We start from the raw sequence: 576716 nt of genomic DNA on the forward strand, positions 1-576716 counted from the left end.
TTTCACACTGAGATCAGAATTTAGCAACTGCTGAGTTGAAGTTAATCCAATTAGGAACCAGAGTTTTGCTCTGGTTTCTTTGCATTCACACTAAATTTGCATGGCAGGATGTAGAGTCTTGTACTGACGACAGAGCAAGTGAAATGCACATGTATGTGCAAAGGGGTCATTCACAGCTGGACATTTTGCTTATTGTACATTGGACATTTTGCATCTATTTGTTTTCTAGGCAATGCTTTGCAGTCTCTCTATACAGTGGGTTTGAATATCACAGACTGTGTACCTAAAATGTGGAAAACCCGCTAAAATGTATTGACATCACAGTCATCGTCTAAGCTGAATAATGCATGATGTAGTGGCAGTGATGACGGCGCTCCACGGTTATGGGGGTTTAACTTTTGCAACAGCTTGTAAAATGCTTATTTATGAGTTCAGCGAGCTGTACCCTGACTGGGCTACACTGGCTAAAATTGCCTGTGTTCTGCCCATGTCAAGCGTGCCAGCAGAGAGGGGCTTCTCTCTCCAAAATCGAATTAAGAAGGTGCTGCTAAGTCGTCTGGAGGAGGAGAGAGTGACACGGCTTATGCGCATTGCAAGCTGCAAAGACACATTGGACATGTTTGATTTCAAGTTGGCAGCAGAGTTCCTTGCCGCAATGAAAAAAAGGAGAAAATAAAATGTTACCTAGTAGCCTATAGGCTACATTTGATGCCATGTAGGCCTAGCCTTTATTTAAACAGGCTACAGATGTTACAGGTTACAGATGTTTTCTAATAGCCTACATTTTAGCGGCTAATGTTGTGGTTTTGCTCAATCGTTACGGTTCGTTTTGCTTAATTGTTACTGTTCATTAAATAGTCAAACTAATTTGAGGTCATTGTCATTCTTTCGTCAGCCTAGGTGTACATTATATTTGCATTTGTAACGTAGACTGTTACTGAAACATAACCAGTAAGTTTCAAATTTGTCTGGTAAAATAAATTATTTCTGGACACCGGACCGGCAAGAAAAAAATCCTAGGAGAAACCCAAACAGTAGCAGACATGCTATGTAGGGAATATCACTATTCCCATAGAGACATCCAGTTATTTGGTGAGGATAGTTAACATTCCTCAATAAATGTAAAAATTAATGCAATGAGGCATTTTAAGCTTGCTAGAGCCCGGTTTAGCGCTGACAAAATATTAGGTGTGTTGAACCATACTAATGATCTTATTTTGACATAAGCTTAAGTATTTTTAAATTACTCTAATCAGTCTCATCCAACAATTGTAATGGGGGGAAAAATATTGTTGTACAAATCACAGAAGTGTCTGAACACATATTGTACAAGATGAAATCAGCCAGGCTACTGCCAATATTAAATAGCAATACTCACTGAGTTATTGAGGAGGGCCAGTCCATTAGATCAGAAGACAGAGAGAGACATGCAGGGGAGATCTGTTGTCTGACCATTGTTGGGGAAGAAGGTTCTATCCTGGACAGCGCAGTGCGCAGGTCAGCAGAACCTAACTTGGCATCCAGATCTGTCACTGGTGGCCTGTGTGCCTGGCCTCCTTGCCAGTCACACTGTCATCATGGGGGATGTCAAAGAGATCCAGTGGTCTTTACCGACAGCCTCCGACTGGGTCGCATTTATGCATTAGGGAAAGGCACATATTACCTGCTGCCAGGTCTTCTGGGAAATTTCGAAGATACATGGTTGTCTTCGCATTCCACGAGAGCCATCTTTACTGACAGCCTCCAACTTTGTGTTGGAGCATTTCAGTCTCCAAAGGTGCATCATTTATTGGTGAGGAACCTGCTTCCAGAACTGGTTGTGGATTCACAACAGAGTGTACTGGAAAGAGCTTTGCCATCCAGATGGAGATGAGTTCAGGAGACATTGGTGGTTGAGAAGTCCTCCCCTTTCAGAGGAGTTTAGAAAAGGGGGGAATAAGCTACATATATGTATATGAAGTGTGTGTGTGTGTGTGTGTGTGTACACAAACATAATGTCAGCTAAAGTGTTGTTTTTGTTAGTATAGTTTCTGATTATTGGGTGTGTCTATCATGATGTATGACAAATAGCTTGTTTGCAAAATAAATTACAAAGGTGGCCATGCCTTAATGAAGAAAGAAAACCATTCTTAGTAATGACATTCAGATATGGTTTATCACCAGTGGCTTGCATGCACTGAAATCTCAGTGCAATGAGCTAAGGTTCTGAATAAAGAGGATTTATGCGTTGTTATATGTATTAAATGGCTGATCATGCTAATGTACCAACTAAACTGCATGTCTTCATGACACCCGCCATGTATTTATCTGCCATCTGAGGCAGCAATGTCCTGACAGGCACTGTACATCAATTGAATGTTGTCCACAAATTTCTCTGGAGGTTTAAAATCCTTTACTTTCTGATTTTCAGTCACCCTGTGTGAAACATTCAAAGAATTCTAATCAGAAGGGCTAACATCACTGGCAAAACCATTGGCGTGCTGGCATCAAGATAAATCGTGGCATGTCTGTTTCAGAGTGGCAGACCCAGGACGTGAAGCAAAGCTTAGACTGGGTCATCAGCGACAGACAATGAATCATGGCTGAAAAGCAGTGTGGGTCACAGCCGGGCTCCACAGCGTAAGAGAAAATCTCATCAGATTGGGGATTGAGTAGTCCATTTGTATGCAAATAAAATGAGACACAGTGATTTAATTAATTTGGCTCCACAGTTTAATTGCTCTACCTAAGATCTCTCTTCGCTGGTGCTGCAGAAAAGGATTGCTCTAATATTTCTTGCTATCCCTTATTCACTGTAAAAGAAAAACAATCTCTTGTGGAGTCATACCTCCAAGACATCATATTGTGTTAAAATACATATAGATGTTGCCCATGGGTGCAGATAATCCATGTAAGAAAAATAGTTTTATTTTTGTCCATACTTCCAGCAGCATTGCTGAACAGATCAACACACGCAACAAGCCATGACAGATATCCATAGACAAGTTTAAAATGTACTGTCTAGATGATTTCATGTTAAATCTGATGCTGTGCTGCTTCTGTGTGCCTCCTGGTGAGCATGGCATGTTTGCAGACATTACAAAATTCTAATCTCAAATCCTCAAATTTGGGATCCTAGATCTTTTCCCAGCAACATTAAACATGACACATTAGTAAAGGTCTTTATCACTCTTTGATATTGAACATAAATGCAAAACCTAGTATTGAAGCTCTTGTAATGAGATCCTGATTCATCTCTGCCAGGACTGATGTTATGGAAGGATAGCACCATCATTCAACATAATTCTTCCTGTTCAGCCACCATCTGAAATTATTCAATTAGTTTGTCAAATAGTCTGAATTAGTTATGTAGGGGATTGGTGAGCTTTGCATTAGCAATAAATAAATGTTTACAGTAGTAGCAGCCATTTTGCTTTTGATCTTTTCTGAAAGATAAACATGAATTACTGTACACAGAAAACATTATGTACTGACCCCATACATATCTGACAAGTCAGCATCTCATTTACAGTTGGAAACATGGGGTAAACATGGGGTGTTGGCTTATGAACATCTTAATTAAAACATTAACAAATAAAACATTTCCACTGACATGCATGCAAAATTTGAATAATTCAAAATATTAAGATGAATAATTAAACTTAAGATAATTTGTATTTGTTAAACCTTTCTTATGGGTTATGTTGTCCCCATTTGCAGAACATACCGATCAACCATTGCTTTTTAGTTTTATTTCTTCAATAAAATAATGCATACATGTGTGATCTAGAAGCCCCATAATGAACCCTTAAAAGCCTTTTATATTAAGGTGTGATTTCATTTAACCTCTTGCAGTCTCTTTTAATTGGCATCACCCTGTGATGTTGCCCTCCTGCTCATTGTGTTGAAACCTCTTAACTTTAATTAGTGTGACTAAGGTTTTGCATTAGTTACACCAGAATAAAAGCCAAGCACAGGACTGCTGTAAACAAGTAGCATTGTTGGTAATCTTAAAATGTGATTTCCATCATCTCAGTAGGTCCTGAGCTACCTGAGTGTAATCTATACCTGAGTATAGGTGATGTTTCAGAGTCTGCCAGATGGGCTCCTTAAAAAGAAATAAAATATAATTTCATAATTAAGGCATTCTACAATTAGATTATTTACTTAACATGACTTATCTTAGTCAGCATCAGTAATTGTAAATAGTTGCACCAATAACGGTAAAAACACTATAAAATTTTATACAGTTGGATTTACATTGAAGTTATCACAGTGAAGATAGATTGCTCAAGGGTACAAGGGTACAGTACCAGAATCTGTCTCAGGTCACACACCTCAGGTCCAGAATCTGTCAAGTTGTCTGTCAAGATACATTCCAAGCATTTATATAGAAATATGCAGGTGTTATGGAAGCAGAAATAATATCCTGTGCATTTTACTGCCACTGGGTGGAGCTGCATGACTTCTGCCATAAGGGATATTCTTAAGCCCACCTGACCCAACAAGTCAGTGTCCAGAGAACACACAGCAATGACCTGACCGTCACACATATGCTTAAGTATGTTACCTCTTGTTGGGTCACAAAACTATTTAGCAGAAAATTAGCCCCTTTTTAATAGTGAATCTAACATAGGCTCCCTTCAGCATAATATGCAATTTGTGAATACATTCACTTTTCATGGCCATTTGTTTTTGTGCAGAATTTATTTAAGCATATGAGGGTCAATAATACATACTACCTCCATGTTTACAAAATCTCCCCCAGGCAGTAATTTTATTTTATTTCATTGGTTTGTCTGTTCTTCTCCTCTTTTGGTATCAATTGCCAGGACATGCACAGAGAATTAATGTATATAATGCAGCGGCATGTTTGTGAATAATCTGAAGGAAATTGCTGACCTTTTGTGATTGTGCATTCAGGCTGCATAAAGGGACAGGTTGGTCATCAGTACACAGCACGGCTGCTCCTCCTAAACGCAAAATCTGTCCCCCCCTCAAGGGGCATGTTGTTTACTGTAAGTGATGGTGATTTTTGGTCACGTGACCTCAGTTTTGCCAGAAGATCGCAAGGGAGACCATGTTGAAAACAGTAAAGCTTGTCTCCTGCCGGTGTTCACTCCGAGTAGACGAGTTCTGCGTCATCAGCAAGGGGGTCTTCCCAGATCAGACTATTTTCGACTCGTTTCATTTCTGCACCAGTAGGGACTGGATAACTTTCCAGCAATGCGCCTGCAGAGACGTACTGTTTCTGCAACCGCTGAGAGGGGTCCTGCCAGGGGGCGTGAACAGAAATTAGGAGAATTAAAATTCCAAAGCAGTGTGGGAGCCCTAACGCAGCACTGTTTCACAGGTGTTTCGCAAACTGTGCTTGGGATAACAGCCAACAGTTTTCCTACAGCACTGAGGACGGTGACTCAGCAGGCTTTCAGGCGATACCCTCTCCATTGCTGTGGATTGACGTGACATTGATTGATGTAAAGAGCAGATGGACTTAAAGAGTAGGGAAGAAGGATGTTTTGGCTGAACCCAGTGAAGCACTTCAATGATATAATAAACCCATTACAAATGAAACAGCAGACCATTTAACACAATAAGGCTGTGATTGTACAGTTATATCCAATACTGATGCAAAATTATGAAACATAATCATGATTATAGTTATCTTTTTGTAATGCAGGTGATTTCCCTGCAGTGCTCCACCCACGATCTAGATATGTTTACAACCTTCACAATTATTCTGTAAAAGGATACTTAAAAAGGGTATACTGCATTGTGTAGAGCTAGTATCAAGTCAATTCAAAGTCAATAGTGCTTGGTTGCACTAGGACAAAAAAAAATCACAGCACCTTAAACACACATGAATCCCACCTTCCTCTTGTTTAAATTACAGAAGTATACCACTGACAGTGCATTTCAACAGCGTCCCTTCAGCAGAGTTAGATATTCTGGGTGTATACATCATCTGGTGCTGAATTCCTTTGTTTCTAGGCACACTGGGTTTTGAACCTGCTCCCAGTTTTTTTTTTTTAAGGAAGAAAGAAAAATCATTTCAAACGAAGTTACAGAACATTATCTTGACAGCATGTTGGCTCCATATCAGAGTCATTGTGTCTCTATCGCTTGTCTTCTTTAGAAATTGTCTATAAGGTTTGCTGTTAACTTTGGTTAGCACATCCTGGCATATGACTAGTGCAGTCCTGGAAGGTAGTCCAGGACCTCAGAGAGTACTGTTTTCTGAACTCCACTTCAGAATTCTAACATTGTCATATGGTATTACCCTTTTTCTTTGTAGCACTTTTTTTATTTGGCATTCTGTTGGCAGACTGCTGTTGTGTATGACAAATAGACAGTCTGTATCCTTGAGGGTCTGTATTGTGATCAGATCTCTGCAGATGGCCTCAACTGTATAAAGAAGTTTTGAATGATGGTTTAAATTTTCTATCACTGCTGGCAAAATGTGGAAAAGAGATATTCACCGATGAACAGTTCTATATTTCGGTATGGGAATTTCAGTAAATGTCATGGGGGGAAAGCAGCCAAGTTTTGTTGCACCCTGATTATGGTATGGTTAATATTTCATGCACTACAGCATAGTCCACTTCAAATTGGAAAACAAAGCAAATCCAAATGAACAATTGGAATATTTGGAGTAAAATCGTTTGCTAAATGATGTAATGTAAAGAAATCAACAAAGGCCACTTGAAATGGTGATCCCAGCTTTCTGGATAAGTGAACCCTGTTTTTTGTCTGGAATTTTTTTTTCATCTGATTTTTCAATTGAAGGGAGGTTGTACAGTAGAACATAGAATAGGTAGTTCAGTAGCTAGCAAATGTTGAACATATTTTTCTGAATACTAATTACTTTCATAATTAGAGAAATGAAGAATTGCTCTTCTGTGTTTTAATTATCCAACAACATCAAAGGAGTAGGTCTGAGTGAATAATCAAAAGTTAAGGCACTATATAATAATGGAATGGTTAACTTGGATGAGGCAGTTTGAAAGTTTAAGCCTTACTCTCTGATACACTAACAAAACACTGCAGCTCACTTCAAAGGTGTGGAATCAATAAACTATTATTAATTGAACCGTGTTTCATTTCATAAAATTTTACCTTTGGGCCTGGGAAGTCTTTGGGGGTGTTTGCAAGCTCTAATTTTTATTTTTCTCTATGGACAAATACGGGATCAGTGAGTTCTGTCACAAGACTGTTGCCTTACTGAAAAGACGCTCACACCTCATAGGAATATGACACTGATATTCACTGCACACCTTGAGACCTAATATTTGACTTTTTAAAACCAATTTCACTAAATGGAGTGCTGTGGTTAGACTAAGGATTGATACATTTCTGTGGCTATGCTATGTACATCATAAGGATGTAAGGATGTAAGTAATACTGAATTTTAATGCTCTATACATTTCCTCAACAGGGGCAAAGCAGTAACATTAATATGTGCTCTTGAATTTAAGAATTATTTAATATTTTATGCATATTGTTCCTTGGCTCCACAAATACAATGAATTCAGAAATCATCAAATTTAATGGAAAAAACGTTCTTGTGCTGCAGAAAGGGTGCATTTAGGTGTAATGGCTGGATAACAAATTGATTGATTACATCCAGGGCATAATCTAGATAGTTTTTTTTTTTTATTTTATTTATGTTACAAGTTATAAAGAATGAAGAAAGAACACCCGTTCACTTGTAAGACATTTTTTTTTCTTGGTTCGCAAGAAGGGGAAAATAAGGGACGGCTTGTTTCTTTGTTGTCACATGTTTAAAAGAAAGATGCATAATTTACTGGAAATGTCATATGCCTAGTGGCTTTAATTTCTCTTTGCATTCTGATTTATGTCATGAAATATTAACAAGACAGCAACAAGTTATTTACTTTTACTATCTGGCAATTGTGACCCACACAGGTCATTGAAAAACATGATGCAAGACAAGGCTATTTATCACTTCTGTACCAGGGAACGAAATGAGAGTGAAAGAAAAAAAAAGTACAGTATTTATAAATAATACATTTCATGGTGTGAAGTTAATTTACATTCTAACCTACGGCTGGAAGTGTTGGACTGCATTGTGATGGTAAGATGCATCACAGGTAAGATAAGTGTAACAACGTGGCTAGATCTGATGGGAAAATATCATACATTCAGTTACCCACACATGTAGTGTATACACCTGAAACCTGGCGTTGTACGTACAAAAGGCTGTAAGCATATAATTCTTGAAGTCAAAATAGAATTGTCTACGATCATTTTAAAAAAAAAAGCAATGGCCACATAATTACCAGGTATTCATAAATCTACTTTCACTCACATAAATACTAGCACTAGAAAATGCTATGACTTATTCATAACATTGAAACTAGTAAGATTTTCAATGTACTCCTGTCTTCTGACTGAACTTCTCTGTACTTTGGTATGTTGATCTGAGTGCTGCCTTTGATACAATAGATTACAAGATGCTTTTGAATATTGAATGTACTGTTGGTCCAAAGGGAAGTGCATTGTATTGGCTCATGCTGTACTCATTTGACTTAAAGACACTTCAAATTCATATGCAGTACCTTTCAGTACAGTGTTGCACAAAGTTCAGTTGTAGGGTCTTTGCTCTTCTTGCTATACTCCAAAAACTCCAGAATATTGTTTATAACTTTTGTTTTCATGAAACAAGCAGAAAAATGGCCATGCATTTATTACATCTAGACTGGTTTACTACAATGCTGTTTTATCAGGATGTCTGAATGCCACTATAAACCCACAACTAGCTCAGAATGCTGCTGCCAGAATCTTGACAAGAACAAAAAATTTGACCATATTACACCAGTTCTAGCATTGTTTCACTGGCTACCCGTTAAACACTGAATTGATTTCTGCTGCTCGTAATTTATAAGGCTTTAAATGGGCTTGCGCCTGCCTATTTGCAAGATCTATTAATCCCCTACACCCTTGCTAGATTGCTTCGTTCACAAGAGGCTGGCTTTCTGATGGCTCCAAAAATAGAAACAACTAAATCTAGTGGAACAGCTTTCTCAGACAGAGCTCCTTTATTATGGAATAACTTACTGAATATTATCCAGGGCTTGGACACAATCTGAATTTTTAAGTCTAGATTAAAAATCTATCTTTATAGTAGGCCTTATAATCAAACTGGGTGCTGAGGAGGAGGTTGGCTTTGGGCCATTGAAAATCTCTGGTGCTAAGACCTGTCCTTGCTCTTGTCTCATTTCTTGTGGGACTGCCCTGTTTTTTGGCACATTGTCCCACCCCATTCAGGGCAGCAATCTTGGATCGCCTTTATAGACATGAGTCTTAACCTTATCTCTTTTTTGTGCTGCCATAACCAGGCAGTTCACCATCTTGCATGCATGGAACATTATTAAGTATATTCATAACTGCCAATGCAGTCTCATTTTTACATTGTTGTACACCGTGAAGGCACGTCTTGATTTTAGACCACTTTAAATGAAATTGCCAATGAAAGTAGTGTCTGTCTTGTTACAATATTTATAGCAACTTTTATAACACCATGTAACGAATGCTCCTGGATTTGCTAGCTAGCCAGTCAAAGACCTTCCCAACAAGCCGGCTTTTAAGACATCTTTGTTTATTTCATAACAACATTACACAGTACAGTTCAGTTGCTGGCTAACTACAAGAGCTACTTCCTGAAAGAGATGGTAAATGTTTTCTGTAAATAAATGTAACACCAAGTGATGTGGAATGGTTCAGTTACCATGTTTATGTTAATACACAATAATATTAAAATGATATACAAAAATTCAATTTACCCATGATATTTTGGAATGGAATGCATACTGACCATTAGATTGGATCTAGTCATTTTAGAAATTATGCACAGGACTGCTGAATGGACAAAAAGAGTAAAGCAAGTAAAAATTCCAATGACATTAGGAGAAATGTATAGTACATTCTAGCCAGTTTTAATCCAAGGGATGTGGTAAATTCATCAGTGTTTTTTCAGCACAATAAAACAGGAGTAGTTACAACGTCTTACTGCTTTTATGTTTTCACTGTTTTGATTTTAATGTAAGTTATAATTACATGGTGGGGCTGAAACCTAAAGGGCTTGAAAACATGTCTGCATGTAAAGGAAAAACGGACAGAAATTCTTGGGCCTTGTCTGTTTGTGAAAAGGTGGGTTTGAATGAGTTTTCTATCTGACTGACTAATCTTGTATCTTAACAGGAGTGTCCCATCCTGTACGCCTGAGGGAAGAATGACAGGAACCTCATAGCCTTACTCTTTGTGTGAATGAGTGAACGAGCAGACCATCACAAAATATTTATAAGATAATTGATGAATACTGGGATCTATGTACACTACAGATATTAACTATATTGCAGCTAAATAGAGAGGACATTTGAAACAGGCCACAGCCTGGTCACAACCCTAATTCAACGACAGGTGACCGAATGTTTTGACCACTGGAATCGGCCTCTGTGTTCCGAAATCTGAACATCCGGCCCAAGAGGTTGAAGTTAACAGTGCGTGCTTTTCACCAGCCCAACAATATCCCTAAATCAATTAGGGTCTAGCAAACTAACAAACTGGATGTTCTTAAATTACCTTCTGATTAAACACCTCTTTAAGACCACTGAAAAATATCCTTAATGTAACTTGAATTCCCTTAATGGAACTACCCATGGGACTGTCACCACTGCTTTGATAAATAGACATACTCAGTACAGACACACAGAAGTGGGAATTTAATGGATTTGTCCTTGATGAATTATATGGCTAAGATGATTACTCAGGTGGCATATTTGCAAAGTACCAGCAATGAAGGAAGCCTTAGTTTATCTTGACCATTGAGATGAAATCTCCCCTGTCAATTTTGAGAAATGTCCCTGTTTGTTTTACTTCTTGCAGCGATCATTCATGTGACCATATTTACCTGCACCATATATGGAACACTTAGTCAAAATACTAATATTCAAGCAAGCTCAATGGCTGTCATCAGAAGTGTAGTGCCAGTGCTGTTGCCAGTGTCCAACAGCATAAAGATAATTCAGACAGATTAAAGAAATAGTCATTTTAACAAAATGCCACACTATTATTACAGCTCTTGTTCACATAATTTACATCATCTGCATGTAGTTAGCCACTTACAATTGACTGGCTCTGTTCTTTAGAGGTCCTTACTCTGGCCTGATGTAGTTGTATTGCCTTTACTAGCTTGTGCACTTTTTCATTGGGTCATTTTGATTATCTCGTACCACCATGCACAATAATGTTCATGTCATCATTCATTTTCACATATAAACTATTCTTTCAGATATACAGTATAATAATGTAAAGGGTTTTACTGTGGAATGCTTTTATTTGCTTTTTGTTTGTTTGTTTTATATTTAATCATTTCTGTACATAAATCAAGTTGGAAGTCCTGTGAGCTATTCTTCCTACAAAATGGATGCACATAAAGCAACTGGTGTGAGTCATCCTCACTAGCAAGATAGCTTTTTGGAGGTGACAAAACACCAGTCTTACATGATAGACATACATTTTATTTGTTTACAGGAAAGGACACAGACTGTAGAATGATTAGATGTTTTGCTAAAAAAATTCTAAGGTATAGAGTTGCACACTTGGCTAGACAACTGCTTTACTCTTGCATCAGTTTTTGAGGGTAAATATGGCAAATAATCTCTGTTCAGTAGGGGGTTTGTAAGATTTGTAGTCTGAATTAAAGGCTGTGCTCAGAGCTGTAGCAGACACTGCTGTTGAGTATTCTTAGGATGTTATTCTGAGTCCAGTTGAATTTCTAGTGTGTAAAAAAGAAAAAGAAGATTTCACCTGTAAGAAATAAGGACAGTGAAAAGGATGTCCTTGCTCCACATGCAGAAGCATGGCCTGACTTGACACAAGTCAGAATATTTCATGGAGAAATCAAACATTTTAAAACAATTTATCTTATGAGGTAGATCACTTAGAGTATTACAGATATTGCCACTAAACCATAGCAAATACATCACAGAGGTAAATAAACAGTGAGTGCGAATTAATGCAAACCATCCCTCGTCTATCAAGCAATGACGCGTGATGCAAGTCTCCTTGTCTCATCAGTGTGCCCTTTCATGAATGCACTGAAACTTGGGACAAGGACAAGAACGACATTTCTGAGCTTCTGAGCTCTCTCCTCTAGCGTAAAAAATGCCTATCCTCCATCATGTGAATCTTCTCCTGGAGGAATGAAAAAAGTGAGTGTGTATGCTTGTGTGTGTATAAGAGACTGAGAAGTGCATACAATCAGTACATTTGCTGTAATATTCATCTAAACTAGACTTTGTCATTGATACATCCACCCTATCAAATGCTGACAGCCGTTCTGGAAATTCAAATCTATTGCAGAGCTTGTAGTGTTTCACTGAGTCTGCTTATACCAGTTCTGCCCCGACATTCAGGGCTTATATAAAAATACATAAAATTGTGTAGATGTGAGGTGCTTCATTTTCAAATATTTAATATTAATATTTTGAAGGATATTTGACATAATCTTGAGGTTCTAAATGCATGAATTACCTTCAAATATCAAGGATTTTATTTTTGGAAATGAAAAATAAGAATTTGACCTTTAAGGGAGATTATTGCATTGCTAAAAGGTTAAGAAATGTTTTTTTTATTATTCAAAACGGTTTGCTCTGCTAACCCCTTTGAGTTTTTTGACAATTTGCATAATGAATGAATCCTTTAGAGTGACTGAGAGAGAGCTGAAAACTGAATGCACACACGGATTCTGTCTGAAGCATATATAATGTGTGTGTGTGTGTGTGTGTGTGTGTGTGTGTGTGTGTGTGTGAGTTGCGAGTTGAGAGTTGTTATGGCTCCTGCGTTCAGTGCAAGATGAGCACTATGACATGGGCTTGATTCCAGCCATGTTATCAGTTAAAAATGACTGGGAGCCCATGGTGGCCAGTACCCACCGGGGATAAGGGTGCGTAAGACCCAAAAGCTGAAAAGGACGATTTTCAGCAGAGTAGCTGGGATTAATACAGAGTAGCTGGAATTTTCCTCAGTCACATTGTTGACTGAGACAGTTGTGCTGAAAGCACTGTAATTTTTCAAAAAGCACAATTGAAATAAAGCAAGTAAATTTAATGAAGTCACCTCAAACCCTGTATACAGTCACAGGCGCTGGAATGATATCACATTTCAATATAATGCACTGCACTATATTCGATTGACCTCTATTATAATAGATTCAATGAGCTGTGATGGGAAATCCAATATGCTGTGGAATTCATATATTAAACATTGTGTCCAAAGCTAGGTATTGTGTCTTGTCCAATTTAAAGCAAATTATATTATGGCTTACTCAAAGTCTTTCAAATCATATTATTGCTCTTACAGACTGTAACAGCTTAATGTGGACAAGGTAAATGAATGCATCAGTGGTTCAGAGTGTTCTTGGTTATTTCTCCATGCATGCCTCATATACATAACTGTCATTTGAAGAGATTTAAGAAGAACACTAATAGAACATTTCAAGAACCCTCCAATATTTTAATTCTTCAACATATTGTACTAATTTCACATCTTCTAACCACTACTCAGCGCTACTGCTGACAGTTTTACATATACATATTATAATATTCTAGAAGTGTTTAAAAAAAACAATTTGTATAACTCAATGTCCAGTTAGACTTGGAGCCACATCTAAACCATACAGCAAAAGACAAGGCAAGTGGTAGTGGTGAAAATAAAGTATTTACTTTTCCAACTGCTTTTAGTGCATGAAGATTCCTTGTCCTCCGCTTAATTTTTATGTATGGATCTGTGGCCATTTAGTTCTCGGATGATAGCGAAGGCAATTAGTGTAAAAAGCATTGCATGACATTTAACTCCTCTCTCCTTTCACAGGCCAGTGAATTTCAGACATTTGTGTCTGACTTGTACTGCACAAGATTCAAATTCTGGCTTAAAAGGCACTCCAGACCTACTGCTGAGGCTTCCATACAGCACACTACCATGAAATGAACAGGAGCACAGAGGTCATGCTATTTTCCTGCATAATCAAGTTATACTGGGATTTTGGTGGAGATGGAGCCACTTTTTAGTCTGTTTCTGTCGGTGTATGATGAATGGTGAAAACCAAACATATCCTTCAGCATTTCTCCCATTGTGCTAAGGCGGAGAGAAGTGCATTGTGTATGGTCATGCAAAGGGAATATTCATACATATTCATGATTGCACTGTGTTCAGAAAATATTAATTATTTTATTTTCATGGATTTGCTGCCAGAAAAGGAAAATATTGATGTAACATGTATTTTGTGATGGGGTTTAACAAGGCACATGCATAAAACAAAAATGTCGTGTACAGAATTAGCCACAACTAGCCAGTAATTTCTGAGACAATTTTATTGTTGACTGTAGTTAAAAGTGACTATTGCGAAAGAGTTGATGAACACAGTAGCAATAGTTATCAACTTTTTATTATTCTAATATTTGTTAATATGTGTCAAAGAAACTGCTTACCATTATAAACTGGCTGCAGCATATTTACCAGTCTTAAAAAAGGTTTTGTCTCTGTGATAATATTTGACTTACTTGATCTGCTAGATCAAGTATGCTTTGTTTTATGCACATATGCTCATTTCCTCTCTTTTTCTCTTGTATCTGACATCACTATTGATTAGCTTGACATCTTTACTAATATGACCTCTGGAATCAGAATTTTTTCATTGTAATGACCTTTCCATTCAAGCTTAATGTTGGTAAAATTAATATTTGTTTCTGTTGACTGCTTGTCCCACAGTTAATGTAGTAAACAGGACTACAAAAAGGGTCTCCAAACCTGAAGAAATAAGCTTGAGCCAAAGAATAATAAATAATAAAATCTCTTTGCAAAGAGGTGATTGTGGTATGCTTGCTCTGATATGAATTTATTTAGATGTCTCTGAGAGTATTTGATAAAATGACCCACACAGAAAGCAATTAGTAGGAGCTGGCATTGCATCTTGTCACATAATTAACAGATGATTTGCATATTAATTAACAATTATCCCAAATGACTAAGAAGCAACCGAATAACTTTCTTTGCTCTAAATGGGTGGCATTGAGGGACTCATATGTGTGGTCACCCTTGATAAACCAACAGTAATATACATATAATGGTTTTTTACTGCAGTAGATTTGATAATGTTTCCCAATGGAATGTTGTTTTGTTTTGTGTTTTGTCAGATATGATGTAATAAATAGGAAGGTCATGTCTACAGTTCCTGTCTACATCTGCTTTACATGAGTAGACAAATGTGTTATAATGCTATTCTTGAGAGGTACATTTGTTTAACCATCTACCCCTTCCCAGTTCCTTAACAATGACCAGTTCAAGTTTGCAACAGCTTCAACAGTGAAACAAAATATAGTCCTTCTATATTAGCACAAACCCAGAAAATATCAGAAACACATTTCAACAAAAGTGTGTAATAGAGCTAAAATGATGTTAGTCAAGTAAAAAATATGCTTATAAAATATAATGATTGTCATTGATAACCTCATAACTTAAAATAGATAAAACAGCCTGAAAACAGCAATGAACAGGATAACACAATAACACTACAGTTGGGATTATGTCTAAACTACTAAATCATTTTAAGGGAAAATTAAATTTTATTCAGAAAGTCAAAGTATGGCCTTATTCAATTATCCTCATATGGATCCTCATATGGATCAACCTTATCCTCCTATGGATCCACCTAACAGTCAAAAGGGTTGTAAAGAATTCAGTATTTAAAAAAAAAAAAATTAGGCCCACATGTAGACGATGGTGTTTTTCCAAATTTTGACATAAAGGTAAATAGTTTGCTATGTACATCTCTTCCAGTGTTGGGGAGGTGTAGTGATACGAAGTAAGTCTCATCTCCCGTGTGTTGTATCCTTGAGCAAGCCACTTAACCTGAATTGCTTCAGTGAATAACCAGGCATAGAAATGAACAAGTAAGATATATAAGTCACTATGGACTATGGCATCAGCAAAGCACCCTGCCCAGCTAGTACCACCATTTTGGTGAACTGTTAGTGGTAGCAAGTGCCAAGAGATTAGCAGCGGTTATTACAATATTCCAGGTGGGCGTAGACCATCTGAGTACCATTGTGGATCAGCTGCTGCAGGCTTTTTGCAGAAGGTTAGCATGGCGGGAGTCACAATAATCCCATATCACTGAATGCAGCGAATACACTGAATATAAGATAACGAGGCATCTGCCCAGTTGAAATTGCATTGAAACATTAGTCGACATGCATGTAAGATTCTCCACTGATGACATTTTAGTATCAGTTGCTCTATAGTTGGAGCATTAAATAGAGGCATGGCCCACTGAATTTCTCAGTAAGCCTTGTGATCTTCAAAGCAAGTACCATGCAATCTCCTTTGGTCACAAAGTTTATTGCACACTGTATTTCACAAGCAGATGGGACATGGGGAGCATTACGGTAGTACTGAAAAAGGGACCCATAGAAGAAAGCACTTATTCTTAAATACAGTATGTATCTGACACTCCGTGCAAATATGTTTTTTATAAACATAATACAAAATGATGTGGATGACAAATACAGATTACTCTTGATTGAAAGGTGTTTGAATACATACTGCATGCTTCCACCCTGTTTACATGGTTCTCTTTTTTCGTTATGTATTTGTGTAGATTAAGTAATGTGGCAGAAATTCAGCGTTGGTGGTAGGCTTGTGTGTGAAATAGTCTGAAATATATTACAGATTCTTTTGAAGAAAACATGAAAGACAATTTGAATTGTGGCTTTTAAGATCCAAATGTTTTCAGTGGTTTGATATGCAAAAAAATACTCTTTTATGTGACTGGTCTATTAGCTGTCTGTTAAAATTGTGCGTGTGTCAGGATTGAGCAGCTGCCTGCATTTAAATCCAGCTACTTTTGAAGATTAGTGCATCTGAAAAATAGGAGCACATGTACTATACTGACATGATAGGATTTCCATGCCATTGTAGTTTTTGTGGCTAAAGTCAAGAGATAGCTGAGCGCCCTGAGCAGGTTGTATTATCCAGCTAAATGGGCCCCCGATGTCATTATGGTTTACATTTACATGACAGAATCATTCATTTTTGTTTGTGTGTGAGGGAAAGCTGATTGAGGGCACAGATGAGCCCACATAATCCCAGCTCACAGAAGCAGGAAGATGAAATGGATTTCAGGTGGTATATAAGAGGTTTCGCTGAGAGAGACAGAGTAACTTCAAAATAAATGGATTGTGAGGGACAGTAGGGGGATTCAGTCTGAGAAACCATTTGGAGACACATCCAATCCAATCACTATTATAAAAAATAATAATACAAAAAAATCTAATTTTCTTACAACCCAAATGTATGGTGGATTGCTGGTATTACATAATCCATTACAAGCACACCGACATTTTCCAAATTTGAAAATTACAGAACAATTTCTGTGAGTTTTAGACATTATCAGTAATGAAACACATGTCAGGAGTGTTCAGTGTACCTTTTCAACAGCAATACATTACATTAATAGAGAAGATGGTCTTCCACCCTTACACTTTTAAGCATTTTGGACTTGGATGTGACACATGAAGACATATTCTCTTCAAAACGTAAATACCATTTAGGACCCATTGGTAGGTTTGCTTTGGAATAGTGGTTGTTCGGTTCCCTTTAGTTATGTGACTTAGATATTTAAAGCAACAACTTCATTTTAATGGCAGACCTATTTTTTGTATTTCCACTATTCTATGGAGAATAAGTAGAGAGTAAGTGTGTGAGCTACTCTGCATTTTAGTACACTGATAGTGTTGCCTTGATTTAACACTGCCAGTCGAATTGAGGGTGAAGAGGACATACCGTGTGCTGGAGTATGCATTACTGTGTAAGGAGTCAAACTTCAAATTAATAGCTGTAATTTCGGTGTGATTACTTTTTCCAGCAGAGGGCTAGCTTGTCCTGATAACTAAAAACAAATTGTTTTAGCTAATTTAGTTGAATTCAGTTAGTTTAGAAATGAAATGTGAAATATATGGTTGTTATGCAGATTTTGTTGTAAAATCTTCTTCTCTCACAAATTGGCTGGATTTATTACAAACCACGCAGTGACCCAATTGTATAGGGTAAAAAGACCACTGACTCCTGAAAAAGTCTGTTAGGAACACAGCCAAATTTCCAATCCCGTGGCTGCAGGCTGAAGGAAATGACCATTACAGCAATTTCAGCTTCTTGAGCCATTGGGGAGACACGTCAGTATTCTGGTTGTAAGAACTGCTGAGCAGATATTTTTGATAACTTGTCAGAAATTAAGGCTGTGACACTTTGAAACAACATGTTATATTCAGAAATCTCACGCAGTGTTTGGTGACCAGAGCTCTGGGCAAAGAAGACTCACATTTCAAAACCATCGGAGGAACCATTGTTAATTTTTCCACATGGTTTCAACTTAAAGACCCAAGCACAGAAGTGAAAGATTCAAGGGAGGGTGTGTCATTTGTCTGCAACCTTAGACTATTTGCGGAGCATCATCCATTTCTGTGAGAGGTGGTCTGAACGTCCCATCATCTGTCCTGTGATGGATCAAATGGAAAGTGACAGTTTTAAGTTATGTATCACTGGGAGACGATATTATGGACATTGAAATATAGCCTATGTCTGTCTCCCTGAAGTGAATAAATGGCTTTTAATGCACACCCCTAACATCATTAGGATCTCATGTTGCTAACAGCTCACTATAAATGAACCTGATGCTCATTACGGACAGTTTTGTGGAGACGAGTAATCAATTTTGCTCACTGCTGCCCGTATTCTGTTTTTAGTCTGGATCAGGGGTGATTACTCACAGGAGAGTGATTTTAAGAGCTGTATCTAAGAAGTCACATTGTCAGAAAAGCTGCCCTGAGCATCCACACCCAGAATTTGATCCTTTATACCTGTCTACCTTAACCTTCTACTCTCCTTTGGACTGTTGACTTGCTATTGTGTCTCTCTCTTACTACAAGTAAACTATCAATTTTTTTTTCTTTTTTTTCACAGTATTAAATGGTGGCGTAGATGTCAACAATATAAAATCTTAATATTAAATATATTAAACATACAATATAGCCTATAGCTATGTGTTACTTTGAGATGTAAGTATAAGCAGCCATGTCGTAAGGGTTGTTGTGCTAGGGAAGAAAATGCTAAGCCAATCCAAAACCTGTTGAAGCCTTTGTGTTACATTTCATGCATGCCAGCCATTGAGTAAAACAGTTTTTGAGAGAAATGTATGTCTTTCTTTGTTACTCATAGCAGGTTTAATTAAATTAATTAAAAATTGATTTTCCTCTGTCTCTATCATAAGTCTATCTGTGACAAATCTGCAGTGTTCATTTTTTTGGTTCATGGCATTTTACTAAACCACACTGTTACTAGCAAAGTCTGTCTGTTCTCATTTTAAAGTAAAATTAGTTAAATAAATAGTTAAATATTAATTAAGTTAAATATTACAAAATGACAATAACTAAAATGACCACATCATGTAATGACCATCATCATATAAATCCAATCATTATTGTGTAAGATATCATTTTAAAATAGTTCTAATCAGTTATCTTGCTGTACTACTTCTTAGTAATCAAGTGTTTTGTTAAAAATGAGACTTTTAAAATTACTGCTTGACTTACTAGCTAGTCAACACATTTCAGAAAGACATTTAACATTTAAGAAATCAGTACATTTGAAATAAGTCTTGGTTAACTTAACCTCTATGTTTTGTAGCTACCAAGCTGGGCAAACATATTAAATACAATATATTAAATACAATATTAAAGCTGCTTTCCAAAATACTGCAAATAATGTGAACACTGCCATTAGTAGTACACTTTGACATTGAGAGTGTTGCAGTTGTTTTCTATATTGGAAGAGGATCCAGAGAATTTCCAGCTAGTGGATAGGATAGCAGCCAGCTCCACATCTTTTGTCTTGTGAGAGAAGACGCCTTCTACAATAGTTTCACAGACTGCTCTCTGGTCATTCTCTGATGACTGACAAGATCTATCTTGATACCAAATCAGCTTTTGAACAGAAATGCAATGCACTGCTGTGCTTTGCAAGCTTTGGTTTGTGTAGTGGTATGATAGACCTCGCTCCTTAGGGTAATAAACCACATGGGCTTACAGAAACACCAGACAACCTTTTTTTGAGAGATTTCTAGAAGAGTGAACTGAGTGCCATTAACATGCTTTTTTGCAGTTGATGGAAAATTCAATACATACAGCTTTAGCCAAAGTTCAGTGCAGTCCCTGGGCCTGGCGAACATGAAACAATGTTATGTACAGATCAGACACTTCTTTGTGAATTTTTTGTGTAGATATTTGCAGCCATAAAGACAAATAGGTAAATTACAGCAATACCACTGCATACAAAGGCACCATAACAATTAGCTTTATCTGAAGTGCTACACAACCACACAAAAGACAAAACTATGTGAATGAATAGAACCATGTGTTGGTCTCTAAGACTTGTTTATAACTCACAACACTAATGCAGTTTAGTGCTACTTCCCTACTGCAACTGTTATTTTCTTTTTCCTGCTGTGCACGTCTTTGCTTGTATTGACAGCACTCATTTGAATACACCGTGCTCGTACCACTTCTATTATTATTGTTGACTTTTTGTATATTATTGACTTTTTATTGCATTTTACACTTGGATGTACCATAAAGATTTAAAAACCTCATTCTTTTTAGATGGTAAAATGAAAAACAAAGGACAAATTTTACATGTTAGAATTTAGTACATACACTTGTTTTAGAATAAAACGTCTAGTATAGTGCGCTTGAGATAATGTCAACCAATGTTTTTTTGTAACATAAAGCAGGCAGTGTTTTTTATAACTTGCGTTCCCTTTTTTGATGGCAGACTGATTTTGCAAGTGGTCCGACTGATTCGGAGCGATGAAGTATTTAGCACGTGAGTAACATGCAAAACAAGCATCCTGCACAGCACTGCAATTACCCACATTTAAAACCCAGTTCATTGGGTTTTAAAATAATGGCTTTAATAAGTTAAAAATCTTTGAAATCTTTGAAAAGTACATTGACAATATTCTAACATCATGATATTGAGAAATTGAGACCATTTTCCTTAAGCATCAGTAAAACTTGTAGTCTTCTATTACACCTGAAGTTAATGTATCGTACTTCATGAGAGGGCAAAAAAACACCATTCATGGTCCAAATAAAACACTTAAATAAACCCTGACCTCTGCACAGCTCCCACAGATATCTGACAGCAATAATAAAGGTCAGTGCTTACTCAGTTACAACTGCAGTGAAACCTGAAACAGGCTGAGGAATGTGCTTGCTTGATTGAATGCTTGGATGAATATGATTGCAGAGAATATGAGGCAAGCTCTGTTCTGGTATTTACTTTGTTTTCAGTTGAGTTAGCAGTTCCATATAGATGTATTCATTTAAAGATAAATTGCCCCAAGTCACCATGGCAACATTAAATCAACTGTTAAAGTCTTTTTGTACAGTAATGCGTAATATATTGTATGCTGTGTGAATTCCGATTTTTCAAAACTCCAGTGAGAGTAAGACACTTGTGCAGATGAGTTTCCAAAAAAGCATTGTAATTGGCTAATGAGGCCTTTAGGGATGAATAAATTGCAATGTTATTCATAAACTGCAATTTCTTTTTTGTAAATTATGTAATGAAAGCAGTTAAACCTTGTGCTCATGAGGCATATGAGTTCTATTTAATGAACTCCTGCTGTCAGAGACAGAAGCGTCTCTCCACAACCTCTCTTTAAATCTCACCTTAATCTCACATAGAAATGTTTTTTCTTATCTAAATCAGTGTGGAATATTCATCCTTAGAATTCATACCCTGATACTACTACTCCTAGATCTTGTGTGTTTGTAATATTAGTTGGGACATTTTGTTTTTTCATACCAAAGCTATTAATTTGACCCATGTAAGATATAAAAAGTATGGTAACAGTATTAGTATCAGTGGTGGGTGTATTACTTCATTAACAATTATTTTAAGGGAAACATGGAAAGTGGAAGAGATGCATATATATGTTACTCCTCACATTGATTTCATTTGGTTTTGTCTCACTTCTTGAGTCAATGTTCATAGTAATAAAAACACAGTCCTTAATCTCACTCAGTATTCATTGACTGTTCAATCGCCACAAACATCATGTCTTTTGCCAAATCTATACTATACAACAAAGTTATTAAAGTTCCCTATAATTTTGAGAGTCAATTTTAAAAAGAACTCAAAAAAAACAATTACCTGGATATCACTTTTATAAAACATGAGCAAAATGACATGGCCTCCTCCTTTGCCATTTACTGATAGAGTCATACTAGGTGAAGTAATTTGTCTCATCCCCAATGTAGTGTGAATAAGTGATTAATTGAGTGATTAACAGCACATCAGTTTAAAGATTAGGATGCACATCATCATTCAATCCACCAATTAGCTGCTGGCTTTTGGACTGTTCAAGGTAATGCTGGAGCATGATGTAACTTTGTACTCTCACTCTAATTCACAGCAGATTTCATTTGATATTTGGTGGTGTTGGAGGAAATACACACTTGACACATTGAATACCACAACTGCTGTGAACAACAAATTTGTTAAAGGTCTCTGACACATTCTAGCATCCTTTGCAATTGCTGTCACAGACACAACCTCTTATGACAGCTCAGTGGAACCACCTCCACATCTATTCCTTGAGCAGACTGCCTTTGCACCAGCATGCCGCCAGCGAGATGCATTTTTGTGTATCAAGAGCTGAAGAGTTAAAGTTGCTTTCAGTGACAGTGCTTCATGAACCTACATGGTCATGAATGCACAAGATGGGATAGGAGCAACACCACTTCAGATCCTAGTTAATATTTTCAGTCAACCTGAGAATACTAACTTAACTGAACTGTTGAACACTACTCCAAAGCATACCTCAGCCAATTCAGCGCCAAGCCTTGCTTGCTGGTATCCCTCTAAACACCAACAGAATATGGATGTGAAACATCAGCAAATGCCAAAAAAACAGAAAAGCCTTTCATCAGGGCTTGGACCCAACCCCTTTAGGGCTGTTCTTGTCCACTGTGTAGCCTTCTTAGGATGGAAACAGGGAACACGGAACATGGAAGCTGGTGTCAACCTGAGAAAAATCCTTCATGAAACATCAACAGTAAGCACGGAGCAAGACCACACTGACGTCGCATGTTACAGCACAGATACACTGACAGATGACTAAAATGGACTAAATACACAGAATCATTTATTGCAGTATCTATGTACAGTATGTGCTTACCCAAGTCTGCATTTTCTCACACTCCATGTGCATGTTCTTATTGATGTACAGTGTTAAGTACATGTAGATATTAAAAATGTAAAAACTAAAAGTAGACAGAATTTAATTTTAATTAATGTTGGGGCTTTAACAATAGGTCTAGTGCACAACTGGATAATCTTAGAAGTCTTATAAAAGGTGACTGAGAGTCACCTTTTAACTTTGATTCCTTTGTAGTAGTTCCTCACTAGCATATAATTTCCTTCACAGGAAAAATAATTTCAATTGAGGTGAACTGAATGTAAGTCTATTTCCCCTAAAGCCATCGGCAAATAAGATCAAACTGGCTTCACATTTAATGTTGGTGAGTTTCTTTGTGCACTTTATATTTAGTCATTTCTGCTGAATGAGTCATTTCTATTTGATGAATCAGAGCATTGTAAGAGATGATAAAGAAAAAGTAAACCATTTAATTTGCCTTTTGCACTATGCTATTGTGATAAAAAAGGTTCCTTTCCCACTCCTAGCCATTGTGTTTAAGGCATGGGGGTGTTTATTTTTCAGTGTAGGATTTGTTCGACTTTAAAAGCAATTAATGTCCCAGTTTATAACTTTCAAGATTGTAGAAATGAGTGCTAGAACTGTGTAATCAAATATAAACTGTGGATATGTAGTTTAATAACTGAACAAAGGAAGATTCATTTGAATGAATCTGAGAAATGTTCACACAACAAATGATTAGCTCATTTTGTTGTCATGAATAACAACCCCCTTCATCTTTAAAATGAAAGAAAAACATGTTTAACAGGAGGGAGGTAGCTTTCAATTATTTTAATCTTTTCAATGAGACTGCAAATGTTGATGTAAGACATCATGTATATTCAGTCATAAACTTTGAATATTTACAGTGCTTATAAGAAAGATAGAGAGAAAGAGAACTGCCACTTTTAATCTTATTTCCAGTTTCTAATCTTATTTCTAAACTATTTCTAAACTAATTTGTAGTATAATTGTGATTACAGGTCGGTCTGTGACAATCATTTTTTTAATATGTTAGGACTAAGAAAACTGCATATAAAACCAGGCTGCACCCCCATGACTATTCCAGTTTAGTCTGTGCAGAACATTTTACAGAACTTTTGTCATAGTGATTGGTTGAACACTGGGTGCAGACATATATCTTGCCATCCAGATTCCTGGCACTGTGAATGGAAGCCATTTTGGAAGTGATGATGATAAGATGTTGCTCCTTTTTAGGTTTTATGTGTGCATATGGTAAAGACCAATGTTTGTTGCTCTTAAAGATAATTCTAAGGCACTGTGTATATTAGTGCATTTACTAGTGTATTCTAATCATTGTATCATACACTGTCAGCTTCATACTCATTTGCAATGGCATTGACTGTTTTGTCCCGATTTTCTTTTTTTGTAACTCCTGTAACATGCAATGTAATGTAGTATCTTGCTATGATGTTAGGAGGGCGAAATATATAAAGACTTTCTAGCCTGCATGTAAGACCATTTTGTGAATCATACACTTACAGTGTGATGGTTGCATCAATGGTCTTTACCTCACAGTTCAGTAAAACAATTTCAGGTTGTTATTCCATTGCATAGCCTTGCAGTTCATCCTTTCTCTCTGCATTGCATGGTGTGTTAGAATGCCTGTCATGACAGTCAGCCTGTCAGCAATTAATCAGACTTTAATGGAATTGGGGGGGAAAGCTACCTGTAGGAGTGTCTTTGTGGAAAACAGTTTACTTCATGTGGCAGGTAATTGGGAATTTTATGTGACAAGAATTGTGAAGTACTTCGATGTTAAAATGTTTTCATGTGATTTTTTATGTTACGATTTTTTGTTTGTCAGAATTTTTTGTGTGTCTGTGTCAAGATTTCACGTTGTTGGTTGTCTTTGAGCTACCTGAATGGATTACACTACAAAATTATAGTGCACAATATTGCATTTTGTCTCCATGACAAACTGTAGATATATAACAAGTTACAGTGAAAAAAGATAGTGACCACTTGTTGTATGTATGTATGTATGTATGTATGTATAACTAAAATATTTGTATATTATATATATTTTATGTGGTGCTGCTATTCACAAATAGCACTTCACAAGTGTTGCCAGGCAACACTGACCTTGTTCATAGCTTTGGGCATAATTGTGTGAATTTATGTTTAAATTTAGACCTGGTATTTGAACCTGTGTAATTGATCTGGATTTTCTCAAAAGTGAATTGAAAGACAATTTAAATGAGAAGCAATGAACTCCATTGCAATTCATTTTGCAGAGTGTTTCTTCTGATCACCCTACATAGACAATATATTCACTCACTGTGTGCTATTAGCCAGCTCAACAATTAAACTGTGCCCAAAATGAAATTTCAATATTGTGAAATTGTGTGTCTGTTATGTGTTACATTCAACTAATTTTGAATTACCATGGGAAGTTTTTATCAATGACAGGAAGGGTATTGGCTGAAATAATATTGAGATGTATATTACTCTTCTTGACCTGATATATGGCATTTAACCATAGAAAGTGAGTCAAAGTCCTTCCCTCCCTGTCTGGACAATTTGTTGATGAATTGTATTGATTAATGTTACAAATATAAAGAGTATTATGATACATAGTGTCATCCACATTTATTCATACCCCTGATTACATCGGAACCAAAGACATTCTCTAAAATAAAAATGTACATACTGGATGTACAAAATGATTTTCTCTGCTTTTCTCTGCTTCAAGCAAAAAGATTTTCTCTGCTTCAAGCAACATTTTATATTTACATTATAACAGCAGTGCACCGCAGAACATAGTCAGGTAATTATTTTTAATCCAGGAAACATAGTAACATTTTGTTATTCCTCTTCTGTGTTTTGTTATGCCTCATTCTGGCATATCTGAGAGGGCTGTGTGGCCATTCCTCCTGGAAGACTTTGTCTTGGTCCTTCAGATCTTTTGGGATTGATTGTGAGCAGCTTTCCACAAATGATTAATGGGCCTGAAGCCTGGAGATTGAGAGGATCAGTTAAGAACCATTATTTAATGCCAATTAAGCATTTCTTTGTAGATTTGTATGAATATATTGGATTGTTGTCACACTATAAAGTCATCTTCAAGCTTTTGAGCTTCTTTGCAAAGAGAACCAGTTTTTTTGCCAAAGTCCTGGTATTTGTTGGAATTCATAACTCCTTTTATTGTAGAAGGTTTCCAAACCCATAGATTCAAAACAAGCCCAAACGCACCCCCCCATACTTCACAGCATATGGGCATTGATTCTTTGGTAACATAACCTTCACCATTTTATCCCCAACATAAAACTGATTAACATGCTAAAACAAAGAACAAACTCAACTCCACTGCCATCATCTGAGCAACCTGCTATCCAATTAGATAGGAAGCTTATCAATTGCCAGTTATTTTAATGCTTAAGTGTGGAAATTGCAGCTGCAAATGCAACCACCAATGTTGCACAAATAAAATGCCTCACTAAAGCTGTGGTAATTTATTTATTGGCCATTGAAAACAAAGCATGGCAACTAAGAATTTTACCAAGATCAGTTTTGACATGTTTCTGTGCTAAGAGCTTTCTTCAGTTTAAATAATCATACTATAACTTTCTCCACTGATTGGATCAGCACAGTGGGCCACCACAGTGGACACAGGGTACACATTTACTTATAGCTCACATTTGACAAGAGCAGCCTATGTCATCTGTCCAGTCCACAGATTACTGTCTCATAAATTCCCCAACTTCACAATGTCTGCTCAGTATGAGGGCCTACAAGCTGCCAGCATTCCGTCATGCACCACACTGTCAGCAAAACATCAAAGGTTTCTGTGGGTGAGCATGAGCTGATTATAATTGCATTCACAGTGATACAATACATGATGAATGTTAAACTAAGGAGATGCTCCAAAGAAAAGGCTGAGTACAAGGGAAGTGTCAGATGCCATTTTAACTTCCAGCAATAAGGTAGAGGGGTAGAGGTGCAACTTAACAAGCTATCTAGTTAGCTACGTTGATTGATGGCAAATATATTTATTTAATTAAATATGTTTTAGCATGGATCAGAGTCTCTAACTTGTGGTCTTGGTCTGGTTTTCGAGAGGTCTGGTCTTAGTCGGGGTCTCAGTCCTGGGGGGTTTGGGTCTTTGCCTAGGTTTTCTGGGGGCATTTGATCTTGACTCCAAACTCTGATGCTAACTAACCGGGTCAACACATGAACAGTATACAGTCATGCACATGCAAAGGAATATAGATTGTGCAATGCAATTGAAGATTTCTCTGTTAAATTGATTACATAAGTACAGACTTACAATCTTTGTTAGAAACATTTGTATTGCAAATATACTGTATGTAGCTATCGATAGTTTTTTTTTTTGTTTGTTTTTTTTTCCTTTCCAGACTATTTCAGGATAGCTACACATTTACAACTGCAAGTTTCATAGCCAATGGGATTGGCATTATTTCTGTGGTAGGTAATGTGATTGACCATAATTCAGGCTGTCACAAATACAGTTCCAGCCCAGTCTAATTGACCTAAGTTGTGTTTGTTCTCATTCTCATCATTGTCATTATAAACCTTGTTCATAAACTTGTTACGGTCATCTGTGACCTGCATCAGAAGCTCAAACTCTCAGCTGCTTGAACATACTCTTGATTCCTAATTGAAGAATTATCTGTATATTAAAATGGCATTTAACACTCAGATGTGATTCTTAATGTTATAAGAGGGAATCTGGAGCAAGCAATGCAAAAAAGGAAAAATACTACAGAATTCAAATAGTTAAATAAACTTCTTATGACAAAAAAATGGGTGTTTTTGATGTTTGTTCAATATTTCCATGCTCTGTTTGTCCTTTTGTTTTATGAATTAATGAACATAAAAGAATGCCTACCAGAGCAATATTTTTATGACATATTTCCCATGCTCAGAATTAGTTTGGCATTTCATCCTTGAGTGCCAGTGTGACATTTAGCTTAAGTGTATATCGTGGTTTCCTGTATTATTGAGGCCAAGAAAAGAAACAAAAAGCTAGAGTTTGAAATGAACTGTATAACAGTTATTTTTTTATAGAAATTATTAAACTCCTTACTGATCCATTTTCTTTTTGATTGATATAGTACATAACTGATTTTGGTGAAAATCAATGGCATTATTATTACTATTGTTGTTGTTATAAAACATAATTAAGAAGGTAACAGTTGCCATTTTGTGTTAATATTATTACTCTGACCGATGCAAACAAAGTATAAATTTTCTAACGTTGTTTTATTTAATACAATATATAAACAATGACTGGCTCTAATCTCTCAGGCCCCAGGGATTCTCCACTGTTGCTATTAAAGTAAGATGGTGCCTAGCATGATGCTATGAGCATCAGGGGATCACTGCTTTGAGGTCACTACTCTGATGACTTCACATGATAATCAGGATAATCAGGTGGGCAGTGTAACCGACATATTTTATTTTAAAAGTCCCTGCGAAAGATCCTCTCACACATTCCTTTGGGATCAAATATGAACAAAATTATTGCACAATTTATAAAGCACATTAGTTTACATCAATGGGAGTATGTGGTATTTTGTCTCCTCTGGTTTCAGATAGCCTCACTGTTCAAATGACTTCAATTTAAAGGCTATCACCAAGTGTATAGACAACTCTGACCCTGTGTTAGGACCCACCTCTGGTCACCTGCTTCCTCCTAATCCAGCAATGAAACAGACAGTACAGAGATGTGTTCAGAATGACATTGCCTGCTGTGAAGTCTCCATCTTGTGTGACTTTACCTTTACAGAACCTCCTACACGCTTTAACATGTCAGCCTGTACTTCTTTTCAAACACAAATTACAGTGTTAGAAATGACAATGCACTGTGAATATCTACTCTGACAGAACATTGGAATAACACTTATCAACACCTCAATGCCCTTGAGAAAAATACAGTTTTATTGGCTTTATGAGGCTGTAAAGATGGTAAGGCAGGGTGCACTGTTTTGCTGTGACACCTCTCTGTTGCAGGTCAATTACTTTCCCACTAGATGACAGAAGAGTGCAATTAAGAGCCATGGGCTAGCAGAGAGGGATGGGGGCAAATCTCAGCAAAACTATTAAATGGGGAGAGTAAAAAGAGGATAAAAGAGCTCAGCCAGTTTTGCATTTCACTTACTGTTTGTCTGGAATCAAAAAATTGACACTGGACACCACGAAAAAGAATCATAAAAGCTATCCATTAGACTACCTGAGATCTCAGCATAGGCACACCTGGATTTTGAGATACTACACTGTCACAGTTTTTGAAAAGCCCAGGTGGACTGGCCTTTCATCATTGGCTATTGGCGTGCTAGCAATAATCTTACGGTGATAAGCCACATGCATGGGGCTCAGGATGGTGTAAAATGTGGTCTTTTTCAATATATGGGCTCTGAGCTGTGTCATTTCCCTGCCATTTTTACAAGCCTCACACATGTCTGTAAAGGTCATATTTTTCATTTACACTTCACCTTGCTGCTCATAAGATAATGCCACCATTCCTACTCATAAAAGTGTTTGGTATGAATTCCATGCATCAATGTGTTCAAGACAACCAGTGACAGTGCTCAAAATTTTCTTCAATCTCTCTATCTGCAGGGTGGAAATGTTTCCCTTAAAGTCATAGCATTTGAGATAACAATTGTTATTATGTGTGACTGACAATTATTATTTTTGGCTAAACTGTATTAATTACATAATCACAAGGGAAATCATACTGCACCAAAATAATGTAAGAAGCAACACTGTAGACATGCCAGGGATTTAATAGCAGGCACTAAAATTAAGACATTGCAAAATTACCAGCTCAGTTAAAGTGGCGGGTTTACCGACACAGACACATAAATAAGAAATAAATAAGAAACAATACACTGCAAAAAACCTCCTTGACTGACAATACAATGAGTGAGACAAAGATGTCCATGGCAAATATTAAGGCCTCATATCTATGAAAGCTCTCTTATTTATTTTTCCATAACCACCATTAGAGAAGTAAACACCGTCTTATGCTTATATAGAAAGGGGACAAGCACAATATAGAAAGGGCTATTAAGACAAACACACACACACACAGGCTCAAGAGGCACATTACATGCAAGCATGTTGTTAGGCTGGTCCCTGTTATTTAAAGGACTTCAAAGTTAATTGGGCAGGGAAATGAGATGGAGAGCACCATCAACTCCTATTATAGGCTATTAAGGGTTGTTACTACATGCTGGATGCTTAATTGTTAGAACTACTGTTAGAACTGTTCACCATAGTAACTATGAAGACTAAATCATTTAAATAGGAAAAGTATTACGTTTTGATCTCATCCAGCTGTTTCTTTGGAAATCCAAGGACATGCAATATGAACAGGTATATAGTAATACAACAGTTCACTCATGTATAGTTATGATCTACAAATCTCACTTAATATTGAATAAATAAAAATAATGTAAAAAAAAAACCCACAAATGTGTAACTTAAGATTCATGCTAAGGTAAATGTTATGATGTGTTTTGCTCTGCTTTAACAATGTATTTATTTAATAAAAGTATAATAACACATTTATAAAACTTGTGGATCATATCTCACATTAATCTACATTGCAGCACCTCAGAAGACTGAGCAGGCAGAGGTCAGCATTAACAAAGGGCAGAGTGCTGCAACTCTTTTTTTGTAGGAAACTAATTAGCTAATGGTGGAGCACTGAAATAATTTTAAGAAGCCAGCACAGGAAAAGAGAATTACAAGAGCAATTACATTCAGAGAGAAGACAATTTTTGTCAGCCACTTTTGAATCAGCATTTTTTGAGAGGCTATCAATACTAATTAAACTAAAAATGATGATGCTAGTTCTACATCAATTAAATGATTTCACGTTTATGAAAACAGGGATGTGTACATATTTTAGAAGAAGAAGTCGACTTTGTTTAAATAGACATTTATTAAAATATTAATTTTGTTCATTTTTTATTGATGAAATATTTCTTATATTTCAAGATTTGATGTATTTTAATCTGACTCTGCATACATGCTGCATGAAGGTTTTTGGGGGTTTAAAAACCATTTTCTCCCCCATCTCCGCCCAACTCAAAATACAGTAATAAAATATAACACCTTTTAAAAAGCTGAACTGGAAATATTTCCCCTTGACCCTCAAACATCAATGAATCAATTATTACAGATGCCAGACTATTTAATTTATTATACAGTGTTTACCCTGTTGACTTATTAGGGAATTACAATTCATTATAATATAACTATACAATTTTGCAAGATGTCAGTTTTTATACTTTCAGACATTATTATACATTCTGTTTGCTGTACTTTTAAATTATTTCCCAAGCATCTCCAAAGTGACCACATGAAAGCTATAGCTAGCACCATTTCTAGCATAACTAGATATTACAGCTGTGCCATACAGGCCGATATCTGATACATTGCATATCTAAGCTATCATGTAGCTTCACGAAATCCAATAATTTGAAGAAATCAAGTAGAGCTCTTTGGACATTAGTTGATTTGGACATAGTTGACTTGCTGGTCAGACAGCTAGCCATGTAACTGCATAATTAGTCTGTGACCCAATAACCTTTTATAAAAGCAAACAATACCAACCATTTGCTTGGATATAATGCAATACATTTAACTATAAAGTTATTTGTTATATTAGGATATTAGCTAGCATTCTCTCTTCTTGTGTGAAGTAATTGTCATGAATGTCACACTCATTCATATGAACAGTATGATGTTCCTGAGTGTATATATAATCCATTTTTTTCCTCAATATGTTTATGATTTGTGGTTGGGTTTCTTTAATACCTACCAAATTCTTAGGTGAGATGGGGGTATTTCCTAAAAAAGATCCAGCACACGGGCAGGAGATGTTTGTACAGTATATATGGTGTTTTTTGTTTGTGTGTTTTTTATACTTAATTTAATTTGTCTTTGTTAAATGGATTTTAGTACATTTGTATTTCTTGAAAAGGAGACAAGCTGCTGATATTTTCTGGTGCAGACATCATTGCTGCGTCTCTCGGAAATAAATGAGGGACACAACCATTTTCCTTTGCCACGTTTAATAAGCTTCATAACAGGAGCATTAACATAAAGGTTGATCAAAAGGCTTTCTCTCCTAAGGCAAGGCATATTTTCATAATTTTGTCAGTTTCATTGCACTATCAATTCATATAAGGTCAGGAAAATGCTGCCAGCATGAATGGAGACAAGCCCAGGGTTAATTAAAAATGTATGCAGCTCACATTACCCCTGAAATTATTATATAAAGGAAACCGATGTAAGTCCCAACATGAAGCAATTTGAAACAACCACTGCATTTGATATCCTCCTCTTTATATATAATGTGAAAAACATTTGCCTCAATGCCTTTTTAAATTGTCTGACATTCCTTGATATACAGTCTGAGGGTTCCTTGAGGCTTGAAATCAGGACACTTTGCAAATTCAGTAGAACCGTGTCGCAATCAGCCTAGCGGTGTACCACAGACTTGAGACAAAGGAAGGATGGAGAAGCATATAAAAGTTGTCAGTTTACATGACCAAGTAGTGCAGTGTGAAATATATTTGACATTGGGTAAACCAAGCAGTTTACATCTGTCATACTTGATAAAAGTAATTAAGATGAGAAACAACACTTGGATTGGACAGAATGCCATTTTCGGTGCTGGTAGAGCCAGCTCTAGGCATAAGCAGACCAAGTAACAACTTGAGACCCCACCTCTTCAGCAGAATCCCTTCACACTCTCCCTATTTATATATAGTGCAGTTATGTATACTCATGTTCCCAGTATTCCCATTGAAATCTGTTTCCAGCTGAGGTCAAAGAGATGCTTTGTGGCTGTACATGGAGAACATAGAGGATCTGATTTTACGTGACTAGTCTTTATCCATTAATTACGCAGAACACAGTAGATTAGTGTAGAAGAAAATCTGCTGTTTGTTTGGATCAAAACTTGAGATGTGGAAATTGGTCTTTTCAGTCTATTTATTATAAGAAAGCAGACTTACTTACTGGAAAGTAATTGCCTCCATGTTGCTATGGCACTGGAGACACCATAGTTATCACAGCCCTTTTTTTGCATGGTAGATGGATGACGTGATTGACATTCCCTGTCATGCCTACCTCTCCTTTATCCTATGCTTTTTAGATGTTGAAAGTATCATTCAAGGAGTTTGAATTGGATTTTTGATATGTTGGATGGTCGTGGTACTTAATCAGCGCACACATTTGTGGATCCATTATTTACCTTACATGTTTTCATGCCTTATTTGCAGTATTTGTTTTCACTGGCAGCACACATTTTGTTGTGGCAGAATGGCCTTCAGTTCAGGAGAGGCATAATGCACCAGAGCACAAGAGAGTTGCTCCATATCCAGAGCAGGAGATAGGAAACTCCAGATAGCTGTATTGTCCACAAATGGTAGGAATGGTGTGAATGCTTTTCAAATTCTCAGATTGCAGTAGTTAAAGAGTCTAATATATTTTGTTTACAAATGAAGAGTTGAATCATGTGTTACTCGTGCCTTTTCCTTGGCACTGTTACCCTGGCCTTGTTTGCATGAATGTTAAGCATTTCAGGATGTATAGTAAAGTGTTTATGAGAATAAATTACATTTGGTTTGAATTGTAAGCAGTGAGCTTGCATTCTTTTGCATTTGTTGCGTAAATGATTATAAAATTTAATGATACACCCCCCTCCCAGAAGTAACCAAGATTTTTTTTTTTGAGTGATTTATATTTCCTTTCAGGTCCACCCTTCCTGGCCTCCTCTGATTTGCAGCCCATCCAGTATCTCTGGTTGTAGCATGCTCCAGTTGATTGTGTTAGGTAAGGTACCCCAGTACCATTACGAGAATCATGGAAAATTAAAATACTCAAAAAGAATGGCATCAAAACTGAGCTATCCTTTTGGATCAGTAAAGGGAAAACAACAGAAGACAGAGTTGGAGATACACTCATAGAAGAAGGTATAAATTGTCAGTATAAAAGGTATTAGGTATAAATTCTTACCAAACTGTACCCAAATTTGTACCAAACTGGATCACTTTAAGCCCTTTGTTTATTTCTGATGATGAACAGGAGGTGTGCAAGTATCCTGTAACCTGTGTAGCCACATTGCTTTGCTGTATGATCAGTGTTTAGTGATAACAATTTGTCTTAGGATTTTACTAGCTAGCTTTCTTTTTATTTCCAGACACCTTGCAAACCGAGAGCATGGTGGAAGGTGTTACAAAGACATGAAGATTTTATGAACATAGTTTAGAGAGTTTACACAGCATGAAGTCTTACAAATACTGTGACTAATAATAATAATAATAATAATAATAATAATAATAATAATAATAATAAATGTGTACACCATTTTGCTGTAAAACTTCAATTCAATTCAATTCAATTCATTTTTATTTGTATAGCGCAACACAAGTTGTCACAAAGCAGCTTTACATTGTTCCCAGGCCTGAGACCCCCTGAGAGCAAGCCTAAGGCAACAGTGGCAAGGAAAAACTCCCTATCAGGAAGAAACCTTGAGCAGAACCGGGCTCAGAGGGGGAGCCCATCTGCTTCTGGCCGGCACCAATATTTATATTTCTGCTGTCTGCATACCAGTAGTATGAAGAATTAGTATGAAGAATTACTCCTGGGTCACAAGACGCAGCTGAGATACAAGTTTAGTGTTATCACTGGCAAACCTGACATTCACCTGCTGTTATGTGTGTTTGCTGGTAGGGTAGTACTGAATGCCACAGGGCTCCAATTAAAGAACAATATGACTCCAGGTGGTTGGAGGGTTGGTTGTTAAAAATGTTCAACCATCCAGCCCAAAGGTCACATGTCTGTCCTCCAGGTTTGCTGCCCTGGTAACTGTGACACTTGCTTACGAGTTTACCTCTAGCAGGATGGAGGGGGGCTACAAGCTAATCATAGATCAGACACCAGACATACTGTATCAAGGATCTGCATAGAGAATGAGGTTAGTGGAAGCTGGCATGTGTTAATGGAGCCATAAAGCTGCTTTGAATGGAATTAACTGTGGGGAAGTATCGCAGCCTGGCAATAAGCCCTGGTCCAGTGCAACTTAAAGAATTTACAACAAGTGGTATGACTCCCTATAGTCAGCAAATTAGAAGGCCAATATAGATGTGGGAGTTCACCATGGGAGCAGACACCCCTTGGCTGATACATATCCCCAGTTCCAACTTGTACTGAACAGCACAAATAAGCAAGTAAGGTAATAACATAAGTATGTGTTTTTTTTTTCAACAGTGAGCACCAGATATGTGCACACATATGAACACACGAACAGACCCACACACACACACAAACACAATTCTTCTGTTATTCAGTCAAAAGCTGCCTGACTTACACTACTAGTGTCCTTTTGACATGAATTCCAAATTCCTTTTGACTGTAACATTTCACACACATGCCTGTGTACGCATGAGCAAGTTCAATTATGATCTGTTCATGTATAGTTTTCTTTTCCAAGACCCATCTCCAACCAAAGGTTTTGAGGCTTATTCATCAACTTCAGTAGGCATCAGCCTCAATGTCATCAGCCACAAAGACCTCCAAAAAAGAAGCCAGAATGGGGAAAAAAAAGATACCACCTCAGGAAAAGTAAGCGCCTGGAAAATAGAAGCACTGAAAAAATAGACTCGCCATCTTAGGATGATTATAAACGTGCTGATGGCACCTGGGCTGTATCCTCCATTTCTGCAACATCGAGCTCCCAATCAAGATCTAAAGCCTAATCGCGCGCTAAGAAACTTGTCAAGTTGTCAACACTCTGCCCGTTGTGTTAAGGAACAGAGGACACACATGTCACCGTGACGCTCTGCTGGGAGACGTGATCAAACCGTGGGAGAAGAGCACGGGATTGCAGGATCGAAATAAGAGGCTTCTTCTGGAGAGGAAACGAGGCGCTTGGCTTCACACAAAGTCCCGTTTCGATTGAGAGGAACCTCAAAGTCACCTATGGATGAACATCCAGCTGACACAACACTCGCACCCGGCTCAGGATCAGACACTCGCAAAACAAACTCATGCCAGCATCTAGTGTCAGATGTGGCTATTTGTTGTGATGTGTGTAACAAATGAATGCTTGAAACGTGAGACTGAATTTTTTACATTTTTAGTATAAATTCTGTGCTTCATACTTCATGGCATGTCACTCCCACTCCCCACCCAGGTATTTTTAGAAATAGTTTTACAGATTCTCTCAGCAAGACATGTGAGTACCAAAGGTCAGGGTGTCTGTGTGCAAAATCATTCACTATGAAATGGTACATCCCTTCTTAAAACCTGCACTTTTAGCTACCACACTAAGACAACTACCGTTTTGAAGACTATTTCAACCTAGATTGAAGTTGCACCTGCATTACGGATAACAATGGCTCAATTAAGAAATCTTTGACCTAAAAGATATACATCAACATTATTGCAAAAGTGAAGGAACAGTTGGCCAATGTGAACACGAGAATGGATAGAACTGTCATTGGCTGTCAGTGGCTCAGATTTGAACAATTATAATTATTTTACGGTGGAGAGAAGCCTGATGTGCGAATGAGTAACTGCATGCAGAAAGAGCCTACACTTCAAATTATGTTTATGAAGGAATTAATCCTACCATTCCTTCTGTCTTCTGCACGTTCTCCTCTGGACTGAGAAATACACCATTTGAGGCTTACCTTTTGGGATTTGCCTCAGTGGTATGGTGTAGGGTGATATTGAAAAAAGTATTAAATTTGTTCATTCTTTGAAATGTCTCCAATAGCACATTTCCTTATTGTATAAATTTTTTGTTTGGGTAGCATCTAAATAATTTCTATGGCAAAAGTTGACTTGGACTCTCAACTTTCAGCTTCTAACTGAGAATTGATCCCCTAATGCCTACAGAGAGGGTAATAAGCCTATATTTAAATTCAATAGTTTTGTTTGTTCGTTTGTTTTTCCCTTCTTGCATCGCGTGACCTGTGCTCAGTGGGAGTAGGTTGGTGGCATTACTTGCAGCTAAACTGTGGTCCTGTAATTTTTTCCTATTCTGTTGCATCTAGCCAAATTTCTATAATGCCAATGTGAAACAGAAGAGTGAACATGCATGTTCTTGTATATTGCTGCTTTGTGTGTGTGTGTGTGTGCATTGTGTGTGTGTGTGTGTGTGTGTGTGTGTGTGTGTGTGCCCGCAGCAAGGTCATATTGTTAAACATACTTAAACATAAATGACATATTTAATCACATGTTTAAGGGCTGTAATTACACAAATTAAATTCAATGGTCAAGGATTCAGTGCTAGCAAACACAAAACTGTTTGGTGGTAGAGGGATCCACAATTTGGTGGTCACTAGTGTTATGTGTCACCCCTGTGCAAACCAGTGCAAAGAAACTATGACTAAATGGGTTGGGTCACCTGTGGGTGAGGTGAGGGTTGGACATCTTCATGACCAGTTCCTCTCTTTGCTGTTTTCAGCATAGGCAAGGCACGTATGGTATGAGTTTGCAGTTAGATTCAACACAGAGGATGTGAAGGTGCTTATGAGACTAGGCATAGCACAATGACTATATTTATCTGCACACAGTAACCTGGGTAATGGTCCTTACCTTGGTTTTTGTCATATTCTGAATAATATGTTCACATGTACCAAGTATGACCGCTGCCAGTATCTGTATATATATAGTAATCTAAGTATGCCTGTTAAGCCTTGTAAAGCAAGTTGCTGACCAGTCCCTCCATGTGAAAGAGGGGGAGACAGAACCAGGGCGAAGGACAGGTGTGAATTTCACTGTGACAGGGAGAGCACCGGGACCTTGCACACCAGCCTCTAAATCCACTGCAATCAGGCAACAGATGTTAGTCATGACCTATCAGGACAGATGTAATTTAAGGTGACAGGCTGAGGAGAGAGGATCTCAGCTGGTTCTTTTTCAGCTGCCTGGTTCAACTGTGATGGCACATCAGGGTGTATTCCATATCGATCCTTATGAAAAGATATAGAGTGATGTAAAGGTTTTCAGAACAATGAGAAATATATTAAAACAAAAAAAATTAGAAAACATGTAGAAAATATCTTGTTCTTACAAGGGTTTTGGACAATATCAATGTGTTCTCTTTAGTTTTCAGGTTAATGTATTCTGATGTGTGCTTATACACCTCTCTTATATACCATAACTGATTGCAGCCTGTGATTGTTTAAGGTTTTCATTGCCAGACTCCATTAGGAGATGAAATGCAGACTATACACATGATTATTGACAGAGCATATGTTCTCCACCTAGCACTGCGATGTGCGAGTATGAATTTCACAAAGCCGTGCTCTCGTTTTTGTGTCGAGATTTCTCTCACTTGCAGCAGTGGAGTTTGTTGTTGTTGTTGTTGTTGTTGTTGTTGTTGTTGTTGTTGTTTTTGTTTTGTTTTTTTTTTGTTTAATAAAATCTAGCAAAAAAAACAGTCTACACCACATGAAGACTTCATTAGATGCTACAGAAAGGTGAGTAAGACTGTTGTGAATCTTATCAAAAGCACATTTGTCAGTTTAAGAGTAAGGCTATAAGATCAATAATCTTTTGTTCAGTGATGTGTGGAGTTAAAAATATAGCCACTGAAGATTTGGCCTCAAGCACTGTTTCAGTAGAAACCTTTAGTGATATATTTTGTCTTTAGAAGGAATGCAGGCTGTGGTGTTGCTGTGGTATTTGTGTGCAGGCTCAAGAGTGCCATCCTAATGAGATCCATTCAACACACAAAACATAGCCAAACACTGCCACACTCTTCTTTCATATTTTCAAGATCCTCCTACCTTCACATTCCTGTATTTCAACAAACAGATTATAAACAGATTGAAAAACATGCTTAAAACATTATTGTATGAATTGCTACTTAGTCCGTCAAATATGTGTGGGACTGTGACATATACTAGATCATGTGCAGGCAGAAGAGAAGAGACTGCACTGGAAAAATGTAGTTATTCCCCTGCGTGATAAAATACAAAATAGACACATTAATCAGGCCTAGTGTTGGGAATCCTTTGCCAAAGTTAACTCATGGGAAAAATCTAAACAGGTGTCATGATGCAAAAAGTCATTAATCATGTATGTGATCCCATGTATTTGACCTCACTGCACTTTGCCATAGTTGTTAGAAAACCAAATCTGTTACTTTTATAACATTACTTTGCTATGCTGTGCACCAAATTTTACATACCAGAACATTAGCGTAACAATCAAAGTATTCAGGCTGTTGCCAGAACCTACTATCCATGCGTTATGTGAAAGTCAGAGATCCCAACATCTGACAGTGGAAAATAGCACTATCTACCAAGTGCAATGAGGAAATTTTTGCCAGATGTTATCAGATTTTAAATTGAGCCAATTTGCACTATTTAAGTAATTTATGTTATAGTAAAAATATGGAATAGACAGGCATCAGTCTGTCTTTATTCCACTTTGACTTGAATAGAAAAACTAATTTCTGCAATTGTGCATCTTCTATATGCCATTAACGTTTGAATTACCAAGTAAAAGTAGAGGAAGTCTACTTTTCAAAATGCATGTGTCTGGAAAAGCATTACAAGTCTTTATGGATAATTGTCTTAATGATGCAAATGAGGAGTAAATTAAACCAAAGCTCTTTATTAATATGCAACTCTACAGAAGCAATTGGTTCATTATTATTGTATTTAGTATTTTGTCCAAAAGCTGACTGAATTTTCCAATGAAATTAATGAGCACTCATGTGAATTGACATAACAGTATTTCCATAATTACGAAAAAGAGAGACAAAAAATGGTAGAAAATAGCAAATGCACCAAACCGTACTTAACGTTCCACTGTTAAAAAGGGTGACAAATGTTGAAGAAACACTTAACATTGTGGAAGTGGAACAATTTGTGCCAAATACAATAAATTACAACCTGGAAAGGCATTTCTTTTCAATGTGAAGCGTTTGGTTGCCGGATGTCTTGCGAATTCTAATGAGCATGTGCCATTGATCTGTGAAGGAAAAACAGAATTACTCATTTAGGGGAGAGAGAATTCAGTTTCATTTACCCAATCTAAGCTTTAATTAACAAGACACCATAGTCATTGAAGCCCCCGCTCTACCCGTGAACAGCTGTAGCAGAGGAGCTACTCAACAGGGTGAGCTGCTAAAAAGGTGATATGACCTGCTGAGTGGTCACCTGCACACTGTGTACCCAGTAAGCTCCATGAGGGAAATTGTACTTTCTCTAGTGAAAGGTATGGTGTATTGAAGGCAGCAATAGATAAAGCCACAACTGTAATGGTGTATGAGCAAGTACCAAGTCCTGTACTGTTTGCATGAGAAGTACTTGATTGGCTGCGTACCTGAGTATAAATGACGGCTCTCTGACATCCTTCCCCATTTATGTTCCCTCCTGCCGTTAGCAGATTGAATGACCTGCAGCTCGCCAGTGAAATAAAATGACTGAAACAAAACCTTCATTTGAGAGCCACTAAACTACAGCATATTTACAAGCCTGTGTCCATGAGGACACAGCAAGTAAATCTGCATTACCCATGTCAACACTCAAGAGGGAAAGCAGACTAGTCTGCTAGTCAAGCGGACAAGTGACCAAAACATCTGAGGCAAAGCCAACTGGCTCTGTTCTACTTATAATTACACACAGCTACAAGCAAAGACCGAGCAGAATCCAAGGCAGCCGAAACACTCATATCCCTCAGCCTGTACTGCTCTGGAAATATCATGTCCTTCTGTTTTAAATAAAAGGTTAAAAAGTATTCAGGGGCCTCACAATAATGTACTAGATACCTGTTGAACTATGGAAGTGACACAAATGAATGATCTATCAGAACTCAAGGTTATCGCCTCTCGGTCCTCTGACATTTCCATTTTTGAGTTGATGGCCCAGAGGAGACTTTTTCTCTTCTCTCCTAGGTGACCGTTTCTTAATGACGTGTCTGTTGATGAAGTGCCCCTGTCATTGTTTTAGCACTGTGATGATAACAACTCTATCTGTTCATTATTGAAACCTTGAGAAAGAATGCTCACTGATCCAAACAGCCTCTGGTCATATCCAGACGTCGCATCTAACAGTGATCAATCTTTCTCTGCACTGTGATCCAGCACGTTGAGGCAAAGTGAGTACCGAGTGCATTACTGAGCCAGGGGTTGGACCCCTTTCTACAGTCGTTGTCCTTTGTCACTTATGTACTTTTAGTTGTCCGCACATCTTCATTGTGGCTCTGGATTTATTTTTGACAGGGTGAAAGTGTGTCTGCTGTGAATGGAATGCAAGCTGTTATTTCGGGTTAAGCTCACCAAGGTTAAGACGAAGCTATTTGCTGTGTGGCATTATGTGGGCCGCTCAGTGTAGATACAACATGAGTCTGTTTACTTTTGTTATTTTTTTCTTTTATTGAATGACATTGAGTTTGGGGTGACTGTTAAATGCACTGTATTCTTCTTTAAACATACATTTAGTCTTTCACTCGTGTATAGTTACTTACTTGAGTATGTCTTTTTGCATCTGTTGCTTGCCATTCAATTAACCTTTGCCGATCAGCAATTCATGATTTATTTTAACTGGCTCCAGATTCTCAAATTACCTGAGAGATATTTGTGCAAAAACACATCTTGATTTTGAAAATAGGTTAAATCAGAATACCGTGCAGCATTTTTACAGAACTCTCAAAAAGCAAACTTGGGTTCACAGAAGTCTCAAAAAGCAGTGATTCACTGGGTTTCAAGGTATCTATTTGGCAAGATACTGGAAACTGTCATTTGGGTTTTATAGCTAGTTTTGGAAACAGCTGTTCTGACCTGCTAACAAAAGTGTGTTTTGCTTGCTTTTTACTTGCTTAATAACTCAGTTTGGTGTGAGACCTCTAGCATCTGCTTCCTGATCTGTATTCCTGAAGAGGGATTTCAACAGAATGAATTAAGGATGTCTTGCTGGAAAAAATGGAAGCAAGGAAAATGGCTTTCTTGTGTGCATGATTCATGTGAAGCATTCTCATACAACATTCTCAGACAGTAATAAGAAATAAAATCACACCAGTATATTGTAACAGGGAACACATTTCTTTCTCTTTTTTGCATAGCAACTCGAGTGCATTTTATAAATGTAATTACGTGACCAGTTTCTATGTCTGTGCATAATCCCATTTATCATAACGAACAAACTGTATATTTTGAATTTCCAATATCCCATTATCACACATTGCAGCAAAGATCATTATAATTGAGGCAAATCTAAGAAAAATATGGTCTCTGTCTGCAGATTGTTCTGCAGTTCAAACAGGAAGTATATAAAAACACTGCAGCTAGTAGTAAGTTGTCCATAAATGTACGTTTAAGAGGTTTCTCCCCTTAAAGGTACTGTTGATAAAACCGCTAAACTAGTCCCTGTCATTTCCCTTATGGTTGTATAGAACAACAACAAAAAGCCAGGTTGCCAAAAAGTGAGAGTAAACACTTAGATCAAGACAGTCTGCCTTTTGCAGACGTATGCAATCAGGGTGTTGTAGCTTTTTTTATTTAAAATGTTCCTAATAATTAACTATTTGTTTTTTCTCTGGATTTTTGTTTGTTGGAAGATCACATTACAGATGGAAAGAGTTATTATTTTATAAGAGTTGTTATTTCTGTCTTTACATTTCAAAAATCTGCAATTTCATAAGGGTGTGTAGACTTTTTATATCCACTGTATAGGTATGTAAAGTTGCAATGTTCAAAGATGGATTAATTATGTTGTATGAAGTCAATGTTCACAAAATAAGTAATATGAAACTTATAAACCTCTTATGCAAAATAACATTGTGTCTATGTATTACAAATCTCATGCCTACACTTCACACTCAAAACAGTCAAGCTGAGAGAAAATGATAACATCCCAAATCCCATGTCCATGGAATCATATATGTTACAGGTATGGGGAAACCACCTATGAACAGAGGTTGATTTTAGTTTGTTTCAAGTGCTACAAAGATACTGTGGGAAAGGAGGTGCATATCCACAGAGTCAGATTTCCCATGAGACTCCAGCTTCTGAACCCTCCCAAGTGCCTCACAGTTGTGAAATGATATTCTCACTTTTTCCACTGTCGCCCTCACGATTTCATCACAATATCAACAGCAGTCTTGCTTGTTGCTTTTTGTTACTTCTGGTTGCTATCTAAATGTATTCCACCCATCCTTTCAACATAGCAATGTGGAGTCATCATGATATTTGATTTATGGCAATTTATGGATTTTCCATCATCCAATTGTGGGAGCTATTGTGCGTTTGGAAGGTTGTGCTTCATTGCGGACATAGCTATGTCAAGCCATTGTTATACCACTATGTTTGGACAAATAATCAGCCTAGATAGGGTGTGTGACCTCTTCTTGTTGTTGAACTCGTGTTCTGTTTTTTATGATACTTTCCTATTTATTTTCCTAATTATTTCCCACATCATTGTACATAATTGATTATGAAATCTTGTATATAATTCATGCACACATCTTCAGAGATCAGCTTGTATAGTGGGGTGAGGGGAAGGGAATAGAAGTGCAGTTAATACTCCATATCGCCCCTACTTAAAGACACTGTAAAAACTTAATACCTTTTCATAAAATGGTCTTTGATGGATGCACAATTAAAAGAAAGTGGAGTAAACACCTGACATCGACATTGACAAGGCATTGCTTATGTTTTTATCTATTTGAATTCAGGGCGTGCTTTATTCCAATCATGCTGAAGCTTTCAAAACTCAAATCTAATTTCCATGTCTGAAACTGGTTGGCAATGTAAACATTACTAATTGGATAGGCAGACATTTTGGCAGTTTAATGTCTTGCTTTTAGTTACTCTTTAATACAATCATTAAAGTCAAAGCAAATTGCTTAACAACACAATAAAATCAACAAATGGATGAAGATGCTATTCAGACTGGCAATCACAAATACCCTTGAAGAAACATAAGCAAGAGAGCTGCCTGATTGGATGACGGCATGTGTAACCCTGTTGCAAGAAGATATTTTTAAGTGAAATGATTAAGCTTCTGGTTGGTACATATCCATGGCATTGCTTCTCAAGATTTCACAAAAACAGCATAACAAGCATCAGGAATGTGTGACATTGACATTACAATTGAATGAACACAATCACATAGTCATCATTAGTAAATTTATGAGGCAGCTTAACAACACTGAATTACCATGTATTGCTGGACATATTGACTCTCAAAACTATAGTTTGGACAGTTGTATACCCAGACAACCATTCCAAATGTAAATTGCATTCCATCCCTTTCTATAAGATGTCAGAGTTTATGTGACAGGAATCAGATACTCTTATTCCCAGTGTATCCTTTTATGGTGGACCACACAGCAATGGAATGGCATATTTCAGCATAGTTTATTTTAAATGCAGTCTTTCATGCTTAAGCAAGCAATTACTCAGACAAGTGTTTCAAATTTTATTGAGGCTGGCATACACTATTATTTAAAGCTTTATTTCAGCTACTGTTTCAAGCTTTGTAACATGTGTCTCACACCATAATAATAATAATAATACACAACTGATCACATAATACATCCTGGATATTGAACTGCATAATTACAGCTTTCCACATGAAGTGACAGATTCCTGAGCATTTATTGTGTCCAAACTGTAGTGTGCGAGGTGTGAGAGGTTTTCACATATTCTTTGTCACCATTTATAAGAAAAGTGAAATTAAAGTGAAATTTCAGACATAGCAGGAACACAGCCCTCACACCAAACAGATACCAGCAAAAGGAAAAAGATGTCATTGTAGATGCATTACTTAGAGAACTTACAGAACTTATTTTTCTGGAGACAGAGTGACTTCAGCATGAGTACATCTTTGAGAAGTGTATATGGCCCATAAAGATATTTTGTCTTCAGAATGCAACTCCACAATGCAATGTTAGCTCAGCATGGTCAGATCAAACCCAGAAGTTGAGATCAGGAGTTTGAGAGGAGGGAGGGATCCAGCTTTCATAAGGGAGGCTCACCTGCTGATGATCAGCAACCAAACATGACATTCAAACTCTGTCCTTTCAATTGCTGTCAAATTAAAATACCCTACATATTGCCATATCACCTAAGACCTTGTTTACATTATTAATATCAATATGTTTTTATTGCAGATGGTTCTTCACAACAAAATATGCTTGAATGCAGATGCAAGCTCTCTTGCACAGCTTTGAGAGAAAATTTTGACCTACATAAAGCAATGAAAAATGAGGAGGGTACCAGAAAAAGGTTTAGGTGTACAAAAGGGTAGTGTTTGGCTGGAGAAAATGTATGGTGGTAGGCAGCAATAAAGTTTCCCGGGCATTAAATAACAGCTGGAACTCATGGCACAGTTTCCAGTATATCTGATGATCGAAGATACAAAAAGAGTACATGAATTAAAATACACATGTAATGGAGTGCAGGACTGAAAGAAATTGAGATGCCATTATAGCCTAATCCAAAAGCTCAGTCTGAAATAATAAACCAAACGACTCAGATAAATGTGTTTCCCTTTTGGAGCACAGGTATTCACAGCCAACCTCTGTACCAACCAGAGCATTAGTTCAAAGCAGGTGCTGTGCAGTTTCACTGCCGGCACAGATGATGGGTTAACATATCGATGGAACGTAAAGATTGAAGAAACAGTTTCTTACCTCAGTTTTTTTCTTAGTATCCTTAGAATAGGTGATAAAGGCACAAGTTAGAAGTGTGACGTGATCTGCTTCACAATGGCCAGCATGCTTCTGTAGCTTGAAAAAAGATGATGAATATTTAATTAAATGTAAAATGTGCTTCACATTACACACATGCCCATTTTCAAAATGCCAGATTAGTTTTTCTGAATTTTTCCAATAACTTATTGCTTGTGTTGATTGAGTTATTTGCTGCTCCATGCATGCTATCTCCAATCTGTTAATTCTTTTGGTCATTTGTTATCCATGTGCTAGCTAGTGTGTGCTAAATGATATGCCTGGTACAGCATAGGAGCTGCATAAGGCATAATTCTTAACTACAATATGCCCACATGCATTTTTGGGTCGTATCAATGGGCTCATAGTTCTGCTTTATGTATTTTGTCTCATTGTATCCTCTTAACACAGGAGAAATCTGACTTTTAAGAGTTTGGTCTGATTCCCAGTTTTTCTTGTATACTTTCTTGTGGTGCAGACATTAAAGGGCATTCAGCAGAGGTCTGAAGATGTTAGGCAACATGGAAGGAACATGAAAGCAAATTTGTATTGCTGATTTCCTGCAGTTATTGGCTGCTGGTATTGGCTGCCAGCATTGGCAGAGTTACTGTAATGTATAAAAAGCTCTGGGTTCTTGGACAGGAGGATAATATCAACAGGGTATGGCCTGTAACAAACTGGAAATCTGTTCAGAGTAGCTTTGAGTCTACCCAATAAGAAGCATAAAATCTAAACATTTCCCTAAAACTGTTATCCCTTACAATTTGGGAGAGAAAAGAAGGCCAGCTCTGAAAATCTAGCAACAGTAATATGTCAAACATAGCTGCTAAACTCAGTGGGGTGAGGAACACCTTAGCAGGTAGTAAGACAGGTCTTGAGACATTTTTGTGACGTCAACAAAATAGATATTGGTACAATTTTTTTTGGCCAAAAGAACTTGATTATTATTTGTCAATTTGCATTGACAGTTTAGTTTACAGCAAATGTCCAAAATGGTGTAAGTTACTTTCTTTTGATAGAGAGGATTTTGGCCCATTGGCACAGCTATAATAGGAAAAGTACAAGCTATACATTGTTAAGTTTATTCCTCTGTCAAGGTGTTGAACAGTCCAGATCAGAGGAGACATGCCTGCCTGATAGAGAATATGTATATTGGGTATATCTGAAAAACATTCTGTTGCAGTTTCCTCTTTGTAGTGCTTATATTCTGTCTGTCAAGTGCAGTACAGTTCAAAAATACATTATTCAGTTCAGCATCCTTGTCAAGATGATGCGCAAGGCATAGGAATGGACAATGGTCAATTACATACATTGCTAAATAAATACATAAATCACTAATGGATATATACAACATTCTTGTACATCTAAATGAATGTTACTATCAACAATCCATTGAGGTTTGAATTAAGTTCAGTATAGAATTTAAGATGCATTTTTAAAGCAAAGGAGGAGGTTATTGCAAATGAAGAGTATTTTCATGTCCTCCCCCAACCCCCCCCCCCCCCAACTCCCTAGTGCTGGTATGTAACCCCCGGTTATAGGAGTTTTATGTTTGAAGACATGCCTTGTAGGGAGTGAATAATCCATTTGGTTTGCAGTAATCTTGAAGCCATCCTTTTAAATTATGCAATTATTATAGACATATCTTTGTAAGAAGTATTTAATAGGACACAATAAGAACATGAAATTATATAGGAACAATAGGTGGGAATTATATAAGAGCAATAGGTGGGAATTTCAGTCTTAAAGTTCAGCTGAGAATCATGCTTTACACATCAGTACTCATTAATCCAGAAATGATTTAATTTACATCTTCATCTAGCTACAAGAGTCATTCATAGTAATAGTATGGCTCCTTATATCCAAATGCTGTTACTGTTAAATGGTGTTGGCCTTCTTTGCAAAAGTAATAATATTGTCAGCATTATTACACTGCACTACTATCATTATTTATTTTTTGTTTTACACACATTCTTGAACATGAGAAAAATGATTCACCCATGAGCAGTGCATTAGTTTAGCTTTCTTGCCTCTTCCTTCCATTTATCAAGACATCTGGCATTTTTTAAAAAAATATTCTGGTATGTGGTAAAAAGAAAGACATGAACTATGAAAGAAGTGGTAAAAGTGGCAAAAAGAAAGACAAGAACTATGAAAGAAACTTTCTTTTTTTGAATGTAGAAGGTTATGCTCAATAAATGTGTGTAAATAGTTTCTCATACATGTGAATGTTCTGTCCAAAGTAGGAAAAGTTGCAGAAAGTTCAGAAAACATAGTCTATGTGACCCTGAACATCATAATGCCATTTAATACTGTTGTACTCTTGAATATTTCATAAGCTTCTAGTATTTATCGCAAGGACAAGCAATACATTGAGTCAAACTGAATAACCATAGCCTTACAATTCATGTTATGTTTACCTTCCATTTGAACACATACAGGTAACCAGCACATTTGTATTATGTTAAATGGAGTGTGAGATGCGGTCATATTAGTCCTGCAGCCTTCTTTTGTAACTTCACAGAGATGCTTTCCCCCCTAGAGTCTGTGTGATGCCTTCATTAGAGCATGGATGTTCACATGTAAGCATCTGGCACATTCTGGTTAATACATTTCACTTTCAGCCAGTGTCATTTTAGATGAGATATTCAGCACGAAACATCTTTAATTTTCCTCCATGACTTTCATGAATACATAAATGTTCATTGACACTCCTTTGAAATCAATTGCATCCACATAATTAATAAAACATACTCTCCCAACACTAATTTGGTATAACTACTTGCACATAAATGATTGTGCTGCAAGGACGTAAATCAGCTGGAAATTAAAGTGGAACTATTTTCATGTGTTTCTGAAATTATTCTGATGTCTAATGTTGATTAAATATTTTGGGCATCAAATGGATTAACTAGTCGTTCCTGACAGACCATGATACACTCAGGAGAATTTTGCACAAGCAGTATAGTACATTACCTCATTAATCAGAGAGGTGAATAGGCACAAGTGATTCAATCCGTTGGATGTCAACCCTGGTGAAAATCATGAAAAACTAAACTCATCAGAATGTCCTGTTTATAAAATCACACAACAATGCCTTTGTGCTGTCAGTGGTTTGGAGACTGGACTACGTAGTGTGGTCAGAAGTAACCAATTTTAACTTGTGGTAACTTGGACATGGTAACTTGACTTTTTTGACAGTTTCCTAATTGAACGCCCATGGACTTTTACACTGTTAAACTTTTTTTTTTTTTGGTCAGTTGTTTATTGATGATTAATGAAACAATAAATAAATGAAGCAGTATTCAGTGCTGGAGTTCCAACAACTCTTGTCATAAGAATAATACAGTACATTTAATGGGAAGTTGGACAGACCTTGTGCAAAGGGGAAAAGTGAAATGTTCCTATTCAGCGCAGAGTTTCAACATTCTGTGATCTGACGGCTGGGAGGGGCCGAGCAGCTGTAATGAAGACTCAGTGTGACAGGAACCAGACAAGAGTCACAGAGACAGTGAAATGACCTGAGGGAGCAGCTAGTGGGACATAGCGTAAGTGAGCGGACCCATGATTCAGACAGATCAAATGGTGGAGTGACACCTGCACAACACTACTTGAATGTAACCCTTTGTCCTACAGGCACAGGAGTAAGATTTGAGGCAGGAGAAGTAACTAGTGAGTCTATGCTTGTTGAAATAAGACAATTCAGATTTTCAACTGAATATACATTTTATGTATTGTTGATATCCATAATTTTTTACAATGGCAAATTGTAGTTTGATATTTCTTGTGTTTTTACTCAGATTCATGCAAGATGCAAGATTCAAGAGGTAGAACATGTCTTGCTGACTGACTCTTGCTAGTACACAGCCTTTGTCATCAATAATAAAATATAAAACTTTGGTTTATGATCAGTCTAAATTGGTCAATTGTATTTATCTAAAGAAAAGAAAGGAAATGATTTAATGTAAAAAGATGGCAACTGCAACATAATGCATTAAAATATTTTCGAAGGTGTGTTCATCAACCATTTTGAGAAAAAATATAGCAAACAATTACATTTATTGACAACAACTATTAGAAACAGGTAATAGAACAGGTTCATGGAATGGAAACAAAATTAAAATGAATGAAATTTTCCTATGAGCAGACCCCAGACACAAAACAAATGAATGTTCTGCATAATGTTTTTTCAAAGACATTTTTAGAGTGAACAAAGTCTTTCTGTGATCATTACTCTGGGCCAATTCCACTGCAGTTGTGGCGACATTAATTAGAGTTTATGACAGTATCCACACAATCTCCTTTAAAATATTATATCTGAGACAATTCCAGAAACTTTATTTTAGAGTGAGACATTGTTCTGGCATGTTCTTGAGAGAAAAGAATGTCATTTTTACAATTTTGAAACCCATTGTATTCATTTAAGTTGCTACAGAACAAAAAAAGCACTGTATAACATACCCTACGTTAAACACATTGTAAACCAGATAAAGTCTTTGAACTCGTTCACAGGAACAGGTCTATTGTACTGAGATAATACAGTCTTCTTTTTAGTGATCTCCAAACCTGCAGTGTTAGCAGTTTGATGCAAGGCCATGTAAGATCTGTGTAGCAGTTGCTAGCACACTCCATAGCAGTGACAAGAGCTATGAATCATTTAATAAATGCATATTGAACATACATTAAGATGCACCAACACTCACATTTCACTTGGAGTTACAGTGCTGGCATCATTGTGTACTGAACTGGATAGCTACATTTTGTCACCGATAAAAGCATACCCCACTGGAATTTCCCTGGAACTAGATGACAAGGTATACTTAATTTCCATGACACAATTTCCATTACACTTCATATCCACACAGATGTAAATAAGAGAGATGTATGCTATCATAGACCCCAAACCAACAGGAAAAATGATGCATTTTCATAGCCATCACTTTGCAAACAACAGCATTAGCTAGCTTTATAGTAAAAAGGACTAACTAAAAAGGTACCAATATTTTGTATTAATCCTTGCTTGATTTGGTAAAATGTAAGTATACAGCTATCCACACTATATCTAATGGATATCAAATACTGTGTACAATAGACATGCACTAATATATTATAAAGTGAGCAGTTTATGGGGACATTTGAAACAAGCTCTAGAACCATACATAGATTCATCTTTGTGAATAAAATTGTGTACTTAAAATTTGTATTTGCAAACTGTCGTACCATTTGTTCTACCATGTATACACAGCCTAACTGCATGCAGTTAAACAAGCATTGTTTATAGTCCAGCAACTGTAGTTTGCTGCTAATGCTTTTATTATCATTCACAATTGAGGGAGACTCTCGCTCAGGGCCAATTATTCATAACAAACATTCATATATATGTTCTTATAGCTGTTCTTCAGGGTCCAAAGGGTCCATAATTCACACCAGTGAGATACTGAATTACTGGCGGCCAATGTTGATTAGCATATCGGTGTCACCGATTGCATGAACATATGTTTAGATTTATTTCTGTCATGTGTGGCACAGTTATTATGCTTTCTCTAAAAAAGACGCTTTGATGTCACTAGAGGTGGAGAACTACCTGCTCTGGTGTCGAAAATACAGATGGATGAACTCCATGCTTCAGACTGATGCTTCACTGCTAAACCCAATGTGAAAAAGATAAGCATGATATCTGATTTCAGCATGGCTCTGAATCCATCCTAAACCTGTGGTTCATCCATGTGAATACCTGTAATGCTAAGGGCTCAATAGCCCACATCAGCACAAGCCAATAAAATAAAAACAACACAGGTTGCCTGCAGATTATTGCTTCCTTTTTAACAGTAAAATGTAATGTCCCTTGAGAAAAGTAAAAGCAATGTGAAAAAAATATGTGTTCTATGGAGCCCAGGAACTGACCTCAAATTGATTTGCTTAGTCTCCTTAAATGTTCCTGTAAATTAAACAGGTTTACAGACAATGGAACCAGTTGCAGCAGGAAACCATTTCGCCCATGCATTAGCATTACAGCCACCACTGCTATAGTGCTAGTAAAGTGATTAGGTTTATCGCCCTCTTTGTTGGCTGAACTGTGGGTGGGCCATCATGGTGGGTCCTGTGAGGTATAAAGACATGCACTCTGTAACACTTCTTGGAATTTGCCTTCTGCTACCCAGTGTATTTGTACATCATGATCATCATTTACTGTCTTCAATAAACCTGTCTCAAACTGGAGGTATCTCACAAGAAATCATTTTTACACACACACATATAAAACATATATAGACATGCACACAAATGCACACATATACACAAATGACAAATATATTGTGTGCACAAATTAATTAAATTGTGAACATGATCCAATAAAAAAATAATTTTAGTCAAATCCCAGCTTCATTGAATTCAATAGTATACTCTGTTTGACATAAGGAAAATTTTGATTAATTTTTGCCTCTTAATAAAGATTGCTTATTCATGTTATGAAAGAGGTAGCTTTTCAATTATTTTTACATACAGTGCAGAACATAACAAACCATTTGCTGGATGTTTCATACCATCCTCTTACATTATTACCTCAGTGATACCAGTGTGTGCACGTGTGCATGTTATCGTTATTGGTGTTGTTTTTCCTTGGAATTTGTTCTTGCCCCTTGTTAACACCAGAATCAATTAGGCTGTACCAGGCTGAAAACTGAAAGATAGCAGCATGCCTTTTGGCTGGTACAAGTTGTACCCAGTAGCCCTGTTTGCTTAAATGCTCACTGTGGTGTGTGTGATTAAATGAGCCTACCATTCCTCAAAATACAGATCACTTCAAAGCAAGTAGCACAGCGGTGGGTGAATCTAGCCATTGTGCAGAACAGCATGAAGGGAGACCAGCTCTTGCTGGCTTGTTTATCTCGCACATTCAACAGTGGATTGATCAGCTCTACATGAGTGAATACAGCTGTAGCTGTGGGCACTAAGTATGGGCAGCATCAAACCTGCATACTTCATTCATAAAAAAAAACCCAATAAATTAAAGACCGTGATTGGTTATACTTGTCTGTCATTAATGTGCATTGGAATCGATTGCTTTCTATACAGTAGGCCACATCTTTCACAGGGCAGCAGAGGGCAGCAGCTACAACCGAGACAGCCCTGTGCCTGGCGTCAGAGGGGATGTTGGCAGGTGTTACCATGACAACCTAGGGCACTAAACAAGCCTGCAATTTGGGAAACGTGTCACAGAGTGGCATAACTGCTTATTACATATCATAAAAATATAGGCCCATATGTTGTAGAAAGAATAATAGAAATCCATTTAACTTTGAGAATGCCTGTTTTTGAGATGTCTGTTTATCAGCTGTAGACCATGTGCAACTGTTTCTTTCTTCATTTTTATTATCCACATTTTAGAATAATAGTAAAGACATCAAAACTATGAAATAACACAAATGGAATTATACAGTGACCAAAAAAGTGTTATAAACAAATCTAAACTATCTTCTATGTTAGCGCCTTCAAAATAGCCAATTTAGCATTAACCTCAGTACTTATACTTGTTTAAGGAACAAAATTCAAGCATTTAAGCAAAGGTCTTTCAATCAAAATGTCTTTAAATGCATGTTCCCCATTTTGTTTCATGACATGAATGACATGAAATCCTTGCAAGGTAAAGTACATAAGCAATGTGTTTATCTTTTATCTATTGTTCATATTGTGTCCCTTGTTTCTGTACAGGCCTAGGCCCGTTTTGACCTTTACAGTGCCTTATGTAAGGCACTGTAAAGGGCTAAAATCGAATATGTATGTTTAAACTGCAGAACTTGAGTAGGTTTTATTTAAATTCCTCATTGATATAAAATTAAAAAAATAAACTCCTCACTGATGATGCTGGATTGTGTCCTGAATTGGCTTTTCTTCCTCTCCCATTTCTTTCTGACTCTTCAGGTAAGTGGGCACTTCTGAGATGTTAGGTAAAACATCACTTGAAGTGCCTCCTTATCCAAGGCCAGTGGGAAGGCGAATGAATTGGATGAACTATTTTCTGCAGAGCAACTCTAAACTCTAATTAATGAGCACACTACTTGTCAGATTTGTCCTTTGTTGATGAAGTGTGGATCTGCAGATAGATTACACAAATTAAAACCACAGGAGAAAGAAATTAGGCATTGGCTAATAAACTGCAGTGCAGAAATACACCTCAAGTGCTCCACTGCTGATACTAGTTCTCACTCATACCATTAGATTCATACATTAAAAAATATCTCTGAGAAAAAAAAAATGAGTGACATACTCCAAAGTGTAGAAGAACAGAAGAAGAGACAGAAAAAATAAAGACACTAAATGAGTAAATTCCTAATTTTGTTGGGGTAAAACCTCATGTTGTGTCCTCTGGCTGCATTCTTGGAGTTTTAACATCAAATGCTCGATACTCTCGAATATTGTCTAACTACTCATTTGTCAAAGGCAGTTCAAAACAAAGACTTGACAACAGCTTTTACTCAGAATGAAAACCGTTAATTATTTACGGGCTCCACTGTAGAGCTGGTGAAGCACAGCAAAAGTTAATGAGAGCAGGCAGATGTTGAGCGGATTGGTCTCAGGGCAGTCTGTAAACACTCTCACCTCTCACTCATATCTCAGCACAGCTGGATTTGAAGACATCAGCTTTCGCAGTCGCTATTAACAAGTCTGCAGTTCTGACAGCTCTTGTTTGCTTGCTTGAGTTTGACATGGCCTGCCCGCAACTTTTTTCATCGGTTTTCTGCAGCAGTTTGGAATCATACATTGATAAGGTTTGTATCATGCCCTCGCTGGGAGCCGGCTTGTATAAATCTAACTGGAACGGCAGATGGGAAAAAATTTCAAATGATTTCGTAGTAAACATTTTAGTGAACGTGTTAAAAAAGTATTAAAGAATCATGCCAATTTTCTTGTTTAACTTTTCATTATCTGAAATGTTTAATCCAGCAATCCAGCAACATAATAGAATCACTATCTCGTAGCTACTGTTCTGAAAGTGCGTGGCTTTGATTTTGGAAATGTAGATTGTATAAACATTTATCTACCTATAATGCATTTTATAAGAATGACAGAGAGAGGAAAAAAATAATACAATGCAGCATTATAGTACATTTTTACTTTTTTTTTTAAACTAGATGATCTGATACTATCTGGCCAATGACAATTTATCAACGACTGCTATTGAAATATTATTCATAGGCACAGCACAGAAATGTAACATAACTTCATAAGTGAAAGCCAAATCTTATCATTGATTAATTTGTCTTTAGGGGTTAGCAGCATAAAATCTATACTACTAGGGCACATTTTTGAGCTAATATTACTTAATAATTATTTATTATTAAAAGTATATTCATGAACATAAAGCAGTAAATAATGATAAAAAACACAAGGGATTACGTAGTGTCATAGTCACCACTGACATGTGAAATTTCAGATAGGGAATGCTTATTTCTCATTGAAATGCATAATAGTTTTTTTATCAGCTTGGTACCTACCTAGTAATTTGCTGCTGCTACTGATGTGTATTGATATGCAAGTGCAGTGGTGAGATGCACATCATAAAAATCAGTTTTGAAGTATCTAAGAAACAGACTTTTACATGCCAGAAGAAAATAATATATTTGACACGAGCAGCAGGGTCAAATGAAATGGACGCGGTGGCACAAAATCAAAAATTCCAAAAATAAATCCTCATTAAAAACCAGCCTCAAGCAGAGCACCCATAAAAAATGAGAAACAATAATGTCAAAAGAAAAATATCATATAGGTCACGTTGTAAGTGTTTATAGGTCATGTACAACAGCTGGAAAGAGAAAGTGCTGTTTGAGGGGGATTCAGAATTATACACAGTACACAGTACTACAAGTAAGCCAGTGCTCAGTACAGGTAACTCATTGGTTAACAGCACACCATCTTAGTAAAGCACTGCTGTCAGGCAGCCACTGGGAGTCAAGCACACCTAGACATCCAGGTAACGAGATGTTGTCCAGGTGTAAATGCCTTCAGACTGCCGTCTATTCCCAAGAGAGAAGTGAGACAGAGGGAGTCATTCATGGGTGTGAGCACGAAGAGGAGGGAGAGAAGAAGCAAGTGGCAGGCAGACAGACAGGTGGTCACAAAACCAGTGAGATTTGCATATTTCCTCCACAGAACTGTTATTTAGTGATTTATTTTTTTTTCTCTTTAGTATTTCAGTCTCTTAATTTATGAAGGGAAGCTGTGAGTGCAAACCACATGGGATTTATTATTATATTTATTTTTTTACATTAAAACACTTGGGCAATGTAGTCATTTTTACATCTGCGCCATTGAGTTTCTGGGATGAACTGTTTACAGTGAAGGTGATTGGAAAAGGTAAGAAACATCAATATAAGCAAAGGAAGATAAAAATCTATAAAGTCCATGTTCTGATGGGTTGGAAAGGTCAATAGGGAAGGGGACGGATATTGATTTGAGGTTATTTGGTAAATCTGGCCTCAGGGATCTTGCACTCAAAGGCTATCACAGCTGAACAGGACTGGAGACAATAAAAGATGTTAGTGACTGCTGTGAAGTGAAACATTTCATCATGAAAAGAAAAGTTGTGCTCCAGAATGAAAGGGAAAACAGCATTATTTCTGCCTTAAGCCTTGGGAATGACAACACGGAAACATTTTTTCTGGTTGTTTGTTTCTTTTTCCTTCTTTTTTTCTGGAATGTGTGAACTGCATCCTTGTGTCTTTACAAGAAGACAAAGGCACCAGAAATAGAGAAGAAGAGACAGGATTCACACATGCCACTGCAAATGATTTCTGTTTGAAAGAGTGGGATAGTGAAAATATTTTTCTTACTTATTTAACAAAAATATCTGTGCAGTCATTTAAAAAAAAATAATTGCAATTAACAGGTAAGCAGCACAAGCAAGAAAGGTTATCTTTTGATTCTTTTTCTAAATGAGATACTCTTGTGCAGGAATGACAAAGGTACCCACAAATTAATGACTCCAAACTCCATTTGTATGATCATGAAAAGATTTGGTTTTCTTCTGCAGTGCGCACTTATCACATGATGTAGGGGCCTTTAGAGCACACAGATTTACAGGTGAGGGCAACCCACATAGATATTTTATTAGTAGGCATGCAATGGTGTGCAAAGGTATCTGTGGGGGGAAAAGGCATTAATGGAGAGATTCCAGAAAAAGAATGTCCATGGTTTGAAGGATTTTTTTTTTCTTCCATCATATTCTTCGGGGTAGGTATTTTGATGTAACTACAAAAATACACATCTGAACTTCTGATGTCAGAAACTTCCTGCTGATGGTGAGAAATCTTGTGTGTTTCAGATCATTTTTAAACCGTTCTGCTACATCTTGTCTTTTCAGCAATTCCACTCTATAGTTACAACCTGGAAATCAAGTAGAACATACATAAAATATGCTGTATCACTGCGGACTTTACACAAATTTCTCAATGTACTATGTATTGTAAGCTTAATTTCACACACAAAAAATGAATTAATCTTTTAACCTTTATCAGCAACTGCTGAAATGGAACCCTAACACTGTAATACATTTCTTGGGATTAGTTCAAAGTCATCGATGACAGGTGAAGTTTAGTACCATATTTTAAATATTTCTGTGTCAGAAACTATATGCACATCTTTGCACACATTCCAGTCACGCAGATAGATATTTTACTAAAGACACTGCTAACCTTGCTCTGGTGTACAGCCACAACATTAAACCTGAGATTTGAAAATGTGTATTTTAGGTCAAAAGTCCATTTCACTAATTTATATTTCATACTGATGTTCCTGTTGAAGTTTCCTATTTCTAACATCCCTCTGCACTATACATTGTTTGATATGTAGTATTGATATCTTGCACCATAAAAATGACCATATCGTGCCTTTGTGTGCAAACACAGACTGGCTAAAGATGTTCATCTTAGGCTGAAGACAGGCCTAAGATGAATATCTTTACCCTTACAAATGTTTCTGTTATGATGGTCTACTTTCTGCCCTCATAACATTATTAAGGGCATGATTCGTCACCCAACATGCCATTGTCTCAGCAGCAGCCTCTATGTCATCCTTCCATTAGTGCAGTGTGACCATATGAGCTGGGCATTATGATGCAGAGAATGAGGACAGAACGATCACCCTACCGATATGTCACCCTACAGCTTCAGAAACACACCATATGTTTAAGCATCGAAGTGTAATTATTTCTCAGACCTCGAGGAACAGATGGAAAATGTATTGAAAGTGACTTGGAAGACCTTCTAAGCCGACATGACTGCAACATGAATCAAAATGAGGGCAACACAGAAATAAATACATTTTTAAAGTGCATTACATTACCAAATGATTTACTATGCATGATTTACCTCTGCACCTCTCTCTGCTGGTCCAACACAGTTGTCCTGCCGCCTCAATCTGATGTCAACTGCAATGCAATCCCTATTGATTTTCACATCACCAAGGTGACTGATTCCAGATAGCCAAAAGCAATCCTGTCCTGTTGTTTAATTGGCTTTTATTGGGGGGTCAGCCCGTTTTAGTACTGTATGTCCATACCAATTTAACCTATTTTCAGAACCTTCTGTCTTCATAAGCCTTGCAATAGCAGCTGAGTTGCTGTGCTATTCCACTGAACTTATAATCACTTTTAAGGGTTGTCTGAAAGCTGGTGCAGATCAGTTCCTGACAGTGAGTATAATGTGACTGATTGCTTTATTTTGTACAAGCACTGCATAAACTGTACAAAAAAACATTTTGCACTTACCATCATTGCCATTTTTCTCAGTTTACACACTGCGACTGCAAGTATACACACTACAATCAGAGAAGTGCTTTCCTGCAAATGAAAGGAAGCACCTCACAGAAGGGAGCTAAAATGCATTAAGTAGATCTTTGCTTATTTTATGGCTAAACAACAATTTTCAGTTAGTCTTATCCATTTCCTATTTTGATTTATACTTTGTCAAAGGCAGCTGAATTGCAGGTATGGGTCGTTGACACTTAGCGACTGAGTGGTTGTTTGGTGACAGCAGAGAATAGGAGACATGTTTAGCTGAAAGAGGATTTTGCCCATCACTGTGCCCTCACTCCCTTGGAACCAGACCCAACACAATAACAAGTCCCAAGGAGCATATGTGCACAAAGCCTTGGCTTTAAGTTGATTTAAAGGTAATTCCCCCCAGTGTGATGGGAAAGCCCTCTCCTCTTGCATAATTAAATAAAACTCATCCTGCAGATGCAATTATGTTCTTCCTCAGGGGAAAAGACCTTTCACTTTATTTGACCTTCGGTGATAGAGAAATACATATTTAAATTTGCACTGGAGATATTTAATTGCACCGAGCTGGCAGAAGTACACACATTGCTTATTTGCGATGGATGTACTCAGTATAATCCTATAATTTTTGCTCGAGGCGTCTCACCCACCTCTGGCATGTTTGGCTTTTAGTCAGACAGAATCTGTATTGCTTTGCTGCATCTGAACATACCAGAATTATGCAGCTTTACTTATTTATTTTTTTTTATTAATATAACAAATGCAGTTTGGTTCCTCAGCACAGTTAACTAAATGCAATCAACCATACCACATTTGGTATACAATGCTGCTGTATTCATAACTACAGTTATAGTTTTAAACTGACACAATGAAATTTTTAAAATGTTAATAGAGGAACATCCTAATTTGGAATTTGAAATCATAAACCGGGTAGCCCCCTGTTTGAAGCCTCGTTGTGGCCAGATACCATGACCGTAGTTGTAGAGACACTCTTCACTAGTGCTTCTTGGCAAGGGTGAACTGGCTGACCTGCTGTAAATGGTTGTGTCATTCGGCTATGACAGCTGTCGAAGCTTTCCCCCTGCTGTTAGCTCCCCTGGGCCCAGCTTTAATAATCACTGCCACAACTTCACAGCTTGGCAAAGAAAAGCAGCCTTAATTTCCAGCATTCCAGATGTTTCATGATGACAGATGTCTTCGAGTAATGTCCTGACTGTCCTTGGATGACACATCTTAACACATCTTAACTGCTTCAGGGTCTTTGGCTGTCAGCATTATTTGATGGAGAATATGTCAGTGGGATTCTCACTTCTCGTTTCTTGTGCAGCAATACTAGATTAGGTGCTTTGAGTAATTCTTCATTAAACATATAGAATTACTGAAGAGCATTATATAGCATTGAACTCATGACATTGTGTTCGTTATTATGTTATTAAAGATACATCCTTATGTTTAGATGAACAAATGTAATGAATGACCAACACAAGACTTGACACTATGGCTTGCGTTTATTTTATTTCATGGGCAGTCATTCATCAGGATGAACACTGAATACACTTCATAAATAAAAAATGCTTTTTAATAATAGGCAATGGCCTATTTATTAGCAAGCTGTCCACTTCCCCTTCAAGTTAGAAACTTAGCAAAATGAATCGACTACACTTAACTTTGGAACAAAAAGAGGTAGCAGCATGCAAAAAACTCCACAACTCAGTTTCCCAGTATTGTGGAGATATAGTAATTTTACTGCTAACAGCACCACTTTACTTTACAGTAGACCAGAACTTACCTTGTACCCTGTGAGACCCTATAACCTAGCTCATGTCTGATAAATTGTCAAAGTCCCTAAAGGTACAATGAAACATCTTTTAAAAGCATGTAACTTAAAAGGTCAATAGTGACCTGCCCTTTGGGTCTATTAAATACATGCGATGCCCATCAATTGATTATTGCACAGCTAAATCGTTTCTCCAAACTGATCAGCCTGCAGCTCCACTGCTCTAAAATACGCAGATGATCTCCTAGTTCCCCACTATCAGGTCCCATCATCCTCTGCTGCCTTCAGTCAAAAAAATTTAAGTCTGATACTTTCAGGAAATCATGAAAAGTACAGCATGGAAGGTTATATAGAGCACTCTACATATAACATATTAAGATCACTTGATCTGTGATTTGCTATTTTGTGAGACCTGTGCCAAGCCAAAAATCAAGCTACTGCTATGTGCTATGTGACCCACTTCTGATTTGGCGATCTACTGGGTTGATTGAGCTATTAAATGACTAATGACCTAGTTTGAGTTGTTAATTGAATAATGATCTATATTTGATCTTTGGCCAGTATCAGTTCTAAGGCATTTATTAAAGAAATGTAGTGTTGGAGGCATGTTTACGGTATGAAGGCATAAAAAAGAGCTACTACCACTGCCGCTACTGCCACTATTAGTCTTATTAAAAATAATCATGCAGATGTGTTCATTTCAATGTGTGATCCTCAGGGGAAACCCTTCACATGGTCAGATATTGACTTTTTCAACCTTAGCATTTTTGAAAACTAAACACTATCTGAAGAACAGAACTGCCTCTTTGTGTGCAAACTGGGATTTTGCATCACAGCGAGATTCTTTCTTCATATCTTTGTCTCTAAAGTGACCACAACCCTCATCATTTGGAAGAGCAAATTCAATATAGTCACTCCCACTGCATCCATCTAGTTATCGCACACTGAAGCAATTTTATCAGAGAGCTATTATACTGTTGCACTCTGTCATATATTACTTTAAAATGCTTGCGCATGTTTATAGGATGTATAGTGTGCACATATTTTATCACGGCACAGCAACCTTCACAGTCTCCTTGTTGTTTGATTAGGAGGGGTCCATATGCAGGACTAATTTATGTGCTTAACAGTGCTTTTTACCTCTATTTATACATCTTCATGAGATACATGTTAAAAAACCTATGTCTACAGCAAGTTAACAAAATTAATAAATAAATACGCCAGCCTAATTAAATGACTTGAGTCCACTATAGAATGTAGTAAGTGTACTTACTGTAAGTACTGTGACATAGATCTGAAGTTTTGTAGGCTCTTTGCTAGGCATATGCATACTAAATTACAGTTTGTGCAGAATCTAAACTGTCCAATGTGTTTCCACATAGGTTGCCCCATCAACAGAATACATGGCCATTCCTCTGATCAATCTTTGTAATCAAGCCAACAGGGATCAGTAATTGATTTGATGTGTAATAGATATCCAGCAATTACAATGTAATTACCACACATTCTGTTGGGCAATTAGTCTTTTGCGACACTAGTTTAAGTTGCAAATAATTATACCTGATATCTCATTACTTAACTCTGCCTCTTCCTTTATGCCCCACCCCTAAGTCTTACCCAATGCATTAACCTAACCAAATCATAAGAAAAGTGTTGAAAAACAGAGAATCCTCAGGGTTTCATTAGGAGGGAAGAGCCTAGTAAGCTTACACGACCTTTGGAATTCTGTTGACTAAATCTGAGTGCCTGATCGTTCATTGTTATTGGCCTGCAGGATTACCAGTCCTAGCAATTCTCTACACCCGGCAATAAGTTCTGATTGACTCTGCATTCCATATCTGAAGTAATGGCCCATGTAGCTCATGAGAAAATTTACAAGCAAGTTTTCTCACCTGCACGAAACCCTAAATGAACCCTTGACCACTTTGTGCAACACCCAGTGCTATCTTTTGTAAATGTATTTCAACTCTGTTGAAGCTCATCAATGTTGTCAGCATTTTCCCATACAGCATGCAGCTATTTAAAACAATTACCAGTTTAAAGCTTCCAAATTATTTTTGGAATACAGGCATCAAGAATGATTGCTCCACCCTTGTGTAACACAGCTGTTGTTTTTTTCCCCCCAAAGACATAGGAAATTTAGATGTAAAACACCACACTTGAATTCAGTTTGATATATGAACATTTTCTTCATTTAATTTCAGACTTTTTCATGGCTTATTTCCATATATTCAGAACTGTATCTGATATTCAACTGCTCCAACAAGGACTGGGAAATACCATTTGTCTGGTTGAATGACTAAGCACATCTTCTTCACCTTTGAATATAGTATCTGCCATCATTTATTTTGTTAGCATGAAATGTCACATGTAAGCCAGTTATGTTGAAGTAACAAAAATTAAATAATGTAATAGGTGAGAAATATAACACTGAGAACAACATCACCCAAAGCAAGGCCCAGTTCTACTTGGGTATTATAACTTCTACTCACTCCTAGAGTGAAAACTTGATAAAACCCACAGGAATGGTGAACCACGTCCTTTCAATACCTTTTTATATGGCTTTTAAATGTTATTTATTCCTCAACTCAAAACCGCTTAAGACATATTCTGGAGGCATACCTTTAAAATACCATTCAACAGAATCACACAGAATAGCAAACAACAAAAAATAAGTTCATGTTTATCACAAATCAATGTCACAGTGAAGGTAAACACACATTGAGCAATGAATATTATATTGATTTTATAATTTTTTTTTGCCTTTTTGTTTTAGCTTGAGGTCAACATGCCATCCGAACAGCAATAATTTATTAATTCATCCCCTGAAAAGAGTTATGCAACAACAGATGCCTTTTGAATACGCCACTTCTCTTGATTGAATTTGCTGTGCTCCTTCTAGAAGTTTGAAACAGCCATGGTAATGCATTATCCCAATAAATGAAGCAGCCTATGGCAGTTAAGATTTGTCTCAGAGACTTCAAAGGCAGTTGACAAAATGATGTATTGTTACTCCTTGTCTGAATATGTGTTTTTTGTTTTATTGTTTTACATGCCAGTTAAATGAATTAACTTTAATTTGTCCATGTTTGTTAAGTGTGATTATGTGTGATTATTTGATCAGTGCACCTTAAACAAGTTTGTACAAGAGTAAGGAAATCGCTCTCTCAACCAGTAAGGATGAGACAAAGAGCAGCTTGGATTTGTTTGTCATTTAGCTGCACCTGAGAGGCACACATAATCAGACACTGTAGTTTGCAAGCTTGCTGCATCCAACTAAGGTAAATGTCATACAAATTAAATGCAAGGCCAGCAAATACTGTGCATTTACAAGTGGTACACTTGTAGGATATTAGTTTTGAAAACTTTACAACATCTGTACAATATCACAACTGTCAAAATGACTTTGTTTATGGCCATTTTTTACATGTCATGACATATTATGAAGCGCTTATGACATAGAAACAGACCATCAAATAAAGTGTTACCTTGAAGTGTCATATTCTCTTTCTCTCTCCGCTTGGAGTTTCCAAATATTGTATATATTGGTAAAAGTATTATTTTATGAATATATAGTCATAGATATATAAAAAATATGGTATTGCTATATGAATATCAAAAATGTATTTAAATGATTCAACATATCTCAAATATTAGTTACACTGTATTAATAATAATTTATATATGTGAGCCATGGAATAATCTGATATGCTGACCTTTTGGGGAGTAATGAAAGAGTCACACAGATGTTTAAAACTAGGCCCTTAAACCATTCTACTGACCTTCTTTCACTACGTGCCTCTGAGTGCCACTAAAAAACCATAACTATACTTTTTATGAGCTCTAATTACCCTTCCTAAAACATATAACTTCTCTTTCGGCATTAATATTTCAGTATAAAGAATGACTTCAAGACTACTTTTTAATCCTGCAGTTTTATTAGACTGAACTGAATTAACCCTCTGTACATGTATCTGTTCTGAATTAAATATGAATCTCGCTCACTAAATTATATCTTGGGACTAAATTTTGACACCCTTTATAAGTAATGAGAAAATGTGTAGAGAACAGTAGTTTGATTTATTCAGACTGAAAATGGACTGAGAAACTAAAAATGAATTCAAATGTAACCCATTTATACAGAGAAATGATAGGGGATTAGTTTGGCTGCCAGGTCCATGAAAATACAGGAAGCTGAAAGAACAAAAAAAAAAAAAAAAACATGGAAGTAATCATCTTGGTGGTTTCCCAAATAATTCCATGGCATGTTTTATTCTTTAACCTTGAGCCAAATTCCTCACTGATAACAGATATCATTATTTTTTAATTAATTATTTTTTTTGCAAAAAATTGAGACAGATAATGTTGAGTCAGTTACTCATGTTGATTAAATCCTATCAATAGCTAATAGAGTCAGACAGCTGTAAGTCCAGCATGGCTCCTTTGGCCTACTTTCTGACCATAAAGTTGACTTATCACAAGCTGACACTAAGACATGTTTGGTGTCCGTGGAAATAAAAAAAAGTTAAATAGTTTACAAAAACAACAAAATGTACTACATTTGCACGTAATGCAAATTTGTGTGGTATTTTCACACAATATTGCAGTTACGCTTCATCCTGACAGAAGCAAATCAATGCGTAGGGCTCTTGGCACAGCTTTGGGGTTAATTCTGACAGCAGGCCCCTGAGGAAAACCTTCAGGTAAATGGACTGTTATTGATTTAATCATGAAAAATGACAGACGGAGGGTATTCTAGTGACAACGCCTTTAGGGGATTCTTTGGGGACTCTACTGTGCCTCGAGGCACGTGTGCCCTCTCCTGGGTCTTCTCATATGCCTGGTGGATTGGAGACCTGACCATCCAGCCTCTGCATAATTCAGCTCCAGAAAAGAGTGAGGGCACACAGTGAATTTAAACATTGTGCCTGCCTCAGGTGCTGAATTTGATGGCTTATCATTACAAATTTTGAATGGTAAAAAAAATATGAATACAGAAGTTTCCAGTTAGATGCTTAAGGTTCTCATTCTAACAGCAATGCTTTCCAAGTCAAATTCTAACAGAGAATGGAAACTTTTTTTTTAATTGTTCATACTAATGAATGATATTCTGTCTTGGATTTTGTCTCAATTTGCAAGGAAAAAATCAAGTCCATTCCATATTGTTGTTTTGCTATCGTCCAGTACAACATCAGGCATAAGTTAATGTTTAGAAAAATACAAATTATGAAAGCATATTCATTTTTGCTTTCTTTGCATAAATATGTGACAAACGGACTTCATTTTAATATTCTGTATTACGTTTGTAAAAAACAGATCGATCTTTTAGTGTAGATTAGTTATATGAGTCAGTGTAATGCTGTTTTAACAAGCCAAGTTGCTGTCATATCACATTAATAAGCAAGGACACTTAGCTGACTCAAATTCTGAACATGTTGTTCAGAACTGTTCAGTATGTTGTTGTTTTTTTTCTAACAAGACATTGGTTTGATTTTGTGGCAATGCTGCTGTAATCATTGCATTTCCTTACAGTGTCTCTGATGTCTGTAATTTGCCAGTCTTGTTATCCATGATACAACCTGTGCTGCTACCTTCTTGTAGCTAGTCTAATATAAACTGAGCACCCTGATAGAAACCCTGGCAAGGACTTCACTCCATAATGCCTGTCATGATTAAACTTGTAGGATTCTTTATTTCATTGAAAGGAAGAAACAGTAATCAGTTCAGTTAATCTGACAGGTAAAGCTTTAAACAAGTGGTGCCAATGACATTGTTGATCTCTTATTTGGGATCAATGTAGTCTACATTAGCTTTAATGTAAAACGCTGCATGTGATTTTGAAATAACAAATAATGAAATGATGAAATAATAAAACTAAAATGTGTATAGTGCACACAATGTGGTTAAATCTTCATCAAACAGGGACACAGTAATAACTGATGTATTTACCACCATTTTTAAGAAACACATGTGTCCAATAGGAAAATAAAATGACATATTAGCTTACTGGTAATTCAATATGTGCTTGGCTCTTAACACCAAACCTCTTTAGAATAAGAAGACCATTACTAAAGAAAGATAGCTGGCTTGTTGTAAACAGATCAACACAGATAAACACAGATGTGAAAAAACACAGATCACTTTTGCACAGTCAGCTAATTCACATTGCAGTTATTTTTCCATGTGGCATACAAGTCAACAGATACATTTCTTGCCACATCATGCACATGAAATGAGCAAAAAAATAGCTGAAAACACATGTACATTTCTTAGATAAAAATGATGATTCACTTCTATTTAATCACAAGTATGACATCTTGCTGTGCTATTGAATACCAGAACAGACCCAATCCAGATACAAAAGTAATATTTTAATCACATACTAGCAGAATGTAAACTGTCTCTAAATGAAATTCCCATGTAAGCTATGGGTTTTATACTGCTGGATTGTATGGATATCATGTCTCTTTTAGCAGTACAAATTTCTTATCTGTTAGGAGATGAGCATGTTTAATAAAATTTTAGAATATAGCTAAGTAGTTTCATACAAACCAGTTAACTCCCTAAAAATCAGCTAGCTGTTGCTATCAGGGTACTTGGCTTATGTGAAGACTCACTGCAAAAAGGCAGCAATTGCATACAGTGTATTCATACATTTCTATAGCTTGTCACTCATGTAGGAATACCTCAATTTAACAGGAGGAAATGAAGATTCAAAAAGAAAATGAGTACCTTACACGGAAAGTGAGGTGTCTGTTGTACCATCAGCTATCTGATGACATATTTAATGAGTCAAAATACAGCCCATTTATGCTTTTATAAAGACATCAATAATGAAAATATGACAAACATTGTGGTGGTATCCTGGAAAAACTCGATTTTCAGTTTGATCGAATACAAGACAGTATTAGAGTACAAACATACTGTACTAAGATGAAAAGAAATGTCGTGTGAAAATGTGCTCAATAAAAATTAAGTAAATTAATACATTTATTAAATAAATAAATGGATCATCATCACATTTTTTTTCCAGATTCTGATCCTTCATTCTGCCAAAGATTTTCACAGCAAAAATAATCGTTTAGAAATGTAATCATTAAATGTTAATTTAATGAGAGCTACGTTTTATCGTTTGAAACACTTTTTTTTGTAAGTAAATTCCAATAGCCTCCCAGTCACCTCAAATTCTTTTCTCTTCAATGTCTACATCTGATTCTTAATGAGGCTGACAGCCAGAAACGTGAGAAAGACGGAAATATTTGACGGTCAGAACAGCATACTGAGACAACAAAAAGGAGAGTGACAGCAGGAGTTTTTTAAAGCACCTTCCAAGACTGTGCAGCAGCTACTTATAATGTAAAAAATGGGAATTTTAAATACATATGTTTAAATATATGTTTTATATTAAAGTATAAGTAATATATTAATATTGTTAATATTAATTAATATTATTATTTAATATTATATTATTATTGTTGTTATTATTATTAAAAATTATTAATAATGAATATATATTATTATATTTAATATAACAAACAAAATACAATACACCACAGTCTGAACATACCACAGGGAAGTCAAAAATAATCCAAAATATGAAAATAAAAGCAATTAATAAAATAAAACAGAGAAGATTAACATTACTCAGACAAATTATTTTTAAAAGCCAATATTAAAAGGACATCATTTTTTTTTTTTATCAATTTTTGATTCTTGGTGACTCAGAGAGTCAGGTAGAGGGGTTCTCATTTGAGGAGCAGAGAACTAAGAAGGCAGGATCTCCAAAAGTGAGGACTTAGGAGGCATGAGAAAGCATAGGGGTTGAGGGACTGACAAATGTAGGCAGGAGCTGGACCAGTGATGGTCTTGTGGATGAGAAGCAATATTTTTTGACCCACCCTGAAATTTATAGGCAGCCAGTGCAATTTAAAAAGGACTGGGGATTGTGCTGGGATGTCTGTGCGAGTTAGAATCTCTTTTGCAGAGTTTCTGAATTGTAGCTTGTTAAGAGGTGGTGTGGGGTCACCAGTCCAGGAGGGCACTGCAGTAATCCAAACCCGAGGTGACAAAAGCATGAAGAAGCTTTTCTACTAAGTAAAAAGTTAACGTCAAACTCCGTGGATTTGTTAACGATTCCTGTTACGACTAGGGCTTTAGTGAGTGCGCAAGACTTGATAAGGGAAGCTAGGATGGGGTCCAAGAGACAGGTGGAAGGTTTCATTTTTCCAATTAGCCCAGACACCCAGGACATGCTGGTGGTTTCAAATTGAGAAAACCTAGGAGCTGTTATGAGGAGGGATGAGTCAGTGTCTAACACATCAGGAAGAGAGGAGGACAGTAGTTGGTGATTTAAAGTCTCAATCATATTCTGAAAAAACTTTGTAAAATCATTGTACTGACCAGTGCTGGTGGCAGAGGAGTGATTATAGATCAGTTAAAGAAGTTACTTTTTAATTACAAAAAGAGGGATTATCATTATTATTCTTAACAGCAATTTAAAAGTGTGAGCCTCTAGCGCAGGGGTTTCAATGGGGATGATTGTGGCCTTCATGTGGGGCACTGAGGCAAAAGTTGTTGGAAAAGAGGCCTTTGTGCTAGATGGGGGGTATCACATTCTGCACATCTAACACAAAATGCATTTATACGTATTGGAAAAAGAAAAAAAATCACAATAGTATTAATATTAAGAAAATCAATAATGTGGGTAGAGTGAGGGTTACGAGTCCAAACACTCAGCTCATAGACAATCTCTGCTTTCAATGAAAGCTGAGATCTCCATGCCTCTTATTTTGACCGACAAGAACTAAAATAGCAAGTATACATGACTCAGCAATAGCTTGCTGGCTAGATCACTACTACCTGATTGAAAATGGTTTGCAGTATGTGGGTATACTACTAGTGCATTGCTGATAGGATTAAGACATGTTTTCTTGTCACAATTTATTCTTGTTGGCAGGCAAATATGCATAGGAGTAACTATTGATGTTCCACCAGGTCTGATAATTAGATATCTTACATTAATGTCAGTCGAATTATGTATCTGACTGAACATTTGTCAGGATGAATCCCACAAAAAATGATTTATGTTAAAACCACCCATTCCTCCAAAACAAATCTGGCCATATAGCTAGGCAATCTAGCTTTGTGTTGTGCGCATCATGCTAAAATGGCCTTGGAGCTTCTGGACTTAAGATTTTCTATAATCGGTGCTGCTGCCACTGTCTGACCCTAGCAGCCTCACAGGGATGAATAAGTGAGCATGATAAGAAAATATGCAATTTGTGCTAATGTTCAGGGGAAATGCCATGCAAATGGTTCAATTAAACCTATGAATAATGTGATATTTCAAGAATTCACTTCCATAATTGATAAACACATTGTTTCGTACAGTGAGCACACATATCAATATTTGAGCTTTGTGTCCATAAAAAACAAGCAAGAAAACAGCAGAATATAATTACTTACATTAGTTTGCACTGCATAAACCTTTACTATTCTTCTGTGGAAATATTTGTCTTTGTTCAACAGAAGTGATTGGGGCCACATCCCAGTTTCTAAAATCTGAGACTTGGATATAAAGATTTAAAGAGATTTTCTTCTGACAGCAATATGAAACTACAAGGGCAAGTCAGAGAAAATATTTTAGGAAACAAATATCACTGTTTCTGCTTTTGATTTAATGTGAGCCATATTGTTTAATGTAACTTTTGGCTTCATTTTTATATGAGTAATTGCAATGGCAATCCTATTAAAATAACTTTTGTACAAATGAGCAACTTGGTGTGTTTGTCTGAAGAATAACTACTTTATTTTAATTCATCGATTAACACTGAATAACAAAACTACAGTAAATACTCCATTTAAAAAGCTGTCACCAGGATTTAAATCATCCAATTTTTGCTTTTAGGCATTTAAAAATATAAATATTTAAGGTCGTTTAATATTGAATTATGAAGTTTTGTGGATGTTGATTTCATATGAAATAGCTGCAAGCAAAGACATGACATAAATAGAACGTTTGCTTTAAGCAACCATGAGGTGGCTGGATTTAAAAAAAAATCACAGAATCACATTCTGTTGTACATTTTGCATGGGATGGGGACCAGAGGGTTGCAGGTGGGGGACAGTCAGAAGATTGCTACTAAGGCAGGGAGGGACAGGAAGAGGGCTCAAAGTATGGTCTGGATAAACCAGTGAAGGGAGAACAGAAGCAGAAATAAATGGTCAAAAATACTTGCATATCTTCAGATGACTGTCTGATGTAACAATTCAGACACATCAGAGGAGATGGAGGTCATTTAGATGTAAAGCACTACAAGAGATAGATTATATAAATACTTTTAGACTTTCTTTGAAATCGCAAATTGCGTATAGTTGAATTATGTGCATTTTGAACATGATTGTTTTGCTTGCATCTGTTGAAAAGCATTCCAAATGTATTTTTCTGAAGAGTACAGATGATCTTTCTTTAGATGCTGTGTGCTCCAGTAACTGGGAGACCAGCAAATTAGTCATGCATAGTTGTTCAAAACATTGTTTGAACTGCAAAAGGCGAGCCTATGATGCTTTATTACTGCTTATTTATGAATTATACTAGTCAATAATGCCAAGGTGAAGTGCCAATGTAATTGCAATTAGAGGCATATGAATAATCAAAGTAATGTCACCTCACCTGAAGCCCACAAACACACTTATGAAATTCTAAAATTAATTCTTAAAATGTCTGTTCACAACACGTGTTGGTTCAAGAACAGTGATCTCAGGACCTTTGAGATTAACACAATTGTGAACCATGTCCATATGTCCTACACTGTTTCCCACCATCTAAATACCAACATTGGCCCTATAAAAAGACACTTTATTTTGTCTCTTTTTTTAGACAAATAGAATGATCCTGAAGTAGTAATCACTGGCCTCACATAAACAATGTAATCTTTCAAACACTTGGGTTCAATAAAGTCAGATTATATTTAACAGCTGTCAAATACATACATTTCCATATTGAGAAAGGTCCCTGCTCACTGGTCTCTAGTTGAGACAGAATGCAGTGAAAAGGCATTCTTTTGAACATTTTTTATTGTTATGACAAACAGTAGAAAAATACAGTTATACAGATATGTCAGCCAATGGCATTGTTAAGACTATTCCTCTTCTTATCAGAGAACTATGAAGTTCAGTATGAAGTTCAGTATCAAAGACATACACATGAACTGATGCAATCATTTTTGACAGAACTTTTCTGTGAGTTCAAGATGTAATGCCTTATCCCAGTGATTTCTTAATGTGCAGCTTTGGTATTTATGATATACTGTCATGTGTCATAATACGTTATGTCACTTCCTACATAGCTCTTTGTTACCATGTCATAATATTTGTTATGTATGGAGTGCATTCCTAATGACATATATGGATTTTCATTATGTATTGTGTGAATTATTATCAACAAATTTTAATATATACCAATCCTTTCAGTGCTTGATGTATTGTATTATGAAGGTGTTAATGCATTAATGCCAACCATTTCATGCTTTTAAAAACATATCTTTCAAATAATGTTACCTCAGCTATGTGAAACAGCACTGGATCAGCTTGCCACACACTTTCTGACAGCTTCTGAATCAAACACTTTCCTTTGCCAGGGCCCTCACATACCGCTTAGCTTTCTCTGCCAGTCTTGCTTAGGTACCATGTCTGGAGTCTCCGCTCTAGGTAACTCCCCGATTCATACTATCCACTGGCTTGCCTGGTCACTGTTTCCACTCACTCGAGTTTGGCATACAAACAGCAGCTGCTCCCACACAACACATCACAAGCAAGACACACACAAATGCCACTGCTCCCTTTCTAGTGTATACTTTGTAGTCAGTGAGCTCTTTGCCTGGCTAACTACACGTCTCTTTTTTCCCAGACTGTGCCTCAATAAACCCCTGCTTACACACTTAACCCATTGAGGTACAAGTGCACATTATTACCTTGCTAATAGCCTGGGCAGATATGATAATTCCCCATTTACAGTCTCAGGCATGCTCCCAGCATATGACATACATACTGTATGATTACATGTTGTAGATTCATGAAACCTATTATATGGAACACTATAAACATTTATCTGTAGATTGGATATCTGAAGACTTATTTAATGAGTATCAGTGCCTATCATTGGCCTCTATTGTTACAGCTTGTGGGTATACTTGAAATGATGTAAGGCAAGAGAATGGAATAACCTGTAAAACAACAAGACCATAAATAAAATGCTTCGTTGTTAATGTATTATTGCTTTGTGTTACACATAATGAAGTGTGTGCAAACCATTTTCTCTTTAAAGTGCTGTTTGGGGATATACTTGGAAATGCAATTCAGTTGTAGGATTTTTTGTTGATATTATGTATTGTGTATCATATTATGTCATATACAACTCTATTCACCTTAGCCAAAATAGTCCAGACAGCAGTACGAACCATCATTAAATGGGTTTGTTCTTATGCAACTAAAACTTTCATGTTATTATTGAAATTGGATTTATTTTCCCTTGTCAGGTGTTTTACTGACCTTCTGCTGTACTTGATATTCCACTTCCTAGTGAGAGACATGTTTCTTCCATATTAATTAAGTTCAGACTTTGAAGTTTTCATTTTTGTTTAAAATAAATACCACCTGCATACAAATGTAAAGTCACACACACACACACACACAAACACACACTTTTTTGATTAAAGTATCCCCAATTTTTAAGAGCTATTAAATAAACCATGAATAACAAAGCAGAGGGCAATTTACTGCTGTCGAATTCAACCAATCATTGGTAGACTGTTTACATTGCTTTGTATGCATAGAGTTAATTACACCTGTTTTAAGGTCCACCTCTAGAGGAATTATGTTCTGTATTGGGCTCTGAATACAGTCTATACAAACTGTTCAAAGAGTTAGGTAGCATTGCACATGAAGGTTATTTACCTGGCTCAAAGCCCCACATATAAAGCAATTGAGGTGCACAACTGATGATTCTAAAGACCTCATGTACCTCTTAAGAGGTAAGATTAGGTCTCCTTGTCAATATTGCAATCTCTATACCATGCATATCAGTACTGTGAATAAAAAGCATATGGGTTTCCAGAAACTGTGAAAAGGAGCACAAACTTTCTGTGTCACTGGCAAATAAACTCGCCAGAGCATTTGTGAGATTGGCAGTTGGTGATTTTCCACCTTGCAGGAGATTATTCTGCAGTAAATGCTTTTTTGGGGCTAACTGTACAGGTAGCACTTTAGAATTCATTGTTGAACTGAGCAAAGTAGACTATTTATGCGTCAGATCCACATAAAGCATTGCCCATAATATCAGGATAAGTGAAAGCTCCCCAAATTTCCCCTTATACTAATCACCATCCACGACTTGGTTTATAGATGACACAGAGACTATGATGTGCTTGTGGTTCACCTCTGGGATAAACTGGAGACCTGTGAAAATACATAACAATGGTTTAGATTCTTATGGTTATGGCCTCTTTAAAGACAAAATCAGTTTTGAAGTTCTTACCTGTTTAAAGAAAAGGTATGGAATAAAATGGAGTGGAAAAGATCTGCCAATCTTTTTTTTTTTTCTCTGACTCTAAAGGGTGAGGAATTGATTTTGGTTTCTGGCAGGAAAAAGTAAAACCAGTCACACAGTGCATTTAAATTACACATCAGATCGTTGTGCATGAGGAGTCGTTTCCTTTTATACTTTCTGTTATTTGCCCTCCTTTAGCTTTGCCTTGGCAATTGCTTGTTTAATAGAACAATGTGTATGTGAATTTTCGTCATGGCTTCACCTCATCAGTCATTCCATCTAGCTGAATAACAAAATAGTCTACATTGGCTGCTGATATAAACCTGACACTATAACCTGCTTCACAGCTCAACAGGTTTTTGTATTGGCAAATGTTATTCTCACAAATAACGCTCTTTGTTTACTTATTAATGGACATATTTATTTTTTGGTTATTAATGTTGCGATTTATTTGTAAAATACCACCGCAAGCACAGCTTTAGAGGAAAGTGAACTTGAGAAGCAAAGCATGGTCTTTACTCAGTGGCTAATTGACAAGAGTTGCTCTTTTCCAGAACTTGAAATGTTTATTATTATTCACCCCCTTTCAATCTAATAAGACATCCAGCCTCCCCCAGGTTAATTGCAAGTGCTCCAAAACCTTCCTGATGGTCGTCCAAAATTGAAATTTGTGAGAAACTGTGGCTTGTGTGTTCACTGCTGAATAATTCAGCACCACAGTTAGACTCCCATGGACAGACGTCTGCTGCAGCAGCAGACCTGGGGTGGCAAGGGCTGGAATGTGCTTTTTTGAAATGGTTTTCTTTTTTTTCTCATGTACAAATTTAAATGTTAAATTATTCAGCAGTATTTTCTTTGGAATACAAATTTCTTATATCTGTGCGTGTGAGTGAGTGTGTGAATCAGAATTCAAATGATCAAACTTGTGCACTTGTATATTAAAGAAATGTGGCTGGCATATCAAAAGCTCCTCATGAATAGGCTGATGTGAAATAAAAGACTAAAAAACATTAGCTATATATTATCCAAATTCAACAGCCATGGCTTTAAATATTAAACACTGTAAGAATCATGGCTGGCATCACAGACAGGCAAATGTGACATTACTAGGATTCAGTTTGTTTGCAGCATAGGCTTTGAAGGGATCTGGGTCATTTGGAAATGTAACAGTGTTACCTCCTGTGGCAATGTACATTGAAGCTTTAGCTCCTGGCAGGTCTACTCTGATTTCTATGCCACCACACTCCACAATATTATTAATTAATGCATAAGAATATATACTGATGGAATCCATGTTAAATACCTTGTTTAGTAATACAGTTGCAGCATCTCACCCTTAAAGTTAAAAGCTCAGTTCCCTTATTACTACCACATACAGGTACTGTACCATTCTGTACTATGCAATCTTTGCTTGTTTTTAGCAACTGGTTAATGCAATTACATAATTCATAGTCCTATAATTTTATGTGTTGTGTGATAATAAAAAATAAACTTTGAAAACTATATCTGTGCAAATGATCATGTAAATGATAAAACTGACTTCATTTGTTACTCGCACAGTAAGTCAGGCTGTTTCTTGTTTGTAATCCTTACTGGAGAACAACAGATGCTACAAACAGATTGCAGTTGGAGGAAACAGAAAATGGATGGATGCTGGTAAAGTAATCACCTTTGGCTTTCTTCCCCATGAATATCATCTGGAGAGAAGAGGACTCGTTTCAGGCCAGTAATTACACTGCTTCCAATTTGGAATGACTGAGTAGTGTGTGCCCGTTCGTCCATGCCCATGCCAGCTCTGGCTGGTTAGCCACCACCTGTGCTATAATAGCACATGCATGGCATTGCAAAGGGTAATCTTTTGTGCCCCATAACTGAGGGCCTGCCTGTCCAGTACCCTCAAAGGACAGGGTGAGAATGACAGGCATGATGTGTCTGTGTGTTCCTTTATTTTTTCCTTAACATTTGTCTCACAATGTGGGGCATCATTTATTAAGCAATGGTCATCTCATGCAAGACTGAGTAGAAAAATTGTCAAGGTTTTTCTTTTTTGGCTGTTTGAGATTTGAGAATTTGGCAGTGATGACCAGTATCCACATGAGACCTGCATGCTCTGTTGTGGAAAGGGAATGTAATTGCTATAGTTTCTCAGGGAACAGAGAAGCTATGTTCTCATTCCCGGTACTTACATGAAGGTATATTTTACCAATGTTGTGTGTTTAAGTGAGTATGATTTGATGCCCTGCTGGGAATGGGTATGCTTGATGAGCCTCTTTGAGGGGTTTCCTCAAAAACCATAACTATTTAGCTTGCATACTGATATCAAAGTCTTGGATTGGTTAAGATAATGGTCCCAGAATAGTGTAGAAACAGATGTTTTGTTTGATTAAATTTTTAGTGAGCTCTCTTTTACTCTGTGATATAACATTACTTCATTTAAAAACAATTACATGATCAATTTTATTTCATAAATGGCTACCATACAAGCAATGTAGGCAAGCTTCCCCCTTCATTGTTAAAGAAAGTATATTTTCATCACAAATATAATAAAACTAGAAAAGCTGACCACAATATGCATGGCACATGTGTATTGCTTGATACAATATTTCAGAATACTGGAGACAAATTCCATTTTTTTTTGCTCTACAGAGAGCAGGTATTTCTTTGAGGCCAGCCTAAGCTGGGTTTGCTTTATTTAGTGTGATCTTCTCTAATTTAATAATTTAATAATTTACACATACATTAAATGAGCATTGACTAAACTTGGTAGCTTGTTAATAGTGATTGTTAAATGATTTGTAATTATGTCTGTTCATACAATAGTTATAGTAGTCATAGATATATACTATAACATCACCAACTTAGTGGTCTGTATCAATGTAGTGTAAAAGCAACCAATATGGACTGTAGCATGTTATACATTTCAGTAACACTTCACATAGCTGCTAACTCACATTCCACCATGAACAAGTACAGGTACACACTTGGTCAGCATTCTGGAAACATAACAATGTTGATAAATCAAACTGTTGACTTAAATTGTTTCTCTTAGAGGTGGTCATAACTGCCTGTGGTTAATTCATCTCTGTTATGACTTGATAACCCTACTACTACTACTCTTCCATCTGAAGTAGGTAGTAAAGGAAGTGGTCCATTGACATAAGGTTTGAGAGGTCCTGTGATGTCAAGGTGCTGTCAAGTAGATATCAGTGGTGTTTGAATGTGAACGACCCAAGAGTTAATATTGTATTTGTCAGTGATATTGTTTTGCCCAGTAATGTTCCATTTTTGTCAAACGTCACCACACCTTTATAATTAATGTCATGAGAATTTATCAAGCATTAAATAATGTTACTTTGTTATTAGTTACCATATAGTAAAGTGTACAATGTTCACTTCTTTGAGCTTGTTAAGCATTAACTGATTGTACTGTACACCATAAAAAACTTTACATCATTTTGGTATTTGATGTTTCTTGGCAACACACACATTGTTCCCAAGGCTTCACAATCTGAAAATTAAATAGCTTTTATGAAAACAAAAGACAAATCAGCTCAAACTAGTATTCAGCTTTAATGCATACAGTCCTGGCTCTGCTACACTGGGAACTGTCACCTTAGGTCTTTCAAGGACCATCTCTATGGCGGTTTCCAAGGCAGTCTCCTCATTCTGTTTCCTTGAAGCCTCCAGATGCTTGAGTTGACCATACTCGCTCCAAATGCTGAGCTGACCTCCAGTAATGGGATCTTCAAATACCGAATCAAGAATAACCTCTAGACATGAACTTCATGGACACTCACAAAGCCTTGCCTGCCTCTTGAAGAGACCACTGAGGGTGATTAGGCTGTTGGAGGAGGAAAATTTGAAACTGGATGACTTGTGAAGAAAGGACTGCAGTGCATTAAACCTGTCATCTGTAATCCTTAAATGTAAGGCCACCAGAGTGAGTAGTCAACTCTGCTCTCTCTCTGCATACACTTACATCACAGAGCAAGAGAGTTTAACTGTAGACTTGAAGCACCTTGCGGAGACAAACAGCTGTGTGGGTAATCCCAAACTGCTTTGACATTAAAATTCCTGTGAATTGGACAATGAGAATAGCAACAACAGTAATAATAATAATAATAATAATAATAGTTTATAAACAAGATACAGTACGATGTTTTTTCGTCAAACATTTTCCCCTTTCATTAGAATTCATGCATCTGTATCTGTGACTGCAACTATAGAAGTTTTTAATAATTACATTGGTTGTAAGAGGTATGGGAATGACTTTGTATCATTATAATCTTTGCACACAATCATTCTGGAGAATGCCACTTTCTATTTAAAAAAAAAAAAATCTTACTGTATAAAGAACATAAGTCACATCTTGTATTAGTAGTCAGTGGGTGCTGGACCTTTTGGGAAGCTTTGAATCAAGTAACCTAATAACAGCATTCTTTTGCCTGTGGTATTGTCTACATTTAAACATTTTAAAACATTTTTAAACATTTTACCCTGCTTGAAATCCTGTCGGGCTTTGACTCAGGCATACATTATCAATTAACTTTTCTGTAAGATTTATAAGAAGAAGGGTTTTGGCACAAGAACAACACATACATCATTAGTCAACACACCCACAGTCCCACATGCCAAATGTCCTATGCCAATATAATTTTACATTCAAGAGTGGCATGCAGCAATAAAACTGACTGAGTATTCTAATAAAAACATTGTACCTTACCAGTATATTTATATTACATCAACGCATTTGGCTAATGACAACTGGAATAAGCAAAGGATACATCCATTAGCTACAGGGATTTATTGGTACTGGGATTGTCAAGATGTAAAGAATGTAAAGATGATGAATGACATGTTAGTGGTATGTGCATAAACCCACCTGGCAAAGAGCTGTCTAAATCATTATTTTCTGTAAACTGTAAAACTCATAAAGTGGTTATTTATATAAAAACTATATATCCCCAGTCTGCTGACAAAAGGGAATGTGGCATGACATGACCAATGCTCCAAAGTTTTTATTAATATTGAACAGATGAAAGGTCATCACCTCAGACAAAGTACACCTGTCTGTACCTGTGAATATGAAAACTTGTTTATAAATACATCCAGATTATTCCAATCATTGTTATTTTATATTCAAATAAATACAATTAACTATACATGTACTGATTTTACTCAAATATGCTCTGATTTCATTACCATATTCATGAGTTTTATTGACTCAATTATTTCCAATGGACTGCTTGTACATTCCTATTAATCAACACTAACACTTCTGGTTAGTACATCTGGTCATTCTTTTTGTTTTGTAATGAAGTGGAGTTACTAAATTTTAACATTAACATTAACATCAATTTGTGTAGTCTTTCAAAAGTGCATTGTAGACTGAAAAGCTAGACAGTTACATTTTGTATCAAGTTAGCACATGAACTGTGACTTTGAGGAAGACCTGTTTTGCCACAGGCCTAAGAGACTTAGTTGCTTTGAGGAAGCTAACTAACATTGAGCAGAAGCAAGCTAGCTAGATGTCAACCTGAGCTACCTAACTTACTCACAACTAGAGAAGCTAGCTTGTTTGGTTAAAACATTACTCAAAAAAATGTGGATAATTAGCTTTCATAAAGTCTGAATACCAATATTTGACAATATGCCTACCTAGCAGTGTGTGTAGCTAATGTTTCTTGGCAGGCAAGCTACAGCAGCTCCCAACATGTTTCTCATTCCTGCTAACTATATAGGAGAACCATTAATCTCCCATGCTGTGATAATAACAACAATAATTCACTTACAAGTTATTAAAGGTTAATTATCTTTGGTAAAACAAGGTAAAAAGTAGGCTCACTGTCAAACCTATACACCAAACTCTTCATATTTGCTTTTCTAATAAGTATAATAGTGAAAAAAATACCCAGATATTTTTAACTATTCTCTGCACAAACCAGGACACATGACAGCTGCTGTTTCTCTCTTGTTGAAGACATTTGAAGGCAAAGTGATGCCTAAGATATGCCAGTGAATTTATTATAAGACTGTCCAGTTAACTGCCACTGCAAAATGGCTGGATTGCCTGTGAGATTTGCCTTTGAGAAGTGAGATTAACCTTGACCTTACAATCCATTTCCAATCAGGTTTTAAATTTAGGTTCAGCATCAGATTCTGTGACCAATCATACTGTACCTTATCTCTTGACCAATGACTAGCTACCAGTGACAGTGGAAGCAGATGAAATTAAACATCTATTGTCAAAGTGCTATAAATGATTATTTTTTTTCAGCTGCTTGCCGGTTTGGCTTTGTGGTCCCTCATAGTTAAAAAATTTTCCTGTGTAACCCAATCTCAGACACTGGGTCCCAAAATGGACTGCAGCAGTTTGCCATATTCAGGCAATTGAGAAAACACTCTCAGTGTTGTACCCTGCAATTGATTTTGTTCTCAACAGAAGAAAATATGCCAGTGAAGGCCTTTTTCATGTCATGTAGTAACAGTTGCGCATAGAATTGTCCACTTTCAAAAGTGGGAATAATACTTTTCAGTTGAGGTATATTCATCTCACCCTCTCTATATTTCTTCGGAATGTCACCTACAAAACAAAAATACATAAATAAAAAATTAGTGGTGTTGTCTGTTCACCTTACATCCTGAAAGAAGCCTTTGAAACTTTCTTGTAGTTTTCTCTTAGGTTTGAAAATGCTTCAGTTGCTCATCAGCAACACACCATGGAATTTTATTTTCTTGGAAGAGTTAAATGTGATGAAGGTGTAACAGATTTGGAGACCATTTCCTTTCTCATACATCCAATACTTTTGGTTTATGGTTTTCATAAAAGGTTTTGAATCAAAGGTCACAACTTGGGTTTTTATGTTAAATAGTTCAATCCTTTATTTGTCAACTTTATTTGCCATATACCTGACCATCTATGCTGCCTTCAGACTGCTGATTGTGTGCACAGGAATCTTTTCACATGGGCTAATTATGGTTAATCTTCACTAGTTTTAATTGCAAATGAGTAACTGAAATTCTTTGAGACTTTGCTGAGACCACAGATATAATAGAATAACGGTCTTCATGATTTATTGATATTGTATTTACAATTTGTATATTTTATCTGATCTGTTGTGTTCAGCACATTAACATACTATCACACAATCCTTAATAACACAGTATTCACACAGCACCTTTCTATTCAGCCCTCCTGGATAGCTGCCCAACATTCAGTAACCTGCACACGTGAGAAGCATCACCCTATAACACAGCTGCCAACAATCTTTCAAATTGGCACTGTGTGTCCAAAAGGTGGAGAGGCCTTAGAGGCTACACCCACCTAGAATCTTGTGGGTTGCCTCATTTTCTGCTCCCACTGATGGGATGTGCCTGCCAGTACCACACCATAACCTAGTGGCCATGCGCCAACTTACTCCAGATGGCAAATGCGTTGTATCACTGTTCACTTCACAGCTGCCCTGGGTTGTTAGAGCTTTTTGGATATTTGGACTCTTTTGTGTACTTCAGTTTCTCCATGGCCTTGTGAACTGGTGCTGCTGATTGCCTTCCCCTGCCTACTGTAGACATATAAATTCCAAAAATTCCACCATTTTTCCAGGCTGCTGGTTATTCTGGTTACTGAAACAAACAGTTCCATATTGTATGTGCTATTATGGTATAAAAACCATTTGTGGTATTTGTGGTTGGGTGTCTAATCATTGAGACATTGAGGCTGAAGAGACTGCAAGTATTCTTAGGCTTCAAGACATTTAAGCTGCTGTTTGGAATGCAGACCTAGACTGTCTGCAGCAATTTAACCCTAACTGATATGGTTCAGTACCTTTCTTTAAGATGAAAAGCACCATTTGAATGTAACTGTTTACTGTCACTGCGGTTGGAGGAAAGGTGTTGTCTGAAATGCCTGTGTCTGTCATACCTGTGTGCGGTTTTTGTCAAACCTGCCAGACTTGCACAGTCTTTTCAAATAATGTAAATGGAAAAGAAGCTTATAGCCTTTGTGGAATATACTGAAGTTAACTTTTCTGAGCTTGCAAAACTCCCTTTTTTTAAAAACATGATCCTAACATCATGAGTGACTCAATCACTCCCAGCCAAGGTTTGAGCCCAGTTGTGTCATTAGCGTACAATGACCAATGATTTCTTCCTCTCACCATTCTCAGGCACCATGCAACTCAACAGGAACCAATTAGTAACTCCGATGACGTTAGTAGAGATGCACTTATCCTCCTACCGGTGTTTGGTCCAATGTGGTGCACTGTGGGACTCGTAGTGTGAAAAATAGTCACTGAATGGTGGTTGAGTGTATCAGAGGGTTTTTCTCATTATCCTCAAGACTGTCCAGACCCACTGTCATGGTGAGATGAGTCTAATATATGCAATTGATGATTCCTAAAATAAGGATGGGAAAAGATGAAAAAGGGAAAAAAAAGAAAACGGGGAAAAAAAGCATTAATAGACCCTAAGGACACTTTCAATAATTACAATTCTATTTATATTTTTTTTGTAATGACATCGTTTATTCAATGTCTCAAATGTGTCATTGCATTGATGTTAATTAATATTGCAAAAAGAAAGTAAATGTTAATATAGTTAACATAAAAGTAATAGCTAATAATTGAACATTTTAGTACTGTTCTGTTGTTTTTGCAATCTACCATTAATCACACAATGTGTAATAACTTCTGCTTACAGAGTTTGATGAAAAAGGGGGAAAATCCAAAAGTAACAAAAATGATAACTTGGAGAGAAATGCATTACATTCTGTATTTACTGTATAAATTAATGTTTTGGTTATTTTGTTTTGCAATATTTGTATTTAGTAGCACACATTGTCAAGCACTATCTGTATCTCTGCATTTCTCCAGCCTGCTATTTTAAACTGCATTCCCTCATCTTGGTTGCCTGCACACACATTGCCTAGATGGATTTGATCTGATTCATTTCAAATGTTCATGCAGTGTAAATCTTCCTTCCTGTTGTTCCTAATTGATATCAAACCCTGAAAATCAAAAGAATTATCCCCATACAATGCCCTAATAATTACCCATACAGTTGAACTCAGTGAGACTGGTGTGAGCTGATGAGGGGACTAGGCTGGGGATTCATTCCTAGCACCACTTACTAGAATCTTTCTGAGACTTCATGGGGCTGTGACAGACCTGATGATGTTGATCACAGTGGAGTTTTAGCTCTGAATGTCTTTGTCAGAAACAGAAATCAGCTAAAGACACAACTGCTGCTGTAATGACAGCTCTGCTTGCCAGCATGTCCATGCTGTGACATGACTCTTGACTGTTCTCTTACCTCTGTAGATAGATTCTCTATATAGAAGATGATATGTTGTTAGGAATATTTACAATGTTTAGTTGTTTCCTTATAACTGAGATGAGGCAAAGTGAATGCTTATTTAAATGGAATTTGTCATGGCATTTCAGATTTTAGCACTGCAGTGAAGAATATTCAAAATCATGCAAATACAATGTGCCCTTCTTTTAGCCCTTAGACCTACTTTGCATTATCAATTTGTTTCACCCACACAGAGACTGACACATGTGTGCTGCAATTAAGGATGTTTATCATCCTCACCAACAGGATGACATGGCTTAGCTTTGAAAAATCAATAAAGGCAGCATCATGGCAGAGGACAACAAAAAACTATTTTAGCGCAATGGAGAGGTTGTATAGCCTACATTGTTTCAATCTGCAAAGACTGTACATGTACACCGTTCAATGCAATCACCTTACCAGAGAATCCCTAACCAGCTGGTAGAAGTAGGTGCCATATGTCAATGTCCTGTAGGGTACCAGCACCTTTTAAGGCAATCCTTACACATTCAGCTCTGCTGTATTAACAGGTTAGAGAATACACTAGATACCAAAAAATAATTCAGCGCTCAATATGGCAAGTATCCTTTAGACTGCCTTAACATGTATGGATGTTCTGAACTGATACTTTAAGTAAAAAGTTCTGAGTTGCTTAACAATCATTTTGCCATTGTTTTTGCTGGAATATCTGCAGTTAATGGCTTAATGGCTTCAGAATATTTGTAACTATTCAATCACTTTTTTTCCTGCTAGACAACTACATAAAGCATGCTATTTTCATACTGAACTAAAAGAAAAGTATGTTTAAGGTGATGAAAGACAGGATACTGAAAAGTGCTTTATGAATACAATCCTATTTAATACATTCTGATAAGAAGAAAACTCACTGTAAGAACCAAGGTTTTTCTGCATGACCCAAAAAAGGGAGATCACATTCCCATTGCAATGTTGTAGTGACTGATGGTTATTTTGACTGTAGTGTACAAACATATTGTCAGGCAGAATATTCAAATAACCATTGCTATGTTTTAGCACACATGTTAAACTGGACAAGTCAAAGTCAAACTGGACTTGCCCCACTACAAAGCTAGGCCTGGGAATGACTGCACCATCCCATAGGTCCCCCACTGTTTTCACAACTGCCTAAATATATTAATGGGGAATGGCTTATTTTTTCATCTAGCAGACATCTCTCTTCTTTTGAGAGCATGTATCAGTAGTCTGAATCTGTGAGCAAATTTCTGAGCAATGAGTGGAACATGGGTCTCTGTTACCAGTCTGAGAATCTGGGTTTTGGCATGAAAATTAGGTGACCTTGTAGCAGAGAGGTTGTTATGTAAAGGATTTGTCATTTTTCAATTGGACAGAATGGGGCACTGGTTACTGTGACAGAAGCCTGTTGTGCAGACTCAGTATGCATTAACTTCTTGGCCAAGAGGAAACAGCATGGTGCAAACTGGTAACAGTTTCCATTTTCAAACTAGATCCCAGATTCAGTCTAAAGCAACACTAAACCACAACAAAGCTCTATTTTAAGGTGTCCCTTACCTGATGATTTAATGAGGAAAATTCATTACTAAAGGAAAATCTCATACTAATGAGCTAACCTGGCAAACTGGCGATCAACATTTCATTTTATCTTCTGTTTTATGCATACAAGGGATTATCCATGTACACGTATCTGTATGAAATGCTAATATTAATCGTTCTAATTCTGATTCAGGTGAAGATTATGATTACAGTACAATGACTTAGGATCCTCACTGATGGATTTTACTTATCCATTAAAATGGTGGTAATTTAATTGCCTCCATTTCATTTAAATTGATAAATCATGGTTTTATATATATAAATTTACTTGGCCAAAGGATCTTGATTTACTGCAAGACAGGGTCAAATAACATCATGATGCATATCTAATTATGCTATTACACAGATTAACGTGAATCTTGAAACATTGTCATGTAAATACCATGAGTCATTTTGCACTTGTCAATTTTCTATCTAACATATTTTGAGCAGGAATAGGGTCTGGCGCATACAGTGACAGTTGGGTTTTCAAGTAAGACTGGAGCCTGACCAATACCAGATTTTGGGTCCAATACTGATGGCAATATTTTGTGAGGCCAGGCTCACCAAGTAATATTTGCCAATATAATCAGTTGAAAAGCACTATTTGAACCTTTTGAATTTCAAAATTATTAAAAATGTAATATTAGTCCTGCTCTGCTGGGTTCTCTCGGTCGTTTTTCTCCATGGGTGACCCCGCTGTGAGTCATTAAAAAGACCCCCTAATATACAGTATGTGTCACAAATTTAGCCCCCTGGCCACATGTACCTGCACAGCCTGGGCCCCTGTGACTGCCCTGGCACAGCCCTAATCCAGGCAAGGAGATTACAAAATCACCTGGGCTATTTACCAGTCACCCTTGGCCCATCTCAGACATCTCCCCTGTGTCCCCAATCACTTGCCTGAGAAACCTGCAGCTTTTTCTTAGCCACCGGTTCATTATTCTCAAGGTTAAGTCATCCAGTCTGTCCATCCCATGTGCATCTCTCAAAATAACCATGAAGGAGAATCAGTGAGAGGTCTTCTGACAGCTCTTCTGATGCTGAAACGTTCCTCAGATTTAGAATGCTGTATTTACCAACCTATGTCAGGTTAAGTGTCTCTGGACCGGATGCATTTTAAGGTCCCTGACTGTTGAGCTGTCAACAGCCGTGTTTCAGCCTCTGCTGAGCAGCTTCAACCACATCCCTCTCTAAACTGCTAACAGAGACTGACACCGGCTCGTATGTTCAATATTAGCTGTAATTTCTTCAAACAGGACCTGCTGTACAGCTTCGCTCGACCAGGCGCAAATGTGTGAGTAACCTTGGATCCTGAATGAAATAAAAGAGCACACAATGTCTTGGTTGTCAGGTTGTGAGGTGTTTTATTAGTGAGCTGTGAATATAAAGGTATGTAGGACACTGATTCTCAAAGCAATCCAAACAATTGAGACCCCCTCCTCATCTAATCCCATTAAGTGCAACAAAATGTTCAATTAGGCTTCAAAACTGAGCAAAACTATGGTCAAATAAATTTAAAAACACAGTACCATATTGTGCTTCATAATACTGTATGATTATGGGGAACGAGAGAAGACTCAAGTGTTTTACAATAAGTGTTGTGTAAAATGTCATTTAACATCAGAAACAGGTAAAGGTAAAATCACAAAATATTGATAAAATATGGAAATAAAGGCCCTTGCTAGATCAATTTGTCATTGTCTGAGCAGAACAAGGCTACATGAGGATGCTAAATCAAATTGGATTAGCCTCTGTACACATCCAAACAATGATAATCATTGCCATATTTGTATTAATACAGTAATAATAAGAAAACATCCATCAACACCATCTTCATTACTGGTACCTTAATTATGTTCATGATAAGCAAATACATATTACCTTGGTGTTATAGGTGCATTTGTATCAGATATACGTGTGAAATATGTCCTGAAAAAGAAAACCTTAACTTGCTTTTTCATATTTCTCTTGATATCTTTTCTTTACTTTACAACAAGACACACAGTTTGGTCCTCACAGGATCAGGTCAAAATAAATCTCGATGGGACCTCATTGGATGGTCTAAATTGTCTGACCCAAAGGTTGTGCTTTATTTCGCATCACTGAAATTATAGAGCTGAATGGAAGGTTGCTCATCCTTCATATTTAGATACAGCATTTACTCTGTTTTCCAAAATGAAAGGAATAAAAACAAAGATGAAAGCAGAAGTCTTCTTTGTACACTTGGATTAAAAGGAGTCCATGGCCTTAAATTCGCTCAGCGCCTGGACGGGCGAAATGTGCTTTTTCTGGGATCCCCGTCGGACCCGAGTCTGGCACTCTTCTGGCTTTTCCCTCTTCACCAGGGGCTTCTTTTCTGGGGCCTTCATGCGCCAGGACACCACAGGGGAGTTGACGGCTGCTGTGCCATACACCTTCTGGTACTTGGTGGAAGCCACATAGGAGGCCTTGACTGTGAGAACCACTGCGTTCATCAGGTTCTTAGCGGCCTGGATAAGAGATGTGGCACTGTCCAGCTGAGAAGACAAGAGAGGACAGGATTACACTCTCTGTTCTTCCTATATTCTTAATCATTTACAATGCTAACAGTGACCCTATCTATACGTCATCAGTTCAGCTTCCCTCCAAAGAGTTTCAAAAGGTTCGTGTTTCATAAGAAGCCAAACAGAGTGACATGCTAACAGAAGCATGCCATTATCAGAATCATATATAGGGCAACAAAATGTATTGCCCTGGGAGAGAGAAGGTGTGGATTGTGTTCAAAGACAACATTATTAGTATGTGGAGAAATATGAGGTGAACACAGTTTTGTACAAGCTCCAACACCTAGCGCCACACTTTAAATCAGGAGCTATATTTTTGTGCACTGCCTTTATTTAATTAGCCTTCAACTTTGAGGGGCTGAGGTCACAATGCCATATGACCCTGACAGTTACGATCTACAGTTGTAACCGGTTATCATCCTCACTGAGTTGCTGTAGTGCTCTCTCTGAACAGCATTATCTTGATGAACACAATCATTCTGAAAGGTTCTGTCCAGTGACAACACATTCTCATTCTCTGTGTGGTATATTTTAGCAGGAAAACAGAGAGGTGAAGAGGACTAAAATCTTTTGCCTTTTTGCCTTAGGGAAAAGAACATGAAAAGTAGATCGATGTATGAATCAATGTATAGTAAACAGAAATGCACCTAATAACTACAGAGTGATTAATACATGTGTCTCTGTGTCAAGGCAGCCCATAATATCATTGTGCATCTTTATAATTCATGGTACACTGAAGAACTAACTATAAGGAGATGCAAGAATCATCTTGGCCATAAAAAAACAAAGAAACAGAAAAAACAATATCAAAAAACAATATATAGCCTCTTGGTGGAGGGAACACTACCACAGGCAACACAGCACAGTGGTAAGGAGCTGGGCTCATAACCGAAAGGTTGCTGGATTGATTCCCTGCCAGGGCATTGCCGCTGTCCCCTTGGGTACCTAGCCCAGAATTGCCTCAGTAAATATCCAGCTGTATAAATGGAAAACATGTAAAATTGCAAGCTATGTAATTCACTCTGGATAAGAGTGTCTGCTAAATGACAATTCTGCTAAATGCAGAAAAACAACTGCAATAATTTGCTGTTGGTTCAAATTATAATCATGGTATGAAAACATCTCATCCACCCAGTTATTTTAGTAGTTCAAGACAATAATATATTAATAATGAAATAATATATTTTGAACCAATAGCAGGCCATTGCAGACTCAGTGCATAAGGCATTGATTACAACAAATGATTGGTGTGTATTACAATTTCTGAGACTCCCCAATATCCACAGAGAGCTGGTCTGTCATGTTTGCCATTGATCTGCTACTATTGATAAAGTTTGCACAGCATAGATATACAGTACATATAGATATAAGATATAGTTTACATAGCATATATGTATAGCATATGTGCATATATGCATAGCATACATACAAATCCTACACACATCATTTCAATTCTGTAGACTAACATAAAATAAAACCCCACCAACAAAGCACATAAATGTACACATGAACAAACTGACATATTTAGTAGTTTACAAGGTTGTGGCACCAGTTATTCCAAATAGTGAGATGATGTGTGGGAAAAAAAAACCCTAAATCAGAAAAAAACAATATCGTTCCCGAGTGGGGAAATGGCCAGCAGCAATTTTCTTTTAATTACTTCTTGGAACTGCCAGATCTTGTTAGGGGGAGGTTTTAGAAAGCACTCCTGTTTTGGCCATTATCACCACACAGTATAACGTCATGCTGTTTTGGTGGCAATTAGTCGCATTAAGTCAAAGCTCACAGTCAGCTATGTCACTGCAAGCAGTGGGACACAGGAAACGTCCCACTTTCTGTGTCACCCCCCTCCCCTCATTTCAGCGGAGGCTTTTAAAGTGACTGTTTCAAAAGTGAGGCATTTATTGTCATCTGAAAGAGGTGAGTGTGAGAATGCCAGAGAAACAGCTCACTACTCGTTGTCCCTATGATTGGAAAAACCAGCTCAGCATGGAACCACAGAGCTTCCTGCTTGCCATTTACATGTTTGGTACTTACCACCTGGAAAGAAAACATACTCTACAGGGTTCATTTCAATTACAAATGCACATCCGGAGTAAAGAAGAGACATCTCTGCTACATGCAATTTTGTGATACATGCACTTTGGATAAACTGTTTGATTTCTTATTAAATATGTTTTTTTTTTAACTTTGATTCTCTGGCATCTCATTTTATAGGTCTTCTCAGATGGTCCAGTCCAGTAGCCTTTTATATAGTTCATTACTGAGATTTAAAAGTAAATGCATTGTTCTTCTTTTCTGGTCTCCAGTTGAGGAAGGGAGAATTATGATAACTTCTTGTGCTGTCCATTATAAGAAACTAAAAAAAGAAGCCATCTGTATACATGATTGATGTAGGGAACTGAAAACTTTTACAGCTCAGTTTGAATGAGCAACATTCATCAGGTACCCTGAATAGAATGACAAAGAGCAGGCCTATGAATGGAACCCAATGGGGTGAAATAAATATGTCCGGCAAACCCACGCAGCTACGTTTATGATTACATAAGTTGGCCCTGTGAAAGCTGTATAACTATATACTGTAACTGACAAAATATTAGTTTTGCTTCTGCTAAATCTCAAGTGGAGGATGGTGTTTTAAAGTGTGAAAAAAGAAGGATATAAATCTGGGACTATAAAAAGACAATGGTCCCTATTGTCTTCCCCCACATATAAGGCAGGGCCTTAGGAGGGAGATGCATTTTGGTTGATTGCTTCTGTTAAATGAAAAGTTAATTTTCTTACCTTGTGGATTTTTCATGTATATTTGTCCTGTGTATTACCTTGCTCATTTACAAAAAGGTACTTGTATGAGTGAGATATGATGCCTGTGCTATACCTTTGATATCAACAGGATTTTTATGGGCTCATGAGATACTGCACTGCTGATTTCAGAGAGCTCCATACTTCCCTCTCATTTGCATTCCATGGTTTTCCTTCGTCTATTCATTAATCTTTGCACCCATGGGCACTGTTTTTTTTCTGTGTCTTCTCTTGTGTTTTGAAGATATTGGGGCTGTACAAAACACATGACCACCAAGGCGCATCACTTTTCCCATTTGATTGGCTGTGATGGATCCAGGATGCCAAAACTAGGAGATAATATTGCCTTTGCTTTCAAGGGGTTTCAGTGCTGTAGAAGTCAAAATGGAGGCTGAAAATATATGTACGATGTTCTGTAAATTTCATATATATTCAGGAAACTATTTTTGAGTGTCTTACTTTAAAACAGAGCACATTGCTGTCCAAAAGAGCAGGTAATTCTGACAATTACATCACATGGAAAGAATGAATTTCATCTTATTGTGCTGTGTTCATTCAATATGTAAAAATTCTGCCATCTTTCCTTGAAAATCATGCTTCTCACACTCTATTATATTACTGTGTTTGTGTTTAATGAATGCTCTCAAAAGCACTGCTGGTAAAATTTGTTTTAGATACATGTTGAACATTGAGCAGCATCTGAAAACAAGACAATGAAACAGTATTTACAAATTAGGGTAGCATTATTTGATATTTGTCAAAATGTCTACAGATGGGATGGAATTACTGTTAACAGCATTGCTTTAAAAAGCATAAATTTAATCACTTTTACTGTGGATATAATTGATTATAATGGTTGATGTTTCTTTTTTGCTCCCATTGTTGTGTGATTGTGTGAGATGGTACTTGAGCATAATGGGTAGATTCAGAATGAGAACATGGAATATAGGTCACAACTATGAACAACAAAAATGAGCAAATCAGTGTTACTCAGTGCTACTAATGTCACATCGTAACAGCATTGGACCAAGATGTTTAGTAGCTGCCATTTTATTTTTCCGTGTATTCATCAGAAGGTACTGCAAACAATACAAATCACACAATAGCAACAGATTCAGCCACAGGCTACAGTGGTGTGGTTGAAATGCTCTGGTTGGATCTGCAAAGTACGGACTTTATAATAAACACATAAACGACTGAACCACAAGACTCACATATTCGCCCTTGTTATGCTTGTGCTCAGAACGTGGGTACTAGGCCTAATATGAAAGCTAAGAAAACTGAAGTCAGTCCATTTCTAGGCTGCTCCAAAACAGGTGGATTTGTAAGGAAATTAGTTTGGTGTCAGGCAAATGTAGATATTTGCTATAATTTTGCTAATGCACCACAGAATGTTTTTTATAGTACTCAATGATTGCTGAAATGCATAAAGGCAATTGTAACTGCACATTGTTTAACAAGTCTACAGTTCCAGACAGTTTACATCGGCTGTGCAGGTGTGTAATATGACCTGGCAATATTGCACTGGCCCAGATAAATGGAGAATACAAAACACGTTATTTTGGCTCTAATTCCCTCACATTCTGTTTTGTCAGTCACAATTTTCAATAAAATAAGGAATCTGCCTTCAGTATAGCTCCTTGTTTGTACAATTTATGCAATTCTGAGAGGCTGATTTGCATGTTGGAAAATGTAGTTGGAATGGAAAATGTCACATATATTTAGGCCAGAACAAGGGTAGTGTTTAACAAATTGGAAACCAAATAAATTCCTCATACCTTGTTTTACTCTTAAGTGATGGTTATGCAGGTGATAAGGTAGAATCTGAATGCCAAACATGTATGTGAAAATGTGCTAAATTTACCAACTCATGATGGAGTTATCTGAAATATCTTACCTCTAGGAGCATTAAGGCAAGACATTAACACAGGGGCACAAAGCAAGAGAAACACTTCAACAAGCAAAGGCTCTGTCCCCAGAAGCCAAAAATTGTATTCAAATCCCTTCCTAGCCTCTTATGTGACTCACAGACTGACATGTTTAATAATGTCCCTGGAGGTGTGTGTGTGTGTGTGTGCGCCTGTCTGTCTGTGTCTGTGTCTGTCTGTCAGTCCGTTCATATATTCATGAAAGCAGAGGTTTCTTTAACCCAGCTTGTGCTTGAGGAGCGCTGTGGCATGCAGCTAATTTGGACACTCAAGCCAAGAAAAAAAAATCTAACAAATATATGCCTCAGTGCATTGGCTCATTTACAAGGGACAACTTTTTGAATTACAGCACTTCACTCTGGCACAGATGAGCTTCCCTCATGCCCCTAAAATCAGCACAAATCACAGATACTGTGGATCTCATCTGTTTAGCATCAACAACAGTATCTCATACTAGTATCAGTCAAGTGTCATTCTATTGCTTGTAGTGCTAGTACGGCTCACATTTTGTAATAATTAAGTTTGTCAGTAACATTACCTGTATCAATGTGCTAGTTTAGACTAGTTTAGTTTAGTTATTTTCATTTGTTTACATCACGTCCATTTACCAGTATTGTGTTTGAAGTTGGTGTGTGGTTCCTGAAACATGTGTCATCAAATTTATGTCTGTTGTCACTACTGGACCACTATGGTATATCCTTAGCAATCAGGTAGCCCTAGTGGAACACTGTATAAAACAGTTTAACTGAAAGGGGTAACTTTGAGGAGGAACAGGCAGTGCGGTCCACATTAGGCAGTGAAATGGTGGCAGTGAAACAGTAAACAACTTGTCAGTGGTGGTTGTTAAGCATTAGTGGTTACAGTGAAATTAACAGTGGTGGTGAAATGGTAATAGTGGTGGTGAAACGGCAAGGCTGACAAGGAGATGACAGCAGTCGTGGGGAAATGGTACTGATTATGGTGAAACGGTAGAGGTAAAATGGTGGCAATGAGACAGCAGTGTTTGTGGTGAAATAGTAGTTGTTACAGCAGAATAGTAACAGAGAAACAGAGGTGGTGAGACAGTAATGGAGGAAATTTTAGCCATGGTGATGAAATGGCAACAGTGGCAGTAAAACATTCAGGACTGTATGCTAAGCACAGTTCACAATTTTAATCAGAAAATCAGAGGCTCCCGTTGATGCAGCCACCCTGGGCATGGCTTTCCTGCTAACTGAACATATCCATTATGCTCACCCAACCTTGGCTTGACAGTGGAAGTCTATGGAATTGCATGTTAAAACAACCGACTTCATCTCAGCAAATGAGTTCCTTGTATCGCTCAAATTGCATGCTCTCATTGAGACTTGGATGACATCCAAGAACACAGTTGGTCACCTTATCCACTGCCTACACCTTTGTCCACACATCCCAACCCTTCAGGAGGGGGCAGTGAGTTGACATACTTGTCTCAAACTCATGCCAGTGCTCACTCCGACTTCTCTCATCTTTCTATTCGCATATCATTAGAGTATCATGCTGCTACAATCAGTAATCCTTACAAATTGCAGTACCACAGCCCCTTTGAAGCTTCCTTGACAAGTTATGCATCCTCTTCATCTCTCTCCCAGGCGCTGATACTGCTATGATCCTTCTTAGTGATTTCAATATTCATTTACAAACCCTTCAGTTTGAAGGATCCATGCCACTACTTCACACATTCAGATTGAGGCTGCTACAGTATTCCCCTACACACAGCACTGACGACCAACTTGACCCTGTATTCACTCTTAACTTGTAACACAAGCTGTCTCAAAGTGACCCCACTTCAACACTAAATATTTCTTTGTTTCTCACTACCCCTTTCATGGGTGACTGCCACATCAGCTCCCACACTAATGTTCCAAAAAAATATATGCTGTGCTGTGTCTCGCCCACAACCTGCTCTGAGAGAGTAATTTCCACTCATCCAGCTGTAGAGGCATTTTCACAACTACCTGTAGACACTGCAACATCCTCATTGCTATCAACACTGTCATCCACTCCATATCCACTCACCTCCAGGCCTTCAAAGACATCCTCTTCAAACTTATGGCTGACTATATGCCAGGGCAAATAAACTGCTCGGGTGAGAAGAAATGGACCTGTTTGAATATCAGTGGTTTCTCACATTGTCTTACTCTGCTGTCTAATCTGCAAAAGCTTTCTATTTTCAAGCAAAAATCAAAGCATCTTCCAATTCCCCTCGAATGTTATCCTCTACCTCCCCATTCTACCCTCACTGGTAATGAGTTTGCATGCTATCTCAAGAAAGAACTGACAGACATCAGTTCCTGCCAACAACCAACAAATGATCCCAGTCACATAGCCACTGGTGCAGCTACCAACATATCTGCTTTCCCACAATTCTTGGCTATTTCCAGCTCTGACCTGATACAACTCATAACAACCCCCATACCATGTAATATAGACCTTTGTATCTGCTCTGCTTCTCTTTACCTTCTGCTTGGTAAATTAAAATACAAATGCCTTGTGGAACCTCAGAATCTGTGGGTATTGTGACAATACAAACCAGGCACAAACCAGGCACATTTAAGTTATTTAGTTTTAAGGTTGTAGAGTAAATGTGTAAGGTTGTACGCTCTTTGATAGCACTTAATCCAATTGTGGCCAATATTGGCACTCATGTTTTGGAATCTCTGTAACTAGTTGCCTAATCCTATTGAATGCACTTTTGTTTGCCCGGGATAAGAGCATATGCTAAATGATTACACGTAAATTTAAATGCATATGCCTCCCTGACATCTGGCTGCAAACCAACAGCTTTTACACAGGCACTAGTCAAACCAGTAATTAAGAAAACACCCTTGGACTCCTTCCAGGTCCAAAACTACAGACCTGTCTCCCTTCTCCCATTTTCCACAAAAAAACCTTGGAATTAGCTGCATTTAACCAGCTATCTCCTTTCCTGGCTCCTCTCTCTAAGCAAAGCACTCAACTTTCCTAGAGCTACTTCTATGGCCTCTGTCTTAATCCTCCTTTATCTGTCTGCTGCTGTTGTGATAAAGTTGACTATAAGGCCCTCCTTGCAACCCAAGCTGAACTGAGCATTTCTGGGCCCAGTCTACAAGTGGACTTCATTCTACCTTTCCAACTGTTTCCACACGGTAATATAGCACAAATCTGTCTCAAAGCATTATGGTCTCATCACAGGAGTGCCTCAGGGGTCCATCTTTCATCCTCAGTCAGTTGTCCTCTTTTCCATATACACAAAATCTCTGGGATTGGTCATTTCCTTAACTTCGACTTAGACCAGTGTTTCTCAGTCCTACTCCTGGAGCCCCCCTGTCCTGTATATCTTCTATCTATCCTTGCTCCAAACACACCTGAAATTAGTGTGATGCTCTTGATTAAATCAGGTGTGCTTAACTAATCAAAAGTGCCACTGGTGAGTTCAGTGAGGTAGGTAGAGCAGGGAAAAATGGAAAACATGCGGAGCAGGGGGGCCCCAGGAGCAGGACTAAGATTCAGTGACTTAGACTAAGACTTCTCCTACCATTGGTTGGCAGGTGATTCATAATGCTTTCCACCATTTCCACCTAGTGTCAAGCATATTGTCTCACACATCCAGGCTTTCCCCAGTGATGACTGAACTGGATGATGAGTAAACATTTCAAGCTCAAACTCTCCAGAATGGAACTTTTCTACATGCCAACTAAGTCATCACTGCACAACCTCTGCCTCTCCCTTCACAACTTGACAGTGTCACCATGTCAGAGTGTCAAGAACATAAGGATGGTGCTAGATACTAGCTAGCCTTTCATAGATAATATAGCAGTAGTGACTCAGCGCTGCAGATTGCTGTTTATAACACCCAAAACTGCCAATTTCATTTTTTTCCAACACCCTACATACCTAAGACTAGTCTACTGTGCTGCACCTTATTGCCTAGTAGCCCCTTGCTGGAAGTGTCACTCATATTTTTCACATCCCTTCTCTTTCCTCGGCATCCCACAGCTGTCAACAATGGGATCACTGTCCATTTTCCAGCACAGACTCAAAACACACCAATTCAGACTGCATTGAGCTCTCTGAACTCTGACCCATCCTACTAACACTGCAATAAAAAAACACTATTAGTTGTAAAAAAAGATCACTCTTTAAGCACAAAAGATAGAGGCCTGGTGGCAGTTAAGCTTCTGCAGCAACATAAGGTCAGTAGTAACCCCCTGGTGATCCAAGCTGATGGTGATATGAACCTGGTGGCTGGAAAAGGCAGTAATAGTTTAAGGTCCTGCAGCCTATGACTGCACTTACTCCTTTTGTGGCAATGTTTCCCACAATGGCACTATATTTCAAGGGTGGCACTAATGATCCAATATCTGTGTGGCTAATTGCCTAACCCTATTTGAATGTACTCCTTGTAAGTTGCTCTGGATAAGTAAGTCTGCCAAATGAATAAATGTAAATGTAAAATGTCAGGCTGAAAGAAACCAGCCTTATTGAATTCACACGGGGAAAAAGTACCCACAGTGCAAGAAGGAAAGCTTCTGTGAGGATATGCGAGAGGCAGTTAACCATGGCAAGAGACAAAGTGTCCTTTCTGTTGTATATGATAGAGATATGAACAAATGCTATACAGATGCTGACCTTTTAATACCTCACACCATGACAAAAGAAAAATAAGACCAGTAAATGTGTTTTACTGCAGTAGGTGTACATGAGGCATATGCTGTCTAGTTTTATCAGGTGAGGTATATGGACAAGATATGCTGTTTTTTCATAGATATGATATTGTCACCATGACACATAAACAGAAAATTAAGATTTCTCCTCATAATTTGATTAGCTACATGCAATGCCTGAAGGTACAGAGCAAAGTAATATTAGTTTCTATGTTATTAATGATAGTTTCCATTGACTACCCATAGAGGATTTCTCATATAAAAAAAGAAGGTCAAAAGTGCTGCTGCTATGATTACAACAGTGAACCTTTGAATGAAAATAACAGAGCAGTGACAGCAAAATTGAGTCAGGTAGCAGACAGTGACAATGAAGATGCAGCTACACATTCATGTGTGACACATCGCCCTTCACCAGTCCACAGTGAAAATCACATCCTATCTCCCGATAGATCCATGAACAGTCAGGAGAACAGTGTCAACACGGTTTGCAATTTGACGTTTGCCTTTTCCACTCCAAAAAGAAATGACAGGCAATCTCTGAGATTTACTCCAACAACCATCATTGGAAAGTCAGTAAGATATATTGCATTTTTACAGAAAGCATGACAAGGTAAACTTCAATTGGCAATTTCTTCATGCATTGTTTTTTAATGGTAGCAAAAACAAAATATGATGACTTGGGATTTGTGGCATGATCACATTGTTTTGTACAATACCTTGTTTCACTGATAAAATATATTATGCCTGTTTCCATCACATGCTGAAAAATCACTGCTAGAATCCCTGCAGAATGAAACAGTCACTTCGCAAAGGGTTAATGTCAAGGGCCTTGTCTCTCCCCAGATAAATACAGAATCATTATTTTCATCAAGAAGGTTCATTAACTTTCAGTACACTTCCACTGTCTCACTACAATATTCACTACTTGTCTTTCTCCCGTCTATAAAACGCTGTTACTGCAAAACAGGCAGAAATAAATGGAAAGTATTTGCCATGTTTTGCTATCTGTGATTCTCAGAGCACATCACATTGAGACTCTTGTTCAGACTGGAGCTGTAATGAGGTACTTTCAGAACACGCTGTTATGCTACAGACAGAAAAGGGTTTTAACATTCTCACGGCTCTCTGTAAAGCCGAGTACACTCTACTCTATTTTTATTCCCTGCCATTACTCCCAGGTGGACCTGAAAAAGACTTTGTTCCAACTTAGCTCAATATTTCGATGAACATCCTTCGCAAACTAACAACATGCATGGAATATACAACATAGTGTATCAGAAATTAAAATACTGTATTTGTAACAGGCAAGGCATAATAGCAAATAGGAGGGCAATGGCCCTTCCTCAAAGACTGCCCAGGCTGCACTCCACTTCAGACGTATGCGCTAGATGTCTGAAGCCTGTTTACAACTCCTGAGATAATGCATTCATTGATTTATGGAGGTGCTATATTGCTTACTCGTATCCATACAAAAATGAAAGAATACGAGACTGAGGAAGAAGAATAGTGTCAACTTTACTTGCGTAAAGTATTTTACTGGATAGTAGAATGCATAAAAGCCTGTGTTGCTACTCAGCTGTAGGCACATGCTATCAAGGACATCACGCAGCTGTCCTTAAATGATACTGTAAAGCATTGAACTTTTTATATTGTGTTCTTTATTCTCTGTATCATAATACACAATAATTTCACTCACCTTCCAAGCATTTTGGTTTGTACACAACAGTGACTGTTTCAGGGTAGGAAAGTTTCTTTTGTGGATATTTCCGAAAGATTTTTAAAAGCTCAATCTATGAGGCAGACACATTGTGCAAATACTGTTAGTAGTACACTGAAGGTATGAGAAGTAAATGATCAGATGAAACTGATTTTTTTATATCTGCCAGCTAGGCAGCAAAAAGCAAAGAGATGATTGGAATCATGGGAAAAAAAACGGAGACTTACCCCTGAGACTATCAGCTCCCCTCCTAGGTTCTGCACCTCGGCTTTCACCTTGCTACAGATGTTTAGCTGGTGACAATAAAGAGCGATTCTCTGCAGGTATGCGAGAAGGTCCTGCTTGCAGGCAGAGTCAGGGCACTGAAAGACAAGGAGGTCAGGGTAAGATTAACAATACTGTGGCCGTTCAAAAAGAAACACATAGGGCTTCTGCTGTGACAAACCAGCGTATTGAATATCATATGGAACTCAAACATCCCCACTTTATACCAGGGAAAAGCAATGTTCCAGACAAAGATCTAGACCTCACAGAATAAAAAATAAAAAAGAATCTGCACAAAAGGTGAAAAAACAACCTTGTTATTTTTCTGGTTTTGATTGAGGCCTGAAATGGCCAAATATCCAGTAAGTTCAAAAGTCTTGCACTATCTATGCAAACAAGAAGAACCTCTATCTAGTTGTAGCACTTGATCTGTCCAGCAATGACTGATTATCTGCTATCCTTGAGATATGTAGCTCCTTTCTTTTGAATCCTGTAGCTCAAAATCAAATCTGTTCTGTTTGTGGTACATTGGTGGGAAATAGAACATGTTACAATGTTTAAAGCACAGTGTTCTTAATACAAAATGTATTACTTATATTTTTCTACTGAATGTACTTCATATAACATCATTGGAATTTAGAATGGGCAGCTAATTTAGTATAATTATATTGATTTCGCATTAAGATGTATATTTGAACACCTTGGGGATTTCTTTGTGCAGTCAACATCAAGATTTCACATAATAAGGCTGAGGTCCAAATTTTTCATTGAAATATGATACTAAGGCAGTTCTGGGTTAAGAGCCTGGCCCAAGGGTATAGCAGCATCAAACCAGCAACCTTTTGGTTACAAGCCCTGGTCCTTACCACTATGCTACACTGCATCCAATCATGCTGAAAGATATGTATCATGCCTTTTTCATAATTGTTTCATATTTGTAATTCCTTCATATTCATTTTCATATTATGCTGCAAGGCTTCTTATATCAGTCAAATGTTGACATTACTCAGATACCTGCTCAGCATTAGTGGAATATAAATATAGTCTAGAGTTGGCAATATGCCATTTAGTGAGAGACACTGTCAAAATGTTAAGAGCCTGGCTTATTTTCCATGACTGCCTGCTTTCTACTGTGTCTTTGTATATTAGCTAAAAGAGTTTAGATGGTAGCTAAACTAGGAATTCATTATTATCAAGGTTTCTTAAATCATTGGAAACAAAGTGCCACTCTTTTTGCATGCACCATTGTCTTACATTATTCTCAGTAAGATATCATGTTTGAAATTGATCAGTGCTTCTGCTTCATTGAATGCCATGATCTTTTCAAGTTTTGATCTAGTTTTTCAGATTGTGAGTAAGCATATGCATTTTCCTGCCTCTCTGTTAACTGCACACCTGCTGAATGCACACTATTCACTGGAATTTGGTCAGTGGTGTGCTTTGGTCAGTGGTGGCACTTTTCACTACTTAGCATTAAGGTTAACAGGTTTGACTTGTCCTAAAAGAAAGGGAGATATGAATTATAAAATGTATACAGGGGAATGAACCCTTCCTTTTGGGCCAGTTCAGTCTTCCTACATGGTAATTAATACAGCTGATTTGATCTCCAGTCTAGCATAACATTTGCTGAGGATGTACTCTCACTGTATTTCAACATTTGCTATTATTATTATTTTCCTTTAATTATCTTTCAAGTCAAGGTTACATCTCCATTTATGTACCCCAATGAATGTCAACCCCTAAACCCATTGCTCATAAACTCAGACATCTAATTACCAATCTGCATCTCAATAGACCTATTTTACGCAGCACTGCATGACACAAGGTTGTTACAGCTGGTAAGGTATACCTCGGATAACTTCCTCACAGATCCTTGATCCCTGCATCCAGACAAGCCCACAAAAAACGTATTCTTTAATTACCACATCAAAACAATTTGTTCTTTTCCCCCCGGCAGACTCTTTTCATGCACCCAGATTACACTCTCATTGCCTTTTATATCTTTGGGTAATAGGCCATTTATACAACAGGCTTCCTCCAGATGTAAATAAACAGCATGGCCCATTACCTGGCAGGGAATGGCTATGGCCAGTCTCTCCTTCACCCCTACAAAAGCATACTTTACCACATAGCATGGTTGTGAAACCAAGGCACACCATCATGCACATTGTCTTATTGTTCCTTACGTACAACCGCTTAGCCTTTTACCATTGCAAAAGTTTAACATGTCACACTATTTAGATTTGTGAAATTAATCACTGAAACATCCAGACAAAAGTCCGTCCATTGGAGTCCATCCATAGGTGTAATGTGACAATAAACCTGACGGAAACCATTGTTAAGCAATGTATACAAGTACTGAAGGATGATAACACCAACAAACACACTCCTACTCCTGGTTTTATTAATGTTATATACCATATAAATGGATATTCCCCTAGCATGAGCTTTAAATCTGAATACCTGCACATATTTTCAGATGGAGATTTCAAATAAATAGACAATAATACCTATTATTACCAGGATACCTAATGTTAAGAGCAAAGTTCTGTGCTATTAAACTAGGCCCGAGTGTATGCTTGGTAATTTGAACAGAGTATATTTCACATGCTGACCTTTTCCAAAAAAAAGGCCTCCCAATTCAGTTGCAGTCCAAGTACTCTTTTCAAGTTTCAATGAGATATCCTGTATATATTAGATGATAAGTTATCAAGGAGCCCTTTTATTACCATTCATGCTCTCTGAAAGACATGCCAGATTTGTAATTGCTCACTTCCAAACTTCCAGCATGAGCGGTATTCTCAGCATTAATCCACTGTTAATTAAATAAAGAGGTTACTCCTGCTGACAGTAAGGTACCTGGAGCATTGCCTGCATTGTTCCATATTAAAAAAGGAACTTCAGCAAATGCACCCAGCACACCCCTCACCTCTACCTCGTGAGATACATTTTCTGAGTGTTGCATTGATTGATTAGATATTGAAAATTTTCTGTCAGCATGTTCTGAAACTACTTTGCTAATTATGATTGTGATCTCTCTATGACCTAACTATATTAAAGGCAACCCCGCCAATGATCTTCCTCTTCAGATAGCTAGAGAGATGCAGCAGAAAGTCCAGGAATTCCACAGTAAATGGACACTGCTATAACACAGTTATGCAAAATCTAATAACACTACCTGATCAGCAACAGCACGAGCAAGTTTATCCATTCTTGAGCCTGCTTCTGCAATCTTCTTGGCTGCATTAATCACATCTGAAGAATTCTTCAGTGGTCCTTTACCTCTGTAACAGTGGAAAACAAATTGATTTCCTTGGTTTTGGTTGAGTACATTAAATGCAGTTTGTTAATAATGACAAAGTTTCTACAGTGAACTCCTATGAAGGGAGGTGTTGCAGAGTGCTGTATTTTCTAAAGCTAAAGTGGTTGTGATTTACATCACACCTGAGTATACATTTTCATAAATAATTATGTTTGCCATGTCTAAATGAGGAGACAACTCAAGTATTCCTTTGACCTAGGCTCATTAGGATTATAGTAAATAATACTATAATATAATAATATATGTCAGGGTTATTGTTTTTCAGTCAACTCACTTCAAAAGCATTTTTCAGGAAAGGAGCTTATAAACAAATAAATAACTCAACTCCCAACAATGGGAAGATTGAGGAGCTGCTATTGAAAACTCGAGAAAAGAGAATTTAAAATTCAAACAAAATGGATTTTCAAATCTTCTCAGTTTCATGATGGGATTATAGTTTAATAATTTAGAAACCATTTAGGCAATGCTTCTGTATTTGATTTACAGTTTAGAAATGCTGTCTGGGAAATAACACTGTCTCAGAGAGCACCGCTTGATACTACACGCAGACTGCAAAACAATCTGCTGTAAATTTTTCAAAAAGCGAGAGGCTGCCTCAGGTCTGCGGATAAAACAATGTGGAAGGAAGGGCGATGCTCCTTTCACAAATCACAGCTAACGGCGAAAAGTGAGCTGCTGTTGTGTACCTGGTGAAATCGGTCATCTCCATCATGATCATGCACATCTGCTTGGCCAGCACAATGATGTCATTGCCGTTGTCGTCCCACTTGGCCACCTCGGCGTCCAGCTTGCACTTCTCCTGCCTGAAGCTCTCCACCTGCTCCGCGATCTTCGCCTTCTCCTCCTGGGGCAGTTGCGCCATGATGGCCTGAGGTAGGGTGGGGGTGGGGAGGGGTGGGGGCCATGGAATTGAAAAAGCACTAGATAGTTATTACGTTTTGCATCAAAGTTGACAAAGGTTATGTCAGTTTATTATTACCGAAGTCACAAAGCACTGTAGAATAACATGTGGGCATGCCCCTTCCTCTCTGACTTTGTAGGCCTATAACTGAATTGATTAAACTTGAGTATGGAGCTGAGAAATCTGCAGTTTTATAACCTATCCTCTTAAAACTCTCTGAATGAAGTTATAGATCTTGCAATGAATCGCCGAACCTCCACAGCCCCTGACATGCTTTATTCATAAAGCACATATCATTTTTCCCCTATTTTTTGCTGAGCTATTTTTTTTTCCATGGCAATTCAAATCATGTCCAAAATGAAATAAATCTTTTGGCAAGGTCAAAGGCATATGATTTTGACAGTGCTATTTGTGAGACAGATGCATGAAAGTTTAATTAATTTCCCATAAATAAATAATGCCTTTGTTTGACTTTTTTGAGAAGGGGCTGTCAAGATAACCTGTAATGAAATTAATAAGTGTATTATTTATTATCTTAATTAGGGCTAGAAGCAATAATTAAAATGCATGAAGATAGCTAATTTAATGATGCTTTTCAAAGCTTTCTGTGGAACTATTATACAAGAATGAATACAATCCTACCACTTTGTTTATGTGTGTGTGTGTTTAGTTTCTGGAGTTTTCATCAATAAAGAAGATTTACAGAAGAACATTTAACAGCATTTTAACATGATGAATCTTTGTAAAATCCTAACTTCTAGCTCTGGAGTTGTGCCACCACTCAGTTGGAAATGAGGGCAAATGATTATTGAAAACCCCCGTCCTCCTGAGAGGCAGGTGAAATGCAGAAGCCGAGTGGCCACTGTAGTCACTTCCTCGTTCAGTGTTAGGAAGGCGCTCCCCAGTCCCCAGCACTACCATCTGTGCCACTGAATGAACACAGTCTGCCTTTTTCAGTGGAATTTGATGGAGTTACCTATTAAACACCCACAGTACACATTTTGCCACAGATGCAAGTTCACATGAATTCTCATTTCAAAATGCTACTAAACAGTTGGTACTTGGTCAGATCTGAAGTGATGTGCTTTGGACTACGTAAGACTGCTAAGCACATTATACAGCTGTCCAGACTTCATACAGCTGTCCAGAAAATAAATACTGTACAGTATGCTGTAACATACAAGTGTTGTGATTGCATGTTTCATAACATCCAAGCAGGCTTTAATCTGTGACACGTTGACAGCAGTCAAGAGATCTGCAACTCTGTCAGTGACATTGCTAATGTTTCTGGATGTCTAACAAAGGTATTTGCACTGTGCAATGTAATGCTCTGGCAGTAGAGAAGATATCCATCTCTCTTTTGTTGCTGCTGAGTTCCTTGGCTGCACTTGAATTGTATTGCTGGGTCTTGTATACTTTAAGAATTTGTGCACATGCAGAACCAAACCAGTTCCAATCTTTGCATTAATTGACTTGAGGTTTATTTATTTAGTCCTAACAACAGCTTGTTGCTTTATTGTTATAATCGGCCAAAGTCAACATACAAATACTGTGAAACAATTTTTTTTTACAATTATTTAATATGGCTCTGTTTCGTTAAAACTTGCAATGACCACATCCCCCAGGGTGAATATAAAATTCTGTAATAAGTCAAGCATAACCTTGCTGTTTAAATCAAACTGTGGCACATTCACAAATTAACAAACCAAGAAATCCATTACATAAGCATACATTCATTCATAAATCACAAGTTACTTAACACCACTTTTGAGAATGTATCCAATTAATTATGTATTTAAGCACTGTGAATTATTAATGGGTGAGAGTAAAAATGTTTAACAAAGCAAAGAAAAATCATTCCTGACCTAACAGCATTAAGACTACGTGGATGTAACATGATGCCCATGACACACTGAAAGTGATAGGATCAAAAGTCTCAAAAACACTTCCCAGCTTAATATAGTGTAAATAATAAAACTAATCAATATGGAACACCACATATCCAGCTGGGCAAATACTAAAGTTGGATATAGCTTTATAAATGGAATACTTAGTACTGCAGCATTGAGAGTGAAGAGGAAAATTAAATTCCCTTAATTAGCTAAAATTTAACTAGTTGAAGAGTGTGAGGACTGAAGAGGAAGACCAAAATGGTGAGAGGAGGAATAAAAAAGCCCTCTACTGACTGGTTAAAACAAATGATGATTGGGTTGTCAAAAGGGGCAAAAAGTTCTGGTTGAATCTTTCAAAATTCACTTATCCCCAAATCCCTTTACCATTTTCAGATAACTTGAGCCAACCTCAGGAACCTGATACAGCAGGAAATCCTTCCCATAGAACACATGCCAATACATTTACTGCCTCTGACACATGCAGACAGATTAAACTGTTCCCTACATTTCTTCACTCAGAAAGCACCATGAAATGGATTTCATTTTGTTTCATCTCAACAAGGGGAAAAAAAATCTGACCAGAAACTCAGAGTTCAATTTCATGGTTCACCTACTGACATGTTTATCCAAGCATATTGTCTGCTGCGCACTCTAAATTTATATGTGTGTATGTGACCTTTTTTTGTATTTAGTATTTATTTTGTATTTTGTGATTATCATGTTAAGTGTAACCTATTTAATATCACCTATCACAAATGTGTGACATTAAGCAAGGTGTGAGTTTAGCGAGGTTCCATCACCCAATGGCTACTGGGAAGAACAAAGAACCTCATCTTAAGTTTTATTCTATGCATTTCACATGTTTTAATGGCATTCTATAGGGCTATATCAGCATTGTATGTATATTGCCGAAGTCTAATTTTCAATAATCAGAGTGTGTTTCACCACAATGTCATTATAGATAATTAATACTGAGCATAGCACTTTAAAAGCATGTAAATCTCTACATATTATTTCTAACAAAAACCTTCCTCAGTATCAAGCTACAGAAACAAGTAATTCAACTGTAGGCAATTTGCTCTAGTATATTAATAGTAAAGGTAGTGAATGCACAGTTATGACAAGCACGACAGCCTTCTCTTCATTTATCTGAAAACCCTGAATTATTCCACCAATGTTGCCTGGCTATTCCCAGCGTTTCCATAAGCTTTAGTGTTACATTCAGCGAAACTGACAGGCAGAAGCTATACTACAGAGAAAAACTGCTGCTGGAACAAAAGAATCCAATGACCTATGCAGATATAATTTTAATGAGGTGGTAGCCACAGAAGACTATACAAACAGTGAACTGCGAATGGTTGACCCTTCTGTATGTTGTGTCCGTACCCTATGAGAATATTTAAATAATCACCTCAGATCATGCTTTGAATATGTAGATTTTTGTCTTTCTTTCCTTAAAGCACATTACAGTCTGCACGACCTAGAATACTCAGATGTCCAGCAGGCCTTCGATTATCTCAGCTGCACACCTGCGGCTGCACTCATCTATTTTGCGAGCAACATTAATTTCAATCTAAATTCAGTCGACGCACAATTTAAACAGACGGCGGGAGATTTATCAACACGCTGCTTTGTGAAGATCTGTTCAAAGATTCGGGGCGAGCTGTAGACTGTGTGCACAATCATTTCCTTGTGCCATTCTCAGAGTGTCAGGCAGTAAGACACATGGGAGCTGTAGCCACACAGCAAGAGTAGCCATGGAGTCTCGCTGCCTGCTACGTCCACCTGCACAATTAGTATGTTTCAAGTGCACCCAACCATTTCCCTTTGAGACAAAGTAGGCAGACTGAACTAAACACAACATGACTGGTAAATGTACACAGTTGTGTAATCATTTAACATCCAAAGTCATTTGGCAAAAATGGCTAATAATACCTCTGGAACTAATTTCAGATATTCCTATTACTGAGAAGTATAAATGGATAAGAAAATGCTAAAGAGACTTCCTTATTGTTCTTTTAAAAATATTGCATCAGATAAAAGGGATGTAGAGCAGAGCAATACTTGGCCTTTCCTTCCAAAACACAGAGGAGTAACAGCCCAAAAAGTAAGTGTTAACAATAATACTTTATTATTTAACTCATGTTCTGTGTAAATGCTGGCTTGTGCTCATGTTTCTCAGATAATTAGACATTAATAATCCAAAAGTTTACTATTCAGCCTTATCAATTAAATAGGAACTGCATAAATTACCACTATGTTTTCAAGTTATTTAAAATACTCGAGACATTCTGCTGCACAGAATATGTTTAAGTGGCCTAAATAACTAGACTGATTTCAAAATTATACTAAATACTAACAAAAATGTGTTTCTGTGTTACCATGATTAAAATTAACACTCATATTTAGCTCATACTTTACCAGAGATAGAACATTCATTATCCAATATCATATAACACTGTTATCTTCCTTTTCTATCTACATTACATCTGACTGTCAAAACAGTGTGCCATGAATCGTGTTCTCTGATAAATCCAATAAATAGCTTTACTCATAACAACTGGTAATCAATGGCACACGTGCTATGACAAATATCAATGGAAATTCATTCATTCACATCTATTAACCCATATCAGGCAAATTTGTGTTAATTGGATGTTTTTTTACATTCCTTTTAGTGTGTGCATGTTCATCTCTGTGTGTGTGGGAGAGAGAGAAACAGAGAGGGAGAGCAAGAGAGGGAGAGTCTTAGTGTGCGACTGCCACTGGAACAGCTATCACAGCCAGGGTAAGCCCTTAAGAGTGGTTTGCACTCACCCTAGCGCTCTGTCCAGCGATGAGCTGGTCATCCTCTGTCTGAACACTTGTTCTGCTGCGGGCGTCGTAATCCTCCTGCTCAAAGTCCGAATCATCCTCCAGCTCCTCCGGGGTCTGGCAGGGAAAAGGAAAAAAAAAAAGAAAAAAAGCAGAAAATCAACGACAAACATGCCAATGATCCTTGATGCTACCCATCCACCAGGAAAAAAATTCAGACTGAAAATAAATTATGAATGTGTAACTCTTGGTTTGAGCCGCTGTCCTGTACTATGACCTGTGATGACCTAGAGTGCACAGACTTAGAGGAAGTGGAGTTGGGCAGAGGTCTGGTCGCTTGCACTGTCTGTTGCTGTTGCTGCTGTACTGGAAACAGGCAGCCCTTGGCCATGCTGGTAAGTTCTCAGTTGAGAGACCTGAGGGACCTACATGTATTTCTCAGCAATTAAAAAGAAAAGCGTTGTTTCAGCATCTAAGCTGATGCCTATGTCTTCTGCATTGCATATATTTGCATTTATTTATTTGGCACACGGTCCAATACAAAGTGTCTCATGCCCACCATGTTAACATGCATCAAACACATATCTCCTGCATAATGTGGCAAAGAACAAACAAAAAAAAGTAAAAAATTATAGGAATAAGGAGTTTTTACACCAACACCCAATTCAGCAGCAGAATTACAATCGTCTGATTAGAATGTCTATAAGGTCCCTTCCTCATGCGTGTATGTGGTGCTTGTACAGTGCTAAGTAAGACACTCATTGAGGACATATGCCTATATACAGAATGCAACTGAAGCAGCAGAATACTTTCCCTATTTTTAGTTCTGTAAAGGTTATAATTAAGATTACTTAGTGTAGCACTAGCTACTAAAGATGGTTTTTACTATGGTCAAAAGCACCAATGATGATGATGATGATGATGATGATGATGATGATTATTATTATTATTACTATTATTATTATTATTATTATTATTATTATTGTAGTGCTGTTCTAGCATGCACCAGTTTGATTTTGATGCAGTTTAGTTAGTTATTTCACTGTCCCTCCACCCCCTGCAGTGAATATGCCCAATAAAGGATTTGAGGGTGGAGGGACACAAATTATGGGGTGTTATCTCACAGTTTGAAGGGGTTCATGGTCAATAGTGGACAGGTGAAGGTTAGGAGGCAGGGACATCCTGCCAATAAAATGTCTATTTTTTAGGCAGTCATCTGTATGTTTTAAAAGGGAGGATCTGTGAATCTGTGAAAAATACTACAATTCTCAATTATCCAAATAGCTGGATTAGTATTTTTTTTAATTTCAGTAACTTTTATTTTCAGTGATTCACACAACCAACAACTGGCCTGTATCAACAGGGAATAAATATTCTCATGTTTAAATCTCTTCTCCCCAGCATTTCTTCCTCCATGTCTGGTCCAAAACAAAGCCGGAAGGCTGCACTAACTACACTAATATTCTTTAAAATATCCCTTGTGTAATGTATACAACATCCAGATATACTTTTTGACCTTCCTTTTTGGTCATGTACATTATCTAAAATACTCTCATACTCTGTTTTACTATATACTATTTACTATTTTTACCATGCATTTATTCATGGTAAACAGACAGTTTGACTTTATCATTTGCCTAATTTCAAAACAGGCTCTACATTCTAATAAGAAAGAATTATACATAGACTGTCATTGCAAAGTTGTAATACAGAAACATGATAGCTCATCAGACTACTCAGACTACGGCAAGTAATTATATGAATTACATGGAAATACTTTAAATTTCTGAACTATGTTCATCTTACAACTAATAACCTCCTGAAATATAAGGAAATACCCGCTGTTTCTAAACACTATTTAGCAGTGTAAATTTCTTTGCAGAATCATTTCTAATTCTGACAAACAGGCAGAAGACATGACAGGACTGTTATGGTTTAGTTTAGATGTCAATGAAGAGTCTGCAGTTATTTGTTTTATTGTGGTTAAACAGTCTATGAAGGAGAGCCTTCACCTCTCCCTTCAACCTAAATGTTGATTGGGTGGTCTGTTTGTTGATTGTTCACATGTGTGTAATTGTTTTGGGGAACCAGCCTATTGGTTAACAAGCCACACCTGAATAATTGGAGGCTGATTAAATACAGGTGTGGCTACAGAACAGAAGAGAAGGCTTCTGCGTTTGGTTGTTGTAGGCCGGGTTCTTTGTGTAGGTTTGGGTTTAAAATTAAATTATTGTTTCTTTTAACCTTTGGTTCTTTTCTGCTCATTTATGGGAAAGGGGTCAGCCAGCTTTTCTAGACAGCCCTAGAAATTCCTTCCTCACTGTACACATTCACTTCTCACACTTCTCTGACATTGTCTGGAATGTTCAGAGTGCAAGGCTGAAGAGATGAGTGTTTTTCTCGGATTTATTATTTTAACTACATGGACCAGTGAGATGATCTTTCCTATAATGATGACCTAATTAAAAACAAGGTCTTTATGAGCCCCTTCTATACATAATCAAAATAACACTTTGTGAACTAGATTAATTTACAAAGAATACATGTTTAATTTGATCTTGCACAACAAAGCTGAAAGCAAATGCTATTTGCTTATCTTAAAACATCTACATCATACGAACAATGGTAATCCATTAGAGAGTGTTAATAATAGTGTTAATAATGTTTACATTACATTACATTATATTGTTAAATGTCAAATGATTTTCAATACAAGGGAACATTCCAGGAGATTAATTAAAAAAGCATACTGATGAAACATAGGGGAAAAGAAGATGAACTTGTTAGATTTTGGAATAGAGAATATTCTTATAAGCATGTGAGAAATTGTTTTGCCACAAATAGTCTGGGTTGATTAAAAAAGAAATCCATCATGTAAAATCTAAGATTAGCTTTTTTTTTTTTTTTACAATTTGTGTGCAGTTATTATAGAGACCTCTACGAGCCCTCTGTCTATAGTTTGAAACAATACTGAAGCACAATATTGTAATCGATCTCATTGTTATCAAGGTCAAAGTGACAATGTGTGTGCCTACTTATAATGAATATGTACAAGTTGTCAGTTAAAACAATACAGCTTGGTGAGGATAAAAAGCAAGATAATAAACCACAATACATTTGTATGTTTTATTTTTGTGATGCACGGAGAGACTTACTGTACATACCCTTATCATTAGGACTGCTTTCCTAATGTCACGAACTCCATCATATACCAAGCGGGAAGCGTCAATGAATTCATTCTCTTCAAAGGGCTGTGGGGGGGTTGTGCTCAAGGCTTCAATTGCCACCTCCACTTGCTCAGCAAAACGTGGCATAACTACATACAGAGACACAGTCAAATGAGTGGAAAAGAGTCTCACAAATATTCAAAGTCTGTCCTCCTCCGGCCTGAGGCATAAACACACAGATGGGAAAATGTTCAAATGATGCACACACTGTGTCTGACTAAGCACATGTACTGCATCCAATGTTTTCATCTGAACTAAAGATGTCACACCTGGCATTACGTTAAAAAAGAGAATGTCAGAAATGAAATGACTCTTATATAGACAGCAGCATTTTTATGCCAATTAATTGTTTCACCTTGCCTCTGCCAAAGCGCTGAAAACAGTCAGGTCTGTCAAATATCACATATCCCTAGAAAGCAGGGATAGCTGTTCTGATGACAGATTTTCAGTGAAAAAATTGATGTTGTGACAGGGGACATTTGAATTCTGCATGCATGTTTCAATAAACCAAAAGTAACACACCTGTGTCTTTGTAAACGATTCCATATAATTTCAGTAATTTAAAATGACTAATAGCATGAGAAGAAAACAATTCACATCAATATAAAGTTTGTGATGCACTAAATTCTAATGCACGCATGAGCATAAACTGTATTGCACAGTGTTGTGTCAAAGTAATTTTTTCAGTGTCTGTTTACATATGGTTTGATGTTTTACACTGAAGGGATGGGTCGATGGAGACCTGTGCTTACAGACTGTAAATGACAATGCTGTATAATCTATATTTTCATTTGAATTAATAATACAATGGCATTTAAATTGTCTGTGTTCAGAGTATAAACATATGTGCTTATAGAAAGGGAAGGTAGAAAAACAGTTGACTGAACCACTTAACATCAGTAAGGGTGAACTACAGTTTAGTGCTGAAGAGGGAGAGGAAGAATGGCAGTGAGGTCGCACAGTACAGACAAAGATAAAGGCTAAAGCATGTATGTCAGGACAGTGTTCAATTTATATTTTGTGGTCACTTTTACATCTATATGTTTGCATCATGTATGTACAGTTTGCATTACATGAACCTTTCAGATCAAGAGGAAAATGAGGAAGTTAGTCCATTGTGTGTCACCAACCATTCAACTGTTGCAAAGGCTAAAAACTTCAAATGGCCAAGGAGGATATGTATTTCCCCGGTTCTATGGAAGAGCAGTCTCCCTGAAGCTGTAGAGGTTAAAGGCCAATTGATTGTTTTAGACACCTCTTGAAGCCAGTTGCCATTAAAGACATGGCTGCGCAGAGCAGTCTGTATGTCATTCAATATGACCCAAATAAGCCACTAAATGTGACCAACAGCCCCTCTTTGATGAGACAACACAGAACACTGGCCTCTTTTCCCACACAAAAAGAGGAAGGTGCAAATTCCCTGGCTGCAAGGGCACCATCAAAGTCCAGTGCACCAAGTACACTGTGTACCTCTGTTACACTGCAGACAAGAACTTCTTTACTTTCTTAAGCAGTAAGACTCCCTTGTAGACATTTATAGGGAACCACATGCCAAATGAAAGTGTTGTCATTGCATAGCTATAGATTAAATGATTGATTCACTGTTCTACATGTTGAGTCTGTCTGAGGTGTAAAATTGTGTTAAATTGTGCTGATTTAAATACAAAATAATATACAACAGATAGTATATATAGTTGATTTGTTATGTATTATTGTCTAAGGATAACATAGTTCCTCAAATAATTGTATCCTTTTAATGTAACGGTTGAATTTTAAACACATTATTTAATCAAGAACAGATTAATTATTTTACATTACATTACATTCTTAAAATGAATCTATAGTTTTGTATTATAGTTTGAGTGGCCAATTAATATCGCCTCAAAGTAACATACCCCAAATTATGATTATGACTATATAATGAATGCAGATACAATTAATAATGATAAACCTCATTCTCTTGCACTACTCACTATTACAAATCCAGTCACTTGAACATTGACAAATCCTTTTTGATGGAATGAATTGTCACAGATGTAAATCTTCAAGATGTTTTAATGCAGACATCTTCCTCAGAGCCACTAATGTATGTAATTATAAAATTATAAATACTTCTGGCACTTTTGCTGGGGTTATATTACAATTGTCCAATTAAATTGCTCATATTCACCATGATATGAATTGGCATTTTATTCAAGATGCTTTAACAAATGCACATATTTGAGCGGTTGGATGCTACTGCTGTGAAGTGGCACACAAGCCATCACACCAGGGGGACTGGTTCCAGAGAGACTGCTTTCCACCTGATGGTCTAATTGTACTGTCAAAACTGAAGGACATATCATTGCATTTCCATATTTATGAGTCTGTCAGTCCACAGGTTATACTTATTTGTCCGTGTTGTGCTAAAACTTTCTTAAGTTAAAAAGGAAGAATATAAATTATTGACAGTATCCTGTCAATAGTTTTTGACAGTATCCTGTTAAAAAAATCCAAACCATCTATTAAAATATTCAAAACCGTACACAAACTGGATTCAGGGATACTGGTGTAGTAGCAGTCAGGGAGGCCTTAATGACAACGCTGGAACTAAAACGTATCATTGCTCTTGAGTAGCCACAGGGGATGCACTGAAGCTGCCTGTTCACTTGTTATTTTATGTATGTATCTGTTTTTTTACGTAAGTGTGAAGGAAGCCAAATGCATTAGAGAGCTTAAGTAAGGTAAATTTGAGATTTACTAAACTTCTCTATTATGAAGTGGGAGTAATATTATGGCCAACATAAAAGGTATTACGAAGTCATTTTTCATTTTTCATACATTTTAATCCACTTACTGGGGAAGCGTAAAATAGGCTTTTGGGAATTCGGAAGGTTTTAAATCGAAATATTAAAATGTTCTCCAAACTGGTAATGAGTAAAGTTGCTGATGGTAAGGAGCAATTTCACTCATACCAAGCTGAGAAATGGTGAGGGCGATTGAACGTGACTGAGTTGGAATAGATTTTTCCTTTCTGAGCCAAGCTATAAATCTTGCGATAAGGTAGTACAATGCATATTTAAAGTGGTACAAAAAAAAGCTTAGTCAGGGGACTTGATTAACAAAATTAAGAAGTAGCGTGTGAAACTGTGTTTCAGTAAATACCACAAACGAGATGCAATATGTTCTTTGAAACATGACAAGAATCACAGGGGCTTAAAATGAGACAAAAACTCTAAGGTTTGAGATTGCAACCCAGACAAGAGAAAATCAAGTCGATCAAAACTACAAGACCCCTCACAGGACTCTCGCCAGTTGTTACAAATGGTCGTTCTGTTTGCTTAACAGGAAAAAGGTGCTTCAGTAAAAGGACGAATAAATAAATCTGCCCTGATACAGAACTCATCTGCTCATTCCTCACCCCTCAGCAGTGCTTTCACCTCTGACAAACAATATCATTTCTGCTCGGATGCTCCGATTTCAGATGTCGAACCATAACCTACTTTTTTGTTTTCTCATCCTCACAAGTCTCCTCCCTTGCCTCTTTTCCACCTGATAACTTTCAGCCGCCTCAAGACCTCTTCTTCTCACCTGTTTCCTGTTCCTATTCCCTGCACATCTCTACTCCCTCTACAGCCAGGAACATTAGTCTTATTCTTCACCCCGCTCTTTTGAATGGTCTCTCCCCACACCTGCCCTAGCCATCCTTCCATAGGCACTGCACTGTCTGCCTCTCTCTCAGGGTGTGGATAGTGGTGGCCCCCCCTCTCGCTTCCTCCCAACAGATCCGCAACAGCTGCATCTCAGTTCTAATATAACCTTAGCATAGGTCACATCCACATGCCCTTCACTGAATAAAAGGGCCCAATTATGCGGATATTACAGAGTGCAAGGGGATGAGTTCATTCAAGAAAGAACCAAGGCCTTTTGCTTAATATAAATCAAATCAAGGTGTGTTCAGCAATCAAATGGCGTATTTGCAGTGTGAAATGTCAGGAAAAAATGCTTAAAGGCTTTGATCATGACTACTGTTTATTAAAGGGTATGATTGGTGGGTGGTGTGTAGTTGTGGGAAAAATAAAAACATAAAGGAGGCACTCATATGAAGAAGGTATAATCTCTCGTTAAAATATTCTATTAAGAGCACATTATAGGTTGGGGTTGATATGACATGGCCTGTGGCCTTAATGTCAAGTAGGCACTGTTTCATATATCCAGTAAATTTGAGAATATTTTATTATTCTACCATTTTTGGTGGACAATAATCAGTCCAGGAAGAAAATATGACAGAGTTATATTTGCGTGGGGACAGGGAAATGATCACACAGAATGACTAATTTTCCAGTTCATCCGAAGTCATGGCAACAGTGCCTTAGTAATTGACTTTTTTTTTTCTGGGGAAGTTTAGCTTATAGATTTGGTAGAGAGATATGAGATGAAAGGCTATCACAAGACTTCTACTATAATATAGATTTTTCCCTCAAGGACAACAGTGAGTCCCTGGCTGCATGTGGATTGTCTGTGAGTCAAATAAGGCTAATCTTTACAGCACCATGTACATAGTGCAGGCAGGCAGTAATACAGTGCCTAAAATTTCCACTTTCGGAGTTGCCAAAGGGGATATATGCATGAAATAAGAAAGGCCAAATGTTTTATATATATATATATATATATATATATATATATATATATATATATATATATATATATATATATATATATATATATATAATATTTGAAATCTGCCAGATGAGGCAATGTTCCTTTTGTTGATCATAGAATCTGCATTGACAATGATCTGTATTGTTCTGGTTAGTTTTTCCAATGTATTTCTCTTAATGCCATGATTATAAATTGAAAAATCAAGGACATTAGTAATGGATATTCACTTGGATAGTTTATATCTTCTAAATCAATCAAAACAATGTTGTTTCTTTTTCCCTCTGTGGTTTCCCCCACTCAAAAATCAATAGAGCCATTTATTCAGTAGTGGAAAACAAAAGTATTGTAAATATTCTCTGAAATCAATGACCGTGTTTTATTTCACCATCAGATCTGTTTGATTGGTCTTAAAAAGAAAAGAAAGAGATTAGAACTATAAAGTGAACATTAGTACTCAGAACATTAGCCTGAACTAGTAGCCAATTCATTTACATATGCAGCAGCAGCATTTTAAAACATTTTAGTCAATAACAAATCAATGCTTCAATAAATGTGTTTTTAAAACAACATGAGAGATCTAACACTCTTTGAAAGAGAAAGAAGTCAAACAGTTGGTGCCAGATTTTCTGGTGTGTCACAGAGAGAACAGTGTCAAAAATCATGACACCATGTGCCAAAACGCACTAATAGGGATAGATCACAAAAAAAAGCACAAATACAAAAACACACAAAACAACAGCCTTGCAAATTACCCCAGAACTGAAGTTACATCTCCATGACCCAGTCTTAATAAAAAACATCTATTGGGACCTAAACAAAGGTGGCATTTATGGTTGGATTGCCATTCAGAAACCCTGTATAACAGAGGCCAATGCACAACAATGCATAAGCTACCGTAATGAGCACAAAACCCTTTGCAACCCTTCTTTGCAATCAAAGCAATATGGCATAATGTGTCCTCTTTATTTTTTTTTCCTTTATCTGGACAGGTTTACATTTATAGAAACCCAAACATTAATTTCCTGTCCTGAACTGTTACATGGTGGTTGATCTGTTACTTGTTATCATATGGGCAGCCTTGTGGGAGTCACTGCATCTGATTATGACTCTGCATAGTAAAATTACAGGCAAAGAATATGCAGCCAGTTTAGGTGTGGGGCAAACATTGTTCCCGCAAGATGTTCCCATATTCCAAGATGATAATAGCCCCATACACACCATGGATGAAGTAACACCTTCCACACCCTCCCCAACCACCATATCTGAACATCTTCGAACATTTATGGGAAGTTCTGACATAAAGTGCAGAGAATTTTCCAACTTCCTTTTCTATGTAGGTTATATACGAGTTCTTTCAGTACACAATACAATGAATCAAACGTCAATGTAATAATACATATAGAAGCTGTTCCTTCTGACATATTTTACTTGGCTTTTAACAGTTTCAACTGTGTTTTTAATAAAAGTAGGGACCAATAATATCCAGGATGCACTAATGACCCATAATATGCTGATAATGACCATAACACACTTACAGGACGCTTTGCATAATGCAAATATTACTGGCATCCCTTCACCTAAACATTGTAATCAGTCATATCAGTCAGAAGAGAAGAAATTGCTTCCACTGAGCATACTTATGGAAATCTGTCTCAGTGTGCCAGAAGTGCCAAAGCAAAGCTGCATATTATATATTGACAGTGGCATGTTCTGGCACACTGCCCTTTCTGTTGGAGTGCAATATGCCACCATCCAAACGCTGGCACAGCAAAGAGGAAGTGCAGAGAAATGTGATGAAAAGTACACTCGGTCTAATGGACAGACTGGGTGGCTTCTCAGGCCGATTTCTACCTTGTCACAGCAGGGGAATTTGGCATCTTTACAATGTACGACCGCGGAACAGCTGGATATACCAGGGAAATTAAATGTCCTCTTGACTCAAATGGGGCCTGAGGCATGGCCAGCGAACGTGCGCTCTCTCTCTCTCTCTCTCTCACTCACCAGTCTCGGACAGGAGCTTGATGGACTCCAGCACGCGCTCCGTGTACACGCCCGGCTCATAGTTCTCCATTTCAGCATTGATGATGTGCACCACCCGGGCGGCACGCCCACGGATGGCCCCCGCTGTCCGGTCCAGTGTGTCAACGTCCCCCTCCTGCAGGGCAATGACACACTTGTTCACATCCTCCAGGATGTGATTCTCTGAGATGAGAGAGGGAGGGAGAAAAATAATTACGCTTAATTGTAGCACATTATCTTTCCGTTATTCATCTGTCCTCTCAGGACATTTTCCATGCCTGCTTTGCCAACTGTACCAACATCAGGCCTGAATCCCAATGAACTCATTGGCTCACCTGCCTAGTGGTGAGATCACACTATATGAATTGAATTCACATACAGTGCAGTACTGAGCCAAGGCTGGAAAGACTTGTCAAAACACAAGACTCTGGTTGTAGTTCATCTTGAACAGAATTATATGCTGATGACAAACATATATTGTACATATTACAAATGAGATTAAGGTTAAGACAGGAAAACAAATGCGGAAAACTATCTCAAAGCTTTAATCCCAGCAGCACTCAAGACTGAAAACATAAGATATTTTAGCTTGGCATGTGCATTTACATCAAACATATTCCACTGAATATCAAACATGACTGTAATGTGTTATTTCACTATTTCACTCTCTGCTACTTTATATATCAAAAAGGCAAATAACACAGTGCCGTATGTATAATTCAAGCCACATCTTGAAGATAAACTTTTCATGATAACTGACTGCAATGCAGTCTTCAGAAAAATAGAATAACAAAATGGTCCTAATTGTACAACACTGTACATTGTAATGTTGAATGACTGTACTCAAGTAAAGCCCTAACAAACACAATTAAGAGACATTTATATAGTTTATGTGCAATACATATATGTAACTTTTATACTTCATATTCAGTTTATTTACTGATTATACCTGTGAATATAAAACATGTCCTCTAAGAAAAAGTATATCTCCCTTTCATTATCTCCCTTAGGACACAATGTTCTCCAAGGTTTTCTCAGTAGAAATGTTGAATGGAACTTTAAATTAAATATTATATAATCAAATAAAATCGAGAACTACATGTTATACACGGGCAAAATGAAATAAAATCAAATATTTCATTTCTGAGGGGACACACAGATGGAATTATAAATTATTTACAACATCTTTTAAAAAAAAGGATCAGAATAATAAATCATGACTGTTGAACCATCTGAACAGCGCATTGCTGTAAGAACATCACAGCCTCACAGCCTACTTCCACATGGTCTTCCATAATGAAACAAATTACAGCCATAGTGCAATACAAATGACTGAAATACCACAAAATGTTATTCACTGCGCTTTGAATGAACCTCTTTTAGCTGATTGGAGGAAGTGGGAAAAGGCAGAATGGCTGAATGATTCCGTTTGCCTTCAAATAACCAAAAATTCAGAACAATTCCAGACGTTCAGAATGAACAGGATTTTGATCATGCCTACGCCTTTCATTATTGTTTATAAACCAGCTTTTATATATATATAATTCTACACATGCCTAATGTTTGATATTAAAGTCCTGAAATTATTATAAGTAATGAAAATTGAAAATTAAATAGAATCAGTGTAAAATCTTTGATCTTTCACCTTCCAGCCCTCAGTTTTGGCATATAGATTCATACTTTGACATCCCTTTGATATTTTAATCAAAAAATTCTTTCTTAACTGATGAATATGTTGTGTGCAGTAAACATAAATAGATCCACATGACTGCCACGTCCCCGGCCTGTGACTTACGTAGTCTGCCGATGTTGCGGGTAAGTGGCTCACACATTCATACTGGCTAAACACATCTTTTGATACTCTTATAAAATATTTCTTAGTATCTCATAATCTCATATTGTTTACTTGGGGCTCAAGGCCAATGAATTTCTCTCTTTTCCCATGTATTTATTTGACTATACAGTTGTAATAAATTGTAATAAAAGATTGTGTGTCTGTGTATCTCTGACAAAGACAGATCTCTGACAGTCTTATGTGTGCCAGTAGTCACTTATGACATTAAACAGGAACATTCTGCACATTTGTTTCACACCTTGTCAGTGTTCTAATATAACTGCCAAAAAACTACATAAATACAAACAAATGTAAAGATTTTACAGAAAAGGATTCCCAGCCCTAGTGACACTTGTTACTCCAACTTGTTACACCGATGTTTCTTGTTACAGTGCTTCTTTTAGTAAACACGCAGAGATATACACACACATCATGTTCAGGTAAATGTCTGAACTGAATGCAGTGCATGGAACAAGCTATTATTTCTGAATTTAAAACAAACAAAACTGGCTGGTAAAATGGTTGCCTCCTGGCACAATGGCAGTCATTAGGGAGTGCTACCCACTAAGAGACTGAAATCACAGATAGTCGCATCTAGAAACACATAAAGACCAAAAGCTGCTAGGACACAATGTTCAGCCTTGGAGGGTGCTACAGGAGGATGAGACGGAGAGTTCATGACCAAAATGACAACTTTCAAAACAAAAGAGGAAAATCACACCAGACGAGTTCTGTCTGACAGTATTGTACCCTTTATGTTGCATTAAAGTCCTTAAATTAAAGTCTCCTTTGAAAACACCTGCTTTGGCGTCATGCCTTGAATCACACACTCATTAACACAACTGAAATAGAACTTAATACCTGTGTCCCATTTCAGACAACTCACTTAAAAGTAGATGCCAACAAACAACAGCATCTGAGGTGAATGAAAGGAGTAAAATATCAAAGTCCTAGCTTCCATTAGGGATCATTTTTCACCATTTATATTTTCCCACCAGTGACAGGGTTGTATACCACAGGAGAACCATCTTACAGTAAATCCATGTCATTTTGTTTGGAGTCTCAGTGCAGAAAGGCAGCTACTTAAGTGGAAGTTTAGGCAACAAAAAGCAATGCACTTACTAGTGATACTACTACTTCTACTATTACTACTACTAAAGATAATAATAACAAATCAATTAATCTATTTTTAGATGTGCCGTTATGTGGCTTACTTAGCATTGGAAAGTACAGTGGATAATATAAATAGTAAGTATTGCTGCATACCTAAAAGGCAACCTGAAACCATTTTATCAAAATAAAACTTAAATCCCTAAGCATAATTCCAATTTGAATTGTGATTAATTACTGTGTTTTAATAGTTCAATATGATCCAGACATGTCTATTATCAATTATACAGTTAAAGGAAAAGCCATGTTTGTTAACGTTAAAGCATCACAAAGAGGTAGCAGCTGTAAAGAGAAAGTACCTGAAACAGACAGGAAGTCATCCACAGAGGTGATGTCATCCACTGCCTCTGTGAGAACGCGCACCTGCTTCTCCCATTGGTCCTTGAACACGTCCATGTTGTCCTGGGCAACCTTACTCTGAGGGCGGGCCGCCAAGGTGAGAGCAGCATTGATTACCTAGGATGTCAAGAGATACAAATACACAAATACAAGTATTGCCAGTGTGTATGTGTAACCTAACTATATTTGTTTTGCTGATAGTGATGTAATAGCAAGATTAGGTCAGACCCTGTTTCTGGGGGGTCGTAACATCAGCACAAAGGACTTTTAAAGTGTAGTTCTTATGCATCCTAGCAAGAATCCATAAATTATGTGATCAACTTTGTGCTTGGACACCATACTCATTTTTTTCTGAAAACAAATAAAAGATCCATAAGAATGTGCATTATGCACTGTATGGTGTTCGCCTTCCTCCCACAGATCTACATCGACGACCTGGAATATATTCAGTTTAAGGTCAAATGTAAAACAGAACTACAAGACAGCCTTTATCGATGGTGCTTATTCTAATCATATCCAAGAAATGCCATTGGCTTGCTTCATTAACTATATTGCTGTTCTTCTTTAGGTCCAAAGTATTTGACCAAAGGCAAGTAGAACAAAATTTCCACTCCTTTCTGAGTTTGTTGAATGATAGCCTTCAGTTGGCAGGGGTCCAATTATCAAATGAAGATCTCAAAGGGTGAAAATGGCAGCAGCAAAGCTTGTCTTGTGAATCTTGAAATTTGCCTCTCCACCTGTTCTTCCTTTCAAAAAATAAGTGCTGGATCCTGTATGAAAGCAGTCCAAATCCAACTCTTAACCTTGGAACAATGCCTCGGTTACCACCAATCTCTCCATCAAGTCTCAGAGGAAAGAAGCATGGCATGAGACTCCTTTTATGCTTGCAAAACTGTGCTTATAAATGTCGTATTTCAATTACATGAGTAGTGAGATGAGATTCCTGTAAAAATAATTTCAAGTTCTAAAGTAATGCATTTGCTTATTACTCCAAAAGGACATAGGAAATTGGAACACATAATTATCATAAATATTTGTGATGCAATGTGTAGCACACAGGAAGCCCCAGAGCATTTGCCAGTCAGAAAACTATGAAGATGGGACATAACAATGTCTTGATTTTGGTGAGTTGTTATTTGTGATCCTGTGTGGTTTCAAACCCTTGTCAATTTGAATATTACTCTCAAACATAAGTCTTTCTTGATAACTGGTAGCTCTATGTGAAATTGAAAAGGTAAGACACTCAAAATGGCAGACACTCAAATGAATCCCGGTCAGGTATGAACTGTTACTAATAATTATCTCAAATTTCTCTCTTTCTTTATTTCTTTCTTTCTCTGTGTGTGTGCATGTGTGTGTGTGTGTATGCAAGCCTGTGTATATATTTGTGTGTGTTTTCCTCCAAAACCTACATGCATAAGCAGAGAGAGATCTTTTGATGCAGTACATTTTCCAGGTCTTGTTGAGATCTCTTCTCTGAGATGCCTGTCATCTAAAACGTCTTGGCTTTGAGAGGCGGGCCTTACCTGCGGGCACAGGCTGTCGATCTGAGTGGCAGCCATGCGGACTAGCTTTACACCTTCCTCGTTGTTGGAGATGGAGCAGGCCAGGTTTGCCACCTACAAAGCAAAGAGGCCCATCAAAATGAAAAATGAATCTTTCATTATACACACAAGGTCAGGGGTGGGGAAGAGGAGGGGAGGATTTGTCATTCTGAGTGACAACACTCCTCATAACCATCTAGACATATCCACATGACGTATTTAAGAATATAGTGTAATCGCTACAATTTTCTTGAAGTGAATACATGGGCTCCTACACATTACTCTCATTGCTTGACTTGCAATCTTGGCACAAACAGCATCACAAGTTATTGCAATCTTATAAGATATACGACTAGTAGATTGCTGTTTCTTTCTTTTATTTTCTGATACAGTACTGTTTAAACACAGTTTTCCTCCCAAATATTTACATATAAATCATTAAAAATATTTACATATTTTCAGAATTTCAGAATTACATAACTTTGCCTATATTAAGAACTCAGAAGAAGATAATTAGGCTACTACCTTCAGAAAATATATATTAAAAATAAGAATAAGGTGCTTTCTACCTAATTAAATTGTCTGTACTCTGATATATTATTAGACAAACACCTGCAAGGAGGACACAAAAGAGGTATTCTTACTTAAAGAGCTTCTTGTTCCATCACTTACAGTAGGTGATAGCAGAACCTCAATGTGTCCTTTCTGTCCGCAATGGGCTGCAATAGCCTGTGTGTTTAGGGCTCAGTCTCATTAGTTTTAAAGATCCAGAGTGCTTTGGGGTCATTACCAGATTGCCTAAGTGCGACTAAAGCATTAGCTGAGTTTATTGATGCAAAAACCACCTCATTGTATAATTAACTCACCAGATGGCCTCTTAACTGAAGCACCTTTTTTATTTAATTTATGTATGTTTGCATCAAGGGTTATTTCCACAACGTGTCTCCAACAACATCACACGTGTGTGCGCATGCACAAGTGTGCATGCACGCACACACAGACACATACACACACCCTACTTAGAAAGTAATGTAAGTGTATTACATGTATGGACATTGGACAAATCTGTAAGACACAACCATTGCACCCACATGCAGTGCTATAGATGTGATTCATTTTCATTTGGCAGACTTGCAGCATGCACTGTACTGTAGATGGCTACCTTTATAATACAAAACTGTACCTAGGGCCAGAAAAAAACAGAACCATTGTGGATACAGTTACAAGTTTCATACTGGAGTCTTGCGATGGCAATGTGTTATTACCTTATCTATAGATAATGGAATTATTTATTTATTTTATGGTTAGACATGCTTCAAAGGGTGATCTAAACCCTCTATAATCTTTCTGAAATCATTTTCTTTAATATACTCAAATACATGCTGTTAGAGCCTTGAGCTCCTTTGTGTTGTGTATTCAGTAATACAAATAAAGTGGTATATGTCCTTCCAGATTTTCCAGGGGGGGAAGAGAGGATGATGCTATATGACAGAGATGGTAAGCGTTGACCCAAATATACTTCTCCTATCTCTAACAGTCTCTTTTTTTCCACTCTTTTTTCAGTAAAATGAATTCAATTAAATTTTCATTTTTTTCCCGTTCCTTTTGTGTGGTCCTCTCCAGTCTTCTTTGTGACAGCTGTAAAACCAATGATGATTTTGGGATTTATTACTCTATACAATGAGGGAAAAAAAGAAGTGAAAAAAGAAAGTAGCCATGCTGATTGCGGACCTTTATAAAACATGCTGGCAGGACATTAGCACATTGTTTAGCAAACAATCGCGGATCAGCAATAACTGACTGTGCGGACACAACCCTCCAACTAAAATCCCTCTCTTCGGTCATGGTGGCACGGGATAAATGAGTGAAGAAGATTTTCTGGAGCTTGGATGATGGCCACCACAGCGCTGGACACTCAAAACTGGGCCTCATCCAAGGAGCGCTGTCCATGCTGAATTGCTAATTGAAATTATCTAAAGAGCTATTTCATGGGTTCAGCTATTTTAAAGAGAATATAATTTTCCAGATTGCTACCACCTTCACACTGCCTGAAATGGTTAACCGTTCTCTGTGCCTTTTCAATTACTTTTTAATGGATGCATTTAAAATGTTCAAGGATTGTTTTCATTGAGGCAATAGTCAAATTCTCATTAAACTGAAGGACACTGAAAAACCGAAGGAGAAATTTGGGCCTGCATGGACAGACACTTGCAGATGCACTTTGTAGCAAATACCAATTTTCATTGAGTTTTGATAGCAGGCTTAATGTACAAGCTAGCAAGATATTCAATTTGTTAACAATGTCAGCACACAGACATTGGAGGAAACACTTCATAGTAAATGACCTCAAGCTTGTGATTTAGCGAGAAAGAACAGATTACATGCCTCCTGTAAAGGAATAGAATAGACTTTATTTTTTAGATGTGGGTAAATCTCCATTGGTTTTGAAGGACATTGAGATATTGCCCATTCCACGTGACTCAACCATTCCTTTAGAGGATAAAAATATTTTCGTGATTGTCAAGGACTACGGGAACCTTGAAACATAATATGTTTTTTGAACATTTAAAATTTTTGTTTCATTTTTTTCCTTGAAAGGAATAAAAAACATTTTTCCCTCTTTCTTTTCCTTCATACAGATATTGCATGTGAGCACTCATGCACACATGCAGTTTTGATTAAAAGATCTGAAAACTGTATCAATAAAGTTACAATTAGGGAAGGTTGCTATGGCTTGGAAGTGATCTCTCCTGAAGAGGCTCTCATTTGCCAATCTACCCTCTCTCACAATTACACCAAGTAGGTGTGTGGGCTCTTTGGTCTGGTGAGCTTTCGACCACACAATTCAGGACCACCTTTTTTTTCCTTAAGATGAAAACACTCTTAAAGGGACGTCATGGAGAGAGTACAGAAAATCAGTCCCGTCCTCCAACTGATGGACCTCGTGTCAGAGATGGTGATGACTGCACAAGCTCTGTGATTACTCTGGAAATCAGGAAAGAGAGCTGTGCAAGCTATAACCCTCAATCAGAAGCACTTGATTCCATTCAAATGCTTTCTGCCAGACATTAACATGTCGAGGGCAAAATGAGGAGTCTATTTCAGCTACCCGGTCCGCAAAGAGCTCTTTTTTCCATGTTGTTTCTCTTTGCGGACGGTGTGCTCTCTCCCCAAATGAGTACTGTGGGTCCACTCCAGAGGATGTGCTGACAACCTGGTAAGTGCCATGATAGAGATGCTCTTCCCACTGTAAAAACACACGCAGAGAGCGGGAGGTGTGTGTATTACCCAGCATCCCCAGCAGCACAGCATGCCCCCTGATTGGTTAAATAAAGCAGCCTTGACTTATCTGGCCCTCTAGAGAACCTTGGTCCTGGCTGGAGAACAGTGACAGCCGCTGATTTCTTATTTCACTCAGTGCTCCCTTTAGACAATGAAAGCCAGGTCTATTCATATGATGAAAAGCATGAAAGAAATCATAGCCAAGAATGAAATGCTAGTCTGGACAGCAACACCACAGCACAGAGTTACTAAGGAACTCATTCCAACCTACGTAACAGTCTCACCCTTTGAAGCTGGAAGTTAATCTTATCAGTTTCAAGTGACATTGATTTTGTTACTTTAAATATGTCTATTCCAACAGCGACGACAGTGTGCATTAGAGAAAGAAAAAAGAAATTGCATAAATTGTTAACATGCTCAGACTGCTTCATTGACTCCATAGTGATTCAGCCTAGCGGGCCAGGAAACGGAGCACGACCGCACAGAGCAATATGATGCATGCTATTATTCACATGCCTTTCAATTAGCCCGACTGGCTTCATGCCACAGTGCTCTGAGAGCCCTGCAATGCCAGTGGACATTGTCTTGCCGTATAAAAAGATACTCGTTGGTGCTGTGCTATTCTTAGCACCAACCTGCCCTCCATAAAGTCCCCTGGTGGCAAAGCCCTACACCAGTAAATGCCTCAAGTCAAGCTCTAACAGGGAAGGCAATGAACTGGGTCGCATGTCTTTAGACTCTCATAAAGCTAACAGCACAGGGGGGAACTCTTTACAGCAAATATAAGTCAGATGTCCCTCTGTTCCTTTTCTGTGGTCCTTTGAAATGGTCAGATTGTACTCACAGTTCCTGGTTCTACAAGTTGATGAAGTCCCATGGAGCACAGGGTTCTTATGCTTTCTAAGGGATGATGTAGAGTCTCTGTCTTTGAACTGAATAAAAGACATGCCCATGGGTAGTTTTTTGGGAGCATGAATGGGCCCTAACATCAACGAAAGAGAGTCACATGCTTACAGCTGAACGTACTTTGTGAACTAAGCTGAAGAGAACATAAAACCCCATTCAAAATCAGCATTTTGACACATTTCCTCCTTTATATTAAATGCTCAAGAATTTCCTTCATATCTCTCCATGGATAAAGAACATAAACCTCCTCAGTTGGTATGGTAAATGGGCTGATATTTAAAATAATTACAAAGTATGCTCTTTCTTTCCCCTTCACCGATGTTCTATGTTACGTTTAGTGCACGTAAGCTGCCCTTACAGAATACAAATGCAACTGAATTGTTCATGATCTTAGGATACACAGATCAATTCTTGCACCTCTTCTTCTTCTTTTTCTTCTTATTCCTTTCATTGTATATTTTTTTATAATAGGGTGGAATTACGACAAATTAAATGATTAATTGTCACCAGGTTGCAGGTAAGAAAAAGACGGGTGTCTGCCTAGTTTACCAGTTCTGGGCATTCACCTGTTCACAAGGTTTTAGCTAAAGACAGATCAGAGGTGACTGTGCCAAATCCCCTCTGCACAGTCTCAACAATTATCTAGCAACCCAAAATTATCTGGCAAGCTCAAGACACAGATTTCATCATACAGTAAATACAAGCCTCAGCTAGTACTGTTGTTTCAGTGCCTAACAGTAATATGTCCACTGTTCTCCCCTACTTCTCAAAACATGCTATTTTAAAAAGACCTATCACACGATATACAATTTCTAGGGCCAAATCTGTTGTCAGAAAATGCCAATGAGAGGACTACACTCATGTTTCATCAGTGAGACACTGGATGAATTGGTTTTGAGCTCTACAAAAAGGTGGCAAATTACAGTCCACCCTTCACATGACTGTGAAAATCACCAAACTGAGATGATGGTTACTATAATAATAAGGACACTGCATTATTGGAGAGGACCTCCCTGCCTAGGCAGCTATCATATGTCCTGAAATAACCCATTTTAGCCTAGAATTTCCTTTTTGAGCTTTTTATTTCTGAAATAGTCAAAATCTCTCCAGATTAAGGATGAGGACATCAATGGCTGTGTCCCAATACTAAGTCAGCTGCCTGCTGTCTGCATCCTTAGAAATGAGCTCCCTCATAAGTTAGCATCCTACCGGAAAAGGAACCTCAAAAGGCAACGAAATCGGGACACACTTTGAAGGCAGGATGACGTCACAGATCATTCACGTCAGGATACAGTTCGCGTTGACTGTATACGGACATTTATAATGAGCTCCTGCTACCACCGCATCTACCGCTGTGGTGTTTTCAGCCACCATTAATTTAACAGAAGTTGAGAAGCCTGAGCTAATCGCAAAGACTTATAGGATACCCTACCTGGCGAAGGATACATCGGATGCTGCCTTCAAATTTAACCGAAATAAGGCACCTTAGAAGGATGCATCTTATGATGACTTCGGTTTGGGACATGCCTACGAAGGGCAAGTGTGTAAAATTGTGAATATAGTGAAAATGCTCCCTTCAAATGATGCCTTCTAAGGCAGCTGACTTCATATTGGGACACAGCCAATGTGTGCCCCTCGTATTTATCCACACCCCTGACTAAATAGGAACAAAAACATAAGACAACATAAGACATGGACATTTTATTCCCCAGGTGTTCTTCTTTATATTTTCATTTACCAACTTACAAATGTGGCTGTGCTCAATCATGACAATTCTCTCCATACCTACTGACAGCACTATTATATGAATGAGAAGCTTTCAGTGCTTTTGCCATAGTCATTCTATTTTTGGAAGGTCAGCTCTCAGCTTGTAAAGTTTGTCTATAGCACTGCTTAGTTAAAAAGGAATGCCCAGGGAACACTAAACTAGAGAACTCCTTAGAATAGAGTTGTGCTGTGTCTCCTGACAAACGCTGGGCTCACCCTTCAATATTTATACACTCTGTCGCCTCTGCCAGAAGGAATTCTGCCTTGTTTTGTTGTTTATGCAGTATATGGGTTGACATCTACAATTCCCTTGAACTCTAAGGGGGTCCCCAGCTTACAGCCCAAATATGTATTCATAATTGTCAAAATAATGGAGTACTTCAGCTTAAAATGTGGCTCGGGGGAGAGGTGCCCCAGCAGATCCCGCAGTCTGCTGCTTCCCTGTTCTCCTAACGGAACAGCTGGCCCAGCTTTCATCCCCTCCAGTGTCCCCCTCTCTTTCCTGTCCCAGTATCAATCTGTTTGTGCTGTGGAGTCACATCTCTTCATTTATTTGTGCCGTGATCCATCTGTGTCTAATGAAAGAAAGAATAATCATGCTGACAAATAAAACTTCTGCTGCCATTGATGTGCCCAGAATGAATTGTGTCAAGAACTTCCATTTCTGTGAGAGGGCAGCTCTTGTCCATGTTTTAAGATAGATATCATACCAATGCTGCTTCAGGCAGTTCTATGCATACATAAGGGTGGTAAATAAAAGTGTTCTTGAACAGAGGGGCATGTATTTACACTCTACACTGTGCACTGACCCGATACACTGCATTTTGCAATGTATTTGTGTATCTGTGCCTAAATATAATTTCCTACATATGAGTAAGATGATCAAGGAATGTGATGTACTAGATACTAAGCATACGTCTTTAGATCAAAATGAATGCCTAAGTGATTAAATTTTTTGTTTCTTAAAAAGATATATAAATCATGAAGTTGATGCCTATTTCCATAAAAATTTAATTGTAAAAAAATAATTTCGGGGTATTTCATTTATACTGTTTTGATGTCTTTACTATTATTCTAAAATGTGGAAAATTTGAAAAATAAAGAAAGAAAAGTATGTCCAAACTTTTGACTGGCACTGTATGATTTATTTACAGGCAAGCAATAATGTAAGGACACAGGTCTATCTGGAGCATGACTGTCAGTGTCTTAAAAGAAGTCCTTGACCAAGAGCTTTAGTATGAATCCATCCAACAAGTGGAATATTCTATGGCCCACAGCATTTGCCAGAAAAAGACAGATTATTATACATACATTACAGTAAAATAGCGACTGGAATCCATTTTTTAATCAAGGGCAGGGAGTTCTTTATTTAAAATATTTCTCATATTTAAAAGTTGTTGTACTGCACATTATAGTGAATAGTTTCTATTTTTGTCCATTTTTGTCAGTAAATGACAGTGGATGCAGAGGGTGCAGTGGTGTAATTTTGCTACATCTTACTAGCACCTCACAGAAGCAATTTCAGAGCCATCACTGTTGTAAGATCTCACTGATTACGAAACAAAGGTGCTGTGAGCTCCTCAGGTCCAAGAGTGCCTTTCATAGAGTAAATCTAAACAGGCAAAGAATGCTCCCATTGGATCATACAAAAAAAAAAGAAAAAGAAATGCAAGATTATTGCAGCACTATACACCACCATATCCTGCACTTACCAAAACATTTTATAATTTATGGCTGGGTACAACAAATGAATGAATTCACCTGGGTGTACCTAGTGTTATGAGTGAATATTTGGCATCATTATGGATTTTAGTACTAGTCAAAATATTTACACTAAGATTAATTAAAGTTAATAAGTTCCAGTGTGAATGCATGCACATTTCTAAAGGGAAATATAATAATGCTAATAGGAAATGTACTGCAACACTGCAACAATTAAGAGTCTAAAGGAAACGACTCATTTAAAAACACACTGAATGAGGATTAGCTCAGACACTTGACCAGCTGAATGAAAGCAATAGATTTTCAAATTCTGCAGCCATTTGATATACAGTACATGTGAATATGTTTTTCTCTGGTGACTGATGAATGGTTTATATTTGCAGAACCAATACTTAGGACATTTATTTTTTCTTTAAAACTTGCAGTTTGCACCTGTAGGAACTTTGACAAATACTGTTATTTTTGCATCAGTGACAACATGTAGAGCAAGCTGCAAGTCTCTCCATCTGTCTGTTAAATGCCTTGAGACTTTCTGGCCTAAACTTCTTCATGCTGCTTGTGTCTCAAGGTATTTGCTAAAATAATAAAATTACAACATCCCACCCCTAGACAGAAGCTTCTAAATTTAAAATTTAAATTTTAAAAAAGGGTTGTGATAAAATGCTGTCATTGTGCCTGCCTGTTGCCTGTGGAAGCAACAGCTTCTCTTGATGTTCACATAAGGAACCAAAATCCAAACAAAACCTGCATTCAAAATATCTCTACTCAAGACATCATAATGTAGCTAAATGAACGTAATATTTATTTATTAGGTGACTGACAGGCCTTAAAGTTTTTTCATTTTCGAGAAATCGGCAGAAATACCAACTGCATTCATCATACTGACATTACACCTGCGGCCACAGACCTCATCAATACAGCTGCCTGGACATTCGGATTGCTGTAACCTGCAAACAAACATCTCAGATTTCCAATCACCTTGAAATCTGGCACCTTACATTGCTCTAAAGCTGGAAACTTGTTTGGATTACACATGTATTCAAGGGGGTCAAATAAACAAAAATAATAGAAAGAAAATCCTTTACTTGCATACTTCTGTCTGATGGCCCATGACAGTAGCAAAGAATTAACTGTACTTTTTGAAATCAAGGTCAGTATTCAGCTTAATCAAAATAAATCAATTAAGAACCTTTGTACAGAACAATTTTCATAGTTTACATTTTTACAAGTTTTATTAATTACACAGCTCCATGTTTAAGAAATAAATTTATATTACAGTACTTGAACCCCTTCAGGTTTGAAGTCCTTTTCCCTCATTGGTATTCAATGAGCAGGAGTCTACCTTAACTTCAACTGTCACTCCTTATCAACAAGTGTAATGTTTGTGACTCAAAACTTTTGTGGGTCATTGATTAGCTTACTGCAAGTATTTTCACCTGCCACCTTGTTTTGCTTGTCACCAGCAACAATGCTGCTGAGTTATCCAGGAAGTGCATGTGTATGATGTTGATCTTTCTGAAGAAGCATTTTGTTGCAGGTCAACAGAAATGAAAAATGATGGATAGCAGTGATATTGAGATGCAGATGCCCCTGGCAAAAATAAATAAATACATAAATAAGGTGACAAGACTGGATTACTGAAGTAGTGTGGGAGATCTTTACAGGTGTGTGTGTGTATGTATATATATATATATATATATATATATATATATATATATATATATATATATATAAACAAAAAAAAAAAAACATTTGAACCCTCATAAAATGCTGGCATGCTGGCTTGGTGAAGCTGTTCACATTTAGGTACTTATATAGCAAGCTAAGTTGTTAAAATATAGACTGTAGTATCAAACTAATTGCCCACTGAAGTGTCAAAAAATGGGCACACTCTGGGGTTTTTTAATTCTGTTTGTTAGGTTACATGCAAACAAATATGGTTGCTTACTTTAATTGAAAATTATAACTTCATCTGCATATCTTGTGTTCATTGGATTTTGATATGGTACATTATCATTTGTATTCTTACAAACCACATTCATATCTTAAAAATTCACCATAAGGGCAAAACAGTCACACAGAACTTGTGAACTTATTTCCCGCTAGAACTGATACAGATGATGCCAGAGTTCAGATGGCTAAAATACATTTCGCTTCCGTTTTGTAACAACTGCGGACAACAACCCCATCCGAACAATGCAACCCTGCAAAGAAAAGCAAATTGAGTGATTAGGACACTGTTAAAGGCACCGGTGAGGACAGAGATAGCACCGGGCTGCCATTACCACACCACTTACGGGAGAGAACACTGTCAGCAATTATGGCCAACGCTCCCCATCAATCCCTCATTACCGCAGCTCTATCACACAACCCCAAAGCGCTGGGAGAGGCCTGCATCTGCTGATGAGGGAAGGCCTTCTGTGGCAAACAAACAGAAGGTGCACAAACAGAGCGGCAAAACAAATGAGAAATGAAGGGCAGGGGATACGCTGGTCTCCGAGGAGGTCCTTCCAACACACGACAGTCTAATCTATTTGTGCCGAAAGGTTAAATGCAGAGGAATATTAGGAGAGAGGTTTCCTTTAGACACGTCAGTTGTCATCTTCCCTGTTGAGCTCTCCGAGTTTGACTTTCTTCTAAACTTTTTGTTCATTTTGTCTATAGTTACTGTGTGCGTGTCATTCTAATTACTTTACTGGCAGGTCGCGAGAGAACTCCAAGCAACAGACACTGTTGAATGATGTTCTGTTTTCCCTTGTAATTGTTATGTACAATATGAGAAATGTATGTTGGAAGAAAAATGCACTTAAAATCACTTAACTACTCTGGAGTAAACTCTTCAGGCTTGGTTATTTTCTGGTTGAAAAGGTTATGAACTCATCAGAAATTAATCCAGTCAATGACTCTGACCTTTAACGGAACCATTTTCTTTGAAAATGATGGTGTTTTTGGAAAAGGCCCCAGACTGCTCTGTCTCCTAATTACCCTTATATGGCCTCACTCACTCTTATTTTAGGGAGGAAAAGTGTGCATTTCAAATGTCATGTCATTTCAATTGCAGGCATAGCAAGGCAATATCTCCAACATCCAGCAGCGGATGGCAGAAGACTTGCAGAGGACAATAACACTGTGATAAAATAGAACAGTGTGGGTGATTGGCTTCGAACAGCAATGCAGTCTGGAATCAGGATTACTTTCCAAGGAAACGCCATTCTGCTGACCTCTCTCTGCTCCTCCAGATTTATACCTTTATTTTGCTGTTTCCACCTGCATTCTATCAAGGGAGACAAGGATGCCAACCTAATTAATAGTGTATGGGGCGGATGCAGGGGTTGGCAAGGGGCAAGAGTGGATGTACACAAACTGCCAAATCATAGCGCGTGGGCTGAGCTTTCAGGGAGAGGAGTGACAACTCTCAAGGATCATTAATCTAATTACAATCCGATGACTAAAACGAGCCCTGCAGTCCTCTCTCACTTTTGTTATTCAGTGTTCCGTCTTAGAGAATGAGCGCTGATGAAAAAGATTTCACTGAGTCAGTCTCCATGGCAACCAGATGCCTTTTTTTCCCTCTGCATTGCTAAGATTAGGTAAATAAAGGATGTATGAATTCTTAAATATGACCTCATTTGTGATGTAAAATTCCTGCCAATGTTACCAGTGTGAACTTAGGGCACTTTCACGGATGTAATTGATGATTTTGTTTTCATCTCTGTCTGATTTGTGTGATTTCTTATGATTATTACTGTTAATAATTCTATTTGTATGGGTGGAAGTCAGGATGTGTGAAAAATGAATGAACAGAGCTCACAGTATTTTTCACTTAAAGCCATGTTACTGTGTCTCCTTGTAGGGAGCAGGTATGATGTAACTGCAGATAACTGAAAGTAACAACAATAATATGGATAGTGCGCTGCCAATATTTCACATATCAAAAATTAGCTTTTATATGGGCTTTCCATCAATTGATGTTGCATTTATTTATTTCTGTTACATACACCTAATCATATTCATATATTATATTATATTCATATGGATCCATCTGATAATTCTTCTTTTTTTTTTGCAAAAAACAGAGAAGTTTAAGAGTATCTGCAGGTGTCATGCTGGTTCAGTAAAAACATGACTAATCTCTTTTTATTGTCATTGGACATAAATCTGGCAGACACTGTGGCAATTACATCTGATGTATGTTCTGACAGCATAAAAATCATGTTGATTCCCCAGTTTACTAATTTATGTAAGTATGACATTTTAGTGTGATTTTCTTAAAAAAGGGACATGGCATGTATAATGAAGCGGAGGCAATTACTGGTATGTGTTAATCATTGAAATTTGATTAAAAAAGGGTAGGTTAAATTATGATAAACCTACTAGTGACCTGTGACTGATTGCCCCTCCTCTTTAATGACATACAGTATGGTACTGAGCAATTTAGCGTTTTGCTTTTTTTAGCATATGACAACCATTGCATAATAATATTAAAACCCTGAGCAAAGCCACAGAAGAGGAAATGCTGCATGCAATGTAGCATGGATAACAGAGCTCATCTCTGCACAGACCATCCACTCTGTTATATGACTTTTGACCCCAGACAGAAGTCTTTCTATCTCACCCTCTCTATAGCTCTCCTTTTCTTTCATTGAGAGCACTGATTAGGACAAATCTGTTAATGTGTTATGCCCTCTTCTGGGATTTCTCCATAGCAACCCTACATCTTTTTTTCAAGGTCTGAAATGCCTGATGAGGACGGTGAAACATGCACACTTTAACATATATGAATTGGTCTTTCTGTTCTTCCAGAATGTCTGGATTGCTTGTGTATACTGCATTTTCCTGGATAATGATACCATAGTGTGTTCAGCCTCAAGCTGAAACTACAAAAATGGTATTTACTGTTTGCTCAGATAATTTATGATCGAGTCTGCCAACCACCGTAATTCAATGCCACCTAGCAACCACTTGGCATAGCCCGTTAGCCCCCGAATATCCACGATGCTACATTTTCTCTTTTCACAGCGGGGAAACAGACCTCATGCCTATTAAACCTGTGTAAATCAGTGCAAGCGGTGAGAACTGAGAGGCATAGTCTGAACACCCTATCATCCTACCTGCTCTCTTTACAAGAAGGTTTCTGAGCAGCTTGGGCTATTTATAATAGACAAGGTCCATTTTTAGGAGCAAACTTTAAAAATGCGTATTTCATATTTGTTTAAATATCTGCCCTCTCAATGCACAAGTTCTTCTTCCTCTTCTTCTTCTTCTTCTATCACTTTGTCTAAGGGGGCAGTCATTAAGTGAATGCCTAAAACCATGTCCTTGAAGCAGAGCTTACTTTAGTAGTCTCTGGAGGAGCAAAGGCTGCTCCGCATTTTTATGCAATTACATTATATTATGTTACATTTGCTTAGCAGACACTCTTATCCAGAGTGACTTACAATTTTTACATTTTATCCATTTATACAGCTGGATATTTACTGATGCAATCTGGTAGTGCCTTGTCCAAGAGTATAACAGTAGTGGCCCTCCTGGGAATCAAACTGTAAACCTTTGATACCTTACCACTCTACCGCACTGCGATATAGATATAGATATATAGATATATATATTGTATATAACCTAATGGAAATTAGCCCTGTGTATTTCATGTGATGTGCACCTGGAGGCTACATGTTTAATGATATGCACACATTTGTGATTTGCACACCACATAAAAGGTCAATATCTGAAGTATTCCAAAAAAGCATCCAAGAAGGTCCCTCAACAAATACTTACACAGTATCTACCTGGCAATACATCACAGACTTTCACAGAGACACCCAGCCCTGTTGACAACCATTCATGGAAACAACATTCAGCTAAAAACATTCAGCTATCTATATTCTTCTTACAAGGCAAGAAGAATATAAATAGATTTCAAAAGATTTTGCTGCTGCCTGGGCAGCAAGTTTGGCTAACCTATCAAGTTCCATGTTAGTATATGGTCTTCTAATTACAAGAGGGATGGGGTGCTAAGACATGAGGCTCTTCAGCAGATACAGGATCACTGCAGCATAGATAATCCTCCTGTGAGAGGGTGAGCTGAGAGGAACCTCTGTGCAACTGTGCATTCGGTTTTCCCTCAAGAGGGTGGCAATTTTCAATCTCTTTGACCTGGTTACAGTTTGCAAAATGCAGCCAAAACAGTTTTCACTGAGCAGGCAATGTTTAATCTCTGACCCCATCAGCTCAAACTTTTCTGCTTCTGCCCATGCACACCCATTGTGCTTATTCAAAAACTGCCTTCAGCGTTCAAATGAGAGAGGCCTATGGAAGATTATAAGCATTCAAAAATGGCACAGCAAGGTAACACCTGTCAAAAAAATTGAACTTCTATACTGTACGTATGCATGCACAAATTTACAATGCTTCTCCGAGGGAAAAAAAAAAACATACTAATAGTAATTGAGGAGATGTTTAAAATAGATTTGATTGCAGGCAAGAGCTGACAGAAAAAAACGCAATCAAATAAACATGCATTTGAATGAAAGCCCTGTGCATCGGAGGTGAGAATTCCTAACTGCCTGCAGAGCGAGTGTGGCCCTGTGCTCTAAGAGCCCAGTAAAGCCTGGACACACCGGTGTTTAATGTCACTCGCAGCTCTGATGGTGTTTATTGGTTTTGGCAGACCCTTCATTTCCATTTGCTAATGGAGAGGATTGTGTGCTAGGCGTTGTGATAGATACTGTCCAACAAATGCAGTGAACAGGAACACGCTCGTTTGATGAACAAGTATGGAAATACATACTGAGACATTACGTATTTACCTTACATCTGTTTACATGTTAGATTACATATTTACATATCATGTTTTTTTCACAGGATGACACGGTTCCACAAAAAAACAAAAAAAAAAGCATGCCAGAACCAGCTGTAGCCAAGACAGCCTTCTCATTCTCAGTTTCTCAATTATAGGGTCTGGTTACTTAGTGGTTGTCCTTGACATGATAATTACTATTTATTGACTTTTCGACTGCGTTGATTCAGTAACTGTTTGTGTCCTTAGTAATCAGGCCATTAGCTCCGTGAAAAAAGCTTAATGAAGAGTATTTAATTAATGAAATTAGGCTAAAGAACCTCTTTTTTGTTTGAAAATAGTGTCGAAATGGGACACTATTGCAGAAAACATGAGGATGTTTTTCTTCCTTTTCACAACCTCAAAAGACCTCAGACAAGACTTTCCGGATTTTAATTCCAACCTCCAAGAAACCAAAATGTATCACACAATAATCAATCCTAAAGCAGCTGTAGACTATACATTATCCCAAATTACAATGACAGGGTAAGTACTTCAATACATCATTAAGAATAGAATAATTTTAAGAGATTTTAAATTGATTATCTTTAACTACCATTTACATATTTAAACAAAAGAGAAAACAAAAAAAGAAAAAAATGGAAATGGTGGCTGAAAATAATGAGATTATCCTGCATAAACCGACCTCCAATTAGGTGTCTTTTGAAATTAAAAAGTGATCGACCCGATATTGCATACAGTTCTAATTACAAGTTGACCTTGATTAATTGTGTGTTTCTGGTAAAATAAAAAGGAAGGGTCTAATATGCATATGTATTTGATTTTAAGAATTGATGTTTTTTTTCCTTAACCAATTTTCACTTTTTGACATCAAGAGTAAATTTCCCTTATAAAAAGCAGCATTACCAAGCTTCTAACTAACTAGCTCTTCATTTCTGAGAAAATGGAATTTAAATCATACCGATAAAGGTCAACAACTCACCTTAGCAGCCCTGTTAATTTGCTCCTACATCTGCAAAAATGTCACTTTAATTCTGTGATTTTTTTTTATGAATTGTTTTTTTCATCAACTGAAATTTTACCAAAAACGTTTTAATCTTTTGCAATAATCTGTAACTAAGCAACTTGACACAAAACACATAATCTACACCTGAAAAAAAAAATAATAAAAAGGAAGGAAAAAATATTTTGTTACTCAGATTATTATAATTCAGCAGACATGTAATTATAATACAAAAGCATATACACAATATTCTTACTTTTTGTTTTTTTTTTTTGAAAACTCTATACGTTCCACGGATTTCTTGCTCTGTGCATGTTTGTGTATCAACGGTAGATGAGAACATCACAGGAATAGGTTTACATTCATAATTTTAAGGTTTTCAGCATTTTTTCAAAAAGCACTATAATGAAAGGAAATATTTCCTCTTCTTTTGGAAGAGCTAAAGCAAAATTGAATAAACTGTCAGAAGTCAGAAAGAAAACTGCACAAGAGGAAAAGAGGTTATATCTCAAGAATCAATGTCACACATCTTATAAAATATAAAAAGTAAAACAAAACCTATTTAGTACTTTCATAAAATGTGTAATCCTTTGACCCAGTGGTTCAATCCGTCTAATCTCAATACTCAAAGCATAAATTTCAAAAGATCTCTAAGATTTCAAAAAGTTGTGTAACTAACTTTTTTTTTCTGTAAGCAGTCTACAGTGTACTCATGGATGTGCAAATTGAAACAACAATTGAAACAAATTACCAATATGTTTCTGCTGTATAAAAAGTCCATATATTCAGTAGAATGCACTTCACTATATGAGTTTCTAAAGCAACAAGAGATATCTACCAAACTTTGAAAGAGGTCCAATAGATGATACCCGAACTTCAGGTGCATCATTACAGGAACAGCAAAAAACCAACGCCACTGGGCAACAACAGAAAACCTGGTGATATGAACACAAAACCTGGTTTTATGAGTAATTTTACACCACCTTCATCTGTCAAACAGCTTGTTGAAATATGCTCTACACTCATGATAAGAACAATGGGATCCTTAATGTGGGCAGGTCACCGCTCCTCCTGAACAAAACCTTTCCTCCTAGATCAATATGCTAGTTTTGTCAATTCTGCTTGATCCAGAGAAAAGAAACTGGTCCTATTGGTGCAGTTGGTCCTATTGGTACAGTCCATTATTGCCTCTTCTAGCAGCATTCTGTTTTTCTTTGGAGGTCTCTGTGGTAGTACCGAGGCCTGGTCAAGTCTAGCTTCACTTATTTAGAGACAGAAGGCCATATATTACAAGTTATATTTTTGCCATTGAGCTTCAAACTGCAGTGTATTCTACACATTCTTACCTACCTGTAAAGCCAAAATGGCTCTAACTGATAAATGATAGTGTTAGGAGCTCTCAAAATAGACTCAAAGAGTAGTAAAAGACACTTTCACCAAAGTGCTTATCCTCTCCACACCTCTGCTGTAGGTGGATATACCATTTGACCTGTAATGCACTCTACACAAATCCCCATCTTTGAACCAGCATAACTTCTTCAGCCTAAAAGCTTACTTCAGGTGCTTCATAAATACATTCAGCAATTCTATGAAACTCAGATTATTCCATATATGGTGAGCCCGGTATCATGATGCTCTTGTGTGCATGTTAGACTGAATGTGCATTGGAGCCACCAGTTCTACAAACCACACTGTAAATTGCAGGGAGCAGATGTCAACTTTATCTCATAGTGCATTTGGCAAAGGTTGTCTTGGCAAATGCCACAACAGACAACCCTTAACTCAGCACTCACTACTGCAAGCTCATACAGTTTGATCAGGCTTAAATGGCTTACTGTAATCATATTTGGATGTAAGCAATTATGGGGAATTAGGATTGAAAGTCTAGCTGATACTGTGGCAGAAATTAATCAGATGTCATGAGCAATTCCAATCAAATATTAAATTATTTCTCCATCCCCACTGTGCATGTTTTAGTTATTTATGTACAGTTATGCACAGTATCACTTACATAATGTACTTACAGCATTACTTACACAATATAAACATACAAAATACTGTAGAATAAAAAGCAGGTGCATGCATTTGACTGGTCACTGCATCATTTTACAACTTATGTTGTAAAATGATGCAATAGTAAAAGACATTCAACTAAAACTACAACATTTTCATCAACACGATAAAAATAAATAAAACAATATACAAACACGAAACTGATTACTGCATAAGATGTTCCTGTTGTGAAAGTGACAAGTTGTTGGTTGAACTGATGCTGTGTAATTCCTCCATAATACTAATTGATAAAATGCCTATACAACCAAAACAAAACTGCTGGTCTTAGCTTCCCCCTCTCACAAATTATTACTGAGACCCGCAATGCTATTGATCCACCTGTACTATATCACATTTTAATCACCATAAACCACAGGCTAATACATACCTGCCAACGGTGATTGCTCTTACTGTGGGGATTTTTGACACTCTGGAAGATGTATCTAAACATCTGATCACCATCTACTCAGATTGAGCCAATAGGTTGTGTGCACCTAGTGGCCCAGGGGACATGACAGTTCTCCCCGATTCTATATTACAAGTATAAACCTTGATGATGAAGAACCAGACAAATTACCCCTCTATTTATTAGAAATCTAAAAATAGGCCTTATGTCTACAAGCCTTATGAGGCCTCCATGAGCCATGATGGATCTCTGTCCCCAGCATTCAAAGCCGTCCTGCCCCTTGAGGTTTCCTCAGAGTTCAATAATTCTGGTAGAACAGGATTCTGCAGTCTAAAGGGCTGGGTCATCACAAATATAGATGTTTCAACAGCAACAGCAACAGCAATCTATTGTCCAGTGTCCAGAACACCACTTAATGCACTCAACCACTGATAATATATATTAGCATGGTCAGCCACATGTAATGACTCTGAAGGCCAGTTCAATATTGTTTAATAGAATGTATAGTATTTATTTAAAATATGTTTCTTTGGGTCAAACAATGTCAAAGATAAGCACCAACAAACAAGGATGAATTTTTGCATGTGTGTGTGTGTGTGTGTGTGTGTGTGTGTGTGTGTGTAGGACCCTGTAGTTTCCAACGCAAGCACACTGGTCAACTGTTCAAAGGTGGAGCCAGCAGTATTTCAACACAGAAAACATGGCTGTGTTAAACACAGACCATGAGTACAACCAGCAAAGCAAGCACTTTGTGGGTGATGTGCCCCATTATTACTTCTGAAAAGTCAGTAAGACAACCTTTTCTGGCAAGAGACATACCTGAATTACCACGAGAAAGGTAATTAAATTTCCTTTCAAACCTATGCTTGTCTGTTATGTTAAAACTCACTGTTCAATGCTGAATTTGTAGGCATTAATGGGGGAAATGTTGTGTGTTTATGAACAATGACATATAGGGAGGAGAAAAAAACTGGGGAGTGACGCATGTTGATATCTCTTCTGTTACTGCTTGCTAGCATGGAGGTGGTGTGGCTTCTTCTTTCATGATTTCACTCAGTCTCAGTTACAATATTGCTGCATACAAGATGCCTGCCTCCAGTGTGTTTTGGCCTTGATGCCATGGTCAAGCAGTCCAGGGAAAGAATGTGTTGCCATGGTTTCCTGCCCAAGACCTTTCTAAACCCACCCACATTCAGCGGGAGACATCTCTTAAAAGAGGATGAGGTTAAGAAGTGTGATCCTATAGTATTGTCTGATATTGTAAAACAATATAATTTTAAGTGCTATTTATTGTGAATTGTTTTGATTTTCTAACCTATTTAATCAACATACTTTAAGCAATCATACAATATTTTATTGCTCAAACACTCCTACTTAAGCAGGATCTGGCCAGTAATGAGCAACTGAGCAGAGTAAAGGAGAAGGCTAATACATATAGTGTGTCTAGTGTATTAATCATTAAGCTCTTATAAAAGATTCTATACATTCATAGCCAGAATTGATATTTGAATCAGCTTAAATTGTTCATGTATGCAGAATTAAAGAGGAAGATTTCAAGCAATTTCAAGAAGTACAGTACAGAATGTTAACCAGCTTTAACCATTCAGAATGAGGGAAAACCAGACATAACACTTTGGAAATAAAGAAGAATGAACCTCAAAGAGCCATTACTGACAAAACACAGACAGGCATTGATCTTTTATAATTAAACAAAATGAAACCGGGCAATTATTGCATTCTTTTTTTCTTCTGTGGGAGATGATTGTTTGAATCTGGAAGGATGTATAAGCACATCCGTTGTGTTCGGAGACCTCACACAACTGGGGTCAAATCTGTTTGAAAGAGTCATTTCAATTGCCTTTTCAAAGCACAAAGATATGAAGTTTACATTTCATATAGTAGAGAAAACAAGACCGCCTGGTGAGAATAAAGAATGAGGCTACTGTGGAAAAAATGATTTTCAGAGGGGTTTTTGTGTCTGCTTTATGTATTTGTTTCTGTGATGCCACATTCCATCCACAACAATGATCAATTTTTGCAGGATTACCATGCTACTGCATGCTAATGCTATTTGATGATTAATAATATGTAACGTTGACTCCTACATTGCTTCTAATAGTTGTGTGGCAGTTGCTGCATGGATTTTTTAAAGCCACCTTGAAATTACCCCAAAGCTTAAAAACAACCTGAGGCCCGGCATTGTGGATAATACTAATTAATGGGGTTGACTTAAAAAGGTGTCTCACCTCCACCAGCTTGTTGGCATGCTCACGAAAGACCTGAGCATACTCCTTCACCTCTTTCTCGTTGCCACTCTTGGCTGCCTCTATGAGAACCAGAAGGGGCACGTTTGTCTCAAGGAAGGAGTCTGAAATGTGGTCCATTACTGCTTTCCGTAACTGTGGGGGAAAGAAAGAAAATGACAGACATGCATTAACTTACACCATCCTAGAAGTCATAAAGGACTTATGGTAGGCTCTACTCATGGCATTTATAAGACCTCAGGAGTGATATGTTTATCATCCTCTGTATTTGAAACAACCTCCAAGAAACCAGCTGATTTATAAACAAGCTGATTTTATCATTTAAAATTTTAGTCAGGGTTTGGCTTTTGCATCTCTCCAATTCTAGTCTATACCAACACTGTTACTATACAACCCATGAGACACCAGGCAATGCTACAGGAATAGTGGCCCGCAGTCTCTTGACCAATGATCCACATAAGGACACGTGAATTTGGCCTTACAAAGCACAGCAGAGACCCAAGATGCTGACGGAGTCTCTCCAAGGACAGTTACTACTTCCTACCTTGGGAAATCCCTGTGCTGGCAATGGAAGATATTACACAAAGTAGAAAGTGCAAGTCAAAAGTCCACACAGGAAGAGCCATGCTGACATCAAGTCATGAAAGATAGATGTTTAAATATAAGGTAGGCAGTTCAATAGCTCACCCTCTGATATTTGCACCCTGTAGATACCACAGAGTGTGCTTTTTGCTAAAACCATAAGTGAGGCATCATAAGCAGAGAATGCATCACATGGGTTATGTAGCTCAGGTTCTGCTGCTGTGTCTTATGAACTTTTCACATCCTTTGTGGAAAGCTTTTTTTGCCCCACAGCAGGGAATAATACTCTGTAAAAAAATAAGATATTTACTTAAAGCTTACATTTTAAACATATTCATTACAACAGGGAGCCATGTGATATTCAAAGACCAGATTACAACTGTACCTGTTTAGGACATATGTTTTAGTTAAGTGGCTTTTTAAAGATTGAGCATTCATTCCAAGATTCCTCCAGCAAATTGCTTATCATTCCATGCAGAGCTTGGCCCTTACCAGAATCTTGTGACACCATGAGATCTTGTTGACATTTCCATACAGACATTGGAGCCTGGTATTGAAATGACATGTTTCTTATTAAAATGTAAGGAGTGATACAGGATAAGTGGCCAGGTATAGAGAGGAAAAGGTGACGGAACAAGACAGAAATTATGCAGCTCATATTTAGAAAATAAAATAGCAGAGTGCACCCTGAAGATAAAGTCTCTGTGTTTGATATGTGGTTTTAAATGCATCCAAATCATCCATGTAAACTGTAAGATAACCGAAAAAAAAGAGTAGGAATAAACAGAATGCATGGAGAAATTAAATCCTTTACAAAGACTCTGAGGGGCAGTGACAAGTAAATATTGTACTCACATACATCCAAAACCTTTCGTTATACACAGTGCAGATGATTTCTTGCCCAGTGACAATGGAGGATCACAAACATGGATATGTGGACAAGTATATCTGAGGATAGGGCACTGTGACTGATGACACAGAGTGTCAGCTTATCAGAAGCTCTTCATATCAGGGACTGCTCCTAAATGGCATGGCCCTTGTCCATATAATTATATCACAGCTGGTTAAGTAGAAGAAGCTATAAAGCACAAAGTAATTATGAACCAGAGGAAAAATTCCCCAAGTGCCACACCCTGGTGACAGGCAAGGCTTGAACATGGAGTACAGTGTAGTAAGTCCAAAAAGTAATCCAAAATAGGAAGAACATTATCTGCAAAGTTGTCATGGCAACTAAATTAAAACAAATAAAAATACATCTTATGTCTGCAGTGTTTCATATATTATGTATCCCTTTTCATTTTTAGACAACTGGCTAATATTACTCTTTCAGTACATTCTGTATCAAATAATGTATTGATATTTCTGTTCATACTGTCTAACATATTATGGCTGCAGTCAGCTCTGAGCTAAGTATGCATTTTCTAGCATAACCTTTTTCACATCCACTCAGTCAGCTAGTATTTAAATAGAAGAGAGAGCAAATAACGGCACTGCAGTTCACACAGAGGCATCACAAGCAATCTTTTGACCTTGTTCTCCCTTCGGCTATTTTCACATGTAGATTCAAGCACAGATCCTTTGTTTAGCGGTGGAGGGGCAACAGATGTGACACCTGCACATTGTGACATAGCTAACCCCTGCTCACAACACAGTAACGGAGCCAACACAGTCTTTCACACAGTCAAACTGTATGAAGTTTTAGAGTAACTCTAGAGCTAAGGTAAGCGTAATCACAAAGAGATACTATTAAGAATGTTTTTGGGAAGAATAGGATAGGAATGGGAATAGGAAGATAGGAATGGATATGTAAGATATGCCAGACCCTATGGATGAGGATGTCTGTTTAGCAATTCATTAATTGAATATTACCCCTAAGAACAAAACTCAAACAGCACACTGCCCTTACAAGACAATACTATTATGACAAAATTTCTCAGATGTTTTAAGAAAAAGCATGGCATTTATTTTTAGACATTGCTTTCATGTCCTAAAGTACTCCTGACTCTCTCATAAGGGGATATGTGCAAAAGCATTGATACTTCAAAAGAGGAAAGGAAAATCATATCACTTAGGGAACATGTATGACTTTCTCAGAAATTATCCATGCAATTCAGCATTTCAAACTGTGACACGATTAACTGAAGCACAAGTGTCGGGCTTAGAATAATTAGCTAGGACCAGACTTACACCCTTACCAATTATTCAACCTGGAACCTTTTATGTTTCAAGTCCAGCTCTTTACCACTTACCTACGCTACTACTCCAATTAATTGCACATTGTGTTTTATTACAACCACACATAATATCTACATGTATACACATACCATACACACACTGGGCAGCAGTGTAACATAGTGGTAAGGAGCAGGGCCCATAACCAAAAGGCTACCGGTTTGATTCCCTGCTGTGACACTGCTGTTGTACACTTGTGAAAGGTACAAGCAGGTACTAGAATTACCAGGTACTAGAACTGCCTCAGTAAATATCCAGCTGTATAAATGGGTAACATGTTGAAAATTGTAACCTATGTAAGTCACTCTGGATAAGAGCATATGCTAAATGCCTATAATGTACACACATCCCCACATAAAGTTTATTTACTCACCTACATGTAGTTGTACCTGTAATTTTGCACACACCTGACGCTGTAGCAGTCACATAACAGTTAATTAAAGCAAAAAGCATAGACTTTAACGGCAAACAGACACCTTATGTAAGTCAACTTTTTTCTGTTGAAACAAGAAAACCTAACCTTAAATATACATATACCCCATGTTTAAGATCATGAGGACAGATTTTTACATGACTACAGATGTAACAATAGGTGTCATGGCAAAGTGTAAAAAAAGTCAAATGTGTTGCATTATTAATGTTGCTAGGATAGCACCAATTAATGTGTAATTATAAATATATGTGTAATATATATATATATATATATAATCTTTTTATTCTTGCATATAAAAGCTTGAAAACACTTTGCAGTACACGGGGTTCTTAAACTCAGTTCGCAGTCAAAAGGAGCCATGAGGAAGGAGTTGACAGAACCATTTGTTAAATGGGATGACAAGGATATGGACACATGGCACTTTTCCAATAGCTTAAATGGATGAGTGGCAAAGGAATGCTGATTGCATGAAGCATGGCATTTCAGGATATCAGCAAAGGATCCTCAGCAATTTTATTCCCAATTAAAGCATTTCATTCACCATTTTATGGCAGGTGTATATATATAATATATATAATTAATATATTATTTATATATATATATATATATATATATATATATACACACACACACACACATCATTGTCCAGGTGTGCCTATGGTAAGTGCTATGCAGGAGGGCTGGAGCAGACAAAATCAAATCAAAAGACAGCATCAAATGCTGAACAAGAGGATTGAATGAGGGTAACATAAAAATTAATAAAATGGTGTTAAAATGCATCAAAAATTCTACAGCCCCAAAAATAAGAGCACAAAATAAATAAAGTAAAAAAAAAACAAGTACAAAAGCCTTAGGCTTGGATGAAAGGCAACCTTTAAAATGTTTAGAAAGCAGCGTAAGCTTGATGTTACAGATCTACAGATGTCCCTGTGGCTACCAGGCTTGTTAATGTATCTACATACAAGACCACTGCAGGAAATGCAACCTGCTCACCTTTGCTAGCTTTTCAGAAGGACTTATCTGAAACACAGAAGGAATTGGGAATGATGACCATGATCAGATTAATAACATTCAATTAATTATTTAGTTATGCAATAGGAACTGATTTCAAAAGTACATGTGTGGTATTTACAAGTCCTTTTAGCTGTTTTATGTTCCTTGATGCACCACATTGTACATACCTCAGTGAAAGATAATTTCAAAGATCAATCAAAGATCATTTTCCTTCAAATATAAACCATTTTATTTCTTGACTTTGAGAAGTCATACACATGGAAGAGAGTACCAAGGCTTACTGTTAGAACATATTTGTATCTTTCACAAATTTGATTACATGGCAGTTGTGCCATGTGAGAGTGATGGGACCAGAGTATCACAATACTGGATATTAATATTATAACAAGTATATAGGCTAGTGTCTAGTTACAGTCTTATACGTAACTTCAGCTACTTTCCTAACTTTAATTGCTTTTGGTTGCCACTGTAATTGACTGCCATTGTAACAGTTGTCTGAATTACTTAATAATGGAAATTACAGTGGTAGATAGTAGATTCAGCTGTTGTGAATTCCTTTACAGCCACCTTATGACTTGGAGGTCAATGATTAATTACCTGCAGTCTTCATAGTGTTCTCTGTCTTTAACCGTGATAATGTATGCCCCTATTGAATCCATACGGATAAAACCTCAGTATAATTCTAGAGGTTCCCATTGATCTTTAAATAAGCAAAGTATTCATGTACATTTGTGTCAGGTTCTGTTTTAAAGGTTATTTCAAGGAGCTAACGGGAGCATTGATATGAATATCTACATTATTTCGTGGAAAAAAAGAGATGATATTTCAATAACAACCTTGAAAACACAGGAAGAAGACAACATATAAATTTGAGAATAAAGTCAAAAGGGTGAAAGGCCAAGGATTCCCTTATTCCCAGTGTTCAGCTGCAGCACCTGCAGAGACCTCCACACATACAGTATACCAAGCACAGTGGCTATGCATCCCCCCGGGAGAGTAAAATGATGAATTTACACTGACTCACATGACGTTATTCGAAAGAGATAGAATGCTGCCCACAGCAGTCATGTTTCTGATGTATTTCAGAGAATGTAGCTACTGTCGCATGCTAGGTAACTGGCTGCATTGCTTGCCTTGAATATTCATGATTAGTCCAATCCATTGAACCTTGCAAGCAAGTTAGGTTACCAATTTGCAATCCAATTGCTATTGCTACCTACAGTGGCTAGTTTGCAGAGATAAGTAGAGATAAACCACAGACCAAGTAACTTCTGTACTCTCCCAAAGAAGATGAACAGTATATTGCCATTTGTACCTGTTATAACAATAATTAGCTTAGTTAAATCATCCAATTTTCCTGGCCCTAACTAGAACAATCAAGTGAAATTATGTTGTGTTTAATCATTTGGTGTGCATTAAAAATCACTCTCATTTGAAAATTGCTTCATATGACACACTACTGGCAAAAACACTTTGACATGATAAAACAGGAGAAATTCAAGGAAAAAAAGAAAACTTTCTAACATATAAGACTGGAAGTCCCTCTCTCTGGTACTACTCTGTTGTCCAAGCGGTTATATAAAATTGTAATTAATCATTGACATATTCATTAAATTATACTTTATCCAACAAATTATATTCTAGTCTGTCCATGTGGTAGTTTTGTTTGCTGTTGTTTCCTGCTTGAAAGCGCTGACAGCAGAGAGCACAGAGCATACATGTTGTGAGCATGGTGGGAGAGGCACCCACACATTCTCTTGAATCCCAGTTCAAAAGAGATTGGCCAGGGCTCCAATGTCTATTGATGGATAATGAGTGAAATGTCTCACTTGCTTGAAAATCTCACATTCAGGCATTCATTTATTTAAATTTCATTGATTTTATTTATATCCTTAATGCAGATCAATGTTGCAAACTAAACCAACAAATTAGTTGGAAATACTTTTACACACATTCAAACCTATTTGGAATGCAGAGTTGAAACAAAAGATGCAGTAATTTCCTTGGCCTGATTGATAAGAGGCTGATAGTATAACTACATAACGGTGTTTACATTCACTTATTTGAGAGAACATATTTTGTTTTTGGCTAACTAATTGATTTGTTCACCTGAATGCACTATCAATTTTCAACCATGATGATTAGCCCGGCCTCATTACAGCTAGCTAGCTAGCAAGCTAGGTTTGCTATTAGTACGATAAATGATACCTAAAGTAGCTAGCTACCTTGCTGCTAATGCCTGCTATTTTTTGTTATAAACACCAGGTAAACTTTTGCTCTTGTAATGATTAGCCTTGACATTAAGTTAACCACATGTCAAATAGGATAATGTGAACACACATTTTCACTCTCCCAAGATGGGATGCGTACTGTGTGTATGTGTCGAGACAAGTGTTGGTTACTCAACCTTTCAACTGCATTATTACAATTTTTTATATTCTTATATTATTCCATTAATACTTTAATTTCAACATGCATAGCAGAAAAGAAAAATAAAAAAATCCCACTGTGGCCCTAATATGCTTATTTAGCTAGTAAATGTGACAAACAAAGGCATTTTACACCCCCCCCCCCCCCAGCATTCATCAACTGTATGTCAGTAAAATTTTAATATATAAATTTTAAATATATATTTGACATTTCCCTCAGTGATTGGAATGTTCTTACAAAACAGAACTCTGGTGCTGCCATCACAGTATGCAATCTGAAAATAATGATCCATATATACTCCCCCAAAAAGCACTGGATACATTAGAAATTATGGGTAAAATGACTGGAGGAATGAGGCTGCCATTGTACATGCAAGAGGAAATCAGGTCTATCATAAACTCTAATTTTGTTTAAACCACTTTACCATGAACTCGAGCGCAATAAAGACTTGGTATAATTTAATATTAAATAAACAGACATTACATAAATTCTTTAAAAGTTAAATAGTTAAATTAAGATGCACTAGCAAATTTTTCATTTTTTAAGGTCCAAACATTGTTCTAATATTTTAACAAAACTGATACAAGTGAACTGAGAACAGAGGCTAAAGAGGGGGACAAAATAAAGAGAATATGGGGAAATGAAGTGGGTAATGCAGGACAATCAGGAAAATGTGGGGAGGACCAACACCGTGGAGAAAACATCAAAAACATATACACATACATACATATAACTAAAATAATAATATCATTTCTTTCCTTATTTAATTCCGGAATTTTCTTAAGCACTAAACACTGTATCCACACAATTTCCCAACTCTGCTGTAATATTTTACTGCCTATACCAGATTGATGAAAGGAAAATACTCAAAAGCATCTGTATAAAGGTGGAAGGCAGGCTTCTTTTTTTTTTTGAAATCATATCATCATAAATCGGTCAGTGTCCCAAATTACAATTTTCAGCATTGGTACATCCTGTATTCACTTAATAGCAACATCATTTCACGGTAGTCAATTCCAGTTAAAAAAAAAAAAAAAAAAAAAAACTCCACACCTGCAGAATGTCAACAAAACACTGGCAATCCATAAGTGTAGATATATTGTGCTCCTATTTGCAGAATAAGGAATTTAGGAAAGAATTGGGTAACATAGCTTTTTTGGAGATTACAGTAAACAGTAATCAGTACTAACAGTACTTTAATTAGGGTATTTGTTTCAGTATTGATCATTACTCATGGCAAAATAAGAGTCAGTGTAATTGGTACTGTACACAGACAGACAGATAGATGTTATGTTATGGAGAACAAATATTTTCCCCTTCCGTGTCATTACTGATGTTTATTTCTGCATGTGTAATTAATTATGTAATGTTTCCTTTCACAGCTTTTCATGACTAATCTCTAATTGGATATATTTAACATGGATGGTACAAACACAATCATCCTCTCTACAAGCAATTGTGCAAGTCAGAGATAAAACATTGCAAGCTATGCCATTGTATGAAATACAAGCACGTGAAGTCAAAGACCTGCTAACCCTCTGAAGTAGTTTGTTTTTATGCAACAGTAAAGTACTTAGTGTTTTAGACCACTTTTACCATGGAATAGTACTAATGACATAATTAACAAAGACATGCGATGTTTAAAGAGAAAATCCATTCACAAATCTTCTAGTTTAGCTAGATTTTAGAAGTTTAGTTTAGTTAGAAGTTTAGTGCAAGGGCAGCAAATGCAGTTAGGAGAAGACCATGGTAGCATACCTGCCTGCGCAGGTCCCTCGTCTTTTTGGTCATCTTGTCGATGGCTGTGTTCAGCGGATCTCCCTTCTCTTTTCTGCCTGTCTGCATAAGGACAAAAACAATTTCTGTCAACATACTTTTTTCCATACATGCACTTTTTAATTTAATTTGTTTTTAATGGGATTTAAAGTCCATCTCCATTACTCTGGTGACTCAAAGCCAGGATAAAGAAATTCAGGAAAAATACATTTAGACAAAAAAATGGGGGAAAAAAAAAAAACAACCAATAAAATCTACAGTGAACGGAGGCACACAGAGGAATCAGATAGGCCATTTCCCATAAACATGTCCAAGCAATCTTCCAGTACAATGACATGATAGAACAGGAGAAATTCAAGGAAAAAAAGAAAACTTTCTAACATATAAGACTGGAAGTCCCTCTCTCTGGTACTACTCTGTTGTCCAAGCGGTTATATAAAATTGTAATTAATCATTGACATATTCATTAAATTATACTTTATCCAACAAATTATATTCTAGTCTGTCCATGTGGTAGTTTTGTTTGCTGTTGTTTCCTGCTTGAAAGCGCTGACAGCAGAGAGCACAGAGCATACATGTTGTGAGCATGGTGGGAGAGGCACCCACACATTCTCTTGAATCCCAGTTCAAAAGAGATTGGCCAGGGCTCCAATGTCTATTGATGGATAATTAGAATCTGTTCTCCACAGAACACAGTGCGGAGTTGCGAAGCTTTGAATTCAAAAAACCTAACAGCAGAAAACAGTTTATAGTCTGATTTCTGAGCCCACATGGTGATGAAGGTGTTGTTGGCATGAGGTTACTGTGTAACAAGCAATGTTTTATTACTTAGATTATATTAAGACAATTTCTGTTAATGTCAATTTTAAATGGCATAGGAATCATAGGACATGATGTTATAATTGTCATTGTACTTTTGACAATTTATTATCTGCATTGTTATTATGTTTTTTTCAGCAGCAGATATATTAGAAATGTGTTTTATGACTTAGCTGTCCATCCAGACAGCTCTATTAGTCACATGAATCTTCCTTGAAAATCAGACATAAATTACACTCATACACTTTTGATTTCAATATAGAAATGGCATTATGCATCTGATGATTCACTACAGATGAGGAGAAGTCCATAACGTAAACTGGATCAAACAGGTTTTGTATCAGCACAACGAGTCCAACAGCGATGCAGTGGGCGTTTATTGTGAGGAATGCACACAGGAAGAAAATAAAATTTATTTTACATGCTGCTTCCTTGCCTCTGTGTAGATGATGACAAATGCAATAAATAAGTCTCCACTATAACTTTGTTTTTAAGTGCTAAAGTAATGCACTTCAAAAAAGTGTGTTGTAAAGGTGCAGCATTACACAGGAAATGTGTGAACTTTTATTGGAAACTTCTTCCTTTTTTAAATAGTTTTAAGTGTATTTGGATGTGTTTACTTTGGGACCATTTCAGACTTGTGTTTTGTATTTTGTGTAGCTGGCTAGTCTAGTGGCTCTCCAACACTTTCGTCCTTATTTGCCATTTATCTTGTTTTGCCATACGAGTTCCACCACGTCCTGCAAGCATTTAAACCTTCACTCCTTTTTCTCCAAAAGGTTCTCGATGTGACCCTACAGCTAGCTGTTAAAGGAGGGAGTACAGTCAGGTCTGAAAATGCAGAAGGTAGTTAGCTAACAAATACAAAAGGTATTCATTTTTTGTAATATATAACATCTTAATGCAGTAGTATTTTAAGGCGAGCAACTAAGTCACCGTAACATTGGCCATCATTGAAATGGTAGCTTGTTAGTTAGCTAGTTTGACTGAATTAAATACATTTTAAAGGCACCATAACAGGACCATTGTATATTTACAGCATGAAATGAAAAAAAAGACTGCTTCACAGCACACAGTGCAATGACAGAGCTGGCACAATTGTCCTAGAGTAGTCAACATCACTTAGCAAGCTAGCCAGCTACTGTATCTGGTGGTCTGAACCACTACCTGACAACAGACAACTGCCTCTCTATTATGTGATGGTCCTGTGTGGGATACTAGAAACACATACCTTCATAAAAATCCTTCACATCCAATTTTAAATTGCCTGTTTAATATAAAGAATTTAACAGTACTTTGAAATTTTATAATACATATGGCATTACATATCATCTATTGCTTTGCAGTACTATTTATCTACTGCAGTAATGAGAGGGAAAAGATAAAAAAAAAACCTTTGAAATAAGTATGCTGTGGTGGTTTTTCTTTTTAAGATAAAATATTTGATACTGACATTTTTACCTTTTACCATTTCTTGAAAAGCTATTGAAAGCGTCATAAGTTCCAGAGCTGCTTTATTTTTTTGGAAGTATCTGCTGACCTTTCATCTTTAAAGTTGCGAGTGCCTTGTTGCTGTGTTCTGCAATGAGGACTAATAACTGAGACAAAATCCCTCTGCCACCAGGCTCTAGGCTGGGAGGTGTGGAGGTGTTGCCGTGGGCAATTTTGTACTGCCCATTTTAAGTGATATAGAGGTCTGTGTTTGAATCCCAGAAACTGACAACCACATAAGTGAGGGTGCAAAAATACACTCAGCAGCCGTCAGTGAAAATCAGCCCCTTTGTTCCTATTTTTTGCATGCTAGCACAACATGTGTCATCTTAAGCTATTTATGTTAAAATATGCTTCCTCGATAGCATTCAAACATATAAGGGCCACTATGATCTGCTCCTATGATTCTAGAGGAAACCAAGATAATTTTCAGTGATCTCTGCATTGCTTCCAAAAAAGTTAAAAGCATCCGGTAACAGACATTAGTAGATTATGCCAAATTCAGCACTATTTGCAAAACATCACACTTACAGCAGTGTAATCTGCTGCCATAAACCTGTGCATTATGTGAATGTACTGTAGTGTATTTGTGGTGCAGAAAAAAACAGATTTAGAATGTTAACTTATATAAATGTTATATTATAAAGTTATACTACTCACAGACTTTCCAAATTTCCCCTCATATTCATTATTTGCAATTATCATTTCAAAAATTATTCAGAAAAAAAATTATGATAGGCTGTTACATGTTCTTTAAGAAATCTATGCCAGCCCACCCCAAATCCAAAATAAGCTTCCTGATGTCTATTGACACAGTCATGTTTGATTCAAAATTGACAGAAAAACTGTGAATGTGAAAAGAAACATTAATACTAATTGCTTTAGAATAATGATGTCAATGAGATGAAAGCAATCATTTAGCACATGCTCTTTTCACCCTAGAAGATAAGGACACTCTGAATAAACATATTGGTGTTATATGAACAACTCAAAATGCAAAGCTGATTGTGACCCCAGCATCCACATGACTAAAGCTGATCATACTCGAATTGTACACAGTGTAACTGAAGGTTGCAAACATGCTCTACTGAGACAGTGGTATTTAGCTTATGTAATGAAAGGGCATGTACTATAGGTGACAGTGGTGCTTTCATTTTACTGATAGATGGCAAGATTTATTTTTCTCTAACATCAAAGAACATTTCTTGTCAAGAATAAATTAAAAGGGTGAATTTCCACAATATCCCAATTATGCATGCCCCTTCACTCCTGTCCACTGCAGGGGAAGGTAAAGAGAAGCAAAGGTTAGGAGAATACTGAGAGACTAATAATAGTACAATGTTTTTACATTTCTGTGACTTTCTCTCTGGCGTACATCATACAAGACAATATACCATTGAAGTTATGTCAAGGGCATTAATATTTTCAAAGCATTTTTCAAATTGGGCTACCCTCCCTTTATGTTCAAGACAGGACTTTGAGCAAATGAAAATGAAAGACCTGAACTGCCTCTTTCCATTATATCATTAAAATTGTGTATGAATTAATTTTAAATGCAAGGCGCTATTAAGAAGGTAATTAATCTTGACATCTCAGAATGATGATTTAAGGCATTGCTCTTTGTGGTGCTCTGCTTTTTAACCCAAGAGAGGCAGGTGCGAATGAGCCCCCAACCCCCACAGGAATAGTCATGTAGTAAAATTACTCTCACAGGTAACAGCACCATGGTAGACTGCCACAAAAACATAAAACATGGAGTATATATATTTGCTGAGTTTAGAGGGTACAAAAAGGTGGCTCATGTAATATGCCTGGGTCATGATTAATACACTGATTTAATGAGGAAAGGTCAAACCACACACTTCCAGACCTAACCTAAAATATGTGAAATATCGATATAAATACAACATTAATCTGGAAATAATTGCTAAATTAATAAAAATTATAATTCGTTCCCTTCAAATTTTGACTTGCTTTTTGGACACAACTTATGTTGTGACTATCAAACACTAATAGCTATACCTTATACTTTTGTAAGCCAATTGTTGCATTTTAGTCGCAAGTTTGGCTCCCAAAAAGCAATCACGTTAGTACCATTAATGCAACAAAACCTACAAACAGAAATAGCAGTTAAATGCCATTTGTCAAAAGGCCAGTGAGGTACTGTTTTTATCCCTCTCAGATGACTAATGTAGCCTGCCACTGACAGTGATTAGACCTACAACTTTGCGAAGGAGGCAGCCCAGTCATAACAGCAGCTTCAGGTAAGTGAGAAATCTTTAGTTTATGTGGTTTAAAATGGTTGGCCCAAAAAGAAAGTGCATTGACTTTCAATATGAACCTGAACATAAATCAAACATAACAGGATTTCTCAGTCTTTATCTTTATTTATTCTTTTTTTTTTCAGTAGGGTTCTGTTGAAATTATAAATTCTACAGAATTTATTTTAGGCATAATTCCATCCATTAAAGTAACTGAAATCTGAGGACTGGGAAAAAATACATTGCATGTAACAGAGTTCAAGTTCCAAAGAAAAAAATTCAGATTTATGACCCATTGAATTTAATTAGGGGAATAATTAAAACATATCTGAACACATTTCTTTTGCAGCTGTCTTAAGCATTGTAGAATGTCTGTGCTGATGGCCATGAGTCAAAAATGGAGTTTAGAATTACACAACTGTAGAACTGTAAAAAAGGAACATTTTGGTTCTTGGTTGCAAGCTGGTGAACAGTCTGCCAAACATCTAAATGGTGGTGAGCAGATTATATTAGTCATTTGTCTGAGTCCATTCAAATGGTCCACTGCTTTTGAGTTCACTATTGAAAAGAGCTCAAATGCACGACTCATGGCAGCAATCACCCATTGAATATTCATATTCCCTTTCTCCTAACAGAGTTCAGAAAATTGAGCTTTGCATCCATAATTTAACAACAAATTGTTGGTTTGCATTTTTTCATAAATCCTGTCATCATCACAGCTCTTACCTCAACTATAGTATGACAAATATAATGTGTAACTGTGCTAATAAAGAAAAGAGTTAGCCAAACAGTCTGCTCTTCAAGGCTTGCATTTAATCCAGAATCCAAGAGGAGCATTTCCTAGTTACAACCATAGATTTTGGAACTACAGAGAGTCACACTTCAAATATATTTACATAGACTGTTTGTGCAGCAAATATATAAAACAAGTCTGTAGTGAGATACGGATGTCAGCCTAACGTGCACAAAAGAGCTCTCATCCACACTGCGTGTGGCTTTAAATACGCTGGTACACAGGGCTAATTTTGTGTTAGCAAGGGACCCACAAGCCTTGGCCTGAGATGGGAATGTGGACTAACTGCTTGTTGCGGAACTAATAAAATTCAAATTTTTAACTGAGGCCTGAAACACATCAGTGCTGATGCAATTATAGCAACCATTTGCTGGAACCGATCTGAAGTCCTCCCAACATCCATTTCTTGTAGGCCTCCACCTGGTGCTGCTTCCACAAATGTCACGGGTCCCCACACACCCTACGAACTCTTTCACCTCCCGTGCATCAAGCCGTTTCAACTGAGTTATGTACATACATAAAAATGAATTGCATTTTTATGTATGTGGTACAGAATACAGCAAACTCACAGTAAAACTCTGTGATTTATGAATGTCAGCTTCCTCAGCTTTAAATGTCAAATATTTCAGTTACATGGTCTCCAGGAGAATGCACTTCTCTCTGTCTCTGCTGAGGTGATGATAGCCCTTCATTTGTTAACCTGAAGAACCAATTCTCTACTCAACTTTTCTACCAAACAAAACTCAGTCATCTGCGCCCATCACCAACAGTAATCAAACCCAAGAAGGCAGCAAGACATACAGGAGAACTTATGAATTTGAAAGTCATGCAACTGAGTCTATTGATTAGCCACAGTGGACCTGTGGACATAAAGACCCCATGACACCATTTTTCAGGTCCCATCTGAAGAGCGCTAAATTCTCATTCAGACAATGAGAGGAGGGACAGATTGTAATGTAAAGAAAATTCTACTCAAAAACAGCGTTAGCTCTGTGGGAAACATCCTTAGTCATTCACAAGGGCCCTGACATTTGCTTGTGTTTGTCTGTATCAAATATGGGCAAATTTGTTGAACGCTTTAAAATGTATGTGCAAGATAAACTGTAAAAATGTGTTTTATTACATAGTCACAGAATGATCTAAAATATATTAAGAATAAGACACTGTGATGTATTTTTTTTCAGGAACCTCCTCAAAATAGTCCTATTCTCTGGCTAACGATGGTGTCGAGGTCACGGACACACAAAGTGAGAATCACAAATCATAGCTGTGGTGATGAGAAGTGTAACAAGCTTCTCCTGTATCGGGCAAGAACAGACGGCCTTTTCACATGCAGACGACTGTGCTCCTGCATCAGAATGCTAAAAACCGGAACATTAATGTGAATTACAAGGTTTGTTTTTCCCCATCAGCTGATTAAAGCCGACCAGAGACGGCCTGCGTAGAATAAACCCTGACACAGCAGCGTGCAGTATGCCATCTAATGCTCTCCATCATCAAATACTGCACCCTGGAGATTTGTGTCTTCCATGATTATAATAAATACCACCCCAACACCACCATCGTCGGCATTGCTGTCATGTCTTCCCGCAGCCCCTCTTAACAAACTGATCCATTTAAAGCATGATGCATGATTCCCTCACTCGTTCCTCAAAACCACCCTGCAAAAATAGCTCATTAGTAAGCAGCCGCATCACAGGCTGTCTCATTTAGCCAGGGCTGGAGTCACGCCACCCCAGGACTGTGATTCACCATTTCAGCACAGCGGCTTAAGTCATGTTAGAGTGTTTAATAGCCCACAACTCCGCACGCCAAAGCACCCCTCTATTTTCCAAACAGCATAAAGCAAAAAAAGTAACTTTAACACCTTCATCCATATTTCCTAAAATACATGTCAAATAAACATTCAAATTCCAGTTTGACTTTTCCAAAGGCAACCCTTTTGTAAATGCTGATTTCACTCATGGGAATCATTCCTGCGTATGGGTGTGGAACACCCTCTTGCTCATCTGCTTCTCTTTTGTCTTCCCTCTGGGGGCATAGCCTGCGCTAGAGCTGCCTCCATTACTCAGTAGGGTAATTCATGCGGCTAGCTTGTTTATTAGAGCATGGTCCTGTTACTTTGCAATGTTATGTAACATTCATCCTTGTCTCAGCGTTGAATTGCGCTCTGTGAAAATGGCTTGTCGTTTCAAAGAACCGTAACCCCCCCTCCTAACCCCATCTCCACTCTCACTGAGGTAGAATAGAACATATGGACCACTGGCTGGAATAAATGTGTTTACAGCTGTGTTACAGATGAGACACCTGAAGCATTTGGCCACCATTTCAAATAATGGCAGCTTGAACAGAAAAGTTGTGAAGAGGGATCGATCCAAAGACATCTGTTGGCATTCTTATATTGTTACTGTGTGTATGTGTACATGCATGTGAGTGCCTGAGAGAGAGAGAGAGAGAGAAAGAGAGATAAGGAGAAAACTACAATAATGTAATACTGAGGTGACAACATGATGAGATGTTTGTGCTCACAGCTCCTCATCAGATCAATTTGTTGAACAATATCTTTTCTAGTCCCTCGTTAAGGTAATTATGAAATGTCAAGCACAACTACTGGAAACATTGTCATGCAGCTTCCACTTGGACCATCTGTTAAACCCTCTCCAAGTAAATGGTGGAGTTAAGAGTGACTCCCATGTTGCTTGATTACAAATACATTTTTTTACAGCGAAAGATTAATTTTACAGTGGATAAAGACAAGTCAGATCTTAATAATCAAACATATACAAAGCTATAATTCCGAGAAGCTACGTTTGAAAGATTATTGTAACACTGAACATCAGAGGGTAGTCCTATCACTCTTAGATGAAGAACAATAAAACTCATCCTAGTAAAATTTAAGTTGAATGCCCATCATTGAATCTTTCTAGTCAGCATCTCATTTTGAACTCTATATGACTTTACTTTCATTCAGTAAAGATAAAAACTGACAGCAATGTCTGCTTAATCTTGTCTTTTTTTCCTCAAATATTACTCATCAGCGATACCCCCACAGAACAGTTGTTTGTATTCCTCTATGAAGCTAATCAGCTTCTGTTAATCTTTCCACATTACTCACACTGTAATTAAATACAATATTTATAGCACTTTACATCTTTCAAAAAGCATAATTTCAGTGCAACAGCTATTTTCCTTTTTTTCTAATGATTCACCCAAAAGGGGAAGTTCATGTAACTGCAAGTTAACAGTGCAATGTGGCTATGTTATTTATCTTATTACTGCACATTGATCCTGAGCTGTAAAGCATGGCAGGGTACAAGTATTGCTACAAATAATTTATCAACTGTTAAACTTTTATGAGAAGCCGGTACAATTACCCATACTTACAGTGTAGTATTGACAATTTCAGACTGTCTTCAGGATGTAAAACAGTGAGATCATGCAAAGGTTCAACATTATGTATGGGAGAGTGATATACATACCCCTGCCGTTAAGACCCTGTTTCGTTCTGTGCAAGATTAGGCTAATCATAGTGAGGCAACCAAGGGGATTCCAGGCTACAATAAGATAAGGCAAACTCCTCTATTACCCCTTTTCTGCAGACAGAACATAGCTAGGTCTGACAGACAAGCTTCACCTGTTTTTCAAAGGAACCACAAAAGCAGTAATACATGCCTTTAAAAGAATTCAAATAGGGGCAATGTATGTAGTCACATACACCAAACAGGGAGAAAGAAAAAGCAGAATTATGGACCAAGTTTTCCAATAAGTATTTTAGCAAGAATATTACATGAATTCTTGCCAGAATGGTGAAGTTTGTAAGTTTTGAAGTTTGTACAGTCAACCCACGACATTCAAGGATTTGCAGTTTTAATTATTTGCATTTGTAGTTGTTTTTTTCACTATTTACATAAACTTTTTGTATCAGTAATGTACTCACTGGTTACTGATTTCCTCATGTGTTAGAATGTCAATACATCATATAGCCTACCAATTACGGTAACAGTACAGCTGTCATATGTCGATCAGCTGTATGATTTATTAGTGGAATAAAAACAAGATTCTCTTTTAATACTTTCTTCTTCCTCACAGCTTTGCTGGTAATTGACTGTAAATGACCAATGTGCACACACCAAATGTATTACTAGGGTAAGATTTTACATTTGGTTTCTTGACAAAAAATACAGTAGACAATTGTGTGGGACAGTGTACACTGTGAACTCATGCATCCAGATGCATGTAACACCAATGCATGCTAAAAAGACCTTGGGTTCGGATAAAATCAAAAAACTGATGCCAAGTCGCTTCAAAGAAATACCAACACACTGGGGGCTTGTCGATGATTACTGCAAGTCTTAAAAAGGGAATTACAAGTGATTAGGAACCATCTGTTTCGAGAGCTTTGCTTGCGGAAGAAATACTGCTGAGTGTTTTGTCGAACCACCACACTGTGGCCAAGGAAACCATCTCCAGTACCTAACCAATGCCTCCAGAATAAAGGCAACTGAAAGCATATGTTTCAATGAAGTATTGTCTCAGAAGGCTGACAATGACATTCATTACTGAGTGAATAATCTAGTCAACCCTGTTAATGTAGCAATATAATGCAAAAGTTTACTTGAGAAAAGAAAAAAGCATATTTGTTTTAAAAAAGTATATTTGTTTTTTTGGTATTTTTTGCCATTTTTGAGGAGATATTTATTAAAAAGTTGATCTTCACTGTAAAAATGTATATCATATACTGCAAAGTAGACCATATATGACTTCTGCATTATGAATCCAGCATATAGTGGGGAATGAATGACGTATCATAATGTGTAGTTACTTTCAGGATCATGTGAAAATGTGTGTTTGTGTGTGCTTTGATATAGGCAAGCAGAGAGGACAATGGTCTGTGATGATTTTTATCTTTGACCGTTCTGTCCAGTATAAATAAAACTCTTCAAGCCTGGACACTTGATTAATCACCTTTAATTGAATTAAACCTGTTTTGAATCCAACCCACAGTGAACAAATCAGGGCTGCTCTATGCAGAACCTCAGCCTGGCACAGGGGAATGGGGTGAGGGAGGGGTGAGGTGAAAATGGAAAATCTGGTGTGCAGGCCTTTTTTGTCTGCATCAGATACCTTCTGTGTGTGTGTGTGTGTGTGTGTGTGTGCGTGTGTGTGCGTGTTTGTGTGTGTGTATCTGTGTGGAGGGGGTGGGGTGGGGCTCGGGTTGGGGAGGGTGGGGGTCTAACACGGGAGAAAAGTTATTAAGCAAATACAAAACAATCCATTCCGGTGCTGGAGACAGGCAAGGCGCTGCGGCATCAAGGTCAAGACTGCAGCGTTCGGCAGATACCTGCTCTGAATGGTGAGAAGCAGACGCTTACCAGGTACTGTAGAGCTGCCAGGGAGGGGTCAGGAAAACAACCCCTGCACCACTGTCTCGCTCCACCCCATTCATCACACAGACCGACCAGCTATTTTAGGCAACGCTCTGTCTTTACACAGTGTGGTGCCAGGAGCATGAGAATTATTATTTATTTATTTATTTATTTAGTTGAGGGGATGGATGAAGAAGACGAAAAAGAACATACGTTCCATTTGGGGCAACACTGTTTCACAAATGCAACAGAGTCCATGCATCTTCTCATTAGCATGGCAGGCTTCCCCACAGCGCAAGTGGAAATGAAACGTGACCCAGGGCAGATTTATGCGGTTACATGCGTGTGCAGAAAGCCATGAAACAGCAAGTGCACTGCTTCGGCTGGTTTCTGCCAGGGCACTGCCTGGCTATCGGTTTATTATCTGTTCTTAATGCAAAAACACAATCCCTTTTTTTTCCCTCTCATCTCATTCCGCTTTATTTATTTTATATATCAGAATAGGGAATCTGCTGCACTGGGCATTGATAAATTACCATTCATGACCACGGGCCTCTTGGAGATATCACTCCCCTCACTGAGTCAGACAAATCGGATCGGTGCATCCATTAGTGTGCTGCCATACCTGACCCCAGGGAGAGCTGAACCCTTCAGTAGGTTTTAATACAGATTGGTCCGCAGTCGCTTTCCCTCGCGCATGATATGACAATGAGAAACAAACCACTTAACTGCAATAGACCTGGGATCTGTCTCCGACCCGCTCGGATTGGCGGTCCTGGCTCCCCAAAGAATGAGCAGCCCCAGCCACCAAATGGGATTTTGTAACCACACGGTGCAGTTATATCATTGTTAAAACCCATATAGGATTAAAAGCAGGGTTGGTGCTGCAGTCAGGCGAGAATGGATTTTGCTATTCCCTGTCACACGTCGCTGCCTCTTCCTGAGAATGTTTGTGAGAGACATGTTTGGCGCTGTTGGCAACATTTCGGGGTGGGGGGGGGGCGGTTGACGGAGATGTGATTACACACTAACACACTGACAAGTGCATATTCTCTACAGACGGATTGAGTTGTATGCGCATTTTGCCAGTTAAGGAGCTCAAGTTTATGTCAAAAATATACATCTGCTACTAGCATGCAAAATATATATACTGCTGGTTAGGATATACCCCCGATTTTCACCCAAAACATATAATTCATGAATGGACAGAGTGCTTGCTATTCAGAGTAGGTTACAGTTTACGAGAGGTTAATTACAATAGCCTGCAATCCTGCAATGAGAGTGCATGTATTAAGCCCAGAATGTTGTGGGCTAAATGCCCAGGATATCTGTACTAAAGACATGGTACGGACGTAATGTTCTCCACTCTCAGCATTAAAGAATTATGACTTTCGATGAATTGGTTTTGTGTCTAGGGGATGTCCTTGTACATCAAGCTGCTTCATGCCACAGAGGGGAAAAGCTCTGAACCTATGAGTCATCCAAGCTCAGAAACGTCTCCTACAAAGTGTTATGTATGCCCTGTACATTGCTAAAACTATCAGCTCATCAATGTAGAATGTGTGCACATGGAAGAAGTGTGAAAGTAACTGTGCTAAGCATTGCAGGGATGACTCAAACTGTGTTTTAACAGGTTTGTATGTAGGCAGATTTTGTGGAGGATTATGGCTGTGAAGGTGATGTTTCTCAGCCAGACTGACTGCAGCGAGATTAAAGGCAGACATCAGCAGAGTGTGGTAAATGTGCTCCTCTCTGCCTCTGCTGGGGCCTCCATATTTAAAGACACACTTCAGGCCATGAGTCCCATTATTCCAATGATTTTGAGCCAAATGACTTCAAAGAGAACAATTTAGCTGCACTGGTAAAATCATTATCTCTCTCATTCCCTTCAGGTGTGCCATGTCTGCCCAATCATGTTGTACTGCAAACAGCTCATGGACAGTTACTGTGATTTGTGAGCAAATTACATTCTTAAAATCTATTATCTTCCCATTTTTCAATGTTACTAACCCGTTTCAAGGGTTTTAATCAAATAAGTACGGTATTTCAACATGTGGGTTATTCTTGCTGTACAACACCACTGTGAAAACGAAAAAAAAAATGCTCATTTCAGAGGGTGCTGTTACTGATCATTTTTGTCATTGCTAATATGCACTGCTTATCATACTTATATATGATATAGAATGGATCTAGAGATTCTACGCACTCTTTCAAGATTTCTTGTTTTTATTGCCTTGAGGCCTAAAAAGAAAAGCTATTAAATGAGTTTTTTTCACTTTCATTTAGACATGGCAACCCACAACATCAAAGTAAAAAGAAAAGGCAACATGTTTCTGAATGTTAATTTACAACAGAAAAACAGCTTGGTTCCATAAGTTTACACATCCTTTATGACGGCAATTGTAATTGCACTAAGGTCTAACTATTCACCACCCAAAATCATGGCCAAAGATAATTGGCTTCACCCATAGCCAACTGAAATGATGCAGATTAGTTCAGGATAAAATCAGGTGCTCCTGTTTTTCTCAGCAGGTTTCCTTGTTTCTTACTGCATGCCAGTGTAAGAGAACAACTAAGGGGGAAAAATGATCTACCAAGACATCTCCAGGATTGAACTGTTGAAAGATACAGATCAGGAGAGGGTTACGCAAAGCTATCAAAGGCCTTAAATATATTATGGAAAACAATAAAACCCATAATCAAGGAATAGATTAAATATGGCACCAGCAGGACCTTGCCTAGATCAGGCCATCGGTGTGAGAAGTTGGTAGAGACTTATTCAAACAGACTCACTGCAGTTAAAAAAGCAAAAAGTGTTTCCACCAAGCATTAATGTGAGGGTTTGCAAACTTACACAACCAAAACCAAGACAATTTCTTTAAGTTTTAATACTTTTAATAAGTAGCATTTGATTCTTACTTATATATACAAATAGGCCCCTTAATAAGCTTCATACTTATTAGTGGACATTGCAACAATGACAACTGATCAACCCTTTCACTAAACTAAGTTGCAGTTCTTGACTATTTTATATGCTATTGTTTGTCATTTCTAAGTTTTTTCAAGGCTCTGCTCACAAAACATTTTCCATCTGGACTCTCCTCCCAGTCTGATTTGTAGTGTGTTCAATATAACTGAACGCTTACAAGGCCTTGAACCTGCAGACAGAGTCTTTGAGGACTGGATGGATGGAACAGTGCCGCTGCCTCATTCAAGAGTGTCACTCGTGGTGCCACCCACTGTTTGTCCTACTTGGGCCTCTAAGGCCAGCCGCTGCATACGGAATGCGTCTTGATTAAAAACACGGCCTTCAGAGAGGTGAGAAAAAATTAGTGTGTGTCCAGATAAAGAGCAGTGAGTCTGCAGATCGTAGACATCACATAATGCAGCTTACAGACTGAATTGCCTACTTCTGCTTTAGGCTGGGAGCTAAAAACAGGGAACATACAAATATACAGTACCAGACTCCTCAAAGAAAACTTTTATACCATTAATGGCAATGCAACCCTCTGTATTTGACTTTGATATATTTCTTATGGCATGCCTAAATACGAATTAAAGCAACTAACACTCCAGAAATAATGAAAGATTTTATTTCACTTGAATGGAATTTTCCATTTTTTTGGTCCTCTGTAAAGCACCGGGAGGATTTCTCTTCTTGACAGAGGATTTAGCCTTTGTTGACTGCAGTCAAATCAGACAGCTGGAAAGACAGCAGAGTTTTGTTTACATAGGACTTAAACCTGAAAGCCTGTGGCCTTGTGTAAAGGAACCAGGGCAAGATTTTTAACAATCCCATAGTGTTTATTTGTAAGGGGAAAATACATATCACATATAATATGGAAATGTAGACCTTTTCAATGGCCATAACAATAACACTACCTGTAAGTATACATGACTTTGTTCAAACAGTGTGCCATTGTTAAATGGTGACCTAGTTAACAAGAAAATGACAAGTTCATATTACATTACATTTTTGGCATTTTAGCAGATGCTCTTATCCAGCGCAACTTACATCGGTTATAGTTTTTTACAATTTTATCCATTTTAGACAGCTGGATATTTACTGAGGCAAGTGGGTTAAGTGCCTTGCCCAGGGGTACAGCAGCAGCGCCCCAGCAGGGAAACGAACACGCAACCTTTCAGTTAAGTCAAGTCCTGCTTCCTAACCGCTATGCTACACCACCACTCTTAGGAGTACTCAAAGCAGGAAAAAAGCAAGATATATACAAAAAAAATGCTCAAAACAAATTCATCAGTACCAGATCCACTGAATAAATTAATCAAAATTCATTGCTGAAATATTTAACAAGTTATTTTATATGAGGTAACCTTCTCTGATGTGTGATTTTTGTGTGACAAGGGGATGTCTGGTTACAAAATGGAAACCTTAAGTCTCGTACAGGGGTCCACATTAAGCCGTTATCAATGGCCAATCTGCCTGACCTGTCTGCGTTACTTTGCATCAGCAAGTAAATGCAATGTAAACAAAGTTCAAACTGTCTTTTTCAAAAAGTAAATGCAGTGTCTAAAAGTTGCAGGTTGGTTAGTTGGTGAGCTAGCTAGCTAGTTAGCTATGGCCAAGTAGATAGCCAAGTAGAAAACTAGCTAGCATAATTTATTTACTGACATGCAGCTAAGGTTAGCTACAAAGATACAGAAATATAGCTATTGTTTCAAACATACATTATTGCTAGTGATTTTATATGTTTTGTTATAAATACAGAGCTGAAGCTGACACAAATTTACTGCAGCATAATGCTGGCAGATCAGGAAAATTTTTCAAGTCATATGGCAGTGACAGAGGATGAACCTTGTTTTCAAATTAATTCAAGCGTGGAAAATCCAGCTTGGTTTTAGACTGCATTAGGTGACACAATGAGCAGTGTCTGCAGGACCAGAATACTCTGGCTGTATGAGAATCCAAGTCATTTAAACTTTTCTCTCTGAAAATCATTGTCAGTGATATATTAGGTACCTGGGTAAAATAACTTACATTGCTTTAATTTAAATTTCCATACTTAGCAGACACTGGTGGTGTACAAGGTCAGTGCATTTAGTGTTACATTTTCTACATCTATGACATCTATCAGATGCTCTTATCTAGAGCAACATACAAAATGTGAGTACATTAACTGTTACCTTTACATTTTTGACATCCAAAAGATGTTCTCATCCAGAGCAACTCCTAAAGTCAACTTGTGAGGTACTGTGAATATATGTCTATTTCTCCATAGTAATGTAATAATTAGCTAGCTGCTCATGTTAACCAGCTAACCATGTTTTTATTAGGAGCTAGCTATAAAACTGGAGGACTCATTACACCTGTAATTTTCTGTAGATCTTACTGCTGTTCAGTCACTTTATTAAAACGTTTACTCATTACTACTGTGTGTGCACATTAACAGAAAAGAACATTAACAGAGGGATTTTTTTCTCACAACCCAGAGACACTGCTGCGGTTCATGTTGGGTGGCAATCCACCTTTTGAGAAACACTGCTGTGCATAACAGAAGGCCTGAACTCACTGCCAGACACATCTGAACCTCATGTGTGGTTGGGGGCTAAGAAACAGGTAAAAATCAAGCCCTGATTATCCTACTGTCATGACTCTCACATGACAGTCACAAATGTGGCTAACCCACACATTTGTAGAAATGTGTGGAATGTCATGCATCCTTCTTCATTTCCTCTTTGGGAAAACAAGACACTTTAATTTACATTTATTCATTTGGCAGACACTTTTATCCAAAGCAACTTACATAGGTTACAGTTCTTTACAATGTTATCCATTTATACAGCTGGATATTTACTGAGGCAACTGTGGGTTCAGTACCTTGCCCAAGGGTACAGCAGCAGTGTCCCAGCGGGGATTAAACCGGCAACCTTTCGGTTACAAGTCCTGCTCCTTAACCACTATGCTACACTGCCGCCCATTTCAGACAGTTAATTTGTTCTAGGTCATAGGGGACGACCTATCACCAAGCAACATGGTCCTAGCGTTAAATCTGACAATCTGAAACAAGCAACTGCTAGTTATTATAGCCTCCAAATGACATTAAGTTAGCTGAGATATCCTGGATCTGCAGCGTTTCTATTATTTTTATCAATTGCAAATGGAAGTGTTCAAGAACCATGTGAAAAGCCTTGCTAACAGGACCAGGGACCTCATATAGAGATCCTAGCAATACATCTCCTGAAGCCTCTCATGCTCTGCTGTGTTTGAATAGTTGTCGGACAACCAGGGGGAGGACCCCTGCTAACTCTAACCATCCATCTGGTGAAGTGCTCTGTGGCCTGTGAAAGAGAATACTATGATACATACTCAGATTAGGCAAATTTACTCAGAAGCAGGTGCTTGGACCAGGTTGCCATTTTAGAAGACCTTTCAAATGCCCTTAGCTAGTAGCATTCTGAAACAATGAATAAACATGCATGGACAAAACAGGCTTTTAGGGAAGTTGTGCAACTAACTATTCAGGCTACACTAATGACAGCATTGCTATCAACAGCATGCATGGAGCACCCATCCACAATGATCTCTTTGCAGATTATCACACAGCAACTTGGACTCACCAAATGCCCATAAATTGAATCAGACTTTGTTTTGTTTGGAGTGTGTGTGCGTGTGTGTGTGTGTGTGTGTGTGTATCATTGCCAGGTACAGTACAACAAAAAGTTTCTTTGTTTCTTTGTTTTTTGCCCAAGCAAAAGGGGTGAAATGCAAAGGTGCAGCAAAACTTGACTTTGGAGCTCTGATTGTAACGACCCACATAGCAGTCTCAGTCATCTGGTGCACAGGCCTTGCCTGTAGATTCAGACAGACATCAAGAAAATAACAAAAAATGACCTTCTGCTTTCATAGAGAAGTATATTTTTTTCACTCTATTGGTTTCTGAATGACTGGTAAGCCAATAATATTTGTAATTCTTGGAGTCCACTGTGAAGAAGTGTGTTGTGCATTAGAGCATTGCTACAGTAAAAGAAAAAAAAATGCTACTGCCAAGTAGCTGCACAATGGCTAACCCTGTTCTGCAAAGAGGAGCTGTCATTAAATAACCTTGCTAAATAAGTTCTTGCCAAGTGCTACATTAATGATTTGCATTATGACATAAATGGTAACCTGTTCACCAATGCCTATTAAATACAATAAAAAATTTAGCCCCCCTCAGTTTACCTCTTAATTGCAGAGATTACCATGATTCTTGCACAAGGTGAAATTGCACCTTGGCTTAGAATCTTAAATAGTGTAATAATTCTTTTTTTTCAAGTGCCTTACAAGCTGAGAGTGGATTTCAAGACTATTTTAAATTTTCAGTTATAAATTTTCAGTGTAGGGTTTCAAGAATATTGATGATCTGAAAAAGGTAAATGAAAAAATAACCACTGAATGTGCCAACAAAAAAAGCTAATCTGTAGATACAGAGCAAGGAGCCACAAGAGAGCACTGGAATAAGACATAAACCAAAAAATTCGTGAGACAAGATGAAAACACACATTGGCAAAGATAAAGACTTTAGTGAGCCGTAGAAGGAGCACGAGGGTCTATTTGATCAGCTTCGCTCCACTAAAAACAACATAGGTAGAAGAAGTGGAGAGAAATAGCTGAACACCTCAATCAAAACAGTCGGTGACTTTGTGTCCTGAAGTTACAGTTAGTGCTTTATAACCTTATAGGGCAGCATTAGTGACCCACGGGTGAAACTGGATGTCTACGAGATTAATGCAGGGTCCAGAGGTGGTGACACCTGGTACGATTATCTGATTTCAAAACTTGTGTGGTATGTCAGGTCCAACTCCCCCTCTTCAGCTTTAACTCTTTGTGTCAGTATAGATGAAATCAACACTCATATGACTGGTTTTATCAACCTCCTGCCAGTTTTTTGAAAGCCCGCGGAGCATTTGGTTTCAATATCACCTTGTATCAGAAAATGCATCTGAGTTCTGTAAATCTTGTTTGAAAAGATCTGGCTGCTATAGTTCTATGGTGGCTGTGAGGACTCTGTACAGTGAGATTTCTTTTTGACCGAGAAATGCCTTCATGACAAATTACAGGAACAGGTTGCCAGGCTGTCAGATAACAATATATTTCAGAACAGAGAAAGCTGCAGCTATAAGTATAGATAATTTTATAATTCCATCCAATAACCATTATGATGGAAGTTGTTACAGTGTCTTTATTTTATGGTCTCTCTCTGTCATTGCTAAAATTATGAAGAACAAAACAGACAGCAGAGCGTTTTGCTATACAGCCACCAATGTATAGACTAGTGTACTGAATTCCCTGTGGCGGTCCTCCACTACCTGCATTTATATCTAAACTAAAATAATCTCTTCAGCCTCTCATGAATGGGCTACAATGTTTCTGTGGGCTACATTTCTGTTAGCCTGGAAGACCCTATGGCTGATCCCAAGGTAATACTTGTGCTGGTAAAAATGGCTGATGGTTAGCCAGAAAAAAACATTCAGTTCATGGTTAGTTTAACATGAAAAAAACAGCACATTGCAATTCTTTTGTTTAGGTGGTATACCAATGCACTTCACTCCACTGTAGCCTGATTCTCCATATGGCAAAGACCCTGTATGTGAATATGCAATAGTAGCTTCTCCTTACCTCTTGTTACCCCAGTCCATTATTTAAGCAGACAGGCCATGAACTGATCTGTCCTTTTTGTAATGCAGTTAATGAAGCAGGACTCCTCTAATTTGATAATTTACTTGAATAATGGATTTTTAGTTAGGCCATAATTAATCAATTAGATGGCCCCTGGTCTGCTGATGGTGATGACATGGCAGCAAGTTGACAAGAAGCAGGTGAGGACTAAAATGACTATTTAAAGCATAATTATATAGCAGTATGTTAAATAGGTGGTAATAGGAGCAGCAACAAGCTTCAACTGCTTTTTTTAATGATACATAATGCACACGCTAGCAGATGATACACTGACACTTTCCCTATTTCATTTTGATGAATTACTTAAAACTGTTTTGAAACACCAGTGTCTAGTGCCTAGTCTGATATTCACCTGTAGCTTAACCGTTACTATTTTTCCTGGTGCTGTAGATCAACCACACAGACCTGATAATTTTTCTAAATATGAGATGACGGAATGAATCATGTCCAACGTTATTGACATGTGTGGACACCATATCTGGTAGCTATACTAGCCATGGCCTCTGAATTATCAAGGTCAATGACAAGTATCTTACAGATATATTGAAATAAATAGGTTCCAAGAGGACAGAGTCAACTGTAGCACTGAGGTTCTCCAGTGGCCTGGGCCCTGCTGAAGACTTCTGACAGGCTCTAAACTGTCCTTGTTATACCAGCACCTCAATCCCACCCGGAAAGGAGAAATGCCGTCAGGCTCTGGGAGAAAGGATGGAGTAACACAGAGAGTCACAGTGTTTAAGTATCTCTTCAAACTAAAAGGGCTTCTGGTCAATGGAATTCAATGACATGGTCTGGGTGCTGACGGCCCTGAATCCTGCACTGGAAAAGGCTTAATGAGAGAACCAGATCAATATACTGTTACCGACTGGACATGAAAAATCAGGACAATTCGCCTGTTCCATTTGTCACCTCTTTTTTTTTTCCTACTATCAGTTGAGTCTATCGGTGTTGCTGTTGCTGAAGAGGCTTGAAGGTTGCTATCAGGAGGGAAGGTCTGAGTTCTTTCTAATCGGGGCTTGACATTACGTTGAGGGGTGACCTTAGCTCTCTTAAATCTGTGCTCCCACAAGTGGGTTAAAAATGAGTGGTTAAGTCTGAGGAAGCTTGGTCGTCAGTCAGACTGCCAGGCTTCGATTTTTTCCCCACAGCTGTCTAAAAGTAAGGAAGGAAGGTCCTTATGGTGCAGAGCCAACATTGAATAGCTTAACTATAATTTCTGTGGTAAGCATAAAATTATTTTAAAAATAACATAAAACATTACTTTCAACAGTTATATGTTGTATATATGTTTTGTCTTTTTATTGATTCCTTGTCCCCTTCTGGTGAAATCAATATAATAAAACCAGTTTTATTACTATTTAATGTTTTATTAACTTTCAGAGCAAAACCATCTTGTTTTCAGAAATTCCTGTGTCATTTGGGACTAAGTCTACAAAGTCTACTTAAAATAAATGTGAAAACATAGAGGGGTTATGTATGGTCATAATGCACAATTTCAGTAATTCAAGGAATTAAAAAGCAGAAATGAACTTGATTCATTACACTCAGTGGATACATGTCTAGAATACCATCTAAAAATACTATTTACAGAGAAACAAATATTTTAGTGAATATAGATTTACAATGAACATCTGCAAAAAAAAAGCAACATGACTGAAGAGAATTGGTTGGGGAAATAAGAATTAAAATGGAAATAAGTGCTTTTCTCACCCAAGTAGTACACCTTCCTCCAAAGCAACCATGTTATATTTGAACCCGGATTAGTGTGGACTTACACAGCAATACAAATAGTGTTGCACAACAGTAAGATGACAAAAACCAGATGGACTCCTTTTATAATATAATTATGCCACCATTCTTCTCAAGAAGTACTATTAGAAGAAAATGCAGTACCATACCATACACCATACTGTATATTATTATTTCTGTCAGGGCCCCACTGCAATGAAATGGCACCTCTCACACACATGGAGTAGCAATGATCAAATTCTTTAAAAAAAATAGTTAAAATCCTAAGTATATTACTAGGCCTCAATCAAGAGTGGCAACTTGAACTGAACACATAATGATACACTGATAATGAACTGAACACAACTATGTCAGTTTTTGTAGTCTAATAGAAAAATTAATGAATGAATAAATTAACAAATTGCTTACCTGCAAACTATTTGTTCCATATTATGAAAACTGATGTGTATGAAAAATAATGAGTTTATCTTGCTCCTTGATATCCAACTGCTCCCTTTCTGGACTCTCTAAAACAGGTGAGGTATTCATCTTTCATCATATAAGGGGGAAACAGTTGAGATTGACAAGGAAACTTTTTCCTCTGCTGGATGATAGACTGGGAGGAACGTCATGGTCAGGGCCAGAGATAGTGAACACTCTTGTAGAGAGAGTGAATAATTTTCCTCTTAGCCCAGAGAATGAGATGGGTACATGTTGCTGACGCGTGTATGCACGGTATTCCTTTAATTCCCTCACTCTTTACAATGCACACATTGCGCTGTGGCTCTACTTCTCATTAGCATCTGCCTAAATCCCCCTGGGCCACACTTAAACTCCCAATGCCTTGTGTAATGCAAGCACTCATTAAGAAATCCCCCCCATGCACACACCTTCGCCCGAAGTCCTAACCAATGAATGGGCAACACTGGTACAGCAAAGAGAGCCCTTATGACCAATTTCCTAAAATGTATTTACTTTCATTGGTTCCCGAGAGAGGATTTAACTCATATTATTTGAAAAATATGGGGGGGGGGGGGGGGGGGGGCATCCTTGCATACTCTCACTTGTGTGCACCTGCATATCTGCTAAAATGGGCGGTACAGAATTGCTTGCCTGGAACCGGGTGGCTGATTTTCTCATGGAGTTATTAGTCCTCATTGCAGAATGCAACCTCAAGAAACTTGCAACTGTAATTATGAAAGCTGAGCAGATATTCCCAAGAAAATAAAGCAGGAACCAATAAGACTTTTCAATACTTTTGTGTGATATGGTAAAAGTTAAAAATGTCATCAAATATTTTTATTTTAAAAAGGAAAAATACCACAGTGGGATTAGTTCAATGTTTTTTTTTTCTTTCACTATTGGAGTAGACAAATACTTCAAAAGCAATACATCTTATGCAAATTTGTATATACTGTACATACCAGCCATATGTATTAAAACGGTTCTATGTACTGTTAAATTCGATCATAAGAAAAAGATTTTATAATCTTTATAAGACACTTTATCTAGCAGGCATTTTTGTTTGCAACTGTAGATATACAATGGCCCTGTTATGGTGTCTGTCTATGGTATGATGATTTCTTCTCACAGAACACCACGTCACAGAAGAAATTACTTGTGAATCTGTGCGTCTGTGCATGCATTAACAATAAGCACATTGGGGTAGGCTAATTCTTTTACCACACCGGTTGAGTGAATTATCACAGGATTGGAGTGCATCTCGATAATGCTTTCCATTTGCCTTCTGCGCCTCTGCATTTCAGACCTCAGAGAGAATGTTATGCAATTTTCTAAGAAAGTAATCATTCACAATTTTATGGACAACTCTATTACATGTGAAATTGGGTTTTCTATTTATATTTTAACCGTACTTTGTCTGTCTTGTGACAAAAAAAATGTTTCATACAGTCACCATGTGGCACACGACGTATTCGACCTTATGTGCATGTAAGAACTGAGGAGACCTAACAGACCTAAGTGTCGGGGCAGAATGCTTCTGTATCTGGGAAATTAAAGAAACAGACTTTAATTTGGAGCAAAACACCCTCATTTTGGGCAAACTCCGCCCCAACTGTACATCTCCCACATGGGATCTTAAGATGTCCATGTCTATTTTCGCTTAATTGTAACAGAGGCGTGCAACTCTCCATGGAAGCATTTCAGCCTGGGTTTACATGCACAAGTCTCAAGTCTGAACTGGGCCTTAACTGTTTCACTTTGAATGAGCTCAAACTACACAGACTGTTGAAACTTGATGTTACAAATCAGAAAGGGGCCAGTATATGCATTTCACTAGTCATTTTCCTTGAAAATAGTCAGCCTGACAGACTTGGGATGGAACCTAAGAAACAAGTCCTGAGAGGAATGTATATATTATTACATTATATTACAATAAAATATTATGTTAATACATATTTTATTGTTTTCTATCTCTCAGAACTCATGAAATCATAACTAAGGCACACAATATGATAACATGCACATGCTGCTGTCTGCTTAGTTCTGACCTGCAATAGGTGATGAAAAGATAGTAGAACAGAACTACAATGAACTGCTAAAGCTGTAAATCCACACAAAAATCATGGCAGAGTGTAGACTTTTATTGGTCTGTTATTATTTTGCTTCAAATTTCCCTTCTCTAAAGCTCAGCATATTCACAATAGTAGGAACAAAAAATTCATATAAAATCTCGGATAATTTGATAACTGCTGGGATAAAACATTGCGTTCAATATATAGAAGACTCAGTAGACAGCTGTACACTCAAACATGACCATATGTTCCTATGATTATAAAGATACCAACCAGCTCAATCACTTCATTTGCCTCCAACCATTCCATCAAAAGGAAGAAATAATAAAACCTCACAGAGGAACCCAGGTTAAATTTAGAATATTCTTCCTCACTTACACTGAACGTATTACTGATTACTTTAGGATTAGAAAAAAAAAATATATGGTTAAGGTATGACTGCCATCCCACCAAACTGATAGATGACAAATTATACTATAGCCCATACCTGTTGCATATGTCTACTGGGTAAATCATTCAATTTCATTTTTAGCTTAACTGTAGTTTTCTGTTTACATAACAGATGGAAAAACTCACCCAAACTTTCATTCTGGACATGCACCTCACAAAGAAAAAATGCACAGATGCAACACCTTTGGATTGTTATTTGGAGGTGATGTAAAGCTCAGTCTACATACTGTTTGTTAACTAGAGGTGTTGAGATGATGGCACATCTCAGCTTTGTGGTTAATGAGGAGATGTAGGGGCTCAGTTTGATCTTAGCAAGTTGTGCCTTGCCCCTCTTTAGTACAAATGAATCACTGCCTCTGGTCCACTAACACCCTGAGAAAACACCCCATATTAATCCTCCTGGGCATTGCAGGAAAGCATCACACCCGTCAACATTTTTCAGAGTTACAAATGGTCTGAAATCTCATTAAAAGAATAAAAGATGAAATTTCAATTCACATTCCTGCTGACAATGGAATAATCGTTCTTTTATGAAGAATAAATGGGAGAGATGGCGAGATATTTTTTTCTTACATCACCATCAAAAACATTCTCCCAACTGCAATCTCCAACCCTGTTCACACTTGAGAGGCTCTGCACAGTTATAAATGCGGGGATAAGCGCATTCAAAATGCCTTCCGGTCATTAGAGAAATATTAATCTGTAATGATGAGGAAACAGCAACAAGAAGGAAATCAGCAGATAGATTGCTTGTTTCATTTCATTAAAGAGAGAGAGAAATGTGAGAGGGAGGGTGTGTGTGAGAGAGAGAGAGAGAGAGAGAGAGAGAGAGAGAGAGAGAGTAGCAAGCAAGTGAGAGGGAGAGGGAGAACTAGGGGGTGGAGATAGAGAAAGCAAGCATTAATTCTGTGGTTCATTAAAACCCTGGTTTTAAGCTTGGCCCCTTTTCAATATGGAAATATCTGAGACACAGAGAGAGAGAGAGAGAGAGAGAGAGAGAGAGAGAGAGAGAGAGAGAGAGAGGGAGGGAAAGAGAGAGAGTGAGCAAAAGGGGGTGGGGAGGGGGGAGGAAGTGCAAGGGAGAGAAAGCCGCCCCTGCCTGAATTGTGAGTGGCTTACGACACTCAGTGAACAGAAGGTGCTTCTGCATGCACTGGCAGTAGCCCGCTGCAAGGGATTGAACACTTCTCCATTCAGGACACCGTACCCGGCTCCCAGCATCACCTCTCAGCTACAGCCGATCCAGAGCAAAGGGAAAACATACCAGCATTCAAGTGGGAAGAGACGTCGAACTGAAAAAAAAAAAAAATTCTGGCAGTTCCCCTCTTTCTCTCTCTTTTTCTTAGCCTGCAACTGAATAAATAATGTTCTGTCTCCATGGATTAAAGGCCAATCGGGACAGTGGTCACTTCAAGTGATGGGCGGTAATTTGTGTTGACAGATCAGCGGAGTGATTCGCAAAAAGAGTTTTGAAGGCGTTTTTTCCCCTCTTCTCTATCCCCCCTCTCTCTCTCTCTCTCTTCCTCTCGTCTCACGCTCCCTCTCTCGCTCTGATCACCACGGCAGTCACTGCAGAGGAGCTGGAGAGAGAGGACAGTGCTTGTGCATGCAGCCAGGGGAACTTGCACTTCCTACTATTCCACAGAAAGCTACTCGGATTCGTCATCTTTCTGGGTCTTTTACACAAGGAGAACTAAGAAGGTGTAAGTTTGCCAGGGCTCAGCAAACAAGGGGGACTGAATTTCTGTCACGGTGGTGTCTTTTTTTCTTTTAGATTGGCACATAATTAGTGTCGGCACAAAGGGAGCAGCTGAATAGAGGTTGTCTGCTTCTGGAAAGGGGTGAGTGAGAATCCTTTCATATGAGATCAGTTCACGAAGAACGCTATTTACCCCCCTGTCCCTCTCCTCCTGCTCCCTGATATCTAAGATGAAAAGAGAGTCTTGGCTTTTATTCATAGTTATTTTATGTTTGTTGTGGCAGAATTTGTCTTTGCTATAGAGACCCACAACTATAACTACAACAATAAGCGATAAAGACCCCTGATTATTTCAGAAAAGGAATTTACTAAAAAACACAAACAAACAGAAAAAAAAAACAAAAAAAAAAAAAAAACAAGATGATGTAGAATTCGAATGACTCAATGGACTTTTGCTCCGGTACATCCAGGGATATTCATGCTAATGGATTTCCTTTTTGTGGGTCTGTATCTGACGTGGCTGGTGAGGAAGCCCCCTGGATTGATACTGTGCTTTCTGGGAATCTTTCTGAAAATGTTGCCCGTGTCGGAGGGAGTCTGTCCGAGGCTGTGCCGCTGCGATGGGAAGCTGCTGTATTGCGAGGGGCTCAATCTGACTGAAGTTCCTCACAACCTCAGCAGTGCTGTGGGTTTGTCCCTTCGGGAGAACGGCCTCTCTGAGCTGCGTGAGGGACAGTTTGCTGGCCTGACGCAGCTCACCTGGCTATATCTGGACCACAATAGCATAGAATTGGTGGAGGAGAATGCCTTTGAGAGACTGCGCAGGATGAAGGAGGTCGACCTCAGTTCCAACAAAATCGAGAGCCTGCCCAACACCACCTTCAGACCCATGCCCAACCTACGCATTCTGGATCTATCGCACAACAAGCTGCAGGCCCTGGAGCCGGACCTTTTCCACGGCCTACGGAAGCTCACAAATTTACATTTACGCTACAACGCCCTAAAGTTTGTCCCCGTGAGGATCTTTCAGGACTGCCGGAGCATGCAGTTCCTAGACTTGGGCCACAACCAGCTGCAAAGCCTGGCTCGCAACTCCTTTGCTGGATTGTTTAAGCTCACCGAGCTGCACCTGGAGCACAATGAGCTGGTGAAAGTTAACCTGGCCCACTTCCCCCGCCTCATCTCCCTCCGCACGCTCTACATGCAGCATAACAAGGCCACCATTGTGGTCAGCACCCTTGACTGGACTTGGTCTTTCTTGGAAAAGATTGACTTCTCAGGCAATGAGATTGAGTACATTGAACCTCACATTTTCGAAAGTGTGCCTAACCTGAAATCCCTACAGCTGGATTCAAACAGGCTGACGTACATTGACCAGAGGATTCTAGACTCCTGGACGTCCCTGACCAGTATAACCCTCTCGGAAAACAAGTGGGAGTGCAGCAGAAATGTCTGTGCTTTGGCCTCCTGGCTCAGCACCTTCAAAGGCCAGCACGACAGCGCCTTGCTGTGCGCCAGCCCGGACATTGCACAGGGTGAGGACGTCCTGGACGCCGTCTACGCTTTCCAGCTCTGTGAAGACCCTGTGGACATCACCATGCCGACGTACACCTTCACCAAGGACCGGCCCAGGGGTTACGGCTACAACGGACCCACCAGGAACCCTTACGAGCTGCAGGACATGGAAGGTGGGGAGATAGTGACCAGCTCGTTCACAGTGACAGAGCCTGGGGAAGACCACGAGAGCACCATGCAGATCCACAAGGTGGTGACGGGGACCATGGCCCTGATCTTCTCGTTCCTCATCGTTCTGCTGATGCTCTATGTCTCCTGGAAGTGTTTCCCCGCCGGCGTGAGGCAGATGAGGCAGTGCCTGAGCAGCCAGCGGCGCAAGCAGAAACAGAAACAGACCATGCAGCAGATGGCGGCCATGTCCGCGCAGGAGTACTACGTTGACTACAAACCAAACCACATGGAGGGCGCCCTGGTCATCATCAATGAGTACGGATCGTGCACCTGTCAGCAACAGCCGTCCCGGGAGTGCGAAGTGTGACGGCATGGGGCTGGTGGGTGGGTTTGAAGAAAGAAAATAAAACACACACACACACACACACACACACACACATTTTGCACTGCTGTGCGGAAGACCGACGGAGACTGTGAACGTGGATCTAATGCTGATTTCAGACTACAGCCGCTGATACCAGCACCTGTTGACTTTCCAAACAAGAAGAGTGGCTTGTGATGGAGGGGCTGGTCTCAAAAATGGAAGGATATTTTAGCTTTAATGTGTCTTTCTACTTCGGATGTGAAAGTGTCGAAGGGACATCGAATCACCATTTTTACTGGGGTCAAAAAAGGAGGGAAAATGGAGAATCGGTAAAGCAGAAGTATAAGAGTGAACAAAGATGCAAATTATCCTTTTTCTTTTGTAAACTAAAATGTTTAAATAATAAAAATGTTATTTACAGTATCCATGTCTGCAGAAGTCTTTGGAGGAGCATGGGAAACAAACAGACTGTGGTGGGGGCCACTGTTTTAGCATTTACAAAGAGTTGCAGGTGGCAAGCTGAGGCATTTATTCATTTAATTTTAAGGCTCAAACAGCAACAAATCAACTATAAATCCTACATCTGTTCATTGTCTGCGTAAGTAAGGCACAGTCATTGCACTGGCTTGCTATTTTGTTTTGTGGGCTATAATAAATAGTTTTGTGCATTAAAGTGAAACAATACCCTTTACAAGAACAAAAGCTGATTTTAATTTATGTATTTACTTCAACTGAAGCACCTAAATCAAAATTTGCCAAAGGCAGAGCATATAATAAGATCTTGCCTTTATGGCTTCATACGCTTGTATATCATGCAACACCGCCTCTTTGCTGGAAAAGCATTTCATCAATGAAAGAATCTTCTCATACATTTTGAAATAATTTGTGAATGGGTAACATGCCACATAAATCCTAGGCAACACAATCTGAAACCACTGAAATCGTGCCATTTGATATAGTTCTGTTCTTTGATTATCGTCTTGTGAAAATGATACTTAACTGACCGCATTGACGGATGGTGTCTCTGTGCAACTGCACATCCCACAGAACACTGTGCTCACAGCAGTGGCGGACAGAAGCTGCAGGCTGCTCTCTAGTGTTCTCAAATCAGCAGCAGAGGGGGAAAAAAGAGTGAAAAGCTAGCCAATGTGAGAGTGCTCAGCGCTGCTCTGTCTCTGTGCAGAACTCCTGGACAGCCCACTGCAGCATAGCCTTGCGCGCAGCCTTTCAAAAAGCACGCCCAGTCACTCAAGTAAACAGCAGAGCGATTACCCTAAAACAAACCTCTCTGCTCCCACATTCGCTCTGTGACTGCAGCTATTTATTGTGCTCAGCAGGTGTGTTTGTGGACAAGTGAATTTATGTATGTGGGCCTGTGTGTGTGTGTGTGTGTGTGTGTGTGTGTGTGTGTGTGTGTGTGTCTGCAAGGATAAACTGAACTTTATCGGAACAACACAACCATATAGCCTTCAGAATATGAGCAGAACAACATACTGTAAACAACATACATTTCCCTTTTTTGACACGGTGAGGAAGTGACCCCAAATATGAAACCTTTTAGATTTGATATTGATTCACTAACTGCGAAACATTCTGTCTACAGCTGCAGAAAAATATGACAGATACCATGTATCATGCTACTGCTTTTAAAAATCACATATCGTTTATTTGTTCACAGACTGAGCTGCTCTCCTTTTTGAAGCCATTTTCTTCATCTTCAAAAAACCTACAAGTGACAGACATCAAAAATTCTACATTACAGCTGAGAAATAATATGACAAATAGGACTGTTGTGTTGCACATTTAAACATGGCTGCACTATGAACTGGTTCTGCAGTATGTAAACATGCAGTGGCATATCGACAGCCAGATGTGAATTACACAGGAGATTTGGAACGTTGATTGTGTACTGCGTTTCTGCTCACTGCAGACCTTAATCCTTTTCATCATTTTAAAGTCTACTTCAGTTGCTTTTGTATGTCAATACTGCATAGTCAACATGGAGTATTCAATTTAATTATTTCACGCTGACATGTACTGCACCAGGGAATGTGGAGAGTTTGAGATGCTTGCATTCTGTGCAACGAATCACACATAACCTGATGTTGAGTGGATAGGCACATGTCTAAATAGTTTGCACTGTCATTCATGTTGATGTGCTCTCTCCTTCCCAGGGCTCCCTTTTTACCAGATAACTTTAAATTGCAATTGCTAAATGTGTTCCCCTGCAGTGTACATAACGATTCAAATCCAAATCAGCAGATTACTGATTTCTACATGAATGCTGTAAAAAATACATAGATGTATTTTAAAAACTGAAACAGATATGTCAGCTAAATAAGAAATTGGAATTTCTTGCACTGTTGTAATTGTAAACTTCTATTACAGCGAAAACTAACAACGGATGGTTTCCACTGCAAATCCATTCCATTGCTATTACATTCCATATTTCAAATCCTTGGACATACTATGGAGTTATTCTCACTCTAAATGTGCTCATGCTGTGCTTACATGATGTAAACTGCATGCTGTAAATCCATATACTCTTGAAGGAAAAAAAAAAACAGAATGGCAAAATGTGCTCTAAAAATGTCCTTGCAGTGCTTGCAATATTTAAGCAAAGCACTTGAAATATATTAGTCAACAAATAGAGATGTTACCTGAGTACTATTAGCAATCAAGTTCAATCAATTACATTTCCCAAAACAGAAAAATATCTGTATCTATAACTCTGTCTATGTCTATATCTATATCTCTTGTCTGAAACACATTGAAACATTGAAAACTCAGAAACCAACCTGTAGCCATTACTCATACCTTGTGCATGAGGGTGAAAGGTCAGATGTTCTCAGAATGCTGGATTAACACATTGTATAGGCAAGGAGACATGGCAAATTAGTCTAGAACTGCAGCATATCAACTAACTGAATACAGCTATATTTCATGTGGATTTAAATGCATCATTTTATATGTTTTACAGGCCAAAGGCCCAAAACAGAAAGGAAAATGCAGTCAAATCTCACGTTTGAAAAGAAAGCCACACCAAAATCAGTGCGATAAGAGACGTTTGATCATAAATGTATCTTATTTGCTACTGCCTGTCATTATATTTATTTTCATACTGGCTTGGAAGGTCAATGCTTTGAAAAGATTATTTAAAGTCTGAATGATATTTCAGAAAGAAACAGCACTGAGGGCTTGCAATATTGACTGAATATGTACCATGCATGAAGACATTCAGTTACTTAATAGGTGAGAGCACAAGGTTACTTTTGATAAATTTATTACAACTAATAGAACTGTGCTTTACTATTTATGAATACTGTTAAATTATCTAGTGGACATCATCCTCACATATTAGTTGGATACTAAGACCTGTGCAAACTTGTGTTAGTTCAGTTAGTTGTGTTAGTTTTTCAGTTTAGGAAAAAAACTGTTGGTTCATGCTGAGTGAAAAATACACAAGAATAAATGAATGAACGTCAGTACTTATATGAGTTATTCAACAAAAGATTGCTGGTAAGAAGATATTAGACATTCTGGCAGCACAATTTGCCATCTTGGCTGAGTAATGCAAGGACTAAGAGCCCCTGCTCACCTCCACACCAGGACTGGAACATGACCTTATTAAACCACTGTTAATACTGGAATATTTTCCATGCAGCACAGAAAACATCAGGGCAGAGTAGACTGTTAATATTTCAGTATGACAAAGAATCAGCCATAGATCAGCAAGGCCTTGAGTTCCAACACATCGGTATGAACTGTGTGCAGACACCACTTACAGAGAATATTGATGATTTCAGTGAAATAGAAGGAAAAAAAAACATAAATTGAATATGGACTGATAATCAACATCTGTAGAGATGCAAACATATCCAACAAGATGAATCCCGTTCTCTGCATTTTGATACATTACAAATCATTTGCCATATAAATATGCCCTGAAGCATGTTTTACTCAAGAGAGGATGAAGATCAAAAACAATACCCAGCATACTTTTTTCAGCCTCTCATTGCAACAGAATCATGTGTGCATGCCATACAGCCATGGTATATCTTATTCACCTGTCCACATTCCTGGTTTAGTGCCACTAGGGAAATGCAAGCAATCACCAAAAATGATGGCATCATTTTACAGACATGGCAATATTAGCAACCACAGCAGACATTATCTCCCAGATCCGCATCACACCTGCACTTGTAGGGGATTAAAGCATTTTACACCAACTCAGAGTGTTTTTGACAAGAAGTAGTTGTCAAGACGTGTGTTTAACAATGAGTGTCCCCATGAGACCTGTCTCCGTCTTCGATAATGGGAAGCGACAGCTTTATCCCCCTGCGAGTACTGTAATCTTTGTTTGAATTATTGAAGCCAGCTTATTAAACCTATAAGCAGAGCAAGTGTTGGGTGGGTTGGGTGGAAATTACAGAAAGGCTGCTAACCAAAGGGCTGGATGGCTGGCCCCCGGGGGGCCAGGCATATCTGTACACCATGGCACAAGAGACGCAGCAGCCTGTGGAATCAGGACTACAAACTGCTAAGGCAGATGCAACAATGGAGGACCTTCGCCATAAAGGAACTGGGAATGATGTTTCTCTGTAGTGTATCACAGTGACAATAGCAACAGAAAATAGTTTCCTAGGAGTTACTGCCAGCGAATACTGCCATATGCATAGAATGTGTTGATCATTTCCTTTTCCTCAAATATCAGAATACGCTGAAAACTATATTCACATTTGTCTTTCTTCCTTTTCAAATGGAAATCAATTTGACATTTGACATTTTTTTCCAGGTGCCTTTGTATTTGTTACACTATTATGGGATAATAGTGTTATTGCAGTGTTAATACAGTTATTGCATAGGATATAGGGGTTAAGATTTGCTCTGTGTGTGTGTGGGGGTGGTAGAGATTGAGTATGAGTGCCAGGGCTTTTCACAGAAGCTCTTTGTTTTAAACGCTACAGGGTTTAGCACCCCATAATCCTTTTTTGTGATTAGTAAGTGTGGTACAATCAATCGCTGACCAGGGAACTGTCTGTGGCCAGTGAAATAGTGGTTTCCATATTTATTCATCTCCCTGATGAAATAGCAACCCCATATAATTACAAAAAACCTCATACAATTAAAAAAGTAATGTACATGTTGGATTCTTTCTTCTTAGAAATGTTTTTAAAAGTTATAAGTCTACATTATGTCATATCATAGATCATACATACTTTATATCAAACAATTAATTTTATTATCATTGCACTGATAAAAGGCATACTGTATAACAAATTGTTTACTTCTGAAAATGAGATGGACACATTTATTCACATTCTTGCAGTTTGTATTTTGTAAAATCCTCCTCTGGCATGGATTACAATTGCTAGACATTTCTTGGATAGTTTTATGGGGTTCTGGCATGTCGGGGGGGGGGGGGGGGGTTCCGACCCATCCCCCTGGACAGAATTGCTCCAAGTTCTTCTGATCTTCTAGTTCTTGTCTGTGAACTGCTTCCTTCAGTTCAAACTGCAGATGTTATGTTGGATTGAGGTCTGGAAATTGAAACTGGCCTTTGCAAACATTGACTTTGTGCTCAGCTAACCGTTTCTTTGTAGGTTTGGATGAATGCTTTGGATTATTGTCATGCTGGAATGTCCAGTTTCAGCCAACCTTGAGCTTCTTGGCGGAGGGAACCACATTTTTGGCCCAAATGTCTTGGTATGTGTTAAAGTGCACGATTCCATCGAACCAGAAGCTCCAGAACCCATAGATGCAACACAAGCTCGCAAGTTTCTCCCTATTGCTCCAAACATAACACTTACGAATGTATCCAAAAACCTTAATTTTTGTTTCACCTGATGAAAAAACATACTTCCAACTGTCATTCAGATGTTGTTTTCCAAATTCATGGAGCCTCTTTTTGTTATTTGCATTCAGAGGCTTCTTCCTTGAAAATTGCTTGTGGTGCAAACATGTATTTTACTTCAACTTTTTAACACTTGTTTAACACTTTATATCTTGAAGATGCCAGTTTTGCGAATGGATTCATGGCTGCCTCCTGAATGACTTGTTTCACAGCCCATGAATGCAAGATTTACTTCTGTGCTCTTCCTGTCAGGGATGCCACTGTACTACTAGCTTTAAATTAACGAGCACTATAGTGGAAGGTTATAAGCTTTTTGCATATTGTGTATTGCAAGCTTACAACTTGTAGGGGTCTATGACTATTTTTTTGTATTTTTGGAGAGTTCCCTGACTGACCTTAACTTGAAAAATGCAAGTAACCGATTCATTTATTCTGTATTTTACTCATGTACATTTACTTATGTACAGAAAGCCTTTGGATGTCTTCATATAGTTTCAGAGGCTTCCATTGTATTTCCAAAATTCAGAATGTTGGTGCATTCTGTTGTTGCATTTTGTTGAAAAAATGACATTAGGTTGACATTAGGATGAAAGGTATTATGAAATGATAGTAGTGGTACTAGTAGTAGTATTTTAAAAATAATTCTGCAGATAAAATGATCCAGTTTGTACACTTCCATATCATTTTGTTCCTGTTTAATCAGATGTATGGATAATTATGGAGTGCACTGTAGGTGTTGGGATGTTTTGCATGTGGGGGGAAGAGGACACTGAATTGATAAAGTGCACTTACCTGTGCCAAGAATTCAGTGGATTGTTGACCAAACAGCAAGCAGCAACAGACATGGAATAGAAACAAAGATTCGTCAATATTAACATCATTCGGATTTTGATCATTCAATTCTTCTTCTTCTTCATTTTGCCAGCAGGGAGTGAAAAAAATTCCCATTAGTATCATCAAAAGATTCTCAATTTAGTACACATATTAACAACTCTCTAGGTGTCACATTTGCACACTTTACAAATCCACCATGAACCGTAGTCATGCTTGTATGTCCACACTGCACAAAAGACTGAACATAACAGTAAATCCCATGTATCAATCAGAGAGAAAGGAGCACAATGACATGATCAACTATTACCATGATAAAAATCAAATGATGTATTTCATGTCTAAGTCCTAATCATACTAACTGTGGATATCAGCAACATTTCATAACAAAGACATAAAGGCTTATGAAGCATTAATAATTGCATAACACAGTATTAAAAATACATTCATGATGTTCAGTTCAATAATTATAACTATTTCCACACAGATTTACAAGTAATGTACATGACTGAGATGAGGGCCTCAACTATCTTACAACATCTTTACCTGGAGAGGCAGTGTATAGTACACAGAGTCTTTGTAGAAGCTTTTGAATATAAACAGTCCTGGAGTGGTAAAGACATAGAGAAGTAGAGCAGTTGATTTGTGAGTTTGAGGTGAGAATCCTGTACATCCCCTGTCTATATCCTTGCCTAAATGGTTGACAAGAGATGGAGTGTTGTGCCAGTGAGTGTCCTCTGCTAGTGAACTGATTACATTCGTTTGGCTGTGCAAAAGATTTATAAATACTGCCAAGCCTGAGGCAGACAAATTCTTACTGAACACAGGATGCTTACAAGATCATTTTTTCAACTTGCCTTGCTCCAAAAGGAATGACCATGAGCATTTATCCTATGAGATTATCTATGGTACTCAACACATAAAAACAGACACATTAAACACAATACTGCTAAAGCTTAGCTTCTGAGAAAGGGTTTGATTTGACTCTCAGGGTCTTTGTCAGAGAGAGACAGTGAGGGCACACACACACCAACCATGACTGCATAAGGACCCCTCACAATTGCGTAATGACACCTTCAATTTCCACTGAATTGCTAGTGCATCTGGGCGGTTGAAGTCCTTTAACATAAATACAGCTATTCTCACACTGAAGGTCTCAACAGAATGGTTACAGAGTCCAGAATAAATGGACTAACTTACCTCCAGTACCTAACTTATTCACTCCCAGTTTGAAATCTAGGTTGTAGTTGAAGACCGAATTTTCAGTGGCTTAATAAAGCACATTTTATGTTCTATATTTCATTTGGAAAAGAGAATGAATTCATGGACAGAAATACTACATAGCACATAGCTGAAATATAAATATATGGATAGCCAGTGAAATTGCTTAGTTTCCAGCTTTCTTTTGCTTTATATGATAAACCCTCTACGTCTAAAACTAAGACTAAGTGGCATACACCATTCAGTTGAGCATAAGAAAGTGTAAAAGGCACAGGTTCTCACTCAATTTGTTCTGTGAAAATCCCCCTCCCCCTTCCCCCAGGATTAGAAATTGTGTACTGAAGTGTGGGAAGTGTGTGTTATTGCAGCAAGGCTCTAAAATGTCAGCCATACAGACTGAGAAAGACGTGCCATAAGGAATTACGGACATTATGCGATACAGCACCATGATCTCCCGCCTACTTTTTCCACAGCTCCAGCTGAGTCATTTCGGGCACATTAGGTCAGCTTTGAGTTCAACAGCTCTCCCTTCATGCTGATTGCCTTCAAACTCAACAGATTGTTTTTTTTTCCCTTTAAACTTGATTTCTACACTTGTGTTTCAGCAATTTAGCACATCTGACAACCCTGGACACACAATTTAATGACGTGTCCTACTTCAGGATGAAAAAGTAGCTTGTGGAGGTGGTTCAGTGCTTCAAATTTGGAGACACTGAAGATATGGAGTAAAAGGCCATTTTAGGGAAAAAATGTTATTCTGCTTAGTTTAGTAGAGCACTCCAAAACACGTATGTTTCCATAGAACACACAAAACTGTTGTCACATGAACAAGAAAGACCTGACAAGACAGCAGTAGGGACACAACAGTCTATCTCAGTTGCATTCCTGAGAATCTCACTCTTCTCTCACTACTATGTTGAACTACACTCCATTCTCACGAAAGCTGCCTTTCAAGCTTCAAGAAAGAGCTATATCTGTGTCACTGGTGAGCTTGTTCTCAGTGAACTCAATTATATCCTGTGAACACTCATTTTGTTGAATCTACATTCTGCTGTGAGAATACTTATGTAGTGATGGCCGTAGTGACAGCACTCTGTCACACTGCCCTCCTCTTCAGAAAGCGTGCCCATGCGCTTCATGCACAGAGGCGTACCTTGCGCATTCCCCCCACCGTACTTCTTCCATCCCAGGGTGCCCCACTCACTGGTGCTTCACCCATCTCTGGGGTCCCTCACACCGGGGTCCCTCTTCACCCATCTCACCTGGGAGTCCCTCATATGGCTCACACACTGGGCACACCTCCGATGGCCTCGCGGCAAGCCATCCAACCACTGCCACCAAATTGTCAAAAGGTAATGTGGCGTTGCGGTCAAGCTGCTGATTTGGTACCCCTTAGACCCGGGTTTGAGGCCAGGTGGGGTAACTGCTCTCGCCCTTTGCTACAACTTATTACATAGAGATTTGAGTTCTATGAATATAAGTTAGTTAGTTATAAGTATCACATATTTACTACACTTATGAAAGTCAGCAGACTTTGACCTAGAAAGACCGTAGAAGCTTTCTGGTGATAATTCCCACATTTCTAAATCAGCATGAAGTACTGTGCATGTTTTTTGTTGTTGCTGAACATCACTGGAATTAAACTTGATGTGCAACTGCTTTCTTTTAATAAAAAGTGAAAAAAGGGTCAAAATATTTTTTTTAGTAATCCTGTTGTATATTTATTAAATGTTATTTCCTAAGCTCCTCAGTAGCTCAGCAGTTAACATATACAGTTTCAGCACAAGCTGAGGTGTACATGCCGCTGTGGACACCCAGTCATTTGACGACATAATGAGGCGCCAACACCAGTGGAACAAACAAAGTGGAACGCAGCAGGGTGCGATGCACTGTGTGTTGTGACACATTCCTCCCGTAACCATCATTAAAATTTTCTGTGACTTGTGCCACAGTAGACCTTCTGTCGGTTCAGACCAGACGGGATAGCCTTCGTTGCCCTCGCAATATGGCAATTACCTGATATTACCACAATCTAGACTGTTAGCACACATCATCATAATGTGTATTACGCTGATGATGCATTTTATCCATAATTTTTTAATTAATTTAAAATTAATTAATTAACTTTTGTCAGGTGATGACAAAACCTCCCTTGCCTCCATCTATATCAGTTGGGACACATTGGTATCAAAATTTTTACTTCCCTCCATTCTACCACCAAAATTTGATAACACTCTCACTTTTATTTTCAACTTGGATAGACAGTCAAACCTGCCCAACTACCTCCAGGCTCGCATTTCGATTGTCAAAATAAATGTAGCACCTTGTGTAAATTTCTCCAGCTCATTACTACTTCTTCCCCGTCCAACCTGTTACTGGAACAAATTACACTCTGGTATTTCCAAATTCATCTGGAAGGACAACTGGCCTCCCATAAAGTTTTTAACCATCCAACACGGAAGTCACGACTGGAGTTTATCCCTGCTTAAGCTTTTCTTTTTTTTTTTCCATTTACCTACAACTTATGGGGTGTCTCGTCACAAAGCACTATTGCATTCTTTTTTTTTTGGACAGAAGGTAGGAGTGGAGATCTGGTTTCAATTGTCAATTTTGTTATTTTGCTATTTCAATGATGTTATCTGTCTGCACTGTAGATCACATAGGACACAAACATTAAAAGAAGTGATTTCATCTGTGCCATGCTCCTACAAGTATCTGCACAGAGCATACCAGAGTGCCCCCTATGCTGCTTCTCTAACGCCATCACCAGCTCTCATCAGAAGTAAACAATCCTGCTGTTGTCTCTGAGGTAGCGAAAGCCAAAAGCAGGATGAAGTTGGTACTTTTGCCACAGGATGAAGTTGATACTTTTATCAGAAAGTTTATTCTTTTCATTAAATTTCTGATTCAAATGCATGCTGATCGCATAGAGAACATTTTTTATCACTGTCAATGTCAAACGGGTGATTATTTTTAAACCAAAGGCTTGTATAAGTACATATTATGAATCTGTAAGCGTACTATGCACAATGCAATAAGCACAGTGTATCATGCAGGTATGACAGACAGTAATTATACTTACAGGGCCCAATTTTCACGGTCTTAGCACACATTACAATTACCTCTCACAATTGATTCATGCACACAGTGTCATGCTTGCCATTTTCCACTTGCCAAGCACCTGCATTTTAGTAGAAGTGATGAGGGCTCTTTTGCTTTGTATTAAGATGTATTTGACCTTAGAACTATAGTTACAGCATACATTAGTGAGCAAGTATGGATTAAATAGAGTGCACTGACAGTTTGGCTATCCAGCCACAGACAGAAAACGCACCTCTTCAGACAGCATCATGGCTTATTACATTCTGGTTCTGCTGTCCTGCTCATGTGAGTGAAAGTATACGAGGGAAGTGGTACTAAACACACAAGTCTTAAACAATATGATGGGTAACTGACTGTATCTGTTATATCTGCAAATGTTTAGTTAGCTCTCTTGTGAATTAAAACTTAAAATCGACAATCTTCTCAAAACTACAAGATAGAAACACATACAAAAATACATCTTACCTCCAAGTAAATTGTTAACGGGGATATAACTACACCATAAGTGCAACTGATTTGTTTATGGTCAAGCTTCATGATGTTAAAAAGTAAAACCAGGGACAATAAAACATAAAAATCCACTGTCAATCACATCAGTGTGTTGGCATAATACTTGAAAAACCTATCCACTGCACACATCAGGATTAGAAAACTGCACTGTTATTTGCCAGCCATGTTAAAATTATGAATTGTGCCCACAGTGTGTTACAGTATAAACACCAATAACACATAGCACACAGTCCACAGTGCATGGCTAATGGGCAGACTAGCATCTCGATGCACATTTTGACATGAATGCATTCACCAAAAGGTGCTAACCAAGTGTGCCTTAATGAATCCGGGAGGCTGTGCTGGCTGGTGATGAAAACGCCTCTGACTGAAATCTGTAGCATTCCCATGAGTGTGTGCATCTCCTTTGCCAAGGCTGGTTGGTGCACTCCACATTGTAAGTTAATTTTAACAGAACAAGTTCTATTGAGAGCATATCTCAAGGGAGGGTGGTATAATTTTAATATCAAATAGAAGCAGAGAGGCGGTGTATACTGCACTGTCATGGTGTGTCAACGGCTGTGATGAATGAATATGGATCATCATGAAAGCACAGAAAATTAACTAATATTTATTACTTGGCAACACTATTTAAGTGGCCCCATATAAGACAGCGCAGTGCTTATTAAGCAGCTAATTATCAGTCAACAACTTCTTTGCACTTGAGTAATGGTTGTCACCGGTTATTTATTATTTTTTTTCAGCTTATCTCAATTGTGCACATGTTACATATACAGCTTTTCATGTAGAGGAAAAAAAAACATGTTTAACCTCTTTGCAAGGGGTTTTCAGTATGAAGTTTTATTATTTTATTAGGCATGTTCAACTAGAAAACTAATAGACAAATATATCTGGTTTGACATTCTGCAACATATCTGGACAGCCCAATATTGATAACAAACAGTGCAAACAGCCTCCAACAAATTGCCAATAATGTGGATATAAATGCCCTTATACTAACTGAGTAGCTTGTGCTTAGGTCTCAGGAAGTGTTAATGAGTCTGTACCTTATTTTAGGGAACAACCTGTGGGGCACCAAATTATTACTGAACAATCCCTTGACATAATAATTGTAAACCACTTTTACTGTCTACACATAATACACAATTAATTGTTCACCAATTAGCCATAAATATGCAACACATACAAACCGCCTATTACTTGTTGCTGTTAACAATCTCTTTAAAGAGGGTGATATTAATTAATTAATGTTTTTATCCTTAAATTGTTACTAGTTAAGTATGTACATAAAGTCAAATGCATAGGTGTGAGCTTAAGTGTCCTAATACACAATGTACTACCATGGGATATACTGACTGTTCTTATAGATAGCAACCTGAAACAAAGCTTTACTCTTCTTGTTTTTAAATGCCCATGAACCACACATCAAAATTCCTTAAGCATGGCTGTTATGCTTAATTGGTTTCCCCATAATCACTGTGAAGAACCAGCACAGTATGGTGAGCTTTCAATGCAGCAGTACATTTCTGTGGCAGTTTTCAAACTCAGTACAGTATTTCAGTGCCTTCAACACTTGCTTGTTCTTGATGGCAGACCCTGCTCATCCTCACAAAGAGAGATAAAAGGGACCCGCCATTAAATCTCAACAACTAATGTACAAATCTGAGGGATGGTAAAAGATAAAAAGATAAAAAGAAGCAACGAACAAAGACAGATCAAATGAAAGCAAGATGGCATTTCAGAACAAGTAATGGCTAAGGCTAACCTCCTCCCCTGGAGGTGCAGCGGGAGGGGGGGTGTGCATGCGCTAAAACGGCACCTTGGGATTCGCATTCCGAACAAGTCTGTGTTTATCTGCTGATTGATAGGGGGAGTTTTTAGGGAGTTTAGTTGGGAGTATGACTTTCAGAACAAGAAGGGCAGTGGAGGTTACATATCCTTCAGAGAGAAGTACAACAATCATGAAACATAAGAATGCCTCTAGTTATGACTGCCTCTGTCTTAGTAATGGAACGAGCAACACTCACTCGTCGCACCGAGAAACAATTACATATCCCAGAAATTGCACAGAGAAATTACACCACATGCAGGATTTCATAGCTAATCATAAATATTCTCAAAAAGTGTAACAGTGTCTAATAAAAACTTTTTCCAAAACCTGCAACAGATGCCTCAATTGATGGGAAAAAGACTATAAAGCGTAATATGTGTATGTGTTTATGGTTCATTGTTAACTTTCTCATGGACTTGATAAGCAAATTCATACTAAAATTAGTTTGTTTATCCAGGTATGTATGTATCATTATATTTATCCATGTATGTATCATAAGAAAAACAAACATCTTTTCTTTAACATAGCATGGAGACTACACCTAGACATGAACAGCACTGTGTCATATGTCAGCTCTGGATAATACATTAACATTCAGGAATCAAAGACTGTTGTTATAGCAGGCAACAAATGGAAATGCCTTCAGGGGTTTGACACTGGCCAAGCACCAACAGATGAAATAGTGAAGTAATGAATGTGAAAAAGCAACTAGAATAAATTGATTATTGCAAATAAAGAGAAAATAAAGCAGAGGCAGAAGGTTCCCATGCCTTCTCATTCCCTGTCTCATAGGGCTCAAAAATCTCACCCATAAGCTTAATTACATACAAAATGAATCAGTCAATCACATATATTACTGTATACACACATGTACTGTATACTTCATACAGTACATGTGTAGCTCCCTATGCAACACTTCAAATGTGAGGGGAAAATTACAGTTTCAGTTGACCGGTAAATTGTTCTTTATTTCAGTTCGTCATCACTGAGCATTTTATTTAATACAATATTTCGATAAAATATTTTATATTTCTATGAAAGCACAAGGACAAAAGTTCAGCTCCAGTCTCCCAGTTCTAACTCTTTGTACTTCCTATCTTTATACATTCTGATGATGCTGATTATGGTCCCAATAGTCTCACACCAACAGTCAGAGTTAAATAAAGAAATAAATGAAATTTTCCCACTCAGTAAGGTCATGGTTTTAATGGATTGAGATGACCTGCCAAAGCAAAAAATAATCCATTGAGTGGCAAATTATCAGATTCATGGGTAATTTATATGGATAGTGTAAAGTTAATTATGGACGGTTATGCAATGGTATTATGGAATCCATATTATGTGCTTATATACCTGTGCCACAGATATCACACTCTTTCCTCTGGAGAAATGATGAAATGATTATAACGATGAACTCACTATTAGAAAAAAAAGAGACGGATAAGAAAACAATGAAAACCATTGTTGGCTGCATGTGTCCCCTTTGGAAATTGAAAACTGGAAGAAAATGAAAGTCTGAAAGAGTGTTTTTCTTCAGGTCCTGCAGTGTGAAGGCATACATTTAACTAATAATAATACAATAATTAAAGATGCTTAGAGACAGTTGTGATTTCACATCAGTCTTGTTCATACTCTGTAAGAGTGGGTGCTTTCCATATCACATGGAAAGAAAATTAGAGTGATATGAGAGGCCATTTGAAAGATAAATACACTTATAATCATAGTCCATAAAAATATGGACTTAAGCCCAACTGCATCCCACTGATCTACTATAGTCACATGTGTCTGTCATATGATTATGTTGAAGAGAGAAATGTATATGTCCTTTGGACTAATTATCATTTCAATTAGATAGAGGCAGGGCGCATTATCCTGTTGAAAGAGGTCACTGCCATCAGGAAATACCACTGCCAGACCGGTCTCCTCGGACCACTGTCGGTAGGTACTCACCACTGCTGACCGGGAGCACCCCATAAGCCTTGCCGTTTCAGAGATGCTCTGACCCAGTCATCTGGCCATAACAATTTGGCCCCTGTCAAAGTCACTCAGGTCTTTACTCCTGCCCATTTCTACTGCATCCAACACATTGACTACGAGAACTGATTGTTCACTTACCATCTAATCTACCCAGACTTTGACATGTGCCCTTGTTTGGAGATGATCAACGTTATTTGGTTCATCTGTGAGTAGTCATAATGTTTTGGCTCATCAATGACAGACAAATTCACAACTAGTACTAAACTGTTTCATCCCAGCTTGCAATTCCAAAACAGAAGAACAAATGCTCCGGGACAGGTCCTCCATTCTTTCGTTTAGGAACATTTAGCACTGACATTAACGTATAGTTTAAAGCACAGTTTGCATTCTCTATTCAAACATGACAAAGCTTGGTCATTCACCCTATTGTTATGGTTATACTTCATTTCTGTCAATCACGTTATCCACCTCCCTAGTTATAACAGCATTACTGAATTATGCAACTAACCTGGCACTGCATCACATTACACTATTGTCATTCAGCAGACGCTCTTGTTCAGAGCGAATCACAAAGGTTCTCCTTACCACTGTGCCACTCTGGCAGCTAGTAAGCTAGCTCTGCATTTCTATCATAGCAAAAATATGTCACAGAAGGAATGCAGGGCTGGCAACTACAGATCTATTATAATGAACTTGTGAAATGGGTTTATTTAACTAAAGCTTACCCCGGTGATTTGTCTTTATAGTCTCCCTACTAATGCAATATTAGACATAAAAATAAAGTTAATGATACTGCTTCTTCCATGCTGTGATGTCAATGAATGGCAACCACTTTATTAGGCATAAATCAAAAGTGTGGTGCAATTTGATTCAAGTACTGATCCTGGACCACAATCAAGCTCACAAACTTAATTTTGTACAGCTGGTGAAACGGTACAAAATTTGTAAACCATGTAAAATCGAATTCACACTGACAAACCTGTGTAATAAAGCTGTGTAAAAAGTGTAGAAATATATTGTATAACATAATAGGATGGACTAGAGTGCTTTGGAATAGGTCAGAGTGTATACATTCATATTGTAGTCATAAAAACACCTCCAAGGAAATCATTATGACATCAGAAAGATACATTATTCATATCATGGTTTGTGACACACCTTATTCAAGGGACCCAAGGAGAATGGTTATTTATTCATATTCTCTTGTGTTTGAATACGAAAACAGAAATGAAGTCTTACATTCTTTATTGAATTTGAAAACAAAGCTCCACCTAATATAATTCTTTGAATCATTGCGGGTGATGGATTTCAACCCAGCGGAGAAAATAATTCAGAGGAAATAACACTGACAAGTTTGCTGACACCACACAGCTATAATGAACCCTCTTGATTTTGGTGCAGACAACATTTACTTTTAATGTTCCTTCAACTAGTGTTTTTCAAGGCGGCAATGCAGACTTTTGCTGAAAGAAATGAAAACAACAGCTTTAAATGGTGTAACAAGCCAATTAGTAACTTCATCAAAGGAGAGGCTATTGCAATAATTCTCAGTGTAGTGTAGCCATAATACTAATATATTCCAATTTTATCATAAGAACTTTAAAACACAATTACAACAGCTTAATGGTAGAGGGTTTATCTTTAGCCCAACAGGACAAATTTGAATGTCTTTACAACTAGTTTATACATATCAACTTGATCAACAAAATCTGATGTTTAAAAGCTAATGCTTATTTAGGAATAAATTTATCCACAGAAGTCCATTTTTAAAGTCTATACACAGCAGGTGAATGCATGGTGCTCTATCACCACTACTTTTCATTATTTAACCTGAATGGACAGCATATGCTTTGCCTTTTGGGCTTTTCCCTCTATAGTAAGCGGCAAAGCAGCTGGAAAGCTGTTTTTTTTGAACTGGTAACATCCTGTTATTCTCTGTCACACACTGACACACACAGACACACCCACCCACACACACACACACACATACACACACACAGAAAGTGAGTCCCTGTAGCACACCTTACTCCTGATATCGTTCTTTCCGTTTCGTTTTTTGAGTACATTTCAAAAGATATTAATTGCCAGTTGAGAGGACAGGAAGATACAGTGTGGTGAATGGTGTAGGACTGGCTTGTACTGAGAGACAGCCTCTTTCAGATTGTTAACAGCAATGTACCCTTACATTAGTGTTAACTAAACTTTTAACCATGATGTGAAATTTCTAATGTGTTCCGATTCGATTTCTCAAAAATGGCAATTATGGACCTATGTGAATTGTAGAATTCTATATATCTGTGGAATGGGCTCATTTTAGGTGGATCTGCAGCAGAATAAGTTTCTGAACATATCTAAAACATGAATATGAGATAGATGGGAAATGCCAGAATATTTGCTGGAAACACACTGCATTGTTCACAATTCCAGATGTTTTTAATTCCTCAGAAATTCTAGGATTCGAGGAGGATATGTATCATATGTATCAGATTTTGTTTCTACTTATAATATAGCAAATGCAGAGAAGTCCTGCATTTCTATAATTGACCTGTATAATAACCAGACTTTGTTTACTGGTATATATTTGGGGAGTCCACTTTTTGAACCTACAGTATCTTGTATTTGGATATATAATAGAAAAATATCCACATATTTTTCAGAAGTTTGCATCCGCCACAGTACCAGCTTTTTGTATCTCCTTGGAGATCATCAGGTTCCTCACCCATTCAGGCACGTCACCCAGTAAGAGTTTTGACTGGCTCTAAAAAGTAAATGTTACATTGATTTACAGTAAATCTGAAGAACACATCTCACTAAAAATGCCTATTAGCCTGTCTGCTAGAATATTGGTATCCTCAGCTAATCACTGACTTACCCAGTGGCGAATACATACACTCTGAAGTGAACCCACATGCAATGCCAAGCCTGTTAGCAATGCAGAGCGCTGGGAAGCCTTGTCAGAACTCTGTGGCAATCTCATTTTAATTTCCCATCTTTCCAGCTTTTTCTGCTTGCTTTCACAAAAAAAAACCTTTTGGGGGGATTAATATGAGATATACTGGGTAACAAAAACAGGAGAAAAAACATTCTAAAGGATTTAGCATGTATATGAAATTTGACATGAGCAAGGAAAAGTGAGAAAGCAGCATATCTTTTCTATCAAGAATAAAGCCACAGAGAAAAAAAAAAAAAAAAACTGAAATCGTATTATTTCAGGACATATTGCCCAAATCTAAATAGAGTAGCATTTATATGATTAGCTCTGACAGAACTCCAGGTTATTGCCAGTTTCAGCTCTCCAATTACTAAGCAGTGTCTATTTTTTGTGACAACTTAATGGCCAAGAGCCAGCACATTGTAGACCTTTCATATAGTATCAAGAATCAGAAGACCAAATGCAGCCCGAGATCAACTACAGAGTCAAGTGCTGGAATTTGCTGTTTTTCTGCTCAGTATGCTTTACATTTGGACTTTTGTTTTCTCTGTGGGTTATTAACACACAGCATGCTGCACGAGCCAATGTGGAACAAGGATGAAGAACATCCAATATTTTATTGCCTTTTTAGAATAAAACGTTTGTGTGAGTCGATGGATATAGATTTAATCTTTCAAGGTACAGTGAACATTGGCTGCATTCACTGTTTAATGTCAACTGGAAAACAAACATCTATTTTATCCCGTATCATGTCCATCATGTCCACATCATGTCCGGACCATCTAAATGTTAAAAAAAGATAAAACAGGATAGAGGATGGATATGTCCTTTTTCCAAAAAAAGAAAAAGATCTAAGTACCCTATGGACTTTAAATGGAGAAGTTATGGGTATGGTTGGCATTTGATTAGGGAATTCAAAGCATTTTCCTTAGCCCAGAACTCATTTTGCCAGAACTCGCCATGAGCACAGGCATACTATTCCTTAAACATCAAGAAAGTGAATTTAAACTTTCATGCAGACATCATTTTGTGTTACAAAATGAACAAATACTGATATCTAATCAGCATTATAATATATGTAGCAAAACAGCTAACTAGGGATTCGAATTGACTTTCTGACTGCAGGTTGTGTCTTTCACAAATTGATAGTTTATATGTATATTTTTAGGACATTACATTCCTCACAAAACTCAAATTGGCATTTTGCCAACTTTCAGACAGATCATGTTAACTGTATACTATAGCACTTGGCCTTTTCTTGTTAGTGACAGCAAATAGAAGAAACAACAAGAGGATAAAAAGATAAAAAGCTACAGCAGAAATGTTAAGAGGAGGTCAAACAGATGGAGCTGCTCTTTAAAAATTCACCAGCCACAGGCATTCATCACTTTTGGAGACTGATAATGTAATGGTGCATGTACTCTCATTTGTTTTTTTTGTTTTTCTTATTTTTTTTTCATTTGTAGTTGTTCATTCAAAAATTTCAAGTCATCAAATGACTTTAAAATCAACAGACTAAACAAATTATAATAAGGGAACAGATAAAATGGAGAACTCTTGTCGTCTGGGGTGGGAGATAAAAAAAAAAAAAAATGGAGTGACTCCTTCCAGAAAGCTCAGTATCCTCTCATTGCTTCAGGCCCTGCCTCATAAGACTGTCAGAGCTTGTTCGTCCACAACAGAATGTAAGAAGACCAAGGGGAATGAGATCTGAGCAAGTGCCATCCTTTTCAAACTATCCAGATCAACTAGAGAGTGCCAACAAAGACAGCACACCACCATTCCAGTAATCAAATATTAATGTGCAAAGAAACAGTCAGACGTACGGATAGTCTTTCTTAAGATAGCTATTGCCCCTTGCAATGTGGACTTAAGGCTAGTGATACAATCTAGAACCATCTACCTGAATTCACAATCGTATATTTAATAATCACATTGATATACATAAGGAACACAACACTAAAATGGTAGACAATCACATAAATAATCACATTATAAATTTGCACAGGAGGAATTTTAAGTGAAAATGGTAACAGTTCTAGACATAACGACAATTAAAATATTACAATAAAAAAAGTAATAACGGGCAGATTTTATTAGGGAACACAGATTAATAATTCTAATTTTTCTCTCTCTGAGTGAAGTTTTTCTCTTTAATTTCTCACTTCTACAAGAAAATCAATGACAAGGAAAAAATAAGAATGATACTTTCCACAACCTAATAATTAATTCACAGTTGTAACAAGGATAACTTGTTAATCCCATGTGTATTTGACTTTGCTTTTTTCTCCAGAAATATTGTTCACAAAGGAAGTGAGTAATGAGTAATTTGCACAATGGAATGGAAAAGGATTAGGTGACACCTCCCATTCCAGAGCCAGCCTGAATTATTTGTTGGGTGCATAGCCCACTGTAAACACATCAAGCCTCCAAGCTTGTTTATCTGAACTATTACGTCAGCCTTTTATGGACAAACTTCTATAATCTCCTGCCACCATGGTAGTCACTGGGCTGTCAAGGAAAGGGAAAATAAAATTTTAGTGTAGCTACATTATTTGTCTGTAGAATGACACTGCACGTTAATGGACTTCTCATTTTGCCTCTAAAGCCAGAAAATCCGACATGTCAGTGGCAGCTTACAGCCTAGCACTGGGTACTTTCATCACTGAGGGGTTTATTCCTGCTTATTTCTGCTTATTTCTTCACTACAGACATGCTTAAGTCATATTGCACATATACTATGATCCATAGATTCAACTAACTAACCCCCTACATCCAGTCAGCTGGCTGTTCCAAGTAGCTTTTCAAAGATCTACTGTTCATGTGCATTCATGTGGCCATTAAAAAGAAAGAAAAAAAAAACAAGGACACCCTTTACAGGAGGTAATCACAAAGCCAAACCCTGTAAGCAATGAAAAGGAACATTCATCCCCTCCCAACAATTCCACCTCTGCCTCCATGCCTCAGTTATGGACTTCACACATGTGAAATTCAGTGAGCCACTCTAGAGTCATTCAGTTCTGTTCATGGTCTTACTGACATTGACAATATCTCCCTCTGAGCTATAGATATTTCTAACTGAGTTAAAGATATCTACAATTGAATTGCAGGTGTTTAAATTGTTCCTGTGGGTATTAACCACTCAGTTGTGCATATCTTGAATAATGATTATTGAAAAATAAGCTACAACTGTAATATTGATATCAGAATTGACACAGTAGTCATAGCATACAAAGTGAGTTGATGTCCAACCATTTATTCACATTTTATCTTCCCCAATTATAAAAGTGCACGCATAGGATACAGTCACACATCAGCAGCCGGACCCATCCCCCTCACTGTTCTACCATTTCCGTGATTACAGTTTGTTGCAATTAAGCTTCACTCTGTTTGGTAACACATGAAAAGATGTCCTTCCCACCTGCAGTGGCAATGAAAAGGAAAACAGTAACTCTTCCTTATTTGCAGCAGGCTCCACTTGACAATTCTCAAACCGCTCTGTAATGACACTGACAAACTGGAAAAGACTAATTAATTGTTTAATTAATTGTTTAATCATTAATTGTTTCTGCCCAGCATCGTAACCACAAGTAAGAAAGGGAGAAAAGAGTCACCCAAGCAGGTCTAATATGTTTTATCCACAAATGAATGATGGAGTGTGACTGTGTGCTAAGCCTGCAGATAAAAACTCTTCTCAGGACGTCAGATAGCTCTGAAAGCAAGAGTATAAATGGTACTGCTGGTTGAGAGCATGTGTGTCCATTTTCCAAGTTGACATTTCCTCCAATAGCCGAATGATCACACTGCACTCGGCTAGTTAGCCTGACAAAGAGCCACATGTTAAAGCCAGGGAGTAGTGATATTATATACCTCAAGTACCTCTGTGATGGGAGAAACATGCAGCTGGAACCTGCCAAAGAATGGAAAAACGTCCCCACCGACTAAATTATTATACTGCCTCTTTCCACGTCTCTGTGTCTTTCATTTTGTGACCTGCACAGCTCACAATTTCATCCACCGCTCCTGATACAATAGCTCCTGCACTCCTGCCTTCTGATAGTTCATTATGGCCTCACTACTCCTGCTATGCCAGCCTCAGCCTCAATGGCCACCTTCAATGTACTGGGTTTCAAAGTAAGGGATGTCACACCGTCAATGCATTAGATCGAAAAAGAAACCAACCCAGTCACATTTTCGAGAAGGTGAGAGTTGATTTAATCCCATGTGTATTTGACTTTGCTTCTTCTCCAGAAACATCATTCACAAAAGACGTGTGATGAGCAATTTGCACAATTAACAATGGAAAAGGACCAGGTGACACCTTGCCTTCCAGAGCCAGGCTGAATTATTTGCCCAGTGCATTGTCCACTATAAACACATCAATCTTGTGAGCTTGTTTATCTGAACTATTATGTTGGCTTTTAATGGACAGACTTCTATGATCTTATGCTACCACAGCAGTCACTGGGCTGTCAAGAAAAGGGAGTATAAAATATTAAGTGTAGCTACATTACTCGTCTGTAGAATGATACTGCATATTAATGGCTTTTCATTTTGTCTCTGAAGCCAGAAAGTCTGACATGGCAGTGGCAGCTTACAGTCGCGTACTGGGCACTGTCGTTACTGAGGGATTTATTCCTGCTTATTTCATCCCTACTATAGATATGCTGAAGTCATATTGCACATAAAGTATGACCCATTGTAAATAATGTAAATTATTAGGAGTCAACTCCTATGCTCACCTAGGTCTAGACTTCCAACCTAACCTCCCAGTTACAATCAGCTAGCTGATTTAACACAGGTTAAAATGATCCTTTCCACCTGCAGTGGTGGTGGAAAGAGAAAAAGTGACTCTTCCCTGTGCGTGATAGGCCCAGCCTGACAATGCTCAAACTGCTCTGTCGTGACATTGACAAACTGGAAAGGACTTTTTCTGAAGACACACACTGTAACCTGCCCCTGTAAAGTAACAGAAAGAAGCTGATAACCAACTAGGGGTTCACATCTAGGGCATTTTGGGAAATTAATTAGCTGGTGTTTATTGGAAACCATAAACTGTCATGTACTGTTAGCATGTACAAATAAAATCAAGAGTAATTCATTAAGTGGTGGTAAACATTCCAAGTACAAATTTTAATAATGGTGGCTGTGTGGGGTCTTGGGTAAAACGCTCTTGGCTATTTCTTTAAATATAATTACAGACTGCATTTATACGGCACCATTCAAGGATCTCAAAGTGCTTTACTTTTAGGTTGACTGATTCGCCTCAATGTCAAAGTGCACACCTGGTTGACATAAGGCAATTGAAAACTGTTATTTTAGCCAACTGGAAAGGGGAGAATTCTCAGAATTACAAATACCCCAACTGTAAATTCAGCCAAGACACCAGGAAACTTCCTGCTCTTTGCAATAACTGCCAAGGGATCATTAATGACCACAGTGAGCCAGTGAGCCTCAGACAAACTTCTCAGTTGAAAGACTGATGTATTTTCCACTGAAAATGTGTTTTATCTTTTGTATTTTGTCTTAATCATATCTTCAAATCTTTCTGTTACACATTGTAATATACTAACATACAATTAAACTTGACAACTGCAAGTACAGTATTATGCAAATATGCAAATACGCATTCATTACATCTGTCACAGCAACAAAATGAAATAGTGTGAAATATTCAATCAGTGTCACAATGATGTGTCCTTATGCTGGTCTGTTGGGAGATCAATTGTATTTGAAATTTAATTCATGATCAGTCTCTTAGAATTACACAACGTTTCAACAGCAGCATATTAGTATTACATTACTAATATTTTTTTTTTACTGTAAGCCACAGGCCATGTCTTTAGATATAGTTTTAACTTTCAAATTTCTATAAAGTACGAACTTGATTTAAAATCTTCACAAAGTATCGACTTGTGTATTGACTGTATGTGTGTTTCTATTTTAAATTATGATCATTCTGGCTTGCTCATTAAATAGGCCAAGATTTATGGACTTGAGTGTAGATTGTGTACAATAAGCCAATCTTTTTTATTTAGAATTAGTGATTTGTAAATATGGATGCAGTAAATTCATTACCCTTATCATCCTCCTCTTTAATCCTCCTGTCAGTTCAGCAATGCCCAGTTCTTCCTCCCTGACCAGATTGACTCAGTACAGCCTCAGCACACAATCAATGAAGGTGGAAGCTAAACTGTTTCAAAAATGAATACTTAATGTATAATTCTGATTACGCCTCCCCTTAGGAAAGGATGTCAAATGCTATCTGTATTAAACAATTGCACAAATTAGTGACAGCATCGGCAAAACTATTTGGGCAGCATAATGCAATTTCATTAACATTTAAGAAACATTAATTGTTTCTGCCGGGCATCATAAAAACGAGTGAAAAAGGGAGAAAAGAGTCACCCAAGCAGGGCTAATGTGTTTTTTTTTTCCACAAATGAACGATGGAGTGTGACTGTATGCTAAGCCTGCAGATGAAAACTCTTCTCGGGACTTCAAATAGCTCTAAAAGCAAGAGCATAAATGTTCCTGCTGAGCGAGAGCATGTGTGTCCATTTTCCCTGATGACTTTTCCACTGGTTGCAAGGGGCAGAGAACAATCAGCCATTAGGCATTATGGTAATTGTTTTCATTATTTCATTATTGTCATTTTGTGCCCATCCAGGGAGCCAATGGCTGAATAATCACACGGCACATGGTTGGTTGGCCTGACAAAGAGCCACATGCTAAAGCCAGGGAGTAATGACATCATGTACTGCAAGTACCTCTGTGAGGGGAACAATATTCACACGGAACCCTCTAAAGATTGCAAATACCCCTCAATCAACCGAATGATTATTCTGTCTCTTTCCCCGTCTGTGTCTCACATCTGTGACCCACACATCTCACAGTTTCATCCGCTGCTCCTGACACAACAGTCCCTGCACTCCTGTCTTCTAAGCATTCATTTTGGCTCCATTTACTATGGCAATTTTCAGTGTATTGGGTTTCAAAGTATCAAGTCTCACTGTTTTAGCACATTGACTAGACAGAGCAACCACCCCACTAACATTTTCAAGAATGTTAGAGTTGATTTGCCCTTCATATGGCTTTTGAAGGTGTGCAATGCAAATGCAAGACCAATTTTTCAAACGACTTCTTTTTTTTCAAATTAAGCAGTGTGATTTTATTAAATAACAAAAACTGAGGGTTAACTACCCCTACAGTGTGTAGCAGACTTAGTCCAAACTTACAGTTAGTATCACTTGTAAATCTTTTGTACATGTGCAGTTACTAAGCAGATCATTTGTGGTATATCTTTGTTTCTTAAAACCTTCCAGGCATAAAAGTCCTAGAGTCAGCTGTTAACATGTAATATTCATTATAATTCCTTGAAATGAATGCATGAACTATGCAAATTACCAGATATCCACCCTATACCTTTTTTGAATAGCTTTCTCTGTTACTATTTGTGTTTGAACTCCATATTTCTTGTGGTAGGATTCAATTCTCCCACATTGTGAATTAGCTTAAAATAATACTTATTATTTAAAGTAAAATATTAAATAATACATTGAAGAGCATGTTTCCCTTTCTTTCGAAACTATTTGTTCCATTCAAACTGAAACATTCTGGAAATGAATGACTTCTGTCATACATAACAGGGAAACAATAGTTTGTAAGGAAGCAAAACTTCTAATATCCAAATTAAATGCATTATAATTTAGATATAAACATTTAAATGTATGTTTAAGGAGACCAAAAAATAAGTAAATAATCACCACTTTGACTTATCCGGGGTCTAAGGTTTAAAGACATGATGAACTTCAGCATGAAGGTTCTTTAACAGGTCTTTTAACGCTCCTTAAGGCAAGTCAATACATCCACACAAAATGGTCTTGTCTTCGCTCCCTTTACGCTGCAGGGGTTTATTAAACTAGCTGGCAGTGAATAAGTCCCACGTTAGGGATCTTTCCCATGGTAATAATGATGACCCACCCCACTGAAGAAGGGCTTTGTCTAAACTGACTGCTAGCTCACCGAGAGTTGCCAGATGCACAGCTGGTAGGAAGAGATCAATGGCAAACAACCAGTGCTGCCGCCCAAACCACCCCCTCCCCCACCTGCAGCTCCCTTCAGCCACACATGATCGGTGGAGGACTTCCTCAAGTTGGTAAATGTGTTGGGAAATGACTGCGCTGGTGAGCGTGGTTCATCACCGCACACACGATGCATCTGGCCGCTGTGCTGGCTGCTGTGGTCTGGTCAAACAGCTAAGCACCATGGCATCTCGCTGCTGAGGCGCCATGTTCAGTCTGCTGCCTGAAGCAGGGACTGCTGTGGGACAGCAGGCAGGCATGCTGGGGAGCTCAGTTTAAATGGCAGTGCAAACTGGCAACAAGAATTTTCCTCTCTGCAGGTACCCACTCATATGCCAAAGCTGTGGAGTTGATGTACAGATTTGTAAGAAACAGTCCTTGGGATCAAACAGAATTCAACAAGCATTTACATACAAAATGGCAAAAACATTACCCATACACATTCACTATCATTGCACTGGATATTAAGAAACCAAAAGAAACTACCAGCATGACTCATAAATGCACATGTATTATTAAATCTGTATTTACCCCAGTGGATCGACTGAGAGAAAATTCTTATTTACAATGACGACCTGACTATTTGGGGTAAATTTAGGGTTAAAACTTGCAAATGTGCAGACTGTGGTCATTTCAACTGTTTTCCATTTCCATGCTTCATGTTCATTATTTAGTAACACTTGACATTTACAGGCATCTCATGTCCAACCAGTTTCCAAATTTCTTAATTCTTGATTATCATTCTTGAACAAGACAATTAAGTAGATGCAACAGTTTCATATCTCTGCTTGGATCCATTTTAATCCAACCAGAAGCCATGAAACAGTACTAATGTTTGCCATGGGGTATTCCCATTTCTCACTGGTAACAACTAGAGAGCTCACTCTGACACCTGTGCCCTGCAAAGGCTCTTAAAAAAATTCTGAGTTTATATGACAGATTGCTGTGATATACATATCCATGCCTGCACACATCAGGGATAATTCCACAGTGTCTGAAGTGATACATGTGAATTTAACATTCCATGTCTACAGTGGCATGCTTTAGCAGTCTTCTCCTCCTCAAGACCACGTCTTATCACAGCTCTGGGACACTGCAGTCACAGACGTGTCATAGCCTTGACATTTCCAGACTGGTGCACCTAGTGCTTTTGCTTTAGTGCTAGACCCTCTGACGCAGCGCTGTCACACCTGATCTATTGCAGATACGCGGGACACGGGCACCCCAGACACCTCTAATGAAACAGCTGCAGCCGTGACTCAGGGTGCCAGCCCCCGGGATACAACGCTTTGTCAGCTGTAATTACAATTAAGATAAGTTACTCCCTCTTAATCGGGGCACCATATCAAACCTGTTCACTCGTTCTCCCCCTATGTGTGAAATATGCTTCCTGTCTCCGAATGTGAGCTGGCCCCTCGCCTTTATGGTTGCAGGGATTTGTTTGGTATGAAATCACATGGCTTAAAAGACAGGAAGGGTGAACCCTGGCTCTACACTAATGATAACGCCCTAGCTTAAACATTACACTCAGCTGCCCATTTACAGAGCTTTTCATAAACAGGTTAATTTTGGCATAGTGCCTCTCTGCATCCTGCTGCTAAATGTTATAGTTTTGGTGGTTTTCCTGTTCCTGTAATACCGTATTTGTGCCTTATTACACACAAAAAAAAACACATGAACAATTATGCATTTCAAAATAAACAGCTATTGACAGTAAATGAGAAATTACTGAGGAATTAATGTTTACCAGTCATTTCAACTGATGATGGTAGGTACAGGCTGCCTTTGGTCTCCATACTCCACCAATTTATAATGTATTTTAGCATTCAACATTTTTTTCCTCAACGCATCACAAGGTGATGGCCGAGATAAACCCACACACAGTCGCTTGCTAAAGAAGACATGTCCAAGAACATAATAATTGTGTAAACATTGTTAACATTGTGTGCAACTATTTTGAATTGTGAGTTCTGGCTCTCTCTACCCCAGTGCTCACCGTCACATGGTGAGGTGGTCCCCAGCTGAACCAGCCCCCTGTCTGGGCTTGCCATGTAAGTGATTGCCTGGCCACCAAGGAAGGCTGAAAACAAAACCTGCAAAGGTCAGACAGCCGCCTACAAAATTGGTGGGCTGACAATGCATATAAGGAATGCAACTGGAAACTGCCCTGACTACACTTCCCAACTTCATGGAATCAGTTATGGACTTCCTAAAGGCGGAGCATGGATAATATCACCTAGGAAGTGGATTAGCCTCCGGCTCCTGGGTCTGGGGGCCTCATTATTGGTAATCGAAATAGTTCTTTTCAAGCAATATAATGATTCTTTTGGATTGGCAGGATTTTTTTTTTTTTTTACTGCATTTGTCTATGTATTGTGATGTATAGTATTGCAACCACATAATGATTACTAGGATAGACTTAAAATAGATCACTCACGATAATTATACATTTATTAGTCGTGACCCAGGTTAAGCGTTTCCATATATTTTGAGATCTGTATGATTTGATGAAACAGATAATGTTGTTATCTCAACATAATCCCCACAAAGTATTATTTTTCCACTTGCATTCTCTCTGTTCCAACAGGCAGAGTGGATGTTGACAAGTGGGAGGAAAATTGCCATCCCTTGCTGCCTCTCTTTTGATACAATCACAGATAAGAAGGTGCGATACGAAACAAAAGCGTGGTATAGTTTGAATACAGAGAGAAAAACATCAGCAGGAGATACAGCTATCTCCCCTTTCAATCGCTATGCACCTCAGATACGCCCACAATACCGTGAAATGCATAAAACCCCCAACGCATCTTCCCTTCCTCTCCTGTCTTTACGCAGAAAACAGTAGTGATAGTCTGATTCATACCTTTTTTTCTCTCCCTCTCTGTCCTTATTCTCAGATAAAGTGCTAGAGTTGTGTGTGGGTATACCAAAATACAGACAAAAAAAGCATTGTGACATCCATACACAATGCTTGAAATATAGATCTCATTGTCTGGTCTTATTTCAGCAGAGACCCGAGTGTTTGTTTGATCATTCTAATGGCAAGTGATGTATTGATGTAAAAGGTTGGCTATAAGCACCATTCCTGTCCTTTCCATCTCATAGAAACCTGATGTGCCTTTCATCAGCAGCACAATGTAACAGAAACAATACATGACCCGTGTACTGTAAGGGCGAGGCACTGAACACAGTCAGTGCTACAAAACACAAGCAGGTGAAGAGCACTTGGGCAAGCACCCTGCCATCTCGGTACATTGTTGGGTTAAGCACGTTCTTTCCAGGGCTTAGTGGCTACAAGCTGATTTAGCATGAAGGCAGCTCCTTACATTTTAATGCAGTAAAATACTGTGGTTGGGTACCCGAACTGAGAAGCAGCCACCAAAACGTCTATTTGAAAAGCCTTGCTAAAAAGCAGAGACAATTCAGAGCTACAACTATTTCACATGGGAGGGATTACCTCATTCCCCAAACCAGCAGCTTTTGGCTCTGAAAAGTCCTTCCTCACTCCAAGTAAACCCTTCCTTGGCAGTTTTGCAAAACAGCCTTGAACATTCACATTTTTCCCCAACCAAAGCCATCATCACATGGCCACAAGCTGACAAGATAAAGTACAGGCCTAGTGGTTACTGCAACATAGGTAAAAACAGCAAACACACTCAATGAAAATTTGAGATGATTGAGTGATTGTCTTTCTATACTTTAGTGATAGATATCTCCTGTGTTCATTACAAGCCTCAAAATGATTCTTCTCCCCCACCCGCTCCATACACACACACACACTAGCTCTCCATAATAACCAGCAAACAGAATTTTCATACAATATTCAATTTCCTGTGACCATATGACTTTTTGTCATATTTTGGAGCCAGCTATTCACTTTATATGTGTCTCACTCTGGCCTTTCCTCGTGCTCCTGCTAATACAGCGGCGCATCTTTAAACACCGCACGAGATAAGATGCATATAAGCACTGACACAAAATGAAAAGCTCTGGCTGACAAATCACCCTTCTCGTGACTTCCTGTCTATTTGGCGTGTCGTGATTTTCTCTGAGTCACTTTGATACGAGGCGAGTAGCCCTGCTCTCCGAGGCAGCACATTAAAGGCCGTCAGAGACAGCACCAGCAGAGGAACAAATGCAATTCTACAGCCATCCCTCACCCCTTTGATGTCTACAGAATAAAACATGCACAGGACTTCAGTGGAACCCGGAGAAACAGCACAGCACAGCCACTCTGCACACAGCCCGCTGGAAAATGTGCGCTACAGATTCCTCTGCGCGCCTCAGAGAAGGCACTGCAGTGCATTATGTTTCAAATGTGCTGGCGTTCCCAGCTCTGAGGACTCTATTGAACGTAAGCACAGGCATTAGACCGGGGTAACTTCAAGAGGAGATGGTGAACCGGGGAAGTGAAAGAAGAGTGAAAACCCCTCCACTTCTGTTGTTTTTATCAATGTGTAGACACCCAAGAAGGTTTTGCCACCTGGGTTACGCATACAGACAAAGGCTGATAAATTACTGGAATGGGAATTTATATTACTTTACTGAATATGAAAGGATAACAGGTATTAGTTGTGTCAAGGCCATTTTCCTTTTGTACACAGTGAAGAAGATCTTATCAGTCACCACTCAGGCTGAATGACAGGCATTTAAGCCAATGGTTACTTTTAGAGAGAAACTTTGGGATTTTCCTAAGGTCAAATAAAACTAATGATCACTTTTCCTTATGGGTCTTCAGAGAGATAATGTTGTCATAATGTGCGGTGTTCTCTCTACAGTAATATTCTTTTTTTTTTTTTTTTTTTTTTCTAACTGGACGTGCAGCAGCATTTTCCTTCCACATGACTACACAGATCTTATGAAGTGCGTACTCAGGTCACTGATATTGCTCCTTTCAACTTCGATGACAGATGGATTTTCTCACATGGTTTTGATAAAAAAAAACATCCTAATAAACACAGTGAGGCAACTTGGAAGACTGAAACTGAGAGAATACCCCAACTAAAACAAATGCCAAATCTCACACACCCCCAGACTGTAGATGTATCAGTTCAGAGGGCACTAAACATATCTATTAGTAGGAAGCAAGAATACTTTTCCATTCTGGATAAAGCCACCCAGGAGTGTGTTTAAAGAGTGAAAAAGACAAGATTCCACAATTGTGCTTACAACAGGATGGACACACAATATCCTGAAGCGTTCTGATCCCAGTGCATTATCAGACTGCAATCATGTTCATAGAGAGGCAGGGTATCTCCCTGCCTCTCTATGAACTCTTTTGGTAAGCAAAAGTTGTCATCTCATTCCAGCAGGCACAGAGGCAGTGATGTAGGGTAGAGTGTGAGAAAATGCCATTTTAAATTAAAAAAGGAGAAGTAAGAAAGAGGTGCTCCTAGTGGGGTGTGTGGCCTGGAGAAAAGCATACTCTGTGGGCCCCCAACAGATAAATATTTTAACTCCCAGGCATGTTATTGAGATAGGACGTACTTCTTATAATTGAATTCTAATAATTATATTATATATTAAAATATTAAAACATTTTTTTTACTCAACAATTACCATTAGCATCGTGCCACCTAAATTCTGAAACCTGTGTTCCCGGACTTACCTGAAGCAAACTCTGCCAAGAGTTCATTGTAATCCAGGTTGGATTGCAACTTCTTTCTCAACTGACAGAATAGCCAGCCCACCCCAGCCAATCTTGAGACATGGTTGTCCCTAGGTAGCCCTCTGTAAGTATCAATTCAGCTCCCCTGAAGCCACTGTGAACAGGACTGTCAGCAAAATCCTGTGAGCTATTGCTGTGTTTGGGAATGATCCATAGAGTATTTTCAGTCTTGTCAAGTAAATCTAGGCAATTAGCTGCAGCATGCATTTCTTTAGTGGAAATAGCATTGAAGGTGCTGGCTACTTGATCAGCGCCTAAATTTTATAATAATGTTAATTTTGTAAACAGGGAAAAACCATGCTGTGAGCCCAGAGTAATGGACATGTTCACTTTAAAATCTGTTTGTTCTTAGGTCATTAATCACCTATATCTTGACTAAAAAGCATACACTTATTCACACACATGCACACACACACACACACACACACACGCACACGGTCTACAGTTGCTGTCAGGGGTGAGAATAATACACTGACAATGTGGAGCAAGATGAGAGGAAGCCAGTGACACAAGGAGGATAAAAATTAGCTGGAAGTCAGATAAGGCCACCCCAGCTGCAGTGGCTGGCCTGAGTGTAATTGGTCACCCCCCCCCCCCCGCCCCTTCCAGCCACCCCTTCCCTAGAATGACTCACTAAAGAACTGCAGCAGCCTATTCCTTGTGCTAGACTGGGTGAGATTTAATATAGCTGAAAAGGGAAAAAAGTGATCACCTGGTGCCTTTTTCCCCAATTACAAATTGCATGGACTATCAGCTCTTATTACATAGTGTGCTTTTCATTGTGAGGTAATTAAAGAAAATAACTCCTACTGAAAAAAATAAACTTGATTCTGTTTTTTTTTTTCACGTGATGAACCTAATGAGGCAAAAACATACCTTACTAAGACACTGTCTCCTTAATGAACCATATCACATCTTCATGTTGATATAGGAATGCTGTGGCAACATACTCATATACATTGCAGTGGTGATCCATAAGCAAGAAAAAGGAGGCACACTATTGTCCTTATCTTTTTTTGCATACATGTGTATGCCAGTAACAGTTTTATCCCAATTCACAATAACCAAAAAATACTGTGAGTGAAAAACAAATGGCTCTGTTTTTAAACATGTACTCTAAGTGGTTGTGTACTGATGTGCTCATATTGACTGTGTTATTTGGTGGCACATCGCCTATATGCTACTGTACATCACAGCTGTCTTATAACTTACACTGTCTCATTTTCTGTTTGAGCTATAAAATATTGCCATGCAAAATGAGCAAAGTAATCAAATCTAAAATCATTCCATGGGAAGAGCAAAAAGGTTTCATGGCTGTTATGGGAAAGTAACTCACCAGAGGCTCCATATATGTCCTCACATTACCCATTCAGTGTGAAAAGAAAATTGTTTGGGTTTAACATTTAAAGAACAGCATGAAAAAGCAACCATAAGACTAAAATATTTTAAATGATATAAAATCATACACCACTTGGACCTTAAATTCTCATGAATGTAGTATCTCTACTCATTTTATTTTCAAGTATACTATTCATATATTTGTTTGCATTGCTAATGTGGTCATTTTGTTACATGTAAACATATCAGCTTTGTTTTAAGATTAAAAGTGACAATGATGTACTCTCATAATTACGATAGTCTCCCCAACAATGTCCCTGTCATCTTTGTTTATAGGCAAAATGCATTTTACTGCAGTGATGCTTCAAACAATCTGCTTTGGTAACTTAAGTTACCACAAATCAATCCGTGGCCAGGATGACTGATGAACATTGGGCATAAGGATCTACTGCCAGCTGCTCAGTAACACCAAAATTTGGAGACATTTGCATGCAAGGGGTTCTTAAGATCCTTTAGTTTTTGGTCAAAGTGTGACACAGCCCAACCCCAAACCACATTTTCTTGCATCACTATCTGATCATCAGGCCTTCACTTCCAAAAACTAGAATCAAAGCATAAAATGAAAAGTTTAACACTTTGCTTTTACATCAGTAATAATCTGTCTTGTCAAAACACTTGCGCAAGAAAGAAATGTTTCCTATAATTTCTTATGTATGGATGTATCTCCTATGCAGTTCTCCAGTTTTCTCTTTCGTATAGCGGATTGGGAGTTTGGTGCATTCTCTACATTTTGCCGTGTCATACACGTTTGTCATTGGAACTAATGCGGTATTATCACAATTTAATGCGGCTCAATGTTTCACTGTCACGTTACACAAATTCAAAAACCAGAGGTCTAATTCTGCGGAGGACACAGCATAATCCCACATGACATTTCAGCGCAGATCCTGCGGATACCTCGCCTGGCGCTATACTGTCTTCGCTGTTTTCTCCTGGTTTGTCGTCGTAGTAAATAGCATTAATTTTTAGAAAGCGTGTAGGTTACTGTGTGCTGGAGAGATAATAAAGCGTGCCCTGCTTCACAGGCACGGTGCGAGTGATGAAATGAAATAATCTTTGGACCGATGCGCCGGAGCTCGCCAATCCAAACAATCTTTCCCCGGTAATGACTTCACGTCGGGGGGTCAGGGGAAGCGAGCGGCATCTTTGTCATGCCCCTGCAACAGAGCAAATGCACCCAGCGCGCCATGCAAGGGATTTATGTTTGTTTAGGGTCTGGATCACACAGGCAAGTCAGAGGGGACTCGCTGCGAGCCAATGCTTTGACAACAGCTCAGTCCTTAAATTAAATTTCAAGTACAAAAAAATATATAGATTCATGAAATGCACCTAAGGGTTGACCTATTTTAGATTAACTTCATTCATTATGAGTTGAGTTGTTTACCTATTGTCAAAAAGCAAAAAAAAAAAAGAAATTCTTGTTAGGAGCACTTTAATTACCATTTAGTCACCCTTTCAGAAAAGACCTTGAAGCAGATGGATTAGAGCTGAATTGATTTCATTAGGTAATATTTAGCATTGTTGCATTTCCACACTAAACACCATTAGCCGTATTGAACACTTAATCATACAGCTCTGTAGGAATTTAAAAGGCACTGGAAGGCGCTGTGAGTGATTCTATGAGGAAAAAATAACAAGAAAGCCATGGAATGTGTTTTGATTTGACATAGCAAATATTTATAAATCTATTCAGTGAAGGACACTGACATTGTGCGCTGAGCGCATTCAGCAGCCTGGATGCTTCCACTGTGGTTCCTATTAAAAGTCTCACTGGCTTTTTCAAGAAAATTTCAGTTCAAATTACAACCAGTGTATCATAGAGGACAGGTCAACACATAGGCAATTACAGCGTTGAACAAATTATGATGACATACCTAGTTATCAATAACATGACACCATGGGAGTAGACAGTTCAATCCTCCAGGGAACTAGATACACAATGTACATAAAAGCAGTCAATATTTATTATCATTCTAAAACTAGCCTCTAATGGGGAGCAACTGCCATTCAAAACTATACAGATTAAAGGAATGGGAAAATACAACAACTTAACAACATGTCATTCTGTAAGGAATTACTGTCCAACCCTTAGGATGTACACTTACAGATAATACAGCTGCTTGAGAAAGGCAGGAGAAGTGATCACAGGTTTTTGCTCAGAAACCATGACAGTGTTCCAGCGCCTGACACACTGCTCAAAATACATAAGAATAAATTCCCTGTCCTTGGCAGACTGATCGCAGGCAACAATTCTCTACTCAAGCCTCGGACTCAGCATTTGGATTGGTATATCAAATCCTCTGTACATCTGCTGCCTTTTCACGTTAAGGATTCTTCAGATCTGCTACTGAAGTTTGAAAACAGACATTTTGACATACACCCCATGGTTCCAACTTCACTCAACACAGAATCCCTGTAAACAAACACATCCCAGAGTGATGCCATCACTGTTATTAAGGAAACCCTTCATCAAAGAACCACTAATATAACCCCAACAGATTTCATAGCCCAATTTGCCGAATTAACAATTACACAAAACATTCTTTTTGAGGGTGATGCCTATTTACACATAAACAGGGGCAGTGATGGAAGCGGCAATGGTATCCAGTAATGTCAACCACCATGTTTTGCAGTAAAAAAACATCTTCAACCCTGACTATGACCTCAAACATTTTATAATGAAATTCTGGTACAGATACATCAACAATGCACTTTTAAAATGGAACAGTAAGACAGAGGAACTAACGTCATTCTTCCTCCACTTACCACGATATTGAACTCAGTCTACAGCACTCAGTGTCAATATCCTTGGCATCGGAGTTTTCAAGCAACAAAACTATTTGGCCATGACTATATACAGAAAAAACTACAAGATTGCAACTGTTCTCACTTCTAGTTATCACCCCTCTTCCATCAAAGATAATCTCCCAGTTGGGCAGTTTTTGCACCTCGGAAGGCATTTCTCTGAAGAAACAGACTTTATCCATAAATCCATACACATGAGAAGGAAATTCTATGAGACATTGTAAACAATTCTATGAGATATTGTAAACAAACTGCTAAAAGAGCATACAGGAGAAGACTATCCTCCCACTGAGACATAATACTTGAACCCTGCCCCAAACATACATCTGAATTGTTGCAGCCTTAAATATTTCCCTTTAGCTGAAAGAATCAAGGTTTGTAATCAGAGGCTGGTCTGCATTGGAACTGTCTTATACATTTAAATCAAAACCAATGGTGGCCATGAAAACAAAACAAAGGAAAAAAAAACACATACAAGAGGGGGCAAAGTAATACTGACACTCATTTGTCACCAGTAGGGCATTTCCCACATGCAGACTGCACATGCTTGGTCAAAAAAACCGAAAGGCTTTCATCTCGGTCTCACAACTACTCTGTGTCAACAATCTACACCATTCAATATCCTAACAAGACCAAACACCCTCTGCAAACATAACAGAACACAAAAGTGCCATATGAAGACATGATGTAAACTTATCACTACCACCATTCTACAATATGATCACACTGCTGATATTCTAGGGATTTAGGTAAGTGAAATGTCCACAAAGTCCTCCCAGTGGTGCCAGTTTAGACAAGCTTGTTGTAGCAAAAGAAGTAAAACGGATTCACCTTTTGTCACAATGGACTTATAGAAGATCTCAAACTATTGTCCTTTCCCTGTCTCTGTAACTTTGTAATGATTCAGCTATAAATATTTTCCTTTCTCCAGTAGACATGTATGTGCCAGAAGCTCACACTATATTGTTTTTGCTATTCATTTTTTTGTTTTGTTTATTTATTTTGGTTCCAGCTGACATTTGTTGGCAATTCATGGCTCCGTGACATATTTGTGCTTTCACATATTGTGCAAATCGTTCCTCCATTTCCTGCCACGGCACCATGTTATATGTTATAATGCACTTGTATGAGTGACCTGTCAATCACACTGTCTGTTGAGACAATACATGTATGTACACTGTCACTCATTGTGTCCTGAGTGAATCCAGCCCTGGTGAAATCATGTTTGCAGCATCCAAACTTGTAAAATCAGTAAAAAAAAGAATATAGAAAATGATACAGTGTGTAACTGAAAAAGCACCACTCTCTATTTTCTAAAAGGTGGATCATGCGAAGAGAAAATAAATATCACGTAGGTGAGCTGTATTCTATGCTCCATCAGAAGCCGACACGGTTTTAATGCGAGTTATTTTTCTCTGTACATAAATTGAGCTTTAGGATTGCTTGCAATGAGAATCTGATTGTCTCTTTGTTATGGCTATTATAGAGGCAGATGGAATGACAGCACCTATCAAACACTGTGATGTGATGCCAGGAAATGAATTCCAATAAAAAAGTACACCAATAAATAAATTAATTATTTTACAAAAAATATTTTTAAAAATATAACTGTTAAAAAAATGGACCATGCACAGAGACCTTGGCAAACAAATACCATCTGTAAGCAATGATGCGAGGCAGTAAATTTGAAATAATTATTTTTAATGAGAAACAGTGTTATGCATATTTTAATGTGTCATTTGTGGCCTTCTGTATCCACATTACAACCTAAACTGTATGAAGGTTAAAAGCTTGTTGCAGGGGTCCAGTGTATTTTTTGGTTATGTACACGTGACAGGAGCAGAAAGAGCAATATGGAGGGGCAGATTGTGCAACCCCATCGGTCTGTTTAGGATCAGATGCCCACACTGTCTTACTGCCAAAATCTTTCAAGTCTAGTTAAGCTCAGTGGCTGGCTTGCAAAGTCACTCACTCGCTCACTTATTCATTTAGGCAGAATAAAATTCTGTTGTTCACCAGCAACGTTTCTCAAATGATATTTTACCCTCTGGTTATTTGGACGGGTTGATGTGAGATACCCGTTGCTGTCTTGCCTACTTCTTTAATTGGCGATGCCTTTGTCCCGTGAATATTTGTAAGATGTAATAGTTTTTCCATAAAAAGTGGGTTTCCAAGTAACCAACAGTGTCTCAGTTTGGTGTTTAGTGTCACTCTCAGCAGGTTGTTGTATATCATCTATGATAACTGGCATGTACATGGTATACATACACTCATTGTGAGATGTTAGTGTCAGTAGATATCTAATCAAACAAGCAAACCGTGATGTTGACAGGCTGCTGTAGGAGTCAAGCATCAGGGACTATTCTGGCAGTAGTGGAAAGCAATGAAGGTTTCTGGATTAACATACGTTATGGAGGACTCCTACTGCTACATTGCTATGTTTGTGAACATACAGTCCATTTGAAAAGAGGCAAAACTGCAAATACATAAGTCAGCTCAACACCAAGCACCATCCGATACCATCTCTGACACCAAACAGGCATCATCACTACAAAGATCAGCTTGTAACAAAATACCATCTTAAATACCATAAAATGTTGCTGATGGACAGCTGCATAAATATTGCCATTCATACAGCTTTAAGTACAGCTTACAAATAATGAATAGTGATATCATGTTATGTAATTATTTACTTTATTTGTAGCAGATGGGGGACCTAACTAATTTAGCTAACTGGGACCTAATTCTTCTGGGACCCAAGAAGAATTTAGGTTAGCTTTCCTCACTCAGGGTTTGTTTGGAGCTCACAGTGTTGTTGCAAAGGGTTGTTGAAGCAGATTTGTTCTGAGGTGAAGATTTCTCTTGAGAACAAGGCTGAAAAGACTCATCCTTCCTCAAGGGTTATTGTTTGGCGGGAGGAATATCAGGACAAGGTGGAAACAAGTCATTTGGCACTCAGTTGAGGAAACTATCAATGGTTGATTACACACTGTTGAAATCTGAGTGGATTTCTCCTCATACAGGAAGCTCCATTCAGAAAATAACTACTGATGCTCAGAATGAAATACACAAAGCATATCTGAAACTTAAATGGCAATTTAGTAAACACTAGTGAAAGTCTTGTAATATGTTTCAAATGGGTGCCTCAAAAGCTAAAGCATGATATTCTGCTCTCCGTCTATGCCTATGTATCCATCCATAAACATGACCTTTAATACCAAACCAAATTCCTCATCCAGTGGTTAACACACATGCCCAGTCGATATGTGAAAGACAAGAGACGTTTTAAATCAAACCTAATTGCATCTGTACCTTTGCGAGCCCTTTCACCAAATCCCATTTTCAGAGGCCTGTGATGTATCAGTCAATCTGACTGTGTGTCTGGCAACTGTCTGATCTGAGGCACTCTGGTCAGAGCGCTGTGTGTTTTATGTTGTCGTCTTCTCTCATTATTGCTCTCTGTAATGGGAAGGGGGGTAATCTCAGAAACACTGACAAGGTGTCAGCAGCCTTAGCAAAGCCATTAAGACAGTCTTTTGCTAATAGGGACTTTCACTCAGAGGAAAGGAAATGAGACAAGATGCCAGCAAAATAAGTGTCTCTTATGTGTATACAGTATACACTGATAATAAAAAATGAATAAATGAATGAAACATTTCATACCATGAATTGCTTTTCAACTTCTCACACTTGCAAGAGTAAAAACACACACATACACACATCACGCACACATCTCTACACACACACTGATGATCCTGGTCTTCTTGAGCTTGTTGTGCTGTTCTTCCACATCAATGTGTGCGTACAATAATGCAGCTCATGTCAATAAGTACACTAGTAATATTAACCAAAGCATATTTTTTTGGCTGTATTTTATACATGTGATCCTGCTTGGAGATGTATTGACAAGTTAACAGAGCTGGTCTGACCTCACTTGCGGATTCACATTTTTGACTGCTTTAAATGCTCAATGTTAAATGGTTCACTTATGACAAACTAACAAACTCCTATTTGTTTAGCTGATTACATCTCTGGAGTGTTGTTCTACAATACGGTCCCACCTGGTTTAATTGAGCGTTCACAATGTTTCAACAGATTGGTATGGCATTACAGGTTAAATGAATTATTGTAAAACTATTCATTTTCAAGGGCCAAAAAGCTTATTTTTTTCTGAAGGGAACAATAAACAAGTTGATCTTAAAAGAGCCCATTGAACATTGATTCTAATGATGAGTGGCAAGTGGTTTTGAAAAAAAGGTGACATGGTTGGGATAGTAAGTGATGATATCCACTCAAGAGCTATTTTTTTCCAGAATCATATGAGACAAAGCCTATGAACTGTTCAATTCATTGGTGAACAGCTCCATGCTTGGGCACCCAGGTTATTGCAGATTTAATTAATTCTATTCCATTAACCACTGATTAAGAGCTTGAACACACATGTGATTTGATATAGGATTGCAACAGCAATTACGAACAGAAAAAAATTACTACCACAATGGACACCTTATAAAACAGAACAAGAACACCAAAAGTTATACTTTACATTCAGATGGTTCCGCAGTCTTTCAGGGTTCATTTAAAACTTCAAAGTGTGTTTTGAGAGATTCATTGTTTTGATCATAATTAATTACCTTTGCATAGTCTCACAGCAGTGTCCTACTGAATGGCAATACAGAGAATAAAGAGCCATTATGTAGCGGCCTGGCAAGCATCCCAGCTTGGACCAAGGACCAAAACAAAAAGAGACGATGTGACATCATGCTGTCCAAACACATCAGGTCTAGCCAAAATTATGTGTCTGGCTGGTTGTATAAATGTCTCAACTGTAAGCTAATAACTTTTTTCCCCTTTTTCCTGCCCAACAAAAGACTGTGTCATCTAACCTGTTAAGATATTAAATCTACCACATAGCCTCTGACTGCTGCCTCTGTTCATTCTGACTGTGAAACAGACAATTAAGCAATTAATGACTTTTCTGTCATGTTGTCCTGTTTTTTGATGGCACCTGTAGGGTCTGCCTCAATCTGAAGCTTCTGCTATATTTATTGACTTTGTATTTATTTACAAGTTGACAGCCGGGTATCACAACAATTACTGCACAGGAACCTCTGGGACAGAGCCAATTTATGTTTGGACAGTGGGTCACATTTAACTGATGAACACTTCACCTGCTTTCCACAAGAGCAAACAATCTAAGCCATGGACTGCACTGGATTCAACATGGGGTATGGGGCAAAAACATGTTTATATTATTAATGAATGCAGGAAGGGATATTGGCACTGATTCTGTGACAAATAAGCTAAGACTCTCATATGTTCACAAATACACATAGTAACGCAGATAGACAGGCAATCACTGAGACTTCACAAAAGGGGATCCGGAGGATTTGACTGAAGTTTTTTCACATTACATTAGAAAGATAAATTAATTTTCAAGTATATTTATAATTCATAAAATTTAATCATTTGTCTGTATTACATAGTTTAAGCACACAGAGATTCTGTATACAGCTGGTCTACTGTTGATTTAAAATTCATATAACTTTTGTGGAAAGTGCAGAAATGCTGAGAAAGATATTCAACAACAAACAAAGCCCAGGCAGCAAAGCACTGTAATTACGCAGCAGCCCTGGAAACCTCCAAGTAGGTTTCCTCCACCGCTAAACCAAGAGGGAAATTGGGCTTAGTGTCAGGAAACGAGAAAAAGACCACATAGTTAGGTGGCCTGACAGTACACTAACTCTCACTAACCTCAAGCGACCTATGCTGAAATGGAGAGCAAGGTGCGAAAATTGGGGCTCCGCTCTTTCCCTCTCATGGGACACTCACCACAGCAGACCTAGTTAGCAGATTCTACAAGAAGAGGGCTTCGATTGAAAGGATTCGCCTTCTTTTCAAGCTCTTCCTCTAAGGGGTTTTCTTAGGGGAAAAACATCTTATAGAATGACAGTGAGGAACAGCACACAACAGACAAGGAGTCAGTAAGATATCCCCATGGCCTTTACAAACATTCATGCTACATAACCGTTGCCTCTTCTTGTAGACAATAAAATTTACTGCACTCATGGTGAGCAACATTGTGTAAAACACGTATCTCACGCATTTTGTGAGGCAAAATACCAGTTTTATATAATAAATAAAATAAATTCATTAGGCAGGGGTGTTTGATGGTGCTCTAGGCATGTCAATAATCTGCTCTGCCTTAGGTGTGGGAATGAGTGCCCTCATGACCATGACCAGTTTTAACCTTATTACTCACCTCCTCTTGTACACTGTCATAGCTAAAGCTGCTTGTTTTACAAAGAATCACACTGCCCCATTGCACATCACACAAATGGCCTGGTCCTCTTTTTCCATCCACTACCCAGCCACCCCTCTGTCACTCAGGCCATCTGAGAAGTAAGAATTCCTGCAGCCCTGCCCCACTGCAGATTATCATTCATTTACCCCAACGGACAAGATGTCTGGACCATCACTGCATTTTAAATCTCATAACATCTCTGCACTGACTACTGTTGGACAGAAGGTTGCCCTTGGTAGGCCGCCTGAGCCCACCATGCCACCCCTTGGCTGCCAAACTGCCTCAAAGCTGACCCAAGCTGATGCAATGAACTAATGGATTTTTCATGCCATTCCACTGTCAACAGACCACTGTTTTCTAATAGTCACTTAACCACCATTTCTAGGGGTCAGGGAATAATTCTCCAGTTTTCTTTTTTTCTAAACAGGACTGGATTTTCTTTTGTTTTTAAATCTGCTCTCTATTAAAGCACACTATGTTCAGTGCTTTGTAACAATTTGCATTGGAAAAATGTACTATAACAAATGAAATTTGATTGATTTATTGATTGCCCGGTGTAGCTCCACAGGCTGTTGCTGCCTGCAATACTTCCCTTAGATGCTAATTTTTGAAAACTTGAAACTTTTAACATTTTTTCCCCAGTTCGAATATATATCTGTTCAACAGTTCAACAAATGACTACAACTGGGATATGAGAGGCTGTTGTCCACTGCATGCATATTAATCTTAGAGATTTTTTTAAGCAAGTGATTGAAGGTGGTGTTTCCTCAGTCTTCCAAAGATGTGCTTGAGGTGATGCATTTGACTCAACGGACATGGTACTACCATTGTTTCGCCACCAATCTAGCAACACTATTTCTTGAGAAATGGACCGGCATGCCTGTTGCCAAGGTAACGGAACCCCTCTAGCCTGGCTCTTGTCATCATTCAGCCACACTTTCTATTTGCGATGCCGTTCTCGTCCGCTGTATGCTGGTGATTGCAGATCCACCGTCTCAGGAGACGGGGTTGTCCGGCAGGCTGGATCATAGCCAGACAACCTCTCTCCTCCTAACAAGGAGCTGCCCTTCGCTCTCTCCTTTGCTTTGTGGTCACTGCTCTCCTGGCAGCACGCTGGGGAACCTAAAGACCCATCAGCCCACTGTCATCACTTGCACAGCAAGGCATTGCCATGAGGCCTGCACAATGCTCATGTCTGCACATCTGTCGCATCAGGAGCAGAACAGAAGAGCATTTAAAAGACTCTGAAGAAAATCAGTCTTTAATTCCTTTAAAGGGAAAAAACAATCAATGATATTAGTTTCACACTGTGTTTCATTTGTGCTTCCAGGGACTGTGCAGCTTTGGACAATTTCTTCTTTCAATCAGCTTTCATTTGCGTAGCTAGCCACATCTGTGACTCTGCTTCATGTGTTGCTTTCTGTGTGCAGCAATGTGGAGGGGCTGCCTTGTATTCCTTTCATTCCAATGGATGCCCACCAATCCTGAAATTTTACAGAAACATTTTAAAAGCAGGTGCAGGAAATAGGTGCTTCTACGAATGGATTGGTTCCATGTCGGTATTTGAAATATGGAGTGTAGAAAAAGGTTTCAGAAATATATACATGGACCAGAGTTTTGCCAGTAGAGTTCCCTCTCACACTTTTAGGACTTATGAATCTCTGCAAGGCTGGACCTGTTTTTTTTTTTTTTCTTATGCATTCACTGCATAAGAAAATCTGCTGGAAAAAAACACTGCTTGAACACCAAAGACACTCACTGTGCAGCCCATAATAAAATTTAAGGAGAAAAAAAAAACAGATTTTTCAATGTGAATGATGGGTAGTAATTTAGCTGCACTTTAGCTACTGTTTATAGGAAGCTACCGAATATGTACCTGCTGTTAAATGCCATTAACTTGCATGCCACTGAATATGGTGACATGCTTATTTGTGAAACTGTCAGCTCACCTCAAAAACAAATCAGGCCTGTCAAACTAAAAGTGCTCTGTCCATATCTTAGATCCAGTTTAGATCCATAGGTGCATATTGAAAAATCCTCTAATGTTTGAGTGACAGTTATTGTCAGCGTATGATTTTAGACAGATGAGTGGACAAGACAGACAGGAAATATGGCTTGAGAGATTCAGGTCATCTTCCTCTGGTAGATGAAACCAGACTTGTGAAGATGTGATTTGACTGCTTAAATCTTCATTAACCACAAGAAAAGGTCAGGTAGTAAATTTAACTGGCAGAGAAAGCCTTTGAGGCTGTTCTTTATGCACCCATATATCTGTTTGTGGATCACTCATCACCCTGTCTCTTTGGCTGCGAAAAACAATCAGCTTTTCTCCACACATATTATCAAATGGTTAGCAACTGAAAAGGGAGGGAAAATGCAATCTCCCTCAAATTTCCCATTCACACTGGAGGGGAATGGAAATGGAGGGGAATGGAGTATCAATGGAAGCTTCTGGAATTATACCCATGTGCCAGTGAAAAAAGAGGAAGTAACACACAGAGGAAATTTAGCAGTAGCATGCATTGTCATGGTTAGGGGCAGAGAGCTCTCTTAAGACCGGAAGTAAACAGGGATTGACCTCCACAATTTGGAAGATATAAAGGAATTCACAAAAAGCTGAATCTACAACTTTCCACTCTAGTGTCCATTAATGAGAAAATTAAGGCTAATGGCGCAGTGGCAACCCTTCCAAGAGGATGCCTGCTTATTTTGCTAACATAGGCTGTGAGACAAGTGGTTCAGGAGCCAAACATGAATCCAAAGATTGGGGATGCTGCCAGGGGAAATGGTCAAAAATCTCACTAAGAGGTGCCAGAACTTCATAAAACACTACAGGAAAAAGGTTTTGTCAGTGTAATGCATGCTAGAAGAGAATTTTACAAAATACCATTCAAAGGGATGTGATTAAATGTGACCATTGTGTGTTTTCTGGAATAAAGCATATTGTATAAAAGCGTATCTGTGAATAGTATAATTTTGCTGTGAGCAATGCTATCAAGATTAAAATGTAATATGTTTGGTTTCATCTGAAAAAAAACATATGTTTCATGTGCATTTCTTTATAATGTGTCTTTATAATGTTTATAATTTGTATGTACTCATAGATAAGAATAAATATGAAGGACACTTTGACTACTATATATCTCATTATGTATAAAGCTAGGTAGGCAAAATAAGTAGCTACATAGCTACTTAGTTTGGGACTCTTGCATTATATTTGTGTATTTTAATCCACCCAAATATAAAATATTAGTGAATCTTGTCATAGAGGGGCTCTGTCATGGCCAACAAAAGTGACAGGTGCAGGAGATAGGATCCAGAAAAGTGCAATGTTATTCCCCAGCATGCAGAGGTGATGGAATAAATAAATGTATTTACAGATGCTGACAGAAAACAAATAAAACAAACTCACAAAAGGAAATATTTACAATATGCTGATACAATGACACAGTGTCAGGTAGGTAGTATGTAGCATACCACAACAGTATACAGCTTCATGAAACAAAAACGCAATATGGCAGTCAAGCAGTGTATCTCTGTCCTTCCTCCTTGAAAGTCTGTGGGAGACTGGTTTAAATATCGTAAAGCCAGAGTTTAGAGGCAAAAAACAGATTTAGACCAAACACTAAGACCAAACACTAAGCATACACTACATTAAGCACTACATTAAGCATAACAAAAAATTCAGACAGTAATATGAAATGTGTTTGCATATCTGAGAGTACACAATTACTGTACCTTAACAAAGCAAACATTCACTGTCTTTTCTGGGACCTATATCTTCTCTCCTGCACCTGCCTACCATTCACTCTGAGCAACTAGCTACTTGTAACTTCCACAGAAAACAGGAGTAATCCCAGAGTTTGATGAAAAGACATCCAACTACTGGGGGTGTTCCCGTAGCTGCTTGAAGTGTTATTGAATGTTTTCACTCATTCATTGTCTACTAGAGTGATGTGAGTCATTTCCTTCCCTTGTCCTAAGTACAGTTTTAAAATGAGAGGCTACTTGCATCTCGTCAAGAATGATATGTATGCCATCCCATGTCATCTTGTTCTAGAAAAGATGAGGAAGTGGCTAATAACAGACTAGCACTATTGTGCTAACCAGCATACATTACATACAGTGAAGTTAATCTGTATTCTCTATGTTCCTACTTTTACCAGAGGGACCTCAGTAATCTTGCAATCCCACGTCTGCAAGTTTTCCTATTTAATTGGTCTGCTATAATGAATTATCTGCATTTTGCAATGGCAATCAATCGCTGAGGCCAGCCCAGAATAATAGGGATGTATTTCAAGTCAATCTGGTGAGTCAAATCACTTATACAATTTCAATAACAAAGGCCTAGTATTGTATATCTCTCTAAACTGTCCGTTTTCATTAGGGAAGGTGAAGGGATTTGTGGAAAGCCTGGGTTCATGTCCCTAGAATTTGTTGCAGATTTATATATTTCTGGGGAAATACTTGAGAGACCTTCAGAAAGAAATAATGTCATTAGTGCAAAGTAACTCATCTCTAGTGTTGGAGATTTTCCAGTGCTTTTCAAAGGCCTAATATTTTCATACTTGGAAAGAGAAGCTAAACTGTTTTAATCAGGACAATGAATCATTAAATAAATTGGTTAAGTGCAGGAGACACCATGGCTATTCAGGAGCAGGATGGAGAAGACCTGCAGCAGTCAGGCTCCCCTCTGAAAAGCTCCAAGTGGTATTACCTAATGATATATAAGAAAATACTGAGTACCATGAGTACCTTTCAAAATAAAGCTGAATAATGTTAATGTATGCAGACTGCAAGAGCTATAGATTATGCATGTTTTTAAAACTACATCAAATGAGTTATTGTATTCTTTTTTTACATTTATAATATCGGTAATGCATTCCTTACAAAAAAGTGTCTCCATCTGATTTCCCTCACGTGAAATGTTTATGGATTGCGTCATTTTTCTGCAATATTAATAAAATACACTGAAGGATGCTTATACATTTTGTTTCAACAAATGCAATGTCCATTTGCACAGTGAAACACCTCTTTATTCTGTTTCCATTTTGCTTTGAGAATAGCAGGATAAATGCAGTCTCCAAGAACACATTCATAAAAACATACTGCTTATCATTTTTTCATCTAGATGGGCAAGAGTCAAGCTTGCTGCAAAAAACCCTTGGGCTTATCAGACACAGGCAAGATTCCTTTCTCTTTATTTCTCTATCTGTGTAGCATTGCTCTGTCAATGTGAAAAGATAAAAGATTAAAAGCTTTTTGCAATTAATAATTCAATGCCTACAGCATCTTGCAACTTCCTATCAAAAATTCAACATTTCATTGTGCCACAAATGTGCTCATCTCTGTCTAGATGGTTCTATTTACATAAACATATACACATATTTATAAATCAAAGAATATAGTAGTGTATGGTGACATCAGACCATATCAGAGTTGTGCAACATGGCCCTCGCTTGGCCTAAGGTCTGACCTTAAGGCCTTTAATGAGTGATCGTCCTCTTGTTCATATGTATTCATAAACAAACATAAGAATATGACTGATCCAATGTTCACAGATTGGGTCTTGGATACAGACATATAAATGTCAACATTGCAAGATGGTAAAAATATTTTATGTACAAGGGATAACAAATTAGAAGCAATAAGTCACAATTTGGACAGGAAACAAACACAGCGAGAACCATCACCGTATCTTCGAGTCAGTTACTGAATGACATCAGCACCACACGAGACAAGAAGAGATACAATAAGTTAGTACGTTTTACAAGCAACAGCATGTATGAGTTTTATGAGCAACAGCATAATATACAAAGTAATGTGATTTGGGTCTGACTGCAACAATGGTCATAAAACTGATCAAATGATTTCTGAAGCCTATTGAAACACAAAATACACGTTTCAAAATATCACCCTCTTCTGCAAGCTGTTCACCAACTCCTGTAACTGTGGTGCACATATTGAGGGGTGTGGCCATTTCGTTAACATTGGCAGTACAAAACGAGCACAAGGAGGACACCAGGAGAGGACTTGATTTGAAGGTTACGCTCAGTTTCCCTTCACCGACAGCAGCATTGGCCAACACGCAGGGGAGGAAATTAGATATTGAAATGCTACACCTGTCGTTCAAAGGCATCATTCCAGCATCCCTGGTCTGGGCCCTGGTGAAGCAGGCATTGCCCTGAATTTCACTCACAGCAGCCCTCTGAGCAGTGATCTCTGAGATTGAAATTGAAACCAATCGATTTCACCTGTGTTTCAAGTGTGCAACTGTAACTTCATAGTTAATAAATGACTGGTGAGGTCTTTCATCCCACAGTACAAATGCTCAACATTGCTTAAATCAAAACATTCAAAACCAGAAAGCTTTCACTTACATGCTGTGAAATGACGTACGAGGATAAGGCATTTGTCAGCATTTCCTCACAGATGAAAGGACGCAAATGAAAAAAAAAAGAAAAAAAAAACAAAAGACATAGTACAAAATCTTAAGTAAGTATTGCCAACAGTCAACCTGCATTAAACCTTATCTGTTTAAAAAAAAAAAAAAAAAAAAAAGAAAAGCAGGACAAAAGCGAGGGAAAGACTGTACCATTACTGAGATCAGGCTGCCCGTTTCAATTTCACAATAAGCAGCACCTTGCTAAATGTGAGTGACGGTGAAACAAATCATGCCAGCATCAGACGCAACTGTGTCTGACAGTCCACGCTGAATGAATCAGCCATGGCAACCTGCGGGTGTGCGGAGGGGTTGGCCCAGCTTTTGGGCGTAACTTTGGGTTCTTATTCTAATGCAGTGGGAGGCTGTTTGTGTACAGTAAAACGACAGCTTGTTTGTGAAGACGTGAAGCTGAGAGCAGAGATTCATGGGAAATACACACCACATGCACCACATGCATCACTTACGTGCATGTGCATATATACACACACACACATATTATATATATATATATATATATATATATATATATATATATATATATATATATATATATATATATATATATTGTTTTTGAATTACTTCCAGCATTTTTTAACAAAAAAGAGAAAATGCCCACTTCAGCAGCCCATGAAGCCATTTGTTTTAAGTGTCACTAGCCGACCGAGAAGACTGCCATATCCCAGTAGTATAACAAAAGCACTGTACTGATAGGAAGTGAAAGAGAAATGGCCGTGGTATTTATTTGCCAGTGTAGCTGCAAAGATTCATGCAAGCCCAGCTAAAATGCCACGGTCAGATTTTACTGCATTAATGACTCACCCCTGATTTATAGTCTTATATTCATTAGAGTGTATTTAAAGCACAAGTCGATTTTAATCTTTCCATCTTTCCATCTATTCCATCATAATAAGTCCGTAGGTCTTTTTATAGGCCATATTTCAGCTTACTGACCCAACACCAACAATGTTGCTTGTTCATTTGAGGTAAATAAGACTTTTTTGCAGGACACTTTAATCAAAGTTCAAACAAGATGAAAATAACGCTAGGAATTATAACCAGGAGCCATGCAGAAATGGATGCAAAAATAAACTGAATCTTTTTATTGGTGAAGAACTCTACATATCAGATACATTGTTGGCCATTTTGGTCTTTTTTTTGTCTCTATTCAGGGAGTGTATTTACTGAATGGGCACACCCTTTTGGGTACATATTTACTGTGATAAAAATGGGGTCTGCGACTTTCTGCAGGTTAGCATTAATGCATATGTATATTTCGGAGTTCTGATGTGACAGCACAAAATAATATGAGGAGAGTATGGTAATGCATGTGTAAGAAACACTTAAGGTGATTTATCAAGGCTGGTGGCAGTGCAGGATGCAGGAGAGGTTATTGTGCATACATTTTAACACCTGGGGGAAAGCAGATGTTAAGTGGTTCAACAGCATTGCAGTAGTTGCTTGGAATCTCAGAGACCACACTTTCTGTGAAGTTTTCCTTACACTAAGCACTATGTTATTGCCCAGTGCATGATCACCCAGTGATCAGCACTCACAAAGCACTGTGTGAGTTATAGCACAGAATTCTTCTCAAATGTGCAATGGGCTGCACAGTGGGCCTGTTCCATCATTCAATGGCTTTTAAAAAAAACCAAAACCCACTAATTGGATGTAGACGTTCTGGGTGATGGCAAGAGACTTTTAACAAAATGTTATGATGAAGTCCCCAGTATCTGTCGATATTTCATCCATCTACATCCATCCAGCTACAGCAGTTGTTTTTAAAAACATAAGAGTCAAGGTACACGGACAAGGTCGACTGTTAAATGCCAGAATGAAAGACACAGCACGGTCAATGAAACGGTAGAGTTCATGATCTGGTTTAAAGGTTTTGTACTTCTGCGAGAGGACTTTATTAACACAGCCCATATTTAAGTTGTTCTTTTTTTTAGAAGGTGACCTACCCTTTACAACCCCAGATCGTGACACACATTCATAAACTGGCCTCATTAATAGCCACTACAGATATTTAAATTCATAGCTTGTGATTCTCTTCACTTATATAATCACTTGTAGTAAATATTCTAATTTGAGACTTCTCTATATAAGTCCCTCCTACAATATTAATTGTGATAAAAAAACACACTACAAACCACAGAAAAAAGAAATACGTGGGATTAAGACAATGTAAACAAAAAGGTTCATAAAAAGGAAAATCTTCTTACTTTTAAACCCCACAGGGGAGTTCCAAGTTAGACGCAACAATATTGAGTTATGTAAATGCTGATATAAAATGATACAGTATGAAATATTATATTTCCAACAAAATTTTCCAGAAGCGTGCTGTGGACTCATTAAACCCTTAAAAGTATTGCAGCACTTTCCATGGTTTCTCTGACAATCTTACATATTCCTTGCTTGCTTGTACCTTCAGGGTATGCTCAAGAAAAAGTTTTGCATTTCTCCTGTTTCCTGCATAAAAACATTAAAAAGTACAGAACTGCAATATAGATAATAAGCACAGCACATAGGACCGCTGATTAGAGTTTACATTTGTCTCTAGTGTAGTGTTCAGTTATGAGTTATAGTATTGTTTATAAGGAGTTTTAAATGAGTGAATCTTCTCAATAACAGTGCAGGTGAAATAGGTCTCAGAGCCTCAGGCAGTGATGAGACAAGGTCTTGTAGCCATTGAAAAACAAGTCATACAGCCAGCAATTCAGTCCGGGTCATTATGTTTCTACTCCAGTAAATTCCATTGCATTTTAATAAAGACAGTAAATCAATCAAGGGTAAGTTATAGGCCTTTAAGCAACTTGCAAAAGTGATCAAAGGAAGTATATGCACATAGATTTTAAATTAAGCTTTACTCTGGCAAAGAAATGACAGATACTTCCATTGTTACCCCTTCTCGCTTTTGAACTTTCATCCGTATATTATACAGGGGTGTATTTTTATGCGCCCTTCAAGTTCATTATTCCAAATAATGGCACCTCTCAAATGCATTAAAAAGGGTATAATACCCTGTGCCACATGAATAACTTGTGTTATATTAATAATTTAATTATTTTTATGTTTTTTCTTTCTTCTGTGATGTAGTTAAAATGAATACTCCCTGGAACTTCCACACAGCAGTCACTCATGGGGAAAAAAATCATTGTAAAATTATGGGTTTATCCAGTGCATTAATACAATGAATGCAAAACACCCGGCTTTAATATTCTGAATTCAGTAGATAAGATACATAGCTTGAATACCCCCCTAAGCAACAGCAACTGAAGTGCTGTCCTTCTTTGACTGAAAAGGAATTTCATAGTAGAGCTACAGAACTGCTGAATTTTAATTTTTACTGAAGCTTTTGCTTTGAGAAGTCACTCAAACCAGGCAAGAGATGAACTTACCATGAGAAAGGCAGCAATCCTGCTTTTTAAACTGCAGAAAAAAATGGAATGTGCGTGAAGCACTGTGTGTACCTTTGGTTTACGGTTCTAAATTAAAATAACATCATAACATATTCACTTTCACGTTAGGTTAAACTGATGGTGGACTCCCATGCACATCTTAACATCAACTGCACATAGATATTACAGGATAATATAATAATATAATATATAATATAATATAATAATAATAATAATATAATAATAATACTGGTACAGTTGTACTTTTTGCCATAGTGCAATAATATTTGTTCATGGTGCAAAAGCATAAGTACAATATAAAACTACAGCTTTTGATATACCACCTCTTTTTTATTCTATTTATTTATTTGTATTATATTTTTATATATTTCTTTTCTTTTGTATATATATATATATATATATATAATTTTTTTCTATTGTGTGTTTGTGTGTGTGTACATGCGTAGAATGTTTAGAATGTTAATGTACCATCTCAGGGGCTGCACAGCAAATTTCGTTGTACAACAATGTGCAATGACAATAAAGGCATTCTATTCTATTCTATTCTATAACAAACTGTAGAGGCCCGTTCTGGCCTGGTTTGAATGGTCATAAGAAACGTCATAAAGAGGAGCACAACAGGCAAGAGGCAGGCAACAGGCAAATTTCTGCAGTGTGGAGGTCTAATACTCCTTGGAGAAGTAACACAGAAAAGCCATTGGCAGATGGCCTGGTACTGCACATATTCGTTATTCCACACAAAACAGCGAGCTACACTCCATGTTGTATGCAATCTTAAATGTCTAGTGCAGCAGGTGAAATTAGGACAAAAAATCGGGTATCTCACTAGTGTCCTCCCTTCCAATTTATTTTGGAATATATAGTGGCAACCTCTGGGGGCACCTGACCAAAATGCTGAGATTTGATGGTCCTCTAAGTCTTGAATGAGCAAGATTTGAGCTTTGAGAGTTCTAAGACAGCTGAAACGTGCACCTAACCAAACATGTAATTGTGCTATTGACTGCAGTACAGAGATATGAAGAAGTCACCATACACGTGATGCCTGCCTCGAGATTGCTCCTGTCACGACCCGAGAGAGGGTCAGTTCTATTAAAGCAGCATCCTACAATACAGGGAAACATAATCCGTCTTCATGAAAATCACTGTTGTATTACTGCGTTTATCTGTCGGTTGTATGGTGATACCCGGCAGAGTGGATGACTTCACAGTGGTATCTCAGGGTGCAAAATGTGTAACATAATAGAACTTCCTAATCTTAACTTTACAGCAGAAGAACATAAATAAATAAAGCAAGATTTCAAAGACCAAAAAGATATGAAATGCAGCACTTGTTACTTAGACTCTCTTTTTATTGAATTGTATATCCTTCTAAAATTTGCTGTACCGAGACCAAGACTTGCAATGAAAATTCAATGTAAATGAATAAAGGGATGGACAGTATGAACTATAATTCAACAAACAGAAGAGAACCACAAAATGGTACTGTTGAGAATACAGTTCACTATGGTTTTCTGCTCTATTCAGTTTGTGCATGACATTCAGAGCCCTCATGCTGCGAGTTATTAATAGGAATTGATGGCTTCAGTATTTCTAAGCAACTGGGCGGACATGCCATCTTGTTTGGCTCCATAAATTACATTAGGAAGGGGACTAAAGCACTGTGACAATTTAGGCATCAAAGTCTTCTGTCCAGAGATGTGAGCAATTCCAGACTTATTAACAAATTGTATGTCAAGTGGTAAAGAGCACATATGTCAATTATTAGCAATTTTGTACTATACCATATGCATTACAGGTTACTATGCGTCTATGTCTTCAACACTGTTTTGTGCTGTATGTTTGGTAACAAATTACATTACCTCTATATACATGGAGCATCATTAAATCTTTATAATATGTTTGGCGCACCACTTCAAAGTTCTGCTATGACACAAACTAACATGGCACATTCATGAATGCATCATAAAGCATTCAATACAACTTAATTTGTAAGTGTTTATTTTATGTCCAGTTTATACATATTATGGTTGTTGTGGCTGAAGTATCTGATGTATGTTGGTTCACAAACTCTGTGTCCTTCACCTAGATTCTCCTATTCTGACCATTTTGCTCTACAGCAGCAGCTCTGTATGTCATATCCCAGCGTTACGGCACTAAACATGATGCGATTTATGTCACTTTCATGCCATCTTGACTTTGCTTCCCCAAAAGAAAACCATATCTGCATGTGCCTGGGTAGTACAAAATCTTAAGCATTCCTGAAATGCATACACGCGACAGGGTAGTCATAACATAGTAAACATGCAACACAGAAACTGAAAGCTAGCCTGCACAAATGAAAATATGAAATATTTTTAAAAATTATGTTCCCTGATGCAATTACGACTTTCTGATTCTGCTACAATTTGCTACAAGCTGGAAATCAAAAAATGATACTATAAATTTGATCACTGTAGCTACAGGAGCACATTAATGTGCAATAAAAAACTTGCCATGTTCCATTTAGTGAAAACAAGTCTCAGGAAGCGGCATGTAAAAGTTTTCACATGACCTCAGGTAACTTCAATCTTTTATGGCACCAGAGAAACTGCATCAAGTACAACAAAGTTGTGATGAGAACAATATGTGACAGCCAGTCTACAGAAAACAAAGCCCACTTGCCCACTTGCCTAAATGTAATGACAGTCCAAAATTCCAACTAAAATATACAACAAAGTGAGCAGGACTTCAAAGACGCATAATGGCATTTCAGAATTGATATTAATAAAGAATAGCTGGGTTTCTGCATACTTAAACATAGCTTCTACAATCAAGACTGAGCGATACTGCACACCATATAGCACTCACATTCCTCACACTGTACCACGTGATTTCCAAAAACATAGGGCTTCTATAGACTCTTTATCAACATATAAACACTGTTCTGGACGGTATATGACAATAACACGAAGATGAAGTAACCCCCCCCCCCCCCCCCCCCCTCAAAAACAAAAACAAACAAAAAATGGCGGGTTGAATATCCTTCGATCAGCAGTGTTCACTTAACATCTACACATCAACATACATTAAACCAAATTCTGGGCAGACGCAAATATGAAAAATATGCACAAAGTCAAGGAACAGAACATTCATTGGCAATATATTTTTTTGTAAAATGACTCAGCTGTAGTTGATTACGCTGGCAATACTTTCCTGTCTCATAAAACTACAGTCTTGCTACTGCTTTAATTAAACAACAGTCTCAAACTATATTTAATAACCAAACTCATCAACATAGGCTCAGAGTGTGTGCGCGTTGATGTACTGCTTTTATTAATTAAATATTTAGGGCAATAATAAACACATGAGCAGTCCTGTCTTAATTGCAGTGTACGCAAGCATAAAGTCAAGGGGAAATGTGCGATAGAGGCGCGACATTAATTGCAATCCCCTGACTTTGAATGAACAATAAATAAATAAGCAATTTCTTAATAGCAAAATACTGCTTTCTACAGATAAATCTCATTGAAATGTAAAAGAGGGTTGCCAGTAAACAGACTGAGACAGAACTAACGTAAAAATGAATAGGCTTGGCATATGGTATGGAGTTAATGTTCTTAGTTTGCTCTCTTCCACCCTGATTCTTATTCAGAATCAGAATGTGTTTGCCTGCATATGGCTTTGTTTTCATGTAGAGATCCAAAGGTTCACCTCAAGGGGTATCCTTGGCATTCATTTACAACTAGCCAACTGTGCTCTTTCCACAAGGGGATGTAATGACGAGTTCAAGGCGTTGGCCACACATAAATCTGCATCGATATCTGTCTCGCCGAATTCCAAGCATTCCTGTTCCCTCTGTCTCTCCTTTAATCAAACAAAGAAAACAAGGTTCCGCTGACACACAGAAGCAAGCGCCTCTTTTCATGTAGTATGCACAGTGACAGCTGTGGGGCACCCAGACCAAGCTCCCTGGTCATCAAAATTACCCTGATTGGCTGGGAGATATGAAGGCCGTGGCGCCAGATAGGAAGTTTTCAGGAGTCCTTCAGGGCACTACACTGCACTATACTGCAGCTCCATGAGGTTGTCATAGATACACAATAACAAGCGCCACACTTGCAAAAAAAAGAGCCTGTTGGTCACCATTGACAGACCGGATGTAGGTCACGTCATTGTTCATTTCCCCTTCCTTTGGGAAGTCTTAAAGTCCATTTATGCATGTTGCTTATGCTATTCCCCTGGGAAACATGTCATGCCTTACATTTGAAAATGTGGCAATCTATTTCTGCAGCAGGAGTTTTACTGGAAAAATTTACGCAATTTGCTTTACATAAGTGTGACCAAAAGTAACGTCCGTGCTGGTTCTGCAGTCCATGATCCTCACTGTCTAGTGCCCTCCCACCACTGGCCACTCCTGCCATAGAAACTTTGCATCTTTGAGGTTACTCTCAAGGCTTCTGATCTTAATTGCTTGACTGAGGTGCTATTTTATATCAGATAAGTGCAGCATTACACGCACAGCTTCATGTCCTTTTATGAGGCTGACGCTCCTATGTGAATGATGATTGCCTTGCTTTTTAAAGCATGCATCTTTTTTCATATTTTAATGAGAATTAATGACAGATTGGTTGGTAACCCTTGACATCAGCTCCCATTCCAGCAGATATAGAACCCATGAAATGGCATCTCTGTAAACATCACTGATCTAATACTGAGTGAAGAGAACGTTTGTTGAATTTAATAATTGAAGGACATTCCTTTTACAGCTGCAAAAGGCTTCCATTCCTTTTATTGTTGTCACCTACAGTATACTTGGAAATGATTGGTAATTATCTGTGTAATTAAGTGCGTAAAGGGAGCCTACAATAAAAAATCTTTAATTCACATGCTGCGCTTTTCAGAAGCAAAAGCTAAACATTAACTAGCGTACATCATTTGTATCCTTATGACCGTTCATCAATGCAATTATGCCATTTGAAACATATACATTTTATTTTAGAATACAAATACATTATACATACAGTCGATACAGAAAAGATTGTTTTCCGCGTCAAAATTGTGCTTCGTGCACAAATGTTCTCAATCAGTATTGTCTGAATTGTCCAATCACTAAATAAATACAAAATGGGGCCATGCTTGTTCAGTAATTCAACTGCAATGTTTATGTACTTTGCCTGTGTAAATGAAGAATTTGACCTTTTTCGTAAACGTAGATTACACGTTTTAGATGCTAACCTAAGTGTAAATGAGAATGCTAACAGCCTATTCCACGGTTTGGGGTTCTGCAGTTGTGCTAAGTTTGGTGAAAGTGGGCTCTCCTTCTGAAGTGACATTCAGTTCTGAATCAGATTTGTCTCCATTTTGATTAAAGATGTCCTGGATGGGTACTCTCATTTGGATTGTACCTATGTTTCTCTGTAGTTGTTTTATTGCCTCCAAGAAAATACAAAGCTGAAGATATCACTCATTTCTCCTTTATATGATCTTATTTTTTGTCTGTCAGTTAATAATATACATCAAGGCAATGCAGTGCCTTAATGTTACATTCATAGTAAAATGACAAATTCTTCACAAATTGTACATCATTTATGATAATGTTGTTAAGGAATCACATTTTTAATGAAATAATTGACAAATGTATTTCATTATCTGAGACACTGCTCCATAACCATTCAATGGTCACACCATATGACACACTCATAATAGCCTACAGCTGAAACATTCATTTTATCCCCTCTGCCCCCCCCCCCCCCCCAGTACAATAATATATGACAAAAAATATACTAGTTGTGTTTGTAAGTAATTGCTGAATAAAAAAAGGCACATGGCCTTAGGCCCTGAAAGGTGGAACGTTTCACAATGTTAAACGTAAATGTTAAAAATGCAGCTCCTGCACATAACCCAGTCCAATGAGACGCCTAACGAAGGAAAAGGGGTGTGAAAAGGGAGAGCGTTGCTTAGGTTTCAACCCAAAGGAACAGAGAGAAAAGAGGGAGGAAAACGAGGTTCACGTTAATCCGTGAAAGCCACACAGGACTTCACTTAGGTATGATGGAATGCCTGTGTCTCCCCCACCTGCTCCCCGTTACGGCTAAATCTCTCTCCAAGGGCCCCGCTGCACTCGCTATTGTTTCGCTTTTATTTATTTATTTATCTATGTTTCGCCTGGGATGGGGAGACGACGGACGCAAGCCATATTACTTCAGGCTCTGGTGGAAAAAAAATAAAAATCCCTGATAATGATAATGAAATCAGACAATTTAATATGAGCCTTTGATTAAAAAACGTGTTTACCTAATCCTGCGGCCTCCCCATCTCTGACTGCACTGCAGAATCTTATTAAGGATGTTCATGAGAGTATATTACCTGAATAAATCACATCATGCTGGAGGGTTTACTGCAACATAGGCATCCTGGTGAATATCATCCTGTTGAGAGCCTCCAGATGAGGATTACATTGGGCATACAATCCTATTTGAGCAGATGAGCCTGGACCAAACCAGAACTGCACGTGATTGGCCAGGTCAATGGGCCTACGCTGTTCAGGTGTTAAACACAACCTATTTAGTATTTTAAAAAGGAAGTAAAGCAATTTACAGTACATATTTATATCTGTTTATCACATCCCATTTATGCATGAGGTGAATAACAGCTCGTAATATCTCATCCTGTTGGGGATCCTCCACATAACCTGATTAGGTAGAGATGTCCATTAGGATAGTGACTATTTACAATCTGTAATCCACAGTTGACTGATTATTGCTATCTCAACAAAGAGAACTGTTCTCACTGATGGGCAGTTAGCTTTGAGCTCAAAATGATTAAGTGCTGAAAATCTCAAACTTATTACATAACTGATACACAATAAGGGAGAAAATGTCTTACCACAGACTAAAGTTACTAGTAAAAGCAACTGCAGATATTTGAAAGACTGAGGAGATTCAGATGTTGACAATATATTTTGAGCACGGCTCTATATAATAGTCTGGTGTTAGTAAAGGTCTGTATCTGTAAGACTGTCTTGCACTTCTTTCTCTAGCTGTGATGCTCTTTGCTCTGTTACAGAAAACTTCAGATTTATGTGCAAATGGAATCACACTCAAGCCTCAAACTCACAAGCCAGCCGGATGGAAAAAAAGGCCATGTGAATTTATATTCACAAAATGCAAAAGACACAAAGCCAAACAAACGCCAGCCAATTCATCACAATAATCAGATGCAAACGTGGAAAGCAGAATTTGTGGAACTGAGAAAACAAATACACGTTCAAACAAAAACACAAATAATTACAGCGCCCTTAAACAAAATTTACTCAGATTATGATGGATGGGAATAATAATGCGTGCTTAATATTTTCAGCATGGGTCTGGCAAGCATGCTTAAATTATTTAATCAGAGTTCATAGCAAAAATTAGTGGTGCAGACACTTTGCAAAACTTGAGTGTCTCACGTTAATGCTCTGTTTTGTTTCTTTCTCTCTGCAGGACAAGCTATTTGTAGGAATCAACAGCGTGTCCTCAAAATGCTCTCTGTGTAGTACTGTCAGAATAAATAAACAGGTGAGCTTTTAAAATGAAATACATTAACCGTCATGAATGAAGGCCCAACACCTCGTGTGAAGTGTGCTGCAGTTTTTTAAGATCCAGAGGATTAAAGTGAATGACTGAACCGATGCAGTTCAAAAGCATTTCCGTCATAGATGCTCTTACATATATTCAGGACATCTTAAGACACTAAAACAGCTACCATTAGAACAAACAGTGGGGTCTGATGTTTAGAACAGTAATGCAACATCATGAATTCCAATTACTACTATCTTGGACTTTCATCAGTGTGTTATGTTAATGACAGTTGTCATTACCATGTGTTCAGTTTATTGATGACACTGTATACCTGTGGTAACTGGTTGGAGATGAGGATGCATCTCCGCTATTATTATCAGCATTAATAGTCCAGCAGTAGTACTAACAGCTGCAGTAGAAGGACTTTTAGCAGCAGTAGTAGTTTCTTTTATATACATTTTACTAGTTTTACCCTTATAAACTGTCTCTGTTCTTATTTCTTTTTATCATGTCTATAAAGAACTTTGTGCTACTTCATTATATGAAAGCCGCTATAACTAAATACATTGACATTGAAATTGGAAGTAGCAGCAAGTAAAAAGTAGAAATTATAATTTGCTGAACAGACACAGTTGTCCATGTTCATATTTTGTGAAGCAATTCAGTTAAAGTACAATGGGAGTGCCCCAGCAATGATTTGACCCTGCAATATAAAGCTATGTCACCTAATACTACACTACTACATCACTGATGATACTTCAAAATAAGCCCCAGCTACTGTAGAAGAAGATGCGAGGGAAGCAGATCTCAGACCAGCGAGATTACAGTGAACTTCTTTGTAACTCCTGGTGAGAAAAGAAGTGCTTTGATTCATCAAGAGTTCTAAGGGAATTTCCTACCTGTCAGCCTGTCTGGCCAGAGTAATAAGGGCACAAGAGGTGTTGGAAAGCACCTCCAGAAATTGCTTCCAGGGAGACACCCCCTGCTGCCATCCACACACATTGCTGGATGTTAATCGTTATCCCTTTCTTAAACGACGGGCAGTTTTATCATAGCCACATGTTACTAATCAGGATGAGGGACAGCTGACCTCCCATGAGAAACTGATGATGTCCAAGCAACACAATCTTATCTAAAATAAAATCCGCAAGGTGTTTATTTGGTCTTTACCCAGAATACATTGTAATATTTATTATGCAATCATACTCATGTCATATATGACAGTATTATGTAATGTTATATGATACTTCTTATATAATACAATTGGACTTTGATATACGTTTTTGAGCTGTATTTTCAAATACTGTCATTTGAAAACATGGATATCAAAGCACTTCCCAATGAGAAAATGAAAAAAGGAAACAGTTGAAAATAAATAACTGGCAGAGGGAGGGTGAAGTGTGAAGTGGGTATTGCCGCATTCTCATCCTGATGATTCAGACAGGGCTTCAGATGAAGCTGCTAAAAGTTACAGAAGCTGGGTTATCCCATAAATTATTATTATTTTTTTTTACCCTGCCGAACAGACTGCACATCAATGAGCAGACAAATGAATCACCCCTCTCTTCAGAAAGCAAAGGGAGAATTGAGAAGAGGGGAGTCTATTGATGTGAGTGTGACTATTGTCATGACTGACAGGGTACATGTTGTGTCAGTCAGGGGAATGTTTCTAAATCACGCTTAATATCATGAACATAAAATTACAGATATTCAAAAAATAGCACACGCAAAGATGAATAACAATAGTCTTCTCTTCACACACACACTAAAATTAAAATTGTGTTGAAAATTATCTCAAAAGCTCTATTAACTTTGAAAGATTTACCTGAAAACTTATATGGAGAAAAACTGTACGTACTGAATACACTCCTTCAAGAAAAGAACCTTTTCACCAATTCAAAAAGTCTTTTATTCGGAATCCTGTAATCAGTAGCTAATTCACTACTGAAACAACCAGACGTATACAAAAAAGGCTGAGCAATCTCTTCTTCCTAACTGGTTGATTAGACGCTGTAAATGTTCATAATTAAATAAAGTAGGCTTGAGGATTTATTTGGTGGCCATATGACATTGATATGAAATCAAAACCCTGTGTGTTTAAATGGGGATAGACAGTACGGAAGAAAAGTTCTCAAACTTCAGGATCATTATGATTACTGCTGTAGGAAACGTCTTATCTCCCCTCTGGGTGTATGGTTATTCAGTAAAAAGCACACCCCTCCATGCCTTACTGCTTACATACTGTATTCACTTGACAAAGCTACATAGCTATATTTTTGTATTTGTATTTTTTAGTGTCCGTGTGTTTATTTTGGTCCATTGTGAAAATAATGTTTTGTATTTTCATCTACAAATACCAGTTGTGAAACTGTAACAAGGATTGAAAGAAAAAAAATTACACATTTTTTTGTTCGCCACCCTTGAATGATCCACCTCTACTACTGTATTTTAAGCAACCAAGTGCAAAGTGCAGGCCCACTGATTAACTCTGGTTGCTTCTGTAATGAGGTTTAATTGGGGTCAAGTCCCAGCTGGAGTGTAGATTTACTCTTCTGTTTGGCACCCCACCTGAATTATTTGTATAAAAAAAAACAAAATACACAAAGAGGTTGAACACATTTAACACTTACTAGACCTTTCATACTTGAAAATGTATTTGTTTTTCACCCAACTGATATCAGACACACAGCCATATGCTCTCCTGCCATTAACTGTTTTATTTCTTCCTCAGAACTGGTGCAGTTCCCATGTGCAGCATGGTGTTTTTCCTCTTGTTTTCCCTCATTTTTTTTTCCTCTTGTGTTTGTTTGTGACTATTCTATAAATTGCTACAAAATATTTGGAAGGAAAAAAGGTCCCTTCTGTCTTTTTGAGTCATGGAGATATTGCTGAAAAAAGACAACCCTCACATTCAGCTGAGAACTTGTGATTTACATAAAACATCTTGAAATAGATGAATAAATCTGGTAAAAGAATGATTAACTAAAGAAATATTTTAAGCTACAAATGATCACAGTGGATAATTACAAACATGTACAAAGTAGGTAGTCAAATGTCATTAATTAGATGTTGATAGCTCTGCCTCATAAAACAGTTTTTTACTAATTGCTTTAATCAAACTACACTATTTCAAATGAAAGAAATTGGCTGATATAAACTCTGTATCAGGTCTCATCATAAATATGTACCCAGTGCCACAGCAAAGAAAAAGACAGGCATATAAATGTAAAACATTTATGCTGTTGAACTTTAAAGCATTTAATTAAATTCTATCAATGCATGCATCTCTCTAGACCAGCCTAATTTTTTCCTGTGAAGAGAGGACATCAGAGGCTATATGAGGACAAACTATCTCCTGTAAAAGCTACAACACTGAAAGCTCTCACAATCTACCATGTCAAGTAAAATTTAAACATCTATCACTTTGAGTCTGCCACAGCAATGTCTGGCAAAGCAGCACAATAATTGTAATTATTAAATAATTAATTATTAAACAGGACAGAAGAAAATAAATAAGTAGTTATATTGTGCAAAATAACAGTAAAATGAGAGGGTGTCAAGGGCAAAGAGACATCAAAAAAAAGAAAAAAAAAAACAGATGGTGAACTAACCTTTCCTTATTTATTACGATCTCACTAATTTGAAAGAACAAAATTAGCCGTGAGTTAGTTTCTGCTGCCAATATCTGTTATCTCAAATGTGGACCAAAACTTTGCTGAAGTCTCACTGTAGTCGTACACCTCAGAACTAATATGCGCTTGTTTGGTTTTTTGTCTAGTTTATCTTATGTGTTTCAGCATTCACACTACAATTCAACCTAAATCAACCTAATATCACAGCCTAACTCCTAACAGAAAAACTTCAGTGAACTGACGTTTGCAGTTGTTTTAAATGTGTAAATGTGTTCTTTATCCTGTGCTAATTTGTGCATAGCACTGACTCATTGTCTGCCACAGAGCTGAGGATGAATTCTCCACAGTACCACATGAACAACACTCCTAGCCTGCTGTTTTTCTGATGTATTTTTGGTCTGATGAAAACAACACTCATCAGAGGCTTTAATGACACATTGATGTCATCCCCCTGTCTTTTGACATTTGAAGACACACTGAATGTTTTCCTTTTTATCTGGGAAAAACACTGCAAACTCCAAAAGGCCGTGAGGAAGATCACACAGAATCTTCAGTACAAACTATTCATTAACAAAGACCAACATGTAATTCCTGTTTCTGTGACCTCTACTCCAAAGCCGTGCTCTATTTTTGGAGACTGATGCATTATACAGCAAGATTAGAAATCTCCAAAGCCTCAGCAGATAAATGTACACTTAGCCTGCAAGTGTTTTAATGTGTCTGCGCATGCAATTTGGGCTAGTGTTCTACAATGCAAACTTGAAAACACCCGCGAGAATGGGACACTGAAAATGTGTGATAAAGAAATCGAGCTTAGGCCCTGCATGAGATGCATAATTAAAGCACAATTACGGAGATGGAGACACTGGGGTCGCAGCACACTTTAAGGAACTTGAATGAACAGATGTTCAGTGGATCCGCTGTCCTGGTTTCTCTCTCTGCAGCACAACAGTGAGTGAACTTTCCTATGGCAGAAAGACTATAGAACTGCAGTCAGCCTGGGCCCAGAACTCTGGAGCTATACTACTCAGAAAAAGGTGATGGTGTCAGACAGATGGCTTCAAAGTGAGGAGACTTCAGAACTGCACTGAAAATACCTAGAATATTCTGGCTGATGTATATATATATATATATATATATATATATTATCAACCTATGATGAACAAATGTTAAATCCTGAGGAACACTTAATGTCTCACTGCAACATAAATACATTTTAAGTGTCTTAAACATGCCATCTGTGTAAAACCTGCCATAAAACTTATGAATAAAATTGATGAAACAGACAGAGTTGATGGCAGTTCCTTGGTATTTGTCCAAGCCTATTCAAAAGTATACAACTTAATACGCATACATGTGACAGAGACTTGACTGTGTCCGAAAGTTGGGTGTGTAAATGATGGACATGACGAACCAAACTGTCATTACATTACATTATGTTGTATGTGTGGAGCACAAAGGCAGTTGTCTTGCATGGTGCCTCCTGGGTGCCTTGTGATGACAGCACAGTGAACTGTGTGGCGCTCGGTAGACGCACGATCAGCCTGAGTGTTGAGAGCCAGCGGTCATGTGTTTTCGTCTGTCGGACCCTCAGGAGACTGCGTGCAGGGACACTTTCGTTAACCCCATATCCCTGCATCACGGCTCAAACACCCGTGTTTAACAAAACACTTAACACGCCAACCGTGCATCTTTACTCTCGGCACTTAAACTCTTGGGGCGGCAGTGTAGGATAGAAGTAAGGAGCAGGGCTCGTAATCAAAAGGTTGCTGGTTGGAGGCTGTGACACATCTTGATCACCAGCGGAAACACTGTCAATACACATACAATATAAGGTGAAACATATTCACTGGAGGATTAAGGGACAGGGATGTCCCTGGGATTTCTGGTCATATTTTATCATTAAGCCTTTAGAATGTATTACGTTACCAGTGAGTCTGCTGTTAGCTAGACAAACTTATGTAAGTACACACTGTCAGTCCAGCAGCTCTAAAAATAAATTTGATATTGTCACTTGGCTCTGCAAAAGCCTCACCGTTAGCATGAACAAGCAGAAGCAATAACACAAGCAGTCAACGTTGCACAAATACGGTAGTTTTAATATCTTACAAATATTTTACAAATATCTCCTATTTAGCCTCTTGATGCCATTCTAATGATATTCAGATGCAGCTAGATATTTATGTGTAGCCTAGGATTGATGGTGAAAAAAAGGATTAGACTTCACTGAATTCTGATGTGGAACGAATACAATGACTGAATAATTTCAATGACTGGCAAGTTACTTTTAATTTTAAACAAAAATCACAACTGATAGCATAACTGATGGATGTTGTGTTGATGGTGAAAAGCTACCCATGCTGGCTGGGCTAGGTAACAACAGAGAGGAGAGACAACAGTGGCCCCTTTACTTACTGCGAGAACAGTGACAAAAGCAATTGAAAAGATGTCTTGACAATACACCCTCTTACATGGTGGTGAAATGAAAGGCTGCCAAGATTATTCATCATTTTGGCAGACCGTAGTGACTTTTGTGATAGATGCAGTCGCACTATGTGTTGGTCCAGCGCATAAGTGGAGATGCACCTCCCTGACTCTCTGTGCCTTTCCCACACTCACCAGGTGCATGATGGGACAGGCCCTCTGACTAGAACACATAATTCACACTCTCCCCAGGCAACACCTTGCCCTCCAAGCCTCTGGGTTATTTTTCTGTTTCTGTCCCATCGAAATGCGGGCTAGCTGATTTGACACACTCACACAGAGGCTGGAGGGTGTAGTTAAACTACATATACTTCAACCGTGTCTGAGTTCATCACTGCCCACCCTGCTCCAGCCTTGGACAGGATCGGCTGCTTGTGCTGTCACATCCTAACAAGCTGCAAAACCGGTCTTTGCTAGATCACAGACCGGAACGCAGGATGCAGAACAGTGCAAGAATTCAAGACAATCATGCATAGAGAGAATCAATATAAGACAGGCTACTTATGTCCATTCACTGACATGTACAGTAGCATCACTGAGGTGGTAAGGTGCTACTTATCATGTTCCGTGTCTCTCATTGGGTGGTGTTCTTTTCTGCAACACCTCATTATTTATTATTTATTATTAATTAACATTACTTTGCACATGTTAATTTGGTTGCCAGTCCAATATGCAGTGACTTCTGTAATTTAAACTAAAACTAAAAATAATCATTTTGCCTCTGCTGAGCTTCCAGACAGATTACACTGATGAACAGCATGTGCAGATAGGATTGACAATTGCCAAGAAATGAAAGTGGAGGTACAAAGCAAAATTTAAGCAGTAATGAGCTAAACCTATTTGTTGTCAGCTGATTTGCCAAATGAAAGAAAACCTTTAAAAGAACAGAGGCAAACTGGAGGCTTGAACACTGATTTATCACTTGTGCTCTGAATTCCACTCTTTCAGTTACCAACTGCTTTTTCTTTAATCCTAGACCTGGATGAAATCTGAGAAAGGCCTCTAAGGTAATAACTATATTAAAACACGCGTATGCTCTGAAACACACACGGGATGGGATACAGTCAATTGAAAATTGCATTAAGTGTCATGCTTTTAAATTCTGCAGATTCCTGTGCTCTGCCATGAGTCCAAAAAGCACAATGAAGCTAAACACTTAGTACAATACATTTTACTAAGGCCTGAAATATGGAAGAAAAAAAAAAACAAATAAAACCAAACCCAGAATAAGCATAACACACTCCAAACTGACTTCTGGGCATGTCCTCAGCACACGACTTCTTAGCTTATTTTAATTATAGATTTAAGCAACTGGAGGCCAGCAGCTGAGGCATAAACAAAGTAAGAGCACTTGTTTTAGGGGGAGTGTTGCCTTCTACCTGTCAGGGAAAAATACACACACATTTCTTATTTGAACCAGAACAGTTTTCTTGTTTGCTCTTTGACTGCAGTTTTAGTATAACATGTTTAACATATTTATTTTACTCATAGGTAACATACCATTCTGTTAATTGCAATGGACTTCTAAAGTCCTGCTATACCGCTGCATTGAAAGCATTTAGTCCACCCCACTTCAACCTTAAAATACACATGCGCACACATGTGCGCATAATGTGAAACTGCTGTATTGTCATCCCAATCCCCTGTCTCTCCCATGTTTGTGGGTAAATGACTCCAGAACAGTGATATATATGAGGGGGGAGTGTGATGGGCAGAGAGTCCCAAAGTGTAGTGGTGAGAGCCGAAGACAGATGAGGTCATTTACACCACATGATGGTGGAAATCTTTCACAATGTGGAAGAGATGCTCTGCGTGCCAGAGTATGGTCCCAGCAACAGAGGTAAAGAGGTAATGGTCTGACCCGCTCCTGCTGTGATATTACAGATGGGTTTATTCAATGAGGCACTGGAGGGAATAGTTTCTTCTGCCCAACATCCAGCCTGAATTGCCAATGCCCTAAATCTGCTTCAATCCACTTCACTTATAGGTAAAGGCCTTTTACACAGCAGACTTCTTGAGATTTCAGAAAACCCACAGTAACGTTTTAATTTTCTCCTCACATCAACAAAGAATGAACAGATTTTTTTTTCTTTTTTTTTCCTCCTTTACGCACCCTTCTTTTGGAATCACCAATTGGACAATGTCGTCTCTCACTCTCAGTCTCCACTGGACTGAATCCTCCAATACACTCACACACCAACGCAACTATTTTTCACACAGCAAGTCACGCGGGGGTGCAATACAGTGAGCTCAGTGTCAATTGGAGGATGGTTGCACCAATATGCACTCTCAGTCATGATTAACTGATGACACGACTGGGATTAGACATAGGCCACAGAGCTCAGCTTGCAGCCAAAGAGAGTACCTTAACCACTAAGATACTCAGGAGCCTAAAAATGAACATTTTTGAGAACCAAAAATAATTTATGGCAGTCGTGAATAACTGCAAAGTTCTGGAAGTTCAAACCTGTATAAAAATCCAATCAGAGGACATGCCCTGGCTCTCTTTATCATTGTGAAATAGTGCTTGACTCCAACACGCTAAAACATTTCATGCGCGAGGGGAGGGGAGGTCACTCCAGAGGACAAGAAATAAAGTCCAAATGAGGCAAAATTTATACATTTATGGAGGACAGATTGGAAACAGATTGGAATCATTATGTGCCTTAAAGGCCATATTCAGAGCCAGACAAGAGAGCAAACAATTTGATGGCCCTAATGTAATCCAGTTACTCTATGAAAAATGTTAAGTCTGGTATTTAAGTTCAGCTATTAATATTCAGCCTCCAGAATGAGCTTTTCTCCTCTCGATCCCTGGAAAGACCAAAGACCAAAGCATGAAAGCCTCAGTGACTACAATTAACAATGGCTCCCCTGAAGACTTTTATGGAGCGGGGATAATAATAAGATGACATTTAGCTAATACTAGTTAATATGACACTTTTTTTCCAAAAAGGTTGAAATAAGCTTTAGAGCTTCTTGCTAATCTCACAGACACTATAAAATACAATGGGCTGCACGACTGCAAGTGAAAGTACTTCTGTGCCACTCACTTCTCTGAAGAACTTACACAATTTAAAACTGAAACATGAACAAATACATTCATTCAAGCAAAAACTGGATTTTCTGCCACTACTCAAGTTCAGGTTATATTATTTTGTTTTTGTTCTTTTATATCCTGATTGCATTTTGTAGCCAGGCATACTTTGACATATGCATAAAAGTGCATGGCGCAGTATGTAGCTGCAGAAGATGATCATGTCCATCACTTGAACATGTATGAAAAAATGAGCGATGAAAGAAAATAATATCCAAGCTTTACTTTGAACAGCAGACAGAGATGCATTATAGATACAGAAATGATCCCTTTTTCCCCATCTAATAATACTGTGTATTCACTTTGCAAAGTCACCTATAAATGCTCAGTCACAATGAGGATTCATTGCAAGGGAGCACAGCACTCCATGGGGGAACAGCTCTCAGTGCTGTATGCTCTACTATCTCACCAGTCATATGTACTTGTGCCAGTTCTCATTTGCACAAAACTAGACACGTCCAGGCATTACCCTTTAGCAGTAATAACACAAAATGTCTTGTTAAGTATGAATTTAAAGATACACATATCATAAAAAGGTGTGATTTTTTTGATGTTTCATCTTTGATGGCAAATGCCAAAGTTCCTGAAATGACTCCTGGTAAAGCCCATCATGCACAATCAGGTTTACATAATGATATTAAGCCTTCATGTATATACTCCATTATTTATTTTCCATTAATACCAAACAACTAAATAAACTAATTTCATATTGACAAGAGTAGCAACTGCACAGTTTACAATTAAATATTACAATTCACAATATGTCAGATTTTGTCATGGGAAAAAAAAAATCCAAAAAGAATTCAGTTTCCAGAAAGAATTAATGTTGAAAATATTATCATTCAAATAGCCTCAATGCAAGGTACAGTAACTAACAGAACTTTCTGAAAAAGTACCAAAACTATAAGGTTATTTTTCTTCTATAATTATATATTTGCATTGCTCAAAGTTTTCTGAACTAGTATGTCCATTAGCTCCATCCACAAGCAAAGCTAAAAAGCTAAAAGCTAAAAATGCCATTTCTGAGCTGGAGAAAAAAATTAAATCAATTTTAGTGGGTGGGTGACTCACTGCATTCAGATGAACATTTTTCACATGCTCTTTGAAATGTCCTCCAGTGAAGAACAAAACATCAACTGATGTGCATAAAATAAAAATATCTGTAATGGCCTTGACTAAATCAAAACAAATTGCAATTCACTACTTTACAGTATTTTTTGTTATAGCTGAAATAGGCTTGTAATCAGAAAGAGAAACTCAGTTCACAGGTTTAATTTATTTATTTAGTTGGAATAATAGGTAGGTCTAAATTTCAACCTAGCTTTTAGCCTACTGAAGGATTGAGAAATATTTTAGTTGTATTATCTATAAGAATAATTATGATCCCTCATTAGCTAATGTATGTACACTTATCAAACAGTTAATTGCATGTTTTGATAGTAAAGCTTCTGGCACGCCTACTCAATGAAGGCCTCTTTACACTATCATAGATTTTGGCTTTGAAGCTGCCATTCATGTCAGCTGGGTTTGAAACCTTTTATTGTCAGTAGTGTAAAGTCAAAAACAACACTGAACATCTTTCACAATCTGCAAATCTGGCAGACATGGATATGGTAAAGATAAAGCTCACAAATCTGTCGCAACACTTTGTAAAACTCATCATTAGGTCATAGGTAGGAGTATATGTTATGGTTCAAATGTCAATTTTTAAGATGTTATAATCACAAAAGATATGCAGATGCTACTTCATGGTTGCAGTCAGACGCAGCCAGACACCATATGACTCTTCACATTAACTTCTTAATTATTACAACTACTGTCTGTCAGTACTGAAATGAATATGTTCAATAGTTGTATAAGGAGGATATGGTATAGCAAAATATCCATCAGTCTGACAGGACCTTTTCAGAGTCTGGTTCACTGAACATATTTTGTTCCACTCTGCTTCCAGACAATGGGTAGTTGAAGACCAATATGCAGCAATCTTGAGGGAACATAGGGTTTGAAGAGCGGCTGTAGGTATGAGGGGGCTGTCCCATTCACTGCCCTGTATGCCAGCACCAAGGTTTCGAACTTGATGCAAGTGATCACAGGAAGCAAGTGAAATGAGGTGAAGAGAGGAGTAACCTGATTACGTTTAGGGAGATTGTAGACGCGCAGCTGCATTTTGGATTCGTTGTAGAGGTTTGATTGCACAGGCAGGAAGGCAACTAAGGGGGGAGTTACAATAGTCCAGGCGTGAGAGGACCAGGGCTAAGATGTAATGTAATTACCTGCATAATAGCATCTAACATGTAAGTAAGCCCAGTGCCCAGGTTGTATCTCTTCCACTGGTGGTAAAACACCCCTTGGTGCTCCTGCAGATGTTAAATAAACATAGGGTGTACCAGACTGGGAGCTCTCTTGCGAATAAGTAAAAGACAAATATGGTTCTGGGTCACAATACTACAGCTGCTGTGGGATCTAGATGTTTGGAAAGTGTAAAGAGGGCCTTGTTACCTAGCAGTAGGTAGATTTGTAGGTCTTTATTTATGTGTTCATTCAGTATATAGGAGGGAAGATTTCTGCAGGAAATTGATATCTGATGTTGATATTTATGTTGTTCATCTTTTCCAGGTCTGACTGAGGCCCTTCCAGACATCTGCAGCCAGGAATATTTTTACACACTTCAAGTGCATTTGGAGAAGAAAAGAAGGGAAGCTCTGCCTCGTGCTGCTTTTATTTTGCATCTGAATATAGAGGAGGATGAACCATTCTTTGTACACATGCAACAGCAATGTCCATCTATGGGGTCAGCAGCAATGGGAAATATACTCCCCACATGCTGTCCCATTTTTCAGCCACTGTTGAGATTAGTATACAGTCACAAGGCCATTTTGGTAATATGAAATCTGCTTGGCCTGTGAAGCTGGATGAAGTCATAGCCCATCAATTTCATTGACAAAATAAAATAGACAACTATACTTTCTTGCAGGATAATCTGGCTGGACGGACAGAGCTATAAAAATAGGGTTTAGAGACGTCATGAAGCTTATCAGATCTAACTGTACAGCTTTCAGCATTGTACATAAAGAAACACACAAACAAAAAGAGTTACTCCTCAATTAATTCAGAAAGGTCATGCAACCAACATAACGCATGCTAAACACTCAAACAAAGGGGGCTTCATTAGGGACTGACTCAAAGCAATAAGCACTTTTTGAGAGTGTAATTATGGCATAATGTTTATTAATGTGTTTATTCCCCAGTATCACATTTATTCAAGCAAGCTAGTTATTACTGTATAGATCAAGGTCAGAATCAAAGCAATCACAATACCCAGCAAAATGCTACTGTGAAATTAAAGCACTTTTTTGTCTTGGTGTAAATGTACTTGTAGGGTTGGTAAGTCACATTAATCAACAGAACTTTGGAATGGCAATATTGTCAAACTCATCAAAAACAATGTACTACAGAATTTTCGTAATTGAAAAGAAATATTGTCAAGTAATGGTTGATGGCTTCAGAATTAAATCAACTTAAATAATTTGTTATGATCCACTGTATAGCTACCTTTGTTTGGTGCCCTTGACCAAACTCATTGTTAATAGTTTCATAATAGAACAAGTCTCCTCACAAAAGAAACTTACATTTTAAGTTGGTGTCATTTCTTCTGACAAATTCAGCATTTTGGCCCAAAAACAAACTATATCATTGGAACAGTTAACATATTACAGTGCCACAGCACTGTATATAAATATCAGTATTTTACATTTAAAATTATATGCTATTTTTCCACTGCATTCAGTACAGCTTCTGCATATTTGTTCATATCATATTATTTCGGTCCACCTGTCAGTCAAGCAAGTCAAGCTACCCCTTCAGTATCTGCTGTACCTGAATTGAATGTTTCATATGTTTCCAACCATCCTTTTGCCTTTTCTGTTTGACTTTGGTGAAACCCTCAACATCACACGAAAACCTCAGTCACACCTTTAAAAAGGCACGTAAACAGCAACATTATCATGTACTGTTAAATGAACAGTAAAATGAAGTATCAGCTTCTCCTCCTGACTTAAGTCTAGTGAAAGCTTCTCATCATTTAATCTGATAAGGGAAATGGTTGGCTGGCTTGTAATGCACTTGGTTTAATTCTTGGCTCCCAAAGGTATTGGTTTCTTCAATTACCATTATATAAGAGAGAAAAGGAGCACATACAGTTATGCAGAACAGAGCTGTGAAGAACCAGGATAGGAGAAATCCTATGAGATAATGTTGAAATAATCCTATCACATGCCGGTACTTGTACCGCTTCATTATAAATGCGCTTTGTGGAGGCTGTTTTATGTGCAGTTTGAATTTCATTTTTCAAGTGGATACCACATTAAAAGTTGAAGAAAAATCACTTCTGCAAGGCTGCACATGTTAATTGTTAGCTTCATCATGTGGGTAATGTTCTGTTCTTTATGCACTTCCTAGAGCAGTTCTTTTCAAATCCCTTTGAATGTCTTAAAATGAACATACAGTTATTCAAACTAAAAATGTGTCTAACTTGCTACAGTAAAATCAGTGTAAAACTGAGAGCACATTGTATGTTATATACCAACACACTCATCTTTATGGTAATCATATGTAAATTTTAAAACCCCAGCTCTCTAAGCTGCTAAGCTTGTAGTACTGATCAGCAAGTGAGCAGAGCACATACTCTATGGTAGAAGAGTGGAACAGACTGCATAGAATGTTTCTACAGCCACTGCTCTGTGAATGCAAGCACAGCGAAAGACTGGCAGACACTGTGACCGCAGCTTCGCACTTCAGATCGAGAGAGACAGGGATGGCATTGGCTCGTCCGGTATTACGCTATTTCAACACAGAGTTTTAAAGAACAAAAATATAACATATGAAGATATACATATCTCTCAGAATAGCACAGAATATCTGACCTAGTGATTAAAAAATGTGGCAAAGTAAAACAAAAGTGGATCAATACTGGAAGTGGATAGAATGGGGGAAAATGATAACTTCTTTGATTTTTTTTCTCTTTAAATAAAAACACAATCATGTATAGATGATAAACACAGTGTAAGAATTCTCTTATGTGTTATATTGTGCTTTTAAAGGTAGACTAACTCACGTACTGTTTTGAAGCTTTGGAAAGAGTTGACAAATTTACTGCGGCAAGTTTCCGAGGAGTGATGGCAGTTGAGAGGAGCACAAAATGAGTGGAGTGGGGAGTAATTCGATGGAGCGGGAGCGCTGCCAAAGGTTAGTGCAGCAGTTGAAAAAGAGAACATGAAGTGGAGGCGTTATGGAAGCTATTGAGCGAGGAGCATTCTTAAAAGGGCACTAAACCTAAAACCAACCACTTTATTGTTGTTCCTTTCATTACACTTTATTTGGCATGCAAATGAACTGCTTTAACTCTCTAACTGGTTTCTCAATTTTTACTCGCGAAGCTTAAGCCCACTAGTGAGAAGTGAGTTTGTACACTGGCCAGTAGCCATACCAACCTTTGACTTTTGCCTGCCTGACAGCTGACTCTTAGTTTACTTGTGCTTGGTTAGTACTTGTGTTTGTGCTTAGTTACTACTTTGAAGGGATGCCTCTTGGAAAAACCATGTTTGCTGTTGGAAGTCATGTTTGTGGACCTAACAGGAGAGCAACTTCCCAGTGTAGTAATGGGGACACTGATGTAAGGGATGCTGTCTTTCAGATGAGAAGATAAGACTAGGTCCTCCTCCTGACATTCCATGGAAATTCTCACAAAGGGTAGTGTGTTTCCTGGTGTTCTGGCTAAATTCCCAATCATGCTTTCAATCTGGCCATTTCATAAAACATCAAATTAATTGGCTAAATATAAATGCATTTAGTAATCTATAATTATTACACATGTTCTTATACCCTGCAAGTCATTATTTCTCATGGCCTAAATATGAACCCTCAAAGCATGTTTAGGGGGTAGTCTTGGACCTAATCATTCAATGTAGATAGGGAAGGGAAGGGAAGTTATTATGGCTCTCTGCCTCCAGTCTGCAGTGTATTGTGCAGTAGCTTGAGTCTATTCTCTCTACTCAAATATGAAATTCATTCTGTTGAGAAATTTTAAGACTTTAAAAAAAATGAAACACCAAACTATGAGATCTTAAACTAGTGTGGTCATTCTTTCCTTAAGTAAAGAAAAACCCCCAAAAATGCTCTCTGGAGCGTAAGAGTGAGATGTGAGAAACAAAACTTATATATGCATTAATAAAATAGTGGTTGATTTAATACTTTATTGAACTACATATTTTGCTCACATGTTGCAGTATTGATGTACAAATTCAATAGCTAGTCAATTAGTGAGACACATAATTTCTGTGTCTTGGTGTACTCTGTTGGCAGCTAGCTCACTACAGACATTCTTCAGATCAAAGCTTGATTTTACTTGGTAACACTACAGACACCTGATTGCAAATCTGTGAATTACAACAACAGAATTTCTTCTTTCATTAGAAGGGAAGAAAAAGCACTTTGGAGGAAGACATTACAAAAAGACCAACCATTCCCACTCGGGCAGCAAAAGAAAAGCAGAGAAAAAAGTGTCGGATAATGAATAGTATAGCCATGGAGATGGAGAAAGGGGGGCTGGGGGGGTGACATCAGCAGTCAAGCCATCTGGGCTCTCTTAGGAGATGTGTGTATGAGGTTGTCCAGAAAGCTGTAGGGAACAGCATGGAGCCGTTATGAGTCCTCTAATTCAAACCGCTCCAAATCAATATTTCATGCTGAAGGCCGCCGGTGTGCATTCTGACAGAGGAGACGCACACTGATCAAACGTGTATGAGTCCAAACTATGCCACGCAGGATCAAAGTCCCCTGAATCTTTAATCCACCCCTCTTTCAGCGAAACAAGCTAGAGCTTTATTTACTGCCAAGCACAAATGCTTTCCTGGGCAGTGGGTCTCTTAGAAGACCTTCCTGTGAGGGTATATGACAAGTTGAACAACAAATGACCTTCACCAGCTCTGCCACTTGAGACACAGTATCTATTCTTCTGAACTGTGAATGAATAATTTGTATAATGAAGGCATGCAGAGATTGTGCTATTGTGTATCATTGAAACATTACTTAAACATATCTAAACATGAACAAATTCTTCTGCTTAAAGAAACCAACAATGATACAAAAAACTGCACTTTGAGCTAGCACGATTATATTATTGGAGCATCATCAATTTTAAAGGGATGCTCTCTATGAAGTCCTCCTGTTTAATAAGTGAGGAATTATCTCTCACTTGAGGGAAGGGAACACAATTTTAACATATACAAAAGGTCCAGTTATTGTTAGCCATTGTTATAATACAACTGTAGAGAACCTTCACTGATAAACATTCTGGGAAATAATAAAGATGGCTTGAGAAATTCATCTTCATAACAGTTGATTAATTCATACTTACAAAGCTTCAGCAAAATGAAGTTACTACTGTCATTCCTAATAACAACTACCACTTTACACATTCATAACAACAAAGCTATGTATTTACAGTGAAGGAGGGGATGAAATAATTCCAGAGGTTATCCTCTCTATATGAGTGTAGTATTTTATCATAGACTAGTACAGTACAGTAGATCCATCCTTGAAAGGGGATTAAGTATTCTTAAAATAAATTCTGCCACAGATGCTGAATCTCAGAAATTTATATTGTATTCCCATTTAGGTTTAACTGCATGGCTCTGGAGAAAACTGAAGCTTACTTTTTAATATAGTGTTGAATGCGTCACATGCTGCTTCAAGTAAGTGGCTGGTTTTAACAGCATTTAGACTTCAGGACTGAGAAAGAGTCCTTAATGCTTGTAGCTTTCACACACAGTCATAACACACAGGAAAAAGCTTTTAGCTGCAAAGTATGAGTCTGTGAATTTTACAAGTAATTTAAACATGTCTATAATCTACACTTTCCTTCTATTGCTTTATGAATCAGAACCACACAGCTGTGGCCATTTCTATTAAACAATGCCTTTGTTCCCATACGAGCCACTGAAGAACACCTGCGTGTCATAAATCCTAGCACTTCCACAAATATATTACAGGAAAGCATCATGCTGTTGAACTAGGGGAGGAGAGGCTAAATGAAGTAGTAATACAACACTATGGAGCTGAGGGGTTAAGATGATTAACCTGTGTCCCAATAGTAAAATTCAAGGTTGCATTCTGTTAGAAGATTTACAACATTGTGAGGTCCAAGGCAATTTCTTCAAGTCACATTCTGTGGTTCAGAGCAATCATCTTTAACACTTCTGCTGCTAAAGCCTGGGGTGGTCCAGCAGTCTATAGTAATTCATACTCAAAGTGCAGAGGAAATTACCAAAACTGTGTAAAGAAGTATGCACAATCATATTTACATTAATTTTAGAGCAAGACATTATATTCAATAACATTCACTTATAACAAAGAGGGACTGGACCTCCTAATTGTAGGGCATTATTGGTAGCAGTAGTAATAATAATGATAATCAACATCAACATCATCATCATCATCATCATCATCATCATCATAACAATAAGTGGACAACACTACAATTTTACTATACAGATGATTCTGTCCAAGCTACTTGCATACCCTACTGCATGCTAGGTATATATACTGGAAATGTGTGTTTCAATTACTCATTCAGGGAGTGAAATGGAAGGTTATTTAAATAATTTAAATTAAATAATTAAATCATTTAAATAATATTATTTAAATTATATTAAATATTTATATGATATTTAAATAAATAATATTTACATCAATGTGTAACATTGTTCCAGAAATACTTACAACTCATTTCCAATAATAAATAATTTAAATTGTAAAGCAATTACATACACAAGAAATAACTATTTTTCCTTTTTAAAGGATGTGGTGTCCTGCTGCCATGTATTTCACCCCCATGCATCTCACTACAGATTTACGTTTGAGTGTTTAAAGATTAGCTAACCTTGGGGGATTTATTGCAAGCCCCTGTGGCATTGACATCCAGTATTGATTTTCAGAGGGATCCTCCACAGACCTCAATCCATCCATCTACTGCACTATAAGGATTTAGGCTTAAAGGTCTCCTAGTTAGCCTTTCCTGAAAATACAAGCAACAAACTGAAACTCATACATGAATCATGTTCACCCCAATGCCTTGTGAGACTGTCAACTGTATAGATTTAATGATATGACACAATCAGCCTATACTTTTAGCCCTTACAAAAAGAAACTAAACAAAAAAGGCAAATTTTCAACTAAATTCAAAGGAACATCAGTGCATGAGAGAGACAAGATACTTGTCATAATACTTTCCACACCGATACATAACTTATGATCTTCAAAATAATGTGAGGCATACAGAAGAAGCTCAGAAGACATTTTTATATTTACAAAGTTTGTGAAAATATTAATTAAAAAATATCTACAACCACTGAGTCAGATCTTTGACACGCCAGGCTCGGGTCTCTACCACTATTGATCCATAGCTAATTTTGACACACTAAAGCCATTAATTTCAGTACAGTTCTCCAATTTCAGGCCCAAAATATGTCTTAGCTAATCCAGGAATAAAATCAACCATATTTTATCTGCAAAATGAATCTGCCCTGTTCAATATTGAACTGTAGAATATGGCAAATTTGCTGTGAACTCCAAGCAGGTCCTTGGCTCACTTGCCAGGATACCAATGATCTTTTCTTTACTCCACAGTGGTTTATTTACTATTCTTTGCATTTTGCCATGAGGGCATCTTAAATAATTCAGGTAGGAATGCACTATCCATCATAAAGTATGAGTTCAAGAGTAAAACTTGCGGGTGACAGAGGGCATCAAACAGCAATTATAACAGCCTCATGCATTTAGTGATTGCTCAATGATTAACTAAAGCCTTCACTGGTAATGGGCACTTTATTCTGGGCTGAAGGATGAGAGTTTATGGTGTGCTGGAGGCCTTTAATTTCCCCCTCGTACATCCATGCATTAAAATTCACTCAGTGCTTTTAGCAATTTTGCTCTTGTTTGGCATAGATGGTTGAACTTTAAATATATCGACTTAGACGGCTCAGAGAGCTGTCTTTTTTTCTTTTTTTTTCTTTTTTTCCGCTGACCTACAATAAATCCAATTATCATGAGCTATACATTGTCATAAGGGACAGCCGTTTGTTTCTGGCTTGATCAATCCTTCCAGTTTTTCTCAGCAGGATGTCTCAGCTCCTTTCTGCCCATTGACTCAAGTGCCCTGTCTTTCCATCATAATTCTTTAAGTGATATTAAGAAAAGAAGGGCTAACATATTAATGATGTGAGAGTACCCGACTGCAATGATCAGATTAATTAGATGTTTCTCGGCCCTACACTGGCTGTTATATATCATTCCGTTCAGCTGTGACTGACCCTGTGTGTGTGTCCATGGGTGTACACGCACATGCACACACACAAACACACACACACACACACACATATATAGAGAGAGAGACAGAGAGGTCTGCGAATGTCCGGTGAACCACAAGCTACAAGTTTCTCTGAACCATCATGGCCTGAGCTGTATCGAACTATTCATGAAACCATCTTTCTGGATGAAAAGCTATTTATATGCAAATTGATGGTATAGCATTTAAATTGCAATAACACATTCAAAACCAATGATGCATTAAGTTTTACCTGGTATATCTGTAACGGTGCAATAAGCATTTTCTGAAACAGTAACATATCACTCATTCAACTTCATATAACAGAATATGTTCCATATATAATTAGCAAGATTAGTTGACTTTTTTGGTCAACACAATACTACTACTACTTCAATTTGGGTAAATAAAATGTGCTAGAAGTCGTAAGTGTCACTAGTCTTATTAACAGTGACCATTTCCAATACTTTAAGCAAAGCTAAACTGCATACAAAACTGTTATATCTACAGTTGATGACTTCACATTCCACTGGCAGAAATCTCTGCTAAAGAGAAATACCAGACATTTTAAAAGTTAATTCCGGTGTCTGAGAATTGGCCTTGGATTCTTCACCTTGGGCTAGTTACTTTCCCATAGCATCATGCAGCATCCCAATTGCTGGATTGTTTGAACAGAAATGTTTCACAAAATTCAGCTATTGCGTAGACATGTGGTGCTGCGTACTTTGGTTTCAGTGAGCAAAATGAAAAATAAATGGATGCACAAGTTACCTTTTAGGACCATCTCTCTCTCTCTCTCTCTCTCTCTCTCTCTCTCTCTCTGTCTCTCTCTCTCTCTCTCTCTCTCTCTCAGCTGGTTTCTTCTGTTATTCATATGAAATATTTTTGGAAGCTCTCACAAAATTGAGTGTTTGAAATCGGATATCTTTATCCTTACTTTTTCACACATGTATTTTAAAGTGTGCGTTATGCTTATTAAGACTAAGATGAGGAGCTTAAGTTTTTTACAAGTGACTTGGCTCTGGGGTTCTCTGCTGTTAAGGCAGAGCATGTGTATGTGTGATGAGGCAGGGTGGGGGCTGGGGGCAAAACCAAGGTCAAAACCTACTGAAATGGACTGATACTGATTCTGCCACTTTCTACAAATCTCATTGAACCTCATTTCCATCCTTCTTCTAAATCTGAAACCACTTCTTCTTCTTTCTTGAAGTGTTACATTTGGATTATTTATTATACAGCAAATGTTTTGATAATAGTGGAATCACAGCAAAAATAAATGTAAAAACCAAAGTACAATATTTAGAAGTGGTCCCAATTTCTTGACAGCTCCCTCGGCCAGAGAATAAGTTGTTAGCTGATTTATTACAGGTCTTAAATCAGGTTTCACTCAATGGTGAAGCAGACTTTGCTACTGGTGTACTATTTCTCACTGAAATTGTTGCTAATGGAGCTGACATAAGAGCACAGCTCCTATTTGCTGAAAGTGGGAATGCATTTTGCAGTAATGTGTCATTGAGGTGTTATCATCATTTTGTGTAGCCTTCAGTGTAATCTCTCAGAGACCAATTATATATCAGCTGTTCAACAGTCACAAGTGTGCTGTGGTATGGGTTTAGGAACTAGCAAGGATATTGTTAAAACAAATGGTTAGAATGAAGACAGGAGGTAGTTATCATGTAGTTACACAGTTGTATGTGCTTCACTTGATGTAAAGAGTTGTCCAAAAAAGCAATAAAGGTCTTTGGATGTGTGTGTGTGTGTGTGTGTGTGTGTGTGTGTGTGTGTGTGTGTGTGTGTGTGTGTATGTCTGTGTGTGTCCACGTGTCTATCTGTGCATGTATGTGTGCAAGCGTGTGCTTTACAATTTTCAACGATGACTATGCAGTGTGAAAATAAATGTTCTTTGGGAAGATTTCCACCTGCTGTGAGATCCATATAATGAGAAATACACTCCAAAGTCATTTTCAGTGAGATATACATTAATTTCCCTGGTGATATGTTTTGTTTTCCACGTGTTAGCCTGCTAAATCTACAGCACTGAAAACATGGCAAAGGGGTCGGGCCCTCAGGTCTGTGGGGAGGGCGGCAGAAAAGTATCCTGAATTTCTTGCACTCATTACTGAAATATTCATTAGCATATGAGCTTTTGCAAATTGACAGTTTTAAGTTGCAGTGCCTCCTCTACAATACAAGTGTAACCAAGCAATCTATTTTAACAAGGTAGTATGTCTAGCAAAAAACAGAGGACATGAAAGGCTGTGAAGAGCACAGCTGCATCCTATCATCTGTGGGTCATGTACACCCACATATAAATGCAATTATGGTGCTGCACTACTTGTGGAAGATCCTCATAGGAACAATCACCTTTACCGGGCTAACAATAATAACGATGTACATTTCCTCCATCACTGTGGCTCTGTTGACAGCTCATATGGGTGCATTTAAGTTGTTGTATTTTTCCTGTAAGGACAAGTAAAATCTTTGTTTGGTCTGCGTGTCAGAATACATATTGATTCATATTTTTTCAAGTTTTCTTGAATAACAGCATTTATTCTGTTATCTGTCCACATTCAGTAACCAACAACTTAAAATCAATTCGCAAGAAGATACCCTCAATGATATGAATTAATACTCGCTGAGTTTTACTGTGACATATAAGAGGCAAGAGATAATGATGCTGACATGCAAATGTCCATGCTAAACAATGTTTAAATGAAATATCTAATCCTTTTCACATGCTCTGTAGTGAATTCTTTGTGACTCATCCTACTACAGACTACAGCACGGTAATCATGACATATCCAAAGAAGGTCATGTCTCCAGGTTTGACCTAAGCTTTACTGCATTTGTCCAATTACAAAGTTAAGAACCATAGAACATAATTACCAGTCCTGGACTTCAGCCCATACATATACAATGAGAAATACTACAATACGTTTTTCACAGGTTGATGTAGTCACCCAGCCCTATAGCCAATCAATTAGGTTAATTCAAGTAACTGGTCACCTCTTGATTGCAGTAAATTCAGGTCATGGGAACTTGTAATCTCACCTCTGTTCATCCAAATGTACTGATCAGACATTCTGTATAATTCAGACTAGAACTGTCATTAGGGGTAGTTGTTTTACCATTTCCCTCAGAACAATATCCACTGACAAAACAAAACTGATAACTAACAGCATATAAAATAAAGTAATAAACTACAAATGTTATGAGAACTGTTGATGGCTTTAACTTCAATAGGAAATGATGCTTCAGACTTTGCGATTTGCTGTTGGCACATCTACCAATGTTGTGACTTTATCCAAGCCAAGATCTGACAATTGAGAAGCACTTAAAGTTTCACTAAATGTCACCTCTAGCAACAGAGACTTCACTTCTATAAAAGATAAGAGGGGAACTCTTCTCACACTGATGGGAAATTAGAATTCAAATATGGCTCATATTGAAGCAGGCAGAGCTGCTGGATGTTTTTATTTTTTCTCTATTTTCTTAGCCAGGTGATATTCCTGACGTGTATAATCACATGCATGATCAGTAGTACTCAAAAACATGTAGACAAATATTACTCTGAATACAGCACAGGCTGCGGGAAAAAGGGAAAATGTTATTTTGTATTTGACCATTTATTAATTTATTTACATTCATTTATTTACATTAAATTACAAGAAAATAATTAAGGATCAAAATAGTCAAGGGTATGCATAAATACACTATGCATGGTTAAAAATATGTGTTCCACTAATACCACTGCTACCTACTGTGCCACAAATAAATACTGAAATTTGAAAGCACTACAGATTTAAAATGACCACATCTCACTATGACCATTGTAGATCTCCTTTGTTATATAGGTCCTTCTCTACAATGACAAAGTGCCACAAAGGACAGGATGTTCAAGCACACAAAACAAGAAAAATCAAAGGAAATAGTTTTACTGTTGCATCATTGCTGTTAAAAACATAGAGCAAATGACATAAAATTATTTCAGGTTAGAGCCACTGTAGCTACAAATTAGCAAGAAAACTGATTTAAGTAGTTACCTTTGCTAGCAAATGCTAGATAATTAGCATCTTTGCAGGCTGCTCGCAGACCAATGCAAGCAAGGATATTCATCTAACAAGCTAGTACCATTAATGTGAATGACTCAATAACATTTTATTTCTTAATTAACTAATGTATTAATTTATTCTTTATTTCAAAAGTATAGCAGTGGTATTGCTTATCATTGCTTGTGTTGCTAGCTATCAGACAATCAGAATACAATATTAACCCAAGCCATGTCATAAATATATATGATATGATATGACATTTATAGATATGAATAAAGGTATACAGCAAAAATCTACTTTATTTATTCATATTCAAAATCCCATACTTTTTAAATTAGACTGAGCTGTGGTCTAAGATGTGCAAGATGGGCTGGTCATGTCTAACTGCAGGTGTTGGAGATCGATCAATTAAGGAAGTGATCCTAATCTGAGAAGACAGAGCTAAAGAGGTATTCCTTCTCTGCAAATGATAATAATAGCTAGAGAGGTTAAGCCATTTCACCTCATGGTTCAAGTTTTATTTAACCCACATGAAGAGGCAACCAGAGAAGTTATACTGCAAAATACTGTGAAGATGATTCAGATCTTCTTTTCTTTCTCTTTTCACACCTCAAAACTCTTTTCAGCCAGACACGGGTCATTGGTGCGAAAAGGATTGTGTTTAAAACCCAAAAATACCTTGAAAAGCCCCCACATAGACTCTTCAGCATAAATATCTTCAATACAGTATATGTCTATATGTTTCTTTATAGCTGTTGCTGGTCTCTCTGTTGTCTTTGGTAGACATGCAGTTCTCTCCACACAGTTTACTTTTTTCATTTTTAATTTTATGTCTCCCTGACCTTTTACCTTCAATAGAGCAACCATAATGCTGATATTTTACGGTATCACTGACAGTAATAGCGACTCTTCAGAAACATGGCAGTTTGATCCCTTTATTTGGAATTCTCTTTTTATGCAGAGTACTTTCATTTAAGGATTATTTCACAATGTGCAAACACTGTAAAGGTTGATTCCTCAGTAGCTCTATTAATTAGGAGATGACTTCTTTTGTGTTGGTAATATTGATGAATTGTTTATTATAATATTTATTAAATAATGTAATATTAATACTACCACTAACATTATATTTTATTCCTATCTAATTATATATGTATGTGCTATATAAAGTTGTGAGACATTTCCCTGTTTGTTATTCAGAGTGAAAAAACACTGAAACAAGCATTAAGGGTAAAGCTTTCCATAACCCCTTGGCTAGTGTATTATCAGTAACATTTCCAAATCCATTTTATTTACCTAACACTACAAACAGGCAGCAAGAGACATGGCAATTAGCAGAAGTTTATCTAACAAAAATGATATTGATCCCTGCAGAATGCCAGTCTTACTGGATCTGTAGGCTGCTGTTACAAACTGTCACCCAAAGGTCACCCTGCTAATTGGACAAGTTGGATGATCTGAACATGATTGCCGCATACTGCTTGGTAACCGCATCGCCTCCCTTTGCCAGATGAGTTTTATTAACAAAGCCTATGAATGTGCCTCTTGATATTCATGGTATATTGCTTAAAACATAATAAAATCACTGTCTAACAAGCTCATTTATAGGAAACAAAAGAAAGAATCACAATTCAGATGCAAACTTTATTTGAAAAATATGAAGGTCACATTTTGAAACCCTCTCCTCTTGTGTATGACAGGAGGAAATGCCGCTATCTGCTGTTCTTGGATTGTGTTGTCTTTAGCCTGAGCTGCCCTCCATTAAACCCTGCCAATCTCCAGAGATTCACTGTTACCAGGGAGCGTAATTCAATAAGAAATTATATCAGACCTTCCCTGCAACAACACACTCAGACTTCTGGGCTTATGGAGACAGATTGGTAAACAAACGAATACCTGGGAAAAAATGGGAAAGTGCGTATTTCCGAGTGCTGCAATAACTCAAAACTCCTTATTTCTATGGCTTCCCATCTGACCAAACAGGCAGATTCATGAATCTGTTTATAAAGAGGTTTTTCTTAATATTGATCTCTCTTTGCTCAAAGGAGTAAGGGGATAGGACAGGGGGGCACTTTCACAATATGATTGTGTGCTTTCTGTGCAATGTGCAGGACCTTGTCTTGAATCCACTTAATCCCCTTTGCCCCTGGCTAGACCCTCTTCATTGCAGAGACGTTAATTCCAGTTTGTTCAGCAGGGTGCAGGCATGTACGCTTGTGTCTGTGTGCATAGTACATGCGTGCATGAGTGTGTATAAGAGAAGGAGGGTATTCTGTGCTCACAGCAAGACCTCTGCTGTTACCCTTGAACTTAACATGAGGCAGTGAAAACTCTACAGCTTTTGCATCCAAGAAAATGAGGAAACATATCATTACTGGACTGATTTTGCTGTCACATTGGTTAGGAGTACTAATCTCATTTTCACACATTCTACAGTGTATTTATCTGCTTTTCTGAAAGCACAACATTTTTATTTTTTAATTTTTCCACTTTCAGTCCCCACAGAGAAAAAATCTGTCAAATTTGTTTTGTACATTGTCAATTGTCAATTAATGCATATAGAGTCAAACCCAATTAAAACTCCCATGTTTCCAATCCCTTACTAAATCATGTTCTCTTCCTCAGTATCGCTTTTGTCGCTTCAGTGTCCCCTTTAAGCTCTTCACACAATCTGTCTGCAGCTGCTTAAAGTTAACTAAAATTAACTAATAAAACAAAAAAAACTCAATTAAACAGAGGTGAATACTTTTAACCATGCCTTCCGATCACATTCTGACTGATATAGCCTCACTTCTGATGATTTACACAACACATGACAGAATATGAAAATAAGGGATTCACCAAACCATTATTACTCATGCACACAATATATATGCAGTCAAACAAATATATGTATGTATAATATTGTATGAGTCTGATGAGACATTAGCAGTGAAACAAATAAAATGCAAGTGTAGAATAAAAATAATTACTTCATCAGAAATAAATACAGCACTGCACACTTTCTGTTAAATGTAATTACATTTGTTTAAAAGCTGTATCAGTTGACCGGCACGGCTAATGTCCATGCACTGGCAAAGCTTGATAGACATGAGAATATATGGTACAAGTCAATTAATTAAATAAATTGGAGCATATCAACTTCATTATGAACTGAATTAACAGCTAGCAGCTGGACAAAAAAAGGCACACTGAATAATTTATGTCATACAGAGTGTGAGAATAGCACAAGCAGCAAAGCACAGAGATAACAAGCATGGATGTTCATGTGAACCCAAGCATCGGTCAAGGCTCTCTGTAAGTCTACTGACGAATGAGCTGCTGGCCAGAGTCAGCATACATCACCATTTTACTCTTCTGTCTTTATTGTCTGTCCTTTTCCCCCATGAAGGCTGTAATGCCTTATTAATTTTAGTATATTGTTAGACACAGGGACTTTGTTACTATTTTTGTTATTACTGTTACACTTATCTGATTTTATAAATTTATTTTAACCAAATATTGAAACTTTCACCATTAAAAGGTGTCACACCTAATAAATTTAGGGGTTCTTGTTTTGATCTTCTAATCTCTTCAGTGCAAAACAATTGCTGAGGTAAAACTACTGTTGAAATGTTGAACATGTGTTTTAATTACAGGTGGTTGAAATGGTTTCAGTTGCTCCAGCTTCAGTCATTATCCTGAAGTATTATGCAATCGCTGCTATCACCATGACTGATATTCATATTATTACAAAAACATGTTTGTCTATACTGGCCTTTACCAATAATGATAAAAATGTAATTTTTGGACAGATGACTGTAAAACCCTGGGAATTCTGAGAGGGTGAAAAAAAACCTTCCACCCTTTAAGTAGCTGTTTTACAAAACACAGACTAGTCATATAGTTAATCAATGGTTATGGTTAATCCCATTCCACTGTGATTCTGGGAACATCTTTTTGTCTGGGTGTCTCTGACTACAGAGCCCCTTTTAGGGGGTCATTGTGTCTGCCAGAAAGCAGAAATTTATCCAACAGTAAGAGAGCCGCTTGGGGAACCAGGTCACACATCTTAATTACCTCAGAACTTTTCTGGGGCAGCTCACCTCAGACACCTTCAGCCAACTTTTGCCTTAACTTTTCCATCTACTCCTTGAACAAGGCTGACAAGAAAGTGTGCAGGGAAGACAGAGGGAAAAAATGGGAAAAAAATCAATCCCCCTCTCCAAAGCCTGGAACAAAGTCTGATTTATCGAAAGTAAGTGCCAGTAATGACTTATCCGTCAGGGCCAGAAGAGTCTATTACCCTTGCACCATATATCAAGTGCTTTTCATTTCAGTTATATACACTATGTCAGGTGCTGGAGTCGCACTCTAGATTCATTTCAGGGTTAATAAACCTTTACCAGACAGATGTACCCATTCAACAGGACTGCCCCCTCACTTGATAATAACATGCAGAAGGACAATGTCCCAGAAGCTCTCTAATCACTCCCGGTTTTAGTGAACTAAAAACCCCAAAGGACATGATCTAAGGTCTTGTGTACCTGAGCCTGAATGTGAGGACTGAAGAATCAGCTGTTTCCAATTACACTGATATTACCAAAACCGTTTAAAACAGGTATGTAAACACGATTCTGCACATGCCAAAACACAAAAACACAGACACCCACACAGAGATATTATATGGTATAATTTCAATCTCTTTTGGTGATTTCTGTCTTTTTAAATTTCTGATACATAAATGATTTATGAAAAATAAATCAAAAATTGCGCTACAGACCATGCTCACACATCACAATGATTGTTTCCATTTGTGGATTATTGCTGCAGTAACTAATACGGCAGGATCACATCATTTGGCAGTTCTGAAAATTGCTGTGCTTCACATCTGCAGCCATAGTTTCAAGGGGATGCTAATGTTGACATGCTAATCAAAGTTCTTCATGATTCAATTGCTTTGGGGACCCCTACGTAGCCCATTTTCACAGCTACCTTAATCACTGAGATCAGCTATTTTTACACAAGGGCTCAAACCAAATGATTGCCTGGAGCCGGGGTCACAGTGGGACAGAAGATAAATTCCCCCCACTTGTGCTCTTAAAGAGCTTCTGTCTTTTAGGCTGCTCTCTTCTCAAAGCCTGAGAGGTACACACACACAAACACACACACAAACACACACACACACACACACACACAAACATTTCAGACTGTTCTTTGTGTAACATTGCAAAGGGGTCAGTTGCACTGAATTCAATGATTTGGCAGAAGCAAATTGTGGTTGAGTGACAGGTTTCTCACACAATTACAGTCACATGTTTCCACACTATAGTTCTGTTACTGTACTCTGTTGGGGAAAAGTGAAATCTTCCCTCAAACAATTTACCCGGCCTCTATCCTCAACAACATGCATGCTTGACAAAAATCAATTTTTTCCCCCCCGAGCTGTTCCCCCCCTTCCCGAGTTGGCTTTTAGATCAATATTCTTAATCAATGCGTGCCACTACACAGCGACATATTTACTTATTGGTTTGATTGTTTGCCTGTTGGCATTCGTCAACTATACATCACATTTGCTGAGAATGGCAGAATCTCCATAATTATTAGTCACGAAATGTAGTGCTGTGTTTTGTCACTCTGTTCTTACATTACATGTTCTATGTTCATCCAGTTCTATGTACATCCAGTCCCCAATACATTCACCATGATTCACTGTGGAAACGAGTCAAAATAGTGCATTAGGCAAACATAAATAACATAAATATTTACATGCTAATACTGATTAATTTGTTGTACATTATAATGCACAGATATTTCAGCTGGCCTCCATGAGCATACAATCAACTACCAAAAACGTTCACTACAAGCCTGTTACCTCTGTAGACAGCAAAAGCAGAAGATTTCACTTCAAAGGGGACAGGATAAATCTGCAGTGTCCTCCAACAGCAGCAAAAAGGAGCGCAAGCAGCTAATGTCTGATCATGTACGTCCACTTGCCCCTGCACAGGATTACCACCTGAAGGACTGACAACGACATGGCCCCGCGGAGAGTTTAACTGATGTACCATGTCGGGCATTTCTTCAGACAGCAATACCTCCTAAATCCCAAAACCATAAATCACTGTGACACTATGGCAGTGGGGTCCAGGTGTGAACACGCAGCTCCACATTACTCTTGATCTATTAAAATCCTGCATGTTGATTTAGTCATTTTTTAATTTCCTTCAGGAGAGAGGATGTGTTGGTTTGCCAAAAAAGGGATCATTAATTGTCACCTTTTAAATGATGCAGTTTATGATTAATTTGCATCACCATGAAGTGAAATTTTGGTCATAAGCCAGTTTACCAGAATGAGTAACTAAGAATGGTGCATTTGAGGTCACCAAAATGCTGAACACCACTTTTGTTTTCTGAGAGCCCAGACTAATTTAATTGTTAAAATTAACTGCTAACATTTCAATCAAGCCCCACATTTTATTTTATTTATTTATTTTAGCTATCAGTGACCAAATGCACAATTATCTGTTATCTGTGAAAAAAGACCATAGAGTCTGATTTTAAATCAATTTATGTCCCTCACTGTTCTGCTTACTTCTTCAAACACAAGTTCCCATTTGTCTAAAAGGAGATGTGAGTGGTTCAAAACACTACAAAGCAGTCTTTTCCTCTTTTGATCTCTGTGGAGTTTATGACCTGCAGTATCGTTAGTCGGACAACCTTGCCAGTAAAGCTGGGAAGTACTTTGCAAATGAACTGATCAATGTCAAAAGTTTCTGTGACTTTTAACACACTATGAATTAAAATATACCTGTCATTTTCATTGTTACAGCTCTTGATCATTTGTTTGCTTTTTTGATAGTCTCTGAAAATGTGTCTAAAATGCAATAATGTTAAAGATTTTTAGGTGGTCAAGAAGTCTTAAAAATGTTTCTGAGGTAGAATATTGTTGGGAACCAAAATAAAATAAAAAGTAAGGTGTATGCTCAGTACAATAACTTAGGGTTGCACACAGATTTTAAGAGCATAAGGAAACATATCTTACCCATTTACATACATGGTGACCATGTAGAGGATGTTGAGTCAAACATTTGTAGGTGCTCTTATCAACTGTAAGCTACATTGGAATGAAAAACGTGTTTTGAAAACAAGAGCAGTCTGTTTACTCTGACTGCTGAAATCCTTTAATTATTGTAGTGTGAGTGTTTTTTGCATTCTGACAGAAATGTTGAGGCCTGCACTGTGGTTTATGCATGTTATTGTTGAAGAGGGGATGTCACAAAGACAGACGCCAATAAAATGAGGAAATGAATTAAGAAGAAATTAAGAGGGGTGGCTCAGCAAATGGAAAGACTCTTGTGTGAAATGAGATGACTGCTGAACAGCACACTGCTAAATGGAAAGCACTCCTGCCATTGTGCCGCACAATCGGAGCATGTTCAGCGCACACTTTACACTGTTGCACCCACATGCTCCAATGAACATTTAGGTGTCCTGCCCTGCCTGCAGCAAAGTACAGTGCATTTTAGCTGCTCTTGTCAAAGTAAGAGCTAACTGCAAGGCAAGGCAATGCTAAGCTCAGCACTGGGTGAAAGTGGCCATGCACTGTTCATACTGACTCCTGTTACAATCATGCTGTTATGTATCTGTTTTACTATTGCCTCATATCTGTGCTGCTGTTGAACCAATTTCCCCCTCAGGGATTAATAAAGTGTATTGTTCTGTTCTAATTTGATCTGGAGCTTGTTTATGAAAGCAGCATGAAGCTCTGCTCATTAAGGGGCTGGTTCAAACAAAGCGCAATGAAAGTTTTTTTTTGCACACCCTCACCTATATGGCTTACACAACCATGTATCTCTCCAAGTGGGTGGTATAAATGTCCCTACGGTGAATAAATGTAAATTGGCCTGGAAATATACATCGCTATACCTGGATTCTGGTAGCCAATAGATTTTCTCACAGTTATTTAGTCCACTTTGCACAACGCAGTCACAAGACACTCACTAATCATGAAAGCCGAGCAGATACTTCAGAGGAAATAGAGCAGTTCTGGAAATGAAATGAGTCCTTTCAACACTTGGTACAAGTTGGTACAAGTTAAAAATGTCAGTATAATGTTTTATTATTACTGTATAATTTCATTATAAAATGGAAAGGGTACTGCTTTAGATGCATGAACTATGTATAAAATGACACATGGTATAACACTTTTTTCCCCAGGATAACAACAAACAGCACATAGAAATGCAATGACTTTTATAACTAGTAAGCCGTTTAGGGGCCAATTTAGACTTAAAATATGCATGTATAAACCCTAATTAAGTGCTTCTGCAGAGAGTTGCACACCTCTGTTATGAAGTTCTGCATGGGCCTGAAAGTGAACCCCAAGGTGGTGGTTGTGGTGGTGGTGGGCACGGGTGGTATGAAAATGCTTGAAATTATCAAATGGTAATACTGAAATAAAATCAAAATCATGTTCAGCAGCTTACATACAGTATATGAAAACTACCACACCAAAACCTGTCATTTTTTGGAAAAAAACAGTGCACTCCATTAATAAAGGTACAAACAAAAATTAAATACAAAACACCCGGAAAAATCTCAAAATCACAGAGATGCATTTTGCTGGATGACTGGCTGAAAAAAAGAGCAAAATGCCACCGTAATTGCCATTCCACCGTAATTGCTAAGTTTAGCAACTGATTTTCTGGCAGCTCGCATTTATTCTGTCAATGAGTTCTTGTATTTAGCATCTTCTTCATCATATTCCACAGCCAACATTTCCAGAAGAAGCGTTCAGCATGATCTGTACTGAAAGTATTTCAACTCCTGCTGAGCAACCACTAGAACAGATAAATTATAAAAAGACTGCAGGTTTGAGGTTAAAATGAAGACTCCATTGGTCCCATCAAATAAAAATAAAATCAACTCAATTCTGTACCTACACAAATGTTAGGGCCAAAAGGGGACAGTGGAATCAGAGTTTTTACCAAATACCCTCAGAACAGTTTGTTTTTACTGTTTGATGTGCTTTTATTAAATGCATACTGAAAGAACAACAGTGAGTTGCTCTCGCACGTGCAAAACATCTTCAACGTTTCTTGTTAACAATAGAAAGAACTTCAGGGCATGACACTTTGTGTAATCAGTTTAAGACATGATTAAACAACTTGCACGCATGGTTCAAACGACTCCCCCTTCCCCAAACAGATAGACTGCACCTTTTTTAATTAATTAAAACTGGTTCATTTCACAATTGCCTTTATTCATGGCTTAATTTTCTTAATGAACCTAATGTGGCAGTTAATGCAATCAGACATGGGACGTTTGGGGTTTGCCTTTCTGCCACTTTAAGCACAATCGCAACTAATGTGACTCACTGTCTCCCTGCCGCCCTAGGGTAAATCACGGCAAAGTTTGCAAGACGCTCTGGAAATGGAATCAGTCCTCTTCCCCCCTCTAATGCTGGCCACGCTCACAGGAGTGGCGGCAGAGCACTGCTGATCACCCTCTCTCCCCCTTGCTGTTTGGCTATTGGTCACCTCCCCAAAGTGTAGGGCTCATCCCTCTTCAGTGAGCACACGGCTTGTGGCAGAAAGAGAGGAGCAGAGCTGGATCCAGCCTGTTTCATTATTGCACGAGATTGCTCGGTGGAACGAAGTAGAAAGCACAATAGAGCGGTGCCTGGATACAGCATACAATAATGAATGGACATGAGAACAGGATTGCTGATTAATTCGGCTGGAAAGTCATTCAAACAGATGGCAGGCAGATATATGTATCCTGGCAGACAAACGAACAGAGGGAAATAGAAAGAGCTGCCACAGAAAAGAGCAGGCCTAATCATAAAATGTGATGGGGAGGGCCTGTAAGGCTAATGACAAATTCACCACTGTAACATTGTAATAAATAACATATTGTTTGCACAAATATTTAAACATGATATTGATATCCAGCTTGGGTGGTAATAAAACTACATTTGTGATAAACACTATTCTCAAATAGTGAAGCAAATCAGCACGCACATGATTTATAAACTAGCTGATTGCATGGATGTTCTTTCAGTCATTTTTAGAGCATTTTTAAACAACACTAACAGGCAAAAGAGGAAGATGTCATACTGAACTGGGAAGCTTTTGTCATCATTGCAATTGCTGGGCAAATGGCATTATTACCTTCCTTGCTATGGCTTAGCTCAACTCAATTACTTGTCACACTCTTCTACTCCCGGCTCATTTGACAAAGTACATCAATTTCTGCCACCATCTTGTGGGATGTATTTTATATTCAGGATCACAAAGTGATCAAAAAGAAAACAAAAAGAATTTTAAAAATTACTGTGAACAGGATCATTTCTTTAAATTTCATTAGCAGAAACTGGAAGTTAGATGAGAAAGGGTGTGATTTTTGTCAATAAAAGAGCAACACCGGAATGCATTGGCATTCAGGGTATGGAAATGTAAAGGAGCATTTAGCGACCCCAAGGACTGTCTGCATAAGGATGCTGTCAATTCACCTTCCAGGCCCCAGTCTTGACCCCTGATCCCTTTCTGTCAATAAGGATTGAACCTGATTACCCAACATAATAGCTGAGGTTTGGGAGCTTCGCAAGTGAAATAACACATTTTTTATCTTAAAAAAAAAAGCAAAAAAAAAAAAAAAAACTTTTCTACAGAGCAAGATAATGCACACCTGAATGTGGTCACAGACAGCTTGGCTGTTCTCAATTCTGACTGTATAACACTCACTATCAGATGTGTTTCACTTCCATGGGGTTTGCCACCAGAGATTGGGAAGAATACAGAATGCCTTGAATGATTCCCCATTTAAACTGTAACTGTTCAATTTCAGCACTACCACAAAGTCATTTTCTTAATCTTGATTTACACCTCTGAAGTTGGAGGCCCCACTGGGAAATACATTTTGTATCTTCACTGTTTTTTACAGAACATTATAAGAGAAATAAGAGACAGATACACTGCAGTTGCATTAAAAAGGAAACAAGAATGATAAGGACATTGAGAGGTGAGAATGGATTAAGAAATAATAGGAAAATCCACCAGATTCTTTTGTTATGAATCTCTTGCCTGTACTTTCTGACAGTACTGTTCATCATCATCCACAAATGAATAGACTTGTGACACTCAAAACTCTACCACAAGCAAAGTCTCAAAATGTTCCAGAACCCCCTGTCAAGTGTGATGTATTTGCCTTATTATCATTGACTTAAATCCTGTTTAGCTTCAAATTAGAACCTGCTAAGGCTTTCTGGCACCACCTTACCAGGAAACACATCTCCACAGTGCAGCATACACAGCACACACAATCATCCTCCAAACACCTTTCTTCTTCATGACTTATCTCTATACTATCACACAGTATGACAGCAAGAAACATTTTAATGATGTCATTAAAAAAAACCAAAAGATGATATCATTCAATAAGTTCATGTCACAACATTCTAAAATCTCCATAAAAACAAACTACATGATGAAGCACACTGGTTGAAAAAGAGGTGTAATTGGCTGGTTGCAGGGAAATTATTAGTTTGTTTTTGAGGTTTGGGAATGAGGTGAAAGGAAAGAGAGCATTAAGAGCTTGACCAGGCTGTTTCGTGTCTCGTCAGAATGAAGACGATCCTGTCAGGTAGATATGCTGACTCAGTGATGGGGCTAAGTGGATGCAGAACACAAAAGCATCTAAGGCCTTCCCTCAGAAACACTGACCTGTGTAAGCTCTTACTTTTGAAAGTCGCCCCCTAGAAAAAGGCATCTACATAGTGTTCGCTCTTAATTTAACACGGGGGCAGCTGAGGGGTAATTATCTCAATGAACTTGACACATCGCAGACCACTTAGAAAAGGTGCTCAGCCAACGTGTGTAATTGTGCGTGCAAGACAGCAGGCCTGCTTGCTCATTTGATTTCAGTTGTGATTGTTGCAAGCACAGACAGAGGGATAAAAGTGGGCAATCTACATACATCATGTCAAGGAAAAATCCAGAATTTTGGTGCGTCATTGCTTTCTCTGGGGCTCGTTTGAAACCGTTTGCCAATCTCATCCCTCACTTTCAGCCAGATAAGCTGTTCTTAAAGTGGATTGAGGGAGTGAGGAATCTGCCTGTTGTTTGACGGCCATTACCTTTAATCGTCTTAAACCCCTGTAAAGCTAAAAGTGATAATGAAGCATCAAGTACATTAAAAACACCACAAAGCACATCTGAGGAGGATCAGAAAATTTCATCACAACAACAGAAGCAACATTCTAAACATTCTTTTCTACCAAAAAAAAATGAATTCAACTACCAGCGATATACTGTACACATTTGGAAAAAGGAAAATCTAATTAACCCCGTGATCCACAGGCAGGTTCAAGAGAGGAAATGTATTTAAAACATCTGAGACAGAAAAAAAATGCATCTCATCTGGAGCCATGCCTGTATGAAAAGAAGATCTTAATTAGTATTTCACAACATGAAGGCTTTATTTACAGTTTCACAGGATTCCATTCATAGAAACAGACGCAAATTATAGTTTTATAGACAAAAACCATGTTGTTTAACGACAAGAGAAGATAGCAATGAATCTCTTCTGTGAAGAGTTACAGTAATTAAGTGAGATGAATAAATAATATCCCAAGTAACAAGCTGTGTAGAGTGTCATATTGAGAAATTGTCTAACCACTGTCAGATATAAAACACACTAAAACCACGTCATTGAGAAGACAGTAATATAACACAGCAATGACATGTTTTGGTAACACCACACCCTTAAATTATATAGGTAAAAGCCATTAGGAAAATCTTTTGAAATGTTTGTTTAGGTAAGCAATACTTTGGCTACTTAATGCTACAATCAAGGACTTTTAAGAAAGCTGGGTTGTTTACAGAAAATGAACAAAAAAAAACTTCAGAAAAAATTGCAAAGAGGTCCTCATGCATTGCATGCCATTGCAGTGTTCAGAAACTCTAAATTATCTGCTCATTCATTTTTTGGCAGAGTTAACTCCCATATTGTAACAACTTTGCCAAAAATGTGAATTTGAAGTTGTATGTATTGCACTGCATACATTTTATTGCCATATTGTGATGACCAAAAATACATGTAAAATGCATTCTTTTGAACAAAAAGCCAAAATTTCACTTAAATTCATCTTAAATGTGTTTAAGTTCTAAGCTCATCATAAGCTCATCATAACAGCACTCCAACATGTGAAAAAAATTCAGATGTGTGCATGTTCTTAGCATTGTATTTTATACCACTAAAACACAATTGACAGTTTTACTTTAACACAAATGAAATCAGTTTAATGGGATCAGATGTCAATTCGTAGAACTAAATTAGAGATCTGCCTGAAGATTGTTTTAGGATTTTCTAGCTCTGCTACAAAAACTCAATTTGAAGCAGGTCTGACCACCAACCTATTAACAAAGTTGATAGCCAAATGAAAGATAATGGCAGCATGCACTCAAAAGGCCTGAAGCTGAGACAGAAACCCTGTCCTCCTTCCTCAACATCCAGGATGCATAACCCAGATGTACCAAGATCACTTCCATTGCACAAACTGTTCTTGTAAAAAATTCATCTGAAGGGACACGCTCCTTCTTCACATGGGGGCCATTTAAGGCAAGGAGCCATAGGGGGAAATATGAGGAGAAAGGGTAAGTGGAATTGAGCCGATAATGTGTTAATTAATTTCAAGACAAAGTGTCCAACTTGCCAGGGTGTTTAGCTCTAAGGGTCAAGTCCTGTTTTGCAGTCCCTCTTTCAAGATCAGGGACTTCTGAAAAATTCATGAAATTATTTGATTGAAACACTCTAGAAAATACTTGTGTAAACCCATCATTCTGTAGGCTTAAATTGGCCCTGTACTAAGTATGTAGATATGTGGTAGACAGAGCAGTGCTTACAAATACTCCGAGCATTAATTGTATAAATAGTCTAGCAAGGGAGAAAAATGGAAAGGATCAGTGTTTTTTGCTACCATCACCAGATCATTCATGTCTTATGCAAGTTGCACTAAAGGCAGAGATAAGGAGGTAAGCATCGTATGCCATTTATGCAAGCTGCAGCGCTCAGATCATTTACGTTACACCAGCTCTGCCACTCCCCGTTGCCCCTAGGGACCAGCACTTCTGCACCACTCAATGAAGGAAGACTGAAATACTGTGTCTGTTAACCTCCCGGCACTAACGACTGCACTGTAGCCCACATTACCATTCCGTCCTCTAGTACACAGTATACAGCAGCAACATTCCCAAAATAACTGAACAATGGTATCAGAAAACTTTATTTATTTTCAAGTGGGGCAAGAAATGCACAAAGAAAATGGAGATTTCTTATCCTGTAAGCCTTCTCTTCTCAGCCCTTGCATGAAAAATAGTCTCCCAGCCCCAATATTACATGCAGAACTGTGCTTCTTTCTGTAATAAATCATGCTGGGAAAAAGGACATAAAACCTGAGAAGCTGCAGTACCCTTCTGTCCTGCACTGGAGGGACTGCAGGAAAAACTTCTGGTATGAAAATTCAAGTCAAAATAAGAAATAAGACACTTCCGGCAATTACAGACAATGTGCAGGTATGTGTATATGGAAACACAATGTCAGCACATACTGTATAGGCACACTGTACATTATTTGTATTATTTGCATGAAAATGCTTGTTGGAATGTGGTGTGAAATATCCTCTGCCTGGCTGTTTGTCAGGTCAGCCTCATTCTGAGGACTTAAATCTTGAGGACTTAATCTTGTTCAAATACATGTTTAAAATGCAAACATCTCTTTCCTGAGGTGATGCCACACTGTCTGTCCTCCACAGGAAACTACTCAAGATGTGTAACCTGGATTCTAAAGAGAGTGGGGGAAGATGTGGTTTAAAAACCAGCGTATTCTGTTGGTGGCTTTGTTTTCTGTACCTGGGAAGAAGACCCGCTGATGCCTCTACTATATTAAAATATCCATTTAGAAACACAGAAAAAAGACTTCAGCCAGCATTCATTTTCATACCTAGAAAACCCACCCTCATTTCTACAGTGTTGACATTTTATATTACTTAAATTAACATCCTCACCTTGAAAATGGGTCCATAAAATATTATATAACATGTGGAACGGGGGAAAACATAGTTTCCTCAGAAGAAAACTGCATTTGGGATGTTTGCTCACTTTCTCTTTATTTATTCCTGTGTGCACACACTGCAAAATAAGTGCAAGTCAAGCCGTTCAGTGGTACCCAGGATATGAGGGGATACATCATTTTGACAGAGGAAAATGACTAAAACATCCCTTAAAATCCCCTGTACTTGGCTGATAAATGAACCATGCCAGTTACTGGTACTAATACTAACTGAAACCATACAGTAAATTACCTTGGCTTTAAAAACTCGCATCCAACACTCACTTTTAACCGTGAGGCGGTGAGGGTGTGTGCTTGAGTGAGAACACACAGGAGGGCCTACAGTGGTTATGGACCACTGCGCTGTTGCCATGACAATGCGCTGGGCCCAGTCAGGAGAATACAGAGCGTATTTGTACAGTCCACACAGGTAGGTAGGATTTGGATTGGTTTATGCTATCTGTACTATAGGACTGGGTTGTATGGGGGTCTTTTGGGTTCCTAAACCAGGACAACAAACAACAAATCCCTCCCTATCACTGACTGTGATGACTCATAATCACCTTTTTCCTCTTTACGCAATCCAAAAACAGAAACTGTACATTAGGTTCATGTTAAAACAAACTCATGCATGTGCTCTGAGGTGAGACACTGATGCACTGTCACGCAGCTAACGGCTGTTTTTCACACTGCAAGTCACGCAGCACCCCTACAGTGGAGTAAGTGCTTGCTGGAGGATAGGCACCACTCCGCTAACATGATCTGATCAACTCACAGGCACTCGGGGAATCGCAGGGTGCCTGAGAACAGTGGAGCTAGGGGACCCGGGCTGACCTACCTGCCCATATCCGCAGTGGAACAAAGCCAATTTGCTACCCCTCTGTAGGCTCCCAGTTATCTTCACATGATGATATGGCTGGGATCAAACCCAGGCCTAAGAGCTCAGCTTACGCTCCATATATGATGCACAGAGAAAAATGATCCGTTCATAATTTAAATGTTATTTCTAAATATGGAGGGTAATGAATAAAAATGTGAATGCATTGCTTTAGTACTGTTACTTTTTTAACTATCAAGTTTCTTTTATTACAGCAACTTTACTCTTAGAATTGTCACAGAGAATTTTAAAAAAAAATCAGTACAGAGAAGTGAGCGCAAAAAAATGTAACATAACAATAACACAATTATGGACATAAAAATAATGAACAGGTATCAATTATAGAATGAACCTGAACACAGTATTAAACAGAAAGTAAACAGATCAATCAGAAATCTAGATCTATCAGATCTAATCAGAAATCATGTAATAACATTGTTATAACATGTTTGTGTGTGTGTGTGTGTGTGTGTGTGTGTGTAAATAATTTGTAAACGAGTAAATTACAAATACGCACTTCTGGGAGCAGTAATGACCCCTGGCTTTGCCACAGCCTGCATCACTGCCCCTCAGATGACTGCAGCTGTTGACAGTGCTCACATGCTGGCACAGTTTATTTCTCGTATACACAACTGCATTACATTACAATCATACTGCAAGGTAGGTCTGGCACACACGGAGACACTAGAAAGCAGTAAGACAGTGACAATATTGAGGGTGGACTGTCCAAATCAGAGTGAGAGAAAGGCCTCAGATAGAAGGCTCATACCCTGCAGACCAACATCTCCTACCCGTACCGATGGTAACACAACTCACTTATACCATTAGTGAAAGGAAGGGGACAGATCCATTGGGATAACTGGATTTCTGCGAATCCATGATTGTAACATAATGTGTGCTTAAAAGGATGGACATATTTGTCCAAACTCAATATCAATGAAGCATGACATATTAAAGGACAAAGAGAGACTCACATTACAGTTCAGACAAACCGAGGATGTGTATTCTGTTAGAAAAAAAATCTATGGACAACATTATGGGGCATAATTACAACAACTGTGTTCATTGCACAAATCGTGTTACTATCTTACTTCCCCCTATTGGTGTGTGTGTGTGTGTGTGTGTGTGTGTGTGTGTGTGTGTGTGTGTGTGTGTGTGTGTGTGTCAGGCTATTATAAGTTACTGGTTAGTGGGATATACTTCATAGCCAGTAGTTAGAAGCAGGTTTACAATTGGCTGTGAGTATCAAATCTAGATCTGACACATTAAGGTCTACCTTTCAACCTTCATGTCTGTTAGTGGACATTGAATGTAATGTTGCTGTTACATCAGAAATTACACAAAATACCTTTTAGAAATGTTTTTTGTAGAATATTAGTTATCTATCTTACAAGGGCAGGGGTGGTTTTTTGTTGTTGTTGTTTTCTGCCAAGAGCATTATTGAATTGCTTCAATATATAGATGTGACAACTGCACTTCTGGAACATTTCCATTGATGGAAAGTGGCAGGAAAGTACAAAGAAGAAAGATGAAAATTACGAGGAAGAAAGTATATATGGCCCAAGTATTGTGTGGGCATATGAGATTGTATCTATATTTTGTATGTTTGAATGAGGCTAGGCTAATGTCTGTAATGAGTCAGACTTCAAACTCATCCTTTCTACAGAAATGCTCAACAAAAGACCTCTTTGTTAACAACCAAATTTTATTCTCACCTACTTTTCAATTAGCTATTGCTCAATTGCATGGTATCCTCACTGGCTAAGTGACTAAGTTGTGTGCAAGCTAAATCACTAAGTAGCCTAGCTGGCTAGCTATCTAGTAAGTCAATCAGTTTTCAAGTAATTCAGAGTAATTCACACTGTCATAATGACAACTTGAACTGTGTCACCACAGCTACTACTTTGTACTGAAATGGAGGTTTTAATACAGGATTAATTTAGAAGATGTCTTCTAGCTCAGAAACACTTTGTGCAGGTTGTTATATGCTGTGTATTTCAAATTCATAATGCAAGCAATTCCATTTTACCTTCAGACGTTGACAGGTGGTTACTATAAATCCTGTATTATTACAAAAATAGTCATTCTGATTGGTTTAAACCTTTGTTTGGATTTTCCTTTTCAAACTGGGACAGACAGACTAGCATTACCACCTATGAAGCAGATAAGAGTCCTCTCCATGCAGCGAAATTCTAAATTCTCTTTGGTGATTTATATTAAGAATAGGGGGCTAAGCTTTCAGATAGTTTCTTAAATGCTATACTATTTTATCCAACAGTAAGATGAGATAAGATTCAATAAGATAATAAGATTAAATTGCATGAGTCTGCTGCAAGCTAGCTAGCAAATATGGTAGACAATGGATTACTCCTGCTAGCGAGCTTGAGAATAATGTGAAAATGTACTACATCCCTGACCTCATATGCAAAGACTCATCAGTTATACACTATGAAGTGACTAAACCATGATCAAAGACTCTCCCTGACAAACAATATTATTGCCACCATTCTCACATCACACTGCATGAATTCATATGCAGTGTATCAGCATAACCCATAATAGTCTAGCCCAGTAATTAATTTCCACAAAATAAAAAAAAAATGCTTTCAGCATACAAAAGCACCAAAATTACTTATTCTCTGCAAGCCAGTAGAAGCACTTGAAATAAGGCATGGCATCAAAATACTGATATTAAAATTAATCGAATTTACACTTAATAATTCGGACAACAACATCATCTGCAAACTGGACAAGTTCTGTCACAAAACTAACCTATCTGTTTTTTGTTTTTTTTGTTCCCTAAACTCTTTTGTGTAACTTGGTCGTGTGTGTTTTCATCTTTCATGAACAAGAAATCATCAATTGAGTTATACAGAGAGAATATATTACACATAATAATGTAACTCTATATAAGAAATACAAGTCAGTTTGAATATACAGTGCCTTCTGACAGCCTTCTGACTGGCCTTTGCTGTGTCTAATCCCTTTGCAGTCCAGACATTACAGTAGCATGTCTCATGGAATGTAAGTCAGGGAATAAGAGATAAGTTAAGAATGATAGATGGTGCATTATGCTAAGCAGAGGGAGAACCTTGGGGGCAGCGCACGTGTAGCGCATGAATAATGGGGGAGACACTGCCCTGCTTTATGAATAATGAGTGGGGGATTGTGAGTGCAAACTGTACCCTGGCAAGAAGCTCATTTCTAGTCAATAATATAATGAAAACAGCCCACTGTACAATGAATTACATGAAACATTACAAACAAAAAAAAACGGAAGAAAAAATTTTTACCTCAAAGTCTACCTTCTTCAGAGCCAATCAATACTCTTTGAGGTGACTTTCCCCCGGGGCTAATGATGTTGTCCTGAACGGCGTTACATTTGTGTGGTTCATGGCATATGGAGAGAAAGGAGAGTCTAACTGCACAACCTCCAGCCCCATCCGACCAACCTGATTACACAGCAGACCAAGACAGATCTTTTTTTTTTCATGCATTGCCATAGTTTTATCTGGGGCTGCTAAATTCAATACTACAATAAGGTTCACTGAGAGGCTGAACTCTTCGGGTGTACCCCAAGGTTTTTATTCTATACTACACAGAATACAAATCATGTAATGCCTTGCCTTTTCAGGGTCCGATGGGGTCACTATAGGTGGAAAATTTGCAACCAATTCACTAAACTTTTTATACAAACCAGGTAATTACACTTTCCACCGAAGGGATTACTGCTGCTGCAGTTAGCGAAGCCAACAACCCATAAATAGCATAACAGGTTGGAACCAATCCTGCACATGACTTACACAATGTCTGTCTCATATTCAGGAAATGACAAAAATTATGATATTCAATGAAATGTGTTTAGTATGCTTCACTTGTTTTTTTGTTTTTTTTTTTTGGATATGTTTTTTGGAAGTTTTTCCTTTTTAAATGAACAATTGTGGAGGTAGGCCTAATTTTAGTTAATGTACGGAATGGGGAAAAACTACTGAGTAACTGTTTGGGCTCATACTGCTAATCAGTAAGAGCTGATGCATTTTCATGATGTGATTCACCATGGATGTTAGGCTGAAACATATTCTCCACCAACAACAGGTGTTTTAAATGTGGGCCTTAGTATTGGTATTTTTTTCTGCTGGATAATTGATGTTCAGAGAAAAGCTAGCACTCCACTTTTGGTAAATGCACTTTTTTCTGAACATGTGAATTCAGTGCACCTAAATATGCGTGTGTAAAGATGTGTGTGTATGTGTGTGTGTGGGACTCAAGAAGGCCTTTTGCATGCATTCTTTTGCTTGTGCCTTCTGATACACCAGTTATTGTCCTTGTAATGAAGAAAATGAGCAGCCAAATAAATTGAATGAAACATCTGTCCAGCTCCTTAACAACAGTTAATAGAGACATTCAAAGTTAGTTTTTCTTACCCTCTTTATGCTGAAAGACAAATGAAATATTCATCCAAGTTCTGCCAACAGCAAGTTTCAAACTATGTGTCATTGGGATGAAAACAGGTGTAGTGTTTCTGAATATTTTGGCTCAGCTGCTGTAAGACCTTGTGTACTGCTTGCCCACAGACTGGGACAGGACGGAATATGCTATGCCTTGCCAAAAGAGACACCAATTCCCTCTGAGAACCAACCACAGACTGTCCCATCTGGCTTCACTGGATACTCTAATTCGGCCTTAAATTAATTAACCTTGTCTCATTTATCCCGGGGGTACAATGGTGTTTTTAATGCACTTGTTTATGAATAAATAAGAGGGATTGATGGCTGAGACCACATACCTGCAGTGGAGAGACCTGTCTATCTGATTGACCTGGTCAGACTCATCCAGATTCCCAGTAAGTCTGCAGCTGCTGTCTGCCCCGCCGCAGAGCAGATGGCTTCATTCAGCTTCGAGTCGCCGCTGTCCGCTTAATCAAGGGGCTTAGAAAGCTTTTTGATTTGGGCAGTGTCTGCATTTTGTTGGTTTTTGAGAGCTACAAGTTTGCATCAACCCATCTCAGGGGTCACTGGGCAAAAGCTCCCACACAGGCCCCATTCGCTTCAGGAGCGAGGAGAACTCAATCTAAAAGGTTATTAGCTCTCCCAGAAGAGTGTCTTGATTTTAATATCTATATTCATTGCAAAGACACTGATGGCATAATTAAACTATGAGTGAGGTGCACATGTTCTCGAAGGAGTATACACACTGGAAGCCAGAGTTCAGAGTACAGCCGAGGGGAAGACCACAGAAACCTCTATGTGGGAACATGTTAGAATCCCTTCAGATTGTTCTGGGATCCTCCAAAGTGTGTCAGCATACTGACATTCTACTGACATAGATAGGATTAGATGATGAGTACAAATGTGGTGACTGTTTTCAAACTCATTTGATCCCATTTATCTTCCATAAGCTTACTTTTATCCACAGACCATATCTATGGACCTGACTTGATATGAATAGTCATTGTGCAAAGAATCCACACAAAGGTTTAGAGTGGAAGACAACCAGAGCCCTGGAAACAAAGAACAGTACAGTACGCCGACCCCATAGCGCTACTCTTCCTCTTGTGTTCACAGCATGTATGAAATCTGAAAATGATCTGAGACAGATAATCTGTCAGCATTAATCAGTGTAATGACAAACGGTAAGACAAAAAACAATACTGAACTGACAATATGTTCACAATGAAAAGGCAAAAAGCATGTTTTGTTACAAATTAAAGGAAGCATGTACATCCCGTTTTACTTTGAGTTTACAATAATGAACTGGTGCTGCATTCAGCTGGCTAGGAAAATGATCGGTCTGAGTTTGCGCAGATACATGGATCTTAAGCTCTGAATGAGATTTATTACCTTCTATACCAAACAGAAGCTCCTCAAGTCAATACTGATGACTTTTATCCCAGCAGTACAAAATCTATAAATCATTATAAGACAACACAAGCCTTCTATGTCTAAACTGTTCTTCATTGAAATAACAATGTATAGTTTTAAAAGGTCATCCCCCTATTAAACGTGGAAAGATGAGGTGTTTTGCAGCACTCACCATTTATGTCGTACGATCTTCAGTAAATGAACCTCACAGCCATGAAAAAATGATTTTACGGGTTATTCCCTGCTGGAGTCATTCCTTTATTACTGGTGTTCAGATAAATTTGGTTTCTATCACTTGGTTATTACGGCACAAGGGGGTATAATGAAACTTTCTTCTGCCTCAGTGCAACACCAGGGGAAAAAAGAATCCAAAATCAATATGATACTTAGACTCCCTCTGCATTCCAGCAGAATGTTCCATTCAGAAGGGACCTCTCCTAAAATTTGTTTCAAGCTCTGCCATGAATCAGCATGCAAGTCCACCACCAGCTGTGCCACAATAAGAATCCATTACCGTGGCCTCAAACTGGCCACTTCACAGATATATATGTCTATTCAATCTGCATCACAATAGCATGAGAAGAAAGAGCAGAACACAAGCCATAATCTTAGAGGTTTATTTATACAATGTAACCCTTCTTTTCTGGGCATAATATAATAACTTTTCATGGTGTGGACTCTTAAAACAAACCGACCGAAAAGAACTAAGAACAGTTTCACCTCTTCTAAAAATATCACTGACCCAAGAAAATGCATGATATAGACAATTGCCTGCAGATAACATGTAGTGAGTGTGGGTTCCCTATCCTCCCATTACCAATATCTTTGCATTTTTATACTTCCCCTTGCCCGGTTTCTGCCACACCTCAATGAGCATAGTAACAGAACAGGTATTTCAATCCATCACAGACATTGTACACCAATATGTGGTCTACTGCATGTCTAGGAACAGTAGGCTTGGAAGGTTAGTTTATCAGCCTATAAAAAGTGCTATTTTAGATGAGAACACTTCATTTTTTTGTCATTTTCAGGGAAGCATTGTCATTGAAACATAACACCAGGGAAATTAAGGAAAAATATATTATATTATAAAAATTATACAAAGTAAAAAACAAGTTGTGTTTTTTTATTTTTCTTACTACATGGCTGCCCTCTAGCTGTGTTTTCATAGGGGGCAGGCTATACATGGAACATGCATCAGTGACACAGATAACATGCTTCAGATGAACATATGACAAGGTCTTAATAACTGTTTCTGCTTATTCAAGAGTCAGGGGACTAACATGTTCATTTAATACTTTAGAGTTGAGGAAGGAGAAGGACATTACACCTGTATTCAATGATTACAATGATTAATCTAATCCAGCTATACAGATTTTTTTTTTCTGTTGGTAAGTCAGTTCTTCTATGCAAACATGTGCAATTGACTAAATGTTGACAAGAGTGAAAAAATACCTGCCTGTCCAGAGCAGATGTTTAGATGATAGGCAGGTTCAATTAACCATGGGCAAGAAAAAATGAACAATTTTTGCATACATTTATGAAAATACCTTAATTCGGCTCGTATGTATAGGACATTAAGAACAACTACAAATCACTGAAGTGTTACACAGTTTTTCCAGCCTTTTTTATGATCACACTAACAAGGCAAGATCATTTTGGTATTGTCAAGCTTGTGAAAGGATAAGGAGTTGTCAGGTACAGCCAAAATCATTCATATACCCTTACAAGAAAATCTAACCACAACAATTAGAAAAGTAACTGACTGCAAAACTATCAAAAGTACAAGGAGTGATGTTGAAAGTAAAAAATGATGAATCTCCGTTCCAAGTCATATGGGGATCTCTATGTGGAAATCTTTAAAAAGTCACCAAGTTATGTCAAGGCATAAAACACAAAGAGCCAGGTTCACAAACTCCATTAAGTACACGGTCACCAACATTTATTTATTGCAGTCACTTAGCCCATTTAAATCTGTAATTGAAAACTCATGAGAAAAAATCAGAAGTATGTTGGGTAATCCCAGCCTACAGTTACATAACACTGGACTTGTGGGTAGAGCTACTGCTCCCTTACACAGGACTGTTCCACAGAAAAGCCAGCCACATAGGTGGGTGTCAGACAGATTGTATTGTTTTGGTCAATGCTTCAGTCCACTGAGCATAGCAATCATTTTCTGTACTCAGCCGCTGTGAGTCTTTGTCTGATTCATAATTTAGAGTCTCCCCCACAATGGTGCACATGCAAACGCATGCAATCGCTTGTTCAGAAGCCCATCTGCATGCCAGTGGACACACCTTATGTCACTTTAGAGATCCACAGGAAAGGCACCAAAGGGGCTTTTTTTGTCCAAGCCGTTCGTTCGGTTTCTCTCTGTCCCTTTCCCGCCATTCGCCAGTGATGGACACCGTCTGTACAGACCATTTAACAATTACAGTCAGTGTGTTAGACCACCTTCAGTCACTCAGTTTAGCACCCCGTGGAGGCTTTGCTCAGAGGTATGTAATTGATTTCAAACCTGCTGCGCTCAAGACATTAATGAATGGATGACAGCCACGGGCACAGCTTGTGCCTGGTGCTCCTTTTTTTCCCCCCCAATCTCCACGGAGACTGTGAGCCTAATGAACATAATGCGAGGATGTTCTTCCGCAACAGAAAAAGCAGGCGACTCCGTCCCAACATCTATACCTGCATCCGGCCTATCAAATCATCTTGACAGGGCCTGCTACATTTTAAAGTATGAGGCCAAAGATATTACTTTCCCTGGGTAAATTATTCATTGGCATTGCGCATGCAACCATCTGCATTTCTATTCTGGCAGTCCCTCTTCCCACACTATGTTGGCCAGCTCTCACTGACATGCTTTTTTTTTTTTTTTTTTTTTTTTTTTTTGCTGTTGTTGTTTGCATGTTCTTGTATGAATCTGTACGGCTCTATAGGCTCCAGAGAATCTCCCCAGGCCCCAAGGCCAATCTGCTAGCCTATAAAGCAACGGATGCTGACAATTGAAGAGTTTAATATGATAACAATTCAAGAAGTCACCACGGTTTCCACTGAGGCTGAAGGTCGATGAAAGCTCTCCCCGGGGATAGACTTTGCCAAATCCGGTGTTAAACAGACCATGGCCTGGAACCCATTCATGTATTTCAGATCCGATAAAAAGGAAAAAAAAAGGTAAACGTGATTGGATTTTAAGCGATGCAAAACTGAGGGAAAAAAATGGAAGCAGAGCACCTTTAGAAATGGACAATACAGTAAACAGTTTAATTGTGCAAAATTAAATATTGAATTTACAATTTGGGAAGAGAGTGTAGCACCTAGATAAACACCTTGCACCAGGTCATGTCTGTTGCTTCATTGCCAGGAGCAAAATACAAAATTCAACTTCTGTGATTAAAAAGGAATTTCAATTTGTCATGCATGGAAGGGTGAAACAGAACAAATTACAATATTCGAAACTTAAAACTAAATTTAATGAAAGCAATTGTTTTTTTTTATTAGAAAAGTGTTCATTTGTATTACCTCTGAACTTTCAATCCTCCAGCTATTCCCTCTGAATTAATTTCAATGCTTATTTAGGTTTTAATTTCTTTAAAAAAATATCCTTGAGGAAATTATCTTTTGCTCTCAGTTTACTAAAGATCAACATGCCTTCACCTCTCCTTCAGGACATAAAAAACACCAAAAAAACAAGACATCTAATGACACTTTGTCCTTTGAGACATTTGTGAGAAATCACAAACACTGAGTCACTGTTGTCTTCTTGACAAGTTCTTTGAACCTGTTCTGTTAAACAGCATAATACTCAATACTTCAGTTAGTTCTCATCACAGTTATTCTGAGGCCAATGAAATAAATGATAAGTAAATGAAAATAACCCATTCTGAGGAAGCCAAGCTGAGTTGATGACAAAATATGAAATGTCCCCACTCAACAGAACAGAAAATATTCACTCTGATTCACAACCATCAGATTAATGTTGACACCACAGACATAGAGAATCATGTTTTGCATGTGTCTCCATTATGATGCAGTCCTGCTTTGAAGGAACGTACAATAAAATATCTTGTCCAGAAGCTGGTATGATACCATTTCACTTGGACCACAATGATGGACAAGAGTTTTCATGGTTTCATGATAATTTTGATGTAGTTTGCATATGACACATTCATATTCTATATTGACTGAAAAGTAGCGGGATAGATTCACAATGCTCATGTCATTCACCAGCTGGCTAACTTGCTATATTCAATGCTCCACATGACAAATGCCTTGCTAATTTCACTCTAGCAAGCTTCTAAGATAGCAATTAGTTAACAAAGTTTGCACTAATAACAGAATGCTACCATATAATGCATCTTCTAGATAACTTTTACTCAACATATAATAAAATGGTTTAAAGTTGGATTCGTTAGCCAATCAACTGCAAATAGATGCCATTATTCGTATGGATAACAAAATTATACTTCTACAAACTATTTTGAATACAATATATTGCGTTCAGTCTTCCAGCAACCCTGACTTTCCTGTGCAATATCTCAAAGAACATTTGATCACGGAATATGGCAGTGTATTATATTTATAATTATATAATGTGTTACAATGGAACAAGAATGACAAAACGCTAAATCATCTACACAAACATCTCCCTGTGTTCTGTACACCACTCAGAAGCAGCCAGAACCAACACTCCACTAAAGAGACACAAACAGAATCAATCACTCCATCCTTAATACAGTCGCCACCCGTTCTGAAAAGGTCCAAGACCTGTCACAATCATAGCTGTTCTAGAGCACCCATCCTCTCCTCATTATCCCATTACACCATATGTCCTATCCCCGGTGCCCTATTGATTCAATGGGACCCATTCTGTAGCCTCTAATCTGGCCATCAAAGTTGTTTTAAGCTGTAATAGGATTTTAATCAAATGACGTATTTATACATTATACTCATAAGAATGTAAGACATTGGAACTAATGCACCTGACTTATTTGAATTACTGTTTGCAGTTGGCGTATATATATTCATATTCATATTCAATTTCTTTGCTATTTTGCCATGTTTTAGTAGATTGCATCATGATTCCTGACGTACACAAACAGAATTAAGAAGTGATTCTACTTGTGAACAGCATGATAATTATCCTCAGGGAAATGAATCACTCAGTTTCTCAGATTTTTGATGAGGATGCTCACTCCTCTTTGTAGCAATAGGGTATTTTTTGTTTGTTTTGGGAAGTTTGACTTGACTTATTAAAACAACAACAATTCAACAAAATGTAACTTATTGACACTGGCAATTATACCTAAAAACTGTTATTATAGCAATTCCATTCCTTATTTGTATGGATCAGTTCATAAAAATGCATACTGCATAATGCACCCATCTCAATGAATTGATGAAAGAACTGGAAACTAATGTGCTTACAAGTAAATAACAAAATTAATTAAAAATGTATCTTCACAAACACTACACTATTAAATTAAGATCTACTAATTAAAGAGTGAAAATGGAAAAGTTTTGTTGTTGATTAATAAAATGAAATCAAAGACAGGATGAGCACACACTCATACTGAACAGGACTTGGTTTGCTTTTGACACCAGACACACCAGAGCATTATCCTGACTCAAAAATTTTGTATCATCCGGCAATCCTGCTAAAACCTACCCCCTTGTCTACCCACCTCTGGTACCAAGGAATATACCTCATTAATAACATCTCCTAGGGCTTGGCAGCGTTCAACACGGGTCTCGGACGCAATCTAGCCTTTTACAGACTTTATTAGTGTGATTGGGAAGCAAAGCAACACCCTAGCAACCACTTAGCAACACCCTGGCAACCACCCAACAACACCCTGGCAACCACCTCATATACCTCAGTAACCATCTGGCAACGCCCTAGCAACGACTTAGCAACACCCTATCAACCACCTTGTAACGCCCTGGCAACTACCTAGCAACAGCCTAGCAATGACCTAGCAACACCCTAGCAACCACTTAGTCACATCCTAGCGATCGTCTCATATACATTAGCACGTTTTCGCTGCCGGGTCGCAATCACACTCTGTATTTTCTTCAGGAAATGCACTTTTCTAGTTGATGACCTGCTATTCTAGCTTAGCCACTGATGAGGACCAGTGAAGAATTAAGGTCAGCTGCTTCCCTCTATTGAAGAATGGAAGGCAAACAAAGAGAAAAATAATGTGAAACAGGACCACAGGCCTCCAGCATAATAAAGCTTTCTGGCCACCTCACCAAAAAGACCACTGAAACCAAGCTAGTAAGACCTGCACACCCTTACCCTCCTCATACCTAGGATTTACCTCTTTTTTTTGTTCTCAAAGGTTTTAAGAAGTGCTGCAACCGGGACCTGGATGCCTGCCAATGACTGCTTGTGTCTCTACTGTTTAGCAATTGATTAAACCTTTAAATAACGACCATTTATTGTTTCCTTTGTCTTTCCCGTTCATGGGCCACAGCAATAAAGCTGATAGAGTAAAAAAAAAAGAAGGTGACTAGCAAAAGACGAGATAAAGCGGTAAAGAAAAGACACCCTCTAACAGCAGAGGAAGAGCTATTAAAGGGAAAGGGAATATATTGTCTTGATAAGAACAATGGGGGAAGTGTCTGCTCAGGCATTGATGAGTAACACTGCTAACAAGATTTATGCCCATATTAAATCAGACTTATCGCACAGTAGAGGCTACACTACTTTTTTAATAGGGCGATAACTGATTTAATCTGGCTCTTCGCTGACATGTCTAGTTAAAGCAGGCTTTTAATGTGGCTCTTCCAAGGGAGTGCAGTCCTCGCTCTTCAGGATTAACAGTCAGAAAACTCGGGGCAAACAATTCTAAACACTTTAGAGGGCCTGAGAAGCTTGGTCATTCTGGGGGGGGGGGCCTGTAAACACATCTGCACCTTGGCTATTAGTGAGTCTATTTCCTTATAATGGCGAAGGCAGTGCAAACCGACAAAATGCAATTAGCAGCCTGCAGTTCAGACCCTGCTCTGAAATGCATGTAAAATACATCTGCTGTGCTGTAAATTTTAAATCGTGCACACGCTAGTTGGCCAGTCCTTGTTTTTACGAGCACAAGCAACTTGCAGAGGAGTTGCAACACAGTCCAAGGAGGCCAGTCCTCCTTTGATTGTGTTGCAAATCCTTTGCAAGTTGATCGTACATACCTGCAGAGAAACTGTAAAAATGTAATTGTGGGCCTTGTAGTGTAGGAGCTCCACCAGTTCTGCTATAAACTGACTCTGTAGTTCTGTTGTGCTGTGGTAATGCTAAGGGATAATCTACTGCTGAGACCAAAGCCCCTGCTCCATTTTTATGATCACACCTTTTTTTAGCTTTGTTTACAAACAAGTGCCTTCCTCTGTGGTTCTGTAAATGGTGATTTCCACGCATGGGTACTTGCAGTGGTTCAGGGACATCCTGAATTTATAAAACATACATTAGGGCTAATGCTGTTATGGGCAGATCCTGGGATATATAGCTGCTCACATAATGCTATTACACTTGATTCCATAGCATGCTCTGCCTATCAATGTCAATCGCGTTAGATTTCTCAGAGCAGCCCGCTCTATTAGTTAGGAAGAACAGCACTCTAATGCAATACGAAGCCCAATCTAAGAGCTTTAAGACGTTAATATGTCTCTCGTTAATTCTATCTCATCTTCTAATATGACTTAGCCTAAAAGATCAATTCAATTGTGATTAATCTGACCCTTCCACTGCGAACGCTGAAGTGTTGTACAGTGCTTCAGTGTGGAAAGTGCTGCATGGCCCATTTCGAAGCAAGATGGCTCAGAGTGCTGTAATTGGTAGGGCATGTCTGAACCAGCAGCAAGGCCTTTTCTTGTCATTTTACAGAATGTATTCCAAGCACAGAAAAGGTCTACACAAAGACATGGATAAAGTCAAGCTACAAGACTAAACTAACTGCAATGTGCCTGCTGTTTACATGCGAATAACACATATAAAAGTTGTATGTGTACGCTTTCATCCTTTCTAAATGCACACTGTCAAAATTAAACTATAGACCGAGGTTACTCTGCTGGACTGGTTTCTTTTTATGGATTAATTAAATGTCTTGTTCAAGCTTCATCGGGCCCTTTGTGTCGTTTTCCTAAAACCTTCTAGTAAAATTTTACTTTAATCAATTTAACTGGTTCCTGGAGGTGGCTAATAAGAACAAACTAATTCATGTTTATAACTCCAATCTTAAATATTTCAGAAATTTACTGATCTAGGGTATGCCTCGGACCTACAGGTGAAGAGTTTTCCCTCTTGCCTGGAATGGAAGGACCAACAGGTGGAATGGAAATCAGAAGACGTGTGTGATTTATAACTCATTTTGGGCTTTACCAGGCTGTAGGTACTTTGTGTGAAGGGGTTTGAATGTCAGGCATGGCAGAGAACAGGAGAGAGTGCAACAAAAAAACAAAGAAAAGGAACCATATTCAGTCATAATCTCAAAGGTCCATAATACGTACACATTGACTCATATAAGCGACTATATCCTTTATGCCAGTTTTCCCAACTTGTTTCACTGTAGACAGTCTTATTATTAAAACCCTCAACAGAGGTAAATCAAGATAATTTCAGTACCGTCACCCAGAAATATTACGAAGAAAAAAACTGAAACACATCTAAAATAAAAGTTTTGCCATGCCATAGAAAATGATGTATTCCTTTAAGTCATACATCCAGAGCTGAAATCTAAAATAGTCTTATGCAGCATGATCATCATTTTGTTTTGTTGATTTCCCTCTATTCATTTGTCATCTGTCTCAATTTGCAATCATGTTGCATACATAATAATGTGGAATTTCTCAAATGGCCAACATTTTCAAATATAGCAGAAGTTATTAATCCATATTTACCTTTCTAGTTATCAATATATTAAATACAGATAATATTAAGCAAAAGGCATCTTGTTTCCATATTTATCATGTTAGATGTTTTTATGCTACCATCTCTGTACATGACTTTATGTTACAAACAACACTTTTTAAACTCAAACAGCAGTATAATTGCTCTTAATAGTAATCTTGTCCCTACACCTTGTTGGAATCCAAAATTGAGCTGGGACGCACAATTTGCAGAACACTCATTTTCTCGAACAATGCAAACTTTCTTTCAATTCACACACTTTGCTGACAGGGAAAATTATTCATGTCATGCCATATATTATTTGAGTATAGATGTACTCAAACATCACTCATTTCCTTTACAGAAAGACTTCTTAAAAACAGTTTGGCAATGTGAACCCACTGTTCATCTGCAGTAGTTAGCAGAGTAAATTATTTTCTTAAAAAATGAATCCACTCAAGAAACACTCAATAATCCATCTTGTTTTGCTTCAAAATCAATCTTAATTGGTGCAAAGCCACTGGATAATCATTACAAACAGCAGAACACTGGGAAACAGATTGTTTCACAGCAAGTACTTCCCCCCATCCCTTGCTTGTCTTAAATAGAGTGAGTTTGTTAAGTTTGAAGATCTTGATTAGCAGTTGTAGATTAAAATGAAAACAGAAAGCAATTATTAGTTATTAAATTAACATAATAATACAACTACTATTAATAATAATAATATGCAAACATCTATAATAATAATCTGAAAAAAAAAAAAATTGGACAGTAGAGTCTGTGTAATCCAGGGGATTGGCATCCCAATAGATTTTAGCAGCGAATTTCAACCTGGGCTACAGAAAACTGAAAAACTGAACTTTCATTTGAAATAAATGCACTTAAAATTGTATCAGATTTAAAAAAAGATTTGTAATATTCAACTGATAGTTCTGTTATCTAAAGGTATTGATCCAATTACAGGACATAGTGGCATACTGGCAGAACATAGGGAAGGATGCAAAAACACAGAGAATTGGCACACAGTGATAGGGGACAGCATGTGATTAGGTGAATGTCAGACAAGTTTGGATGAGTGATTCAGTGTCACGGATTAGTTCACATGCTTGGGCTGGAAGCCCTCTGTGTTTAGCCATTATGTTGGCAAAGGGATCACCGCTTTGACATTCACCCCTTTCAGACACGGGTGAAGGCTTCACAAGGCCACCAAGATGCCAAGTGGCCAGCACCACTCCTAACCAAACTGCCATCATAGGCCTTGACCAGAGGATAGCACAATATGTGAGGTCTTGTGATGCCTGTTAATTTGTCATTTACACCAAATTATTTACTCGGAAGGTCAACGTGGTCATGACATCAAACAAAGTCTTAGCCAGGATAGACACATAGCTGACACACTGACACACACCAAAGGTAAGCCATGTCACTCTTTTCACTGAATATGGTCAACATCTGGATTGTGTGTTGTACTTTAATTTGTGTATCCACATTCAAATCTATGGCATATCTGACCTTGTTTTGATTTACGGTCAAACCAGACAGCTGTGAGGGGAATGCATCAAAGGTGAGTGCTAATATGAACTTTGTACCTAATGACAGCTGACACTGATGCTGTTTTTTTTTTCCCTTGTGATACAGTAATCGATATCACACCAATGAGACCGTCCGCATAGGGAGCGAGGTCTGTCAATAAGGCACAGGAGGACATGAGGGAGAGTGTGTCGAAGGAGAGCATCAAGCTAGTGTATTCAAAACAGAGAGCCTCAGTTAATAGGCTGGGATTACTGCATTATAACTGGTGAAAAACAGATCCGGGGAGAACACGCTGAGGAACGGAAGACTCCCAGACAAAATCCAATTTATTTTATTTATTTATTTATTTTTTTGCATCAGCATGATCCCCCCATCCTGAGAAGAACAAAGGCAAAAATCTCAAGCATTAATGCTGACTGCCTCTCTAGGTTTTCATCTCCAAACAACTGCAATCAATCCAAAAAGTTTCAAACACAACCTTTGTACTAACTCATTTACAGAATGCAACAGATGACTCAGGGCACCTTCAAAATTGTACTTCTCCAAGCCCAGTCTGAAGAAGGTTAAACTAACACACAGAACCTTTACAACAGAATTAAAGGTGAATTGTTTCTTATGGTACAGGATGATGAATAACCTTATGCAATATTTAAAAAAGAAAAAAGGTAAAAAACAAGGCGTTTTTGTTGGCATACACTGCCAGCCCTGAAGAATAAATACGTTTCTAATACATAATAATCTGTGTATATTCCCTTTAATTTAGGAGTTCATAGAGGTCTTGGGCCTATTTCACCATGATGAAGCACATTCATTCATCAAAATGTTTGTAAAAACAAGTGGTTTTTTTTTGGGAAGTGTTTGTATGCAAAAGTCACATCAGATGCATGAAACTCCCACTTTCATTCTTATCTCATTCATATAATGATGAATCCCAGCTGTTCTTAAATTAGATGTTTGTGCATGTTATCTGTAATTAGCAGTATGCACCACAACAACCCCATGTAAGGGCATTCCTCTTTTCAAGTCAGTGGTATACCCAATGCTGCCAAAAGGGAAAAAGGAAGATATCTTCTCTGATTCAGAGATGTAAACAATTCTGACAGAGGTGGATGGAAGAAAAAATATATATTTTATAGCATGAGCAGTAGAATGCCCGGGAGATTATTGGTCAAAATAAGCATAACTTTGAAAGGACTCCAATATCTAAACTAATTTTTAAATCACGAAGTTTTGTCTAAGAATAAAATTTGCATCGGACACATATAAAGTATGTGTGAGTAGCATTTACAGATGTAAACCGGGAGTAAAAAGGTGCATGGCTACATGGAATTCATACTGAAAGATGCCCAGTTAATGTTGTGTGAGTCTGAATCATAGCCCTGTTCTCCACAGGGATTCAGGCATAGGGTCCTCTCATTGCCATTCATGTGGTGGCAAACTAATGCCATGTTTCATGGCCATATTGTGGAAGACTCAGCAGGCCAATGTCATCTTGCACGCCTTCTCTGCCGTGTACAAAAGCGTGCCACCTGCTGTGTCCCAACACATCCGCCAGCCTTTTAGCACACCGATAGTGCATTCCATCACCGAGCGGGTGTGGGTTTGCGGTTTTATGCAACCGCCTGTGGTGTCTGCCAGCGGTATCATCAGTCAAACTTGCAGCATGTGACTATTTGTAAAAGAGACCAGCACTGATGAAGGTCACTTGACCCAAACCCTTGCTAAACTGCACTTCACCTGCATTTACCCTATTTCTGTAAGTGACATTTTTTAGTCCCTGATAATAGCAGTGTGCAGGTTCACTTTTGTGTCTTAATTTGTTTCCCTAAATTTATGCACCTGTGGTAAGTTCTGAGTTCAATGTTTCCTTAAAGGTGCAAAATCAAATACTCTTCAGCACATAACCACAGTAACAACAATTTAGACAGATTTGCAATTACAATTTGTCAAGTGAGTTAATTGCAGTACAAGTCTACTGATTAAACTAATTACCTAGTGTATTTATTTGATGACTGCAAATTGAATTGTGTGCTTATGTATCTCAACTGTGAAAGGTCATTTTGTTCACATATAAATTTGAAAGTTGTAAAATGTTATCAGAATGTTAACAAAATGTCTTCTTGCTCAAACATGCCTGCTTGTGTATGTGGTAGCAGTGGTTTGGAGCAGTTGAAAAAATTCACTCATAGGCAAGAACAAATTCCATCTAAAGAAGCAACATCATAAGTGGGGGTTACAATCAAATAAGTCTTTTTTCTCACACCCAGCTTCTCTCCCATTGCAAACCATCAAAATCAATGGCTGCATTTTGATAAATGATATTAATGGGACAGTCGTAACACAGATCATTGCGAATTGGGCACTGCCTGCGCGTAGGAGTTAGAAAGGGTTAATTTTTTTTTTTTTCCATGAAAGCAAATCGCAATATCAATAGCTGGATTTGTTCCTCTGTATGAATCCCAGATCTCCATGGTTGCTATGACATTATCAGAATGGCTGCATCTGATTGTTCATAACTCTCTGCAGGCACATCTTTTTTTCTGAGGCAGCAGGACAGAACAGTGGCTGTCATCTGCATCCAGTGGGAGTCTACTACATACAAGTCAAATGCCATACAGGGGAGACGAGGCCTTTCATAAAGTATAGGCTTACAGGACATACAAATGTAAATACACATTCATTTTGTTAGAGATTATTGAATATAGAAAACCAGTCATCTTCCATAACATGTCGGGGCGCATTCTCATGATGTAGGGTTTAGCAAAAAATAGAGAGATATAATGCTTTTGGAGTGGTTCTTTTCAATTTTACAGAGATGAATGAATATATTGTTCTCTTCTTAGACTGAAGATGCTTCAGTGCTGGCGTTGGGGAGTTCATTTTTCTTTCAGAGTGAGACAACGGATAGAAATGATTTTGGCACACAGGTAAATCTCATAGAACAATGTCTCAGGCAACTGATGAATAACTCCTCATCAATTCAGATATTGTTCTCCAGGTAATAATTCTGAATCCATCCTTCATCTCACTGCACATTGGACTCCACACCATCTCATATTATGCAATCTTCATAATTATACATTTTAGCATAATTTCAGTGAAAATTGATTGATTAAAGAAAAAGTGCTCCTGACATTTTTCCCAGATAAAGCCCTGGTCACCTTCACCTATGTTTAGGCGGATACATCAGACATATTGTAAATGCACTGTAAATAAACAGCTGATCAGTTAACTAATATAGATATACCCATCAGCACATATTCAGATACATATTCAGATATGGCTCCTTCCTGCTCCGTTTAGATAAGCACAATTTCCCTTTAACAGTGCATTACTACCACAGAGATGATTTGTTCACAGGCATATCCTGTAGTTAAGAGATAGTGGCCATCTTGAAAATAGGGACATGTTTCCTCTTATTTGCATGAGCCTGGCTTGCAGGCCCGTCAGTCACTTGAGATCCCCTGTTCTGTATTCTGTGTGGGACTGTGGACTGAGTGCACCCAAATCAAGACCAAGCCAAGACACCCCCATTCACAGCAAAGCAACAGATGTCTGTCGCTTGCTCTCAGAGGACTTACTGTGGGGTACTCTACCACAGGACCGATCGACCTCCAGCCAGCCTCCCAGAGTGTCACTGCTGAGGGTGTGTAGCCCATCTGCTCTCCTTTTTTTTAACTGTTTATTTCCTTCTCCACAGTTGCAGTGTTACATTCCTATTGACACATGCTGACATCACATGTGCCTGACTTCTCACAAACCCCCCAGTTTACTGAGCTATTCTGGAATTACTCTGACCGCACTAGTGCCCGTTTGGGCAAAATTAAGATGGGACATGATGTACAACAAGCCTCAAAGTGTCACTGACCCCTTAATTAAGCCTTTGTGTCATCCTCCATCGAGCTAAAGGATGGGCACCTGTCTCCATCAAATGACCGTCGACCATTATGTGCCACGTCCCGCTTACTGCAAGATTAAACTCTACAAACCAACTCCCTAAATCCTGTTTACGCCTCGTCCGCTGAGGCCCTGGCTTGGCTGCAGCTACCTTGGACTAGGCCAGCTATGCATTACGCCCCAGATCAATTGATAGATTGTCCTGTCCAAGCTGCCGTAACTAAATCAGCCAATTCTGATGATTCAGCACTGATCCGGGCACTGGGGCTGCTGTCACCAATCACTGATCACCAGACCCTGGACAGATATGGACATTTCGCTGTCACTTGAACCTAATTTATTGCCAACTACTACATTGATTACCCTTGTGCAGTCCCACAGCACCTTTCTAAAAGAGGAGCCTGAACGATTGAAACTGGAGAGGAGAAAAAAAAAAAAAACAGGGAAGACATCCCAGACTTCTGCTATGTTTGATTCAGGCTGTGCTTTGACCTCACAGTTCATAGTTTTACAGACCATTTCTTCCACAGAACCCTGTCAGATGTATTGTTAATAAAGTAGCTGTCACGGGCTGTTAGTTGACATTCAGTACAGTTAGTTTATTTTTCAGATATTTTTTTCCACTCTTTCTTCTTTCCTTCCACTCTTTTTTCCTCAGATTTTTTTTGCCATCATTGGTAGTACATCTCTCTGAAATCTGATAGAAATAAATTGCTCAGTTATTTCAATCCAGTTAGAGAGATTACCAGGACACAAAAGATGCAGGTTCAATTGTCACCATGCTGGCCTCGTGAGCCTAATCAAGTTAAAGCCCATTTAAATTTGCCCTCCATTCCAGTAATTCTGATTGTGCTCTTTGTGAACTCGCATTGCCAGGGGCCTCTTACAGGCTCCCAGCTGTAGCTTCCAACTGCAGCTGCTACCGAAGCATTACAAAATATTTAGCAAAGCTGTTTCCCTGTTGGGAAGGAAGGCTTTAAAAAGCCATGAATCGGGCTTTCTTCATTAGCATGTGCGTTAAGAGGAAAAAAAAAATACAACACAATGCACAAAAGAGCTGTGAAAAATGTTTCAATTAATCCCCTAATTAATATATGGGTAACACTATTTTAAGTCTACATATTCCGGATTAAATTAAACATAACATTCATTCAGAGCAAAAAAAATCTGAATAAATAAGTGTATGGCAATGAAAATAAATACCAAGTAACATCAAACAGTTACTGGGGCACTTTATCATTACCTACTGTTTCTTAATTCTTTTTAAAAAATTCACTTCAATAGTAACTCAACATAATCATCAACTATTTTCTAACAATATAAAGAGGCCCATGTGTGATTCCTTAATTATTCCATTTATGCTGAATAAAAGGAATGTGGGGCCCATTTAAAATCTCATTAATGGTATATTTCTATAAAGGACTATTTTTACAGTGGCTCATGTGGCCAGCAGTGAAAATCACCATAATCTATACAAATTTAAATATTAATTTACATACATGGTGCTCCCCAGATCAGTCTTCACTAAATATCACGTTTTTTGTTTTATAAGTCATAAAGGAAACCTTACAGTGAGTGTAACGGCAGGTAATTACACTAGAAGGGATTTAAAGTGTGCCCAAACAAACCACATGTACACATAGATTCACAGTCACAGCTACACATTAACATCTGAGGCTCATTTGCTATGACAGGATTGCCTACCATATAGGGGTAATGGGATTAAGAGGTATTATGTATCTCTGCTCATGTTTTGTTATGATCACAATTGGCTGTCAATCTAATAATGTGTTTATTTGATATTCCACCAGTGTCTATCCCCACTGAATGCACAAGCATAAGCACACATTAAATGACAGCTGGATATAATCATTAAGTACATAAGACAAGACATTGATACTGTGTCAATATAACATGGATTATGATTTAACAGTGCACTAAAGGGTGAAGCTAAATTCATTTTCTTTCAACAGTAACATGATAAAGGCTTTATATACAGAATGTCAGTTTATGGCCTAAAATGGCTATAGTAGCCCCTAATGTACTTGACTACATCTCCCATTTAATCTTGCAAAACATGATAAGTGAAGGAATCCTGTTCAGCATTCATCAGTGTTGAAAATAATAAAATACAGTAAAGTACATTGGTCAACTGCACTTAATTTCCTGTTTCTTAGAGTGGTCTATAAAAATCCCATGAGTGCTACATGAATAATCATTAGAATGTAATTAAACTGTAATTAAACCAACTTAATTTAAATCACATAAATCCTTAAAAATGAACAATAATTTCAATCCTCTCTCTGTCTCATTCATTTTAACATAGAAGACATTGCCAGTAAAGTTTGTACTACAGCTGGATCGCATCAGTACCATCCTCTTATATCTCACATTTATTAGGCAACTTCACTTGTCTCATTTCTAATTACACCCTCCATTCATGCAATGGCTAACAGTTCACCCACTCTGGAGGACAGAGGCAGACGGCAGTGGGACAGCAAGATCTCACTTGGCACTTACTGTGCTGGTGGATCAGTGCACTGAAAATTAAAACAGGCAAGTCCAACTTAACCCATGTTGACTTGCTTATCTTTTCTGCAGAAAATGCATCATTCTTTACTCAACCACTCAACCATCAGACATCAACTTTCAAGAGGCAAACAGGAATCCCCTTTAAAGAGACAACATAATGTCTTTAAAGTCTTTCCTTTATGTTTTAGGTTTATGTGATGTTGAAACACATCCCTGTCCCTGATATCTCCTCTACAACACCAAAGTGTAGGTGTTAAGGACTTGTGCAAGATCTAAACTCCTTGTGCAAGATCTAAAAAAATAGCAAGATCTGTAATTACACCCAAGCCTACGAATTGCATCTGGTACATGGAGAATTTCTGCCAACAGTGCAACACAACCACACATGCAAATGTCACAAGTTTGAAAAGAAACACACAACAGCCAAGAGCTGTAGCATCTGCAGTTAGGGCTATTGACCTGACAATTCACCACAGCAGGGAGAAACTGCAGAGCTTCTCTGTACTGTAATAAATCTATGAGTATAGCTGTCTTCTGACCTTCACGCCTTGGGTTTGGGATAAAAGTTGGACCGGGATCAGGGCTGCTGTCTACTGTGCCTTTGTGTAGGCTTGGGGTGATGGAATACATAAAGAAATGTCTCCAGCCAAGAGCCAATAGCAGCGCCACATCCTGCATCCAAGACCAGAAAAATCAACCTGAGCTGGCTAAGCGAGACTGAAACTACATCTGTGTTCATTTATTCCCTTCTCTGCTCCCAGGGCGCAGCCGGGGCAAGGTGAAACTGGAAGGAGGTGAAAAGAAAGCGGGGAGGACACTTACATTATTCATGTACTCGCTCAGCAGGTCCTGCAGGGCCTGTCTCACGGCGTTGCATTCTGCCACGATGCGCTCCCTGCGGTCGTCGCGGGTGCAGGACGAGTCGGCCATCAGCGCCGCTCCGCTGATGATGCTCTCCAGACGCTCCTCCAGGGAGGGCCGGAACCGGGCCTCGCTGAACGTCAACGGGTCCAGAATGATCTTGTTCTTAAATAGAGAGAGAGAGAGAGAGAGAGAGAGAGAGAGAGAGGCCAGGAAACCCAGTCAGAACACCCAGGGTTATAGGAAGCCCCTGATGAGTACAGTGGACGATTGACCCACATCTGCTCTGGTCTTGTCCCATCACCATCTCACATTTCATTGGAATGGATACCTTAAGGAAAGTGTGACATCTAGGTCTGGGACAAAGCTAACCATTGCTCTGTAAACCAAAAAAACAACCAAAAAGTAGGAATATATTTCACAAAACTTTATTCACAACAAAGCCAGCAGTGTCAACAGACAATTTGCAAGCATTACCACAAAAGGAACAAAATGCTCATTGTACTCTCAGCTCCTGACCCTTCAACAGCACCTGCATTTAAACTGCAGCAATCAAAGGTTGATTAGACACAGGAGGTGGTCAGTTAGCAAAACTACCTGCTTAAAGATCGCAGTACACAGCCACACCACACACAGAGCGAAATTATTTACGAAGTTGATTCACTGCTCAGGTGCAACTGATAATTACTGAAGTAAAAAAAAATCATGGATGTTATAAAATGGGCCCAACAATGACTTTCCAAAGCATTTAACATGCAAACAAATTTTCACAGTCATAGAATCTTTTTTTCTACAGTTTGATAAAAGCATTTTAAACATTCATCACAAAATGTTATATTTGTGACAATGACTGAGATGCATTTATACAAGATTTGAACAACTTAATGAGAAAATGAGTAAATTAGTTCCAGGCTGTTCTGATGATTCATTCATATTTTTCAGGAGTTTGCACTAGATTGAAACACACAGAGACAAGAGGTACATTCTTTTTTTTACAAAGTATGAGAGGGTCTTCCATATTTGGATAGTGTTCTGGAGTTGTGCTTGAGTTTACATCTTCATTCAGCAGCACAACAGCCCCTTAATAAGCCTTTTCCATTTAGCAAGCACCCTTATCTGAAAAATACCAGTTTTCTCTATTTAATGCTAGCTATCTGTTACAAAAAGTATGATATCCTGCAATTTTTGACCGATCACTTCCAATTATGCCAGATGAAAAAGTAGCTTGCTGTGTTAGGACAACAATTTTCCCACCAGTTGACTCAACAGTGAACGGGATTCACTCATTTGGACTTTATGTAACCACTATGAATATAACAGAGACAACAGGGGTCCAGTGTAATGCATAATGTTCTGTCTATAGTGCCTTCACATCTGTAACATTGAGCAGGGTGAATCCAAATGCGGACATCGCTCAGAGACATAGGCTGTTGGTCGAAAAAAAAGTTATCTTTATTGAAGACTCGAGAAAAGCAGGCTTAATGCAAGAGAGCATATATGAAGCATGTCAGCTCAAGACTGAGCAATGAGCAAGTGAACAGGCAGGGCTCAAATGGCAAACTAGACACAGGTGTTACACTTTAACTAAATGAGACAATGAACAAAACAGGAAGCAAGAACATCTGGTGGTAGTCCAGGGAAGTGACAGGCAGAAACGCAGACAGGACGTTATGAGAACGCCTGTTGGTCATTGTGGGAAGTAGCAGGTGAAACCCTGACAATTCAGTACTATGTCATAAGAACTGAAAAATGTGCTATGACATGTGTCACAACATGTCAAACTGGTCATCAACAGTTACAAGAACTTTTGACTGTTCTCATGACAAGGTTATGAACCATATGTTTAACTGAGTTATGACAGTTGTAGTGTCATGTTGTGTTATGACATAAAAGTAATGGCACTTACTAACCAGTGTCCAACAAACATTACAATACATGTGACACCAGTGTCACACTGCCATTAATAAATTGCCAAACATGTCATAATGATTTAGGACAGTGTCATGAACTCCATTTAAATAATTTAAATAAAGTGACATAAAAACACTGTGTCATAACACCTTCACTAAGGTTTACATTAGGGGCACAAATGCCACTAAGAATATTAACAGTCATGACAATTTACTATAGTAACACTGCCCACTTCACATAATGTGACATAAAACTGACATGTCATTATGCCTTTGATAAGTTCAAAGATGCTGACATTAATGATTGTCAGTCAACATGAAGCCTTTCTTTCCTCTTTTTTAATGCTGTGCAGAAAAAGTAGGAGAAACTGAAACTTTCTCCTCAGCTGATCAGTCTTAGGACTCTTTTCATATTTCCTAGGTATGTCTGTTTCAACTAGCTATCTGTTGCTGGTGCTTAATTTTTTTTCCCCTCCACACTTTCGCAAAAGTGCACCACAGACTGAGCTACTCACAGCCCACTGAACCGAAAACTACTGGAATGGAAGTGGAGTCCACTTTCTATGGCCATAGATACACTGACAAGTGTACCACAACTTGTACATGTTCTATTGACTATAATGGAAAGATAACGTTTTCTACAAAACTGACATTGGTATTTTTCACCTGGTTGTATCCATGACACTATCAGCAGTATGAAACAGTGTGTGTCTTGTCTTGTGTTTTTCCTTGACTCCGCAATGAAGTCTGGATGATGCTGCTGTCCACTTTTTTGCAGTAAATGCTGAAAAAACAACCCCAAAATCGTGAAATGGATGCAAAAAAACGGCTGCTGAAAAAGCAGTGTCCACTGTGTAAAAACAGAATATAAATTGAATGTGTACGCCCTACATTCAAAGACATAAAACATTTTTTGCCTTGTTTTACAATGGGGAGCAAGGATTTGAGACAGTGGGTGTGCATACGTGGCCTGTCTGCACTTTTGAGGTTATTAATGGATAGAGTTCTGGCTGGGTCTAATTTTGTCCTGCCTTCATCATACACTGACCTACATTGTCCATGTGCACCATCTATTTAGCAAGCTCAAGAACAGGCTAGCAAGAGAGGCATAAGCATACCTATTTTATGCAGTAGCAAAAATCTTGATAATCATTAGCTATTATACTTACGGTATGTACATAAAGAAAAACATATAAACACGAAAATAGTATTGTAAATGTGACAATTTTATATTGCAAAAACTCCTCTACACTAAAAATAATGCACAACCTACAAATATGTGCAACTATGTATAGATATGTTACCCTGCGTGTGAACAGCTGTGACAATTTCAGTGGAAACTTCCAGGCCATGAGGACTTTTCTTCTTTTTGATCAGTGCAATTCTAATCCCTGTATTTCCCAATTATTACAAGAATGACATAGAAAAAAAGCCAGCTCTACACACTCTGGAGATCTGGCACCCTTTCTCTCTGAATAAGTGGGAGAATCAATTCTATTGAAATTAACTGTTGAAAAATGAAATTCCTTTATACATACAATGATCTTCCAGCTACCTATGTTGCAGTCCAAAAATGAAAAAAGGAAAGTTCAAATACTTAGTACTGACAATTAGGCTTTCTATTAGCTCATTTCTTAGCTCAAGATATATGGTTCCATAATTAGATATTGAAATAACAATAAAAAAAGAAAATGGCAGTCCAATGCGAAACATATAGCAAAATGATAGTTTTTAATGCCCTGTCAAGCCTGCATTATGTAAAGAGCCAGTGTTTTATTTGAAGTGCAATTTTCTGCAACACTGTCATACATCTTATCCACAATTAAGTGACACTTTGTGCTGACTCTCTCAACAGCTTAAAGAATACTACAACCTTTACAGTGCCCTGACTGCATGAGCACACTATCCTTGGTCCCTGTGCAACAGGCTTCCAAAACCTACGGATGTGTTATTCAGTGTATAGGGAAAAGCACAATACACTTGACAGAATCAGCAGTGTAGTCAGTGCACTCCACCAGCCACAGTGAAGAGGCTACTAAAACATTCTTACCAATTTCAAAAGCAAATTTCTGAAAGCAGATTTCTGAAAGCAGAATGACCAGCAGAAGCATTTGAAACATACATTTCCTGTTCAATAAAATCCAAGCATTCACAATTACATGAGGATGACGGCTTTACAAGTCCTGTCAATATGGCATTTGATGTTCTGCAGCTGTTTATGCTTGACACTCTAGTTTTAATGAAACAGTCAAGGTGGCGCATACGATTGCAAAGCAGCTCACCATACCCCAACCCAAGTTAGTTACATAGATAACACAGCATTGTTAATGAATAGATTGTCTGTTTATGAATAAGTCCTTCGCAGCTTGATTGTTGACAATTTGCAGTTCCTGAATGGATGGGGGAAAAGTAAAACTAAGTGAAAAGTAAAACTAAACAATTAATACAACTGAACAAAACTGCTTAGTTGAAATACTTTACATTTGTGATGAACCAATAGTTCCATGTGAGAGGTCAAGAACCATGATGTAACTAAAAATGATCTGTGAAATTTGCCATTGTACAAAAACACATGTATTTGTTTCACTCACTAACCAGCCAGTCATGAATTGGCTGAACTGACTGTGATTTTCAACTAAGGAGAAGCTTTGAAGAAACTGCATTTACTAAAATGAAACATCTACTAATAACAAAGTACATTTGCTACTCTGTCTGTAGACTACATATGTTGAAGGGGGTGCTTAGGACCTAAGACTAGGAATCATCAGTGTACAACTAAAAGCACTTAAGTGTAAACACAAACAAATTTAATAAAAGGACTACTTGAAAAATGCACTTTGGACAGAAGTGAACACAGAAGATTAAAAACAAGTACAAAAACATGAAGACCTTGATTATTTTAAAGACAGATGCTTGCAAATCCAGATACCTCTTTGGAGGATGAAACTGACATTAGCAGCAGAATTTATCCCATTGTTTTTCTGATCTTCGTGGTATGACTTCTTGAATCACACTGTCATTTAAGGGATTAAGAAAATGAGGTTGGATTCCAACCTTCTCTGAGAATCTAAAACCATCAGCTGCCTGAGAGCAAAGTTATTATTGCAAGAACATTGATTCTTATTTCACCTCTGTACCTGCATATAGCACCACATTTAAAAACATTGAAAATTTTGAACAAACATCAGGGCTTAGCTACTTTCTCTGACGGATATGAGCTATTCATTCATAACAGCACTTACAAAAAGTTACATAAAATGAAAGTCAAGAAGAGGGGTTTGACACAGCAAGTGTTAGAAATCACAAAATGAGAATGTACAGTAGCTCTGACACTACTCTTGATAACAGTAGGTAACCAATCCTGGAATCCTCAACCCTCTAAAACATAATATTAATTTGCATACCAACAGAGAGACAGTAAAGATGGCTTTCAAGAAAAGAAAAAAATATGTAGATTGAACAGTTTTTATCGTTTCCCTCTTCACTCCGCACTTTATGACACAGGCGTTTGATTTGACTGGCAAAGAAGAGAAGAAACAGGTTCAGTCAACAGCGGTTCCATTCATCAGCCTCTGTGTATGACAGCTGAAGTAATCAAATGTGACACCAACGCTTTGCGCAGCTGCACGGCTCTTACACTGATGCAGATAAATTGATGGAGGGAAAAGGGAAGGGGAAAAATAAAGCAAAGACAAATGTTTCATGTTGAGAAGGAAAGCGGGCTCTGCCTCCAAGTAACTTCACTTAAATTGGCGCAAGATCCTTTCCATGATAGGAGACGAAACAACAAGAAACGTTAGAGGCATGTCCTTTAACCATTTGTCTGCTTGAATTTAATTCAGCCATATTCCTGTGAACTGTAGACAGCCTAAACAAATGTTCTGAACGAGGAAAAGACATTGCTGCTGCGGTCAATGGGGCCGCACTGGACTTCACTAGTTATAAAGATGAAATGAACTAAAGGAAATAGAGCCACTTGCCAAACGTTGTCCCCTTTTTCTTTCTGCCCAACATCCCATGGTTGCCTTATCTTGGATACACTGTATATAATATAATATGTGTAAATGAGGTAAAATGTTGGGTGAGTAGCTGTTTGGTTCATATCAGGTCAAGTATCCATGTACTGCAAAGCGATGCTGATCACATCAGAGGTTGACTGACACATTTGTCACACATAAGCTGGACGTGACACATACACTGTATGTGACATGTGCTTGTCTCTGTCAGACACCACTGCTGTGTTTGCAAACAGAGGTATAAACTTGCTTCCCATCCTCAAAAGCCTACCAAGCATCCAGCCTTGAAGAGCAAAGCTTCTGTGACACACTGCCCAAGCTAAACAGCTTTAGTCACCACTTTAATGGAACAAACGCTTGCCTGGGTACTATAGTAATAGGATTTCTGTTAACTAAAGTATCTAATGTTGTACGGAGTACCTTCAATGAAATCTGTCTGTGCAGACGATGGGACTTGGAAATACAATATCCCAGTAAGGAAAAATAAGAAATTCAAATTGTCAGACAAACAAAATCCCAGTATAATGGTTCCACATTTTCTTATGAAATTCCTTATTCTTCTTGATTTCCCAATGCTGACAGGAGCAAATGTCACTTATGGTAAGAGACACTGTGACAATGAGTGTAGTATTCCCCTATTCATTTCAAATAAAATGCCAGTGGAACTTGACTGTTTGTCAAAGATGACACCATCCCTGTTGGCCTGCTTTGAACAGTTCAAATTGCTTTCAATTTTTATCACGCAATAAAGGTTGTTAATCTCCCTTTCTTTTATGACATATGAAGACAAAAATATAAAAAATTCTATTTGAACACACTAAGGAACACAGTAAGGAACAGAGTTATATATCAGTGAAGTATTTAGATAAAATCTGAAGACATTAAACCCTGAACCATAACCTTGTGTTATATATATCGTTGCTGATTCCTGCCTTTTTTATGTAACACTTTAACTGCAAACACCTCTATCTGTATTTTTCTCCTTACTTTGAAAACTTAGGATGATCGTGCCTTCTTTGTGTATTAGGGGAATTCATGACTTGAGTTTTCAGTATCTGGAGACAAGTAAACATCATTTATTTGGTTCATTATGAAACAAACACAACCCAAAATTCTGCAATTTGTGCGTTCTTAAGCATTGATGTCTGGTAGTAGCAGAGTTCAGTCTTAGAAGAGACAGCTGTGGAAATGAGGCTTGATAAACCAGAGAAATAGCTCAAAAGAAAAGGCTGAGCCAAAGGGAGCCATTTTTGCATCTAAGAGTGACAATAAGGGAAAGCAGAATACATTGTTCAGAGACAGTTTCTGGATGAAGCCTGTGGAAGGAGAGGTTTCATATGTTCCATATTTAATTACCTTTCATGTCTAAAGAAACGTGACCTTTTATTTTAAAGAAAGGTCTTTCAATTCCCATAAGGTGTAACACTTTTATGTAAGCCTTTCTGCAAGATATGCTAGTGATCAATAATTTTTGTGGACATAGAAAGTGGGAAAGGTTTGAAAGAACTGAAAGGGTTAACGTGTTATGAACAGATCAGCAGAACAGATTCCACTAGCAAGGCTATTCTGATGCATGCCCACGCTCACTCACTCCACTCTCCACTGGCAGAAGGCTGACACATCTGGGTGTCTCCACAATCGATACTGTTTTTGCAGTCTTCGACTGCACTGCAATTTTGACACCTGTAATTTCCCTCTGCTTCAGGAAACACAGAATGCGGTGCAGTAATTTCCACCTGTCCACACCCATCTTTGCTAAAACCTTCAATCTTTCCAGTTTACTTCACAGCAGCTTGACTAACTTTTTATCTACCTCTTGTAACCACTTTCTGAGTTCTCCCTTATCTAGCAGTGGGACCTATGCCCAAACAAGTCAGCCATGTGATTCACACTGTGGAAGATATTCCACATCCAGTGGTAGAAATGTTCACCTCAGTGCTGAACTCTACAGCTGTGACTGTGACACTCACATGAGAGCCTGGTCACAACCCTAATTCGCTGACAGGAGACCGAATGTTCTGACCACTGAAATCGGCCTTAGTGTTCTGAAATCTGAACATCCGCCCTTAGCAGTTGAAGTTAACAGTACGTGTTTTTCACTGCATACCAGCTATTCATAGCTCAGGGATGTAGGAAGTATTCTGCAAGGGGCTGTGGTGAGGTAGACGGGGAGGAGGTTCATTAACATTAAACGTTCTAATTCCCCAACCAAACCTGAGGCTTAAAGTTTGTTCCAAACTGAGGGTGAATCCACGATGTTTAATATTTCAAATGTGAGGCTGAAGAATGTTGTTCAAATAAATTATTTTTTGCGCAGAAAAAAGTTAACAAAGATACTCCTCTGAAAACATATAATCGGGGTCTAATCACCCTCTCTCAATGTAAAGCACTGCAAATTATTCGAGCTTCAGTGTCAACGGGATCACCAAGAAACAACCTAAATGCTGCAGGCTCGGCAGGTGGTAGCGCTGGTAAGTAGCTAACTTACAGACAATCTTCTCATTGAATATTTTATTATGAAATAAAAACAGAACTATTTGGTTAGCTAGCTAGTTAGCTAGCTAGTTAGCTAACATAGCTAGCTACCCTTTCGCTTTTGCTTGTTAGATTGGCTCGCTACCAATATTCAGTAACAAATTTGTCATGTCAACTTAAGCCACCTCCTACACAAGACCCATAGCCTGGCATATTCTTGTTTTGTGTCATAATGGTTGTTAAATCCCTAATAGCCCCTTGGTGGCGCTTGTCCAGGATTCGGTGCATGTGAACCGATTTTCAGGGCATGAACACTCGGTGTGTGTATTCTGATTCGTCAGGAGACCATGTTGCACATGACCACAATTAAAACTTTTGAGCTCAGCTCTCTAAACTGAGTTCATATTATGGAAACCAAGATGAAGCTGGTGGCCTTACAGACTGCTAGAGAGAGAATTATCAACATCTGCCAAAAGTGAAGCGTCAATTGGCAGTTAGCTGGGCACCTGCAGGTCCAGACCAGTCAGGGGTCAACAGGAATTATACACCAAAGAGAGCCTGGAGGACCCATCTATCATCTGACCCCTCGACATCAGCTAATCAAGACTAAAAGGATTGTAGGCGTGGAAAACAAGGGGGAGGAGAATGATTTCAAAATGTTTTGCTTTGATATGCGCTTTTTACACTACAATTATGTGAGAAGCATTGTTAATCCATTTGGAATCATTTTACAGTGAAAGACTCAAAAACCCCGGAGCCATTTGAAAAGTTAAATGGCATCAACAGAGCAAAGCAATTCAGTCTCTTTCATTTTCACTTTTAAGTTATTTCTGCCACACTTTGTGGTCAGTTTTCATTTGTTCTGTTTTGCCATAGAAATAGTCTCATGACAGCAAAAGTGATTCGGTCTAATTATACATCAAATACAAGAGCAGTGCCTCTTCAATTATTCATGTTGTGCGAAAAACACACTCTGTTCCTAAATTAATTTGTACATCCAGCAGTAGGAGCATTTATCAGTGTCAGGCTGTCTTATATCTACAAATCAGAATTTGTGTGTGTGCGTGTGTGTGTGTGTGTGCGCGCGTGTGTGTGTGTGTGTGTGTGTGTGTGTGTGTGTGTGTACGTGTGTGTGTGTGTGTGTGTGTGTGTGTGTGTGTGTGTGTGTGTGTGTGTGTGTACATGGGCACACTCATGCATGTGTGCATTTGTGCACACATTTTAATACATTTTCCTGAGGGGATAATGAAAGGGAACAAAGGTAACTCATTGTGTATGCTACTTAACTGATTAAAGATTATAACTGAATGCACTGGGATTTATTTACATAATTATTTTATTATGTTTTCTCTTTATTCATTTGTGAATGGCATGGACATAGATGACACCCTACCCATCTGTTTTGTAGTCAATATTCAAGAAATAAATTGAGGGCCTAAATATTCAGTGAGCACAAAGACAGAGAGAATATGAACAGAAGTTATTGTACATTTAGAAACACCTAATACATATGTGAGTGCTCATTATTATTTGCAAATTCTGTTTGTAAAATAAAGAGTAAAAGTATAATTTCTACAAGTGTGAAAGGAACTTGAGCTCTTGTACTGGAATCTATGCAGGTTTGCACTGCAGCTAGAAGTGTCTGTTCAGGACAACTGGAGGCTGTGCATCTGAATCACACTGTAAGCCTCTGGTACTGACTATAAAGAGATGGTGAAACGGGCCTGCCTACCCATACCGCAATGGAGAACACCACTGCAGCACCCCTGAAATACATATAGTAGTACCAATGCCAATACATCCTGCTGCACATCTGCTTTTTGTTATTAAGAAAAACATGTACAAAATTCAGGCTGGTAACTGAGGGCAAGATGAAGATGAAAGTATGGGGGGCAGGAATATAGCATACCGGTCAGCAGCAGGGCTTCTACCTCAAAGGTTGCTATTGGTAACTAACTTTCATTGGTAATAGAAAACAAAAAATGTGATAGTTAAATAAATTAATTAGGTGCTTAAACATTTCAACAGAGGCTATTCTCTGTCTATGCTGTAGTATGCAGTATACCAGTAACTATTCCACAAACACACACATACAGAAGCCCATGAAATATACTCTGCTTATAGTGAATTACTCCATGTTCAACATATAAACAGCACATTTGTTATCAGTGTTAGCCTATAGCCCTCTGAAATAGTGTTAAAGTAAGATATCCCAATGGTTTCATAAGCTGGCAGACATTAGAATAGAGATGTGCAATCATTTCAAAGCTCTGTAAACGGCTGTCACATGTTGCACATCCATTGTGAAAGGAAGGGATAGAGAACAAAATTCTGTTATGCTACCACATAATCCCCTCAAGACACTTCTGAAGATTTCAGAGTTGTCTAAAGAAGCTGATTAAAACTATTAAAAAGCACACAATAATAATTTGCTCTTTTTACACATTCCAAAAGTTAAATGCTTCTTGTAAGACATAGCACATACCCCATAGTACATTATCCTAAATGTGAGCTAAAATCCTAAAGGGGTGCTGCAGGAAGACATGGCATATGCTGCACACTGATTTTCATTAAAGATCAATGTAGGGGCGTGAGCTGCATGCTGGGAAACATACTTCCACAATAATGCCATGTTGCAGCAAGGAGGGAGCTCTCAGTGCTGCCCCAGTACTGATAAAAGGGATACAGCACAATATTCAGCACCATGCGCTGTCCAACCCTGCTCTCCACAGCTGTGCTGGAGTCTCCAGCTACAAAACTGGGCTGAATCAGCATCAGGACAAGACAGACTCATCTGTGGAAACCCCCCCGATTTCACTGCCTCAGTCACGTCGAAGCTGTTCCGTTTTCCACTGCTTCTCAGATACCTCGTCCAATGACAAGACTCCTTGTTTTTTTGCCTCTTGTGCAGCCCTCTGCCTTTCCGACAACTGGCCCAGCATGAGATTAGTGCCAACAGACACACCCATTGTTAATGTCTGTCCTTAATGTTTTCCTTTCCTTCTGACCTGAACTGAACTCAGCCGCTCGATAGCTGCAATGTTCGCATTTTTCTTATTGCTTTGCTCGCACTAAAGTGATCTTAGAGCACTCTAACTTCAATGTTTGTGTAGAATCTCTTATGCATTTTGCCCATAACATTGTTTCTATTTTTGCATATACATATGGGCTTATAATGCACATCTTAAATTTTTAAAACCTTTGCCACGCTTTTAACATCTATGATGAAAAAAAACACAATAGTAGAGCACTTTTTCAATATGCACATATTCCATCCTGTTACAACGAGGCTTGAGGGTCTTAGTCATTTTCACATCCAGAATAATGATTAAACTGTGTTCATTATCACATTTCAGTGCAATCTACATGCAACAGGAAGTTCAGTCTTCCAATCTGTAGACTCTAACTAACTAAACAGTATAAAACACATTAAGTGTAAAGAACAAGATAATGTTCTTTAAATGTTAAAATTAAAAATTAAAGCTAAATAAGTAAAGTTATTAAAGTTAGAATTTTTTTGTTATGCTTTATACCTTTCATATGCTAAGAGAAAGTGTACCATGGTCTCAGTTTCATTGTGATAACTCTGAAAGCACTATCCCTTCAGACATGCCAGGTTTGTCTGTGCCTGCTGGTCTCAATGTCTTTGGCGGAGCCTTGTACCTTGTCAACATCTTCTGTAGTTTTCAGTTGAACACCATGGTCAGGTGGACTTTTTAGGGGCAGATTGAATATAGGTCTGCTGTCTACTTTCATGTGTATGCCTAGTTGGTGTAATGTTGATGAAATCTAGTGATGTACTTGTGTCTCTGCTGTACTGTTCTATAATGTGGTAGACTTCCACTGGCTATAGATGGCTATGTGAAATGTAAGCTCATTACAGTTGCAGGACAATAAAACTACAAGGATTTAAACAAAAAATGGGACATTGGAATAAGGTTCATAGGTGTGCAGTTGGTTTTTCTGGCAACCAAGATGAAGAAGAGAGCATTAAAAAGAAACTTAATGAAAGAATTAAACTCCTCAGTAACATGTCAGTTTCAGTTTCAATTTCTCTTTATCCTGATTTTGATGAATCTGTGATACTTCTCCCTTTGCCTTTACATTTTGATTTTTTGCTCAGAAAAAAACTCTTATTGCCATTCTTTTTATGTTAAATTAAGAAAAAATAATAAAATATTTATGAAATAACATATTTTCAAAATAAAACTGCAAAAATCCATGAAATAAAGACAAGAATGTACACTCAATCATCAATATTCAGCTAAGCCTAGATTCTAATAGCAATATAATGTCCTTTAATATGACTAATACCTGTACTCAAGTTTATAATACTTTCACAAAATCAACATTCTGCAGTTGAAAAACAAACAAAAATTCTGAAAAGCATGATAAACCAAAATGCATCATAAAAAGATTCAAATTACATGCTAATCTTAAGAAATTATCTTGGAGTTGTTATAGAGTGCTGAAGTTCAGATTGGAAAATACTGCTCATGCTTGAAGTCAAGTTCTGAGAAATAATCTGCAAATGCTGCTCCACAAAAAGCTGTTATATTGTAAACAAAATGTCTCTAGATATATTCTCTAAGACAATATAAATATCAAACACTTGTGTTATAGCTTTGGGAGATTGTTCAATCTTTATGCAAACTCCCAGTAGGGTTTTGTGGATTGTTTTGTTTGCAAATAGTGACAGAGCAGGAGAATTAATATATGACAGTTGATATTGAAGCATATTCCAAATGCACAAATCAGCAGACCATATCATATCAAAGCATGAAAGCATGCTAATTGCGACCTACTTTTCTGATCTACAGCGACCTTACGTAAAATAAGTGCAAATCTTGTGACAATATCACAGTTATCCTTAATTAACACTTTTATCACTTCGAATAGAATTCTCTCTCTCTCTCTCTCTCTGTCTGTCTCTCTATAGATCAAGATCATTATGTGTGTGTGTGTGTGTGTGTGTATATACAGTGCTGGCCAAAAGTATTGGCACCCCTGCAATTCTGTCAGATAATGCTCAATTTCTCCCAGAAAATGATTGCAATTACAAATGTTTTGGTAGTAATATCTTCATTTATTTTGCTTGCAATGAAAAAACACAAAAGACAATGAAAAAAAAATTAAATCAATTATCATTTTACACAAAACTCCAAAAATGGACCGGACAAAAGTATTGGCACCCTCAGCCTAATACTTGGTAGCACAACCTTTGGACAAAATAACTGCGAACAACCGCTTCCGGTATCCATCAATGAGTTTCTTACAATGCTCTGCTGGAATTTTAGACCATTCTTCTTTGGCAAACTGCTCCAGCTCCCTGAGATTTGAAGGGTGCCTTCTCCAAACTGCCATTTTCAGATCTCTCCACAAGTGTTCTATGGGATTCAGGTCTGGACTCATTGCTGGCCACTTTAGAAGTCTCCAGTGCTTTCCCTCAAACCATTTTCTAGTGCTTTTTGAAGTGTGCTTTGGGTCATTGTCCTGCTGGAAGACCCATGACCTCTGAGGGAGACCCAGCTTTCTCACACTGGGCCCTACATTACGCTGCAAAATTTGTTGGTAGTCTTCAGACTTCATAATGCCATGCACATGGTCAAGCAGTCCAGTGCCAGAGGCAACAAAGCAACCCCAAAACATCAGGGAACCTCCGCCATGTTTGACTGTGGGGACCGTGTTCTTTTCTTTGAAGGCCTCGTTTTTTTTCCTGTAAACTCTATGTTGATGCCTTTTCCCAAAAAGCTCTACTTTTGTCTCATCTGACCAGAGAACATTCTTCCAAAATGTTTTTGGCTTTCTCAGGTAAGTTTTAGCAAACTCCAGCCTGGCTTTTTTATGTCTCTGGGTCAGAAGTGGAGTCTTCCTGGGTATCCTACCATAGAGTCCCTTTTCATTCAGACACCGACGGATAGTACGGGTTGACACTGTTGTACCCTCGGACTGCAGGACAGCTTGAACTTGTCTGGATGTTAGTCGAGGTTCTTTATCCACCATCCGCACAATCTTTCGTTGAAATCTCTCGTCAATTTTTCTTTTCCGTCCACATCTAGGGAGGTTAGCCACAGTGCCATGGGCTTTAAACCTATTGATGACACTGCGCACGGTAGACACAGGAACATTCAGGTCTTTGGAGATGGACTTGTAGCCTTGAGATTGCCCATGCTTCCTCACAATTTTGCTTCTCAAGTCCTCAGACAGTTCTTTGGTCTTCTTTCTTTTCTCCATACTCAATGTGGTACACACAAGGACACAGGACAGAGGTTGAGTCAACTTTAATCCATTTTAACTGGCTGCAAGTGTGATTTAGTGATTGCCACCACCTGTTATGTGTCACAGGTAAGTAACAGGTGCTGTTAATTACACAAATTAGAGAAGCATCACATGATTTTTCAAAGGGTGCCAATACTTTTGTCCGGCCCATTTTTGGAGTTTTGTGTAAATTGATACTTGATTTGACTTTTTTTTCTTTCTCTTTTGTGTTTTTTTATTGCAAGCAAAATAAATGAAGATATTACTACCAAAACATTTGTAATTGCAATCATTTTCTGGGAGAAATTGAGCATTATCTGACAGAATTGCAGGGGTGCCAATACTTTTGGCCAGCACTGTATATATATATATATATATATATATATATATATATATATACATAAAAATATATATATACACACATATATAAAGATCTTGGTCAAGAAGCAGCTTTAACTAAGCTTTTACAAAGAGATGGCATTTTGAAAAGCATAAAATATATGCACTTTCTTTTCTTAACCCAGCGAATTCTTTCTGTTGCAGTGAAATTATTTCCAGCGGCTCTTTCTTCTACCCTTTCCCTTGGGTTTATACTACTTGACAATCCATTTCTTTTTTCCCTCCCTTTGTTTGATACCGCATCTCCATCTACAGTGCTGATAAAAAAAGATTCTATGGCATTAAACTCCAAAGGGACCCTGCACACAGTGGTCCCTAAAACAAGTTAACTTACAGAGAGCGGCTCAGTGAAAGCAGACTGTGAGCTGATTGGACGGGTGGTCTCAGGGATGGAGGGTTGAAACAGCAGCTCCAGTAAAATACACAACACGGTACAGGAGAAGGAGTGAAGAGTTTCTGTGCATTTTCAGTGTACAAAGGTTGCAGATGCAACCCCACATCCACACCATGAGCAGAAAAATGTACAGATAGGAAGGTTAATGTTCTGTCAAAAATTAAGATGTCCATCGCTGTTTGCTTCAACAGCAAATGATTTCATGTTGGAACCAGATTATATAAATTATTCGAACATGAAGGGTAAGGACTGCAGAAGGGTAATGTCACTGAAATCACCACTAAGGGAACTGTATCCGTATGTGTTCAAGTGTCTGTATTTAATTTACATTTGTTTGCGATTTAACAGGTCACACGCATAAAAAGACACGTGTGCATCTTTAGTTTTTAAGACCCAAGGTATTGCAAAATAGCATTTGTCTTTTCCGACTATAGTAATTATCAACCCCTTGCACATTTGAAATACGTGCCAAAGCAGCAGCAATGACATGAACAAACACATACCTGTTTCAAACACCACATGAAAACATGACTGTCAGCGCCCGAAAACCTACGCTTTTGAGTATTCCAACAAACACTAGCACAGGTGGGAGGGAATGAAGCACAAAAGCAATTTTCAACTTTACAAGCACAAGTGTTATTCTGGTCAATGATGGAAGGGGGCTGGGACCGAGGTGGAAGCTACGAGACACAGGTGTGACACAGGTGTCAGTACTGACTGGCCAAGCAGACTGCACACCAACTTTTCCTAAAGTAGGCTTTGTTCAGTACTTTTACTTTTACTTTACATTGTGGTTTTCTCTACAGTTTTTTAGGACACCCTTTTCCAGATTCATGTGTGAAATGTATTCCATAGACACCATGGAGCCTGCATTTCCCAAAATCCTGTTAATCAATCTTGGGTGATGATGTAAAATTACTGTACTTTGGAAATTCAGTGCAAGCAGTATAGAAACTATGGCCCCACTTTACATTGTGGGCCTAATACCTGTGTATACTGCAGAATGTTGTGCATACTTACATAATAACCACTAACTATACATAGTAAACATTATGCTTGGAACAGCTGTAACAATGTGTAACAGTTGTACTGTAAGCATTATGAAACTATGTATGTGCACGCAGTAGTTACAATGTTTCTACTGTAAACAGCAAAGACTATAATGTAAAGTATGACTGAACCTATTAAACGCAAATGACGTGCCTGTGTGTGTGTGTGTGTGTGTGATAATTTCCCACCAAAATGCATATATTTTTATTATCATTTACACTGAGGCTTAATAACATCTCATTTCAAATGGCTGTGTTAATGTTGTAATATCTTCATTATTCCACAAAAGCTAATTTATTCAAGTAATACAGAGAATACAATATGTCTAAAAGAATACTAAAGGCTTCCAAACCATTGGAAGCCATTAAGTGACAGCACTTGCTCTGTTACTTTGGAATCAACCTGCTCTGTAAGAATAGCTAGACATGAGGCACACCACATTGTCAACTGCAGGCAAGTTGTGTGTGAGTGACACCTCTGATAGAAAAAGTCCCTAATTGTGCTCTGGCAAGGCCAAGTACATTTAAGCCTTCCCAAACTGCCATCCAAAGGCAGGGACTGGGCTTCAGGGACACGAGAGGCTGGTGCAGGAGCCAGACACACAACAGGTTTAAAATACAAGTTCTTCACAGATGACATCAGCATGGCCACCAGAGAAACACCCCTCAGCCCGGAATGGGGGGGGACTAAAATTGCGTGAGAGTAATAAATCCAAGTTGGGCTAAGGGAAAAAAGATTTGCCAGAGAACCAGCAACAGCCACACACTAAGCAATACCTCACCTAGAGGAGGTTTAGAACAAACAGTAATCCTGTACGAACAAGCATTCAGAGCCATTCTCTCTTACAGCTCTTCTGGGCCTAGAAAACAGCTCCCACCTTAGAGAGTAACGGAAATCCAGTGTTGATATTCCACAGGCCTGCACTCCAGCCTCTTACTACCACAGTCAGCAGGACTCTAGGAAATAGGGCACACATGCAGGCAGCCTCCTTGTGTGCTAATGGCAAGAGAAAAGCATTCCATGGCTGGGATAATTACAACTTACTTGAGTAATTACAATCTGCTTGCCCCAATTAATCAGGGTGTATTTTTTTCAAAGTAGATAATTGGAAATTATTGGCTTCAGAAAACGTAAATACAACTCAAATGTTATGAATACTAGGGCTCAGTCAGCTTAATCAATTATTTACAGATGGTTACTAACCTTAATAATAATAATCTGCACACAATAGGCCAGTTGAGATTTCCTATAATCTCATGAACATCACATAAACTAGGGATAAACCAAATGCTCACTCTCGCTTGTGACATGCAGAGTACACTGCCAGTCTTCATGGACTTTGGTTGGTTGTGGCATAAAAGTACCCTTCCCCTCGTGAAATTCAGTCAATGACAACATGTTTCCCTCAGACAGTGACTACAGCAACAATCAAAATACAATTACAGGAATAAGAGCCATCATGGTCTGAAGCACAGTTCAAAGAGATTACAACACTGTGTTAGCTTACGATTCTAGCATCATATCTGTGAAAGGGGAAACAGGATGTCATTGTTACAGTGGGCTTGCTTATAGAAGTATTTTTGAGGTTCATTTTCAAATTACCTTCTGTTAAAGAGTGTAATTCTGTCAGAGATAATCTCAGCTAATAGCAGTATGAGAGAATGGTTTATTCTTTCTTCAAGGATTAATGTTTTAAATATGAGGCCTGATTTTATTGTCACTGGTCCAAACTTCCAGCCTTGTAAAAGTTATTAAAATATTAATCAAACATTTTACTGTATACCACTGTAGTTTACTATAATACAATGTATGTACAGCATGTGAATAAATTTCATAAACAGAAAACATATTGCCTTCTGAAAATTGCTGATGTGACGCAAAGGAATTATATAAAGCAAATGACATATATCCTATCCTATCCTCTATATTGTATCCTAATTGAAGACTGTGCACAGATTAGAATTGTGTCAGTTAATCTAATATGATGCAACCCCTGATATGTTCATGGGCTCCATCTAGCACATATTATTCCCATTACCACTGTAAAAATTCAGCAAAAGTTGGATCTAAAATTATATACAAAGGATGTAAGTTAATGTGTTATGTCAGAGGCTCAAAGAGAACTTATATCTAGTATTTTGTTAATACCAAATAAAGTATTTTATAAAATCACAAAATCACTTTGCACTTCCTGTTTTCTGTCATTTTATGCTGTTTTCACAGCGTCACATTCATTATCCACCACATTAAAATAACTTGCTCATATTTTGCAAACTTTTGAAGCCTCTTAGAGATACTGCATGATCTCAAGGTAAAATCAAATTGAACAGCCCGGAGTTGCTGATCATATATAAATCATGTGACTTTTACTTCAGTATCCCATCGTGTGGGAGGGATTTGTTTTATTCATCATTACCTCTGTAAAAGGCAGAGTACAAATTAAACAGTTATGCTTTAGGTGTTTTGGAAGACCGTGAATGTGAACTCATCTATAACTTCAGATGCATCTTAAACATCCAGACATTGATCTCCTGGCTTGATAAATTAAATGACTAATAAGCTAAGCACTTGCCCTTGGAAAGTACTCAGTAGTTCAAAGTTTGCTAGTCTTGATGTTTCACTCCAATGACTTGGAAAGGGCTGATCTCTACAAATCATAGCAATGGAGCATAAAAGATAAAGATGAAACAACAGTTATATTAAACCAGGTATCTGGGGATTACAAAGAATGCCTGAGGGTTTGCATATATTAAACTAAGCTTTGTGGTTTAATGCTGCTCATGGCAAAGATGGAAATGAAAAGAAAAAATATATTTTTGAAGATTTGACAGATTTGGAAACAAGGAATTCTGAATATCTAGCTAACTTTATGATTACACATACAATACGGTGTTACATGTTGTGAGAGTGTATCACCTTTTGTTGTTCAATTTGATGCAAGAAACCATCGTAAACACTACTCTAATTGATTTGTTTTTTTTTTATTTCACTATACATAGATTATGCATTCCATACTCAGGCTTCAGTCTTTTTTATTCTTGCAAAAGGTGGCCTGCTGTTCACTGTTTTTATTTTGTGGCTTCTAACAGATTTGAAAAGTAACTAAAACAGCATGAGTCTTCCTGTACCAACCTCAGCCAAGTGCAGTGGGCCTATCGAGCCTGCTTTCTCAATATTCCATAAGAGAGCGAAAAAAAAGAAGAAAAACAAGCAAGCTTTCAGCAGCGGGGGGAAAATGAGAAGTAAGTAGACTCTTTTACCCGGCATAGCGGCTTTCACACATTTAGTCTGAAATACAGAATGTGTATTCGCATATGATGCTAACGGGCAACTCTGTTTACCAGGTGTATGTACATGTACTAAAACATGAATATGTGGCTTCACTGAAAAAAATGACAAATTAATTAGTGTAAAGCAGAAAATACTTTTCTTTTTGGATATTTACCATTTTTTACGGAACCTAATGAAAGTAGTGACATCTAAGTCTGTGCTATATATTGTGTGTGTGTGTGTGTGTGTGTGTGTGTGTGTGTGTGCATATATGTATATATATGCTAAAGGGAGTCCATAGAGCCAATGAAATACTTCAACGCTACTTCTGGACTTCTTTTCCCATCAGCACCTTTGTGAAAATTGCTTCTTCAAAATCCTGTGGACAAAATGGCAAAAAAGACTAGACTGTTTTGCTATCCATCGTGGTAGATATGCTCATTGCAGAAAGCTTTCTGTAAGCACACAGAGGAGGCAGCCATGATTGTCGAGGGAAATGAGAAGAGTTGCTGGTAATTGATTTCTGCCTCTGTATGCTAGAATGTAGGGGAGACAGCCACAGTAGTTGAGGGCATGGTGATAGAAAGGCCGGTAATTGATTCTTGCACTCTGTCTGCTGGAATGTTGGAGAACCAGCCATGATAGTTGAGGGCAAAGAAGAGGAAGAGCTGGTAATTGATTTCACCAGGGGAATAATTAAACTCCTGCTTGGCTCAGTATTACGATCACTGAAGCAGGAGCTGGAACTCAAAGCTAGGACCCTCAGTGCAAGTGTGAGTTGCTGAAGGAAAAAGACTTTATCAGTGACTGGTCTGGAGAAAAGGAAACACTGTGTCCTGTTTTGATTAATGAGGCAAACTGAACTGAAAGATTGCAAATGTTGCTATTTGATGCAAGTTGAATACATCTGAAGAACTCTACTGAGAGCTGTTTCCATAGACTACCATTGCCTCTGTCAACGCTGATGAATGTTCATATTTGTAGAATATTAAGAACCAAACGGTGTGTCAACAAACAGGATATGTACAGCAGTCATGATTACCTTCTTTACCTGGCGTACACCACTTGATAACCAATTTATATGCTTACAGTCCTACCATAAACAAGGGAGCAGCCAGAAATTCATTCTACTGTTGAGCATTGCAGAACCTACTACATGATCCTATACTACCTACCCGCATGCTTCCCTATAGCAGCCTGAAGCACAAACTGCAGCTTCCTCTGCTATTTGACTATCATCAGATCGTGTCAATCACTCCTCCTGCTATGAGTTTCCATGGCTACTAAGTAACAATTTAACAAAGGCTGAGTCCAGTTGCCACACAGATGTCTTGTGGGCAATACAAACCATTTCCATTAAGGAAAGGTTATATGGCTGACACAGATGCCATTTTCTGTGCAGTCGATCACAGGAAACTTCCACAACAAGGCAGGTGAGAAGACCATGACATTCAAATAAGTGTCTCACATTCACAAGAAGAAATTTGGCAGGTTCTGTGTACAGGGCTTTTTTTTTTCTTTTACAAAATACTGGACCAGGACTCCAGTCTTATTTATCTGTCAGTTCAGGACTGGCTCGTGGAATGAAATATTGGCAGCTCTTGCTCCATCAGCAAGATTTCCAGACATGTTGGATTCATAAGACAATCACAACATAAGCTGCTTGAAACTACATAACAGTTCATTCATTTTCACTCTTCCTGAACTGTTTTGGATGGAGTCATACTAAACAATGAAAAACAATATTGTAGCAATGAATAAGGTGGAGAGCAGTGGCTTTAATGTAACGTTTGCTCATTTTCTAGATAGCTAGAATCAAGCTCATTATATTTTATATAGTAAGCAAGTGCCAGCCAGCACATGTTATTTATTACTATGGCTATATCTTTAGTCAAGCAAATCATTAGTAAAAGTGATACTGCACATTGCTAGCTATAGTGGCAAGCTAACAGTTTTATTGTAAATATGTCTGCCTCAAGTTTTCACATCTTCATCCATAAATGGGACAGTAGTGGAAAAAAAGTTTAAATCAGAGATATGTCACTCATTACTGTAGGAAGAGTCTGTCCTTTAATGACAATATTTGTATATTGATATTTATAGATTTTTTAAACTTTTTTATAAGTGAGAAATTGACAGCTAGTTATATCCTACAGTGAAAGTGAAAAAAAATCCATGCATTTGGTAAATTCTCTCATCTGAAACATAAGAGACTCTAATTGCAATACATATTTCATTGAAAATAAAATATGAAATTATCAGATTGTTTCTTAGCAATTGACTATTTTAGGAAGCAGCCCAGAATGGTACACATACACTATTTTAGGGAAATAACAGATACCTCCACACTGTAGTAATTCTGTAGCAATGTTCCCAAGTGTATAGTTAAGCAAAAAAAAAAAAAAAGAAAGAAAAGAAAGAAATGCATTGACTGGACAGGACATTTGTCCAGGACACAATGGTTGTTCTCAATTAGAAGAAAGAAAGACATCTGAGATCTTTACAACCATGTGCAATCATTTTGTCTGAGTGATCCTCATGTGCCTCCCAGCACATCTTTGGATGTGTGCATGTAATATTCTTGTTTCTGTTAACATCTGTTGACGTCCAGACAACATGTAATTATGCAAATTTCCCTCTTATTTTTCAAAAAACACACAACATTATTACATAGGATTATTAAATGTATGAAGAAATCAATAAAGTTCTATTCACTTTACAAAAATATCTAGATAGGAAATGGAGTATTGTTATGCACTTAAGATTAAGACATTTATCTACCTACCCTAGTGTAAAATAAGATCCCAGAGATCTCTCACTGTCTGTACTGCGAAGGCAAGCCTACTCCTTCTATCAAAAACATTTAATGAAGGCAATGGACAGGTGACCGGGGCACTCTGGTGTATACCTTGGATTTTGAGCAGTTTCTTTCAAGTTGAAGATGTAAAAAAAAAAAAAAAAAAAAAGAATCCACAGCTTTCGAACAGAGCCACACACACCTAAAAGCAGAGATCCCAGGTGCGCTGTACTCCCGCAGGCAGATAAAACAAATGCTGAGAGGTGAGTCATCCTCTCTCATGAGAGCGGGGAGGACAGACTGGCAACCGCGAGGAGGGGGGGAGAGGAGAGTCTGCAGTGCTCTACTGATCCCACAATCACCCCACAGCTGACAACCTCACCATGAATACATCTACATACATTACACCGCTGGTCCTGAGCCTTCATCCAGCCACGCAGGCGCCTTGGCCCACCTGATACTGTCAGGACAAGCAGGAGGGTACAATAAAGGAACAAACAGTGCTAACAACCTGAAGTGGTCATCAGAACACGCTGCAGTAGACTGCTAATCTCTCACCTCCTCACACATTTCTAACTGAACCCATGCTTCAGACGCATCACAAGCAGTAACCAGGAGATTTATTTTCCTTCATGTCCATATATGCATGAAACTGCAGACCTCACATGTAAGTGAAAGTAAAAGACGAGGCATCTGAACCGGCGCACCGCACCGGGCAGACGCTTCACAGCGCAGGCCCTTCCTCTGCTGCCCTACGCAGCACGCTCCCCTTTTCCACACAGCTGGAGAGGTGTGCACTACACCTCCACCTCACTGGCTCTGTGCTGCTCCTCCTCTCATCCCTCTGGTCGAACCTGCACACGGCAGTCCACACACACACACGTACACACACAGACACACAGAGACAGAGACAAACACAGACACGCAGACACACAGAGACAAATACAGACACACAGATACACAGACACAGACACACAAACACTCACAGACAGACAGAGATACACACACACACAGCCAGTTCCACAGAAGGCTGTGTATTTGTGTGTGTGTGTAAAGCTGGAAAGCACCATACAACAGACCAACTAGACAAAGGACCCTTTGAACAGACAGATGGATTTGAGGTCAGTTTATGCGATATTCAGTTTACGCTCTATAATTCTGGGAGCAGTAAATGTGCTTATGAATGTACTGTTCTGCCATCAAGAGCATAGCCCATTTGCTTTTCAGCTGCTGGTGTTTTCTCACGTTTATTTTGTCATCTTAATTATGGTAAGCAGCCACAAAGACAAAAATCTTAATAAATACAAGACAGTAAACAGATGTTTCCTAACCGCAGTCTGGAGGCACATTTAAAGCAGATCTGGGGCTAGAAAAGCTCTGTTTCTATGAGGTAATTTGAAAAAAGTATTACACTGAGAAGCTGTAAATGCAGTATTAGTAGTTTAACAGTGCCCCCCACTGGTTTTAGACTAACACTACAGTATATTTAGCTTCACAGACAAGGACCATTCAAAATGTTTTAAAATGTCAGGATATGCTGGCAGATTACACTGAAAAGAACACAACATGGGAGGAGAAACAAAATTTTGAAACTTGATCCCGATATTATTTGGAAATATTATTTGGAAATAACATCATAAACCAAAGTTTCAAAGCAATACTTTTTGCCTGCAACTAAGTAGGAAAAAACAGAAAAAAATCGAATCCATCTTCGGAAGGAAATTGAGTTTTTAAATAATTCATGCTGAAGAAAATGTCATTCTTTCAAAAAGGAATTGTCAATTTCTCTGTATTCCGCCTTTTATGAAATTGTGCAAAAAAGCAAATACAGCTGCAGAGATGTTCCTGTATGAGACACATGCAGTTTAACGAGCTCCAGCCTCCCCAGAAAAACCTCCCTACCTCCAGCTATTTTAAGTGGAAGGCTGGCCATTATGTGATTCCATTTCATTACTGGTTAGGAAGGACACATACTGAGCAAAGGAGCATTTAGCAGGTTTCTTCCAAGATTGCCTTCAAGTGCGTTATTTCATTGTCTAACAAACTCCAGGCTGAATATGAAAATCCCCCCCAAATTGTGTTTCATGGTTACCATGGGAGACTGCCTTACCTGAAGCGGCACTGGAAGCAAACAGTTCTATGACACTCTGCTACACCCTCACTTGAGTTCGGTTCCACTTTATGATTGATGAAGGAGCAACTGTATCATTGCAGTATCCAAGCTCCAAGCCCTCCACTTTTTGAAAGACTAAAAACTCAGTCTATGAGGTGCTCCACCCAGTCTCGCACACTATGCAGGCCCTCCAATGGTGCTCCAGTTCATATGTAGTGGGACTGAATCAGGAGCATAGCTCTTACTGGGCATCTTGACTTGGAGGTTATGGTTATGAAGAGCTGACACAGAGGAAACTGTAGAAAATTCAATCAGGTCCTTAACTGAATCCCTCATCCTGGTTGAACAGTTGAAAGAACACCTGTCTGGTCATGCCTGATGCAATGATATGATTCAATCAAGGGCCTGCCCTCCATATCTGCAGGGGTCCATCCGCTCTGCTCTGAGTCTGTGTCTTTCCCATCACTTTGGTAATACACTTTCAGCCCATACTACCGAAGAGCTACTAACCGTACAAAGAAGTCCTTCTCACACTTCTGTCACATTTTACATGTATTCACTTAACCAGAGGGACTTGCTTCATGAGGTCAACACTCTGGGCTTAAACATCAACCCCACTGTCTTTAGAGGCTCCCATGAGCAACATAACAAATGTCATTCTTACACCTTTGGAGTGTAACACGACAAGGACACAGACTCTGAACACTCGTTTCATTCCATTTACTGGAGTGCTTCAGTTCCAGTTCCCGGATAAGCCTCAGTCTGTTCAGGCTCCCAGCAAAGCTCTGCATAAGCCAGAAGGCAACTCTATTGACTGTTAAAGCACCGAGTTGCTTAAGTGACTTGTTACAGTTCTACGTGCCTAATCTAAGACTCCGTTCCTCCAATACCAGCCAACTCACTGTGCCAAAAACTCATCTTCCCTCTGCAGGAGACAGAGCTTTGCGTGCTCCTGCCACTACACTTTGGAATTCCTTCCCTCAACAGATTTGAGACTGTAACAACATTGTCAGTGCAAATCTAAGCTCATGACTCATCTTTTTAGCCAAGCATATGTTTAATGCAATTTCTGTTGTCTTTGTCTCTGTTTTTTTTTGCACATTTCGGTGCCATTTGATTATACCTTTTATTGTTTATACCTTTAGTTCACCCTATCCTTCCTCTGCACTTTGCTCTCATGTTGTTTGATTTTGATTTACATTTTATCCATTGTTGTTTGATTTGTTATTGCCATCAGTCTGTTCTAAATATGTTATTTCCTTCATTTTATATTACCTGATCAAATGTCAGAGTGAGTTTTTATGTTATCCATTTATACAGCTGGATATTTCCTCAGGCAATTCAGGTCAAGTACCTTGTACAATGATATAATTTCAACGGCCATCCTAAGAATGGAACCAGCAACCTTTATGTTATGAACCCTGCTCCATACCACTACACTACACTTCTGCCTTAGTAGACCCAAGTAGTAGTAGTAATAATAGTAGTACTTTTTACAAATCATAGTCACCACAAGGTCTCCTTACTCCCAGTTCACTGTAAATCCCAAGGCACTTTCTCTCATGGGCCCCTTCACACTGGGCTGAACTGGCAGCAGTGTAGCATAGTGGTTAAGGAGCAGGACTTGTAACTGAAAGGTTGCCGATTCAATTCCCCACAGGGGCACTGCTGTTATACTCTTGGGCAAGGTACTTAGCCCACAATTGCCTCAGTAAATATCCAGCTGTATAAATGAATAACATTGTGAACAACCTGTAATTGATGTAAGTCGCTCTGGATAAGAGCATTTACTAAGTGCCAATAATGTAATGTAAATGTAATGTAACTCTATTGCCATGGATAAGCAGTATAGATGAGTGAATACCTTCCACCAACATCTTTCCTACTTCACATGAGGTTAGCACCTTGTACAGCACTAATAGACAGGCTCTCTCATTGCCTGAGTTCTGTGAGAGATCAGAGCATGAACAGGCAACCTGGAGGCTATCATGAAAGTACCCCCCTACTGCAACATTAATTTACAGTGATTTTTTTTTTCTTTGAAAATAAAAAAAATCATTTTTAATGTGCTAAAAGATCATACATTCGCCTAAATCTAAGCGAAAATGCCCTGGAAAAACTGGAAAATTTATAGCAATTCAAAAAATCTCTACACGTACCAAGCCTACCCACAAGCTCAGTCAAGGTGAAAGGGAATATTTAAGAAGGGGGATTTGCTCTGCTGTATCAAATCGCTCCTCTGTTTGACCATGGGCCCTAATTACATTTGGCAAACACACTCAGTATTTGCTGTGCTTCTATGCATTCTCTTGGACTGAATTCCATTTGAAAGGGTCTAAAAGGAGCCTGTGTCACATTTATACACCAGTCAGACTACTGGCCACTCTCAATATCTGTTTGCCTTACTATAGAGCATTATATATATATATATATATATATATATATATATATATATATATATATATATATATATATATATCTATGGATGTCTATACACACACTCAGCTATAATGTCAACTGTGAAGATGAGGTCAGAGGTCAACAGCTGTCTCATACCTCTGCTTTTGTCATGTGTTAGTATCAGTATCATTACTTAGTATTAAAATCAACAGGTGATACTTCCAGTGGTATTCTTCCGGTTGTATGTATAGCACATAAAAATATAGCAGGCTGTATACTGTTGTATGTTATTGTAATTGGTTTGCCTTGGCATAAATATCTTGATACAAATACCATGCAGGTGTCTGTTTTCACACAGTAATAATAAATGCAGTCCTTTGATCCACAAAAACACACTCACGATCACTGCTCAAACACAAACACAAACCTAACCAGGGGTTTATAAAATATTCACAGAGCTGGGTCCCAAACAGAGATTAGTCAGGAAATATTGCATTTATACTCACAGCTGGAGTCTCTCGGCATCTCTCCAGGAGCCTCTGATATCCAGCTCTCTTTCACAAGAGAAGGAGTGTGCTGTTTCTCAGAATTTGGAGAGAAGTGGAAAGCTCCACATTATTCGAACGGATCCGCTTGAAACAAGAATGGATTGTTTTCACTGATGCTGTAGATGGTATTAAAAAGGAGACGCAGGATAAAAACGAGACAGAAAAAGCTTTGGGAATATTTGACATTGAAAGCAAAATCGGTCTTTAAGAGAGTTAAAGTGACATTGTCCTTTCCTTCATTTTCATTTCTTATATTATGCAATAATTGCAGAGAGAAAGTTCTCTGCCTACCCTATATGGAGCTCACCAGGTGCTACTGAATTTTGAAAATACAGCAGAAAAAAACAACACACAGCAAAGAATAGATGCTCAGCAAATGTTTTCTGCGATAGAAAGGGGTCTCTCAATGCATCACCATGAGATCTGCAGGTCAAAAGCCCATTCACAAAGGTTGTTTAAGCCATATAATACAAGCAGCTATTTGCATAGATAAATCACAAGAAGAGAAGCTGAGAGTTTCATAGAGTGCTGTGTGTGTGTGTGTGTGTGTGTGTGTGTGTGTGACTAAACTACTATATCCTTTTCTCAACCCTTTTCTCAATTTTACCATGGAAAATCGCATTTTACAGCTTATTAAGTTATTCCAGTGAATATAACCTTGAGCATAAGCCTTGATGCGCTCCACATAACAGTTAGAAATACAGCACAAATGAAAACATATGCATTTCCAAAAAGTTATTCGAGCTATTATCTCCACTGCATTTGCTTTTAACAGATATAAATGGCGCAATCTCAACACCAGCAGCTGTAGCTGCTACAGCACAATCGATGTTCATCGAAGTTTACGCTCCCGCTGACAGGTAAGCGCGACGCTTTCCGAAGAACATTTCCATCCTGGCCTGAAGAGAATTGAACACTACATGAAATGAGAGAGGCGCAGGCTGTTCGGGGAAAGACATGTAAGCTACTGCAGATGGACCGCGTGGAGACCGTCTCCCACTCTGTTCCATTACCGCAATCAATATGCAGACAGCATCAGGGCACTGGTGCTCAGCAGTCATCTGCATGGTCTTCATTACTATTCCGAGGACTTCCACCGACAGGGTGCGCATCGCTACACCTCTGGAAATAAGCAGTCTGCGCAAACAGAGAGGTCTCCAAAAAGTCACTTCTAAAAAGTTACTTAATTCCGGAAAACTGTGTTCAATTAAACTTTGTTATTTAAAAAGTAATTCATGGCATGCGGGGAAAGGACTCATAAATATGTATATGAGGCATCCAAGGTGTTAAGAAGAATCTTGATTAGCGTGCAGCCACTACATCCACTTTTCTTGTTAGGCTGATCCCTGCTATTAGTTGCTTTACCACAAGAGGTCATTCTCATCCTGCCTTGAACACCGGCCAAGTCCTGCCACATGCAGTTCATTTCAGCAATGCTCTTTTAAAGTTAACACGCACAGTGCCACACCGCGTTTCTCTAGGCATTGTAAAACCTCCACAAGAAGTAAGGATATTATTAAAGTATTGTCGACAAGCCAAAATCTCTTTTCAGATACTTCACCCATGGATATAGACTGTACTGAAAATGCAGACATGTAGCCTATTAGCACCATAGAAAATGACCTGATATACATGCCCATGGAAGAGCAGGTAGGATGACTTTGTTTCAGTTTTAAATTCAGAGTTAAAATGTTACCACAAACAGTCTCCATAGAAATCATGTGAATCTTCTGCATGACTGTGTATTCGTATTTTAATGGAGGGATGTAGCACAAATGTGAACTATTTCATGAGTCTAATGGGATATATGGAAATGACATACAACATGCAAAATCAGATGTACCCATACATTGTATGACTGAGATTGCATTGTATAGTGTGTATAGAATGTATTTTGTATGTCAGAACTGTATTATGGAAAAAGCTCAACATATACCGGCAAACAATTTCCTGCGGTATCAATCCCTGCTGCGTCTCTGACTAGAACACAGAATGTGTTTCAGGCCCAGCTGGGGATAATGGAGGACTGTAGGCCTATAGCGTATGACTCAGTGAGAGAATGTGCTTCTGAAAGTACTACTATATGCCACTATGAAAGCACAGCTGGACATCTTCCTGTATGAGAGAGCATGCCTTGTGAAGGAACTAGCCCTGGGAATAGCAAGCGCTGTACGAATAATACCTCCTACCTGAAGTCAGTGTCTGATATTTAAGCATATTCAATCATCCAACCACTGCTCAACTATGCAACAACAGACTAAAACTTTTCAAAAAGAGTATTTGTGAGAAACTGTTTACTGCTTGACTAGAGCCCTGAGGCTTTAACGACATATGCATAGAACTACTTATGGATTTTTTTTTAACACGCATGGTGTCAAATATCAGTCTATCTGTTTTTTATCAACATGAATGAAGTTGCATGAAGTTTTAGTCATATTTAGTGAAAACAAGACAGGAAAATGGTAGACATCTTTACACTACCGGCATTCTGCCACAAGAAAATATTCATGCACACAGTCTGTCTATAAGCATGGTTGATAAATGAGATCCCACATCCCACATTTCCAAATACATGGCCCCTTGTCTTGAAAACTGAGAACAGGCTTGCATTGTATCTAAAAATGGTAAAACAGAATGGTAAGTTAGCCTGAACTGCTTGAAGTAGAGGTCATCTACCTGCACAATGTCTATGGTTATTTGCATTGTGTGAAACATTTTGTTAGGGTCCAGTTATTTAGGGAATACTCACCTTGGACATGAATGCTCATTGTCATCAACATGTGTAACTCCACTTGGTGCGCCACAACCATAATGACCAAACAAAGAGTTTCAAAAATAATGAATAAATGCCTTGATTTCAGCAATTAATATAGAACACCCTGGCTCTCAATGCAACCATACACTGATACATGATTTGTGCAATTACATGACAGATGATGATGGTAAGATATTTACTTAATATGGTGATCCTACAAAGACAGAAAAATTAAAAGTGTGGTGTAGTGATAAGGAACAGGGCTTGTAACTGAAACGATCCTGGTTTGATTCCCTGCTGGGGCACTGCTGCTGTACCCTTTGGCAAGGTACTTAACCAACTATTGCCTCAGTAAATATCCAGCTATAATGGATAAAACTGTGACTCACTCTGGATAAGAGCATCTGCTAAATGACAATAATGTAATGTAATTTAAAAGATTTCAGTAATGTGATGTGCATTACCAAAAAAGCTGCTATTCATTTGATAGCCACTAGATGTCAGCCTCTTTATATTTTGCAAACTGGAGAGTCCTTTGAAGCAGGAATGAGATTATTTCTATCTTTCTCTGTTTTTCTAGCTATCTCTTTATCCACCTTCACTGCCACAAAACTTTCATATTCAGGGAGTAATAAATTTCATCATGGATGAATCAATAAATTTAGCATGACATATAAATCAAGAAAGTGTTAGCATGATACATAACTAAAGACCCCTCTTCACCTCAATTCACTGACTTCCTGTTACCACTCCCATCACGTTCAAGACCTTTGTGCTGGCATACAGGACAGTGAATGGGACAGCCCCCTCATACCTCCAATCAGTCTTCAAACCATATGTCCCGGGCAGATCACTAAGCTCTGCAACCTTGGGGCAACGAACTGTCCCTTCCCGATGGGGTCACTCCTCTTAGCCGCGATACCTGTCTGGTCCCATCTGCACTGGTCCCCCAGTGGTAGAATAAATTTCCCACAGGGGTCAGGACAGCAGAAACACTGGCCATCTTGCCATGCAGACTGAAGACCCATGTCATCAGACTGCATCTCGGTTCCTCTTTAATACCCACCGCCTAACACCTGCTACTTGCAAGGTGTTAGACTTCTATGTTAGTTTCCCTTTGTTTGGGGAGTGCTTCTAGGTGAGCTATTACTACACTATATTCATCATGCTTTGCAGCCACTGATACAGACATGTGTTACTGGTTATCCACAAAATATTAATCAGTTAATACTGCCAGATGATGAACCTTAAGAAATCGCTTTCCTGCCAATTCTGAAGACAGACTACACAGGGCAAAGCTATTGACCAGTTTACCTTTACTGTTGCCATTTCTGATGGCAATATACAGCTTATTATTACATAAACATGATGAGCAGCTGAATAAAAGGTAAACCTTAATTCTCAGTTCTTAGGAGGGGAATTCACGACACTTTTATACAGGTTAGAGCAGTGAGCAGCACCAGTGTACACCACCACAGCGGAGAGAGAAAGAGAGAGAGAGAGAAAACTGGTTATACTCACATCAAACTCGTTGAGGGCGGCGGCCAGCTCCCCGATGCCGGCATGGCCGTGCTTCTCGTCGGTGGGCGAGGAGGCCTGGGCGGCGCTGGAGATGCCCCCGATGGCCTCCTGCACCTGCTTGAAGACGTAGTCGCGGTTGGCGCGCGTGGCGGCCACATCCGGGTGCCGCAGAAAGGCCTGCGAGGCGGTGTACAGCATGGTGGCGTTCTTCTTCAGCGCGCCCCGCGCCGCCGCCATCTCGTCCCGGCAGTGTGGGTCCTTCAGCTCCTGCCGGCAGAGAGAGATCCACACAGAGCTGTTGCTCACCCGGCACAATGCACACAATCCTTCTTTGTGAATATTATAATACTTCCATGTTCATGTCACAATGGAATGAACTGCACCCAATTACCCTGGAAAGTTATGGAACCACAGGATGACAAAATGCAATTAGTACAGCTTACCCTGTGGGCTGCTACAGAAGTTCACTATAGCCTGCACTGCATTGAAATTCACTAAATAACAGCGTAACCCAGATATGCAAGAAACAGTTGGGAAAAAGAGAAATATGATTATTCCTATTCATGATAACTGTTCAAATGTTGGCCCCAGATAGTATAGCAGCAGACCTCACAAGAACAACTCCAGCTTTGCACATTGATTAATTATCCTTATTCAAATTCGCACAGCTCATGTTCTATGCTTTGTTTATTTAGGTACAACTTCAATGGGTTAATCCTATGCATTTGTCTTCTAACAGAGAAATAAAAAGTATACATGAAAATGGAAAGCATTTGGCACTTGCAATGGGGAAATATATATTTAAAAATTAATATCTATTGTGCACCCTATTCTTTAAGGTAAAAAATAGCAAAAGTAACACCCAAGGCAAACACATTTAAAGCTTTATGGCTGACACACAAGACACCGCTTGGAACAAAAAGAACAGAAATATTGACTCCCGCATTACTTCCAAGTGAGGACTCCAAGATCACTTTCGGGAGACGACATGGGGAAGAAAGTAATTAAGTGATAATGTCACTGCAGCCACAATGGTATCAGGTTTAATTTTGCATAGAGAAAGCTATCGGGAGAGTCTCTGGATGACTGCGTCGCACGTCTCAGAGGCTCCCGAGGAAGCACAACCAGCCGTGACTGTTTTTTTTTTTTTTTTACCGCAGAGCTGGAGGCACTGCAGCCTGCAGGTGGCATGCACCATGCACCGTGGCGGTAGCAGGGGTCATATTTCTGCGCCGTGGCTTGAGATGTCCTGTGATGACACCCAGCTTTGTATCAGCATTTTTTATCCTTATTTTTACTTGGGCATTGCTAAGATTACAGGGCAGCCCAAGGGGTAGCCGTGTAGCTCAGTGGAAGTGGGAGACGTGTTAATGAGGCCCCTTTACCTGCTGCCTCCGGGCTGCTACGTAGTTGAGCTTCACCATCTCTTTCCCGAACTCCTTGAAGCGATTGGCCAGGTCCTGTTCGTTTGTGGCATTCTTAACCCCCTCCAGAGCCTCCTCCACCTGTCCAGTCCAAACACACATGCACGTGCACACACACACACACACACACACACACACACACACACACACACACACAAACACACAAAAATGAAGACACATTCAGAGCATGGCTGCTTTATTTAAATGAATAATTTATAAGCATTTATAAGCATGGTCATACCTTTGAGCAAGAATACACACTGTGCAAAACAAGTGAAGTATTTGGCTTGAGGAGACTAAAGACATTTTGTTTCCTTGACAAAGCTACCATTCAAAACTATGCCCTGTCAGACCTGCCATTTGGAATATTCTCTCAAAATTGTACTGAGGAAAACATCAGCAGGTGTGGCATAGTTACTGAAAATGAGCAGACCTACTGAAAATACACATTAAATGGGAGGTTTAAGACAAGGCTTGGCTGTGAGCCACCAGCAGACATCTCTCGCTTAGCTGTCCTTGCATTCAGAACATCCACTTATTCAAAAGTGCACATTGAGTCACTTCACCCCTGATCCAGTGGGCTCAGACTGGTTCCGGCAGCCTCACTGACAGCCATTACAGCTGCATAAGAAGAGGGCAACTTGGATAAGTAGAGAAAGGGAGGCAGAGAGCTTCCACAATGGGCCTAATTACAATTACTTCCCATAGTCACGGATGTTAGAAGTGAAACAATATCAGCAGAGGAGATGAATTCGAGGAAAACAGCAGCTGCGTGGGAAGAGACTATTAGTCAGCTGCGAAAGACGGAGCCTCGTTGTCATAGCGCCCGTGGACACAGACGTCCACCTCCGTGCGATGACTAAGGCTGGGAGGCGAGGCTGGTTTGGGCCTGAAGGCTGCCATTTTGCACTTCATTAGGTTAAATACGACCAGTGCAAGTCATTCATGTTTCAGAGGAAGAACTCTAACAGGAAGAGGATAATGCACTGTTGAGGAAGGAAGGAGAGAACATAACTAGGAGCAATGTGTTTATTTACAAAGTGATTTCCTCTTGTCCATTGCTATTAAAAGGCCCTACAAAGGGGCTATGGCTGTAAATATTAAAAGGCCCATCCATGAGCAATTATGAACTTTAACAGCTGCCTTCCTCTATAGTATATTGCTGAAATATGTCACTCTAATCGATGACTGTGGGAAAATACTAAAGCTTCAGAGAAGTTAACGAATAAACCATGTTATTTATGAGTGTTTAATTATCGCTTGCACATTGACCCTCCGCACCGTGCTGCAGTGTACGGCTGTATCAAGTGGCAGTCTCGCACAGAGTTACGGCTCATTTATATGCTAATGAGAGCACAGGTACTGTAATGTAAAACCAGGGCTACCCTGAAGTATAATCTGTGTTCTGAGAGAGGAAGGACATTGGGCATTCCTTACTAAAAAGACACCAACATGCTCACATAACAAAGCGTTCTTTTTCTCAAGATATGAATAATTAGCCAATTAAAAGATGTACGAGTTGTTTGCTTTACTGTAATTGTGTAATAATGTTGTGTGTTTTTGGTGTGATATTTTCATGCTTGTACCTATGTGATAATCTTTTGTGAAGTGCATTGTTTAATACAGCCTTCAAGTGTGGCAGATAAAGCTTAGTTAAATAGAGCTGGAACATATGAATGATGGTATAATTCAGCTTAGAAGGACAGGCTTGAAAAGCCCTGAGAATGCACCCAGCTGTTGACCTGAAATGGCATTTGTGCAGTTTGACCATATCTTTTTAAGATGTCTTTGACAGCCAATATTAACATCCATGCCATTAAATTTTCAGGACATCCCAGGTTACTAGAACCCTCACAGTACTGTGATCCAGAAGAAGAGAAAAGACTCAAATGTTTACTGCAAAAACAGCTGTTCATGAAGATTAACTGACATGAATACAGCCACTTGAAGCTGATATTGTCAATGAGAATACTACTACTGCTGTTAAAAAGATACATCCACTGACTCGCTGACTGAGTGGCTTCTACAGTAATAACAGTATTGGAGCTAGTAGCCAGTGGATGGCACATTTTCAGTTATTCATTCAACTAACCACAAAGTGCTAATTAATATTCATTAGTGTTGAGTCTCCTCCACAACTTTCAATCAAACGGCAAAGTGGTCTCACCATAATTTGCAGGGAAAAAAAATCAAGTGCCTTCAAGTAAAATCTTGCATGTTAAAGCCAAGTCTTGCTTTGACTGAAATGCCCAGTTAACTGCTGGTACAGGGAGGGGCACTGTTCAATGACGTCCAATAAAAATTTGCAGTGAGTTTTCAAAGAGAGAAAGGAGGGGCACGTACGATTTTGAGGTGGGCCAGCAGCCTCATGACGTCGGCCATGTCGGCAAGGATGAGCAGGCGGGTGACAGCCGACAGCAGGGCACGGGCCGCCCTCACCATGGTGCCCCTCTTCACGGAGGAACAGGGGTCGTCCGCAAACTCTGACGACGCCAAGTGCATGGTCTCACCTGCAAGTGCCACAGACACATCACAATTTACATTACATTACATTACCTTACATTATTGGCATTTAGCAGACATTGTCATGCAAAGCAACCTACATACGTTGCAATTTCTTGAACGATGTTACCCATTTATACAGCTGGATATTTACTGAGGCAATTCTGGGTTAATACCTTGCCCAAGGGTACAACAGCAGTGCTCCAGTGGGGAATCAAACCAGCAACCTTTCAGTTACAAGTCCTGCTCCTTACCACTATGCTACACTGCTACAGCTCAGCCAACAATAGTGTACGAAACTGGGGACTTCCGTATCATCTGACAATATTTTATTCTTACAAGGCCTTCAGAAATCTTACATATCCTAAATCCACTCCTTTGTCTGATTTTACAAGTATTTATTTGTGGTGACTTTCGCAAGCCACAATCCAGGATATGGCGCTGACTCAATGTGCTTGGTCTGAACCCATGACATGCTTTATGTCCTCCACTTTTGTTTATTTGTTTTTGATAGCAAGGTAATGAAGGCAGCAAAAAGTTGAAAATGTTGATATCTACAAGGCAAAAGGGATGTGCAGCCTACTTAATGAGGGACTTGCTGCAGAACATCTCCTGGTTGGAAATCACATTCTTTTGATCCAGATCACAAGCAAACTGCAAGCCTTGTAAGACATGTCACAAAAAAAGATGCAGCTTGTGTTGAGAGAGAGAGAGAGCACAGCTTTTCATACAATTTTCAAAAGCTAATTTTCTACTTTTTGTGTTTTATTCAACCGTAAGCGCCCTGCCCAAACTTTACAGTGAAGTATTCATAAAGTACACCTTTCAGCCACATGGGACCACTTGACCAATCTACAAACCCATTCCTTAATTTCTATGATTAGGCCTAATTGCCTAATTGATTTCATAGCTTTAAGCACAGCATAGATTCTTTGTATGAGCAGCTTCCCTTGGTTCCACTGAGACCTTCTGAGGCTGGCAGAAAGTTCATGCTCTCTGGGGACCTGAGTTACAGAACAAATGGTGAAGTGCATCAGCATTACCAGCAGACTCCTGGCCCATGGAGTGTGGTGGAATCAGTGCATGACTCCATGCTACCCATTTACACAACGCTCAAATCTTTTCACTTTTCACCATTCTATTACAGAGAAAAAAAAATCCTCTAGTCAAAACAGTGTTATATAATGAGGATGAGGGAATGCCACCTTCACAGTTTGCGTAAATTGAAATGGAGCCTCACTTCACGGGAGCCACAGAAAAAGTGACACACACTCCCTCATCCGAATATACCCAAAACAGACTTAAATGAAGCTTGGAGTGCCTGTGCTTAAACTGTTTTAAATTAGTAGAATGGATTGTAGTTCAATTACTGGCATTGACAGCGTATGAATTGGAGGATGATAATGCCTTTACTGTAATGAGTTCCGGTCTAAAATAAAGGAGCCTAAGAGAAGCCACCCAAGTGTAACAGACAGAATGGAGAATTCACCGGGTTACCTGAAGCGTGGAGGCACCTCTTCATTAAAGATGACAATGACAGACACATGCACAAAAAAGCCCTGAGATATCAATGGCTTTCACATAATGTAATGCAACAAATGAATCCACAGACCATATGTATGCTCAAGACTGCTGGATTTGGAAAAAAAAAATGAAATTCAGTATGAGGCTACTTTCAGGCGGGCTTTCAGTGAGGTTTGGTGAGCTTGACTAGAGAGCCCTGGGAATGAATCACAGTACATAATTAAATCAGGGAGAAATATGAAGTCATTAAAAGTTTTGGCTTCAAGGTCATGCATCCTCATCATGATCTTCGGCTGATTAGTCTTGGGCTAACAAATTCGTGTATGGTTCAAGCCGGAGAGTGCTGCACAGGCAGGGCTTGGGGATATGAAGGAGAAGGCCTAACCTTGTGCTACCCAGTGCTGTGAAACAGAGGCATACTGACAGAATGGAAAATCACCAGCCTCTTGGAGATACAGCTCCACAGCATGGGCTTGACCTGTTCTCCATATCATAGAGCAACTGCAGATAGTATGCAACAGTAGTTTTAACACTCTCCTATCTATTACAATCCATGGAAAGTTCCTTAACTAAAACTGAAACATTGGTTTTAAGGACCTAGAATCACAGCCATGACTGGCTATTAGTATATATCATAAAAGTCAACCTGTTTTGCATGTTTTATGTACTGTAGTTGTATTCTCTTAGTAACTATGCATGAATTATTGTATATGTAAGGAGTGAAATACAAAAAACACAAAAGTCTTTTACCTATGTGACCCACAGTATGGTGCTTTTACAACAATACAATGTCTGTACCAAAATATTACCTTACAACTCAAATAATTTACAAACTCAAATTTAAAACTGATACATACTTCTGTAACAGATTTGTCAATTTGAAATTGAGCAAAGTTTTTATTTCTGTTCATCATTTTATGTCAGTCACACTTTGAGTAATGTTCACATTCTGAGTACAGATTGTGAAGTTGGTCTAGTCTTCCCTTTTCAGTCAAAGCTCTATTAACACAACGCATTTCTCTTCCGGAGATTTCTCCCCCTTCTGCTCAGCGTGCTGCAGCCAATCACACGCACACCTGGTCAACAGCATTGGCAGGGGGATGGAGTGTGATTGATCGTCCCCTCCTGAGAAGAGATTTTTGCATTAGTACCTCTCGCAGAGGGCTCCAAACAAGCGGCTCCACTCAATAAATCTCAGAGAAAACCATTGAGGCAGTGGGGGCTGGTAGTAAACCACAGGTGCAGCTAATCCATTTCACGCTCTGAAATGCACGCTCGTCAAAGCTGTCAAGAAGATTAGCATAGAATAAACAAAAAGTGACAACAGAGTTCTGCAGGCCCTGAGTATCATAAATGGAACCATTCTGGGGTCAACATGTGCTCCCAATACATAGGAGGCACAACATAAGTTGGATGTTCACGGATTTCTATCTCATGGTAGCAGTCAGACGAATCGTTGATTCAAACCACAAGCTTCACTCAACCACTCAACCACTTCCATGAGTGTTGTATATAAAGTTGTGTGAGGCGGACTGAATGAAGAGGTCAACTGTTTTAGTACCAAAGACTATAATATTGCACTCCACCATTTGTTTTCACTGAATTGTTTGAGAAAAGTGCTCACTTTTGCTGAAAATGCTATAGCAGGCTACTGTTAAGGGACTTGCTCCCAGCAGTACCAATGGGTGACGTCTCTCAGCTTACGGTACAGAGCGCACAGCGAAAGGTGTCTGCAAACTCAGATAGCAGGTTTCCCACTCCTGCTCATTAGCTTTGCATGGTATGATGAGATGAGGCGGCTCCGTTCTGGGGGGCTCAGGAGAGCTCAGAGGACACATGCGACTCAGCCAATCTGCTGCAGCGGTGGCAGGGGAATTAAACCTGCCCAGGGGTGAAAGAGCACCGAGCCACAGGAAATGAAAAGAGCTTCGGTGCCACAGCACTCCGACAGGTAAAAGAATGGGGCAGGTCAACGCTTCCTATCAGGAGCAGAAATTATAGCCAAGATACTGACTATAATAAGGCAGTGCTAATTAAAAAAGAGGCAATGCAGCAGTTCTGTGCAGAGACTAGTTCCATCTGCTTTCCATTGCTGAATCAAAATAAACTAACTGGCAGTTTATTTTCCACTGTGTGACACTGCATTCAATTATCCTTGCCATTTTGAGAAACCATGTCACTCTGTACTCAAGCCTCCAACACATCCTTGACAGGAGGACCCTGTTCAAATGAGACTCAGGGCAAATGGGTTCCTTTCTGTGTTTGCCTTTATTGGTTTTCACCTGGATTGACTTCCAGCAGGTTAAAGCACCCAACTCTTATGCCCAACATTTATTGATGTAGTGTATATGCAAATATCAAATTCCCTAGACAAAAATATGTATTAAATAAATACAGAACATATATTTATTCAATGTTGTCATATGTGAAGCCATTTGTGGGAATACAAGATTTTTCAGCTTGATGTACTTGAATAAATAAGTTTGTATTATTGTATGAAACGTTTAAGTGAACCACAAGCTAAAGGTTAGTTGGCCCTTTTTGTGACCTTGGCAGCTGACTTCATCCACTCTCAAAAATAATAAAGAGCTCTCTATCGTTACCACACTGTCAAGGCCACCTGAACAAGGAGAGATTTATTACTACTATTGCCCTCGCTGCAGTGTGTGTGTTTGAATGTGTCTGAACGTGTGGATCTGTGTATGTGTGTATGCTTGTACAGACAGAGGTGCATATATGCATATTTGTGCATCTGTGTGTTCAGTTACATACAGTATAATAGCTGCAAGTATACACTGTCATACTGGATCTCTGATGACTTCTAGGAAAGCCTGTTTCTTCTGATAAACTATTTTGGGGATGTCATCCTAGAGTTAGGCATAATAATACCCAGTCAGGGACTGAACCCTAGAAATACTCTTACCATACTGTTTTTATCCCACAGTTTTCTTGCAGGGTTTTTATCCCTAGAATATACATTTTAAAAATTTAACTTATGTATTGCAACTCGCATCATTTACAGCATAGCTAAATAATAGTCACATGGATGACCCACCAAACACCCCGGGAGAGAGAAAGAGTTATTCCAATGTCTGAGAAGGTCTATGAAGGTATAAACAGATACCCATTAAATTGAACGGGAGCTATACTGAGGTACTGTACATTTCCACATGAAAGAGTTAAACTTACTGACCAAAGAAAGGCTATCGCATACCGAATGAAACTTTTCGGGTGATAACAAAAGAAGCCTCCTTATAATGAGTTGGTGTTTGATTTCTATGTTGAACAGTATGATGCCATGATAAATCCATGTTCAGATCTGAGCAATAAAGACCAAAGAATATATAAACATCTCCACTACTGCAGCCACTGCTACTGCTGGTGCTTCTGCTATGACTTTTGTGCATCGCTTTGGATAAAAGTGTCTGTTAAATGAATAAATGTAAATGTACTACTAATTATAATAATATTTGCATTTTTTCAAAATGAGAATGAGGGTTAGTCATTTGCTTGTCATTAGAGCACATCTGCAGTGCGTCACCTTGCTTGCGGACATCATCGACTGCGGCGATCAACTCCTCCTTAAGTTCCTCACTCTCCTTGGCGATCTGCTCGCCCTTCTCCAGGAAGTTCTGGGTGGCCTGTTCCACTGATGTAGCCAGCACGTGTGCCTTCTTGGAGCGCCCCTTCTTTTTACTCGATGGGCCTTTATTACTGGTGTTCACCAGTGTAGTCACCTGTGGGAGACAGGAAGAAGATGAGGAAGAGGAGTCTCTGAGTCACATGATTCTGGTTTCACACAAGACAATGCCGAAGAGCATGAAACATCTGTACTAACTTGTGCCAAATCCCATTTTAACATTCCAGTCCAGTAACAAGCACCAGGGCAGAATGTTTGAGGTGAGCAGCACAATACATCAAATGACACTTGAGCAAGTGAAATAAACCCTTACTGTTTTATTATGTGTAAATTAATAACATCAAAAAAGACGGAAATATTTGATCGGGTCCAGGCAATTGTGAGACAGAATTCTCTACGCATCATCTACTGTTCAATGGGTCCAGTTATAATGTAAAGGCAATCAATTCACATAACACAACATTCAGGCCCTTCTAAGGTGTGACAGCACAGAACAACAGCCTCTTCCAGAAGGCGATAAACTTCCTCTTAAAATGATCCTCTCATTGAGAATCTGATTGAAAATGGCTTCATAAAAGTGAATGTGTTGTGCCATCAATCCCTCTGACAGCTCCACTTAATTAGGCTGTTGCCTCCCCAGCTTTCCCACAACGCGTGGCCCATGCTGAGGCATGAATGCCATCTCTCTTTTAGTCTGAATAACTTTAAGAGCAAAATGAAGCAGTGATGGGTAATTTATCACAGTTTCTGAGACTTTTAGATATGATTCAGTGTGCTCACTGCGAAAGTCAATTAGACATGCATGAGTCAAAAACAATAAAGGAGCTTTGTGAAGGTGGTCTCTTTTCAACCATAATGCAAAACTAAAATCTTTAATTAAGTATAATATCAAAATATCCATTATTCCTTGTTTTGCCCTTCAGACATCTTCTGGGCATAAAAAACATCCATTCATATCAGCGGGGCGCCATTTAGGGATTCCTAACTTTTAATTTCTCTCTCTAGTAATGTCTCTAGAAACACTGAAAGCTTGCCTGTAAAAAGAACAGTAAATAATCTGAATATTATACATATTTTTTGTTCTGTCTTACATTTTTCTATTCAGTAGCATAAGAAAGTAATTCCAATATCTTATTGACAGAGAATATTACTGATATTTTTGCAAAAATGTTTGTTATTGTAATCTATACCCAGTCTTTTACTGCAATGCTTATAGTATCCTATTAAGTGTCTGATATAAAAACTACAGTAGATTATTACAGTTCTACAGTAATATCTCTACATGCACTGTATGATAATATTATTTTAGAGTACCACAAAATGTTGTATTTAATACATAATATAAAGATATTATTTCAACAAAAACGTATTCCTTATTGCATGTCATATGGAGCATGCTATAACCAAGATAACACATTTTGCTTTACATGAAACGGGGCTCGTATCATTTCTAAGTACAGGAAAGAATTGGTAAATAGGAAAATCAGCTTGTAGTAAGTGGATGGGATGTAAAAAGAGGCAACAACTTTTCCATGTTGTGGGATGCAGAAACACAGCATATAACATGCACAAATGACTTCCACACAAATGTTTTTAGAGATGTATTGAACTAAGAAGTACCACTGAGATCGCTTCAGGGAGACCTTGACATTTTAGACATAAAACAGACAATGACACAAATAAGACAATGATCATAAAACAAGTTCAACAATGACATGACAATAATAACTAAGGAACAAGCACGGAAAACAACAACATAACCCTGCAAACCCTGGGGGCAGCAGACTCTCATGCCCAACAAAGAGCAGATTCTATTTCATTTATTCAATATAAAATTTAAAGCCTCAAAACTGACGAGGCTATTCTTACATGTATTTGCTTAGGGTATTTTTTCCTCAGCGTGTATAAATTCGCATCCTCTGAATTTTTATCTTCGGTTCTCATAATTTTTATATTATTTCTAAAGCAAGCTGACAAAGGCATCTGAAATGCACTTAACAAATGCTCTTTTACATAACCAATATGACTCATTCCACATGTTTCACTAATGATAGTATCCCTGAATCAAATAAAGGTATAGTCAAGGTACTATACAAAATGCCTGAATAACAACAAAGCACACAAACAGACTACATATGCAGCATTTCTCTCTGTCCATCCACCATCAACACATCAACCAAAAATTGACATTAGGTGAAATTATGAAGTCACCTGCCCTTGTGACAGCTACCCTATGGCCTGACTGAAACAGAACAATGTTCAGTCTGGGGTCATTATGTAGCCCATTGTGTGCCATTCAGTGGCCATCAGAGCCTCCATTTCACCTGTCATTCCAGTCACTTCCAGAGGAAAGATTGGCCAATTGGGAGTAATACATTCATCAAGTTAAGAAATGCTCCATACATTATTCTAATTACAGGTCATATCCCTTTAAATTACTCATCAAACAGTGCTGGAAATGGATGAAAAAACTATTTAAAGACCTTTATGAATGATGAATGATTAGAATCTTTTACTTCAAGGTGCTGAACAAAACGTTAACCTGACAAGTGAAGTTAAAAGGAAATATTCGCAATTCATTGAAAAGTAGGCTGTCTGCAACCCAAGACCAGGATTGCTAACCGAAAATCAAAATGTTCATTAAGAACTCAGCAAACATGTTTCTAAAAATGTACAGACATGCAAACAATCATAAAGAAAGCACACTATAAATGCTAATTAGCAAAGAAGATAATCATATAACAAAAAATAAATAAATAAAAGGGAGCACAGAACTCCCAAACTGTGACTGGATCTGTGCATTTTACAGGTACGATAGACACCGTGACGTTACGGCACCGCTACAGGTAAGTAATAGTCACATTTGGAAGTCTGTTGATTGCGAAAAGAGCCGCCATTAGCTGGTGCTGCAGCAGCCCGTTCCTCTTCATGGTGTTGATGGGGCGAAAAGCACAGTGTCAGCTTCGGTGTTCATCGGTGCGTTACTGACAGACATGACATGAAACCCGCGCAGCAGAAGACACCTGATGTCGTTCAGCTCAGACTAGAATGGATGTGCTCTCTGATGTCATCTGATGTGGGACTAGATTGAAGGGAAGTGAAACAACCCACGCACTGACCCTGGGAATAACAGGGAGATCAAATGAATGTAAACCCTATAGAGTATCTGCAAAATGGCTTAGCGACAGAACACCAAGTCCCCATGAAAAGATTGTAGCACATAAAGGCAGATACTAAGCATGTAAAAACAGAATGTAAAGAAAGCTGAAAAAGAGCAACAATCCAGGTTTGTAGTACCTCTTTAGACCAGTATAATCTACTGCTCACAAAGGCGGGCCTTTAGATATTGCTGACAACATGCGTTTCTTTGTTGTTGTTTTTGGTGAAATAGGCTGCAAAGCATTTGTACAAACTTTCCTCCACAGACTGCAGATTAAATAAAGCTTCAGCTGATACGTTTCCCCCATTGCCTTTGATTTCATCAATGCAATTAGTAGAGTTGGGTTTTGAAATGGCTTGCATCGTTACATCCACTGACAGTAATTGGCGATTGTTAGCCCCACAACAAATGGTATATCAATGGCTTCTACTGGAATACCTGCTTGAGTTAGCATATATTTTGTGGCAGTACAGTAAAAAGGGATATGATGGGTCACTTCAGAATCATTCCAAATATTTCAGAACACTGCAGCATGTCTTATGTTGTTCTTTATCTGCTGTAGTTGTTAAACTATTCTCTTTCTCATAGCAGATCTCTGTAAACAGTCTTCCATTATTATCATTGGTTAATCAATTTTTCTCATTCACCACTGCTTTCCTTACTGTAGAATGAAGTCGCAGCTGTGAAATGTATGACTATTATTTTCCTCTGCCCATTGAACTGCACTTGGTTTCACACACGGACTTCCATCTCTTTTTAATCACTGTCTTTTTTCAATATCATAAATTATTACAGGAGCCGAGGACTGAGACTACAACAATCCTCTTTCACCTCCATTAGTTTTCAGCGACAAATTTAAATAAAGGATAGTCCTTTCTACCCACAATCCTGTTCTAGTGCTTTCATGCTTCACTTCCATTAATTCATCGTCTGTGTAAAAGAGCCTTCCCATCTCATCTGCAGGCTTTTCAGAACAGCCCAGTCAGAGCTACTGTGAGCCAGAGATGAATGGCCAAGACTGACTCCAGCTCCGTGGGCTATGGCAAAGCTGTTCTTCCTTTGTACAGCATCTAGTGGACTGTCAAGAAAAACATAAAGTGCATGCATCACCAATTAGAGCTTTCTTCTTTTAACTGTCTTTTCCCTTTATGCCTTATTATTTTTCTTTTGTGTTTTTTTTTATTATTTTTGCTGTTTTTCCCATTGACATAAGTATTAGTTTAGGAGGGCAGAAACAGCTTGTGTAAAACTAGGCGTGGGGAAACGGTACCTTGAACTGGGGGTTTTTAATCATCTCAGTTAGTTCTCTGACCCGTCAAAAAGAGCAGCAAGGCAGGGTGACCCGATGCTAATGTCCTATCCACCCCAGGAATAGAGTATACGGTGACGGTTCTGCCAAGACTGATCTTATTAACACCCCCTCCATTGACAAGAGTCTCTGCTTGAATAAACAGAGGAGGTCCAGGCTCAAGTCTGTTTCTATGGGGACAGCAAAAGTTCAGTCTACTGAACTTTCTAGTCTGCTACGTAAGACAAAAATTGGTATATACTTAATGTGCAGTTTTGTCCTGAATTATGCAATAACAAACATAAAAATAAAACTGCCACTTTCAGATTTAGTTGTACATAGCTACAGGATTTTTTAGCTATAGACTACAGACTTTCTACCTTCTATATTTGTGGATAATCATAGTTTTTGACTGATTCAAATATTTATTCTATTGACTGTTTTTACTCTGCCATTGGATAGCTTTCCCTGCAATGATCAAAAGAGAAGGCTCCTTTGAAAAATAAGGTCTAACTCAAAGCTCAGCAAAGTCCCACAGTAATCCCACAGCAATGCATACATATATACATGCATGTGAATTATCAATATACGTACTCATTTTATATGATGAACAAAGGATACAGAATAAAATGTATTATGAATCACAGTAAAAACGTGCCTAGTGATGCACTCTGATTAAATACATTGCTTACAAATTCATTCAGTACATACATGATCCCTCACACATACTTCACACATACCACATACCTGAATTTAGTCCCTTAAACAAATGGATCATGCATTATTTCTACATAAATGTATGAAAAATGCACGTGACCTATCCATATGACTCATACACTGTCACATAAGAGTAGAATGCAATATGGTACAAAATGAAGGGGATTTTAGCGCAGGAATTACTGTACTTTTTAAATTCACACCACAACAAATTTTACTACTTTTAATCTAATGCCCTGTACATAAATCTGACACATTGGCCAACACAGCACAGTACAGTCCAACATACTGCATATCAACATATGCAAACTGCTGTTCTAGCTAAAAAGATCTCTTGTTCCAGCTGTCACCGTAGACTCTGAGGCTGTTTTCACTACAGGCTGCAAAGACTCAGTTTTTACCCACACACTCCATGACCCAGTTTTGACCCACCAAGAAACTCAACAGCATGATCCATGAAAAATAAGAATGACAGTCTCATTCAGAATAGTACTGGAAAGTCTACTATTCCTCCCTGAAGGTGCTTAAGACAGCATCAGTACCAACAGTCACAAAGCATCTTGGACTTTTGAGTCCCACTGGGCTCAACGCCCAGTACCGCAGCAGAGAGAAAAGAAGCAGGAACTCATTCATTACACAATTACATGGAACCCTGCTTTAGTTCACTGCAAGAATCTCTACATCGCAGCAGCAAATCAAATTAGGTTCAGCCTATTATTATATTAATGCATATTAAATACAGGTAATAAAACTACCCAACCTCCAAGGAAATTAATGAGAAGAGTAGAGAAGGCCTCAACATTAGGGCTGCAGCGGTATACAAATTTTCTTCAAAGAATGTCACCTTGCGGTTTACAGTAATACCGCAACCAAACCCCCCTGTGATTAATTATTCATTCATTTGACGTTACTTGTCCCTTAATATATGATCTAGTGGTACTATCGCAACTATCGCTACCACTATAGGCCTAAAAGCATTGAAAAAAGAACCAACAAAGACAGGACTAACTGTTTGTTGGCTTTGTTGCTTCTTGTTTTTTAAAGCCTACAATTATTTTTGTGTCATTGTAAATAGGCTAATTCAGGCTTGAATTTTATTAAAAAAAAAAAAAACTAGGCCACCCCCTATTTTGACTAATGCACCAAATAGCTAACCATCGCAGACTTGTTCGTGCCTCGTTCGCAATAACCAGCAAGGGATTTAATTTACCAGAATTGGGGGCACTAGGTTTATTTTAAAATAGACTACTTAAATTACAGTTTTTAATTCCTTAAACTCCTTATGCTCAGCAGCTGCTGGCAATTTCAAACGTAGCCATGTAACAGAAGCAAAAAAGAAAATATATGTATTAAACAACAAATACGTCTAACCTAAACAGTCATACAATCATTTGGTGCGCAAACATCGTTTCTACTGTTTTATCGATTTCAAAAGACAAAAATCCACTGAGTCACTGAGGCCATTGCCTAGGCTAATTTTACTACTTTATTCATGGCGTGCATTTCAAACACCATATAAAATGCTAAATATTTGATTGATTTACTTAAAACTAAAGAAATAGTTAATACACACATTTAAAAGCATTTTACGTGAGTTTGGTTATGCATTATAATTAATAAACATGGGTATAGACAGGGGTTATCATACATTGAATGTTTTCCTCCATAACATTATTTGTTGACAGTTGCAGTTGCTCATTAGTTTTCAACACCAGACTCGCAAACCACTTCTCCTCAGTGTCAGTCCTCTCGATTGATTTGATTGGTCAGTCGACCAGAAGGTTACAATGATGTGATGCGCTTGCTAAATGTTATGTGTATGCTTAGTGCAGAGGTCTGGGCGTTTTAGAATCGTTTTCTCGTCCTCGTGTGGAGAGATTTTAAAAAACCGCGTGTACTGTGGACGTGATCCTTTTCAAAGCTGATAGAAAAAAGTGAATTCTCGAAAATATCCGAATGTGTGTAGACAAGGCCACAGACCAAGCCAAACGCTACATGAGGATGGCAGCACTCTCAGATAAGGGAGAAAAAAAAACCTGTTATGACAGTAATGGCGGTGACGGGCTAAACACCACGGTACACCTCCTAATACCGCAGTATGGCGGTGATGCGGTTATTGATGCAGCCCTACTCAACATACTATGAACTTTACTAAGCATCACATCCATTTCAAGTGTGGACATAATGAACGCTTAATGTCTAGGGGCACACAGTCATATGTTTTAATAGGAACACAGGTATAATTACACTATGTTAACACACATTACAGAGAAATACAAATAAGCTATGAGAACAGGTTCCCAGGCAAGGCAGTTATGCTATTTATCACGTAATGGTGCTCTGAAGTGTGAGAGCTAAGGAAAGGAAGGAAACAGAAAGAAAGTTTTATATATATGGTTGCTATTCACTGTTTGACTTTACTTTTCAGCCTCAAAAGGCAGTGCTCTGTAAATCAGTCTAAAATCAGAATACTTTTGTTGGTGTTCCTGTTGTTCTTGCAGGATACTGCAGGAGACAATCAAGAAAAGAACTTGGAGAACAATTTTTGCTAATCGCTGAAATGGAAGCAGCCCTACTGACTATCCGTTCCGCTAAATAACAGCCTCTATATTCCTCTCTCCATCAAGCACAGCATGTTTTCTTCCACCTGTCCACAATAGGCCAAAGCTAATCTGATTTATGATCCATGTTTACATGGCAGATCCCTTAACAGATGCATTATGGTTATGCTTTTACCACCTCTGATGCCAGGTGTTGCTTTTAAAGACTAGACAACGGATGCAATCCATCAGCCCAACATCACACACTCCCAGGTCTGGTGTTGGGTAGTACAGGAATAATACATTAGACTAAAACCAAGAGAAGCAGCATTATATTTTATATCTGTGATGTAAAAAAAAAGTTATTTCAATCTTTCACATTGTTTTGAAATGTTTGGCTGTGTTTGGTTTATCCATGGCATGAGAGTGAAACAATAATTTGTGTAAGTGTAAGGAACATAAATGAACCTAAAAAGTATATGAGTACTTACCTATGCCTATCTAATCTTAATTTAAGAATCATATTTTCTCTAATATAAAAGGTCTACTCAGTGAAATATCTTCCTGGCACACATTAAACACCTATACAGCCTAGTGGCATTAAATTTGATCTCATGTGCCAGATGCTGTTCAGCTGGCAAAGATCTTCCACCGGTGCAACCTGCAGAGGCTGCTACAAGTCATAAGAGCACATGAATGAGAATGGTATAGTTAATGAGAACTTTGCAATCTGCTCCAATTGTACATATCTGCTGCTGGTCTCCTCCTGGTTACTCCTGTAACAACAGAGACTGCAGCATACACTTTCCACTGCAAGAAAACTAACAGGAGCCGAGCCAAAAGAGCAACAGCAAAAAAAGAAAAGCAAGCATCCATGTAGCAAATGACCTTCCTTTCAACACAACAAGAGACAGTAAACCTGTAACAAATAAATAAATTATTGTGCAGCAACCTAACCTTTTCTACAAGCCATGAAGCATTTGGCCCCTGCTTTTATGAGTAATCAATAACACTAACCTAAAGGCATGGATTAAATGCCAGCCCGTCTCTCCCCCATGCACACGGCAGCACTGTTTTTCCTCTGCAGTAAATCTCAGTGGCTCCGAAGTCAATGCAATTTTCCGCCTGCAGTCTTTCCTGTCCCATGTTCCACACCAGAGCAGACCTGAGCTCTGGGGCCCTAAAGCCACACAAGAATAACCTTTTTACGAAAAATTACCCCCCGATTACATACCCTACAACATTCATTTGATCACGCCGAGACTACCATCACTAGGTACCATTTCCTCATTAGCTACAGTCTACTTCCAATGGCCTGATTAATGCGTGAAGGCATCACTGTGGTGTGATCAAATTCTGCTGCTCTTCAGCAAGAGCGGGAAGATGGAAATAATGCACAAAAAGCAAAGGAAAGAGTAGCAGCTGCACTCCCACCCATACATACACGTCGCAACTGCTCCTGTCCTGAAAGAAAGACCAGAGAAGATCAGAGATGACATGATACAGATGGGGAACTGATGTGGGGCATTCAGGCAGCATGGCCACGAGGCCTTTGGTAGGTAAACACCCCTCTCATCCAACAGAGGAAGAAATTACATCCCCCCCAGACGCGGAAGGTCAAACCGACCCTCTGCGATTTTCCAATCAGCAGCAGACAATCTGAGTCTAATGAGCTCTGGGGGAAAAAAAAACAGGCCTTGAATCTCATCTCTTCCGCTTTAACATTCAGGTCTGTTGTCTCAGGCAGCCAGTGCAATGGGGCTGCTGCCCCAAGGAGAGTGGGTGTGGACTGTTATCACAGAGAATGGATTCTCAATGAGCTTGATGTTCTGATAGTGCTGACTCGGAGAGGTTTTGTAGGACAAAAAAAAGACAAACTAAAAGCCAAACACCAAAAACAACAAAAACACGCACGAGCACCCTGGATCTGAAGCAAAAAGTTTGGACACCCAGCTTTATTAGAGTTTATTTGACTGTTACTTTGCCCTCTATTCGGCCTGATTATAGTGTACTCTCCTTATCTTTGAAAGACACATTCAAATGAGAACTATTGTATGTTTGCTTCTTTCTTTGTTTTCTGCTTCATCATCAGTCATGTTTGAGACTGTCAAGCTCACAGTGTTGTGCATTAATGGGTGAAAGTAATGCAAGTCATTACTCATACTTAGAAACAAAGCATATTGTGGATCCACTGAGTTCAGGCCTATTTCATTTTCTTGAAATAAAGTCAGTTAGAGGGTGGAAAAGATAATTAGACTATCATATATTGCCACCTGAAGTACTTCAACAAAGACTGACAATATCAATTCAAAATGGGAAAGAAACACATAGATGACACATTTTCATCTTTTCATACCCAATTTCTTCAACTTCCTTGAACAATAAGCCTTTAGATAATGCTAAGGAAATAAACATAAAGAAGAAGAACATTAATCTTCTCAATGGGAGCTTCTAGTATATAATGAGAACAGATTTGTTTAAACTTGCAATGACTCAGTAATTTAAGGAGACTCAGTCATCCAAGGAGATTTTTTTTGAGACTTGCATCCCCTCCAGTAAATCTGAAGTTGTGTGCTAAAAAACATCTCTGATGCTTGTTTATAGTGCTCCAAATACTTCTGCTGCTTCAATTATGCTTTCATGTTTCACTTCAAAATCTTTTTTGCCATGTTACAGTAGACATTGACGCATTCATGTTCAAACGCAAAGAGAAGGCATCTGCAAATTAAGAGCATGCACAGCTTGTTGAGGAAGCTTGTCAGAGTCATGGAGATGAATTCTGCAAATAAAGGGAATCAATCTAATGAAGTTTTTCACGCTCAGTCACTTTCTACATCTCAGAAGCCAACAGAGTGCTGTTGGGCTTGTAATTATATAATAATTCTTCAATAAGCCTCCATAGTCTCCCAGGACTCCTACATGCTGTTATACACACCTGAGGAGAAAATACTTATGGGCAGACCAAACACAAGCCAGGACTGTTTACAAAATGGGAGGCAATTTACACATCCCATTAGGTGCACAACAAGGCATCAGCACTTATGTCACTCTTGCTGGGGGCATTAAGGGTTTGATTTTATTGTATTTGCTCAGTGTTGCACTATAATCCCTTCTCCATTAGTGTGCCGTGGTGTACCCAGACCATTCATAGATGTCCAGAAACTGCAAAAAGCCTCCATTTTCAGCAAGTCCTGCATCTCAAACATACAACCTGGGAGTTATTACTTACACTGGATTTAGATTTTGTCATTTGCCAGACAAAGAATGAGTACAGACTGCATCTGATAAGGTTGCTTATGCAGACTGTATGCAGGATCCTGACCACATCTGAACATTGGACAGCCTGGGGAGGCAAGATACAGTCTGAAGAGACATGTCTTAAGACTATGACTGTAGTTGGCAGGCAACTCCACATTCCTGACATCTACTGGAAGCCTATTCCATTACATTGGGGCCAAAACAGACAGAAGACACAACTAGAATGTCTGACTACAAAGAGGAGGGAACACCAGGGTTCCAGAACTTTCAGAACAGAGTGACCTGGCAAGTGCATGGTCTGATGATGGATCGAGGAGAAGGGAGAGCCATATCACATAGGTAACCTCCAGCATTTTGAAAAGAATGCAAGCCATTCCCAGTGGGGGGAGATCAGGAGGGGTGAAACAAAGACTGTGGACCAGCCAGGCAGCAGCACTGTAGATGTGATGCAGAGGTCTAACCAAACATGCAAGGAGAGGAAGGAGTTGCAGAAGTCCAGGGGGAGAGGACTAGAGCTTGGACCAGGAGATGGTTTGAGTCGGAGGTGAGACAGGGATGGCTTCTTCAGAGTGATCTAATTAAAGTGACTGCATCAAAATGCCTGTCTACCATGCAGCACCAGAAACCAGTGATACTGTAATGATAGTCATTTGGAGGGCATGGAAGCGTTTCCCTGCATTCACGCTTTTGAAAGGAGAAAAAAAAGTTTCTATTTGTACGCATGATGAGGGGTTGGTAAATAAGGGAAACATTATCCTCATGCTTGACTTTGTTTTGTAGAAATTAAACGTGAGCCAAAATGAAGGGTAAAGGGAAAAACACCATTATTCATACAAGTATTAAATTAATCAAAGGCTATTTTTACTTAAGGACTTACTGTATTGGCCAGCATAATTTAAAATATGGATTATTAAACCTAAAATTACAGAATTTGAAAGTCATAATAAACCATGATCTCTGAGAGCCAGTGTCTTCTGTCTATGTGATTACCTAATGCCAGACAGCCTGCAAATATCTGCAGTTCCCATAGTTAGAATGCACAAGCAAGCCATCAGCATGCCTTAAAGTAAACAGGTTCAGAAGAATGAATAAAAACTACAATTCTACTAAAAATTGCTTGCTAGCATTAGCTACCAACTAACAACACACAGCTATTTAGTTGGACGGGTGTTTTTTTTTAGTTCAGGAAAACTTTTAATGCTCACAGACACTTTAAAAACAGAAATAAAATTACAAGTATGCAACCAACTAACTATGTATGCTAACAGTCTATCTACCATAAATGAGGTACGGCCACAAGAATGTTAAAAATAATTTCATCAGTTAAGTTAAACCAGTGCCAGAGTTTAGAATTAATCAGCTTTAGAATGTACACTCCTTTGGAGATACTGATGAGACAATATCATAACTAATCAATAACTAATATTAAACATTAAGAATAAGCAAGGGTTAGTTCTACATAAAAGTTATATAAAGATTAATTTTAGACTAGGCTTTGTACACCCTAGTGTCAGTACCGTCCCTGACTTGTCTAGTCTGACTAGTCTTTCTCTTTCTTTCTTTTACAACTCAAGTGATGGACAACACTTCACAAAGCACTGCCCTACAAAGTATTTATACTTTATAGTTCTACAGTTGTTTACACCTGGCAGAAACTTCAGCCTGCCTGTCTGGTACAACAGTAACAAAGAAAATAAAAGTGCCAGACATGGGAAAAGTAGATCCAAATTAAATTAAGTAAGCAGTGATTACTTAATCAAGCCCCCAGTGAGGAGATCTAAGGAAAGTCCCCACAGCATGCCTATTTCTGGAGACTCATATTTTCAGACCATTAACTGTGGGCACCAGACTTACCAGACAGTAGAATTTATAGACTACTTTCCAAAAAAAAGAGAGGGAGAGAGACAGAAATTTCTTCAACTCTCTTTCCATCAGAAAAGAATATTTATTATCCTCTTCACTAAGTGATGTGTAAAAAGGGAGACCAGCTCTTCCCCTCAACTCTGTAACTTTGCAAAACATACTTTACAAAAATTCATTCATTGAGTTATCCAGCACTGCTATATTCCAAGCCCATTTGTTACAGTTTACCACTGTTTTTCATACAGTAAATTGGCTACAGCTTCGCACTTGGTTACTGCAGCAGCATTTGCCCTGGTGTTTAGCCTTGAAACACCCTCAGGTCTAGACTCATGCACATAGCAGCTTCAATCATATTTTGATAGCCCATGCACATATAGTTGTACTTACATCTATGAATTATTTGATTAGGATAGCAGGTGGACATATGAGGTTTATTTACAGCAGTGTATGACTATTTTCAACAGTGTATGGATGTGGCATGGCATTAAAGGGATAAGCACAATCTCAGATCTGAATGAACACACCTCTCTCTGGCTGTTCAGCATGCTGTGACAGTGTGGCTGATTGTGGGGGGGCTGCTGTTGTAAACGAAGACCCCCCCCACCCCCCACCCCATTCCCAGATCTGCACACGCAACTAAGCGTGCAGAACGACGCAGCGAGGTGGAGAGCGCCTCCGACAGGAACGCATCACCGTTCGACACCCCTGTCACTCTGCCTTATCACATTCGCTGCAGAGGTTCCTAACCTCGGAACTGTCTCTCACAGCCTTGTGTTCGCACCCCTCATGGAGGAAACTGTGGTGCAGAGATTTAAAGGCAAAGGGATGATGAAACACACTGTAGTTCCTTTCTAGGACAACTGTCATGTCAACAACGCAGCCAGGGAGGAGGGAGAGAGAGGAAGAGAGAGTAGTGAAAATCAGGCAAACGGTTAGATATGACAATAGTGTGGAGCAGTGGTTACATAAATGGACTCAGGAACTAAGGGGTGTGGGATTAATGTTTACAACAGACACTGCTTTTTCTTAGTCATGCTCAAGGTGCTTAACTCCTATTATAGCATCCCATCATAGAAATAAAATGCTTTATTATGTGCTCCAAATAAAGCCACCACAATTTCTGCAATTATTGGTCAAGAAAGGAGGTCATACATCGCTTTCCCTTTACTCCAAATCCAGCCCACGTACAGTGACTGTCAGCTATCATGCTAAAATTGCACAGCTTCATTATGTCTACTGAGTGATGAAATGCATGAAATGTTCCACTTAAAAACTGGCATATGTGCCCTTACAAATCTAGCGTGAAATCCTGTGCACATCTGCCACATTCACAACACTGTCCATGGAAGATCCAACAGATGTCTTTGCCTTGCTCCCTACAGAGTCCCAGGCAGATTTACTGAAGACGGTTAAAACCAGCAATCCCGCATTTGAAAGAGTCTGCATTTGACGGGAAAGACTGTAAAGCACCGATGTATGCAACTTATAGGTACATGTAATATGTCACAGAAAAGCTTTACATATATTTAGCTTTGATTTCTAACTGTCTCAATCGTGAGGCTAGATTTGTATTGTTAGCATTATTACTGATAAGTCAGATTCCCTTGGAAAACATGCCAGTTTTACCAAATGCAGTGCAGAGTGTATAATTAAGTTTAAATACAGAGTTCAAAGTAAACCGTGCAAATACATTAATTATATACATCATTGGAGCTTGCAATTACAAAACATCTGCTTTTAGCAGGCAAAGTTAAATGACACATTCCAAACAATCGCCACAAAGTAGAACTCTAAAAGGTGACAGACGGCGGAAGGAGGGTGTGTGATGTTTCAGTTCTAATTGTACAGGTGTACACTGTATACTGGCTGCGCATTTCAAGTGACAGCTGAGCAATATCTTAGAAAGGATGGATGTAGTGTGGAATTTACAAGCAAATTTGCTCATCTGAACTGTATATTGCAAGACAGTCTTTATCAAAACTTCAAATCCAACCCTTAAAACAAACAGTATGTATGGGTAGAGCGGGTGAGTTACTGAGGAACAATAATTCAACAGCAGAAATTGTCTCATCTCTAAGAGATGAAGGGAGAAAATCTAAAAAGCAGAGACAGTAGTAACACCATGCATTATGCATTGAGTTAAATGGGTCGCAGAGCCCTTTACTGCTCACTGAGCTCAGTGAGTACATTTGTCTCTGGCAGTCACAAAGCCTAGCTGTCACATCAAAACGCATCAGACTTCAAAAAGTGTCCTGCTATCTCCATTTCGTCCTGTCAGCATTGTGTTTCTGGGTCAGGGGGAGAGGGCGGGTTGAGGCACAGGGAAAGACAAACGTACTGTAAGACCGCCTGCTGGAGGGCCATGGCTTTGGTCCTGGGCTATTTTCTCACAGGCTGCAGAAGGAACCAGCTGGGCAGTCTCTATAGTAACAGCAGGAACAGTTAAAACACTGAGAACTCTTAAAACAGCTCTCTCAATCAAAATGCTTAATGTGTCCCAAACCTGCTGCACTTCTTGTGGGAACAACCTTTTTGGAAGTGTACGAACACGCAGCCGAGCGTTCTTTTTTGATCAGTTCAGTCATCGGCTCAGTAATTGATACATTTAGTAATCAACTACTGCAGATACCCTGAGGGAAAGATCATATATAAAACACTAAACTAACATTATCCTGGCTGTTTTGCATGTCCCCAGCCGCACGCCTTGTGCTTCTCATCTCCCTCCTACTTATGAGTCCCAGCACTCTGCAGCAGTAGAGGGGTTCTCATCTGGGACCATTTGCCAGGACTGATCAAGGCATGTGTGCTTCCAGCCGTGATCCTGAGCTCAGGGTGTCCCGGGAGGAGCATCTGTAGAACACACTGAAGAACACAGGCCACTGCGAGAGGAAGATGATCTTTTCTCTATCTCTGTACTCCCCTAGAAAGCTGGGTCATATCCCAAAAACTGGAGATTAGCATTTCAGTTCATCAAGTCTCAGCTACCACTCAAGTGCTGCTGGTCCCAGAACATTTTCAGTGGACTTTTGTATGTTTTACTTCTGCTTCTATATGACTACTTTACATCACATTTCATTTTGCATTAACTAGCAAGATCTCTTGCCAAACGTGTATGTTTGCTTGCTAGCTTATGATGGAGGAAAAATCCTCATGCCTGTGCTTTTGTTCTGTTTTGTAAAAACCCAACAAAATCACAACAAATGACACTTATAAAATTGTGATTATAAATGGAGCTGGTCCACACCATGAAAGGTTTCATTTCTAGTGTAAACTGTTGAAGAAATGTAAAAAAAAAAAAAAAAGGAGACACATTACATTCAGAATTTGGCAAAAATCCAACAACTGCCTAGGAAAGAGGAAAAGTACTGGCTGACAGAATATGCTACCCAATGTATTTTCAAAAATGTGAAATGCCATGTTTTTACACATTTCTTAGCAGACACTCCTATCTGGAATGACTTACACAACTTATATATGACTTTTGCTGCTTTCAGTTTATACAGTAGCATGTTTACTGAGGCAATCTGAATGAAGTGTCTTGCCCAAGAGTAGGTGCCTGCTTGGGGATTGAGCTGGCAACCACTGGGTTATGAGTTATTTCTCTTTACCACTACACCACACTGCTGCCCCATAACTGAGATAGTTGTGCTGATACCCACTTGTATAACCCTTTAATTTCTCATGGGGTAAACCTGAGGTCACTGCAGCTGTTAAACACATTAAAATTCTGCAACCCCTGTAGGACAGTGATAAGGTAATCAAAACAGCTCTGGATGCTTTATGCCACATTATGCTGCACTGTCTCCAAGCTGTCCCATGCTAGTTGTTCTGCAACTCATGTACTTTCCAGTAGTGCAGATATTGCAAATCTACACTGCATTTTAAAACCCTATGGGTCCATAACAGCTCTTTTTGAATCCTGCAGGCTCTGTGCTGTCACTGTGCAATCCATTTGTGTCATGGGTGCAGTTTTAGTTGTTATTCTAACTTCTATGTTGTTAGCTCCCGGGCCTGGCTGGCTGCAAAAACGAATGTGAAAGCAACCGTGAGAGTGATGATCTGTCTTTAAATGAAGGTCTCATCATTGACAACCTCTTTTTGGTTATGAAATTGTCTCAGAGAAGGTCTGTGATCAGTGGAAATAAATTAGGCAAATATGCCAGCTAAAACAAGATCAGGGGAGGGACTGGTGACCTTGACGTCTTCTCTGCAGCACACAGAGGGCTGCCATGCACATCTTTACCGTGCTTTCAGTGGCACAGAGGCTAATTCTGATACTAAATGCAGGGCATTAATGGGCTGGTTAATTAACTTTATTTTTAATTACAATGTTGCTGTGTCTGGTTCATTCAAATGCACCCCACCCCCATTATACAAATATGAATTCTGTAAATTTATATGCATACACTTTTTTGTATTCCTGTAGTCATATTTTTTAAGATGTCTATAAAGTATCTGGTAAATTGATATAAGGTATGTTAACACATCACACAATTACCACAAAGTGAACCAAAAGGAGAAGAAAGTAGTAACTTGCAGAATATTAAAAGTAGAGAAAGTGCCTGATGGGGGTTAGAAGAAGCATATTTTACTTTGGGAGAATTGAGAGCATTCAGGAAGACACTGCATTAAATGTCACCTTGAACAATAAACAATAAATTAAAAGAGACTCTGTGTGTGACCAAGCCTTTGAACAGATGGGCTCTGTACTGATTGTAAAGATGACATGTGCACTAATCCAAATCCTTATTTTACAAGTCCATACATAGAGCAGCTAATTGGCATATCAGTGTACAATAATATTGATCAAAGCATTCAATGTGACTCAAATGTTCAAACGTTCAAGCATTCTGTTGCTTTTGAAAATGAATTGTTTAATGGAGTCTTCTGAACAGTAGCTACAGGTAATAAATCCACATTTTAAATAAATCCACAGTTAAAAACAATACAACAAGAACAGCAAGGAAAATTGACTACCTGGAACTACAGCTATTAAATAATTAGCAGTAAATCTGACAAGAGAACCTAAGTGCTTTAATTGACAATCAAGGATCATAATGGTTGCTGTGTCACCTGGCATGTGTCACATGTGTGTTTGGCGCTCCAGAAGTGGGTAATGGCCCCATTATATCACTATATGTTTAAGTGAATATTGTGTGCCAGCGGCTGAATAGCATGTCATTGAAACATTAATACTGCATTCGTTTTATTTCCCCAATGGGAGCACTCAGTGCACAATGTGTTCCTATAGTCAAAGGAAGACACCAGAGAAAAACAGCCAGTCTTTGGGCTTACCTAATAATGAAGGCCCCTATTATATTTTCCTATTACCACCGACAGTGAACTTTAACAGAAGGCTGCAGATGGAAATGGCTGTTGAGGAAAAAATACAAGAAGCAGTTTTACTTATGAGCATGATGGATTGCTGAATTTAATATTGCATCAATAACCTCAATAAACAAGTAGCCTGCATCGACAGTGCTTCTGCAATTCGCTTTACTGCTTGAAAACCACTGGCAAAAAAAGAAGACCTTTTTGAAATCAGACATATGGCACCACTACCTTGCTCAGCTTTACAGGAAAGTAACAAAGAGAACTGCCTCTAGGATCCTGCAGAAGGCCAGAATGGAAAGATAACTGGCTAGAAGGATGTGTGCGATTTTACACACTAAAGGCCCTATCACGGCCCCTCCTCCACTCCTGGCCTGAGAGCACTCTCTGCTTGTGAATTATGGATTGGCTGGAGAGAGCAGCACCTGAAAGATATGTGTTAAACTGTGTAGTCAAGTTACATTATGCAGTGACCTTAGCCAAATTAACAGAAAACACCAGTGTACGGAGCTAGATAATAATCATGGGAGTCACATGCAAATTAATATTTCAACAGCCAAATGAGTGGAGAGGAAATGCATACATCAAACCACTAGCAGGGCAACTCCCAGCATCAGTAATTAGAAAAGAAAAGAACCCTGAAGATATGGATTTACTCTAGTCAAACAACCCTGGCAAAAAAAATGTATTGCTACAAAAACCAATTTGGGGAGGAAAACCGCAAGTGCTCTGCTGCAATAGGGAGTTTCAAAGCTGGATGGTAAGTATCCCATATTCTATAGGAAGTTCTACTTCTACTTGGAATATTCTAGTTGGAAAGTTTTGGGGAAGGCCATTAGCAGAGCGGCAGGGAGAAGAAGCCTTCACACTGCATATTGCATGCAGGATCCTTGTCAGGACCTGACACTCATGTAAAAACATCATTTCAGGAGCGTATGCTAAGATGCGGGCCGGATCATAATTTTTGCCATTCTCATTCTCTGGGCCAAGCACCTGACAGGAAACCAGGAAGCGCTTATGGCACTTAGCTCCTTCTCATTAGCAGAGCTGGGTACCAGCGTCCAGGGCTTCGGCAAGCTTCTGCTGCAGGCAAGGGACAGGGAAGAGAGACCAGCCTTGACAACTCCATTTGCACATGCCGATCTGGGGGCAGGGAGACGAGGGGCTGCTGATCAAGCAGAGACTACACTGCACCAAACCCCAGAATCCCACAGGACAGCCATTTTTTAGAATTACATTACGCTTTCTCTCTGACAACACTCATGCCCAGTCGTTGCAGAATATGACCCTGCCATCATTCCTGCAGCCAGCTGCATAACTTTGCATGAAACCTCTCTCGTAGGCTTTATACAGAACTACAAACGAGGCCTCAAAGGGTTTAAAATGCGCTGTATTTATTTATTCATTTATTTTATTTTTAACTGTTGGGAAAAAATTACAAGTCAAACTCAGAATAACCATTTTTGACTCAAATTTAAAAATAATGAATTATTGGATTGTGATTTTAATTAATCTCTCTGTGCTTAGCTGTCAGCTTTGTAGCAGAAGTGTTGAAAAGGGTTCTTGAGCGATACAGATGCAGTGATTATTCATACATAAATCACAACACACCCAATTAGTCTCTCAGAGACTGCATGAGATGTAGCAAAGTCAATTAAAATCGGTAACGTTTCCCGCATCTTGTTTAAATTTCTCTTGAATGCCTTCCTATTGTGTTGAGTTTTACATGCTATAGATGAAAGCATCTGATACATTCAAAACTCAATATTTACCAACAGATTAGTACAATTACTTCTTTAGTTGCAATATATACTTTCAATTAGCTTTTCAAAATACTTAATCAAGTAGATAACACTGTTTCCCCATTATCTTTCTCTCTCTGTCTCTCTCTCTCTGCAGTGTGCATGAAGATTCTGATAACAGCGCTTCCAGTTCCCTGTTTCAAAAGCTGTAGCTTCTTCCTCATCAAATGCAGGCTTGCAGAATTATGTTCTGTGTATTTGGTTTCTGCATGGTGGTGCAGTGCTTCTGCAATGATGCAGTTGATTGATTCAAACAACATTTTTACATTGGGCTGGCTCCAGAGTTATAGTACCATGACAGAATGCACTGAAGCAGTAGCCAATTCCATCTTCAAAAAAAACTGCTATGACTAATTTAATTTAGAGGAGGAAAACAACAACCAAGATATTTGGAACAAGCAGCATTTTTAACTAATGTGTATCACCTGAGCATCAGCTTTGGGTAGCAGTCATCTGAATGGTTTGTGAGCTACAGTGAGATATGTTGCCTTGACCCTGAATGATATAGATTCCCCTTGGATTGTCAAAACATAGTATGAAAGCCTGCAGCAGTTTCTCTAGTCCTCAGACTTAAAATTTTGTTTTCTCTGCTTCAGAGAACAAAAATCACCCACATAATGACAATCATAGTCTCTGTAGTCCATAAATCCTGATATGCACAGCGCGCTAATCTTTTGAGGACAGTTTATCAGTACTTAATATTAAGACAGCAAGTATGATATCTGCCAAGTTATGGGTTGGTGTGGCATACGTCATATTCATACATTAGGTTTATTAGAAAAAAAATTCTAATGTTATCTTCAAGTATAAAAATTGCAAGGATAAAGAATAATTGCAGAAAAGCAAGGTAAGCCTGAATGGTAAGCCTGAAAGGTAAGAGTAAAATAGCAACTGTTACCATAATATTGAATGCTTTTTACTAGGATAACTTAGAGATAGATAGAGTTAAGCGTGGTTCTCCAGACATCACACTAAATTTAATGTAAAATATAATTCTAGACATGTGTTACTTGTCTAGAATTATATTTTACAGGAGCAAGAAAGGTTTTGGTGACTAACACAGCAACAGATGGCAATCTTTAACTGAAGATCAAAGAGATCTTCACATTGTTGTTATTGTTGCAATTGTTTCAGATTATTCACGTTTGTAAGTAATGACTATGGTGGCCCTTTACAGGGAGCAACAATTACCCTAGTAGAGAATTCAATTCCTCTGAATGGATTATGTTTCCCTCCTGAATTCCAAAAGGAAAACATTCCAATGTTTTCTATATTATTTTGAAGTCAGGCATTATAATTTTTATGCAAACTTTTCATTGTTCTTTCCTAACTATTCCAAACATCACAGCGCCCATGTTGTGTCTGGCAAGGCTAACAAAAAATCTGACTATTTATACTTCCCTATATTTTCATACAAGTCATTTCCATGACATTTGGCTCATGGAATTTTTGGAAATCTAGCCAAGTAAAACAGTAGAAATACACTTTGCAGCCATCTCAGCTTCTTCAGATGCAAGCTGGTTTCAATCCACAGGGGGCCTGATACCATTAGCCTAATATCACTGACTGTGCCACTGTATGATCAATAAAGAATGAAGTTGTTCCCTGTAGGAAAAATGACAGCTCTGCAGGCGTGTGTTGTAAAACAATGGTTCTTGCTCGATAGATTGTGTCCATCAAATAAGGAGATGAAAGCTTACATGTGATGACAACAGAAATGCTGAACTGAAGAATATTAGATTACTATGATAAAACATGGACGACTTACTGATAATACAAACGTATAGGACTGAGCCATTCAAAGATTACCTTTTATTCAAAATAGACAACCAGTCAAGAGTAATACATCCTACATTCATTGATACACAACAGGCATTTTGAGAACAAATGTTTAGAGCAGTCAGCTGGAGCCAACTCATGCAATTATTTCCACTCGGTTCTGTTTCAAATAACCTTCCTGAGACATCTAGCCACACAAAGAGGCGAGTCAAGAGTCAAGATTTATTCACTCAATGTAATTAGTGTCAAATCAGTTTTGCTGATATTATACTCCATGCTCAACTAAAGCTAAATTTCACACACACACACACACACACACACAGACACACACACACACACACCATACAAAAAGAGCAAGGGAATGCAGGGGTACAACATACACAATATTTCCTTTGGCAATAAAAGTTTTGTGATTCACACCGGGAGTATTCAAACTGCAGGACGTTCTTTTCCCAGCTACAGAAACCACTACAAAGCACTAGCATGCATCCCAGCATCACACACCACACTCTTCTTTGTTTAGCCACTGCCATGTCTTATCCACCATATTCACAAATGTTTGCTGTATCTCTGTATGTAAAGAAAAAAATGATGCAGTGCAGTGGTGGGATGGAAGCCAACAGACAGAAAGAAAGTGGTCAAAAAAATCAAATGACAGCATAAATCTGAGAGTGGCATTAGTGCAGGTGAGGCAGGTAAACTGAGCAGCAGTAAGACTGAATTGTTTGTTATGAAAATATATCTGCTATTCGTGATTTTCATATTCACAGAACATTTCTAGAATGTATCTCCTGCATATACCAATGGATTGCTCTTCCCAGATGGATGAAGTCTGTGATTTTGACTAATGCCTTCTGAACTGCCACGGTAGAAAGCTGTTTATTCTAAATTCAGCAAAAGGTTAAACCAAGTAGAATTTAGGCACTAATTCCCGCACTGTCAATCACTTGCAAACAAACACAGCTCCTTTCAGGAATACTGCCACTTAAAGCAAACAGAAAATATAATTCCCCCCTCCCCAGCAATGTCTTTATCAGACCCATTTTACCACTTGTTTAATGGATTCATAGAGCCCGTAATCTCTCCTTCCTTTCATCACTGAACCTTCCATGACCGTCTGCCAGCTCCCAGGATTTGGCTGCTGGCAGCAGACCAGCCCCAGGGATTCACCCAGGTCTGCAGAACACGGTCCTCTCTGCCAAGGCTGTCATTTGCTCGCCCCTGTGGTGTTTCCAGCAGAATTATGGCTGTGATGCCCTGTTTACGCTTTTAATTTTGTCCATTAAGCAATCACTCAGCACACCTGGCTGTCACGGTGACGCACTGCAGAGCTGAGACCCAGCCTCTTTGACTAACCAGCCCATTTTTGCACATTAAAGCAATTTCCATTGTATGCATTCCCATTTGGTTCTATCTGACATTGCATACTATTGTTTCTGTATTTACCAAAATGTATCCTCAGAGACTCTCCCAGTGGTTACAATAACTGAATGCTAAATAGGTGTGAACTGCCCATTTATCATTGCAGTAACTGATGGCTAAGTGTCAGCCATTAATCATGACAATCACTGATTTATCTAACCATACAATAATTTAATGTACATCTATGAAAATAAGAGCTCTGAAAATTATCTAGGGTGTTTGGCATTGACCAGTGTCACCTATTTCCAGTATCAAAGCCTTCTTTAACATGGAGTACTTATGGCAATATACATGGCCTGATGATGGTCAGTACATTTAAATGTTAATGAAGTGACACTGCTATGTTAATAAAGTTCTGCTTTGCAAATGAAAATACAGGGCTCCACACTGAATTTAACTCTACAGTAAAAGGCACCTGTGAAACGTCCCCTGCATCAGATTTTGTCACATGCAAACTCCTGGCTGTGTGGGTTCATTTACACACTTCAAACATATCACAGTGTCCTTCAAACTCCACATTCACACATTTGTTAAACATGCAGACTGTTTCTGTTTGTTTTGTCTTCCAAATGCTACATCACAGCCAAAGATTTCATTTTGTGTGTAAATGCACATGAAGGCAACTATTCAAAAAATCCAACCAATTAAGCCAGGGAACCTTGTGATATTTAACAGGGCTGAGGTCGTCTGCATTTCCATCAGCCTACCAACTGTGCTGCCTCCTCATTTCCAGATAGCAGTGCTGTTTAATGCCAGCTGCCAGATCCTGCTTTGGTGTTTGACAAGGTGAGGCCAGCCTACGTCTATTTTCTGCTTTGGTAATGAAAAACCCATGCACAATAGTGTAACCTTATCAATCATTCAGGTTTAAAGAGAGTAGAAAGTTCCGGACAAAACCCTAATAATATGCAGGTTCCATTAGCTAGCAGGACGAAATGCATATTTCTCTTGCACAGCGCCACTCTTTTCAGTTCCAGAGGACTGACAATTACAGATGCAACTTCTACATCAAATCAATTCAAAAATAACAGAATGATTCTCCTCCAGCGTCGGCATGCAAACCTGCTGCTTGATGGGCTGCCAAACTGCCCCAATCATAAACTCATAAACCATAAAGAGTAACAATAACTATTAGTTGTTGTTGTAAAAAACAAACATTAAAGCAAATAAAGCATAGCATCCAATAATATATTACTCGCAAGGTGAAATACAAACAGCTGTAAATGCAGTGGAATATTCTGACTGTCATCAAATGAGAGCTTACATAATGGAATGTAAGTCATCTGGAAGCTGAAATATACTGTCTGACACACAGGTCTTGTATCCATTATGGATGTGCTCTGAGACCAGTGAACCTGCGTGATCACAGAGGGCCTTCTGTGTAGGTGAAATAACCACACAAATTGGAACTTCCACACACGCACAGTAATTAATCATGTCTATCCAAGAGCATGACACTATGCAGCATGATCTCTTAAAAAAAAAAAAACTATTTAAAAGAGGCATGAAATTGTAGTAACCCTGGCACATTAAACACAGACCATAGCAAAAAAAGCAAGTTTGCCGTGATAAGCTTGTTCATTTGAATCACGCTTTAAGCAAAAGGATTTCAACAAAACTGCGAGGAACTACCAATCCCGACGGTACTGCACCTGAAAGATTTGCCATTTCAGATAAGTTAAACAAAATTCAATGCAATTGCGGACAAGGGAATGATATTCTAAACTCAATTTCTGTAAAGGTTATCAGTTTCTGCTCTGACACAAATCAAATGCAAGGGCCTGAATTTTTATGAACAAGAATTTAAATAATGCCTTCCCATGTGAAAGATATAAAAGGGAAAAGTTAAAGAATGTCAAACTGTGTCCGGACTTTATTCAATCCACTTGAACCCAATAACTTGCCTGTGAAGCTGAGCAAAGAGCAAAGAGACAAGACTGAGAGTGAGGTCAAAATATGCACAATAAAAAAACAGCAACTGGCAATAACTTCCTTCCACAATGGAATTTTTAAATGATCTTATCTGCTGAGGGCACCTGCTGGAATACACCTGGGTTGAAGGAACAGTAATTCCAGCATGTAGCTAAGGAGGCATTGCCAGACTGCACCGAAAATGAGGGGACATGAGGCAGAAAGATGAGACAAAGTAAGCTGCCCCTGTGACAACGCTTGACAAGCACACGTCCCTACAGTGCAACAGGACGGTAATGATGAGCCCACACAAATTGGAAGGAGAAAGCAGCTGCCATTTAACGTGGTGCACAGAACAGCGCAGCCCTTGAAATGGGGCATGCTACCTTCTCTCTAACCCCTTTCAGCCCGCTGTTATGAATTTTAAAAGGGAATTAAAAGGATGGTGACATTTAAAGACATTTGCCTTTCAAACCCCACAATCGGTCACATGACAAACACCCAGTGCCTTCACAGAGGGACTATTGCCTTTCATCTTTTACCATTTTTTTTTTTTTTTTACCAAGTCTGCTGTCATTTAGGCTACATCTTTATTTTTCCCTTTGGGTGGCTTTCAAGACATCCAGAACTCTTATTGTTATGTAAATGTAAATGAGTTTAGATGGCATCTTGTTTAGGTTATTTGTGTAAAAGTCCCCAAAATGAGTCTAACTCTCACAGTTGTAAATTTATGGACTGCCCTATCAACTTGTAACTTGGCTGGATGCTATACCTGCCATCTCCACTGCTTTGAGAGGGCACTGATGCCAGTAATACTTACCAGGCTCTACTGAGCGATGAAATGTGAATCTATACAGGTGCAATTTACCAACAAGCATACCTTCTGAATTCCATCCTTTTATTTCAATCATATTTAAATCTCTTACTGAGAGTGAGCTTGCAGTATGAACCATCGGCTTTAACAATGAAAATCCTTACTCCTACAGGAAACCAAAGATACAGCATCATGTTGAAATTCCCTTCTAGAACGACAGCTAAATGAGAAAAATTTTGCAATTTGAAAGGAAACATGGACATTACATTACGTGCATTTAGCAGATGCTTAAAAATTGTTTCCTCATTGGGACATGAAAGTTGGGGCAAACAGAAAAAAAAACATTTAGAAGACATTATTAGAAGAAATCAAGATAATCCCTGAAACATAAAAGTAAGGTAAACATGGTCACCTTCAGAAAGTCTGTAAGTCTTTTTATGTGTAGATGGGCCCAGCTATTCTGTAGAATACTAATGTCTGACAAGAGAAATTAGAAGCCTGGGTCTAGCAAACCTGCAGGCCAATGATAAAACATACCTTTTGCTAGGTGCTAGCATGTCAGAACTCTCCAAAGGACACTGCTCTGCTGAATATAAACTACAAACCTCTTTGCCAATTCCCACATTAAAAGCAACATGTGTTTTCAACACAACCTTAGAAACAATACATGAGTTTTGCTTGTTCCTTTTTAGTTAGGTAAGACATTTTTTTTCAGAATTTCAGAAATCAGTAATAGCATCAAACAGTTGTCCTGAGATAGCCAGCCTTTCTGTGATGTCTTTGAGTACCTGTGGGAGGTTAAACTGTTCCAGATGACTGCTCATTGGTAGACCCAATGACCTGTCTCAGATCTGTGACCATGCTCACTGCGTCACATGTCACTCCATGTGATATACTTAGAATGACTCAAAATGAATTATTCATGTCAGTTCACAATCCACTTCCTAGCACACACCCAAACAAAAACTCAGATACAGAAATGCACATGCACATGTTTTCAGACATTAATAATATTCATTTATTGGTTTATTTTTAAAAAGAACTCACATGCATACACCTTATAAATGACTGACTACACAGTAGCGATGTCCACACAAAACTGGATGGTTGCTACACAACAGCAACTGTCCAATGTTGACAATCTCCTTCAACTGCCACTCAGCTTTACCAAAAGGTTCATAATGAGCCTACTGTGAAGGAAGTCCTCTTAGCCATTGGCCACGATGCACACATAGAAAATTCTGTTTATTGTATTGGAGAGCACAATGGCTGCATTTCAGCCAAGGAAATTGTCGGCTCAGCACTCAGCGATAGCTGAAAATATGGAGGTTCTGACTGCAATCATGCGCAAAGCAGAGCAGTCAACTGCTGTTTGTTACAGAATTCCAGGAGCAAGTGGAACACAATCGACAAAACCCTCAGTCAGACAATTCACCCAAACAACCAGAAAATATCATGCTGGAATTGCAAAATGAATATACATCTGCCTTATTTAGTACAACAGATGGCATGCAGATAAGCTAGAAAAATGATCAATTGTTGTAGCATGGACAGAATAATCATTCCACTTACAGTACATGCGACTTCCTGAAAACATCACATATTTTATTAAGGATATCATTGAATGATTCATAGCAAAAAGAAAAAAAAATATATGAAAAATATGAACACATCTTTTAGTGCATAGAGGTATATTTCACCTGTGCACACAATACTATACTAATTTGTTAATTGTCTCTATACCTTTTAAGATTAAGATGTCCACTCAAAGGTCATTTACTTGCCTCTGCTGTCAATAGTCAAAAGCATTCGAAATTTAACCATAGGCTGTGCAGCACAATTGACAGCTCCAACCAAGTCTCATAACATTATTATTATTATTATTATTATTATTATTATTATTATTAATTTTGCTAATTTTTGCAAATAATATGACAACCACTGACACTTATAGAACCTTTGTATGCTCTGTACTTGTTTAATGCTAACTACAAAAAAAAGTATTCATGCTGGCCAATACTCAATATCATATTACTAACTAAAAAGTAACTGCACTGGTGACCAAGAGGTCTGTCTATAGTCCATCTTGTTTGAAAACAGAGGGGTCAGCTGTGCCCACAGGACAATTTTAGCTGTAGAGCTCAGGTAAAGGTTCAGCATTCAAAAGCATGAAACAGGGAACTTTTCTTCTTTCAATCTGACTGTGAGCCCATACAACTGATGAAAACATTAGCACATCACTACAGCTGTGTTTGAAGCCCCCATTCTGATTATGATCTGAAAAACAATTGTTTTTTTCCCACAATATGACTGTTTAGTCAATTCAATAGGAGCCCCCTGGTAGAGAAAGACAAGCTATCTCCATATGCCAGCACAGTTCCCTGTGAGATGCTGAATGTCTGGAACATTTTGTAAGCACAAACCCAAGACAACCTGGTGAAAGCTTGGAACTTCACACAGCAGAGCACAGCTGCTATGTGGGTATGGCCAAGACATGCCATAGAAGAAATTAATCCACAAACCAAGGACCTCCCAAGTGATACGACAGTGCAGAGCCCTGAAGGAATCGTAATTCTCACTGGGTGCCCAGCGAGAGGTGATGTGGGCCTCATCACAGTGTCACCTGAAAAGTCCCCATTACGTGAAGAGTATAAACAATCAGTCCTCGCTTGAAGGACCTTAGCTTTCATCTCCTGCTGTTTCAGTAAGTTTTTCTTGCTGTTTTTTCTCTTTGACTATCTGCTTGTTGTGGCCCTTTGTACATTATGAGCTCTCTGCCAGTGCTGCCTGGCTACTGCCTGAAGAAACTCCTGATCATACACTGTAGACATGGCCCCGTGGACTGTTGTGAAGGAGCAACTTTGGGCTACACATGTGAAGGAGCAACTTTGGGCTATACACTGATTCATCCAACTTTGTGTGTCCTGCTCAAATCACCTTTATCTTCACACAGCCTTTGAACTGAGTTTGAATTGCGTCCCATTTTTCACCCTTCTCCAGCCTGAAGTGCTGAACCAGCATTCAGCTCCCCGCATGAGAGCAACCTAATAGTAAGGACCATAGGGAAATCTTAGGACAATAAAACAATGCCGCCCTCCATCCAACAGTTAATGGGTCCTGTGTGTGACCAAGCGCACAAATTTGAATCCCAACACTTGTGAATGATAAATTCCTAGCCACACTTTTACTTTCTCAAGAAAATTGAATTGAAGAGAAAAAAATTACATCCAAAGCCACGGTATAACTGGCCAGGCACTGCTATGTACAACTAGGACAGTACATGAAATGCCAAATTCCAGGCTGTTGTTGAAATAATGGGTAGACTCTTCAGTCTTACTTGAGAAAAACAGACAATCAGCACTGGCCTTATGACTGCATTATTTACAACATACCTTATTTACCCAGAGGTAAAATACAACAACACTGTCAGAAAGACTGTAAACAACCAAGGCATATGCAAATTAATGCAGCATACTGTATGCTCAACCTGCATAAACTCATTAACAACAATGAAGAGTGGAACCTCTACTGTCTCCAAATAAACCGCAGAACTGAATGGATTGTGCTTGTTTTAAACCTGCCACACTAAATTAACTATAATAAAGATGAATTTGGCAATGTGTGGTCTGTAGGCACATTAAGCCATTGTAATTGCTCATACTTGAAAAAATATAAAATATAATTAACAAGACAGTAAATTTATTCTACATGTCAGAAAGAAGTAGTTTTGTTATTTAAAAAGTTCCACAGCAACTTCACCCACAATCTGATTGGGGCATGGAAAGGTTGTTAACCAACAGTTTAACAAGAGTGCACAACTCTGGGTTCAACCTATGTTACACTCCAATTCAATATGCTCCAAACATATTAGTTACACATTTCCTAAACCTCAAAGGTATGGTAAAGCAAAGATCATAAATCACAATTAATAACTGCAGAAATGTAATACTGGAAATTATTAATGACCACCTCACGCTGATGTTTCTGAGGTGATGAACAACACCATAAAGGCCATTTGAAACTTTCCACCCTTTAGCTACAAAAGTCATTATTTTTTGTCATTTCATTCCTCACAAAACAAATAAGATTAAATGAAACCAAAAAAAAAGTTTCAACTATTGAACAAAATGTGCATTTTTCCCAATGCAGGCTCATTTTCAGAAAGGCCAGAACAGCTCTCATCATATACTGAATTTCTCAAGTGTAATTTTGTAATTGAATGTCGTTAGCAAGGTAAATGAAAAAGAGCCCCTCCCTTGTTTCGCTGCAAAGCAGACACCTCCACTTCCTTGCTGTTTGCTTGCATCACATCAGCAATCCACGATCTACGCCTGTTCAGGATGTCGATTCCACTAAGGGATTGAAAGGAAACGCTCAGGTCTGACAAGAGAGGAGAAGAGGGAGGCAGGGAAATATGACAGAGGAAAAAAAATGAATTTTCCATGCCTGTTGCCTTTTTCCAAAAGACTCTTATTGAGGGATAGCCCAATCCATCACTGTGGTCGTGCCACACCTCTGCTGTTACGGCCGCACCAGCTCTATTTTGGCCATGTCAATTGCTGAGGCCAGCGTTAACGCGGAAGAATAATTACACAGCCTCATAGAAATTCCTAAGGTGCCACGGCTTTCCCAGCGTCCATCATTTAGCAAAGACAAGGGCAGGGAGTGAGGGGCAATGTGTGTTCCTTTAACCAACACCAAAACCCTCCATCTCTCTTAAATCTGACTCTTTCCTCTCTGGGGGTGACTGAGAAAGGGTTTGTGTGAGAGAGGCATCTGAGATCTATGGTAGCAGCATACAGGAAGCTGGAAAGGGAAGAGAGGTACCACTGTTGGACCACTGCAGCGCAAAGGATGGGGCACAACATTCCTGTGGCATGTGGAGACCTTGCTGACGAACTGAAAGGCTTTGTCGCTTGTCATGAAAGTGGCTGCAATGCCAGCATTTCCTTGATGTGCTGGAATACTGATTTATAGGTGTGTCAACACTAGGGCTGGGACGATATGCTTTTGTCACGATACGATATTATCACGATACTTTGGTGCCAATTTGATTCGTATTGCGATTCCTATATATTGCGATTCTACAAGTATTGATTATTGTGATTTTTCTGGCACTATTTTTATTCGTGTCACAGTATTCAGCAGCCCAAGCGTTTAGAAGCGCCCTCTACAGGCCTGGTGGAATCCTCAGGCGCTCTTGGCTCACATTTTTCAGTGAAAGCAATACATCAGTGCAGCGCCACTATTACGCATATGACGTCACAGAAAGTATCAATTCTGGGAAGAAGTATCGATATTTAGTATTGATAAAAAATCGCGATATATCATGAATCAATTTTTTCCCACCCCTAGTCAACACCCAGGCAATAAGTCATAATAACTGTATAAGCAAATATAGATGGACATTTATAGCCATCACCATTTGCAAAAACACATATTTGAGCTGATACTTCACTATGCACAATCCTAATTCCACAATCCAATATCCTAAAAGTTCCATTTTTGACCCACTGAGAAAAACAAATAAATGAATGTGTAACTATCTTGTTTTACTTCTGTAAATCAGAGGTTAACATAAAGAGGTACAATAACGAAAGAGCATCGTTACACCCATGGAAGTAAACATACATATTACAAATATAACAATCCTACCAAGATCGTCATGGGAATGTAGAGCTGGATCTACAATCAGACTGCAATGTAGCGGTTCAAGACTTTCCCCCTTAATAAGAGCATTTCCAGAGCACGTCCTTTGAATGTTTACTTTGTCGTCCAGCTGCGCTTTCATATCCAACCACAAAGACTCTCTGCTGTTTAGACTCAGTTTGAGTTCTCTTAACGCGTGCCACTGATGTGTGTGACTGAGCCAGAGAAGCTGGGGCGCGGGAGCGCTGTTCTGTGGCTGATGAGTCTTGGACCTGACAGGGTTTTGGACGTGAGGATAACAAACGCCCGCAGCCGGGCCCACAGTGTGTTCCTCTCGACCGTGATGCCTTTCCTGCATGCTTAGTTGAACAGCAATTTAAACCCCAGTTATTTTGATTTTCCGAATCGGTTGGTTAGATACAGAAATTACCCTGGTGTGTTTTGTGGATTGAACCTCTGATTAAAGTTAACACTGAGCAGCAGACAGCCTCATTCCTCACCAGGCCCCTCCTGCAACCACCACTGCCTCCACAACATGCACACAGGAAGGCACACACATGCTCTGAATTTTATGCACAAACTAAGCAATCACACTAAAAATATATGTCAGCACTGATTAACATTAACAGTCTTAAGATGACATGCTATTTTCATGTCATTAGGTGGGCTTGTATGTAGCCAAACCATAATCTGCATGCACTACTATATTAGTAGAGTGCATCTTCTATATTGCATGGGGAACCCTACCCTGGCTTGACTTGTATTGTAAGGTTATATTCACTCTAAAAGAAGCAAGACTTCTACAGACATTCCGCCAGGTTTACTTGCAGGTGTTACTTGCAGGTGTTACATGCCATAAAATGGTACAATAAGAAATATAAGAAATACAGGTTTTAAGAATAAAGTCTCTTGTATCAATAGCTTGTAGCAAGAGCTAGTTTTTTACCATGGTGATAGCTTTTCAACCATGAATTTAACAGCATTTTTGGGAATGTTCTATCTCCCACACAGTTACATGTGTGGGAACAGTTTCTTTTTCTCCCAGGGGAAAATGGAAGATTAAATTTTCTTCTTTCATACAGGAGCTCAAGTGATATTGTGTTAAAGCACTCGCTCCAAACCAGTCTGGGATTGCTGTATCTGTATCTGATCAATTAGAAGCACAAGTTTCAGTGCAGCCTTAGCTTTTGTTTGTACGTAAAGCACTCACTCCAAACCAGTCTGGGATTGCTGTATCTGTATCTGATAAATTAGAAGCACAAGAGCAGCAAAAAAATGTGTCAGTAGGAGGCTTTCACCAGCATCAACTACTGGCGAAGGCCTGCAGCCTAAACATCTGTGACTGTCGTTGCTCTCTGTCTCTCTCTATCCAATAGCTTTGGAGTAACAAAAAATCAAAATCATACCATGATCAAAAATGAATTATGCCTTTTTGCCACATTATAGTACTGTACTATGAGCAAATTGGCTTGAGCGAATACGCTGCAGTGAAGGACACATTTGCTATCAATCATACACATTCTCCAGACACACACAAAAGAACCAAAATGGGACAAAGGACTCAACATCAACAGACTGTTTTGCACCCAAGTTTGATTTTAACAAGCACTTGTATGTCAAGCTACCAAACACTGAAGAAAAAAAGAAAGGGAGGGAGCGAAAGAGAATAAGTAAGATATGTCCACTCTTCACAAACTCCCCGGGCATCCAAAAACTTCAAATCGACAAGGTACTGCACTTGTGACATTATTTGTCACTGCTTGCTGGTGTCCAAAGGACAGCATGTGACACAGAGACACGGAGAGAGAGAGCAAAGTTTGAACTGATCCGAGTCTTGTTTGAATGACCCAGCTCGGCCTTTGCCTCCTTGCCGCACAGCACAGCACAGCTCGATGTCTGCGCTGTGACTCCACCATGTTGCTTCACACTGGATGGATTTGTCAAACAGTACAGATCACGGACAAACATACGCCATCTGCTAACAATAGAGTGCTGTGGATACCTGACAGCTGTCACTTAGATCACACCATGACAGAAACATTCAACTACAGCACTGGGCCAGTTGGTTTACAGAAGCACAAGGTGGCATACAGTCATGATCACTGCATTTCCGCTGCAGCTGAACACTCACAGCTGCTGTGCTGGGACAACAGGCATATTGACTTTACAATAGGGAAGCATAACAATCAATGCTGTAGTAAGCCTCTATCCCAGCATGCTTCCACACAAAGAAAAAAAAGTGACAGTACCAACATGTAGAAAGCTGTTCAAAAGAATTTCACACATACTTTTCAACAGTATGGTTTATTAGCCTAACTAAGAATTGTTCTGCAAAATTCCACTGGATTCCTGTTATGTGCATATATTCTTTCCATGCATTATTATGGTACTGGGAGCTGGATACAAGAAAAAAATCGCTGTTTTCCCCTCTTGAACATTCCCTTTTCTCTTTGATACCCTAGTCCGATTCGCGCGCACAATACACATGCTGCAATCATTAAATATGCTTTTTTGTTAATATTGCATCGTGTATGAATAAACATACAGGCAGCTAGTGCACAGGCGTCGTGCGGGAGGAATGGCAACGCAGCACAGCTAATATTGGTTTGTGCTCCAGACCGTGTGAGCATCTCTGCTGTAAAGAGGCACAGCGGTTTATGTTGCCATGAAATGAGGCAAGGGCGTGTCACCGTGCCCTGAGGGATCATAGTTAGCGTAGATTAGCCACACAAAGATGTGGCTTTCCAGTCCACTGCCTTCCGTGGGATTCTCTTCTCACACCGAAACAGGCAGCAATTCCAGGAGACCTTGCTCAGCCGCGGAGCTCTTACAGCACAATGATATAAACGAGGATAGGACCATTACACAGCGTATGATGCTCAGTTGCAAAGAGGCTTCCCTGGAATACAGGGGACATGGACTGATAAGGAAACCATACGCAGCAGACCAAATTATACAGCACCCCAATCCAATCAGAGGCAAAGCTACAGCGGAGAGAGGCAGGGAGTAAGGAGAACAGCTCTGCCACAAATTACGGATTCTTGTATGTTATATCTTTTATAGGTCTGCAGATATTCAATGATCACACAACAATGGCCAGATGATTCCTTTATTCTGTCACACAGCATACAGTGTTGTCCTCTCTACTGTTTTCATTGTGACCTTTAAGGCCTAATTCTTCCCCTGTATTGTTCCTTTTACAAAACATCTTACAGAAAGTTAAAGCCAGCGAGGTTTATTCACAAAACACACACATCTAAATATTCCAAGCCTTTATACTGTATCTGCATGTACAGACAGAGGGTGGAAATTTACAAATGGGCTTACACATTTGCTTAACAAATTTATTACAAAATTTTAATTACTCTATTCAGTTCAAGTCTCATTCAGTTCAGGTTAATCTCATAGCTCTATTCTTATTCTTCTCTCTTGTCCACAAATCACGGCACAGCACTTGGTGGGACAGGCTGACAACCTGCATCACTGCGGTGGGCATAAGGTGTAACCGTTGTCTAGTGCAGCTGCAGCAGTGCTACTACAGGAGAAGAGACTGTGAGTGTGTCAGGTTTGACGCAGAGCTGCAGGGGGAGGAGTTGCCTCTGGGCAGACCCTAGTCCCTTTCTCCTTAGCTCAGGTTCTGATTCATTCTGCCCCACCCCACGCTTGAAGCAAGCCAGTCCCACTGTCCTTGTGTCTCTGCATACATCTAACCCCAGCCCCCCCCCACTCTCTCCTCTCTCTCCTGTCTGTATGGCTCCAGGGAGCTGCTGGGATCCAGAGCCCCTTCCAGCCCTGTCTATTGTACGGGGCTGTTTGGGGAAACCCACCGCTCGGCTACAACCCCAGGTTTCTGCTGACAACAGGAGCCCATTGGCTGCCTTCAGCTGCAGGCTGTGTGTATTTGTGTGTGTGTGTGTTCATGTAAACCATATTAAACTGTCACCACACCACTGCCCTCACTGTCTGTGACACCAAGAGATACGAATTGCTTCCTATTGTAAGCAGCCATGTCTCCAGCCACAGGAACTAATCATACTCTTGCTCTCGATGCAGAGGGTGAAGTCACCTTCTATGAGATGCTCACATGCTTACTCACAGGACTGAGCTCTGTTACAGACAGATACTCACACCCATTACATATGATTGTAATGGGTGTCTTCTTTTTCTTCTGTTAATAAATGCAAACAAACAAGACTGGCCCAAACGTGTCAGCAGTGATTGCCTTAAACTCATAGACTCCACACAGATTCCACCCAGATCAATTTTTATTGATACGTCAATTCACTGCTGACGTACCACTAGAAATGCCTCGAAAATCAATAGCAATGCCACAGCACACAGCCTCTATGTTTTAGTCTTTGAGTACACCAGCGTGTTCAAATGCAGCAACCAGCTTGAGACCTCACTGTGAGGGTAAACTGTGGTACTTTCCCAACAGTGACCACCCAGTGCTGAAAGACTAAGCTAGCATTGTGTTTGTTACCTGTGTGACCAAGGGCTCCAGCAGCCTCTCCACAGTCAGGGTTCGAATCTCCAAACTCTTGGGGTCCCATTTGTGGAGGATGGGAGATGTGGCAGTCATTATTCCTGCAAAGAGGGGCAGAGACAGATTGTCACGTTGTAAATTCACAGAAGACAGCCAAGTGCGTTTCAAGAGCACCTCTGTAGCAGTGCCTTACTTTTACGTTTCCAGGCTGTAAAGAGCTGGCAATTTCTGCATAATATAGCTCCTTTAAAAGAGGAATTATCAAACATTAAACCTAATGGAAGCCATTGAAAAAGCTTTACGGCACTGTGTGGGAAAGGTGTCTTCAGCCCTGAAAACTAACTCATCTGAACACTGAACAAATGTCTCCAAGGTGTGTTATTAATGTTTTGTTACAATTGACATAGACTGTGACTATAAATAAAGAATGTGACTGGTCACCAGTAGCCAGAGGTGTTGGTCTGACGAAGTCTGTTCTCCAGTCAAGCTGGAGTAATGACAGGCGTTCATTTTTGTCTGATTGTGGATGCAAAACTCTTACTAAAAGCAACTGAATACACTCTACTGTCACTGAAACTGTAACAATTTGCATATAGCTTTACGTTTCCAAGCCCTTGAAAACACCAATAAATTAAAATTAGCGCAACCTGAAAACAAGACACATTCACATTTAGTCATATCACAGTCCTGCAATAAGGATTCGAGACCACACATCCAGGAGGGAAAGCAGCAACGGTGCAAATGTTAATCGTCAAGGTCGACCGTCTTCGCTGAACATTCGTTAAACCTCAAAATCCACAGAGATCACCCTTCACAGAAGCCATTGCTCACTGTGTTGAAGAGCTGTCAGGAGGCTAGGTGAGTTTCCACTGACAGGATATCAGACAATCCTCCGCACTGCAAAGTTCTGGGCCCAGCAGGGGGAAGAGGAACTCTTCCTCAGAGGAAACTCACTGACAGCACTTCTGGCACCAACCCCCTCCCCCCCCAAAAAAAAATTCTCTGATCTCCATTTATTTCACATCTCGTCCTCTTCTGCAATTAGAAATGTTTTACGGTGAATGGGAAGAAAGCCTATGCTAATGAATCACACCATTATTACTGCCTGATGAATGAGATCCAGAGGCTTCTTGCCCTGTGTTCACGGCGCTGTTATTTCAGATGGATTGTCATTTGAGTAATTGCTTCAGCCTGAATTTTCCACACCTTTCACTGGCTGTGAGAGAATTCGCCTTGCTAAACATGTAGGTACAAAGCAGCAGGATTTTCTTTGAACTCAGATTATATATTCAGGTTTGTTCCTTATGAAGTCATGCATCTGAAACAGCACTAGGTCTGAAATTCATAGCACATAAAAATCCTGTCTGAAAAAAGAAAAAAGTGAAAAAATGGCATTATTTTAGTTCACAAATTATTGATAATACATACTTTTATTCTGATAATAACTAAGTATGGCACTGAGCTGTATGTTGGTCTCTTCCATCTCTTTATTGTAGGGAAATTATTGAGTTACATGTACAGTAGCTTAGAATTTGAATTCAACAACCACAAGCCTTTTACAAAAGCCTCTTTGTGTTTTTACATTTCTAATTGAGACCTTAATATCATACTCTCTACAGTTTAAATGAAATGAAAATTGACATTTGACAAAATAAATTAGTGTCTCTGCATTTTTATTCCTAATAATTTGCAAGAGTGACAAGTCTTCTGGTACTGCAGGCAATCCTGATGACTGACACATCCTTTCCAATAATGGAAACACATTACCGAAATTTTCCACTGCCTAAATTTTGACCTCTTGAGGTGGAAGGCTCTGCAGAACATACATTAATACTATATTCTCTTTAATATGTTACAAGCCATGACATTTCATATTAAAAGTGATATACACATGAACAGAATAATTCATGATTTATTTTCAGAGGGAATGTTTTGCTGTGGTATCAGAGGAGTATTAAATATAGAATTGCCAAACAGCCATCTCTGTCTAGGAGAAAAAATGGAAGCAATGTGGTGTAGTGGCAGGGCTTAGAACCCAAAGGTTGCCGGTTTGATGTAAAAATCGTAAGCTATGCAAGTTGCTCTGGATAACAGCATTTGCTAAGCAAATGTCGTCTAAAATGCTGTACTGAACTCACGTCTCACAGGTAACATCATGGTACTTGATGTAATGTTTTTCCTCTGTCCTGCAGCATCTTACTTTTCTGATCAGGTGACTCACAGAAAAAGAGGATTTCCATCCTCTCTGCCAAACAGCTGTACTAATACATAACCAATAACCTACAAGCACCTTAAGGAGCTGACAAAGATCACACCAGCTAAATCAAGCAGGCAACAACTCTACACTCAGACTCCCCTCTCTACAGTCAGACAGCGGAAGATCAACACTCTGCCTGAGGTAGACTTGTTCTAAAGAATCTTAAACAGGCCGCTGTTCTGAGTTACATCTAATCAGAGATCACTGAATAATTGCACCTCTGAGTATTTCTGGTTCGGAACATTCAACTGCAACTTTATACAAGGATGAACAAATCTTGTGAATTTTACATCTAAATAAAGATCAGCTTGGCTGAGAGAAGTTTGTTAAAAATGGGCTTTTCATGTTACAGCTCTCCAGGGTGCCTGCTATCATTTCCACCTCTGTTTCAAATTTATAAATGTTTCACCGTATGTTATTCCATTGCAGCCAACAGGAGGGGAAGCTGGAGGAGCGATTCTCTTACAACCTGATATCTTACAGACAATATCAGGTTGATTTGAATGCTGGCAAGAAGAGTGCGGTTGCCATGGAGATGAGCAAATTAACTCATAAGCTAGGTTGTTTTCCTAAGTCTTGAAGACCAGGTGGTGGGAGGAAGGTGTGGAAAAGCTTAAAACATGCGGGAAGGAAAACTGAGGTGCGACAACACCTCCTAGAACAGATATCAGAATGGAAAATTCGTACTTCCCCCAAAACCACTGGGCCACTATTTATGTTCCTTGCATTTGTCAAAGTGAAAGGATAAGCACCATGTGGTTAGATGGTAAACAGCCCCAAATAATGATAAATATCAGTCAGTAATGGTGTGGGTGACTTCTGTAAATATTCAGTGAAACAAGACATGTTTATTGCCAGTTGAAGATCACATATCACCCCCATGTGCACCACAGTGTCCCACACGCAGGCATTACTGCTCTTTTGTACAATGAAGCAGGTGACCCTTTGTCTTTGAATCAGAACAGCTAAACTGACAAAAATCTACAACAGACATTTTGAGATTCCGCAACAAAAACATATTATGAAATTCACGAAAGAGCATTTATGAACTGATACCAAATAATAAAACATTTTCATATGTATCCAGGGTGTCAGACGTGTCTTTGTACTCAAGACCAGCGAACAAGCTGTCAGCACGATGCTTTCATGTCAGAGAACTCTGCCACCCTGCCCTTGCTGATTTGCTACGCTTGCATGCAAGTCACGGTGTGCTTACTGTTTGCAGTGACGCTACCTGTTTGCACACTTGACAAATACTGAAGCAATAATCCTCAAGCAGCCCTGTTGGAAATAACCTTTTGGCAAAGTCCCTGCGCATGGTGTGAAAATTAGAATTTTGTCAGTGTCGTTTTACAGTCGCAGCAGCTTAAATCCATCAAAGAGTTCCCTGACCGCTTTTGACCATGTGCAATCACTGCTTCTTGACCCAAATTCCCCAGCCTGGTGGTTACTAAGCTGCAGTGTCAGAGGGACTGCGCAGTGTTGAGGGGAAAATTAACTGAATAAAATCCTACCCCCGGGGTAGCTTTATATTTACCTACTCTGGCAAAATTAATCCTTTTCATTTCTCCAAAAATATTATCCTTGAGCAGTGGAGTTATACATGAGATTATGCAATTATGCAAAGCAGTCAAGTAAACAGGATGTGGCCTAAACTACTAGTGTAAAATCTTAATGGCAGACTTTTTCCACCGGCGGTGATGATGCACTTCCCTTGGGTTTGCATTGCGGATTTTACATGTGGGGTCTCATTCATAAAACCCCAAGGCGTTTACTGACTCATCCAAGAGACAAAACATCAGAGCTACAAGTCCAGCTTACGTTTGGCACCACTGCAAGTTAAGCCACAGTGAAAATAATACATGCTGAACAAACCTACAGATGATATGTGTGGATAACACAGGTAGGTGTGGAGTGTTCCACAGAGTGCAAACCACTACCCGGACAGTGTATTTTTTCTGGTCTGAGCACAACACTTTCATAAATGCTGCCTGCTTTCTTTTCCTTCTAGTTTTTATTTTACTGCGTACGTCACAACAGATGATAGAAGAGGGCTGGTAAAGACACTCCCATGTCTGCAGGGAGCTCTGAGAAAAGACAGGGGCTGGTAGAAGAATGAATGACAATACTAGATACTTCCGTAGGCCTGGTTCACACACAGATATTGTGTTTTTTGGGGGGTTTTGCCTGTTTTCCTCTTTTTAACATCACCATGATGTGCACACGAATGCAGTAAGTAAACATATCTAAAATGCTCTTATTTGTGAGCTATTCATTTCAATATTTGTCATTGTTTGAATAACATCAGAGCTCTGGCTACAGTGTTCTGAGGAGAAAATTGGAGTAATTATTCTAAAGCAATTGTTACAGAAGTTGAGTCATTATGTCTGGCCTGTTCTGTTCTGGTTAGGATTCATGTTTTCTTTGATATGCTTTATTGCAGAAAAGCCTCATCTTTGGGCTTGATATAAAATAAAATACATTTAGCTAATTTATTTTAGTTCTACCGTGTGTTTCAAACGGATCGTTGTTTTGTATTCAGTGTATAACATATAAACAAGTGTTTATGATCAATTTTTTCATGAAGGTAAAATTCATGATAGACTTCATTTTTATTAACCATATTTAATTCATATCAAGCTAACTCATTTAAACCAAACCACAGTATTCACTTGTCTAGCTGCACAGCTTCCTTTGACCCCTGTGTTTTAAATGGCAAACTTAACAGAAGAAAGCCAGTGGCTGATAACCTTCAGACTGTCAAAACAAGATAAAAAAGCTTAAAAAGATAAAAGGATAAAAGAGCCACAATTGTCTGCATGTTCACACCTTATCTCCATCTTCCTGAGTACTCCTGCCCTCTCGAGTATTATTCATTGGTGGTGAAAGAGCAAGTCCCAGTGCATCTTAGGGGAGTTCAGAGGGGTAACAGTGTCAGGGAACATACGGTGTTCTGAGATCCCAAAATCCCCGGACAGTAATATCAATCCCAAATCTGTTCATAACCATGACACTGTGGAATCCTACAGAGTTTTCCTCTGATTACACTTTAATAACAGTTAATATATCATTCGACAGCTGCTCATAGGCTTGCAGTGTATTAACTGCATCCAAAGGCTATCATTCATATATCAAGTGACACTATAGCAGCTCCCTCAAAAAATAATTCCTCTCCAATTACTTATTACCTGCTGAAAGGTAATAGTGGTAATAATCTTGCCAGAAAAGTATTATTTAACACAAGCACTCTTACAAGTTATAAATGGCCCTACAATATTTGCTGATGTGTTTAAATTGCCTAAAAATAATGCCCTTATAAATAATGGGTTTTAGCCTAAAAGATATGCCTGTTGTGGTGCCGTCACATATCAAGACTAATTGATATCCCATGCTCAAAAACTAGTGTTCTGCCATAGAGTAACATTCAAGATAACATTTACAGATACTAAAACGCCGCAGTTCTATATCCAATTCATTCCATAGACTTAATTATGACTAATTTGTATTACTGATATTTGAGGTCATTTTCTGGTAAATATGTTTAGTCTGGTCTGCTTCAGTCCCTTGCTTAGTCTCTTACTTCAGTTCTGCTCTTCCCTGTAATTATATTGATTACAAAAACATTACATTATCAACTACTTCAGCTTTCTTCTTTCAAGGAGAAAAACTGTTAACAGCTTTGTTAGCGGCTTTGTTCAGTGCACACGCAAATTGAAGGTTATTTAGGAATATCGGAGAAAATTCTGCTATACTTCCGAAATTCCGGAGCTTGTCTGAGGAGATGGTCACCTTACAAAGCTACTGCATCAAACCAGTGTCCCCATTTAGTCAACACTGGCTCCAGGATGAACACAACAATCAATGACCTACTCAGGCATGCCACAAGGCATTCAAAGACATCCAGAAAAGGACCTTCTGCTTTCTCTCCCTCGCACACAAACAAAAAAAAGAGTGTCCACAACAACTAGATGGATTTTTCAGCCTCCTGTGTGAATTCTCCATGAATACCTGCTCAGTATGCTGGTCTTCACATTCAGCCACACTAAATCATAAATCAATACCTCAGTTGGATGTAAAACCACCACTGAATCCACATCCTAGCCATCACAAGGTAATTAGTTCACAGCTACCTCAACAACAAATTAAGAATACATAAACATAAATAAAACGAATCTAAGAGATTCTCATTTGACATGGGTGTAAAATCTACTGTGTGTGTGGATGAGTGAACGCTTTATTGATGTACCTATCTTCTTCATTAAATACAGGGTGTCAAAAAGAGATTAACAAGACTGTGGGACTGTTCACACAGCGAATCAATATGCCCCTTAACAACCAGAAGGAACACAAGCTTGCCAAAAAATGTGACTCAGTTAAAATGAGTTGCTTCAGGATTCAGGCTCATTCATTTATGATTGCATAAATTTCTCCTGGCCATACTGTATCTAAGACTATTTGGGCATCTGACCTGCTCAGTTTGAGCTTTCAAGCACAGATTTGGCTCAGCCTGGGCTAACCCTCCAGCAGGAGTCCAACACAACTCTGCAACTCTATATTTTTTCTTCTGTAAAGTTAAATAACACTCAGTGTAACCAGCAAATAAAATAGCACATTACTATGCTTATAAAGCCCTTAGGATTTCCTTTCTGAGAATAATCTAAACATAACACTCAACAACCAATGGTTAGGCAAGAATAATGAAATGAGATCTTCATCAATTGTATGACCTACTGTATGCTTACGCTATTCAGATTAAAGGGATACCGCAGTTGAGAATAAAATGATGGTTCTTTGTAGTACATATGCTACACAAGGGTGAACACACACATACGCAGACACACATCAGAGATGCAAGAATTACACACAATCATAGTCTCTCCTCATGACTCAGAAAGCAAATCCATCACATGAGCATCCTGACACAGTGCTAAAACTTGCAAGCCTCATGATATACTAAATTGTGTGATCTTAAGCCATTTACTCATCTAATATCAATAAAAGACATTGGTAGCCTGTATGTAAGCGATCAGTTTTGAAAAGTTTTTAACAGCGAGTTTAAAAATGCAGCATAGCTACACGGTGTGCCGAATAAAACTGTTCTGTGCACGTTCTTGCAGGTGTTGACAACTCATCCCTCAAATTCCCCCACACTGTCACTGAAGCCTCCACCTGAAAAGCTGGTCAGACTTCTTCATCCTTACAGAGCGAAAACACTATGACAGGCATGGAAAATTGCAATTTGCCGCTATCTGCTTTCTTCTGTGCTCGCCCTGACGTGTGTGTTGAAAACAGCAAAAGCCTTTTTTTATTTTATTTTTTATTTATTTATTTTTTTAACGCACTGCGACAGTACGGAAATGGGCCCCATGGAAATTGCTACTTACCCAACGGAAATCTTTTCAACTGTCAAGTGAACAATGGCATCTAACGACTAATTCTTCATAATGACATAAAATACACAATTAGCCAAGGTGTAGGGTTAAACCTGTGTGTGAAATGTGTGAAATAAACATGACAGCATTTGTTTGGAAGATTTTTTAAATATCAGAGAGATGTTTCCTGGGGTGATCTATTACAGCATAAAAAGCTAAGCCTGTGGTCTTTAGTTGCTATTTAACAAGCATTTGTTAGGCCTTAACTCATATTGTGTACATACAGTGAGCCCATATGTTGCCCTGACAGAGTCTTGAAATAGCTTTTCCTGATACTAGCCTCCAAGTGTGCGCCTTGTCAGTACATTTATCCTACTATCCTAACATCTATTTACAGACCCAGATCACTCAATGCGGTTTCCCCTTGAGCAATATTAACTATTTAACCTTTGCCACAAGAACCTGCATGTTTATAGTCTCCTATTCTAATAATGTCTGAGGAGACTTCCACTCACGTGGAGTACAGTATAAAGCGTTTATAGATCAAGTTATTTCAAAATATCATCCAAAGTAGCATTTGATAAAAGTTCAGGTTCAAATTACAGACTATTTGCATGAATGCACAACCAACATTTATCTTACTGAACTTACTGAACGACTTACTGAAAATTATGTTACATTTAATCTATTGTGACTCATACAATACATTACCCATATGATTTTGGGACCAGATCAATTGATTGTCATTATTTCATTCTGATAACATGGGCCTACAACACATTTTTTATGCATTTCTTTCTAACCATACCAACTGTTGAGATTAGAGCATTGATGTGTTGTTCTTTTCTTCCACAGTGACCGATACTTTTGCATACAGAAAAACGTGCTCTCTTCAAGTCTTATGGAGTATTTTCACATTTTAGGAATTCAATAAAACCAAAAAACAAGAGACAGCACAGAAGAAGACAGAAGAGACAGACACGCATCACTAAAGTAACTGTGTTAGAGTACTGAGGCCCTACCTCTTGCATGGTGTTAGTGCAGCCACTGTTTAATGAGGACAATAGGGGGATAGGGCAAAGGCTGCCTCTGAGCCCACTGGCTATACGTTCTCAGATGACCTCAGATGGAATCGCAGCATTAAAAACACCCACAGCACAAAGAGAATCACAGAAACTCAAGAGCACTATGAGCGCTATGCTTAAAATTCAACTTTTTGTGACCCAGTTCTGTGAACGAGGCTGACTATGACTTGGACCATAAAGACTGAACTCCTGCTACAAAATGACAGAGCATCCTTTCAGAAGGCTTATTTTCAGAGCCAAATTTGATCTTCTGATTTTCTACATTATTATTATTATATCACTATTATTATTACTAGAATATTTTCAATACTAATGTTTTAGTGTACTTTTCAGACATCGTCATCTAGGGCAATTTACAGAGAATGAGAGCATTCATTAACTTATATATCAAGTGCTGTGCTTATTGTTTAATGATCCAAGTCTTTAAGGGGTTATAAATGTCTTACATTAGTGGCTTCTCACTGTTACACAAAGTTTTCACAGAATACCCACTGGGACTGCAGTACTTACAAGTCACTGTAAATTAAACTGCCAGTATTTTAAAAAAAAATCTTCACATTGTTTCTGTCAGCAAAGAAAGAATGGCTTCACACAGGAGAATTGTGTCAATATTTTCTTAATATACATACAACTGAGATATGACATATACTGTATAATATATATAACTGAAATAACTGACAGGTGAGCTTTGCATTTTTGTATCAGATTGCAATTAAGTGGTCTTCCAAAGAAACACATGATATTACAACAGACCCCCCCCCCCCCTCCCCCCCACACACCAACAACTTCAAGACCACCACTTCCTGATAAGCTACCACCCGCCAGAAGGAGGGCTAAAACTAGCAGGGAGGAGTTTAATGCATTTGTGAGTGTTTGCTGCTAGGTCTTGCAATGTGTGATGTTTTAATATTTATGACTGCAAAGGGCAGTAAAGCATGGGGCAGGAGGGAGACAAGCCATCAGAAAATCATCAGTCTGGTTTCCAGACATGTTTAGTGCAGCCTAGCAGAGCCCAAGCCTATATCGGTGTCACAGACAGAGTCCTCTATGAGGACTCCTTAACTCAAGGTGGCATCACTTCAGTGAACCACAGCAGCCAAAGCATTGCACCAAAACATATACCATTCAGTTCTGTACTTGTACACAAAAGTGAAATTTCTTTCTTGCCATTTTCAGTTTCCTAAAAGATCCATGTTATGCAAAGTTTAAACTGATGGAGCTTATTGGCATAAGTCATTTTAAGAATACATCGAGCAAACTGCACAAGCAGTCCATACCTTTGATTTCTCTTTGGCACCACTGATCAACCTTGCACATTTGTTTTTTTTTCCTTGTATAGCTGCATAGTAGAAATTCCTACATCACATACAGTAAGTTTACAATCAGTGCACAACCAGATTTTAATCAGCTTGACTCAAGGCTCAGTACTGTACAATAAGAGCATCCAAAGGTTTAGATAACATTTTAATTTTTGCTGCATCTCAAACCATTCCCTCTCAGTTGAGGCAGTGACAAGCCCACTGCCTCCTTTAGAAGTGGGATAGATTCAATACGGTGGTTTGCACTACTGAGGGGAGTTGGCGAACACCTGGCTTGGGAGTGACATAACTGTACAGAAGTAGTGACTACCAAAAACTCCCCCAGTGCAGCTACATATTCCACTTTGTACAAATTGTTGCACATTTAAAAAATATACTCTTTTCCCCAATCTGATTCACTGTGTAAGACTCCAAGAGGTTAAACTGTGTATCTATACAGAGGAAAAATACATGATTATACTATCAAGTAAAAACAGATTTTTTTCGTATAGATGGTAAGAAATAATCACCAGCAGCGTTCACACCATTGAATGTTATTTTCACAGTGAAATAACACAACAAGGGCCTCTTCACTTGCGGCCATAATATAAAGTGAACTGCTTGCATTGGCAAAAGCAGCCAGAGAGAGTGCTCAGCATTCAAAGTTTATAGTTGGGCGGTAGTGTTGTGTATCCTCTGGTGTCCTCCTCACATGCTGTAATGCCAATCAAACTTCACATCTAAATTCAGCCCTGATAAGTAAACAGCAGATTATTCATGTGGAGATACCAAAATTCTACATTCTACAACCCACAGTATGCTTTTTTCATGGTCACATTACTTTATTGCTCTACAACATGATTTTGGTGGCTGTCAAAAAGATTTAAAAACATTGTGAACCAAAAAAAGACCACAACACCAGCTATGATTAAGGATAGAATCCACTGTGGAAAAAAGCAGGCCCACTGTCACAATGGCATTTAATTTGTATTATTATTCTTTATTTTCTATGAACAAAAATGCTATTTGATTGTCAGTGTAACTGTCTAGCACACACTACATCTAGCATATAATTTAATGTCTGTGCCACTAGACAGCTATACAAGGTGCCAGAAAGTGTATCAAATGATCCTATGGCTTATTCTGACTTGGGCTGTGTCATACACTGTTGACACATGGATTTCAGTAACTGTACATATTTTCTCTTCACATGCTCACTGGTGAATCTTTTCACCATGGTGGTCAGAACATTGTAGTAAATTATAAATGGTAATTCTGTTGTATCTTTGTTATATCGTTTTTATGAGTCAGCTCACATATGTGCTCATAATCTGCTAGAACTGTACAATAGCCATTTGCTTGAGTAGAACATATGCTCTCAGTTTGTGGGCGTGAGATTGTGCATTCTGGTTATGCTCTTATTGCATCATCTAGCGATGTTTGTAGAAATACTGTATATGGAACACATATTCCACCACATTACCCTTAGCACATTTGAAATTTCATCACTTGTGCCAAGATTTGACTGATGAATAACATTCTGTTTCCATGTGTTTAGGCAAAGGATGTGCATCCTTTTCGCTCTGGGGGTGTCACAATGCTTTTGGTTACTGCATCCCACCTTCCGTATAAGGGCCCTTTCACACACAACAAGCACAAGTGCACAAAGCCGTGAGTCTCCCCATGAGGGAAAGTGCAGACACTGTTGTTGCATTGAAAGACAAGACAGAAGGGATTTGCTGTTATATGAAAGAAGTTACATTGGTAGCAAACAGCTACAAGTTTTTTACACAGGTTGTCTGTGATTTTGTGTATATATGTACACACACACACACAGATACACTCAAATTTACAGGAATGGTGGAGTGTATCTATGTCACAAAACCTAATAAAGAATTAGAACTTGGACAGGCTGTGTGGCTGTAGCCATTGTTCATGCATCTCCAAATTTCCCTCATAATTTAAAATAATGACTTGCATCAAATGATGGCTACACAGCATGTCTGATGATGTAAAAAAAAATGTAAGGTTTTGCATTATTGTTTTCCTTCTGTTATTACAAGACAAATGTCTTCATTGTAAGTTCTTAGCAAGAAGCTGACTCCATAATGAGCAGCAAAATCACAGTAAAACAAGTACCCATGTGGCAGTAGTGAATTCGTGTACTGCTACTGTTATCATAAATATTTACTAATAGAAGCATCACTATTAGAGTAGTGTCGCTACAGTTGTTAGTAGAAGGCAGAATGTTGTACAGAGCTATTGCTAGCACGTGTCCATAAACATGTTTAATTTTTTTTTCGTAACTTACTATTTATGTATATTGTGGAAGTCTTTGCTTCCCCACTGTATCAGATTTAAAGTCACGACTAAACATGGCACGAATCGCGTGCACATTACTGCAGTTAACATAACAGACAGACAATCGCTATCGATACAGAACATCCGATTTGATGACAATTCAGCAGTGAGCTAGCGGGCACGGAGGAGCATGACAATACTGTAGCATCATGTAGAACTGCAAATTAATTCATCTGACACACGAGCTAACTTCGCTAGTATCACTAGTCTGCACGACTGCATTTCTGTCACTGTGTTGGGTGCCATTAGCTGCGCGGCGTTACAAACCATTAGGGAGGATGGTTTGTGCATGGTCCGTTGAATGTCGAGTAACTCATGAGTGACATGCAATAGTGCAAATGAAAATTATTCTTCGAATACTGTCAGGCAACGATGAAGGTTGCACAAAGTGAGTGCAAACAATGCTAGACACAACTGTGTGACAGAAAAAGCAAACAACTCTCGGATTCTACTAACCTTGTCCGATGATAGCTCTTGTATTCCGACAGAAGGTTTAAAATATTTTTTATCGTTTGTTTACCCCCGATGTTTTTTTTTCTACCTTCCCTGTTGAGCCAGAGCATATGAAGTGAATAAGTTCACACGCCGCTGTCGGTATTTATGAAATGCCTCTCCCACTCCGCCGCTCCTTGCCAAATAATGACCCCGCCCACAGAATCCAAATCCCAGGGAGGACAAGATGTTCAGTGCGCGCGCGCCGTGCGGCTTCGTGGAAACGGTACCCTGGAAGAACCGAGCTGGGGAGGTAAGATGGTGAGGTCTGTGAAATCCCGGACCGGCGCGCAGAATCGCATGCGCTGATCCTGAGCGATAATCACGTATGCTTTCAAGCAGAGTAATGATTTATTTGCGCGCTGTCTTGTTAGGCTCAGAGGTAAGACTTGAAGATGGTATCAGATAAGGGTCGCCCGTGTGAAGAGCTGCACGTGAGCCGCGGCAGAAAGTCGGTGCGCAACAGTGATCGCGAGAAAAGATCAAACTATTAGAATGCCAGAAAGAGCAGCTAATGGCTTTGCATGAGGAAAGAACTTTCACAAAACTGAGACGTGCGTATTGACCATGTGACAGACAGATTTGGATTCTTTGTAAAAAGCTAATTAAAAATTGCATGGGGTTGCGTTTGCCTTTCCCAATGGAACAACTTAATGAAAGTCACATTATACCATCGTCAGCGAATAAATCTAATCACACTTTTGTCATGAGTTTACTGTAAGAACGTGTGTCTATAATAAAATGATTGTCATTGGTAATATCATCTTTGTTGGTAACAGGGTAGCATGGTAAAAATACAAAACACATGGCCTTTCATTTCCACTTGCATAGTGCCTTCTGTGCTGAGAGCATTTTCTCAGTACGCAGAAACCTGAATGTCAAGTAAAACGTGTAGATATATAAAACTTAATATGCTATTTGTAAAATGTGTCTGTGTTCTGTGCAGTTTCAGTAGTGTTAAAATGTGCTTGTTTTCACTTATTCCTGCAAAAAAAAAACCTACGTTGCTTGCACACTTGCATTTCCTATTTTAAATCTTTTGGCTACAGTTCCTCAGTGGTGTGGATAAATTCAAGGTGCCTGCACATAAATTATTTTAAGGCATTGGTGTTTCATCATCTAGATAGGAATAATGTTTCTGACTTTTTGTAAAATTTCAAGTGTACAAGAATGAAAAGCACCTCGTTTTCACTGTACAGGGAAATGATGTGGAGAAAAGTATAATAGTTTATTCAATAGGTATTTGAGGAAACCACAATTTCACGTTTCATTTCACTCCCATTCAATGCGGAAGACAATATACTGTTCTGTTATTCCACAGCTGAACCCCATAGTTTTCACAGCATGACCAAGGCCTCTCACAAGCTGCTTCTTTGATATTTTTATTGTTCAGACACAGCTGCAAATCTCAGGAAATAGCATATTTAAAACGAGTCCCGTATTCGATAATCTCATTTCAGTTGTGCCATCTGTTGTGCGTGCATTCCTCATCATCAATCTACCGGGCACCCTAATATTCTCAGCAGCATCACACTGATGTACAGTTAAGTTGCACACAAACATGTTGATAAGAATGATGGAAGTCTTTCCTGTGCATGCCATATCTGTGGGTTTGCTTTCAAAGGCACACCATGAGGATCTCGCCCTGGACAGGGGAAGGAGGCTGTATATAGCTATGCTATATACTTACGGTCCTCTTTCTGACACAGCATGTAGGCAGAGGTCACATGAGTTGTGAAATCTGAGGAACCTCTTCACTTCTCCCTCACTCCTAACCAGGACCCTAAAGGACATCATGTTTGAGGTGGAAGATGTGGAAATCCATTATGATGATCATGTTTAGTTCTCTTTACATTATTATTGTTGTTATTTCAGCCATTATTGGCATTTATCAGAAGCCCTTATCCAGAGTGACATACACATGTTACCCATTTATGCAGCTGGATATTTACTGAGGCAATTGCAGGTTAAGTACCTTACCCAAGGGTACAGCAGCAGTGCCCCAGTGAGGGATTGAACCAGCAACCTTTCAGTTACGAGTCCTGCTCCTTAACCGTTATGCCACCCCTGGCACCTGTCAGAGGGTCTTCCTCACTCCTAACCAGGCCGCTAAAGGACGTCATGTTTGAGCTGGAAGATGGGGAAATCAATTACAATGAGCAGGTTCACGTATCAACTTCCCTTCTGTCAGCTGCAGGGCCTCACAACTGTCAACAATCTCTTAGTAGCATAAGTGCCATCCTCTTCTTTTTGTACTACGGGATGAAAGGGATGCATTTTGAGAAGACATTGCTCGAAAACAACACGTATCCCTCCGGCATTCTAGAGGTTTACGGTTTGTTGAGATATTAAAGTTTTTGGTATGAAGGGGTAGCACTGTCAAGACTGATGCACACAGGGACATGAGCGGAGGAGCCAAAATTAGCCACACTAATTCAGTTCTTGGCGGCTCTCCTATAGGTCCCGCTGTGAAACATCCATCTGTAAAATATCACTCGGAGACAAACACAACAGAGACCGAAGCTCAGCTGGAATTTCTTGGATCAGACTTGTGTTCCACTTGTTTGTGTGAAGATGTGGTCTGTGCTGTGTGAAATTCAGAATCCGTTATGGAGGTGACATATGAAGTGTTATCCTCACCCTGTGGTATTAGAGCACGAACTTAATGAAATGTACAGTTATGATCATCAAATGCTACATCACCAGACATTGAGAGCTGGTTTTGCTAAATAATTGTGCGTGGGTTGCAAAGTAACAAGTGGCTCTAAGGGCTTGGGGAAATTACTTTGTTAAGAGATGTAATGGTTCAAACACATAGTGAACAACTGTTTTTTTTTTTTTTTTTTGGGGGGGGGGGGGTGTTATGTCATTACATTACATTGCTTTATTTACATTACATATTTACAGAGGCAATTCTGGGTTAGGTACCTTACCCAAGGGAGCACCAGCACTGCCAGAGCAGGGAACTGAAAAAGCAACCTTTCACTTATAAGCCCTGCACCTTACCACTATGCTACACTGCTGCCCCAATGTCAATGCCAATGTCAGTGGGTATCTTGATAGGGCAGTGCAATTTATTTACAGATAAGATGTTAATGCCAGTCTCACAATTCTGCATTTACTTCACATCTTTTCTAAAGACAGATGTACATTGCACCACAATTATACAGACTTGACCATGTAGCTCGGACAACAGTGGTGAAATTTCCACTAGATTAATTGTAAAATTGTTTGCACCAGTTTTGCGTGCTTCACATGTATCCCTGCCTGACCTTTTACTTGGCGGTATTTCCTGGCTCCCCAGACTGCTTGTCTAAGGCTTCACCTCAAATGTGGGACCTTGACAATCAATGCCACTTTTACCAACAGCAGCGTAAAACTGACTGAAGGCCATGCACTGACCAGCACTGAGAGAAATCTCTGTGATATCTCTATTAGTGAAAAGCCAGGGGCAATCATAATAAGTCATTTTTACTTCCCAAAATGTGTCTTTATCATTTGCAGAGTGGTTGGCTTGAACTCAAATCAATCTTTATGGCATCCAAAAGATCTTTAAAGGTTTTATTAATGAGCACATGTGCTAATGTATACAGAGGTGAAACACTGCCATGGCACAGCAATTGAACATTTTGAAGGGAGCAGTTTTATCAACACAGACTAACCAAAGTAGGTTCAAAGAGTGAATGCTGGACTCCAGCTATCTCCACTGACCCAAATAACAGCAAATTCAGAATGACAGTTGGAGGTTACTAATGGGATTAACTCCTGCAGATGACTGCACAGCAAACACTCTGCCTCCAGAAATACAGTATCAGATAATCTAGTCTTTTAGCTAACACTGACAATATCACCACCTACACAGGAAAGATCTGATTTAAATGGCTGTGTCTCGTTTTGATATGATGTCAATAACTTGCTGACAGAAAATAACACTGGGCATACCACATACAATTTAGATATAATCTATCCAATGAATATAAATTACTAGATGTTCTGACACTACATTACCTGTTGAGATTGTGTATAAAGTCATTGTAGCTAATTGGCATGTTTATAGTTCAATAAATGGTCTGTTGCTGGGTGGTAGATAACAGCAAACCCAGAACAGTGACACAATTTGCCAGCTTGTCTGATGATGTCAAAAGTGTAAACTCCAAGGGTTTGTGATTTCATAACGCAGTAGTGGTCCTATCTGAATCACTACTGGCTTGTAACTGCAAATTGTCACACTCTGAAATAAAACTTGTGGTTTGCACTATGGCATTGACCCCAAATTACCAGCATCACTGATGCAGCAAGGACTGACCATTCTGAAGTAAGATACATGAGAGCTCCTGTCTCCTTTGATTATATTACAATGTAAGACTATTATAATGACAGCATTCTCATTAGTATCCCATCAGTTCAAGTCATGAAGCAGCAATCTACATTGGAGGCCATTACGAGAACAATCCACTTGATTGCCCATGGGATACTAGAAGTATATGAAAAACTGTATCAAACTTGTAGAAAACAGGTTTGACGTCTGTCTTATTTTATTGTACAAACCACATAAATAATTTGATGTCTCAGTCAGAGTGACCTTTCTCAAGATTCAACCCTACAGAATGTTCTAAATGGCAGACATATATAATCTTCTGTCATCCCGAAGGCCAAATCTATGAATAACATTTCAGCCAGTCAGTGTTGTGAAGTGCCATATGTCTGAGGGCATGGCTTTTGGGTGAAGGCCATGTTTTGTAATATGTCAGAGAGTGTAGAAAATGCATTATCTGTCAAAGATTACAATATAAAGAATGTTTGTCACCTCACCCAAATGTGATATTTACAATAATGCATCTTAGAATGACAATAAACACTCACCAAGTTGATCATCTTGTAAATGACAGACCCCATCTTGATATGCTGCTCAGATGTCAAATCTGTATGGTGACTCACTCATGTTCTCTTGGGATAAAATTGCAAACTTAAAATCAACACAACCACCTGACTCAATAAAAGAATAAACGTTTTCAATCAGTTAATATTATACAAGTAACCATCCTGTATCCTATAGTCTACTGAATGCAAATGGGTACTGTAGGCCATGATTATGAGATACAGGGTAATGGGACCAAGATTAACCAAGATGGGACATGATACTTTGTCTGGGATATCCCAATAATGCTTTGTCAGCCATATGAATGAGTGACATCCGAAACCCAACCAAATTATGGAAAATTGTAGTAGGAGATTATATCGGAAGCATTTTATATCTATTCAGAAATGCGTTTCACAACCTGCAGTGGATAGCACCACAATTTCCAGTCATAATGTTCTAGTGTTGTTTTTTTTTTTTTAAATGAGGGTTTGTTTTGTTTGATTGGCTGGCAGCCTGTCAAAAATACATATCATGGATTAGGTCTGAGAATTGAGTGTAGGTTTCAGTGGAGTAGGAAAAACCAGAAGTGGAGCCATAATCAAACAATAAGGTTGTTTGACCTTTTCTATACCCTTGAGAAGAAGAAGAATGAATTATGATGTCATTGTACAGTGCCTTACTGCTGAGCATTAATCTCTGTCAGTCACTTTTGAGAAAAGCATACAGCAAAAATCTATTTTATCAAAAGTAAATGTTTTTCAGCAATAGTGCATTTTAAGGTTTGCCATTAAAACAAGAGCTTATCGAATTGATTTGTTTTACACATTATAAAAAAAGTCCAGTCCAGTTATCTGATCTGTGAAGTACAATTAGGATTGGATTTGGGGAAAGAATTTTTGTTTGTCTGTTTGTTGGTTTGATCGAATTTTGGGACATGGATTCATAACATCCACAGAAGAATGTATGTATGTACAGTATTTATGTATGGCAGGGCTGTGAGGTTAACAGGAGATGAAAGAAATATGATGATGAAATGAAAGACAAATCTCCTGCCTACTGACGCCAAACCCTGTTCTATACACATGTGCGTACACACACACACACACACAGTAAATGCAAATATCACAGTCAGTTCATATGTGCTAGATTATGAGTAATTTATTCCATGCATTTTCTCCAGAAAACTGACAATCTGCATAATAAAACAATCTGCTTAACCCCACCACAAATGCACAGGCAAATAGAAGGCAGGCATTGCATAGAATATATCCACAAAAAAATCACTGAACATGCTATATAAAATTTTGAATTTCTCCTTATTTCATAATTTTAAGAAAGTCTGTACAAGATCATTGTCAAGAAGATAATTTTGAAACTAGATTACCTTGCCCAAACGTCTGGGATCAAAATATAGGTTATAAATGGCTCGTGGTTGTTCTATGATATTTAATACCATAAGTTTACTATAAGATACACCAAAGTGTGTTGAGCATTGATTTTGGTTTGTTGTGTGAGATTGCCTTGGTAATCTCCAGGAAAACTTGTAATTAAGTGTTAGTTGTTCTCCAATACTAATCACAATGAAATTCCCCTTCTTATGGTAAACAGACTGTCTTGTGTTACCATGGTTTCCCATTTACAAAAAATCCAGACTGATTTTATAAGAAAACAAGCTGATTTGTGCTAGCCAATTGGGTCCCAGTGGTTTACTTTATTATGCATAGGGCTTGTTCAGAATGAGCATAGCTTCAAACACCAAAAGAATAACACGGCTGTAACATAAACCCACGAGTCTGAGATGGGTTTGGCTCCTCCATAAACAACATGTTGATTATGTTTATGAACAGCATGTTTATAGCGAGCATACGCTCTCGGCTGCTTATGCCATTAATAAAATAAATGTGTAAATAAACATTTAATGAGATTCTGCTGTTTGTTCCTGCTCGAGCAGAGCCCTCAGCTTTCAAGTCATATAACCATAGAGTATGATCACAACCTTTCATCTGTTTGTATCAAAGCACCAACCTGAAGATAACCACAATCACGTCAGATAAATTATGCCCTTGTCAGTCAGAATCAGGTTCATTGTCTGAGCTCCCTGATGATGCTGGGTTTTGCCCTGGTGTCATGCCGTTGCATTAACTGCACACTGCCCTTCCCTCATCCCTCTGCGCACCTCCTGTAGTTCCCCCCCCCCCCCCCCCCCCTCCCTCGCCTGCCCCCACTCCCCATCTCTGCACCGCTTGCCGTACCAAACGGTCGGTCTTGAAATGGCATATCCAACAACATGCTACAAACACCTCACACAAATCAAAGGAAGGAGATTTGAATAAACAGTGGACACAGCACAACCTGGCTGCCGTTGAGGGCTTCAGAAAACATATGCAAAATATGGCAGCGCTGCATGCACTTGCTGTGCACCTACATGCACTCTCCATCTTTGTCAAAAGTCATTTACTCAGTGCGTGTACTGTATCTCTTCTCCTCAAAGTGGACCTGCGGTTCATTTCCTCTCACGTTACTGTCTGAGTTGATGCATTCAGTGCTTGTAAATTACATTTGCAGAACTGTCACACTTCAACTTCGAACGTTTTATTTGACCATTATTTATTGCCTCAATGCTATCAAAAGTGGAGGAATCATGTAGTGCGGTGGGTGATGGATCAAAATCTCTACCCATGTGCCATGCAAATGCAGTTCACCTTCAGTGTCTCTCTGAAGTTTGAAAAGGACCTCTGTGATATTCATGAATACGAGCCAGTTATGATCGCGATTCAGTTCAGTGCACTATGAAATAACCCTTATAGGAGGACATGATAGGATGGTTTGTACAGTGTGCAAAGCACAGTGTGGGTCGAAATGAAAGGGAAAAACATATGAGAAGTCAACCGTGATTCTTTTTTAATAATCTATACCAAAACCTGTTCTTTGTAATTCTGTTTTTCAGAGCTCAAAGGTTATCCCTTTCAGGGTTTCCTTTCCAGTCAGGTGGTCATTCTTACATTCATTTTCATTCTCTTGCTTAAAAAGGCTTGAGGTTTGTGGGGAAGAATGAGATTTATGGGGAAGATTTTTTGTGTTATTATTATTTTATATATGTCATTTACATGAAAAGTAAAGAATATCACTTTTTAAAAGAAGTATTCTTCCAATAGTCCTGAAGTCAAACCAAACACAGATGGACATATTGTGCATAGCAAATCAAGTAAAAAAAAAAACAAGGTTGTGCTGTAGAAGGGGAAATTCATGTGATTTACTCAACATTAGAAATCATTCTGAAACGTAGTGGACATAAGGGACATCTCTAAGATATGCCAATCCTCTGGTGGCTCCATGGTGCAATGGCTAGTGTATTGGACTTCTAGTCAAGTACTTGAAAGGTGATTCAAAGGTTATGGGTTTGAGTCCCACCGGAGTCAACTTTTGGGGTGGCAGTGTAGCATAGTGGTTAAGGAGTAGGACTCGTAACTGAAATCTTACCGGTTCAATGCGCCATGGGGGCACTGCTGCTGTAGGGGCAAGGCACTTAACCCACAATTGCCTCAGTAAATATCCAGGATATAAATGCATAACATTGTGAAAACCTGTAATTGATGTAAGCTGGATAACAGCGCCTGCTAAATGCCAGTAATGTAATGTAATGTCTTCGTAAACCAAAGGGGTTCAGAGGGATAAATAGCATTCCTGATTCTTCATCAGTATCCACAGTTTTTTAGGATGCAGTTTTTTTACATTCAGTGTCACTTATATGATAGTATTATTTTGTATATTCACAATTCATAGCTTTTTTCTTTAGCCAATGAGGCAGTACTAAGAGCTCTTAGCTGTCTGAGAATGAGGTTTCTAAGGGGAGTAAATGCTTTCCAGAGGATGTTTACCCTGAATAGATACTGTATATGGAATCTGAAACCTTCCACTTCTTACACAAATAGTGAACGCATTGACATTTACATTTTTGAAATTTAGCAAATGCTCTAATCCAGGGAGATTTAGAAGGTGTGCATACAAAGTGCATCTAATGAAGAGGCATGAAAAGTTGTACAAACACACATTCAAACAGGCATCAGTGCCAAACATAGCCTGAGCATCAGTGCCAGTGACTCTACTGTTGTAACTGCTATGCCTCTTCCGGCCATGTGTCATTTTCATACTTAACTGCCTGAAAAAAAAAACTAATATTGGTACTGTGAATCTAAGCAGATGTGTTTAAAAAATTAAGCAATGATTCAGAGCAAGACACCAGTGAGAGTCTTTTACCTCTCTTTCTTTTTGTTTTTCCTTTTTTTGTCTTTCTTTCTTGTTTTCTCCTTCAAACAGCTCTTGACAGCATTTTTCAATGTCATTCAGATTCAGCACATGTATTGCTCATAGTTCAGAGATCTCTGTAAAATATTTTGTTGCCTTTGGTCAAAGGCCACGCCCTGTAACAACCAAAGAAATATTTTACAGATGTCTCCTTTTGACTTTTAACTTTTAATAAGCTTTTAAGCATTATTATCTACCATTATTTTTGCAACCCTGTTCATAGGATGTGGATCACAATGTGGATATAATTTAGCACATTCATATCTATAGTGTCCATGGCCATGCCCATCCATAATTTATTTGTCTGAACAATATTCCTAGATAAATCTTATCAGTATCCCCTAATTAAATTAAGATTGGATAATAATACTCAATATGTGTAAGTTTCTGTATATACTTATAGACACGGTACAAATTCAACAGTCATTCATCTTGAAAGCCTTACCCGTGCCTTAAGCTTGATCACATGTATTTTGCCTGAATTGTATGGATTTTTGAGCTCAATTGGTAAAATGTGGGGGCTTTATCTTTTTCTAAAACTTCTAAAACTTCTCTCCTTTTCTCAGCTGAACATTCAGGTTCAACATGACAGGTAATACTCCTATGCTGCTATTAATAATATCCTCACTAATGGAAAAGGTATATTATTACCATGGCAACAACTGAACTTAAACTTCCATCACTAGTGACATTATATCAATTACATGACACTTTGCACTACAAAAGTGGTAGATTATGATTTTAAAAAGATAAAGACACATTCCAAAGTTTCAGGAAGAGAGAACATGAAATCCTTCTTAAAGTTTATAAGAATTTTATATATTTTTATAATGTATATATTTTATAATTTATATACATATATACCTTTCTTTTACCAACTTTGATAGTGTAAATTCACTGTCCTTGGATTACCTCAGAGGATATTGTCACATAAAATTCACCCAAACTTTGGAATGTTTGTATTCATTTATATTCAGTTCTGTATCTGCTTTGGTTGCAAATTTGCATTTAGTCATGCAGAGATTTACTATGAATGTGTGATGCACAGTATAGTGTAAATGTAATAGTTTTACTTGGGAGACACTTCATGTTTATCATACTGTACTTGTATGTGTGTATAACATTTATTATACATTATTCATGAAAAGATTAATTGGACAATAATTCAGGTGACCCCCCGGAAGATGTTTAAGCACAAGGACATCTCTGATGCTGGGTTATGGTAAGGCACACCAACCTCATATCTGTGGTAATGACAAGCTGGACAGAGAGAGCCTGTTGAATCCCATGCATGGCTTCCTTTCCTCATTGCCTCCCACTTTTGAGTCATGTCTAAGCTGAAAACATGCATTCACCTTTGTGATACTTATCCATTTAGATATACTTATTTAAACATATTACTTTAAAAATAGAATATAGCACTCAGCATGATGATGTATATTTCCCAACAACCAAAATCATGTTCAGTTTTTTTTTTCTATGCAGTTTCCCTGTATCTGCTTGCTAGATTACATTAAGCTCTCTGAGTGAGAGCACTCTATGTCACATATGCTATGTCTCAGCTATAGCTGTGGCTGGTGCGTCAAATATAATTACAATTTTCGCAAAGCCATCGACATCTCATCACTCCAGCAGACAGATGCCACCTACAGCAGAGGCAGTCTGCCCATTCAGTCACATCTATAAATACTCCATCCTTTTCACACCTCTTGTTTCACAGGGTCATCCTGGAAGCATTAACAGAAGGAAAGGTATGATTTATGAAGAGTGTCTGATGTGATGGGAGAGTATAGAGCCATGAATGAGAGGTGTACCTTGGCTTAATGCATTAGCTGATAATGCAGCTTGAGGTGGGAGAAACCTCCAGAAGGAGTTGCTGTAGAGTTGTACCAATGTGCCAATGGCATTCCCCTGAGTGTGCAATATGGTGCACCTTATGCTTCCTTCAAGTCATCAGAACAATGCAACTACTATCCGTGCAATATTACATCAAATATCAGATATCAAAGGTCAATGTCAATTATGATGTCAAAATAATTCTGCATTTAGCAGCTTCCAGCAGAAGAGCTAGTGAGCAGGACACACCATTTGGAGCTAAATCTGCAACCTGAGAATTATCTACTAATGAAATTCAGTGGCTCTGTGCTTTTCTGTTTTTCTAGAGTTTAAGAGTCACTTTTGAGTTGTGTACAGTTGGTGCAGGGATGTCTTAATGAGAGGCCTATATGTGATAAGGTCACACCAAAATCAACTGTATATTTTATATATCCATTATATATTTATGTATATATATATGACCTTTTCAGGACACAAGCTTAGGAAATATGTGAGTTTATATGTATAGCATAATGTTTTATTATTTCAAGAAGGTTCTCGTTAATATATGTAAGAAATCTTGTCTTGGACAAGTGGGAGATATGTAAGTTTCTCTTACAATAAAACATTAAAATGAGACAACATAAAAAAACATTGTGTTTGAAATTGACACTCTCCACTCTAACCTTGTCAAACATACAATTGCATAGAATCACACTACATACATGACAAATACCTAGGAGCATGGCATCCACTATTATTTCATCGTATATAACAGCAGAACACGTTGGCATATTTGATTCAGTGGAAACAAAAGCCCCAAGACAGTAGGAGACATGGGTCAGACTAAAACATTTGTCTTATAATCTAACAGTGCTGTGAGTGTACACTATAAACCATAAACCCATTAGACAGCTAAACAGAGAACAGACAATTAGGCACCACAGAAGGCATCTTTTCCCTATCTCTACTCTGACGAGAATAGCCTCTCATTAAAGCAAAAATTATGAAACAGTCTTGCAGGGTAGACTTCCAGCTAGGAGACATCCTGCCTCAACGGTGCCATTCTGACTCATAATAATTCATCTGATGTCAAGCACAGTCACCTTGGTTTAGAACATGCTGAAGTAAGACTTCTTTGAGGAACCTATCTGAGATTTTAAAAATTAGTTTTATCTCCAGTATATGGCTTTCAGTCAAATCAATTTAAAAGTGACTAACTTTACGACCCTGTGGACTGCAAAATTTGCAGGAGTCCGTCTCCTTAGGTTCATTCAAACTATGCTATTAGGATGAGTTTGCAAAAAGTTTATAAAGCTTTCCATTGACTTTGCATTTGTGTCCCATGGTCTCACTTGCGCACTTTGATACTATTGATCATTTGATCTTGCTAATGATTCAGTCCCCCTTGAGGGAGCCCTTGGCTGAGTTTGTCTGTAGATATTCGTTGCCAAAGTTGTTATGTGCTTCAGTGATTTTTGGAAAATATAACATGTGTCCTATCTGATAATTATAAAGCAATGTTTTATTTCTTTCAAAGGTTAGAAATTCTGCCAAAAGAGCTCCATAACCATACACTAAACTATGTGTACTGCAAAAATTGCTAATATAACTTTATGAAATAAAAACTGTAAAAGGTTTGCATGTGCATGTGTTTGCAATATGCATGTGGCTATCCTATGCATGTTGTTCACTAAGTAAACGTAGCCCCACTTTCATGATATCCCATCCTGTGGTTTATAACAATCTACATTTAAGACATTTGATTAAAACATTTAATATGCTGATTGTTTTATGGAAGAAAATCATGACTTATCCTTTAATGAAATTCTAGACAAATGTGTTGCTATTTTCATTTCACACTTAACAATTAACTTGGACAACTGTGGGCAGCAGTGTAGCATTGTGATAAGGAGCAGGCCTCATACCTGAAAGGTTGCTGGTTTGATTCCCCGCTGGGGCACTGCTGCTGTACCCTTGGGCAAGTCACTTAACCCACGATTGCCTCAGTAAATATCCAGCTATGTAAATGGATAGAACTCTAACCTATGCAAGTCACTCTGGATAAGAGCATCCATTAAATGCCAAATGACAATGACAACTTGTTGCGCTGCTGACATGAAAAGAGGCTGAGGAGTGAGACTGAGAGTGAGAAAAAGCCAGTGGAGTAAAGTAGTAAAAGAATGCAAGTTTATTCATAGTCTGTCTTATTTTAATTGCCAGTGAACTCGTTCATTTCATTCAGTAAACCCATGAGGAAGAGCTGAATATTTCTTTATTTTACTTTTAATGTGTAGCCAATGTCCAATGCCTGTTGGCCAAAAGTCTGTGATTGGGTCTTGAAGCGCTATATGCCCTTCCTAAATCAGCAAGCAGTGCATAGTACTGAATACTGAAAAATACTGAAATTACAGTGCTCTTAATATGCTTGTGAATATTTAAATAGTAAAAAAAACATGGATACATATATGACATGTTATGAATGTTTGGCTTAATCCTGTTCTTATATAACCTTTTTGTGGAGAAAAAAATCTATTTATGGCCCCTACTCAGGAATGTAGCTCCTGCTTTTAAAATTGCATCTATGGAAAAACAGGATTAAATTCACAACAATGCACTGCACCATAAGAGCAAGGAGCAGGGGGAGGGAGTACCGTGCACTGACATTTTTTTTTTAAATAGATGCCTCTCTATCAATGTTGCCTAACTGTGGGTCAGGTGGAGGGGGGCTGGTTTTGTTCCATCAAACTTTATTGCAACCATAATAAGTATTTCAGGAGATGATGCTGAGGGCAAGGTCAGTGCTGTATTCTCTACCATTCAGATCTCTCTAGCACTGACCGGCACACTAATGTAGAGGCCTGAAGACAAGCAACTAAACCTTAACAGTGTACATATGATTGTCCCTGTTTGAATTAGCAATATTAGCACAATATCATGACCTGATCATAAGGAAGACCAAATACACCATGAAACTATCTTTTACATTTTTGAATCTGACAGACAAATAAAAACAAGACATTAATTGTAAATTAATCTTCTTATTAACACTGATGAAACTTGGAGGTAAAGCTATTGAAGTTTTATGTTTCTGAACATATTTTGACTCGGATGCAAAACTATACCTTGCATTCACATGGATTTGTTAATGATTCCAAAGAGAAACTGGTCATATTGTTTTGTAGCCACACAAATTCTTATAGATCAATAGAAGCTTCCCCATAATTTATCTCAAATGAAACTAGCAGTGAAGCTTTGCTGAGAAAGTGCAGTCTGTGAGCAAAGCAACAGCACTCCAAGTGGCCTTCTCTTGTCCTTGCAGCCAAGCTGTAAAATTAGTCAGCAGGTACTTCGTAGCAATATCAGTCATGGTTTATCCTGCACAGGTGCTACAGCCTGGGGCCACTCGATAACCACTACTGATGCTGAATGGCCAAAATCAATATGAAAGGGAATTCTAGGGTGCATTCTCTCTTCTCATAAATACTCAACTGTTCACCATGGTGCTCTTGGCTGTACAGATAGGCAGGTGAGATAGCTGGATAGACAGCTGTATACATAGCATGCTGCTGGTTAGCTGAAAGTTCCTTTTATTTCTCTGATGTCAGATTCCAGTGATATTTTGCTGTTTTTGGTCAAAAATTGGAACCAAGCCTATTTCAAAACAAAATGACAGATTCCTGCAGTTACAGTGGCTTACAGTATGTAACTAAGGTGAATGTGCTTTAAACCTTCTCCAACCTGAGCAAAAGTATGGAATGCAAGAATTATCCCCACTTGAGAGTGGGGGATTTGATCTTGTTGTTGAGGGTTGTAAACACTGTGCATGAGCTGAGGGAGAGTGAGGATACACTAACACTAATGCTTGAACATTGTGCTGCTCACAGATTCATTTTAATCAACCCTGTTATCACCTATAAAAAGTGAATTGGAAAACAGGTAGCACCTCCCAAAAAATCTCTGTGCACTTTTGGATCAATACTATAATCTCTTGTTCTGACCACCAGTACACTCATTACACAGAATTTTAGGTTTAAACAAACATTTAAATCTCTATTCAGGTGAGTCCTGCTGGCCCGTTGTGCTAATGAAAGACAGCTTTTTTCATTACCAGAAACAATTTAATATATTCCGACTGCTGATCAGAGAACAACCCACCTTGCACTGTAGGACAATTAATCTATGCAAAGTGTGGCCCAAATGAACAAAGAAATTTAATATAAACATTGAGCCAGTGCTTACACTGTAGTTTTCATGGTTCAGTGAATACTGTAGTGTGTGGGGATATTGGCATTAATGAGCCAATGTCCATTAATGGTTCCAATGTCTTCATTACCACTATAACTTGGCATAGCTTATTTTAATTGCATTTTGCAGTCAGGCTTAATGATTTAAATTTAGATAGTTAGAAATATCCCAAGACACAAAGTCAGAGGTTCACGCTTTCCTATCATGTCTATATAATTTAAATTAAATTCTATATCTGCAGTACCTACAACACAGGCTTTAATGAAGTTGCAAGAGAGCACACATGCACCAAAAGGAGTGTGTTAGACAGCTGAAGGTATGAAGCTGGTGCTATACTGTCAACAGTTTTGGAAATATTTGCTGTCTGTTGATCTTTATTTTTCCCACAAAACATTATACACAGAGACTTTGAATACTTACATGTTTACAACAACTGTTTTTTCAAAGAGGCAACTGAGGTCTAGACTGTTACAGTCACCCTCACTACATTCAAACCCCAAACCCTGCATGTCTGAAGTCCATTAAAACACAAAGTTGCCCTCTGATCCAAATATATTTATAATTAATACGCAATTTGCTCACATTAAACATAACGTCACACATCGTGATATTGTAAGAGTTGTAATGAAACATCCTAAATAGCAATGCATGAGATTACCTAATTGTTAGTGTCCCCTACTTGAAGGATTTTAGGATTTTATTATGTTGCTTTGTTTTGTATTGTTGTGCAGTACAAGAACTATTTCCAATTATTATATTGATTCAGCACTAGCCATCTAATTTGATGCCAACAATTGGGACAGCAGTGGAAAAAAATGACTTCATTCCAGCTGGGATTTGGGCTGGAAGGTTGACCAGGGTTTCCTCACCTCACCACTCTCAGGTACGTGGTGACTTCAAATTGTTCAAATGATTTCATGATGGAGTAGCGCCTATCAGCCAATGAACACCCACTCCTCTGTAATGCAAAAAAAAAAAAAAATAGCAGTGTGCAAGTGTATTGGACGATTACATTTGTCTCCCTTCAGATCTGATACAGTACAGAGGTACAGTACAGAAGTACAGAGGATGTCACGGTGAGACGAACCCAAAATACAATTGCCGATTCCAAAATAGGATTGCCTAAAGGGGTAAAAGCATGAAAAATTATACAAATAAAACATTTGTTCTCAAAAATGTGTTTTAGACAACTTTCAATCTAATGAAAATATGTTAAAATTATTAATTTCACACTCTTCATATAACTAAAGAGAGCCCCAGCATTATGCTTCCTGTCCTATCCCTACTCCATGGAAAGTGCCTTTGTGCTGTGGATTCATCCTTGCAGAAAATAGTTACAAAGTGTCATCATCGATTTGGCCCCCTGGAACATTAAACATATTTAAATGCATTCACTCCTCTCTATTTCTGGATGTGCTCAACTTTGATTTCCCCCTCTCAAAAATTATTCAGTAGAACTAAGATCAATCCTCCTCATAGCCGTGGGGTAATCACACACAGGGCTCAACGTGATGTCCATTTCAGTACATCATTCTTCTGTCGGACCGCGGTCATGTCAGTATGAAAAAAAGAACATGATTCGTCTGTCTTATGCATTATACAACACTGTTTCAAAGCACAGAATCATTCGCTTCAGCTTGATGCCCTGAAGTAATAAAATGCACGTTCTCTCCACTGTACACCCACGGGTAGAATACATTCTGACCAGATAATATTAGTTAGATCATTCAGTTATTAGCAGGATGATTATTAGGATTATGGCCAAGGAGGTCTGGTTTCATTCTCAGTTTATACATGCACCAATATACCGTTGTGTTATTTTGAGACACTTAAATTGGTGACAATTTCTCAGATGTAGTTTGAAAATTTTGTGCCCAAAACACAAGCTGGACCACACCTCATCAAAATTTAGTATTGTCAATATTGTGTATAAACAGGATTCATGCAAGCATGTGGTCCGAATGAGAAGCCACCCTGAGGACATGTCAGGCATTGCAGGGTCTGCAATTACCATGATTATAATTAATGTCTTTTCAATCACATTTCAGCAGATGCCATCCTTTCTAACTGACTGCTTGTCAAATTACTGCAGGCTTTATCAGTACAGATTGGTTTGATTACATACACCTTCTATCATTGTGTCTGCCTGCTGTGTTATTCTTGTTCAATTATTTCAGTTTGTGTTTATTTATTTAATCAATTTGACTACAGTTGGGCTATATAGGTATAGCATACCTCCCTAAATAATTTCAAAATAAATGATTGTGTGACCTCACACATTCAATTATTGGATACTGGCAGTAAAGAGTGTCACTTTGGTTTAATTGCAGAGTAATTACACAGATGTGCCACAAGATGGCAAAAAATCATCACAAATGGACGCATGTCTCATCTGAAAGGCAAGTGAGCTGGTGTTTCATTAATGTTATTTAAAAAAAAAAAAACAGTTGACTGGGTGAGCTCACGTTTTTGATGGTTTTGGACAAGTGACCTCATATATTGTGATGGATACAGTGAACAAATAAGGGAGCAGAATAGGTATACCATGGCACTATTCAGATGTACATACAAAGTCATATACTTCCAGAGAGACATGAATGAATCACACCTTGCAAATATACTTATATAAATATTAAACAATACCTATATAAATATTATAGAACACTGGCATCACAAGTACTCATAAATACCTAGAGCCTTACAGTGATACAGTGACTACTAAATTTTGAATATGAATTTAACTGGAATTGGAGTTAGCTTTTCTGTATTGTGGAGAAATCAAAAGCAATCAAAAGTGTCTGTAGTAACAAAAGTATGCGCTCTATAGCAGTGGAGCTATTTAATTGTCAGAATTTGACTTTCCCAAAGAATTTTGTGCCTATATCTATGTATGTACATGCACACGCACACATGCTTTTGATCTACATTTTCTGACAATGAATGTGCAACTTGTACAATGTACAATTTTTATACCACCAAAAACTACACAGAGCAAAAGCATACCCATTACCAATAACTGTATGTTGTCAGAAAAAAAAATAACATAAAAATAAATTTAGCCAGTGTTGTGTATTTTTTTTTTCTTTTTGGCCTGAGACCCATTTTCAGTGGAGTCAAGAAATCTTCACAAAAACAAAATGGCATAAACAATTCACAGGAGTGTGAATGTTTTGCCAGGGGGCTGAAGCAGGCACTTTCATAAACAACTGAAGATCATCAGTGGCCACCATCTGCAAACAAACAATCTTTCACATTCTGCTTTGGTGTAGCATTTTAATATTCACTCAACCTTATGTCAAGTTCTCTAAACAAGGGGAGGACAACTCGAGTCCTCCAGGGCTGCAGTATAGGAGGCCATCCATGCGGTCACATACTAACCCACGTGTTTCAATAAATCATTGTTGTGATTGAACCAGTTATGCTATTGTGTCTTGAGTCTTGAGTTAGAGGTTAGATGGGAAGACTGTGCTTAATGCTAAGCTACGGTTAATTGCTAGTCTTTCTGATGTCATCATAATGAGGGCGTTGGACGTCTCTGTTCCTTCGAAGTAATTCTGTTAGCATGGATTCTATACTGAAGCCCGCAATTTTAAAATTCCCATCATTCCTTTCAGGTAATGGCCCCCTTGCCTTATTAAACCATTGTTTCATTCAGCACTGCAGTGGTAATTATGTAATTATGAGGTAGAATAATTGATTAAACAGCCATTAGTGAATGTTACATTTGCCATCACAAAATGTCAGGTCTCATTGAGAGTATTTGAGCTGGTGATGAGGGTCATAGGCCACATTTTTTTTCTGAGAGTTTAATGACGCATGAAATCAGCCGGGACTCGTTTAGAAAAAAAGTCCCCAATGCCTCGAAGACCTGTGTGGCACAGCATTTGCAGCGTACAGAGGCGAATGGTTCATTCACGGAGGTGCTCCTTTGCTCAGGATGTGTGGCATGTGTCCTACAATTGTGGTGAACACCAAGGGTTTCCTGAAGCTCCATTTAAAGCAAACACATTTTATAGGGTGAAAATCCACACAACAATCTGTCCATGAAAAACAGAGCTGCCATACACTATCAATTTACCTCAGGGAATCATCAGGGAAAACAGGGAAACACATTGTCAGTTGGTAATGTGCTAAGTTTTCAAAATGCATGCTTACAGAGGTAGTGCATTATCTACTGTGACTTCTAAGGAACATAAGTTTACTGGTAGAGCAGGTGTCCCACGGTGTAGTCATTCCTCTTCCGTTTTAACCCCTGATTGTCTCAGTACCTCACCCCCATATGAAGCAGGCCTGACGCTTCCCTCACACACCAGAAAGCATATTAATCAGTTATGTGCAGCTCTTTTACCAGCTTTATTTAATGGCAAATCACAATCTCCATTAACAGCCAGGTTAGCTAAAAAGGAAATGTCAGGCACACTGATCTGTGCCAGTTCAACACTTCCATGCAATGCTGGTCTGAAGACAAGGAGGGTGTGAATGCCTGACATTGGCTTACATTTCAAATTCAGTTTCAAACATGTTATTGGAAAAGGCACAAGAAGAGAAAAAAAACAGCTGAGTGTTGATGTTGGCCAAGAAAATTAATTGTCACAAAAAACCTGTTAATCACTGGATGGATGTCTCCTGCTGATCACTGGTCTTTCTCTCAATGCTGACTGATTTTACTTCAGCCCTGCCTGTTTATGTGTGGTTTAATCTGAGCTGACTGTGTCCGAATGACTTATCCATTTACCATATAAATGACTATGCTTATTACTTTGCCTGTCCTGCTTTTTGTTCTAGCCCATTCCATCGAGGCTTATCTGGAAACAATTCATTTAGATGGACATTTCAATGAATATCCAGATCCCAAAATATTTTTTGGCAAGGCACTACCTTAAAGGCATGCAGCCTGCTAACTGTCACCACAGCAATGCTTGTTTCCATGTAGAATTCACAGCTAAGTGTATCAAGACAAAAGCACATTCCACCCATGTTTGGCCAAAATTTTCTCAGTATGAGCATTCACATGGCACATAAGAGACTTTTTGAGACAAAAAACATGTATATATTTTGTGTGTTAAATACTTAAATGTTCTGAGCCAGCCTCCATTACACCACAGCATAGTTCCTTCTTCTATCTAGATTTCACTAGAGTTCCCATCTCCTTGTTCACAACATGGTTACTTTTGCCAAGCAATTATTTTCTCATTTATCTGTCTTCATAGCTTGTTGATTGTAAGACACTTTTGTAGCAATCTGGTGTACTGTATCACAGAGGTGCTTCCATTAGGCTAGCTTTGTAGAATCAACATGAATAAATGTAGGTTAAATTTAACTCTTGTGTTTAGCTTCCTTTATTGACTTTGAAAAATGAATTTAATCCACACTCTACATTCCATGAAAGTGTGAAGCAAAATTCAAAGACTAGACATGCATTTACCTGGGACATGAGTAATTATCTGCGATATATAATCAAAGTTAAAATAAAAATACACTTCCCCTATTTTATTATGATTATTATTATTATTTTATTATTCTATTTCCCCCATTTTACTGTGATATACTTTCCAATACATTAAAAAATTTAAACTTGCAGTAATTTGTATGATAAAGCTCTGAAGTGAAAGCAAATTGAAGCTCAATGATGTGAACATGGATTATAATCAAAGCATTGTCTACTGCCCTGTTGGTTTTGGCTGCGGGTTTGGAAAGATAATATAGAAGCTGAGATCAAATAACAGCTTCAGCTCTCAAAGAACTATGTGACTAATTTAAAATGCATTGAATATTCTGTATATTTTAAAGGTTAAAAAATGTGATTTTAGAGCAGATGAGTCATCATGGAACAGCTCACTGAATTTTACTTCCATGTTAATTTTTGCATGTTTTAAAGTGAATGAGAAGGGCTAACAGCAGCTGAAACCACTCCTCAGCCTGTCTGTCTTGTTTTAAAGCTCTCCAAATGGAAATTATTACCGTCCCAAACAATCTCAGAGGCAAAGTCAGTGATTACCACGTTCAAAAAAGCTTAGCAATTGACTGACAGGCAGACAGTCAGGCAAAATGATGCCTGTGAAAATGTAAGTGTGGCAACTGGCCAATATCTCCAAACAGCAAGCAATTTAAACTGAAGTCCAAAACTGTGTGTTGGATGATCACAGGTCTTGTGATGTACAATACAGAATTTGCATATAGATCTAATGGATACAACAGAATATATTCTCACCCCAACATGTAATTTACATTATTTAACTAAAGCATTACTTTGCCGATCCATCAATTTGAAAACATTTCTTCTCCATCTTTGTGTAAGAGCACATTTCATATCAGCTATTGCCTATCATAACACCTTTTTATTTTGTCATTCCAAACAACTTTCTAATCATCTTTTTTTAATATGGCTCAGAAGATCTCGCGATCAAATATTTCATTTTTCATCTTCCAATGAGATGGTAGTACTACATAGTGAACACAGTGTAATTCTAAGTTTGCTGTTGATATGAGGATGCTTGGGATTTGAGGCTTGGGAACCCAGGCTTTTGGCATGTGGCACCAGAGTGAGCTGCCTTATTTTGGCAGCACAGAAATTTCCATGTACTGTTCCATGCAAGTAATGATCAGTCAGAGGACAGTGCCACATGTTATCCTGTCTGTGTTCAAACTGGTTTAATGCTGTCCAGACACAATCTGCTGTGCATTCCTCTGGTCTATATTAAGTTAGAATGTTACTGAGATAATATTAATAAAACGGTAAGAGCATGATAAAAAGAAATCATATATTTACAGTCTACAGTTATCTATAGTCCTGTACCTATATTTATCTGTTATTCTTTTATATTTGGCATTTGTTAATTCATGATTACACTTGAATATCAACTGTAGTTTTCATTCCATGAGGATTGTTTTTGTGCCATATATTATGATAATGGATATCACAATAACAGTTATTTAATTTAATTTAACAATTTGATGTCCTGAATACAAACAATAAAACACTGAGCATGTCAAGTAAGGTCATTTATAATAAATAAAAACACTGATGTTTTAGGCAATGGTATGATGAAAATCATCATCGTTAACATTTAAAATGTAATGTGCATTGTGCTTTTAATAATATTTTGTATGTTGCACTCATGGATGTACTGAAGAACAGGGGTGGGTTACATGCACTGTTCTGAGCATTGGTGAGGTATTCATGCACAAAATACTTTAGTTCTTTCTACTCATGTGGACAAATCTATTATGCTAAATTCTCATTTCAAAATGAGTGCATGTACGTCAAAGCTCCGCATAAATAAATGTCCTTGTTGGGAAAATGATGCACTATATGGTGAATAAACTCTGTACAAGTAAACAAGAAAAAATGGGAAAATTCAGCTCAATCGTTCAACAAAATGAACAATCCATTTCTGGAAAATGGATGGCAGTTTGACAAAAACAAGTTCTTCCTGTCTAAATAAGTATGTAAGTAAATAAATCCTCTATATAAGCCTGATATATTCGGTAGCCATAAAAAGGTTAATTCCAGTTGTTTATATGTATTTTCTTCAAAATGAGATTTTATACCAGATTTCACATAGTAATTCATTCAAAACTTGACATGCAAAAATGCTGAGTCCAACCCGACCCAAACCTGAGTGTTATAATGCAACTATGGGCCTGAAATGGCCCAAGCCAGACATGTTTCGTGAGGTCCCATTTGGCTTAGGTCAGGTTGCAGGGCTTTAATGTACGTTGTTTTCACCCCATAAATATCTTAAATGGACCAGTACAGTTTTTAAGATAGCTTTTCCAGAAATACTATTGGTTCCCAGGTGCTGTGCATGATCAGTGACAGAAAAAAAAACAAAAAACAGATCGCAAAACCAAGAGGAGTCTATATATGAGAATGACCATTTTCCCAAGGACATCCTGCTGGTTGTATAAATATAAACACTTGCACGGAGTTCTACATAATCCATAGTGTTCATCAATCACAGGGTAAGAAAAATATTTGTCAAAGGTAGATTGAAAAAGGCACTTTATTAATGGCAATCATTTTTCTAAACATCATTTTGGCCACATACATGCATTGCATTGCGTAACAGGGGAGCGCAATGATGATGTTTTTTGTGTTTTCTGTGTTTTGCATGCGATTCACAAACAGATTTGAGACAGCGTTCCATGGTTTCACGACAATGTCATAACTTGGCATTTTTTTTAGTTTAACATCAAGCTGAAGTCAGTTAAAAGTGGTGTACTTATGAGAGAAAGGGCAACACTGCATTAAATTCATTATTGAAAGTTTAAGCTAGAGGGCTCTGTTATTTGCTTGAATGGGGCCCCTCAAGTCTCGTTGTGTCTCTTCTTCCCACTGCAGGTCGTCAATGGGCGTGCTCTCTCCCTAGGCCAGCTTGTGGCCTCCTGACAGAAACACACAAACAGCTTCCCCCTTGTATTCCCCGGGGTTGGGGGGTTAAGACTCTGTGCTTAATCTCAGGTCCTGGGGCAAAGTCCCTTATAGCAGTTCAAATGTTTTGCATCTTGGCTGACACTGTCTTATGGAGGCCAGCGCAAGGTCACGGAGAGGCAGAGCTCTGCTGACACGTTACATATTTTCCCACAGTTGACGGGGCCCCCCTGACGTTGGTCGCAGGTCTCTGCCTCTCATCGGAACCGGGAATGACAACAAGTTCTACAGCACAGCGAGGAACCGCAACTCCGGCAAAACGGCTGTCACCCCGCCGGTTTGGAATGGTGTCTCATTTGGAATGCAAGTCCCCTCGAGGCTCTTCAGCACAAGGGTGAATGCATGACCCCTCTATTTAAAGAGACACGAAAGTGCTCTACATCATCCTCCACTCAGGATATGCAAGTGTAATGTCATGTATACAGACTTCCTCACCAAGATATGTGCTTTAAATATGATTGTCCTGCTGTTTCACTGAAACATTGCAATTTGTTTTGGCATGACAATTTGAACAATAAATCAAAGCAAGCCTTTCTAGCAAAAAGATAATTGTAGCAGAATGCATGAACCCATTCTTAGAGCATGGAATACACAAAATCATTCGGAGAGGCTGTGAAGTTCTGCAACATCAAGAAAAGCAGACAATACAAAACAGTTCAATGTTCTTGAACATTTACCCAACAGTAAATGTTCAAGAATGAATGAACAGCCTTGGTTAAAATATATTTTGACAGTACTGACTGTTCTGACTAGTTTGGATAGATTACTTTAAGAGATCAATTTTACTTTGAAATCATATATACAGTTACAAATCTTAAAGGTGTGTTTTTAAAAATGTTGTCAATGACTAACATAGGGATACTTGGATGATAGACCAAAAGAAAATATCTGATAACTGCCATTCTTCTTGTCTTATCTGGAATGCTTCCTCATGCAAAGTGAGGGCAACATACAAAGGACATACAATGTAGAGTAAATAAAATAATTATACAGCAAATGTATTACCTTTTAAAACACAGGAGGTATACTTTACATGATGTCCAGAGATGGAAAAAGGAGGATGTCACATTAGATCTTAAATCAAATATGGTCTGTAGGCATGGGAGTTACCAAATCATTTATATTTTATCATTTCCCATCTGTAGTTGTTTAGTCTATGTGATGTCCATGTGTCCCTGACAAAGATGGGAAAATGATAATGATATTGTAATGAATCTAAAGATTTTCCCAAAGGTAAGACTGTTGTAACCAATAACTTAGTTTTGTATCTGATTATACATAATTATTGTTATGATTGTAATTGTCCATGTATTTTGTTATTGTCAAATTCAATTCTGATAAGTAATTTGCTAATTGGCCCACATTATCTGTTTCCATATGTTCAAGGCATTGCTGAAACCAGAGGCAGCAGGTTTAATTTTTGTGCTGGCGCAGCCCTATTTTATAAAGGTCTCTGCTAACATGGTTTGACTTTCAGTTCAAAGTGGAAGTTTTATAAAATATTGTACATTCCCCAGAGAGTGCTATTTCTATTTCTTCCCAAGACTTTGTGCTCTCTTATCCAGGAAAGGGGCAAAAAAGGATATCTGGAAAGATTATTCATTACTTCTGGAACCAAGACAGGAACAGCCATATCAGTGACAGGAAGAATTTTTATTATCCCATATCGTAAGTGGACCTATTAATATTAGGCAAATGTACATTTCAACACTATGTCAGAATGTGTGATTTCCCTGTGTCCCCAGCGGACAACTCAGCCTTTTTCAGACCATTTACTTGCAAATGAGCTATGAACACAGTATAGAAGAGGGATAGAAGAAAAAGATGAATGAAAAACACTACTGCATCATTGCTTACATTTTTTTCAGTCAAGGTCATAGTGATTGATATACATGTAGGCTCAGGATAATTTGTTAATTTGTTCATACATTGTTAATAGTTAATCATAAATGTTAATCTGTTTATGATTAGCTATCATCATGTTAGTATGATGCAAAAAAACATTTAATATCATGCTACCATTCCACCATAATTTACACATTATACACTTCTAATGCTTGTATCTCAAGGACAACTTCATTAAAATAGGATTAAAACAATAGAAAGCTCAAGACCTTTGTCATGAACAAAATATAGTTTCCTTGAGAGGCTGTGGTAGATACAGGGGAAAAGGTAGCATTCTTTTCTGATACCCAGAGCAAAAATCTGGATGCCAGTATTGGTTTAGTTATGCCAAGTTACCCATGAGACTAGTTATGAGACATTTTTTCATGCAAATACTACCACGTGCTAAAATATTCACCCACTCCTGATGGTTAAATTTATTTGGTGGTTTAGTTAATTGTGTTCTTTTCTCAGATATGCTACAGTTGAAGTCATTTAACACTGTAAACATTTACTTAGCTGTAAAAATGCTACTTTAACTGTGCAGTGGTTAAGATGAGTTAGTAAATTCACTTACAACCTCACTGTAAACTTCATTTTCATATCAGCGTGTGCCCAGAAGCATGGCCTGAACTACATGATAAATGTATGCTTCAACCAATACATACATTGATGATCCTACAAGGCAGGGAGAAAGACTGAGAAAGATACTTTTGAGGCAATGCTGGCCGGTAGTGACAAGTCTGACAACATGGAGAGCAATGCACTTTACAGGGCAGATGGCTTTGGTCCCTGTGGCAAATCTGTGAAAATTGTGACCCTATGGACTGCAGCATCCCATTGATGGCCTGGGACGGTCCTCTGTGGGGCAGCTGCACATCACAGGATGCTGAGTGCTAGCAGCCTGAACTCTGCAGCAACTCTGTCTATCCGCTCAGTCGATCTTGTGAAAATGTGCTAGGAAAATCGGCCAAACATAGCCTTACTTACTAAATATGCACGCACGTTCTAGGATGGAAAGATCAAGAACAGAGGTGCAGAATGGAAGATGTCTGACTTATCAAAAAAAGGATGCCATCGGCATTTTGGAAACAGGGCTGCATCAGTCCACCGTTACTTGCTGTCAGGATGCTCACAGCCAGCAAATTCCTCACCTGGCAAAGAAGTTATAGCCGCACACAGACCACAGCTTAGACACAGACAGACTGTGACAGCACAAGTCACAACACTGACAAGACCAAGACATCCTCATGCATCACCTTCATGGACGTTTCCACGGTGTCAGTTCGACTGTGTGAGAAACACCAGATCGTAACAACCCTGAAATCAGTAGCTCATCCCTAAGGGGCTGCTAAGGCAGTCCTTGTCTGCAGGCCAGACAGCTACACACAGCCCTAGCGCTCAGCAGAGTTCATCTACACAGTAGAGTGAAATGTCAGCAACATGTCAGGCAGACTTGCCAGCAATGGAGATAAGTCCTCTTCAAATAGGACCTAAGGTTTTGTGTGGGTTACCCTGGTGGACATCAGCGTGTGCAGCACACGCTTGCAGAGCAGTGTGCTAGCTGACAGCTGTGATATCAGAGCAATATTACACAATGTAATCTGGAAACCAATAGGCACTGAAGCTTAATTACTGCCACACAGTGGTTCAAAAGTTATAATAGCAGCAACAAGTCTGTCTTATAGGAGTTGCTGTCAGGAGCTACAGGTAATAGCCATTCTCATTCAAAATGATATCCCAGTTCAGCTTCTGCATGTAGATTACAGTACAATGCAAGATGTCTTGACCTTAATTTAAGATACAAAAGAGTGCCCATGGTGCAGCCAATGTGCCAGTATTGTCAAAGGACAATTACGGCAGTATTATTAAAATTACTATGAATGTGGAGCAGATTTCAAAGTGTCCCCCTCCTGCTTTGACACTCATTTCATTGACTGAGGGTGAGGTATTTTATCTTTGCACTGATGTAAATGCAAAAAGACATATTCTGAGGTCAATTCAATTTACATGCAAATTATGAACAAATTTAGCTGATTTATAACTTGTACATCACCAGGTGATCAAGAGATATACTTACTAAGTATTTATGTATTTATAAGTACTTATGACTATACTATATTATTAAATGAAATTAGTGCAGACACTAGTTCAGTCCCAATGTTGTTTTCTTTGTTGTTGTTTTGGATGGATGAGTAGGTAGGATTTAGTAATCGAGATAATCCTAAGTAATTTTCCTCGTCCTACAAAGGCATCTTACAACTTGATGAAGTCTTTTGTAAAGCAAGAGGGCTAAAGCAAGTACAAATCACAATCTAGAACTGACCAGAACATGAGCTGCCCAAGAACATGAAAACACAATTTATGCAACATCTTACCCTAAAAAGATCACTTTTGACCAATTTCATCCACTCTTAATGTCACATTATTTCAACATCACTTAAGTACATCTTAAATAGCCTGATATGTTTTTACTCTAGGAATAATCCCTACCGGAGGGAAGCATAAAAATATGCGTAATGTCCGGGTTAAAGGAATTACACTTGATCCTGAGCGGAAGGCATTGCATTATAATAACATGAGTGAGGCCTACAAATGCTTTTGCCTCTGAGAATAATGGACTACAGGGCAGCTGGTGGAGTCTCAGGGACTTATTTTAAATTGAAAAAGCAATAAACAAAGTTTAAGCATGCTGCTGCCTGGGATTTGGATGAATTTTTAAACAGCTTAAAAAAGAAAAGACAAACTGGAAAACTGTCGAAGGAGACAGTCATGTTTTGTGTGTGTGTGTGTGTGTGTGTATAGATATGTATGGACAGTACTATGTATACACATACAGCATATCCATTAGAGGGTTTAAGTGAGCAAGACCCAGTCCTGGAAGGTAGAGAGAGGGAGCGAAGTAGGAACACATTGCAGGAAGTGCAAACACATGCACACACAAATAAACAGATGCAAGCATGCATATGCACACGCATGCACACGCACACACACACACACACACATACACACACACATGATCATTTCTGAACTAAAACAAACCTAGACATCATATCTTTGGACCACAGGAGTGAACCAGTAGAAAAATGGAATGAGTTGGTAATAATAAGATTCCCACTGCCTCTGACACACTGGTACACACTGGTACCCCCGCACATTCAACTAGCCAATGCTGCTCTGTTTAGCTGTGTCAGGCTAGTGTGTGCAAGCACCTTAAAACCTGTTTCTTTAACTGGTGCTCCAATAGTGGAAATAGCCACAACTCAATCATCTTTCTTTGGCACACACTCAAAAACGCACCTACAGTACAAAGACACTGCTGGGGTGGAGAGGTCTTAACAGCCCAAAACAACAGATGAAGAACTCTGCCTTTGGGAATATAACTCACTTCACCGCAGAGGAGATGGAGGATATTGGGAATGCGAGACACTGTTCCCGTCGTGACATGATGAAGTTCAGAGCACTCTGTTGTTCAGAGGAAACACAGCTGATGGAGGTCTGTGAGCCTCTTGGCAAGTCCATGAGACTGTATTCCTCCATGAGAAAACTAAGCAGGCATGAGTCTGTGGCAGCATAATAAATTGACTGAAGTAAAAATCACAACGAAACCATACATCAACCCCCCACCCTACAATGTAGATTTTTAGAGGGATCTTGTCTAGTCAAATGTAGAGGGGAAAATTAAAATGCATACCTACCCGTCTTAGCCTCTAACGAAATAATTTTGCTCACTTTGCAGTTAACACCACTCTCCTACCACCACTCTATTACCGAAAAATTAACTAAGTGGATTCAGCTAACATGGCTCGACGCTGTGGTTTAACTTCAAACCAGCTTTGCATTCAAACTGGCGAGCTATTAATCACAATGCTGCGCATTTTATGTAAGGATTAAGCTTAAGGACATCCAAAATTATTTATTTATTCTGTGGTGTACCACGTAGTTTTAACTGCAACACATGTACGACTTTTTTCTCAAACCTACTGTTGTGATCGTGTTTTACTCACCAGTAACTGTGCTGGGTCTGCGTAAGGTGCGCGCACCCTACCCACGGCGTTGCGCGCACCGTGTTCGCAGGGTAGGGGCACGACTTGATTAGGTGGGCAAATGTATGCAGTATTGGAGGAGATGTTGTGTCTCCTGGTTTAGGTCCAACGTCCAAAGAATAGTAACTAGTAATTTTTTTCTCATGTTGATAGGGTTTAAGACAGAAATCTGTAGATTCTTGAAAGGGACGTTTGAAAACAGTGTAACTTGTAGGGGTGCAATGACTGTTGCTGATGCAGCTTTTGTTCATTTACCCAGGTGGCTATTCATGGACGAACAGATGCTATTAACGGATGAAGGCGCATAAACGTGTGATGCAAGCATTGCATAATGATAAATACAAATGTTGTGTTCATTCCTTACTGCGATGTGAAACTCAGATGGACACGACAGTTGTGTTCTGTGTTGAGCACAGCTCAACTTCAGTGCTATCCCATCCCTGACTGTCTTAAATATCAAAACATGACATTAGTTCATTTGCAATAGGATGATGTTTCCGTCTGCGTTTTCTTTCCGCACCTAACCTGTTGGCACAGACCACGAGTGACTTGGCTGTTCACCATTTTACCAAAGCTCTGTGTGTGCGGCTATCCAGAACGCAAACTGCATTATGTTCAGTGCGAAAATGACGGGCGTCGCAAAATCACCTACTTCTGGCTTGGATCATATATTCGCATGTCTTCATTGTTTTCTCCTTTATTTGTATGACGTTAACACCACAGATTATATTATCGAATCTTATAATACCACTTGAAAGTGATTACGTGTAAGTGAGAACAGTTGATTACAAAATAACAAAATTGCATACAAATATGTCAACTGAAGTAAAAAAAAAAAACACTAATGTAATCAGTACTATATTGGCCTCTACGTGAAATAAACACATGAGTGCACTGTCCTCTTGTGGGCATTGTTGTGGTAGCTGCAGTTATGTAGAGCGTCACACAGTCCTGGAGGTGGAGAGCTCAGACAGTGAGACCTCAGCCGTGGCTCAGTAATTTAGATGAGAGTTTTCTCACGGAAGATGTCTCCGTTGGAATATCAGATAACTTCTCTGTGCTGAGAATGCCAAGGATATTCTTAATCTGTTGTCGGTACCTTGTAGAATAAATAATAACAATGATTTAAACGAACAGTAGTATAGGCTGGATTGCCACTGACATTTTAATGAATAATTTGTATGCGTCTTTTGGATTTAGAAAAAGGATTAATCTGATAACATTCCTGCGGTTGCGTGACTGGTAACTACGAAGCAAGTAATCGTGCACCCGATGCCGCGAAGAACTTAAAAAATAGGCATTGTTTTAAAATAAGCAGAGCTCCCGTTTTTCCGCCGGAATTAACTTTTTTTTAGTAAAAGATTTTATTTATGGAGTTTCATAATGAGCAACTCAAACTCGATGACTGAACACTGTGATGGAATTAACTTAAGCCATGCCGTCAACCAGTCTTTCCTTGATCAACTTCTGGCAAACATAAGCAACACTACCTGTGCGAGCCTCATCCTGGATTCACAGGCTATCGGAGCAGGTGTGTTTCTGTCTGTTTTTATATTGTTTGCCATTATTGGCAACATTTTGGTTATCCTATCTGTGCTTTGCAACAGGCACTTGCAGACCGTTACAAACTTTTTCATTACAAACCTGGCGATAGCCGATCTGCTACTGAGCATAATTGTGCTTCCATTTTCAGCATGTTTAGAGGTGCTAGGGTGCTGGATTTTTGGTAGAGTGTTCTGCAACATCTGGGCAGCCGTGGATGTGCTCTGCTGCACTGCGTCTATCCTCAGCCTCTGCGTTATCTCCATAGACAGGTATATCGGTGTAAAGTATTCTCTGAAATACCCAACTTTAATGACAGAGAAAAAAGCAGGGGTCATTTTGGTGGTGGTCTGGGTGTCGTCTATGGCCATCTCGATAGGGCCACTTCTAGGATGGAAGGAACCCCTGCCCTCGGATGAAAGCATCTGCAGCATCACTCAAGAACCGGGCTATGCTCTCTTCTCGTCCTTATTTTCCTTCTACCTCCCGCTCATGGTCATCCTAGTAATGTATTTTAGAATTTATGTTGTGGCCAGAAGGACAACGGAGAGCCTTGAAGCGGGGGTAAAAAAGGAGGGGAGCAAGTCAATGGAAGTGGTACTCCGAATCCACTGCAGAAGTGTTCTGGAGGAATCCGCCGTGAGCGCGAGGAGTAAAACCCATCCTTTGAGAAGTTCGCTCTCTGTGCGCCTGATGAAATTCTCAAGAGAAAAGAGAGCCGCCAAAACCCTGGGCATTGTTGTTGGTGTCTTCATCCTTTGTTGGCTACCTTTTTTCCTGGTTTTGCCTTTAGGTACGTATTTACACATTTTATTTAGTTATGCATGGTAATAAGACATAGTAAATCACTATTTGATCCATTACATTACATGCATTACATCCACCCACTAACCAAGCAGTATATCCTGTTCACTATGCAATATATTGATTTTGATCTGCCAAAATACTTTTTATTATTACATCTGCTTTGGTAACATTGCGATGAGATTTTGTACCAGTAATGTCACAAGGTGGCGACCCATCATGGCATCGCCGAGATGACATTAATGGCACCTTATATTGACGTTTTATTGAGTTATAGGCTACGTAGTGTTGCACGGAAGCTGCAATGAAAAATATTCAGTGTAAATTGTCCCATTAAAAATGCATATCTGACACCAATTTTGGTCTGCCATATTAATAATAATATTTTTACTTTACAGAGTTTCACTTTGACTTTCATTTTAGAACCATTTCCTGTATAATAAAACTGATCGACATACAACTACATACATCTGTAAACTAAAATACAGAAAATATGTCCAGCTCCCAGAATGTATTTGGGTAAAGAAATCGTAATAATCTAAATCATTGTTATTTAATAATTAAATTCCAACCATTTTAACAAACATTTAATGAACCGCAACAAGTACGTCATTGATTGATATTCAGGTGTAGTGTTGTTTTCCATGAAAAAAAAAAATGTCATGTATGGATTGGGTGAAAGTCTGTTGAGTTTGTGGTAGTTCTCTTTTGCCAGAGTTTCACTTCATGGTCCGGTATTTCTACTTGGCTGCTAGGATTACTAGGCAAATAAATACTGCTTGCTCACACTGCTGAGGATCTCCCAGAAATTGCTACAATACAAGAAGAATGTTCCTAAAAGCACAAAATTACACGACTGCCCAAGATTGCGTATTTAGTTTGTAAGCACACAATTCTTGTATGGAACAATTAATTTGTTTTATGTATTATCCAACAGATGTTGTGTTGGAAAAGGTAATAATAGTTCAGTTAACTGGCAGTGCTAGAAACTAAAACTTTACCTCTCACTTGGAAGACAAAGACCATCCCTCCATCAAAAAAAATCATAACTCCTGAAAGTGTCTTACCAGTATATCATAGGATACCAATGACTGATGGGTATTTATTTCTGTTGAGGATTTATTGACTTTTTGATTATTTCTGCACAAGTATTCAAAGTTCAAGTCTAAATAACTACTGTAGCCAGCAAGCCGCTGGCAAATGGTCTTAAAAGATATATTTATAAAATGGCTTGCAAATGACAACCAAGTACTCAATTTATTGTAGGTGAAAATACTCGTTGTATTTATTATATGCATATTTGCCATTATTCTTGTATGTTTAGACGTGTTTGGTTTGATGACATTTACTTGGGTGCTTCTGTGTTTTGTGAGGGCCTGATAAATTATATGCCATATCCTCTAGCTCCTCCACAACACACCTGAGAGGCCTCACAGACCAGGCTAATAGACCTAACACTGTGGCACTCTGCCGCACTCCGAATGCACATCTAGAATGCAGAATCTATTTTAGTAGGTAATCAATAATCAATATTCATACATCACCTTGCAGCTTGTGAATTAATGTTCATAACTCCTAAAAAAATGTCTACCATGTTAAGCTACAAATATGATGCATTTGTCCTGCCTGTGTTTCATTAGATATAGGGTTAGGTTTAGGATTAGGGTTAGGGTTGATATAATACTGTTGGGATAATTGTTATGCACTTAATACAAAAGAATGGACACTGGACAGCATCCATGTCAATCAGGGAGGGGATAGTCTGTAATGCAGTTTTTTGATCGTTGACATTACTCACCGATGTCTTAAAATGCAACATAAATCCCTCTGTTTAATTCCCTTCTAATAGTATTGCAGCCTAATAATGTTACTAGTTATTTTAAAGGTTCTGTGAGTTTGGGCAGCAGTTAAAAAAGCAGTCTATATGACAGACTGTCCTGAAATGGCCTATTGAATCAGAGGCACTGTGGATGGATTTTCTTTGTGTGACTGTTGAGTGTTTTTCACGCTTCTTAGAACTCAGATTAGCGGTTCTTACTACGCGAGCAATCCTTTCCTAATCCTCAAAACCCTGTCCAATTAAAAATAGACACATTTTTCTTTCTGCTGATTCCAAATCATCTCTTTCTTCTGAGCATCTGTGTTTTGAGCAGTATCGAACTGGAAGCGCATTAAATTCCTGAAATGCAGCAGCACAGGTTTCCTATGTCTATGAAATATAAATAGAACACCTGTGGAACTGATGCTGTACAGACATTAATCACTAGCACTTATCACTAGATAATCACTATATATGTATATATATGTATATATTATATATTATATATACATACATATATGTGATTACAAACACCGGTAGATGTCACACATCAACATTACTGTCTGACCCACTTTGTTGTCATGCAGAACTGAGCTTCTAAGACCCTGAGAGAATGACATCTGATGTGATTCAGGTAACATCAAAATGCAACATTTCCTGGTTATGAATGCATATGATTATTGATTTTGAATGCAGTGATCATTAAAGAGGATGTTGCAGATCCCGTTATTTGGAGGGAATTCTCAATCACTTAATTTTGTAAATTTGATGAAAAGGGGAACCAGTTGCATTTTATTGAAGAAAGGATTTTAAAAACTTTAAACTACTAATAGACTACAGTACTACCTCCTGAACATTAACTGTCTTTTTGAAGCACAGTAGGTAGTATTTTTGCTGTGGGTTTGCATATTTCTTGGGTGTCAGGGGCCAGCAAATAATCTATCCCTTCTAGGGATGTCTTGCATCGATCATTTCCTGTATCTTGGCTCAAAGTAAAAATCTGCAGTTGTTCTTTCAAGGCCTCAATGGAATCAGGCAGGAACACTTCATTTGAATCAGAAAATAGCTGCTGAAGTCTATATTTCTGATTCCAGTTCAGTGGCAAAACACCTGTAGAGGTCACCATTTCAGACTTTACATTTTCCTTTCTTTTCTTTCCACAGATAGGGAAGTTCAAAAATAGTTTGGACTTATGAGACATAATAAACCCATTTATTTAAAAAGGTCATACCATCAACTCAAAAGAAATGCAAAACTTGACTAAGTGGTATTGTGTTAAAAATGTGTGTGGTCTTCTTTTAAAGTGCAAAACTACAAAGCTCAAAGGGCAAGGCTCTCTGTCTGTATTATTCCATCTAGTAATGTAGTACAGAGCAAGTCTCTCAGAGCCTACCCAGGGTGACATCTTGAGGGTCATGTTTTTATTTATGTTACACTTTATGCAGGAGAGTGTTAGAATAAGTCTGCTCGTGCCTTTAGATAATTCCATATATGTAACATTTTCTAGAAGCTGGAAGCTGGAAGCTTGCCTGTCTGAGGCCCTTAGGTCTGTGCATCTCTGTATCTGAAATAGTCTGCCGGACATAGTGTTCTTTGACCTCAAATACGCAGCGATCCACTGCACTAACAATCAATTAAATTAAGCACAGTTAGGTAGTCTGCTTTTTCTTTCTTAAACTCAGTGACCCCATCATCAAAAAGGGAGGATTAGGTGGCCTAACTCCACTGAAGCTTTTATCGTATTGTTTTTCTTGGAGGACAAGGTAGTGCTTGGTAAACTTTGATGTGGAGGAATGGATTAATTTGTTGAAATATGTTATGGTGTGTATGGTTCTTGCTTCAGTTATAGCAAGAGTGGGATCCCTGGAAACCGGTTAGATGATTGTAATAGGCACAACGTGAACCAAATGGCTAACCGTCTGAGGCTGTCCTTTGCTAAGTATTTATTTACATACCTTATCAAAATGTCAATTTTTGTGTTGGAATGTGTGTTTTTCCTTCTTCTGGTCACACATCAGAGACATGGTGTACTGCAGTCGATCTGGCATGTTTATGCCTGAATCTCCTTCCTCCGGTTTTAAGTATCCCCTCACAAATTTGCAAGTTGTACCACAGGTTCTGGGTTTAATCTGCCATAACAAAGAATACTATGTAATGTGAAAGTCTTATCAGTAACTGTGTTTTGAAGATAGAAAATCCTCAGGGTTCTTGCACAGATCTGGAAAGTCTGAAAGAGTATGGAAATAAATATTGATAATTTCCATACCTGGAAACTTCTGCAAAAGAATGTCAAAATTTTTCACTTTCTTACAGTTGCTGCACTGCAGCCAGAGGTCCAGTAAGAATTCAGCATTTTTATTCAATGTAGCAGGAGAGAACTAACATGAATATAGCTCTATTGCTCTGCAGCTAATTAGCTGTAAACTATAACTTAAGTGTTTCTCAGCAGGGTTGCTGATGGCCTACAGGGCGTTGTTGGGAGAGGACCATTAGAGCTACAGTAGAAAGGGGGAGCTTTGCATTATAAATATCCACTGCAGATGAAAACACATTTCGCTGTATTGGAAGAAGAAAACGTGCATAGAATATTTAAATTAATAAAATCAATAAGATTCATCAAACGGTCCAGATCCCTATGGCTCAGACTTTGCCCAAAACTAGCTATGCTACTCATTCATTCATAAAGCAAAGACTTTCATTCAAAGCCAGTCAGCATAGCCCTCTATGGCTTAATTGCATCAGAGGATGCTGAGGAGCAGCAGTGAGAATGCTTATTTTTGCCCATTTTTCAATTTCCTGATTTTTTTCATCTGTTTGGATAGAACATGTAACCCTTTTATATCGTCTTTGTTAGCATATAGCTATCAGGCTATTATATGCATCAATCAAATATATTTGTCATTCTGTGAAGGCCGATTTGGTTCATGGAGAGGTTATTTGAGGAGAGTAAAGAAAGATAAGGTTCAATTTTTATTTGTCTTAGTGTTATCAAGAGCAATGGTAATGGTATAAAAGTACTTTGCAAATGTGACCTGATAAAGATGATTGACAAAAATAACAAGCGCAGATTAAATATTCAAAAATATAAGCAGCAGTCTGACTGGACTGTGGACAATCTAAAATTAATCGCTAGTCTTGAAGGATTGATTTTATTTCTTTTTAAGCCAAACATCTCCTTGAATGAACATATAATAGCCTAGGCCAAATTAAAAAAAAAAAAAAACTCTGCTGAGCAGGTCTGGAAATTGAGGTCTGTAAAAGGTCTGGAATTTTGAAATTGGAAACATGAAGGAACCCTGAGTTCCATACGTTTGCCTTCACAATGTCGAATTATTGGAAGCTTGAACATTGTGTATGTGACCAAACTACAACCATGTAGAAATATGAAATATGAAACACTCTCTGTATTATGAAACTTCTAAACACACTATATTTTCACTACCATTTTAATCATTATTAAATAAAATGGATAGATTTTTTTTATCCAGTTCTGTCAAGGACAGTAACTAAAACTCACTGAAAAACCTTTTGATGTAAATTTAACCTGATGTATCCATGGGTCAGTAAAGACAAACATTTATGCCTTGTAGATGCTGTGGATATTTTGCCATAAGGATCAGAATGGATCCTCACTGCTTCAAAAGAAAAAACTTATGATTTCAAACATGAGGTGTTAATCTTTTCCAAAATGTCTTCTAATTAATAATTAGTAAATGATAACAGCATGTCTGAACTGTATAAAATTGGGAAGTACAGGATAGTATGTACTGATTTTCTAATATGCTCCAGTAGATGAGGTTATGCAAAAATATTAATCAACAAATTCATTTGCATCAAATCTTCCAAGTGGTAGCCCTCATTTAGCATTGAATAGACAAGAGGAAAATTTGACTGGAAGTTCTTCCATTCTTGTTGTCATGTGTTTCGATGGACAGTGATTGCACTATTTTTGTAAGTCGTGAACCCCTCTCTATTGCTGTTATAACCGGAAATTTGAAGAAAACATGTGTTCTCCCCACATCTTTTCAGACTGTTTTCAAATGTCACTAGTTGACCTTTAATGCCACTGTATGAATTGCTTAATCCACAGGCTTTGTTGTGGCTGGCCCTTGTATTCAAGGACTTCCTGTCAGGCTCTTTGTGGATATATTGTCTGCCCAACAGACACCTCTGTGCAGTTATAAAACCACTGCCCAGCATCACCACATTCATCCATGGAGGCCTGCAAAGATGTGCCCGTCCCACCCTTTCCCCTCCAAGACTTAAATGAACGAGTGCACCAAGCTGAATGTGTGTGATTCAAAAGCAGGCAAGAGGGAAGCTCATTGCTGAGGTTTGAACATTTCCTTGAAGGCAGTGAAGCAGTTTGACAGGCAGGTCAGGGCATAATGCCATGAGTGTCCCTGGCAAGGGGCAGTGCACAGAATTGAGAGTCAGAGTTTATCCGTATCACAAAGCAAATAGACCTTAAGGTCACACATCCCGGGCCAAATCCATGCTATATCTGGCAGTGATTTAAATGGCTGGTGACTGCCAGTGCCTGCGCTACACTGGCTACATTATGGTTTTGGGCCTTGTATTCCTAAGTCAGGTGACCTAAGGTAACAGTGTAATTTAAGAAGATTTGTTATCTATATTAATTACAAACCTTTTGCCATTTAAACCTCAGCTTTGGTAGAACATTAACAAAGGGGAAGTTTTCTTACTTAAAATCTCCAATATAAAAGCATCTCTTTAATTTTCTCAAAGAAGAGGCTAATTGCAGCTGCTGCACATTCCCTAATGCACCCATATGCTAAAGTCATCACTGATTAAAACTATGACTCTTAATTTGCAGCTCACATCTTTTTCAATGGTTTGTATCTCCTAATACACATTGTTAAATATGTCAGTTGGAGTTCAAAGTAGCATACCAATATGTCATTCAGTTGTGACATAAAGGAATACAGAGACCTGACTCCAAGCTGTTTGTTGTGCACAAGCGTACTCTACACCATGTGTGCCTGCTGCGATTGTCATCTTACCCATAAATACCTCCCCATCCTCCCACATTTGCTACTGCAACTCTAGCAGCTACTCAATTGGCAGATGACACATCACGCAGGCCTTTGACCTTCTTAATGTGAAAAGACCCCACAGAGGGGCCTGTGGTCACCACCAACAAGCCGCATTATACTGCCACTCAAAGAGATCCTGCCTCCATCCAGATCAGTCAAACTCAATTCTGCTGTCTTGTGTTGCGTGGGATCCAAGGTCTTCCCGAATACTCTCTCACCAAGTAAAACTGAAGAACTGGTTTATATTGTCCCTGTGGCAAACCTAAAGGGGTCTGCTGGACATTTAGCTCTGCAGCCACAGCCAAACATACTGCCCTGCGCACGTAAACATGTCAATTACGACAGTATCATCTGCTGAGCTTTCATCTTTGAGCCCAATTACGCCTTCCCCTTGCCAGGGAGTCCATTTTGTCCCCACGTGTGCATTCATTATATTCCCCCAACTCCCCTCTACTTTCCTTCATTAACACTCCTCTGTCCTATTTATAACCATGGCTCAGACGAGGGCCTCTCTCACTGCTCATTGCTGGATGCCATCCTAGCTGGAAGTGAGAAAATGGCAATAATTTGATGCACAAGATAGCGTCACACATGCTCTTCTGGTCCCTGCAGAAAGGGTGTATAACACATGGAGATGTGACAAAGAACTTTGGATTGTCATCCCCATACAACACAGGAAAACACAGGCACTAGCAAAAGCAAAAGATTGCTGGTTTGATTTCTCTGCTGGAGCACTGCCACTGTTCCCTTGGGCATGGTACTTAACTTAAAATTGCCTCAGTAAATATCCAGCTATATGATAACATGTACAAAATAAGACTGTCTGGTAAATGACAAAAATGTAATTTAGCATTTTTAGATACTAGGTTTTGTTATGGCAACATTTCTGCAGTGTTGTCTTGTGAGGTTAAAATGACATCTCTCCTTTTACGTTCCAGGTTCCTTATTCCCACCTCTGAAACCTTCAGATATGGTCTTCAAAGTCATCTTCTGGCTGGGCTACTTCAACAGCTGTGTGAACCCCATCATCTACCCCTGCTCCAGCAAGGAGTTCAAGCGCGCTTTCATCCGACTCCTGAAGTGCCAGTGCCACCGCAGGTGGAGGACTCGATGGAGGTTTTATGACCAAAGGTGGAGGACATCCATGAACAGCTCCAGACAGGACACCAGTGGGGACTACAAGCCCAGGTTTTCCTTTTCCTTCAATAACTCTTTCCTCTACAGGGAAAATGGTCGGACCCCTAGCTTGAAGGGGTGGAACTTCTTCACCCCACTCCAAAAGTCTTCTTTCCAGCTGAAAGAAAAGATGAATAATCTCTCCAATAAGATTAAGAATGGGCCAAGCAAAAGCTCTGCCCAAACTCTGGGGAAAGTGGATGTGGACTCGCTCTCCATGGGGATCTGCTATGACCATGGAGGCCATGAATGTTGTGATCCTACAGACTATGACAGCCTCAAGGAGACTCATATTTAGAATGACAAAGGCTTTCAGCTTAGACTGTTATAGCAATTAACACAGGAAGATGGGGGGGGGGGGCAAAAAACATTTGTTCTAAAATGAAACATTTAATAGCAGCTGTAGGACTTTTGTTTTCCGTTGTCAATATTATATGGATATGACAACAGAATACTAAAAATAATATTATATGGATCAACACTGACTCTTTGGTAAATGTATGCCTTGGTACAATGTCACAGTGTGTCTTAATGACATTTCCCAAAATAATTTTGGCAGGAACATTGCATACTGTCGATTCATTCCTGGGTTTCTATTCAGGCTAATTAGTGTGCTTTCTCCACAGTTTGCTGTGTAGTGTGCTTTTCTTCCACAGGAGTAACACATGTAATCACGTGATATTTTTCCATGCTTACATGTAACCATCAGGTAATCTGTGATTCAAAGAAAATAAGAAACGTGCTTTAATGTCCTTTCAAATGTGTGCTTTACTTGTTTTTATTTTACTGCAATGATGATACTTGATGATGCAGGAAGAACCTTCATAATTCAGGGTCATTTTTCCCTTTGATTGTTTGCTGAGGTTTATTGTGCAGCTTGAACTGAGGAACAATCTGGAATTCTTATTATTATAGTGTTGGAAATAGGTTCTGTATCTGTCTAGAAATGAGTGTTTTGTTCCAAGTAGAAAAATCAGAATGATTTTAGTATGATTTTTCCATAAATGTGATTCTATACGTTTCTCACTTTTTTTGCTGAAAAAGATTTTGGTAAAAGTGGATATATGTAGCATTGGACAGCATTTCAGTATTAGCAGTTGTAAAAGAGGTGGAGATTGGTCCTTGATTGGATATCCTTCTCACACTGAGTGATGTTCCACTACCTGTTTAATCAGTGACACACATTATGCTGTCGTGATTATTGAGCATATAAGCTATGTAAAAGAAAGAAAAAGGAAAAAAGATTAATATATTTGAGAATGTTTCATTTATCTTTTTTAGTGAAATAATTTTTATTTTTGATAGAAACAATCATTTAACACAACAGACTGGGAGCATTATTTAAATGAGAAATATATGTTATAATAAATATGTCATGAAAGGTATGGTATACTTTTGAAATACATTAACTAATGAGTAACAATGGACCTGTTAGTATGACTATATAAAATACTGAGTAAATTCTTTATGTTGTATAGAAAGGATAAAAAAAAATAATCTAGAAAGGGGAGATGAATATATACAAATGGTGATTTAATATATATTGTTAAATTATTCACTTAGAGATGCTTTGAGTAGGTTTGTATGGGAATATAAAAAGTGAGCATATGAGTTATATCTAATTAAATGAATAAGAAAATAAAATGAAAGAAAATAATAAAATTTAAAAATAAATTTGAGGGCCAGAAGGCTCAGGATTGGTAAAAAAAAAAAAAAGAAAAAAAAAAAACCTGTTGGGTTTCAGCTATATTGCTGAGTAGAATCATTCCTCAATGATACAGATCATTACAGTGCAAACATCCACACTAAACCATATGATTATAGCACAGCAGTGTATAAGGTTTTTCTTAAAATGTGTTGATTATCCTCTTCTAGAAAGGACTGATAAATCAGTGCTATTTAATATCCCCAAATATCACAAAATAACAAAAAAACAAAGTTTCACTTTTTGTCTTGAGATATTTGTTAAATTACCACAGGACCTTAAATTTCTCTGAGAGCTCATTTATAAAACACTCATGACAGCCTTGTGGATTGCTGCTTGTTTCAGTTATCTTTTTGTGACCATAAAAAAGCAGAATAAGCCCATTTTTGGTATAAACTGTAAACATAACAGAGTCTATGCAGTGCTGGTCCAAGCAAAGGGTATGTTCATGCCAAGAGAAAATCTCTCTGGAATTGACACAGATAATAATGGATTGACTTTGAGTGGGCCTCCTTCCCAGAGGTGGTGTGTAATATCGTATTTGTTTGTTTGTTTGGGGCAGACCATTCTGTAACTAAAAAAGTTAGAGGAATTGAGATTCATCTCCCCTTATACTTTTCCCTGTTTCATATCTTGGTAAAAAGGGGCATCTTGAGGTACCAGGATACCACAATACCAGGGGGGCCATGTACATGCACAATTGAATACAAACACATGTACGCTGTGTTTATATATGGCACAAATATTTGTGTATTATAGCAAAAATAGCACAAGTTGAGTAGAACCAAAGGGAATGAAATTGACTTTCTGCCCATCGTTCAGTATCAGCCATTCATTTTACAGGAATGCAAAAAACATGGTTCTGCTACCCTTAACCATATAGGTAAAGAATAAGTAAAGATTTGCACTGTAGTCACGTTGGAACAGTGCACTGTAAAATTGGCCTGAGAAAGAGAGACAGTACCAGAGCAAGAGTCTTTGCTTCAGTGATATGACCAGTTCCACAGGTCCTACTGTTATCATAATAGATATAAATTTTACATAATATTATGCTAAAAATATATCAGATGTTTTTGCACAATACACTGTTTTACATAAAAGCTGTCAAGAACATTCAACAATTTATAGCAATTCATATCACCATTTGAATATTGTATTTAGAAATGTATGTATTTTAGCATTAAATGAACTTATCACATCGTTTTGTGACATCAGCAATGTGCAGTTATTGTCATTTTCTCCTTGTATAACTCTACACATGTTTACATGTCTGTATATATATATTTAACATATATAAAATGAACTGGTGACATTTGGGAATATGGAACATGTTACAGGAAATCACACCTGTGTTCTTGTTAGATGTTAGATGTCATTTAGATGTTGTTAGATGTTGTTAGATGTCATTTCATTTTACACCTAGTGAAGCCTTAGTCATAACATGTGCAACTTAACTGCACATAACTGTATTCCTGGTACACATGAGCAATTTGATTGTAAAAACAAGTTCATCAAAAAAATTAAATTTAAACTGTAAGGACTGGTGTTGCATTAATATCATTCCATTGAAGGAATGTACTTGCAATTTGGTTTTTAGATGTTTTTTTCCCTCTCAAAGAAAAAAGACTTTCCACTATTGAACAGAATGTTTGATATCCTTTACCTGGTAGCTGTTCTATCTCCCAGCTTATGTCTGAATTCACCCAGCTCAATGCAGACTGAGACTGAGATGATGATGATAAAGAATCCATGAACATATTCCCTTAACAGTAAAAAAGGTCTCCAATGCAAATACCATTGTACAAAATATTATCCACTTTATTTTCCTGGTAGATGCCCTTTTCTTGGGTGACTTAAATAGCTTATAGTTTCTTGTACAATGTTAGCAATTTATACCCCTGGACATTTACAGAAGCAATCCAGATTTGTTATTTTCTCAAGGGTATGACAGCAGTCCTGATGTTATATGATTAGCTGATATGGTTCATTTCTGTCTTAACTTTCTTACATTAGTTGTCAAAACATTTTTCTCTGACTGACTTGACCCTCAGATCTACACTGACTTTCTCCTCTCCTCTTGGCTGGCAAACTCTAGACAAACTGGTGCCAGTCCTTGGCCCCAGTCACAGACAGAAGAACATTTAAAATAAATAGATTTTTTTTCACTATACTCTATAATTATGCTTAAACATATATACACATGTATACATATGTACACATACAATGAAGAAGGGGAAAAAAATGAAAATTCAGAAACAATAAGCACATATTTCTGAGTTTTAGGCTGTTGATGTCAGCTGAAAGTGATGAGGCATAGACAAACAGATGATGCTTAGTTTTTTCTTATTATCTATTTTTTGGGATAATGCAAGAAAATGAATTTAACATTTTATTACCTTACATCAACAGATAATGTCTCAAATTGGCAAACAGTTTTTAAAACCATCTGAAGAAAATTTGCATCTACCCCTCATAATCCATCCTGATTTCATAATCAGCTTCTTTAAATTTTCTGATTGGGGGAAAATATGTTATTAGTTTACCATGGCAGGCATGGCATTTAGCTGTGGGACTGATGGAGGTTTGGTCCATCTTTACTTTGGCAAAGCTCAACATTTTAGGCTTATTCTAGTACTTCCAACAGAGCAAAACTAGCAAACATGGCACATCATGCCCTGACATCGTTCTACCAGTGATGCTTTGCTGAACAGAGAATATATTGTGTTCTGTAGTATGTTTCGCCAATCAATAGCAGTAAAGTCCTGCTCATCATTGTACGACATTTAAAGAAGTGCTTTTGAACACTAGCGCCTGTTCTAAGGAACCCGGCATCATGCCTGTTTGAAGACAACATCTGGAAGTCTACAGGACGAAAAGCAACAAAAAAAACTGACGCACGAGCCGCAGTTCGATCACTCAGCAGCTCCTTGCCTGGTAAAGAATAGCAGTTGAATTAATACCACGCTGAGCTGCTGTGTGGCGGGATTTTTCCCCTGCCGCTGTCACTCACCCTCAGGCATGCGGGGGGAAAGGACACCTGAGACTCGTGATGAGAGAGGCAATGAGCTTCTGTGTCTATCTTTGCTTTGTGCCTGCTGCTCAGGCCGAGGACTCCATCCGGGATTGCACGCATGGAAACATCGTTACAGACTCACGGCTCCAGGCGCAACCCGGGACCAGGGTCGATGATGAGCGGAGGTGAGCTGTGCTCCGTCCCTGACCGCGGTCTCCAGAGACGTATGGTACATCATCACAAGCTCGTGGTCCCTTATCTGTGCCTCTTCCTGAATATCAACTAATGTTGTGCTTGAGTGCCTGGAGCCTCAAATATGTAACATTGACCACAAACTTAAACATGATGTGAAGAAGTATTTGCAGTTAGTGGAGACATTTTGTGTGCACTTTGTGTACAGGGATCTCATACCCTATATTGTCATGTTTTGAATCTTTCAAAAATCATTTTATCTTTTTTAACATACCAATCTCATATGTCAAGCTACTATAAATTAGGTGTCAATATTTGAAACAGAATATAATGCCATACTTATAAAAACAGTTATGAAAAGATATTAAATAATTTGTGAGAGAGTGCACACATTCACTATGCAGTTTGCAATATACAGTACATATACCCCCAACTGCCTTTTAAACTTATCATACAGGTCTGTAGCAGGTGATGGCTCAAAAAAATCAAATAACAGCTCACTTGAAGTTTTCACTTAACTGTAGACATTTCATTATTCAAATTCCCTCAGTGTTTGTGGTTCAAACTATTACAGCCTCCTTATGTTATTTCAATTACCAGACTGAGCATAAACAGCAGTCCAGATCTGACTGTAAAAATGTCTTATGTTAACACTTTCTGCTTCTAAAAAGCCAGGGACACCATTTGTGTACCAGGACATGTTTACAATTCTGTGATGTTAAGAATTCAGAACAAAGTCAGGGAGGTACAAAGAGATACCACTGTTTGAGGGTGTTTGTTGCCATTTAGGGCAAATATGAAAAGGATTGCGGCGTGGTTCCAAACAAGACCCACAAGAAAAATCAAAAGTCAGTTTGTCAAAAAAGCATCATTATGCATGCTTGTGAACAAAAGTGTTGGGACACATCAACATTACTTAATGTTCCTGCCACTGATACTGTCTGAATGAATCTACTAATGAAGAAATCTGTTAATGAAGGAACGCATTCATTTCTTTAATGAATGCATTAAAAGCCAACCATCATAACGCATTCCATTTAGACACAGTCATTTTTTACACTTCCTGCTTCGAGAGATAATGATTTCTGATATTATAATTGGCCTCCAGCCAATTATGCATTTTGTTTTCGATGAAACATTACTGCATTATCTCCTGAATTCCATCCTGTTGAATGGTATGCCACATTTGACAAGCAAGATAAAATATACAACCGATTTAAACTGTAAATTAGACAGGGTGACTCTACAAATTAAAATTGTACAGTTTCCAGCATGGTCCTTTGGCCTGAGCATCATATGCCAAGACATCAGTGCTGTTCTGTTTCAAAAGGAACAGCAAAAAACGTTTGTCTCTCAGCTCAGCCTGAGAGCTCTGGGGACGCAAGGTGATTTAAGTCATATTAGACCTATATACAGGACATAGACAAAATTATGGAAATACCAAACACTATATGAATATTTTAGATATAGTGATTGGGTAGACTGTGGAAAGTGTTTGACTTCATCCTACTATTCATGAAACCACACCGTTTATCAGTGTGTAAGGAGCTGTTATCATTTTGGAATATGGGAAGATCTTGAGGAAACAATGTTTGCAACTTGGTCACCTAAAATGACTTCATATTCCTCAACCATTATTATACCATGCACCAGAGTAATAATTGGACCCAATGACTCCCATGAGATAGCTTCCCAAAGCATAACAGCTCTATTACTATGTTTAACAGTTACTAACAGACAATGTGGGTTGAAGGCTTCCTTTGGCTTTTTCCAAACATAAGCCCATCCCAATGTAGGAAAAAGAGTAAAAAATGACTCATCATCATACACACCATATTACTTTCTTCCATTGCACGGAGATCCAGGTTTTGTGCTCATTACACCAGGTTGTTTGTTGTTGCGCATTGTCCATGGTTATAAGTGGTTTCCAAATGGCAGTGCTACTATTAATATTAGCTTTGTGAAGCTCATAGCGTACAGTTTTTCTTAGGCTGGGTCACAGAGATGTAGAATACATCCTGCGTTAATTCTTGAGTGAATGAAAGTGTGTTAAATGAAAAAAGTATGAACACAATCTTCTCCACTTTTAGTGTTTTTGAATCATTAGACCTATCTGTTTCAATCTAAACAAATGGGTTTCATCAAAGAAGATTTGAATGTTATGTCTATATTTGCTTAAGTTTAAACTCTCATTTATCTCTTGATAAAAGCAACATTGTCTGTTTTCCACCTTATCCTCAAAATAATTATACTTACAGTGAGGGATTATATATCGAGATCATCTTACTGCAGCATCAGACTTTATCTTTGTTGTTTTTTTAAACAAGTCTCCATTTGTTACCTTCCAAAATAAGCAGTTTATCTTGTTCATGCTAACTCTTTATCGTGCCCATGGGCATAATCAGGTTACAAAAATATAATTCACCTGAGTTAAAGAGTTAGAATGAAACAAAATATTCCTGTTGATGCAACCACAAACCTTTTAGATGGCTTCATTCTGACAGACTCTGAGATGGATGGCTTTCGATGGGGCCACCTAAGGAGACAAAATGGCTTCCAAGGGGCCAGCTTCAATCAGCTCTGACAAACACTGGCATGGTAATAATTAGGTTATGGAAATACTGTCAGGATCCACTCGCTTGGTGTGACCTCTGTCTTTGTTTCAGCCCATCTAATGAAGTACAAAAGACGTGCTGATAAGTAGGGGCTGGGAAAGAGGCCAGCATCATGGTGGGAATGAAGTGTTTGACATCATTTTAGTCTCATAGCAGCTTGCCCACAAATAATGAGCAGTGAAGCTTCAATGACCAATGTCTCATATAGTGTGTCACTGTAAATTTGACCTTGTTTAGAATAGGCTAAATATGAAAATATCATATTTGTAGCATTAGAGCAAGCTTCAATGTGGCCTGATAATGTCTGTGATTACTATGGATATACCCTGCAATTTTTGTTTCACTCAGGTATAAACCTGATCAGCATACACCTGATACACAAGTATACACCTGAGATCTTCAGTGAAACTTACACCAGTCTCAAATATGACTAATTATTTCTCTAAAACAGGTGTTACAAACAAATGATGATACTCATACACAATCCTCTCAAATAAAGATATGTATCATACTTTACTTATTGACACCTTGTAAATGTATATGGACAATTAGTAGTTTAACCCAGCAATATAAGACAAAAGTAATAACAACTTCTGTGAAAATATACCATGGTCTGTTCATTTTGAGACAGGAAAAGTATAATGGCAGAAGAATAATATGAAAAAATATGGCACATCCACATTTACAGTATTGAATCCCATTCCATATAAATTGGTTATCAACAAACAAATTGTATCATTCTTCATACCATGGTAGTTCATAGATGGGTGCCTTTGGTTTTTAGAAAAATGTAAAAAGGTCAGAAATATCCCAAGTTATTGGAGTTTTTTTTTTTTTTTTTGGGGGGGGGGGGGGGGGGGGGGTTGTGGATTTCAAGTTTTGGGTTTCCCCAATTTGTCCTCTGCACTTTGAAGAAAGGACTGTCTAAAATGTCTGTTATTGTTTGATTGACTTTCAACAGCATACCAAATGTAGTCTCCATTTGTTTTCAGTGCTAAGCATGAGAATATTATCACGCAGGAAAAAATAAACAAACTGGGTTTACTTCAAACAAATCACAATCAGCCTAAATGTTTCTTATCATGGAATTATGGAGTGGCCAGCCAATAAAGCACTTAGCTAAACTTCCCTAACCTTACTTACATTTTAAGGTGGACAATGTATTGAAAAAAGCCATTATTCATTGACAGAAACAAACAAAAAAAATCACAGCACATAAAATGAAGCACCAAAAGTGTAGAAAGTAATAAAATTCAAGTTGTTATTTACTTTCTCACTTTCTGTTACCTTAACATTTTTTATGCTATGTTTTACATCTGATAAAGAAATATAAGAGACAAACATTTATACTGTGAAAGCATAGGGGCAGATTGAAGAATACATGTAGTTCATATAAGTATAACTGTAATCACAACAAGGATTGTTTTCAAGTTCCACAGAACCCCTTTGAAAAGCCAAGCCTGCATATCCTTATAAAGCCCTTTCCATGTAATTGAAGAAAACTTCTATTTTTATCACATTGCATAGAGTCACATTATGTTAAAATTAGGGCTACTGCATGACAATGCCATTATTGTAACACATGGTTCACATGTTTTCTATAATGAGGTGGGAGGCAGACTACCTTTTTAGGCATAGCTTCAACAACCTGATTATTAGAGCATAACACAGGCCGAGGTATCACACAGTTATGTGCAAAGAAAAAGGAACCAAAAATCCACTTTTGGCAAACCCGATTTCTTCTCATTTTGTTTTTCAATACTGTTGTTTGCTGTTTTGAGACCTTGAACATGTGCTGACCTGCGCAGGTTTTCTGAAATGAGGGTCACATCAGAGCCGGGGTCAATAAATAACTGTCAGCCGTCACTACAATTACGATGTGAAACGGGAGAGTGGATGGGTCTGTTAGCACAGGCTTGCATTTCATCAACGTGGCCATCGTGTCAGCTTTGGCTGTTGCCTAGCCTTCCCTTGTCTCCTTGGCAAGTCTCAACGTTAGGCTGGAATTAAACTCTCTCACGAAATGAATGTGTGGACCCCGCTTACCTGTGTTGAAAGTAGAGGGAAAAGTGCCGATGACGTTTTGGCGACCGGTCTTTTTGCATGAAAACTCTCACAGAGCAGCCGCATGACCATGAGTAATGACAATGTGGTCAACAGTGTCTGTCATAAAAGCCATTATGCTGAACTCCTACAGCAGATCTGTCAGTATTCCTGCTGTCTGCTGAAGAGATCCGTGTGAGATGCGGCCTGCTGTGACCTGGGGAACACAGTGGCTGAAAAGATGGATGGCTTGTGGAGCATCACTTAGGGGTGCGTGTGCAGGTCATATCACGCAGACACCTCAGATACCCCACACAGTGACCCTCAGACTCATATATCTGCCCGTGTCCTGTGTTCCCACACTCTTCAAAGCTCAAAGTGTTTTTTTTAAATGTCCATGAAATGTTGTTTGGATAGAATTTTGGTTCTGGTTAAGCAATTTTTTTTCCTAGCTTATCCAGTGATCTTGAGATCATTTCAGTTTGGTTGGAGAAAATCTGCCAGTTTAGATAGCAGCCAACTACAATAAAAATAGTCACTTCCCATCTTGTATATAACCAGCCATTTAATTAAAGGACACCTTTGTGCTGAAATCAAATTAACCATTTACTATCTATTACTTGTCTACTATATCAAATTGGAAGTTGAACTTACTGATTTTGTTAAAATTTTTGTCAGTGTTATTGTTTTTAACATGATAAGTACATGTTTACTATTATTCAGCATTATGCAAAAGACACCTAACAGGGTGACACCACGGTTGTCAGTAATATTGACAAACTGCATCCAAGTTGTTCAGGACGTCAAAAGTCAATGAAAGAGATCAACATAATAATCTGTGAATCAACACACTCTGTAATATGACCCCCCCCCCCCCCCCCCCCCCATTCTTCTTCCTTAATATACTAACAAATTGGAAAGGACTATCATTTTCCATGTAAGAACAGCTGCTTGATATCCCTGCAGCAGCTTGAAATAGCCCACTGACAATGTATTGTTTCCACTCTGCATTTCAGACTCACAAATAGCATGGGAGGATTGCACGAACAACCTAAAATCAGGAGCATTCCACAGCCAGGGATCTAGCCAGTGGTCAGTATTTCATTCTGAATAGATGGTGTTAGCCTCACAAAACTAATGAGAGCAACAATCTTGCTACTATTTTCTGTAGTTGGAGGAGTGGAGTGCTGTTGATTCCCTCAGACCCAATGTTTCAGTCATTCAGGAAAAACATCAGCTTGGGAATTTTCAGGGGGGAATTATGTGCAAGTATATCTCAAACATTTCTCTTGTCTCTGCTTTTTCATGTCAAGCCAGATGTTTTCCTGTGACAGATTGGCTCTCCTTTAAAAATGTTATCTGCTGAAAGATCCTAGTCATAATAAATCAGGATTGTTCGTGCATCACATTGAAATACAAGCATGTTGCCCTTGTTCTCTCATTGGCGGCCAGGTCTGATGTAAAAGGCTTTCCTCCGATTTTGATACTAGGCTGGGAAGATATGTTTTTCACTGCTCGGGGATAATACTTGAAGACACAGCAGTGATCCCTACAACATTATCAAAACAGAATGTAACACAGCTGTAGACTTCCTCTAGTACTGGCTTCCTAGATATCAGTGGACTATCAACATGCAAAGTATAAAAGGAAAGACATGCAGAACTGAGATCTGATTCCCCTTGTTTATTAAGAAATCCAAAAATGCAGCGCAGTTACTAAAAATGTATATTTCAAAACAAAGAAATGTGTAGAAAGCAGGTGTCTATAATTCTCTGATAGCCATAGTCACGGTTGAAACTTTACCTTACTTTACCTTATTGAGAATTCCCAACAGACCAATGCTCTCTGATCGCCGTCCAATCGATTGGAACGGCACAGCAGAGCTCAGATGTAGAGTTATACTGACCCCCACTGGTCATTTAGCACTCTGCATTGACTAGAGTGATTTAAAAAATCCATTAAAACCAAAAAAAAAAAAAGAAAAGACTAGTTATGACAATTATTAAGTTGCAGCTGCATCCCACATTACATGCACATTGGAGAGATAAAACCTCACTTGTCCTTTATTTTCAATAGTATCCAACCTGACCTTGCAGTGTGAAATGAGAGATCCACCATGAGGGGGGCAGGGAGAAAACTGCACACTGAATCCTCACACAGATGTGTGAGCAGGTGGGCTTTTCCTGCCCCTGGGGTTGTGCATGGGCACTCACTCTGATTTGTAGCTTGCGTTCTACAAATCCACAAATCCACTCCACTGCAATTTGCAATTGCGTGTTGGATTGCACTTTTCCAACCGAGGCATCCAAGAGCACAGTCCCCTGTGTTAGTAAGACAAATAGAAATGTCATGTATTCTCCACCAACATGCTGCGTCTAAATGCACTTGGTTGATTTGTGCTCTATAAGACAGTGATGATGATGCGATTTAGAACCGTAAATTATTACACCTTTCCAAAGACCAATAAATCCTTAAGTCATTCAGGCATGTAAAGAAAGAATTGTTTGGATTACTTGTACTGTCCACCCATTATTCCTGTGAAAATTGCCTTACTGATAACTAATATCATTCTCTCAGTTTCTACAGGATCAAATTGTCAGCTGGCAACAACATTCAAATTCAGCAAATCAAGAATCACAATGCAATAAAAACATGTTTTGTTAACCTATCATTTTTTATCTTCAGCAAATAGGCATTACAATTACTGAGAAAGAATAATATGTAGCCTTGTGCATGTAACAAGCAGGTAAAATCTGCTCTACAAAGTTTAGGTGATAACTTCATGCTGTGTCTCAGCTACATGCACATAGTAAAAGATCATTCTACCCTTTTGTTAACTGAAAGAAGGCATATGGATAATTTCGGCATCTCAGGATTCACAATAAAGTGATAGATTTTTATGGATTGAAAAGATCATTGGGACCTTGGCCTTCATGGCTTCCTGGATATAAAGTGTTTGATTTGTACCAGCCCGCAGGCTGGCGCCAAACCGCCTCCTCAAGCCTGACACATCAGTTGAGCCTGTGCCAGCCCAGAGTAATAGTGGGTCACGGTCAATAGGCTTTTGTGGTTGCTGCCATCTCTTCCACCTGCCCTCCCCATGTTGTCCATTCAAAAGGTCACATGATCTTCCACTCGGTCCAATCATAACATCTTCCTCTGGCTGTCACCTTATCAGTATTCATCGTCTTGAGCGCCAGACAGCAAATCCGATCTGTGACTTGGTTTCAAAGAAAAGAAAAATCTGACGCTCTTCTTCAATTGCAATGAAATATTTTTTTGTTTTTCATTTTACGAAACTGAGTAATTAACCGGATTTTCATCCTAACGCCAAGAGACATCTATTCGTTTCAATACAACAGCAGAGGCTTGACCAAGAATACAGTATGTGCGTCTTAAGAAGTGAGGACAAACTTTGCTTACACAATAGTTTGTCTCAGCTTTAATAAAATTACCTGTAACACTCTAATGTAAGCTAGTGAACTGTTGGCTACGGACGGTGTAGTTTATGGTGAGGTTTGTCGTGCAGGTATGTAAGGGGAGATTTGGTGATAACTGTTGAACGGTAACGACGAATAGCCGACGATTTGCGTACGGGAAGGCTATCTTAAGGCAACGTTAAAGACTTTCGTTCGATGAAAAAAAGATTACAATTCAACACTCTTGCTGGCAACATGTGACACATGTTTACACTGGGGCAGCATCCGCCCTGAAATGGACAACGCCTCTGTGGCCGGCAAACAAATCAGTTTTACAACATGGCATTGGAAAAAAATAAAACATTCATTGAGGCGCAGCACTACAATACATAATCCATGCACCCCTCCTCCTCTCCGCCGAGGACCCGCCCAGCTCCTGCTCGACCACTTCGCACCCCGCACACCCACACCGAGATGGTCTGTATCTTGAGTCTGGCTTAGAGATCGTACATCGTGCGCTACGTGCAAGGACAAAATTGAACTAAAATATATTTTATTTCACAGGCAAACAGTCGAGGCTACGCGTCAAGTGTTTTGTTATTGTTTTTAGCAATATGGCTAGTTTGCTTGCCACATCATTTAATTAGCCAGCTGACTAACTAGCTGGCAAGGCTGGCTAACTGCCTAGTTAGCCAACGTCATTTCTCAAACACACCAACAGATTGGTAAGTTTACTTTTATTGCGTACCTAGAAATAATAATCAGCTATTAGGATGATACTTAGCCAACGTTATAGCTCCGTTCTGTACCGCTACACAGTTTCTAATGTATGGCTAACGTTAATCTAACGTTAGCTTCAGGGCTTTCTGTTACAACGTTTGCCGTCTTTTTATACAGCGCAAGTGCTAGTTAGGTATTTTACCATATACCAGCTTGCTTAGAATTAATGTCATCGGTTGTTTATTTCTATGGTCGTTGAAAATATTACTAGGAAATTAGCTAGTGTGGCTAACGTTAGTGTATTTGAGAGCACTGGTTTGCCTTGTCATACGTCATAGGTCGTAGCTTCAGATAGCTAGATAGCTAGCTATATTGGTTTAGTGCATGACAGCTGAAGAACCAGCTATGGGGGCCCAGTTGTATGATATTGCAACATCAGAAACACACAGTTTGAGAACCAGCAAACCTCAGGACGTCGCTAAAGATTGGCATACTGTATTGCAGTCCAAATCTGCCGCGTAAAAGTGATCAGCTGTACGCATGCAGGGAGCTGCTAATGACGTTGCCACCCGTTGTATATTGACGTTGTGGAAATATACATTGCTAGCTTACTCTGTAGTAGGCGAGCCAGTAACTCTTGCTACCTAACTCATTTGCAGTAGATAGAAAAAGGAGTAATATCGAACCGTTTTGACGGAGCCATGTGTGCATGAGTCTCTGCCAGTTTACGAATGGATTCTGTAGCAGCAGAGTATATCTTGGATTTCTGCTCCTTTTAGTTTCCACTGCTGCTGTAAACCCAACAGGGGGCACGCAACCAACAGTTATTTTCTTTCCCAATTCAGTGCCTCTTGCAGGGAACATTTTGTACTGTACAGATCTGTTCTGTGGTTGCCTCCCGATGATATATTAATTGCAGAAAAGTGTACGTTATACAAAGGTGAAAATGAAGCCTACCTGTGATTTAAAACCATTTGGTCGGAAAATGGTGGTTTGCAGTTTGAAATTGATCTTTTTTAAGTTCTCTTTATGGAACCGACCCTTTGCTATTAAAGACAACCATCATTGGATCAATTTAGATGGCAATATAGGTACTCTTGCATGTGTTTACCAGTACTAGTGTTGGCTTGGGAGGACATTTTCTATACTGTATAATTGACCCTGAAAGTTAAGCTAACAGCTGTTGACACACCATCATTGTGGTCAAAAATGCCTTAATTAGTCCATTTTGTTATATACAAAAGAAGAAATATGCATTGTTATTTTACTCATTGGCCTACAATGATGATTTTACATCCTCACAAGCACCTTTGGATGTCAAGTAGAGCTGTTAAAAAATGAAACCGACTGAAGGCATGTTTATGAGTAAAAGCTTATGTGAAAGAGTTAATGCAAAACCTTTTCCAAAACTGCAGTTAAAGAAAAAATATGACAGAACAGCTGTGAGCGTATGTCTGCTCTGTTGTTGGTGCCGTGGAGTCAAACCTGTGGGAGGTGAATAAGGAAAGGTCAGCACAACGAGAGGGCCAGGAATATGTGTTTGGGATTGTGTGATGGGGAGGTGTGTTTAATGAGGCATTTTGGGATGGGGAATGGGGGCTGTTAATTGTCTTTCCTATGCTTCATTTGCCTTGAGTGTTGCATCACCTAGTATATACTCAGTGAGCACACACAACTTGTGACAAGTATCTGTTTGAGTATGGCTGCTCTCCACATAGCTGGTCTGAGGTGCACAGTGCCCCTCGGAGCGCCTTTTTTTCCCTGCCACCTTTTTCTCCACTGTTAACGTGGACTTGGATATGAGTGTACAGACTGAGGCTGCCACTCACAGGTGGTTGCCCAGCTCTGCTTGATTCCTGCCAAGCTCCAGATCGGCTCTGCAAAGTGGATTAATTAGCTGCTACCGCTACACCATCACCCAAGTCAAGGGGAGCAAGATTAATCCTGTTAACCGCGCGCTGCGTGAATGTTTTTCTCCTGCTTTTTCACGTCCAGCGATATTCGGCATGGCAAACAACAGCTCTTGTTGACCTGATCCTCATTATATGTTTGTGCCTGAGATTCTGCAGCATTTTCCGTGTGAGTTGGACACGTTTCTCTGTAAAATATAGCCTTATGGTAATGTGAACATTTCAAAATGTTTGGGCTGTTAATTGTTTGCATAATAGATTGGAGAAGGAAAAAAAGTTGACTTCAGGTGACCACTGTAATAATAATTAACCTCATTGGTGGCCTTGAATGACTATGAAGTTTCTACTAGTTTGCACTGTAACTTAAACTCTTTACAGACAGTCGTCATACTGTTCGCCGTCTATTCAGTCTCTTGGTTTAACTGTTATTCATCCTAGGCATATGTGATGTTAATGTGTTTTTTAATATGTGCTGGGATGGATGTGCTGAGTGTTCATTAGGCATGCATATTATAAAAACAGGAAGTATTCAATGGTTGCTGTTTATTTTGCTCCTTAGTTGCAAAACATTGTTACTGTGGGATCTGCTCAGCCTGTCAGTCTGTGCATGAGGGACACCACCTTTTCAAGGGCTTCTTCATGCACCAGCTGCGAAAAACAACAGCAGAGTGTGGTAGTTAAAGTGACAGAGTCAGAATGTAGTCTGCATCTACCACTTTCATTTCAGTTTGACCAACTTTTTATAAACAAGCCACAGAAATAGATTTTTCTAGTAGCCAAGTACATTTTAAATGTAGCAATGCAACAATCAATTCAGCAATGTCTAGTACTCAGAGGTGACAAGAACTAAACACTGAAATACAGTCCAGGTCATTAAAAGTTTCCAAGATTTTTATGTTTGTTGCAAAGGCTCCAGTGACTAATACATATCTTTCCTTATCGTTGGTACGGTGATGGAGCCATAGGCTAATACACTGAGCTGTCTGGGCATGGTGCAAGTAGATGGTCGCTATGTAAAAGTCCAAAAAATCCTTGAAAAGGTTCAGTGCTTAAATAACAATAAGATAATAATGGAGAGGGAAGAGGCTGTGACTTGCATGAAGAAGCATAACGAATCTAAGATACACAAATACACACACACACAGCAAGACGCTCAGAGCAGTGGCAAGAGCCCTGTTATTACCTGGGATGTCTGGGAATTAACTGGGATAAGTTATGCAGACATTTGCTGGTCTGCTTTGTCCTATTCTGCTACCAAAAATACACTGTCATGAAGAATCACGTGAAGACTCATGTTTTTTAATTGATTGGGCCATCATGGAAAGTGTGTGCCATGTGTATGTTTTTAGATGGCACTCCAGTTGCTCTGGGATCATGTGTCAACCCAGCAAATAGAATCCAGTACAGAGGCTCTGAATAGCCTATGTGGACTGAATTGTAGATGGGGGGAATCAAATGTAAGAGACGGATAGAAGAAAACAACTGTTTGATTCGAGTTTGGACAGGAGAAACTTTAGGAGGACATGTCTACCATCTACCGATGTGTAAACCAGCTGCCTAGCTTTGGCCGCCAGGCTACAGCTGAGAGATCCTCATGTGTGTCATCCTCGCTGTGTCTTCATATCCCCATCAGAGCTCAGCACACAGGCGTAGATACACTTACACACACTGCCAGGTTCATCTCGAGTTCAGCCAGGCAGCCACACTGGAGACCCGTCTTCTTTGTTTGTACACATCACATTGAAATGTGTGGTGAAGAAAGGGAGTCAGCAGGACAGCTGTATTCACAAATTTTGCAGTTGGGCACAAAAAAACTTGGCAAGTGAATGCGGTGGAAAATACACATTTCATTAAAATGTGCATCATTTCTAGTATTACATTGCATTACATTACATGCATTTAGCAGACACTCTTATCCAGAGCGACTTCCAGCACAATAGAACGTAAGTGTATCAATGCAAGTGAAAATGGTGAATACTTTCTTTAATCAGAATTCTGATTGAAATAGACTTTTTTTGCTGGAGTCGTCCTCAAGTGGAGATCTTAAACTGCAGAATGTGTCACGAGTATTATTTTAACTACAGAGTCCATACATGTGGTGACATGTTAGTGATCAGTATGGCTTGAGTTATGGTCCCTTCAAAAATGCACCGAAAAACCTTCCATTTACCTTGGGCTATGAAATAAATGAAATCAAGAATGTCTCTGATATAATTCATGTAAGCATGTGAGTGATTTCTGCATTGAGTGTGTTCAACTTTATATAGTTTAATGTCCCCGCTACAAACCTTAAATAACTCTCCTTGGAAGGAATAATACAGGGTGTTTAATTGTCTTTACTGTGAGTTAAGGACAAACACACAATGTCTCACATACTGTGGAGAACAAGGAAAAGCCAAACTCCATATTTCTGTCATAGTGTAGTCTCCCTGGGGCAGGGTACATTATTTACATTCAGAGGCCACCACAGCAGCTCTGTTTACGGAATCATTTCCTCTCTGCTCACCCGAAAAGTGCGCCTGTCATTCAGCGGAGCACTTTGAGCACGTGGGCATTCTGCGTGGTACTCGGTGAGCTTGAGGAACATGCAGTCCCTTTACGCGGTACATTTTTGTAAGTCGTTTTCACAGCACAAGATTAATTCTTGTAAAAAAAGAGATTGCAAGAACACCTCCCCCTCCACACACACAAACACTCTTACAAACTCACATGCTCACACACACATTCAGACATTTTAACCCCCCAATGTGCTATTCCACATATGCTGATGTTTTACAGGGTGGTGGATGAGACCTGAGTAGGTGGTTACATTTACTGGTCATAGCTCTTGCTGTTGAAATTGAATTGAGTTATATCACAAGACATGTGTTTGAAATGCAGACACTCTAGTCATCTAAACTTAAATGCAAGGACTAAGTCTACCTGAGAGACTGGATGTAGGATGTAGTTTATAACGTGAAGAAGAACATGTTTGTTTCTGTCGCAAATTGATGTTGAGGCACTTTTCATTTGATTAGGACATTTGGCCTGACATTTCTTATTCGTAGGGGTTTCAGACATTGCTGATTGTATAAAGTTAATGGCTGGCTTCCCAAAAAGAAAGTGCACGACCCGACTGAAACCTCAGACATGGCTTTGTGGTTGTTTACATGGAGGAGATTGAGTTACTGGGATGACAGGGGGGATTCACAGATGTCTTGCTAAGCACTTGCTGATGCAGTGCCCAGGGTGACTCTGGGGGCTTACCACTGCAGTCATGTTCTGGTGGCTCCAGGCTTCTTGGAAGTTATTCCAAAGAAATGCATTCAAACACCCTCTTCCTTGTGCTGCCCCCCAATTATTTGATGGGTGAATTTAAAATCACCACAAATTCAGTGATGTAAAAAACGTGTGTATGATCTTGGCAGAAGTGTTTTCTCACTCTTTTTATCCCGTTTCCTTTTATGTTGGCTGAGATTATTTTAAATGCTTGTTCTCAAGATAGCAGAGACAACTTTGGAAAGAGAAAAATACTGCCTAGGTATTGTACCTTGAATTTAAATACAAGTCTGTGTTTCACTACATTACATTACATTATTGGCATTTAGCAGACGCTCTTACCCAGAGCGACTTACATCATATGAGTGAGTAGATTGAATTAATGGCTCAGAATGTTAATTTTTTAGTGGAGATGGAGACCAGGCTGGATTTGGATATCACAAACCACACTACCCCACACCTCTTTTAAATACTGGTTTTGAATGAGATGTCAACAGCAGCAGTGTTGTCTTTTTAGTGTGCATGATACACAGCAATTATGTTGTCCATGGAAAGACTTTGAAAGATGGTATGTCAGAAGTTCTTTCAGGTACCTCTTTGATGTAAAGTGGTACATAGTAATTATGAGAACTGTAATGTCACACCTTTCACCTGTTTACCTGGCTTTGCATCTGTCCTGCTTTTCAGTTGTGCTATATTATCAAAAAGCTGTTTGTTTCTCCCTTTTTACAAGTCTTTGCCCCTAAATATTAAGCCCACCCAATGCCTTCAGTGTTTTTATATTAGCTTTGAAGCTAAATGGTTGTTTTCCCTGTTTGTCCTTTAAGAGAGTCTGGAGAGGATCCTTATGTTGACAGAAGGGTGACAGAAGTGCCATGTCTCTTCTGCTTCCCTGCCCCAACCCACAGACTTAGAGCGTATCGTGCAATTGCTCTTGATTGGAATCACCTGCTGGGCTGCAGAGATGGAGCCCTGGGCCTGGAGAGTGGAATAAAGTCATAAAAGGCCCTGCTGACAAATTGCTGGAGACTGAGAAGTGAGCAGATCTCCGACGCTGCCTGCGCTGGTTGATTCTCACCAGTGTCGGAGATCTGCTCACTGAGACGAATGGCAACTGCCACTTTAGGCCCAGTGCATTTTCCTCAACAAGACGAAGCTCACAGGCCCCCCGAGCTGCCGCCCTGCTCTGCTGCAAACTGTCACATTCCGTCCCCCCCCGCCACTGTTCATACAGAACATAATGTCCTCCTTTTCTCTCTGCCCGAACCGTGTAAATATTTCATCACGCCTGCATCAGAATGCGGGCCGCGTGTCCGGCGCGGGATCCTCCACGTTTGACAGGAATGTGCGAATGTCAGGGGGCCCTGTGGATTTAGTGTTTGGGAATCGAGATAACCGGCAGATAACTGGACAGATTTGTTTTGAGGGGGAAAGGGAGAGAGTTGGCACATGGCCACAGCTGACTAGGCACTCGGTGGGTGGGGAGGAGGGGGTATTTAAACAAGCGAGACAGATTCAAACCAGTGAACCAACAAACATTTTATTAAACACAGCCAGTCAGTGGAGAGGGTGAGCGAGGGGTGTTTGCATGTAGGTGATCTGTACATGTGTGAGAGAGTTAAAAAAAAATAACACCCCTTATCCCACACTCTTCCTGCCATGGGGCCCTGTGTACTGTGTAAGTTACAGATTGGTCATGCTGGGAACACTGTCACTGCCGCTTTAGTGCACGTTGTTTCTAAAATGACACCATGCCTGTCAGCGCAAACGGTCCGCTGGCAGTCCTAGAGTGTTGTTACCGCAGGTAGCGTGGTGCTGGAATGAAGCCTGGACTCCGGCTGTGTTCACAGCCGAGTCAATCAAGTAGCTCCCTGAGCGTTTTTTGAATCAATTCTAAAGCTCTGTGATGTGAATGATTCGGAGGGAAGTCATGCAGGGTTTGCTTTCCAGCCTGGCAAAACTGCTGAATTCTCACTCCCCCCCCTCTCTTTCTCTCTCTCTTTCTCTGTCCCTCTCCCCGCTGCCCCATTATTTGGCAGAATGCCGCATCCCCTGGCTTATCAGAGTAAAGACCACACAGGGTAACAGGCAGGAGAGCGGGGAGTGGAGGAGTAGGGTTTCATAACAGGCATGTTTTGTCACACTACGCCCCGTTCTCTAGCATGTGAGCGTGAATGTGCAGAGAGCACGTCTGTGTCTCTGCTCTCTGCATTTTGGAATGTGTTTGGATCGCTGGTGTCTGACAGCGTGTATATGTGTTAGTGTGTGAGAAACAAAGTGCCGGTCTCCTTGTGTACAATAGGGAATGTAATCGTAGTCCCGTGTAAAATTTACTTGAAATTCAGTTCAGTTCTTGACATTCTCTTTTTTCGTTTACATTGTTCCAGTCTGTTAAAAATAACGATGCAATAGAGAGGAAGACAAGGAAGGGACAGACTGAGATAGAGGGATGAAGAGAAGGAGAGAAGGAGAGGAAAAGACAGGGAGAGTGAGAGGGTCAGAAAAACAAAGAAAACTCACACCTGTGTGAGTGTGTGTGACTATGGGCTTTCGACTTGAAGAAAAGGATGAAGTTATGAAAATATATTTTTCTGTTTTTGCTCTGCATGCTTTCTTATGAAAATTCCCAGGGATACTTGCTTTAACCTGTCATGCAGATGAAGGTAACTTTGATGTGCTTGGATTTGATAGCAAGGGAGAGAGAGGGGAAGACAGGCAGAGAGAGAAATGGCAGCTGGCCCATGAGGAGAGAGTATGAGTGGAACACACTTCATGATGTATTAATTAAAGCCATCCCTTCTTCTCAGTAATTTACTGAACCGGGTCAGGTCAGCAGGGCCAGAGTACTCCCAGATCTCTGAACTGTGTGTTGGATCGGGGGGGGGGGGGGGGGGGTTGTGACTGGGTAGAGGGATCTCTTGATGCCCAGCAGCTCCTCCATTTCTAATTTATAACAGTCAGCAGAAAGCATCGCGCTGGCGAGAAGCCGATGTTGTGTGGGGCTGTGTGTGTCTCTGGTGTCCAATGTTTCGGCCCCCCTCCGTGCAGCTGGAAAAGCTGATTGCAGCTGTGGCATTTTGAATAGTTAATATGCACAATGTGCTGTTAAATGAAATAAATCAGTCCTGCTGCAGTCCTCCCTTCGTTTTCAATTCTATTTCTTCTGCTTTAAACAATTCAAGCTGCAGCTGTTGTGTGCCTAGTTTTATATCACTTAATGAGCAATTTTACCTTATGATTTGTTATTGATTTCAGAATGCTTACTTTGAGTGTCACAGCACTGCTTGGATAACACTGAAATACAATTACACAGTCTATTAATAGTAAAAGATTACATTTTACATAGCATCCTCCAAGGTTCTCAAAGTGCTATACAACCACCACTAATGTGTAGCAACTACCTGGGTGATGCATGGCAGCCATTTTGCACCAGAACACTCAAAACACGTCAGATGAGGCAGAGGGAATTTTTTAGCCAGTTACGTCAGGAGATTATTAAATGGCACCAGGGATTCAATTGCTGTCTGTGGGAAGTGCCGTGGGATTTTTAATGACCACAGAGAGTCAGGACCTCGCTTTAACGTCTCGTCCGAAAGATTACTTCTCTGACAGCAAAGTGTCTCGGCACTGGGCAAATGGTGCTAAGGTCCAGAGGGAAGACTGCTCCCTACCGGCCCACCGCCACCACTTCCAACAGCAACCTGTTGTACCAGGAGATGTCCCACCGAGGCACTAACTAAGCCCAGCGTTACTTAGCTTCAGACATTACGCAGAAAAGAGTTGCAGGGTGGTATGGCTGCCAGCAGTCTGATCAATGGAGACTGCCCAGACCATTCGCCGTTTTCTCTCAGTGAACTGTCAGTCATGTCAGTGGCGTTTGATCACTGAGCAGGATGAAATACCATGTAATAAAATTGTTTGTGTAATGTGACACCTGTGATTTCTCTGTAAGTAATTTAGAAGTGGCAAGACGTACCAAATTGTTGTGATTGAGTTTGGAACCTTTTTTTTGTTAATTGTGCACCTTTGTCTGTCTCCTTTCAGCCTAAGCCCTGAACCTCAGCAGTACACTTTCAGAATGCCGAACATAGGATTTCAGAACCTCCCCTTAAATATCTACATCGTTGTGTTTGGAACCGCCATATTTGTCTTCATCCTCAGCCTCCTCTTCTGCTGCTATCTAATCAGGTAATATGAGACAAACCATTGGCGTGTCTGAGCCTTGCTATGTTTTCTCTGTCTACCGGTTATTGTACTTGTGCTCATCATTCTCTTTTTCTTTGTGTTTCTTATTTGTTAAATTTCTGAAATCAGAAATGGATGTTCTGATTTTATGAGGACTCGCTTAGGTGCAGTTTCTTTGTGAGGAACTTGCTGCCATTTCAGTAGTTAAGGCTGCTTCTCTCTTAGTTTGTCTGTCAGACAACTGCAAAGCATTTAGCTCAGTGTTATTTTGCTTCAAGGAAATATATATCCAAATCTGACCCCAGGAGCCCTTGCTGAACTCATAAAGAAATGCTTTAAACAGAAGACCATGATGCAACTTTCTTTAAACTGCTATGTTGTTTAAAATACATGCAGTAGCTTCAGATACAAAGGCCTGGGAGTTATCTCTTAGTATTAGCTGTGTGCAGTGTCAGTGTTCCAGGAATGAGTTGGTGTGTAAAGCAACACCTCAAATCCTGGAGAGCAGAACACAGCTATTTCACAGGTGATCTGAATCCAAGTGGATTTGCAGAGAAAATAGTAATTATCTCTCTTTCACACCATGTACAACAACTCTGTGTTGAACTGAATCAACACACATTCAGTAACTGCCATCTTCTCTGTTGTAATAAATACTCTGATTGTATGCTTTGTGAGTAGGTGTGTTAGCTCAGTGAGTCTGTGAAAGGATCTTAATGTTCAGAACAGGGTTTCCTTTGTTCAGAAGTATGAATAAAGGTTTCCTTAGCTGCAGCTTCTCTGATAAACAGTATTTTCCACAGTCCATTCAGACCCAACAGATTAGGATTTGTAATTCCTTGCTTTGGTATTCTCTGCAGTGCTTGATAATGAAATGGCTTGATCAACCAAAGCGAGTCCAACGCATTTGAGCCGTGGATACTCCACAGCCAAATGATCTGACTGGACTCACACCAGTTTTCAGTGTGCTAAATTTTAATTTATAAAATCATGATACATCCTTTTTCAAAGTTGATAATGTCAGAAATTGTTCTATGGTAATTTATCCATTGAAGGTTCGACTCTTTTGTTTGTGTTCAGGTATCCAGTATGTTGTTATTTTTGCTTTTCATTTCGATGTGTGTCCTTTCATTCTGTTTTGTGTAATTGTTAACAAGGGTTTTCTGAATGAGTAAAAGGGTTTACAGCACAGTTTGGAGAAGATAATAAAAATGCTGACTTGATAATCTGAAAAATCCACCAGTAAAAGATCTCCCCCACTGAGATTTCAATATTATATTTCACACAGGCATTAAAAGCTGCTTAGTTGCGCCACTGTTCCTTAAATGTCGACTTAAACAAAAGCCTGTCAGTTGATTGGCGGTTTTTCTGAATGCCAAAGATGCCTGTTGTACCTCCTTGAAAACAAGACATCTTTTCCAGGTGTCCAAAATCACCTTTCGTTTCAAATCGGTTAAGTCTTTTAGAAATTACATATTGCCTTCAACAATTGCACAACAGGCTAATCCTAAACAGCTAAATGTTATTCAGTGTAAAACAGCCTTTTTGTGGGCTATTGGCAGTAGAACGTGATGAGGACAGTGCTGAATGTTATGTGCTGACTGCTGTGTGTTTCCAGGAGCTTCAGTGGAGCCCCTGCAATGCTAGCTGTCCTTCAGTCAGCTCAGCCTGTCACAGCTGGTGGGCCATCTTTTAAAGAGAGAGTACTGTACTTCTCGTACCAGTAGATTGTGCAGGGCATGGTGGACTGCAGCCCCAGAGCCACAGAGCTGCAGTACCCTCAGTCACCTTGGGTACACCACTGTACCTGTTTTTAACCATGGGTCATCCCATCCCTGGCACTGCCTAGCACTTAACATAATGTGCAGTTGTGTAGCATTACTTACCAAAGGCAGTGAGAACCAGCAGCTTTCAACCAAATTCAAGCTAACCAGCTGGGACCTGGTAAGTTTTTTTTTTTTTTCCCTTCATATTTATTATTGCCTGTCTGTTGTGTTAAGGTTTTGTTGCTAGTTGACCCCACATTTGATTTGATTCTGGACAAAAAGGTGGTCAGATTACCAAGTCATGGATGCACAAAGGTTCTTAGCTTTTAAAGATGCAGTCTCCCTTTTATGCTATTTGTGTTTTAATAGACTGGCCCATGCTATGCTAAAGCTTTTTAACAGCCTGTCATATGCATCGGTGAAATGACACTCTAAAATGACCTGGCAGTCAGGAAGGTGGCCGGAAACACCATATTTTAACTGAATCTCAGGCTAAGTGGGCTATTTTAAAGCTTTAAAGTGGGCTAACATGGAATTTCCCACAGCTCAGTGCCACAAGAGTGTCTGCACACAGTACATAGAGCCCAGAAATGATGTCACTCTTGGACTTCTCTCGGTAGAAAGCCGAGCTGGAAAACACCTACATTCTTTATGGACATGGACATGAAAGCACATCCTGAGCAGCTGTGTGTGTGTGACTTAGAAGTCGCATTAAGGTGTTTCCCAGTGGAATGAAAGCAGTACATCATAAGTGAATCTGCCTTGACTCATCTCCAATACATAATGAATGGCTTCAGCTCCTGTGTGAAGGCAGCTGGCTGATGCGTAAGGCGCGGGGGAGTCGTGTGCTGGAGTTGATCTGTGAATGGCTACCTTGTGTGGCCTGGGTAAAGGTAAACGGGTAGAACTGACAGTAGGCTGAACTTAGCAGCTGCATACGACTCCTTCAGATTCTGTTTGCCAACGAAAGCCAGCAAGGGTTTGTGAAGTACTCCTCCATACAGTGAACCACACTGACAGGGGATAGCGTTGGCCTGACTGTGCTCAAGTTGTAGGATGGCCATACTCACATTGCACTGAAAATAACAATCAGACCTAACCAATCACAGACCGATTGCAACCTACAAAAGAAACTAAACCCTTAGCAGATTTTTTTTTTTCTTCTGAAACTAAAAACAAGGTGGCTTATCCCAGAATGCACAGGGGTAACTGCTCTCCTGATCTGAGCTTGTTGCATAACTTCAGGCCGTAATGTTTCTGTTGGACTCCCCTGCGCCACAGCGTCCGCGCCCCTGCCCTCCCCACCCCCCCTGTGTCTTTGACCTGAGCTGGCCCTGCTGTAACGAGGGAGTTTCTGCACCTTTACCTGCTGCTCTCTTTCAGAATGTCAGTTCTGTCTGGAGGCCTTTGTCTCTCTCCTAGACTGTGCTGCCTGTTTTACAGCTCCCTCTCAGTCAGCCTCGAGAGGGTAAGGTTACTAGTAACGGAGGTAAATCTTTACCTAAAGACATTTTCTCTTTGCTATGAGTGTTTGTGTTTCCAAAAAGGATCATGGTGTATAAGCCAAGGCAGTAACTGCAGTTGTACTGTACATGTTTCTGTTGAAAACATGCCTGAGGGTATATGTGGTGTTTCTGTTCATGTTGTTTTGCAAATAAGACCTCAAAAGTACAGGTTTTTATGATTCCACTGATGTTAATTCTCTTGGCCTTGGTCTCTGGAAGATTTACTTTTTAGACATTCATTTCCTTTCATTTTGAAAAAAAGTATATTTTTATAGTTTTACTTAGTAAAGTACAATAGTAACATAATGCTATGCTTATTTATATATTCATTATATAATATATGTATTTATTAATTATTCATAGAATATATTTATTTTCAATGAATTGCATTGTGCCTGTGGCAGCTCTGTGTGGCTGGTTCCTTGGTTCCCTTCCATGTAGTAATCATCCATCAGACAACTGAAAGCCTATTTTAAATGAAGGCTGAAATTGAGTAAAGTCAGTTGTGGTAGTCTACAATACAAGCAGTATCACTCTGCAAGAAGGTTGTGGCTGCAATGTTTCATAGAGGATAAGGCCTTGCACCCAGAATACTGCGGGTTAGATTTTAGAATCAGCCTTTATTCCCTTGAGCAAGATAACCAAATTGCTTCAGAAAATGTCCAGCTTTGTAAATGGACAACATATAGGGCTTTATAATTTTTTTTTACTTTATCTAACTTAATTGATTCACAGGTGGAATGTCAACCTTACCTTAAGTGTGGTCATCTTTGGTTTTATTTAAAGCATACATTTTTCCAGCCACTTAAAGAATATGGATAAAATATAAATTGTGTTCATTAAAAACATACAAAATACAATATTTTTCAGAAGTAAATTATAATAAAATAATAATTCAGGGGTTGCTGAATCCATGTGACAGTTGTTTTCTTACCATCAATTCAGAATTACAGCACCTGCACAACACACACAGGATAGAATGTTTGTCATGTAACCGTCTGTTTTTGATTTGATTGAATGCATTATTTTATTCATTTTAATGCTCTTTCTTCTATGAATGAGTGAAACTGGTGTCTCTAAGAAAGAGGTTATCATGTGATGAAAGAATTGCTGTGTGGCTGTTTCTTAAGGTACTTCCCTAAAAAAGGATGTTATGTACATTCCTCTGCAGATTACGGCATCAGGCACACAAGGAGCTGTATGCTTACAAGCAGGTAAGGAGGAATCATTTCTTGTGTCCTCTACTGTCACGGTGAATGTACATCACCAGTCACTGCAGTGGTAGTTATATTTCTGCTCCACGTTGACTGTGAGCCTCACAGGAAATTCTGAGCTCTGAGTAGACTGGGGATAGTTTTTCATTGTATATAATATCACTCTGTCTTATGGCTCTTATTTCAGTGAGCGCTGGCTCTCCCTGTGGTTGTAAAACGCACAGCATGTTTCTTTAGAGCCAGCCATCAGTCTTGAAACTGTCCAGCTCGACATAATGAAACAGTGAATTTTACAGAGGATACCACCTGGAGCTTAGAGCAGCGGCAGATCCCTCTGAGTGGAAATCATACACACAACTGTTAGAGAGCCCCGTTTGCTGGGTACCAAGCCTGCTGTACCCCTGATCCTTATTGTTTCTCCAGGTTTCTCTGTCTTACATAGATGTTCTTATTTAAAATACAGAAAAAGGGACATACTGTACAGTGTAAATACTGTTTCTTGTTCTTCTAGGTTATACAGAAGGAAAAAGTAAAAGAGCTAAATTTACATGAGGTAAGTGAAATCCTGTATTTTGAAGCTACTTTGAATAGCTCCCATAGTCCTATCCCAATGGCCACAGTATAAACGACTTATTTGATTAAAGTCTAATTCGTCTGCTTGCAATGAAAGGAAATATGCCTTTGAAGAACAGACTTCTGAAACAAAAATTGGTTCAACCCAGGAAAAATCAAAACAGATGATATCGAATGACTCACAATCATCTATTGTTTAGAACAACAAAACCACAGATATCACAAGGTAGACTGTGTCTTGCATTTTTCGAGAAGGTAACAATCTGTGGAAGACAATAATTACAGAAGACTGTAGTGAACAGACACAACGGCCTACATTACATGCATAAGTTCCAGAAATGCCATCACCCTTCCCTGGCCTATGCTTGCTTTTTAGAGAGCAGTGAAACTGGGAAGTCAACAGCAGGTGGCAATCCGTATGCCTGCATCAATTTGTCACGGTTCTAGTCTATTCTTGGAGAAAGGCTTGATTGCTTTCATGTGACTGAAGCTTATTTCAATGCTGTCAGCATCTGTGTTTAATGTTAGAAGGAGGAGTGCAAGTCGACTCACCCGATGCCTTGTGCTCTTTACAGTTCTTATACAGATATGGTAGCACCACAGTTTGGTGTTGTTGCGCCTGTCTGATATAAACAGCGTCATCACAAAATGGCATGCTATTAGGGTTCCAGTTCAAGAATGCAAACAACCTCGGCAGACCTATCCTGTATTTGGAGTCGGGGTGCATCTGAGGTGAAACTTACTAATGTTCACTGACAAAAAAAAATCATATGCCTCTCATTTGTTCTGCATAGTTACATGCATAGAGTTATTTCATGTAGGCTTAGAAACTCAAAGTCATTATTTGTTCAATAAGCATAAATCAGTGGCTCCTACCACTCAGTCTGAGATAAACACATACCTGTGTGTGTGATCATGTCCGTAAACGTTCTGCATCAGCTGTGTTTACAGATGAGATCATTGTCAGTGATTCATGCTGCAGTAGTTCCACTAATGAAACTGTAATGCACTCTTCAGTTCTGTCTCCTGTCTGTATTTGTTACAGCTCTATGTTAAATCTGTTCTTTTTAACGGCAGAAGATACATTTTTTAATTACGATATTTTGGTCAGTGCGTTGAACAGCAGTGTGCTTTCAGCCCCTGAAGCAACATTTGCAACAGCCAGCAGTAATTTTGTTCTAAATTGTCAAAAAACTAATGTTATGAGACTGTTTACTGCAGCATTCATTATGAAGAGTAATTAACTGCCAAGCTTTCATTTTGAAGAATTAGCTGATTATTTTAATTAGTTTTATTAAAAAATATATATAAAAAATATATAAATATATAAAAATATATATTATATATATATATATATATATATATATATGTATATATATAAATTAATTTTTGTATCCCTCTGTCTCCTAAAACTGTATGATAGCATGCGCTGATCCCAGTGAAACAGGCTTTAGAACAACAGTGGGTTTGCAACCGAATAGAGTATGACTGAGCCACAGTATAATTGTGTATGATTTCTATATATATATATATATATATATATATATATATATATATATATATATATATATAATTTTTTTTTTTTTTTTTTTTTTTTTTTTTGAGGGCCTTTAAGGACACTTGCAAAGGTTGTTTGTTTTTTTTTTTTAACCACTAGCTGTTCAAAAGTTCATAGGCTGTACCTCCTTACTATTCATTCTTTTTTTCTTGTGTTTATAACAAGCCACAGAAATGTCTTTCTTGGCGTGGCTGTGGGTTGTTAGGGCTCTTGAGGTGACCTTTGTGGGGAACTGATCCTGAACTTCTCATCTCAGCCAAGCAAATCTATGATCGACCCCCCACTGTCCCCTGCAAGCAGTAAGAAGTGGCAGGGATGTTTGGAAAGCTTAGGGGCTTATATAGTTGTGACTTGATCCAAGTCTGTAATTTATCTCTCATACTAACATAACAGTCTTACTGGCTTCACTCACTCCTGTGGCCGTTCCACCAGCGCAGTCTTCCATGTGCAAGTGCTGGTCTGCTGTTCGGGCTGGCCGCTACTTGGATGTTGTAATGACACTGGGATCTCCTGGTCACAGTGCTGCCCAGTTTAAACTCAGCATTTACCTTCTGGAAGAGGCATGACCATTCCAGTATGGATAAATGGCTAACAAACAGCTTACTGTGGGGGAGACTATTGTGATATTGCTGAAGTCATGTTAAGCATGCATTATTGTTAGAGAGACTCTCTCTGTCATTACAATTTCTTTGCTGTGTCATAAATATTAAGTACCAGTGGTCTTTGTGAATACTTCAGTGCTGATGAGACTTAAATATTGGAATCATGACAAACTAGATCTAAGATGTAATCTACCCCTAGCAAATAATTGGCTGAGTATGTAATTGCAGGTCTAATTGTTAAGAATTAAGAAACAATTGGTGATAAGAATGGATATAGATGCAGATCAGACCTCAAACTTCAAATGAAATCATTTTTTATATATTACTTAGCAGTGTGCTTTCTCTTCTGGGAAAATCAATAGCACAACAACAACAACAACAAAAAGTACCTCCTAATCAGTGATTTTTAATCCTGCATGTCATGCGGTTCTTATTGGAGATATGAAAGCACACTTCAAAGAGGAGCAGAGGAACAGCGTGTCTCTCCTGTGAGATATGATGTATGTGTGCTCCTGTTTGGCCAGGGGAGGGTGTGTTTTTGGCAGTGTAATTGGCAGACCCAGCTCATAGCCCTCACAGCCTTGCTAATGAAAATGTCGATTGCAGTACCAGTGTGTGAGTCCAACAACATCCCTCCAGCAGTCCTGGAATTTCAGAGTGAGCATTACTCTCACTGCGATGGCCTCAGTAACCCCACCACTACTAGGACGAAAACGTGTCAGTATGCCACATGTACACGAGTTGCACTGATGTCCACAGTCTACGTATTGGCCAGTAATACTAGTAATCAAATGGATAATGAACATGTATGTACTTATTAGCTAACACCCTTTTCCAAGCTGACTTACAAGTTGTATTATCAAAATAGAGCTGGGCGGTTCAGGATGACTGCCTTGCTCAAGGTTACAGTGGCTTTGCTCTACCTGTAAATTGAACACACAGCCCTCTGGTTTTTTTTAACATGTGACATTTCTAAACAGAGGCTTAAGAATGTAAAGGTAAAATTCCCTTTCCTGTTGTATACTGAGAAAGGGTTTACAAATGGTGGGAGGTGCTTACACTGTAACCTAAAAGTAAAAACATTTGCAGGAGCAAGTAATTGCCATCCCAGCTTTTAGTCTTTCCTCTGTTTCAAAGCCAAAGCTTTTTTGCAGTGCTTCAATTTCAGCTGCTCGGTTTTCCTCCAAACATTTTTAGACTATAAAATTTAGTCCTAAACCACGATGAGTCGCAAAGAGTCTCTGTATGACCAAGCTGAATGTAAGTCAGGAGAAGGAAAAGTAGAACTACTGAATTGAAGAATATTGGTGAGCTAAAGGGGTTTGCCCTTAGTTGACATTACTGTTAGTAAGGGTTGTTTTATTTTGTGTATATATAGTGGTCAGGATCAAATTTTGTGATCCTGGGGCCTAAGTCAAACCGCAGAAATGTCCAGTTGCAGGCCGACCATGCCCATGGGGGCATATCTCAAAGCAAGTTCTCATGTATAGGCTCTGTGATTTTCAGCACGTCCTTGTTTCTCTCCGTCCTGGTACTTGCATAACAGAGTATGCATTTTCCCAGACTGAGGAGGGTGCGCTGTGTCCAGTCAGCAGTACGTATCAGGCTCACAGCCTTAGCTAGCCTGCTTGCTCTGCCTAGCTGTAATGCACCCGTTTCATTTCCATCACAGCTCAAAGACCTGCTAGCACGGATGCCATTCAGACGCGCAGGGCTGCAGCTATCACTTCTAGAGACTCCTGCTTCTGTTGCTAGGCTGCAGGAGATGAATGTGATAGCGCTGACACCGTGTCACATTTTCTAGCCATTGATGGCGCTCTGTGGAGACAGGCATGTGCTTACTCAGGACGGTACTTCAGTAGTAGAAAGAGAAGAGGACGGGAAACAGCCGTGAGCTGTACCTGAGGGAGTCGCTGTCATACCGACCTTCCCTGTGCTTGTTGGAATTTTGTTGCCAGGAGTCATACGTTCTGAAACGGAGTTCAGAAGGGGAATACTCGCACTTTCAGAGATTCGTGATCTTAGGAAGGGCTGGAATGAAGAGTTAGACACACACGCACACAGACGCATACACACAACAGTGCTGTCAGTCCTTGAAACTGCTACAATGTGATTTGTTTGTTTTCTAGTTGCTTATCGTGATTTACTCAGGTACATCCAGATGTTGGCCTGTTTCCCACTGCTGAGAATGCAGTATGTCTGACAGTGTTGATCATTCAGCAGTTACGCTGCCCTTCCCCCACCTGAATCTCTCATTTCCAAACTGACTGTGCTTCTTCACAAGCGGTAAAATCAGCTCTCGCAGAACATGTTGATGGAGTGCATTACAACTATGAATTAGTGCATATGCCAATCAAACGCAAAGGCAAACACAGTTTCCAAGATGATTTGCCCATTTGAACGGACAGATGGTGCCACTGAAATTACATAAAGCTGACAGTTACATGAAGCCAAGAGTACAATAATGAGAGAAAAATGCAATAGGTGCGTTATCAGTATCTCTCCCATTGATACCGGGGGACATGGTGGGGGAGCTAGTTCCACCCTCGGAGGTAGATGGGGAGAGGACAGTGCTGCAGAAAGATGACTTCAGCGTGTGTTATGTAACTCTCAATTAGACTAGTTCCTCACGGAACATTGCAGCGTATTTCACTCATGGGATGTTACATCATTGTTCAGTTAGATGTAGCCTGTGGAGAAATCCATCATGGTCTGACACCGAAAGGGATGACAGCTCTTTTCTCTTACTTTGCTCAGACATGCAAGAAAGTCATATCTCATTCCCACCTCAGTTTGAATCCCTGATTGTGGATTGTAGCTGTGGTTTACTAAAATGACATTGTGCAGCCCCACGCAGACATTGACTCATCTGTTGTCAGACTGTTTCATGTGATAACATGTGAAGTGTCACGCATACATTTTCCATATACTCTTGCTGATGTATACTCTTACTCTGGCTGGTTCTCCTTTTCATCCATGCATTTGATTTTACCACAGGGATTCTCAGTGTTACTGTTTTTCTGTCAAACTTCATTTTGGAAGTAAGAGGAAAATAAACCAGAATCATCATAGCTGTTGCGTTCTGCTGTAAATACTGCTTTACCGTGATCCCCACGCTCTCAGTGGAGGAATCGGGTCATGGAGACGGAAGTCTCCCACTCAGAGAGCAGGATGTCTCTGAGCTCCTGGGGTTTTCCCTGCAGATGCAGCCGTGTTTACGGTACATCTGTGTGCAATGTAAAGCGACCTCCTCCCCCTCCATAGGGAACACGGAGACATGTCTCTGTGTTTTTCAGCTCAGAGCCACCACGATGCTCTCAGCTGTAACAGCGATGCTCTTACAGACTGGTTGGAGGACTCTGCTTCCCAAAGGGTCAACCTGTACTCACTCCTACAAGCTGTGACAACTCTACAGAGGATGTTTGTGCATGTGTATTTGTTAAGATATGCTCTTACTTTAGCTGAGATTAAAATGAGGATCCCTTTGGCTAAAAAACAGCTCTAATATATTTCATGTTTTAATTCATTACAGTGAGCTGTGTAACAGAAGTGTTTCCCTTTCCCTAGATATGTGCAGTGTGCTTAGAGGAGTTCAAACAGAAGGATGAGCTGGGAATCTGCCCCTGCAAGCACGCCTTTCACAGGAAGTAAGTACACATGAGTGGGTTAACCTGTTATGGTATTTGTCCTTGGACAACCAGATTTAGCAGAAACACAGTTCAGGTCATGTTTTACCACAGGTGTGGATTTTCTGTACTTCCGCTCAAAACCAATAGTTTTTGGCCTGACGTTGTGGAACCCCATGCAAATCGCTTAGGGACCATTAACGAGGTGAAGCATGGGATGCTCCTTTATGATTGGGCTGAACCTCGGTCACTCTTTGATTTGTTGAAATTAAGGAGATACAGTGCGACTTTCACTTCAGGAACGCTGGAACAGAACTCTCAATGTAAGTAGAGGGAATCTTGGATACTGCAAAGTGTCTTTGCCTTTACAGTACAGTGTTTGTCCTTCTGTGTAATCCAATTCAGTGCTGTCTTAGGTTATGGAAAAAAAATCTGGAGACATTTCCATATAAATAACCTGCATGACTGTGGTCGCTCACACACACACACACACACGCACAGACTGCACAGCTGAGACAGAGCAGGCGTTGATGAAACGGTGTCTCCAGCAGAGTGTTGCATTCCCGCTGCCCCCTGGACCATTAAAACAGGGCTGTTTATGAGAGAGGGTCCCTGCCGCAGAAACACTCTCACTGTTCTCTCTACCAGAGGATGAGCCTCTTGCTTCGTAAACAGCAGCGCCTCTGTCTGTCACACTGGAGCCTTGTTTGTGTCAGAGTGTCGTGGCATGTGAGTGGGGAGCATAGCACCAGGGTGGTAAACACTGAACTGTAAAGAACAGCCTCTACCATGACCGTGGCTGCTACTCACGCACACACAGACACAAACACACACACACAGACACACACACACACACACATGCAAGAACACATGCATTCAAACACGCAGTCTGAAACCCAGCATTTCAAAGTAAATACAGCGTTTCTGACAGCATTACCTGCTTCATGCTCCTTCAGGGACCCAGAAGCCCAGAATAACCGTCGGCTGCGGTAAATTATTCACTGCAGGAAGAACCGACACTTTAAGCAGAGCTGCATTTTCTCACAGTCCTCACCGCTCTCGCTGAGAAACACAGGAAAGCTCACGTCACATCAGCTTAAGAGTGTCCATGTCTATTTCAGGCGACACATTCCCAGACACACTGGCCAGATGTTTTGCACAGATACTGTATTCACTGTCAAAAATGTCATATCTACTTTACTGGTGCTGTCAAATTTAATTAGCGTTGTTGTGTTATACACAGAGCTCTATTCACAGTGACACACTAATATGTCCTGCATTTAGCATGGTAGTGGCCATGTGACCAAGGAGTGGCAGGCTCAAACACTGTACTAAGCCTGCAGTGCCTCAGAAAAAATATACAGCAATGCAAATTTAATGGGAGCAAAAATGTAAACTATGTACATCACCCAGGGTCGGTCATCAGCTGAGCATATTGATATAGTGATGTAATGTTGTGTAGGGCATGGGGGGGCATGTAGGATGGGATTCAAAAATGATCGCATAGCATTAGCTAAAGGAATAACCTGTAGTAGGGCATAAATCAGTAGGTACGATACCAGTCAAACGTTTAGACACACCTGATTAAGATAGTGGGGAAACATGTATTCAAAGACATTTTGATCCAAAGACTTGGCTTAAACATTTAAAATGTGTTTCTTCCACAAGTGTAAATAGTAAAGCTAATGCCTTTGTATGAATTTCTTTCCAAAAAAATTTCCTTAAAAATTTTTTTTTAAGAATCTAAAATAAGGTAGTTTTGATTTGTTTTTGGTCACTACATAATTCCATTTGTGTTGTTTCGCAGTTTGATGTCTTTACTTTTATGCTAAAATGTGGAAAAGAGTAAAAATAAAGCGTGTCCAAACATTCGAGTGGTACTGTCTAGTCTGCACTTGAAGTAATGCTGTGAAATGGTGCTTTCAGTGAGGTGATGCTGTAGACAACATGCGAGTGGGTGGGCGTGTGTCATGGCCTCCCTCCCCTCTCTCCCAGGTGCCTCATTAAGTGGTTGGAGGTGCGGAAGGTGTGCCCCCTGTGCAACATGCCCGTCCTCCAGTTGGCACAGCAGCAGGGAACCACAGAGCCCCAAGGCCCGACGCAGCAGCCGCTGCCTGGCATGGACAACCCGGTATAGCGCCCCCCGGAGGTTACAGCCTTACTCAGCCTCACACACTCACCTGTACAGGAGCACTTGGATGTGACTATGGACACACAAACTGGTGTTACTATGCAGAGACTCACAACACTTGAACCTAGTAGTCTGCTTTTTCTTCTCATTCTCTGCCTTGGTGGGCTCACAAAGACTTTTTTTTATCTGAAACTGTTGCAGTTCTGAATTTTTTTTTGTGAACAATGAAGAGTAATGCTGTTTTCTCACTGGCCAAGCCATGGTCACATGACTGTTTCATAACCAAAGCACTTTTATGGGGGCAGTAGCACAAGAAAAAAAAGTGTCAAAACTGTAAATGTCTGAAATAACACATGCTTTATAGGAACCCAACCCTATTGGCCTTTTAAGGTTGTGTCAATATCATATTTTATAGTATTTGTAATATGTCTTATTTTATTGTCATTTTGTTTCATGTTGAACCACAAGGCACTTAAAATAGTAAAATGTTTAAAAGGGACTGCTTTTCCGAGGAGGAATAGGAGACATTAAGTGGGATATTAAGCAGGTGGCAGAGAGAGAAAGGGCCTCGTTTTGGGACACAATATATTTGGGTTCAGAGCAACAAGAAATTGAGACTCTATTTGCATCCAGTCATGTTTATCTGTCAGGCGGCGACCTGCTAATGTGAACAAGGATTAAGCGCTGATCGTATTGTGTCGGTGCTGTCCATTAGCACTGGGCTGTGGAGGTCCTTTGCCACTACGAAACGCTGCCTGAGTCCTTCTCTGATATGAGGACTGCTCGCATTACCCCTCTCCATCATCTGAAAAGCTCTAGCCGAGTTCCCATTTCAGTCAGCGTGCGTTTCTAAACGGCAGCCATCGCTCACAGCATACTGTGAGGCAGGGGTAATATTGCTCCCAATGGGGCCGCGTGTTTAGCACGTAATGCAAGTGGAAGGCATGGGGCCAGGCAACAGTGCTAAGCACACAGCAGGCTGCCACTTACAGATCAGTTTTCACAATCAGGTAAACATTTTCTGGCAGGCGTTTGTTTTCTTTCTTTGATAATTGTTGGAGAAGGGAGAAAAATATTTTGTATCCGTATCACACTGCCTTTTAACATAGTTATGTCTAATTTGATATTTCCTACTCGGTAGGTCACCTATTTCCTGAAGAAAAGAGTAGAGCTTACTAAATACTAATTTCCTGTGTAATTGTGGAATCTGTGACTGTTTCCTGCTTGTACATCAACATGCATGGGCAACCACTTCCTGCACAGAGCCATGCAGGAAATGGGGATATACGACACCTCCAGCCCTCAAGAGGCTCGCGGCAGTGATTGTGTAAGAGCTAGTAAACGGCCTTATCTTATTTATGTTACTAAAGAAAGTGAATCCAAAATAAGAACATGCACACTTACAGTCTCATGGTTTCAGGTTTCAGGTTGGAAAAGGCAGTTAAAGGTAGAAGGACTGCTTCACTGTTTCACTTTCAAATACTCTCCTGAAAATCATTTTTTTCAGAGGATTGTTTCATTTTTAATGGCAATGATAGTATTATGACACAGCGTAAAAATGGTCAAATATTAACATCCGAGTGGGAGATTTTTAAAATAAGAAAATGATGAGCTTTTATTCCTACTAATCCTGGAAATATATCTTGATGTGAAACCCTCAGCTAGAAAAATATTTTGGAAGTATTTTTTCTACCAAGTGTACCAGTTAATTTGTCTAAATCCGCAATTATTTAAAGAAAGGGAACAAACATTTTTGTTTGAGGGTAGCTTCTTTTACGGCCAATCTGCTCTGGGTAGAACATTTGATAAAAACCCAGAGTTGGATTTTCATGCCAGAACATCTCCCATTAGTTATGACACTATGCAAGACAAGAAGTGTATATATGTTTTTTTTTTTTCTACAGTATCACATATCTTGTCAGACAGGTGTCTTCCTTCTGTTGGTGGTGTTTTAACATGAAAAAGACATATCTTAATTCGGTGATCAGGCTTTTAATTTCTTTTTTTCCAAAAATCACAATGGCAGGGATAGAACAAAGTTATACCAATGTATATTAGTAGCTGTTTCCTCCAGTGTAATATGTTGTCATTTGTCAGCCACTGGGCTGTTCAGTAGAGCCAACAGAGCAGCCCCTGTCCAAATGTAGTGTGTAATTTAAAGTAATGCAATTACAAGTATTACACGTATTCAGTACCTTCACAATTTGATTTGAGAACAAAGACAGAGAGTTGCTTAGACAACGTTAAGGGCTGACTGCGGGGGCGTCGCTGTAGGTTGAGCAGCAGTCTCTGTGTACCCTGACACACTGGCTCTAACGACCTTGAACCAGACGGCGGGGTTGTTGACATCTGTGGCCAGCGTGCAGACGTGACTGTGGTCAGCAGGTTGCAATGAGGTGGCACTTTTCTACAGTGACTGGGGAGGCCGTTTCACCCATCAATCTGCCATGTTCCCTTCACGGCTCAGTCCTGTTCCTGCCAGTCCTCCTCACTTTCCCTCTTCCTGCCAGTCTCTTCTTCCCCTCTATCCCTCACATCAGAATGTCATTTTTTTTTTAAATATGAGATCTGCCTCGCAGAGCATACGTGGTGAGAATCCCACATGCAGGGTTTATCAGTACAAGAAGAACCAAGAGAAGGAAGCCACAGCTGGTGCCATAATGCTGTGGCTGAGAATGACAGCTGTTTTGTCTTTCGGCACGAATAAGCTGACTGACAATGTGAAAATATACTGGGAAATAACTAGTCACTGCTTCAGCCGGTGATGGAAAATGATGTGTGCAACAGCATGGATGTTACATTGTTACATCTTTTACTTCTCACGTGCAAGTGTGGAGCTGCTCTTAATACTGGAAGGCTTCCTTCCAGCAGCAAATACGTTGCTACTGCATAGCACTTACATGCTTCCTTTTAAGTATTACAGACAGAATGAACACTTATCTTCCCAAATGATTTACTCCAGTGGTGGTAGTACTCTGATATTTGAATGCTGTGTAAGGGATACCCTTCTCTTTTCTGTAAGTACAGAGGGAGGGGTGCAAGTGCAGAGTTACTCATGTAAATGTTACAGTTGGGAAAAAGGAATCTGTACAGTTGTCTATGTTCCTTCTGTCCCCTAAACGGTATGTTGTTAATGATCAATGTTTGTACCTCCTAATATTGTCGTTTTGTTTTCGATATGCTGCTGCTGTCAGAGAGGTGGGAATGTGCTCATGCTTTCCTTGTATACGGTGTGGGTTTTAATGACCGGCATAGGAGAGTCTCAGATAAAGTGCTTCATTAATGTAACTGTGAAGGATGATCCTCTTCAGTAATTAATCAGTCAGTCCTTATTCTGTGTTTTTAATTGTTTGGATTCTATTATTTTCTGTCAAGAAAAGAAACAAAGACCAGAATGTTCCAAATATAACTCATTTGATTAATGCATTTGGGCGTATAAAGTTAGTTTCAAGTACCTAAAGGAAGTTCAGAAGTTCAGAAGCCGATTGTACAAACAACATCAGCATTGATTTGATGATGAATGACCCTGAGAGCAACAGTCTCGCAGCATGCGTTGGTGCTAAAAGGTGCGGTTTCTGCCTTAACGTGTTCAAGGTTCACTGCCTCTCCGATTACTCCGTCGCGTCCTTTTACACAGTGCCAAGTGTCCGTCTTTAGCCCTCCACCCTCACCGTCGGACGAACTGGGGTACACACTGCCTCCACCCCAGACCCCTGTGTACGAAATCCCGCCCCACCCTCTGTACCAGTGTATCACTCATGACCTCTGTGCACCCCCACAGACTCCAGGTCACAGACGTGTTTGTAAAACTAAGATTTCTGCAGCAGAATATTTTTGGAGACTTACGCTTTATTTCTAAGCTCTATTTTTGTATATTTAATTGCATTTTTTTTTTGTCAGTGATTTCATGTTTTGTTCATTTCGAATGAAGAAAATGTTGCATGTTAATAACTTGAAATGTAAATAAAAATACCAGATTTTAACAAGGAATATGTTTGATGGCTCTTGTTTTGCAGGTTGTGTGCTCTTTATGGCTTAAATGTGGCACAGCACCTTCTCTTCACTGTCAAGCAACTGCTTGACAACAGTACCATAGCCTTATTTTTTTTTTTCTTCATTTCCTCATTATAGATGTGCGACAAGTATAAGAATATGGATGCTTTTTTGTATTAGTAAATAAAAAGAAACAGCAGTGTTAATAAATGTAATAAAAACTGCCAAAATGTCTAAATCACTTTCCCAGATTATAGGATATGCTTGAGTTCATATCTCTTTTACAAACTGCAGACTCTACCAAGATAACTATACTAACTCTACCTCATACTAACACCAGGAAACTCAGAAGTTTGACTTATGAAAGAGGAATGATTTCAATTGGTGATGAAATACTCTGATTGCTCCACGTCCTGTAAGCCATGGCCGGTTCTGTAACTGCTGGGAATGTGGAGTCAGGGTGCAGGAGCACTCCTTGGTGATATTTCTGGAGTGTGATAGATTGTACGGAGGTGGGGGGTATCAACGGGAACTGAGTGAGAGGCAGAGGAGGGCGGTCTCCTGCAAAGGCACGGCGGGCCACGCACACAGCATCAGAGACGTGCAGGACGTGTGAGAGCTCCGGCTGGGTCAGCGGGTTCACAGCAGCCAATAGGAACAACAGGTTGAGCGGGGAGAGGCACTCTCAGCAGCTGCTGTAATGGAGGACGCAAGATCATGTTCAGCCGCATCACGGCACCTGTTACGCTCCAAGCTGAACCCAATTTGGCCCCAATTCAACAGTGAGAAAATCAGTGCAGGGACAATAGGAGTGGCCTCTGTTTTGCTGTAATGACACCAGAAAGGGGAAGCGGATTAACCAGGGGGATCACCATGGCTTTTGGTCTGTGGTGAGGGGCCCAGGAAAAGCCTGTGGTCCTGTGTGAGAGAGCCGCACAGAGGACATGAAGGAGGTGTTAAAGGAACTTCCCCATTGTTTCTCACAACACAAAAAAGCCCCGCAAAACAAGCATTAAAACACATGGCAAAAGTTTGTGGGACTTCCAGAGACAACACAATTCAGACTGCAAGCACCTCTCTTCCTCCCAGACTGTTCATTCCCACACATGGCATATGCCTTGTTTTTAGTACTTTCCTTCTGTGGTTCATTGTCAACAATCTTGTCAGAGGGGGGGGGGGGGGGGGAACCACACTTGTCATCTCTATACACACCTTCATAGTTACTTTAGTTACACTACGCATTCCATAAAGTGACTAATGTAGGCGTTTGTTATATAGGCGGAAGACTATACATTTTTCCTGTGTTAATGGACTTCAGTAATAGAAAGGGCAAAGATCCTGACACTTAAACAAGACCATGATCACACAATTGCAGCACCGTGGTAACCTGTCGGTCCAATCTCCACCATCTCTAGGTCCACATTCATTTCTGTGACATTCTAATGCAACGGTCAGATTTCACTATGCAACCACCAACACCTGTGCGACTCCCGGAGGCTTTTAGATTGATTAAACCTGCTGTGTCATTTCTGGTGCTCCCCAATGACTCTCTGAGGTCATTATTGGAGGACAGGGCAAGATAACACTGCTGTGAGAAGCACGCAAACACATCCATGAGTAGTAGTCACGGTACACTCCGTACACGCTAAAAAAAAAAAATTCTCTTCGCACATCCTCTGCACTAACACACAGGGATTCCAACGAGATGTGAGGTTTCAATGTTCAATTATTTCGAATGAGTATTGGGAGACAAACCAAACTTCCCCCATGCATTAATTCACACTAAGATTTAAAGGACTAGCTGTACCCCTGTCAAGCCAGGGTAATTGTGCTGTCTCCGCGGTCTCATGGCGTTAACACCAGCATTCCACACGCTTGCACGAGTTCCGTTTCACAATATCGGAATCTAACACTACCAGGCAGGAGCTGCATTTTCAATTCCATGGTTCTCAATTTCTTAGATAAAGTGGAAAGGTTACTTTTGAAATTAAATGAATATTTCTACTTGGAGCAGGATTTAACCCACTGCCCACAGTTTTAATATAAAGTTTCAATTAATGGTTTAAATTCAAACATTTCACTACATTGCTACCCTCTAATGGTCAATTAAAGTATCAGTTGCAGGCCACACTATCTTAACAGCCAGTTTCTCTTGTTAATAAACTAACAGCACAGGCCAACACTGCCCATGATAAGAGCAAAAAGAGAAAATTAAACCAGTAAGCACAAGCAAAATATCCTGCATGCTCATACAGCATAGCTCACTGAAGTAGCAACACACCTGTTTTTAAACCATTTCTAATTACACAGGTCTGGCTTGTTATCCAATGGCTGACTTCCTTGTCTCACATGCACACATTCTTCACAGATAGACAATTATCTGGTTAGAAATTTAATTACTGGAGTTGAAATTGGCTATTAAGTTTAAGGATCCTCCAAGTGGTGATGCCACTTGGAGGATCCTTAAACTTAATAGCCAATTTCCTTCATCACCACTCACTTGATATAGACACAAAACTCTGTTACTGACTACAAAGAAACATTTTGCAGTCATTAAATAAATGTTTAAATGGGGCAAAGGCATCTTTCACACAAACATATTATGCATTTCCACCAACTACTTACTAGTCATTTTAAACAAAATGTTTCACAGTTATTAATGCCCTTGTAATAGTTTGGTACCACTAAAATTTACAGTTCAACATTTCACTTGTCTCACTTGGATTAGTTGAGGAGTTAGAATATTTTATCAGTGGCTCATTACTGTTACCCTGGAATACATCTGCTAATGAAGTGCCTCAGCTGTCTGTTTAGTAATCCAGAATCCAGAATGACAGTTTTGCATGTAACAGGGTTTAAGGTGGTATGATTAGGTTACAGCAGAGCACGCATTTGCTTTTCACTACTATAAATGCAGTGGGGTGGAAAATGTTTCTGCAATAAATGATGAATGCAGCGTGGTGGTTGCCTAAAGGGAACTTAATCATTCCATGTCAACACCACTTCAATGAACTGGTGTTGACATGGAATGATTATGAGACTGCAGACCATTAAACCAGTGACAAAGATGCCGAATTAAATGCAAAACGTGGCCACAGCACAAGAGAAAGGTGAACATGGACGTGACAGCGTTCGCTGTTTGAGACTTGACATTCAGCTCGGAACAGTCTCGACAGAGGCTGACGGTATCCATCTGTGTGACTGGACGGGCACAGAGGCAGATTAAGAATTCAGCCAACTCTCTGGACATTGCATGGGCCTGTGGTCAGCACTGTGGTTCCCCAGACAGAGAAGTCACAGGACACGCTAGGAGACGGGGACAGAAATAGACCTGCTCTGTCTTGCGCCAGCTCCCTGAACCCAGCTGCAGATCCTTGTCCTGAAGTAAAGGTCATAGTATTTCACAGCCCGGAGGTGCTCAGCATGTTTCTGTCTCTACAATGTATCATTTCAGGTTAATATTCTCAATACCTGACACACATTAACAGGATTGCAGTAAATACCTCAATTAGTTTTTGAACCGGTCTGACTGTGTGTCCAGCATCCAGAGCTAGGTGAATGACAGTAATGGGGTACAACTAAGGCAGGCAAGGGAAGACGAACAGCATAAAACAGAGCTGCAGGGATTCTAGAAAAGCACTAATTCATATAACTGAGTCAATTATGTAACATTGATGTCAGACATCCATCATTGCCCGTATAGCAATTTCCTTCACCTTGGAACATACCATAATCTGACAGCTTTATGACAACACGTCCAAGTCATTACAGTGCAAAGCCTTCATCTGACATCCTCCAAATGTAAATTCACTGCACACAGTTCTTCAAAGGGAACTACTTGTGCCAGCAGTGCAAGGCTTCCTACAAGTCAGTCAGTGTGAGTGGCCAACAGAGCCATCATTTTGATGGATAACTATGCTATAGTTTTTCTTTGTTCATTGATTATGTGAATAATCAATCTGTGAAGGCAGGGTATATACATTCCCCTTCCCCCACTAACCCCTACACTAACTTCCCACAGTTTCTGGGTTGTCTTAATTTCAGATTAGCATAAGGCAATTTGTGTTGATGCTTGAGTGCTGTTGTGCAGCCACTCACTGGGCTGAGAGTGCTGGGTGTGTTAGTGATATGTTGGGTTGATTGTTTTGGGTCATTGTAGCAGTTACTTGAAGCACAATTTCTCAACTAGTGTAAAATTAATTATATGTTAATCAAATAAACCTTAAAATGAATAGTGGACCATGCCACTAAAAGTAAATTATTCGCATACTCCTTCAACAGCTGTGAAAGGAAATATTTAAAGAATATATCGCCATCTTGTGGTTGATGAAGTAACACACATCTTTCGACATTTTAATCAAACAACGAAGCAAGTCCTCATATGTATGGATATTGGTACAAGAACCAAGTTGACAAACCCGAATTCATCTATTCATTGTATAGGCCCTCAAAAACGACAGTCAACCATATAGCTGCTTCACCATTTTTATTTATAATGTACCACAAAAGAGTCAGTGATGCACATCTGTCAATAACAGAACTTAGCTTGCATTCAGCACGGCCTGAAACAAAAAACAGCGCTGCCTAAAGTGCTTCTACAGGGGCCCGTTTCATCCGTTGAGCAGCTTGAATGACCTCACCTCCCTCCACTGGACATGACAGAAAACGCCTTCCTTGTTACAATACCATGTGCGCCTGGATATTGTGTCCCCAGTGTTCCACATGGAAGGAATGACCTCATTTCTCTCTCTCGCTCTGTCTCTCTCTCTTTCTCATGGGCCATCTCCGCACTTTGTACATTTGTTCACTCGGAATCAGTTATGTAACCAGCAGCTCAGAAAAAGAGAGGAAGTTTGAGGAGTTTTTTTTTTTTCCAAACAATTACTCACATCTAACCCTTGACTTCTTTTGGATCATCTTCATTTGAGTGAAAATTACTTTGAATGACATCAGTACAGACTCGATTCCAGCTACAGTACCTCAGCAGTGATTTATGAGCGTTGTTTCGGCTGATATTACGTTCCTTGGTCATGACGTTTCAGGTGCTTTCAATGGTGCTTAGAATAGGAATATCAAGCTGTGGTCAGGTAGGCGGGCTCTTACACTGGGGTCCAGTGGAGTCATGGTCTCTCATTGGCTGTGTGAAAGGGATACCAGACAGGCATTGTGCTCAGGTCAATGGTCACGACTGGAGATCGGCCAGGCAGGAAACTGAGTTGGCCCAGACGGGACGCAGAGGCAGAGGTCACACAAATGATTCACCCTAGTATTTTTCCGCTCCGTCCCCAGTTTTACTTACGGTTACATAACTGATTCCGCTAATGGTGCAATCTTCTCCACGATGACACTATGCATATGCAACTAAGTATCTCTCTGCACCTCTCAGATTTACAGTACTCACAAGAATATCAGCACACTTTTCACTTCAAATCATGATTTCCAACCCCGGAAAGAAATGAGACTGACACATGATTTCCATTTTTTTTTTTTTTCATTTCTGATCATTCCATTTTTTTCTACATTTCACATTATTTATGTTCTGAGACTTATGTAAATCTCTAAGAAAAATCAAAGAAAGATACTTTGCAATTTCAATATTTGATAAAATACATGCTTTGCAAGCATTAAACTGACTGGTCAGAGCTATAGTGTTTTGGTTAAAGTAAATTACTTCCATTTCCGGTACAAGTAACTGGCACACTTAGATGTTGTCTGAGAGAGACTAAGTCTGCATGGATGAAGAGTGCTCAGACTCAATTGTTTCACCTCCCCACAGTGTGGTGTCACAAACAGTCACTAATCAAACTCCCTTCACCTCAATGTAACTAAAAGCAGTAAATCTAATGCTATTCTGTAACCGCAGGATAAATTTCCCTCATAAATATGTATTTCTTATCCAATAAGTCTGAGTATGCAACAAAAAAGAGTATGCAACAAAAAAGAACTGGCAACTAAATATTTCTCTCTGTAAGACTGAGTTTATCTAGAGAGAGGCACATGAGCACCTGAACAGACTAAAATATGTTACACACCTTCTGGGTGGGTCATTGGCCACAGCTGCAAAAGCTCAGATACACACAGAGGAAAAGAAGTGTATATTGCACTGCATGAACTGTAGAAGATGACAATCCACTGAATGAGGGTGTAGAAGAGAAATCCTTGTAAAGGAAACCCATCATTACTGCACTAAGAGGTATGCTCTTATGCTCTATGCTCCCACTGTCTTCCTTGTCAGTCCCACATGAATGACAATCCATCAAGCACGGCTAAGCTTGCCATACAATTGCAAGAAATCATGTCAGAAACCCAGAGCTTTTCCTTCATATGTACATATATTGAAAAGATTACTATAAATAGTGAAATCATTTTTGCAAAGAAGCTTTAAGACTGATGTAAAATACAGTAGATTTGCACACGCAGCTTTATTATGTCCAGCCACACAGCTGAGCTGAGGTTTTTCAAGGGTAAAGCAAAATGCAACTCAATTTTCAGGATGGTTCCATGTCTAATAAAGTGGCACAGAGAAATAGAAATTCTGCAGCTCTTTATAGACCTTACTGTTGTAGTCCATTCATCATTCCAGGATGTGCTTTCAGTGTTTTACAATAACGACTCATTTTCCCATACAGAGATGACTAGTTATGAAGATGGTCCTTTGATCTCAAGCTGTATTAACACTGTATTTATGGTGTTTTTTGTCTTGCATTCTGAAGTGGGCATTATAAAACCCTCCCTATATTTTACTTATAACATATCTTAATGCTTAAATAAGAGAATCACAATATGACAACTGATACTAGATTCCATTTAGCAAAAGCTGTAGCAGATCATAAGTCTTTAAAAATATATATAAATAAATGTAGACAACAGTATTTTTAAAAATCCAAAGATCACAGTCAACAAACCAGTTTATGTTAAACAAGCACAAGTTATTGTGGCCCTTGAATAAATCATGTAGCAATATTGCATGGGAACAAGAAGTGGGAAAACCACCCTTCACTACATTTGGTTCCTTAGTATATAGCACTAGTGCTGAAAGTACAACCCATAAATTATGGCATGTCCACTTATAAAATTAGAGAAACATCTGGCAGATTTGAAAACCTAGACTTTCCTTGGGAACATTCTGCTTTTAGCAAAACATGTCAACAGCCCCGTCTTGCCCGTAGTATGTCTTCACTTTCTCTACTTTCTCTACATTGGGGAATAGAAGTAAAGATCCAACCCTGGGTAAACACAGGTCCTCATTCCCCTATTACACATGAATCTGACATTGTTACATAAAACATAAAACATTAAATATAATCATATGGCCAAGACCTAGAACAAAACAACTGCATGACTTCTGTTACATGAATGGTACACACAGTAAGGTCGGAGTGGTGTGAAACATTGTAAGCACTTTCAAGGTGTCTGATCTAGTAAAAGACTAGAGCGACTGTCAAATAATTTTAAATAAACATGAAGACAGCAACTGAGGTTGACCTGGAAGAACAAAAATGAATAGAAAACAGAAGGCTTCTGAATTTAAACAGTACAGTACAATGTGTTGAGTTGTGGTTTTCAATGCAATGTTTATAATAGTTTACATAACACAGCATCCAATATGTTTGTAAATGGCCTTCCACTAGCTCTCTGCAGGAAGCTGATTTCAGATGACATACCTCCACCAGTTGGTTCATTTGTCTTAGCACCACAGCACACCATGGTCCTTAACATCAGACCATTGAAACTCTTTATTATTTCATTAGTAGTCTGACCCTTTAACTACCTTCTCTCTGACAGGTAAAGGAGGGCTCTTTCCCTCAGGTACACATGCAGAAGAGCTGATGATTGCTTGGCACAATCAACAAAATCATGGAAACGAGGGCATCACATAGAGCACACTGAATAAAGCTTGATTTACTTAATATTTGCTCTTAATATCTACAGGGATCTGTGAGCACAGACCTCTACAAGCACTAACAAAGTTGCTATAAAGTGCTTCATACAGAATGAATACTGAGAAATATCTTAACACTGAAAAAAATACCTAGCAACATTTAAATGCTGCACAAAAGAGATTAATTTTTTTGTTATTGGTGCAACAATAAAAATAAAAATCAAAAACACTTCCGCAAGCAGTTTAGCTCCTAACAACTAAAATTCCACAAGCTATGCAAAACAGCAAAAAAGGCAACATGATGAGTAATGATTTACCAACATAGAAACATGCCAACAATATAGACATCTCTTATAGAAATAAATATTTCAAATAATCCCTAGATTCTGTTGTTAAATTACTTCAATCTCTTATGGACCTTCCTCTCTACATTTTATATAAATATTTAAAATACACTTGATGGCAAATTTAACACAATATTTTTAGGTAACACGGTTCTCTCTTGTCTTGGACATGACTTTAACTTTTGACAAAATCATTAATAGATGACATCATTACAGGGCCTTCATGGCACTGTAAATTCCCAAGATTTTCAGTCTTAAATTAAAACAATAAACAGTTTTTTTTTTTTCTAAGAAAAAAGCATATATACAGCTTTTAATGTCTCAAAAAGACAGATTGTCAATACCTTACACATGATTGCACGGTCATGTTGAACAGTCACACTGAAGTGCTCTGTTTCTGATGCATACTGTCAGACAGCAAGTCGTTCCTTTCTGTTCTCTTTTAGTCACGGCCATATTTCATCACGTTCAGGTTATCAAAACAGCGGGAGGCGTTCCATGCTAAATCATTACCCACAGCCCTCTAGGTAGTGGCGGCACAGTGACATCTTCAGCTAAACCCTTCTGCTCATATGGAAGACAGTGCACCATGACATTTACCCTTCTGCATAAAGCACAGTAACGAGCTAACAGTTTTTCCATGTATATTATTTCCATGTTTAGTGTGCTTAGGAGATTAGTCTGTATATGGTTAATCCACTTTGGAAATGCACCATTTTGACATATGGAGTTACTGAACACAACTGCTTCTGTCATCTGAGGCACCCTCTGCTGGCGCTTCTCCATACTACATTAAGCACTTAGAGTGGATGTGACACATAATGCAAACCAATGTATGCCATGAATCTGAGCTTGACAACTCCAAAAAGAGCACCAACGATTGGCTGATTTACAGATACAGTACTGAGAACTGATATGTAGTAAGAAAGCGTGGAGACACAGTAAAGGCAATCCCCCCGGACTGGCAGCTTCTGCAGTCCATTTCAAAAGTGGTGACACTTTTGTCACTATCCTAACAAATAATTCACGTGAATGGAAGGAAAGCGTCCTGATTGGCTGACATTCTTCCACCGATGGACATCATCTCAGCCTATGATATGCTTTGATTTGGGCCATCCCGCTGAACAGAGGAGCTGAGGACCGGTACTCAAACTGCACTCAGAGAGAAGGCAGAAGTGACTGCCGTAGAACCAGACTGGATTGCCTTTACCTCTGAACACAAAAGGCTTCAGGCAACTCCAGCACAGACTGACTGTCCATGCTAAGAGTAATCACCCTGAGCTGAGGGGGGGAGGAGGGGGGGGATCAGTAGCAAGATGATCTATTGCCTCATACTGATAACTGTGTATTATTGAAGCACACTCTAAGAGGACAGCTGCGCTGATCTGCACATTTACATATTCTGCATACCTTTACAAGAATAACTTTTAAACACTATATCATCCATTAACATAAGTGTTTCATTACTTCAGCTCACAGAACCTCTATTCTTTCTGTCAATTCATTTTCATGATAAATTTGATTAATTTTAGCCCAGACAAATTTAGTTAGTTTTGTTGCGCTATTAGTTACACCCGTACTTCAAGAGACGCTCATCCATTATTTGCATAACTCAGTTTAGGCAAAGAGTTTATCCTGATGAAGCTAATGACCCATAATAACACACTTAAAATTAGGAAAACAAAAAATGGCACATAATGTTGATTAAGGCATTAATAAAAGTCCATTTACAACCCCATTTGTGCACAAAGGATTATGGAATGTGACATTACTCAGATGTAGGCAAACAGACAGTAGTAATCAATTACCGGATGGACCCTGCAGAACAAGCAGGGAAACAAATAGCTGAGCTGATGGGATGTGAAATGCAGATCAACAGAGAAAGCTGTTAGTTCCAGGATGCACATGGAAGGGTGTGTTTAGAAGCTTTTCCCCCTATAATGAAATCCATGCTGCTGGGCCAAGGAGAGCAGTGTAGCGCAAGGTTTTGAACGAATAATGTTTAAATGAAAGCAGACTGTCCAAACCTGTTGCAATGGACCGGAAATCAAATGGGGGACAGTGGAAGCATGACTGTGGGTAACTGCAGAGGAGCTGGGCTTGTCCTCTGCCCTTGGTTCTTGAGGAGGATTCTCCTGAGGGATGGCTAGAGGAAGTCTAGATTAAATGGCTCTCAGACATCCTTCAGATTTTCCATACTGTGCTTGCAAGGCTTCTCGTCTTTAAAACACACTCAGACTCGCACTTAAGATTCTAAACACATAGAAAAAAGTGGAATTGTTTCTTTTTCCTTTGTTTCTGACTTTCTCTGGTTCATAGCAGTTATTCCAGTTTATTTACTGTACATTTGGCAAGATGCAAGAATCATCAGTGCACTAGTTCCCGTGGACTGGGTAAGTGCTACTGAACACGTTTTTGTGGCCTCTGTCCCTTGCAGGAAAGGTGAACCCAAAATAAAATCATTACACGGCTACGTCTGGGTGGTGACTAGCTCATGTCCATGTCACTACACTCCAATGTCCACGCAAACTGAGGTCCACTGTTTTCATTGTTGCTTCGTGTCAGCAGAAATCGCCTCCTGGACAGCTTCAGGGACTGTTCACCCCTTTTGTGAACAAAAGACCCTCCATGTCTACTTCTCTGTTCCCCTCTCATCTGCATGCTAGGTCATAGTCCTTCTTATGCGTTGGTTTGGTTGGAGATAGGAAAAGGACTCATACACACTTTTGTCAGGGTGGGAGGTAAATCTGCCCTTTTTCAATACTCACCCTAAGGGGACATTAGCAAACACCATCTGCCTTCACATGCAGGATCTTGGAGAAGCCAGGTCTCTTCTTTAAGGCCTATTTTTAAGAACAGACTAATGTCATTGATCAGACCTGGCACCTCTAGGACTACATGCTGACTGCATGCTGTGTATTTTAAATGTCAGATAACATGTTGGATCTGCCTTTGTCTTCTCCCAGTATGCATCTCCAGATGGCACGATGGATACACAGCGGGCTGAAGCACTCTCTGTTAAATCTGTCCTTAACAACAGCCCACACAAAAATGTTATGAGTAATATGCTGTTTTGCCAAAGAGGACACCCTGTACTGAATCATCGGAGGAGAGAGAATTAGTTTGGCCCTTGAGCCCTTACCCACAATACCTCAGTCAATCTCACTATGTGTGTGTGACTGTTTCTCAGGAATGCCTCTTAGGGAAAGGTGATGCCCACTGGCACAAATCATCAGAGGCTTTTATGAGAATGTTCTACAGGAGAAAGCAATACTTTTCTGTTGTCACTAACATATTTTCAGGCTTTGTAACGGAATCTGTTTTCAGGTTTCTGAAGGGCACAGGCCTATTAATATGTGCAAGGTAGGCTGTGCGAAAGGATTTTTACCTGCAGCTTGTTCACCATCTCATCAAAGAGCTTAATGGCCTCAGGGCTGTTGGGATCATCAAAGTAGTCCGCTATCCCAATCTGCACCACAATGGACGTGAGGTTTCGGCACACACCTGGAGTGGCGAGGGACAAAACACTGAAGAGCTTAAAGAAAAAACATGGTGAAAGCAGGGGGTGTATACAGTTTAAAAGGTATAAGTGGGAATGCTCAACAACTGAAAAAGTTAAAATCTGGGATGACACTGGTACATACTGTTGAAGTGCAGCAGGGGTTTGGGGAGACAGTGGTATATACTCACTGTTGAAGTGCAGCAGGGCTTTGGGACGACAGTGGTATATACTCAGTGTTGAAGTACAGCAGGTCTTTGGGGAGACAGTGGTACATACTCACTGTTGAAGTGCAGCAGGGCTTTGGGGAGACAGTGGTATATACTCACTGTTGAAGTGCAGCAGGGCTTTGGGGAGACAGTGGTATATACTCACTGTTGAAGTGCAGCAGGGCTTTGGGGGTGACCGGTGTGGAGGTGAGCACCAGCATCTCCAGGCCCTTCAGCCCCTCTCTGCACACCTCTGCTGCCACCTCCTGGTTGACTTCGCTCACGTGGTCCAGCTCCAGGACCTGCAATCGCATGCAGTTCCTTGCTGCCACACAGAGAGACACACAGGGACACAGAGGGACACAGATGGACAAAAAGAGGGTAAGATGTTCTTCAGTCACCTCCTTAAAGACACCATTGTGTTTGCATTCAAAATGGATGGACAATACAGAGTTGTAAAATAGTAAAATAGCAATTCATTTAGCAGACACATTTATCCTGTAATTCTTATCTGTCTAATCTATCTATCAATGCTTTGTCTATAGCATTGACTACTTATTATTTTAATACCAATACTAATCATAACATTATTGGTATTCAGCAGATGCTCCAGATGATCCAGAGCAAGTTATATTGGTTACAGTTTTTTACAATGCAATCCATTTATACAGCTGGATATTTACTCAGGCAATTGTGGGTTAAGTACCTTGCCCAGGGGTACAGCAGCAGTGCCCCAGCAGGGAATGGAACCGGCAACCTTTCAGCTATGGGTCCTGCTCCTTAACCACTATGCTACAATGCCGGCGCTTCATAGATCATAGATAAATGCACAGTATTGTTCAAGCAAGATCTCCCCATATTCCCATTTCCTTTCTATCTTCTATCACAGAAACGTGACCTTTTTTCAGCTTGAAAACATCAGGTAGGAATGAAATTTCCTGTCCTTCTCAGTCATATGGAGGGTGGATCTCTTTGTCCTGACTGTTTTAATTTCCTCTTCACCGCTGCATCCTTTGCACAGCTAAGGGAATCTTGATCTCAATATGTTACAGCAGGATGCTCAGAGGCATTACAGAAACACCAGTCAGGTCTTTTTCTTCTAAAATAGGTTGATGATCTGCTTTTATCAAATGCACCATGAGGCGTGAAAATGCAGAGGTCTTGAACATCAGTTTGTTAGGGAACATATGCATTCTGCCCCATGGCAAACTTGAAAGGCACATATGCCATTTTTTCCACAGATGTACACCATCATATAATTTTCAGTGTCTTTATTCCAATTTAAAACAGCATGCAACAGACCAAAGAGGCCTGTGTAATGCTAATCAGTGTTATGTGGACACAGAAAATAGAGAAGATTCCTTCATGAGTTTAGCGATAAAATGCTTGGGTGAACCTCTGCCTTCTAGCTTGTCTGCATAACGAGATCCCCATGAACTACGATGGTTCCATGTGTACAAATACGAGGTCTTGTTTGCGTGTAGTTTGCATGTCCTTTTAGACATTGTTTGAGAGTATCTGCAAAGGTTCCTCATAATCCAGCCGACCAGCATGACACTATGCAAGTCCAATACTCCACAACAGAGCCTGGGAAATGGTTGATGCCCAACTTACTGTCAGCCAGCCTGCTATGTCTCACTCACCCAGTGACGCCAGCCCCTGGACGCCACACCCAGCCCCACCCACTCCCAGGGCCCGTAGGTGTGGCCAGCATCGGCCAATGGTCTGCAGGCATCGGTTACTGAAGCGGGCCGGCTGCTGGCTGGAAAAATGGAGACCAAATAATAAGAACAACACACACACACAGCGTTTGTACCCTCCGACCAGGCAACTAATACGGGTACTCAACGCACCTAATGCAACAGCCTTATTCACTATAGACCATACCTCAGAACCTTACTAAATAATGGTGATCATAATATGACACACATATCTTCGCTTTCTATGGTCCTCACCATGGGTGCAACGGCGCCACCTGCAGAGAGATGATGTCTCGACAGCCAGCTCCTAGAGCCCAGATCACCTCCTGGCCAACCGGATCTGTGGAACTCCTGAAACAGAATCCAAATTTAAGAGTGCTTGTTTCACATCTTTATGTGTGCCTTTGTCATACCTGTATGTGTGAGAGGTCTTTTACGTGCATGTATGTGTGTGTCTCCTACTTGTATGTGTGTGAGGTCTTACCTGTACATGTGCAGTCCTATACCTGTTTGTGTGTGTGTCTCCTACCTGTATGGGTGCATGTCTCTTACCTGTGCATGTATGGTCTTATACCTGTCTGTATATGTGTATTTCTTACCTGTATGACTATGTGTCTTTTCCTGTATGAGTGTGTGGATTTATACATGTATGTGTGTTTCTCTTACCTATAAGAGTATGTGGATTTTTACATGTATGTGTGTTTCTCTTACCTATAAGAGTGTGTCTCTTATCTGTATGTGTTTATGTATCTCTTATGTGTGTATGATATCCTACCTGTATGAATGTGTGTCTCTTACCTGTATGTGTGTGTTGTGTCCTACCCATATGAGTGTCTCATACACACCTGTATGTGACGGCCTGTAGGGCACGGCAGTAACAGCTGGCCAGCCACAGAGAGCGGTCAGTCAGGATGTTGGGACAGTGAGACACCTTCAGGATAAGCAGGTTCCCACCTGCAGCTTTCAGAAGGGCCTCTAGCCCCTCTTCCAAACACCCACTGGGACAGGAACAGACAGGAGTTTGGTCCACACAGAGCTAAAAACTGTTAACATAGATTTGTTTCCTCTCCACAAAGATGCCAAAAACTACTTGGAGACAAAGCCATTCACCTTGAAAAAATCATTCTTGCTCCTTGATTACAATATGTGAGAGCACTTTAATAACCTCAATGAAACTAAACAGCTCATTGTACAGCCATTTAATCACATTTACAAGCTGTTTCCTGAGAAGTTCCATAATATTCTGCTGTTTTTGTGGCTACTGGCGGAATTCTTTGAAAAAATAAAGAGATACAAAACATCTGAACTAGACTGTGATCGATTCCTAAAATGTTCTCCCATTCAGTAAGCCTGCCGATGACCTCCACTCCTCCTCCGTCGACAGACTGGCCACAAACCCACATTCCAGGCCTGCCTCATGTCTTGTGCTCCTCAGCTCAACTCCACCTTAAAGAGCACCGGGCTCAGTGCTGTTAACCCTGCTCAGAGTCACTATACAGACTGCGAGTCCCCGCTTGTGTGTGGCACGCAGGGCTGAGGGACATCAGAAACGTGACTGTCTGTGGGGAGGGGAGGTGACAGATGCGCTCAGGAGATGAGATTTAGTGTCCTGCAGGCTGCTTTCTGCTGCTGAGCAGCCACAAAATTCTGCGTATTTAGCAGTGGAAAAAATCTCATTGCCCTTACCGCACCAGCAATAACACGTCCGCAGATATGCAGAGATTAGCCTTGTCCTGAGAAGACAGGCTTTTGTCTCCTGGAGGTTATTACATAGCAGCTGCTCATAAAAGTTTGGTGACACAGCCTATTATTCAGATGGAGCTCATCACACTGCTATGCTTATCCTCAAGGTCGCTTGAGCACAGAAGGTGAGAGGATCTACACCGGAGCTGCCAGGAGGCCCCTCACCGTGTGCTTTTAAGGTACTCATCCTTGGACTCCTTCTTGCCCCTCTGTCTGGGTTTGAGGTTCTGCAGGATGAGGGAGTGGGTCTGCGTGCACCACTGAGACAACATGATCAGGAACTGTAAACACAGACACAGCAACACACCTGGAGTAAGCCCACAATGCAGCACAAGACGTCCATTCACAACTAATATGTCAAAGTGTACAAAAAATATGTAAAATCATCATAAAAAGACCAACGACCAATCAAAAGACCAAACCAATACAACTGGCAGACTCACCGGCATCCTGATTATTATCTATCTGCATAATAACATTAACAGTGGGATTCAAAATATAATTTTATACAATGTATTCTGTGTAATCCATTAAATTGTTCAGATCTGTTTCTGGCACAGCAACAGTATGTTTAAGTATCAGCAAAAGCCCTGGGAGCTGAACCCATGACCGACATGCCAAAGGCTCCATCCACAACACAGAATGCTGCCTTTAATACAGACATAGCACTGTTTAAAGCATACATTTAATTATTGTGATAGCCTCGCACTTCCTGAAAATACAGTACCACTCAAAAGTTGGACACACTACTTTCTTTATTTTTACTATTTTCCACGTTAGCATAATAGTAAGGACATCAAAACTATAAAATAACATAAACAGAATCATGCAGTGACCAAAAAAACAGCTCAAAAGTACAGTATCTTATGTTTTATTAATTAGCCAAAAAAATATTTTTTTTAAAATTCAAAATTGTTTTGGAAAGAAATTCATACATAGGATTCAACTTCATGATTTATATTTGTCTAAGAAAGATTTTTTTTTTTGCATTTAAGCATAAGTCTTTAGTTCACAATGTGTTTGAATGCATGTTTCCCATTCTCTTAATCAGCTGTGTCCAAACTTTTGACTGGTACTGTATATATCAAGCCAAAGTATTCCAACAGGGCTATACAGCTGTAGTTGTTAAACAGTTATGAACAGTTTACAGGTGGTGACAGACAGCAGGACGGGGGCCGGGCGTGCTGCACCTTGGAGGATATGCGGGCGTTCTCCAGCAGGACCCGGGTCCACACGGCTGGGTGGCGGGCCACGAACTTCCAGTCGCGGCACACCTCGGCCACCCGCAGCAGTGTCTTGGTGTCCAGGTAGGTGAAGATGCAGAAGAGGGCGGCACGCATCTTCAGGACCTCGGGGCTGATCACCTCACTGGACTTAGAGGGGCTGCCCTGCCTGCCGGGTTTGTAGGCCCCCTCTGACCGCCCTGGAGAGCACATACACACCAAACACTTCCATTACTTTCTACAGGCACAATGAAAATCAAATAAACTTAATACAGAGTAGTCAACATCCCCTGTGAATGTTAATGGAAAAAAGTTGTTTTACATGTCATTCTGTGTGACAGTGCTTTCTTATCTTTTAAGTAAATGGGGTAAATGGGGTAAAAGTTTCACACAAATACAATACCTAAGAGAAGGACAGTGACAGTGCATAAAATGCACATAATGAGTCACTTTGTTTGTTTAGGACAGTAACTCACACCATACGTGCTCATCTATGGTAAGAGTGGTTGCTTATAGTGTCCACAGTGTGGCGCCAAAGATACATCTGAATTCAGTGTTACATAAGAAAATATGATGCCTTGGAAAAAAGAAGTTGAAGATTGCTTTGCTGTCATGTCACTTGAAAGCCAGGCATCTGGATTCTTTCAGCTCCCTTTTAATGTGCAATCTACAATTCTGTTACTGAAAGGATAAATCCTTGAACAAACCCACAGAAAATGTGCCTGTCATCAAGGGAGGGACACCATAAAATGAACATTGCCTATTTCCTTGAAATTATTTCAGTGTTGTAGCTGGAGAGGTGATCACATCTGGCTGTCTCATAAATGGAGAAGTGAGAAACACCAGACTAATGCACATGCATGTTAATATACTGCAATGGAAGGACTGCCTCAGGGTGTGTAGAAGAGAGGGAGAGAGAGCATGCTGAGATCAGTTTGACTCCTTGGCCCAGAGGGGTTAGAGAGAAGATATCTAACTATAGCTTATTAGCTTATCAGCTGCACATATCAGAGGCAAGAGAAATACCCTGGAATATTAGCAAGTAGGTCAAGCCATGCATATCATTGGGGAGCACGTATACTGCAGAATTTAACACTGCAGGGAATTCATGTGTCATATATGTACCAAGCCAAACAATAGAACTTGGATCAAATCTGCCTCCTCAGACTTACAGAAAAATACATCTGTATTCATCAAAAAGTCACATGTTGAGGATGTAGTTATACAACGATTCGCTGTACTCCAATATTGCTGTTGAAATGGTTAGATGCTACTCTCTGTGTGAAAAAGCAAGCTGAAGAGTCTTCAATGCCTCTTCAGGGAAGACATTGCAGTGGTCTTCACCCTGGAGACAGTATGCTTGAGTGTGGACATTACAGGTTCAAGAACTCACAGGATGCTACTGTAGGTTGCATACATTCCAGGAAACTGAGACCTGAGAAGGTGAACTGATGTGAACTTTGTAAAGCTCTTTTCTTCAGAGCTGGGGCTCCTAAACCCTTACCACACTCTCACTGACTTTGAAGACTATGGCAGGATCACTTTAAGACTATAATCAAGCCAAAGGGCAAAACGTGTCTGGAAACAGAACATCTTATCTTGAACTACTAATTTCACACTTGGGTTGCCCCTGCATTCCGCTGGGTAACTAAGCTGTTAACATGAACAACATCAACAACAACACATTGTGAAGAGTGGCAGTTTCAGGAAGTGCGGGGGGGGGGGGGGGCGCGCCCCGTGTTACCTGATCCCAGACGGTACCCGGCCTTGGAGGAGGCGGAGTGCTGAGTGTCGGAGGAGGCACGCCGCTCCTGCTCCCAGGCCTCCGCCTCCGACTCGGTGGTGCGGGAGCCGACGTCGGACACGTCGCCCTCCTCGCCCTCCGTGCTGTTCCGGTAGGGCCGGCGCTGCCAGTTCTGGATGGCCTGCTTGCGGAGCCCCCAGCCGCGGGACGACGCCGCGGCGGCACTACGCTCGTAGCCTCCCTCCCGGGACTGCACGTGGTAGTACTGCGTCTCGCCGCACTCCTCCAGGGGGTTCAGGTCCACGCTGTCGCTGTCGTAACCCCCTGAGCCCTGCGACGCCGACTTCACCTGGCTGGGCACAGGGGAGCAAAAGAGACACATTGGTCACCTGCTCCTTTTTCTCTCACATACAGCATATTCACATGCACACACACAAAATGTTAGCATACCTAAACACACATGCATGAATGTAGTCACACAAATACACATAAAAACACACCACGACTCCCCTAGCACACACACACAGACACACACACACACACACATAAATATACAGTATCAGTAAAAAGTTTGAACATAACTGATTACGATACTAGGAAACATGCATTCAAAGACATTTTGATCTAAAAACTTATGCTTAAATGCTTTAAATTTGTTTCTTAGACAAATATAAATATTGAAGTTGATGCCTATATATGAATTTCTTTCCAAAAACTTTAAAAAATACTAACTTTAACTTTAAAAAATATTTTAGGCTACTTCAAAGAATCTAAAATATAAGATAGTTTGGATTTGTTTAACACTTTTTGTGTTACTGGTTAAATCTTTTTGTGTTATTTCACAGTTTTGACATCTTTACTATTATTCTAAAATGTGGAAAATAGTAAAAATCTATGAGTAGGTGGGTGTGTCCAAACTTTTGGCTGGTACTGTATAATTAATGTAAATGCACACATACACAGTTCTAAATAGTTGATATTTTAAGTTTAAAGGATACAGTTGATTTACCTCACTTATGTTTTACTAAAAGCCACTTAAGCTACGCAGCTTCATGTTATAAAGTCGGGTAATTCCTGGGAGCACTTCTTACAGAGCCTCAGCAGTACTTCCCACCAGAGATTTAGCCAAGAGCCTCACTCATAATTTATCCACTGCACTTTAAATACTAAACTGTTCCTCCTCTTGCGCTTGAAGGGAGATTGTACTTGTTAACCCTTACATTTCAAGCCATTGGTGCTGTATGTAGGTCATCCTGGGCCGTAGGTAATTTCTCCATATAACTGTTACCGAGTGTTCCTTTGGTTACAGGCCATCCTAGATTTCTGCACTGAACTCTCATAAGCAAGACAAAAATGTTCACCATTATGATTATAATATATATGTATGACCTATTTGCTTGAAGAGCAAATTAATGCTTTCCACTACTTACTTCACATATTCTCTAACCCAGTTCAAGACTTGAATTTTTTGCTGTGGCTTTCAAGGTAAAACTGACTCTACCATCATCAGGTGCAGGACTCAAATCATTACACTACATGAACTTGATTAAATGTGACTCACTCTGAGCTGTGTCACCACCAATCACCTTCACTCCTTCATTAATCGTTTAGGATGCTTTATGGTATGTACTAAGCTGTTTCAGAGCACAGGCAAAAAGATATTTCACGGATTTGAACATCCAGCCTTTTCCTGTTCATATTGTTTTGTTCTTCTCAATAGGATTCAGAAGGTAAAGAAGACCCAGGTTATAGAATCAGAGCAAAAAATGGAATTCCAGAACTGTCAGACAGATACGTAACAAACCGCCTTAACAAACCTCTTAGTGGGTAAACCATATAGCATGTGTGACCCATCTAAACACAGTAAAACACTGACTTGTCAAATTCACTCTTCACAGGAAACCTATGGGATTGTGGGTAAAATGCTGAGCACTGTCCTGCAGAATATGAACAAGCTCGTCAGTTAGGATAAGAGGGAAGGAAAGTGCACTTCAGACACTTCCTGTCACCACAGGAGACTTAAGTGTTTCTCAACAGGACTCATTTGATGGTCAAAAACAAGCCTCGCTCGGTTAGGCCTCAAGCATGACTACCCAGAGCCGAGAAAGCAACCATTAGGCTGAATAGCTAATTTCAGTGTGTGAACTTCCTCTGTAAAACAGGGCCAGAACAGTAGGGAAGCACATTCCAATCTATAATGGAATACTGGAATCCTCGGAACTACTTTCAAAGACAAACGCCATTACTGTGGTCATTTTTTACATCCAGGTCATCAGCTTATACTAAATTTCAATGCATTTTTGCACCACGTTCCTGGCAGACCCAAAACTATAGAAGAAACAACAGAGACGCAATTGTGAATCTATGAAACAGACACAGTAGTCACAAAGAGTCTGTTTATTCAGCCATAGACGCAAAACTACCCTTGCTTATTCAAGCTCCTCAGTGACTCATTGTGTCTGGCACTGGTGTTCCAATGACAGCATGGTTGGTGGGAACTCCTATTAGGTACAGTGCGTCACTTATGTGTTTAAATAATCATCTGTGTGTAAAAGACAAGATGAGTTATGCTTGCTGTTGTTTTATAAGCCAATGTCAGATCTGTGCGTCTATTCCTATTACAAATTAAGCCAGTCGGTTTATACTACCATTCATGGCAATAGTTTAAATCCCTCAGGCGAGTTAATACTGAAAATACAATGGGATGGAAACAATTCCTAACAAAGGCTAGTACTTCAGCGATTGATTCCCAGTCAGCATTGGTATGGGAGCAAGGAAATCACACTATAAGCATCCTTCACGAATCAATGACCCAGCAACACCACTGGAACAAACCACATACCTCCAACTATGCTCAAGAATGAGCGACAGTTTCAAAAAGTACAGTATTAGGCTAAGAAATCTTGGGTTGTAAAATAAAGATGTCAAATAGACTGTGTACTGAGTTAATGAAAGTTGAACCAATCAAAAAAGATCTCAATGGTTTTATAATCTGTGGCTGCCAGACATTTAAAAGTATAAGAAAGGGCTGTTCTGAACAAACTTAATTACCCGCGTATTTGCTTTTTTGGAAACTTTAAGTTTGGTTGACTAGTAGTTCATGTACTTTGTTGTTGAGACACAGGTGCTTGTCATTCCATGACATTCACTCAAGGGACCCTCTTCCAGAGCAAGTTACAGACACCCATTTATATAGCTGGCTATTGAAGCTATGCCTTAAAATACTAAAAATATTAAATATAAACTGCCAAGTATTAATTGTGCCAATATTTGTCATCATATCATAAATCACTACGGCCAGCCCCTACAATATTTGATCTTTATACAGAAAGTAATTTGGGTCAGAGCCAGTTCTCTCCCTTCTCAGACCATCATTTTCAAACAAATGGCATCAAAAATGCATTCAAATGTAATATGGCATTTCACTGCATTGAGCAAATCACTGTTTCACAAGGAGAACGAGAGACAGGAGAGACTAACTGTTTTGTTATCTAAGAGCAGACATATATCATTAATCTCGTTAATCCACTACCACAACAACTGAGTTACACTGAATCACAGTAAAGACAATCAAAGGCGTTAAAAGACATTATCCAAACAGTGACTTATGGGTGAAGTACAACATCAGTTAATGGAACCTTCTATGTTCATGATTACATTACATTTTTGTCATTTAGCAGATTCTCTTATCCAGAGTGAGTGACATAGGTTACAGTTTTTATGTTATCCATGGATACAGCTGGATATTTACCGAAGCAACTGTGGGTTAAATACTTTGCCCAAGGGTACAGCAGCAGTGTTCCAGCAGGGAACTGAACAAGCAACCTTTCAGTTACAAGCTCTTCTCCTTACCACTACAACACACTGCCCCTACACAAAATGTAAGACATTTGATTCCTCTGAGCACAAGAGACCAATGTCCTTTTACCTGGTCAAATCAGGTCAAATACTGTAACAGTAAAACTGCCACAGAATAATTGTTGGGATTTTTAACAGGACTGAAATAACAGTGACCACAGATCAGCGTAATTATGTAGTACAGGTTATAATTGGAAATGGTTGCTTCTTATTTTGGGGGATGGAGAGAGACAGATGGGCAAAAGCTCATCCTATTCAAGTCATTTGGAGCAGATAATGAAACTGCTGTTCCATTCCAAAACAACTTGGCCCTTTATATTTACCTCTATAAGGTGAGGAAAGTGAGGGGTGTTCCGAACAAACACAGTAACACACAATAACACCCCCCAAATTTGCTCTCAAATTTACCAACTGTGGTTGGTACTGTGTTAGCACTGTTGTTAGTCAAATTGTGGTTCACTTGTTACTGTTTGACTGAAACTCCATGCTATCATTTGGCCAGGGTGGAAGCGAGTACCAGATTGTAAAGGTTATATTACAAAACCATACACAAACAGGACACAATGCTTCTGGAAAAATGCCCAGTCCATGGAAAGCCAGAAGTTCAGTGCATAACATTTCTTTAGACAAAAATAGTCTTCCTGTTCTCGCAGATAAGGCTTTAAAATGCACTGATGTCCATGACATCAGAAGCGATTTGCAGCGTTCACTGCATCGTATTAGCCCTGACGCGCTCCTCTGAGCTTCATGTCAAGGGCCTTGGGTCTGCACATCCCTTCTTCTTCATGGCTGAGAGATACCGCACACTTCACTGGCCAGTCAGAATGTAATGGCCGTGGCACTTCAAGCCAGCCACTTGCGCCCATGACTCGCTGAGACCATGTGTACACAGAGCAGGGTAATATTTAATTCATGGAAGTATGGAGGGGTTTCACATAAAAAAGAAGGCTGCCTAGAGAAACCTTTTTACAGACCCACTTCTGTAAGTGCATATTAGCGGAACACGTCTGTGTTTGGCCTGTGTCTGTCAGAATGGCCCATGTTGAAGCAGTCTGCTAACACAGTCCACTCTAACTGGTGCATGGTGCAATGCATGAGGAGGCAGTGAGTGTGTGAGTATGTGTGTGTGTGTGTGTGTGTCAGGGGGCACTTACCCAGTGCTGGGCGAGGATCGTCGGTCTGATACATGGTACACTCCCCTGGACCCCACTGGAGCGCTGGAGTTTCTCTGAAAGACAGGAGGTAAGAGTGTGAAGAAAAGAGAGAGAGGCAGACAGAGAGAGAGATGGCAGGAGAGACAGGAGACCAGAAAGAGGGATAGAGAAACAATCAATATTAATTCAATGCTTTAATGTTAACTGAAACCAGAAGCTATAGCATAAAAGCCATCTCTGCAGCTATCTTTATAGACAGCCATCAATAATTAGGAGACAGAGATTCACAGAGATTTAGCATTATAAACCATTGCTTAGATAGGTGCAACAGAAGTCTCAATTAAATCTATACACTCGTCAAATTAAAAAAGGAAAATGAGAAACGTAGAGACAAATAAACATTGCTATATTTTTACATGACTAATATCAAAAAAATCACATACTGTAATTCATAGTATATTCATCTGCAATGAATCAAATAAATCAAAGGAAAGCCTCAGAAGCACTTGTGTTTCTCCCCATTGTGTATTTTAATATATTTAATTGGCTTGTCTCAAATAAGCCGATCTGAGCAATGGCAGGAGATCACATGATCTCTGCTGGGAAGTGAACAGGGAGACCTAGATGAATTGTGGGCCTGTGTTTGACATATTTCTTCCCATCTCTCAGGAGGCAGGAGCGGGAGAGTACTGCACTACAGTGTAATAGATGATTGTGGGCCAGCCCCAGGCGTCTGAGGATGTAGGCCAGGCCTGCGCTGTTTCTGACTACGCTTACAGGCTTCTGCTTGGGCTCTATGCCACTCAGCGTCAAACCGCCAGCAGGACAGGTGCCCATGCTCCTCAGCTCCTGTTCACGCCACACTCCCCATGCAAAGGAGAGAGAGATTTCAGCAACTGAACAGCCAGTCCTAGACATTAAATACCTAATGGACCATCAGTCCACAGCAACTTATGCTCAGCCGTAACTAAGCAGCCCCAGAAACGGTAATGTCTCCCACTCGCACACTAACTGGTTGTCTTAATGAGTGTCTCCCTCACAGTAACTGCAGTACCTTCAGTTCACCACTAGGTCTACCACAGCAGTTTCTGTTGTGTTTTACTTCTACTCCCCCTGCTTCGTGTGGTTACAGTCTGGGGCATTACAGGGCAGGCATTCCTCTGTGCCAGCATGCCAGCTTCTGTCAGGCAGGCAGGCAGAGAGTGCACATATGGAGCTTCACTTTATTACTGACCCTGAATTCAGCGGCTCAGTTACCACCTCCTGGCAAAGTTCACTGTGCAATAACAATTCAGGCAAATATGCTCTAAATGGGTCCTACATAATAACAGTTAGCGCAAATCGTTTTGTGCCTCGTATCTTTCCATCTGGCATTTTGTCCATGATCTCATGACTGTACAATCCATGCATGGGGTGAATTTTTAAAAAAATTTATAAACCCCACAACTGGACATAATAACTGCTGTTTTTGTTACTTACCTGTTATTACCCTTCACACTCTTCATTATTTAGCTATATGTTACACATTTTGATATCCCAGTATACAAACATACAGATTTATGCAGCTGAGTAGATGTGATTTTTACTTGTGCTCAGAAACAAGTGTTCTTCCAGGGTAGTGGGCATCCTGATGATTTTAATAGGTTTTGCTTTAATCATAAGACATCATTCAGCAAATATAAAATGAGAGAAAACATTGCCAAGTTGATGTGCAGTGCATTCTAATAAGGCTACACTGCCGTATCAAATTTAATGACCTGAAGTTTTTTTTAATCAGTATGACATATTCATAAAAAGACAAGCAAGCTACCATTGCTAAAAATATTTATTTGATGATTAGCAGATGATTACAGCATGGTTCATAATTTTGTGTTGAACCAATTCCTTGCTCCCCAGAGAATTGAAATAAATTATGAAAACACATTTAATTAATAGAATAATAAATAAGGGACTTGATGTGCACTATAAATTGACATCTTAAATGAGCAAACTGCAGAATACATGACCAGAGGACTTTGTAATTTTGACATTTACAGTTCAGTGCATTCCCATCTTGAGGAATAAATATTTAACATGCATTCTGCAGTGATATTTATTACTTCTAGATGAATTAAAGGAAAACTCAACTGCTGTGAAACCACATAAAAACAACCATTTCTCATAATTCTGTCCTGCACTATATACAATATTAATCTGATCCTGGATAGCTAATTACAACAGTACATAAAGTCCGGTATGAACCAATAGTTTTCGCTCTGCAGTCTTTTTCATTACGCCTTGGTTAACAAACTGGATTGTAACAGTGCCCTCCTTACTTGGCGGGTGAGGCCCTTGGAGCCAGGGATGCTGCAGTGGCCCAGGCTGCCGTTAGGGGTGGTCCCGCAGCTACTGATAATCTGGAGCTGCTTCTCGGCGCGGTCGGCGCGGTCCAGCAGCTCCTCAATGAACTGCTGCAGCCGGACTTTGGCGTTGGCCTCCCGCGCTGCAGTCTCCTGGAGGAACTGGTCAATCTGCGCCACCTCCCTGCAATATTCATTTAATAAGCACTGTGAATGAGGAGACATATAGACATGCCTATGGATGAATACACAGCTTCATACTGGAAAACGTGCTGTCAGGTTTTTGTGGTAAGGTACTGCCTCATGCATATTTTAAGAGGTGGTACTACTTGTTTGAGAACACTGGCACATTTTTGTTGTGATATGCGCCATGACTTTCTCTCTCTCTCTCTCACTCACTGCAATGCCTGCTAATTAAGTGTAGTAAAACACTAATAAATTCCCTGGAAATTAACCAAAAGTATTCTCCACTTCTGAAATCATTAAGCTGAAATGTAACATGACTGGTCTTTCTAACAATCAAAAGACAGCGTAAAAACAGCATGGTGATGTGAAACAAACATTTCTTGTGCATATATCTTACAGCTGCCATTTTGTGTTCTCTGCAGAGTCATATCACAAGTTGCAGATGACAAATGACAGCTAAAAAAATCTGTGTGACAACAAAGGCATCATAGAGCAGGGGAATCATCCACTTCAATATCTCAGAGTTAAGATCCGATCCCTCCTCACCGCACTACAATAACTGTGACATTAACGAGACTCCAATGTTCCCAGCCATAACAGAATTATTAAAAAGCGGCTGTGGCCAAAAAAATATGGGTGTCCTGCATATATTTGATAAGCAACTCGGAGTCTGTTTTTGGAAAACTACATTTCTGTTTGTCATCTGAAGGTTACTGCACTGTCAGTTCTATCATCTGGGTCGTTTCGCGTGAGATCAGCACTTCCGACGTGACCCCCCCTCTGGCACAACCTGCTCTGATTTTCTTGGAACATGCTCTTCCTCTTGTCGTCAAGGGTGCAGTTCTGGCCAAACTTTTAATAGCATGGTAAATGGGTATTGAAAGATGGTTCATTTCATTAAAAAATATCATCAGTTCTATGCATACTTTAAAGACAGACACATTTCCTCGACAAATGAACACGTACCATCTAATTATCATAGGGCATTGCATTTTTCTATATATTCTTCCGTTCTCTGCATACTGGAGACAAAAATACCAAGTGATACAAAGTAAAGATGAAAAGCTGCAAGGTCAAGTGCAGCCAAGTCAACGTCAGGTTGGGAGCTGTACTTGTTTTATGAATATGGTATATGATACGGAGGTAGGCATATTTTGAAAAAAATCACTGTACATCTGTGCAGGTCTGTTGCATTCATCTGCAGTGAATGTATAATTTAAAGGGTGGAGAGGCCTATGCATCATACCACATCCACGGGCCTGGAGGATGAAAGCCGGAGGGGGGGATGGGGGGCTGACAGTGAAGCCGATTCCATCACGCTACAGCGGCCCGCCTTCCACCCTGACCTCCTTGAGGAATTAACAGCGCGTCCCGGAGCACTGAGCTGTGAAGGACTCCTTCTCCATATTCCGACGGCCACGGAGGTGACTGCAAGCCTCCGTTGCGCAGGAATGCCCGTGATGCTGGCAGCGCCAGCCAACCGACCATTCGAGGATTCAGCCGAGGCCCTAGTTATCATTTCATTTGTCATGTTTACTCACACGGCGGCTTGTGTGTATGTAGTACATTGGTGGGAAACTACGATGTCAAATTGTCTAGTTAGCCAACACATAGCTTAGGTTCTTCCAGCTTGTTAGGTCTGCATTTATGCCAGTTCATTTAAATGTACACAAACTAGCAATGCAGAACAAGTTAAATGATGTACATATGAAAGTGCACTGGAGACTGAGAGAAATACTGAGACACATTGCTGAAGTCAACATGGCTTCACCAGACCAAAGTGACTCAGCTGGTACCATGAGCAATGGGAGATCCTGAGAGCAGTGGATGTAGGGAATGCCGCAAAAAAGCAAGCTTTGGATGGATGAAGGAATGATGTCAGTGATTTCGTAACTCGGTCCACAAGGACACTGTTAACACATCATTAATGCGGTCCTCCCTCAGAGACGCACACATTCCAGCAAACACGAATGCCAGCACTTCCATCATCACTTCCCCTGGCCAGCCAAACATAACAGCTTGAAAACACTAAGTGTGAACAGGTTTCCTGTTGTCCGTCTTAATTAAAGAATGGACTCTTTGCCCTGGAGGTGTGACTCGCGAGTGAATGAAAACAGACAGTGTGAAAAAAGTGTTCTGAAGTGTCTGTAGCCACTGGGGGGGTTATTATTATTACTTTGCTGAAGGATGAGTGATGTTCTGCAATGACATGGCAGTGTTTCTCTCAGCTATGAGGGGGAGTCACATGGTCAAACGCTGCAGACATGAACACACACACACACACACACACACACACACACATCACACATACATCACACACACATACACATGTAGACAGACAGCACACATAGACAAACACACACATTCACACACACAGGTGATCTGCTACAACCTGTCGTTGGAGCATATGAGACATTGACTGATTTTATCTACACATTGAGCCCCTGAGTTCCTTACAGCTTTGGACATAGCTCATTAAAACAGAGTAGTACTTTAAACTGTGTATACTACATCTGGTGCATGATGTTAACCTGTCATTGAAACATGCTTTCTGCCCAAATTAACTCTTTGATTCAAATTAGGAGCATCAAATGATAGCCACTTTCTCTATTTGCGAGACAAATGTGCATATGTTTTATTATTTGATGTTTTAAAGGACAGTTACATACATAAACATCATGCTATACATCATAAGTAGTATGCAAAAGCATTTAGTTCATAATAGCTTATCAAAAGAACTCACTCTCCCCTTGAGTAAAATGGACAGGGTCTCCTGGAGACCAGGAATGCTGGAAAGCATTCCTGCTCTATCACTTTGCAAAGAAATTCACATGGATTTCACATGGCAGCCTCCATTTTGAGAAATATGCAACTCTTAAGATGAACACATATTACAATGGATTGCATTATTATGCATGACAATGACAACAAAAGCAGAAAAGGTCAGGGGTAAGACAACTGTAATGATAGAACAATAACAGAGGGCAGCCCCTGGTACTCACAGGTACGTAGTCTATTCTTTCCATTCAACAGTTACCTATTGTATGCGTTCCACAAACACTTCGTAACCAGTTAACCCGACTGTGTCACTATGACACCAGGGTGCTATTCTACAGGCCCACAGTGCTATGACAACTCATCAAGAGTATCAATATATTCCCTGGCAATTTGTAGCAGGTAATTTCAACCCATCCCTCTACCCTGCTACCATTCAGTGCATGGCTGCAGCCACTGAGAATGAGGACTTACTTGGAACAATGATGAGGACACAGAAAACCCCACAACCTGTTCACTGTGTGAACTTGATGATATGAAATCTTCCCTCTCTTGGGTCATAACTACTTGATGGCTGTGAAAGGTAATTTAGCCAGAGTGAGTAATAGTACATGAGCTGGAAGCAGAACCTGAAATGCAAGGTTGGCCCAGAACCGGCAAGCGGGCACGTTCTGTAAGGTATGAGTCAGCACTATTGGCTAAAAAGGAAAACATATTTTTCTGCAGACATTCCAGTCCTGACTGTTCTGACATCATTAAAGACGACCTTTACCAAAAATCTTAAAGTGAACTGGTCTTTAGTTTGCAATTTAGTTAGCACACACATCAGAAAGCAATGATAAAATTTCTCTATAATCACAATCTTTTCTTCCATATTAAATTTGATATTAAGTTAAGTAACCTTAAGGTTAACTCATCTTTTTTCCCTGTACTTTGGAAATGCCTTTTTTAAATGTTAATAATGACTACCATCATAAAGGGTCACCGCTTTTATGTATTCTGAATGCTTCAGATGTAATGTTCACAAAGTGAGAAAAATACAATGTTTCAACGTTTCAAAGTAGCTTATGCGACAGTATTCAAACCATGTGTCTGACCAGTTGCTGAGAGCTGCACTTTAACAGGAATGCTTTCATGTTGACCCTCCACTCTTTTTCCTTGCTGAAAGACGGCAGAGCCGGTAACTCACTCCTTCTTAAAGCCTCTCAAAATGCACTGAGCACTCAGCAAAGAACCTCCTTCTACACTGGAAAATCCGACATCACACAATGGCCATAGCAGTCAATAGCCTTGCAATTCATTCAGCTTTCCCTTATTACAATGCCAGAAACACAAGCTGCCATTGAGAAGTGGCTTTGCTTTTTTTGGACCGCAATCCCCACGGCAATGGAACGGCGAATCAGGACAAGAAGCCTGGTTTTCAATGCCCTCTCCAGAGGTGTCTGGTTCTGTAGCTGACTCACATTAATGCCCTCTTAAAGCACTGAAACCCTGGAGAGTGCTTCCAAAAATCCAAGGCAGCAAAGGAAATCAATTCCAAAGGAAATGCAGTACAAAATATTAATTGCTTCTACACTTGCAATACAGTCAAACATTCCACTAGTTAGAACTTTCAGGCCTACTATTTAGGCCTGAAAAGAGAGCAGGCAAAATGATCACAACAAACAGGCTAACTCAGGGAGGAAATTAATGGTGTCCCAAAGTCATCTGGAATTTAAATATATTATTATATAATCTTCATCCTAACATTGACCAAAAACTTGCTGTTAACCATGTTGCCTACCATTCTTTTACCTTATTATTAACCTATTATATTAATTATAATCAGAAAGAATTAACAGCACTGATTGAGTTGTTAGTGGATCTAAGAATTATACGAGTTGAAAGGGGGTACATAAGGGTCACATTTTGCTAATTCACGGGCCGCTGCTCATACAGCGCGACAGGGAATGACAACAACACGCTCACGCGTGCAGCAGCAGCGGCACAGAGCAAACCGCACTGCATTTGGCTCCATGACAGCATTCCAGTATCCAATCACAGGCCACTGCCCGGGTCATTGCGCTCGTTTATTATCTGACTGGCTGCCCACTGGACAGATATGGTGCTGTGGACCTGACAAATGGTGTAGAATTAATGCCTCTTTACCCTGGGTCATGCACACAATGGAGGAATGAGGGGTGGTTAGATCACCTCTCCAGGGCCTGTGCCCCTGTGTGTTATAAACCCCTCAGAGTTATATGCAACCCCCACCCCCCACCAATTGACATTGGACAATGGTCTCAGTAAGACTCAATCAAGCAATCATCAAAAATGCTGTCAGTCACTCTCAGCTGTGAGAGGCGCTATACTCCAGTATACTAACAATATCATGATTCCTGTATTTAGATGTACCAAATATTAATGAGGGATATGGTGAGCGCCTTCCTAAAGCAATAAACTGTGGAATGGTGCTGATTCCATCAAAGTTTCCATGGCAGGGTTCTCTGTTTGCTTTTCGCTGCTGATCACATCTTGAAGGAGAAAGGGGCAGTGAAATGAAATATTGCTTCTTATTTGCTCAGCATTTGGAGTTGCCTTTTTCATTACAACGCTGGTTTCCACTTCACACAGCCTATCCCCTCCCCCTTTGTCTTTGTGGAATAAATCAAGTATTCGGCCTTCCACCTGCCACGGCTAAATCTGTGTTTGACAGCTCGGTGAAACAGGTCCCTGACAGTAGTCTTTATTTCCTCTATCTGTCTCTCATCCGTCTTCGGTAAATATGGCCCTGACAACAAGGCAACCTCACAGACAGCTCTGACACTGAAACCCTTCAGCAGAACCTGAACAGACGAACACAGATCAAGCATACCTATCCCATCACATGCACCAGACAAGCCCAACTCCTGGCCCACATGGGACATTGTGCACGTTTAATGTATAGTTGATACAGATGCAGGCCATTCATTAAGGTCAAGGTGAGGCAGACTGGCATTAATAACTGGCATTAATAATGCACTGTGCACAGTCATACAAAGAATGGTTCACTCAGAGGATCTAAGATGCTTAAAGTTTAATAGATTCACTGTAGAGCTAAAGCAACACTGAGTTTAAGGGATGACTTTTGATAATTATTTTCAGCCTCGACCTTTATCTATTTGGGCCAATTTATGTGTTACATATGTACTGTATATTATTCATAGGCGTGGCTTAGCTAATTTGTTTACGGCTGTTTGAGAAAATTATAACTACAGTCCCACTCATTAAATGCCCTGAATTGTTATTTTTCAGTTTAATATAGAAGAATACACTGACTTATTCTTTCTCGTAAAACTGCTTTAAAACTTACTGACCTTTTTCTTTTTCAAAAAGCAAGTTATCATGCCAGGTCAGACTACAGAGTTGCAAATTTCCATATACCCTAGCATGCATCAGCATAAACCACAAATGAAGGGCATCTCCTGTACAGAGGCCTTTAATGAGCCGGAGTCCACAGAAGCTCTCTGAGATCTTTAGCTGTCAGCCTGTCAAACACCATTTGTCATCTGGGTCATACCTTCGCTGCCCATTGACGTCTTTCCCGTCTGGGAGCCAGACAGCGCTCTGAATAAACACAGTCAAATTACCGCGAATCGCCGTCAGCAAAGAGCGCTGCCACGAGTCCCAATCTGACCGAGCTATGTCTGCAAACACACTGAGAAGGGAAAAAAACCCTGCCGTATAACGAGGGAGCCATGTGTCTTTAAAAGGAAATAATCCTATAGGCCCATCCCCCCCCCCCCCCCAACTCCCCCCCACCCCCGGCTCCCCCCCTCCCCTAGCATTCACATCTCATTTCCCCGCAGTCTCGGTTATATCTGACCATGTCCCCACATGGATGGGCCAAATTTAAAGTGACACAATGCATAACATTTCAGTAGTCTGAATATAATCACATCAATGGCTGAGGCTCTGCTCCAGTTTATGAGGTCTGGGGGCGGGGTCTAACATTTGCCACAGATAAGGGGCGTGCAGTACTGAGGACGTCTGACAAGGTAAGAGTCAGGCCTTTGTGAAATGCATTTCCGTTTTCCATTAACACGTAAATTACCTGTAAGGAAAAACTTACCTGCTCTCAGAGAACAAAAAAAACACATCTAGCTGATAAACAATAAGCAGGTCTAAAGGTCTACAGACACTTTGCATCTCTTATCCAACTATTTTAGCAAACCTTCCTCAGGCCCTCAGGTAATTAACTTGGTAGAATGCTTTCTGTGTTAGAATGCAACACAATTATGTATCTGTCAACTCGCAGTGCAGCCGTAGGCATTATGTTCCACAGTAATAACACAGAAAATTATATTAAACAAAACTAATTTAAACAGAATAATAACAAACTGTGCTTAATATAATAATATAAGTGCTTAAAACAAATTTAAAGCCAAAAACATAGCTTACTGCAGATAAATGCTGCATGCAATGGAATCCTTTGAAGAGCTCTCACATCATGCTAGGTCAAACTATCATAATATAACATCAAGAAGGGGTTGGCAATATGGACTTAACTGACACCATTATATTACTAGGCCTTTAGGATGCTGATGGTTATTGTGATTTTTTTTTTTTTTTAAATGTATTTTTTTAACTGAAAACTGAAAAGCAATATTTCAAAAATGACATCGAGCATAGGCATATTACCACAACAGAGAGAACAGGAAAAGTACAACAATGTCAGACATGGTGCATATGAAATGTGCATTCAACTCATAAACCAGAACTTTCCTCCAACAAAGAACACACTTGTAATGAAACACTACAGCGCTTCAGGCCATACCTGTTTAAAAGGATAAAGCTGTCAGCTTCAGCTTGTTTCACTGTTGAAATGCACTGTTATTGCCACCAGTGTTGAATGCTTTGTCAGATGTGACTACACAGATATGTCTGTGCAAATTTCCCTCTTATTAAAAAGACATTCCAATTGCCAGACATTTCATACAGAACTGCACCAGGCTACACATCCATTGATACTGCAGACATACATCTATCACCTGCACATTCAGCACATACAATCCTACACATTTTTAACAGAACTGCCTTTTAGAAAACATATAACTACTTATTTTTTATTATGTAACATATTTCTTTCATTTGGAATATGCTTTATATACTTCAGGTGAAACAGTTCACACTTCACTGTATTTCCAGTACGAATTAGGTAGCATTAAAACATATTTTTCAGTTGTGACTATGTTTGATCCCATTTGCTAAAATTAAAACATCATTTTAATCAAATGTGTGTCAAATATTTTGATAGCATTAATTTCTTTTGAACTTGTGGGAAAAAGCTGGCTGCTGAAATGTTGAAAAGGTAGTGCCGCTTAAAGGCAACATTACGACAGACTATCTCAGTAAAGCAACAAGTAGTTTTCACATTTCTTAAATGCAAATAGCATTAAGAAAAACTTCCCAGACGTACCACCCTCAAGAACGTTATGATTCTACATAAGTAAGGCATTCATAAGCAATACAGTACTTAACGCATGCTTTATGCTGTATGCTATGAATACATTACTCACTGCTGCTTGTGCGTCAGCTCCTGCTCCTTGTTGACTAGGTCCTGCTTGAGGGTGGCCAGCATCTCCACAGAGACGTCCACCTGTCGCGAGAGCTCCGAGGCCTTGTCCTCCAGGTCCTGCTTCTCCTGGCTGAGCCGCACGCTCTCCTGCTTGGCCTTCTCCAGCTCCGAGCTCTTCTTCTCCAGCTCCACCTGCAGGCGGCCCACCCGCGCCGCGATCTTCTGCTCCACCTCCTCCGACAGCTTCTCCAGCCGCTCGTCCAGGTCCAGCCGCTCAAAGGCCCGCACCTTCAGCCGCGCCAGGCCCTCCTCGTAGGCCGCCTCCATGGCGCTGGCAGCGGCGCTGGCCGCCACGGCGATGGCGGTGCTGGGGGAAGACGGCGCGGTGCTGGAGGCCATGTCCTTCTTGATGAAGATCTCGCTGAGGGGGATCTCTACATCGGGGATGTAGCGGGTGGCGGCCAGGCCGAGGTCCTCAGAGCACGGCAGCTCGTACGGGAAGCGGGGCTCCTTGGCACCAAAAGCGGAGCGCTCCAGCACGTCCTGCAGGCCAGCCGCGGGGCCCACCAGGGGGACGAGGGCGCCGTCGCACACGCTGTTGGACTTGGACAGGACGTAGAGGGTCTCGTAGGTGTGGTTGTACTCCAGGTGTGCCCGCAGGGAGGAGAGGCTCCGGAAGCGCTTGTGCTCCCCACAGCGAGGGCAGCGGTACGGCAGGTCCAAGGAGGCCATCTCGCGCTCCGGCTCACGGTGCGCCGCCGGGCCTGCAGGTCAGCGCGCTCGCTCTGCACCGGGCTGCCCGCTTCATCTCCAGAGCTGGCGGCCAGCCACAACGGGGGAGCTGGGAAAGAGGAGGGTGCCCTTGATGCGCTGAGTGACCATTGCCTCCGCACAGCAACCAAATTGTGAATCTAATAAACAGCCTGACACACGTAGTCTACTGATGTTATTAGTCAGTGCCAGCAACTGCTAATCCCTGCTCCTCTTCACAGGTTCTGCCAATTCTGAAAGAGAAGGAAATGAACAGACAGTTTATTAGTACCACACACACAAACACACGCACAAGATATTCATCATCCATGTGGGCAAACAATGCTGTGGTTACAAGTGGAAGATAATTTTTGTTCAGGTATATGAAACAATTTCCAAAGTGCCAAAGTATAAAAATATAAATACCTTTTTAAATTTAAATACCTCTTTAACGGATATGGCTTGGAGCAAAGCATGCTATCTTTTTGCCTAATGAAAACCGACAAGATTAGTTTATCGCACCAGAAACAAACAGCAATAAATAGCCTAACTAGAGGAGCATTTTGACACAAATGTTATGTGAATGAAATAAGGACTGCTCCTATTGAATAAGAATTGTAGACATCCATTTTTAGTACAGTGACAGATTGCAAAGGAATTTTACATTTTTCATTATTAATGGCTCAGTAGACTAATCGTTAAAGGGGGCAGTGAGGACTTTGAAGGTCATTGTAGTTCCCTCCAAACGTCATGTTACGGTATTTTTAGATACATATTTAAAATGGATGGAGATTTTACAAATGACAACTCTTTAGAAGGGTATTCAAAATTTCATTTAATTCTGATAGTAGTTCTGGCCTTGATCCAATGAACTTACACAATGTAGCAATTCTAAAACAAGAATTACTTGCTTTATAAACACGGTGCTTTGGCGTTTCTGTAACTACCTCAGCACCATCATAGGACAAAAACAACTTTTTTAATCTACAGGCCTACATGCCATATGGCCCTCATTCAACACCTTCCCCAAGAATCCACAGTGAATTAGCCCTCTGTATAACAGTATATACAGGCAATGTCTGCAGGGAGTGCCAAGCACTGTGGCACTGACATCAGTTAGCAGAAGGTTATCAAGTTCAGAGCGCTTCCAGCTAATGATACACATGGGCTGCATCTCACTGACTGTCAATGTGACTCTCTACATCTACAGTGCTCTGAAAAAAACATTCTGCATTGGTAGATATTTTGTGTGCTTTTCGTGTTTTTGGTTGTCTACACTGTGTCATCAGGTCCAGGTAAATGAGCTCCTTCAAGGGCACATGGAGTCATTTGTCTAAAATACAATTTTCTTGCTTGTATAGTTTGCTTATAAAGTTTTTATTCTGGTCACATTTGCCTTTGAAGCTGGAAAGTAAATTAAACTGCGTCAGTTTCTCAATTTGCTCTGCAGAGGTCTCATGATGAATCAAGCTATTATTCCTCATATTAAAATTAATAGCACCTTAACTATTAAATCAATATTGTGGTATGTTCTGTGTAATGTTAATGATTTTTAAAATTGTAATAAGGTGATTACCTGCTTAGAGCTATGTTAAGTGGAAGCGAACAGAAATCGTGTTTTAAATTAATCTTGCAGTCACTCCTTGTCCAATAAATCAGACTTATATCATATGAATCATAAAGATAGAAGATGTAGCCCATGGACCATTGTCCTGGCTTAATTATTTCTCAATAATTGGGCAGAAGGAAGCTCTCATTTAATTAAACTAATGAAGCGGTTTTGCACTGACCATAAGGTGATGCAATAGGATATTAACACTCCGAGAAACTAAACTACAGAGAGCTGAGGTCAGTCTTGGTGGAAAACATTGGTTCATATTTTGTCAGGTTAAGGTCAAAATCTAAGTGCACACTGTGAAAAATAATTTCCAGTTTTTCTAATATGAGAGTGATTTCTCTTTAAGTGTTTCTCATTTGAAAAAAGACTTGCATAACTCTCAGTTTAATTAAACTCATTTGTTTTTAGTTCATGTTTCATGATTGATTTTGTATTCTCATTTGAGACAAATGACAAAATCATTTTGTAGGAATTGTGTTTAGAGAAAACAAAGGGAGATGCAATATGATGATGACAAAACCTGCAAACGATGGTTGGTTCCCCATATAAAGTCTACAACCAAGGAAGCGTTAACATAAAGACTCATTATCCAAACCCGTTATCTTGTATACATTAAATCCATATTCTTGTGTGAAAAAACAGCACATGGTAGACTTGGCCAAAGGAAGAAATTGTTAACAAGCTGTCCATGTATTATTATAATGCTGATAGGAATTCTGACCTTGAGCCACAGGCTGAGAGCCATGTGAATCATGCTGATTCTCTCCTAGCTCTGTCTGAGTCATACCTTGCAAACACCACTGGCCGACAGTTTGGTCTTGAAATGCTTTTTATGAAGCAAATTAAACGCAGCTTAGCTTGGCCCGTTCAATAGAATAGAATCCAACTGCTGTTATGAGAAAGTACATTGAATGTCACCTTCCTTTGGATATGGTGTCCAAAAATGTTTCAGTGGTTTTGGGTGAATCATATACAAAACCATGCCACAACAAGGTGTTTAACTGCATGATATGAGTTGCAGACCCATCTATGGATGTGTGTGAAGGCTCATTATTTATCCATTCCATTGATGTATTTAAAAATCCTCAAATCAGAGAGAGCAGCCCACTGAGCCCACTGTGAGAGCAAGTCTTCATGCATGTTGAACACATACAACATTACATTACATAACATGCATTTCGCAGACACGCTTATCCAGAGCGACTTCAAGCACAGAAGTGCATCCATTCAAATTGACAGAGCAACATTGTAAGACTAGGCTAACAACACTCCGGAACCAGTGAGTGTGAGCTTAACATTATTCACGCCCTAACACAAGTTAATTTGTGCAGCCTGACTAGACAAGGGAAGCCAAATGATACCGTACATCACAGGTGCTAGATCACAGAATCCAAAACACATCCCAATGATACACATAAAATAAATAGCAAGTAATACTAGTAGCAAGTGTTAGGGGATGGGGATTGAGGTGGAAATGAGATGCAGTCTGAAGGGGTGGGTCTTAAGTCTGCGTCAGAAAATGGCCAGCGATACTGCTTTTCTGACCCCCGTGGGCAGTTCATTCCACCACTGAGGGACCAGTACAGAGAGGGATCGTGTCTGAGAGGAGAGACCTCCTCAGGATGAGACAGTCAGTTGCCCAATAGTTGCAGAGCGTAGTATTCTGGGCAGTACATACAGTTTGAGGACTGACTGTATGCCTGATATAGCATACCTAATGCAGTGGAAATGAATACTCCCTCTCATCTCTGACATGTCCTAGAGCTCATCCTTACACCCACAGGCCCTCCCTCCTACAAGTGTAAACTCAGAATGGACGGTCCAGGAGGTTATCCTGACAAAACAATGAAAACAGTCAATGGCATTGCCTTTGTGGAATTTAAGGCAACATTACTTCTGAGTCTAACTCCTTTTTGGCCCCTCTTCACATTGTATGAAAATGACGCTATAAGTATAGTTAAACAGCACATGGCCTTAAATGTGCTATTGATTTTTATTCACAGGCACTCAGAAACAGCTCACCATCCATTCTCACTATGCGACCCCCCGACTCCATTACACTCCTGCCAAAGCGTCAATTAAAAATCTGTGCAGACAGCTGAAGAGGGGAAAGCAGACGCCAGTCATTGGCACAACGCTCTGTTATTAGATGAGGAATCCAGAGACGCGAGCGCGGTGCCAGCGCCGGTGCCAGACGGCCGGTGAGGAAATTCAATTGGGCAGAAGGAAGCTCAGCGGTCTGTCCGCTACGTGTCACTTCCTGTCGCTGGCCGGTGGCTCTGGCGTCCCGGCCAGCCTGCCCTTCACGTCTCCCTGCGCGCTGCGGACTTGCGCGGCACCCCGTCGACATTCATCTCACGCGCGCGGGATGACCAGCACTAACAACGCTCTTACAGCAAGGCTCTGACAAGTGTACAGACTCTCCCCAATGCCACATTGGTCTCTTCCTAAACAGAAAAAGTTTCATTTTAGTGATATGACAGGACATAATAACATCTATCTCTTAATGATTCTCTATACTCCATTCTACTCCAGTGGGGAAAAACCTGTGAGAGTGTCTGATAAACAACAGGAGTATCCATAAGCAAAGACTGGTTGACACTTACTGCTTTCAGACATTGGAATATCAATGGAGATACATGTATTCTTATATTTACTGTAAATATTCAATGGCAGGGATCAAAAGTTAGATAGATAGATAGATAGACAGATAGATAGATAGTTAGCTGAACTAATTGAAATTCATGCCGTAATGCTGGATTCATCTGTAACCACTATAGGTGCTCATTGCACCTGCAGATGAGAGAATTATTCCCTGTTAGCCTTTCTGTAATTAACTGAAAATCAAGTGTGATTCCCTTTGAGAGTTGCACATTTTCAAATGCTCACTGGCTCCTTCATACTAAGACCAAACACATCTTTCCAATTGTAAAAAAAAGCACTTTCTGTCAAATCTCTGTCTACTTCCTGCTGAAATGCTGTATCTCTTCTATTGCCACACAACTGTCCTATTTAACAGCATTCACCTCAACATTCTCCCCAAAGAAGCCTATAACACCCAGGATGAAAGACAGTCCAGGACAATGACTGTAAACGTAGGAAGGCATGAGCTGGCCTTGCCAGTTAGGCTGGAGTGAAACCACATGGACAGGTAGTGGAGGAGCAGAGCAGGAGGAAGAGGAGAGTAACACAGAGTTATACTCCGAGTTGAGGAAGTATGTGGACAGAGCAGAGATGGAAGAGGCTTTTTCTCACCACTGGAGGTGGCTCTTTGAGCAGTGAGTACTATTTCAGGCATATTTTCTCAGTGACCTCGTTCAAAGAAGCATTGCCCCACATACAGGAAGAGTAAAATAACTAACAATTCTGCTGAATTTTTCCCATTTCTGAGTATCTGGTTTCATTTCCCCTCTACTGATGTAAACAATCTACCTTATTGTTCAATGGTAACCCTCACTTAACACAGTTATGTGATCACAAGGTCCCTTGAGAGCAAGAGAACATATTGATTGGTTTATGGTGGCTGGAACATGCATTCCCTCATACAATGCATCCTTTACAACACAGAGGAATTCACTGAAACGAGCACCAAAAGGTACTGTGTTTAATTAGACCACAGGGGAAATCTTACATATGAAGTCTACCTGAATTTGGACTTCAAGGACCAGAGACCAAACAACAATACTTTCAAACAGCCAAAACAGCCACATCCTCATTAACAGGTATGCATACATACATATGCTCACAGCCAACCACTGTGCAATCAATGCCCCCCCCCCCTCCCCCCCCCCCCCCCCCCCCCCCCGCCCCCCCGGATGGATTTGAGGACATAGCCTAATAGTACAGGGAATAATATGGGTCTTTGATAAATCATTTTTGCCCCAAGACCAAGCAAAACAAATATCCCTTAGAAAAACACACCGGGGAACAAACATCAAATCAGATATGAAACACAGATAGTGTATGGGGCTGTTGCATTCTGAGGGAAATTTATTTTTATGTCTTTATTATCTTTCCTACCACAACTGGACATATGGCAGGAGCCCCACGGCACCGGCCTCCGTCTTTACATCGAGCCGTGAGGAGAAACACAATGAGACCTGCTCAAATCCATATGGGCGTCACGCTGTGCCTCTGTGCCCGGCCCCGCTGCCTGTTACAAGAGAGGGCTGGTAAAGAAAAAGCCTTCTGAAAAAAAAATATATCGGCTTAGCATTCTGCGGACACCTCTCCTGACAATAGAAACTACATCATCATTAAAAATGAAAAGAAGAGCCTATCGTGGCACACCAATTTGATGCACATGGGCTCAGATAAACAGCATGCCACCGCGGCACCCCGCCCGGATCGTGCCTTTCATCTACCGGGGAATCGGAAAAGGTTTGGCAAGGTACGGGAAAGCAAGGGGGGAGAGGCTAATGAATCACCCCTTCTCGCTCCCCTGGGGGGCCCAGATGACTCTACCTGTGTGCTGGGGTGCCACTGAGCGGGGCTTAGGATATTTTATCCAGATGACAGCATGCCAGCCCCTGCCACCCAGCAGGTTCAAATGCACATGCATCAGGGAATCAGGTGAATCTAGTGCTGTGAAACTGCTCAGGGGTTAAGCCCCAGTCAAGAGCTTTTAGTTGACTGTAAGACTATAGTAGCACCACTGTTGCTCATTTAACCTGATTGGTTACACTTATGTTCTATTGTGCTGGAAGTTGCTCTGGATAAATGTGTCTGCTAAATGCATGTAATGTAATGTGTTGTACTGTAATGTAACTGGCACTTATGTGATGATGCACATCATCAGGAGGAGATCGGCAGAAACACAATTACACACCAGTTACACTGTTCCAGTTTCCACCCAGCCACTCCACAGTGGGCACTTGCACAGGGGTCTAAGCGGGGTGGCTTTGGCCCCTGCTTTTTCTGTCTCAAAACCAGAAGTGCCCTTTCCTGCCAGATGAGCCATTGCTAATCCATGCCCTTTTTAAATCTAAGCCCCTGTCCTCCCGAAAGTCTGTGCAAGGCACTGCTACACGGTCATTGATTGTGACAGCCACAGTTATGCCATCACCTTGTCCCGGCCAGAGAAGAGCTGCTGTTTGGACAGGAGTCCAGGCCAGAACAGAGCAGTGTGCAGCAGTGCAGCAGAGCTGGAAGATGTTCAACACAGGCTCAACTGGTGCTCACTGAGCCAAGGAGTTCACAGTGGCAGCAAACCAGCATTACCCATCCTTCACGGCAGGAAATGCACCAGGGATCCTTTCGAAACTCTGACACATGATCACCCACACACACACGCCCACTGCTGCCTCCTTTGCATATCTGCACTGTCCATAATAAAATATCCAGTTTATGCAACAGTCTCTTCCTACATTTTTCACTCAGTTAGGATTTCAGCTGTGACATGATGTTACATTCCCATTGATATTCCCATGACATTTGTGGCCTGAGTATTCGTCCTACATCCACACTCCATCCATGTTTTTATGCAGTCGATAAAATATGAATCATATGTGCACAACCCCCAAAGGTTAAGCTGTCACACAATAAAGAGAAAAATATGGGCCTATTTATTACTGTGTCTGATGCATTTTCAATGTTACATAGCCATAGTAACATCACTGCATTGTTAAGCCCTCTTTGCTTTTCAGGAAAATAAACCACCCATTTCAGTGCCATTTCAACAAACATACACAGTGTAGCCATTATCTGTACACTGCCATGTATAGGCCTTGCTTTTCAACCAGGTTCTATCAAGTGAAGTGAAGTAGAAAATGGCAGATATAATATCCTATTGCTCACTGTCAATCATAACTAAGATTAGTTTTCTAACCCTTATAGTTTTCCAGCCCTCTAGTTTTCAAACCCTTACAAATATAACATGAATGCCATCATCTGTGCACTGGGATCTCCATCATTAGTATTCATATAGAGTAGCTGATAATGCTGTGGAGGTTGTGTCATGTTTCTCCCTCTCTAGTCAGCAAACAATGCCCGGCTCAATTTTTTGAGGACAGGATCATTCCTAACTTGGTTGATTCTTAAGACACGTATCATGTCTGAAACCATCCTATATGGTTACATATTTGATTCCAGACTCATCAGTTGTTCAGAGACCTGTATTGTTAAGGAGGAAATGGACTTCCTGTGCAGCAGTACTTATGACAGGGAGACAGGACTTATCTGGCAGCAGTTTACATACTGTAGCTGGTGCTCCTGCATCAGTGGTTTTTCAGGAACTTTAGGTCACGCCACATCTCACTTCCTGCAGTGCGGTGCACCTGCCTAGTGACTCTTCCATATTTCCACAGACTCCCTTGTTTAAAATCAGGCCAATTCAGGCTTTGTTTAAAGCAAATTGCTGTGTAAAGCAATGAAAAAACAACCCTTAGACAAAATATTGACTGGAGTTAGATGCATGCTATGAGAAGTAAATAGGTCACATTTCTCACAGACTCCAAAGGGTACAGTGAGGATAGTAAGGTCTGTTATCATTATGTTAACTCAGTAGATGCTCTTGCCAAGACTGGCTTACATAGTTTCTACGCCCCCCCCCCCTTTACAAAGCTGAATAGTTACTGAGGCAATAGGGGTTACGCACCCTGGCCAAGGGTACAACAGCAGTGCTGCACCTGGGATGTGAACTGGCAACCTTTTGGCTTACGAATGCTGCTCATTACCACTATGAAACAAACCTGAACTCTGCAATTTGACATGCTCAGCTGTTTACACAGTGGCTATGTGGTAAATGTGCCATGCTTTGACTAGTACTGAAAAAAGCATAAGGAGAATGTTGTAAACACCAAAGAAAGAACCCTACAGTATAAAAATACATTTATAGCCACTTGTGTGATGACTTGATTTTATTTTCTGCAGAGTTCTCTGACCTTAACCTTGATAATGCATGCCACAGATGAACTTCTCTGTATAACTTCTATAATCTTTTTGCCCTGGAGAAACAGAAAGCCTTTCAGTGTCATTATAATTTTCGCAAGGTAAAATAACATATGTTCTACACTTTGATTGAGGTAAAAATATATATTCTCTAAAATATATTCTCAATATATTTTTGTGTGGGATTTGTGAACAATCTGAATTTGTGCTGCATAACTGCATTGAATGTAAGGAATACCTTTTGAAAAATCTAAATAGGAAAAATGACCCATAGTGTTTCTTTTCTTTCATCACATATTGTCAATCCTGTTTTTACCAGAGGAAGGAATAAATGTGGAAGGCACTGTAGCCCTCTTCCACACAATAGTAATTCTGCCAACCGAAGAATCAATCCAGTTATGCCTGCAGTTCACCTGGAATAGCAAGATGAGCAATGGTGATTATCAACATTGCACATAAACAGAACTCTGTCAGTGCTGGACAGGATGCACATTAGCAATTAAAAGGTAGACTGTAATGGACTGCTTGCATATAAAACCAAAATATCTACTAGAGTTCTATACCAGCTTGTGTAGCATAACTAGTAACTGGAGGTGACTGAACATTAAATCAATGCATTTTCTGGAGATACTGTACATACATCGAGCCGGAAACACTGCATTGGACGAACACCAACGAAATACCACTTGACGTCTCTAATTGCTATTTGGGGATTCTGAAGCTCAGCAATCTGCAGTACTTACACACTGTGGCAATAACTGAGCAATTACATTATACTGTACTTCTAATGAATTCTGAGAAGAGGCGTGTGCAGTCAGCCAATAAGCGTGCTTCCCCTCATTCATCCACTCTCATTCCACTACTTAGGAGCTCACTCAGGATCTATTAAAGGGAATTCTGGAAGTTGAACAGATGGGGTACCTCGCCCCACAAGACAGTATATTTGATGAGAGGGAATAACCTGAATATGAAGACTACCAGGGACTGTGATGCACAGAAGCAAACTGGAGAGCTGTGGAGAGGACATGGGCAGGAAAAACGTAACACAGTAATAGAGGTACTGCATGTATGACAGAGGTTTGACCACACACGCAGCCCAATTCCTCAAGAGACTGCACAACACTGGCACTCAGACACTCAGAAATCTTGCAGTTGAAGTTTACATACTTTCCTACATAACACCTGTTTTGTTAATGATTCTGTAAGCCCTCTTCTGAAGAGAAACTACTATACTGTTTTAGGAAGCTAAACAGGGCTCAGATGTTTACAGCTGCTTCTGGGCTCCAATGGTGTATATGTTAGGGCTCTGCAAAGACGTCAGAGCAGAGCAGAGCAGCCTCAAAGTGGCCTCAAGGCCTGACGTCAAACTAACACCCCCTTTCCCCATCCACTTCAACGGAGGAGTCTCATACAGTTGGGAATGTAGACTCATGATTTATTCGATTCATAACAAGCTATGAACGTAAATGTTATTAACTGATATTTATGGGAATATAAACTGATTATGGAATGGGGGCTATTTGCCTTTCCTACAACGTTCACTTTCCAGGCCCTGTCTCACGTTACTGTCATTGCGATCATGTCTGTACAAGAGAATATATTAGGCTAATAACCTATGCAAACAGCTGTGTATGGGACTGAAACTGACACATTCATTAATAAGGAGCAGATAAAGACTATCCTCCAAAACTGTGCAGCGTGACCTTTAAATTCCTCGGTCCCAACAACGAAAACACATTCTGACGTTTTGCCAAGGGCAATACAACCAAAAGGTTACCATTCTCAGTACCCATAACTGACATGAAAGCACAGACCCTTTTAATACACATAAAGGGGTGGGTGAACAGATATATAGATAGATAGATAGATAGATAGATAGATAGACATTAATTCTGCTGTTTAAGTCATTGACCACTGGAGCATTTTTTCTGCCTGACTGACCTCAGAGCTTGACATCTGACACATCTGACAATTCTCCACAGTCCCTGGAGGCAGAGGTCCATTCAGCCATTCTCCCGTTCAACCACATACCTTCAAATGTTCAGACTGCTCTCTAGCATCAACGGGTTAAACACAGACCCAATCATCTCTCACAACCAAGGAACTGATGTGCTTATATTATCCTTTTACCCAATGCTGCAGTGTCTCCAGCAACATATACAGTACAATTTACATATGTTTAAACTTAACATATTCATCAGCATTGCCACTACATAGATTCTCCTCAGGATAGGGTATGTCCATTCCTCTTAAAAATTCTTCCACGCTACAATGAGTGCTGAAAGAATTATGCTGATTTACATATATTTAGATATAGAGCAGTATAAAGAGACAAGACCAGGCATCGTTCCGGCTTTTCAATGAAAATCTAGCTTCTCTTCATACTTGGAGTCCTGCCATAGGTTCTATTTCGCCGGTACATGACACTGAATGAGAATCAGTGTACTGAAATGGTGTTAGTTTCTTTGCATATGTGCCAGCACATATTAAATTGCAACATTTCACAATAACGTAGCAGACTGGGTTACTGTGGACCCGGTACATGTGAGACATTGCAAAACGTCATGCGACCGCGCACCGGTATCACAATCTGCAAAGAGAAGGATGTTCTGATCCTATAGGGATGCTGACATCTTTCCCATTAGCACAAGTTGAACGTCCGCATTTCCAGCTAAACTACCTGTTATACCACCTCACTGACTTTTTTATTGACGAAGAAACAGTCCCAGCCACAACAATATTGGATATCAGCCCACATTTAATCGACCGGCACAAGATGCGATCAGTCTTGAAGGAAAGTGGCATCGGTCACTTTTCCTATTTGCGCTAGCTACATCGGTCCTACAGTTAGATTATACACGCACACGACCCATTTCCTTTGCATTTTTGTTTTACTGTCAAACGGTTTATTAGAAAAACGAATGTAACAGTGCTGCATTGATATATAGGAAATAGCAGCACACAGCGCAAATAAAAAGAGAGTGCCAAGCACTGCCTACCTTCAGTTCAGAGCACAGCAAGTAGACGCGCAACGCCGGTGCGGCTGATTCTCATATCAATTACGCTGTTTATTTCAAAAGTAATTTTATGAGATTTCGTCTCCCGCTGTAATTCCGCAAAAAAACACCTATGCATAAACCTAGTACATCATGGTATTAGCTCTGCATACTGTGAGAGCGTTTCTCACCTCGCAAGATTCTCCCCATTTTTTTTTCTCCCAAGGAACTGCTCTATCGCTTCTGACGTCAAGCGCTTCGCTCTGCAGCAGCGCACTGTCCAAGCCGGTAGATGTGCGGCTCCGGAACCGCTCTTCGACAGAAAAAGAGCTGTGTGTGGCCTCACCGAGGACGAATTTTCTACAGCTGTAACGCGAGAGGCCTCACATGTTAAACGTAGAAATACCAGTTTCCGTTTGCTAGCTGCTCTTATTGCAGCGTTGCTGGGACGGTTCGGTCAGAAAAAAAAGCAAACGCAAATTAACACGCCCCCTCCCATCCGCACATAACACAGCGAAAACCCATCGCGGCTATAGATGCACAAAATTAAATAAAATCACGGTCATAATTATCATTATAATTTTAAAACATTACATTTTAAAACTTAATATTTAATTTGCAGCGATTCGCATTGCAGTTACTTGTGAATTCATTGACACAAATCCTGCTTGTAAACAGATGGATTCATTCAGTACAGATGGATCCATTGCCTATAAATTGTAGCCAAAAGTATTTTATTATAAAAACCCTTGTCGTGGCTCCCGAGCAATGTATGAACCACATGATCTACCGTCTGCAACAGCAGGTGCCGGTAGCCCTGTAGGTGTAGCTAGCTGTTGGCTCTGACTTTGCTAAAATGTCTGTGTTAACAATAACGTGACTCCTGATATGGCAGGTGCTATTATTACACACTCACGCTTATAATGTAGTTGCCCCACTAAAAAGATTCAACCTATATTCTGTGCTCTAAGTGTTTGTTGTACCTTAAAGGTATGACATTCAGGGGAGCTTAAGATTTAGAATAGGGGTAGGCAGTCCACTCCCAGTGTTCCCAGGGATGCATGTGGTTTCTGTTCCATCTGAACATTTAATTTCATGACTGGAACAGTTATTAAGGTAAATAGATGCAGATGACCATGTGTTCTGCACTACTGAGAGAGAGAAAATATTCAGGACTGTGTCACCTTAGGAACAGGACTGCCTCCCTCTGGTCAAAGCAGATTTACAGTAATGCTTGCTTTCGAAATTGTACAAAATCATTTCCTTTTGATATCAAGGACAACAATATTGAAGATCCCCAATCTTAATAAAAGGTGTGGGTGGTCCCAAGATGGCAGTGTTGATTGTGTATATCTCATGGGTGTGGGGGTAATTCAGATACAGAAATTGCTTTGTAGCCATTTCTCCCTCAGGCAAATTTGGTGGAAATTTTAGTTAAAATGAAAGTTTCTGAGGACAGAAGTGTTCTTTTATTACTGATTTTACACAGAAGGCCCGGAGTGTAGCATTGATTGGATTAGAGGATGTACAGCTGTGTGCTAACACACTGTGGGAGACCTTCAGCCTGTCTCCTGAGGGGAAACACTGTCAATCATATTCTGCGGTAATATGTAATGTAACTGTGAGACATTAGGGGGCACTGTGGGAATGCATCTTAGGCCTTTATCACTAACATTGTGTTACAGATATTTTTTGCAAAATATCAGCTGTCAAGCACAACATATCTTTTGTTAGATTGTTAGTGAATGAGTAGAATGCAGTTTCACGTTTTTCAGTGTGAGAACTCAACTTCTGAAATGGGTTTGTGAACCAGTTACCTCTGTAAGAATATTTCCTTCTCCTTTTTGTAAGTACAACTAAAAATTCTATGTAACATTTTCAGGGCTTTATTTTTGAGTCCAGTGTACTATAGTATATTATATATAATTCTGATAAGATTTCACTGTCATTAAATAACATAAATATAGAAGATATAGTACAATAATACAAATATTGTAGATGACACTGAGTGATTTTAGAATCAGGCTCAAATATACATGCATAACTGCTATGGTGTGTGTGTGTGCATGCGTGCGTGCGTGCGTGCGTGCGTGCGTGTGTGCGTGTGTGTGTGTGTGTGTGTTGCTTCTCTTCTCTTTAAACCATTGGTTGGCAGGTAATCTATCACTACTTCATCAGGGGTGGAGTTTTCAAGTAGATTGTTTAAAGAGTAATGATACACCCCTTAGATTACCCCATAGTATTCATAGACTATCCTAAAAAATCTTGCAAACTTGGAAAGGGAAGTTATATGCTAACTATAAAGTGTAAATTCATTCATTCCTGTTCCATATTATGCAGTGAGTTAGTGGATTAAAAACAGTTGCTACAATTTTTTTGTTTAATTTGCCTTAATTATAAAATGAAACGGGTCTGGTTCATTTGGTTATGGTTATCATTCCAATAATGGTGAGTAAGAGCAAGTAATAAAAATGGGGGAAAATAATTGATGTAAGTATGAAATTTTGAATGAAGATACACACACAAGTATATATGTACAATAGAATTTTGCTTTTAAAAATACACAAAGACACAATTAGGTTGAGATTTTTGATCCAAAATACACATAGTACCCTCTGGTGGTCTCTGGTAGGCACTGATATACTGTAGCTTCACATACGCACCTACAACTCTCTCTAAAGGTTGTACAGCGCTCTCACCAGCAGAGGGCAGTAGTAGAGCATGAATGGTCAAATGAAAGCGTACTGTGGCATTAACATTTAAATCAAATGCTGTAGTGCCCGATGAGGGAGTGTAAGAAGACATCACTGACACCTGAATTGGAACCAAGCAGTGAAAAGTATTGGTATGAAACATTGTATAGCATTGCTATAGCAGCTTTGCTCTGATGACTACAAAATTGCAACAGTAAGTATGCATACTGCTTTCTGAGTCAAGCCTCAGCCTCTGTCAGTCCACGTCTGTCGTGGACTGACAGACGCCACATCATTATTTACCCCTGTCAATCCATGCTAGCCAGCCTGACATGTAATGTATTTGCACAGATATTAGCACTGAGAATATCATAGCAGTGGAAAATGTCCAGATTGTTGAATCTTGGCTTTTGTAAAATTGACTCAAAACACAGGCGTCAACTGGCATACAGGGTCTGAGGAGAAAGGTAGTAGGATGGTGTGGAGGCAAAACACAAACAGTCACTTGTCATTTTTATATTTAGGTAAGCACTATAAATGAAGTGATTGAAATATGAAAGGTCATATTCATTTCTATGTATGGCATGTGATTCATTGTATGAACCAAACCGCATGCTATATAGCCATCACAGATCATTGATGATTCATTGATTATGCAGCCTATTATGCAGATTTAACTGCAGAACTGTTAAACTGGTGGAATTCAACTTCAGTTTTGCTATCATCATAGCAAAACAGGAATGCTCAAATACAATGTCTGTGTCCTTTATACAACTAAACATTAATAAAGAAGATTCTTCTGCACGGTGTAAAAAAATAGCCAGAGACAGTTGCTTTGCCTCAGTAGAAAGCAGAAAAAGCTCTAATAATTGATTAATAATTGTTGAGTGTTCACACATTTGTTCTCTTGCTCATTAATTAAATCATCATCTGGAAACATTGTAAAAATTGAGAAATAATGAGTAGAATTACAGTATGGAGTTCAACATTCTTTGCTTGAGCCTTTAGAGAGGTCGCCATAGAAACTGAGTATATATAGGATGGAATTCTCTCCTGATTTTAGACCTATTTCATTTTAGATTTTGGTGAACATATGAGACAGTTGCCTGTTGAACAAATGTTTTAACTAATTGTTGCATTTTTTTTCCTTTGTTTCTAAAGGTAACCGGGAAAACTGTCACACTGGTGTCAATATAGCTGGATGTATTATATACATAATCTTTCAAAGTGTTTTTAATTGTGGGAAAGAAACTCCTACTCAGAGACCCTCATGGACAGGTCTAGTGCAGATACAGCTTAAAATTTATATCACAATATACTTCTTATTATCTCTACCTTTATTTCTGGAAATAGACATGGACATCAGTGTTGAAGCAGATTTTGGTCAAATGGAATGAGCTCGAGGGCGTATGATACCTCTTCAGTGAACGTCTGTGAAAGAAGGTATCACAGGAGATTTCCAAGTTTGTAATGTCATTCATAGAGCTCAAGTACATTGACTTAGGATGCTTATATCAATGTGAGGACCAGCATTACAAGTCCCTCCAATTCATGTCATGCTTAACGTGGCGGAGGTCATCAAACCAATAGATCATTAACTTGGTACAAACTCTGGCACACTTCTGACATGCAGCGCTAACCTAACTGAAGCGAGCAGCGCTAACCATTAACTGTCATTAAGATGCACATTTAGTGAATAGCTGTGCCCTGAGTGCACACCCATATGCCATTGCATTTGTAGTACAAGATTTGGTTAAAATGCAATACAGCTGCATGGATTTCATGCTTAGTGTAAAGTAATCAGCAGGGAGGAGATACAAGCACAATGCAGTTTCTTTTATGCAATATGGTTAACGATAATTAAGAGGGAGGTCTATCAAAGTTTAAAGGAGAATAATGACATGTTCTCCCTCTGAATCAGTTTCGGGTATTTTATAATGTTATTTTAGGTGTAATTTAAAAAATAGTAATTAACCAAATGATGTGACTAAGTCCGTCTGTGGAAACCTCTGACTTCTGACTGGTAAAAAGAAAATTTGGAGAAACAATTAATTCCACACTGTCAGAATCTGGAGCCGTGTCGTGAAGTCATGAATGACAATGATTAAAAGTATATCCCCTCAGATTCCGGAGGATGAATCTACACTGCGACAGGTGGGGGGACACAGGGGAATGGAAGTGACATGGTAAATGTTTAGCCGAGTCGTCCTGTGATTCGTCTTCATGCAGTCACCCCAGATTTGGACATGCTGGCGGGAGAGGGGGGCGCTGCCTTATACCTGGTTAATGGTTAAAGGGAGAATCATCCTATCAATCCCATACAGTACAATGCAGACCCTTCAGCTGTACTGTAATGCTCAGGAACGGGACCCTCTCTCCCATGCAGCTCCCTGGCAGCAGCCTGTTAATGGTTAATGGGAGCTCTGCTTTATCAATCTGGTGCTCTATAGGAGCGCAGACACGAAGAGGTGAGGCTTGTCTGACACGCGTCACCCATAATTCAATGCACTGGCCGTGCAGCCAGGCATAATAAGGGATGGAGGAATGTCCCAGAGGAAGTGACCATACCCACTTGGGAACCCCACTTGTGAACATAAAGATGTCCAGAAAGGGCTTCCATTTTATTATCATACATTTTCTGTGTGCCTTCTGGACCCCAACGAATCAGAGTGATACTCACAACATATGTGTATGTGTCAAATTTTTAGAGACAATAAGTAACCAAAATTATTTCTCTATTTCTCAGGACTTAAAAAAAATTAAACTACATTTCTCTTACAAGATTAGAACAAAACACAATGTGATCCATATTTTTATAATTCAAACAGTAAAAGGACTATTCAATACTTTTGAGCATAGCCCGTTCTTTTCTACTATTTTCAGCTTCATGCACTTACTGGTAATTGCTGGTTGTGTGCCATTCTCAGAACATCCTAAAAGGCTTAGATCATTGGTCCTTGACGACGACAGTAAAGACTATGAACGGTCAGCAAAGAGACAATTTATACACTCTCTTTTTGCCTTGTGCAAGGAGGTCCCCCGAGCTGTTCCACAAAGAACATGTTTAGTTTTCCTTCTCTCTTACCCACCACATAAATACCAGGCTTAATGCCTAAGAGCTATCATTTGAGGAAAGTTTAACATTCATACAATGACCTCTCAGGGAGAACTATAAAACAAACTGTGAGCAGAAACCCTGTGAATTGAATGATTTTTGAATTACAGGCCTCAAATGAGGGACGAAAAGGGATTTGTGTCATGCATTGTGTACACCATTGGAGCCACCCTAGGTCTCACAGTGTAGGCATGCTAAGACCAGAGGGTCTCAGTCTAGGAAGGGGGGGTGGTGTACAAGCAGATCAAACAGCTTTTTAAATGGCTCTTGTGTCACCTCTGCATGGGTCCATTACACTGGCACAGCAAGAGGCCCACTCACTGTCCCTGCCTTTGTGAAGCAGGACAATCCATCCTCTGCATACAAGTAATCCAAGACAGTGTGACAGCACTGATGTTATGTGATTGGGTTTTGTTCAGTCCTTTTGGGGGTTGCCTGGTGGGTTTTACATGGAAAAAGCAGGGAACAGCTCCTGGAACTGAATGTGACTTATACAATAGTCTCTACACTCAGACGTTACACTTTTGCTGTGTTGATGCCTATGTATAAATTTCTTCCCAAAAAAATGTATGAAATATTTTTTGGCTACTTTGAGGAATATAAAATATAAGATTGTTTTGATTTTCTTAACACCTTTTGGTCACTGTCATTTCATAGTTTTGTCTTTACTATTATTCTAAAATGTGGAAAATAGTAAAAATACAGAAAAAGCCTTTGATGAGTATTTGTGTTCAAACTTTTGACTGGTACTGGATGTTATTTCATAAGCCATTTATATGAATTAGAAATGATATCCAATACATCCATTTATTATCAGTAATAACCATAAATTGAGGGATGTCGAGTGAAGATGTCAAGTTAAGAACTAGTTAGTTATTTCCATTTTTTAATGAGCAGTGACTTTGGCAGATGAAGGAGGGTAATGACAAGCTGCTGCATTAATTAATACATCTACTATTCAATCTGTGAATTCAACAAATGAGAGCATCTATTTGTGGTAAAAAGAACCTAATGCGCAATAAATACAAATATACCGAATTACATGTATTAATACCTTATGTAATCAGTCATAATCAATACTGTGAAAAATTACTGCACCCACATAATCTAGTCTACAAATATCATTCATACCTTCATCACTTCAAGTCAGCCTGAATGCTCACTCAGAAAAATAAAAGGTTCTCTATGGAAATAGGAGATGGATTGTTCTGGAAATGTATGCATACATTTACTCAGCTGCCGAGTACATGAGAATGCTCTGCCCACACTTTTCAACACAGATTTCTGCCAGACCCTCATTCAATCTGGTGTGTGACAGAGTAATGTTCTCTCACATAGGCTAGACCTTGGCTGTCAGAACTGCTGTACTGAAACACTGTGTGGAAAAGCTAATCGTCACAAAGCAAAAACAGGCTTCACAGTCCATTCTGGCCCAGCTCTGTAACTCAGCCTCATAGTAAAAAGTGTGATTCATAGAGTATATCACAAATTCTATAACCATATTGGCATTTTGGCGTTTAAAAACCATGTTCTGATTTAGCCAGTCACAGAAAAGCATATTCCCTTCGAAAGCAAATATGCCTTCAATGTTCAACATACAAAATCCAACCAAGTGTGTGGGGAACATTGAACACAAAAAGTTGATGAAAGACTTACAACAACCTGTGGTTCAAGCCTCCCTCACCATATTTTGACAGTGTCATCTAGTCATAGGATGATGCAGTGAATTCTCAGACGCATGACGTATTGAAGGAGACCCATGACAAGCTCCCTAAGGACTCTAGAGGAATGCACTGGCCTGTGATCCATTAGACTGCAGGGAGCTTTGCATGCCACTGTGCCACCAGTATGGCTGAATCTGTAAATGGTTAAACTAATGTCCTGTCATCAATCCCCAGCACACAGCTCTGTCGCTTCAGACTAAGCTAGTGTTTATGGTCTCCATATTGTGAACTGGTGACGCCTCCTTTGAGGCAATGGCATCAGGTGGTTCGCCATGCTTCCTCTTTGGGAGAGGCCAGTTGAGATGTTCCATTTGAACTTCATGTTACACTTACAAATGCACTTCTTCAGAATGCGCACCTCTCCACCTTTGACACCGCTAACCTTGTTGAATTTAGTTACCATAGTGATGCTGCATGAGAGAGCTGAAGAATACCCTTTACTCCTTGGCATTCAGGTCTAACATATAATTTAAAAACTCCCTGGTGAGGTCTTAACTCCATCAGCCTATGACAACACAAGGCTAGAAAATTAATGAATGGATGTGCCCTCAGAAAAATAAGGACCCAGGCACACTAATTAATGCATTTGATTAGGCATCAATAATCTGGGTATGATATACATACAGGCCTGGTCAATTCGCAGTGTATAATCACTGGCACTCTCCAAACCACCCACACTCTACTTCAGGATCAGAGACAGGACCATCGAGCTCAAAATTATTCAGAGGCCATATCCAACAGGCTTCGGGGCTGTTAAAGCCATGTGATTATGCAGCCTTATTATAGCCGCTTCACATTCTCTGCACAGGAATAAAATTACACAGTGATTAAGTTTGAGCAGATCCAGCACCACCGTGTTATATTAGAGACTGTATCTGAACTGTAACTACATTAGTTTTAAACCTGCATCAGTTCAGGCATGTTTTGTCTCCACAGCAGCAGAGAGATCTGAGGTGTTTGTTATAGGAGCCATAACTTTCCTCCTAAAAATCTTTGAAGCTATTGGTGTACGGTGGGGTCCCATGTATGGGCGGGCCAAAAATTCTGTTTACATAAGAACAGCTACAAAAAATAGAAATAGCCAGTTGACCTTCACAACATATGTGTGTTGGTCGTACAGGAAGTCACCTGTCACTCTTTGAGTGTGTACGTTAGAATACTATTTATGCATGTTTCGCCTTTTCAGATAATGAGTCTCTACTATCAATCTGATTGATCTTACATTACCCATAGGTTGACAACCTCCTAGATGCAAAATGTAAAAGAGCACATTATGACAAGTGGTAATTTCCATAGTAATGCGAGGATGATTTGAGAGTAGACTACACAAGACAACAAACTGCGAGAAGTTGAAGCGTAAGCATCTTTCAACAAAGCATTGTAATTCAATAACTGACCTACAAACTGGATAATACAAAGAAAATTAGTTTTAAAACAGTAGGCTATGCATTATAAGCTGTGAACGCATTTACTTTGGATTTTAAAGGACTACGAAAACACAGTTCTCGGATACTATGCAATAGACTGCGCAGATGAAGTTACGTTTACACAGCGAATAGTTGACAGTAACTTCAATACAGATTTATTCATTTGATCTTCAAAATGAGCTATCGGATTTTGACGAGCAGAAACAATGGGAAGCTGGCGTTGTGTGAAATCGCACAATACGTCCTAAACGGCAACGCATCAATCCTACAGAGACAATTCAGGAGGTACAGCCCCTGTCCTGGTTGCCATCGTTTGATTACTCACATTACCATGTTAACACGCTGCATTACGCTGTTTTCGGACGTCGCCTGACATTTTTTGTAATGATTAACAAGCGTAGTGAAAATCGCCTTGTTAAAAATTAACCGGACGCCCTTCATTGCTGTGTGGCGCTGTTATCTAATCTTTGAACGATCAACAAAGCGGAAAAGTAAGACGGTATATTTACTCTTCCATTCATGTGTATAGTTTTACAAATACACAAACTGTAATAATGTCTGTTGTCGAATGGGATAGACGTGTCTTTATATTTAATAATAAACATCCATTGTCCATCTTTCCAAGGATTCAGTCCATTTTGTAAGCATCGTATTTATTTATGTAAATTGGGATGAGAATCTCAATTAATGCAACCATAGAACGAAGAGACAGTTTTGTCAGTACTCCCAACTTAACGTGAATAATTAGAAATGAATCATAATATTTCTGAATCAGTTCTTGGTTCAAGCAAGCATTCGAGTAAACAGATTGGGAGACGCATGACGTAAGTTTGAAGAATAGCATCATCTGTCGTCTATGACCGCTTCGATCATTAATAGCATGTCACTACAGTGTGAATGGACTGAAGATAAACAGCTATGAGAGATGCAATCGTCATATTATTGAAATAATAGACATTCAGCCATGAAAAGTGATGGTGAAATTATTCATGTTATTCGTGTCTAAATGTAACTCCTGTTACGGTATCTCAACAACAGCGTGTACACATTGGGAAAGCATGTCGGTCCTTTCAGGTGTGAAAAATTTTCTAACTACCAAAAGCTGTATGGTGAAGCTCAGTATAATTGTTGCACAAGTATTTTGCGCATAGACAAGCTTCAGCCTGATTTCGGTCATTCATCTGAAAATATAATTACATTCTGAATGTTGAGACCTGCTATTGGGAAACTATGCAGCACAGTGGTCAAACAGACCACACATAGTGTCCCAACTGGGTCCATGCAGAGACCGAATGTGACTGTGTCCAGTAATTCATGATAGATCACATGTAACTGTGGCCACATCGTGTGGTCCTTTATCAGGCGAAGACGCAGGTTGCCTCTGACACATTTGTGTAGGGGCGAAGGATGTCCTGCCAGCGAAAGGCATCACGTACAGTATGTACCTCCTACGCACTGTGGAGGTCCTGGTGCTGCCACCAGTGACAGATTGCAGGAGAAGGGAGTCCAGGCGAGATGGCTGCGTCACCCAAGTAAACTCTCTTTATCTCTGCTCCATATGACAAGGGTCCCCCAACTGTCTGGAAGGTGGCCTGTAAAAGGAATGGTTTGGCTTAGAGGCAATCCACAGCTCATTAAAGTTAATCTCTCATTTACCACAACAGATGTCTTCGAAAATTTGCTTCCAGTGAAAATGAGTGGCTGCTGGAGACTGTTTCACTGCAGCTGCTGAAGGTCACCCTTTCATGAGTCAAGATGAAGACACTCAGTTTGCAGACTTTGGTTTCTCTTGCCTAAGTGGCTATGGACCCCACCTGATGCAAGAACAGTGGCAATGAAGTACAGGTGTGGGATAGTCAATTGTAAGGTCTGTTGTTTGGACAAGACTTCTGCGCTATTTCTATCGATACAAATATCCAATCTGGATCTATACAATGAAATGACCAATCAGGAGTTTACTATTCTGGCTCTCTATGTGGTGTTCTGTATCACTGTTTGGGCTTTTATTATTTGCGTAATATTTTGTATATAAATAATGTAGATTTTTATGAAGAGTGTTTATGAAGTCATTATCAAACTGGAGATTTAAGGAATATTTTGTATATGTGTTAGGCTCATACTGTGATGTAGCATAAGCATGACAGTACCAATGAAAGCTCATTCTCTGCTGGACTGTAAGAATGTAATCTGAAATTGCTTTTGAATTGGAGTCGATATCCAGTTGTAAACAATTCTCCTTGTAGTTTTGCATTGCATTAAATGTTTTTAAAACATGGGACTAGTCTTGTTGCCCTTCTCTGCACCTTTAAAAGGTCTTCTATATCTTCTTTGTTAAGGTGATGCCCAAAAATTCAAAAAATATTTTAATCATAGAATAGTCAATGCAATATTTGCTGGCTCACTGGATTTCAGCATTTTGAATAAATATTAAATGAACCAGTTCTTCTTTTTTACAGGTTCTGTCTATTTTATATTGTATGTCAGTATGCTTGAATTTCCCCCAAAAGACCTTTAAAGCAATTTCATTTGACGTTAAACAAACAAACCCCATTTTGATTGCTGAATAAAAGCAATATTTATCATCTGAATTTAATTACTGCCTACAATGTATGTTGTGGAACTCAAAAATCAAAAAGTATGGCTTGATGTTGACACCATCTTCGAATGTTAGCACTGCATCAGCAACAAAAGAAGGATACACTAAGCAATTAATAAAATCCATTTGTTTATTGTTTTATTTATTCAATTTCTTTCATACGCATCCAATATAAAATATTACAAGATTCATTAAACAGTATTTTGTAGAAACATTTGCACATATTTGCAGGTACATATCAGTTAATTTAACTTAAGTTCAGGATACATTTCAATGTACCTAGACTGTACACAACAATGTATTTTTTAAGAACAGACTATATTCAGTTTGCATTTTATTCTGATTTTTCATGATATCTGACATTAATATCCAGAATGATGCAGCAATGTGTGCTACTGTATTTCTCAACTACAATATTGTAGTGTTTTACCCATATGTCCTTGTTTGCTCTCTCAAAACCTCAAACAGCAGGACCTGTCATAGTTTTGGTTAGGTTGATCCTTAAGGGCAACATTAATTTTTGTTTCTAATTTTTGATTTCTAACCATAACCTTGAATTTATCAAGGCGCCTTAATCTTGCAGGACTGAAGTACTGTTTTTTTAATGACATTGCCATAAAGGGGCAGTGTATATTGTACAAACTGTGATAGCCCTCTTCCAGAGAATTGATTAATATTATAATATTTTTTAAAGTTATATGCCCATTGCTTTGTGTCACACAGTGACAATGCCTTATCAAACTACGATAAGATACTGTCCAGTGATCTCTGCCACACTTTGCTTGCTTTTTATCCTTTTGCTGTTGAAAGAAACGCCATTCTTATCCTCCTTAGATAAATTCCATATTTAGGAAGATAATAATATTACTGTTACACTAATGTGTGTGTGCATGTATGTGTGAAAATTTAACTTCCCATAAAACACAATATTTAAAATGATTAGAAAGTTCAAAAATAGAAAGACCCCATCTCAATATGAAATCTGCAGGAAAAAAAATGATATTGGAAACATACAGAGTTGTAAAAATGCAATGTCAAGAACTGATACAAATATATTTATTTTTCCAAGATTCTCAAGTTTCACAAGTCATTTATATTATTAAGTAATAAAATAAGATACAGATACCATTCAGTAGCATAATTTGGGAGAGCAGCCAAGCGGATTCTTGTAAACTTTCTATACGAAGTAGAGGTATTTTACAAGTTTTTGACAAATGATATCAGAAAGAGTTCTATAAAACATGCAGAAAGCTGACAGTCCTTAGAAATGTCAACTAGAAACCATCAGAGGTACATGAAAATCGGACTCTTGATTGGCAAGTCAAAAATTAATGTAAAACATCTATCTTCTGCTCCGATATCTGCCCACTAGTTTCTGTCTTGTCCAGATGTCTCCGGCGTTGGAGCTGTTCAAGCAATGGAGTTCTGAACGTCAACGTTCTGCTTTTACAGTTACAACGCTATGCTGTTGGCTGTTTTAAGCGTCCGTTAGTAAAACAAGGATCTGGCAAAAACGCATCCAGTCTTAAGATTTTCGGTTGTGAATTTTATGAATAATTCTACGAATATGTTGCAGAGAACACAACATTCAATAGTACGAGTAGATAGAGTTGTAAAGCTACAATGTCCTGCTCTTCAGAGCACATTGCCATTCTTTCATACTGAAAGCCTTATTTCCTTCTCTTGACAGGCGCTCCGAGATTAACCCGGGCGTAATTACGTCAAATCACAAACGTTGAAATATTAACGTTTGCAGTTAACAGTGGTGAGCTGTGTCACCATAAACAATCTTCCAAGACGGAAAGATAAAACGGCATGTGGCCACTGCCTTTAAGTAAAGGCATACGTTCAGATTCCTTCGGGAAAAGTGAAGGAACACATGGGAGCGGTAATCAGCTGCGCCTTCAGCTCCATCTTCTCCCTCTGTTTAAGATGTACGCGCCCATGCCTTTTCCTCTCGTCGCTTCTGGCGAACCTTCTGCCGCAGACGTCGCAGGAAAACGGCTTCTCTCCAGTGTGAGTCCTGGTGTGCGTGGTCAGGTGGTCGCTACGACTGAAGCTTCGCAGGCAGATGCGGCACTGGAAAGGCTTGTGCCCTGTATGAATGCGAATGTGTCGATTGAGCTCGTCCGATCGGGAGAAGCGCCTGTCACAGTTGTCCACAGGACACGTGAAGGGTTTCACTTTGGCTGGCCCGTTAGGGTTGGCTGGGCTTTTTCTCATACGGGGTTGTTTCTCCATATTCGTGCCATCCCTTGTGAAAGTGTCCGGCAGATACGAATAAAGAAGTTCGTCTATCGTGCTGGATAATGCGGACGAGGTGTAAGCTAATTCGCACTGATTTGTCAGAGTCTCAACTCCGACAGTGGGAAAAACATCTGGCTTGAAAATGCCGTTAGTGTTTTTTGCGACATCCATGGCCGGCGCTTGGTAGTTGGTGAAAGATGAGTAAGGAATACTCTGCGCACAGTTATCAGTGAAGCACTGCTCCTGCTTAATCGGGCCATCTAACTTGCAGGCAGTTTCTGAGGTAGGGCAGATGGGAGAGAACAAGTCAATGAAGTCTTTCACATCCACTTGTTGTTCAGTAGGACAGCAATTTGATATTTGGAATAATTCTGCCTCTAAATCTGTGGGCAAAGTAGAATCGGATTTATTGAATGGGTTCCACTGGCAACAACTGCTCTCGAACTCATTCTTAACGATCCCTGGAAATGTCACCACCTCGGGTTGTATATGCTTCTGGCCGTGGTCCGCAGCAGAGACACCAACATTCGTTTGGGCCAGTGTAGATTCATGCAGGTTAGTCTGAACCTCATTGTAACCATGGCAGATTTGTTCTGGCGAATATAGTGCTGGAGAAGAGCTACCCACAGAGCAAGTGGACGCTTGGTTCTGGAGTCCTGCATCCAGCGGCGGGGAAGAAGAAATCAGAGACTCGGGTCCGTTGTGCAGAATTTCAGCGATGGGTTGCGTGGATATCCCAACTATTTCTGTAATCATGTTGAGGAGCATATCCGCGCTGCACGGTGCCCCCTGTGACGTCTCAACATAGAAGCTTCCTGAGTAGTCGAAAGACGGTGCGGAGCTACCGTTAGAGTCTTCGCTAGGATCAAAGGAGAAATCCGAGTTCGATGTTTCAGCTTTGGGGTCTTTAGTTGCACAGCCTAAGCACAAGACATAAATACAAAAGGAAATCGGTGTTATTACATTAGCTAAATACAGACATCATGCAAGCGTAAATTTTGCATTTGTTACATAAGCATGCTACCTTAATTAGGCTACGCATAATGGCACACCCTTAAAACCATGGTATAGAAAAAATGTGATGGTGCTTCGCAGTATTTATATTGCAGTTGTAAAACCAAGCACTGGTTTGTTTTGGCGTGGCGCCAGCAGAATGAGTACTCACCTTGATGGAAGTGGACAGGTGATTCCCTCTCAGTGTCCATGCACAAATCTTGGTTTGCCATTGGCCCGATGGTCTCAATCCCAAGGGAAGGGCTGCAGCCATTTTCAAACGAGGAATAAAAATAATGCTGAGAGCTCAAATCCATGTTGTTCAACATGTTTCCCAGTCCTACTTTTTGCGAATGCAGGTCGAGAATGATGGAAACGAAGTTGCAAATATCAAGATGCGTCCCTTTCTGAGGAGAAGATCTGCGGATAATCTCCAAAAATTTGCCGATGAAAAACTTCTGTTGTAAATATTTGTCCAGTTTCTGAAATGTGTATCCACAATCCCGGGTTTGTTGCTCGTCTTGGTCGGGATGAATTCACATCAGCCGGTTCCCTTCTTGCTCCTTTTATACTGCTCGACTGGTCGATCGCTCCTCCTCTCCATTCATCCTCTCCAGCAAGAGGATTCCCCGCTGCTCGTTCACTTGTCAACTTATTGCCCATATATGGACAGAGGATGTGACGGGATTCCCCAAAAAGGAGCCTTACGTTTCTGACGTAACAGCAATTCTGATGAAGACCGGTATGTGAGGATTTGCCTCAGCCATTGCAAAGTGTTATCCGTCTATGCAAGAGTCAATAATGTATTAAACGCTTATTATAAAGGGGCTTTAAACAGAAACGTTTTTGTCCCTCGATGTTTGTCTTCCACAATATTTCTGTGTTGACGCTCATGTGTCGGTCATTTTAACAGGAAACCACATTGTTTGCAGTCACAGGGAATAGTATGACTGTGTTTTATGTACTTGATGTTGCTGAAATGTGAATTCTCCCTATAATTAACAAAAATACACCATGGGCTTGTAATTCGTTTTGGTTAAGAGCACCTGCCAAATACACAACCAAGAACCATACACTATACATAGTATAAAGCAATACATTTGTTCTCTTTTCTTCTGAATCATTATTATTTTTTAAAATAATGTTTTAGACTCAGAAAAAACTGTTTCAATCGTTGAGTTAAACTTCGTGGTGTGTTAGCTAAAGAAGGACAGCGTCTCCATTCATATACCAACGAGGTAAATAAATGTTACAATTTTACAGTAATACGAGGCTGGATCCCTGTATTTCAAACAAACGGTCGAGTGCAACAAAGCTAATGGAACACTCGGTGGCGTCAGTTTGGTCAAAATCTGTCTACTCTCACAGGCAGCTCAATGATATAAAGGAAGCACACATCAAGTTTCGCTGAAGATGCATGCAACTATTTTGAATTGACAATCGTGTTCATAAGCATACAAAATATGTAGAATATGCACAAAATGCAATTTCTAATTGATAAATGTTTGTTTCCTGTATTGACCCATTGGCCATTTCACTTGATTGCTCACTTGATTCTATTGAATTTTAATAATGAGGGTACTACTAGCCTCTTAAAAACTCGCGTGGGAGTGATTCTCACACTGCATGTTGAATACGTTTATGCGAACTGGCAGTTGTCTATTATCTGCTAAAAAATCTTTCAGAGTCCCTGTTGTAGATCACCAACCATGCATAAGCATATTGCACTCCTAAAGGCCCGTGTAACGGTATCCTTGAGTTGTTCCTAGCTTTTGCAAACTCTGTTGAATGTATTTGCAGGGAACATGATTACAATAAACCAGAAACGCACTAATCTCGGGTGTAAGATAGAACATGGTTTTCATCATTGGAACATGCTTATACTGAGGTATTTTAACGTACACCTGTGCATTAACAACATAGTTTCCACTTTTCAATGTTTGTTACATATGGACATAATTGGGTGTATATTTTAGGACAATTATATTGGCATGAAGTGCATAAAACGACTTAAATACCAGTACCCCATTTTATTTCTTAAAAAAAAAAACTTCTTCAATCAGCAAGCTCAGACTAAGAAATCAAGTGTCTTCTTTGTATGCTAGATTTATAAAGGTTTTCATGAACATTACACAAAACTACACATATCTATAAGGGACACAGCAATTGATCAGGTTTAATGGTTATTTAATAGTCTTTGCCTACAAAATGTCTAACAAGTGATTACAGACTACTGATGACTTCATTTTGTACCACAATATTCTAAATACACAAACTCCAAGTAAACGTCGTCTCCATGGAGCAGAAATTTGATCAGCACCACGGTCAGCGCCACGGAATTCATGCTCAAACGTTTTACGTGCATGAACTTTACCTGTTTCCTAGAAAGAATAATTTTAAACAGGAATAATTTTATACTTTTGCCACAAGTCAATCATATTGCAGTCTTCATCTTACAGGTCCATCCTCTGATTGCGACGTTTCCTTACAGTAGACTGCAGTGTTGGCATTGGCAACGTCATGTTCATGCTGTATGTTTTATTCTGAACCTGTACTGCATTTCCATTTTATTATTAGTCTCTATTTTCTCCACGTTTTTCGGACAATATGAGGTTAAATACTATCACGCATTTGTAAACAGGTCTTTTGTGTTGCCACTTGATTTTAAATCAGTTTAAAGAGGCAACCCTTGGCTCACTGTTCACGGAAATGAGTCGTTGAAGCAGGCTTGTGAAGCGATTATGTAATTTTCACAAGAAAACAGCATTCCTCTACTGGTGCATATTTTTCCATATTCACGACAAATTTTCTGTGATGATTATACAATGTACATATATTAGTTGTATGTGTATTATTTATTATTAATGTAAATATATATTTAAATGACCAATTTCAACATTAAATAGTCACAATAGTATGAATAAAACATTTTTAGAAATGTATATCACAAACGTGGCCTTTTCCAGGAGACAAGATAAAGATTGTTTCTTTAATTTTAGAGTAAACAGCGTTTGGTTTTCCGCTCTTGCCATGTGGTGGAATTTGAATCTATAATGACATAACGTAAAATTTCGCAGGAATATTTCGAAGTCACTTCACTTTTAATGAGTTTCATTCAACGGGCTTAAATGCACTCCCACAATATGACATCCTCAAGCACACATTTATCAAATGCATCTGAATTCCCATTATCGCAGAACATTTAGCCAAGATGATAACAACCAAGTGCCGTCAACAATTCTGTAAATTCTCATAGAGAAAAGTAATACATTTAGCCTACATAACCTAATGTGTGTACTTTGGGAGATGGTTATACATTCTAACTGCATACAGATTCGGAATCTAAAGCTTGATGTCATTTTCTATTTGTTGTCACGATGTGAATTGTCACGGACCCTTATGGTTTGCATGCCAAGAACAGGTTGTATTCAAAAGTTTGAATTTAGGCTATTGAACTTATTCACCTCCAAACGTTCAAAAATTGCTCTTTGGATGATGCATTGTCCCGTGTGCATGCCGTTAAGATTTCCGTGGCTCCAAAGCAGACAGCTTCGACCAAATAGCCTGGTTGGGTCATGACACATGACACATCAGGTATCTCTCATCAAAGTGTTCATCTTACTTCCAATTCTTTAACAAATGAATTCATATGTACTCTCAAACAAAGTTGTAGAAGAAGGAGGAAACTGCATACAAAACTAGCTGTATATTAATGGAATCGTCTCTTAGCAACAGGGACCGCATGCAACCCGCAACTGGCGTTATGGTATAAAATACATTTTCAAAATTATAGTCATGATCACCGTTCAATTTCTTGAACCGTTCAATTTCTTGAAATTCAAACAAAATACATAAATACAAGAGAAGCATAAACAAACATAAAATGTCAACGTCAGCAATGGATTGTCAAACAAAATGTCTTCAAACATGTCTTCATATAAATATAGAATCTGTCAAGACATCAACTGACAATTACCCTCCACCCAAGAGCAATGTAATAAGAAGACCAATCAATCAAACCCTCAAAGAAAGCCAACAACAAGTATGACCATGTTGAATGTAACGCTTTAAGTGGTGCGCTTGGAAGATTGGGTCAGCAGTTTTGAAGTGTAAAATGAAAGTGTGCCTAATAACATTGGGGGCCTATCAAAGTGTCAGGGTAAGATTAGTGAGCGCTGCCTCAGCAATCCTTGCCTTTCCTTTGCTTTCTCTCTCCCCGACAGCCATCACATACACCCAGGCACTGGAAGAAGGACCCCCCCGAGAAAACAGGATGTGTATTGTGTGACTCATGCTGTTCCTTCGCTGGCAGCGGAGGACAGAAAACAATCCTAACATTTCTTTTACTCGGTCCTGGTGACAGAGACTTGCTACCTTCCTTTCAGTTTAAATTGGCATACAGTTCACAGCATTGTCAGAAAGCAATGGAAAATGTGCTGAGGGCCAGGAGCTCTCTATTGTGCTATGCTTTCAAATCGCTGGTGGTGCAGTAAGATTGTACTCGATTACTCTGGTGTGCACGCTGCTCTCAACAAAATAAGCCCTATGAACATGTTGATATGCAGCCTAAAAGAAGATACAAGCACATATATGATGCACATTTTACTTTGCAGAAAGCTTTGCTGGAGTTTTTCATACTTGCCAGTGTGCATGGAGTATGTCTGACTATGTTGGTGGTGAAGGGGTGGGTTTCCTTGTCATAGCTTGCTCTGCTTTTAATGTTTCCAGTGCATGCAGGAAAACAGGTCTAATGCTGGTAATGAGGAGGTACATCTTGATGTGCTAAGTGTCCATGCGGGAGCTCAGTGAGTGCATACTTCAAACTAGGAACCAAGTAATTTGTGCTATTATCGTAGCAATGTACCTGGAGGGGCTCAAAAATGTATCATGCAGCATCAGAGCTATTGGATCATGGGGATTTTGCTTATCAGCTCTAGAGATTCTGACTTCAAAATGAAGTTTTTAAGATCTTGTGGTATTCTTCCACAAACGGGTTTGGCCCTTTTGCTGTAAACTAGGGTGGTACACGAGGTGTAAAATCACACGCCTCCAAAACATGTTTGTGCCTCCCTTTTCCAGAGCATAAAGCCCCAAGGCATCCGCATAAGGAACATCTCGATCTCACCACCGAAACAACAAAGCTTCAAAGAAACTGAAAAAAGCAATTTGGAGCACTAACCCTGGAAACCGCTGCCGGAAACACCGGCTGGCTAAAAATACAAGCCGTGATCTCGGGTGCCAAGTCTTCATGCATGGTTACGCATCAGCATCTCTGTGCTGTGTGGAAGGAAGTGTGGCTCTTTGAGGACCAGTGTCTGACTCCCCTCAATGTGGGAGTGAATTAGGGAAGCCCAATACCAGGCCATTATCAATGGCAGGCTTCCCTTGTGTTCCAAAAATAATGGCTCTCCCACTTCCTGCCTGCGGTCCATCCTCCACTCTTAAAAATGAAGATTAGGCGCATTGTTCCCTCACTTCGTGACTGCTGAGGGTTTTAGCAGTTTTCAGCCTCCCAGAATCCTCCACAGAGAGGAGCTCTACCTGACTGACGCCCCCTCCCTCTCTCCCCCCTCCTCCCCTCTCCTACCCCCAGCTTGACCGCAGTCTGACAATGTAACAGCAAATAAACATGCGGACCTGATTTTGTCAGCTGTACTTATCAAATTGGCTGAGGCTCAGGTAGTCAATATTTCTGAGGGTATGTTGTGGAGGTGAGACCCCACTCAAACTTTCAGATAGCCAGGCAAGCCTTCAAGACAATAACATTCAATATTAAGTTCAAATTATAAATATGTACAAACATTAAACCTTTAAATACACCATATCAATGTTTAACAAAGTGTACTTGTCAAACAAAGGTGGCCTTTTGAAGGTTCATGTCTCCTGTGGTCCTATACTCAGCAGACAGCGTTTCAGACAATGAAGCAGTGCTGAAATGAACATTATGTTCATTGTCTGTTACCAACAATATCTCAGCAATGGGCTCTACTGTAATTGTAGCTGCATAAAGACTTCACAGCAATTCCCAAAATGACCATTCAGTGAACAGGCTCATAATGTGTAATCATAAAGTGTATAAGGACACATCATGCATTTACAGAGATCAGAGAACCATTCTAATGCAGGAAACCTTTCAGCACATGGTTATGGATATTATTTTTTACTGTACCACAGCTATAAAACTCACTGTCTTTATCTATGGTGATTTCTTTAGCGTCAGTACACTGGTAATATTCGCCTTAATCAATTCATGCCAAATATTTAATCATACATTGTTTCAAATCAACAAGCATAATTATGTACATGTGATGTATTTTATTCGTTTTCAGCATATATTTTCTAACTGCAGATGATTTCAGTTGGTTAATTGATTAAGTGCATACAAACACACAATTAACGAATTATCAGGTTCTTATTTTCTGGCTGACTGTTGAACCATTCACCTAGTTTAGCAGCCATTACTTTTTTGCAATGCCACTTTACCAAGCTCAGAGTATCTTTGTGCATTTGTTCTCTTATGCAATTGCACATATGCTTTGCTCTTCCTCAGAAGAAACAGACCTCCCTTCTATTAACGGTGGTAACCATGGTAACATGGTCTGCATGGTGCAGTTTTCACAGCTCTCGACAGATAAAACTGTTAGACCAGCATCAAGCAGGTAAAGACAAAAGATCCCGGGAAGGTCTATTTATACTACTGTGGTTGCGTAACTCCCACAGAGGGCAGAGCAAGCTTGGACCATCAGCTGAATGGGCAAAACAAGGAGCAAAGGAATGGGGTACACAAAGGAACCCTGGAGACAAGGGGTCACTGAGGAGCGTTTTTTGTGTTCTTCATATTTGTGTTATTGAGTTAATTACTTAAAGTCATTAGTGGGTATTAATAAAACTGACGAGAGGGGAAGGTCCATGAAGCCTGTTTTCATGAACATCCAGGCCGGCAACATGTTCTTAGCCTGTCAAAAGGGCCTCTTCTAAGTGTAATATGCAGCACGGAGATAATTGTACAGCCAAGATATTCACTGGAATAAAAAGAGTAAGCATAAAACCAGCGGCTGAGGTCTGGGATTGGTGCTCCAGCCCTTAATGGTCATCAAACGTGAAGCAAACAGAAACATATTAACAGAGAGGCATATGTAAATTGAGCCACTCCCTCCACCCTATCCAAAACACCTCCCACAGCCAGTGGGCTTTTCTTTACCAGTTTGCCACAGCCCCCCCCCCCCCCCCCCCCCCCACTGTCTTTACCCTCCCTCCTTGTGAGTACACTCACAAGACGCCATGGGCAAGCTGAGCTCAGTGCTAACGCAAAAGCGTTGACTCATCTCGACAAATGAACCTCATACATCCAGGATCTCCTCACATCTAAAGCTTTTCTAAATGACTTTATTTGCATAATGGTGCTTCCGTGGCTAGAAGAGTGCCGGATTACCCTAATGCACACACTCTTAAATGATGTTCATGATTTGTGTTCAGAAAAGAGAGAAAAAAAGTGCAGAGGTTAATAAAATGGCTCCCCCTGGCATAGTAATTGGAACACTGTTGACTATAATAGCATTGTGCAAATCATTTTTATGAAATTGTTGTCCGGTGCAAAACTAAAATAACCCTGTGATTGAATATACTGTACTGTGATTAAATGAAACATACATAGGAGGAGATAGTTATACTAGTTATTGTTATAGTTTTAGCTGGTTGTAGTTGCAATGCAGGAGCCAGTCAAAGCACATCAGGCATCTGTAATCTAGTGACAGTTCACATTGATAACGTATGTTCCTTTTAATTTGTAAATAGTTTTTAGAATAGGTACATCATTGTGTGAAATACATTTATCTTTAATTTTCAACATTTCCAAATGATTGCTTTGCCATAGACTTTTGAATAAATACTTTGAGATTCCACTTTGAGATTTCTGTTCCACTTCATTTCCGTTAATTAATGCACTTTTCTTACAAAAGGCAGCCATTGAGTCAAGAAAGATTTGCATTTTCTGTTTGTGCTTCAAACTAAATTGATATGCTAATGAATCCCTGAGGCATACATGTTTGTGTTCTTAGCTGTTTTATACTTTAATATTTGTTGAGGGACACGTCAACAAATATGAAGAATACACACTTCATGTACTGTATTTGTTTCATTATCCATTACATTTTATCTAAGAATTTGGATTTCCCATAGTTTTTAAAAGTAATAAACCACTTTGTTGGTTAATAAACTAATAAACAGAGGACTGTAAATGAGAATTATACATGCATAAGATCCCTCCCCATATTCTAAAGTCTGATAGTCTCTCCCAGTTGGCCAATTGTTGTATCCTTTGCCCATGTTTAACTCAAGATCCATTCTACCGATACTCCTATTTAATCTCTCCTATTGACCAGCTAAGCGACATTCATATCTATAGGGATGATGGCAATTATTGCAAGAATGCCTTTTAAAAGTGGACACACTGCATTTGCTTCAGTAGCATAGCACGCTAATCCAAGCAGGACCTCAAAGGAATGGCTCATTTATGCTGTTAGCTCAGAGCTAAGGTCCTATTGTCCTGGGACTGACTGGGATATGGCAGCAGAACTCCACTGAGGAATGCAGTTGTCTAAGCTTGACTCTTTCCCATAATTGTGGGCATCAGTCATAATAAAGAATTATTGGTGTAAATTGCTGTAAGGATTCCTTACAGTCCTATACAGTCACCCTTCATCCAGATACGTTAGCACACCTGAACATTAATATTATTTATGTGTAAAAATTGCATGGTGGAACTCATATATGTAGAAAGCATGAAAGAGAGGTGAAAGACAGTAATACTACCATTGGGGTAAGTTGTGTCATTGACATCAGGTTGTGACCCAAGGCAATGTAACAAACACTTTAAACATGGCCCATATGCCATAACATCCTGTAGCCTTCTTCTGCTAAATGACTGAAGCTAAATGGGGCTAGGCTTGAATACTTCTAGCACGACAGGCCTGGAAAGATGTTGCTCCAGGAAGTGGTGTTGGTGGGCCATTGGAGGGCAGGTGTTATTGAATTTGTATTTTAAGGACTGATTCAAAACAAGTAGCAAACTAATATATGGATTCAGTTTCATAAGTTCAGTTACAAAATGAGTATGTATTATTTTTACATGTCATTTAATAAATATATTTATAATTATATGATGTAAAATACATGACATGTAAAATAGTATTGAACTGTATGGAATATAATGAATAGAACATTTTGTTACGTTTGGTTTAAGAACATCTAGAAAGAAAACCCATCTTACAAGGTTTTATTACTTCCACAAGATAACTGTGTTCATGTTGAATGTAGCCTTGCTACCTGAATACATTTCTATTTCTAGTCCTCTAATCTTCATGTGTGAAGTCTTGCCTTTGCACTAGTGATTTTAAAATGGAATGCATTGTACATGCATTGTAAAAAGGAACTGCTCAAGGTCACACACAAACTAGAGACCAGTGCGAGTGGAACTGAATGCTGAAATACTATTAGCAAAATTTCTGCATTTCAGAACATTTGTGAAAGCAGCAATAGCAACATGCTCCAGTTCTCCATCTAATTTAGCAACAGGGCCTCACAATACTGTCTTGCCATGGTAACGAGGCCTGGCAGAAACAATGACCTGCTGCAGATTGACGTCACCCGGCATCCTTCATATGTGTGCGCAAAATGACAAAGCTCTGGCCCAGACGCAGTAACTCCCATCAACTTGCATTTCACACTTCTAATTCAGCTCTCAGTGATGCTCATACTGCCCGAAATATCCATGATCCAGACCCTGAAGCGACAGGGATGGTGTCATGGGCCACATGCTCACATGTAGGATTACACAGGCCAGCTAATACAAAGTGGAATGACGTTTGGAAATCGTTCCATGTGCAAAGTGAGTGGGCGGCTATAAATCTTTATGACGTAATAAAAATCTGAATTTTTATGTTAGAAATTTATGATGTAAAGAAATTTTAACAATAATGATCTCGTATATATCGTCTCTCCCGTTTTGAAGGATGGACCAATGTACCATTGGTTAGAGAGGCTGACGATGGACAGCAGTGTATTGAGGCTTATTGTGTCCTGTAGGAGGACACCTTGCTTAGAGAAGTATGGAAGCGTCAACGTACTGCAGGTTACATCAAAGTAATCTGCAGGGGGCAAGTACTGGCAAGATGGTACATCCCCCTCCTCTTGTTGTATCCACATTGCCAGGGTTGAACCCTTAAGCTGGAGAGGCTCGTCAGCTGCACGGGTGCTCACCAACAACTTGCCTCTACAGACTTGTTGACTTTGGGTTTTGCTGCTGTTTCTGGGGAGGCTCTCCTGGGAGTTTCATGTCATGGTTTCTGGAGCTAACACCCTCCAGCAGTACAAGTCTGTGCGCCACAACTCCAGTGACATACATGAAGCCCTGGGGATGTCCTCCAGCTATGGACTTGCTGCTAATGAAGCACAACTGTTCTGGCAAGCACAGGTAATAAAAGCACATTTTAAACGCTACACCTGCAAGTATACCCTAGCAATTAATACCAAGGTTTTATTGGTACCGTTGTCCAAAGAGTCAAAGGGTGTTCTGTGAAATGTAAATATTCTATTGACACTCATCATGTGTGTGTGTATAATTCAAGGTCTTACAAATTCAAGGTCAAGTTTTCTTGGGAAAAGTCAGTCATTTGTATGTACAACTCAACACTTTCCCTGGGATTTTGTTTCTCTTGAACGTATCCCAGGTCACTACTACGCATTAAACCCAAATCTGTATTTCATAAAACATGAAATAAAAGGCACACATTTTCTGTCAACTTTTATTTGGAATAATTACAACGGTACTGTTTCTGCAATACTGGATATTTATAACAGTTAATCAGAAAAAATAAAGCAGTTTTGCTATTAAAAAATGACACAGCAAGACTGAGCTGCCTTTGAGGGCTCACATAAGTGTTTGGTTAGAATTTACATGGTTTTATTCATTTAATTTTAAACTTTCTGACAGGGAACAAGCTTGCAAAAATATGCTGCACAATTTGGTAAAAATCCAGTAAATTTCTTTAATGCATAAATCAGGTATTTACACTGACTGATTGCTTTGTTTTGATACATAACCATTTAATTGCCCAGACTACATGAGTTGTCGATTGGCTTAAAAAAAAAAAAAAAAAACCTGACCGTTCACTCCTTAAAGTCAACTCCAGTGAGGTGGTAAAACACTTTGATCCCACACTTGAACAGTACAGTGTGAATTTTTAGGATTAGTAGCTTTTAGTCAGATCTGAAGAGCTGAGCTAAAACATGTGGATATTGGGCCACACTTGTACTGATGGAGAAGCAAGGCAGCCACCCACTCACAGATTCTTGAAAGGCGAAAGCACAGTGAATGAACCAAAACAGGAAATGGAATGTCATATCAAGTGAGTAAATGACTGCAGATATGCTAAGATGTACCAGTGGTACAAGAAGCCCTCACTCTACCCCTGCCAAATTAACCTTTTTTCTTAATGCTATCACTGGTGGCGGAGCAAGGGTGGTAAAAAAAACAAACACCACTATAAAAAAATACCTCTGCATGAGTTTACCTCAGTTTTGTGTGTTTGGTTGTGCTGTGGTGTTTATCAGCTGATAGACCACAACCTCCTGTGTTTTAGTTACTAGAGATATAAGATCATTGAGATGTTACATGATGTAAGATCATGTTCCTATAGATCGTTCCATTCACACTATACCATACACTGTGCAAACGTCTGTAGCTGATCACATTCAGATCTACACACAGTCACACTGTGACATTCATCAGCACTGAGCTGCACTATAATGGAAATTCTGGAGTCCTTTAAAGAAGCTTATGAAAGGTCCTACAGGTACAATAGATTGGATGTTGTTCCTATTAGGATGCAGCATGTAAGACATTCTTTACCTTGTGTTCCTTGATAAGACAGACAAACAGAACCTAATGCCTTGGGAATATAACTGAACACAGTGAAGTGTCGGCTGAGGCCTGTGAGGTGAGGTGACAACCAGGGTCTTTTTTCGAGATCATCACAACTTAGTGAGAACAAACTGAAAAAGACCAACAGGGACAGAAAACATCCAGAAATTAACCAGGACCAATGCCATGATCCTCACCAGGACTAGGGTGTGACAGGAGCTACAGTGCCTTGTTCCTCTCAGTAAATGGTACCTGTTCAGTTTGTACTTCTATTCATTGCTCATCTATGCAGGCTGGGCTGCAAGGCTGGACACAGATATGAATTTTACAAAAACTCCAGCAACCAACACTGTTTAAAGCACTGTCCGCATACTGGCCAGGATATGGGGAAAACACAGAACCGTGCACGATCCAGGTTAATGGCATTACTAGGATTCTGCCAGTAGGACTTGTAGACGTAAGTAATCCCAGTGGTGTTATTGCTTTTATAACAGAAGCACTGAGAATCTGTTGGCTGCCAGTGCTTTTCTCTAACTCTTATAAGTGCTTTCCAAGTCCCCTGAGGTCCATCTCAATAACAGGACTGCATTGTACATGTAATGCCTGAAATGGAACTACTCAAAGCAATTCAAGAGGGCATATTCCTTTGACATAATCACATCTTTCCATTGACATAATCACATCTTTCCACATTAGGGCAGAAAAATGCAGCAAAGGAGAGACAAATGGTTGACAAGCGCTTCGAATCTGTGAAGGCGTTACCCTGCCATGGTGGCAATCAAGGTAAGGTATGTCCCAATTGACATTAGTGTGGGAGATAACTGTGAGGAGGTGATAAGAATGATATCCATAAAACATAACATCCATTATCTTTTTTTCCCTGTTAATTTTTTAAACACAGTTGAGACTTCCTAAGGCATCTTTCTATGAATGTAGTTTGTATAGCCTCCTTGCAGTAATGTATAACATTATATCTAGCCCTACAAGCTTTAGCCAAAAACGTTTTAAAAATCCATCAGGAATCTTTTGTTCTGAGGGGAAGAAAATTGTTGAGTTAAACTTCTTATTGATGCTGTGTTCTTTTTTAATAAGTGCCTCCTATCCCCATAACCAATGTACATGCAATGCGATGCAATGCACAAAAATCCAACAGAAAAAAAGACACATTAAGACAGTCACTGGTGCAGCAAATCAGTACAACTGACTGCACTGGCTCCCCATGCCTTAGAATCTCTGCCCTGTACAGACACCCCCCGACCGAAATCAGGGGAATAGACCCCCCCCCCCCCCCCCCCAAAAAAAATGAAGTGAGCTGAACAGAATGAACTAAGCCCCCTCACCCACCCCCCACCCTCTGTGAAAGAATGAGAGCACCATGGTTGTGTTGCCGCTGATGCCTGTAGGGCTGGAGAGTCTGTCCAGCCACAGGCCAAAAGGGAGGGTGGGGAAGTCCAGCACGTCACTCAGCCACTCTAGTGCTTGATTTGGCCTCCGTCCCCCTCACTCACAAAGCGCTTGCGCCCCCTGGTGGACACACAGAAGCACTTGCTGAGCGGGCATTGCATCACCTTCTGAACATTGTATTCTTTCATTTTCAAAGTATTCAGAACACTGACCTGGTGGGACAGGCGTCCCTCAGCTGTTTGGTGATAACACCATCCTGGTAGCACAGGTCCAGGAAAGTTTCCATGATGTTGTGGGCCAGCGGAACGTCCAGGCTGATCTCAGGAAGCTCTTGGTACACTCGCTCAAAGCCCTGCCGCAGCGAGACCAACACAGCAGCTTTTATCTTCTGAAACACTCTGCACCACCATCTACCTGGAGATGGGCGCCAGTACAACCATCCCTTAGCGTGGATCTCATCCGAACAGCATGAACACTTGAGGCCAATCTAAATAAAGCCATGGACATACTCAAGTTTCACAAACTATCCATTCGTAGTGCTGTAATTTTTTACATTACAGCACTATGTAACTGACCCTGTAACAATATATTACTGACCCTGTTCATCTGGTCCAGTGTGATGAGTCCTGTTTCCCAGAATGCCTTGAGAAGTTTCACCATCATGCGGACGGCTGTCTCCCCTTTGGACTCCAGAACCATGACCACAGCCTGGAGACCCAGACAAACAAACACACCACAATCAGCTTTACTCAGCGGTCTGACACAGATGCGAACGCTAAGTCACACTGCTGTAATATCTTTACGTACAATTATGGCTTGTTTCCACTAATCTGTATTCAGGCCATTTCCACCTATGGTCAGCTACAAGTCAGAAGGAGGTGACAGTGGGTAGTTTAAGGCAGAGTTGGCTACTTGGTACTTGATGTGCCCAAGGCATGGTAACATTACGTTTTAGAGTACACTTGTTTATAGAACCTTGTCACATAATGAAGGACAAAACAGATGGGAAAAATGCCATGAAAATAGTGCCCTTCCCCCCTGCCCCCAAAGAATAAAATAAAATAAGGTTATTGCTGGTATCAGGGCCCAAGGATAACATCAAAGTACATTTCAAACAGAGACACTGTCTACTGCAGGACATCACATAACTTGTGACCGCAAATGTAGACTTACATATGAAGTTACATCTCTAGACAATGTAATGGAAACACAGTCCATTTCCTAGATGGACCCACGCGCGCTGGGGCTTTCAAGCTGTAGTTGAACACAGCTAATGGAAACTAGACACTAGAGCAGAAACATGCTTGCATTATGACAAACTGCTCCATGGTTGTTCCATGATACCAAGTCTATTCTAAACTTCCATCTGAAGATAAAATCAAAAATACTATGCATTTCTCCATTACCCAATTACCATCTAAGAAGTGGAAGGGGTCTTACATACACAATATGAGAAGTCGTGGAATAAAGTGCAAAGCCCTCGGAATTGTAAAAAATAGATGAGAGTAAATAAGAAAATTCAATGACCTTCAAAATGTCCCTTAATACAGCCCTCACCTCAACATTTATTACTCTAGTGGGCTGCAGCATGCAGATCTCTGAAGCCCAGAGGCTAACAGAGAAAAATAGGGTGTGAATTCAGTAAGCAGTGCCAAGCTGTGCGGCCTGTGAGCACGCACACCCGCCCAGTCTGAAGGACGGGCACACGACAGCTGCACCACGTATCTTCTGTGGGGTGAAGGTCAATGTCGGAGCGCAACACGAGTGGGTGTCAGCCAATAAGAACGGGAGGCCTCTTCTAGGACAGCACTGGGAGGCAGTGCTGGATTGGAATGCACAGCGTTGACACTTTCAGTCAACTTTTATTAAGTTTTGAATTACACATCACAATAAAATGTCATGTGTCCCTGCTGAATCCATGAACAAAATTTATTCTTTGAGAGTACTGTGAGCCCTAGTAATGAACCAGTGTTCAGGTGCGTGGGGGAACAACACATGCATTAAATGAGCTGTGTCAGGAGTCATAGGAGAGACACCAAATATTGCTAAGGGAGGTGCTGTGTACCTCATAGACGAGCTCGTGGTGGAAGTGTGGGACTTCCAGATCCCTCAGACAGTGTTCGGCCTCTGACACCTCGCCAGAGACCAGATACTCCTTCAGCAGCAAGTTCATCTGAAACACACGGGTCCGCCATTAGGTCAGGAGAGCTGGCACAGACACAGCGCCACAGCATCCACGCTGCCCACTCAACACCCACAACTCCTGCAGCATCACCACTCACATACAGCAGAAACCCTCTTTTTGTCCGCTTTTCACTGCATCACCAGGACTGCACATCTTAAGCCGTCGTTTAAAGAGTCAGGGGCTTTGAAGTCACACGCAATACCTCAGCAAATTCTCAGCGACCAGTTTGCTTCCTGTCATATCTCTTCATTCATCTACTGAACTCTGAATGGGTACGTTTCAGCATGTTCAGCCGTTTTTTTCTTCTGATAAGGCAGATGACGTTTTTACAGAAAAAAAGCTTTAACCTGCTGTGCATAAGCTGCATTGCATACATCTCATAACTCATGTCCACTTTGACCTTATTTAAAGCCCTTTGCCTGAGGATTTCCTGATCAATCAATGGAAACAGTATCAGTCAATCCTCAATATGCACTCAATCCTCAATATGCAATAAAACTTTAAAAATCCCACTCTTGATACACATTCAAGTGGCAGTACGCCTAATAACAAGCAGCCCTGAAATCCACAGTTTGGAGTTTCAGTGGCGACTGGGTATGAGGGCCTGTTGACGTACCCCTGTCCAGGCCAAGCCTACTCATCTCATCAGTGGCCCTAATCTGGCCTCAGCAGACAGTGTTTACCAGTTAAACGGGACACCGAGGCAGCTTTAGGAGACAAAGGGAAGGGAGATCAGCGCAAAGCTCAGATTAATATTAACACAGAAGAAAGAAATCCGCTGACTGCTGAAATCACTGGCAACTGTCATTGATGCATCTGTCCTGGATATTGAACACAAAGAGTGCAGGGCCGTCCCCAGATCTGGGAAGCACAAGGAAGCAGAACTGCAGACAACAGTAACATTTAATGCATAAGGCCATCCTTTACCCTAGGCTGTAGGGATAGGCAGGTGAGTGTGTTCCTAGAATTACTCCATTTGACAACTCTTTCGTCCTCATTATTAAAATTACATCTCTTCAGTCCCAAGACATGCAGGCCCAGAGCAACATGATGCAATACCCTCTGCTGACATGAGCAACTGACACAAGGTTTATCAATGTTCACTTTGCCAGCCTGCTATTAAAACACAGGAGAGAGGACCAAATGCTTCCAGCATACATTTCACAAACCACAGTACACATCAGAGCAACCGGCACCTCAATGACCCGGTTATCAGCTGTTTTATGTGTATGTTAAGCAAATTACCATTGCTGGATGTAAAATGAATCAAGACCAACTTTCAGAGCTATTCTATTACATATGGTTTATTTCAGACACAATACTATGACTGCCTCTCTTCTACAAGCTATAGACATGTGCAGACCATTCTCCATCCAGAAGCTTGACTCCCCTCATTTACCTCTTTGATAAGGTGTCTGACTGGTCTCTGGCCTCCACCCACTCCCCAAACGTTGTCCAGACGCACCATCTCCCTCTTCATGGAGAGCAGCACTGCAGCCCGGTCCAACGCAGCCCTGCAGGCAAGCACACATAAGCCTACAGGTCACTGCAGATCATGGCAGTCAAAGCAGATCTGAATTAAAAAGTGCACTGCAGCTGAAGACAAGAGGTTTTGATTCTCAGACAATAAAATAATGACAAATTACATAACCTTCACTCAAGGGCTCTGTCAACTATACTATGCCATCAAGTAATCCCGAATGTGGCGCCTTTTTTTGATCTGGAAGTGATAATTCCGCATTGCCTAATGGTAATATGCGGTAGTGAAAAGCAACCCTCACCTGGCATGATCACAGTCCACTTTACCCTTATAGTGGTCCAGGAACCCCATGGGAAGGGCGTGGTCTGCAATGGCCCTTGCAATAAACTGCCCAAGCATCTGGGAACATGCAAAAGAGAACCCATCAGCACTGATTATCCCTTCCCATGGTACTGTGAGCTGGAGCTAAAATGGGCTACCGTTGTACAGAATGACTGCTTTTCTACATAACTGCTCAACAGCAGAACTGTAACATGATTTCACACTGAATGACCAGATTGAAACAACTGCCTGGACTATGAGGTTCCCCTGCAAAAAAATACAGATTTCTATCTTGTACTTATACCTGCCTCTAGTTGTCAGGACTGCCCAGTCATACTTATGATGATGATGGGCTTATCATACTTATGATGAGTGTGATAGAAGTCATAACTCTTTCCTCTGTGTTGAGTACATTACCTGTGGGGCTTCAGGTGTGTCCAGAATGAGGTCTGGCAGGTCCTTAAGCATTTTGTCAAACGCCCGCGCCATGTCCGCCTCGGACAGCACCTTGCCCACCAGGTCAGACAGCAGCCGTGAGGTCAGCTCCCGGTGGCTGGCCTTGCCCTCCAAGGAGAGCGACACCGCCAGTGACGACACCTCAAACTTTTTGTGTCCCAGATTCAGTTCCTCCAGCAGCATCTGGTAGCGGGGAAGGATACATGTGAACACACGCACCCTTAGGGAGAGGCTCTTTCACGAAATTACTCTACACAGGAATTCCGTGTGTGAGAAAAGGAAGGTATTAAATTCCACCTGAAGTAAAATCTATGTCAGTGTGCTAATGCATTCTTTTACACTGTATCCCATGTCCATACCAAGCTCCCTTATACAATGCAGTCATGTGACATGAGGGAAATGGCCTATTCCGGCCCCTTAAGCAGAAGCTATTCTTCGACAAACAGGTCAATTCACTCATTCAAGAGTGTGACTATGAGCTCTAGATTCCTGCACAGTCTAAATTTCAAATTAATAAAAATCAGTTTCAGACGGAGCTCTGCAGTTTCAACATTTTTAAAAATAGCCACCATGAAGAACTGAGTCACACTGATATGGAGAACTGTGAGCAAGTACAGAGCCCATGCCGAAAATGTGAGATAAGAGAGATGTTTCACCAGGGGAAGGACATCAGCACTAACACCTGTGGCATAGGAAGGACAGGAAAACATTCTCATCTGCTATACTTCACACAGCTGAACTGAAGGAAACACTTCTTAAATATATATATAATCCCATACATATTTTCTTATATTTTTTAGTGTAAAGGTCCTTTTTTGGGCTTTTGTCGGTATTGTAAACAACATCAAGAAAACCATCAGCACATGAGTAAACATTAAATTCTCATAGCTGGAAAGAGGCTTTGAGAGTAGGGGAAAAAGAAATGTGACAAGAGCAAAGTTTTTAACTGGATGCAACATGAACAGAGTTTTACATCTGTGTCTGGAGCGGTCACGTGACTGAGCCTCACCTGGACCTCTTTGGTGTCCCCGTGCTCAAAGTACTCCTGCACAATGGGGTTGACCGTCTTCTCGAGCTCTCCCTCATCCAGCTCCGGCTCCACCGTGGCGTACACCGTCTCCCCCTATAAACAGGAGGCACGGAACAGCACGTCACACAGGGATCACTCGAACGGCTCCCGCAGAAGCAGGAACATGACTATTTCCTGCATAACAGTCCTTTCCAAACACCAAACGACCTTTGCAGGTTGTTCAAACAATAGGCCCACATTCTGTTGTTCCAGCTCTGTCATTCTAACACATGGCAATAGAACACACACATTTACTTTACTTGCTAAAAGAAATGGAGAACCATCATAAGATACTTCTGAACAAATCACATTTTAAAACCTGCACAGTCAGTGTCAGTGTAGCACGCACTCTGGTAGAATCTGAAGGCTGCCTTGTGTAAAATGTGATTGCCAATTTTGAGTTCATTCTACCCCTCAAAGGTTCCATAAGAAAGTACAGAAAATAGGTTTACCATAAAGAAATGGATCACTGCAAAAGAGCAGGAGACTTCAGCATACACTACGCTATTTTATAGTTTCCCATTCTCAGGTTATATTCACTACACCTCAAAGAACAAGTTTTTGCATTAATAGAATCTGAGTGCAGGATCAACACTATGAGTTGTGGGGTCATTCTGTGGTCACCTGTGGGAACCGAAGCATACCTGTGCTGAAAAAAAACTAGGATAAGATTCCAAAAATCACTGGTTTATAAGAAAGATCGCCCCACATACAGAATCTGATAAGAGGATGTTCCAGGTCTCCTATTCATCACTTCCTTACATTTGTTAACGTTATCTCCTTATCTCTTCTACTCTCACCTGAGCCGACTCATCATAGTTGGGGTCTTTGGCATCTGGCTCCTCCATCTCATAAACCATCCCAGCTGCTCCCCACACTCCCTTCCCACCGGCTCCACCTGCACAAGGGAAGCACCACAGCTCATCAAACCTGCATCCCAATGTACCAGCTCAAGGGAGAGATGCCAGTCTGCCTAGCATTATTTTCAGTGGTGTCACTGCAGGTGGCCATTTCTATAGCAGATACAATACCATTGCATGGAAATCTCATGCTGTTCCTGAATCAATATGTCACCTAAAACTGGGAATATGAGGGTTTTGCATTTCCATACTAAAATTATATGGCTGGTCTGGTCATCTGGAATGCGCATTGTTGAAAGAAAACTCCCAGGAGAAAGGGTGGAAAGGTTATTCGAGGCGCAGCTAGTGCAGACCTTTCTTGGGCAGGCCTCGGCCTTTGCCCATCCTGGACTTGCGGTCGTTGGCATTGAGCTTGCCCCGGGGGCTGGTGGGGTCGCCCGCGAGTTCCCCGCCAGCCTCGGACAGCGACTCGCGGGTGGAGTCCCGGGAGGACGTCCTGCGCAGACGCCGCTTGGCCTTGGCCTTCAGCCGCGCCTCGTGAAGGGCCTTCTCCTGGGGCGTCCAGTTCCCGTTCTCCTCTGTCTCATTCAGCTCGTCGTCCTCGTCACCGTACAGCTCCTCGACATCACCGGCGTTGAACACCCCTGAGAGCGCACGCAGCAGCAGCGCACACACACACACACACACACACACGCACACACACACACACACACACACACACACACACACACACACACACACAAACACACACACAAACACACACACAAACACACACACACACACACACACACACACACAATGTTACTTACGACTGACCAAGATGAAACTGTACAAGAAGACTGACAGCCACACACTGTTTGGAAAGTTCTGAGACAGACATTTGCTGGCTACTAAATAGGTCTAAATAGGTCTATGGGTATATGGATCAATGTGCTAGGATTCATGTTTACTGAAGCAATGCAGCCTTTTTTGAGCCATATTCATTATTATTATTATCATTTTAGCAGATGCTCTTATCCATAGCGACTTAAATAGGTTACAGTTTTTTTTCATGTTATCCATTTATACAGCTGGATATTTTTACTGAGGCAACTGTGGGTTACGTACCTTGCCCAAGGGTACAATAGTAGGGGCACAGCAGGGAATCAAACCAGCAACCGTTCCGTTACGAGCCCTGCTCCTTACCACTATGCTACACTACCACTCATATTCAGCATGTGCATAAGGTCTGTGCCTCTAACACAGCCCTGTGACTGCAGAGTCACCACTTCACCAAACCACAGAGAACATGCTAGCACCCCACTGCAGACAAAAGGCTGGAGGGAGACACTGTCTCAATGGCAGGGCATTGTGCAAGGGACTGACACTTAAGACTGTGATGCACAGTTCTCTTCCTAGTAAGTTGTACAGAGGATAAATAAAAACTTTAACAACATAGCTTAGGGCAAAATGTTGCGCTGACAATGAACCATGCTTGACCATAACATACGCCATTGTGAAACTGGCTTTTGACTGGATCATGTGAGTAACTTGTCAAAACAGAGTGGACTGCGAACTCTGCCCATGACTGATATTCATCTAATCAAGTCTTCAAGATTCCTGGGAAAATTCAGCTAGTTTGTTTTTTTTTTTTCCATCATGTTCTTGGAAAAGCCTTTTCTGCCTCCAGTTAGGCGTGTAATTTTGGAGCCGTGAAGCTGACTTCAAGAAAGAAAAGTTTTTAAAGCCTTTACTGCTCTGACCACACTGAGAAAACAAATCCCAAGGTAATGACCAATGGCTTCACAATAACATCTGTCACAAATTAATGTGCTGACAGCCCCGAGACAGCCTGACACAAAGCAAAGCAAACAGCCCTGACAAACGCATTCACTATTTTCTATTTATAGACCTTCCATCAATCACTGGTTACAGAAGTAAATGAAGTCTACTTTAAATGTTTATATCATGTTATTATTAAATATTTATATCTTAATGTTTGCAGCAGATGTATTTTTTATGTTTAAAACTGTGTCCTATGGCAAAGGAAATAAAGAATATAATTTTACTAACAACAGATGGGACCTTAAAGAAATGAAAAACAGACAGGTGGTGTAGCCAAGTTCTTAGTACTGTAACTCCAGGCACGGTCTTGTTGTTCACTTTTAATCTTAAAGCACGTTGTTGACTCCTTATAGGAAACGTTTTCACAGCACTGCTGTAATCAGACACGATCAGTGATCTCCATCTGCAATCACCAAAAAGTGTCGTCTCCCCTCCCCAGACTCCATTCACTCTTACACCATTTCTGTAAACGTCAGTATCAGTGATCTTTAAAACATGTGACGTTTAATGGCTGCCCATCCTCACAAGGAAAGCAAACATTTACATCAGTGTTGGGTTTCAGCGTGACTCCCTCTCACCCGACCGGCCCCTTTTTTAGAGCGCAGTCCTCGGTACCATGCAGGGAAGGGTTACTACATATGGCAGTGTGGGCATCCAGAGTCACATGACCACTCCCAGCACACTCAGAGATGAGAGTAGGAACAGCTCGGAAAGTAATGAATACCCCTCCCATAATGAATCTGCCACTGCCAGCTCAAGGAACCTATCCATTACGTTCAAGGAAGCACAGGCATTTTCAAAGAAATCTCCACAAGCATGCCGTGTGTCTTCAGAAGGGGGTCAAGTTCATTATTCAGAACCTTCTCTATTAGGACACCAGGTTCTTCTTGTTCTTATACTCCTAGCAATTGTTATCAGAATTATTATACTAGATCATGCCATTTCACATATTTCTGGCTGTCATATATAACATGAAATGCAAATGAAATGTGCAAGTTTCAAAGTCGGCATGACTAACAAAGCAGAACACACCTCACCACTGAGCGCAGTTCACACGTCTACATGTGAAAATGCCACGTACTCTCACACCCTCTTAAAACAGCCCTCCACGTTAATCCAGTTATGGCATTAATTCAGTCACTCTCAGTAGGTGTACAGTAAGGTGTTTAAGCCCATATCATCGGCAGGAAGCAATTTTCACACATCACGCACAGACACACACATTTCACAATAATCACTGCATCATGTATCATTTTGACCAGAGATTATATCACGCACCCACCATTTCAGTATGAATGAACATTCATTTATATGCCAGAAGTCCTAGCATCTGCAGGAGTTATTGCACTGGTATAAAACTCAAAGAAGTGTAGAGCATAGAGGGGTGGTTAGCATAGCATGACACGCCCCCCCCTTCACCCCTCCTGCAGCTCATCCACAGGCTTACAGGAAGCATCTTGCTCTCTCACTTTAACCGCACTGGCAACAGTCTCCCAATCTCTCATCGCCTCTGCACACAAAAACGTCAAACTGCACAGTACGCAACTGACCAAATACCGCCTCAACCTCAAATCTGCCAAACTGCTCGGCCACTTGCGGCCAATCAATGTACACCAGCCAAAAGGCTGTCCTCCATCCTGCCAGAAAAAGGGAGGCGGGAAAAACACCTTTGGACGCGAGCCCAACCCAACGTCATCAAACCAGCGTGGCAAGATACGTCAGACCTCACAGTAGTCAAAGGTAACTTCATACCTGTCCACATGTCACAATGTGCGTTTGTTTTTTTCTTTTTTCCCCAACGCAATGTTTGAAACAGCGCTCTTAGTCATCCATCATACCTTATCAGAGCTTCAACATGTGGAATAAAAAAACACTGCTTTGTGCCACATTGTCGTGCCCTGCAGAACTGCTGCAATGCCCCATTATGTGTGATATCTGCCCACTAATTTCCTTTAAAAGACACCACTGAAGGGTACACAGGCTTATCCGTGTACACTAAGAGAAAAAATCCTCTGAACTCGTCTGTTACTAAAATGAAGAAATCTCAAACATGCCTGCCTCTTCTCTCCTGTTGTTAATCCACAGACTAGCAAGCAACACACCCACACAAGGAGTTATTTCTGGGTTTCAAACTCCCTTTTGCAACGGCGCCTGTCTTTCACCCTCATGCGGCCCAGCATAAAGAAGATGTACACTTTCAAACCTTCACTGCGCTCACTGAAACTGACCAGCTGACTTCAGGAAGGATGAGCTGACCCTCAGAAGTATGTGCCCTGCAGAGCTACATTATACTGTACAGCAGAAATGCAGAGCAGAATTCTCCTTGGACTGACCTCATCCCCCTCTGAGCGGCCTGCTGTAAGGCTTCTGCCAAACAAATAGTCTGCGCTATAGTTCAGGGAAGAACCGTAAGACTCCACAGTTCCACAGATGGCTCAGTATTCTCACAGATCCTCACACAGGTTTGGCTTCACATTAGGCCAGTTTCTGTGGCCCCACCACAGCTGTGTGTGTGCCAGCACACTGTGACCAGACAGGGCCGTCTGCGTTTAAACTGCTGAGGTCCATGTGTGCATTTCAGAGCATTAACTATTGCTGATATTTGATCAAAATCAATCTGAGGGAGCACTGAAAAAAATACTCAATGGCTGTAGCACTTCACACAAGTGACACACCTACTGTTGTTCACGCCTATGGCTGTTTGACTCATATGGTCTCGTGGCAAACTTCAGATCATATCTGAGGTTATCCAACATGTTGCTGGCTTGTGTGAATTTGCGAAAACATCTCTAGATCATTTCAAGTGTATCTGACCTAAAGCTTAGGTGGGTCAGTGGAGAAACAGGGATGTGCAAAAGACATAGTTTGGTCATTGGCCAGCATAATGTGACCGAACAGGGCTTTCTGCATTTAAACCACCGCAGTCCATGTCTTCCTTTGAGAGCATTAACTATTGTTGATATCTGATCAACACCAATTTGTCTAACCAGGAGTGAGCATTGAAAAAAATACTCAATAGCTGCAGCACTTCACACGGGAGAGACACACCTACTACTGTTCACGCCTATGGCTGTTTGATTCATAGGTGCTCGTGGCAAACTTCATATCATATCTGAGGTTATCCAACATGTTGCTGGCTTGCGTCAGTTTGCGGAAACATCTTGAGCTTATCTCAGGTGTACCTGACCTAAGGCTTAGGTGGGTCAGTGGAGAAACAGGCATGCACAAAAGACAGTTTGGTTATTGGGACAGAAGCTTAACAGAAAATTGGGTGGCGTATCATCATCACAGGAGGAGCTTGATGTAGTAGAGCTCAGATTATGGCATCATACCCTTGACATGAGAGTATGCACCGGAAATAACATGTTTAATTTGTTTTGAATGTCTAGGCTTAGTTTATGCTTTGTTCATAAACAAATTAATTAAATATACTGTACAGTCTATGTACTTAAAATAATATACTCAAATCCATTTCTGTTTGTCATGCTTAACATGAATTTGTATGGCTGACGATTTAATAAATATTCATTCAAATTTTTACACGCTTACTCATTCAATAGTTTCTGTGCCATTCATGTGTACTGTTTTTTCACTATATGAATGCATACCACACTATGCATTTACACTTAGACGCATTTCTCTGTGCTATTTATAAAAACATTGTCAGGAGAATCTGAGTCACATGTGCACAGCATGCACAAACCTCCATTTCTCCAATACATCATGTAGCTTCCATTAAACCCTGCTCATGTGTCAGTTACCTAGCCATCTTCATTACAACAACTGTAACATAAATGTAACTGTAATTAAACTTAATTAAAATAGAAACACGTAGAAGAAGTCTTTTCAGGTTCTTCTTCAGTTGCTGAAACTCTTTGAGAAACTACATTAAAAACTAAATAGATACACGTGCATTTTAAAGTCCACTGATTTGTGGCCACACATGCTGAAAGATGAAGGTCTGTGAAATCCACCAATGTTGCACTCTTCCTTTATTTACTCACTAAATTTCTAATCACTGTTTGTGACTCTAGAAAAGCAGCTATGGCAACTTAGTCATGTTTCCGGCTACAATAAAGGAAGCTGAAAGATTTTGAAGTATGCGGATTTTTTGAAGTATGCAAAACGCTCCTGCACAAATAATGTCATAAAAGGCCGTTAATAGAAAACCGGATCCCTAGCTGACATCGGCTAAGTAGCTATGCAGCATGTGACCTCAAAAGGGATACCAGCGTCTGGTTCGCAAAAATGCAATGTAATATTTAAAGTAATGGTGTCTGCCGATATCTTAAAACTACAACAACGTAGAAGGTATAATCATTCTCAAAATTTACACCGAAATCTAACCATAATTTTGCATTGGATAACTATCAAAACAACATGTCACCAAGTACAAGAAACATCTGTCATTCCGTTGTTTGGAAGTTGACAGGTAGACAGTTAACGTTTGCAGGCTACCTAGTTATCAGTCTCGCGATACATAGCTATGTACACACATTAATGTGTCAGCTAGCCTTGGATGACTGTATGCACGTACAGTGGCGTTCCAACCCAGCCCACTTATTCTAACATTCAGTTGGCTTCAGTGGAAAGACAGAACTAAAAAAAAATCACACAAAAGCTGAAGCGTGCTGGATAAGTTAGCCAGCTAGCTAGCCAGCCAAGTTAAAATTACACTTACAAATAATAATCCTGAAACAGTTAAACTATGGAGCGTCTCTGCAGTTTCACAATACAGCAAAACAAGAAATCAATGCAAAGCAACGCATTTTACGACCTTATAAAGATAAATGCACGATAATATTGCAGCTGGGCGAATTAACCCTTAAATACAGTACGAGCACATGGTGGGACACGCAGTACTTGCGCCCTGAAAACAAAAGCTGGTTAGCTTGCTAGTTAGCTAGCCGACGTTTGGGTGGTGTGGTACGCATGAAGATGGTAGCTAGCTAACATACATGCATTTTGCATGCATGCAAACGATTTACCGGAAGCATGTCACAATTCTATAAAGGTAAACGTTGCCAAGTGCCACAAATCTCACCATCCTGTTGAGAAGCGACGGTCCATGCTTCCACTTCAGTCGCCATTTCTCTTGTCTGCAACTCGAGTCTGCCTTAATTCTTGCTTTTCCACCAACTGTCTGTCATGAAGAAAAAAACCCGCAACACGTTGTGCACGTACTTTACAGTGTGAACCATCAGCTCATGCTTGCAAAATATAGCTGTTTGATTCAATGGTTTACCATGCATTTTTAAAGAAAAATCTCACCTTCCTCTTTCGCCAAGTCTTCAGGAAAAAATAATGAAATATACCATACGATTAGTGCTATCTGTATTATTTTAATGTTTTGCTTAAAATAAAAAAGAAAATAAATGTACACTACGTTTTTTTATTTGCACAAGGCAAAAAATACATGCACACAATCAAATTGACGCATGCACCTTTAAGGACTTGCTATCTATCTTGAACGTAAACAGAATCTGTTTTTAACTTTGGAACGCTCCGCGAATCACGTGGTGAAAACGTGCGCAAGGAGTGGCTGAAAAGGAGGCGGGAACGCTTCTGTTTAGACCAATCGTTTGACAGGTAACACAGGAGAGATCTTTAGGAAGTAGCTAAATAAACTGAAGTATTTTTCTTTTCGTAGGTTGTTCGTGGCTTTGATAAATTAATCCGTCAGCTGTGTTTGATGTTTTTTTTATTGCATTTACAGATGGCAGCTATGTCGAATACATTGCAGTTTAACGTAGTAATAGTCCGTAAACCATTTTAGCTAATACACTTTGCATGTTAAATGCATTACCTGCATGCATTTTAAGAATTCTACTGTTATTTTACATTTGCAGGTGGTAGCTGTTTCGAATATATTGCAGATTGACATAGTAATAGTCAGTTAAACATTTCAGCTACCAAACTGTGCGTGTTAAATACATTACCTGCATGAGTTTTAAGAAGTATTTCTTCTGCATTTTTAGAACTATTCTCAAAATATTAATAACACTAGTATTTTTCATGCAGAGTGTATTTCACTGGTTGCTGCTGCAGACTAGTTCAGGACTAAATCCAAGCCAACTGCATTGTTTAAGTGCATTAATCCATTTAGGATAGTGTTGTGTGTTTTATTCCACTAAATGTAACATTTAAAAGAAGCGTTCTGTTTGTATGTAGCTACCAATGTTTCATGTAGGAATTTAGCTCATTAGCACTTAAATGATATTTATTGAAATGAGCAGAGGCTTAAACTGAGTCTCCTCACAACCAGACTTGTGTGTATCCTAGTTTGTGCTCACTTCCTTGTGGGCTGTGGCTACTGTAAGAACATAAACCAGAGGTTTATGCATTTGAAATGACCAGGAGATGTATATTTAAAAAATATTAATCAGAAATACGCAATAGCAGTATTCAATTCAGGTAGCCTTACTATATAGGGCCCATACGTTTTTGGCGTGAGTGTCAGATAAACAAAAAGCAAACAATTCCATGATGTATATGTTGAGCTCATGTGTCTCCCTCTCTTGCTTGGCCTGTCACATGATCTCCAGACATATTAGTGTTGTGGTGCTGTTGAAGGTTTTGCTTCTTTGACATAATGACTTGAGTGACCTCTCTGACCTCCAACATAACCTTTGACTTTAGTCACCCAAACTATTTATCACAGACAACCCATTGGGAGTTAGCAGGTTACCAGTGTTGAAATAGTGTTGAAAGCAGTTTGACAACATATGTGTTACATGTATTAAAAAATTACCTTTATTTTTGTGTTTTTGTGGACTGTTCATTCTTACAGGATACAATTTATTAAGTCACTTAATACTTAACACTTAGTATAGTATGTGTATCTTTATTGATCCCAGGTGGAGTTTTTGAAATCCACTAAATCCATATGCTACATACTGTCAATAATAATCAAGGAGGTTTCTCTATTCTCTCTTAAACAACTACCTTAAAAAAAACTAGCAATCAAAGTCCAAACTAACACAGGAAAACCACAAAATACAGTCCAGTAACTTGGTTTCTAAATTATATCCAGATGCCTTTGTATTGAGGAGTGGTTTTATTGAGCTGTTGCTATGCAGAAGCGCAAATTCAAACCATCAGACTGATTATGGATAATACAGAGTAAAATTTATGTGTACCTCTGTAATTCCCACTCCCCAAAATGAGGTTATTGCTAAACTTTAATTAATCTATTTGGGGAATCATTGCAGCGTGAAATCCCAAAAGGAACCCACAGCATATGAAGATCACTGTGCTTTGGCAATCAGCCACAGTGGTTGATGTGTATGTACTGACTTTCATCACAACCCTGAGCTACAGAAACACACCAGTTGTAGCTGTACTTACTACAGTAGATTGTGTTTTTAATACTGGTGGAAAAACATGTCCTCTGTGAGCCAATCTAAGAGAGGTCAATGCAAATGGTATGTAAAGTATTTCCAAAGACTCCTCTGCTGTAACCATTTGTACAAACATAAAATAATTTTATATTCTGATTGTGATACCATTTTTTGCTGTCCATTGCCAGAAATGCAGGCACACAATACCAATGTGTATGATAGGGATCAAGAGTCATAAAATAATATTCCACTCTCATAGGATTTTGTGAAACTTAGTTGATGATCCTTAAAAAAAAAGAAAACTGTGGTCTTGTTTACGTAGCCAACCTTTGATTTGTTAAACTTGCTGCCTCCCCCTCCCATGTGACCACATCCTGGTGGTGAGGAAATTCACATCCCAACAGATCAGGTCAGAGGTGAAATTATCCACTCATTTAAAGCTCTGGCCCTGAAGGAAGCTGTTACACCTCCTCAGAAAACCAGCTGGCTGTGAGTCTCCCTCTACAGGGGCCAAGTGAAATAGTAAAAGAAACATTGTACTGGGAACTGTTTAGAAAATCAAGGCTCTGTGCCTGACTGCTGGCCATTACCCTTATCTGTGATGTTTGAGGTATATTTTACATTATATTAATATTTATATTAAATAAATATTAATACTAGTTTACACTGGTTCTTGAAATAAAAAAAAAAACCATACCTCATTAGTAAGGAACACAGCCCCCACACATGAAAACAGCAACAGTAGATTTATTTATGATTTCCACAGATCCATGTGGAAACCAAAAGACATCTAACATTACCTGAATATCTTCACCTTTGTCAGAAATTCCAGTCACCTGCCGCCTCTATTCACAAGTATACTTACAAAATACTGATTATAGCCACTAGATGGGGATAGAGAAACATAAAATAAACAACACCATAAACAGCAACGTGGAGCAAACCATTGTACCTACTGCAAGACTGACAGTAGAATAATCAAGGTCAGTCAATAACATGACATCGTTTCAACTTAATAACATGGCAGCATAAACGGCTTGGTTTGACCTATGCATGATAAAATAACTGAACTCGAAACATCCCCCTTCTCATGAGAGATGGAGCACAGTGTTCCGCCCAATTCAGAGTGAGTGTGGTCCACCCAAACCCCCCCCCCCCCCCCCCCGTCCCCTGCCCCACTGTACTGCCTTTGTCCAAACATTTGGGACAGGATGTAAAGGGAAAGAAAGGCTTTAGATGGAGTCTCTGTCAGGAGGAGAATGAGGTGTGTAAATGACATGCGGATTGTGTTCAATCACACCGCTTAATGAGTCTTGTGGTATTTAAGCTGGATCGCCTAGAAATTTAAAGCAATATTCACAAAGCACTGAGTAGAAATATGCAAAAATTTACATCTGCCTATTTAAATACATCGGACTATTCCCAGATTGATCCATATAACATTCAGTGCAGGGGTGGCTAACCTGCACCATTCAGAGCCTCGTGAGCAGCCCCTGAAGAGCTTTAAAGAGAAAATAAACACATTCACTATGAGTTTGATTCATGTTTTGAATAAAATGTTATTGCTGGGTCCTGTAAAATATGTGATATGTGGTATTCTACAGTTATTACAGCTGAAACAAATATGAAGGCACTCTTGAACAAGGAATGAGCAGGCTATCCCTGTAATCTTACCAAAACATTCAGCAATTGGTATATTATTCAGTGTAACAAATTCATTTGGAACTGAAAACATTTTACTGAAACTCATTGATAATGACACAAGTAAATTCTGGCTCCAAGTGAGAATTAGGCTAGGCACTCCTGATTCCATCAAATGAAGGGACACAGTGTTTCTCGCTTCATACTCATGTTTAGAGCTTGTGGTATGCCTGGAACAGGACTAGCTTTATGCCAATTAGCAAACACACTTGCTAGGCAGTCAAGGGCAAAACAGTGTAGCCTTCAAAGCGCTGAACTGAAGTAAATGACTACGTATTTCCCTAGACCCCGATGCTCTACTTATCAGAGGAGATTAGTGAAACTTTACCATGGAAAGACCCTGGCTATTATTCACATGTCTTCATTCAACACAGTGCTATAATCAGGAGATCAGTTGTACTAAGTAGAGGTGGAGTCTGTACAGATCAACCAATGTTATGTATTTGATATAAGGCAAAATACAATGACACAATGTGAAGTCGAAACAAGTTCGTAACAAACACAATAAACAGAGAGATGGGTTCGCTGCGGATCTGTGGTAATGATGTCAGGGCTGATCAGCAGTAGGGGAACCCCTGCATCAGTCTAATTCAGGCTGCAGCTCACGTCACGTTAACTAGAATTACAATGCCCAGACATGTGAGTGTGAGTTGGTGTGGATCTCTCTAGAAGAGGGTTAACAGCATGTAAAGCTTACTTCCTGTCTTTGGTGGGCTTGGCCCTAGGTGCCCAGCACACATGCAGATGCAATCTGGAGCTGATTGTGAAACTCCCACCCTATTTACCTAAACTCCCAAGGCTGAGTGACCAAGTCTTGGTCAATACTAGAGACACAAAAAGCAAAGACACACACGCATGCACATGAACACAGATATAAGTGGACAGAAACATAGACAGTAACTTTTGATAGGAGGACTGTAACTTTCCTTCTTATTGCTTGTGATCAAAATCTATGTATGTCCATATATAGGTTTTGGTCACAAGCATGGAATGTCTATGTGATACAGTTTTGTGAAGTATTTTTGTCAAAGCACCATCTATGTGGTATTTGTCATTTTTGCCTGTTATGTTTCAAACTGTTTTATAATATTCTGTCTTGCCTGTGTTGTTAAGAACAGAAATAGCTATAAAACATGTGAAGACTGATGAGGTTGCCTTCAAAAACATCAGCAAGGCCGTTTACGGGCACAGGGCCATCACGTCCCTGACCTGGAACCAATCTGCATCTCCATCAAGGCTCTGTGATGTCACAGAGCAGACTGATCCTATATCGCTGCGGAAGGACAGGTCTTCTTCTGTTTTTCTCCGCCGCTTCACAGATGAGACATGGTGGAGGGTGCATTGTCCAGTGAGGTATTTCCCAGCCTGGCCGTCCTGGTGCTGTCGTGCCTGGCTGTGGCGCTGACCGCCCTGGTTGTATGGAGCATGGCCGTACAGGGGCCCGCCTGCCCCTCACTGCCCTGCCTGCCTTCACTGCCCCTGTTGGGCAGTCTGCTGAGCCTGAGGGGCAAACTCCCCCCTCACCTGCAGTTCACCGAGCTGGGGCGCAAATACGGGGGCCTGTTCGGCCTCTATGTCGGACCGCACTACACCGTGGTGGTCAACAACTTCAGGCATGCCAGGGAGGTGCTTCTGCAGAAGGGGAAGGAGTTTGCAGGGAGGCCAAAAATGGTAAGTGATAAACATGTGTCCATGGAGTATGTGTGTATGTGTGGATATGTGTGTAAATGTATGTGTGTCTGTGTTTCGACCTGTGTGTCTGTGTGTGTATGTGTTTGAGTGTGTGTGTTGGCTGGGGGTATAGATTATAAGCAGAGAGATTCTGCATTTGTTAGAGGTGCAATTCATAAAGACATGCCAAGGTGATTAGTCTTCAGACTTTGATCTTAGAAATTCTGAGCACAGATGAATTGTGCAGAGATTGAGTAAGGAAGGGCTTGCACAATTCAAAAGGCTTTTATCCAAACTCTTACAAATAGTGACCGGCCACAAGTCGTAACCTCACTCCAATCCTGTCCATGTAGGTGACCACAGAGCTGCTGAGCCGAGGGGGCAAGGACATTGCCTTTGCTGATTACAGCCCCCTGTGGAAGTCCCATCGCAGGCTGGTGCACTCCTCTTTCGCCATGTTCGGAGAGGGCACCAGCAAATTGCAGACGATTGGTTAAGTGGCCCTTACTGCATATTTAACCACTGATCAAACAACATGAGGAAATGTGGACTGTCATCAAACTTGTTGAAATACCTACCTCCTACTATTAAAAACTTTCAGATATCATTTATGAAATTAAGGTGCAATGCATTTTTGATGCAAGTGTCTGTTTGGTTTGTGGGAAATGAAATTTTATGTTTAAGTATGAGTTACAGATCTGTTTTAAACACATGCATTTATAGTTCAGGGAAATGTAGTTTAGCCTGATCATCTTTTATTTCACTCAAAGGAAGGGCTCTCGCAGCTTTACAACATCCCTGCCCTTGTACTATCCACTGGTCAGCCAGCACAGCTGGGTTACATTGTCTGAATCTGGGCAGGCTGTGGTGCTTATGTCATCCTGTGTGTGCTTCTTGGACACAGTGTGTGAAGAAGCCACCGGTCTGTGCTCCCACCTCCTGGCAAGGGCAGGGCAGCCCCTGGACCCGGGTCCGGTCCTGATGAGGGCAGTCACCAACGTGGTGTGCACCCTGGTGTTCAGCTCCACCTACCAGCCACATGACCCTGAGCTCAAGGTCGTGATGGAGTACAATGATGGCATTGTGCAGACCATAGCTAGGGGGGGTCTGGTGGACATCTTTCCCTGGCTGAAGGTACCTAAAACTGTTAGCGTTTTCTGCTTTCATAATGACCATAAAAATGCCTCCATCTTTGTAATGCTCCCCGGATAGAAGGGGATTTTAACAAAAGTGGGTCAGAAACCATTTTTGCATGTTCAAAATAAGCTTTATAACAAAAGAGCTTGAGGTGCAGGACTGCTCTATTCTTTCTCCAGGTTTTCCCTAACAAGGACATAAAGAGACTGAAGGAGTGCATCAGCGTGAGAGATAAACTACTGTGCAGAAAGCTGGAGGAGCACAAGGTAACAGAAGATGGCAAACAGCAGAGGGTCTCTTTAAAGAGGACTGAGCAATTGCTGGATGGTTTGTTGTTGCGAGTAAATGATCATGAAACAGTAACAGGCTCTAAATCTATGGTACCAGTCAAATGTTTGGACACACCTGATTAAGATAATGGGACACATGCGTTCAAAGACATTTTGATCTAAAGACTCATGCTTAAACACTTGAAATTTGTTTCTTAGACAAATATAAATAGTGAAGTTGATGCCTGTGTATGAAATATTTCTAAAAAAGGTTTTTATTTTGCCTCTTTGAAGAATCTAAAATATATGATAGTTTTGATTTGCTTAACATTTTTTTGGTCACTGCATGATTCCATTTGTGTTATTTCATAGTTTTGATGTCTTTTCTAAAACCCTCCTATGAGTAGATGTGTCCAAACATTTGGTTGGTACTGTACATGAAAAAAATATCAATAATAATAGCACTGGGATTATAGCTGCTTAATTATGATTTACTGGAGCATGGTCTCATGCTCAGGAGCTGCTCTTTTGATAATCAGTAAGTGACTAATGAGGTTACCTTGTTACTGTCAGTGACTCATCCCACCATCTGAAGGAAAGTGAACACAAACAACAAACTCTGACCTTCACAGATGTGAGAGAATAGATTTAGTACCCTCCAAAGTTAAGAGAATGTGCACAAAACTCCACAGAGAGTGAGAAGAAAGCAAAGGATGAATATTTAAAACTACTACATTTTAATCATTTGCTTCACTTCTGTTTCATCCAGGGTGCACGTGGAGATGATATGCAACTGTAGTACAATTCATTAACAACACAAAAGACATGACTGCCTTCACAATATTATCCCATAATGCACTGCATACACCTGTCTTCACTGTAAAAGGTGCCTCCACTTATCTGGCATCAGCAGCCACAGAATGTTTTTTATTATAATTTTTTTGAATATCATTTGTAGTGATTTGTGTCAACATACACAACTTTATCAGGTGAAATAAGACACCCCCGCTGTACCGCTCACTACTTTATAGTTATTCATATTATGGACCTTTATAAATTGCTTCATGTGTATTTTTGGCTGTGCAGGCCAGTTACAGACCTGAGGACACTCGGGACCTGCTGGACGCTCTGCTGAAGGGCCAGCTGGGCTCGGGAGAGGAGTCCACCATCACAGACGATCACGTGCTGATGACTGCGGCTGAAGCCTTCGGTGCTGGGGTGGAGACCACCTCCACCACCCTGCTCTGGGTCCTGGCCTTCCTGCTGCACCACCCGGAGGTACATGCGGCAGCATCAGCCATAAACGCTGTGGTTAGAGTGTGTCCAGGGAGCACAGGTATCAGGCATCAGCTGGCTCAGAACTAGGTCAGGCTGAAACTTAGGGCCACCTACCTCTCGCAGATAAATTGAGCGCTTCCAGGGATGGAGACGTGAACCTTGAGACAAGCCTTGTGCCTGTGTTTAAATTCTAAAACGTGCAAAAAAAGACTGGCATTTCTGTATCTGGCGCTCAAACAGAGGCGATGGTCACTGTAGTCTCTTTGTACGGTCTTCAGGTGCAGGAGCGGATCCACCGGGAGCTGGACGAGCAGGTTGGGGACCGGACCCCCTCCCTGGCAGACCGAGGCAGGCTGCCCTACCTGGAGAGCACCCTGTGCGAGGTGATGAGAATCCGGCCCGTTAGCCCCGTGCTAATCCCCCACGTGGCTCTGCAGGACACCAGGTAACCAAGGAAACGGAAGGGGAAGGGAGCATTATTACTCCCTGTTACATTATTACATTATTGTCATTTTAGCAGGTGCTCTTATCCAGAGCAGTTTACATAGGTTACAATTTTTTTACATGTTGCCCATTTATACAGCTGGATATTTTCCGAGGCAATTGTGGGTTAGGTACCTTGCCCAAGAGTACAGCGGCAGTGCCCCAGTGAGGAATTAACCAGCCTCCTTTTGGTTACAAGCCCTGCACCTTACCACTATGCTACACTGTTGCCCGTCTGTTACTCATTATTATTACTACGTACCCAGAGGGGGTGGGGGGAGGGATAGCAGCTCACCATGGTCCGGTCTGTGTTCTTCTCTCAGCATAGGAGGGCACAGCATCTCCAAGGGCACCCGTGTGCTGGTCAACATGTGGTCCATTCACCACGACCCCCAGCAGTGGGAGGAGCCCGAGAAGTTCAAACCAGGCAGGTCAACAAATCCTATAAGAATGATACAAGTTGGAACATGAGGTGCTGTGCTAATTTATTCCTCTCTCCACCCCCACAGAGCGCTTCCTGGACAGCGAGGGCCACCGCTTCTCCCCGCCCTGCTTCCTGCCATTTGGGGCAGGGCCCCGGGTGTGCGTGGGTGAGTCTCTGGCCAAGCTGGAGCTCTTCCTCTTCACCAGCTGGTTGCTCCAGCGCTTCACCTTCGGCGTGCCCCCGGGGGCCCCGCTGCCTGACCTCCAGGGGCGCTTTGGGGTCGTTCTCCAGCCACTGGGCTACACTGTGTCTGTCACCCCTCGCCCCGGTTGGACAGACCAGAGTGTGGCCACGTAGCAGTAGCGGACAATGGCAAAACCTAAATAAGATGAAATCCACACAGACTTCACAATAATAATATTCACTTTCAAATTCAAATAAAATTCTTATTGGGAAGTCATCATTTCAAAGAACCATGTATCTTGAGTAACAAGCACATCTGTATGTACTGGACACATATTGTGATGTTAAAAGTGGACTGACATTTTTGACAAAATACATTATTCTCACTTCAATTAATCATTAATCTCCAATCAGCATCATAAGAACATCATAATTACTGATTATGATCATTTGTGGTCTTTATTATGTACTTATCAGATTCCTTAGTCAATGTTGTTCAGCTCGTGAGTATTGCTGATACTGCGCTAGGTCAGCATAAGATAACACTGTCCAAAGTCCCACACCCAAATCTATGGTAAATCACAACAAACAAGTACACAGCTGAGGGACAAGCATGGTCTATTCTTGTACCTATAGTAACGCACACCACGTACTCAAAACATAAAAATACACAAGGTATTCAATTATCCTCTACAAACACACGAGCATGCACAGTGTGTTGAACGATAAAATGGTACTAATGTGTAGCTTTCTCATGATCACAACATGATGTTTATGCACCGACCACAGCAAGGGTATGCAAAGCCCAGAGTGTTATGGCGCCTACAGCTGTGAGATTTCAACAATCTTATAAGTTTATTGCAAGCCACACTGTGCGACATGGATCTAATAAACTTTGGTACGACATCAAGTTTGATGTATGTACACTGTACGATGATAACACCTACTGAATCGTAGGCTACCACGCAAGTCAACATACAAGAATAAAATGTCATCAGTGACACTGTCAGAATTTTGTCCCAGGCTATCTTTGGTCGCAAGACCGTGACAACGGCCATCTTTGAACCTCTCTCACAGTGCGACGTAGGACCACCGTTTTGGAGCCACGACCAAAGATATCGCCACGTTTCTTTCACGTTAGTCATCTTTCCTCTGAGACAGGCCAAAATCGCAGTGTATACCCACCATTACACTCTGAACTAGATCACTGTATGCATGTTCCTCTGCTGTCGAGTTTGTATTCAAATCTGAGTGTGCTTTAGAGTCTCTTCTTTTGTTTCTCATGTAACAGTACACCACCAAATCTCTTGCACAGATACTGTATAAAAAAGCGCATTCATACTGTAATGATGTTGTATGAAACACTTTATTTCCACACATTTTCACAAGTTGTTTCATAAGCAACACTGACCGTCAAGTTCATCAGACAAAACACACTGACAGACATAAAGAATAACTATTTTCCGTGTAAAACTTAGTACCTGAAGAATAATTTTCAATTAGAAAATAACTGAGCAAATTGACCACAGGGTATGAGAACTTACATGGAGTAATGACTTGGAACAAAATGCAGTTTATAGATGTTTTAACAGCAACATATTACGGGCTCCCAGAACGATCCTTGCTGAAAGCTACAAACCACAAAGCCTTAAGAACGGGCTTTAAAATCGACATCTGGCAAACACACACAGCTGACCTGCCCCTTAACATTCTCAAGACAATATATTAACATCGTTGGCATCACTAATCAAAATGGGAGCTTAGCAACTGGAGATTAGTGCTCTGACAATTACATCCTAGTGAAGCGGATTTCACTGCCACTCTTATATGCACATTACATAACAGAATGAACAATGAAAGAGTGCACCCTTGTAAATTAGAAAAAAACACATCGTACATAGCATATTTATAGCACTAGCTCACTCTCACAAACATAGTTTATAATACAATGATGGTGTAATTTAACTGGTAAGGAAGGCATGAGAAATTAAACATTTTACCCACATTGTACTGATAAAAAAAGTCTCACACTGTGATCCTGATACAAATAAACACAAAATTATTTTTTTTTCCTTGTACCTTTGCTCTTCCCTTTCACAAAAGTTATGTATTAATATGCAGAATATATCATGTATTTCTAATTCATATATATACTGTTACATGATGCATAAAGACACAACCTTTCTCAGTCTGAGACTGCAAGATGAAACAAGGTAACAGTCTGCAATGTACCAGGCTAAAGAGGGCAGGAGAGGGGTGGACAAATTAATGGTGGAAGTAGCTGATGGCTGATGGAACATAAAAATATCAGTCGTACAACAACAGTCTTCCTGAACATAGACCAGGAAACACTTCCTGTAAAACACAAGGTTTAATCTTTATTCCCATGTTTCTGCCTCACTGTCACAAGGTTCATGGAAAACATACCCCACTTAACCAATGGACAAGTAACTTGCTTACAAACGAATGTGCAGCTGTATATGAATTCAAATGTGAATGTACCATTCTAGTATGAAATGAACACCATCCAAGTTCTACTGTTTTGCCCATACAGTCTAAAATGTAGAAATTCTAAGCGAACGTATTCTACTTATCAGCTTGTCCCTAAACAAAAAGAGTCACAACTGCACATTCTAAAATTTTATATTCTTTCTAGGAACAGAAAAAATATACCGTTTTAAACTGTTAAATACACAAGGCATTGTGTGCAAGAATGTAATGTGGTCACAACAGGATCAAAATAATATTTACAAGATCAATTTAATAGTACATTACATTCTGATTATTTATACAAAAAGTCCCAAGATTATAGTGCTAAGTTACATGTATTATTTGGAGGTAAATAATGTATAGGCTGGGTGGTGGCAAAGCAAACTATAAAATAACCTTCCTTATGGCGCTGTCAAGAGCCACACACTTAATGTTCAACAGCACCAGAACAGAAATATCAACTTGTGTTCAATTGGACAAATTTTGCTCATGTCCATAAATAACCAGTAACTCAAACTGAAACATTTGTAACAAAGTTATATATGAGGACCATGTAGCTGCCGGATTCTTTCAAAACACTGGCACCTGCTTTCTGAAATGACACAAAGTAACAAAGTCAGAACACTGGTCTTCATATTTAAAATAAAAAAAAAAACAAAAAAGTGGATCCATGCTAAGCTTAGTGCGTTAGCAGCTTTTGATTCAAGATTAAGATCCTTACGCTTTGTACATTCTTCATCTGGTTTCATGGACATAAGGGTTATTTAGGCCTTTTTTCTAACAAAGTGGTGGAATTCAGACATGCACGCAGGCCAGCGTGCGTGATGTCATCACTCTAAGACATGTAGTCCCCCCCCCACCAATACCCTATTCTTGCTCCTGTGACAACACACTGTGTCAGCCACCAGGCCGTGCCAGTATACAAGCGCTCAATCAACAGAACGCTCTGTTCTACTGATGGGCCTTTTTTCCCTCCACACTATGCATCTGAGGAAAACTTGGAAATCACCTTACAGTCTTCTCCTGCGTGGTGCTGGTAAAACTGTACAAATACAACAATGCTTAATATGTGGAGCATTTTCTCTCAAAGGATTTTCCCACAACATTTGCTCAGTGATACTCTATTGCTGTCAATAACAAAACATTGATACAGAATAAAGATAAGTCCTTGCTAAACATTGTGTAACTCAAGCTATAGTCTGAGCGGATTCATTTTTGCAATTCTTGAGGGGGGAGGGGTACACCCCTCGGGTAATATTATACACGCCAGAGGAAATGGCTGCCTACCAAACAAAAGGATGTTTCTCCATCAAGTCCCCTTTCTTACTTGTTCGACACGCAGTCTCACTACAGGCAATAGCCAAATGAGATACATATTTATATCCATACTTTTTGAATACCAAGTAAAAAATGGTAGCAATGGGTTATGGAATGTGACAGAGCACAGATGCTATTCTGTGAGGTTAAGAAACTAAGAAAGAAAGTGCTCCAGGATGCTGAAGTATAATCTGCTGGTGGATGGTAATAGTCTGGCCAGTCAGCACAGCCACGCTTCATACAAGACCATGTTCAGCACCGACACATTCTAGCGGCTTTAAAACTTTATCATTTGAAATACTGGCTTACAGCAGAGCCAGGACATTTTACTTTGTACATGTACATACATTTTTACATTGTATGACGAAAGACAGAGACCTAACATTACCAAGTTCTGGGCTACTTTCTGCAGCGCACATTTTAATCTTGAAAAATCTTGGAGTAAGAGGGGATGCTAAAAAAATAAACTGTATAACTTACAGTATGTTGTAAATTTATATAACAATAGCTGTGGCCATTTTGGGGCATGCTATAATACTATTCAATATCAATAAAAGGACACCTTTTAGAAATCCATTTTGGCAGCATGCATAAGTATATCTTGTCACTATTGTATTCTTTGTGAAAAATGTTTTGAATAATTTTTCAATTTCCAAACAGCACTCAGCACAATATATTATTTGGGTTATATGGGGAGGGGGGGTCTGAGAATACACTTTTGAAAGTAAAAATATGATTAAGAAAAGGTGGACTGCTTCCCCTGCTGTGTAGGAACCTAGAAACCCTGACCTCATGTCTGAGGCTGGCTATCCCAAGCCCAGCCTGCGTTCTGGAACATTCGTGAGTAGACGCTTTGCACCTGTCCTAGATTTACTGAGTAATAGCCTGTGTCTGACACAATGGAAAGGTTACATTCAGCGTCAGTGGTGAGGGATGTCGGCTTCCCATGGTTCATTTCTGTCAGTGGAGAAACAGTGCCAATAATCCAATAACCACTAAGGGAAAGTGGCTTTGTCATTCCTCATCAAAGCCTTAAATACTTAACCAAGACTTTACCAAGACTTAATAGCTTGATATTTACTCCACTGATAGTTGGGGATAGGTATGTCCTCATTATTGCATTATTTGTATTATTATTAGCATTATTATTACTGATAAGCCACCAAAGTAGCACAGAGATCGATCAGTACAGTCAGTCTGAGAGAAGCATCCAGTTACAGTGGGTTTCTAGAGGCAGCAGGTTGTTACCACTTCTACATGGCTACCAACAGTGACAGAAGAACTTGAAAAGCCTGGCTTTAGCGCACGCATTTTAGAGAACAGAGAGGATCTTGGGACTGCCGTGAAAGTACCATCGGAGCAGCCCTTAGGAGGAGTGGGGGGGTTACAGTACGGACATTATGCTGACTTCACCCTGCCCACACAGCTGCTGTTGTTCGCCATGCGACTCCAGAGAGCAAACGGAGCTAATCTGCATTTTTCACTGCCGCTTTGTTTAGGTCTACCAAGAAAACGTCTTTTGTTCTGGGTTGTGTAACCAGCGTTCGGCACACAAATGAAGAGAGACAAACAGGTCCCCACAATTTCTTACACGGCTGAATGATCAGACCTATTTTTATCTTTCTTCTGAATTCACTTAATATCATTTTTAGGGCTCTATGCATATGTGGGGGACACTATGACACAAGGTGTAGGCCACAGCATTCTGCTTCTTCCTCTGGTCACTGGGACCCACCTTATGAGTTACAACATGCTCCCATTTATATTCCGTTGTTTTGGATCTTTATTCTCTTTAGTCTTTACCCAGTCTCATCCAATTGACCCTCATGCTGACTCCATAGTGATGACGGCCTCCTCACTCTGCAGTGAAGGGGCGGGGGCGCACAGACTGGTGCACTCCTCCCTTGTCTGGGACTGGGTCGTCTGGGCTCGGTTAGAGCAGTCGGCGCTGTCATGGAGGCGATGAGCCTCCTCCTTCCCCTCCCCCTCCGTCCACGTCCCCGCCTCCTTGCCCCCCTCTGCGTTCCCCTCTTCCTCGTCCTCACTCTCCACCTGGCAGCGGCACACCTCGATCCCCGAGTCGCCCGTCATGCGGCGGTGGCGGAAGTGGCTCTCGTCGGCGTCGACGTCCTCGTCGTCTGCGTCTGAGGCACCGGACGCGTGGCTGTCGGGCTCGAAGAAGTCCACGTTGGAAGAGAAGAGGGCGTGTTTGGGCGGGGACTGGACGGGTTTGGGCGAGGGGCGGTCTTCCGTGGGCTCCTTGCTGGGGCCTTCTCCCTCCTCCCTCTGCTCCGCTGGCGCCCCCAGTGGGTCGCCGAGAGGAAGTGCGGGGGCACACAGGGCCGCGGGAGGAGGGGAGGTGGGCACAGCAGTGCTGATGACCGGGGCGGCCGGGTCGCCCGCCTCGCTGGGCGTGGTGGCGTTGCTGGTGTCGGTCTCATCGGTCACCTGCACGGAGAAGGAGGTGCTGCAGGGGGAGGTGGCCATGCAGGAGTCACAGGAGCAGCTGGTGTAGTTGTCGGAGCTCTGGGAGGACGTCATGCCACTGGGGCCAGCATGGGCGTACTGGCCGCCCCCCTGCAGGGCGAACACGGTGCTGTATGGAGGAGGGGGTGTGCTGGGCTGAGCCGCCACCTCTTCGTAGGAGGGGAGTTTGAAGGAGGCCAAGAAACCTGCGAAACAGGAGCCCCTTACTTACACGTCATTATTTATTTACTTGCATACTCACACCCTTTCAGGTGTGCTTTCTGCAATTCCAATACACCTTGAGACTGGCTGGGTGCACCATGCCACGCAAGTGGGAATGATATATCAGTACCTTAGCAACTAAAAGGGCTTCAGGGATCTCTTTCAATCCACATGGCTGGGTAATTCAACCTAACCGCACCTAATGACACTTTTTCAATGCAGAGTAACAAATGTAACAAAGAAGGTAACACAGACACTGTCCATTTTGAAAATAGTTCAACTATTTCTTTGATTTTGTTACTCAAATGTGAAAGCCAAACAATTTGAGGTAGTTACGTCCACTGACCGACCCTCTATAGAGAACTGTGCATGTTTAAGAAATCTACAAGTGGCATTACAGAGGACAAAAACCAGAATCATCTGGAATAAATTTAACTGTGAGGCAACAAACGCAACAGAGGAAAACTGGAAGAGAGAGAGAGAGAGAGATAGAGAGAGAGAGGTGTCTCACTGAGATCCAGCATGGAGGTGGGGTAGTTGCAGGCCCCATGGTAGGCTATGAGGTTGATCTCCCTCTGTCTCTGCTGTTGCTGGATCCTCAGCTTGGCCCGCCGGTGGCGGTACGCGCAGCAGCAGCTGAACAAGATCAGAACCGTCCAGAGCAGCCAGAACCCTGCAGGAACCAACATGTTATTTTACCCCACGTTCCCACACTGAATCCTCCAGAACCCTACACAGTGCTTTACCGCATATCCCCATGCTGATCTATTCGCATTTTATACTCACACCAAAGCTCATGGAGTTGTAGACTACAGTG

At 39.2% G+C, this 576716-nt stretch overlaps 9 protein-coding genes across 12 annotated transcripts in view; 4 read left to right on the forward strand and 5 right to left on the reverse strand.

Moving 5' to 3' along the window:
- Positions 1 to 87139: 87139 nt before the first annotated feature.
- Positions 87140 to 392255, reverse strand: LOC118793246 (catenin alpha-2). The gene is made up of 18 exons (XM_036551323.1): positions 392106 to 392255; positions 379274 to 379377; positions 343158 to 343353; positions 337934 to 338100; positions 335552 to 335671; positions 334167 to 334433; positions 302222 to 302425; positions 151281 to 151361; positions 142814 to 142966; positions 122616 to 122708; positions 121050 to 121206; positions 117729 to 117929; positions 111024 to 111175; positions 107863 to 107976; positions 102939 to 103120; positions 102109 to 102214; positions 98894 to 99028; positions 87140 to 87528 (listed from the first exon to the last, which is right to left on the reverse strand). Exons 2-18 carry the CDS (start codon positions 379370 to 379372, stop codon positions 87241 to 87243), a joined length of 2715 nt encoding a protein of 904 aa, XP_036407216.1. The 5' UTR covers positions 379373 to 379377; positions 392106 to 392255; the 3' UTR covers positions 87140 to 87240.
- On the forward strand, positions 176539 to 179467 carry LOC118793247 (leucine-rich repeat transmembrane neuronal protein 1-like). Its single transcript, XM_036551324.1, has one exon. The coding sequence runs from the start codon at positions 177550 to 177552 to the stop codon at positions 179164 to 179166; it is 1617 nt and encodes a 538-aa protein (XP_036407217.1). The 5' UTR covers positions 176539 to 177549; the 3' UTR covers positions 179167 to 179467.
- Positions 392256 to 423117: 30862 nt separating the features above from the next.
- LOC118793626 (alpha-1D adrenergic receptor-like) lies at positions 423118 to 432430 on the forward strand. The gene is made up of 2 exons (XM_036551853.1): positions 423118 to 424069; positions 431895 to 432430. The coding sequence occupies exons 1-2, from the start codon at positions 423118 to 423120 to the stop codon at positions 432428 to 432430; spliced, it is 1488 nt and encodes a 495-aa protein (XP_036407746.1).
- A 4456-nt stretch (positions 432431 to 436886) lies between these two features.
- On the forward strand, positions 436887 to 472001 carry LOC118793627 (RING finger protein 24-like). Its single transcript, XM_036551854.1, has 7 exons — positions 436887 to 437035; positions 446895 to 446930; positions 455052 to 455195; positions 459635 to 459677; positions 460189 to 460230; positions 465978 to 466057; positions 468032 to 472001. Exons 1-7 carry the CDS (start codon positions 436887 to 436889, stop codon positions 468171 to 468173), a joined length of 636 nt encoding a protein of 211 aa, XP_036407747.1. The 3' UTR covers positions 468174 to 472001.
- Positions 472002 to 482706: 10705 nt separating this feature from the next.
- LOC118792897 (F-box only protein 41-like) lies at positions 482707 to 507149 on the reverse strand. The gene is made up of 12 exons (XM_036550736.1): positions 506354 to 507149; positions 497832 to 498039; positions 495517 to 495590; positions 490505 to 490857; positions 488728 to 488960; positions 487703 to 487818; positions 486640 to 486792; positions 486050 to 486145; positions 485738 to 485856; positions 484261 to 484419; positions 483775 to 483890; positions 482707 to 483229 (listed from the first exon to the last, which is right to left on the reverse strand). The coding sequence occupies exons 1-12, from the start codon at positions 507082 to 507084 to the stop codon at positions 483167 to 483169; spliced, it is 2421 nt and encodes an 806-aa protein (XP_036406629.1). The 5' UTR covers positions 507085 to 507149; the 3' UTR covers positions 482707 to 483166.
- A 24858-nt stretch (positions 507150 to 532007) lies between these two features.
- Positions 532008 to 533773, reverse strand: LOC118793699 (early growth response protein 1-like). The gene is made up of 2 exons (XM_036551952.1): positions 533572 to 533773; positions 532008 to 533326 (listed from the first exon to the last, which is right to left on the reverse strand). The coding sequence occupies exons 1-2, from the start codon at positions 533726 to 533728 to the stop codon at positions 532008 to 532010; spliced, it is 1476 nt and encodes a 491-aa protein (XP_036407845.1). The 5' UTR covers positions 533729 to 533773.
- Positions 533774 to 546623: 12850 nt separating this feature from the next.
- Positions 546624 to 560271, reverse strand: LOC118793185 (programmed cell death protein 4-like). The gene is made up of 12 exons (XM_036551240.1): positions 560190 to 560271; positions 559963 to 560061; positions 553448 to 553738; positions 553035 to 553132; positions 552175 to 552288; positions 551127 to 551348; positions 550690 to 550787; positions 550308 to 550422; positions 548789 to 548896; positions 547321 to 547431; positions 546936 to 547075; positions 546624 to 546843 (listed from the first exon to the last, which is right to left on the reverse strand). Exons 2-12 carry the CDS (start codon positions 560006 to 560008, stop codon positions 546792 to 546794), a joined length of 1395 nt encoding a protein of 464 aa, XP_036407133.1. The 5' UTR covers positions 560009 to 560061; positions 560190 to 560271; the 3' UTR covers positions 546624 to 546791.
- Positions 560272 to 565285: 5014 nt separating this feature from the next.
- On the forward strand, positions 565286 to 569578 carry LOC118793629 (steroid 17-alpha-hydroxylase/17,20 lyase). Its single transcript, XM_036551856.1, has 8 exons — positions 565286 to 565630; positions 565984 to 566122; positions 566535 to 566764; positions 566947 to 567033; positions 568123 to 568314; positions 568593 to 568759; positions 569121 to 569224; positions 569307 to 569578. Exons 1-8 carry the CDS (start codon positions 565286 to 565288, stop codon positions 569576 to 569578), a joined length of 1536 nt encoding a protein of 511 aa, XP_036407749.1.
- A 3089-nt stretch (positions 569579 to 572667) lies between these two features.
- The window catches only part of LOC118792915 (WW domain-binding protein 1), a 12889-nt gene continuing 8840 nt past the window's right edge, over positions 572668 to 576716 (reverse strand). For all 4 annotated transcript variants that reach the window (XM_036550760.1, XM_036550759.1, XM_036550762.1 and 1 more), the window contains 2 exons: positions 576411 to 576572; positions 572668 to 575883 (listed from right to left, as the gene is read on the reverse strand). In XM_036550760.1, the coding sequence (XP_036406653.1) occupies positions 575036 to 575883; positions 576411 to 576572 (1010 nt within the window). In that variant the 3' untranslated portion in view covers positions 572668 to 575035. The remainder of the gene's footprint in view (positions 575884 to 576410; positions 576573 to 576716) is intronic.

This window comes from Megalops cyprinoides, chromosome 18 (genome assembly GCF_013368585.1).
Source record: "Megalops cyprinoides isolate fMegCyp1 chromosome 18, fMegCyp1.pri, whole genome shotgun sequence".
NCBI lineage: Eukaryota > Metazoa > Chordata > Actinopteri > Elopiformes > Megalopidae > Megalops > Megalops cyprinoides.

Coding starts and splice junctions, on each gene's coding strand:
- LOC118793185 (XM_036551240.1), bottom strand. CDS start 560,008: ATGGCGACTGAAGTGGAAGCATGGACCGTCGCTTCTCAACAGGATG. Junction 553,739..559,962: donor CGTCGCTTCTCAACAGGATG/GTGAGATTTGTG, acceptor GTGCGCTCTCAG/GGGTGTTCAACGCCGGTGAT. Junction 548,897..550,307: donor TCAGACACCTTATCAAAGAG/GTAAATGAGGGG, acceptor CGTGTGTTTCAG/ATGAACTTGCTGCTGAAGGA.
- LOC118793629 (XM_036551856.1), top strand. CDS start 565,286: ATGGTGGAGGGTGCATTGTCCAGTGAGGTATTTCCCAGCCTGGCCGTC. Junction 567,034..568,122: donor GAAAGCTGGAGGAGCACAAG/GTAACAGAAGAT, acceptor TTGGCTGTGCAG/GCCAGTTACAGACCTGAGGA. Junction 568,315..568,592: donor TCCTGCTGCACCACCCGGAG/GTACATGCGGCA, acceptor TACGGTCTTCAG/GTGCAGGAGCGGATCCACCG.
- LOC118793627 (XM_036551854.1), top strand. CDS start 436,887: ATGAGAGAGGCAATGAGCTTCTGTGTCTATCTTTGCTTTGTGCCTGCT. Junction 437,036..446,894: donor AGGGTCGATGATGAGCGGAG/GTGAGCTGTGCT, acceptor TTGCTATTAAAG/ACAACCATCATTGGATCAAT. Junction 459,678..460,188: donor AGCTGTATGCTTACAAGCAG/GTAAGGAGGAAT, acceptor TTGTTCTTCTAG/GTTATACAGAAGGAAAAAGT.
- LOC118793246 (XM_036551323.1), bottom strand. CDS start 379,372: ATGACTGCCACATCTCCCATCCTCCACAAATGGGACCCCAAGAGTTTG. Junction 302,426..334,166: donor CCGCCCTCAACGAGTTTGAT/GTGAGTATAACC, acceptor TCTCTATTTAAG/AACAAGATCATTCTGGACCC. Junction 103,121..107,862: donor TCGCTGGACAGAGCGCTAGG/GTGAGTGCAAAC, acceptor ACCCTACCTCAG/GCCATCATGGCGCAACTGCC.
- LOC118793626 (XM_036551853.1), top strand. CDS start 423,118: ATGAGCAACTCAAACTCGATGACTGAACACTGTGATGGAATTAACTTA. Junction 424,070..431,894: donor TTTCCTGGTTTTGCCTTTAG/GTACGTATTTAC, acceptor TTTACGTTCCAG/GTTCCTTATTCCCACCTCTG.
- LOC118793247 (XM_036551324.1), top strand. CDS start 177,550: ATGACTCAATGGACTTTTGCTCCGGTACATCCAGGGATATTCATGCTA.
- LOC118793699 (XM_036551952.1), bottom strand. CDS start 533,728: ATGTTGAACAACATGGATTTGAGCTCTCAGCATTATTTTTATTCCTCG. Junction 533,327..533,571: donor ACCTGTCCACTTCCATCAAG/GTGAGTACTCAT, acceptor TCTTGTGCTTAG/GCTGTGCAACTAAAGACCCC.
- LOC118792897 (XM_036550736.1), bottom strand. CDS start 507,084: ATGGCCTCCTTGGACCTGCCGTACCGCTGCCCTCGCTGTGGGGAGCAC. Junction 486,793..487,702: donor GAGTACCTTAAAAGCACACG/GTGAGGGGCCTC, acceptor TTCCTGTCCCAG/TGGGTGTTTGGAAGAGGGGC. Junction 485,857..486,049: donor GTGGCGCCGTTGCACCCATG/GTGAGGACCATA, acceptor CCATTTTTCCAG/CCAGCAGCCGGCCCGCTTCA.